The sequence below is a fragment of the Chanodichthys erythropterus genome, chromosome 6 (assembly GCF_024489055.1).
Source record: "Chanodichthys erythropterus isolate Z2021 chromosome 6, ASM2448905v1, whole genome shotgun sequence".
In the NCBI taxonomy this organism is placed as follows: domain Eukaryota; kingdom Metazoa; phylum Chordata; class Actinopteri; order Cypriniformes; family Xenocyprididae; genus Chanodichthys; species Chanodichthys erythropterus.
In genome coordinates, this window is record NC_090226.1 from 26,330,906 (window position 1) to 26,907,621 (window position 576,716).

At 39.7% G+C, this 576,716-nt stretch overlaps 5 protein-coding genes and 4 long non-coding RNA genes across 22 annotated transcripts in view; 4 read left to right on the forward strand and 5 right to left on the reverse strand.

Annotated features, from left to right (window-relative positions):
* The window catches only part of LOC137021687 (bactericidal permeability-increasing protein-like), a 246,002-nt gene extending 239,304 nt beyond the window's left edge, over nt 1-6,698 (forward strand). For 2 of the 3 annotated variants that reach the window (XM_067388499.1, XM_067388500.1), the window contains exons 10-16: nt 4,189-4,248; nt 4,330-4,497; nt 4,591-4,658; nt 4,776-4,818; nt 4,901-4,964; nt 5,374-5,450; nt 5,581-6,697. In XM_067388499.1, the coding sequence (XP_067244600.1) occupies nt 4,189-4,248; nt 4,330-4,497; nt 4,591-4,658; nt 4,776-4,818; nt 4,901-4,964; nt 5,374-5,450; nt 5,581-5,622 (522 nt within the window). In that variant the 3' untranslated portion in view covers nt 5,623-6,697. Of the gene's footprint in view, nt 1-4,188; nt 4,249-4,329; nt 4,498-4,590; nt 4,659-4,775; nt 4,819-4,900; nt 4,965-5,373; nt 5,451-5,580 lie in introns of all 3 variants that reach the window. The other variant, XM_067388501.1, reaches the window with a different exon arrangement.
* A 28,906-nt stretch (nt 6,699-35,604) lies between these two features.
* Nucleotides 35,605-348,391, reverse strand: cdk5rap1 (CDK5 regulatory subunit associated protein 1). 5 transcript variants are annotated; one of them, XM_067387407.1, is made up of 14 exons: nt 347,980-348,391; nt 347,387-347,490; nt 347,188-347,222; nt 346,993-347,093; nt 340,454-340,664; nt 326,606-326,726; nt 325,992-326,225; nt 301,499-301,596; nt 288,286-288,341; nt 286,748-286,878; nt 286,071-286,220; nt 270,599-270,617; nt 270,339-270,478; nt 35,605-35,871 (listed from the first exon to the last, which is right to left on the reverse strand). In XM_067387407.1, the coding sequence occupies exons 1-14, from the start codon at nt 348,251-348,253 to the stop codon at nt 35,761-35,763; spliced, it is 1,785 nt and encodes a 594-aa protein (XP_067243508.1). In that variant the 5' UTR covers nt 348,254-348,391; the 3' UTR covers nt 35,605-35,760. The 5 variants fall into 5 exon arrangements, with proteins under 5 accessions (XP_067243508.1, XP_067243509.1, XP_067243510.1 ...); XM_067387411.1 differs by lacking the exon at nt 35,605-35,871 and adding an exon at nt 285,811-285,869 and having other exon boundaries at nt 270,381-270,478; nt 270,599-270,633; XM_067387408.1 differs by lacking the exon at nt 270,599-270,617 and having other exon boundaries at nt 270,339-270,479.
* Nucleotides 348,392-353,552: 5,161 nt separating this feature from the next.
* LOC137021274 (somatoliberin-like) lies at nt 353,553-362,974 on the forward strand. Its single transcript, XM_067387552.1, has 4 exons — nt 353,553-353,632; nt 360,939-361,040; nt 361,658-361,762; nt 362,833-362,974. Exons 1-4 carry the CDS (start codon nt 353,553-353,555, stop codon nt 362,972-362,974), a joined length of 429 nt encoding a protein of 142 aa, XP_067243653.1.
* Nucleotides 362,975-366,210: 3,236 nt separating this feature from the next.
* LOC137021689 (dolichyl-diphosphooligosaccharide--protein glycosyltransferase subunit 2-like) lies at nt 366,211-387,389 on the reverse strand. 2 transcript variants are annotated; one of them, XM_067388503.1, is made up of 17 exons: nt 387,285-387,389; nt 386,323-386,510; nt 386,145-386,240; nt 383,758-383,933; nt 383,557-383,632; nt 382,978-383,112; nt 381,828-382,004; nt 379,347-379,465; nt 378,540-378,645; nt 377,958-378,049; nt 377,754-377,868; nt 376,427-376,621; nt 376,172-376,258; nt 373,841-373,936; nt 373,617-373,692; nt 372,155-372,284; nt 366,211-366,734 (listed from the first exon to the last, which is right to left on the reverse strand). In XM_067388503.1, the coding sequence occupies exons 1-17, from the start codon at nt 387,295-387,297 to the stop codon at nt 366,719-366,721; spliced, it is 1,893 nt and encodes a 630-aa protein (XP_067244604.1). In that variant the 5' UTR covers nt 387,298-387,389; the 3' UTR covers nt 366,211-366,718. The 2 variants fall into 2 exon arrangements, with proteins under 2 accessions (XP_067244604.1, XP_067244603.1); XM_067388502.1 differs by lacking the exon at nt 366,211-366,734 and adding an exon at nt 367,457-369,294.
* Nucleotides 387,390-442,324: 54,935 nt separating this feature from the next.
* Nucleotides 442,325-443,582, reverse strand: LOC137021172 (uncharacterized). The gene is made up of 3 exons (XR_010895293.1): nt 443,296-443,582; nt 442,687-442,758; nt 442,325-442,603 (listed from the first exon to the last, which is right to left on the reverse strand). It is a non-coding gene; the product is annotated as an uncharacterized lncRNA (long non-coding RNA).
* Nucleotides 443,583-448,079: 4,497 nt separating this feature from the next.
* LOC137021319 (uncharacterized) lies at nt 448,080-448,538 on the reverse strand. The gene is made up of 3 exons (XR_010895306.1): nt 448,494-448,538; nt 448,280-448,365; nt 448,080-448,192 (listed from the first exon to the last, which is right to left on the reverse strand). It is a non-coding gene; the product is annotated as an uncharacterized lncRNA (long non-coding RNA).
* A 6,048-nt stretch (nt 448,539-454,586) lies between these two features.
* LOC137021318 (uncharacterized) lies at nt 454,587-455,045 on the forward strand. The gene is made up of 3 exons (XR_010895305.1): nt 454,587-454,631; nt 454,760-454,845; nt 454,933-455,045. It is a non-coding gene; the product is annotated as an uncharacterized lncRNA (long non-coding RNA).
* A 4,498-nt stretch (nt 455,046-459,543) lies between these two features.
* On the forward strand, nt 459,544-460,790 carry LOC137021173 (uncharacterized). Its single transcript, XR_010895294.1, has 3 exons — nt 459,544-459,830; nt 460,368-460,439; nt 460,522-460,790. It is a non-coding gene; the product is annotated as an uncharacterized lncRNA (long non-coding RNA).
* A 4,957-nt stretch (nt 460,791-465,747) lies between these two features.
* The window catches only part of rap1ab (RAP1A, member of RAS oncogene family b), a 134,567-nt gene continuing 23,598 nt past the window's right edge, over nt 465,748-576,716 (reverse strand). For 4 of the 7 annotated variants that reach the window (XM_067388507.1, XM_067388504.1, XM_067388506.1 and 1 more), the window contains 7 exons: nt 544,780-544,868; nt 544,096-544,164; nt 543,931-543,987; nt 518,066-518,206; nt 468,802-468,945; nt 466,911-467,023; nt 465,748-466,269 (listed from right to left, as the gene is read on the reverse strand). In XM_067388507.1, coding sequence (XP_067244608.1) covers nt 466,934-467,023; nt 468,802-468,945; nt 518,066-518,206; nt 543,931-543,987; nt 544,096-544,164; nt 544,780-544,836 — 558 coding nt within the window. In that variant the 5' untranslated portion in view covers nt 544,837-544,868 and the 3' untranslated portion in view covers nt 465,748-466,269; nt 466,911-466,933. Of the gene's footprint in view, nt 466,270-466,910; nt 467,024-468,801; nt 468,946-517,696; nt 517,846-518,065; nt 518,207-543,930; nt 543,988-544,095; nt 544,165-544,779; nt 544,869-552,802; nt 552,949-576,716 lie in introns of those variants that run through there. The other 3 variants (XM_067388509.1, XM_067388510.1, XM_067388511.1) reach the window with 3 other exon arrangements.

Sequence of the window (576,716 nt, forward strand, 5' to 3'; positions counted from 1 at the left end):
GTTAGCTTAGCACAGTAATTGCTTAGCATGCTAAACTATTGCTATTCTTTCTAATGTGGTCTTCAGTCAACAGGTTAACCAAAACTTAGTTGGCATTAAATAACTTTGCATACTAATATGGTTAACATGCTATGAAGCTTTTTTTTTGTGAACTCTTTCTCACACTGAAACCTCTGCTTAGCATACTGATGAACTTGCATGGCTGATTAACTCAATGTGTTACGCCACGGATCCCGAATGCTCTGCATCGTGGGTTCGAAACTCAGTGTGACACATGCCCAGACCGCATGAGGTACTGTGGCAGGAAAAGATGCAGAACTTGTGTCTGTTCTAGGCATTCTGCCTAAAACTGGTCTAATCTGAAGCTATCACATGCAATTCCTTTATGTCCAAATTCGTAGTTATTCTTCTTCCCCCTGTATGGTAATCAATGAACCATAAGAAGGAAAATTATCAAATTTGGCATGCTTGTAGTGATAGTAATTAAAAGTAATTTGACCAACTTTGGAGTATCTAGGACTAAGTCTATAGCGCCACCACCAGTTCAAATATTCACTTTTGTAAAGGTTATAACTTTTGAACCCTTTGTTCCAGAAAAATGAATGTCAATACAACTGATTCCTCTCTTCATACTGATCACATTCAATATCTTACATTAAGACTCCACCCAGTACAGTAGTGGCCATTTTGAAAAGTACAGTATTCCATTTTTTCACTACTCCTCCTACAATTTTTGTCCAATTTTGTCCAAAATCAGCTCAGGTGATCTTTGGACCGAGCCGCACAGAAATGACTGAACGGATTTTTGATATTCGCTACCATTCCCAAGATATTCATCTCTGAATGTGACCTTGCTTGTGTTTGTTGTCTTATGCTAGTTAGCTTAGCATGCTAATTGCTTAGCATGCTAACCAGTTGTCATTCTCTTTAATGTGGCTCTTCAGTTATCAAGTTAACCATGAGCTTCATTAGCATTAAGTTAGCTTAGCATGCTAATATGGTTAGCATGCTAAGTAATGCTTTTTTGTAAATTCTTTCTTACACTAAAAGTTCTCTTCCACAGATTGTTGAATGTGCATCCTCAAGTAGCTCAATGTGTAAAGCCAGTTACCTGATGAGCTCTGCACCCCAAGATAGTGGGTTCGAATCCCAGGTGGAGCGGTTTTATGAAATAGTGTGTTTTGATTCCTTTACTGCCTCTTGGATTAGAAATAAATGCTTTTTGTTTCATGCTGTGTTCATTTTCATCTAAGCTTATGTACATTCTGAGTTCATTTTCGCCCGTAATTCTGAACCAGCTGTTTCATGTTTGTTCATTTTCTGCTGTTTTTCCTCTTCCTGCTCTGTATTGCGCTACAGCATGATGAGCTGCAGAATGATCTAAAGTAGTTATTAAATATAACATTCAGTGCAGTTTTATAAAAATTCTTCATTTTGAGTTCATTTTCACATGAACTAATGAACTTCGGCAGGTGTGCCAACATTCACCTGCACAGTGGTGCAATGAGATGAGAAATGGACACTGGACTTGGAGGTCGTGGGTTCGAATCCTGTGTGGGGTTCCTTTATACAATTGTGTGTAATGAGTCATTTTGATACCTTTTTTATCCAAATAAGCATTGTACTAATCTTTATTCCTCTTGAATGAGATACAAGTGTTTTTAGTTCATTCCCTGTTCATTCTCTGAACTTCTATTGATTTTCATTTCATTTCCACCTGTCCTTCTGAACCAGCTGTTTTGCATGTACATTCAATTTCTGCTGTTTTTGCTCTTCCTGCTCCGTATTGCGCTACTGCCCCTTCTGGGGCTTGGCCCCGAATTGCTGCTTGCAGCTATATTTTCCTTTTGTTTTCCTCCCATATCTACTGCTACCAGTCTCAAGGAGGTGATTGGGTTCACCTACTGCTGATTTGCTGCTCATTCACCTCAGCTCCACTGATTGGCTGCAGCCAGGAGAAAGCCAGCATATAAAGCAGCACTGCCTCACAGCAAGCTGAGAGCGCTACAGGGAAGTGTTTGTAGCCCGCTCCTGTTTAATATCATGATTAATGACATCTTCAGTCAGGTAGAAAATGGTATGAGAAGAGAAGATATATGCTGATGATGGTGCATTGTGGAAGAGAGGGCGGAATGTGACTTACATGGTTAATAAAATTCAGACAGCAATAAACCAAGTTGAAGAATGGGCTAAGAGATAAGATTCAGGTTATCAGTAGAAAAGACACAGGTTATATGTTTCTCAAAAAAGAATCAGAGGAATTATAGCCAAACTATGTCATTGCCTGCTATTCCTCCATGGATGTTTCCAATGCCCTATATAGACATTCAGTTACACAAAGAAATTAAGGAGAATGAAAAAATATCAGAAGAATATGTTGTTCGGCAATACATGGTAAAGAAGTATAATACATATTTTTACTGACGGATCAAAAGATCCAATCTCAGGCAAAACTGGAGCAGCTGTATTTATTACTGTATATATATGTATATACAGGCTAAATAATAAAGGAAATGATATTAGATTTCTTTGGGTTCCGGCACATGTAGGGGTGGAGGGCAACAACTCACTTAAAAGCAGAAATGTAGAGATTCACATTGATATGAGTAAAGTTGGGAAAGAGAGATGAAGGGGAGGCACCTGTTTCAGATTCAGAAAAAGTGGGAAAAGGAGATTGGAATTCAATATTAGGAAGGAAAGAATCATCATTAATTTTTAAACTTCGCATAGGACACACAGGGTTAAATTATAGTTTACATAAAATCAATAAACATCCTATAGGGAAGTGCAATAAGTGTAATGAACCAGAAACAGTTGAACATGTTCTCATAAATTGCATAGCATATAAAAATAAAAGACAAGAGTTAAAGGATAAGATGAAGGAAATGGAGCATAATACAATATCATTAGAAAATATTCTGGCTAAAAAAGTGGATGAATTCCTATGCAATATGCAATATTGAGGTTTTTAAAGGAAACAGGAATTGATTTAAGAATATAGTGTTTTGTTTGTTTTTCTCATTTCCCATCGATGCTCCACGCTCCAGTTCAGTTGGCAATGCACCGATAGCTGGTCTAACTGTAAATGTTTCTCTTTGTGAGGTTTGGTTAGAGGTGTCTAAAATGCATCTTTACGCACAACTGCCAGCCTGCATGGTGAGGTTCTCAAGACTCCAGAGACACCAGCAGCTTCAAATACCTGTTTGCTGCTCAACACTGGCTTTTTTATAGCTGCCCTTTTAATACAATCATTTTTTTTGACAGGAACTTTCATTAATAAGCCTTTATCTGACCAAGTTCAGCTGTGCTCTAATCACTCACAAATCTTAAGATAATTCGATAATCTCCATTCAGTTTTCACACAATATTAGTTGTTTTCATGCCTTTTGCACAACATTGGACCATTTCATGCTTTTCATCTTCAGAAAGATCTTTCTTCCTCCCTATATTGCATGAGAACTGTGACTTGCTTAATAATGTGGAATAACCTCTAAGTAGGGTTTCCATAGATCTGGCGAATTATTTTGTCTGAGATTGATACCAGTTATCTAAAAATACATGGATAAATAAACAAACAAACATTTTCTTAGAAAAACTAAAATCTGAATGTTTATTGTACTGAAATTTTACTGATATGTCAATTGCATAATAATTTGGAAGGCAGTGTATACAACCATGTTGAATTTCAGCCCATAAAAATGCAAGCCTTAAAAATACAATGCTTCAAAATGCAAGCACAGCTAATGTAATGTTTTTTTTTTTTTTTTTTTTTTTTTTCAATTAGTGCAATTCAACAAGCTTTTTATTTCAAAAACATTTGGCATTAAATTATTTCCATACACAAGACTGTCCCAGTATGGTAAATGTCAAAACTCAGTGCCCTTAATCCACAATAAACAAAAATTAACTTTTATACCACGTTGGAGCTTTATTTGGGGATAAGGGCTCGTCTCAATATCTGTACTTTGCATTACCATTTTTTTTTTTTTTTTTAAACAATGTTTTTTTTTTACACTAAAAATACTAATATTGTTCATTACAGAAAGAAAACTTGCTTGGTCCATGGCATGGCACTTTAATGTTTGAGTGAATGAGATCTTCAATCTGAGATCTCAAGCCTCACAGAAGCAGAAGCTTTTGCTCTGAATTTCAGCCGTCTTGCACTAGCCATATGTTTGTTTTTTGCAGATTCCCTCTGGTTCTCCAATTCGTCTTAACACAAGGACATTTGGAGCATTCATTCCTCAAGTATGAAAATAAATAGCCATATTCAGTCATTAAATTTAAAACATGAAAAACACTAAGTTTAAGGTGATTTTTTTTTTTTAGATTGCAAAAATGTATCCTGGTCTGATGATGAAGCTGTTGGTTGAGACAGTGAAGGAGCCGATCATTATATTTGAACCAAACAACATGACTATCCAGGCTAGCAGTACAGTGACCGCTTACGCTATTCAGCCCAACAGCACACTGTCTTCACTCTTTGTCCTCAATCTGGTAAGATGCATGCACCAGGAGGAGGGATAACCACAAACTGAGTTAAATGAGCTTTATATTATGTTTTTAATTAATCTTTCCCTCAACCAACAGGAGGGCAGTGTCAGTGCCAACATATATGTGACAGAGCTCAAACTGGCAGGACATTTAACCCTTAACAAGTGAGTTTTGGAGCCATACACACAATCTATCCATATACAACTGGATATGAGTTTACGTACTTAAGTTCTTAAAGGATTGATACAAACTGCACAATTTTATTTTATTTTTTAAAACAGAATGTTTATGAGCTTAGCAAAAAGCTATGTGGGACCATTCCAGGTAAGAAGAACTGCAAACTATGACAAGTGTTTTATGACTGATCTGAAAGCAATTATTCTCATTGTAAAATTTGAATCAACAGGTGACATCTCTTGACAATATTTTCTCAATGGTCTTGAAAGTTGCTGTGATTCCCAAGATTAATGGTAAGAGGCTTTTTTCTTATTTTTCTAATTATTATTTTTCTTATTGGTATTAGAGCAATTTTAAGTTCTTACAGTTCACTTTTTAACAATAGGGATTTTCACACTTAAAATAATTAAACCTGTGTCATTCTAAACCCTGGGTGAACAGAATTCTGAGTTACCTTGCTTCACATTTCACATTGCTCATAATTTTGCTGTTGATTGCTAAGAATATCCGTAACATTCTAAAACAGCACCCTAATCTGGAGCAGGTTAACTCCAGGTAAAAAGCTGTTAACCTCACCTCTAGATTATAATTGTGAGATGTTCCTTTACCCAGAGTTAAAATGGGGTTTAGAACAACAACCTGGGGTTAAGTGCAGTGTGAAAAGCCATAGAGATGTTGTTTACTCATGAACTTCCCTCTCAGCTCGTTTACAGGAAGGTTATCCACTTCCTGCCATTGGAAAGATGCAGCTTGTAAACAGTCAACTCCAGGTTTTGAAGGTTTGCATTAGTGTACTATTACACTATTATATATACAGCACATCTAATATGTTGTAATAATAATACTAATAAATAACATTAATAATAATAATAAGTATAATATAGTAATAATTTTCTTTTTTCCCCATAGGACTACTTGTTGATTGGAACAGATGTTCAATTCACGGGATAAATTTCACGTGAATTGAAGAATTTCATCAAGATTTAATACTGAAGACAAAATGTTATGTGAATTTTAATTTGTTTTTTTATGAATAAACATGGGGACACACAAACTCTATGTGAATACTGTATGAAAATTGGGTGGGGGTTGGTCTCCAATATGGTGCCCTGAGTACGTGTGTTTGTGAGCTCTGCAATCTCAAGCATGCACATAGGCAGTGGAATGTTCAAATATAACTGCAGGAACTTTACAGATCATTTGATTAATATTAACCAGTTGTAGGTCGAACAAACACAAATTAATCTTCCAGATGATTCGTTCAAACATAATTCCATACAAAACTCATCTCAACACTCCAGATCCCAAATCAACACGCAGAGCCCAAAATCAGAGAATATATAATTTGCGGCTCCATTCAGTCTACAAAATCTCAAGCTTAGTGCTTTATTGCCTTGCAAGCTTCAAAGAAAGAGCATAGCTAAGGAAGAACATTATAAACATAAAGCAGTAAAGACTAAAAAAAGAAAAGAAAAATATTTGTGTGTAGCACCTATTCGGATATGTACAGGAGCCAGATGTTTGGAAAGGGACATGGTGAGGGGATGGAGACCAGGGAAGAGAGAGCGGGGGTTCTGATTCTATTGAGGTCACACATTAAATCGGTTCATCATAAAGTTATCACACGACTCCTCTGTTTTGTGCACATCTACAGCTCAGCTCTAGGAAGAGTCCTGGCTGTTCCAAACTTCTTCCATTTAAGAATTATGGAGGTCACTGTGCAGGGAATCTTCAATCCAGCAGATATTTTTGTAGCCTTCCTCAGATCTGTGCCACAACCCAATCCTGTGTCTGAACTTTACAGGCAGTTCCTTTGGCTAGGTTTTTGCTCTGATATGCATTTTCAGCTTTTAGACCTTATATAGACAGGTATGTATCTTTCCAAATCATGTAAAATCACTTGAATTTGCCATACATGCCAATCAATGCTTAGAAACATCTCAAAGATGATCCAATGAAATGATATGCATCAATTTCAAATGTCATAGCAAAGGGTCTGAATAAAATGTCAAAGTGTTATTTCTTTTTAATAAATTTATTGCCTTAAATCTGGTTTTGCTTTGTTATTATGGGATATGGAGAGTAGAGTGACGTAAATAATAAAGCATTATGTATTCGTCCAGTGTGCTCACTAAAAGGTGAAGCATTACAAACAAAAAAACGAACTAGACAGAAGTATCTAGAATTAGACAGAAGGATCTGAACACCACACTCCACACGCAACATGTCACCAGAATGAAAAAGCCTGAGCGAGTTCTGAACCGCACATTCACACAAAAACAAGATGACACACGTAGCTAGGCCTGCAACATAAAATGTATAAAAAAGAAAAAAAAGATCTGAATACTTTTTGAATCCACATTAAATCCCTGAAAAAGTGTTTCTAGGAATAGAACTGGACTCACACAATGCAAGAATGGTTCTCTTCTGGTCGTGTTAAGTTGTTTTTAGCCTCTGAATCAGTTCAGAGCATGGCAGGACAGGTCAGGGTTCTGTTACTTCAGTTAGGTTTATTTTTGCTTTGGTAACAGAGCTCTGACGCTTGTATCGTCTCATCTTTGTGTAAACATGCTGCTCCGTGCTCTCTCAGGAAATGCGCTCTTTTGTCCTTCTGACACATTGCTTGTATGGAGTGTGGTTTTCAATTCCTGGCACTTCTGTCTAGTTGGATTTTTGGTTTAGTGCCGGGGTTTGGACATTCATGCTCCATGTTTTGTCTTTTGTTATGAGCACACGGGACGAGTTTTCATCCTCCCACCATGCACTGTAGTCTTCTGTGTTTTGTTGAACACCTGGCTTATGTTCCACCCTTCTTGTTACCTGATTACTTGTTTATTTGCCCCACCTGCTCTACTGTCCTAATTTCCTTCTCTATTTATTATCTGTTTTCTCTGTCCTATGAAAGTTTGCTGTCATATACTGTACTTCTTGTCCTGTCCTGCTCCCAAGCTTTGGCGTTTCCTGTTCCCAGCCTTGACGCATGCTCAGCCCTGCTCTGCCTGCTGCGTCGGAGGCCTTGACATTATTTCCCCAATGGGATAGTTTAGTTCCTTTTAATTCCTTTAAAAGGAATTAAAGTTTTATCAAGCTTTTTGGTCTCATGACAGCTGCTACACTGGTAGTTCTTCTGGGTCTGTTTCACGAGACTGTTGCAATGGTGGGTCAAAACGTGAATTTACCCATTGTTCTCTTCACCATAGGTTACGTACAGGTGAGGTGAGGTCTGTCACTGCAAAATGATTATGACAGATGCTTAGCTACTAAGGTCTGGAAGGGCAAACATCTTGTGGTATACAAATTGCCTGGAGATGTTGACGGTTTTTCTAACCCTGCACTATTTTCTTACAGACATTCAGAACAACCATGTCATTGTCAGGATGGACAACATTACAGTAGTTTCATATATAAATTGACAGGGGTGATTGCATTCATGCCCCATGTGGAGGTTAGCACAAACCTGTTACAAATGTAACATCAGTGCTAGAATACAATGTATGCAACTTAAATGAAATATAAGTAGTCAAAAATGCATGTTAAACTCATAGTACATACAGTGATGGAGGGTGCAGCATTTACTTTGAACAGAACCGCTCTGAGATGCCAATCATAAGCTGCTCACGTGAACACACTTGGAATCCTACCACAACCAGCCATTGTCATGTGATAAGTCAAGTCAAGTCACCTTTATTTATATAGCGCTTTTTACAATGCAGATTGTGTCAAAGCACCTTTACCTTGATAACTGGTACATAATTTGGCTGCACAGCAGCTCTTAAATAATAGTGTAAATGCAGGCAGATCAGAAGCACTGTTGAATAAATGTCAAGAATACTATTGAATATCAAATGTCAAATGTCCCCAACTAAGCAAGCCAAAGGCGACAGCGGCAAGGAACCCAAACTCCATCAGGTGACATCAGGTGGCAAACAATAGGTGTTAAAATGGAGAAGAAAAAAAAACCTTGGGAGAAACCAGGCTTAGTCGGGGGGCCAGTTCTCCTCTGGCGAACAGTGCTTTGTTACAATCAGGTTGCTATCATAAGTCTGATAGGATCGCAACAATCAAAGTATTTATTTCAGTTCCATCCAGTTGAGGATCGTATTCATCACGCCGGTATGGACGGTCTGTTGAGGAACTGTGCTACTGGCTGTCGTGTCGATGAGGCCTTCACAATGGATGATCCAGTTGACTCGATCTCTGCTGATACTTCAGGGCTGCGTTGTGGTTGTGGTCGTGTCCAGTTGAGGATCGTATTCATCACGCCGGTATGGACGGTCTGTTGAGGAACTGTGGCACTGGCTGTCGTGTTGATGATGTCTTCACAATGGATGATCTAGTTGACTCGATCTCTGCTGATACTTCAGGGCTGCGTTGTGGTCGTGTCATGGCACCGGTCCTTGATCTCAGCTGGATACGGCCCAGGGGTCTCATTTATAAAACTGTGCGTAGGATCCCTACTAAAAATGTATGTACGCGCAAAAGCTAGATTTAAAAAAAATCAGATTTATAAAACCATGCGTACGCCAGAAACTGCGCACAAATCCCTTTATAAATCCCAGTTAGCGGAAGATTGTGCGTACCTGCATCTCCACCCTGTCTCCTCCCCGAAATAACCATATATGGAGCTTACGACGCCTAGTTTTACTATGCATAACCTCATCTGCATATCATTTCCATACACGTTCCCAACCACGTGACACCACAGTTAACACCGAGACATTGGAAAATATTAGATATGGACTATAAATGCCATTTGTGCCACACATTATATTGATAAAGATCATCCAATATCCTCTTTATGTTTTAGAATAAATATATCAAAATATCCATAAAAACAAAATTGTATAAAATACTTCAGATAAAGGTTTTAGGATAGAGTTGATTCATTCATTTCCACTGGCCAGATAGTATTTTAATAGTTTTAAACAATTCAAATAAAATGTATGCAGTTTTGCTGATAAGCTGAACATATCTTTTAGGAAGTTTATAGGCTATTTTTAGTGGAAAGAGATTGGCCTACTTATTTATTGCAGTGTAAATACAATTGTCTGACTCGGCGCGTCACTGACAAAGCATTTTAAAAAGAAAACATACAAATCTTACCGTTTTCCTCAAATTATATCCTTCAAATGGTAATTGTTTCACACAACATCAACACCTCCTACAGCTGTGGTGGCTGTACAGTAAGATATTATTGGACCTATTCAAACTGGACAACGGACCGTTCGACCACAGAATACAGCAGTCTCTTCCATAATGTCTAAGTTAAGTGTGCATCACTGATCGTCATTCTCGAAAAAATATTTTGTCATATCATCTGCAGTTTAGTTTAAAGAGGAATTATTTTGCTCCCAGCGCTCCTCGCTGTCATTAAAGCAGCGTGTCACTGAAAAAGTGATCGAAAGTAGCACATCTACTATCTCAATTCATATCACTTTTGTCTCCAGAATGTGCGTACGCACGGCTCAAAGTTTGCTTAAAGTTGTGCGCATTCTCCCGTCAAGTTTGTTTTTATAGATCACAACCTTTGCTCGGGAACTGGCGTACGCACGTTTCCAGCCCCGTTTTGTGCGTACGCACGCTTTATAAATTAGACAGTGGAGGAGAGAACTAAACAACTAAACGTCTGCTTACACTTTAGGCCTGTGCTTTGATATTAAGCTAGTTTTATTTTTTATTTCGATTTCGCTTCCAAGGGTCAGAAAGAACATATCTGAGGTAAAACTATTAAAAACTAAAAACCGCGTTTCGTCTAGCACACCTTCATTCTCTTCACAGCTGCGCGCGTTCGTTCCTCCTTAAACCCAAACTTAACGTCAGAATCGGCACAATCAGTGATCGTTGTAAAATGGAGTCTTTACTGTTGCTAAATTGCAGTAAAGGTTTGATAATTATTATCAACGTTTAAAATGTTGAAAGCACAATAATCCGTGCATGAGACGCTGTTCCTCAGGCTGAATTGCGGCGCGTGCTTCAAAATGGACCGCAAATAAACAAACAAATTACAGGTTGGGCTTCAGGTGCACGTCCAAATGATCAAATACACACAATAGCATGTTAAAATGACCGGATCAGAGCGTGTTTAGCTACTTAAACGCAGTTTATATCGTAAGTGTACATGAACAGCTTGGAGAAAATCCGATGCGTGTTAATATTGTCTTAAAGTGACAGGAGTCAGTCACCTTCTCACGATCGTGCCATCAGTGTTAATCAAACAATAAAATGCAAAGAGAAAATCACTCATAGCGTTTCTTCTAAATATAGTTAGCTGTAATAAGTTGAATCTATTAATTTATTCGGTAACACTTTACAATAACAGTACATGAATAACCATGAACTAATACCTAAATTAATAGTTACTTCAACATGAACTCATGATTAGTTAAGATATGAACTAATGAAGAGTGATCCTTAACTACGACAGGAGTCATAGGGATTCATGCATGAAAACAGCAGCCTTAACTATGCGTTAATACATGTTTGTTAATTAATGCATTAATTAACATTTAGGGGTAAACTAAATAAATCAGCCTCCATAAGAGTAAACAAGAAGTACTCTGAATTTGAATTAAACGCGATTTAATACTGTCATAATTTACACTGTAATATCATAATCTGCCATCTGCAGCTTTGTGACAAATAATTGCAATGACACATGATTATTTAGCCATTAATTACATAGATCTGTCTAATCAAATGTGGAAAATAGACTAACTACCACTAATAAATTTAATTTGATCCAAACTGTTTTCTGATTTTTATAGTTCATTTATATTTAGTCATAGCTAAATAGTCATAGTCATAGTTTATTCCCGGAACTAAAGTATGTAGGGTTTGTTTCTGGCGGGACACTCATTAGTGGCGCACGCTAGGTGTTCTCTTGTCGCGTTTGTTGTGTTGCTGGCATTTTAAACTAATAAATGTTGACTGCTTTGGTAAGCCGAATTAATAATTAAAGACATATTTACATGTATGTTTTATTGGGGTTTTCAGGAGGTTATGTGAAGTTATTAACTGTATTTGTATTTTTGTCGTTTAAATGTATATGCTTTGATTAGCATTAGCTTGTGGACGCGCTATTTTACATGTAAATGTGCCTTATGTGTGTCTTTACAGGTATGTTTATGGCTTGCTTTCAAGTCCATATATGTTTAATTATATAAATAAAAATAAAATACAAATACCTTTTTTTTTTTAGTTTTTTTGTACCGGGGTGTAAAGGAATAAGGATGGCACTCTATAGTGTTAATTCATATATTAGTTAATGATGTGTGATATGTGCATCATGTCATGACTTTACTTGAGGGGGCACAATCATAATTAACTCATTATTAACTAACCATATACTAACATCAATTAATGGTTTGTTAATGTATACTTATGTCATGACTTTACTTGAGGGGGCACAATCATAATTAACTCATTATTAACTAACCATTTACTAACATCAACTAATGGTTTGTTAATGTATACTAATGTCATGACTTTACTTGAGGGGGCACAATCATAATTAATTCACTGTTAACAACTTACCAAATTCAGCTCATGATTATCATTAACTTACTATCAAATACACTTGTACTAACACAACTATATAAGTAATCAGCCCAGTTAAGTGATGTTGTGTGACTTTTCAAAAAGTCAGAGAATAGAGGTACAGTATGATCACGGCCTGCGTCTGGATGGAGAGAGAACTTCTGAATCTGATCCCAGCAAACGCTCCCTGACCTTAGTTCATGTTTCCTGTTTGGTTATTTTTTTGGGAACCGATTCCTCAGGAACTGATATAAGTCACAGTAGTTTAGTTTGATAGGAAAGAATATCACAAAACAGATTAAGACCTTTTAAGATAAATAGTGTATTTAGTATTTTATATGTTTGATAAGGAGGATAAGTGAAAATAATGGCAAACTAATCCTGTGCCTTTCAGGAATGTTTATAATGAAGCTGCGGATGTCAATAGTTTAAATTCTGACAAGAATAAATTGTTTAAATTTATTTCAAAGTCCAAATATGTATTATTCCTTCTTATAGAGACTGTTTGATTTAGTTTACCCTAAATGTTAATTAATGCATTAATTAACAAACATGTATTAACGCGTAGTTAAGGCTGCTGTTTTCATGCATGAATCCCTATGACTCCTGTCGTAGTTAAGGATCACTCTTCATTAGTTCATATCTTAACTAATCATGAGTTCATGTTGAAGTAACTATTAACTCAGGTATTAGTTCATGGTTATTCATGTACTGTTATTGTAAAGTGTTACCATTTATTCTGTGAAAACCGGATCGATAGTATCGGTAAGAGTAGTAATACCGTTAAAACCCAAACGATACCCATCCCTAGTGATGACAGAACTGGGCTAATATGGTCATACTTCCTAGTTCTAGTAAGAACTCTAGCTGCTGCATTTTGTACGAGCTGTAGTTTATTTATTAAGCGAGCAGAACAACCACCCAGTAGAGCGTTACAGTAGTCTACCCTTGAGGTCATAAACACATGAACTAACTGTTCTGCATTTTTCATTGAGAGCATATGTCGTATTTTAAATATATTTTTCAGATGGAAGAATGCAGTTTTACAGATGCTAGTAACATGGCCTTCAAATGAAAGATTGGTATCAAAGAGCACACCCAGGTTCCTAGCTGACGACGAAGACTTAACAGAGCAGCATCAAGTGTTAGACCGTATTCTAGATTATTGCGTGAAGAAGTTTTTGGTCCAAAAAGTAGAATCTCTGTTTTTCCTGAATTTAGTAGTAGGAAATTACTGGTCATCCAGTTTTTTATATCAGCTATACATTGTTAATTTAGCGAATTGGTGATTTTTGTCAGGGCGCGAAGAAATATAGAGCTGAGTATCATCAGCGTAACAATGAAAACTAATGCCATGCTTCATAATGATATCTCCCAAGGGTAGCATGTACAGAGTAAAAAGCAATGGTCCTAGTACTGAGCCTTGTGGTATATAACTTTTTATAACTTTAAGTGCACTACTACATTGCGATTTTATTTTCTGTTCGATTAGTGATTGTGTTTTCTCTGATCGGATAACTATCTGATCGTGAAAAGACCTGGGGCTGTATGTATTGTAAAGAGCAAAATTTTAGCCTTAATTGTGTCAAAATTCTAAGAATGACGTAATTTTACTCTTATTCCTAGACTTAAGAATAAGTATGATTCATAAAGGTTCCTAAGTGTCAAGACTAGGTCTTAGCTCCTAAAATATTTAGGAGAGCTGGAGAGGTCTCCTAACCTAGTTAGGAATAACAAGATGGCAGCAAAGAAGAGGAGACACACGCTTTCCAATGAAGATATGATGTATTGGAGTTATATGATCACATGGAGTTGATAAACACATGGAGTTGATAAAGTTGATTGACAATTCTTTTTGTAACTGACCTAATAAGAAATGTAATAACTTTAAATGTATTAAAATGCATTAAAAGTATTAATTATTGCTTAAGTAATATTTATTACATTTATTTAATGACTCTGAATGAACTTTTTATAACTTTAAAGGGCACCTATTATGCCCCTTTTTACAAGATGTAATATTGGTCTTGGGTGTCCCCAGAATGTATTTGTGAAGTTTCAGCACAAAATACCCCACAGTTATAACCATTTGAAAATGTCATTTTTGGGGCCTGTTTTAAAAAGAGCTGTTTTGGTGTGTACCACCTTAAATATAAATTAGCTGCATATCCCCGCCCTGCCTTTGGATGAGGGCGTAACTTGCATACCTATGGCAATAAACAGTCGGTAGAAGCAGAATGGCTGAGAGTGAGAGACCCGCTGTTTTGTATGGCATTCAGCCGTACATGTTTGAACCGGAATCAGACCCAGATGATGAAGAGACTCTGGCAGAAGAAACAATTGAGAATGGAGCAGGACGTCTCTGAATGGTTATTTGATACATTTATGTACTTATAACGTTAGAACAGGTATTAATTTATTTACATTTGTAATTGTTGCTGCACGGCAATATCCCTCGTTCTACAGCTTCGTGTCGATGTGCTGGCCTTTGTATAAACATAGCAATTTTGATGTCTTTACAGAAAACATACACAGTTTTTAATACAATATCTTTAATAATATATATATATATATATATATATATATATATATATATATATATATATATATATATATATATATATATCTTTAATATATATATATATATATATATATATATGTGGATACACACTATACAAACAAGGTTTAAAATATATAGTCAAGTCAAGTCAAATTTATTTATATACCGCTTTTACAATTGGTAATTGTTTCAAAGCAGCTTTACATATTAGAAGCACAGAAAAAAAGGGAAGTGGTTAAAAATAAACTGTACAAACAAGCGTGGTAATATGTAACATATACAAGATGGTGCTACATTAAGCCAATGTCGGCTGACTCCCAGGGGTGGAAAAAAACCCCTAGGAGAAAAACCCAGCGTGCTAGCACTGGGAAAAAAGTCCCAGGAGGGAAAAAACCCCTTGGAAGATATATATAATATATGTAAATGGATATGGAGATCAAAATCTGAATTATACATTTTTATTATAGAGATTAAAAATAGATTATATATAAATATATGTAAGCGGATACAGGGATTAAAAATCTGAATTATAGATGCAGCCAGAACTGGATCTGTAGGCCCATTGTCTCCTGGGCTACGTTGTAGTCAGGTCCAGACACAGGTTCTCCATCTGATCTGGATACAGCCTGGATCCAGCACCCGGCAAACCTCAGGATAAGCAGAGAGACAGATATTAGCGTAGATGCCATTCTTATTCTGATGTACAGGTATATCTAGTGTTATAGGAAATGTTCTCGGTTCCGGCCGACCTAATTATTGCAGCGTAACAATCCTTTAACGGATTTGAAAAATGTTAATGTATTGATAATGTGTTATGTGTATGCAAGAGCAAAGAGATGTGTTTTTAGTCTAGATTTAAACTGACAGAGTGTGTCTGCTTCCCAAACAATGCTAGGAAGATTGTTCCAGAGTTTAGGTGCTAAATAGGAAAAGGATCTGCCGCCTTCAGTTGATTTTGATATTCTGGGTATTATCAACTGGCCTGAATTCTGAGATCGCAATAAACGTGAAGGACTATAATGCATTAAGAGCTCACTTAGGTACTGGGGAGCTAAACCATTTAGAGCTTTATAAGTAAGTAGCAAGATTTTAAAATAATAATAATAATAATAATAATAATAATAATAATAATACATTTTATTTGTATTGCGCCTTTCTTACACTCAAATCGCTACAATAAGAAACAATAACAAACAATCATAACACACACACAAAAAACAACAACGGCAACAAATACTGTAAAATTATTACTTAAAAGCTTCAGTAAAAAGATATGTTTTAAGTAAATTCTTAAAACAATCAAAAGACGGAGCATTCCTAATAGGAAAAGGCAAAGAATTCCACAACCTGGGAGCAATACAAGAGAAAGACCTCCCACCCATAGTTTTGAGTTTACAATGAGGCTGGTACAGAGTAAGAGAACCAGCGGAGCGGAGAGGCCGAGATGGCGTGGGCACTGTCACCAGATTACAAATGTAATCGGGAGCCATTTCATGGACTGCTTTATAAGTTAAGAAAGCACAGGAGTAATATGACTGCGGGATGATGTGTGAGTTAAAACACGAGCAGCTGAATTTTGCACATATTGCAGTCTCTTAATAGTACTTGCAGGTAACCCTGCAAAAAGAGAATTGCAGTAATCAAGCCTGGAAGTTATAAAGGCGTGAATAAGCCTTTCTGCACCAGACATAGAAAGAAAAGGTCTTATACGTGCAATATTCCGAAGATGATAAAAAGCTACTTTAGTAACGTTCTTAAAATGGGTGTTAAAGGTCAGCTGCGCATCAAAACTCACACCTAAGTTCCGCACCTGTACAGAAGGGAGAATCTGGCAATCATGTACTGTAAGTTTAAGATTATTGCATCTATTTAGAGCAGTTGGAGTGCCAACCAAAAGAACTTCAGTTTTTGCGCAGTTTAACTGTAGGAAGTTCTGTTTCATCCAGACCTGTATCTCCAGTAGGCAATCAGTTAAAATTGAAAGTGCTGATGTAACATCAGGTTGAGTGCTAGTGTAAATCTGGGTATCATCTGCATAGCAATGATAGCCCAGTCCATACTTTTGAATAATCTGCCCAAGAGGCAACATATAGATGCTAAAAAGAGTAGGACCCAGTACCGACCCCTGAGGGACGCCCTGCCGCAATGGAACAGTCTGAGATCTGTTTATACCAGAATAAACAAATTGATTACGTTCTGAAAGATATGATTCAAACCACTTTAAAGCCAAACCAGAGAGACCAATCCACTTATGTAACCTGTCCAGCAGTATACCGTGGCAGATGGTATCGAATGCCGCACTGAGATCTAATAGGACCAAAATGCCACAAGCCCCAGAGTCTGCTGCAACCAGGAGATCATTCATTACTCTCAAAAGGGCAGTCTCCGTACTATGTCCAGCCCTAAACCCTGACTGAAAAGGTTCTAGTAATCTGTTCGCAGAGAAATTATTTTGTAGCTGACCAACTACCACCCGTTCAAGAACCTTTGCAACAAATGGCAAGTTTGAGACAGGCCTATAATTAGACATGTCGGTAGTATCACTCCCAGATTTTTTAAGAACTGGTTTGACTGCTGCTACTTTAAGTGCTGGGGGAACAATCCCTAAAGTAAGTGAAGTGTTAACAATCACATTAATATGAGGAACAATAGCTGGCAAGCACTTTTTCAAATCTGTAGTTGGAAGCGGATCAAGTAGGGAAAATGAAGAATTCATTGACAAAACCAATTTTGAAATAACGTCAGAACTAACAGCAGTAAAACTTGAAAGCAAAGGAGGGGAAATAAGAGGATGCAGATCTAATAGCTCAGCTGAAGTAGAGACAGATGCAATAGTATTATAAATGTTCTCAATTTTACACAAGAAATACTTAAGAAAATCATTGCATTGCTCTGTGGAGAGGTGATTAACCCTAGTAATTGGTTGGGTTAGATTATTAATTGTATTAAACAATACTCGTGGATTAGAAGCCCCACTACTAATGATTGTTGAATAAAACTCCATTTTTGTAATTTTTAGAGAGTTGTGATATTCCATCTGATGCTGATCATACATAAGCTTGTGAACTGTTAAGCTAGATTTCCTATACTGTCGCTCCAACTGCCTCCCAGCTGCCTTAAGCTTATGTAGCTCAGGCGTATACCATGGAGAAGGCCTCTTAAAAGAGACAACACGTTTCTTCACAGGGGCGAACTCATCCAGAATAGATGAGAAGACAGCATTATATTGGTCAATGCAAGTCACAACTGGTAGTTCACCAATAGTATGTATAAAAGCATCTAGGTCAATGTCTCTAATTTTTCTAAAGCAGATTACATGCTCCTTGATTTTTTGCGGAGAATGAGGAAACACAGTAAAAGTAATACGTTTGTGATCACTTATACATGATACATCAGTACACTCAAGCTGGTCAATAGTCACACCTGTAGCACAAACCAGATCTAATATATGACCATACTTATGTGTTGGAAAGTTGACATATTGAGTGAGATTAAAACACTCTAATGTTTCCATAAAACAAACAGTATTATTATAATTTTGATTGTCCATATGAATATTAAAATCACCAGTTAGAACAATAGCTGAACAATTTGCACTGACAAGTGTCAAAAGCTCACTAAGTTCCGAGAAAAATGCAGGGTTGCGTTTCGGAGGGCGGTAGATATTTAAGACAAGAATCTGTGAATTCAATTTGAATGCCAAACATTCAAATGAAGAAAAGCAAGGCAATGTAACTTCAGTGACAGAGACATCAGATCTATAAATAACAGCAAGACCACCACCTTTACCAGTGATTCGTGGTTGATCAATATAAGTATAGCCTGGTAAGACACACATATTGAGATTCAAATAGTCATTTGGCTGATGCCACGTTTCACAGAGACAAAGAAAATCCAAATTCTTGTCCACAATAATGTCACAGATAGAAGACGATTTATTGTTTATAGAGCGAGTGTTCAAGTGCGCAAACCTGATTTCCTCAAGACGGACACCTCCATTCAGGGCAATAGATTTATGAGGATAGGAGAGATTAGCGGAACAAACTCCACGGGCCGTTTTGTGACGGCGATCCAAGCGCCTCTCCGACCAAACTGCATTTACTCCAGTACCACCTGTATGAAGACTCCGGCGGGATCCCCGATGAACATATTTGGGTCGGCGGAGAAGATGCAGTGATCGCAACGTTTGCAAAACACAGGTAGAAGGAGGTAGACAGTGCTGAAAGTTTAACAGTTCAGCTGTTCAAAAGTCCAGGTGTTCGAGATATTTCTTGCCGTAAACTCCAATTAAAATTACAATAAAAAGACTTCCGGTTGGAGCGGCGCCATGTAAAGACGTAGAGTTGTTGAGCTCCTCACAAGCAACTTCATATTTCGTTTTATATAGCTCTTATTTTATGCACTAGTATCCTAAAGCTGCCTTTGCGTGTTATTAAGGGCTTAACAGTCGGTTTGAATCCAGTTTGAGCCACTTTTGAAGCAAAATGAACAAGAGCCGGAGTAACCGCAGAGATGCAGAATCTGCTGCTAGCAGTAATGCTAATGTCAAACTCCAAACTACTTCAAAGAAAGACGCAGCGAGCGACAACTATGTGGTTCTCCAAGCAATTAATTCACTCAAAGAGGACCTGATTGCGAAAATCGAAGAAAACGCTGCTGCTCAATCAGCTGAACTCTGCATCCAAGTTGACCAGCTCCGGACCGAGTTACGCAATGCCGTGGAGCGTGTCAATGCCAGAGTGGAAGCAGCGGAGGAACGGGTGACCGGATTGGAGTCCGCGATGGGGGGATATTCGGACTCCATTATTACCCTTGAGAAGGAGTTTACTGTTATGAAAAAGGAGTTGGCCGTACTGAAAGAACGGAGTGAGGATTTGGAGGCAAGGTCACGCCGCTCAAACATTCGCATTACAGGAGTAAAGGAGGGACGAGAGCACGGCAAACGGATAACTGAGTTTGTGGCCGGTCTTTTGAAAGAGGCCCTCAACCTCGAGAAAACCCCACTCTTAGACAGAGCTCATCGCACCCTTCGCAGCAGACCAACTGACGACAATGAACCACCGCGCGCCTTTGTGGTGAGGTGTCATTATTTCTCTGAAAAAGAGGACATTCTGAAGAAAGCCATAGAAATGAAGTTAGTCACTACAACCCACGGCGATCGAATACGGATCCTTCCTGATTTCACCCAGACGGTGAGCAAGCAGCGAGCAGCTTTCAATGAGGTGAGGAGTTTACTCCACAACTGTGAAGGGGTTCGCTTTGGGCTGAGATACCCTGCAGTTTTGAGGATCACGACACGGGATGGAAAAGAGACAAGCTTCAAGGACCCGATAAAAGCTAAGGATTTCATTTTGAAGAACCTGACTTGTAAGGACAAGTGACGATCGTGCATACACCATGCTGTCGGTTGGCTAAACATGAGCATCGGGTTAATGACTGTGTAGTTCAAGTTTAAATGCAGGTTATGTTACATTATTATGGTTACCCGATGTTAAATATTACTCTTAATTTTATCTTAAGGTTTGCGTATTATTCACTCTAAGTTTATATTGAGTCCTGGGTTACCGGCCGACGTTAAATGCTATAGTTAAGGGACACTACAAGCGAATGCGTGTTTAAACATCTGCGTTTTAACTGCGGCTCAATGTATGCTAAGGATTTTGGTTTAAAGAGCCTGGCCAGCAGGTGTACAGGTGATCAGCAGCCGCGTGGCTAATGAAGATGGATGAGGAGGCACCGTTGCCTTGGTTACGTTTAATACCAAATGCAAAACGGACAACTTTAACTGAATGACACTACTTCTAATACAGTACCATTTTGTTCGTTTTTCTAATTATACTTGTAATATATGTTCAAGGTTATTATTTTCTGGGGTTCAGCTTTGAAAGTTTAACTACTGTAAGAGCCTTATAATGTTCTTTCTCTATGTGAGTGCTCACATGGTAAGCTATTTGGGAGTAGGGTTAACTGGAAGAAGTTGCGGTTTCAAACGCAAGGAAGTTAATAATATAATTTTGGTCAATGTCAGTCTTTTGTATTGTTGTGTATAACCATGCATATGTTGTCTGTGTGTTTAGGGACCCCTCACGTTTTTTTTTTTTTTTTTTCTCTCCCTTTTATTTTTCTTTCTTCACAAACCATGGCCTTCTTAATACTGCTGATGAGCCAAAGGAGTCCTCTGGTGCAATTTCTGAGTACTTTATGCGATGGCTTTCAGTAACATAGTTGGAGCTGAAACAAGGGTGGTCAGTTGGAATGTACGGGGGCTAAATCACCCAGTGAAACGGAACCAGGTATTCACCCACCTTAACAAACTGAAATCTGACATAGTATATTTACAAGAGACTCATTTGTTGAACAAGGACCATGCTAAACTTCACAGAGGAGGCTTTACACAAATATACCATTCTAATTTTAATAGTAAGAGTAGGGGGGTTGCTGTTATTATACATAGGAACGTACAGTTTGCTGCGGAGGCCACTGTGATGGATAAAAATGGCCGATATGTAATAATTCAAGGAAAACTATTTAACATGCCTGTGGTCCTGGCCAATGTGTACGCACCTAACTGGGATAATGTACAGTTTTTTAGTGATCTCTTTTCACTTTTACCCAGTCTTGACACACATAATTTAATTTTAGGAGGAGATCTGAACTGTGTCTTACACCCAACTCTGGATCGCTCTAGTTCCACGATTATTGCAGAAAGTAAATCAGCGCAATGCATCAATTCATTTCTTCAGACATATGGTGTAAGTGACCCCTGGAGATTTAAGTATCCATCATCAAAACAGTTTTCTTTTTATTCGCCGGTACATAAAACGTATTCCAGGATTGATTATTTTCTGTTGGACAGGAAACTACTTCCCCTAATGACACAAGTAGAGTATGAGAGCATAGTTATTTCGGATCATAGTCCAATACTACTAAAGCTTCGTTTCCCAGGTAATGTAATCCCTCAGCGTATATGGCGCCTAAACTCAAGGCTTCTGGCAGATGATGATTTTGTTAAATTCATAGATGCTCAAATTGACTTCTTTCTCGAGACAAATGAATCCCCAGAGATAAGTTATAGTATTTTATGGGATACTTTGAAAGCATTTGTGAGGGGGCAAATAATCTCATATCAAGCTAGTGCAAATAAAAAGAAATCAAAGCGGATTACAGAAATAATAAATAAAATAAATACAATTGATCAGTCACATTCTACATTGTCTTCTGATGACCTGCATAAGGAGAGACTCCTGTTACAAGCCGAATTTGATTCTCTGAATAGCGAGCACGCAGAAGATCTTTACTTGAAATCACGTCAGATTTATTATGAACATGGCGAGCGGGCTGGCAGGTTTTTGTGTTATCAGTTGAAACAATCTGCAGCAGCAGGTTTTATTCCGGCAATTGGAGACAGTGAGGATAACATTATTACAGACCAGCAGGGTATTAATGATCAGTTTAAATCGTTCTATGAGGCACTATATACTTCTAAGGTGAATGACACTGAGCGAATAGAAGAGTTTTTCAACAACTTAGAGTTGCCATCAATTGATGAATCTGACAAATCCGCTCTGGAAGGCAATATAACGATTCTTGAGATTGACAGTGCAATTAAGAAACTAAAATCTGGAAAAGCGCCAGGCCCTGATGGCTACCCGGCCGAGTTTTATAAGAAATTTTCTGCCAAATTAACGCCTCTATTGAGTAAATTATTTGTGGAGGTCCTTGATTCAAAGTCTCTTCCCCCGTCCATGACGCAGGCAACCATATCGGTCCTTCTTAAAAAGGATAAAGACCCACTTAAGTGTGAATCTTACCACCCGATCAGTTTACTTTGCTGTGACTATAAGATCCTGACCAAGGTGCTGGCAACCAGAATAGAGCCAGTAGTGAGTAAGATAATTCATCCTGATCAGACTGGCTTTATCGCTGGCAGACAGTTATTTAGTAATCTCCGTCGTTTATTTAATGTGATCTACTCACCCAAGGATAATACTATTCCAGAGATCCTAATATCCTTAGATGCTCATAAGGCGTTTGATAGAATTGAATATGATTATTTGTTTACAACACTTAGAAGGTTTGGCTTCGGTCCCATGTTCTGTTCATGGATCAAAATTCTATATACCAGGCCTCAAGCATTTATTCGAACAAATAATATAATATCTAAATGCTTTTCGCTTTCTAGGGGGACAAGGCAGGGATGCCCTCTGTCCCCCCTACTTTTTGATGTAGCTATTGAACCCCTTGCAATTATGCTAAGGAATACAGCTGGTTTGACTGGTATACAAAGGGAGGGACACATGCATAAACTTCTGCTCTATGCGGACGATCTCCTCCTCTTTTTGTCTAATCCAAATTGCTCTATACCGATTGCTCTTTCAATTATTTCAGATTTTGGGAGTGTTTCGGGATATAAAATTAATTTAACAAAGAGTCTTCTTTTCCCCATTAATGAAAGAGCACATCAAATGTCATTCCAATCTTTTCCATTTTCAGTAAGTCTCGACAAATTCCCCTATTTAGGTGTGAGTGTAACACGCAGGTATAAGGATCTATTCAATAGTAATTTTAAACCAGCATTAGACAAAGCTAAAAAGGACAAGGTACGATGGTCAACCCTACCCTTATCTCTGGCTGGAAGGATAAACTCCATTAAAATGACAATTTTACCAAGGTTCCTATTTTTATTTCAGACAGTGCCAGTCTTCATTCCTAAATCATTTTTTAAGGATCTGAGTAATTGTATTTCTATGTTTATTTGGGATAAAAAAATTCCCCGCATAAGGAAAGAATATCTGGAAAGGAAGAAGGAGGAGGGTGGATTGGCAATGCCAAATTTTTTGTATTATTACTGGGCAGCTAACCTTCATAAATTGACATTCTGGCTCTCTGATACATCGAGTGATGAAGCTCCAGTTTGGTCACTTATGGAGCAACACGCATGTAACCCAGTATTATTGCATTCTCTGCTTTGTGCCCCAATACCCCTAAGCAAATGTTATTTGACAAATAACCCAATTATTCGTGGATCACTCAAAATATGGTCGCAGTTCAGACTTCACTTTAATAGTAAACAGGCTTTACCCTCTGCACCCATCCTATCGAACCCTATATTTCCTCCCTCCCTTATAGATTCTGCATTTCAGCTATGGTCTAGAAATGGAGTCAAGCGTGTTAAGGACCTTTTCAAAGACGGCGTGTTTATTTCATTTCAGCAGTTAAAAACAGATTTTGAGATCCCTCAATCCAATTTCTTTAGGTATTTACAGGTCCGCAATTTTGTCAAAAAACATTTCTCTCCTTCTTTGAACAAACCGGATGGTGGCTGGATAGATGATATGTTAAACATGGAGCCTTCTCTTAGGGGTATGGTGTCTATCCTGTATGAGAACATCCAAAGAACCGCTTCCCCATCTCTCGATCGTATAAGGATGCAATGGGAGGAGGAATTGGGATTGGAAATCTTAGATTCAGCTTGGCAGTGGGCAATAAAATTAGTGCACTCATCTTCAATATGTATTAGACATGGGCTCTTGCAGTTTAAGGTGCTTCATAGGCTCCATCTGTCTAAGAGTAAGTTGGCTAAAATGTATCCAGGGTTAGACTCGAAGTGCCCCAGATGTAGTCTGGAACCAGCAGACCTGACATGTTCTGGGGATGCCCCAGGCTGACTAAATTCCGGTCAGACATTTTCAGAACATTTTCATTTATATGCAAGAAAGATCTTAATCCGAATCCTCTGTCTTCCATCTTTGGTGTAGTGCCAGAAGAAATGCAACTAACCACTAATCAAATAGAGCTCATCGCATTCTCCACATTACTGGCTAGACGCCTGATTCTTCTCAGTTGGAAAAAGGCAATGCCCCCATCTCATAAACACTGGGTGAAAGAGGTGATGTCATATCTCAAACTTGAGCACCTTAAATATACTATCCGAGGCTCCTCTGGAAAGTTTTATGCGGTTTGGCAGCCCTTTTTATCTTACTTTGAATTTTCATTAGGGGTGGAATAGTATACTTACTAGCCACCCATCCCCCCCACACACTTATTTATGTTATTTATTATTATTTATTATTTATTATTATTATTATTATTATTTTTATTTTATTTTTATTTTTGTTGCAGGGGTGTGTCTGTGTGGGTATGTGTTAGGATGTGGAATATGTGTGTAGATCTGTATTAATGTTGTATGTATTTCTGTGTGGTAGTAACTGTTGCATAAGGAAAATCAATAAAAATATTTATATAAAATTACAATAAAAAAATATAACTGAAAAACATTGAAACAGCATGTTGCCAACAGGTTAATCCAGGTGAGTTGGGAGTCAGATCTGATCGCACAAGGTTCAGTAAATCATAGTCGCCATTTCAGTCCAAACAATAAAAACAGCTAATCGTGCAATCGATTGTTTGACAAAGCTATTTCTATGTCAATTTCAATTTCTATTTCTGGTAGAGAAGCGGCAACCACAACGCGCCAGCGTCCTCTCACACCGGAAGTGCAAAAATTTTCTGTCTGTTATTTTAATGTTATTCCGTATAAAATCTATACGATGTTTAATAGGGAGCCAATGTAATGTTGACAGAACTGGGCTAATATGGTCATACTTTCTGGTTCTAGTAAGAACTCTAGCTGCCGCATTTTGGACCAACTGTAGTCTGTTTAAAAGCCGAGCAGAACAACCACCCAGTAGAGCGTTACAGTAATCTAGTCTTGAGGTCATGAATGCATGAACCAACTGTTCCGCATTTGTCATTGAGAGCATATGTCGTAATTTAGATATATTTTTAGATGGAAGAAGGCGGTTTTACAGATACTGGAAACATGACTTTCAAATGAAAGATTGGTATCAAAGAGCACACCCAGGTTCCTAACTGAGGACGAAGATTTAATGGAGCACCCGTCAAGTGTTAGAGAGTATTCAAGGTTTTTTCGTGAGGAAGTTTTTGGTCCAAAGATTAGGATATCAGTTTTTTCTGAATTTAATAATAAGAAATTTTTTGTCAACCAGTTTTTAATGTCAGCTATGCATTCTGTTAGTTTTGTGAATTTGTAGGTTTCGTCAGGGCGCGAGGAAATATAGAGCTGAGTATCGTCAGCGTAGCAGTGAAAACTAACACCATGCTTCCTAATTATCTCTCCTAAGGGCAGCATGTACAGAGTGAAAAGCAACGGTCCTAGTACTGAGCCTTGTGGAACTCCATATTGAACCTGTGATCGATACGACATCTCTTCATTAACTACTACAGACTGATAACGGTCAGATAAGTACGATTTGAACCATGCCAAAGCATTTCCACTAATGCCAATATAGTTTTCAAGTCTTTTTAGAAGAATGTTGTGATCGATAGTGTCAAAAGCCGCACTGAGATCTAATAACACTAATAGAGAAATACAGCCACGATCGGATGATAAGAGTAGATCGTTTGTAACTCTAACGAGAGCAGTCTCAGTACTATGGTATGGTCTAAATCCTGACTGGAAATCCTCACAGATTCCATTTCTTTCTAAAAAGGAGCACAGTTGTGTTGAAACTGCCTTTTCTAGTCTCTTTGACAGAAAAGGTAGATTCGAGATTGGCCTGTAATTTACTAAATCTCTCGGATCTAGTTGAGGTTTTTTTATAAGAGGTTTAATAATAGCCTGCTTAAAGGTTTTTGGCACGTATCCTAGTGTTAAAGATGAATTAATTATATCAAGAAGTGAACCTACGACCTCTGGAAGCATTTATTTCAGTAGTTTAGTCGGCATTGGGTCTAGCAAACATGTCGTTGATTTTGATGATTTGATAAGTTTAGATAATTATTCCTCTCCTATAGCGGCGAATGATTCTAGTTTTACCTCAGGGACACTACAGTGCACTGTCTGAAGCGAAACTGTAGACGGTTGCATGTTTTTAATTTTCTCTCTAATATTGTCAATCTTGCAAGTAAAGAAGTTCATAAAGTCATTACTGCTGGGCTCTATGGAAACGTCAACAGTTGAATCTCTGTTTCTAGTTAATTTAGCCACTGTGTCAAATAAATACCTAGGATTATGTTTGTTTTCTATTAAGAGATTTGAAAAATAAATAGATCTAGCATTTCTTATAGCCGTTCTGTACTCAATCATTTTTTCTTTCCACGAAAGGCGAAAAACTTCTAGTTTTGTTTTCTTCCAACTACGTTCAGCTTTTCTAACAGCTCGTTTTAGAGTCCGAGTGTGCTCATCATACCACGGCATTGGATTAGTTTCCTTAATCTTCTTTAGACGTAAAGGAGCGACTGCATCTAATGTGCTGGAAAAGAGAGAGCCAATAGTTTCTGTTGCAGCATCGAGTTCTTCTAAGTTGTCAGGTATACTAAGGCGATGAAACTGCTCGGGGAGATTATTTATAAAGCAATCTTTAGTGGTAGACGTGATGGTTCTACAATATTTATGGCTGGGTGGTGGTTTTGTAGCCTTGGCTAATTGTATTATACACAAGACTAAATAATGATCTGATATATCATCGCTCTGCTGTAGAATTTCAACAGCATCAATATCAATTCCATGCGACAGTATTAGATCTAGGGTATGATTACGACAATGAGTGGGTCCTGACACGTGTTGTCTAACTCCAATAGAGTTTAAAATGTCTGCAAATGCCAATCCAAATGCGTCTTTATTATTATCTACATGGATATTAAAATCACCAACAACAAGGACTTTATCCGCAGCCAGTACTAACTCTGATAGAAAATCAGCAAATTCTTTGATAAAGTCAGTATGGTGCCCTGGTGGCCTGTATACAGTAGCCAGCACAAATGTCAGCTTACATAATGTTACATAAAGCACCATCACTTCAAAGGAATTATATTTGAAATTCTTTTGAGTGATTCTGAATATATTACTATAAATTACAGCAACACCTCCCCCTTTGCCTTTCTGTCGAGGATTGTGTCGATAATCATAACCTTGAGGACTAGATTCATTTAAAGTAATGTAATCGTCTGGTTTTAGCCAGGTTTCTGTCAAACACAGCAAGTCTAGTTTATTGTCTGTGATCATTTCATTTACAATAAGTGCTTTTGAAGAAATAGATCTAATATTCAGTAACCCAAGCTTTATCATTTGTTTATCTGATTTATCTGTGATTTTCATTTTTTGAACATCAATTAAATTGTTACCCTTAAAAGGTTTTGGAAGTTTTTGTATTTACTAGTTCGAGGTACAGTCACAGTCTCTATGTGATAATATCTAGGTGAAAGAGTTTCTATGTGCTGTGAATTATCTGAGTTCTGTGACGTGAAGCGGCAAGCAGACGGTCGGTTTAGCCAGTTTGTCTGCGTCCTGATCTGGGCCCTGGTTTGTCATGTTTACACAGACATTCTACGACGACGACAACAACTTTAGACGCATTTGTTATTGAATTGGCTGACATCGACTGAAATGACTATTTGCTCAAAAAACATTAAATACACTTACTTCTTCTGGAGGTGACGTTGGATCGCGAACAGTAGGCAACGATCCACACTTGAGGATTAACTTTGAAGCAAGACCTGCTTTGAATTGACCCTCGTTCTCAAAACAGTCAGTCAAAAAATGATTCGCGCAAACATAAACGTATTTTGGAATTTTGAGTGGCGCCTTTCCTTCGTAAATAAAATCCATCCACTGTGGCTCTGATGTCGGAAGTACAGTAGGTGGACAACCAAAATGGGTATTACCGCCGCGCATACCGCCACTGCAGGGCCGCGGCGTTAACTGAAATTCAGTCGCGTGTAAAAAACTACCGCCAGGTGGCGCAAAGGGACGGATTGGAAAGTGACTGTAATGACAAAATGTCGGTTTGTAAACGGAGATGAAAGGACGAAGTAAAACAACAACATTACAGTATAACCTTTTAACATCCTTAAAAACCATTAGAAAATTTAAAGTGAGAGTTAATTTCAAAACGTGGGATAGTCTTAGGCTATTCTATGCATCAAAAATTAAAAGAAAGACCTTTACACAAAATCTTACTGCATGCTATTGTCATTAAACAGTCATTAGGCATATACATATATACATATACACACATATATATATATATATATATATATATATATATATATATATATATATATATATATATATATATATTTTAGGAGCACACACACGGATTATAAATTTAATATTTTCATTCTGTAATATTTTCATTCAGAACGGTCCAGCATTAAGACCGCATTAATAGCAATAATTCTATATATATATATATATATATATATATATATATATATATATTTATTTTTTAATTTTTTAATTTTTTTGGGGGCTATTATATATGCTATGTAATGTTTAGTGATTTTGATGTCGCAGACTAAAATACCGGCAGGAATAAATATTTAGGCAAATTTACTAATTAAAACCAAAGGTGTTCATCTGTGATTGTACATCAAGAGCAAGGACACGTTGTGTGCATTTTGTTTTGTGTGAAAACTGCGTTTGCACGAGCGCCGAGAGAACTGATAACAGCAGCAACGAGCACTGGCCATGATTTCAGACACAACATGTTCCAGCGGATAGATCGCCTCTTATTTAACACAGACCTAACAGTTATATCTTATCGAACTGAGATATTTCTTTCTTTTTAGGTACAATTATTGCTGAGTTTAAGTTCACTTTTGAGACGTTTCAGATTCTCGCAGAGAGACAGCTGAAAACGCACCCTGTTTGTTTTATTTTATTTTATTATTCAAAAGTACAAGGTTTTGTTGTTATTGTAAGCGTACACAAATAAAAGTAGACCATTTGTAGTCTTGCATCAATCTGTAAGCTATCGCCCAAAATGACGGAAGGCCTGTTTTTGTTTCAGCTGTCATGAGGAAAAAATCCACCATAACGCGCCGGCGCTTTCGTCGGCCAGAGGGATAAAAATGTAGCCAATTTAGTTTCATATTTATATTTAAATATTGGGCTATTGTCTGTTATTTTTAAATGAATAAATTCCACCTATGTTCATTATGAAAAGGGAATAGCATGACTGATGCGCACTGTCGGAAGACAAATGCAGCGGGTTAGACATAGTTTGACCACTTCATTAAGTTTTGTTTTATAGTAGCTAAGTCTTTCTTTAAAGTGAATTTCGTTTTGTAGAAATTGTATCTTAATTTCAATCAATGTTTTATCAACCAATTGCCTATATTTAATAAATAGGAAGAAAACCAAATGTAGGGCCTTGAATAAGGCTGAAGCAATATAGGCCTACGTCTTTCTGTTTTAATTAAATTTATTTATTACTTTATTACATGTCTTTATTACTTAAATAATTGATAAGATGTTTTTGGTCGAACAATATATTTTAGCTGGTCTACTTAGACACACATTGGCTTATTGTGCAAACTTATTTTTCCTACCACACGCCAAACTCATAACATTTCTTGCAGATTTATAAAAAAAAAAAAAAAAAACACGACGCTCCGACTTTTACAAAATCCCTCCTCGCTCCAGTCAAAACTTCGCACATACTCTGCTCGGCAGTAGCAGACGCTGGCAAACGCGCGGGGGGAGGGTCGATCCCATTCGGAACTTCTGGAGTGGAGCGTGAAAAACTGCAAAACACTGCAAATCTCAATAATACAAACAATTAAAGAAACTTACTGCAAATACTCATAACAGAGTCTAACAATTGTGTATTTCGTCAGCTTATTTCATATGATCAGATCAGGATGTTAAAATTAACAAAAAGGTCTGTCACGCGCATAGCTTAGGCTAATATTTTGAGTCTCCCGCCCTCTGGATTAATGGCTTTGGTGACAAACAGTTTACACAAAGCGCCCTTCCCCCATCTCAAACTTGTCAAGCACTGTTAGGTTGGGTGAGTGCTTTTTATACACACAAGATAATGTAAAAAAATATACATTGATATATAAATGGAACACAATCGGTTTGTTGTTTTTGTTTGTTTTTCTTTAACATTTTTATTTTATTTGGATGGCAGATTATGTACAGTTATTGTTCTAATAATATACAGAACCATAATGTTATCTTGGTCAATTCTTTCGAGCTGCTTTTAACCACAGTTTAACCACAGTTTGCATCAGCAGTTACTGAAATGAACTGAATCAACACAGATCTGCTGATATAAATAAATAGGTCTAAATAAATAGCAAAAAACAAGATTGGGTTTGTACGGTTCATCTGAACTAATTTAATGATTTATGTTATGATGTTATAGAAGTACAATACAGATGCCTATATGTTTTGCACAAAGTAATATTTAATAAAGGATCTTAAACTTCCAATGTTAAACATGTTCTCGTCATTTTGCTCTTAACTGCAGTCAAAATACAAATAGGCCTATAAAATATTCATATGCATTGTGTAGCCCATGGAGAGTCAGATTAGGCGCAAACTCTACAGCAGAAACTTATCTTAATAGCCTAGCACTTGTTGAATAACAAAATGTTGATTATTGGGATAACGTTTTTTTTTTTTTTTTTTTTTCGTAATTGTGTAGCTTATGGCATGACATTTCTTTTTGTAATGTTTATGAGCATGTTAATGGATACAAACTGCACAATTGCAGTTTATCAGATTGTTACATAGCTATAGTTGAAACATTAACACATTAAAATCGTCTGATAATCATACAGTAGTTAACATGAACCCATTGTTAGTGATGTATTACCATTACATCATGGGCGTACGGGACACCCCCCACCCTATGATGGCCCCGGCGCAGATTATTTACTATTTAGCCTTTGCTTTTTTTAGAACTAAACTCAATTGACTAAAGATAAAAATAAAGCATCCAACTGAAGCCCAAAAATGCAAGCAGAATACCACAGAAACTAGTGCTAAATTACCACAAAAGGGGGAAAAATTCACTGTTGTTTCCATCGCCGTTTGTAAGGTAGCCAAGACAACAGCAAGCTTTGATGCGCTGTGCTACTGCGTTACTGTTAGCAGTCCTGTGCCGAGACAAATAAATATGTTCGGTCTTTGCTGAGATATTATTATTATTATTATTATTATATTTCCCAAACGTAAATAGCATATAAGTCTAGAGTTAGGCTATTTCTTTATTCTTTTACTGTAAATACATGAATTTAGTTTTGAAATTTGTGTCTAACTTAGAATTTAGAGCAGCTAAAATATATTGTTAGACCAAAACATCTTATCAATTAATTAAGTAACAAAGACATGTATTTAAGAAATGTAATAAAAACAGAAAGACTTCTATTGCTTCAGCCTTTTTCAAAGGCCGCGGAAACATAGTTTCGTGTCCATTCCACTCCTGACGTTCATGGTTTTCTTACTAATTAAATATAGGCAATTGGTTGATGAAACATTGGTTGAAATTAAGATACAATTTCTACAAAACGAAATTCATTTTAAAGAAAGACTTACATAAAACAAAACTTAATGAAGTGGTCGAACTTATGTCTGACCCGCTGCATTTGTCTCCCAACCTTGCGCATCCGTCATGCTATTCCCTTTTCATAATCAACATTGGTGACATCTTTAAAAAACAATTAGGCTATAGCCCAATATTTAAATATAAATATGAAACTAAATTGGTTACATTTTTATCCCTCTGGTCGACGAAAGCGCCGGCGCGTTCTGATGGATTTTCTCCTCATGACAGAAACAACTTAAATCAGGCCTTCCGTCATTTTTGGCGATAGCCTACAGATTACAAGAATACAAATGGTCTACTTTTATTTGTGCGCTCACGATAACAACAAAACCTTGTGCTTTAGTACAATAAAATAAATAAAAACAGGGTGAGCTTTTAGCTGTCTCTCTGCGAGAAACTGAAACGTCTCAAAAGTGAACTTAAACTCAGCGAATAATTACCTAAAAAGAAAGAAATATCTCAATTCGATAATAAATTCGTAGGTCTGTGTTAAATAAGAGGTGATCTATCCGCTGGAATGTGTTGTTTCTGAATTTGATATTTGATATTTTAAGGAATAGAATAGGCTACACTCCTGCATTTAAATGCGGCTGCAGGAGTTGCAGTTTTTTTATGTTGTTTTATTAATCCGTCCATTCTTTTTAGTTTCAATGATTTAGCTAAATCGTGCCTTAATAATGGGAGCGAAATTATTCAGTGACTCACGTTTTACTAAAATAAAGGGATATAATTCATGAAACACGCAACAATTTATTAATCAGTGTCCAAACAGATAGGCTATATTTTTCCTAAGTAGTTATCTGTCAAATAAAGGACAGGTAACGAATAACAAAGTATGTGCGAGTCAAAAATCCATGCTGTTTTATTAAAGGAGTTTAAAATATAAATAAAACATGCATTTGTGATAAATATAGGCCTAATATGTGAGAAAACTTACATTTTGCATAAAGATAAATGTGCTTTGATGCATTTGTTGGATAACATGTGGTTAAAGCGCCACTCAGCAGTCAAAAGCTGCAAATGCACTTTGCGACGCGGCGGCAGGCGCGGCGGTAGAAACACCGTTTTGGATGGCCACCTACTGTAAGTGAAAACAACTATGTTCATTATTACATCCCACAACAGAAAACTTATGTTTCTTAGGAGACATTACCGGCTGTTGTTGAAACAATGGAGGATGGTTGACAGATCACCGAGGGCGGGGTCTATGCCAAAACCAGATTGTCAATCAAACCACGTGGGTGGGGCTTAGCGCAATTCTACGTCACAGTGAGAGCAATCTTAGAACAGGGCGTTCTGAGACATTGCTTATGAATTATTGAGATTGTAAAAAAACCACTGGGTGGATTTTTCTCATTCTAGGGTGGTTTTGCTCACACACTGCCAACACACATTTATGGTCAAACACCATGTAAAAGTGAATTTTGCATAATAGGTGCCCTTTAAATGTAACAACTTCTCCCACTCTACAAATCATATGTCTACAAATGCCCTGACTGTAGAAATGAAATGGTAATTACCTTTTTTGGTAACTGGAAAAATGCAGCAGTGCACCCGTGATGACTTGGATCCATCAGTACACAGTAAGCAGGCTTTCAAATAGTACTATTGCTACACTTTCCACACCAAACATAGTGGCTAAAATTGATGGGCAAAGCATTTTTTTTTAAAAATGACCCTACAATTTTGCTTAAACCATCAAAATATGAGGAAAATATCTTTATTTTTATATTATTTAAATGTTTTAAAATATGAGAGAAGATTAAAATACTAAACTAAGCAAAGGTATTTATCTGATAAAAACTACAGCTAGAGATTTCAGAAAACAAAAAAGCTCGGAAAAAAGCACACACTGACTACAACATAATCAGTTTTTAATATTTCATTGGTCCTGTTGTTTTTGCATGTTCATACTTTCCTTGTATGACAGCCTGGCCAAAAATAATTTGAAATAATTTAAAATAATTTGAAATTTCATTTCACTATCACACATGAAACAATTGACTCCAAGCACAGCTACACGATATGCTAACATCTTTTAACACATTTTTATAAATATTTGAATTAAGGTTGAAGATGTCAATTACCATGTGGCTGGACATCACATTTGGCCACTACTCGATGGCAGTTCATTGACTTTACAACTGACCATGAAACCATGTGGCAAAAGTAAGCCACTTTTATGTTAATAGTGGTCTTCCCTGGAGTTGTTGGAGCCATTTATGGAACTCATAACACATCATTGCTCCAATTGTAAATCAGGAGACATATTAAATATTCAGTGTCTTTTTAAATGTTTTTTTATATATATATATATATATATATATATATATATATATATATATAATATTAAATTATTGGTGTTGTGCTGCTGTGACTTCACCCTTGCAGACTCGATACTGGCCGATTCAGAGCTTGAGGGTGGCCATTTTGAGTTGATATCATTGTAGTCCTTAGTTCACAACACTTAAATCAACACTTAAGAATTAGACTTTACTAAAAGTTACTTTTAACTTCTTTATAAAAGTCTCCTACTCTTAGAAAAGTCCTTTTTACTAAGAGTAAAAAGTTCTTTTTACTAAGAATTTTTTGACAAGTCAAAACTTTAAACTATTCTAAGAAGCTTTATACATACGGGCCCTGGTTTAAGGCTCATTACAAAACTGTGTCGGGACAGATGAAACCATGGTGGGTCATCTTTGTAATTAAATCAGAAATAGACATTTGATATAGAGTGCAATAAAGCATGATATTTAACCAACTTAACAAGGCTATTATTCACCTTCTGTATGTACTTTAAGTCTGTGACTTAGACAGCATTTTAATCCTTGTTATGCATGACTTCGACTCGTGAAATATCCACTCATGTACGTCCTTTACATAATCATCAGATGATCTCTCGTCGGTGGACAGACTGTAAAGTCACAAGATGCATGATATAATATGAGATGGTGGTAGGCTAATGAACAAATTTAGTTTGTGATCTAATAAGATGCTGCACTGCTTCACTGAATTACAGGCTTGTGACTTATCAGAACCCAAAACGGAATGTATCTTTTGGTCATGCTACACCGCTACTTGCTGGAAAAAGTAGTTGGCTACTGGAAAAGCTACACTGTTTTAAAAGTAACTGAGATACTGATAAGCTACTGAAAAATGTAGTTAAGCTAGAAGTGTCGCCAGCTAGCTAGCTAGCTACTCACCAACACTGTGAGTCACATGGTTTGACTTTGCCTCTGGGTGTTTAAACTCACTTCACTAGGAGTGCTGCTTTGTCTCAATCACTAAGGTTGTTCCGTCATCAGGCCTGCTGTGGTTACATATGTAACTGAGACGGTACACCCAACTACTGGTTGAAAGTATTGTAAACTCAAAAATATAGTAATATGATAATTCATATATACTGCACCTTGGTTTGTTGTCAGTGTGAGTATTCTATAAATTGGAGAACATTTTAGAGAAACTTTATTTGTCACGACATTACATCTTTTACATTTCTTTGTATTTACTCTGCATTTAATATACATTTTGCTTCAATACAATGAATAATGGCAATTTATTTCTTTACTATTAATTTAATTACAGCATGCATCAGTGTACTGAGAAAGGTAACCTGGTATCTCAGGGTCAGCATTAAATAGTCTGTTCGCTCAGAAGATGCTCAGATGGCCATGATTTTCTGTCATTCAGGGAGGAGTGGATCAAGGCATGCCCTCTCAGACTCTGGGAGTTAGCTGATGTGATCTGTTGGAACATTTATCAGTCAGTGACATTCTGTAAAACAAAACACCCATTACAACAGAGCAAAAGTGGTTGCATATTTTTTCTGTTGCTTTACTTTAGTGCCCTACAGTGCAAGTAATTCACTCGCATTAGTAAGTGAAAATTACTGTAAAAGTAGAAAGTATTTGAATGAGTTTTTAAAGTGACATTTGATACCAATATATATTATAGGCCCACATTTGGATTTTAGTATACATATGCTTTTATTAATTCTTAAGACTTCATCTTAGGAATCAAATTTTACACAATACAGACACCTTCATTAAAAAAATGATAGAAAGAATTTCTTTAATGAAAAAAAAAGTATTTTGTAGAGAGGTGTGTGCCAGTTCGTTTAGTGTGCACTCCTCTTTTCTCTTTTTCTTTTTTTTTGTACAGAAAGGGAGTTTGTTGTTTTTCTTTTTAACTTTGGAATGAGGTACGTTATTTTCTACATCGTATTTTGTTGTTCAGGCCATTTACCCTCCTGAAGCATATTTTATCCCACTGTATATCCGACTTGTGTTGGCAGGATTATTGTAGTACGGGGGGACCTACAGGGTAGCAGGGAGAACTTCCACGTTCTCTCCACCAATTTTGTTACCCACCTTCCCTAGACCCTCAGAAGGTGGAATGTAACAAATGGGGGGCTAGTCTTCTTATCAATAAAATCCATTGTAGGTGTGCACCCATTCTTTAGATAAAAAATGTTCATTTTAAAATCGACACAATGAGTATAAAATTATTTATTTCTCTATAAGCAATTGGTTAATGCTGGCATTTTGCCAGGCGGCAAAAAACAACCTCGTCAAGGTAGAAACTAAGGAAGTTCTTCCTGGGGAGATTGCTCCCGAAATGCAAGTTATGATACTGCACTGCAATTTGGTTAAAAGGGTTAGATCTCTAATTAAAACAGCTAGAGAACGATAACTTGTTATTAAAACTTTGCATGGTAGAATTGCAAGCTGTGGAGATATGCAGGAAATCTATTCCAGCCCTGTTTTCCTTCTGCTTCTCGCTCTTTAACCACAACTGATAGTCCTTTATCCACAGTAGTATAACAGGAAACTCCTGAGTTTGATGTTGCCAAGTACATTAAACTTGAGCCTCTGTTTCATGAGATAGAGGTCGATGCTTATTTTGTGGCGAAAGCGTTACTGCTTGCCTGAAAATGTTGTCATTCATTTAAGTGAGCAGAAAATCATGTCACTGCTGCTTTTTTGGCAAGCGAATTTACATTAACACACCATATTGTTTACAGTATACATTAATACATTATCTTAATGTATTTTAGTCTGTATGCCAGTCAAATGCCCTGTTTTCAAATAAAAGCACTTTGATAAAAGACACAACTTGTACATTTACACGTGTGTCAAAAGAAAGTACTCTGTCATACAGTAAAGTCTCATTACATGGGGGTGACCATGGTGTCTGTTTTTTCTGTCTCGACCTATGACATCTCATTGCTGACTGTCACGCATGGAAACGGAGAAATTTAAATGTCAAATTTAAAAAGGTTGCGCTTGTGCAGGCTATGACTAGCCTACTTGGGGTAGAAGATGCAGCATTTACTTCTTATCTGGAACTGTTTCCCTTTCTGACACTGAGCATGGATCTGTTGTGATTCTAAGGGATATCAGCTGTGCTCAGTCTTTTATTCTAAAAGTACTGCTGCTATTCTCTACGGAGTCACATAGTGGCTCTAAAGTTCAAATACATTGGATAGAAATGGGGTGTTCCTCTCCATAATGTTCATTTAGAGTCTGATCTGGTAACCGGGTTAGTTAAGCTTGAAGTGCACTCACAATTACCTATCAAGGATGTTGGCCTTATACTAGGTAACAACCTTGCAGGTGGCAAGGTTTTCCCCTGTCTGATAGTGGTAAGTGAGCTTGATGTGAATGTTTTGTCTGATCTTCATAATTTTCTCTAGCTTTTCCAGCATACGTAATGACACATGCACAGTCTAAAGTACAAAGACATGGCTGACCTCACAGATTCATTCTTGCAGGTCCCCACTGAACTGAAACCCAAAGTTGTTGTTGACCCTAAAAGGACTAAAGACCCAGAAGTGTTCCGCACATCAGAGGAGAGCAGTAGAAAGTAGAGCCTTCTTTAGTTTGCTGTATTGATGCAGTAGTGGACAGAGAACAGGCAGAACTAACGGAAGAGTAACCTACTTTTTGGAGAAGGAGTAAGTGGAAACCTTTGTGTGCTGCCTCAGATGTCAAGAGGTACGACATAACTCTTAAAAATATCTCATAAAAATGTACTCAAGACATTTCAACGTGTCACAAATCATTCTTTTGGCTAGGCTGCAAAACATCTGTGTCAGAGTTTCCTGAGGCAGTTGCCTTGCATACAATTAAAGATCCTGCCGTCATCAAAGCACTTAAGTTCTGTACCAAAACTACTGTGTTGAGTCAGGCAGAGAGTGGGATGAGGGACTCACTTTTTTGATGTTTATTGCTTGTGAGTCTATGTAGGAATCAACTAGGTTTAGTTCAGCCAAACAATTTGAGCACACAATTTGCAGCCCATTGAAAATGCTAAGTGAGAATTTACTGACAACAACAACAAAAACAAAACTCTGTGCTTGTATCAATCTTGGATTATGTCAGTTCTTTTCGAGACCATCTTCCTAAAGCTTGGAAAGTTGCTTGGATGCATTTAATTACTGGCCAGTCTAAAATCAGAGCTTTATTGCCAAGTGTGTATGCGCACAAGTAATTTTTCTTGGAAATGAAGTTTCCAGTGCACACATACAAATACAAAAAGAGACAGTAATAAAATATAAAAAATATAAAAGTATAAAGACACAGTCAGGTTTAGTCATAATTAACATATTTATAGATTATGAACATATTTACAGTTTTATAAATACGAATAAATATTAACTGAATTTACAAAGATGGAAGTTGCAAAGACAGTCTATGGAAGGAAATCTGACAGCATTCTGTCACCAAAAATATCTTTATTTGTGTTTGTCAGATGAACGAAGGTCTTATGGGTGTGGGACAATATGAGGGTGAATAATTAATGACAGAATTTTCATTTTGGGGTGAACTAACCCTTTAAGTGAAGGTACAGATGAGTTGTTTTCTTTGCTCTCTATCACTGTTTACTTGTCTTCAGTAACTGAGTTTTTTTAGGCTAGTATTATTATTTTTTTAATATTGAAAATGGTGATAAGAATTATTAAATTTCAGTGGTAGCCTCGCTGCTCAGTGTTTTGTATCTCCGTATAGCTTTGTTTTCTCTTACTTTTATTGAATCTCGTACTTTTTGTTGCGTATATTATCATTACTTTATATATATACTATTGCCCACCACATTAATCTGACGCCGCCAGCTTGTAATCTTTGAATCTAAATCACTGTTACAACGCGTTTGCATCTCGCTAGCTTGTTTAACTTGTCATCAGTCTTGTGCGCTTCTCTTCCAACGCGTTCATCAAACAGCTGTGGCAACTCGGATCAGTCTACAAACACGGTGAGTTATGTCATCCTTTCCCAGTGTTATATCGTGTTCCATCTGTCACATGTTTAGCATAGCCCTCTCTGTCAGCGATGAGGGATTTACATGTCATAAATGTAGGGAAATAGTCAGGCTGACAGAGAGAATCTCAGAATTACAGACACGCATCCAAACTTTAATCGAGGATAGTAAGAATGCAGGGGCTTCAGATACTGTTTTGGATGCGGCTTAGTGAACTCTGTACATTGTTCGGTTCCGGCTGTAGAGCCCGCGCAGCAGGGCACTTGGGTAACGGTGAGGCGGCCTAGCCGCGGAAAACACCATTCTTCCGTTCCATTAAGAACATCAAACAGGTTCTCCCCACTGAGAATCCTGTTGAAAGTGCCCTAGTAAATGGCGATTCTATTACACGGAACATGAAAATAGAGACACCAGCCACCATAGCCACATGTTTGCCGGGAGCCAGAGCACCTGACATCAAAGCAAATTTAAAAGTGCTGGCTAATGCTAATCGTAAATACTCTAAAATTATTATTCACGTCGGCACAAATGATGTTCGACTTCGCCAGTCGGAGATCACTAAAATTAATATTAAAGAGGTGTGTGAACTCGCAAGTACAATGTCAGGAGAAGTAATTTGCTCTGGTCCCCTTCCTGTTCGTCGGAGTGATGAGATAGTTAGCAGATTATCATCACTCAATGGCTGGCTGTCTAAGTGGTGTCCGCAGAATAATATAGGTTTCATAGATAATTGGAAAAGTTTTTGGGGCAGACCTGACCTGTTGAAAAGAGATGGTATTCATCCCTCCCGGGATGGTGCTGCTCTTCTCTCTAGTAATATGGCACATAGTCTTAGAGCTGAAACATGACAAACTACGGCCCAGGTCAGGAAGCAGACAGACTGGCTAAACCGACTGTCTGCTAGTTGCCTCACATTACAGAAGTCAGATAAATCCCAACACATAGAAACTCTTACACCTAGATATTATCACATAGAGATTGTGTCTGTACCCCGAATTAATAAAAACAAAAAACTTCCAAACACATTTAATGGAAAAAAATTTATTTGATGTTCAACAAATAAAAAATCGAGATAATAATGATAAACAAATGATAAAGCTTGGATTGTTAAATATTATATCACTTTCTTCAAAAGCACTTATTGTAAATGATATTATCACAGACAATAATCTAGATGTGCTGTGTTTGACAGAAACCTGGCTAAAACCGGACGATTACATTACTTTAAATGAGTCTAGCCCTTAAGGTTATGATTATCGACACAATCCTCGACAGAAAGGCAAAGGGGGAGGTGTTTCTGTAATTTATAGTAATATTTACAGTATTAGTCAAAAGTCTTTCAAATATAATTCGTTCGAAGCGATGGTGCTTTACGTAACATTATGTAAGTTGACATTTGTGTTGGCTACTGTATACAGGCCACCAGGACACCATACAGACTTTATTAAAGAATTTGCTGATTTTCTATCAGAGTTAGTACTAGCTGCAGATAAAGTCCTTGTTGTTGGTGATTTTAATATCCATGTAGATAATAAAAAAGACTCATTGGGATTGGCATTTACAGACATTCTAAATTCTATTGGTGTTAGACAACACGTGTCAGGACCCACTCATTGTCGTAATCATACTTTAGATCTAATATTGTCACATGGAATCGATATTAACGCCGTTGAAATTCTGCAGCAGAGTGACGACATCTCAGATCATTATCTAGTCTCGTGTATACTACATTTAGTTAAAGAGGCTAAACTGCCTCCCTGTCATAAATATGGTAGAACCATCACTTCTACCACTAAAGATTGCTTTATAAATAACCTTCCTGATCAGTTTCATCGCCTTAGCATACCAGACAGCTTAGAAGACCTCGATGTTGCAACAGAAACTATTGCCTCTGTCTTTTCCAGCACATTAGATTCAGTCGCTCCTTTGCATTTAAAAAAGATTAAGGAATTTAATCCAATGCCATGGTACAGTGAGCAGACTCGGGCCCTAAAAACTGCAGCCAGAAAAATGGAGCGTAGCTGGAATAAAACCAAACTAGAAGTATTTCGCATTTCGTGGAGAGAGAAAATGATTGAGTACAGAAAGGCCTTAAAAACTGCCAGATCTGCCTATTTTTCAAAACTCTTAGAAGAAAATAAACACAAACCTAGGTATTTATTTGATACAGTGGCTAAATTAACAAGATATAGAAAGCTTCAACTTCTGATGTTCCCAAAGAGCACAGCAGTAACGACTTTATGAACTTCTTTACTTGCAAGATTGATAATATTAGAGAGAAAATTAGAACCATGCAACCGTCTACTACAGTATCGTGTCAGACATTGCATTGTAGTGTCCCTGAGGAAAAATTCATTTCATTTACTGCTTTAGGAGAGGAAGAATTGTCTAAACTTGTTAAATCATCAAAATCAACAACATGTATGTTAGACCCTATACCAACTAAGCTATTGAAAGAGATGCTTTCAGAAGTCATATATCCCCTTCTTAATATTGTTAATTAATCTTTGTCATTAGGATACGTACCAAAAACTTTTAAGCTGGGTATTATTAAACCTCTTATTAAAAAACCACAACTAGATCCTAAAGAATTAGTCAATTACAGGCCGATCTCAAATCTTACTTTTCTGTCAAAAATACTAGAAAAGGCAGTTTCATCGCAACTATGTTCCTTTTTAGAAAGAAATAATATCTGTGAGGATTTCCAGTCAGGATTTAGACCGTACCATAGTACTGAGACTGCTCTCATTAGAGTCACTTATCATCAGATCGTGGTTGTATCTCTCTATTAGTGTTACTGGATCTTAGTGCTGCATTTGACACTATTGATCACAATATTCTCCTAAATAGACTTGAAAATTATGTTGGCATTAGTGGAATTGCATTGGCATGGTTCAAATCATACTTATCTGACCGTTATCAGTTTGTAGTAGTAAACGATGAGATATTATATCGATCACAAGTTAAATATGGAGTACCGCAAGGCTCAGTACTAGGACCATTGCTTTTCACTCTGTACATACTACCCTTGGAAGATATCATTAGGAAGCATGGCGTTAGTTTTCATTGTTACGCTGATGATACTCAGCTCTATATTTCTTCACTATTTCTTTATTTCCTACTACTAAATTCAGAAAAAACAGAGATTCTAATTTTTGGACCAAAAACTTCTTCACGTAATAACCTAGAATATTGTCTAACACTTGATGGCTGCTCTGTTAAGTCTTCGTCGTCAGCTAGGAACCTGGGTGTGCTCTTTGATACCAATCTTTCATTTGAAGGCCATGTTACTAGCATCTGTAAAACCGCTTTCTTCCATCTTAAAAATATATCTAAACTACGACATATGCTCTCAATGAAGAATGCAGAACAGTTAGTTCATGCGTTCATGATCTCAAGGTTAGATTACTGTAACGCTCTACTGGGTGGTTGTTCTTCCCGCTTGATAAATAAACTACAGCTCGTACAAAATGCAGCAGCTAGAGTTCTTACTAGAACTAGGAAGTATGACCATATTAGCCCAGTTCTGTCATCATTGCATTGGGTTCCTGTTAAACATCGTATAGATTTTAAAATCTTGTTAATTACTTACAAAGCACTAAATGGTTTAGCCCCCCAGTACCTAAGCGAGCTCTTGATGCATTATAGTCCTTCACGTTTATTGCGATCTCAGAATTCAGGCCAGCTGATAATACCTAGAATATCGAAATCAACTGCAGGTGGTAGATCCTTCTCCTACTTGGCACCTAAACTGTGGAACAACCTTCCTAGCATTGTTCGGGATGCAGACACACTCTGTCAGTTTAAATCTAGACTAAAAATGCATCTCTTTAACCTGGCATACACATAACACATTATATATTTATATTTTCAAATCCGTTAAATAAATTAGTTCAGCCGGAACCGGGAACACTTTCTATAACACCAGATGTACTTGTTACATCAGAAAAAGAATGGCATCTACGCTAATATTAGTCTTTCTGTTTATCCCGAGGTTTACCGTAGTCAACTGGATTCGGGGCCGTTTCCAGATGAGACCGAGGACCGGTGCCTTGACATGACCACAACGCAGCCCTGAAGTATCAGCAGAGATCGAGTCGACTAGATCATCCATTGTGAAAACATTATCAACACGACAGCCAGTGCCACAGTTTCCTCAAAATTATAATCACGATTATTAATCATATTTATTCTATCAAAAGATTAATGTAACTATGGCTATTTTGCAAGTTCTTTACCAACCTACACTTCACCCAAAAGGCCTGTAGGTGGCACAAAGACTTAAATTTAACCAACTATAATAACTTCGTTAGATGGTAAATCAATACAAAACATGGTTTTGGTGAGCGCTTTGTAATATGTATTCACATTAGATTTTAAAGCAACACAATTCGTTTGCAATAAGACAAACCAGATTCAAATTGCCCGGCAAATTCGTAAAGCAAAGAAAAATCATTTCTAGCTGATCAACATTATGAAAACTGGTAAAACCTTTAGGAACTTCAAAAGATAAAACAGCGAAATTCCTAATATTACTTCCAATATTTCCAAATTATGTTCATTTTCATAGAGCGGGCCAATATCGTGACGATTATTTAAAATCAATCGAGAGAAGCGGATATCGTTATCGTGATAAAATACGATTAATCGTGCAGCCCTAATTTAATTTAATTTGACTTGACATTTGATATTCAACAGTATCCTTGACATTTATTCAACAGTGCTTTTGATCTGCCTGCATTGACACTATTCTTTAAAAGGAAAAATGATATACCAGTTATCAATGTAAAGCTGCTTTGACACAATCTGCATTGTAAAAAGCGCTATATAAATGAAGGTGACTTGACTTGACTTGGTATGAAAAACTGATATCATAAACCTTATTTAAAGCAAAAATTACTATATCATGATATATACACTAGTGAAAAATAAATATACTAAAATGTATTATAATACATTTATTTTATGCTAAGTATATTACAAATGCATTTACATAATTATGTACTTAATATAAATATCCTGCAATTGTACTTTTAAAGTCTGCAAAATTGGAACAAGTATTTTTGTGTTGAGGTCCAACTAAAGATAAAATTACGTACATTTGATTGTGCTAAAGTGGAACAATTGCAAGTATATTTTAGGTACACTTTAAATATCTTGCATTCAAATTATACAGTGATCATACTATCCTTACTAATAGTGATATTAAACACATTTTAGGCTTAAAGGTACAATTTGTGATATTTTTTTCCGCTAGAGGTCACTAGAAGCCTATTCAAAACAAAGGCGTAGTTTGATGACGCCAAGTTTTAGAGCGGAAACTTGGGACATGTGGTCTCTATCTCAACGGATGGTGCAAAAGAATAGGGATTGGAGTCTGGAAGAACTCATGTTCGTGGATGCGATTATTAACGTTACTGTAGTATGAAGCAGAGCAGGACCGAGTGTTGCGGGAGCTGAACGAGGAGCTGGAGCGATTGATCAACACACACCTCACAAGCAGCGGGACTTTTATTATGACACAGTCGCCGGCGCCGCTTCCGCTTTTCCGGTCATGAGTTTACAGGAGCTGTCCTTGTCGACAGAACCAGCGGCAGATGGTAAACAGTAATTATGTTCCATAAATAAGTAACACAATCCACCATAAAACGTGCAAGAAGTAAATAAGGAACTGCTTGAAGCAAGCTAGTGGTTTGCTGGACACTAGACACTACTTCCGCATTTGTCCACGGCACTGTTGTCAAGTGGTTTCTACGTCAGTAAAGGCGGTAACATAGGTAACTGACGTCATTGACAGGCGACTGCACTGCCCCGTGTCACTGTTTAGAATGGGAATTTTCTCATGATTTACAAGTAGTTGAAAACATTAGAGATAGGGATGTCCAGATCCGATCACGTGATCGGAAATCGGGCCCGATCATGTGGTTTCAGACTCGATCGGAATCGGACATTACCTCCCGATCAGGACTCGGATATATATGTATTAGGCGTGCAACGGTTCTAGGTAAAAAATCGAACCATACGGTTCTCCACTTACGGACCGCACTTGCACTGCAGTCCATCTCGAATGACGACGCATCTATTGGTTAATATGGTTTGTTTAAAATAGCAACGTGGAAAACAGACAGAGTTCAGATAATGTATGTTTCAGTCGATGGATGCACAAAACGTTACAACAACGATAATCAGAAAGCGTGGACAAAACAGTCACTCTTTGTAAACTGTTAACTGCGAGTGCCGTCTGCTCTAATGTCCAGTCATTTACGCCGTCATCACCCGTTGATAGCGCGCGAGCGCAGGTGAGACCTGAACAGCACACGTTGCTATCTGTGTTTAAACTAACTCATTTAAGCCTTGCTGATTTAAACCTTCAAGAACAAGACGCGAAAGAGAACTCGCACGCGCTGTGAGAAGATTTGTGTGCGCTCATCCGACGCGCGCACACGCTTATTTCAGTCAGCGCGCAAATACTGAGTTCTCTTTCAAGTCTTGCGCTTCGGCGGCCACATTCATACAAAAATTATGTCAACATGCCCGTCCTAGCGAGTATCCTAGCAAACATAGTCGGTTATGTCTTAAGTGAACGTATATTAGTCGAGAAAGACAGCGCATGTGGAACAGTATGTACTGAATCGTGCATGTCTTAAAGGGAAAACCTCTATTCCTGCTGCCTGTATTTAATGTTAAATCAATCAACAAATAACAAAGAAATCACTCACTGCTCTTGACTGAATCGTTTTTGTAACTTCAATAACGATTAATCTTTATTTATTTTATACAGTAAATAATGTGCAGTGATATTTTATATTTGATTACTATTTGAAAACTGTTAGATACCTGAAAAACCTGAAAAGCACTGTCCCTGGATCTGTTTTTTCGCTCTTCTTTATTCTTTTTTATGTAGGCTATTGAGTATTGGATCGGGACTCGGTATCGGCAGATACTCAAAATCAAATGACTCGGACTCGAGGGCAAAAAAACGTGATCGGGACATCCCTAATTAGAGATATTGTTTGTAATCAGCTGGACAAAATATATAACACTAGCCTAGTGGTTTCTGGATATTTTACTGCAAACATTTTACATATTGTACCTTTAATATTAAGAAATATGCATTGTGCAATAAAGAAGTACTCCAAATGAAGTTTAATTAGAATATTTATGTCAGAAAGCCTCAAGCAACATGTCAGTAAATATATTAATGGGTTTGTAGTTAGTATGGAATACATTTTAAATAAATTTTGGTAGGTTTTTATCACTAGGGCAGACTCTGCATCCATTGCATTTGACATGTTTTCTTACCGTCATGCACCTAACTCGGAAACTCTTAAGAAAATCCAGAGTTACCAAAACTCATAATTATGAGTTGTGCTGATGTTCATGTGCATTTTGTCTCATAAATACATTCTTTCTGATATAATTTGAAAACACTGTAACTGCTGAACCTTGACCCCCATTGGCCTGCCCCAATGTCCTACCATTGATTGAACCAGAAGTTGACACATATACTGCAATGATTGATCTATGATTCAAACACACCATAAAGCCAATGCCATCATACTCACCAACAATCGTTTTTTCTGTACTTTTGCTAAACAACCGAACTTGCTAGTGTGCACACTATTGGGAATCTGTGTTACAGATTTTGGCACATTTGTCAGAAGGAAACTTTTAGAGTCTAGAAACTCATTGTATCTAAATACACAAGTCTCACCATGTATTTCATCTGAGAATGATGGAACTATTTTTAGATGATGCTACATAATTTTTTTTAGATGAGACTTTCTTGTTGTGCAAACCAAAGAAAATGTGAGATATGAACTGAAACATTTAGTTTGTTTCTGCTAACAGGTGCTGTAAGGGCAGAATTTTCAAGCCCAACTTTTGCCTACAGCTCAAATGTAACATCAGTGGTGGACGAAGTACAGAAATCAAGAACTTGAGAAAAAATAGAAATACGTATCAAAATATTACTTAAGTAAAAGTATTTAGTGCTCCTTTTCAATTTTACTTGAGTGAAAGTACAAAAGTACTTAATTTTTAATGTACTTAAGTAAAAAAGTACTGATTGATGAATGTTTATTTTGTAATTTTATATAGGTCACTTATAAAATTTAATTTTATATTATATATTTTATATAATCCTATTGCTCAAAATAATTATGAGTGATTATGAATTGTCAAATAGCCAGCACTAGTCAGTATGGATGGAAGATTAGTGGATGCAGATACATAATATGTAATGCAGTGGTCACCAACCTTTTTAAGCCCAAGATCCCTGACCTCGACCTTTTTGAAAGACAAGATCTACTTGATAGAAAAAGACAGCCCAGATTGTATTTAGTATTTTTTCATGGCCAATGTAGATTCTGATTTATTTATTTATACAAGCCAATTGGCCGATTCTGATACTGGTTGCAGATATTCATTAAGTTGGCTTGAAAAAGCCAACTTACTGTAATCCTATTTAAACTTATTATTATTATTATTAAGTTGGCTTGAAAAAGCCAACTTATTGATCTACGTCTTAAGCTTATTATTATTATTATTATTAAGTTGGCTTGAAAAAAAAAAAAATTGTAATCCTATTTAAACGTATTATTATTCTTCTTCTTCTTACCCTAAAATTATCAACTCTAACTCCTCCTAGAGCTTTAACTCTATAAACTCCAAACTCGGGTCAGACCTTCAAACTGTTCTGAAGTTAGTTGCTATATCTTTTCTAACTGATCCGACTCACGGTTTTCCTAAAAACTGCAATTTAAACTCGGAAAAATCCCAAGAGTACGGAAGCCCATTAGACTCAAAACTCAAATAGACTCAATTAAACTGCCATGCTATGTACTGTTTCTAATCCATTGAAACTCATTCAAACTCATCTATCTCTCACTAATATCTCTCTCACTAATAACTATCTATCCATCTAACTAATAACTATCTGACTAATATCTATCTAACTTATATCTATCTAACTAATAACTATCTATCCATCTAACTAATATTTATCTAACTAATAACCATCTATCCATCTAACTAATATCTATCTAACTAATAACTATCTATCTAACTATTAACTATCTAATATCTATATAACTAACTAATATCTATCTATCTATCTATCTATCTATCTATCTATCTATCTATCTATCCATCCATCCAACTAATATCTATCTAAATAATAACTATCATCTAACTAATATCTATCTAACTAAAAACTATCTAACTATTAACTATCTAATTAATATCTACTGTATCTAACTAACTAATAACTATCTATCTATCTAATATCGAACTAATAACTATCTATCTATCTATCTATCTATCTATCTATCTATCTATCTATCTATCTATCTATCTATCTATCTATCTATCTATCCAACTAATATCTATCTAAATAATAACTATCCAACTAATATCTATCTAAATAATAACTATCATCTAACTAATATCTATCTAACTAAAAACTATCTAACTATTAACTATCTAATTAATATCTACTGTATCTAACTAACTAATAACTATCTATCTATCTAATATCGAACTAATAACTATCTATCTATCTATCTATCTATCTATCCAACTAATATCTAATAACTATCCAACTAATATCTAACTAATAACTATCTAACTAATATCTATCTATCCATCTAACTAATATCTATCTAACTAATAAATATCATAAATAGAAACTCCTAGCAACCTCATAGCAATACCCTAGCAACCAAACAGAGTACCCTAGCAACCGTTTTGCAAGATCTATATCTCTGCATCAGAACATCGTACAGACATGGGGGTTGGTTTATATTGTCAAGTAGCCTTTGGAGTATCATCATTGGTAGCTGCCAAGCCACTCCCTAGCAAGCAAACAGTACCTTAGCAACCGTTTTGCAAGATCTATATCTCTGCATCAGAACATCGTACAGACATGGGGGTTGGTTTATATTGTTAAGCAGCCTTTGGAGTATCATCATTGGTAGCTGCCGAGCCACTCCCTAGCAACCAAACAGTACCCTAGCAACCGTTTTGCAAGATCTATATCTCTGCATCAGAACATCGTAAAGACATGGGGGTTGGTTTATATTGTCAAGCAGCCTTTGGAGTATCATCATTGGTAGCTGCCGAGCCACTCCCTAGCAACCAAACAGTACCCTAGCAACCGTTTTGCAAGATCTATATCTCTGCATCAGAACATCGTACAGACATGGGGGTTGGTTTATATTGTTAAGTAGCCTTTGGAGTATCATCATTGGTAGCTGCCGAGCCACTCCCTAGCAACCAAACAGTACCCTAGCAACCGTAAAAAGCCAACTTATTGATATTCTATTTAAGCTTATTAAGTTGGCTTGAAAAAGCCAACTTACTGATCTACTATTTAAGCTTATTATTATTCTTCTTCTTAGACTAAATTTTAAATTGTACTTCCTCCTAGACTGTTCAAGCTACAAACACCAAACTCGGACTAGACCTTCAGACTGTTCTGACTCGGGTTGCTATATCTTTTCAGACTGATCCGACTTACGGTTTTCCTAAAAATGCTGATTAAACCTGGAAAAAACTCCCATTGACTTTCATTGAACTGCCTTGGCTGATCTGAACATTCCGTCCAACTGTCAAAATTCAAATTCAAACACACAGACTCAATTAAACTGCCATTCCTATTTCCAAGCCATTTAAACTCATTCAAACTCATTCTATCTATCTATCTATCTATCTATCTATCTATCTATCTATCTATCTATCAAACTAAATCTATCTATCTATCAAACTACATCTATCTATCAAACTAAATCTATCTATCTATCTATCTATCTATCTATCAAACTAAATCTATATATCTATCAAACTACATCTATCTATCTATCAAACTAAATCTATCTATCTATCAAACTACATCTATCTATCTATCAAACTAAATCTATCTATCTATCTATCTATCTATCAAACTAAATCTATCTATCTATCTATCTATCTATCTATCTATCTATCTATCTATCTATCAATCAAACTAAATCTATCTATCTATCTATCTATCTATCTATCAAACTAAATCTATCTATCTATCTATCTATCAAACTAAATCTATCTATCTATCTATCAAACTTTATCTATCTATCTATCTAAATCTATCTATCTCTATCTATCTATCTAAATCTATCTATCTCTATCTATCAAACTAAATCTATCTATCTCTATCTATCAAACTAAATCTATCTATCTATCTATCTATCTATCTATCTATCTATCTATCTATCTATCTATCTATCTATCTATCATAGCAACCACCAGATCACCCAAGCAACCACCTTGAACACCATGGCAACAGCACAGCAACCACACAGAGCACCCTAGCACCCGCATAGCAACCACCCAGAACAGCATAGCAACCTCCTAGAATATCCTAGCAACCACCCCGAGTACCTTAGCAACCGTATAGCAAGACCATAGCAACCGCATAGCAACACCTTAGCAACCACCCCGAATACCCTAGCAACAGCATAGCAACACCTTAGCAACCACCCCTATTACCATAGCAACCACATAGCAACATTCTAGCTACAATCCCGAATACCCCAGCAACCGCATAGCAACACCTTAGCAACCACCCCGAGTACCGTAGCAACTGCATAGCAACACCATAGCAACCAAACAGAGTGCCCTAGCAACCGTTTTGCAAGATCTATATCTCTGCATTAGAACATCGTAGAGACGTGGGGGTTGGTTTATATTGTCAAGTAGCCTTTGGAGTCTATCTATCTATCTATCATAGCAACCACCAGATCACCCAAGCAACCACCTTGAACACCATGGCAACAGCACAGCAACCACACAGAGCACCCTAGCACCCGCATAGCAACCACCCAGAACAGCATAGCAACCTCCTAGAATATCCTAGCAACCACCCCGAGTACCTTAGCAACCACCCCAGTACCATAGCAACCGCATAGCAACCCCCTAGCAACCACCCCGAATACCCTAGCAACCGCATAGCAACATCTATCTATCTATCTATCTATCTATCTATCTATCTATCTATCTATCTATCATAGCAACCACCAGATCACCCAAGCAACCACCTTGAACACCATGGCAACAGCACAGCAACCACACAGAGCACCCTAGCACCCGCATAGCAACCACCCAGAACAGCATAGCAACCTCCTAGAATATCCTAGCAACCACCCCGAGTACCTTAGCAACCACCCCAGTACCATAGCAACCGCATAGCAACCCCCTAGCAACCACCCCGAATACCCTAGCAACCGCATAGCAACACCTTAGCAACCACCCCTATTACCATAGCAACCACATAGCAACATTCTAGCTACCATCCCGAATACCCCAGCAACCGCATAGCAACACCTTAGCAACCACCCCGAGTACCGTAGCAACTGCATAGCAACACCATAGCAACCAAACAGAGTGCCCTAGCAACCGTTTTGCAAGATCTATATCTCTGCATTAGAACATCGTAGAGACGTGGGGGTTGGTTTATATTGTCAAGTAGCCTTTGGAGTATGATCATTGGTAGCTGCCAAGCCAGTCCCTAGCAACCAAACAGTACCCTAGCAACCGTTTTGCAAGATCTATATCTCTACATCAGAACATCGTGCAGACATGAGGGTTGGTTTATATTGTGAAGTAGCCTTTGGAGTAGCTTCACTGGTAGCTGCCAAGCCACTCCCTAGCAACCAAACAGTACCCTAGCAACCGTTTTGCAAGATCTATATCTCTGCATCAGAACATCGTAGAGACATGGCGGTTGGCTGTTTTGACTCATGCTAGCAATCTGTACTTCCAACATGCTACACATGCTAGTGAATAGCTACATGCTAATATTGATTAGCTAAGTGCTAAAGTAGACTAACTATCTATCTATCTAAACTACTAAACTAAAACTTTCAAACTTAAAACTTTTAAAACTACTTCAAACTTTCTGGACCAGCTTTATCAAGCCAACTTAAAGTTTGTCTTCAAACTTTTTTATCTAGTTAAGTTGGCTTGAAAGAGCCAACTTACTGATCTTCTATTTAAGCTTATTATTATTCTTCTTCTTCTTAGACTAAAATTTCTAAATGCATCTCCTCCTAGACTGTTCAAGCTACAACCACCAAACTCGGACTAGACCTTCAGACTGTTCTGACTCGGGTTGCTATATCTTTTCAGACTGATCAGACTCACGGTTTTCCTAAAAAAGCTGATCAAAACTTGGAAAAATCCCATTGACTTTCATTGACGGAATGTTCAAATGAGCCAAGACTATTCAAACTCCAACTGTCAAAATTAAAATTTTGACAGTTGGAGAGGCTCATCAGACTCTATTAGCTGCCATTCTATGTACTATTTCTAATCCATTGAGACTCATTCAAACTTCCATTCTATCTAATATGTCTTTATCTATCTATCTATCTATCTATCTATCTATCTATTTCTCTTTCTAATCTATCTATCTATCTATCTATCTATCTATCAAACTAAATCTATCTATCTATCTATCTATCTATCTATCTATCTTCTCATCTATCACTTCTCATCTATCTCTCTTCTCATCTATCACTTCTCATCTATCTCTCTTCTCATCTATCACTTCTCATCTATCTCTCTATCTATCTATCTATCTATGATCAACTCTCATAGCAACCACCCAAACCAACCTAGCAACCACCCAGAACACCATGGCAACTGCATAGCAACCACACAAATCACCCTGGCATCATCCTAGCAACCAGCCTGGATACAATAGCAACCACATAGCAACACCATGGCAACCACCCTGAGTACCCTAGCAACTGCATAGCAACACCCTAGCAACCACCCCGAGTACCCTAGCAACCGCATAGCAACACCCTAGCAACCACCCCGAGTACCCTAGCAACCGCACAGTAACACCTTAGCAACCACCCGAGTACCCTAGCAACCGCATAGCAACACCCTAGCAACCACCCCGAGTACCCTAGCAACCGCATAGCAACACCTTAGCAACCACCCAGAGTACCCTAGCAACACCTTAGCAACCACCCCGAGTACCCTAGCAACCGCATATGAACACCCTAGCAACCACCCCGAGTAGCCTAGCAACTGCATAGCAACACCTTAGCAACCACCCCGAGTACCCTAGAAACTGCATAGCAACACCTTAGCAACCATCCCGAGTACCCTAGCAACACCTTAGCAACCACCCCGAGTACCCTAGCAACCGCATAGCAACACCCTAGCAACCACCCTGAGTACCCTAGCAACCGCATAGCAACACCCTAGCAACCACCCGAGTACCCTAGCAACCGCATAGCAACACCTTAGCAACCACCCCGAGTACCATAGCAACACCTTAGCAACCACCCGAGTACCATAGCAACCGCATAGCAACACCCTAGCAACCACCCCGAGTACCCTAGCAACCGCATAGCAACACCATAGCAACCACCCGAGTACCCTAGCAACCGCATAGCAACACCTTAGCAACCACCCCGAGTACCATAGCAACCGCATAGCAACACCTTAGCAACCACCCCGAGTACCCTAGCAACTGCATAGCAACACCATAGCAACCAAACAGAGTGCCCTAGCAACCATTTTGTAAAATCTATATCTCTGCATCAGAACATCGTCCAGACATGGGGGTTGGTTTATATTGTCAAGCAGCCTTTGGAGTATCATCACTGGTAGCTGCCAAGTCACTCCCTAGCAACCAAACAGTACCCTAGTAACCATTTTGCAAAATCTGTATCTCTGCATCAGAACATCGTCCAGACATGGGGGTTGGTTTATATTGTCAAGCAGCCTTTGGAGTATCATCATTGGTAGCTGCAAAGCCACTCCCTAGCAACCAAACAGAGTACCCTAGCAACCGTTTTGCGAAATCTATATCTCTGCATCAGAACATCGTACAGACATGGGGGTTGGTTTATATTGTCAAGCAGCCTTTGGAGTATCATCATTGGTAGCTGCAAAGCCACTCCCTAGCAACCAAATAGAGTACCCTAGCAACGGTTTTGCAAAATCTATATCTCTGCATCAGAACATCGTACAGACATGGGGATTGGTTATATTGTCAAGCAGCCTTTGGAGTATCATCACTGGTAGCTGCCTAGCCACTCCCTAGCAACCAAACAGAGTACCCTAGCAACCGTTTTGCAAGATCTATATCTCTGCATAAGAACATCATAGAGACATGGCAGTTGGCTCTTTTGACTCATGCTAGCAATCTGGACTTCCAACATGCTACACATGCTAGCAATGAATAGCTACATGCTAATAGTGATTAGCCTAATGTTAAATCTAACTACTAAACTAAAACTTAAACTTTTAAACTGAAAACTCTCAAACTTCACACTTTTAAAACTACTTCAAACTTTCTGGACCGGCTTTTTCAAGCCAACTTAAAGTTTGTCCTCAAACTTTTTTATCTAGTTATTATTATTTTTCTTAGACTAAATTTCTCAACGCTACTCCTCCTAGACTGTTCAAGCTACAACCACCAAACTTGGACTAGACCTTCAGACTGTTCTGACTCGAGTTGCTATATCTTTTCAGACTGATCCGACTTACGGTTTTCCTAAAAATGCTGATTAAAACTGGAAAAAACTCCCATTGACTTTCATTGAACTGCCTTGGCTGATCTGAACATTCCATCAAACTCCAACTGTCAAAAATTCAAATCTAAACACACTGAAGCCCATTAGACTTAATGAAGCTTCCATTCTGTACTATTACTGAGCCATTCAAACTCATTCAGACTCTATCTATCTATCTATCACTTCTCATCTATCTATCTATAACTTCTCATCTATCTATCTATCTATCTATCTATTAAAACTCATTCAAACTCATGAACTCTATCTATCTATCTATCTATCACTTCTCATCTATCTCTCTTCTCATCTATCACTTCTCATCTATCTATCTATCTATCTATCTTCTCATCTATCACTACTCATCTATCTCTCTTCTTATCTATCCATCTATCCATCTATCTATCTATCTATCTATTTATTAAAACTCATTCAAACTCATAAACTCTATCTATCTATCTATCTATCTATCTATCTATCTATCTATCTATCTATCTATCACTTCTCATCTATCTATCTATCTATCTATCACTTCTCGTCTATCACTTCTCATCTATCTATCTATCTATCTATCTATCTATCTTCTCATCTATCTCTCTTCTCATCTAACACTTCTCATCTATCTATCTATCTATCTATCTATCTATCTATCTATCTATGACTTCTCATCTATCAATCTATCTATCTTCTCATCTATCACTTCTTATCTATCTCTATTCTCATCTATCACTTCTCATCTATCTCTCTTCTCATCTATCTCTCTTCTCATCTGTCTTCTCATCTATCACTTCTCATCTATGAATTCTCATCTATGACTTCTCATCTATCTATCCATCTATCTATCTATCTATCAACTTATTCAAATTCATAAACGTTATCTATCTATCTATGATCAACTCTCATAGCAACCACCCAAAACAACCTAGCAACCACCCAGAACACCATGGCAACTGCATAGCAACCACACAAATCACCCTGGCATCATCCTAGCAACCAGCCTGGGTACAATAGCAACACCATAGCAACCACCCCAAGTAGCCTAGCAACCGCATAGCAACACCATAGCAACCACCCCGAGTACCATAGCAACACCATAGCAACCACCCAGAGTACCTTAGCAACCGCATAGCAACACCTTAGCAACCACATAGCACCACCTTAGCAACTGCCCCGAGTACCCTAGCAACCGCATAACAACACCTTAGCAACCGCCCCGAGTTCCCTAGCAACCGCATAGCAACACCATAGCAACCGCCCTGAGTACCCTAGCAACCGCATAGCACCACCTTAGCAACCACCCCAAGCACCCTGGCAACCGCATAGCAACACCCTAGCAACCACCCTGAGTACCCTAGCAACCGCATAGCAACACCCTAGCAACCGCCCCGAGTACCCTAGCAACCACATAGCAACCACCCGAGTACCCTAGCAACCGCATAGCAACACCCTAGCAACCACCCCGAGTACCCTAGCAACACCTTAGCAACCACCCCAAGCACCCTGGCAACCGCATAGCAACACCCTAGCAACCACCCCGAGTACCCTAGCAACCGCATAGCAACACCCTAGCAACCACCCAGAGTACCTTATCTATCTATCTATTAAAACTCATTAAAACTCATGAACTCAAACTCATCAAATCTATCTATCTACTAAAACTCATTCAAACTCATAACTTTCAAACTTTAAACTTTATAAACTACTTTAAAATTTCTGGACCAACTTTTTCAAGCCAACTTAAAGTTTGTCTACAAACTTTTTAATCTAGTTAAGTTGGCTTGAAAAAGCCAACTTACTGTAATCCTATTTAAACTTATTATTATTATTATTATTATTCTTCTTCTTACTTGAATTTCCAAGACTAACTCCTCCTAGAGCTTTAACTCCACAAACTCCAAACTCGGGTCAGACCTTCAGACTGTTCTGACTTGGTGTGCTATATCTTTTCTAACTGATCCGACTTACGGTTTTCCTAAAAATGACAATTAAAGCTCGGAAAAATCCCATTGACTTTCATTGACGGAATGTTCAAATGAGCCAAGACTTTCAAATTCCAACTGTCAAAATTCAAATTCAAACTACGGAAGCCCATTAGACTCAAAAACTCAATTAGACTCAAGTGCCATTCTATGTACTATTTCTAATCCATTGAAACTCATTAAACTCTATCTATCTATCTATCTATCTATCTATCTATCTATCTATCTATCTATCTATCTATCTATCTATCTATCTATCTATCTATCTATCTATCTATCTGTCTGTCTAACTCATTCAAACTCATCTATCTATCTATCTATCTATCTATCTATCTATCTATCTATCTATCTATCTATCTATCTATCTCATTCAAACTCATCTATCTATCTATCTATCAAACTAAATCTATCTATCTATCTATCTATCTATCTATCTATCTATCTATCTATCAAACTCTATCTATCTATCTATCTATCTATCTATCTATCTATATATCTATCTATCTATCTATCTATCTATCTCATTAAAACTCATCAATCAATCTATCTATCTATCTATCTATCTATCTATCTATCTATCTATCTATCTATCTATCTAACTCATTCAAACTCATCTATCTATCGATCTATCTATCTATCTATCAAACTAAATCTATCTATCTATCTATCTATCTATCTATCTATCTTCAAATCAGAACATCGTACAGACATGGGGATTGGTTTATATTGTCAAACAGCCTTTGGAGTATCATCATTGGTAGCTGCCAAGCCACTCCCTAGCAACCAAACAGAGTACCCTAGCAACCGTTTTGCAAGATCTATATCTCTGCATCAGAACATCGTACAGACATGGGGGTTGGTTTATATTGTCAAGCAGCCTTTGGAGTATCATCATTGGTAGCCGCCAAGTCACTCCCTAGCAACCAAACAGAGTACCCTAGCAACCGTTTTGCAAGATCTATATCTCTGCATCAGAACATCGTACATACATGGGGGTTGGTTTATATTGTCAAGCAGCCTTTGGAGTATCATCATTGGTAGCTGCCAAGCCACTCCCTAGCAACCAAACAGTACCCTAGCAACCGTTTTGCAAGATATATATCTCTGCATCAGAACATCGTACAGACATGGGGGTTGGTTTATATTGTCAAGTAGCCTTTGGAGTATCATCATTGGTAGCTGCCGAGCCACTCCCTAGCAACCAAACAGTACCCTAGCAACCGTTTTGCAAGATCTATATCTCTGCATCAGAACATCATAAAGACATGGGGGTTGGTTTATATTGTCAAGCAGCCTTTGGAGTATCATCATTGGTAGCTGCTGAGCCACTCCCTAGCAACCAAACAGAGTACCCTAGCAACCGTTTTGCAAGATCTATATCTCTGCATTAAAACATCGTAGAGACATGGGGTTTGGTTTATATTGTCAAGCAGTCTTCGGAGTATTATCATTGGTAGCTGCCAAGCCACTCCCTAGCAACCAAACTGTACCCTAGCAACCGTTTTGCAAGATTTATATCTCTGCATCAAAACATCGTAGAGACATGGGGTTTGGTTTATATTGTCAAGCAATCTTTGGAGTATTATCATTGGTAGCTGCCATGCCACTCCCTAGCAACCAAACAGTACCCTAGCAACCGTTTTGTAAGATCTATATCTCTGCATCAGAACATTGTAGAGACATGGCGGTTGGCTCTTTTGACTCATGCTAGCAATCTCTACTTCCAACATGCTACACATGCTAGCAGTGAATAGCTACATGCTAATATCTATTAGCTAAGTGCTAAAGTAGGCTAAGAACATGCTAATAACTCTATAAAACTCCATAGTAACCATCTGTGACAACTATCTATCTATCTATCTATCTATCTATCTATCTATCTATCTATCTAAACTACTAAACTTAAACTTTCAAACTTCAAAGTTTCAAACTTCAAACTGAAAACTTCAAACTGAAAACTTCAAACTGAAAACTTCAAACTGAAAACTTCAAACTGAAAACTTTTAAAACTATTTAAAACTTTCTGGACTGGCTTTTTCAAGCCAACTTAAAGTTTGTCTTCAAACTTTTTTATCTAGTTATTATTATTCTTCTTAGACTAAATTTCTAAATGCTACTCCTCCTAGACTGTTCAAGCTACAACCACCAAACTCGGACTAGACCTTCAGACTGTTCTGACTTAGTGTGCTATATCTTTTCAGACTGATCTGACTTACGGTTTTCCTAAAAATGCTGATTAAAACTGAAAAAAACTCCCATTGACTCCCATTGAAAATCTGAACATTCCATCAAACTCCAACTGTCAAAAATTCAAATCTAAACACACTGAAGCCCATTAAACTCAATGAAGCTTCCATTCTATGTACTATTACTGAGCCATTCAAACTCATTCAAACTCATCTATCTATCTCTCTATCTATCTATCTAATCTATCTATCAATCTATCTATCTATCTATCTATCTATCTATCTATCTATCTATCTATCTATCTATCTATCTATCGATTCTCATCTATCTCTCTTCTCATCTATCTCTCGTCTCATCTATCTATCTCTCTATCTCTCTTCTCATCTATCACTTCTCATCTATCTCTCTTCTCATCTACCTCTTCTCATCTATCACTTCTCATCTATCTCTCTTCTCATCTATCACTTCTCATCTATCTCTCTTCTCATCTACCTCTTCTCATCTATCACTTCTCATCTATCTATCTATCTATCTATCTATCTATCTATCTATCTATCTATCTATCACTTCTCATTTATCTCTCTTCTCATCTATCTCTCGTCTCATCTATCTATCTATCTCTCTATCTCTCTTCTCATCTATCACTTCTCATCTATCTCTCTTTTCATCTACCTCTTCTCATCTATCACTTCTCATCTATCTCTCTTCTCATCTATCACTTCTCATCTATCTCTCTTCTCATCTATCACTTCTCATCTATCTCTCTTCTCATCTACCTCTTCTCATCTATCACTTCTCATCTATCTATCTATCTATCTATCTATCTATCTATCTATCTATCTATCTATCTATCACTTCTCATTTATCTCTCTTCTCATCTATCTCTCGTCTCATCTATCTCTCTATCTCTCTATCTCTCTTCTCATCTATCACTTCTCATCTATCTCTCTTCTCATCTATCTCTCTTCTCATCTATCTATCTATCTATCTATCTATCATTCAAACTCATCTATCTATCTATATCTATCTATCTATCTATCTATCACTTCTCATCTATCTCTCTTCTCATCTAACACTTCTCATCTATCTCTCTTCTCATTTATCTATCTCCTCTCAACTATCTTTTCTCATCTCTCTTCTCATCTGTCTTCTCATCTATCACTTCTCATCTATCTCTCTTCTCATCTGTCTTCTCATCTATCTCTCTTCTCATCTATGACTTCTCATCTATCTATTAACTATCTATTAACTTAATTCATAAACTCTATCTATCTATCTATCTATCTATCTATGATCAACTCACATAGCAACCACCCAAAATAACCTAGCAACCATCCAGAACACCATGGCAACTGCATAGCAACCACACAAATCACCCTGGCATCATCCTAGCAACCAGCCTGGGTACAATAGCAACCGCATAGCAACACCATAGCAACCACCCCAAGTAGCCAAGCAACCGCATAGCAACACCATAGCAACCACCCCGAGTACCATAGCAACACCCTAGCAACCACCCCGAGTACCCTAGCAACCGCCTAGCAACCACCCCGAGTACCTTAGCAACCGCATAGCAACACCTTAGCAACTGCCCCGAGTACCCTAGCAACCGCATAACACCTTAGCAACCGCCCCGAGTACCCTAGCAACCGCCTAGCAACCACCCCGAGTACCTTAGCAACCGCATAGCAACACATTAGCAACTGCGCCGAGTACCCTAGCAACCGCATAACAACACCTTAGCAACCGCCCCGAGTACCCTAGCAACCGCATAGCAACACCATAGCAACCGCCCTGAGTACCTTAGCAACTGCATAGCAACCGCCCCGAGTACTCTAGCAAACGCATAGCAACACCTTAGCAACCGCCTCGAGTACCTTAGCAACCGCATAGCAACACCTTAGCAACTGCGCTGAGTGCCCTAGCAACCGCATAACAACACCTTAGCAACCGCCCCGAGTACCCTAGCAACCGCATAGCAACACCATAGCAACCGCCCCGAGTACCCTAGCAACAGCATAGCAACCCCATAGCAACCGCCCTGAGTACCTTAGCAACCGCATAGCAACCGCCCCGAGTACCCTAGCAAACGCATAGCAACACCTTAGCAACCGCCTCGAGTACCCTAGCAACCGCATAACAACACCTTAGCAACCACCCCGAGTACCCTAGCAACCGCATAGCAACACCTTAGCAACCACCCCGAGTACCCTAGCAACCGCATAGCAACACCCTAGCAATCACCCAGAGTACCCTAGCAACCGCATAGCAAAACCTTAGCAACCACCCCGAGTACCCTAACAACCGCATAGCAACACCTTAGCAACCGCCCCGAGTACCCTAGCAACCACATAGCAACACCCTAGCAACCGCATAGCAACACCCTAGCAACCACCCCGAGTACCCTAGCAACCGCATAGCAACACCTTAGCAACCACCCCAAGCACCCTGGCAACCGCATAGCAACACCCTAGCAACCACCCCGAGTACCCTAGCAACCGCATAGCAACACCCTAGCAACCACCCAGAGTACCTTATCTATCTATCTATTAAAACTCATTCAAACCCATGAACTCAAACTCATCAAATCTATCTTTCTACTAAAACTCATTCAAAATCATAACTTTCAAACTTTAAACTTTATAACTTTTTAAACTTTTTACAAACTTTTTCAAGCCAACTTAAAGTTTGTCTACAAACTTTTTAATCTAGTTATTATTATTCTTTTTAGACTAAATTTCTAAATGCTACTCCTCCTAGACTGTTCAAGCTACAACCACCAAACTCAGACTAGACCTTCAGACTATTCTGACTTAGTGTGCTATATCTATTCAGACTGATCCGACTTACGGTTTTCCTAAAAATGCTGATTAAAACTGAAAAAAACTCCCATTGACTCCCATTGAAAATCTGAACATTCCATCAAACTCCAACTGTCAAAAATTCAAATCTAAACACACTAAAGCCCATTAAACTCAATGAAGCTTCCATTCTATGTACTATTACTGAGCCATTTAAACTCATTCAAACTCATCTATCTATCTATCTATCTATCTATCTATCTATCTATCTATCTATCTATCTATCTATCTATCTATCACTTCTCATCTATCAATCTATCGATCACTTCTCATCTATCTCTCTATCTCTGTATCTCTCTTCTCATCTATCACTTCTCATCTATCTCTCTTCTCATCTATCACTTTTCATCTATCTCTCTTCTCATCAATCTCTCTATCACTGTATCTCACTTCTCATCTATCTATCTATGACTTCTCATCTATCAATCTATCTTCTCATCTATCAATCAATCTATCTTCTCATCTATCTATCTATCTTCTCATCTATCTATCTATCTATCTATCTATCTATCTATCTATCTATCTATATATATATAATTCAAACTCATCTATCTATCTATCTATCTTCTCATCTATCACTTCTTATCTATCTCTCTTCTCATCTATCTATCATTCAAACTCATCTATCTATCTATCTATCTATCTATCTTCTCATCTATCACTTCTTATCTATCTCTCTTCTCATCTATCTATCTATCTATCTATCTATCTATCTATCTATCTATCTATCATTCAAACTCATCTATCTATCTATCTATCTATCTATCTATCTATCTATCTATCTATCTATCTCTTCTCATCTATCTCTCTTCTCATCTATCACTTCTCATCTATCTCTCTTCTCATCTATCTATCTATCTATCTATCTATCTATCTATCTCTCTTATCATCTATCTTTCTTCTCATCTATCACTTCTCATCTATGAATTCTCATCTATGACTTCTATCTTTATATCTATCTATATATCTATCTATCTATCAACTTATTCAAATTCATAAACGTTATCTATCTATCTATGATCAACTCTCATAGCAACCACCCAAAACAACCTAGCAACCACCCAGAACACCATGGCAACTGCATAGCAACCACACAAATCACCCTGGCATCATCCTAGCAACCAGCCTGGGTACAATAGCAACACCATAGCAACCACCCCGAGTACCCTAGCAACCGCATAGCAACACCATAGCAACCACCCCGAGTACCTTAGCAACCGCATAGCAACACCCTAGCAACCACCCCGAGTACCCTAGCAACCGCTTAGCAACCACCCCGAGTACCTTAGGAACCGCATAGCAACACCTTAGCAACTGCCCCGAGTACCCTAGCAACCGCATAGCAGCACCTTAGCAACCGCCCCGAGTACCCTAGCAACCGCATAGCAACCGCCCCGAGTACCCTAGCAACTGCATAGCAACACCCTAGCAACCACCCCGAGTACCCTAGCAACCGCATAGCAACACCTTAGCAACCACCCCGAGCACCCTGGCAACCGCATAGCAACACCCTAGCAACCACCCCGAGTACCCTAGCAACCGCATAGCAACACCCTAGCAACCACCCAGAGTACCTTATCTATCTATCTATTAAAACTCATTAAAACTCATAACTTTCAAACTTTAAACTTTATAAACTACTTTAAAATTTCTGGACCAACTTTTTCAAGCCAACTTTGTCTACAAACTTTTTAATCTAGTTATTAATGGTGCTTGCCAAAGGCAAAGCTCCATTCTTATTCTCCTGCATACTTATTATTAATGGTGCTTGCCAAAGGCAAAGCTCCATTCTTATTCTCCTGCATACTTATTCTTCTTCTTCTGGACAAAATTTCGGCACGCTACTCCTCCTGCAGTTTTTGTCACAGACCCACAGATGAGGTGTCAAATTGTGCGGATTATTTGGGAATGGTGTGCTATGACTTTTATAAGCAATCGGGTGTATGATGTTCGTCCGGCGGGCGAAAAACCGGGCGAAAAATCCCATTGACTTAACATTGCGACAAACTTTGACGGGTCATAGCTCCTAACGAGGATTTCGTAGAAACATGTGGGTTACTACGTTTGAAGGGGCTGACAGGCTCTGTCAGACCACATCTCAAAATGGGGTGTAAGTTGTATCCCTGGGGTGCAAGAGCTGCCCAAAGTTGCCCCATAGACATACTATGGTGAAGCCGTGCCCATGAACCAGGAAGTACTGTGTTTTTCCTACTATGGGAAATTACATAGGGATTTTGTATTGAACATAACTCTGGATTACAATGTCATAGAGACAAGGGGGTGGGCTCATTTTTCTCAGGCAACCAATCAGTCTCTCAGGATCATTGTGAAGCTATCAAGCCACGCCCTAGCAACCATATAGACCACCTTAGTAACAAGCTCCATAGACTTCCATTGAAAAAGATCAAATGAATATCTTTGGATAGTAGTGTCGTACAAACAAGAGGGTGGGCTCATTTGACTCGAGGCAGCAAACCGCCAATCGCAAATCACCTTAAAGACATCATAGCCATGCCTTAGCAACCATTTAGCGCACCCTAGCAACCCAAAGCATAGGCAGATATCTTCAAATCTGAATATCATAGAGGCATGGGGGTTGGTTTATATCATTGATACTGGCAAGCAGCCTTTGGTTTATCATTACTGGCAGTTGCCAAGCCACTCCCTAGCAACCAAACAGAGTAGCCTAGCAACTGTTTTGCAAGATCTATATCTCTGCAACAGAGCATCATAGAGACATGGCGGTTGGCTCTTTTGACTCATGCTAGCAAACTGGACTTCCAACATGCTACACATGCTAGCAGTGAATAGCTACATGCTAATAGTGATTAGCTTAGGGTTTAAACATGACACAAACTAGTAAAAATGTGTTAGCATAAAGCTGGTAGCATGCTAATTGTGTTAGCATAATGCTAGTAGCATGCTAATCATGTTAGCCTAATGCTAGCAAACATGCTAATCATGTTAGCATCTTGTTAAAAACATGCTAGCAACATGGTAATCATGCTAGCATCATGCTAGCATTATGCTAATCATGTTAGCATTTTGTTAGCATTATGCTAACATGATTAGCATCTTGTTAAAATCATGCTAGCAACATGGTAATCATGCTAGCATTATGCTAATCATGTTAGCATGTTGCTAGCATTATGCTAACATGATTAGCATCTTGCTAAAAATGCTAGCAGCATGCTAAGGGTGTTAAGCATCATCTTGCTAAGAACATGCCAATCATGTTAGCATCTTGCTAAAAACATCCTAGCAGGACGGTAATTATGTTAGCATCATGCTAATCAAGAGTGCCAAATTTTGCCACTGCAAGCACCATTCACATTTTCTTCAGGAAATGTACATTCTAGTATTGTAATTACTATTCACCTGAACAAAACTTTGGCGCGTAACTTGTCCCGCACCGTTTGTCGTAGACCCACGAATGAAGTGTCAAATCGACCGGCTTATTGAGGAGAGGTGTGCTATGACTTTTCTAAGCGATCGGGTGTACGATGTTCGCACAGCGTACGAAAAATCGGCTGAAAAAACTCCCATAGACTTAACATGGGGGCCAAATCTGTGAGATCATATCTTTGGTTTAGAAGGTCATAGAGACTTGGGGCTGGGCTCTTTTGACTCTGCCTATCAAGCCGCCAATAAGTAGTGACTTCATGGCCACGCCCTAGCAACCAATCACAGCACCCTAGCAACCGAGTCCGGTGTTTTGCCACTGCAAGCACCATTCACATTTTCTTCAGGAAATGTACATTCTAGTTAATGGTGCTTGCCAAAGGCAAAGCTCCATTCTTATTCTTCTGCATACTTATTATTCTTCTTCTTCTTCTTCTGGACACAATTTCTGCGCGCTACTCCTCCCGCAGTTTTTGTCATAGACCCATGAATGAGGTGTCAAATCGACCGGCTCATTGAGGAGAGGTGTGCTATGACTTTTATAAGCGATCGGGTGTACGATGTTCGTCCGGCGGGCGAAAAAGTAGCGAAAAAAATCCCATAGACTTTGCATTGGGACAAACTTTGACGAGTAATAGCTCCTAACGAGAATTTCATAGAAACATGTGGGTTACCACGTTTGAAGAGCCTGATAGGCTCTCTCAGACCATACCTCAAAATGGGGTGTAAGTTGTACCCCTGGGGCGCAAGAGCTGCCCAAAGTTGCCCCATAGACATACTATGGTGAAGCCGTGCCCATGAACCAGGAAGTACTGTGTTTTTCCTACTATGGGAAATTACATAGGGATTTTGTATTGAACATAACTCTGGATCACAATGTCATAGAGACAAGGGGTGGGCTCATTTTACTCAGGCAACCAATCAGTCTCTCAGGATCATTGTGAAGCTATCGAGCCACGCCCTAGCAACCATATAGAGCACCATAGCAACAAGTTCCATAGACTTCCATTGAAAAAGATCAAAGGAATATATTTGGATAGGAGTGTCATAGAAACATGAGGGTGGGCTCATTTGACTCGGGGCAGCAAACGGCCAATCACGAATCACCTTCAAGATATCATAGCCACGCCCTAGCAACTATTTAGAGCACCCTAGCAACTCAAAGCATAGAGGGGATATCTTCAAATCTGAACATCATAGAGGAATGGGGGTTGGTTTATATCATTCATACTGGCAAGCAGCCTTTGGTTTATCATTACTGGCAGCTGCCAAGCCACTCCCTAGCAACCAAACAGAGTACCCTAGCAACCGTTTTGCAAGATCTATATCTCTGCATCAGAACATCGTAGAGACATGGGTGTTGGTTTATATTGTCAAGCAGCCTTTGGAGTATCATCATTGGTAGCTACCAAGCCACTCCCTAGCAACCAAACAGAGTACCCTAGCAACCGTTTTGAAACACCTATATTTCTGCATCAGAACATTATAGAGACATGGCGGTTGGCTCTTTTGACTCATGCTAGCAAACTGGACTTCCACCATGCTACACATGCTAGCAGTGAATAGCTACATGCTAATAGTGATTAGCTTAAGGTTTAAACATGACACAAACTAGTAAAAATGTGTTAGAATAATGCTAGTGGCATGTTAATTGTGTTAGCATGATGCTAGTAGCATGCTAATCATGTTAGCATCATGTTAGCAAACATGCTAATCATGTTAGCATCTTGTTAAATACATGCTAACAACATGGTAATCATGCTAGCATCATGCTAGCATTATGCTAATGATGTTAGCATGTTGCTAACATTATGCTAACATGATTAGCATCTTGTTAAAATCATGCTAAAAACATGGTAATCATGCTAGCATCATGCTTAGCATTATGCTAATCTTGTTAGCATGTTTGCTAGCATTATGCTAACATGATTAGCATCTTGTTTAAAACATGCTAAGCAGCATGCTAAGGGTGTTAGCATCATGCTAGCAACATGCTAATCATGTTAGCATGTTCCTAACATAATGATAACATGATTAGCATTTGGTTAAAATAATGCTAAGCAACATGGTAATCATGCTAAGCATCATGCTAGCATTATGCTAATCATGTTAGCATGTTGCTTGATAATGCTAACATGACTAGCATTTTGTTTAAAACATTCTGGCAGCATGCTTAGGGTGTTAGCATCATGCTAGCAACATGCTAATCATGTTAGCATCTTGTTAAAAACATGCTAAAGAAATGGTAATCATGCTTAGCATCATGTTACCATAATGCTAATCATGTTAGCATGTTGCTTAGCATTATGCTAACATGATTAGCATCTTGTTAAAAACATGCTAACAACATGGTAATCATGCTAGCATCATGCTAAGCATTATGCTAATCATGTTAGCATGTTTTGCTAACATTATGCTAACATGATTAGCATCTTTCTAAAAACATGCTAGCAGCATGCTAAGGGTGTTAGCATAATGCTAAGAACATGCTAATCATGTTAGCATTTTGCTAGCATTATGTTAACATGATTCGCATCTTTCTAAAAACATGTTAGCAGGATGCTAAGGGTGTTAAGATAATGCTAAGAACATGCTAATCATGTTAGCATCTTGCTAAAAACATCCTAGCAGGACGGTAATTATGTTAGCATAATGCTAATCAAGAGTGCCGAGTTTTGCCACTGCAAGCACCATTCACATTTTCTTCAGGAAATGTACATTCTAGTATTGTAATTACTATTCACCTGAACAAAACTTTGGCGCGTAACTCGTCTCGCACCGTTTGTCGTAGACCCACGAATGAGGTGTCAAATCGACCGGCTTATTGAGGAGAGGTGTGCTATGACTTTTCTAAGCGATCGGGTGTACGATGATCGCACAGCGTACGAAAAAACGGCTGAAAAATCTCCCATAGACTTAACATGGGGGCCAAATCTGTGAGATCATATCTTTGGTTTAGAAGGTCATAGAGACTTGGGGCTGGGCTCTTTTGATTCAGCCAGCCAATAAGTAGTGACACAGCAACTTCATAGCCACGCCCTAGCAACCAATTACAGCACCCTAGCAACCGGTGCCGAATTTTGCCACTGCAAGCACCATTCACATTTTCTTCAGGAAATGTACATTCTAGTATTGTAATTACTATTCACCTAGACAAAACTTTGGCGCGTAACTCGTCCCGCACCATTTGTCGTAGACCCACGAATGAGGTGTCAAATCGACCGGCTTATTGAGGAGAGGTGTGCTATGACTTTTCTAAGCGATCGGGTATACGATGTTTGCACAGCGGACGAAAAATCGTCTGAAAAATGTCCCATAGACTTAACATGGGGGCCAAATCTGTGAGATCATATCTTTGGTTTAGAAGGTCATAGAGACTTGGGGCTGGGCTCTTTTGATTCAGCCTGCCAATAAGTATTGACACGCCCTAGCAACCAATTACAGCACCCTAGCAACCGGTGCCGAATTTTGCCACTGCAAGCACCATTCACATTTTCTTCAGGAAATGTACATTCTAGTATTGTAATTACTATTCACCTAGACAAAACTTTGGCGCGTAACTCGTCCCGCACCGTTTGTCGTAGACCCATGAATGAGGTGTCAAATCGACCGGCTTATTGAGGAGAGGTGTGCTATGACTTTTCTAAGCGATCGGGTGTACGATGTTTGCACAGCGGACGAAAAAAACGGCTGAAAAAAACTCCCATAGACTTAACAATGGGTCAAAATCTGTGAGATCATAGCTTTGGATCAGAAGGTCATAGAGACTTGGGGCTGGGATCTTTTGATTCGGCCAGCCAATAAGTAGTGACACAGCAACTTCATAGCCACACCCTAGCAACCAATTACAGCACCCTAGCAACCGGTGCCGAATTTTGCCACTGCAAGCACCATTCACATTTTCTTCAGGAAATGTACATTCTAGTATTGTAATTACTATTCACCTAGACAAAACTTTGGCGCGTAACTCGTCCCGCACCATTTGTCGTAGACCCACGAATGAGGTGTCAAATCGACCGGCTTATTGAGGAGAGGTGTGCTATGACTTTTCTAAGCGATCGGGTATACGATGTTTGCACAGCGGACGAAAAATCGTCTGAAAAATGTCCCATAGACTTAACATGGGGGCCAAATCTGTGAGATCATATCTTTGGTTTAGAAGGTCATAGAGACTTGGGGCTGGGCTCTTTTGATTCAGCCTGCCAATAAGTATTGACACGCCCTAGCAACCAATTACAGCACCCTAGCAACCGGTGCCGAATTTTGCCACTGCAAGCACCATTCACATTTTCTTCAGGAAATGTACATTCTAGTATTGTAATTACTATTCACCTGAACAAAACTTTGGCGCGTAACTCGTCCCGCACCATTTGTCGTAGACCCACAAATGAGGTGTCAAATCGACCGGCTTATTGAGGAGAGGTGTGCTATGACTTTTCTAAGCAATCGGGTGTACGATGTTCGCACAGCGGACGAAAAACGGCTGAAAAAACTCCCATAGACTTAACATGGGGGCCAAATCTGTGAGATCATATCTTTGGATTAGAAGGTCATAGAGACTTGGGGCTGGGCTCTTTTGACTCGGCCTATCAAGCCGCCAATAAGTAGTGACTTCATGGCCACGCCCTAGCAACCAATTACAGCACCCTAGCAACCGAGTGGTGAATTTTGCCACTGCAAGCACCATTCACATTTTCTTCAGGAAATGTACATTCTAGTTAATGGTGCTTGCCAAAGGCAAAGCTCCATTCTTATTCTCCTGCATACTTATTAATGGTGCTTGCCAAAGGCAAAGCTCCATTCTTATTCTCCTGCATACTTATTATTATTATTATTATTATTATTATTATTCCACACAAAATTTTGGCGCGCTACTCCTCCCGCAGCTTTTGTCCTAGACCCATGAATGAGGTGTCAAATCGACCGGCTTATTGAGGAGAGGTGTGCTATGACTTTTATAAGCGATCGGGTGTACGATGTTCGTCCGACGGGCGAAAAATCGGGCGAAAAATCCCATAGACTTAACATTGGGACGAACTTTGACAAGTCATAACTCTGGATCACAATGTCATAGAGACAAGGGGGTGGGCTCATTTTACTCAGGCAACCAATCAGTCTATCAAGATAATTTTAAAGCTATCAAGCCACGCCCTAGCAACCATAGAGAGTACCTTAGCAACAAGTTCCATAGACTTCCATTGAAAAAGATCAAAGGAATATCTTTGGATAGGAGTGTCATAGAAACATGAGGGTGGGCTCATTTGACTCGGGGCAGCAAACGGCCAATCACGAATCACCTTAAACACTTCATAGCCACGCCCTAGCAACTATTTAGAGCACCCTAGCAACTCAAAGCATAGAGGGGATATCTTCAAATCTGAACATCATAGAGGAATGGGGGTTGGTTTATATCATTCATACTGGCAAGCAGCCTTTGGTTTATCATTACTGGCAGCTGCCAAGCCACTCCCTAGCAACCAAACAGAGTACCCTAGCAACCGTTTTGCAAGATCTATATCTCTGCATCAGAACATCGTAGAGACATGGGATTTGGTTTATATTGTCAAGCAGCCTTTGGAGTATCATCATTGGTAGCTACCAAGCCACTCCCTAGCAACCAAACAGAGTACCCTAGCAACCGTTTTGAAACACCTATATTTCTGCATCAGAACATTATAGAGACATGGCGGTTGGCTCTTTTGACTCATGCTAGCAAACTGGACTTCCACCATGCTACACATGCTAGCAGTGAATAGCTACATGCTAATAGTGATTAGCTTAAGGTTTAAACATGACACAAACTAGTAAAAATGTGTTAGAATAATGCTAGTGGCATGTTAATTGTGTTAGCATGATGCTAGTAGCATGCTAATCATGTTAGCATCATGTTAGCAAACATGCTAATCATGTTAGCATCTTGTTAAATACATGCTAACAACATGGTAATCATGCTAGCATCATGCTAGCATTATGCTAATGATGTTAAGATGTTGCTAACATTATGCTAACATGATTAGCATCTTGTTAAAATCATGCTAACAACATGGTAATCATGCTAAGCATCATGCTAAGATTATGCTAATCATGTTAGCATGTTTGCTAGCATTATGCTAACATGATTAGCATCTTGTTTAAAACATGCTAAAGAGGATGCTAAGGGTGTTAAGCATCATGCTAGCAACATGCTAATCATGTTAGCATGTTGTTAACATAATGCTAACATGATTAGCATTTGGTTAAAATAATGGTAAGCAACATGGTAATCATGCTAAGATCATGCCAAGCATTATGCTAATCATGTTAGCATGTTGCTAGCATTATGCTAACATGACTAGCATTTTGTTTAAAACATGCTAGCAGCATGCTTAGGGTGTTAGCATCATGCTAGCAACATGCTAATCATGTTAGCATCTTGTTAAAAAACATGCTAGCAAAATGGTAATCATGCTAGCATCATGCTAGCATTATGCTAATCATGTTAGTATGTTTTGCTAGCATTATGCTAACATGATTAGAATCTTGCTAAAAACATGTTGGTATCATGCTATGGGTGTGAGCATCATGCTAGCAACATGCTAATCTGTTAGCATCTTGCTAAAAACATCCTAGCAGGACGGTAATTATGTTAGCATCATGCTAATCAAGAGTGCTGAGTTTTGCCACTGCAAGCACCATTCACATTTTCTTCAGGAAATGTACATTCTAGTTATTATTATTATTATTATTATTATTATTCCACACAAAATTTTGGCGCGCTACTCCTCCCGCAGCTTTTGTCCTAGACCCATGAATGAGGTGTCAAATCTACCGGCTTATTGAGGAGAGGTGTGCTATGACTTTTATAAGCGATCGGGTGTACGATGTTCGTCCGACGGGCGAAAAATCGGGCGAAAAATCCCATAGACTTAACATTGGGACGAACTTTGACAAGTCATAACTCTGGATCAAAATGTCATAGAGACAAGGGGGTGTGCTCATTTTACTCAGGCAACCAATCAGTCTATCAGGATCATTTTAAAGCTATCAAGCCACGCCCTAGCAACCATAGAGAGTACCTTAGTAACAAGCTCCATAGACTTCCATTGAAAAAGATCAAAGGAATATCTTTGGATAGGAGTGTCATACAAACATGAGGGTGGGCTCGTTTGACTCGAGGCAGCAAACCGCCAATCACAAGTAACATTAAAGACATCATAGCCACGCCTTAGCAACCATTTTAGAGCACCCTAGCAACCCAAAACATAGGCAGATATCTTCAAATCTGAATATCATAGAGGCATGGGGGTTGGTTTATATCATTCATACTGGCAAGCAGCCTTTGGAGTATCATCATTGGTAGCTGCCAAGCCACTCCTTAGCAACCAAACAGAGTACCCTAGCAACCGTTTAGCAAGATCTATATCTCTGCATCAGAGCATCATAGAGACATGGCGGTTGGCTCTGTTGACTAATGCTAGCAAACTGGACTTACAACATGCTACACATGCTAGCAGTGAATAGCTACATGCTAATAGTGATTAGCTTAGTGTTTAAACATGACACAAACTAGTAAAAATGTGTTAGCATCATGCTGGTAGCATGCTAATTGTGTTAGCATCATGGTAGTAGCATGCTAATCATGTTAACATCTTGTTAAAAACATGCTATCAACATGGTAATCATGCTAGCATCATGCTAGCATTATGCTAATCATGTTAGCATGTTGCTAGCATTATGCTAACATGATTAGCATCTTGTTAAAATAATGCTAAAGAAATGGTAATCATGTTAGCATCATGCTAGCATTATGCTAATCATGTTAGCATGTTGCTACCGTTATGCTAACATGATTAGCATCTTGTTAAAATCATGATAGCAACATGGTTATCATGCTAGCATCATGTTAGCATTATGCTAATCATGTTAGCATGTTGCTAGCATTATGCTAACATGATTAGCATCTTGTTAAAATAATGCTAAAGAACATGGTAATCATGCTAGCATCATGCTAGCATTATGGTAATCATGTTAGCATGTTGCTAGCATTATGCTAACATGATTAGCACCTTGTTTAAAACATGTTAGCAGCATGCTGAAGGTGTTAACATCATGTTAGCAACATGCTAATCATGTTAGCATCTTGATAAAAACATCCTAGCAGGACCGTAATTATGTTAGCATCATGCTAATCAAGAGTGCCGAGTTTTGCCACTGCAAGCACCATTCACATTTTCTTCAGGAAATGTACATTCTAGTTAATGGTGCTTGCCAAAGGCAAAGCTCCATTCTTATTCTCCTGCATACTTATTATTATTATTATTATTAATGGTGCTTGCCAAAGGCAAAGCTCCATTCTTATTCTTCTGCATACTTATTATTCTTCTTCTTCTTCTTCTGGACACAATTTCTGCGCGCTACTCCTCCCGCAGTTTTTGTCATAGACCCATGAATGAGGTGTCAAATCGACCGGCTCATTGAGGAGAGGTGTGCTATGACTTTTATAAGCGATCGGGTGTACGATGTTCGTCCGGCGGGCGAAAAAGTAGCGAAAAAAATCCCATAGACTTTGCATTGGGACAAACTTTGACGAGTAATAGCTCCTAACGAGAATTTCATAGAAACATGTGGGTTACCACGTTTGAAGAGCCTGATAGGCTCTCTCAGACCATACCTCAAAATGGGGTGTAAGTTGTACCCCTGGGGCGCAAGAGCTGCCCAAAGTTGCCCCATAGACATACTATGGTGAAGCCGTGCCCATGAACCAGGAAGTACTGTGTTTTTCCTACTATGGGAAATTACATAGGGATTTTGTATTGAACATAACTCTGGATCACAATGTCATAGAGACAAGGGGGTGGGCTCATTTTACTCAGGCAACCAATCAGTCTCTCAGGATCATTGTGAAGCTATCGAGCCACGCCCTAGCAACCATATAGAGCACCATAGCAACAAGTTCCATAGACTTCCATTGAAAAAGATCAAAGGAATATATTTGGATAGGAGTGTCATAGAAACATGAGGGTGGGCTCATTTGACTCGGGGCAGCAAACGGCCAATCACGAATCACCTTCAAGATATCATAGCCACGCCCTAGCAACTATTTAGAGCACCCTAGCAACTCAAAGCATAGAGGGGATATCTTCAAATCTGAACATCATAGAGGAATGGGGGTTGGTTTATATCATTCATACTGGCAAGCAGCCTTTGGTTTATCATTACTGGCAGCTGCCAAGCCACTCCCTAGCAACCAAACAGAGTACCCTAGCAACCGTTTTGCAAGATCTATATCTCTGCATCAGAACATCGTAGAGACATGGGTGTTGGTTTATATTGTCAAGCAGCCTTTGGAGTATCATCATTGGTAGCTACCAAGCCACTCCCTAGCAACCAAACAGAGTACCCTAGCAACCGTTTTGAAACACCTATATTTCTGCATCAGAACATTATAGAGACATGGCGGTTGGCTCTTTTGACTCATGCTAGCAAACTGGACTTCCACCATGCTACACATGCTAGCAGTGAATAGCTACATGCTAATAGTGATTAGCTTAAGGTTTAAACATGACACAAACTAGTAAAAATGTGTTAGAATAATGCTAGTGGCATGTTAATTGTGTTAGCATGATGCTAGTAGCATGCTAATCATGTTAGCATCATGTTAGCAAACATGCTAATCATGTTAGCATCTTGTTAAATACATGCTAACAACATGGTAATCATGCTAGCATAATGCAAGCATTATGCTAATGATGTTAGCATGTTGCTAACATTATGCTAACATGATTAGCATCTTGTTAAAATCATGCTAAAAACATGGTAATCATGCTAGCATCATGCTAGCATTATGCTAATCATGTTAGCATGTTTGCTAGCATTATGCTAACATGATTAGCATCTTGTTTAAAACATGCTAGCAGCATGCTAAGGGTGTTAACATCATGCTTAGAACATGCTAATCATGTTAGCATGTTGCTAACATAATGATAACATGATTAGCATATGGTTAAAATAATGCTAACAACATGGTAATCATGCTAGCATCATGCTAGCATTATGCTAATCATGTTAGCATGTTGCTAGCATAATGCTAACATGACTAGCATTTTGTTTAAATCATTCTGGCAGCATGGTTAGGGTGTTAGCATAATGCTAGCAACATGCTAATCATGTTAGCTTCTTTTTATAAACATGCTAAAGAAATGGTAATCATGCTAAGATCATGTTACCATAATGCTAATCATGTTAAGATGTTGCTAAGATTATGCTAACATGATTAGCATCTTGTTAAAAACATGCTAACAACATGGTAATCATGCTAAGCATCATGCTAGCATTATGCTAATCATGTTAGCATGTTTTGCTAACATTATGCTAACATGATTAGCATCTTTCTAAAAACATGCTAGCAGCATGCTAAGGGTGTTAGCATAATGCTAGCAACATGCTAATCATGTTAGCATTTTGCTAGCATTATGTTAACATGATTCGCATCTTTCTAAAAACATGTTAGCAGGATGCTAAGGGTGTTAGCATAATGCTAGCAACATGCTAATCATGTTAGCATCTTGCTAAAAACATCCTAGCAGGACGGTAATTATGTTAGCATAATGCTAATCAAGAGTGCCGAGTTTTGCCACTGCAAGCACCATTCACATTTTCTTCAGGAAATGTACATTCTAGTATTGTAATTACTATTCACCTGAACAAAACTTTGGCGCGTAACTCGTCTCGCACCGTTTGTCGTAGACCCACGAATGAGGTGTCAAATCGACCGGCTTATTGAGGAGAGGTGTGCTATGACTTTTCTAAGCGATCGGGTGTACGATGATCGCACAGCGTACGTAAAAACGGCTGAAAAATCTCCCATAGACTTAACATGGGGGCCAAATCTGTGAGATCATATCTTTGGTTTAGAAGGTCATAGAGACTTGGGGCTGGGCTCTTTTGATTCAGCCAGCCAATAAGTAGTGACACAGCAACTTCATAGCCACGCCCTAGCAACCAATTACAGCACCCTAGCAACCGGTGCCGAATTTTGCCACTGCAAGCACCATTCACATTTTCTTCAGGAAATGTACATTCTAGTATTGTAATTACTATTCACCTAGACAAAACTTTGGCGCGTAACTCGTCCCGCACCATTTGTCGTAGACCCACGAATGAGGTGTCAAATCGACCGGCTTATTGAGGAGAGGTGTGCTATGACTTTTCTAAGCGATCGGGTATACGATGTTTGCACAGCGGACGAAAAATCGTCTGAAAAATGTCCCATAGACTTAACATGGGGGCCAAATCTGTGAGATCATATCTTTGGTTTAGAAGGTCATAGAGACTTGGGGCTGGGCTCTTTTGATTCAGCCTGCCAATAAGTATTGACACGCCCTAGCAACCAATTACAGCACCCTAGCAACCGGTGCCGAATTTTGCCACTGCAAGCACCATTCACATTTTCTTCAGGAAATGTACATTCTAGTATTGTAATTACTATTCACCTAGACAAAACTTTGGCGCGTAACTCGTCCCGCACCGTTTGTCGTAGACCCATGAATGAGGTGTCAAATCGACCGGCTTATTGAGGAGAGGTGTGCTATGACTTTTCTAAGCGATCGGGTGTACGATGTTTGCACAGCGGACGAAAAAAACGGCTGAAAAAAACTCCCATAGACTTAACAATGGGTCAAAATCTGTGAGATCATAGCTTTGGATCAGAAGGTCATAGAGACTTGGGGCTGGGATCTTTTGATTCGGCCAGCCAATAAGTAGTGACACAGCAACTTCATAGCCACACCCTAGCAACCAATTACAGCACCCTAGCAACCGGTGCCGAATTTTGCCACTGCAAGCACCATTCACATTTTCTTCAGGAAATGTACATTCTAGTATTGTAATTACTATTCACCTAGACAAAACTTTGGCGCGTAACTCGTCCCGCACCATTTGTCGTAGACCCACGAATGAGGTGTCAAATCGACCGGCTTATTGAGGAGAGGTGTGCTATGACTTTTCTAAGCGATCGGGTATACGATGTTTGCACAGCGGACGAAAAATCGTCTGAAAAATGTCCCATAGACTTAACATGGGGGCCAAATCTGTGAGATCATATCTTTGGTTTAGAAGGTCATAGAGACTTGGGGCTGGGCTCTTTTGATTCAGCCTGCCAATAAGTATTGACACGCCCTAGCAACCAATTACAGCACCCTAGCAACCGGTGCCGAATTTTGCCACTGCAAGCACCATTCACATTTTCTTCAGGAAATGTACATTCTAGTATTGTAATTACTATTCACCTGAACAAAACTTTGGCGCGTAACTCGTCCCGCACCATTTGTCGTAGACCCACAAATGAGGTGTCAAATCGACCGGCTTATTGAGGAGAGGTGTGCTATGACTTTTCTAAGCAATCGGGTGTACGATGTTCGCACAGCGGACGAAAAACGGCTGAAAAAACTCCCATAGACTTAACATGGGGGCCAAATCTGTGAGATCATATCTTTGGATTAGAAGGTCATAGAGACTTGGGGCTGGGCTCTTTTGACTCGGCCTATCAAGCCGCCAATAAGTAGTGACTTCATGGCCACGCCCTAGCAACCAATTACAGCACCCTAGCAACCGAGTGGTGAATTTTGCCACTGCAAGCACCATTCACATTTTCTTCAGGAAATGTACATTCTAGTTAATGGTGCTTGCCAAAGGCAAAGCTCCATTCTTATTCTCCTGCATACTTATTAATGGTGCTTGCCAAAGGCAAAGCTCCATTCTTATTCTCCTGCATACTTATTATTATTATTATTATTATTATTATTATTCCACACAAAATTTTGGCGCGCTACTCCTCCCGCAGCTTTTGTCCTAGACCCATGAATGAGGTGTCAAATCGACCGGCTTATTGAGGAGAGGTGTGCTATGACTTTTATAAGCGATCGGGTGTACGATGTTCGTCCGACGGGCGAAAAATCGGGCGAAAAATCCCATAGACTTAACATTGGGACGAACTTTGACAAGTCATAACTCTGGATCACAATGTCATAGAGACAAGGGGGTGGGCTCATTTTACTCAGGCAACCAATCAGTCTATCAAGATAATTTTAAAGCTATCAAGCCACGCCCTAGCAACCATAGAGAGTACCTTAGCAACAAGTTCCATAGACTTCCATTGAAAAAGATCAAAGGAATATCTTTGGATAGGAGTGTCATAGAAACATGAGGGTGGGCTCATTTGACTCGGGGCAGCAAACGGCCAATCACGAATCACCTTAAACACTTCATAGCCACGCCCTAGCAACTATTTAGAGCACCCTAGCAACTCAAAGCATAGAGGGGATATCTTCAAATCTGAACATCATAGAGGAATGGGGGTTGGTTTATATCATTCATACTGGCAAGCAGCCTTTGGTTTATCATTACTGGCAGCTGCCAAGCCACTCCCTAGCAACCAAACAGAGTACCCTAGCAACCGTTTTGCAAGATCTATATCTCTGCATCAGAACATCGTAGAGACATGGGATTTGGTTTATATTGTCAAGCAGCCTTTGGAGTATCATCATTGGTAGCTACCAAGCCACTCCCTAGCAACCAAACAGAGTACCCTAGCAACCGTTTTGAAACACCTATATTTCTGCATCAGAACATTATAGAGACATGGCGGTTGGCTCTTTTGACTCATGCTAGCAAACTGGACTTCCACCATGCTACACATGCTAGCAGTGAATAGCTACATGCTAATAGTGATTAGCTTAAGGTTTAAACATGACACAAACTAGTAAAAATGTGTTAGAATAATGCTAGTGGCATGTTAATTGTGTTAGCATGATGCTAGTAGCATGCTAATCATGTTAGCATCATGTTAGCAAACATGCTAATCATGTTAGCATCTTGTTAAATACATGCTAACAACATGGTAATCATGCTAGCATCATGCTAGCATTATGCTAATGATGTTAGCATGTTGCTAACATTATGCTAACATGATTAGCATCTTGTTAAAATCATGCTAACAACATGGTAATCATGCTAGCATCATGCTAAGCATTATGCTAATCATGTTAGCATGTTTACAAGCATTATGCTAACATGATTAGCATCTTGTTTAAAACATGCTAAGCAGGATGCTAAGGGTGTTAGCATCATGCTAGCAACATGTTAATCATGTTAGCATGTTGCACATAATGCTAACATGATTAGCATTTGGTTAAAATAATGGTAGCAACATGGTAATCATGCTTTAGCATCATGCTAGCATTATGCTAATCATGTTAGCATGTTGCTAGCATTATGCTAACATGACTAGCATTTTGTTTAAAACATGCTAGCAGCATGCTTAGGGTGTTAGCATCATGCTAAGAACATGCTAATCATGTTAGCATCTTGTTAAAAAACATGCTAAGAAATGGTAATCATGCTAGCATCATGCTAAGCATTATGCTAATCATGTTAGTATGTTTTGCTAGCATTATGCTAACATGATTAGAATCTTGCTAAAAACATGTTGGTATCATGCTATGGGTGTGAGCATCATCTTTAGAACATGCTAATCTGTTAGCATCTTGCTAAAAACATCCTAGCAGGACGGTAATTATGTTAGCATCATGCTAATCAAGAGTGCTGAGTTTTGCCACTGCAAGCACCATTCACATTTTCTTCAGGAAATGTACATTCTAGTTATTATTATTATTATTATTATTATTATTCCACACAAAATTTTGGCGCGCTACTCCTCCCGCAGCTTTTGTCCTAGACCCATGAATGAGGTGTCAAATCTACCGGCTTATTGAGGAGAGGTGTGCTATGACTTTTATAAGCGATCGGGTGTACGATGTTCGTCCGACGGGCGAAAAATCGGGCGAAAAATCCCATAGACTTAACATTGGGACGAACTTTGACAAGTCATAACTCTGGATCAAAATGTCATAGAGACAAGGGGGTGTGCTCATTTTACTCAGGCAACCAATCAGTCTATCAGGATCATTTTAAAGCTATCAAGCCACGCCCTAGCAACCATAGAGAGTACCTTAGTAACAAGCTCCATAGACTTCCATTGAAAAAGATCAAAGGAATATCTTTGGATAGGAGTGTCATACAAACATGAGGGTGGGCTCGTTTGACTCGAGGCAGCAAACCGCCAATCACAAGTAACATTAAAGACATCATAGCCACGCCTTAGCAACCATTTTAGAGCACCCTAGCAACCCAAAACATAGGCAGATATCTTCAAATCTGAATATCATAGAGGCATGGGGGTTGGTTTATATCATTCATACTGGCAAGCAGCCTTTGGAGTATCATCATTGGTAGCTGCCAAGCCACTCCTTAGCAACCAAACAGAGTACCCTAGCAACCGTTTAGCAAGATCTATATCTCTGCATCAGAGCATCATAGAGACATGGCGGTTGGCTCTGTTGACTAATGCTAGCAAACTGGACTTACAACATGCTACACATGCTAGCAGTGAATAGCTACATGCTAATAGTGATTAGCTTAGTGTTTAAACATGACACAAACTAGTAAAAATGTGTTAGCATCATGCTGGTAGCATGCTAATTGTGTTAGCATCATGGTAGTAGCATGCTAATCATGTTAACATCTTGTTAAAAACATGCTATCAACATGGTAATCATGCTAGCATCATGCTAGCATTATGCTAATCATGTTAGCATGTTGCTAGCATTATGCTAACATGATTAGCATCTTGTTAAAATAATGCTAGCAAAATGGTAATCATGTTAGCATCATGCTAGCATTATGCTAATCATGTTAGCATGTTGCTACCGTTATGCTAACATGATTAGCATCTTGTTAAAATCATGATAGCAACATGGTTATCATGCTAGCATCATGTTAGCATTATGCTAATCATGTTAGCATGTTGCTAGCATTATGCTAACATGATTAGCATCTTGTTAAAATAATGCTAGCAACATGGTAATCATGCTAGCATCATGGTAGCATTATGGTAATCATGTTAGCATGTTGCTAGCATTATGCTAACATGATTAGCACCTTGTTTAAAACATGTTAGCAGCATGCTGAAGGTTTTAACATCATGTTAGCAACATGCTAATCATGTTAGCATCTTGATAAAAACATCCTAGCAGGACCGTAATTATGTTAGCATCATGCTAATCAAGAGTGCAGAGTTTTGCCACTGCAAGCACATTTTCTTCAGGAAATGTACATTCTAGTTAATGGTGCTTGCCAAAGGCAAAGCTCCATTCTTATTCTCCTGCATACTTATTATTATTATTATTATTAATGGTGCTTGCCAAAGGCAAAGCTCCATTCTTATTCTTCTGCATACTTATTATTCTTCTTCTTCTTCTTCTGGACACAATTTCTGCGCGCTACTCCTCCCGCAGTTTTTGTCATAGACCCATGAATGAGGTGTCAAATCGACCGGCTCATTGAGGAGAGGTGTGCTATGACTTTTATAAGCGATCGGGTGTACGATGTTCGTCCGGCGGGCGAAAAAGTAGCGAAAAAAATCCCATAGACTTTGCATTGGGACAAACTTTGACGAGTAATAGCTCCTAACGAGAATTTCATAGAAACATGTGGGTTACCACGTTTGAAGAGCCTGATAGGCTCTCTCAGACCATACCTCAAAATGGGGTGTAAGTTGTACCCCTGGGGCGCAAGAGCTGCCCAAAGTTGCCCCATAGACATACTATGGTGAAGCCGTGCCCATGAACCAGGAAGTACTGTGTTTTTCCTACTATGGGAAATTACATAGGGATTTTGTATTGAACATAACTCTGGATCACAATGTCATAGAGACAAGGGGGTGGGCTCATTTTACTCAGGCAACCAATCAGTCTCTCAGGATCATTGTGAAGCTATCGAGCCACGCCCTAGCAACCATATAGAGCACCATAGCAACAAGTTCCATAGACTTCCATTGAAAAAGATCAAAGGAATATATTTGGATAGGAGTGTCATAGAAACATGAGGGTGGGCTCATTTGACTCGGGGCAGCAAACGGCCAATCACGAATCACCTTCAAGATATCATAGCCACGCCCTAGCAACTATTTAGAGCACCCTAGCAACTCAAAGCATAGAGGGGATATCTTCAAATCTGAACATCATAGAGGAATGGGGGTTGGTTTATATCATTCATACTGGCAAGCAGCCTTTGGTTTATCATTACTGGCAGCTGCCAAGCCACTCCCTAGCAACCAAACAGAGTACCCTAGCAACCGTTTTGCAAGATCTATATCTCTGCATCAGAACATCGTAGAGACATGGGTGTTGGTTTATATTGTCAAGCAGCCTTTGGAGTATCATCATTGGTAGCTACCAAGCCACTCCCTAGCAACCAAACAGAGTACCCTAGCAACCGTTTTGAAACACCTATATTTCTGCATCAGAACATTATAGAGACATGGCGGTTGGCTCTTTTGACTCATGCTAGCAAACTGGACTTCCACCATGCTACACATGCTAGCAGTGAATAGCTACATGCTAATAGTGATTAGCTTAAGGTTTAAACATGACACAAACTAGTAAAAATGTGTTAGAATAATGCTAGTGGCATGTTAATTGTGTTAGCATGATGCTAGTAGCATGCTAATCATGTTAGCATCATGTTAGCAAACATGCTAATCATGTTAGCATCTTGTTAAATACATGCTAACAACATGGTAATCATGCTAGCATCATGCTAGCATTATGCTAATGATGTTAGCATGTTGCTAACATTATGCTAACATGATTAGCATCTTGTTAAAATCATGCTAAAAACATGGTAATCATGCTAGCATCATGCTAGCATTATGCTAATCATGTTAGCATGTTTGCTAGCATTATGCTAACATGATTAGCATCTTGTTTAAAACATGCTAAGCAGCATGCTAAGGGTGTTAAGATCATGCTAAGAACATGCTAATCATGTTAGCATGTTTCTAACATAATGATTACTTGTTTAGCATTTGGTTAAAATAATGCTAAGCAACATGGTAATCATGCTTTAGCATCATGCTAAGATTATGCTAATCATGTTAGCATGTTGCTAAGCATAATGCTAACATGACTAGCATTTTGTTTAAAACATTCTGGCAGCATGCTTAGGGTGTTAGCATCATGCTAAGCAACATGCTAATCATGTTAGCATCTTGTTAAAAACATGCTAGCAAAATGGTAATCATGCTAAGATCATGTTACCATAATGCTAATCATGTTAGCATGTTGCAAGCATTATGCTAACATGATTAGCATCTTGTTAAAAACATGCTAACAACATGGTAATCATGCTAGCATCATGCTAGCATTATGCTAATCATGTTAGCATGTTTTGCTAACATTATGCTAACATGATTAGCATCTTTCTAAAAACATGCTAGCAGCATGCTAAGGGTGTTAAGATAATGCTAAGCAACATGCTAATCATGTTAGCATTTTGCTAGCATTATGTTAACATGATTCGCATCTTTCTAAAAACATGTTAGCAGGATGCTAAGGGTGTTAAGATAATGCTAGCAACATGCTAATCATGTTAGCATCTTGCTAAACACATCCTAGCAGGACGGTAATTATGTTAGCATAATGCTAATCAAGAGTGCCGAGTTTTGCCACTGCAAGCACCATTCACATTTTCTTCAGGAAATGTACATTCTAGTATTGTAATTACTATTCACCTGAACAAAACTTTGGCGCGTAACTCGTCTCGCACCGTTTGTCGTAGACCCACGAATGAGGTGTCAAATCGACCGGCTTATTGAGGAGAGGTGTGCTATGACTTTTCTAAGCGATCGGGTTAACGATGATCGCTCGGCGTACGAAAAACGGCTGAAAAATCTCCCATAGACTTAACATGGGGGCCAAATCTGTGAGATCATATCTTTGGTTTAGAAGGTCATAGAGACTTGGGGCTGGGCTCTTTTGATTCAGCCAGCCAATAAGTAGTGACACAGCAACTTCATAGCCACGCCCTAGCAACCAATTACAGCACCCTAGCAACCGGTGCCGAATTTTGCCACTGCAAGCACCATTCACATTTTCTTCAGGAAATGTACATTCTAGTATTGTAATTACTATTCACCTAGACAAAACTTTGGCGCGTAACTCGTCCCGCACCATTTGTCGTAGACCCACGAATGAGGTGTCAAATCGACCGGCTTATTGAGGAGAGGTGTGCTATGACTTTTCTAAGCGATCGGGTATACGATGTTTGCACAGCGGACGAAAAATCGTCTGAAAAATGTCCCATAGACTTAACATGGGGGCCAAATCTGTGAGATCATATCTTTGGTTTAGAAGGTCATAGAGACTTGGGGCTGGGCTCTTTTGATTCAGCCTGCCAATAAGTAGTGACTTCATGGCCACGCCCTAGCAACCAATTACAGCACCCTAGCAACCGGTGCCGAATTTTGCCACTGCAAGCACCATTCACATTTTCTTCAGGAAATGTACATTCTAGTATTGTAATTACTATTCACCTAGACAAAACTTTGGCGCGTAACTCGTCCCGCACCGTTTGTCGTAGACCCATGAATGAGGTGTCAAATCGACCGGCTTATTGAGGAGAGGTGTGCTATGACTTTTCTAAGCGATCGGGTGTACGATGTTTGCACAGCGGACGAAAAACAGCTGAAAAAAACTCCCATAGACTTAACAATGGGTCAAAATCTGTGAGATCATAGCTTTGGATCAGAAGGTCATAGAGACTTGGGGCTGGGATCTTTTGATTCGGCCAGCCAATAAGTAGTGACACAGCAACTTCATAGCCACACCCTAGCAACCAATTACAGCACCCTAGCAACCGGTGCCGAATTTTGCCACTGCAAGCACCATTCACATTTTCTTCAGGAAATGTACATTCTAGTATTGTAATTACTATTCACCTAGACAAAACTTTGGCGCGTAACTCGTCCCGCACCATTTGTCGTAGACCCACGAATGAGGTGTCAAATCGACCGGCTTATTGAGGAGAGGTGTGCTATGACTTTTCTAAGCGATCGGGTATACGATGTTTGCACAGCGGACGAAAAATCGTCTGAAAAATGTCCCATAGACTTAACATGGGGGCCAAATCTGTGAGATCATATCTTTGGTTTAGAAGGTCATAGAGACTTGGGGCTGGGCTCTTTTGATTCAGCCTGCCAATAAGTATTGACACGCCCTAGCAACCAATTACAGCACCCTAGCAACCGGTGCCGAATTTTGCCACTGCAAGCACCATTCACATTTTCTTCAGGAAATGTACATTCTAGTATTGTAATTACTATTCACCTGAACAAAACTTTGGCGCGTAACTCGTCCCGCACCATTTGTCGTAGACCCACAAATGAGGTGTCAAATCGACCGGCTTATTGAGGAGAGGTGTGCTATGACTTTTCTAAGCAATCGGGTGTACGATGTTCGCACAGCGGACGAAAAAACGGCTGAAAAAACTCCCATAGACTTAACATGGGGGCCAAATCTGTGAGATCATATCTTTGGATTAGAAGGTCATAGAGACTTGGGGCTGGGCTCTTTTGACTCGGCCTATCAAGCCGCCAATAAGTAGTGACTTCATGGCCACGCCCTAGCAACCAATTACAGCACCCTAGCAACCGAGTGGTGAATTTTGCCACTGCAAGCACCATTCACATTTTCTTCAGGAAATGTACATTCTAGTTAATGGTGCTTGCCAAAGGCAAAGCTCCATTCTTATTCTCCTGCATACTTATTAATGGTGCTTGCCAAAGGCAAAGCTCCATTCTTATTCTCCTGCATACTTATTATTATTATTATTATTATTATTATTATTCCACACAAAATTTTGGCGCGCTACTCCTCCCGCAGCTTTTGTCCTAGACCCATGAATGAGGTGTCAAATCGACCGGCTTATTGAGGAGAGGTGTGCTATGACTTTTATAAGCGATCGGGTGTACGATGTTCGTCCGACGGGCGAAAAATCGGGCGAAAAATCCCATAGACTTAACATTGGGACGAACTTTGACAAGTCATAACTCTGGATCACAATGTCATAGAGACAAGGGGGTGGGCTCATTTTACTCAGGCAACCAATCAGTCTATCAAGATAATTTTAAAGCTATCAAGCCACGCCCTAGCAACCATAGAGAGTACCTTAGCAACAAGTTCCATAGACTTCCATTGAAAAAGATCAAAGGAATATCTTTGGATAGGAGTGTCATAGAAACATGAGGGTGGGCTCATTTGACTCGGGGCAGCAAACGGCCAATCACGAATCACCTTAAACACTTCATAGCCACGCCCTAGCAACTATTTAGAGCACCCTAGCAACTCAAAGCATAGAGGGGATATCTTCAAATCTGAACATCATAGAGGAATGGGGGTTGGTTTATATCATTCATACTGGCAAGCAGCCTTTGGTTTATCATTACTGGCAGCTGCCAAGCCACTCCCTAGCAACCAAACAGAGTACCCTAGCAACCGTTTTGCAAGATCTATATCTCTGCATCAGAACATCGTAGAGACATGGGATTTGGTTTATATTGTCAAGCAGCCTTTGGAGTATCATCATTGGTAGCTACCAAGCCACTCCCTAGCAACCAAACAGAGTACCCTAGCAACCGTTTTGAAACACCTATATTTCTGCATCAGAACATTATAGAGACATGGCGGTTGGCTCTTTTGACTCATGCTAGCAAACTGGACTTCCACCATGCTACACATGCTAGCAGTGAATAGCTACATGCTAATAGTGATTAGCTTAAGGTTTAAACATGACACAAACTAGTAAAAATGTGTTAGAATAATGCTAGTGGCATGTTAATTGTGTTAGCATGATGCTAGTAGCATGCTAATCATGTTAGCATCATGTTAGCAAACATGCTAATCATGTTAGCATCTTGTTAAATACATGCTAACAACATGGTAATCATGCTAGCATCATGCTAGCATTATGCTAATGATGTTAGCATGTTGCTAACATTATGCTAACATGATTAGCATCTTGTTAAAATCATGCTAACAACATGGTAATCATGCTAGCATCATGCTAAGCATTATGCTAATCATGTTAGCATGTTTGCTAGCATTATGCTAACATGATTAGCATCTTGTTTAAAACATGCTAGCAGGATGCTAAGGGTGTTAGCATCATGCTAGCAACATGCTAATCATGTTAGCATGTTGCTAACATAATGCTAACATGATTAGCATTTGGTTAAAATAATGGTAGCAACATGGTAATCATGCTAGCATCATGCTAGCATTATGCTAATCATGTTAGCATGTTGCTAGCATTATGCTAACATGACTAGCATTTTGTTTAAAACATGCTAGCAGCATGCTTAGGGTGTTAGCATCATGCTAGCAACATGCTAATCATGTTAGCATCTTGTTAAAAAACATGCTAGCAAAATGGTAATCATGCTAGCATCATGCTAGCATTATGCTAATCATGTTAGTATGTTTTGCTAGCATTATGCTAACATGATTAGAATCTTGCTAAAAACATGTTGGTATCATGCTATGGGTGTGAGCATCATGCTAAGAACATGCTAATCTGTTAGCATCTTGCTAAAAACATCCTAGCAGGACGGTAATTATGTTAGCATCATGCTAATCAAGAGTGCTGAGTTTTGCCACTGCAAGCACCATTCACATTTTCTTCAGGAAATGTACATTCTAGTTAATGGTGCTTGCCAAAGGCAAAGCTCCATTCTTATTCTCCTGCATACTTATTATTATTATTCTTCTTCTTATTATTTTTTTTATTATTCCACACAAAATTTTGGCGCGCTACTCCTCCCGCAGCTTTTGTCCTAGACCCATGAATGAGGTGTCAAATCGACCGGCTTATTGAGGAGAGGTGTGCTATGACTTTTATAAGCGATCGGGTGTACGATGTTCGTCCGACGGGCGAAAAATCGGGCGAAAAATCCCATAGACTTAACATTGGGACGAACTTTGACAAGTCATAACTCTGGATCACAATGTCATAGAGACAAGGGGGTGGGCTCATTTTACTCAGGCAACCAATCAGTCTATCAAGATAATTTTAAAGCTATCAAGCCACGCCCTAGCAACCATAGAGAGTACCTTAGCAACAAGTTCCATAGACTTCCATTGAAAAAGATCAAAGGAATATCTTTGGATAGGAGTGTCATAGAAACATGAGGGTGGGCTCATTTGACTCGGGGCAGCAAACGGCCAATCACGAATCACCTTCAAGATATCATAGCCACGCCCTAGCAACTATTTAGAGCACCCTAGCAACTCAAAGCATAGAGGGGATATCTTCAAATCTGAACATCATAGAGGAATGGGGGTTGGTTTATATCATTCATACTGGCAAGCAGCCTTTGGTTTATCATTACTGGAAGCTGCCAAGCCACTCCCTAGCAACCAAACAGAGTACCCTAGCAACCGTTTTGCAAGATCTATATCTCTGCATCAGAACATCGTAGAGACATGGGTGTTGGTTTATATTGTCAAGCAGCCTTTTGAGTATCATCATTGGTAGCTACCAAGCCACTCCCTAGCAACCAAACAGAGTACCCTAGCAACCGTTTTGAAACACCTATATTTCTGCATCAGAACATTATAGAGACATGGCGGTTGGCTCTTTTGACTCATGCTAGCAAACTGGACTTCCACCATGCTACACATGCTAGCAGTGAATAGCTACATGCTAATAGTGATTAGCTTAAGGTTTAAACATGACACAAACTAGTAAAAATGTGTTAGAATAATGCTAGTGGCATGTTAATTGTGTTAGCATGATGCTAGTAGCATGCTAATCATGTTAGCATCATGTTAGCAAACATGCTAATCATGTTAGCATCTTGTTAAATACATGCTAACAACATGGTAATCATGCTAGCATCATGCTAGCATTATGCTAATGATGTTAGCATGTTGCTAACATTATGCTAACATGATTAGCATCTTGTTAAAATCATGCGTAAAACATGGTAATCATGCTAGCATCATGCTAGCATTATGCTAATCATGTTAGCATGTTTGCTAGCATTATGCTAACATGATTAGCATCTTGTTTAAAACATGCTAGCAGCATGCTAAGGGTGTTAGCATCATGCTAGCAACATGCTAATCATGTTAGCATGTTGCTAACATAATGCTAACATTATTAGCATTTGGTTAAAATAATGCTAGCAACATGGTAATCATGCTAGCATCATGCTTAAGATTATGCTAATCATGTTAGCATGTTGCTAAGATTATGCTAACATGACTAGCATTTTGTTTAAAAAATGCTAAGCAGCATGCTTAGGTGTTAGCATCATGCTAGCAACATGCTAATCATGTTAGCATCTTGTTAAAAACATGCTAAGAAATGGTAATCATGCTAAGCATCATGTTACCATTATGCTAATCATGTTAGCATGTTGCTAGCATTATGCTAACATGATTAGCATCTTGTTAAAAACATGCTAACAACATGGTAATCATGCTAGCATCATGCTAGCATTATGCTAATCATGTTAGCATGTTTTGCTAACATTATGCTAACATGATTAGCATCTTTCTAAAAACATGCTAGCAGCATGCTAAGGGTGTTAGCATAATGCTAGCAACATGCTAATCATGTTAGCATTTTGCTAGCATTATGTTAACATGATTCGCATCTTTCTAAAAACATGTTAGCAGGATGCTAAGGGTGTTAGCATAATGCTAAGAACATGCTAATCATGTTAGCATCTTGCTAAAAACATCCTAGCAGGACGGTAATTATGTTAGCATAATGCTAATCAAGAGTGCCGAGTTTTGCCACTGCAAGCACCATTCACATTTTCTTCAGGAAATGTACATTCTAGTATTGTAATTACTATTCACCTGAACAAAACTTTGGCACGTAACTCGTCCCACACCGTTTGTCGTAGACCCACAAATGAGGTGTCAAATCGACCGGCATATTGAGGAGAGGTGTGCTATGACTTTTCTAAGCGATCGGGTGTACGATGTTCGCACAGCGTACAAAAAAACAGCTGAAAAAACTCCCATAGACTTAACATTGGGTCAAAATCTGTGAGATCATATCTTTGGATCAGAAGGTCATAGAGACTTGGGGCTGGGCTCTTTTGATTCGGCCAGCCAATAAGTAGTGACACAGCAACTTCATAGCCACGTCCTAGCAACCAATTACAGCACCCTAGCAACCGGTGCCGAATTTTGCCACTGCAAGCACCATTCACATTTTCTTCAGGAAATGTACATTCTAGTATTGTAATTACTATTCACCTGAACAAAACTTTGGCGCGTAACTCGTCCCGCACCGTTTGTTGTATACCCACGAATGAGGTGTCAAATCGACCGGCTTATTGAGGAGAGGTGTGCTATGACTTTTCTAAGCGATCGGGTGTACGATGTTCGCACAGTGTATGAAAAAATTGGCTGAAAAAACTCCCATAGACTTAACATTGAGTCAAAATCTATGAGATCATATCTTTGGATCAGAAGGTCATAGAGACTTGGGGCTGGGCTCTTTTGATTCGGCCAGCCAATAAGTAGTGACACAGCAACTTCATAGCCACGCCCTAGCAACCAATTACAGCACCCTAGCAACCGGTGCCGAATTTTTCCACTGCAAGCACCATTCACATTTTCTTCAGGAAATGTACATTCTAGTATTGTAATTACTATTCACCTGAACAAAACTTTGGCGCGTAACTCGTCTCGCAGTTTTTGACGTAGATCCACGAATGAGGTGTCAAATCGACCGGCTTATTGAGGAGAGGTGTGCTATGACTTTTCTAAGCAATCAGGTGTACGATGTTCGCACAGCGTACGAAAAAATGGCTGAAAAAACTCCCATAGACTTAACATGGGGGCCAAATCTGTGAGATCATATCTTTGGTTTATAAGGTCATAGAGACTTGGTGCTGGGCTCTTTTGACTCGGCCTATCAAGCCGCCAATAAGTAGTGACTTCATGGCCACGCCCTATTAACCAATTACAGCACCCTAGCAACCGAGTGCCGAATTTTGCCACTGCAAGCACCATTCACATTTTCTTCAGGAAATGTACATTCTAGTTAATGGTGCTTGCCAAAGGCAAAGCTCCATTCTTATTATTGCTCATACTTATTATTATAATTATTTTTCTGGACAAAAGTTTGGCGCGCTACTCCTCCCACAGTTTTTGTCCTAGACCAATGAATCAGGTGTCAAATCGACCGGCTTATTGAGGAGACCTGTGCTATGACTTTTATAAGCGATCGGGTGTACGATGTTCGTCCAGCGGGCGAAAAAGTAGCGAAAAATCCCATAGACTTTGCATTGCGACAAATTTTGACGAGTTATTGCTCCGAGCGAGAATTTCGTAGAAACATGTGGGTTACCACGTTTGAAGAGGCTGGCAAGCTCTGTCAGACCATACCTCAAAATTGGGTGTAAGTTGTACCCCTGGGGCGCAAGAGCTGCCCAAAGTTGCCCCATAGACATACTATGGTGAAGCCGTGCCCATGAACCAGGAAGTACTGTGTTTTTCCTACTATGGGAAATTACATAGGGATTTTGTATTGAACATAACTCTGGATCACAATGTCTTAGAGACAAGGGGGTGGGCTCATTTTACTCAGGCAACCAATCAGTCTCTCAGGATCATTGTGAAGCTATCAAGCCACGCCCTAGCAACCATATAGAGCACCATAGCAACAAGTTCCATAGACTTCCATTGAAAAAGATCAAATGAATATCTTTGGATAGGAGTGTCATAGAAACATGAGGGTGGGCTCATTTGACTCGGGGCAGCAAACGGCCAATCACGAATCACCTTCAACACTTCATAGCCACGCCCTAGCAACCATTTAGAGCACCCTAGCAACCCAAAGCATAGAGGGATATCTTCAAATCTGAATATCATACAGGCATGGGGGTTGGTTTATATCATTCATACTGGCAAGCAGCCTTTGGTTTATCATTACTGGCAGCTGCCAAGCCACTCCCTAGCAACCAAACAGAGTACCCTAGCAACCGTTTAGCAAGATCTATATCTCTGCATCAGAACATCATAAAGACATGGGGGTTGGTTTATATTGTCAAGCAGCTTTTGGAATATCATCATTGGTAGCTGCTAAGCCACTCCCTAGCAACCAAACAGAGTACCCTAGCAACCGTTTAACAAGATCTATATCTCTGCATCAGAGCATCATAGAGACATGGCGGTTGGATCTTTTGACTCATGCTAGCAAACTGGACTTCCAACATGCTTCACATGCTAGCAGTGAATAGCTACATGCTAATAGTGATTAGCTTAGGGTTTAAACATGACACAAACTAGTAAAAATGTGTTAGCATCATGCTGGTAACATGCTAATTGTGTTAGCATCATGCTAGTAGCATGCTAAGCATGTTAGCATTATTCTAGCAAACATGCTAATCATGTTAGCATCTTGTTAAAAACATGCTAACAACATGGTAATCATGCTAGCTTTATGCTAATCATGTTAGCATGTTGCTAGCATTATGCTAACATGATTAGCATCTTGTTAAAATCATGCTATCAACATGGTAATCATGCTAAGCATAATGCTAGCATTATGCTAATCATGTTAGCATGTTGCTAAGATAATGCTAACATGATTAGCATCTTGTTAAAATAATGCTAGCAACATGGTAATCATGCTAGCATCATGTTAAGATTATGCTAATCATGTTAGCATTTTGTTTAAAACATGTTAGCAGCATGCTAAGGGTGTTAGCATCATGCTAGCAACATGCTAATCATGTTAGCATCTTGTTAAAAACATACTAGCAGGACGGTAATTATGTTAGCATAGTTTTGCCACTGCAAGCACCATTCACATTTTCTTCAGGAAATGTACATTCTAGTATTGTAATTACTATTCACCTGAACAAAACTTTGGCGCGTAACTCGTCCCGCACCGTTTGTCCTAGACCCACAAATGAGGTGTCAAATCGACCGGCTTATTGAGGAGAGGTGTGCTATGACTTTTCTAAGCGATCGGGTGTACGATGTTCGCACAGCGTACGAAAAAAATGGCTGAAAAAACTCCCATAGACTTAACATTGGGTCAAAATCTGTGAGATCATATCTTTGGATCAGAAGGTCATAGAGACTTGGGGCTGGGCTCTTTTGATTCGGCCAGCCAATAAGTAGTGGCACAGCAACTTCATAGCCACGCCCTAGCAACCAATTACAGCACCCTAGCAACCGAGTCCGGTGTTTTGCCACTGCAAGCACCATTCACATTTTCTTCAGGAAATGTACATTCTAGTATTGTAATTACTATTCACCTGAACAAAACTTTGGCGCGTAACTCGTCCCGCACCGTTTGTTGTAGACCCACGAATGAGGTGTCAAATCGACCGGCTTATTGAGGAGAGGTGTGCTATGACTTTTCTAAGCGATCGGGTGTACGATGTTCGCACAGTGTACGAAAAAAATGGCTGAAAAAACTCCCATAGACTTAACATTGAGTCAAATTCTATGAGATCATATCTTTGGATCAGAAGGTCATAGAGACTTGGGGCTGGGCTCTTTTGACTCGGCCTATAAAGCAGCTAATAAGTAGTTCATAGCCACGCCCTAGCAACCAATTACAGCACCCTAGCAACCGGGTACCGATTTTGCCACTGCAAGCACCATTCACATTTTCTTCAGGAAATGTACATTCTAGTTAATGGTGCTTGCCAAAGGCAAAGCTCCATTCTTATTCTTCTGCATACTTATTATTCTTCTTCTTCTTCTTCTGGACACAATTTCTGCGCGCTACTCCTCCCGCAGTTTTTGTCATAGACCCATGAATGAGGTGTCAAATCGACCGGCTCATTGAGGAGAGGTGTGCTATGACTTTTATAAGCGATCGGGTGTACGATGTTCGTCCGGCGGGCGAAAAAGTAGCGAAAAAAATCCCATAGACTTTGCATTGGGACAAACTTTGACGAGTAATAGCTCCTAACGAGAATTTCATAGAAACATGTGGGTTACCACGTTTGAAGAGCCTGATAGGCTCTCTCAGACCATACCTCAAAATGGGGTGTAAGTTGTACCCCTGGGGCGCAAGAGCTGCCCAAAGTTGCCCCATAGACATACTATGGTGAAGCCGTGCCCATGAACCAGGAAGTACTGTGTTTTTCCTACTATGGGAAATTACATAGGGATTTTGTATTGAACATAACTCTGGATCACAATGTCATAGAGACAAGGGGGTGGGCTCATTTTACTCAGGCAACCAATCAGTCTCTCAGGATCATTGTGAAGCTATCGAGCCACGCCCTAGCAACCATATAGAGCACCATAGCAACAAGTTCCATAGACTTCCATTGAAAAAGATCAAAGGAATATATTTGGATAGGAGTGTCATAGAAACATGAGGGTGGGCTCATTTGACTCGGGGCAGCAAACGGCCAATCACGAATCACCTTCAAGATATCATAGCCACGCCCTAGCAACTATTTAGAGCACCCTAGCAACTCAAAGCATAGAGGGGATATCTTCAAATCTGAACATCATAGAGGAATGGGGGTTGGTTTATATCATTCATACTGGCAAGCAGCCTTTGGTTTATCATTACTGGCAGCTGCCAAGCCACTCCCTAGCAACCAAACAGAGTACCCTAGCAACCGTTTTGCAAGATCTATATCTCTGCATCAGAACATCGTAGAGACATGGGTGTTGGTTTATATTGTCAAGCAGCCTTTGGAGTATCATCATTGGTAGCTACCAAGCCACTCCCTAGCAACCAAACAGAGTACCCTAGCAACCGTTTTGAAACACCTATATTTCTGCATCAGAACATTATAGAGACATGGCGGTTGGCTCTTTTGACTCATGCTAGCAAACTGGACTTCCACCATGCTACACATGCTAGCAGTGAATAGCTACATGCTAATAGTGATTAGCTTAAGGTTTAAACATGACACAAACTAGTAAAAATGTGTTAGAATAATGCTAGTGGCATGTTAATTGTGTTAGCATGATGCTAGTAGCATGCTAATCATGTTAGCATCATGTTAGCAAACATGCTAATCATGTTAGCATCTTGTTAAATACATGCTAACAACATGGTAATCATGCTAGCATCATGCTAGCATTATGCTAATGATGTTAGCATGTTGCTAACATTATGCTAACATGATTAGCATCTTGTTAAAATCATGCTAAAAACATGGTAATCATGCTAGCATCATGCTAGCATTATGCTAATCATGTTAGCATGTTTGCTAAGCATTATGCTAACATGATTAGCATCTTGTTTAAAACATGCTAGCAGCATGCTAAGGGTGTTAGCATCATGCTTGCAACATGCTAATCATGTTAGCATGTTCCTAACATAATGATAACATGATTAGCATTTGGTTAAAATAATGCTAAGCAACATGGTAATCATGCTAGCATCATGCTTAAGATTATGCTAATCATGTTAGCATGTTGCTTGATAATGCTAACATGACTAGCATTTTGTTTAAAACATTCTGGCAGCATGCTTAGGGTGTTAGCATCATGCTTAGCAACATGCTAATCATGTTAGCATCTTGTTAAAAACATGCTTAGCAAAATGGTAATCATGCTAAGCATCATGTTACCATAATGCTAATCATGTTAGCATGTTGCTTAGCATTATGCTAACATGATTAGCATCTTGTTAAAAACATGCTAACAACATGGTAATCATGCTAGCATCATGCTAGCATTATGCTAATCATGTTAGCATGTTTTGCTAACATTATGCTAACATGATTAGCATCTTTCTAAAAACATGCTAGCAGCATGCTAAGGGTGTTAGCATAATGCTAGCAACATGCTAATCATGTTAGCATTTTGCTAGCATTATGTTAACATGATTCGCATCTTTCTAAAAACATGTTAGCAGGATGCTAAGGGTGTTAGCATAATGCTAAGCAACATGCTAATCATGTTAGCATCTTGCTAAAAACATCCTAGCAGGACGGTAATTATGTTAGCATAATGCTAATCAAGAGTGCCGAGTTTTGCCACTGCAAGCACCATTCACATTTTCTTCAGGAAATGTACATTCTAGTATTGTAATTACTATTCACCTGAACAAAACTTTGGCGCGTAACTCGTCTCGCACCGTTTGTCGTAGACCCACGAATGAGGTGTCAAATCGACCGGCTTATTGAGGAGAGGTGTGCTATGACTTTTCTAAGCGATCGGGTGTACGATGATCGCACAGCGTACGAAAAAACGGCTGAAAAATCTCCCATAGACTTAACATGGGGGCCAAATCTGTGAGATCATATCTTTTGTTTAGAAGGTCATAGAGACTTGGGGCTGGGCTCTTTTGATTCAGCCAGCCAATAAGTAGTGACACAGCAACTTCATAGCCACGCCCTAGCAACCAATTACAGCACCCTAGCAACCGGTGCCGAATTTTGCCACTGCAAGCACCATTCACATTTTCTTCAGGAAATGTACATTCTAGTATTGTAATTACTATTCACCTAGACAAAACTTTGGCGCGTAACTCGTCCCGCACCATTTGTCGTAGACCCACGAATGAGGTGTCAAATCGACCGGCTTATTGAGGAGAGGTGTGCTATGACTTTTCTAAGCGATCGGGTATACGATGTTTGCACAGCGGACGAAAAATCGTCTGAAAAATGTCCCATAGACTTAACATGGGGGCCAAATCTGTGAGATCATATCTTTGGTTTAGAAGGTCATAGAGACTTGGGGCTGGGCTCTTTTGATTCAGCCGCCAATAAGTAGTGACTTTATGGCCACGCCCTAGCAACCAATTACAGCACCCTAGCAACCGGTGCCGAATTTTGCCACTGCAAGCACCATTCACATTTTCTTCAGGAAATGTACATTCTAGTATTGTAATTACTATTCACCTAGACAAAACTTTGGCGCGTAACTCGTCCCGCACCGTTTGTCGTAGACCCATGAATGAGGTGTCAAATCGACCGGCTTATTGAGGAGAGGTGTGCTATGACTTTTCTAAGCGATCGGGTGTACGATGTTTGCACAGCGGACGAAAAAAACGGCTGAAAAAAACTCCCATAGACTTAACAATGGGTCAAAATCTGTGAGATCATAGCTTTGGATCAGAAGGTCATAGAGACTTGGGGCTGGGATCTTTTGATTCGGCCAGCCAATAAGTAGTGACACAGCAACTTCATAGCCACACCCTAGCAACCAATTACAGCACCCTAGCAACCGGTGCCGAATTTTGCCACTGCAAGCACCATTCACATTTTCTTCAGGAAATGTACATTCTAGTATTGTAATTACTATTCACCTAGACAAAACTTTGGCGCGTAACTCGTCCCGCACCATTTGTCGTAGACCCACGAATGAGGTGTCAAATCGACCGGCTTATTGAGGAGAGGTGTGCTATGACTTTTCTAAGCGATCGGGTATACGATGTTTGCACAGCGGACGAAAAATCGTCTGAAAAATGTCCCATAGACTTAACATGGGGGCCAAATCTGTGAGATCATATCTTTGGTTTAGAAGGTCATAGAGACTTGGGGCTGGGCTCTTTTGATTCAGCCTGCCAATAAGTATTGACACGCCCTAGCAACCAATTACAGCACCCTAGCAACCGGTGCCGAATTTTGCCACTGCAAGCACCATTCACATTTTCTTCAGGAAATGTACATTCTAGTATTGTAATTACTATTCACCTGAACAAAACTTTGGCGCGTAACTCGTCCCGCACCATTTGTCGTAGACCCACAAATGAGGTGTCAAATCGACCGGCTTATTGAGGAGAGGTGTGCTATGACTTTTCTAAGCAATCGGGTGTACGATGTTCGCACAGCGGACGAAAAAAACGGCTGAAAAAACTCCCATAGACTTAACATGGGGGCCAAATCTGTGAGATCATATCTTTGGATTAGAAGGTCATAGAGACTTGGGGCTGGGCTCTTTTGACTCGGCCTATCAAGCCGCCAATAAGTAGTGACTTCATGGCCACGCCCTAGCAACCAATTACAGCACCCTAGCAACCGAGTGGTGAATTTTGCCACTGCAAGCACCATTCACATTTTCTTCAGGAAATGTACATTCTAGTTAATGGTGCTTGCCAAAGGCAAAGCTCCATTCTTATTCTCCTGCATACTTATTAATGGTGCTTGCCAAAGGCAAAGCTCCATTCTTATTCTCCTGCATACTTATTATTATTATTATTATTATTATTATTATTCCACACAAAATTTTGGCGCGCTACTCCTCCCGCAGCTTTTGTCCTAGACCCATGAATGAGGTGTCAAATCGACCGGCTTATTGAGGAGAGGTGTGCTATGACTTTTATAAGCGATCGGGTGTACGATGTTCGTCCGACGGGCGAAAAATCGGGCGAAAAATCCCATAGACTTAACATTGGGACGAACTTTGACAAGTCATAACTCTGGATCACAATGTCATAGAGACAAGGGGGTGGGCTCATTTTACTCAGGCAACCAATCAGTCTATCAAGATAATTTTAAAGCTATCAAGCCACGCCCTAGCAACCATAGAGAGTACCTTAGCAACAAGTTCCATAGACTTCCATTGAAAAAGATCAAAGGAATATCTTTGGATAGGAGTGTCATAGAAACATGAGGGTGGGCTCATTTGACTCGGGGCAGCAAACGGCCAATCACGAATCACCTTAAACACTTCATAGCCACGCCCTAGCAACTATTTAGAGCACCCTAGCAACTCAAAGCATAGAGGGGATATCTTCAAATCTGAACATCATAGAGGAATGGGGGTTGGTTTATATCATTCATACTGGCAAGCAGCCTTTGGTTTATCATTACTGGCAGCTGCCAAGCCACTCCCTAGCAACCAAACAGAGTACCCTAGCAACCGTTTTGCAAGATCTATATCTCTGCATCAGAACATCGTAGAGACATGGGATTTGGTTTATATTGTCAAGCAGCCTTTGGAGTATCATCATTGGTAGCTACCAAGCCACTCCCTAGCAACCAAACAGAGTACCCTAGCAACCGTTTTGAAACACCTATATTTCTGCATCAGAACATTATAGAGACATGGCGGTTGGCTCTTTTGACTCATGCTAGCAAACTGGACTTCCACCATGCTACACATGCTAGCAGTGAATAGCTACATGCTAATAGTGATTAGCTTAAGGTTTAAACATGACACAAACTAGTAAAAATGTGTTAGAATAATGCTAGTGGCATGTTAATTGTGTTAGCATGATGCTAGTAGCATGCTAATCATGTTAGCATCATGTTAGCAAACATGCTAATCATGTTAGCATCTTGTTAAATACATGCTAACAACATGGTAATCATGCTAGCATCATGCTAGCATTATGCTAATGATGTTAGCATGTTGCTAACATTATGCTAACATGATTAGCATCTTGTTAAAATCATGCTAACAACATGGTAATCATGCTAGCATCATGCTAGCATTATGCTAATCATGTTAGCATGTTTGCTAGCATTATGCTAACATGATTAGCATCTTGTTTAAAACATGCTAGCAGGATGCTAAGGGTGTTAGCATCATGCTAGCAACATGCTAATCATGTTAGCATGTTCATAAAATAATACTAAAATGATTAGCATTTGGTTAAAATAATGGTAGCAACATGGTAATCATGCTAGCATCATGCTTTAGCATTATCTTAATCATGTTAGCATGTTCTTGCATTATGCTTGTAACATGACTAGCATTTTGTTTAAAACATGCTAGCAGCATGCTTAGGGTGTTAGCATCATGCTAGCAACATGCTAATCATGTTAGCATCTTGTTAAAAAACATGCTAGCAAAATGGTAATCATGCTAGCATCATGCTAGCATTATGCTAATCATGTTAGTATGTTTTGCTAGCATTATGCTAACATGATTAGAATCTTGCTAAAAACATGCTGGTATCATGCTATGGGTGTGAGCATCATGCTAGCAACATGCTAATCTGTTAGCATCTTGCTAAAAACATCCTAGCAGGACGGTAATTATGTTAGCATCATGCTAATCAAGAGTGCTGAGTTTTGCCACTGCAAGCACCATTCACATTTTCTTCAGGAAATGTACATTCTAGTTAATGGTGCTTGCCAAAGGCAAAGCTCCATTCTTATTCTCCTGCATACTTATTATTATTATTATTATTATTATTATTATTCCACACAAAATTTTGGCGCGCTACTCCTCCCGCAGCTTTTGTCCTAGACCCATGAATGAGGTGTCAAATCTACCGGCTTATTGAGGAGAGGTGTGCTATGACTTTTATAAGCGATCGGGTGTACGATGTTCGTCCGACGGGCGAAAAATCGGGCGAAAAATCCCATAGACTTAACATTGGGACGAACTTTGACAAGTCATAACTCTGGATCAAAATGTCATAGAGACAAGGGGGTGTGCTCATTTTACTCAGGCAACCAATCAGTCTATCAGGATCATTTTAAAGCTATCAAGCCACGCCCTAGCAACCATAGAGAGTACCTTAGTAACAAGCTCCATAGACTTCCATTGAAAAAGATCAAAGGAATATCTTTGGATAGGAGTGTCATACAAACATGAGGGTGGGCTCGTTTGACTCGAGGCAGCAAACCGCCAATCACAAGTAACATTAAAGACATCATAGCCACGCCTTAGCAACCATTTTAGAGCACCCTAGCAACCCAAAACATAGGCAGATATCTTCAAATCTGAATATCATAGAGGCATGGGGGTTGGTTTATATCATTCATACTGGCAAGCAGCCTTTGGAGTATCATCATTGGTAGCTGCCAAGCCACTCCTTAGCAACCAAACAGAGTACCCTAGCAACCGTTTAGCAAGATCTATATCTCTGCATCAGAGCATCATAGAGACATGGCGGTTGGCTCTGTTGACTAATGCTAGCAAACTGGACTTACAACATGCTACACATGCTAGCAGTGAATAGCTACATGCTAATAGTGATTAGCTTAGTGTTTAAACATGACACAAACTAGTAAAAATGTGTTAGCATCATGCTGGTAGCATGCTAATTGTGTTAGCATCATGGTAGTAGCATGCTAATCATGTTAACATCTTGTTAAAAACATGCTATCAACATGGTAATCATGCTAGCATCATGCTAGCATTATGCTAATCATGTTAGCATGTTGCTAGCATTATGCTAACATGATTAGCATCTTGTTAAAATAATGCTAGCAAAATGGTAATCATGTTAGCATCATGCTAGCATTATGCTAATCATGTTAGCATGTTGCTACCGTTATGCTAACATGATTAGCATCTTGTTAAAATCATGATAGCAACATGGTTATCATGCTAGCATCATGTTAGCATTATGCTAATCATGTTAGCATGTTGCTAGCATTATGCTAACATGATTAGCATCTTGTTAAAATAATGCTAAGCAACATGGTAATCATGCCAGCATCATGCTAGCATTATGGTAATCATGTTAGCATGTTGCTAGCATTATGCTAACATGATTAGCACCTTGTTTAAAACATGTTAGCAGCATGCTGAAGGTGTTAACATCATGTTAGCAACATGCTAATCATGTTAGCATCTTGATAAAAACATCCTAGCAGGACCGTAATTATGTTAGCATCATGCTAATCAAGAGTGCCGAGTTTTGCCACTGCAAGCACCATTCACATTTTCTTCAGGAAATGTACATTCTAGTTAATGGTGCTTGCCAAAGGCAAAGCTCCATTCTTATTCTCCTGCATACTTATTATTATTATTATTATTAATGGTGCTTGCCAAAGGCAAAGCTCCATTCTTATTCTTCTGCATACTTATTATTCTTCTTCTTCTTCTTCTGGACACAATTTCTGCGCGCTACTCCTCCCGCAGTTTTTGTCATAGACCCATGAATGAGGTGTCAAATCGACCGGCTCATTGAGGAGAGGTGTGCTATGACTTTTATAAGCGATCGGGTGTACGATGTTCGTCCGGCGGGCGAAAAAGTAGCGAAAAAATCCCATAGACTTTGCATTGGGACAAACTTTGACGAGTAATAGCTCCTAACGAGAATTTCATAGAAACATGTGGGTTACCACGTTTGAAGAGCCTGATAGGCTCTCTCAGACCATACCTCAAAATGGGGTGTAAGTTGTACCCCTGGGGCGCAAGAGCTGCCCAAAGTTGCCCCATAGACATACTATGGTGAAGCCGTGCCCATGAACCAGGAAGTACTGTGTTTTTCCTACTATGGGAAATTACATAGGGATTTTGTATTGAACATAACTCTGGATCACAATGTCATAGAGACAAGGGGGTGGGCTCATTTTACTCAGGCAACCAATCAGTCTCTCAGGATCATTGTGAAGCTATCGAGCCACGCCCTAGCAACCATATAGAGCACCATAGCAACAAGTTCCATAGACTTCCATTGAAAAAGATCAAAGGAATATATTTGGATAGGAGTGTCATAGAAACATGAGGGTGGGCTCATTTGACTCGGGGCAGCAAACGGCCAATCACGAATCACCTTCAAGATATCATAGCCACGCCCTAGCAACTATTTAGAGCACCCTAGCAACTCAAAGCATAGAGGGGATATCTTCAAATCTGAACATCATAGAGGAATGGGGGTTGGTTTATATCATTCATACTGGCAAGCAGCCTTTGGTTTATCATTACTGGCAGCTGCCAAGCCACTCCCTAGCAACCAAACAGAGTACCCTAGCAACCGTTTTGCAAGATCTATATCTCTGCATCAGAACATCGTAGAGACATGGGTGTTGGTTTATATTGTCAAGCAGCCTTTGGAGTATCATCATTGGTAGCTACCAAGCCACTCCCTAGCAACCAAACAGAGTACCCTAGCAACCGTTTTGAAACACCTATATTTCTGCATCAGAACATTATAGAGACATGGCGGTTGGCTCTTTTGACTCATGCTAGCAAACTGGACTTCCACCATGCTACACATGCTAGCAGTGAATAGCTACATGCTAATAGTGATTAGCTTAAGGTTTAAACATGACACAAACTAGTAAAAATGTGTTAGAATAATGCTAGTGGCATGTTAATTGTGTTAGCATGATCTTAGTAGCATGCTAATCATGTTAGCATCATGTTAGCAAACATGCTAATCATGTTAGCATCTTGTTAAATACATGCTAACAACATGGTAATCATGCTAGCATCATGCTAGCATTATGCTAATGATGTTAGCATGTTGCTAACATTATGCTAACATGATTAGCATCTTGTTAAAATCATCTTAAAAACATGGTAATCATGCTTTAGCATCATGCTAGCATTATGCTAATCATGTTAGCATGTTTCTTAGCATTATGCTAACATGATTAGCATCTTGTTTAAAACATCTTTAGCAGCATGCTAAGGGTGTTAGCATCATGCTAGCAACATGCTAATCATGTTAGCATGTTCCTAACATAATGATAACATGATTAGCATTTGGTTAAAATAATGCTAAGCAACATGGTAATCATCTTTAGCATCATGCTAGCATTATGCTAATCATGTTAGCATGTTGCTTGCATAATGCTAACATGACTAGCATTTTGTTTAAAACATTCTGGCAGCATGCTTAGGGTGTTAGCATCATGCAAGCAACATGCTAATCATGTTAGCATCTTGTTAAAAACATCTTTAGCAAAATGGTAATCATCTTTAGCATCATGTTACCATAATCTTAATCATGTTAGCATGTTGCTAGCATTATGCTAACATGATTAGCATCTTGTTAAAAACATGCTAACAACATGGTAATCATGCTAGCATCATGCTTGCATTATGCTAATCATGTTAGCATGTTTTGCTAACATTATGCTAACATGATTAGCATCTTTCTAAAAACATGCTAGCAGCATGCTAAGGGTGTTAGCATAATGCTAGCAACATGCTAATCATGTTAGCATTTTGCTAGCATTATGTTAACATGATTCGCATCTTTCTAAAAACATGTTAGCAGGATGCTAAGGGTGTTAGCATAATGCTTAGCAACATGCTAATCATGTTAGCATCTTGCTAAAAACATCCTAGCAGGACGGTAATTATGTTAGCATAATGCTAATCAAGAGTGCCGAGTTTTGCCACTGCAAGCACCATTCACATTTTCTTCAGGAAATGTACATTCTAGTATTGTAATTACTATTCACCTGAACAAAACTTTGGCGCGTAACTCGTCTCGCACCGTTTGTCGTAGACCCACGAATGAGGTGTCAAATCGACCGGCTTATTGAGGAGAGGTGTGCTATGACTTTTCTAAGCGATCGGGTGTACGATGATCGCACAGCGTACGAAAAAACGGCTGAAAAATCTCCCATAGACTTAACATGGGGGCCAAATCTGTGAGATCATATCTTTGGTTTAGAAGGTCATAGAGACTTGGGGCTGGGCTCTTTTGATTCAGCCAGCCAATAAGTAGTGACACAGCAACTTCATAGCCACGCCCTAGCAACCAATTACAGCACCCTAGCAACCGGTGCCGAATTTTGCCACTGCAAGCACCATTCACATTTTCTTCAGGAAATGTACATTCTAGTATTGTAATTACTATTCACCTAGACAAAACTTTGGCGCGTAACTCGTCCCGCACCATTTGTCGTAGACCCACGAATGAGGTGTCAAATCGACCGGCTTATTGAGGAGAGGTGTGCTATGACTTTTCTAAGCGATCGGGTATACGATGTTTGCACAGCGGACGAAAAATCGTCTGAAAAATGTCCCATAGACTTAACATGGGGGCCAAATCTGTGAGATCATATCTTTGGTTTAGAAGGTCATAGAGACTTGGGGCTGGGCTCTTTTGATTCAGCCTGCCAATAAGTATTGACACGCCCTAGCAACCAATTACAGCACCCTAGCAACCGGTGCCGAATTTTGCCACTGCAAGCACCATTCACATTTTCTTCAGGAAATGTACATTCTAGTATTGTAATTACTATTCACCTAGACAAAACTTTGGCGCGTAACTCGTCCCGCACCGTTTGTCGTAGACCCATGAATGAGGTGTCAAATCGACCGGCTTATTGAGGAGAGGTGTGCTATGACTTTTCTAAGCGATCGGGTGTACGATGTTTGCACAGCGGACGAAAAAAACGGCTGAAAAAAACTCCCATAGACTTAACAATGGGTCAAAATCTGTGAGATCATAGCTTTGGATCAGAAGGTCATAGAGACTTGGGGCTGGGATCTTTTGATTCGGCCAGCCAATAAGTAGTGACACAGCAACTTCATAGCCACACCCTAGCAACCAATTACAGCACCCTAGCAACCGGTGCCGAATTTTGCCACTGCAAGCACCATTCACATTTTCTTCAGGAAATGTACATTCTAGTATTGTAATTACTATTCACCTAGACAAAACTTTGGCGCGTAACTCGTCCCGCACCATTTGTCGTAGACCCACGAATGAGGTGTCAAATCGACCGGCTTATTGAGGAGAGGTGTGCTATGACTTTTCTAAGCGATCGGGTATACGATGTTTGCACAGCGGACGAAAAATCGTCTGAAAAATGTCCCATAGACTTAACATGGGGGCCAAATCTGTGAGATCATATCTTTGGTTTAGAAGGTCATAGAGACTTGGGGCTGGGCTCTTTTGATTCAGCCTGCCAATAAGTATTGACACGCCCTAGCAACCAATTACAGCACCCTAGCAACCGGTGCCGAATTTTGCCACTGCAAGCACCATTCACATTTTCTTCAGGAAATGTACATTCTAGTATTGTAATTACTATTCACCTGAACAAAACTTTGGCGCGTAACTCGTCCCGCACCATTTGTCGTAGACCCACAAATGAGGTGTCAAATCGACCGGCTTATTGAGGAGAGGTGTGCTATGACTTTTCTAAGCAATCGGGTGTACGATGTTCGCACAGCGGACGAAAAAACGGCTGAAAAAACTCCCATAGACTTAACATGGGGGCCAAATCTGTGAGATCATATCTTTGGATTAGAAGGTCATAGAGACTTGGGGCTGGGCTCTTTTGACTCGGCCTATCAAGCCGCCAATAAGTAGTGACTTCATGGCCACGCCCTAGCAACCAATTACAGCACCCTAGCAACCGAGTGGTGAATTTTGCCACTGCAAGCACCATTCACATTTTCTTCAGGAAATGTACATTCTAGTTAATGGTGCTTGCCAAAGGCAAAGCTCCATTCTTATTCTCCTGCATACTTATTAATGGTGCTTGCCAAAGGCAAAGCTCCATTCTTATTCTCCTGCATACTTATTATTATTATTATTATTATTATTATTATTCCACACAAAATTTTGGCGCGCTACTCCTCCCGCAGCTTTTGTCCTAGACCCATGAATGAGGTGTCAAATCGACCGGCTTATTGAGGAGAGGTGTGCTATGACTTTTATAAGCGATCGGGTGTACGATGTTCGTCCGACGGGCGAAAAATCGGGCGAAAAATCCCATAGACTTAACATTGGGACGAACTTTGACAAGTCATAACTCTGGATCACAATGTCATAGAGACAAGGGGGTGGGCTCATTTTACTCAGGCAACCAATCAGTCTATCAAGATAATTTTAAAGCTATCAAGCCACGCCCTAGCAACCATAGAGAGTACCTTAGCAACAAGTTCCATAGACTTCCATTGAAAAAGATCAAAGGAATATCTTTGGATAGGAGTGTCATAGAAACATGAGGGTGGGCTCATTTGACTCGGGGCAGCAAACGGCCAATCACGAATCACCTTAAACACTTCATAGCCACGCCCTAGCAACTATTTAGAGCACCCTAGCAACTCAAAGCATAGAGGGGATATCTTCAAATCTGAACATCATAGAGGAATGGGGGTTGGTTTATATCATTCATACTGGCAAGCAGCCTTTGGTTTATCATTACTGGCAGCTGCCAAGCCACTCCCTAGCAACCAAACAGAGTACCCTAGCAACCGTTTTGCAAGATCTATATCTCTGCATCAGAACATCGTAGAGACATGGGATTTGGTTTATATTGTCAAGCAGCCTTTGGAGTATCATCATTGGTAGCTACCAAGCCACTCCCTAGCAACCAAACAGAGTACCCTAGCAACCGTTTTGAAACACCTATATTTCTGCATCAGAACATTATAGAGACATGGCGGTTGGCTCTTTTGACTCATGCTAGCAAACTGGACTTCCACCATGCTACACATGCTAGCAGTGAATAGCTACATGCTAATAGTGATTAGCTTAAGGTTTAAACATGACACAAACTAGTAAAAATGTGTTAGAATAATGCTAGTGGCATGTTAATTGTGTTAGCATGATGCTAGTAGCATGCTAATCATGTTAGCATCATGTTAGCAAACATGCTAATCATGTTAGCATCTTGTTAAATACATGCTAACAACATGGTAATCATGTAGCATCATGCTAGCATTATGCTAATGATGTGAGCATGATGCTAACATTATGCTAACATGATTAGCATCTTGTTAAAATCATGCTAACAACATGGTAATCATGCTAGCATCATGCTAGCATTATGCTAATCATGTTAGCATGTTTGCTAACATTATGCTAACATGATTAGCATCTTGTTTAAAACATCTTTAGCAGGATGCTAAGGGTGTTAGCATCATGCTTGCAACATGCTAATCATGTTAGCATGTTGCTAACATAATGCTAACATGATTAGCATTTGGTTAAAATAATGGTAGCAACATGGTAATCATGCAGCATCATCTTTAGCATTATGCTAATCATGTTAGCATGTTGCTAGCATTATGCTAACATGACTAGCATTTTGTTTAAAACATGCTTAGCAGCATGCTTAGGGTGTTAGCATCATGCTAGCAACATGCTAATCATGTTAGCATCTTGTTAAAAAACATGCTAGCAAAATGGTAATCATGCTAGCATCATGCCAAGCATTATGCTAATCATGTTAGTATGTTTTGCTAGCATTATGCTAACATGATTAGAATCTTGCTAAAAACATGTTGGTATCATGCTATGGGTGTGAGCATCATGCAAGCAACATGCTAATCTGTTAGCATCTTGCTAAAAACATCCTAAGAGGACGGTAATTATGTTAGCATCATGCTAATCAAGAGTGCTGAGTTTTGCCACTGCAAGTACCACTCATATTTTCTTCAGGAAATGTACATTCTAGTTATTCCAAACAAAATTTTGGCGCGCTACTCCTCCCGCAGCTTTTGTCCTAGACCCATGAATGAGGTGTCAAATCGACCGGCTTATTGAGGAGAGGTGTGCTATGACTTTTATAAGCGATCGGGTGTACGATGTTCGTCCGACGGGCGAAAAATCGGGCGAAAAATCCCATAGACTTAACATTGGGACGAACTTTGACAAGTCATAACTCTGGATCACAATGTCATAGAGACAAGGGGGTGGGCTCATTTTACTCAGGCAACCAATCAGTCTATCAAGATAATTTTAAAGCTATCAAGCCACGCCCTAGCAACCATAGAGAGTACCTTAGCAACAAGTTCCATAGACTTCCATTGAAAAAGATCAAAGGAATATCTTTGGATAGGAGTGTCATAGAAACATGAGGGTGGGCTCATTTGACTCGGGGCAGCAAACGGCCAATCACGAATCACCTTCAAGATATCATAGCCACGCCCTAGCAACTATTTAGAGCACCCTAGCAACTCAAAGCATAGAGGGGATATCTTCAAATCTGAACATCATAGAGGAATGGGGGTTGGTTTATATCATTCATACTGGCAAGCAGCCTTTGGTTTATCATTACTGGAAGCTGCCAAGCCACTCCCTAGCAACCAAACAGAGTACCCTAGCAACCGTTTTGCAAGATCTATATCTCTGCATCAGAACATCGTAGAGACATGGGTGTTGGTTTATATTGTCAAGCAGCCTTTTGAGTATCATCATTGGTAGCTACCAAGCCACTCCCTAGCAACCAAACAGAGTACCCTAGCAACCGTTTTGAAACACCTATATTTCTGCATCAGAACATTATAGAGACATGGCGGTTGGCTCTTTTGACTCATGCTAGCAAACTGGACTTCCACCATGCTACACATGCTAGCAGTGAATAGCTACATGCTAATAGTGATTAGCTTAAGGTTTAAACATGACACAAACTAGTAAAAATGTGTTAGAATAATGCTAGTGGCATGTTAATTGTGTTAGCATGATGCTAGTAGCATGCTAATCATGTTAGCATCATGTTAGCAAACATGCTAATCATGTTAGCATCTTGTTAAATACATGCTAACAACATGGTAATCATGCTAGCATCATGCTAGCATTATGCTAATGATGTTAGCATGTTCTTAACATTATGCTAACATGATTAGCATCTTGTTAAAATCATGCGTAAAACATGGTAATCATGCTAAGCATCATGCTAGCATTATGCTAATCATGTTAGCATGTTTTGCTAGCATTATGCTAACATGATTAGCATCTTGTTTAAAACATGCTAGCAGCATGCTAAGGGTGTTAGCATCATGCTTGCAACATGCTAATCATGTTAGCATGTTGCTAACATAATGCTAACATTCTTAGCATTTGGTTAAAAACATGCTAGCAACATGGTAATCATGCTAGCATCATGCTAGCATTATCTTAATCATGTTAGCATGTTGCTAGCATTATCTTAACATGACTAGCATTTTGTTTAAAAATGCTAGCAGCATGCTTTAGGTGTTAGCATCATGCTAGCAACATGCTAATCATGTTAGCATCTTGTTAAAAACATGCTAGCAAAATGGTAATCATGCTAAGCATCATGTTACCATTATGCTAATCATGTTAGCATGTTGCTAGCATTATGCTAACATGATTAGCATCTTGTTAAAAACATGCTAACAACATGGTAATCATGCTTTAGCATCATGCTAGCATTATGCTAATCATGTTAGCATGTTGCTAACATTATGCTAACATGATTAGCATCTTTCTAAAAACATGCTAGCAGCATGCTAAGGGTGTTAGCATAATGCTTGTAAAATGCTAATCATGTTAGCATTTTGCTAGCATTATGTTAACATGATTCGCATCTTTCTAAAAACATGTTAGCAGGATGCTAAGGGTGTTAGCATAATGCTTAGCAACATGCTAATCATGTTAGCATCTTGCTAAAAACATCCTAGCAGGACGGTAATTATGTTAGCATAATGCTAATCAAGAGTGCCGAGTTTTGCCACTGCAAGCACCATTCACATTTTCTTCAGGAAATGTACATTCTAGTATTGTAATTACTATTCACCTGAACAAAACTTTGGCACGTAACTCGTCCCACACCGTTTGTCGTAGACCCACAAATGAGGTGTCAAATCGACCGGCATATTGAGGAGAGGTGTGCTATGACTTTTCTAAGCGATCGGGTGTACGATGTTCGCACAGCGTACAAAAAAACAGCTGAAAAAACTCCCATAGACTTAACATTGGGTCAAAATCTGTGAGATCATATCTTTGGATCAGAAGGTCATAGAGACTTGGGGCTGGGCTCTTTTGATTCGGCCAGCCAATTAGTGACACAGCAACTTCATAGCCACGTCCTAGCAACCAATTACAGCACCCTAGCAACCGGTGCCGAATTTTGCCACTGCAAGCACCATTCACATTTTCTTCAGGAAATGTACATTCTAGTATTGTAATTACTATTCACCTGAACAAAACTTTGGCGCGTAACTCGTCCCGCACCGTTTGTTGTATACCCACGAATGAGGTGTCAAATCGACCGGCTTATTGAGGAGAGGTGTGCTATGACTTTTCTAAGCGATCGGGTGTACGATGTTCGCACAGTGTATGAAAAAATTGGCTGAAAAAACTCCCATAGACTTAACATTGAGTCAAAATCTATGAGATCATATCTTTGGATCAGAAGGTCATAGAGACTTGGGGCTGGGCTCTTTTGATTCGGCCAGCCAATAAGTAGTGACACAGCAACTTCATAGCCACGCCCTAGCAACCAATTACAGCACCCTAGCAACCGGTGCCGAATTTTTCCACTGCAAGCACCATTCACATTTTCTTCAGGAAATGTACATTCTAGTATTGTAATTACTATTCACCTGAACAAAACTTTGGCGCGTAACTCGTCTCGCAGTTTTTGACGTAGATCCACGAATGAGGTGTCAAATCGACCGGCTTATTGAGGAGAGGTGTGCTATGACTTTTCTAAGCAATCAGGTGTACGATGTTCGCACAGCGTACGAAAAAATGGCTGAAAAAACTCCCATAGACTTAACATGGGGGCCAAATCTGTGAGATCATATCTTTGGTTTATAAGGTCATAGAGACTTGGTGCTGGGCTCTTTTGACTCGGCCTATCAAGCCGCCAATAAGTAGTGACTTCATGGCCACGCCCTATTAACCAATTACAGCACCCTAGCAACCGAGTGCCGAATTTTGCCACTGCAAGCACCATTCACATTTTCTTCAGGAAATGTACATTCTAGTTAATGGTGCTTGCCAAAGGCAAAGCTCCATTCTTATTATTGCTCATACTTATTATTATAATTATTTTTCTGGACAAAAGTTTGGCGCGCTACTCCTCCCACAGTTTTTGTCCTAGACCAATGAATCAGGTGTCAAATCGACCGGCTTATTGAGGAGACCTGTGCTATGACTTTTATAAGCGATCGGGTGTACGATGTTCGTCCAGCGGGCGAAAAAGTAGCGAAAAAATCCCATAGACTTTGCATTGCGACAAATTTTGACGAGTTATTGCTCCGAGCGAGAATTTCGTAGAAACATGTGGGTTACCACGTTTGAAGAGGCTGGCAAGCTCTGTCAGACCATACCTCAAAATTGGGTGTAAGTTGTACCCCTGGGGCGCAAGAGCTGCCCAAAGTTGCCCCATAGACATACTATGGTGAAGCCGTGCCCATGAACCAGGAAGTACTGTGTTTTTCCTACTATGGGAAATTACATAGGGATTTTGTATTGAACATAACTCTGGATCACAATGTCTTAGAGACAAGGGGGTGGGCTCATTTTACTCAGGCAACCAATCAGTCTCTCAGGATCATTGTGAAGCTATCAAGCCACGCCCTAGCAACCATATAGAGCACCATAGCAACAAGTTCCATAGACTTCCATTGAAAAAGATCAAATGAATATCTTTGGATAGGAGTGTCATAGAAACATGAGGGTGGGCTCATTTGACTCGGGGCAGCAAACGGCCAATCACGAATCACCTTCAACACTTCATAGCCACGCCCTAGCAACCATTTAGAGCACCCTAGCAACCCAAAGCATAGAGGGATATCTTCAAATCTGAATATCATACAGGCATGGGGGTTGGTTTATATCATTCATACTGGCAAGCAGCCTTTGGTTTATCATTACTGGCAGCTGCCAAGCCACTCCCTAGCAACCAAACAGAGTACCCTAGCAACCGTTTAGCAAGATCTATATCTCTGCATCAGAACATCATAAAGACATGGGGGTTGGTTTATATTGTCAAGCAGCTTTTGGAATATCATCATTGGTAGCTGCTAAGCCACTCCCTAGCAACCAAACAGAGTACCCTAGCAACCGTTTAACAAGATCTATATCTCTGCATCAGAGCATCATAGAGACATGGCGGTTGGATCTTTTGACTCATGCTAGCAAACTGGACTTCCAACATGCTTCACATGCTAGCAGTGAATAGCTACATGCTAATAGTGATTAGCTTAGGGTTTAAACATGACACAAACTAGTAAAAATGTGTTAGCATCATGCTGGTAACATGCTAATTGTGTTAGCATCATGCTAGTAGCATGCTAAGCATGTTAGCATTATTCTAGCAAACATGCTAATCATGTTAGCATCTTGTTAAAAACATGCTAGCAACATGGTAATCATGCTAGCTTTATGCTAATCATGTTAGCATGTTGCTAGCATAATGCTAACATGATTAGCATCTTGTTAAAATAATGCTATCAACATGGTAATCATCTTTAGCATAATGCTAGCATTATGCTAATCATGTTAGCATGTTGCTAGCATAATGCTAACATGATTAGCATCTTGTTAAAATAATGCTAGCAACATGGTAATCATGCTAGCATCATGTTAGCATTATGCTAATCATGTTAGCATTTTGTTTAAAACATGTTAGCAGCATGCTAAGGGTGTTAGCATCATGCTAGCAACATGCTAATCATGTTAGCATCTTGTTAAAAACATACTAGCAGGACGGTAATTATGTTAGCATAGTTTTGCCACTGCAAGCACCATTCACATTTTCTTCAGGAAATGTACATTCTAGTATTGTAATTACTATTCACCTGAACAAAACTTTGGCGCGTAACTCGTCCCGCACCGTTTGTCCTAGACCCACAAATGAGGTGTCAAATCGACCGGCTTATTGAGGAGAGGTGTGCTATGACTTTTCTAAGCGATCGGGTGTACGATGTTCGCACAGCGTACGAAAAAAATGGCTGAAAAAACTCCCATAGACTTAACATTGGGTCAAAATCTGTGAGATCATATCTTTGGATCAGAAGGTCATAGAGACTTGGGGCTGGGCTCTTTTGATTCGGCCAGCCAATAAGTAGTGGCACAGCAACTTCATAGCCACGCCCTAGCAACCAATTACAGCACCCTAGCAACCGAGTCCGGTGTTTTGCCACTGCAAGCACCATTCACATTTTCTTCAGGAAATGTACATTCTAGTATTGTAATTACTATTCACCTGAACAAAACTTTGGCGCGTAACTCGTCCCGCACCGTTTGTTGTAGACCCACGAATGAGGTGTCAAATCGACCGGCTTATTGAGGAGAGGTGTGCTATGACTTTTCTAAGCGATCGGGTGTACGATGTTCGCACAGTGTACGAAAAAAATGGCTGAAAAAACTCCCATAGACTTAACATTGAGTCAAATTCTATGAGATCATATCTTTGGATCAGAAGGTCATAGAGACTTGGGGCTGGGCTCTTTTGACTCGGCCTATAAAGCAGCTAATAAGTAGTTCATAGCCACGCCCTAGCAACCAATTACAGCACCCTAGCAACCGGGTACCGATTTTGCCACTGCAAGCACCATTCACATTTTCTTCAGGAAATGTACATTCTAGTTAATGGTGCTTGCCAAAGGCAAAGCTCCATTCTTATTCTTCTGCATACTTATTATTCTTCTTCTTCTTCTTCTGGACACAATTTCTGCGCGCTACTCCTCCCGCAGTTTTTGTCATAGACCCATGAATGAGGTGTCAAATCGACCGGCTCATTGAGGAGAGGTGTGCTATGACTTTTATAAGCGATCGGGTGTACGATGTTCGTCCGGCGGGCGAAAAAGTAGCGAAAAAAATCCCATAGACTTTGCATTGGGACAAACTTTGACGAGTAATAGCTCCTAACGAGAATTTCATAGAAACATGTGGGTTACCACGTTTGAAGAGCCTGATAGGCTCTCTCAGACCATACCTCAAAATGGGGTGTAAGTTGTACCCCTGGGGCGCAAGAGCTGCCCAAAGTTGCCCCATAGACATACTATGGTGAAGCCGTGCCCATGAACCAGGAAGTACTGTGTTTTTCCTACTATGGGAAATTACATAGGGATTTTGTATTGAACATAACTCTGGATCACAATGTCATAGAGACAAGGGGGTGGGCTCATTTTACTCAGGCAACCAATCAGTCTCTCAGGATCATTGTGAAGCTATCGAGCCACGCCCTAGCAACCATATAGAGCACCATAGCAACAAGTTCCATAGACTTCCATTGAAAAAGATCAAAGGAATATATTTGGATAGGAGTGTCATAGAAACATGAGGGTGGGCTCATTTGACTCGGGGCAGCAAACGGCCAATCACGAATCACCTTCAAGATATCATAGCCACGCCCTAGCAACTATTTAGAGCACCCTAGCAACTCAAAGCATAGAGGGGATATCTTCAAATCTGAACATCATAGAGGAATGGGGGTTGGTTTATATCATTCATACTGGCAAGCAGCCTTTGGTTTATCATTACTGGCAGCTGCCAAGCCACTCCCTAGCAACCAAACAGAGTACCCTAGCAACCGTTTTGCAAGATCTATATCTCTGCATCAGAACATCGTAGAGACATGGGTGTTGGTTTATATTGTCAAGCAGCCTTTGGAGTATCATCATTGGTAGCTACCAAGCCACTCCCTAGCAACCAAACAGAGTACCCTAGCAACCGTTTTGAAACACCTATATTTCTGCATCAGAACATTATAGAGACATGGCGGTTGGCTCTTTTGACTCATGCTAGCAAACTGGACTTCCACCATGCTACACATGCTAGCAGTGAATAGCTACATGCTAATAGTGATTAGCTTAAGGTTTAAACATGACACAAACTAGTAAAAATGTGTTAGAATAATGCTAGTGGCATGTTAATTGTGTTAGCATGATGCTAGTAGCATGCTAATCATGTTAGCATCATGTTAGCAAACATGCTAATCATGTTAGCATCTTGTTAAATACATGCTAACAACATGGTAATCATGCTAGCATCATGCTAGCATTATGCTAATGATGTTAGCATGTTGCTAACATTATGCTAACATGATTAGCATCTTGTTAAAATCATGCTAAAAACATGGTAATCATGCTAGCATCATGCTAGCATTATGCTAATCATGTTAGCATGTTTGCTAGCATTATGCTAACATGATTAGCATCTTGTTTAAAACATGCTAGCAGCATGCTAAGGGTGTTAGCATCATGCTAGCAACATGCTAATCATGTTAGCATGTTCCTAACATAATGATAACATGATTAGCATTTGGTTAAAATAATGCTTAGCAACATGGTAATCATGCTAAAGCATCATGCTTAGCATTATGCTAATCATGTTAGCATGTTGCTTAGCATAATGCTAACATGACTAGCATTTTGTTTAAAACATTCTGGCAGCATGCTTAGGGTGTTAGCATCATGCTAGCAACATGCTAATCATGTTAGCATCTTGTTAAAAACATGCTTTAGCAAAATGGTAATCATGCTAGCATCATGTTACCATAATGCTAATCATGTTAGCATGTTGCTAGCATTATCTTAACATGATTAGCATCTTGTTAAAAACATGCTAACAACATGGTAATCATGCTAGCATCATGCTTAGATTATGCTAATCATGTTAGCATGTTTTGCTAACATTATGCTAACATGATTAGCATCTTTCTAAAAACATGCTAGCAGCATGCTAAGGGTGTTAGCATAATGCTAGCAACATGCTAATCATGTTAGCATTTTGCTAGCATTATGTTAACATGATTCGCATCTTTCTAAAAACATGTTAGCAGGATGCTAAGGGTGTTAGCATAATGCTAGCAACATGCTAATCATGTTAGCATCTTGCTAAAAACATCCTAGCAGGACGGTAATTATGTTAGCATAATGCTAATCAAGAGTGCCGAGTTTTGCCACTGCAAGCACCATTCACATTTTCTTCAGGAAATGTACATTCTAGTATTGTAATTACTATTCACCTGAACAAAACTTTGGCGCGTAACTCGTCTCGCACCGTTTGTCGTAGACCCACGAATGAGGTGTCAAATCGACCGGCTTATTGAGGAGAGGTGTGCTATGACTTTTCTAAGCGATCGGGTGTACGATGATCGCACAGCGTACGAAAAAACGGCTGAAAAATCTCCCATAGACTTAACATGGGGGCCAAATCTGTGAGATCATATCTTTTGTTTAGAAGGTCATAGAGACTTGGGGCTGGGCTCTTTTGATTCAGCCAGCCAATAAGTAGTGACACAGCAACTTCATAGCCACGCCCTAGCAACCAATTACAGCACCCTAGCAACCGGTGCCGAATTTTGCCACTGCAAGCACCATTCACATTTTCTTCAGGAAATGTACATTCTAGTATTGTAATTACTATTCACCTAGACAAAACTTTGGCGCGTAACTCGTCCCGCACCATTTGTCGTAGACCCACGAATGAGGTGTCAAATCGACCGGCTTATTGAGGAGAGGTGTGCTATGACTTTTCTAAGCGATCGGGTATACGATGTTTGCACAGCGGACGAAAAATCGTCTGAAAAATGTCCCATAGACTTAACATGGGGGCCAAATCTGTGAGATCATATCTTTGGTTTAGAAGGTCATAGAGACTTGGGGCTGGGCTCTTTTGATTCAGCCTGCCAATAAGTATTGACACGCCCTAGCAACCAATTACAGCACCCTAGCAACCGGTGCCGAATTTTGCCACTGCAAGCACCATTCACATTTTCTTCAGGAAATGTACATTCTAGTATTGTAATTACTATTCACCTAGACAAAACTTTGGCGCGTAACTCGTCCCGCACCGTTTGTCGTAGACCCATGAATGAGGTGTCAAATCGACCGGCTTATTGAGGAGAGGTGTGCTATGACTTTTCTAAGCGATCGGGTGTACGATGTTTGCACAGCGGACGAAAAAAACGGCTGAAAAAAACTCCCATAGACTTAACAATGGGTCAAAATCTGTGAGATCATAGCTTTGGATCAGAAGGTCATAGAGACTTGGGGCTGGGATCTTTTGATTCGGCCAGCCAATAAGTAGTGACACAGCAACTTCATAGCCACACCCTAGCAACCAATTACAGCACCCTAGCAACCGGTGCCGAATTTTGCCACTGCAAGCACCATTCACATTTTCTTCAGGAAATGTACATTCTAGTATTGTAATTACTATTCACCTAGACAAAACTTTGGCGCGTAACTCGTCCCGCACCATTTGTCGTAGACCCACGAATGAGGTGTCAAATCGACCGGCTTATTGAGGAGAGGTGTGCTATGACTTTTCTAAGCGATCGGGTATACGATGTTTGCACAGCGGACGAAAAATCGTCTGAAAAATGTCCCATAGACTTAACATGGGGGCCAAATCTGTGAGATCATATCTTTGGTTTAGAAGGTCATAGAGACTTGGGGCTGGGCTCTTTTGATTCAGCCTGCCAATAAGTATTGACACGCCCTAGCAACCAATTACAGCACCCTAGCAACCGGTGCCGAATTTTGCCACTGCAAGCACCATTCACATTTTCTTCAGGAAATGTACATTCTAGTATTGTAATTACTATTCACCTGAACAAAACTTTGGCGCGTAACTCGTCCCGCACCATTTGTCGTAGACCCACAAATGAGGTGTCAAATCGACCGGCTTATTGAGGAGAGGTGTGCTATGACTTTTCTAAGCAATCGGGTGTACGATGTTCGCACAGCGGACGAAAAAACGGCTGAAAAAACTCCCATAGACTTAACATGGGGGCCAAATCTGTGAGATCATATCTTTGGATTAGAAGGTCATAGAGACTTGGGGCTGGGCTCTTTTGACTCGGCCTATCAAGCCGCCAATAAGTAGTGACTTCATGGCCACGCCCTAGCAACCAATTACAGCACCCTAGCAACCGAGTGGTGAATTTTGCCACTGCAAGCACCATTCACATTTTCTTCAGGAAATGTACATTCTAGTATTGTAATTACTATTCACCTGAACAAAACTTTGGCGCGTAACTCGTCCCGCACCGTTTGTCGTAGACCCACAAATGAGGTGTCAAATCGACCGGCTTATTGAGGAGAGGTGTGCTATGACTTTTCTAAGCGATCGGGTGTGCGATGTTCGCACAGCGTACAAAAAAAATGGCTGGAAAAACTCCCATAGACTTAACATTGGATCAAAATCTGTGAGATCATATCTTTGGATCAGAAGGTCATAGAGACTTGGGGCTGGGCTCTTTTGATTCGGCCAGCCAATAAGTAGTGACACAGCAACTTCATAGCCACGCCCTAGTAACCAATTACAGCACCCTAGCAACCGGGGCCGAATTTTGCCACTGCAAGCACCATTCACATTTTCTTCAGGAAATGTACATTCTAGTTAATGGTGCTTGCCAAAGGCAAAGCTCCATTCTTATTCTTCTGCATACTTATTATTCTTCTTCTTCTTCTTCTGGACACAATTTCTGCGCGCTACTCCTCCCGCAGTTTTTGTCATAGACCCATGAATGAGGTGTCAAATCGACCGGCTCATTGAGGAGAGGTGTGCTATGACTTTTATAAGCGATCGGGTGTACGATGTTCGTCCGGCGGGCGAAAAAGTAGCGAAAAAAATCCCATAGACTTTGCATTGGGACAAACTTTGACGAGTAATAGCTCCTAACGAGAATTTCATAGAAACATGTGGGTTACCACGTTTGAAGAGCCTGATAGGCTCTCTCAGACCTTACCTCAAAATGGGGTGTAAGTTGTACCCCTGGGGCGCAAGAGCTGCCCAAAGTTGCCCCATAGACATACTATGGTGAAGCCGTGCCCATGAACCAGGAAGTACTGTGTTTTTCCTACTATGGGAAATTACATAGGGATTTTGTATTGAACATAACTCTGGATCACAATGTCATAGAGACAAGGGGGTGGGCTCATTTTACTCAGGCAACCAATCAGTCTCTCAGGATCATTGTGAAGCTATCGAGCCACGCCCTAGCAACCATATAGAGCACCATAGCAACAAGTTCCATAGACTTCCATTGAAAAAGATCAAAGGAATATCTTTGGATAGGAGTGTCATAGAAACATGAGGGTGGGCTCATTTGACTCGGGGCAGCAAACGGCCAATCACGAATCACCTTCAAGATATCATAGCCACGCCCTAGCAACTATTTAGAGCACCCTAGCAACTCAAAGCATAGAGGGGATATCTTCAAATCTGAACATCATAGAGGAATGGGGGTTGGTTTATATCATTCATACTGGCAAGCAGCCTTTGGTTTATCATTACTGGCAGCTGCCAAGCCACTCCCTAGCAACCAAACAGAGTACCCTAGCAACCGTTTTGCAAGATCTATATCTCTGCATCAGAACATCGTAGAGACATGGGTGTTGGTTTATATTGTCAAGCAGCCTTTGGAGTATCATCATTCGTAGCTACCAAGCCACTCCCTAGCAACCAAACAGAGTACCCTAGCAACCGTTTTGAAACACCTATATTTCTGCATCAGAACATTATAGAGACATGGCGGTTGGCTCTTTTGACTCATGCTAGCAAACTGGACTTCCACCATGCTACACATGCTAGCAGTGAATAGCTACATGCTAATAGTGATTAGCTTAAGGTTTAAACATGACACAAACTAGTAAAAATGTGTTAGAATAATGCTAGTGGCATGTTAATTGTGTTAGCATGATGCTAGTAGCATGCTAATCATGTTAGCATCATGTTAGCAAACATGCTAATCATGTTAGCATCTTGTTAAATACATGCTAACAACATGGTAATCATGCTAGCATCATGCTAGCATTATGCTAATGATGTTAGCATGTTGCTTAGCATTATGCTATCATGATTAGCATCTTGTTAAAATCATGCTAACAACATGGTAATCATGCTTTAGCATCATGCTAGCATTATGCTAATCATGTTAGCATGTTTGCTAAGCATTATGCTAACATGATTAGCATCTTGTTTAAAACAGGCTCGCAGCATGCTAAGGGTGTTAGCATCATGCTAGCAGCATGCTAATCATGTTAGCATGTTGCTAACATAATGCTAACATGATTAGCATTTGGTTAAAATAATGCTAGCAACATGGTAATCATGCTAGCATAATGCTAGCATTATGCTAACATGACTAGCATTTTGTTTAAAACATGCTAGCAGCATGCTTAGGGTGTTAGCATCATGCTAGCAACATGCTAATCATGTTAGCATCTTGTTAAAAACATGCTCGCAACATGGTAATCATGCTAGCATCATGTTACCATTATGCTAATCATGTTAGCATGTTGCTAGCATTATGCTAACATGATTAGCATCTTGTTAAAATCATGGTAGCAACATGGTAATCATGCTAGCATCATGCTAGCATTATGCTAATCATGTTAGCATGTTTTGCTAGCATTATGCTAACATGATTAGAATCTTGCTAAAAACATGCTGGCATCATGCTATGGGTTTTTGCTTCTTGCTTGCAACTTGCAATTCTGTTAGCATTTTGCTAAAAACATCCTAGCAGGATGGTAATTATGTTAGCATCATGCTAATCAAGAGTGCTGAGTTTTGCCACTGCAAGCACCATTCACATTTTCTTCAGGAAATGTACATTCTAGTATTGTAATTACTATTCACCTGAACAAAACTTTGGCACGTAACTCGTCCCGCACCGTTTGTCGTAGACCCACGAATGAGGTGTCAAATCGACCGGCTTATTGAGGAGAGGTGTGCTATGACTTTTCTAAGCGATTGGGTGTACGATTTTCGCACAGCATACGATAAAACGGCTGAAAAACTCCCATAGACTTAACATGGGGGCCAAATCTGTGAGATCATATCTTTGGTTTAGAAGGTCATAGAGACTTGCGGCTGGGCTCTTTTGATTCAGCCTGCCAATAAGTATTGACACAGAATCTTCATAGCCACGCCCTAGCAACCAATTACAGCACCCTAGCAACCGGTGCCGAATTTTGCCACTGCAAGCACCATTCACATTTTCTTCAGGAAATGTACATTCTAGTATTGTAATTACTATTCACCTGAACAAAACTTTGGCGCGTAACTCGTCCCGCACCGTTTGTCCTAGACCCACAAATGAGGTGTCAAATCGACCGGCTTATTGAGGAGAGGTGTGCTATGACTTTTCTAAGCGATCGGGTGTACGATGTTCGCACAGCGTACGAAAAAATGGCTGAAAAAACTCCCATAGACTTAACATTGGGTCAAAATCTGTGATATCATATCTTTGGATCAGAAGGTCATAGAGACTTGGGGCTGGGCTCTTTTGATTCGGCCAGCCAATAAGTAGTGACACAGCAACTTCATAGCCACACCCTAGCAACCAATTACAGCACCCTAGCAACCGGTGCCGAATTTTGCCACTGCAAGCACCATTCACATTTTCTTCAGGAAATGTACATTCTAGTATTGTAATTACTATTCACCTAGACAAAACTTTGGCGCGTAACTCGTCCCGCACCATTTGTCGTAGACCCACGAATGAGGTGTCAAATCGACCGGCTTATTGAGGAGAGGTGTGCTATGACTTTTCTAAGCGATCGGGTATACGATGTTTGCACAGCGGACGAAAAATCGTCTGAAAAATGTCCCATAGACTTAACATGGGGGCCAAATCTGTGAGATCATATCTTTGGTTTAGAAGGTCATAGAGACTTGGGGCTGGGCTCTTTTGATTCAGCCTGCCAATAAGTATTGACACGCCCTAGCAACCAATTACAGCACCCTAGCAACCGGTGCCGAATTTTGCCACTGCAAGCACCATTCACATTTTCTTCAGGAAATGTACATTCTAGTATTGTAATTACTATTCACCTGAACAAAACTTTGGCGCGTAACTCGTCCCGCACCATTTGTCGTAGACCCACAAATGAGGTGTCAAATCGACCGGCTTATTGAGGAGAGGTGTGCTATGACTTTTCTAAGCAATCGGGTGTACGATGTTCGCACAGCGGACGAAAAAACGGCTGAAAAAACTCCCATAGACTTAACATGGGGGCCAAATCTGTGAGATCATATCTTTGGATTAGAAGGTCATAGAGACTTGGGGCTGGGCTCTTTTGACTCGGCCTATCAAGCCGCCAATAAGTAGTGACTTCATGGCCACGCCCTAGCAACCAATTACAGCACCCTAGCAACCGAGTGGTGAATTTTGCCACTGCAAGCACCATTCACATTTTCTTCAGGAAATGTACATTCTAGTATTGTAATTACTATTCACCTGAACAAAACTTTGGCGCGTAACTCGTCCCGCACCGTTTGTCGTAGACCCACAAATGAGGTGTCAAATCGACCGGCTTATTGAGGAGAGGTGTGCTATGACTTTTCTAAGCGATCGGGTGTGCGATGTTCGCACAGCGTACAAAAAAAATGGCTGGAAAAACTCCCATAGACTTAACATTGGATCAAAATCTGTGAGATCATATCTTTGGATCAGAAGGTCATAGAGACTTGGGGCTGGGCTCTTTTGATTCGGCCAGCCAATAAGTAGTGACACAGCAACTTCATAGCCACGCCCTAGTAACCAATTACAGCACCCTAGCAACCGGGGCCGAATTTTGCCACTGCAAGCACCATTCACATTTTCTTCAGGAAATGTACATTCTAGTATTGTAATTACTATTCACCTAGACAAAACTTCGGCGCGTAACTCGTCCCGCACCGTTTGTCGTAGACCCACAAATGAGGTGTCAAATCGACCGGCTTATTGAGGAGAGGTGTGCTATGACTTTTCTAAGCGATCGGGTGTACGATGTTCGCACAGCGTACAAAAAAACGACCAAAATAGTCCCATAGACTTACATTGAAAAATTCAAAATCACGAACATTCCGTCAGTCTCAACTGTCACTTTCTCACACACACGCACACCTGAACAAAACTTTGGTGTGTAACTCGTCATGCACCCTTTGTCGTAGACCCACAAATGAGGTGTCAAATCGACCGGCTTATTGAGGAGAGGTGTGCTATGACTTTTCTAAGTGATCGGGTGTACGATGTTCACACGGTGGATGAAAAATCAGCTGAAAAAAGTCTCATAGACTTAACATTGGGACAAAATCTGTGAGATCATATCTTTGGATCAAAAGGTCATAGAGACTTGGGGCTGGGCTCTTTTGACTCGGCCATGCAATAAGTAGTGACACAGCAACTTCATAGCCATGCCCTAGCAACCAATTACAGCACCCTAGCAACCGAGTGGCGAATTTTGCCACTGCAAGCACCATTCACATTTTCTTCAGGAAATGTACATTCTAGTATTGTAATTACTATTCACCTAGACAAAACTTCGGCGCGTAACTCGTCCCGCACCGTTTGTCGTAGACCCACAAATGAGGTGTCAAATCGACCGGCTTATTGAGGAGAGGTGTGCTATGACTTTTCTAAGCGATCGGGTGTACGATGTTCGCACAGCGTACAAAAAAACGACCAAAATAGTCCCATAGACTTACATTGAAAAATTCAAAATCACGAACATTCCGTCAGTCTCAACTGTCACTTTCTCACACACACGCACACCTGAACAAAACTTTGGTGTGTAACTCGTCATGCACCCTTTGTCGTAGACCCACAAATGAGGTGTCAAATCGACCGGCTTATTGAGGAGAGGTGTGCTATGACTTTTCTAAGTGATCGGGTGTACGATGTTCACACGGTGGATGAAAAATCAGCTGAAAAAAGTCTCATAGACTTAACATTGGGACAAAATCTGTGAGATCATATCTTTGGATCAAAAGGTCATAGAGACTTGGGGCTGGGCTCTTTTGACTCGGCCATGCAATAAGTAGTGACACAGCAACTTCATAGCCATGCCCTAGCAACCAATTACAGCACCCTAGCAACCGAGTGGCGAATTTTGCCACTGCAAGCACCATTCACATTTTCTTCAGGAAATGTACATTCTAGTTAATGGTGCTTGCCAAAGGCAAAGCTCCATTCTTATTCTCCTGCATACTTATTATTATTATTATTATTATTATTATTATTATTCCACACAAAATTTTGGCACGCTACTCCTCCCGCAGCTTTTGTCCTAGACCCATGAATGAGGTGTCAAATCGACCGGCTTATTGAGGAGAGGTGTGCTATGACTTTTATAAGCGATCGGGTGTACGATGTTCGTCCGACGGGCGAAAAATCGGGCGAAAAATCCCATAGACTTAACATTGGGACGAACTTTGACAAGTCATAACTCTGGATCACAATGTCATAGAGACAAGGGGGTGGGCTCATTTTACTCAGGCAACCAATCAGTCTATCAAGATAATTTTAAAGCTATCAAGCCACGCCCTAGCAACCATAGAGAGTACCTTAGTAACAAGCTCCATAGACTTCCATTGAAAAAGATCAAAGGAATATCTTTGGATAGGAGTGTCATACAAACATGAGGGTGGGCTCGTTTGACTCGAGGCAGCAAACCGCCAATCACAAATAACCTTAAAGCCATCATAGCCACGCCTTAGCAACCATTTTAGAGCACCCTAGCAACCCAAAGCATAGGCAGATATCTTCAAATCTGAATATCATAGAGGCATGGGGGTTGGTTTATATCATTCATACTGGCAAGCAGCCTTTGGTTTATCATTACTGGCAGCTGCCAAGCCACTCCCTAGCAACCAAACAGAGTACCCTAGCAACTGTTTTGCAAGATCTATATCTCTGCATCAGAACATCGTAAAGACATGGGTGTTGGTTTATATTGTCAAGCAGCCTTTGGAGTATCATCATTGGTAGCTGCCAAGCCACTCCCTAGCAACCAAACAGAGTACCCTAGCAACCGTTTAGCAATATCTATATCTCTGCATCAGAGCATCATAGAGACATGGCGGATGGCTCTTTTGACTAATGCTAGCAAACTGGACTTCCAACATGCTACACATGCTAGCAGTGAATAGCTACATGCTAATAGTGATTAGCTTAGGGTTTAAACATGACACAAACTAGTAAAAATGTGTTAGCATCATGCTGGTAACATGCTAATTGTGTTAGCATCATGTTAGTAGCATGCTAATCATGTTAGCATCATGCTAGCAAACATGCTAATCATGTTATCATCTTGTTAAAACCATGCTAATCATGTTAGCATGTTGCTAGCATTATGCTAACATGATTAGCATATTGTTTAAAACATGTTAGCAGCATGCTAAGGGTGTTAGCATCATGGTTGCAACATGCTAATCATGTTAGCATCTTGCTAAAAACATCCTAGCAGGACGGTAATTATGTTAGCATAGTTTTGCCACTGCAAGCACCATTCACATTTTCTTCAGGAAATGTACATTCTAGTTAATGGTGCTTGCCAAAGGCAAAGCTCCATTCTTATTCTTCTGCATACTTATTATTCTTCTTCTTCTTCTTCTGGACACAATTTCTGCGCGCTACTCCTCCCGCAGTTTTTGTCATAGACCCATGAATGAGGTGTCAAATCGACCGGCTCATTGAGGAGAGGTGTGCTATGACTTTTATAAGCGATCGGGTGTACGATGTTCGTCCGGCGGGCGAAAAAGTAGCGAAAAAAATCCCATAGACTTTGCATTGGGACAAACTTTGACGAGTAATAGCTCCTAACGAGAATTTCATAGAAACATGTGGGTTACCACGTTTGAAGAGCCTGATAGGCTCTCTCAGACCTTACCTCAAAATGGGGTGTAAGTTGTACCCCTGGGGCGCAAGAGCTGCCCAAAGTTGCCCCATAGACATACTATGGTGAAGCCGTGCCCATGAACCAGGAAGTACTGTGTTTTTCCTACTATGGGAAATTACATAGGGATTTTGTATTGAACATAACTCTGGATCACAATGTCATAGAGACAAGGGGGTGGGCTCATTTTACTCAGGCAACCAATCAGTCTCTCAGGATCATTGTGAAGCTATCGAGCCACGCCCTAGCAACCATATAGAGCACCATAGCAACAAGTTCCATAGACTTCCATTGAAAAAGATCAAAGGAATATCTTTGGATAGGAGTGTCATAGAAACATGAGGGTGGGCTCATTTGACTCGGGGCAGCAAACGGCCAATCACGAATCACCTTCAAGATATCATAGCCACGCCCTAGCAACTATTTAGAGCACCCTAGCAACTCAAAGCATAGAGGGGATATCTTCAAATCTGAACATCATAGAGGAATGGGGGTTGGTTTATATCATTCATACTGGCAAGCAGCCTTTGGTTTATCATTACTGGCAGCTGCCAAGCCACTCCCTAGCAACCAAACAGAGTACCCTAGCAACCGTTTTGCAAGATCTATATCTCTGCATCAGAACATCGTAGAGACATGGGTGTTGGTTTATATTGTCAAGCAGCCTTTGGAGTATCATCATTCGTAGCTACCAAGCCACTCCCTAGCAACCAAACAGAGTACCCTAGCAACCGTTTTGAAACACCTATATTTCTGCATCAGAACATTATAGAGACATGGCGGTTGGCTCTTTTGACTCATGCTAGCAAACTGGACTTCCACCATGCTACACATGCTAGCAGTGAATAGCTACATGCTAATAGTGATTAGCTTAAGGTTTAAACATGACACAAACTAGTAAAAATGTGTTAGAATAATGCTAGTGGCATGTTAATTGTGTTAGCATGATCTTAGTAGCATGCGAATCATGGTAGGATCATGTTAGCAAACATGCTAATCATGTTAGCATCTTGTTAAATACATGCTAACAACATGGTAATCATGCTAGCATCATGCTAGCATTATGCTCATGATGTTAGCATGTTGCTAACATTATGCTATCATGATTAGCATCTTGTTAAAATCATGCTAACAACATGGTAATCATGCTAGCATCATGCTAGCATTATGCTAATCATGTTAGCATGTTTGCTAGCATTATGCTAACATGATTAGCATCTTGTTTAAAACATGCTAGCAGCATGCTAAGGGTGTTAGCATCATGCTAGCAGCATGCTAATCATGTTAGCATGTTGCTAACATAATGCTAACATGATTAGCATTTGGTTAAAATAATGCTAGCAACATGGTAATCATGCTAGCATAATGCTAGCATTATGCTAACATGACTAGCATTTTGTTTAAAACATGCTAGCAGCATGCTTAGGGTGTTAGCATCATGCTAGCAACATGCTAATCATGTTAGCATCTTGTTAAAAACATGCTAGCAACATGGTAATCATGCTAGCATCATGTTACCATTATGCTAATCATGTTAGCATGTTGCTAGCATTATGCTAACATGATTAGCATCTTGTTAAAATCATGGTAGCAACATGGTAATCATGCTAGCATCATGCTAGCATTATGCTAATCATGTTAGCATGTTTTGCTAGCATTATGCTAACATGATTAGAATCTTGCTAAAAACATGCTGGCATCATGCTATGGGTGTTAGCATCATGCTAGCAACATGCTAATCTGTTAGCATTTTGCTAAAAACATCCTAGCAGGATGGTAATTATGTTAGCATCATGCTAATCAAGAGTGCTGAGTTTTGCCACTGCAAGCACCATTCACATTTTCTTCAGGAAATGTACATTCTAGTATTGTAATTACTATTCACCTGAACAAAACTTTGGCACGTAACTCGTCCCGCACCGTTTGTCGTAGACCCACGAATGAGGTGTCAAATCGACCGGCTTATTGAGGAGAGGTGTGCTATGACTTTTCTAAGCGATTGGGTGTACGATTTTCGCACAGCATACGATAAAACGGCTGAAAAACTCCCATAGACTTAACATGGGGGCCAAATCTGTGAGATCATATCTTTGGTTTAGAAGGTCATAGAGACTTGCGGCTGGGCTCTTTTGATTCAGCCTGCCAATAAGTATTGACACAGCATCTTCATAGCCACGCCCTAGCAACCAATTACAGCACCCTAGCAACCGGTGCCGAATTTTGCCACTGCAAGCACCATTCACATTTTCTTCAGGAAATGTACATTCTAGTATTGTAATTACTATTCACCTGAACAAAACTTTGGCGCGTAACTCGTCCCGCACCGTTTGTCCTAGACCCACAAATGAGGTGTCAAATCGACCGGCTTATTGAGGAGAGGTGTGCTATGACTTTTATAAGCGATCGGGTGTACGATGTTCGCACAGCGTACGAAAAAAATGGCTGAAAAAACTCCCATAGACTTAACATTGGGTCAAAATCTGTGATATCATATCTTTGGATCAGAAGGTCATAGAGACTTGGGGCTGGGCTCTTTTGATTCGGCCAGCCAATAAGTAGTGACACAGCAACTTCATAGCCACACCCTAGCAACCAATTACAGCACCCTAGCAACCGGTGCCGAATTTTGCCACTGCAAGCACCATTCACATTTTCTTCAGGAAATGTACATTCTAGTATTGTAATTACTATTCACCTAGACAAAACTTTGGCGCGTAACTCGTCCCGCACCATTTGTCGTAGACCCACGAATGAGGTGTCAAATCGACCGGCTTATTGAGGAGAGGTGTGCTATGACTTTTCTAAGCGATCGGGTATACGATGTTTGCACAGCGGACGAAAAATCGTCTGAAAAATGTCCCATAGACTTAACATGGGGGCCAAATCTGTGAGATCATATCTTTGGTTTAGAAGGTCATAGAGACTTGGGGCTGGGCTCTTTTGATTCAGCCTGCCAATAAGTATTGACACGCCCTAGCAACCAATTACAGCACCCTAGCAACCGGTGCCGAATTTTGCCACTGCAAGCACCATTCACATTTTCTTCAGGAAATGTACATTCTAGTATTGTAATTACTATTCACCTGAACAAAACTTTGGCGCGTAACTCGTCCCGCACCATTTGTCGTAGACCCACAAATGAGGTGTCAAATCGACCGGCTTATTGAGGAGAGGTGTGCTATGACTTTTCTAAGCAATCGGGTGTACGATGTTCGCACAGCGGACGAAAAAACGGCTGAAAAAACTCCCATAGACTTAACATGGGGGCCAAATCTGTGAGATCATATCTTTGGATTAGAAGGTCATAGAGACTTGGGGCTGGGCTCTTTTGACTCGGCCTATCAAGCCGCCAATAAGTAGTGACTTCATGGCCACGCCCTAGCAACCAATTACAGCACCCTAGCAACCGAGTGGTGAATTTTGCCACTGCAAGCACCATTCACATTTTCTTCAGGAAATGTACATTCTAGTATTGTAATTACTATTCACCTGAACAAAACTTTGGCGCGTAACTCGTCCCGCACCGTTTGTCGTAGACCCACAAATGAGGTGTCAAATCGACCGGCTTATTGAGGAGAGGTGTGCTATGACTTTTCTAAGCGATCGGGTGTGCGATGTTCGCACAGCGTACAAAAAAATGGCTGGAAAAACTCCCATAGACTTAACATTGGATCAAAATCTGTGAGATCATATCTTTGGATCAGAAGGTCATAGAGACTTGGGGCTGGGCTCTTTTGATTCGGCCAGCCAATAAGTAGTGACACAGCAACTTCATAGCCACGCCCTAGCAACCAATTACAGCACCCTAGCAACCGGGGCCGAATTTTGCCACTGCAAGCACCATTCACATTTTCTTCAGGAAATGTACATTCTAGTATTGTAATTACTATTCACCTAGACAAAACTTCGGCGCGTAACTCGTCCCGCACCGTTTGTCGTAGACCCACAAATGAGGTGTCAAATCGACCGGCTTATTGAGGAGAGGTGTGCTATGACTTTTCTAAGCGATCGGGTGTACGATGTTCGCACAGCGTACAAAAAAACGACCAAAATAGTCCCATAGACTTACATTGAAAAATTCAAAATCACGAACATTCCGTCAGTCTCAACTGTCACTTTCTCACACACACGCACACCTGAACAAAACTTTGGTGTGTAACTCGTCATGCACCCTTTGTCGTAGACCCACAAATGAGGTGTCAAATCGACCGGCTTATTGAGGAGAGGTGTGCTATGACTTTTCTAAGTGATCGGGTGTACGATGTTCACACGGTGGATGAAAAATCAGCTGAAAAAAGTCTCATAGACTTAACATTGGGACAAAATCTGTGAGATCATATCTTTGGATCAAAAGGTCATAGAGACTTGGGGCTGGGCTCTTTTGACTCGGCCATGCAATAAGTAGTGACACAGCAACTTCATAGCCATGCCCTAGCAACCAATTACAGCACCCTAGCAACCGAGTGGCGAATTTTGCCACTGCAAGCACCATTCACATTTTCTTCAGGAAATGTACATTCTAGTTAATGGTGCTTGCCAAAGGCAAAGCTCCATTCTTATTCTCCTGCATACTTATTATTATTATTATTATTATTATTATTATTATTCCACACAAAATTTTGGCACGCTACTCCTCCCGCAGCTTTTGTCCTAGACCCATGAATGAGGTGTCAAATCGACCGGCTTATTGAGGAGAGGTGTGCTATGACTTTTATAAGCGATCGGGTGTACGATGTTCGTCCGACGGGCGAAAAATCGGGCGAAAAATCCCATAGACTTAACATTGGGACGAACTTTGACAAGTCATAACTCTGGATCACAATGTCATAGAGACAAGGGGGTGGGCTCATTTTACTCAGGCAACCAATCAGTCTATCAAGATAATTTTAAAGCTATCAAGCCACGCCCTAGCAACCATAGAGAGTACCTTAGTAACAAGCTCCATAGACTTCCATTGAAAAAGATCAAAGGAATATCTTTGGATAGGAGTGTCATACAAACATGAGGGTGGGCTCGTTTGACTCGAGGCAGCAAACCGCCAATCACAAATAACCTTAAAGCCATCATAGCCACGCCTTAGCAACCATTTTAGAGCACCCTAGCAACCCAAAGCATAGGCAGATATCTTCAAATCTGAATATCATAGAGGCATGGGGGTTGGTTTATATCATTCATACTGGCAAGCAGCCTTTGGTTTATCATTACTGGCAGCTGCCAAGCCACTCCCTAGCAACCAAACAGAGTACCCTAGCAACTGTTTTGCAAGATCTATATCTCTGCATCAGAACATCGTAAAGACATGGGTGTTGGTTTATATTGTCAAGCAGCCTTTGGAGTATCATCATTGGTAGCTGCCAAGCCACTCCCTAGCAACCAAACAGAGTACCCTAGCAACCGTTTAGCAATATCTATATCTCTGCATCAGAGCATCATAGAGACATGGCGGATGGCTCTTTTGACTAATGCTAGCAAACTGGACTTCCAACATGCTACACATGCTAGCAGTGAATAGCTACATGCTAATAGTGATTAGCTTAGGGTTTAAACATGACACAAACTAGTAAAAATGTGTTAGCATCATGCTGGTAACATGCTAATTGTGTTAGCATCATGTTAGTAGCATGCTAATCATGTTAGCATCATGCTAGCAAACATGCTAATCATGTTATCATCTTGTTAAAACCATGCTAATCATGTTAGCATGTTGCTAGCATTATGCTAACATGATTAGCATATTGTTTAAAACATGTTAGCAGCATGCTAAGGGTGTTAGCATCATGGTTGCAACATGCTAATCATGTTAGCATCTTGCTAAAAACATCCTAGCAGGACGGTAATTATGTTAGCATAGTTTTGCCACTGCAAGCACCATTCACATTTTCTTCAGGAAATGTACATTCTAGTTAATGGTGCTTGCCAAAGGCAAAGCTCCATTCTTATTCTTCTGCATACTTATTATTCTTCTTCTTCTTCTTCTGGACACAATTTCTGCGCGCTACTCCTCCCGCAGTTTTTGTCATAGACCCATGAATGAGGTGTCAAATCGACCGGCTCATTGAGGAGAGGTGTGCTATGACTTTTATAAGCGATCGGGTGTACGATGTTCGTCCGGCGGGCGAAAAAGTAGCGAAAAAAATCCCATAGACTTTGCATTGGGACAAACTTTGACGAGTAATAGCTCCTAACGAGAATTTCATAGAAACATGTGGGTTACCACGTTTGAAGAGCCTGATAGGCTCTCTCAGACCTTACCTCAAAATGGGGTGTAAGTTGTACCCCTGGGGCGCAAGAGCTGCCCAAAGTTGCCCCATAGACATACTATGGTGAAGCCGTGCCCATGAACCAGGAAGTACTGTGTTTTTCCTACTATGGGAAATTACATAGGGATTTTGTATTGAACATAACTCTGGATCACAATGTCATAGAGACAAGGGGGTGGGCTCATTTTACTCAGGCAACCAATCAGTCTCTCAGGATCATTGTGAAGCTATCGAGCCACGCCCTAGCAACCATATAGAGCACCATAGCAACAAGTTCCATAGACTTCCATTGAAAAAGATCAAAGGAATATCTTTGGATAGGAGTGTCATAGAAACATGAGGGTGGGCTCATTTGACTCGGGGCAGCAAACGGCCAATCACGAATCACCTTCAAGATATCATAGCCACGCCCTAGCAACTATTTAGAGCACCCTAGCAACTCAAAGCATAGAGGGGATATCTTCAAATCTGAACATCATAGAGGAATGGGGGTTGGTTTATATCATTCATACTGGCAAGCAGCCTTTGGTTTATCATTACTGGCAGCTGCCAAGCCACTCCCTAGCAACCAAACAGAGTACCCTAGCAACCGTTTTGCAAGATCTATATCTCTGCATCAGAACATCGTAGAGACATGGGTGTTGGTTTATATTGTCAAGCAGCCTTTGGAGTATCATCATTCGTAGCTACCAAGCCACTCCCTAGCAACCAAACAGAGTACCCTAGCAACCGTTTTGAAACACCTATATTTCTGCATCAGAACATTATAGAGACATGGCGGTTGGCTCTTTTGACTCATGCTAGCAAACTGGACTTCCACCATGCTACACATGCTAGCAGTGAATAGCTACATGCTAATAGTGATTAGCTTAAGGTTTAAACATGACACAAACTAGTAAAAATGTGTTAGAATAATGCTAGTGGCATGTTAATTGTGTTAGCATGATGCTAGTAGCATGCTAATCATGTTAGCATCATGTTAGCAAACATGCTAATCATGTTAGCATCTTGTTAAATACATGCTAACAACATGGTAATCATGCTAGCATCATGCTAGCATTATGCTAATGATGTTAGCATGTTGCTTAACATTATGCTATCATGATTAGCATCTTGTTAAAATCATCTTAACAACATGGTAATCATGCTTTAGCATCATGCTAGCATTATGCTAATCATGTTAGCATGTTTGCTAGCATTATGCTAACATGATTAGCATCTTGTTTAAAACATGCTAGCAGCATGCTAAGGGTGTTAGCATCATCTTGCCAACATGCTAATCATGTTAGCATGTTCTTAACATAATCTTAACATGATTAGCATTTGGTTAAAATAATGCTTGTAACATGGTAATCATCATTGCATAATCATAATGTTGCTAGCATTATCTAACATGACTAGCATTTTGTTTAAAACATGCTAGCAGCATGCTTAGGGTGTTAGCATCATGCTAGCAACATGCTAATCATGTTAGCATCTTGTTAAAAACATCTTAGCAACATGGTAATCATGCTAGCATCATGTTACCATTATGCTAATCATGTTAGCATGTTGCTTGCATTATCTTAACATGATTAGCATCTTGTTAAAATCATGGTAGCAACATGGTAATCATGCTAGCATCATGCTAGCATTATGCTAATCATGTTAGCATGTTTTGCTAGCATTATGCTAACATGATTAGAATCTTGCTAAAAACATGCTGGCATCATGCTATGGGTGTTAGCATCATGCTAGCAACATGCTAATCTGTTAGCATTTTGCTAAAAACATCCTAGCAGGATGGTAATTATGTTAGCATCATGCTAATCAAGAGTGCTGAGTTTTGCCACTGCAAGCACCATTCACATTTTCTTCAGGAAATGTACATTCTAGTATTGTAATTACTATTCACCTGAACAAAACTTTGGCACGTAACTCGTCCCGCACCGTTTGTCGTAGACCCACGAATGAGGTGTCAAATCGACCGGCTTATTGAGGAGAGGTGTGCTATGACTTTTCTAAGCGATTGGGTGTACGATTTTCGCACAGCATACGATAAAACGGCTGAAAAACTCCCATAGACTTAACATGGGGGCCAAATCTGTGAGATCATATCTTTGGTTTAGAAGGTCATAGAGACTTGCGGCTGGGCTCTTTTGATTCAGCCTGCCAATAAGTATTGACACAGCATCTTCATAGCCACGCCCTAGCAACCAATTACAGCACCCTAGCAACCGGTGCCGAATTTTGCCACTGCAAGCACCATTCACATTTTCTTCAGGAAATGTACATTCTAGTATTGTAATTACTATTCACCTGAACAAAACTTTGGCGCGTAACTCGTCCCGCACCGTTTGTCCTAGACCCACAAATGAGGTGTCAAATCGACCGGCTTATTGAGGAGAGGTGTGCTATGACTTTTCTAAGCGATCGGGTGTACGATGTTCGCACAGCGTACGAAAAAAATGGCTGAAAAAACTCCCATAGACTTAACATTGGGTCAAAATCTGTGATATCATATCTTTGGATCAGAAGGTCATAGAGACTTGGGGCTGGGCTCTTTTGATTCGGCCAGCCAATAAGTAGTGACACAGCAACTTCATAGCCACGCCCTAGCAACCAATTACAGCACCCTAGCAACCAGGATCGAATTTTGCCACTGCAAGCACCATTCACATTTTCTTCAGGAAATGTACATTCTAGTATTGTAATTACTATTCACCTGAACAAAACTTTGGCGCGTAACTCGTCCCGCACCGTTTGTCCTAGACCCACAAATGAGGTGTCAAATCGACCGGCTTATTGAGGAGAGGTGTGCTATGACTTTTCTAAGCGATCGGGTGTACGATGTTCGCACAGCGTATGAAAAAAATGGCTGAAAAAACTCCCATAGACTTAACATGGGGGCCAAATCTGTGAGATCATATCTTTGGTTTAGAAGGTCATAGAGACTTGGGGCTGGGCTCTTTTGACTGGGCCTATCAAGCCGCCAATAACTAGTGACTTCATGGCCACGCCCTAGCAACCAATTACAGCACCCTAGCAACCGAGTGGCGAATTTTGCCACTGCAAGCACCATTCACATTTTCTTCAGGAAATGTACATTCTAGTATTGTAATTACTATTCACCTGAACAAAACTTTGGCGCGTAACTCGTCCCGCACCGTTTGTCGTAGACCCACGAATGAGGTGTCAAATCGACCGGCTTATTGAGGAGAGGTGTGCTATGACTTTTCTAAGCGATCGGGTGTACGATGTTCGCACAGCGTACGAAAAAACGGCTGAAAAAACTCCCATAGACTTTACATGGGGGCCAAATCTGTGAGATCATATCTTTGGTTTAGAAGGTCATAGAGACTTGGGGCTGGGCTTTTTGACTCGGCCTATCAAGCAGCCAATAACTATTGACTTCATAGTCTCACCCTAGCAACCAGGTGCCGAATTTTGCCACTGCAAGCACCATTCACATTTTCTTCAGGAAATGTACATTCTAGTTATTATTATTATTCCACACAAAATTTTGGCGCGCTACTCCTCCCGCAGCTTTTGTCCTAGACCCATGAATGAGGTGTCAAATCGACCGGCTTATTGAGGAGAGGTGTGCTATGACTTTTATAAGCGATCGGGTGTACGATGTTCGTCCGACGGGCGAAAAATCGGGCGAAAAATCCCATAGACTTAACATTGGGACGAACTTTGACAAGTCATAACTCTGGATCACAATGTCATAGAGACAAGGGGGTGGGCTCATTTTACTCAGGCAACCAATCAGTCTATCAAGATAATTTTAAAGCTATCAAGCCACGCCCTAGCAACCATAGAGAGTACCTTAGTAACAAGCTCCATAGACTTCCATTGAAAAAGATCAAAGGAATATCTTTGGATAGGAGTGTCATACAAACATGAGGGTGGGCTCGTTTGACTCGAGGCAGCAAACCGCCAATCACAAATAACCTTAAAGCCATCATAGCCACGCCTTAGCAACCATTTTAGAGCACCCTAGCAACCCAAAGCATAGGCAGATATCTTCAAATCTGAATATCATAGAGGCATGGGGGTTGGTTTATATCATTCATACTGGCAAGCAGCCTTTGGTTTATCATTACTGGCAGCTGCCAAGCCACTCCCTAGCAACCAAACAGAGCACCCTAGCAACTGTTTTGCAAGATCTATATCTCTGCATCAGAACATCGTAAAGACATGGGTGTTGGTTTATATTGTCAAGCAGCCTTTGGAGTATCATCATTGGTAGCTGCCAAGCCACTCCCTAGCAACCAAACAGAGTACCCTAGCAACCGTTTAGCAATATCTATATCTCTGCATCAGAGCATCATAGAGACATGGCGGATGGCTCTTTTGACTAATGCTAGCAAACTGGACTTCCAACATGCTACACATGCTAGCAGTGAATAGCTACATGCTAATAGTGATTAGCTTAGGGTTTAAACATGACACAAACTAGTAAAAATGTGTTAGCATCATGCTGGTAACATGCTAATTGTGTTAGCATCATGTTAGTAGCATGCTAATCATGTTAGCATCATGCTTGCAAACATGCTAATCATGTTATCATCTTGTTAAAACCATGCTAATCATGTTAGCATGTTGCTAGCATTATGCTAACATGATTAGCATATTGTTTAAAACATGTTAGCAGCATGCTAAGGGTGTTAGCATCATGGTAGCAACATGCTAATCATGTTAGCATCTTGCTAAAAACATCCTAGCAGGACGGTAATTATGTTAGCATAGTTTTGCCACTGCAAGCACCATTCACATTTTCTTCAGGAAATGTACATTCTAGTATTGTAATTACTATTCACCTGAACAAAACTTTGGCGCGTAACTCGTCCGGCACCGTTTGTAGTAGACCCACGAATGAGGTGTCAAATCGACCGGCTTATTGAGGAGAGGTGTGCTATGACTTTTCTAAGCGATCGGGTGTACGATGTTCGCACAGCGTACGAAAAAACGGCTGAAAAAACTCCCATAGACTTAACATGGGGTCCAAATCTGTGAGATCATATCTTTGGATCAGAAGTTCGTAGAGACTTGGGGCTGGGCTCTTTTGATTCGGCCAGCCAATAAGTAGTGACACAGCAGCTTCATAGCCACGCCCTAGCAATCAATTACAGCAACCTAGCAACCGAGTCCGGTGTTTTGCCACTGCAAGCACCATTCACATTTTCTTCAGGAAATGTACATTCTAGTATTGTAATTACTATTCACCTGAACAAAACTTTGGCGCGTAACTCGTCCCGCACCGTTTGACGTAGACCCACAAATGAGGTGTCAAATCGACCGGCTTATTGAGGAGAGGTGTGCTATGACTTCTCTAAGTGATCGGGTGTACGCTGTTCGCACAGCATACGAAAAAAATGGCTGAAAAAACTCCCATAGACTTAACATTGAGTCAAAATCTGTGAGATCATATCTTTGGATTGGAAGGTCATAGAGACTTGGGGCTGGGCTCTTTTGATTCGGCCAGCCAATAAGTAGTGACTCAGCAACTTCATAGCCACACCCTAGCAACCAATTACAGCACCCTAGCAACCGAGTAGCGAATTTTTCCACTGCAAGCACCATTCACATTTTCTTCAGGAAATGTACATTCTAGTTAATGGTGCTTGCCAAAGGCAAAGCTCCATTCTTATTCTCCTGCATACTTATTATTATTATTATTATTATTATTATTATTCCACACAAAATTTTGGCGCGCTACTCCTCCCGCAGCTTTTGTCCTAGACCCATGAATGAGGTGTCAAATCGACCGGCTTATTGAGGAGAGGTGTGCTATGACTTTTCTAAGCGATCAGGTGTATGATGTTCGTCCGACGGGCGAAAAATCGGGCGAAAAATCCCATAGACTTAACATTGGGACGAACTTTGACAAGTCATAACTCTGGATCACAATGTCATAGAGACAAGGGGGTGGGCTCATTTTACTCAGGCAACCAATCAGTCTATCAAGATAATTTTAAAGCTATCAAGCCACGCCCTAGCAACCATAGAGAGTACCTTAGTAACAAGCTCCATAGACTTCCATTGAAAAAGATCAAAGGAATATCTTTGGATAGGAGTGTCATACAAACATGAGGGTGGGCTCGTTTGACTCGAGGCAGCAAACCGCCAATCACAAATAACCTTAAAGCCATCATAGCCACGCCTTAGCAACCATTTTAGAGCACCCTAGCAACCCAAAGCATAGGCAGATATCTTCAAATCTGAATATCATAGAGGCATGGGGGTTGGTTTATATCATTCATACTGGCAAGCAGCCTTTGGTTTATCATTACTGGCAGCTGCCAAGCCACTCCCTAGCAACCAAACAGAGTACCCTAGCAACCGTTTTGCAAGATCTATATCTCTGCATCAGAACATCGTAAAGACATGGGTGTTGGTTTATATTGTCAAGCAGCCTTTGGAGTATCATCATTGGTAGCTGCCAAGCCACTCCCTAGCAACCAAACAGAGTACCCTAGCAACCGTTTTGCAAGATCTATATCTCTGCATCAGAGCATCAGAGCATCATAGAGACATGGCGGATGGCTCTTTTGACTAATGCTAGCAAACTGGACTTCCAACATGCTACACATGCTAGCAGTGAATAGCTACATGCTAATAGTGATTAGCTTAGGGTTTAAACATGACACAAACTAGTAAAAATGTGTTAGCATCATGCTGGTAACATGCTAATTGTGTTAGCATCATGTTAGTAGCATGCTAATCATGTTAGCATCATGCTAGCAAACATGCTAATCATGTTAGCATCATGCTTGTAAACATGCTAATCATGTTATCATCTTGTTAAAACCATGCTAATCATGTTAGCATGTTGCTAGCATTATGCTAACATGATTAGCATATTGTTTAAAACATGTTAGCAGCATGCTAAGGGTGTTAGCATCATGGTTGCAACATGCTAATCATGTTAGCATCTTGCTAAAAACATCCTAGCAGGACGGTAATTATGTTAGCATAGTTTTGCCACTGCAAGCACCATTCACATTTTCTTCAGGAAATGTACATTCTAGTATTGTAATTACTATTCACCTGAACAAAACTTTGGCGCGTGACTCGTCTCGCAGTTTTTGACGTAGATCCACGAATGAGGTGTCAAATCGACCGGCTTATTGAGGAGAGGTGTGCTATGACTTTTCTAAGCAATCAGGTGTACGATGTTCGCACAGCGTACGAAAAAATGGCTGAAAAAACTCCCATAGACTTAACATGGGGGCCAAATCTGTGAGATCATATCTTTGGTTTATAAGGTCATAGAGACTTGGTGCTGGGCTCTTTTGACTCGGCCTATCAAGCCACCAATAAGTAGTGACTTCATGGCCACGCCCTATCAACCAATTACAGCACCCTAGCAACCGAGTGCCGAATTTTGCCACTGCAAGCACCATTCACATTTTCTTCAGGAAATGTACATTCTAGTTAATGGTGCTTGCCAAAGGCAAAGCTCCATTCTTATTCTGCTGCATACTTATTATTATTCTGCTTCTTCTTCTTCTTCTTCTTCTGGACAAAATTTCGGCGCGTAACTAGTCTCGCAGCTTTTGTCCTAGACCCACGAATGAGGTGTCAAATCGTGCGGATTATTCGGGAATGGTGTGCTATGACTTTTATAAGCGATCGGGTGTACGATGTTCATCCGGCGGGCGAAAAATCGGGCGAAAAATCCCATTGACTTAACATTGCAACGAACTTTGACGAGTCATAGCTCCTAACGAGAATTTCGTAGAAACATGTGGGTCACCACGATTGAAGGGGCTGACAGGTTCTGTCAGACCATACCTCAAAATGGGGTGTAAGTTGTACCCCTGGGGCACAAGAGCTGCCCAAAGTTGCCCCATAGACATACTATGGTGAAGCCGTGCCCATGAAATGGTGTGTTTTTCCTACTATGGGAAATTACATAGGGATTTTGTATTGAACATAACTCTGGATCACAATGTCATAGAGACAAGGGGTGGGCTCATTTCACTCAGGCAGCCAATCAGTCTCTCAGGATCATTGTGAAGCTATCAAGCCACGCCCTAGCAACCATATAGAGCACCATAGCAACAAGTTCCATAGACTTCCATTCAAAAAGATCAAATGAATATATTTGGATAGGAGTGTCATACAAACATGAGGGTGGGCTCATTTGACTCGAGGCAGCAAACCGCCAATCACAAATCACCTTAAAGACATCTTAGCCACGCCTTAGCAACCATTTAGAGCACCCTAGCAACCCAAAGCATAGGCAGATATCTTCAAATCTGAATATCATAGAGACATGGGGGTTGGTTTATATCATTCATACTGGCAAGCAGCCTTTGGTTTATCATTACTGGCAGTTGCCAAGCTACTCCCTTGCAACCAAACAGAGTACCCTAGCAACCGTTTAGCAAGATCTACTCTGCATCAGAAAATCGTAAAGACATGGGGGTTGGTTTATATTGTCAAGCAGCCTTTGGAGTATCATCATTGGTAGCTGCCAAGCCACTCCCTAGCAACCAAACAGAGTACCCTAGCAACAGTTTTGCAAGATCTATATCACTGCATCAAAACATCATACAGACATGGGGGTTGGCTTATATTGGCCAGCAGCCATTGGAGTATCATCATTGGTAGCTGCCAAGCCACTCCCTAGCAACCAAATGGAGTACCCTAGCAACCGTTTAGCAAGATCTATATCTCTGCATCAGAGCATCATAGAGACATGGCGGTTGGCTCTTTTGACTCATGCTAGCAAACTGGACTTCCAACATGTTACACATGTTAGCAGTGAATAGCTACATGCTAATAGTGATTAGCTTAGGGATTAAACATTACACAAACTAGTAAAAATGTGTTAGCATCATGCTGGTAACATGCTAATTGTGTTAACATAATGCTAGTGGCATGCTAATCATGTTAGCATCATGCTAGCAAACATGCTAATTATGTTAGCATCTTGTTAAAACCATGCTAATCCTGTTAGCATGTTGCTAGCATTATGCTAACATGATTAGCATATTGTTTAAAACATGTTAGCAGCATGCTAAGGGTGTTAGCATCATGGTAGCAACATGCTAATCATGTTAGCATCTTGCTAAAAACATCCTAGCAGGACGGTAATTATGTTAGCATAGTTTTGCCACTGCAAGCACCATTCACATTTTCTTCAGGAAATGTACATTCTAGTATTGTAATTACTATTCACCTGAACAAAACTTTGGCGCGTAACTCGTCCCGCACCGTTTGTCGTAGACCCATGAATGAGGTGTCAAATCGACCGGCTTATCGAGGAGAGGTGTGCTATGACTTTTCTAAGCGATCGTGTGTACGATGTCCGCACAGCGTACGAAAAAACGGCTGAAAAAACTCCCATAGACTTAACATTGGGTCAAAATCTGTGAGATCATATCTATGGATCAGAAGGTCATAGAGACTTGGGGCTGGGCTCTTTTGATTCGGCCAGCCAATAAGTAGTGACACAGCAACTTCATAGCGACGCCCTAGCAACCAATTACATCACCCTAGCAACTGGGGCCGAATTTTACCACTGCAAGCACCATTCACATTTTCTTCAGGAAATGTACATTCTAGTATTGTAATTACTATTCACCTGAACAAAACTTTGGCGCGTAACTCGTCCCGCACCGTTTGACGTAGACCCACGAATGAGGTGTCAAATCGACCGGCTTATTGAGGAGAGGTGTGCTATGACTTTTTTAAGCGATCAGGTGTACGATGTTCGCACAGCGTATGAAAAAACGGCTGAAAAATCTCCCATAGACTTAACATGGGGGCCAAATCTGTGAGGTCATATCTTTGGTTTAGAAGGTCATAGAGACTTGGGGCTGGGCTCTTTTGATTCGGCCAGCCAATAAGTAGTGACACAGCAACTTCATAGCCACGCCCTAGCAACAAATTACAGCACCCTAGCAACCGGTGCCGAATTTTGCCACTGCAAGCACCATTCACATTTTCTTCAGGAAATGTACATTCTAGTTAATGGTGCTTGCCAAAGGCAAAGCTCCATTCTTATTCTCCTGCATACTTATTATTATTATTATTATTATTATTATTATTCCACACAAAATTTTGGCGCGCTACTCCTCCCGCAGCTTTTGTCCTAGACCCATGAATGAGGTGTCAAATCGACCGGCTTATTGAGGAGAGGTGTGCTATGACTTTTATAAGCGATCGGGTGTACGATGTTCGTCCGACGGGCGAAAAATCGGGCGAAAAATCCCATAGACTTAACATTGGGACGAACTTTGACAAGTCATAACTCTGGATCACAATGTCATAGAGACAAGGGGGTGGGCTCATTTTACTCAGGCAACCAATCAGTCTATCAAGATAATTTTAAAGCTATCAAGCCACGCCCTAGCAACCATAGAGAGTACCTTAGCAACAAGTTCCATAGACTTCCATTGAAAAAGATCAAAGGAATATCTTTGGATAGGAGTGTCATAGAAACATGAGGGTGGGCTCATTTGACTCGGGGCAGCAAACGGCCAATCACGAATCACCTTCAAGATATCATAGCCACGCCCTAGCAACTATTTAGAGCACCCTAGCAACTCAAAGCATAGAGGGGATATCTTCAAATCTGAACATCATAGAGGAATGGGGGTTGGTTTATATCATTCATACTGGCAAGCAGCCTTTGGTTTATCATTACTGGCAGCTGCCAAGCCACTCCCTAGCAACCAAACAGAGTACCCTAGCAACCGTTTTGCAAGATCTATATCTCTGCATCAGAACATCGTAGAGACATGGGTGTTGGTTTATATTGTCAAGCAGCCTTTGGAGTATCATCATTGGTAGCTACCAAGCCACTCCCTAGCAACCAAACAGAGTACCCTAGCAACCGTTTTGAAACACCTATATTTCTGCATCAGAACATTATAGAGACATGGCGGTTGGCTCTTTTGACTCATGCTAGCAAACTGGACTTCCACCATGCTACACATGCTAGCAGTGAATAGCTACATGCTAATAGTGATTAGCTTAAGGTTTAAACATGACACAAACTAGTAAAAATGTGTTAGAATAATGCTAGTGGCCTGTTAATTGTGTTAGCATGATGCTAGTAGCATGCTAATCATGTTAGCATCATGTTAGCAAACATGCTAATCATGTTAGCATCTTGTTAAATACATGCTAACAACATGGTAATCATGCTAGCATCATGCTAGCATTATGCTAATGATGTTAGCATGTTGCTAACATTATGCTAACATGATTAGCATCTTGTTAAAATCATGCTAACAACATGGTAATCATGCTTTAGCATCATGCTAGCATTATGCTAATCATGTTAGCATGTTTGCTAGCATTATGCTAACATGATTAGCATCTTGTTTAAAACATGCTTAGCAGCATGCTAAGGGTGTTAGCATCATCTTTAGCAACATGCTAATCATGTTAGCATGTTGCTAACATAATGCTAACATGATTAGCATTTTGTTAAATTAATGCTTGCAAGATGGTAATCATGCTAGCTTCATGCTAGCATTATGCTAATCATGTTAGCATGTTGCTTTAGCATTATCTTAACATGACTAGCATTTTGTTTAAAACATGCTAAAGTAGAATGCTTAGGGTGTTAGCATCATGCTTTAGCAACATCTTAATCATGTTAGCATCTTGTTAAAAACATGCTAGCAAAATGGTAATCATGCTAGCATCATGTTACCATTATGCTAATCATGTTAGCATGTTGCTTAGCATTATCTTAACATGATTAGCATCTTGTTAAAATCATGGTAGCAACATGGTAATCATGCTAGCATCATGCTAGCATTATGCTAATCATGTTAGCATGTTTTGCTAGCATTATGCTAACATGATTAGAATCTTGCTAAAAACATGCTGGCATCATGCTATGGGTGTTAGCATCATGCTAGCAACATGCTAATCTGTTAACATCTTGCTAAAAACATCCTAGCAGGACGGTAATTATGTTAGCATCATGCTAATCAAGAGTGCTGAGTTTTGCCACTGCAAGCACCATTCACATTTTCTTCAGGAAATGTACATTCTAGTATTGTAATTACTATTCACCTGAACAAAACTTTGGCGCGTAACTCGTCCCGCACCGTTTGTCGTAGACCCACGAATGAGGTGTCAAATCGACCGGCTTATTGAGGATAGGTGTGCTATGACTTTTCTAAGCGATCGGGTGTACGATGTTCGCACAGCGTACGAAAAAACGGCTGAAAAAACTCCCATAGACTTAACATGGGGGCCAAATCTGTGAGATCATATCTTTGGTTTAGAAGGTCGTAGAGACTTGGGGCTGGGCTCTTTTGATTCGGCCAGCCAATAAGTAGTGACACAGCATCTTCATAGCCACGCCCTAGCAACCAATTACAGCACCCTAGCAACCGAGTCAGGTGTTTTGCCACTGCAAGCACCATTCACATTTTCTTCAGGAAATGTACATTCTAGTATTGTAATTACTATTCACCTGAACAAAACTTTGGCGCGTAACTCGTCCCGCACCGTTTGACGTAGACCCACAAATGAGGTGTCAAATCGACCGGCTTATTGAGGAGAGGTGTGCTATGACTTTTCTAAGTGATCGGGTGTACGCTGTTCGCACAGCATACGAAAAAAATGGCTGAAAAAACTCCCATAGACTTAACATTGAGTCAAAATCTGTGAGATCATATCTTTGGATTGGAAGTTCATAGAGACTTGGGGCTGGGATCTTTTGATTCGGCCAGCCAATAAGTAGTGACACAGCAACTTCATAGCCACGCCCTAGCAACCAATTACAGCACCCTAGCAACCGGTGCAGAATTTTGCCACTGCAAGCACCATTCACATTTTCTTCAGGAAATGTACATTCTAGTATTGTAATTACTATTCACCTGAACAAAACTTTGGCGCGTAACTCGTTCCGCACTGTTTGTCGTAGACCCACGAATGAGGTGTCAAATCGACCGGCTTATTGAGGAGAGGTGTGCTATGACTTTTATAAGCGATCAGGTGTACGATGTTCGCACAGCGTATGAAAAAACGGCTGAAAAAACTCCCATAGACTTAACATGGGGGCCAAATCTGTGAGATCATATCTTTGGTTTAGAAGGTCATAGAGACTTGGGGCTGGGCTCTTTTGATTCGGCCAGCCAATAAGTAGTGACACAGCAACTTCATAGCCACGCCCTAGCAACCAATTACAGCACCCTAGCAACCGGGGCCGAATTTTGCCACTGCAAGAACCATTCACATTTTCTTCAGGAAATGTACATTCTAGTATTGTAATTACTATTCACCTGAACAAAACTTTGGCGCGTAACTCGTCCCGCACCGTTTGTCGTAGACCCACAAATGAGGTGTCAAATCGACCGGCTTATTGAGGAGAGGTGTGCTATGACTTTTCTAAGCGATTGGGTGTACGATGTTCGCACAGCGTACGAAAAAAACGGCTGAAAAAACTCCCATAGACTTAACATTGGGTCAAAATCTGTGAGATCATATCTTTGGATCAGAAGGTCGTAGAGACTTGGGGCTGGGCTCTTTTGATTCGGCCAGCCAATAAGTAGTGAGACAACAACTTCATAGCCACGCTCTAGCAACCAATTACAGCACCCTAGCAACCGGGGCCGAATTTTGCCACTGCAAGCACCATTCACATTTTCTTCAGGAAATGTACATTCTAGTATTGTAATTACTATTCACCTGAACAAAACTTTGGCGCGTAACTCGTCCCGCACCGTTTGTCATAGACCCACATATGAGGTGTCAAATCGACCGGCTTATTGAGGAGAGGTGTGCTATGACTTTTCTAAGCGATCGGGTGTACGATGTTCGCACAGCGTACAAATAAATGGCTGAAAAAACTCCCATAGACTTAACATTGGGTCAAAATCTGTGAGATCATATCTTTGGATCAGAAGGTCATAGAGACTTGGGGCTGGGCTCTTTTGATTCGGCCAGCCAATAAGTAGTGACACAGCAACTTCATAGCCACGCCCTAGCAACCAATTACAGCACCCTAGCAACCAGGGCCGAATTTTGCCACTGCAAGCACCATTCACATTTTCTTCAGGAAATGTACATTCTAGTATTGTAATTACTATTCACCTGAACAAAACTTTGGCGCGTAACTCGTCCCGCACCGTTTGTCGTAGACCCACGAATGAGGTGTCAAATCGACCGGCTCATTGAGGAGAGGTGTGCTATGACTTTTCTAAGTGATCGGGTGTACGATGTTCGCACAGCGTACGAAAAAAAGGCTGAAAAAAGTCCCATAGACTTAACATGGGGGCCAAATCTGTGAGATCATATCTTTGGTATAGAAGGTCATAGAGACTTGGGGCTGGGCTCTTTTGACTCGGCCTATCAAGCTGCCAATAAGTAGTGACTTCATGGCCACGCCCTAGCAATCAATTACAGCACCCTAGCAACCGAGTGGTGAATTTTGCCACTGCAAGCACCATTCACATTTTCTTCAGGAAATGTACATTCTAGTATTGTAATTACTATTCACCTGAACAAAACTTTGGCGCGTAACTCGTCCCGCACCGTTTGTCGTAGACCCACGAATGAGGTGTCAAATCGACCGGCTTATTGAGGAGAGGTGTGCTATGACTTTTCTAAGCAATCGGGTGTACGATGTTCGCACAGCATACGAAAAAACGGCTGAAAAAACTCCCATAGACTTAACATGGGGGCCAAATCTGTGAGATCATATCTTTGGTTTAGAAGGTCATAGAGACTTGGGGCTGGGCTCTTTTGACTCGGCCTATCAAGCCGCCAATAACTAGTGGCTTCATGGCCACGCCCTAGCAACCAATTACAGCCCCCTAGCAACCGGGTGCCGAATTTTGCCACTGCAAGCACCATTCACATTTTCTTCAGGAAATGTACATTCTAGTTAATGGTGCTTGCCAAAGGCAAAGCTCCATTCTTATTCTCCTGCATACTTATTAATGGTGCTTGCCAAAGGCAAAGCTCCATTCTTATTCTTCTGCATACTTATTATTCTTCTTCTTCTTCTTCTGGACACAATTTCTGCGCGCTACTCCTCCCGCAGTTTTTGTCATAGACCCATGAATGAGGTGTCAAATCGACCGGCTCATTGAGGAGAGGTGTGCTATGACTTTTATAAGCGATCGGGTGTACGATGTTCGTCCGGCGGGCGAAAAAGTAGCGAAAAAAATCCCATAGACTTTGCATTGGGACAAACTTTGACGAGTAATAGCTCCTAACGAGAATTTCATAGAAACATGTGGGTTACCACGTTTGAAGAGCCTGATAGGCTCTCTCAGACCTTACCTCAAAATGGGGTGTAAGTTGTACCCCTGGGGCGCAAGAGCTGCCCAAAGTTGCCCCATAGACATACTATGGTGAAGCCGTGCCCATGAACCAGGAAGTACTGTGTTTTTCCTACTATGGGAAATTACATAGGGATTTTGTATTGAACATAACTCTGGATCACAATGTCATAGAGACAAGGGGGTGGGCTCATTTTACTCAGGCAACCAATCAGTCTCTCAGGATCATTGTGAAGCTATCGAGCCACGCCCTAGCAACCATATAGAGCACCATAGCAACAAGTTCCATAGACTTCCATTGAAAAAGATCAAAGGAATATCTTTGGATAGGAGTGTCATAGAAACATGAGGGTGGGCTCATTTGACTCGGGGCAGCAAACGGCCAATCACGAATCACCTTCAAGATATCATAGCCACGCCCTAGCAACTATTTAGAGCACCCTAGCAACTCAAAGCATAGAGGGGATATCTTCAAATCTGAACATCATAGAGGAATGGGGGTTGGTTTATATCATTCATACTGGCAAGCAGCCTTTGGTTTATCATTACTGGCAGCTGCCAAGCCACTCCCTAGCAACCAAACAGAGTACCCTAGCAACCGTTTTGCAAGATCTATATCTCTGCATCAGAACATCGTAGAGACATGGGTGTTGGTTTATATTGTCAAGCAGCCTTTGGAGTATCATCATTCGTAGCTACCAAGCCACTCCCTAGCAACCAAACAGAGTACCCTAGCAACCGTTTTGAAACACCTATATTTCTGCATCAGAACATTATAGAGACATGGCGGTTGGCTCTTTTGACTCATGCTAGCAAACTGGACTTCCACCATGCTACACATGCTAGCAGTGAATAGCTACATGCTAATAGTGATTAGCTTAAGGTTTAAACATGACACAAACTAGTAAAAATGTGTTAGAATAATGCTAGTGGCATGTTAATTGTGTTAGCATGATGCTAGTAGCATGCTAATCATGTTAGCATCATGTTAGCAAACATGCTAATCATGTTAGCATCTTGTTAAATACATGCTAACAACATGGTAATCATGCTAGCATCATGCTAGCATTATGCTAATGATGTTAGCATGTTGCTTAAGCATTATGCTATCATGATTAGCATCTTGTTAAAATCATGCTAACAACATGTTAATGATGCTAGCATCATGCCAGCATTATGCTACTCAGGTTAGCATGTTTGCTAGCATTATGCTAACATGATTAGCATCTTGTTTAAAACATGCTAGCAGCATGCTAAGGGTGTTAGCATCATGCTTTAGCAGCATGCTAATCATGTTAGCATGTTCTTAACATAATGCTAACATGATTAGCATTTGGTTAAAATAATGCTAAGCAACATGGTAATCATTAAGCAAGATAATGCTAGCATTATGCTAACATGACTAGCATTTTGTTTAAAACATGCTAAGCAGCATGCTTAGGGTGTTAGCATCATGCTAGCAACATGCTAATCATGTTAGCATCTTGTTAAAAACATCTTAGCAACATGGTAATCATGCTAAGCATCATGTTACCATTATGCTAATCATGTTAGCATGTTGCTTGCATTATGCTAACATGATTAGCATCTTGTTAAAATCATGGTAGCAACATGGTAATCATGCTAGCATCATGCTAGCATTATGCTAATCATGTTAGCATGTTTTGCTAGCATTATGCTAACATGATTAGAATCTTGCTAAAAACATGCTGGCATCATGCTATGGGTGTTAGCATCATCTTGCAACATGCTAATCTGTTAGCATTTTGCTAAAAACATCCTAGCAGGATGGTAATTATGTTAGCATCATGCTAATCAAGAGTGCTGAGTTTTGCCACTGCAAGCACCATTCACATTTTCTTCAGGAAATGTACATTCTAGTATTGTAATTACTATTCACCTGAACAAAACTTTGGCACGTAACTCGTCCCGCACCGTTTGTCGTAGACCCACGAATGAGGTGTCAAATCGACCGGCTTATTGAGGAGAGGTGTGCTATGACTTTTCTAAGCGATTGGGTGTACGATTTTCGCACAGCATAATATAAAACGGCTGAAACAAGTCCCATAGTCTTAAAATGTGGGCCAAATCTGTGAGATCATATCTTTGGTTTAGAAGGTCATAGAGACTTGCGGCTGGGCTCTTTTGATTCAGCCTGCCAATAAGTATTGACACAGCATCTTCATAGCCACGCCCTAGCAACCAATTACAGCACCCTAGCAACCGGTGCCGAATTTTGCCACTGCAAGCACCATTCACATTTTCTTCAGGAAATGTACATTCTAGTATTGTAATTACTATTCACCTGAACAAAACTTTGGCGCGTAACTCGTCCCGCACCGTTTGTCCTAGACCCACAAATGAGGTGTCAAATCGACCGGCTTATTGAGGAGAGGTGTGCTATGACTTTTCTAAGCGATCGGGTGTACGATGTTCGCACAGCGTACGAAAAAAATGGCTGAAAAAACTCCCATAGACTTAACATTGGGTCAAAATCTGTGATATCATATCTTTGGATCAGAAGGTCATAGAGACTTGGGGCTGGGCTCTTTTGATTCGGCCAGCCAATAAGTAGTGACACAGCAACTTCATAGCCACGCCCTAGCAACCAATTACAGCACCCTAGCAACCAGGGCCGAATTTTGCCACTGCAAGCACCATTCACATTTTCTTCAGGAAATGTACATTCTAGTATTGTAATTACTATTCACCTGAACAAAACTTTGGCGCGTAACTCGTCCCGCACCGTTTGTCCTAGACCCACAAATGAGGTGTCAAATCGACCGGCTTATTGAGGAGAGGTGTGCTATGACTTTTCTAAGCGATCGGGTGTACGATGTTCGCACAGCGTATGAAAAAAATGGCTGAAAAAACTCCCATAGACTTAACATGGGGGCCAAATCTGTGAGATCATATCTTTGGTTTAGAAGGTCATAGAGACTTGGGGCTGGGCTCTTTTGACTGGGCCTATCAAGCAGCCAATAATGTAGTGACACAGCAACTTCATGGCCACGCCCTAGCAACCAATTACAGCACCCTAGCAACCGAGTGGCGAATTTTGCCACTGCAAGCACCATTCACATTTTCTTCAGGAAATGTACATTCTAGTATTGTAATTACTATTCACCTGAACAAAACTTTGGCGCGTAACTCGTCCCGCACCGTTTGTCGTAGACCCACGAATGAGGTGTCAAATCGACCGGCTTATTGAGGAGAGGTGTGCTATGACTTTTCTAAGCGATCGGGTGTACGATGTTCGCACAGCGTACGAAAAAACGGCTGAAAAAACTCCCATAGACTTTACATGGGGGCCAAATCTGTGAGATCATATCTTTGGTTTAGAAGGTCATAGAGACTTGGGGCTGGGCTTTTTGACTCGGCCTATCAAGCAGCCAATAACTAGTGACACAGCAACTTCATAGCCACGTCCTAGCAACCAATTACAGCACCCTAGCAACCAGGTGCCGAATTTTGCCACTGCAAGCACCATTCACATTTTCTTCAGGAAATGTACATTCTAGTTAATGGTGCTTGCCAAAGGCAAAGCTCCATTCTTATTCTCCTGCATACTTATTATTATTATTATTATTATTATTATTATTATTATTCCACACAAAATTTTGGCGCGCTACTCCTCCCGCAGCTTTTGTCCTAGACCCATGAATGAGGTGTCAAATCGACCGGCTTATTGAGGAGAGGTGTGCTATGACTTTTATAAGCGATCGGGTGTACGATGTTCGTCCGACGGGCGAAAAATCGGGCGAAAAATCCCATAGACTTAACATTGGGACGAACTTTGACAAGTCATAACTCTGGATCACAATGTCATAGAGACAAGGGGGTGGGCTCATTTTACTCAGGCAACCAATCAGTCTATCAAGATAATTTTAAAGCTATCAAGCCACGCCCTAGCAACCATAGAGAGTACCTTAGTAACAAGCTCCATAGACTTCCATTGAAAAAGATCAAAGGAATATCTTTGGATAGGAGTGTCATACAAACATGAGGGTGGGCTCGTTTGACTCGAGGCAGCAAACCGCCAATCACAAATAACCTTAAAGCCATCATAGCCACGCCTTAGCAACCATTTTAGAGCACCCTAGCAACCCAAAGCATAGGCAGATATCTTCAAATCTGAATATCATAGAGGCATGGGGGTTGGTTTATATCATTCATACTGGCAAGCAGCCTTTGGTTTATCATTACTGGCAGCTGCCAAGCCACTCCCTAGCAACCAAACAGAGCACCCTAGCAACTGTTTTGCAAGATCTATATCTCTGCATCAGAACATCGTAAAGACATGGGTGTTGGTTTATATTGTCAAGCAGCCTTTGGAGTATCATCATTGGTAGCTGCCAAGCCACTCCCTAGCAACCAAACAGAGTACCCTAGCAACCGTTTAGCAATATCTATATCTCTGCATCAGAGCATCATAGAGACATGGCGGATGGCTCTTTTGACTAATGCTAGCAAACTGGACTTCCAACATGCTACACATGCTAGCAGTGAATAGCTACATGCTAATAGTGATTAGCTTAGGGTTTAAACATGACACAAACTAGTAAAAATGTGTTAGCATCATGCTGGTAACATGCTAATTGTGTTAGCATCATGTTAGTAGCATGCTAATCATGTTAGCATCATGCTAGCAAACATGCTAATCATGTTATCATCTTGTTAAAACCATGCTAATCATGTTAGCATGTTGCTAGCATTATGCTAACATGATTAGCATATTGTTTAAAACATGTTAGCAGCATGCTAAGGGTGTTAGCATCATGGTAGCAACATGCTAATCATGTTAGCATCTTGCTAAAAACATCCTAGCAGGACGGTAATTATGTTAGCATAGTTTTGCCACTGCAAGCACCATTCACATTTTCTTCAGGAAATGTACATTCTAGTATTGTAATTACTATTCACCTGAACAAAACTTTGGCGCGTAACTCGTCCGGCACCGTTTGTAGTAGACCCACGAATGAGGTGTCAAATCGACCGGCTTATTGAGGAGAGGTGTGCTATGACTTTTCTAAGCGATCGGGTGTACGATGTTCGCACAGCGTACAAAAAAAACGGCTGAAAAAACTCCCATAGACTTAACATGGGGTCCAAATCTGTGAGATCATATCTTTGGATCAGAAGTTCGTAGAGACTTGGGGCTGGGCTCTTTTGATTCGGCCAGCCAATAAGTAGTGACACAGCAGCTTCATAGCCACGCCCTAGCAATCAATTACAGCAACCTAGCAACCGAGTCCGGTGTTTTGCCACTGCAAGCACCATTCACATTTTCTTCAGGAAATGTACATTCTAGTATTGTAATTACTATTCACCTGAACAAAACTTTGGCGCGTAACTCGTCCCGCACCGTTTGACGTAGACCCACAAATGAGGTGTCAAATCGACCGGCTTATTGAGGAGAGGTGTGCTATGACTTCTCTAAGTGATCGGGTGTACGCTGTTCGCACAGCATACGAAAAAAATGGCTGAAAAAACTCCCATAGACTTAACATTGAGTCAAAATCTGTGAGATCATATCTTTGGATTGGAAGGTCATAGAGACTTGGGGCTGGGCTCTTTTGATTCGGCCAGCCAATAAGTAGTGACTCAGCAACTTCATAGCCACACCCTAGCAACCAATTACAGCACCCTAGCAACCGAGTAGCGAATTTTTCCACTGCAAGCACCATTCACATTTTCTTCAGGAAATGTACATTCTAGTTATTATTATTATTATTATTATTATTATTCCACACAAAATTTTGGCGCGCTACTCCTCCCGCAGCTTTTGTCCTAGACCCATGAATGAGGTGTCAAATCGACCGGCTTATTGAGGACAGGTGTGCTATGACTTTTATAAGCGATCGGGTGTACGATGTTCGTCCGACGGGCGAAAAATCGGGCGAAAAATCCCATAGACTTAACATTGGGACGAACTTTGACAAGTCATAACTCTGGATCACAATGTCATAGAGACAAGGGGGTGGGCTCATTTTACTCAGGCAACCAATCAGTCTATCAAGATAATTTTAAAGCTATCAAGCCACGCCCTAGCAACCATAGAGAGTACCTTAGTAACAAGCTCCATAGACTTCCATTGAAAAAGATCAAAGGAATATCTTTGGATAGGAGTGTCATACAAACATGAGGGTGGGCTCGTTTGACTCGAGGCAGCAAACCGCCAATCACAAATAACCTTAAAGCCATCATAGCCACGCCTTAGCAACCATTTTAGAGCACCCTAGCAACCCAAAGCATAGGCAGATATCTTCAAATCTGAATATCATAGAGGCATGGGGGTTGGTTTATATCATTCATACTGGCAAGCAGCCTTTGGTTTATCATTACTGGCAGCTGCCAAGCCACTCCCTAGCAACCAAACAGAGTACCCTAGCAACTGTTTTGCAAGATCTATATCTCTGCATCAGAACATCGTAAAGACATGGGTGTTGGTTTATATTGTCAAGCAGCCTTTGGAGTATCATCATTGGTAGCTGCCAAGCCACTCCCTAGCAACCAAACAGAGTACCCTAGCAACCGTTTAGCAATATCTATATCTCTGCATCAGAGCATCATAGAGACATGGCGGATGGCTCTTTTGACTAATGCTAGCAAACTGGACTTCCAACATGCTACACATGCTACCAGTGAATAGCTACATGCTAATAGTGATTAGCTAAGTGCTAAAGTGGGCTGAGAACACGCCAGGAACTCTATAGAAACTCCACAGTAAAAATGTGTTAGCATCATGCTGGTAACATGCTAATTGTGTTAGCATCATGTTAGTAGCATGCTAATCATGTTAGCATCATGTTAGCAAACATGCTAATCATGTTATCATCTTGTTAAAACCATGCTAATCATGTTAGCATGTTGCTAGCATTATGATAACATGATTAGCATATTGTTTAAAACATGTTAGCAGCATGCTAAAGGTGTTAGCATCATGGTAGCAACATGCTAATCATGTTAGCATCTTGCTAAAAACATCCTAGCAGGACGGTAATTATGTTAGCATAGTTTTGCCACTGCAAGCACCATTCACATTTTCTTCAGGAAATGTACATTCTAGTTAATGGTGCTTGCCAAAGGCAAAGCTCCATTCTTAATCTTCTGCATACTTATTATTATTATTATTATTATTATTATTATTCCACACAAAAGTTTGGCGCGCTACTCCTCCCGCAGTTTTTGTCCTAGACTCATGAATGAGGTGTCAAATCGACCGGCTCATTGAGGAGAGGTGTGCTATGACTTTTATAAGCGATCGGACCAACGATGTTCGCACAGCGGACGAAAAAGCGGCCAAAAAAGTCCCATTGACTTACATTGAAAAATTCAAATTCACGAACATTCCGTCTCTCTCAACTGTCACTTTCTCACACACACTCACACACGCAGGCCCTTAGAAGCCTTTGTCTCTCAGACACAGACACTTATTTTCTTCCACTTTTATTTCTGCGCGCTATTTCTCCCGCAGCGTTTGTCCTAGACCCATGAATGAGGTGTCAAATCGACCGGCTTATTGAGGAGAGGTGTGCTATTTTTTTTTTAAGCGATCGGACCAACGATGTTCGCACAGGGGGCGAAAAAGCGGCCAAAAAAGTCCCATTGACTTTCAATGGCGGAATCTTCAGAAATTTGAATTTCAACTGTCACTTTCTCACACACACTCACACACGCAGGCCCTTAGAAGCCTTTCTCTCTCAGACACAGACACTCATTTTCTTCCACTTTTTTTTCTGCGCGCTACTCCTCCCGCAGTTTTTGTCCTAGACCCATGAATGAGGTGTCAAATCGACCGGCTCATTGAGGAGAGGTGTGCTATGACTTTTATAAGCGATCGGGTGTACGATGTTCGTCCGGCGGGCGAAAAAGTAGCGAAAAAAATCCCATAGACTTTGCATTGGGACAAACTTTGACGAGTAATAGCTCCTAACGAGAATTTCATAGAAACATGTGGGTTACCAGGTTTGAAGAGCCTGATAGGCTCTCTCAGACCATACCTCAAAATGGGGTGTAAGTTGTACCCCTGGGGCGCAAGAGCTGCCCAAAGTTGCCCCATAGACATACTATGGTGAAGCCGTGCCCATGAACCAGGAAGTACTGTGTTTTTCCTACTATGGGAAATTACATAGGGATTTTGTATTGAACATAACTCTGGATCACAATGTCATAGAGACAAGGGGGTGGGCTCATATTACTCAGGCAACCAATCAGTCTCTCAGGATCATTGTGAAGCTATCAAGCCACCCCTTAGCAACCATATAGAGCACCATAGCAACAAGTTCCATAGACTTCCATTGAAAAAGATCAAATGAATATCTTTGGATAGGAGTGTCATAGAAACAAGAGGGTGGGCTCATTTGACTCGGGGCAGCAAACGGCCAATCACGAATCACCTTCAAGACATCATAGCCACGCCCTAGCAACCATTCAGAGCACCCTAGCAACCCAAAGCATAGAGGGGATATCTTCAAATCTGAACATCATAGAGGAATGGGGGTTGGTTTATAGCATTCATACTGGCAAGCAGCCTTTGGTTTATCATTACTGGCAGCTGCCAAGCCACTCCCTAGCAACCAAACAGAGTACCCTAGCAACCGTTTAGCAAGATCCATATCTCTGCATCAGAACATCATAAAGACATGGGGGTTGGTTTATATTGTCAAGCAGCCTTTGGAGTATCATCATTGGCAACTGCCAAGCCACTCCCTAGCAACCAAACAGAGTACCCTAGCAACCATTTAGCGATGCCTATATCTCTGCATCAGAACATCGTAGAGACATGGGGGTTGGCTTTTTTGACTCATGCTAGCAAACTGTACTTGCAACATGCTACACATGCTAGCAGTTAATAGGTACATGCTAATAGTGATTAGCTAAGTGCTAAAGTGGGCTGAGAACAAACTAGTGAAACTCTATAGAAACTCCATAGTAACTATCTGTGCCAACTACCAACCACCTAGTAACACCATAGCAACCACCCTGGTTACCATAGCAACCGCCCAGAACACCCTAGCAACCGCCTAGCAACACAGTAGTGACCACTCCAGGTACCTTAACAACTGCCTAGCAACACCTTAGCAACCACCCCAAGTACCTTAGCAACCGCCTAGCAACACCTTAGCAACCACCCCAAGTACCTTAGCAACCGCCTAGCAACCGAGTGGCGATTTTGCCACTGCAAGCAACATTCACATTTTCTTCAGGAAATGTACATTCTAGTATTGTAATTACTATTCACCTGAACAAAACTTTGGCGCGTAACTCGTCCCGCAACGTTTGTCGTAGACCCACGAATGAGGTGTCAAATCGACCGGCTTATTGAGGAGAGGTGTGCTATGACTTTTCTAAGCGATCGGGTGTACGATGTTCACACAGCGTACGAAAAAAAGGCTGAAAAAACTCCCATAGACTTAACATTGGGCCAAATCTGTGAGATCATATCTTTGGTTTAGAAGGTTGTAGAGACTTGGGGCTGGGCTCTTTTGACTCGGCCTATCAAGCAACCAATAACTAGTGACTTTATAGCCATGCCCTAGTAACCGATTACAGCACCCTAGCAACCGGGTTCTGAATTTTGCCATTGCAAGCACCATTCACATTTTCTTCAGGAAATGTACATTCTAGTTCTTCTTCTTCTTCTTCTGGACACAATTTCTGCGCGCTACTCCTCCCGCAGTTTTTGTCATAGACCCATGAATGAGGTGTCAAATCGACCGGCTCATTGAGGAGAGGTGTGCTATGACTTTTATAAGCGATCGGGTGTACGATGTTCGTCCGGCGGGCGAAAAAGTAGCGAAAAAAATCCCATAGACTTTGCATTGGGACAAACTTTGACGAGTAATAGCTCCTAACGAGAATTTCATAGAAACATGTGGGTTACCACGTTTGAAGAGCCTGATAGGCTCTCTCAGACCATACCTCAAAATGGGGTGTAAGTTGTACCCCTGGGGCGCAAGAGCTGCCCAAAGTTGCCCCATAGACATACTATGGTGAAGCCGTGCCCATGAACCAGGAAGTACTGTGTTTTTCCTACTATGGGAAATTACATAGGGATTTTGTATTGAACATAACTCTGGATCACAATGTCATAGAGACAAGGGGGTGGGCTCATTTTACTCAGGCAACCAATCAGTCTCTCAGGATCATTGTGAAGCTATCGAGCCACGCCCTAGCAACCATATAGAGCACCATAGCAACAAGTTCCATAGACTTCCATTGAAAAAGATCAAAGGAATATATTTGGATAGGAGTGTCATAGAAACATGAGGGTGGGCTCATTTGACTCGGGGCAGCAAACGGCCAATCACGAATCACCTTCAAGATATCATAGCCACGCCCTAGCAACTATTTAGAGCACCCTAGCAACTCAAAGCATAGAGGGGATATCTTCAAATCTGAACATCATAGAGGAATGGGGGTTGGTTTATATCATTCATACTGGCAAGCAGCCTTTGGTTTATCATTACTGGCAGCTGCCAAGCCACTCCCTAGCAACCAAACAGAGTACCCTAGCAACCGTTTTGCAAGATCTATATCTCTGCATCAGAACATCGTAGAGACATGGGTGTTGGTTTATATTGTCAAGCAGCCTTTGGAGTATCATCATTGGTAGCTACCAAGCCACTCCCTAGCAACCAAACAGAGTACCCTAGCAACCGTTTTGAAACACCTATATTTCTGCATCAGAACATTATAGAGACATGGCGGTTGGCTCTTTTGACTCATGCTAGCAAACTGGACTTCCACCATGCTACACATGCTAGCAGTGAATAGCTACATGCTAATAGTGATTAGCTTAAGGTTTAAACATGACACAAACTAGTAAAAATGTGTTAGAATAATGCTAGTGGCATGTTAATTGTGTTAGCATGATGCTTAGTAGCATCTTAATCATGTTAGCATCATGTTAGCAAACATGCTAATCATGTTAGCATCTTGTTAAATACATGCTAACAACATGGTAATCATGCTAGCATCATGCTAGCATTATGCTAATGATGTTAGCATGTTGCTAACATTATGCTAACATGATTAGCATCTTGTTAAAATCATGCTAAAAACATGGTAATCATGCTAGCATCATGCTAAGCATTATGCTAATCATGTTAGCATGTTTGCTTAAGCATTATGCTAACATGATTAGCATCTTGTTTAAAACATGCTAGCAGCATGCTAAGGGTGTTAGCATCATCATAGCAACATGATAATCATGTTAGCATGTGGCTATCATAATGATAACATGATTAGCATATGGTTAAAATAATGCTAGAACATGGTAATCATGCTAAGATCATCTTAAGCATTATGCTAATCATGTTAGCATGTTGCTAGCATAATGCTAACATGACTAGCATTTTGTTTAAAACATTCTGGCAGCATGCTTAGGGTGTTAGCATCATGCTTAGCAACATGCTAATCATGTTAGCATCTTGTTAAAAACATGCTTTAGCAAAATGGTAATCATGCTAGCATCATGTTACCATAATGCTAATCATGTTAGCATGTTCTTAGCATTATGCTAACATGATTAGCATCTTGTTAAAAACATGCTAACAACATGGTAATCATCTTTAGCATCATGCTAGCATTATGCTAATCATGTTAGCATGTTTTTTGCTAACATTATGCTAACATGATTAAGCATCTTTCTAAAAACATGCTAGCAGCATGCTAAGGGTGTTAAGATAATGTTGCAACATCTTAATCATGTTAGCATTTTGCTAGCATTATGTTAACATGATTCGCATCTTTCTAAAAACATGTTAGCAGGATGCTAAGGGTGTTAAGCATAATGCTTGCAACATGCTAATCATGTTAGCATCTTGCTAAAAACATCCTAGCAGGACGGTAATTATGTTAGCATAATGCTAATCAAGAGTGCCGAGTTTTGCCACTGCAAGCACCATTCACATTTTCTTCAGGAAATGTACATTCTAGTATTGTAATTACTATTCACCTGAACAAAACTTTGGCGCGTAACTCGTCTCGCACCGTTTGTCGTAGACCCACGAATGAGGTGTCAAATCGACCGGCTTATTGAGGAGAGGTGTGCTATGACTTTTCTAAGCGATCGGGTGTACGATGATCGCACAGCGTACGAAAAAACGGCTGAAAAATCTCCCATAGACTTAACATGGGGGCCAAATCTGTGAGATCATATCTTTGGTTTAGAAGGTCATAGAGACTTGGGGCTGGGCTCTTTTGATTCAGCCAGCCAATAAGTAGTGACACAGCAACTTCATAGCCACGCCCTAGCAACCAATTACAGCACCCTAGCAACCGGTGCCGAATTTTGCCACTGCAAGCACCATTCACATTTTCTTCAGGAAATGTACATTCTAGTATTGTAATTACTATTCACCTGAACAAAACTTTGGCGCGTAACTCGTCCCGCACCGTTTGTCGTAGACCCACGAATGAGGTGTCAAATCGACCGGCTTATTGAGGAGAGGTGTGCTATGACTTTTCTAAGCGATCGGGTGTACGATGTTCGCACAGCGTACGAAAAAACGGCTGAAAAAACTCCCATAGACTTAACATGGGGGCCAAATCTGTGAGATCATATCTTTGGTTTAGAAGGTCATAGAGACTTGGGGCTGGGCTCTTTTGATTCGGCCAGCCAATAAGTAGTGAAACAGCAACTTCATAGCCACGCCCTAGCAACCAATTACAGCACCCTAGCAACCGGTGCCGAATTTTGCCACTGCAAGCACCATTCACATTTTCTTCAGGAAATGTACATTCTAGTATTGTAATTACTATTCACCTGAACAAAACTTTGGCGCGTAACTCGTCCCGCACAGTTTGTCGTAGACCCACGAATGAGGTGTCAAATCGACCGGCTTATTGAGGAGAGGTGTGCTATGACTTTTCTAAGCGATCAGGTGTACGATGTTCGCACAGTGTACGAAAAAAACGTCTGAAAAAACTCCCATAGACTTAACATTGGGTCAAAATCTGTGAGATCATATCTTTGGATCAGAAGGTCATAAAGACTTGGGGCTGGGCTCTTTTGATTCGGCCAGCCAATAAGTAGTGACACAGCAACTTCATAGCCACGCCCTAGCAACCAATTACAGCACCCTAGCAACCGGGGCCGAATTTTGCCACTGCAAGCACCATTCACATTTTCTTCAGGAAATGTACATTCTAGTATTGTAATTACTATTCACCTGAACAAAACTTTGGCGTGTAACTCGTCCCGCACCGTTTGTCGTAGACCCACATATGAGGTGTCAAATCGACCGGCTTATTGAGGAGAGGTGTGCTATGACTTTTCTAAGCGATCGGGTGTACGATGTTCGCACAGTGTACGAAAAAAATGGTTGAAAAAACTCCCATAGACTTAACATTGGGTCAAAATCTGTGAGATCATATCTTTGGATCAGAAGGTCATAGAGACTTGGGGCTGGGCTCTTTTGATTCGGCCAGCCAATAAGTAGTGGCACAGCAACTTCATAGCCACGCCCTAGCAACCAATTACAGCACCCTAGCAACCGGTGCCGATTTTTGCCACTGCAAGCACCATTCACATTTTCTTCAGGAAATGTACATTCTAGTATTGTAATTACTATTCACCTGAACAAAACTTTGGCGCGTAACTCGTCCCGCACCGTTTGTCGTAGACCCATGAATGAGGTGTCAAATCGACCGGCTTATCGAGGAGAGGTGTGCTATGACTTTTCTAAGCGATCGTGTGTACGATGTCCGCACAGCGTACGAAAAAACGGCTGAAAAAACTCCCATAGACTTAACATTGGGTCAAAATCTGTGAGATCATATCTATGGATCAGAAGGTCATAGAGACTTGGGGCTGGGCTCTTTTGATTCGGCCAGCCAATAAGTAGTGACACAGCAACTTCATAGCGACGCCCTAGCAACCAATTACATCACCCTAGCAACTGGGGCCGAATTTTACCACTGCAAGCACCATTCACATTTTCTTCAGGAAATGTACATTCTAGTATTGTAATTACTATTCACCTGAACAAAACTTTTGCGCGTAACTCATCCTGCACCGTTTGACGTAGACCCACAAATGAGGTGTCAAATCGACCGGCTTATTGAGGAGAGGTGTGCTATGACTTTTCTAAGTGATCGGGTGTACGCTGTTCGCACAGCGTACGAAAAAAACGGCTGAAAAAACTCCCATAGACTTAACATTGGGTCAAAATCTGTGAGATCATATCTTTGGATCAGAAGGTCATAGAGACTTGGGGCTGGGCTCTTTTGATTCGGCCAGCCAATATGTAGTGACACAGCAACTTCATCGCCAAGCCCTAGCAACCAATTACAGCACCCTAGCAACCGAGTGGTGAGTTTTGCCACTGCAAGCACCATTCACATTTTCTTCAGGAAATGTACATTCTAGTTAATGGTGCTTGCCAAAGGCAAAGCTCCATTCTTATTCTTCTGCATACTTATTATTCTTCTTCTTCTTCTTCTGGACACAATTTCTGCGCGCTACTCCTCCCGCAGTTTTTGTCATAGACCCATGAATGAGGTGTCAAATCGACCGGCTCATTGAGGAGAGGTGTGCTATGACTTTTATAAGCGATCGGGTGTACGATGTTCGTCCGGCGGGCGAAAAAGTAGCGAAAAAAATCCCATAGACTTTGCATTGGGACAAACTTTGACGAGTAATAGCTCCTAACGAGAATTTCATAGAAACATGTGGGTTACCACGTTTGAAGAGCCTGATAGGCTCTCTCAGACCTTACCTCAAAATGGGGTGTAAGTTGTACCCCTGGGGCGCAAGAGCTGCCCAAAGTTGCCCCATAGACATACTATGGTGAAGCCGTGCCCATGAACCAGGAAGTACTGTGTTTTTCCTACTATGGGAAATTACATAGGGATTTTGTATTGAACATAACTCTGGATCACAATGTCATAGAGACAAGGGGGTGGGCTCATTTTACTCAGGCAACCAATCAGTCTCTCAGGATCATTGTGAAGCTATCGAGCCACGCCCTAGCAACCATATAGAGCACCATAGCAACAAGTTCCATAGACTTCCATTGAAAAAGATCAAAGGAATATCTTTGGATAGGAGTGTCATAGAAACATGAGGGTGGGCTCATTTGACTCGGGGCAGCAAACGGCCAATCACGAATCACCTTCAAGATATCATAGCCACGCCCTAGCAACTATTTAGAGCACCCTAGCAACTCAAAGCATAGAGGGGATATCTTCAAATCTGAACATCATAGAGGAATGGGGGTTGGTTTATATCATTCATACTGGCAAGCAGCCTTTGGTTTATCATTACTGGCAGCTGCCAAGCCACTCCCTAGCAACCAAACAGAGTACCCTAGCAACCGTTTTGCAAGATCTATATCTCTGCATCAGAACATCGTAGAGACATGGGTGTTGGTTTATATTGTCAAGCAGCCTTTGGAGTATCATCATTCGTAGCTACCAAGCCACTCCCTAGCAACCAAACAGAGTACCCTAGCAACCGTTTTGAAACACCTATATTTCTGCATCAGAACATTATAGAGACATGGCGGTTGGCTCTTTTGACTCATGCTAGCAAACTGGACTTCCACCATGCTACACATGCTAGCAGTGAATAGCTACATGCTAATAGTGATTAGCTTAAGGTTTAAACATGACACAAACTAGTAAAAATGTGTTAGAATAATGCTAGTGGCATGTTAATTGTGTTAGCATGATGCTAGTAGCATGCTAATCATGTTAGCATCATGTTAGCAAACATGCTAATCATGTTAGCATCTTGTTAAATACATGCTAACAACATGGTAATCATGCTAGCATCATGCTAGCATTATGCTAATGATGTTAGCATGTTCTTAGCATTATGCTATCATGATTAGCATCTTGTTAAAATCATGCTAACAACATGGTAATCATGCTTTAGCATCATCTTAGCATTATCTTAATCATGTTAGCATGTTTCTTAGCATTATCTTAACATGATTAGCATCTTGTTTAAAACATGCTTGTAGCAGCATGCTTAAGGGTGTTAGCATCATGCTTAGCAGCATGCTAATCATGTTAGCATGTTGCTAACATAATGCTAACATGATTAGCATTTGGTTAAAATAATGCTAGCAACATGGTAATCATGCTCGCATAATGCTAGCATTATGCTAACATGACTAGCATTTTGTTTAAAACATGCTAGCAGCATGCTTAGGGTGTTAGCATCATCTTTAGCAACATCTTAATCATGTTAGCATCTTGTTAAAAACATCTTAGCAACATGGTAATCATGCTAGCATCATGTTACCATTATGCTAATCATGTTAGCATGTTCTTAAGCATTATGCTAACATGATTAGCATCTTGTTAAAATCATGGTAGCAACATGGTAATCATGCTAGCATCATGCTAGCATTATGCTAATCATGTTAGCATGTTTTGCTAGCATTATGCTAACATGATTAGAATCTTGCTAAAAACATGCTGGCATCATGCTATGGGTGTTAGCATCATCTTGCAACATGCTAATCTGTTAGCATTTTGCTAAAAACATCCTAGCAGGATGGTAATTATGTTAGCATCATGCTAATCAAGAGTGCTGAGTTTTGCCACTGCAAGCACCATTCACATTTTCTTCAGGAAATGTACATTCTAGTATTGTAATTACTATTCACCTGAACAAAACTTTGGCACGTAACTCGTCCCGCACCGTTTGTCGTAGACCCACGAATGAGGTGTCAAATCGACCGGCTTATTGAGGAGAGGTGTGCTATGACTTTTCTAAGCGATTGGGTGTACGATTTTCGCACAGCATACGATAAAACGGCTGAAAAACTCCCATAGACTTAACATGGGGGCCAAATCTGTGAGATCATATCTTTGGTTTAGAAGGTCATAGAGACTTGCGGCTGGGCTCTTTTGATTCAGCCTGCCAATAAGTATTGACACAGCATCTTCATAGCCACGCCCTAGCAACCAATTACAGCACCCTAGCAACCGGTGCCGAATTTTGCCACTGCAAGCACCATTCACATTTTCTTCAGGAAATGTACATTCTAGTTAATGGTGCTTGCCAAAGGCAAAGCTCCATTCTTATTCTTCTGCATACTTATTATTCTTCTTCTTCTTCTTCTGGACACAATTTCTGCGCGCTACTCCTCCCGCAGTTTTTGTCATAGACCCATGAATGAGGTGTCAAATCGACCGGCTCATTGAGGAGAGGTGTGCTATGACTTTTATAAGCGATCGGGTGTACGATGTTCGTCCGGCGGGCGAAAAAGTAGCGAAAAAAATCCCATAGACTTTGCATTGGGACAAACTTTGACGAGTAATAGCTCCTAACGAGAATTTCATAGAAACATGTGGGTTACCACGTTTGAAGAGCCTGATAGGCTCTCTCAGACCTTACCTCAAAATGGGGTGTAAGTTGTACCCCTGGGGCGCAAGAGCTGCCCAAAGTTGCCCCATAGACATACTATGGTGAAGCCGTGCCCATGAACCAGGAAGTACTGTGTTTTTCCTACTATGGGAAATTACATAGGGATTTTGTATTGAACATAACTCTGGATCACAATGTCATAGAGACAAGGGGGTGGGCTCATTTTACTCAGGCAACCAATCAGTCTCTCAGGATCATTGTGAAGCTATCGAGCCACGCCCTAGCAACCATATAGAGCACCATAGCAACAAGTTCCATAGACTTCCATTGAAAAAGATCAAAGGAATATCTTTGGATAGGAGTGTCATAGAAACATGAGGGTGGGCTCATTTGACTCGGGGCAGCAAACGGCCAATCACGAATCACCTTCAAGATATCATAGCCACGCCCTAGCAACTATTTAGAGCACCCTAGCAACTCAAAGCATAGAGGGGATATCTTCAAATCTGAACATCATAGAGGAATGGGGGTTGGTTTATATCATTCATACTGGCAAGCAGCCTTTGGTTTATCATTACTGGCAGCTGCCAAGCCACTCCCTAGCAACCAAACAGAGTACCCTAGCAACCGTTTTGCAAGATCTATATCTCTGCATCAGAACATCGTAGAGACATGGGTGTTGGTTTATATTGTCAAGCAGCCTTTGGAGTATCATCATTCGTAGCTACCAAGCCACTCCCTAGCAACCAAACAGAGTACCCTAGCAACCGTTTTGAAACACCTATATTTCTGCATCAGAACATTATAGAGACATGGCGGTTGGCTCTTTTGACTCATGCTAGCAAACTGGACTTCCACCATGCTACACATGCTAGCAGTGAATAGCTACATGCTAATAGTGATTAGCTTAAGGTTTAAACATGACACAAACTAGTAAAAATGTGTTAGAATAATGCTAGTGGCATGTTAATTGTGTTAGCATGATGCTTAGTAGCATGCTAATCATGTTAGCATCATGTTAGCAAACATGCTAATCATGTTAGCATCTTGTTAAATACATGCTAACAACATGGTAATCATGCTAGCATCATGCTAGCATTATGCTAATGATGTTAGCATGTTGCTTGATTATGCTTTAATCATGATTAGCATCTTGTTAAAATCATGCTAACAACATGGTAATCATCTTGGCAAGATCATGCTAGCATTATGCTAATCATGTTAGCATGTTTGCTAAAGCATTATGCTAACATGATTAGCATCTTGTTTAAAACATGCTAGCAGCATGCTAAGGGTGTTAGCATCATGCTAGCAACATGCTAATCATGTTAGCATGTTCTTAACATAATGCTAACATGATTAGCATTTGGTTAAAATAATGCTTAAGAACATGGTAATCATGCAAGCATAATGCTTAAAGCATTATCTTAACATGACTAGCATTTTGTTTAAAACATGCTAAAGCAGCATGCTTAGGGTGTTAGCATCATGCTTAGCAACATGCTAATCATGTTAGCATCTTGTTAAAAACATGCTTAGCAACATGGTAATCATGCTTAGCATCATGTTACCATTATGCTAATCATGTTAGCATGTTGCTAGCATTATGCTAACATGATTAGCATCTTGTTAAAATCATGGTAGCAACATGGTAATCATGCTAGCATCATGCTAGCATTATGCTAATCATGTTAGCATGTTTTGCTAGCATTATGCTAACATGATTAGAATCTTGCTAAAAACATGCTGGCATCATGCTATGGGTGTTAGCATCATGCTAGCAACATGCTAATCTGTTAGCATTTTGCTAAAAACATCCTAGCAGGATGGTAATTATGTTAGCATCATGCTAATCAAGAGTGCTGAGTTTTGCCACTGCAAGCACCATTCACATTTTCTTCAGGAAATGTACATTCTAGTATTGTAATTACTATTCACCTGAACAAAACTTTGGCACGTAACTCGTCCCGCACCGTTTGTCGTAGACCCACGAATGAGGTGTCAAATCGACCGGCTTATTGAGGAGAGGTGTGCTATGACTTTTCTAAGCGATTGGGTGTACGATTTTCGCACAGCATACGATAAAACGGCTGAAAAACTCCCATAGACTTAACATGGGGGCCAAATCTGTGAGATCATATCTTTGGTTTAGAAGGTCATAGAGACTTGCGGCTGGGCTCTTTTGATTCAGCCTGCCAATAAGTATTGACACAGCATCTTCATAGCCACGCCCTAGCAACCAATTACAGCACCCTAGCAACCGGTGCCGAATTTTGCCACTGCAAGCACCATTCACATTTTCTTCAGGAAATGTACATTCTAGTATTGTAATTACTATTCACCTGAACAAAACTTTGGCGCGTAACTCGTCCCGCACCGTTTGTCCTAGACCCACAAATGAGGTGTCAAATCGACCGGCTTATTGAGGAGAGGTGTGCTATGACTTTTCTAAGCGATCGGGTGTACGATGTTCGCACAGCGTACGAAAAAATGGCTGAAAAAACTCCCATAGACTTAACATTGGGTCAAAATCTGTGATATCATATCTTTGGATCAGAAGGTCATAGAGACTTGGGGCTGGGCTCTTTTGATTCGGCCAGCCAATAAGTAGTGACACAGCAACTTCATAGCCACGCCCTAGCAACCAATTACAGCACCCTAGCAACCAGGATCGAATTTTGCCACTGCAAGCACCATTCACATTTTCTTCAGGAAATGTACATTCTAGTATTGTAATTACTATTCACCTGAACAAAACTTTGGCGCGTAACTCGTCCCGCACCGTTTGTCCTAGACCCACAAATGAGGTGTCAAATCGACCGGCTTATTGAGGAGAGGTGTGCTATGACTTTTCTAAGCGATCGGGTGTACGATGTTCGCACAGCGTATGAAAAAAATGGCTGAAAAAACTCCCATAGACTTAACATGGGGGCCAAATCTGTGAGATCATATCTTTGGTTTAGAAGGTCATAGAGACTTGGGGCTGGGCTCTTTTGACTGGGCCTATCAAGCCGCCAATAACTAGTGACTTCATGGCCACGCCCTAGCAACCAATTACAGCACCCTAGCAACCGAGTGGCGAATTTTGCCACTGCAAGCACCATTCACATTTTCTTCAGGAAATGTACATTCTAGTATTGTAATTACTATTCACCTGAACAAAACTTTGGCGCGTAACTCGTCCCGCACCGTTTGTCGTAGACCCACGAATGAGGTGTCAAATCGACCGGCTTATTGAGGAGAGGTGTGCTATGACTTTTCTAAGCGATCGGGTGTACGATGTTCGCACAGCGTACGAAAAAACGGCTGAAAAAACTCCCATAGACTTTACATGGGGGCCAAATCTGTGAGATCATATCTTTGGTTTAGAAGGTCATAGAGACTTGGGGCTGGGCTTTTTTGACTCGGCCTATCAAGCAGCCAATAACTATTGACTTCATAGTCTCACCCTAGCAACCAGGTGCCGAATTTTGCCACTGCAAGCACCATTCACATTTTCTTCAGGAAATGTACATTCTAGTATTGTAATTACTATTCACCTGAACAAAACTTTGGCGCGTAACTCGTCCCGCACCGTTTGTCCTAGACCCACAAATGAGGTGTCAAATCGACCGGCTTATTGAGGAGAGGTGTGCTATGACTTTTCTAAGCGATCGGGTGTACGATGTTCGCACAGCGTACGAAAAAAATGGCTGAAAAAACTCCCATAGACTTAACATTGGGTCAAAATCTGTGATATCATATCTTTGGATCAGAAGGTCATAGAGACTTGGGGCTGGGCTCTTTTGATTCGGCCAGCCAATAAGTAGTGACACAGCAACTTCATAGCCACGCCCTAGCAACCAATTACAGCACCCTAGCAACCAGGGCCGAATTTTGCCACTGCAAGCACCATTCACATTTTCTTCAGGAAATGTACATTCTAGTATTGTAATTACTATTCACCTGAACAAAACTTTGGCGCGTAACTCGTCCCGCACCGTTTGTCCTAGACCCACAAATGAGGTGTCAAATCGACCGGCTTATTGAGGAGAGGTGTGCTATGACTTTTCTAAGCGATCGGGTGTACGATGTTCGCACAGCGTATGAAAAAAATGGCTGAAAAAACTCCCATAGACTTAACATGGGGGCCAAATCTGTGAGATCATATCTTTGGTTTAGAAGGTCATAGAGACTTGGGGCTGGGCTCTTTTGACTGGGCCTATCAAGCCGCCAATAACTAGTGACTTCATGGCCACGCCCTAGCAACCAATTACAGCACCCTAGCAACCGAGTGGCGAATTTTGCCACTGCAAGCACCATTCACATTTTCTTCAGGAAATGTACATTCTAGTATTGTAATTACTATTCACCTGAACAAAACTTTGGCGCGTAACTCGTCCCGCACCGTTTGTCGTAGACCCACGAATGAGGTGTCAAATCGACCGGCTTATTGAGGAGAGGTGTGCTATGACTTTTCTAAGCGATCGGGTGTACGATGTTCGCACAGCGTACGAAAAAACGGCTGAAAAAACTCCCATAGACTTTACATGGGGGCCAAATCTGTGAGATCATATCTTTGGTTTAGAAGGTCATAGAGACTTGGGGCTGGGCTTTTTTGACTCGGCCTATCAAGCAGCCAATAACTATTGACTTCATAGTCTCACCCTAGCAACCAGGTGCCGAATTTTGCCACTGCAAGCACCATTCACATTTTCTTCAGGAAATGTACATTCTAGTATTGTAATTACTATTCACCTGAACAAAACTTTGGCGCGTAACTTGTCCCGCACCGTTTGTCGTAGACCCACGAATGAGGTGTCAAATCGACCGGCTTATTGAGGAGAGGTGTGCTATGACTTTTCTAAGCGATCGGGTGTACGATGTTCGCACAGCGTACGAAAAATCGGCTGAAAAAACTCCCATAGACTTAACATTGGGTCAAAATCTGTGAGATCATATCTTTGGATCATAAGGTCATAGAGACTTGGGGCTGGGCTCTTTTGATTCGGCCAGCCAATAAGTAGTGACACAGCAACTTCATAGCCACGCCCTAGCAACCAATTACAGCACCCTAGCAACCGGGGCCAAATTTTGCCACTGCAAGCACCATTCACATTTTCTTCAGGAAATGTACATTCTAGTATTGTAATTACTATTCACCTGAACAAAACTTTGGCGCGTAACTCGTCCCGCACCGTTTGTCGTAGACCCACGAATGAGGTGTCAAATCGACCGGCTTATTGAGGAGAGGTGTGCTATGACTTTTCTAAGCGATTGGGTGTACGATGTTCGCACAGCGTACGAAAAAAAGGCTGAAAAAACTCCCATAGACTTAACATTGGGCCAAATCTGTGAGATCATATCTTTGGTTTAGAAGGTTGTAGAGACTTGGGGCTGGGCTCTTTTGACTCGGCCTATCAAGCAACCAATAACTAGTGACTTTATAGCCATGCCCTAGTAACCGATTACAGCACCCTAGCAACCGGGTTCTGAATTTTGCCATTGCAAGCACCATTCACATTTTCTTCAGGAAATGTACATTCTAGTATTGTAATTACTATTCACCTGAACAAAACTTTGGCGCGTAACTCGTCCCGCACCGTTTGTTGTAGACCCACGAATGAGGTGTCAAATCGACCGGCTTATTGAGGAGAGGTGTGCTATGACTTTTCTAAGCGATCGGGTGTACGATGTTCGCACAGTGTACGAAAAAAATGGCTGAAAAAACTCCCATAGACTTAACATTGAGGCAAATTCTATGAGATCATATCTTTGGATCAGAAGGTCATAGAGACTTGGGGCTGGGCTCTTTTGATTCGGCCAGCCAATAAGTACTGACACAGCAACTTCATAGCCACGCCCTAGCAACCAATTACAGCACCCTAGCAACCGGTGCCGAATTTTTCCACTGCAAGCACCATTCACATTTTCTTCAGGAAATGTACATTCTAGTTAATGGTGCTTGCCAAAGGCAAAGCTCCATTCTTATTCTTCTGCATACTTATTATTATTATTATTATTATTATTCTTCTTCTTCCACTTTTTTTTCTGCGCGCTACTCCTCCCGCAGTTTTTGTCCTAGACCCATGAATGAGGTGTCAAATCGACCGGCTCATTGAGGAGAGGTGTGCTATGACTTTTATAAGTGATCGAGTGTACGATGATCGTTCTGCGGGCGAAAAAGTAGCGAAAAAAATCCCATAGACTTTGCATTGTGACAAACTTTTACGAGTCATAGCTCCTAACGAGAATTTCGTAGAAACATGTGGGTCACCACGATTGAAGGGGCTGACAGGCTCTGTCAGACCATAGCTCAAAATGGGGTGTAAGTTGTACCCCTGGGGCACAAGAGCTGCCCAAAGTTGCCCCATAGACATACTATGGTGAAGCCGTGCCCATGAACCAGGAAGTACTGTGTTTTTCCTACTATGGGAAATTACATAGGGATTTTGTATTGAACATGACTCTGGATTACAATGTCATAGAGACAAGGGGGTGGGCTCATTTTACTCAAACAACCAATCAGTCTCTCAGGATCATTGTGAAACTATCAAGCCACGCCCTAGCAACCATATAGAGCACCTTAGTAACAAGCTCCATAGACTTCCATTGAAAAAGTTCAAATTAATATCTTTGGATAGGAGTGTCATACAAACATGAGGGTGGGCTCATTTGACTCGAGGCAGCAAACCGCCAATCACAAATCACCTTAAAGACATCATAGCCACGCCTTAGCAACCATTTAGAGCACCCTAGCAACCCAAAGCATAGGCAGATATCTTCAAATCTGAATATCATAGAGGCATGGGGGTTGGTTTATATCATTCATACTGGCAAGCAGCCTTTGGAGTATCATCATTGGTAGCTGCCAAGCCACTCCCTAGCAACCAAACAGAGTACCCTAGCAACCATTATTCAACATCTATATTTCTGCATCAGAACATCGTAAAGACATGGGTGTTGGTTTATATTGTCAAGCAGCCTTTGGAGTATCATCATTGGTAGCTGCCAAGCCACTCCTTAGCAACCAAACAGAGTACCCTAGCAACCGTTTAGCAAGATCTATATCTCTGCATCAGAACATCGTAGAGACATGGCGGTTGGCTCTTTTGACTCATGCTAGCAAACTGGACTTCCAACATGCTACACATGCTAGCGGTGAATAGCTACATGTTAATAGTGATTAGCTAAGTGCTAAAGTGGGCTGAGAACATGATAAGAACTCTATAGAAACTCCATTGTAACTATCTGTGCCAACTACCAACCACCTATTAATACCATAGCAACCACCCTGGTTACCATAGCAACCGCCTAGCAACCGCCCAGTACACCCTAGCAACCGCCTAGCAACACCTTAGCAACCACCCCAAGTACCTCAGAAAATGCCTAGCAACACCCTAGCAACTACCCTGGTTACCATAGCAACCGCCTAGCAACCACCCAGAACACCATAGCAACCGCCTAGCAACGCCTTAGCAACCACCCCAAGTACCTTAGCAACTGCCTAGCAACACCCTAGCAACCACCCTGGTTACCATAGCAACCGCCTAGCAACCACCCAGAACACCATAGCAACCGCCTAGCAACGCCTTAGCAACCACCCCAAGTACCTTAGCAACTGCCTAGCAACACCCTAGCAACCACCCTGGTTACCATAGCAACCGCCTAGCAACCACCAAGAACACCCTAGCAACCACCTAGCAACACCTTAGCAACCACCCCAAGTACCTTAGCAACTGCCTAGCAACACCCTAGCAACCACCCAGGTTACCATAGCAACCACCTAGCAACCACCCAGAACACCCTAGCAACCGCTTAGCAACACCTTAGCAACCACCCCAAGTACCTTAGCAACCGCCTAGCAACCGAGTGCCGATTTTGCCACTGCAAGCATCATTCACATTTTCTTCAGGAAATGTACATTCTAGTTAATGGTGCTTGCCAAAGGCAAAGCTCCATTCTTATTCTTCTGCATACTTATTATTCTTCTTCTTCTTCTTCTGGACACAATTTCTGCGCGCTACTCCTCCCGCAGTTTTTGTCATAGACCCATGAATGAGGTGTCAAATCGACCGGCTCATTGAGGAGAGGTGTGCTATGACTTTTATAAGCGATCGGGTGTACGATGTTCGTCCGGCGGGCGAAAAAGTAGCGAAAAAAATCCCATAGACTTTGCATTGGGACAAACTTTGACGAGTAATAGCTCCTAACGAGAATTTCATAGAAACATGTGGGTTACCACGTTTGAAGAGCCTGATAGGCTCTCTCAGACCTTACCTCAAAATGGGGTGTAAGTTGTACCCCTGGGGCGCAAGAGCTGCCCAAAGTTGCCCCATAGACATACTATGGTGAAGCCGTGCCCATGAACCAGGAAGTACTGTGTTTTTCCTACTATGGGAAATTACATAGGGATTTTGTATTGAACATAACTCTGGATCACAATGTCATAGAGACAAGGGGTGGGCTCATTTTACTCAGGCAACCAATCAGTCTCTCAGGATCATTGTGAAGCTATCGAGCCACGCCCTAGCAACCATATAGAGCACCATAGCAACAAGTTCCATAGACTTCCATTGAAAAAGATCAAAGGAATATCTTTGGATAGGAGTGTCATAGAAACATGAGGGTGGGCTCATTTGACTCGGGGCAGCAAACGGCCAATCACGAATCACCTTCAAGATATCATAGCCACGCCCTAGCAACTATTTAGAGCACCCTAGCAACTCAAAGCATAGAGGGGATATCTTCAAATCTGAACATCATAGAGGAATGGGGGTTGGTTTATATCATTCATACTGGCAAGCAGCCTTTGGTTTATCATTACTGGCAGCTGCCAAGCCACTCCCTAGCAACCAAACAGAGTACCCTAGCAACCGTTTTGCAAGATCTATATCTCTGCATCAGAACATCGTAGAGACATGGGTGTTGGTTTATATTGTCAAGCAGCCTTTGGAGTATCATCATTCGTAGCTACCAAGCCACTCCCTAGCAACCAAACAGAGTACCCTAGCAACCGTTTTGAAACACCTATATTTCTGCATCAGAACATTATAGAGACATGGCGGTTGGCTCTTTTGACTCATGCTAGCAAACTGGACTTCCACCATGCTACACATGCTAGCAGTGAATAGCTACATGCTAATAGTGATTAGCTTAAGGTTTAAACATGACACAAACTAGTAAAAATGTGTTAGAATAATGCTAGTGGCATGTTAATTGTGTTAGCATGATGCTAGTAGCATCTTAATCATGTTAGCATCATGTTAGCAAACATGCTAATCATGTTAGCATCTTGTTAAATACATGCTAACAACATGGTAATCATGCTAGCATCATGCTAGCATTATGCTAATGATGTTAGCATGTTGCTTAGCATTATGCTATCATGATTAGCATCTTGTTAAAATCATCTTAACAACATGGTAATCATCTTTAGCATCATCTTGCTAGCATTATGCTAATCATGTTAGCATGTTTGCTAAGCATTATGCTAACATGATTAGCATCTTGTTTAAAACATGCTTAGCATGCTAAGGGTGTTAAGCATCATGCAAGAACATGCTAATCATGTTAGCATGTTGCTTAACATAATGCTAACATGATTAGCATTTGGTTAAAATAATGCTTAGCAACATGGTAATCATCTTGGCATAATCAAGATTATGCTAACATGACTAGCATTTTGTTTAAAACATGCTAGCAGCATGCTTAGGGTGTTAGCATCATGCTTAGCAACATGCTAATCATGTTAGCATCTTGTTAAAAACATGCTTAGCAACATGGTAATCATGCTAGCATCATGTTACCATTATGCTAATCATGTTAGCATGTTGCTAGCATTATGCTAACATGATTAGCATCTTGTTAAAATCATGGTAGCAACATGGTAATCATGCTTAGCATCATGCTAAGCATTATGCTAATCATGTTAGCATGTTTTGCTAGCATTATGCTAACATGATTAGAATCTTGCTAAAAACATGCTGGCATCATGCTATGGGTGTTAGCATCATGCAAGCAACATGCTTAATCTGTTAGCATTTCTGCTAAAAACATCCTAGCAGGATGGTAATTATGTTAGCATCATGCTAATCAAGAGTGCTGAGTTTTGCCACTGCAAGCACCATTCACATTTTCTTCAGGAAATGTACATTCTAGTATTGTAATTACTATTCACCTGAACAAAACTTTGGCACGTAACTCGTCCCGCACCGTTTGTCGTAGACCCACGAATGAGGTGTCAAATCGACCGGCTTATTGAGGAGAGGTGTGCTATGACTTTTCTAAGCGATTGGGTGTACGATTTTCGCACAGCATACGATAAAACGGCTGAAAAACTCCCATAGACTTAACATGGGGGCCAAATCTGTGAGATCATATCTTTGGTTTAGAAGGTCATAGAGACTTGCGGCTGGGCTCTTTTGATTCAGCCTGCCAATAAGTATTGACACAGCATCTTCATAGCCACGCCCTAGCAACCAATTACAGCACCCTAGCAACCGGTGCCGAATTTTGCCACTGCAAGCACCATTCACATTTTCTTCAGGAAATGTACATTCTAGTATTGTAATTACTATTCACCTGAACAAAACTTTGGCGCGTAACTCGTCCCGCACCGTTTGTCCTAGACCCACAAATGAGGTGTCAAATCGACCGGCTTATTGAGGAGAGGTGTGCTATGACTTTTCTAAGCGATCGGGTGTACGATGTTCGCACAGCGTACGAAAAAAATGGCTGAAAAAACTCCCATAGACTTAACATTGGGTCAAAATCTGTGATATCATATCTTTGGATCAGAAGGTCATAGAGACTTGGGGCTGGGCTCTTTTGATTCGGCCAGCCAATAAGTAGTGACACAGCAACTTCATAGCCACGCCCTAGCAACCAATTACAGCACCCTAGCAACCAGGGCCGAATTTTGCCACTGCAAGCACCATTCACATTTTCTTCAGGAAATGTACATTCTAGTATTGTAATTACTATTCACCTGAACAAAACTTTGGCGCGTAACTCGTCCCGCACCGTTTGTCCTAGACCCACAAATGAGGTGTCAAATCGACCGGCTTATTGAGGAGAGGTGTGCTATGACTTTTCTAAGCGATCGGGTGTACGATGTTCGCACAGCGTATGAAAAAAATGGCTGAAAAAACTCCCATAGACTTAACATGGGGGCCAAATCTGTGAGATCATATCTTTGGTTTAGAAGGTCATAGAGACTTGGGGCTGGGCTCTTTTGACTGGGCCTATCAAGCCGCCAATAACTAGTGACTTCATGGCCACGCCCTAGCAACCAATTACAGCACCCTAGCAACCGAGTGGCGAATTTTGCCACTGCAAGCACCATTCACATTTTCTTCAGGAAATGTACATTCTAGTTAATGGTGCTTGCCAAAGGCAAAGCTCCATTCTTATTCTTCTGCATACTTATTATTCTTCTTCTTCTTCTTCTGGACACAATTTCTGCGCGCTACTCCTCCCGCAGTTTTTGTCATAGACCCATGAATGAGGTGTCAAATCGACCGGCTCATTGAGGACAGGTGTGCTATGACTTTTATAAGCGATCGGGTGTACGATGTTCGTCCGGCGGGCGAAAAAGTAGCGAAAAAAATCCCATAGACTTTGCATTGGGACAAACTTTGATGAGTAATAGCTCCTAACGAGAATTTCATAGAAACATGTGGGTTACCACGTTTGAAGAGCCTGATAGGCTCTCTCAGACCATACCTCAAAATGGGGTGTAAGTTGTACCCCTGGGGCGCAAGAGCTGCCCAAAGTTGCCCCATAGACATACTATGGTGAAGCCGTGCCCATGAACCAGGAAGTACTGTGTTTTTCCTACTATGGGAAATTACATAGGGATTTTGTATTGAACATAACTCTGGATCACAATGTCATAGAGACAAGGGGTGGGCCCATTTTACTCAGGCAACCAATCAGTCTCTCAGGATCATTGTGAAGCTATCAAGCCACGCCCTAGCAACCATATAGAGCACCATAGCAACAAGTTCCATTGACTTCCATTGAAAAAGGTCAAATGAATATCTTTGGATAGAAGTGTCGTACAAACAAGAGGGTGGGCTCATTTGACTGGAGGCAGCAAACCGCCAATCACAAATCACCTTAAAGACATCATAGCCACGCCTTAGCAACCATTTAAAGCACCCTAGCAACCCAAAGCATAGGCAGATATCTTCAAATCTGAATATCATAGAGGCATGGGGGTTGGTTTATATCATTTATACTGGCAAGCAGCCTTTGGTTTATCATTACTAGCAGCTGCCAAGCCACTCCCTAGCAACCAAACAGAGTACCCTAGCAACCGTTTTGCAAGATCTATATCTCTGCATCAGAACATCATAAAGACATGGGGGTTGGTTTATATTGTCAAGCAGCCTTTGGAGTATCATCATTGGTAGCTGCCAAGCCACTCCTTAGCAACCAAACAGAGTACCCTAGCAACCGTTTAGCAAGATCTATATCTCTGCATCAGAGCATCATAGAGACATGGCGGTTGGCTCTTTTGACTCATGCTAGCAAACTGAACTTCCAACATGCTACACATGCTAAGCAGTGAATAGCTACATGCTAATAGTGATTAGCTTAGGGTTTAAACATGACACAAACTAGTAAAAATGTGTTACATCATGCTGGTAACATGCTAATTGTGTTAGCATCATGCTTAGTAGCATGCTAATCATGTTAGCATCATGCTAAGAAACATGCTAATTATGTTAGCATCTTGTTAAAAACATGCAACATGGTAATCATGCTAGCATCATGCTAGCATTATGCTAATCATGTTAGCATGTTGCTAGCATTATGCTAACATGATTAGCATCTTTCTAAAAACATGCTAGCAGCATGCTAAGGGTGTTAGCATTATGCTAGCAACAAATGCTAATCATGTTAGCATGTTGCTAGCATAATGCTAACATGATTAGCATCTTTCTAAAAACATGCTAGCAGCATGCTAAGGGTGTTAGCATAATGCTAGCAACATGCTAATCATGTTAGCATCTTGATAAAAACATCCTAGCAGGACGGTAATTATGTTAGCATCATGCTAATCAAGAGTGTCGAGTTTTGCCACTGCAAGCACCATTCACATTTTCTTCAGGAAATGTACATTCTAGTATTGTAATTACTATTCACCTGAACAAAACTTTGGCGCGTAACTCGTCCCGCACCGTTTGTCGTAGACCCACGAATGAGGTGTCAAATCGACCGGCTTATTGAGGAGAGGTGTGCTATGACTTTTCTAAGCGATCGGGTGTACGATGTTCGCACAGCGGACGAAAAAACGGCTGAAAAAACTCCCATAGACTTAACATGGGGGCCAAATCTGTGAGATCATATCTTTGGTTTAGAAGGTCATAGAGACTTGGGGCTGGGCTCTTTTGACTCGGCCTATCAAGCTGCCAATAAGTAGTGACTTCATGGCCACACCCTAGCAACCAATTACAGCACCCTAGCAACCGGGGCCGAATTTTGCCACTGCAAGCACCATTCACATTTTCTTCAGGAAATGTACATTCTAGTATTGTAATTACTATTCACCTGAACAAAACTTTGGCGCGTAACTCATCCTGCACCGTTTGACGTAGACCCACAAATGAGGTGTCAAATCGACCGGCTTATTGAGGAGAGGTGTGCTATGACTTTTCTAAGTGATCAGGTGTACGCTGTTCGCACAGCATACGAAAAAAATGGCTGAAAAAACTCCCATAGACTTAACATTGAGTCAAAATCTGTGAGATCATATCTTTGGAATGGAAGGTCATAGAGACTTGGGGCTGGGCTCTTTTGATTCGGCCAGCCAATAAGTAGTGACACAGCAACTTCATAGCCACGTCCTAGCAACCAATTACAGCACCCTAGCAACCGGTGCCGAATTTTGCCACTGCAAGCACCATTCACATTTTCTTCAGGAAATGTACATTCTAGTATTGTAATTACTATTCACCTGAACAAAACTTTGGCGCGTAACTCGTCCCGCACCGTTTGTTATAGATCCACGAATGAGGTGTCAAATCGACCGGCTTATTGAGGAGAGGTGTGCTATGACTTTTCTAAGCGATCGGGTGTACGATGTTCGCACAGTGTACGAAAAAAATGGCTGAAAAAAACTCCCATAGACTTAACATTGAGTCAAATTCTATGAGATCATATCTTTGGATCAGAAGGTCATAGAGACTTGGGGCTGGGCTCTTTTGATTCGGCCAGCCAATAAGTAGTGACACAGCAACTTCATAGCCACGCCCTAGCAACCAATTACAGCACCATTCACATTTTCTTCAGGAAATGTACATTCTTGTATTGTAATTACTATTCAGCTGAACAAAACTTTGGCGCGTAACTCGTCCCGCACCGTTTGTTGTAGATCCACGAATGAGGTGTCAAATCGATCGGCTCATTGAGGAGAGCTGTGCTATGACTTTTATAAGCGATCGGGTGTACGATATTTGCACAGTGGACGAAAAAAACGGCTGAAAAAAACTCCCATAGACTTAACAATGGGTCAAAATCTGTGAGATCATATCTTTGGTTTAGAAGGTCATAGAGACTTGGGGCTGGGCTCTTTTGATTCGGCCAGCCAATATGTAGTGACACAGCAACTTCATAGCCATGCCCTAGCAACCAATTACAGCACCCTAGCAACCGAGTGGCGAATTTTGCCACTGCAAGCACCATTCACATTTTCTTCAGGAAATGTACATTCTAGTATTGTAAATACTATTCACCTGAACAAAACTTTGGCGTGTAACTCGTCCTGCACCGTTTGTCGTAGACCCACAAATGAGGTGTCAAATCGACCGGCTTATTGAGGAGAGATGTGCTATGACTTTTCTAAGCGATCGGGTGTACGATGTTCGCACAGCGTACGAAAAAATGGCTACAAAAACTCCCATAGACTTAACATGGGGGCCAAATCTGTGAGATCATATCTTTGGATCAGAAGGTCATAGAGACTTGGGGCTGGGCTCTTTTGATTCGGCCAGCCAATATGTAGTGAGACAGCAACTTCATAGCCACGCCCTAGCAACCAATTACTGCACCCTAGCAACCGAGTGGTGATTTTGCCACTGCAAGCACCATTCACATTTTCTTCAGGAAATGTACATTCTAGTATTGTAATTACTATTCACCTAGACAAAACTTTGGCGCGTAACTTGTCCCGCACCATTTGTCGTAGACCCATGAATGAGGTGTCAAATCGACCGGCTTATTGAGGAGAGGTGTGCTATGACTTTTCTAAGCGATCGGGTGTACGATGTTTGCACAGCGGACGAAAAATCGTCTGAAAAATGTCCCATAGACTTAACATGGGGACCAAATCTGTGAGATCATATCTTTGGATCAGAAGGTCATAGAGACTTGGGGCTAGGCTCTTTTGACTTGGCCTATCAATCAGCCAATAATTAGTGACTTCATAGCCACGCCCTAGCAACATATTACAGCACCCTAGCAACCGGTGCCGAATTTTGCCACTGCAAGCACCATTCACATTTTCTTCAGGAAATGTACATTCTAGTATTGTAATTACTATTCACCTAGACAAAACTTTGGCGCGTAACTCGTCCCACACCATTTGTCGTAGACCCACGAATGAGGTGTCAAATCGACCGGCTTATTGAGGAGAGGTGTGCTATGACTTTTCTAAGCGATCGGGTGTACGATGTTCGCACAGCGGACAAAAAATCGTCTGAAAAATGTCCCATAGACTTAACATGGGGACCAAATCTGTGAGATCATATCTTTGCATCAGAAGGTCGTAGAGACTTGGGGCTGGGCTCTTTTGACTCGGCCTATCAAGCTGCCAATAAGTAGTGACTTCATGGCCACACCCTAGCAACCAATTACAGCACCCTAGCAACCGGGTGCCGAATTTTGCCACTGCAAGCACCATTCACATTTTCTTCAGGAAATGTACATTCTAGTATTGTAATTACTATTCACCTGAACAAAACTTTGGCGCGTAACTTGTCCCGCACCGTTTGTCGTAGACCCATGAATGAGGTGTCAAATCGACCGGCTTATTGAGGAGAGGTGTGCTATGACTTTTCTAAGCGATCGGGTGTACGATGTTTGCACAGCGGACGAAAAATCGTCTGAAAAATGTCCCATAGACTTAACATGGGGACCAAATCTGTGAGATCATATCTTTGGATCAGAAGGTCATAGAGACTTGGGGCTAGACTCTTTTGTCTTGGCCTATCAAGCAGCCAATAATTAGTGACTTCATAGCCACGCCCTAGCAACCAATTTCAGCACCCTAGCAACCGGTGCCGAATTTGCCACTGCAAGCACCATTCACATTTTCTTCAGGAAATGTACATTCTAGTATTGTAATTACTATTCACCTGAACAAAACTTTGGCGCGTAACTTGTCCCGCACCGTTTGTCGTAGACCCATGAATGAGGTGTCAAATCGACCGGCTTATTGAGGAGAGGTGTGCTATGACTTTTCTAAGCGATCGGGTGTACGATGTTTGCACAGCGGACGAAAAATCGTCTGAAAAATGTCCCATAGACTTAACATGGGGACCAAATCTGTGAGATCATATCTTTGGATCAGAAGGTCATAGAGACTTGGGGCTAGACTCTTTTGACTTGGCCTATCAAGCAGCCAATAATTAGTGACTTCATAGCCACGCCCTAGCAACCAATTTCAGCACCCTAGCAACCGGTGCCGAATTTGCCACTGCAAGCACCATTCACATTTTCTTCAGGAAATGTACATTCTAGTATTGTAATTACTATTCACCTGAACAAAACTTTGGCGCGTAACTCGTCCTGCACCGTTTGCCGTAGACCCATGAATGAGGTGTCAAATCGACCGGCTTATTGAGGAGAGGTGTGCTATGACTTTTCTAAGCAATCGGGTGTACGATGTTCGCACAGCGTACGAAAAAACGGCTGAAAAAACTCCCATAGACTTAACATTGGGTCAAAATCTGTGAGATCATATCTTTGGATCAGAAGGTCATAGAGACTTGGGGCTGGGCTCTTTTGATTCGGCCAGCCAATAAGTAGTGACACAGCAACTTCATAGCCACGCCCTAGCAACCAATTACAGCACCCTAGCAACTGGTGCCGAATTTTGCCACTGCAAGCACCATTCACATTTTCTTCAGGAAATGTACATTCTAGTATTGTAATTACTATTCACCTGAACAAAATTTTGGCATGTAACTCGTCCCGCACCGTTTGACGTAGACCCACAAATGAGGTGTCAAATCGACCGGCTTATTGAGGAGAGGTGTGCTATGACTTTTCTAAGCGATCGGGTGTACGATGTTCGCTCAGCGTACGAAAAAACAGCTGAAAAAACTCCCATAGACTTAACATGGGGGCCAAATCTGTGAGATCATATCTTTGGTTTAGAAGGTCATAGAGACTTGGGGCTGGGCTCTTTTAACTTGGCCTATCAAGCCGCCAATAGGTAGCTCATAGCCACGCCCTAGCAACCAATTACAGCACCCTAGCAACCGGTGCCGAATTTTGCCACTGCAAGCACCATTCACATTTTCTTCAGGAAATGTACATTCTAGTATTGTAATTACTATTCACCTGAACAAAACTTTGGCGCGTAACTCGTCCCGCACCGTTTGTCGTAGACCCACGAATGAGGTGTCAAATCGACCGGCTTATTGAGGAGAGGTGTGCTATGACTTTTCTAAGCGATCGGGTGTACGATGTTCGCACAGCGTACGAAAAAACGGCTGAAAAAACTCCCATAGACTTTACATGGGGGCCAAATCTGTGAGATCATATCTTTGGTTTAGAAGGTCATAGAGACTTGGGGCTGGGCTTTTTTGACTCGGCCTATCAAGCAGCCAATAACTATTGACTTCATAGTCTCACCCTAGCAACCAGGTGCCGAATTTTGCCACTGCAAGCACCATTCACATTTTCTTCAGGAAATGTACATTCTAGTATTGTAATTACTATTCACCTGAACAAAACTTTGGCGCGTAACTTGTCCCGCACCGTTTGTCGTAGACCCACGAATGAGGTGTCAAATCGACCGGCTTATTGAGGAGAGGTGTGCTATGACTTTTCTAAGCGATCGGGTGTACGATGTTCGCACAGCGTACGAAAAATCGGCTGAAAAAACTCCCATAGACTTAACATTGGGTCAAAATCTGTGAGATCATATCTTTGGATCATAAGGTCATAGAGACTTGGGGCTGGGCTCTTTTGATTCGGCCAGCCAATAAGTAGTGACACAGCAACTTCATAGCCACGCCCTAGCAACCAATTACAGCACCCTAGCAACCGGGGCCAAATTTTGCCACTGCAAGCACCATTCACATTTTCTTCAGGAAATGTACATTCTAGTATTGTAATTACTATTCACCTGAACAAAACTTTGGCGCGTAACTCGTCCCGCACCGTTTGTCGTAGACCCACGAATGAGGTGTCAAATCGACCGGCTTATTGAGGAGAGGTGTGCTATGACTTTTCTAAGCGATTGGGTGTACGATGTTCGCACAGCGTACGAAAAAAAGGCTGAAAAAACTCCCATAGACTTAACATTGGGCCAAATCTGTGAGATCATATCTTTGGTTTAGAAGGTTGTAGAGACTTGGGGCTGGGCTCTTTTGACTCGGCCTATCAAGCAACCAATAACTAGTGACTTTATAGCCATGCCCTAGTAACCGATTACAGCACCCTAGCAACCGGGTTCTGAATTTTGCCATTGCAAGCACCATTCACATTTTCTTCAGGAAATGTACATTCTAGTATTGTAATTACTATTCACCTGAACAAAACTTTGGCGCGTAACTCGTCCCGCACCGTTTGTCGTAGACCCACAAATGAGGTGTCAAATCGACCGGCTTATTGAGGAGAGGTGTGCTATGACTTTTCTAAGCGATTGGGTGTACGATGTTCGCACAGCGTACGAAAAAAACGGCTGAAAAAACTCCCATAGACTTAACATTGGGTCAAAATCTGTGAGATCATATCTTTGGATCAGAAGGTCGTAGAGACTTGGGGCTGGGCTCTTTTGATTCGGCCAGCCAATAAGTAGTGAAACAACAACTTCATAGCCACGCCCTAGCAACCAATTACAGCACCCTAGCAACCGGGGCCGAATTTTGCCACTGCAAGCACCATTCACATTTTCTTCAGGAAATGTACATTCTAGTTAATGGTGCTTGCCAAAGGCAAAGCTCCATTCTTATTCTCCTGCATACTTATTATTCTTCTTCTTCTTCTTCTTCTTCTTCTTCTTCCACTTTTTTTTCTGCGCGCTACTCCTCCCGCAGTTTTTGTCCTAGACCCATGAATGAGGTGTCAAATCGACCGGCTCATTGAGGAGAGGTGTGCTATGACTTTTATAAGCGATCGGGTGTACGATGTTCGTCCGGCGGGCGAAAAAGTAGCGAAAAAAATCCCATAGACTTAACATTGGAACGAACTTTGACAAGTCATAACTCTGGATCACAATGTCATAGAGACAAGGGGGTGGTCTCATTTTACTCAGGCAACCAATCAGTCTCTCAGGAAAACTTTGAAGATATCAAGCCACGCCCTAGCAACCATTTAGAGCACCTTAGTAACAAGCTTCATAGACTTCCATTGAAAAAGTTCAAATGAATATCTTTGGATAGAAGTGTCGTACAAACAAGAGGGTGGGCTCATTTGACTCGAGGCAGCAAACCGCCAATCACAAATCACCTTAAAGACATCATAGCCACGCCTTAGCAACCATTTAGAGCACCCTAGCAACCCAAAGCATAGGCAGATATCTTCAAATCTGAATATCATAGAGGCATGGGGGTTGGTTTATATCATTCATACTGGCAAGCAGCCTTTGGAGTATCATCATTGGTAGCTGCCAAGCCACTCCCTAGCAACCAAACAGAGTACCCTAGCAACCATTATTCAACATCTATATTTCTGCATCAGAACATCGTAAAGACATGGGTGTTGGTTTATATTGTCAAGCAGCCTTTGGAGTATCATCATTGGTAGCTACCAAGCCACTCCCTAGTAACCAAACAGAGTACCCTAGCAACCATTTAGCAAGATCTATATCTCTGCATCAGAACATCGTAGAGACATGGGTGTTGGTTTATATTGTCAAGCAGCCTTTGGAGTATCATCATTGGTAGCTACCAAGCCACTCCCTAGCAACCAAACAGAGTACCCTAGTAACCGTTTTGCAAGATCTATATCTCTGCATCAGAGCATCATAGAGACATGGCGGTTGGCTCTTTTGACTCATGCTAGCAAACTGGACTTCCAACATGCTACACATGCTATCAGTGAATAGCTATATGCTAATAGTGATTAGCTTAGGGTTTAAACATGACACAAACTAGTAAAAATGTGTTAGCATAATGCTGGTAACATGCTAACTGTGTTAGCATCATGCTTTTAGCATGCTAATCATGTTAGCATCATGCTAGCAAACATGCTAATTATGTTAGCATCTTGTTAAAAACATGCTAACAACATGGTAATCATGGTAGCATCATGCTAAGATTATGTTAATCATGTTAGCATGTTGCTAACATAATGCTAACATGATTAGCATCTTTCTAAAAACAAGCTAGCAGCATGCTAAGGGTGTTAGCATTATGCTAGCAACATGCTAATCATGTTAGCATGTTGCTAGCATTATGCTAACATGATTAGCATCTTTCTAAAAACATGTTAGCAGCATGCTAAGGGTGTTAGCATAATGCTAGCAACATGCTAATCATGTTAGCATCTTGCTAAAAACATCCTAGCTGGACGGTAATTATGTTAGCATCATGTTAATCAAGAGTGCCGAGTTTTGCCACTGCAAGCACCATTCACATTTTCTTCAGGAAATGTACATTCTAGTATTGTAATTACTATTCACCTGAACAAAACTTTGGCGCGTAACTCGTCCTGCACCGTTTGTCATAGACCCACAAATGAGGTGTCAAATCGACCGGCTTATTGAGGAGAGGTGTGCTATGACTTTTCTTAGCGATCGGGTGTACGATGTTCGCACAGCGTGCGAAAAAATCGGCTGAAAAAACTCCCATAGACTTAACATTGGGTCAAAATCTGTGATATCATATCTTTGGATCAGAAGGTCATAGAGACTTGGGGCTGGGCTCTTTTGATTCGGCCAGCCAATAAGTAGTGACACAGCAACTTCATAGCCACGCCCTAGCAACCAATTACAGCACCCTAGCAACCGGGGCAGAATTTTGCCACTGCAAGCACCATTCACATTTTCTTCAGGAAATGTACATTCTAGTATTGTAATTACTATTCACCTGAACAAAACTTTGGCGCGTAACTTGTCCCGCACCGTTTGTCGTAGACCCACGAATGAGGTGTCAAATCGACCGGCTTATTGAGGAGGGGTGTGCTATGACTTTTCTAAGCGATCGGGTGTACGATGTTCGCACAGTGTACGAAAAAACGGCTAAAAAATCTCCCATAGACATAACATGGGGGCCAAATCTGTGAGATCATATCTTTGGTTTAGAAGGTCATAGAGACTTGGGGCTGGGCTCTTTTGACTCGGCCAGCCAATAAGTAGTGACACAGCAACTTCATAGCCACGCCCTAGCAACCAATTACAGCACCCTAGCAACCGGTGCCGAATTTTGCCACTGCAAGCACCATTCACATTTTCTTCAGGAAATGTACATTCTAGTTAATGGTGCTTGCCAAAGGCAAAGCTCCATTCTTATTCTCCTGCATACTTATTATTATTATTATTAATGGTGCTTGCCAAAGGCAAAGCTCCATTCTTATTCTTCTGCATACTTATTATTCTTCTTCTTCTTCTTCTGGACACAATTTCTGCGCGCTACTCCTCCCGCAGTTTTTGTCATAGACCCATGAATGAGGTGTCAAATCGACCGGCTCATTGAGGACAGGTGTGCTATGACTTTTATAAGCGATCGGGTGTACGATGTTCGTCCGGCGGGCGAAAAAGTAGCGAAAAAAATCCCATAGACTTTGCATTGGGACAAACTTTGATGAGTAATAGCTCCTAACGAGAATTTCATAGAAACATGTGGGTTACCACGTTTGAAGAGCCTGATAGGCTCTCTCAGACCATACCTCAAAATGGGGTGTAAGTTGTACCCCTGGGGCGCAAGAGCTGCCCAAAGTTGCCCCATAGACATACTATGGTGAAGCCGTGCCCATGAACCAGGAAGTACTGTGTTTTTCCTACTATGGGAAATTACATAGGGATTTTGTATTGAACATAACTCTGGATCACAATGTCATAGAGACAAGGGGGTGGGCCCATTTTACTCAGGCAACCAATCAGTCTCTCAGGATCATTGTGAAGCTATCAAGCCACGCCCTAGCAACCATATAGAGCACCATAGCAACAAGTTCCATTGACTTCCATTGAAAAAGGTCAAATGAATATCTTTGGATAGAAGTGTCGTACAAACAAGAGGGTGGGCTCATTTGACTGGAGGCAGCAAACCGCCAATCACAAATCACCTTAAAGACATCATAGCCACGCCTTAGCAACCATTTAAAGCACCCTAGCAACCCAAAGCATAGGCAGATATCTTCAAATCTGAATATCATAGAGGCATGGGGGTTGGTTTATATCATTTATACTGGCAAGCAGCCTTTGGTTTATCATTACTAGCAGCTGCCAAGCCACTCCCTAGCAACCAAACAGAGTACCCTAGCAACCGTTTTGCAAGATCTATATCTCTGCATCAGAACATCATAAAGACATGGGGGTTGGTTTATATTGTCAAGCAGCCTTTGGAGTATCATCATTGGTAGCTGCCAAGCCACTCCTTAGCAACCAAACAGAGTACCCTAGCAACCGTTTAGCAAGATCTATATCTCTGCATCAGAGCATCATAGAGACATGGCGGTTGGCTCTTTTGACTCATGCTAGCAAACTGAACTTCCAACATGCTACACATGCTAGCAGTGAATAGCTACATGCTAATAGTGATTAGCTTAGGGTTTAAACATGACACAAACTAGTAAAAATGTGTTACATCATGCTGGTAACATGCTAATTGTGTTAGCATCATGCTAGTAGCATGCTAATCATGTTAGCATCATGCTTTAGCAAACATGCTAATTATGTTAGCATCTTGTTAAAAACATGCTTAGCAACATGGTAATCATGCTAGCATCATGCTAGCATTATGCTAATCATGTTAGCATGTTGCTTAGCATTATGCTAACATGATTAGCATCTTTCTAAAAACATGCTAAGCAGATGCTAAGGGTGTTAGCATTATGCTAAAGCAACAAATGCTAATCATGTTAGCATGTTGCTAAGATAATGCTAACATGATTAGCATCTTTCTAAAAACATGCTTAGCAGCATGCTAAGGGTGTTAGCATAATGCTAGCAACATGCTAATCATGTTAGCATCTTGATAAAAACATCCTAGCAGGACGGTAATTATGTTAGCATCATGCTAATCAAGAGTGCCGAGTTTTGCCACTGCAAGCACCATTCACATTTTCTTCAGGAAATGTACATTCTAGTATTGTAATTACTATTCACCTGAACAAAACTTTGGCGCGTAACTCGTCCCGCAACGTTTGTCGTAGACCCACGAATGAGGTGTCAAATCGACCGGCTTATTGAGGAGAGGTGTGCTATGACTTTTCTAAGCGATCGGGTGTACGATGTTCGCACAGTGTACGAAAAAACGGCTGAAAAAACTCCCATAGACTTAACATGGGGGCCAAATCTGTGAGATCATATCTTTGGTTTAGAAGGTCATAGAGACTTGGGGCTGGGCTCTTTTGACTCGGCCTATCAAGCCGCCAATAACTAGTGACTTCATGGCCACGCCCTAGCAACCAATTACAGCACCCTAGCAACCGAGTGGCGAATTTTGCCACTGCAAGCACCATTCACATTTTCTTCAGGAAATGTACATTCTAGTATTGTAATTACTATTCACCTAGACAAAACTTTGGCGCGTAACTCGTCCCACACCATTTGTCGTAGACCCACGAATGAGGTGTCAAATCGACCGGCTTATTGAGGAGAGGTGTGCTATGACTTTTATAAGCGATCGGGTGTACGATGTTCGCACAGCGTACGAAAAAACGGCTGAAAAAACTCCCATAGACTTAACATTGGGTCAAAATCTGTGAGATCATATCTTTGGATCAGAAGGTCATAGAGACTTGGGGCTGGGCTCTTTTGATTCGGCCAGCCAATAAGTAGTGTCACAGCAGCTTCATAGCCACGCCCTAGCAACCAATTACAGTACCCTAGCAACCGGTGCCGAATTTTGCCACTGCAAGCACCATTCACATTTTCTTCAGGAAATGTACATTCTAGTTATTATTATTATTATTCCACACAAAATTTTGGCGCGCTACTCCTCCCGCAGCTTTTGTCCTAGACCCATGAATGAGGTGTCAAATCGACCGGCTTATTGAGGAGAGGTGTGCTATGACTTTTCTAAGCGATCAGGTGTACGATGTTCGTCCGACGGGCGAAAAATCGGGCGAAAAATCCCATAGACTTAACATTGGGACGAACTTTGACAAGTCATAACTCTGGATCACAATGTCATAGACTGATTGGTTGCCTGAGTAAAATGAGCCCACCCCCTTGTCTCTATCAAGATAATTTTAAAGCTATCAAGCCACGCCCTAGCAACCATAGAGAGTACCTTAGTAACAAGCTCCATAGACTTCCATTGAAAAAGATCAAAGGAATATCTTTGGATAGGAGTGTCATACAAACATGAGGGTGGGCTCGTTTGACTCGAGGCAGCAAACCGCCAATCACAAATAACCTTAAAGCCATCATAGCCACGCCTTAGCAACCATTTTAGAGCACCCTAGCAACCCAAAGCATAGGCAGATATCTTCAAATCTGAATATCATAGAGGCATGGGGGTTGGTTTATATCATTCATACTGGCAAGCAGCCTTTGGTTTATCATTACTGGCAGCTGCCAAGCCACTCCCTAGCAACCAAACAGAGTACCCTAGCAACCGTTTTGCAAGATCTATATCTCTGCATCAGAACATCGTAAAGACATGGGTGTTGGTTTATATTGTCAAGCAGCCTTTGGAGTATCATCATTGGTAGCTGCCAAGCCACTCCCTAGCAACCAAACAGAGTACCCTAGCAACCGTTTAGCAATATCTATATCTCTGCATCAGAGCATCATAGAGACATGGCGGATGGCTCTTTTGACTAATGCTAGCAAACTGGACTTCCAACATGCTACACATGCTAGCAGTGAATAGCTACATGCTAATAGTGATTAGCTTAGGGTTTAAACATGACACAAACTAGTAAAAATGTGTTAGCATCATGCTGGTAACATGCTAATTGTGTTAGCATCATGTTAGTAGCATGCTAATCATGTTAGCATCATGCAAGCAAACATGCTAATCAAGTTAGCATCATGCTAGCAAACATGCTAATCATGTTATCATCTTGTTAAAACCATGCTAATCATGTTAGCATGTTGCTAACATTATGCTAACATGATTAGCATATTGTTTAAAACATGTTAGCAGCATGCTAAGGGTGTTAGCATCATGGTTGCAACATGCTAATCATGTTAGCATCTTGCTAAAAACATCCTAGCAGGACGGTAATTATGTTAGCATAGTTTTGCCACTGCAAGCACCATTCACATTTTCTTCAGGAAATGTACATTCTAGTTATTCTTCTTCTTCTTCTTCTTCTTCTTCTTCTTCCACTTTTTTTCTGCGCGCTACTCCTCCCGCAGCGTTTGTCCTAGACCCATGAATGAGGTGTCAAATCGACCGGCTCATTGAGGAGAGGTGTGCTATGACTTTTATAAGCGATCGGACCAACGATGTTCGCACAGCGGACGAAAAAGCGGCCAAAAAAGTCCCATTGACTTACATTGAAAAATTCAAATTCACGAACATTCCGTCTCTCTCAACTGTCACTTTCTCACACACACTCACACACGCAGGCCCTTAGAAGCCTTTGTCTCTCAGACACAGACACTCATTTTCTTCCACTTTTATTTCTGCGCGCTATTTCTCCCGCAGCGTTTGTCCTAGACCCATGAATGAGGTGTCAAATCGACCGGCTTATTGAGGAGAGGTGTGCTATTTTTTTTTAAGCGATCGGACCAACGATGTTCGCACAGGGGCGAAAAAGCGGCCAAAAAGTCCCATTGACTTTCAATGGCGGAATCTTCAGAAATTTGAATTTCAACTGTCACTTTCTCACACACACTCACACACGCAGGCCCTTAGAAGCCTTTCTCTCTCAGACACAGACACTCATTTTCTTCCACTTTTTTTTTCTGCGCGCTACTCCTCCCGCAGTTTTTGTCCTAGACCCATGAATGAGGTGTCAAATCGACCGGCTCATTGAGGAGAGGTGTGCTATGACTTTTATAAGCGATCGGGTGTACAATGTTCGTCCGGCGGGCGAAAAAGTAGCGAAAAAATCCCATAGACTTTGCATTGGGACAAACTTTGACGAGTAATAGCTCCTAACGAGAATTTCATAGAAACATGTGGGTTACCAGGTTTGAAGAGCCTGATAGGCTCTCTCAGACCATACCTCAAAATGGGGTGTAAGTTGTACCCCTGGGGCGCAAGAGCTGCCCAAAGTTGCCCCATAGACATACTATGGTGAAGCCGTGCCCATGAACCAGGAAGTACTGTGTTTTTCCTACTATGGGAAATTACATAGGGATTTTGTATTGAACATAACTCTGGATCACAATGTCATAGAGACAAGGGGGTGGGCTCATATTACTCAGGCAACCAATCAGTCTCTCAGGATCATTGTGAAGCTATCAAGCCACGCCCTAGCAACCATATAGAGCACCATAGCAACAAGTTCCATAGACTTCCATTGAAAAAGATCAAATGAATATCTTTGGATAGGAGTGTCATAGAAACATGAGGGTGGGCTCATTTGACTCGGGGCAGCAAACGGCCAATCACGAATCACCTTCAAGACATCATAGCCACGCCCTAGCAACCATTCAGAGCACCCTAGCAACCCAAAGCATAGAGGGGATATCTTCAAATCTGAACATCATAGAGGAATGGGGGTTGGTTTATAGCATTCATACTGGCAAGCAGCCTTTGGTTTATCATTACTGGCAGCTGCCAAGCCACTCCCTAGCAACCAAACAGAGTACCCTAGCAACCGTTTAGCAAGATCTATATCTCTGCATCAGAACATCGTAAAGACATGGGGGTTGGTTTATATTGTCAAGCAGCCTTTGGAGTATCATCATTGGCAACTGCCAAGCCACTCCCTAGCAACCAAACAGAGTACTCTAGCAACCATTTAGCGATGCCTATATCTCTGCATCAGAACATCGTAGAGACATGGGGATTGATTTTTTTGACTCATGCTAGCAAACTGTACTTGCAACATGCTACACATGCTAGCAGTTAATAGCTACATGCTAATAGTGATTAGCTAAGTGCTAAAGTGGGCTGAGAACATGCTAAGAACTCTATAGAAACTCCATAGTAACTATCTGTGCCAACTACCAACCACCTAGTAACACCATAGCAACCACCCTGGTTGCCATAGCAACCGCCCAGAACACCCTAGCAACCGCCTAGCAACACAGTAGTGACCACTCCAGGTACCTTAACAACTGCCTAGCAACACCTTAGCAACCACCCCAAGTACCTTAGCAACCGCCTAGCAACACCTTAGCAACCACCCCAAGTACCTTAGCAACCGCCTAGCAACCGAGTGGCGATTTTGCCACTGCAAGCACCATTCACATTTTCTTCAGGAAATGTACATTCTAGTATTGTAATTACTATTCACCTAGACAAAACTTTGGCGCGTAACTCATCCCGCACCGTTTGTCGTAGACCCACGAATGAGGTGTCAAATCGGCCGGCTTATTGAGGAGAGGTGTGCTATGACTTTTCTAAGTGATCGGGTGTACGATGTTCGCACAGCGGACGAAAAATCGTCTGAAAAATGTCCCATAGACTTAACATGGGGACCAAATCTGTGAGATCATATCTTTGGATCAGAAGGTCGTAGAGACTTGGGGCTGGGCTCTTTTGACTCGGCCTATCAAGCAGCCAATAACTAGTGACTTTATAGCCATGCCCTAGTAACCGATTACAGCACCCTAGCAACCGGGTTCCGAATTTTGCCACTGCAAGCACCATTCACATTTTCTTCAGGAAATGTACATTCTAGTATTGTAATTACTATTCACCTGAACAAAACTTTGGCGCGTAACTCGTCCCGCACCATTTGTCGTAGACCCACGAATGAGGTGTCAAATCGACCGGCTTATTGAGGAGAGGTGTGCTATGACTTTTCTAAGCGATCGGGTGTATGATGTTCGCACAGCGTACGAAAAAACGGCTGAAAAAACTCCCATAGACTTAACATGGGGGCCAAATCTGTGAGATCATATCTTTGGTTTAGAAGGTCATAGAGACTTGGGGCTGGGCTCTTTTGACTCGGCCTATCAAGCTGCCAATAAGTAGTGACTTCATGGCCACGCCCTAGCAACCAATTACAGCACCCTAGCAACCGAGTGGCGATTTTGCCACTGCAAGCACCATTCACATTTTCTTCAGGAAATGTACATTCTAGTTAATGGTGCTTGCCATAGGCAAAGCTCCATTCTTATTATTGCTCATACTTATTATTATAATTATTTTTCTGGACAAAAGTTTGGCGCGCTACTCCTCCCACAGTTTTTGTCCTAGACCAATGAATCAGGTGTCAAATCGACCGGCTTATTGAGGAGACCTGTGCTATGACTTTTATAAGCGATCGGGTGTACGATGTTCGTCCAGCGGGCGAAAAAGTAGCGAAAAAAATCCCATAGACTTTGCATTGCGACAAATTTTGACGAGTTATTGCTCCGAGTGAGAATTTCGTAGAAACATGTGGGTTACCACGTTTGAAGAGGCTAGCAAGCTCTGTCAGGCCATACCTCAAAACTGGGTGTAAGTTGTACCCCTGGGGCGCAAGAGCTGCCCAAAGTTGCCCCATAGACATACTATGGTGAAGCCGTGCCCATGAACCAGGAAGTACTGTGTTTTTCCTACTATGGGAAATTACATAGGGATTTTGTATTGAACATAACTCTGGATCACAATGTCTTAGAGACAAGGGGGTGGGCTCATTTTACTCAGGCAACCAATCAGTCTCTCAGGATCATTGTGAAGCTATCAAGCCACGCCCTAGCAACCATATAGAGCACCATAGCAACAAGTTCCATAGACTTCCATTGAAAAAGATCAAATGAATATCTTTGGATAGGAGTGTCATAGAAACATGAGGGTGGGCTCATTTGACTCGGGGCAGCAAACGGCCAATCACGAATCACCTTCAACACTTCATAGCCACGCCCTAGCAACCATTTAGAGCACCCTAGCAACCCAAAGCATAGAGGGGATATCTTCAAATCTGAATATCATACAGGCATGGGGGTTGGTTTATATCATTCATACTGGCAAGCAGCCTTTGATGTATCATCATTGGCAGCTGCCAAGCCACTCCCTAGCAACCAAACAGAGTACCCTAGCAACCGTTTTTCAAGATGTATATCTCTGCATCAGAACATCGTACAGACATGGGGGTTGGTTTATATTGTCAAGCAGCCTTTGGAGTATCATCATTGGCAGCTGCCAAGCCACTCCCTAGCAACCAAACAGAGTACCCTAGCAACTGTTTAGCAAGACCTATATCTCTGCATCAGAGCATCATAGAGACATGGCGGTTGGCTCTTTTGACTCATGCTAGCAATCTGGACTTCCAACATGATACACATGCTAGCAGTGAATAGCTGCATGCTAATAGTGATTAGCTTAGGGTTTAAACATGACACAAACTAGTGAAAATGTGTTAGCATGATGATAGTAGCATGCTAATCATGTTAGCAAACATGCTAATCATGTTAGCATGTTGTTAACATAATGCTAACATGGTTAGCATCTTGCTAAAAACATGTTAACAGTATGCTACGGGTGTTAACATCATGGTGGCAACATGCTAATCATCTTAGCATGTTGCTAGCATTATGCTAACATGATTAGCATCTTGGTAAACACATCCTAGCAATATGCTAAGGGTGTTAGCATCATGCTACCATCATGCTAATCAAGAGTGCCGAGTTTTGCCACTGCAAGCACCATTCACATTTTCTTCAGGAAATGTACATTCTAGTTAATGGTGCTTGCCAAAGGCAAAGCTCCATTCTTATTCTCCTGCATACTTATTATTAATGGTGCTTGCCAAAGGCAAAGCTCCATTCTTATTCTTCTGCATACTTATTATTAATGGTGCTTGCCAAAGGCAAAGCTCCATTCTTATTCTTCTGCATACTTATTATTCTTCTTCTTCTTCTTCTGGACACAATTTCTGCGCGCTACTCCTCCCGCAGTTTTTGTCATAGACCCATGAATGAGGTGTCAAATCGACCGGCTCATTGAGGACAGGTGTGCTATGACTTTTATAAGCGATCGGGTGTACGATGTTCGTCCGGCGGGCGAAAAAGTAGCGAAAAAAATCCCATAGACTTTGCATTGGGACAAACTTTGATGAGTAATAGCTCCTAACGAGAATTTCATAGAAACATGTGGGTTACCACGTTTGAAGAGCCTGATAGGCTCTCTCAGACCATACCTCAAAATGGGGTGTAAGTTGTACCCCTGGGGCGCAAGAGCTGCCCAAAGTTGCCCCATAGACATACTATGGTGAAGCCGTGCCCATGAACCAGGAAGTACTGTGTTTTTCCTACTATGGGAAATTACATAGGGATTTTGTATTGAACATAACTCTGGATCACAATGTCATAGAGACAAGGGGGTGGGCCCATTTTACTCAGGCAACCAATCAGTCTCTCAGGATCATTGTGAAGCTATCAAGCCACGCCCTAGCAACCATATAGAGCACCATAGCAACAAGTTCCATTGACTTCCATTGAAAAAGGTCAAATGAATATCTTTGGATAGAAGTGTCGTACAAACAAGAGGGTGGGCTCATTTGACTGGAGGCAGCAAACCGCCAATCACAAATCACCTTAAAGACATCATAGCCACGCCTTAGCAACCATTTAAAGCACCCTAGCAACCCAAAGCATAGGCAGATATCTTCAAATCTGAATATCATAGAGGCATGGGGGTTGGTTTATATCATTTATACTGGCAAGCAGCCTTTGGTTTATCATTACTAGCAGCTGCCAAGCCACTCCCTAGCAACCAAACAGAGTACCCTAGCAACCGTTTTGCAAGATCTATATCTCTGCATCAGAACATCATAAAGACATGGGGGTTGGTTTATATTGTCAAGCAGCCTTTGGAGTATCATCATTGGTAGCTGCCAAGCCACTCCTTAGCAACCAAACAGAGTACCCTAGCAACCGTTTAGCAAGATCTATATCTCTGCATCAGAGCATCATAGAGACATGGCGGTTGGCTCTTTTGACTCATGCTAGCAAACTGAACTTCCAACATGCTACACATGCTAGCAGTGAATAGCTACATGCTAATAGTGATTAGCTTAGGGTTTAAACATGACACAAACTAGTAAAAATGTGTTACATCATGCTGGTAACATGCTAATTGTGTTAGCATCATGCTAGTAGCATGCTAATCATGTTAGCATCATGCTAGCAAACATGCTAATTATGTTAGCATCTTGTTAAAAACATGATAGAACATGGTAATCATGCTAGCATCATGCTAACATTATGCTAATCATGTTAGCATGTTGCTTAAGCATTATCTTAACATGATTAGCATCTTTCTAAAAACATGCTTAGCAGCATGCTAAGGGTGTTAGCATTATGCTAGCAACAAATGCTAATCATGTTAGCATGTTGCTAGCATAATGCTAACATGATTAGCATCTTTCTAAAAACATGCTAAGCAGCATGCTAAGGGTGTTAAGATAATGCTAGCAACATGCTAATCATGTTAGCATCTTGATAAAAACATCCTAGCAGGACGGTAATTATGTTAGCATCATGCTAATCAAGAGTGTCGAGTTTTGCCACTGCAAGCACCATTCACATTTTCTTCAGGAAATGTACATTCTAGTATTGTAATTACTATTCACCTGAACAAAACTTTGGCGCGTAACTCGTCCCGCACCGTTTGTCGTAGACCCACGAATGAGGTGTCAAATCGACCGGCTTATTGAGGAGAGGTGTGCTATGACTTTTCTAAGCGATCGGGTGTACGATGTTCGCACAGCGGACGAAAAAACGGCTGAAAAAACTCCCATAGACTTAACATGGGGGCCAAATCTGTGAGATCATATCTTTGGTTTAGAAGGTCATAGAGACTTGGGGCTGGGCTCTTTTGACTCGGCCTATCAAGCTGCCAATAAGTAGTGACTTCATGGCCACACCCTAGCAACCAATTACAGCACCCTAGCAACCGGGGCCGAATTTTGCCACTGCAAGCACCATTCACATTTTCTTCAGGAAATGTACATTCTAGTATTGTAATTACTATTCACCTGAACAAAACTTTGGCGCGTAACTCATCCTGCACCGTTTGACGTAGACCCACAAATGAGGTGTCAAATCGACCGGCTTATTGAGGAGAGGTGTGCTATGACTTTTCTAAGTGATCAGGTGTACGCTGTTCGCACAGCATACGAAAAAAATGGCTGAAAAAACTCCCATAGACTTAACATTGAGTCAAAATCTGTGAGATCATATCTTTGGAATGGAAGGTCATAGAGACTTGGGGCTGGGCTCTTTTGATTCGGCCAGCCAATAAGTAGTGACACAGCAACTTCATAGCCACGTCCTAGCAACCAATTACAGCACCCTAGCAACCGGTGCCGAATTTTGCCACTGCAAGCACCATTCACATTTTCTTCAGGAAATGTACATTCTAGTATTGTAATTACTATTCACCTGAACAAAACTTTGGCGCGTAACTCGTCCCGCACCGTTTGTTATAGATCCACGAATGAGGTGTCAAATCGACCGGCTTATTGAGGAGAGGTGTGCTATGACTTTTCTAAGCGATCGGGTGTACGATGTTCGCACAGTGTACGAAAAAAATGGCTGAAAAAAACTCCCATAGACTTAACATTGAGTCAAATTCTATGAGATCATATCTTTGGATCAGAAGGTCATAGAGACTTGGGGCTGGGCTCTTTTGATTCGGCCAGCCAATAAGTAGTGACACAGCAACTTCATAGCCACGCCCTAGCAACCAATTACAGCACCATTCACATTTTCTTCAGGAAATGTACATTCTTGTATTGTAATTACTATTCAGCTGAACAAAACTTTGGCGCGTAACTCGTCCCGCACCGTTTGTTGTAGATCCACGAATGAGGTGTCAAATCGATCGGCTCATTGAGGAGAGCTGTGCTATGACTTTTATAAGCGATCGGGTGTACGATATTTGCACAGTGGACGAAAAAAACGGCTGAAAAAAACTCCCATAGACTTAACAATGGGTCAAAATCTGTGAGATCATATCTTTGGTTTAGAAGGTCATAGAGACTTGGGGCTGGGCTCTTTTGATTCGGCCAGCCAATATGTAGTGACACAGCAACTTCATAGCCATGCCCTAGCAACCAATTACAGCACCCTAGCAACCGAGTGGCGAATTTTGCCACTGCAAGCACCATTCACATTTTCTTCAGGAAATGTACATTCTAGTATTGTAAATACTATTCACCTGAACAAAACTTTGGCGTGTAACTCGTCCTGCACCGTTTGTCGTAGACCCACAAATGAGGTGTCAAATCGACCGGCTTATTGAGGAGAGATGTGCTATGACTTTTCTAAGCGATCGGGTGTACGATGTTCGCACAGCGTACGAAAAAATGGCTACAAAAACTCCCATAGACTTAACATGGGGGCCAAATCTGTGAGATCATATCTTTGGATCAGAAGGTCATAGAGACTTGGGGCTGGGCTCTTTTGATTCGGCCAGCCAATATGTAGTGAGACAGCAACTTCATAGCCACGCCCTAGCAACCAATTACTGCACCCTAGCAACCGAGTGGTGATTTTGCCACTGCAAGCACCATTCACATTTTCTTCAGGAAATGTACATTCTAGTATTGTAATTACTATTCACCTAGACAAAACTTTGGCGCGTAACTTGTCCCGCACCATTTGTCGTAGACCCATGAATGAGGTGTCAAATCGACCGGCTTATTGAGGAGAGGTGTGCTATGACTTTTCTAAGCGATCGGGTGTACGATGTTTGCACAGCGGACGAAAAATCGTCTGAAAAATGTCCCATAGACTTAACATGGGGACCAAATCTGTGAGATCATATCTTTGGATCAGAAGGTCATAGAGACTTGGGGCTAGGCTCTTTTGACTTGGCCTATCAATCAGCCAATAATTAGTGACTTCATAGCCACGCCCTAGCAACATATTACAGCACCCTAGCAACCGGTGCCGAATTTTGCCACTGCAAGCACCATTCACATTTTCTTCAGGAAATGTACATTCTAGTATTGTAATTACTATTCACCTAGACAAAACTTTGGCGCGTAACTCGTCCCACACCATTTGTCGTAGACCCACGAATGAGGTGTCAAATCGACCGGCTTATTGAGGAGAGGTGTGCTATGACTTTTCTAAGCGATCGGGTGTACGATGTTCGCACAGCGGACAAAAAATCGTCTGAAAAATGTCCCATAGACTTAACATGGGGACCAAATCTGTGAGATCATATCTTTGCATCAGAAGGTCGTAGAGACTTGGGGCTGGGCTCTTTTGACTCGGCCTATCAAGCTGCCAATAAGTAGTGACTTCATGGCCACACCCTAGCAACCAATTACAGCACCCTAGCAACCGGGTGCCGAATTTTGCCACTGCAAGCACCATTCACATTTTCTTCAGGAAATGTACATTCTAGTATTGTAATTACTATTCACCTGAACAAAACTTTGGCGCGTAACTTGTCCCGCACCGTTTGTCGTAGACCCATGAATGAGGTGTCAAATCGACCGGCTTATTGAGGAGAGGTGTGCTATGACTTTTCTAAGCGATCGGGTGTACGATGTTTGCACAGCGGACGAAAAATCGTCTGAAAAATGTCCCATAGACTTAACATGGGGACCAAATCTGTGAGATCATATCTTTGGATCAGAAGGTCATAGAGACTTGGGGCTAGACTCTTTTGTCTTGGCCTATCAAGCAGCCAATAATTAGTGACTTCATAGCCACGCCCTAGCAACCAATTTCAGCACCCTAGCAACCGGTGCCGAATTTGCCACTGCAAGCACCATTCACATTTTCTTCAGGAAATGTACATTCTAGTATTGTAATTACTATTCACCTGAACAAAACTTTGGCGCGTAACTTGTCCCGCACCGTTTGTCGTAGACCCATGAATGAGGTGTCAAATCGACCGGCTTATTGAGGAGAGGTGTGCTATGACTTTTCTAAGCGATCGGGTGTACGATGTTTGCACAGCGGACGAAAAATCGTCTGAAAAATGTCCCATAGACTTAACATGGGGACCAAATCTGTGAGATCATATCTTTGGATCAGAAGGTCATAGAGACTTGGGGCTAGACTCTTTTGACTTGGCCTATCAAGCAGCCAATAATTAGTGACTTCATAGCCACGCCCTAGCAACCAATTTCAGCACCCTAGCAACCGGTGCCGAATTTGCCACTGCAAGCACCATTCACATTTTCTTCAGGAAATGTACATTCTAGTATTGTAATTACTATTCACCTGAACAAAACTTTGGCGCGTAACTCGTCCTGCACCGTTTGCCGTAGACCCATGAATGAGGTGTCAAATCGACCGGCTTATTGAGGAGAGGTGTGCTATGACTTTTCTAAGCAATCGGGTGTACGATGTTCGCACAGCGTACGAAAAAACGGCTGAAAAAACTCCCATAGACTTAACATTGGGTCAAAATCTGTGAGATCATATCTTTGGATCAGAAGGTCATAGAGACTTGGGGCTGGGCTCTTTTGATTCGGCCAGCCAATAAGTAGTGACACAGCAACTTCATAGCCACGCCCTAGCAACCAATTACAGCACCCTAGCAACTGGTGCCGAATTTTGCCACTGCAAGCACCATTCACATTTTCTTCAGGAAATGTACATTCTAGTATTGTAATTACTATTCACCTGAACAAAATTTTGGCATGTAACTCGTCCCGCACCGTTTGACGTAGACCCACAAATGAGGTGTCAAATCGACCGGCTTATTGAGGAGAGGTGTGCTATGACTTTTCTAAGCGATCGGGTGTACGATGTTCGCTCAGCGTACGAAAAAACAGCTGAAAAAACTCCCATAGACTTAACATGGGGGCCAAATCTGTGAGATCATATCTTTGGTTTAGAAGGTCATAGAGACTTGGGGCTGGGCTCTTTTAACTTGGCCTATCAAGCCGCCAATAGGTAGCTCATAGCCACGCCCTAGCAACCAATTACAGCACCCTAGCAACCGGTGCCGAATTTTGCCACTGCAAGCACCATTCACATTTTCTTCAGGAAATGTACATTCTAGTATTGTAATTACTATTCACCTGAACAAAACTTTGAGCGCGTAACTCGTCCCGCACCGTTTGTCGTAGACCCACGAATGAGGTGTCAAATCGACCGGCTTATTGAGGAGAGGTGTGCTATGACTTTTCTAAGCGATCGGGTGTACGATGTTCGCACAGCGTACGAAAAAACGGCTGAAAAAACTCCCATAGACTTTACATGGGGGCCAAATCTGTGAGATCATATCTTTGGTTTAGAAGGTCATAGAGACTTGGGGCTGGGCTTTTTTGACTCGGCCTATCAAGCAGCCAATAACTATTGACTTCATAGTCTCACCCTAGCAACCAGGTGCCGAATTTTGCCACTGCAAGCACCATTCACATTTTCTTCAGGAAATGTACATTCTAGTTAATGGTGCTTGCCAAAGGCAAAGCTCCATTCTTATTCTTCTGCATACTTATTATTCTTCTTCTTCTTCTTCTGGACACAATTTCTGCGCGCTACTCCTCCCGCAGTTTTTGTCATAGACCCATGAATGAGGTGTCAAATCGACCGGCTCATTGAGGAGAGGTGTGCTATGACTTTTATAAGCGATCGGGTGTACGATGTTCGTCCGGCGGGCGAAAAAGTAGCGAAAAAAATCCCATAGACTTTGCATTGGGACAAACTTTGACGAGTAATAGCTCCTAACGAGAATTTCATAGAAACATGTGGGTTACCACGTTTGAAGAGCCTGATAGGCTCTCTCAGACCATACCTCAAAATGGGGTGTAAGTTGTACCCCTGGGGCGCAAGAGCTGCCCAAAGTTGCCCCATAGACATACTATGGTGAAGCCGTGCCCATGAACCAGGAAGTACTGTGTTTTTCCTACTATGGGAAATTACATAGGGATTTTGTATTGAACATAACTCTGGATCACAATGTCATAGAGACAAGGGGGTGGGCTCATTTTACTCAGGCAACCAATCAGTCTCTCAGGATCATTGTGAAGCTATCGAGCCACGCCCTAGCAACCATATAGAGCACCATAGCAACAAGTTCCATAGACTTCCATTGAAAAAGATCAAAGGAATATATTTGGATAGGAGTGTCATAGAAACATGAGGGTGGGCTCATTTGACTCGGGGCAGCAAACGGCCAATCACGAATCACCTTCAAGATATCATAGCCACGCCCTAGCAACTATTTAGAGCACCCTAGCAACTCAAAGCATAGAGGGGATATCTTCAAATCTGAACATCATAGAGGAATGGGGGTTGGTTTATATCATTCATACTGGCAAGCAGCCTTTGGTTTATCATTACTGGCAGCTGCCAAGCCACTCCCTAGCAACCAAACAGAGTACCCTAGCAACCGTTTTGCAAGATCTATATCTCTGCATCAGAACATCGTAGAGACATGGGTGTTGGTTTATATTGTCAAGCAGCCTTTGGAGTATCATCATTGGTAGCTACCAAGCCACTCCCTAGCAACCAAACAGAGTACCCTAGCAACCGTTTTGAAACACCTATATTTCTGCATCAGAACATTATAGAGACATGGCGGTTGGCTCTTTTGACTCATGCTAGCAAACTGGACTTCCACCATGCTACACATGCTAGCAGTGAATAGCTACATGCTAATAGTGATTAGCTTAAGGTTTAAACATGACACAAACTAGTAAAAATGTGTTAGAATAATGCTAGTGGCATGTTAATTGTGTTAGCATGATGCTAGTAGCATGCTAATCATGTTAGCATCATGTTAGCAAACATGCTAATCATGTTAGCATCTTGTTAAATACATGCTAACAACATGGTAATCATGCTAGCATCATGCTAGCATTATGCTAATGATGTTAGCATGTTGCTAACATTATGCTAACATGATTAGCATCTTGTTAAAATCATGCTAAAAACATGGTAATCATGCTAGCATCATGCTAAGATTATGCTAATCATGTTAGCATGTTTACAAGCATTATGCTAACATGATTAGCATCTTGTTTAAAACATGCTAAGCAGCATGCTAAGGGTGTTAGCATCATGCAAGAACATGCTAATCATGTTAGCATGTTCCTAACATAATGATAACATGATTAGCATTTGGTTAAAATAATGCTAAGAACATGGTAATCATGCAAGATCATGCTTTAGCATTATGCTAATCATGTTAGCATGTTCTTGCATAATGCTAACATGACTAGCATTTTGTTTAAAACATTCTGGCAGCATGCTTAGGGTGTTAGCATCATGCTAGCAACATGCTAATCATGTTAGCATCTTGTTAAAAACATGCTAAGCAAAATGGTAATCATCTTTAGCATCATGTTACCATAATGCTAATCATGTTAGCATGTTGCCAAGATTATCTTAACATGATTAGCATCTTGTTAAAAACATGCTAACAACATGGTAATCATGCTAGCATCATGCTAGCATTATGCTAATCATGTTAGCATGTTTTGCTAACATTATGCTAACATGATTAGCATCTTTCTAAAAACATGCTAGCAGCATGCTAAGGGTGTTAGCATAATGCTAAGAACATGCTAATCATGTTAGCATTTTTGCTAGCATTATGTTAACATGATTCGCATCTTTCTAAAAACATGTTAGCAGGATGCTAAGGGTGTTAAGATAATGCTTAGCAACATGCTAATCATGTTAGCATCTTGCTAAAAACATCCTAGCAGGACGGTAATTATGTTAGCATAATGCTAATCAAGAGTGCCGAGTTTTGCCACTGCAAGCACCATTCACATTTTCTTCAGGAAATGTACATTCTAGTATTGTAATTACTATTCACCTGAACAAAACTTTGGCGCGTAACTCGTCTCGCACCGTTTGTCGTAGACCCACGAATGAGGTGTCAAATCGACCGGCTTATTGAGGAGAGGTGTGCTATGACTTTTCTAAGCGATCGGGTGTACGATGATCGCACAGCGTACGAAAAAACGGCTGAAAAATCTCCCATAGACTTAACATGGGGGCCAAATCTGTGAGATCATATCTTTGGTTTAGAAGGTCATAGAGACTTGGGGCTGGGCTCTTTTGATTCAGCCAGCCAATAAGTAGTGACACAGCAACTTCATAGCCACGCCCTAGCAACCAATTACAGCACCCTAGCAACCGGTGCCGAATTTTGCCACTGCAAGCACCATTCACATTTTCTTCAGGAAATGTACATTCTAGTATTGTAATTACTATTCACCTAGACAAAACTTTGGCGCGTAACTCGTCCCGCACCATTTGTCGTAGACCCACGAATGAGGTGTCAAATCGACCGGCTTATTGAGGAGAGGTGTGCTATGACTTTTCTAAGCGATCGGGTATACGATGTTTGCACAGCGGACGAAAAATCGTCTGAAAAATGTCCCATAGACTTAACATGGGGGCCAAATCTGTGAGATCATATCTTTGGTTTAGAAGGTCATAGAGACTTGGGGCTGGGCTCTTTTGATTCAGCCTGCCAATAAGTATTGACACGCCCTAGCAACCAATTACAGCACCCTAGCAACCGGTGCCGAATTTTGCCACTGCAAGCACCATTCACATTTTCTTCAGGAAATGTACATTCTAGTATTGTAATTACTATTCACCTAGACAAAACTTTGGCGCGTAACTCGTCCCGCACCGTTTGTCGTAGACCCATGAATGAGGTGTCAAATCGACCGGCTTATTGAGGAGAGGTGTGCTATGACTTTTCTAAGCGATCGGGTGTACGATGTTTGCACAGCGGACGAAAAAAACGGCTGAAAAAAACTCCCATAGACTTAACAATGGGTCAAAATCTGTGAGATCATAGCTTTGGATCAGAAGGTCATAGAGACTTGGGGCTGGGATCTTTTGATTCGGCCAGCCAATAAGTAGTGACACAGCAACTTCATAGCCACACCCTAGCAACCAATTACAGCACCCTAGCAACCGGTGCCGAATTTTGCCACTGCAAGCACCATTCACATTTTCTTCAGGAAATGTACATTCTAGTATTGTAATTACTATTCACCTAGACAAAACTTTGGCGCGTAACTCGTCCCGCACCATTTGTCGTAGACCCACGAATGAGGTGTCAAATCGACCGGCTTATTGAGGAGAGGTGTGCTATGACTTTTCTAAGCGATCGGGTATACGATGTTTGCACAGCGGACGAAAAATCGTCTGAAAAATGTCCCATAGACTTAACATGGGGGCCAAATCTGTGAGATCATATCTTTGGTTTAGAAGGTCATAGAGACTTGGGGCTGGGCTCTTTTGATTCAGCCTGCCAATAAGTATTGACACGCCCTAGCAACCAATTACAGCACCCTAGCAACCGGTGCCGAATTTTGCCACTGCAAGCACCATTCACATTTTCTTCAGGAAATGTACATTCTAGTATTGTAATTACTATTCACCTGAACAAAACTTTGGCGCGTAACTCGTCCCGCACCATTTGTCGTAGACCCACAAATGAGGTGTCAAATCGACCGGCTTATTGAGGAGAGGTGTGCTATGACTTTTCTAAGCAATCGGGTGTACGATGTTCGCACAGCGGACGAAAAAACGGCTGAAAAAACTCCCATAGACTTAACATGGGGGCCAAATCTGTGAGATCATATCTTTGGATTAGAAGGTCATAGAGACTTGGGGCTGGGCTCTTTTGACTCGGCCTATCAAGCCGCCAATAAGTAGTGACTTCATGGCCACGCCCTAGCAACCAATTACAGCACCCTAGCAACCGAGTGGTGAATTTTGCCACTGCAAGCACCATTCACATTTTCTTCAGGAAATGTACATTCTAGTTAATGGTGCTTGCCAAAGGCAAAGCTCCATTCTTATTCTCCTGCATACTTATTAATGGTGCTTGCCAAAGGCAAAGCTCCATTCTTATTCTCCTGCATACTTATTATTATTATTATTATTATTATTATTATTCCACACAAAATTTTGGCGCGCTACTCCTCCCGCAGCTTTTGTCCTAGACCCATGAATGAGGTGTCAAATCGACCGGCTTATTGAGGAGAGGTGTGCTATGACTTTTATAAGCGATCGGGTGTACGATGTTCGTCCGACGGGCGAAAAATCGGGCGAAAAATCCCATAGACTTAACATTGGGACGAACTTTGACAAGTCATAACTCTGGATCACAATGTCATAGAGACAAGGGGTGGGCTCATTTTACTCAGGCAACCAATCAGTCTATCAAGATAATTTTAAAGCTATCAAGCCACGCCCTAGCAACCATAGAGAGTACCTTAGCAACAAGTTCCATAGACTTCCATTGAAAAAGATCAAAGGAATATCTTTGGATAGGAGTGTCATAGAAACATGAGGGTGGGCTCATTTGACTCGGGGCAGCAAACGGCCAATCACGAATCACCTTAAACACTTCATAGCCACGCCCTAGCAACTATTTAGAGCACCCTAGCAACTCAAAGCATAGAGGGGATATCTTCAAATCTGAACATCATAGAGGAATGGGGGTTGGTTTATATCATTCATACTGGCAAGCAGCCTTTGGTTTATCATTACTGGCAGCTGCCAAGCCACTCCCTAGCAACCAAACAGAGTACCCTAGCAACCGTTTTGCAAGATCTATATCTCTGCATCAGAACATCGTAGAGACATGGGATTTGGTTTATATTGTCAAGCAGCCTTTGGAGTATCATCATTGGTAGCTACCAAGCCACTCCCTAGCAACCAAACAGAGTACCCTAGCAACCGTTTTGAAACACCTATATTTCTGCATCAGAACATTATAGAGACATGGCGGTTGGCTCTTTTGACTCATGCTAGCAAACTGGACTTCCACCATGCTACACATGCTAGCAGTGAATAGCTACATGCTAATAGTGATTAGCTTAAGGTTTAAACATGACACAAACTAGTAAAAATGTGTTAGAATAATGCTAGTGGCATGTTAATTGTGTTAGCATGATGCTAGTAGCATGCTAATCATGTTAGCATCATGTTAGCAAACATGCTAATCATGTTAGCATCTTGTTAAATACATGCTAACAACATGGTAATCATGCTAGCATCATGCTAGCATTATGCTAATGATGTTAGCATGTTGCTAACATTATGCTAACATGATTAGCATCTTGTTAAAATCATGCTAACAACATGGTAATCATGCTAGCATCATGCTAAGCATTATGCTAATCATGTTAGCATGTTTACAAGATTATGCTAACATGATTAGCATCTTGTTTAAAACATGCTAAAGAGGATGCTAAGGGTGTTAGCATCATGCTAGCAACATGCTAATCATGTTAGCATGTTGCTAACATAATGCTAACATGATTAGCATTTGGTTAAAATAATGGTAGCAACATGGTAATCATGCTAGCATCATGCTAAGCATTATGCTAATCATGTTAGCATGTTGCTTAGCATTATGCTAACATGACTAGCATTTTGTTTAAAACATGCTAGCAGCATGCTTAGGGTGTTAGCATCATGCTAGCAACATGCTAATCATGTTAGCATCTTGTTAAAAAACATGCTAGCAAAATGGTAATCATGCTAGCATCATGCTAGCATTATGCTAATCATGTTAGTATGTTTTGCTAGCATTATGCTAACATGATTAGAATCTTGCTAAAAACATGTTGGTATCATGCTATGGGTGTGAGCATCATGCTAGCAACATGCTAATCTGTTAGCATCTTGCTAAAAACATCCTAGCAGGACGGTAATTATGTTAGCATCATGCTAATCAAGAGTGCTGAGTTTTGCCACTGCAAGCACCATTCACATTTTCTTCAGGAAATGTACATTCTAGTATTGTAATTACTATTCACCTGAACAAAACTTTGGCGCGTAACTTGTCCCGCACCGTTTGTCGTAGACCCACGAATGAGGTGTCAAATCGACCGGCTTATTGAGGAGAGGTGTGCTATGACTTTTCTAAGCGATCGGGTGTACGATGTTCGCACAGCGTACGAAAAATCGGCTGAAAAAACTCCCATAGACTTAACATTGGGTCAAAATCTGTGAGATCATATCTTTGGATCATAAGGTCATAGAGACTTGGGGCTGGGCTCTTTTGATTCGGCCAGCCAATAAGTAGTGACACAGCAACTTCATAGCCACGCCCTAGCAACCAATTACAGCACCCTAGCAACCGGGGCCAAATTTTGCCACTGCAAGCACCATTCACATTTTCTTCAGGAAATGTACATTCTAGTATTGTAATTACTATTCACCTGAACAAAACTTTGGCGCGTAACTCGTCCCGCACCGTTTGTCGTAGACCCACGAATGAGGTGTCAAATCGACCGGCTTATTGAGGAGAGGTGTGCTATGACTTTTCTAAGCGATTGGGTGTACGATGTTCGCACAGCGTACGAAAAAAAGGCTGAAAAAACTCCCATAGACTTAACATTGGGCCAAATCTGTGAGATCATATCTTTGGTTTAGAAGGTTGTAGAGACTTGGGGCTGGGCTCTTTTGACTCGGCCTATCAAGCAACCAATAACTAGTGACTTTATAGCCATGCCCTAGTAACCGATTACAGCACCCTAGCAACCGGGTTCTGAATTTTGCCATTGCAAGCACCATTCACATTTTCTTCAGGAAATGTACATTCTAGTATTGTAATTACTATTCACCTGAACAAAACTTTGGCGCGTAACTCGTCCCGCACCGTTTGTCGTAGACCCACAAATGAGGTGTCAAATCGACCGGCTTATTGAGGAGAGGTGTGCTATGACTTTTCTAAGCGATTGGGTGTACGATGTTCGCACAGCGTACGAAAAAAACGGCTGAAAAAACTCCCATAGACTTAACATTGGGTCAAAATCTGTGAGATCATATCTTTGGATCAGAAGGTCGTAGAGACTTGGGGCTGGGCTCTTTTGATTCGGCCAGCCAATAAGTAGTGAAACAACAACTTCATAGCCACGCCCTAGCAACCAATTACAGCACCCTAGCAACCGGGGCCGAATTTTGCCACTGCAAGCACCATTCACATTTTCTTCAGGAAATGTACATTCTAGTTCTTCTTCTTCTTCTTCTGGACACAATTTCTGCGCGCTACTCCTCCCGCAGTTTTTGTCATAGACCCATGAATGAGGTGTCAAATCGACCGGCTCATTGAGGACAGGTGTGCTATGACTTTTATAAGCGATCGGGTGTACAATGTTCGTCCGGCGGGCGAAAAAGTAGCGAAAAAAATCCCATAGACTTTGCATTGGGACAAACTTTGATGAGTAATAGCTCCTAACGAGAATTTCATAGAAACATGTGGGTTACCACGTTTGAAGAGCCTGATAGGCTCTCTCAGACCATACCTCAAAATGGGGTGTAAGTTGTACCCCTGGGGCGCAAGAGCTGCCCAAAGTTGCCCCATAGACATACTATGGTGAAGCCGTGCCCATGAACCAGGAAGTACTGTGTTTTTCCTACTATGGGAAATTACATAGGGATTTTGTATTGAACATAACTCTGGATCACAATGTCTTAAAGACAAGGGGTGGGCTCATTTTACTCAGGCAACCAATCAGTGTCTCAGGTTCATTGTGAAGCTATCAAGCCACGCCCTAGCAACCATATAGAGCACCATAGCAACAAGTTCCATAGACTTCCATTGAAAAAGATCAAATGAATATCTTTAAATAGGAGTGTCATAGAAACATGAGGGTGGGCTCATTTGACTCGGGGCAGCAAACGGCCAATCACGAATCACCTTAAACACTTCATAGCCACGTCCTAGCAACCATTTAGAGCACCCTAGCAACCCAAAGCAAAGAGGGATATCTTCAAATCTGAATATCATAGAGGCATGGGGGTTGGTTTATATCATTCATACTGGCAAGCAGCCTTTGGTTTATCATTACTGGCAGCTGCCAAGCCACTGCCTAGCAACCAAACAGAATACCCTAGCAACCGTTTTGCAAGATCTATATCTCTGCATCAGAGCATCATAGAGACATGGCGGTTGGCTCTGTTGACTCATGCTAGCAAACTGGACTTCCAACATGCTACACATGCTTTCAGTGAATAGCTACATGCTAATAGTGATTAGCTTAGGGTTTAAACATGACACAAACTAGTAAAAATGTGTTAGCAGAATGCTGGTAACATGCTAATTGTGTTAGCATCATGCTAGTAGCATGCTATTCATGTTAGCATCATGCTAGCAAACATGCAAATTATGTTAGAATCTTGTTAAAAATATGCTAACAACATGGTAATCATGTTAGCATCATGCTAGCATTATGCTAATCATGTTAGCATGTTGCTAGCTTTATGGTAACAAGATTAGCATCTTTCTAAAAACATGCTAGCAGCATGTTAAGGGTGTTAGCATTATGCTAACATGATTAGCATCTTTCTAAAAACATGTTAGCAGCATGCTAAGGGTGTTAGCATAATGCTAGCAACATGCTAATCATGTTAGCATCTTGCTAAAAACATCCTAGCTGGACGGTAATTATGTTAGCATAATGCTAATCAAGAGTGCCGAGTTTTGCCACTGCAAGCACCATTCACATTTTCTTCAGGAAATGTACATTCTAGTATTGTAATTACTATTCACCTGAACAAAACTTTGGCGCGTAACTCGTCCCGCACAGTTTGTCGTAGACCCACGAATGAGGTGTCAAATCGACCGGCTTATTGAGGAGAGTTGTGCTATGACTTTTCTAAGCGATCAGGTGTACGATGTTCGCACAGTGTACGAAAAAAACGTCTGAAAAAACTCCCATAGACTTAACATTGGGTCAAAATCTGTGAGATCATATCTTTGGATCAGAAGGTCATAAAGACTTGGGGCTGGGCTCTTTTGATTCGGCCAGCCAATAAGTAGTGACACAGCAACTTCATAGCCACGCCCTAGCAACCAATTACAGCACCCTAGCAACCGGGGCCGAATTTTGCCACTGCAAGCACCATTCACATTTTCTTCAGGAAATGTACATTCTAGTTATTATTATTATTATTATTATTATTCCACACAAAATTTTGGCGCGCTACTCCTCCCGCAGCTTTTGTCCTAGACCCATGAATGAGGTGTCAAATCGACCGGCTTATTGAGGAGAGGTGTGCTATGACTTTTATAAGCGATCGGGTGTACGATGTTCGTCCGACGGGCGAAAAATCGGGCGAAAAATCCCATAGACTTAACATTGGGACGAACTTTGACAAGTCATAACTCTGGATCACAATGTCATAGAGACAAGGGGGTGGGCTCATTTTACTCAGGCAACCAATCAGTCTATCAAGATAATTTTAAAGCTATCAAGCCACGCCCTAGCAACCATAGAGAGTACCTTAGCAACAAGTTCCATAGACTTCCATTGAAAAAGATCAAAGGAATATCTTTGGATAGGAGTGTCATAGAAACATGAGGGTGGGCTCATTTGACTCGGGGCAGCAAACGGCCAATCACGAATCACCTTCAAGATATCATAGCCACGCCCTAGCAACTATTTAGAGCACCCTAGCAACTCAAAGCATAGAGGGGATATCTTCAAATCTGAACATCATAGAGGAATGGGGGTTGGTTTATATCATTCATACTGGCAAGCAGCCTTTGGTTTATCATTACTGGCAGCTGCCAAGCCACTCCCTAGCAACCAAACAGAGTACCCTAGCAACCGTTTTGCAAGATCTATATCTCTGCATCAGAACATCGTAGAGACATGGGTGTTGGTTTATATTGTCAAGCAGCCTTTTGAGTATCATCATTGGTAGCTACCAAGCCACTCCCTAGCAACCAAACAGAGTACCCTAGCAACCGTTTTGAAACACCTATATTTCTGCATCAGAACATTATAGAGACATGGCGGTTGGCTCTTTTGACTCATGCTAGCAAACTGGACTTCCACCATGCTACACATGCTAGCAGTGAATAGCTACATGCTAATAGTGATTAGCTTAAGGTTTAAACATGACACAAACTAGTAAAAATGTGTTAGAATAATGCTAGTGGCATGTTAATTGTGTTAGCATGATGCTAGTAGCATGCTAATCATGTTAGCATCATGTTAGCAAACATGCTAATCATGTTAGCATCTTGTTAAATACATGCTAACAACATGGTAATCATGCTAGCATCATGCTAGCATTATGCTAATGATGTTAGCATGTTGCTAACATAATGCTAACATGATTAGCATTTGGTTAAAATAATGCTAGCAACATGGTAATCATGCTAGCATCATGCTAGCATTATGCTAATCATGTTAGCATGTTGCTAGCATTATGCTAACATGACTAGCATTTTGTTTAAAAAATGCTAGCAGCATGCTTAGGGTGTTAGCATCATGCTAACAACATGCTAATCATGTTAGCATCTTGTTAAAAACATGCTAGCAAAATGGTAATCATGCTAGCATCATGTTACCATTATGCTAATCATGTTAGCATGTTGCTAACATTATGCTAACATGATTAGCATCTTGTTAAAAACATGCTAACAACATGGTAATCATGCTAGCATCATGCTAGCATTATGCTAATCATGTTAGCATGTTGCTAACATTATGCTAACATGATTAGCATCTTTCTAAAAACATGCTAGCAGCATGCTAAGGGTGTTAGCATAATGCTAGCAACATGCTAATCATGTTAGCATTTTGCTAGCATTATGTTAACATGATTCGCATCTTTCTAAAAACATGTTAGCAGGATGCTAAGGGTGTTAGCATAATGCTAGCAACATGCTAATCATGTTAGCATCTTGCTAAAAACATCCTAGCAGGACGGTAATTATGTTAGCATAATGCTAATCAAGAGTGCCGAGTTTTGCCACTGCAAGCACCATTCACATTTTCTTCAGGAAATGTACATTCTAGTATTGTAATTACTATTCACCTAGACAAAACTTCGGCGCGTAACTCGTCCCGCACCGTTTGTCGTAGACCCACAAATGAGGTGTCAAATCGACCGGCTTATTGAGGAGAGGTGTGCTATGACTTTTCTAAGCGATCGGGTGTACGATGTTCACACAGCGGACGATAAATCGGCTGAAAAAAGTCCCATAGATTTAACATTGGGACAAAATCTGTGAGATCATATCTTTGGTTTAGAAGGTCATAGAGACTTGGGGCTGGGCTCTTTTGATTCGGCCAGCCAATAAGTAGTGACACAGCAACTTCATAGCCACGCCCTAGCAACCAATTACAGCACCCTAGCAACCGGTGCTGAATTTTGCCACTGCAAGCACCATTCACATTTTCTTCAGGAAATGTACATTCTAGTATTGTAATTACTATTCACCTGAACAAAACTTTGGCGCGTAACTCGTCCCGCACCGTTTGTCGTAGACCCACGAATGAGGTGTCAAATCGACCGGCTTATTGAGGAGAGGTGTGCTATGACTTTTCTAAGCGATCGGGTGTACGATGTTCGCACAGCGTACGAAAAAAATGGCTGAAAAATCTCCCATAGACTTAACATTGGGTCAAAATCCGTGAGATCATATCTTTGGATCAGAAGGTGATAGAGACTTGGGGCTGGGCTCTTTTGATTCGGCCAGCCAATAAGTAGTGGCACAGCAACTTCATAGCCACGCCCTAGCAACCAATTACAGCACCCTAGCAACCGGTGCCGAATTTTGCCACTGCAAGCACCATTCACATTTTCTTCAGGAAATGTACATTCTAGTATTGTAATTACTATTCACCTAGACAAAACTTTGGCGCGTAACTCGTCCCACACCATTTGTCGTAGACCCACGAATGAGGTGTCAAATCGACCGGCTTATTGAGGAGAGGTGTGCTATGACTTTTCTAAGCGATCGGGTGTGCGATGTTCGCACAGCGTACAAAAAAAATGGCTGGAAAAACTCCCATAGACTTAACATTGGATCAAAATCTGTGAGATCATATCTTTGGATCAGAAGGTCATAGAGACTTGGGGCTGGGCTCTTTTGATTCGGCCAGCCAATAAGTAGTGACACAGCAACTTCATAGCCACGCCCTAGCAACCAATTACAGCACCCTAGCAACCGGGGCCGAATTTTGCCACTGCAAGCACCATTCACATTTTCTTCAGGAAATGTACATTCTAGTATTGTAATTACTATTCACCTGAACAAAACTTTGGCGCGTAACTCGTCCCGCACCGTTTGTTGTAGACCCACTTATGAGGTGTCAAATCGACCGGCTTATTGAGGAGAGGTGTGCTATGACTTTTCTAAGCGATCGGGTGTACGATGTTCGCACAGCGTACGAAAAAACGGCTGAAAAAACTCCCATAGACTTAACATTGGGTCAAAATCTGTGAGATCATATCTTTGGATCAGAAGGTCATAGAGACTTGGGGCTGGGCTCTTTTGATTCGGCCAGCCAATAAGTAGTGACACAGCAACTTCATAGCCACGCCCTAGCAACCAATTACAGCACCCTAGCAACCGGGGCCGAATTTTGCCACTGCAAGCACCATTCACATTTTCTTCAGGAAATGTACATTCTAGTTAATGGTGCTTGCCAAAGGCAAAGCTCCATTCTTATTCTCCTGCATACTTATTATTATTATTATTATTAATGGTGCTTGCCAAAGGCAAAGCTCCATTCTTATTCTTCTGCATACTTATTATTCTTCTTCTTCTTCTTCTGGACACAATTTCTGCGCGCTACTCCTCCCGCAGTTTTTGTCATAGACCCATGAATGAGGTGTCAAATCGACCGGCTCATTGAGGACAGGTGTGCTATGACTTTTATAAGCGATCGGGTGTACCATGTTCGTCCGGCGGGCGAAAAAGTAGCGAAAAAAATCCCATAGACTTTGCATTGGGACAAACTTTGATGAGTAATAGCTCCTAATGAGAATTTCATAGAAACATGTGGGTTACCACGTTTGAACAGCCTGGCTCTCTCAGACCATACCTCAAAATGGGGTGTAAGTTGTACCCCTGGGGTACAAGAGCTGCCCAAAGTTGCCCCATAGACTTACTATGGTGAAGCCGTGCCCATGAACCAGGAAGTACTGTGTTTTTCCTACTATGGGAAATTACATAGGGATTTTGTATTGAACATAACTCTGGATTACAATGTCATAGAGACAAGGGGGTGGGCTCATTTTACTCAGGCAACCAATCAGTCTCTCAGGATCATTGTGAAACTATCAAGCCACGCCCTAGCAACCATATAGAGCACCATAGCAACAAGTTCCATAGACTTCCATTGAAAAAGATCAAAGGAATATCTTTGGATAGAAGTGTCATAGAAACATGAGGTTGGGCTCATTTGACTCGGGGCAGCAAATGGCCAATCACAAATCACCTTAAACACTTCATAGCCACGCCCTAGCAACCATTTAGAGCACCCTAGCAACCCAAAGCATAGAGGGATATCTTCAAATCTGAACATCATAAAGGAATGGGGGTTGATTTATATCATTCATACTGGCAAGCAGCCTTTGGTTTATCATTACTGGCAGTTGCCAAGCCACTCCCTAGCAACCAAACAGAGTACCCTAGCAACCGTTTTGCAAGATCTATATCTCTGCATCAGAAAATCGTAAAGACATGGGGGTTGGTTTATATTGTCAAGCAGCCTTTGGAGTATCATCATTGGTAGCTGCCAAGCCACTCCTTAGCAACCAAACAGAGTACCCTAGCAACCGTTTAGCAAGATCTATATCTCTGCATCAGAGCATCATAGAGACATGGCGGTTGGCTCTTTTGACTCATGCTAGCAAACTGGACTTCCAACATGTTACACATGCTAGCAGTGAATAGCTACATGCTAATAGTGATTAGCTTAGGGTTTAAACATGACACAAACTAGTAAAAATGTGTTAGCATCATGCTGGTAACATGCTAATTGTGTTAACATCATGTTAATAGCATGCTAATCATGTTAGCATCATGCTAGCAAACATGCTAATTATGTTATCATCTTGTTAAAACCATGCTAATCATGTTAGCATGTTGCTAGCATTATGCTAACATGATTAGCATATTATTTAAAACATGTTAGCAGCATGCTAAGGGTGTTAGCATCATGGTAGCAACATGCTAATCATGTTAGCATCTTGCTAAAAACATCCTAGCAGGACGGTAATTATGTTAGCATAGTTTTGCCACTGCAAGCACCATTCACATTTTCTTCAGGAAATGTACATTCTAGTTATTATTATTATTCCACACAAAATTTTGGCGCGCTACTCCTCCCGCAGCTTTTGTCCTAGACCCATGAATGAGGTGTCAAATCGACCGGCTTATTGAGGAGAGGTGTGCTATGACTTTTATAAGCGATCGGGTGTACGATGTTCGTCCGACGGGCGAAAAATCGGGCGAAAAATCCCATAGACTTAACATTGGGACGAACTTTGACAAGTCATAACTCTGGATCACAATGTCATAGAGACAAGGGGGTGGGCTCATTTTACTCAGGCAACCAATCAGTCTATCAAGATAATTTTAAAGCTATCAAGCCACGCCCTAGCAACCATAGAGAGTACCTTAGCAACAAGTTCCATAGACTTCCATTGAAAAAGATCAAAGGAATATCTTTGGATAGGAGTGTCATAGAAACATGAGGGTGGGCTCATTTGACTCGGGGCAGCAAACGGCCAATCACGAATCACCTTCAAGATATCATAGCCACGCCCTAGCAACTATTTAGAGCACCCTAGCAACTCAAAGCATAGAGGGGATATCTTCAAATCTGAACATCATAGAGGAATGGGGGTTGGTTTATATCATTCATACTGGCAAGCAGCCTTTGGTTTATCATTACTGGAAGCTGCCAAGCCACTCCCTAGCAACCAAACAGAGTACCCTAGCAACCGTTTTGCAAGATCTATATCTCTGCATCAGAACATCGTAGAGACATGGGTGTTGGTTTATATTGTCAAGCAGCCTTTTGAGTATCATCATTGGTAGCTACCAAGCCACTCCCTAGCAACCAAACAGAGTACCCTAGCAACCGTTTTGAAACACCTATATTTCTGCATCAGAACATTATAGAGACATGGCGGTTGGCTCTTTTGACTCATGCTAGCAAACTGGACTTCCACCATGCTACACATGCTAGCAGTGAATAGCTACATGCTAATAGTGATTAGCTTAAGGTTTAAACATGACACAAACTAGTAAAAATGTGTTAGAATAATGCTAGTGGCATGTTAATTGTGTTAGCATGATGCTAGTAGCATGCTAATCATGTTAGCATCATGTTAGCAAACATGCTAATCATGTTAGCATCTTGTTAAATACATGCTAACAACATGGTAATCATGCTAGCATCATGCTAGCATTATGCTAATGATGTTAGCATGTTGCTAACATTATGCTAACATGATTAGCATCTTGTTAAAATCATGCGTAAAACATGGTAATCATGCTAAGCATCATGCTAAGCATTATGCTAATCATGTTAGCATGTTTGCTTAAGATTATGCTAACATGATTAGCATCTTGTTTAAAACATGCTAGCAGCATGCTAAGGGTGTTAAGCATCATGCTAAGCAACATGCTAATCATGTTAGCATGTTGCTAACATAATGCTAACATTATTAGCATTTGGTTAAAATAATGCTTAGCAACATGGTAATCATGCTAAGCATCATGCTAGCATTATGCTAATCATGTTAGCATGTTGCTAAAGCATTATCTTAACATGACTAGCATTTTGTTTAAAAAATGCTAAGCAGCATGCTTAGGTGTTAGCATCATGCAAGCAACATGCTAATCATGTTAGCATCTTGTTAAAAACATGCTAGCAGCAAAATGGTAATCATGCAAGCATCATGTTACCATTATGCTAATCATGTTAGCATGTTGCTAAGCATTATGCTAACATGATTAGCATCTTGTTAAAAACATGCTAACAACATGGTAATCATGCTAAGCATCATGCTAAGCATTATGCTAATCATGTTAGCATGTTGCTAACATTATGCTAACATGATTAGCATCTTTCTAAAAACATGCTAGCAGCATGCTAAGGGTGTTAGCATAATGCTAGCAACATGCTAATCATGTTAGCATTTTGCTAGCATTATGTTAACATGATTCGCATCTTTCTAAAAACATGTTAGCAGGATGCTAAGGGTGTTAGCATAATGCTAGCAACATGCTAATCATGTTAGCATCTTGCTAAAAACATCCTAGCAGGACGGTAATTATGTTAGCATAATGCTAATCAAGAGTGCCGAGTTTTGCCACTGCAAGCACCATTCACATTTTCTTCAGGAAATGTACATTCTAGTATTGTAATTACTATTCACCTGAACAAAACTTTGGCACGTAACTCGTCCCACACCGTTTGTCGTAGACCCACAAATGAGGTGTCAAATCGACCGGCATATTGAGGAGAGGTGTGCTATGACTTTTCTAAGCGATCGGGTGTACGATGTTCGCACAGCGTACAAAAAAACAGCTGAAAAAACTCCCATAGACTTAACATTGGGTCAAAATCTGTGAGATCATATCTTTGGATCAGAAGGTCATAGAGACTTGGGGCTGGGCTCTTTTGATTCGGCCAGCCAATTAGTGACACAGCAACTTCATAGCCACGTCCTAGCAACCAATTACAGCACCCTAGCAACCGGTGCCGAATTTTGCCACTGCAAGCACCATTCACATTTTCTTCAGGAAATGTACATTCTAGTATTGTAATTACTATTCACCTGAACAAAACTTTGGCGCGTAACTCGTCCCGCACCGTTTGTTGTATACCCACGAATGAGGTGTCAAATCGACCGGCTTATTGAGGAGAGGTGTGCTATGACTTTTCTAAGCGATCGGGTGTACGATGTTCGCACAGTGTATGAAAAAATTGGCTGAAAAAACTCCCATAGACTTAACATTGAGTCAAAATCTATGAGATCATATCTTTGGATCAGAAGGTCATAGAGACTTGGGGCTGGGCTCTTTTGATTCGGCCAGCCAATAAGTAGTGACACAGCAACTTCATAGCCACGCCCTAGCAACCAATTACAGCACCCTAGCAACCGGTGCCGAATTTTTCCACTGCAAGCACCATTCACATTTTCTTCAGGAAATGTACATTCTAGTATTGTAATTACTATTCACCTGAACAAAACTTTGGCGCGTAACTCGTCTCGCAGTTTTTGACGTAGATCCACGAATGAGGTGTCAAATCGACCGGCTTATTGAGGAGAGGTGTGCTATGACTTTTCTAAGCAATCAGGTGTACGATGTTCGCACAGCGTACGAAAAAATGGCTGAAAAAACTCCCATAGACTTAACATGGGGGCCAAATCTGTGAGATCATATCTTTGGTTTATAAGGTCATAGAGACTTGGTGCTGGGCTCTTTTGACTCGGCCTATCAAGCCGCCAATAAGTAGTGACTTCATGGCCACGCCCTATTAACCAATTACAGCACCCTAGCAACCGAGTGCCGAATTTTGCCACTGCAAGCACCATTCACATTTTCTTCAGGAAATGTACATTCTAGTTAATGGTGCTTGCCAAAGGCAAAGCTCCATTCTTATTATTGCTCATACTTATTATTATAATTATTTTTCTGGACAAAAGTTTGGCGCGCTACTCCTCCCACAGTTTTTGTCCTAGACCAATGAATCAGGTGTCAAATCGACCGGCTTATTGAGGAGACCTGTGCTATGACTTTTATAAGCGATCGGGTGTACGATGTTCGTCCAGCGGGCGAAAAAGTAGCGAAAAAAATCCCATAGACTTTGCATTGCGACAAATTTTGACGAGTTATTGCTCCGAGCGAGAATTTCATAGAAACATGTGGGTTACCACGTTTGAAGAGGCTGGCAAGCTCTGTCAGACCATACCTCAAAATTGGGTGTAAGTTGTACCCCTGGGGCGCAAGAGCTGCCCAAAGTTGCCCCATAGACATACTATGGTGAAGCCGTGCCCATGAACCAGGAAGTACTGTGTTTTTCCTACTATGGGAAATTACATAGGGATTTTGTATTGAACATAACTCTGGATCACAATGTCTTAGAGACAAGGGGGTGGGCTCATTTTACTCAGGCAACCAATCAGTCTCTCAGGATCATTGTGAAGCTATCAAGCCACGCCCTAGCAACCATATAGAGCACCATAGCAACAAGTTCCATAGACTTCCATTGAAAAAGATCAAATGAATATCTTTGGATAGGAGTGTCATAGAAACATGAGGGTGGGCTCATTTGACTCGGGGCAGCAAACGGCCAATCACGAATCACCTTCAACACTTCATAGCCACGCCCTAGCAACCATTTAGAGCACCCTAGCAACCCAAAGCATAGAGGGATATCTTCAAATCTGAATATCATACAGGCATGGGGGTTGGTTTATATCATTCATACTGGCAAGCAGCCTTTGGTTTATCATTACTGGCAGCTGCCAAGCCACTCCCTAGCAACCAAACAGAGTACCCTAGCAACCGTTTAGCAAGATCTATATCTCTGCATCAGAACATCATAAAGACATGGGGGTTGGTTTATATTGTCAAGCAGCTTTTGGAATATCATCATTGGTAGCTGCTAAGCCACTCCCTAGCAACCAAACAGAGTACCCTAGCAACCGTTTAACAAGATCTATATCTCTGCATCAGAGCATCATAGAGACATGGCGGTTGGATCTTTTGACTCATGCTAGCAAACTGGACTTCCAACATGCTTCACATGCTAGCAGTGAATAGCTACATGCTAATAGTGATTAGCTTAGGGTTTAAACATGACACAAACTAGTAAAAATGTGTTAGCATCATGCTGGTAACATGCTAATTGTGTTAGCATCATGCTAGTAGCATGCTAAGCATGTTAGCATTATTCTAGCAAACATGCTAATCATGTTAGCATCTTGTTAAAAACATGCTAGCAACATGGTAATCATGCTAGCTTTATGCTAATCATGTTAGCATGTTGCTAGCATTATGCTAACATGATTAGCATCTTGTTAAAATCATGCTATCAACATGGTAATCATGCTAAGCATAATGCTAGCATTATGCTAATCATGTTAGCATGTTGTTAAGATAATGCTAACATGATTAGCATCTTGTTAAAATAATGCTAGCAACATGGTAATCATGCTAGCATCATGTTAGCATTATGCTAATCATGTTAGCATTTTGTTTAAAACATGTTAGCAGCATGCTAAGGGTGTTAGCATCATGCCAAGCAACATGCTAATCATGTTAGCATCTTGTTAAAAACATACTAAAGCAGGACGGTAATTATGTTAGCATAGTTTTGCCACTGCAAGCACCATTCACATTTTCTTCAGGAAATGTACATTCTAGTATTGTAATTACTATTCACCTGAACAAAACTTTGGCGCGTAACTCGTCCCGCACCGTTTGTCCTAGACCCACAAATGAGGTGTCAAATCGACCGGCTTATTGAGGAGAGGTGTGCTATGACTTTTCTAAGCGATCGGGTGTACGATGTTCGCACAGCGTACGAAAAAAATGGCTGAAAAAACTCCCATAGACTTAACATTGGGTCAAAATCTGTGAGATCATATCTTTGGATCAGAAGGTCATAGAGACTTGGGGCTGGGCTCTTTTGATTCGGCCAGCCAATAAGTAGTGGCACAGCAACTTCATAGCCACGCCCTAGCAACCAATTACAGCACCCTAGCAACCGAGTCCGGTGTTTTGCCACTGCAAGCACCATTCACATTTTCTTCAGGAAATGTACATTCTAGTTAATGGTGCTTGCCAAAGGCAAAGCTCCATTCTTATTCTCCTGCATACTTATTATTATTATTCTGCTTCTTCTTCTTCTTCTTCTGGACAAAATTTCTGCGCGCTACTCCTCCCGCAGCTTTTGTCGTAGACCCATGAATGAGGTGTCAAATCGACCGGCTTATTGAGGAGAGGTGTGCTATGACTTTTATAAGCGATCGGGTGTACGATGTTCGTCCAGTGGGCGAAAAATCGGGCGAAAAATCCCATAGACTTAACATTGTGATGATATTTGACGAGTCATAGCTCCTAATGAGGATTTCATAGAAACATGTGGGTTACTACGTTTGAAGGGGCTGACAGGCTCTGTCAGACCATATCTCAAAATGGGGTGTAAGTTGTACCCCTGGGGCGCAAGAGCTGCCCAAAGTTGCCCCATAGACATACTATGGTGAAGCCGTGCCCATGAACCAGGAAGTACTGTGTTTTTCCTACTATGGGAAATTACATAGGGATTTTGTATTGAACATAACTCTGGATTACAATGTCATAGAGACAAGGGGGTGGGCTCATTTTACTCAAACAACCAATCAGTCTCTCAGGATCATTGTGAAACTATCAAGCCACGCCCTAGCAAGCATATAGAGCACCTTAGTAACAAGCTCCATAGACTTCCATTGAAAAAGATCAAATGAATATCTTTGGATAGGAGTGTCATACAAACATGAGGGTGGGCTCATTTGACTCGAGGCAGCAAACCGCCAATCACAAATCACCTTAAAGACATCATAGCCACGCCTTAGCAACCATTTAGAGCACCCTAGCAACCCAAAGCATAGGCAGATATCTTCAAATCTGAATATCATAAAGGCATGGGGGTTGGTTTATATCATTCATACTGGCAAGCAGCCTTTGGTTTATCATTACTGGCAGCTGCCAAGCCACTCCCTAGCAACCAAACAGAGTACCCTAGCAACCGTTTTGCAAGATCTATATCTCTGCATCAGAACATCGTAAAGACATGGGTGTTGGTTTATATTGTCAAGCAGCCTTTGGAGTATCATCATTGGTAGCTGCCAAGCCACTCCCTAGCAACCAAACAGAGTACCCTAGCAACGATTTAGCAAGATCTATATCTCTGCATCAGAGCATCATAGAGACATGGCGGTTGGCTCTTTTGACTCATGCTAGCAAACTGGACTTCCAACATGCTACACATGCTAGCAGTGAATAGCTACATGCTAATAGTGATTAGCTTAGTGTTTAAACATGACACAAACTAGTAAAAATGTGTTAGCATCATGCTGGTAGCATGCTAATTGTGTTAGCATCATGGTAGTAGCATGCTAATCATGTTAGCATCATGCTAGAAACATGCTAATCATGTTAGCATCTAGTTAAAAACATGCTAGCAACATGCTAATAATGCTAGCATCATGCAATCAATATGCTAATCATGTTAGCATGTTGCTAAGCATAATGCTAACATGATTAGCATCTTGTTAAAATCATGCTTAGAACATGGTAATCATGTTAGCATCATCTTAAGATTATGCTAATCATGTTAGCATGTTGCTTAGCGTTATGCTAACATGATTAGCATCTTGTTAAAATCATGCTAGCAACATGGTAATCATGCAGCATAATGCTAGCATTATGCTAATCATGTTAGCATGTTCCTAAGCATTATGCTAACATGATTAGCACCTTGTTTAAAACATGTTAGCAGCATGCTAAGGGTGTTAAGATCATGCTAACAACATGCTAATCATGTTAGCATGTTGCTAGCATTATGCTAACATGATTAGCATCTTGTTAAAAACATCCTAGCAGGATGCTACGGGTGTTAGCATCATGCTAGTAACATGCTAATCATGTAAGCATGTTGCTCGCATTATGCTAACATGATTAGCATCTTGCTGAAAACATCCTAGCAGTATGCTAATGGTGTTAGCATCATGCTAGCATCATGCTAATCAAGAGTGCCGAATTTTGCCACTGCAAGCACCATTCACATTTTCTTCAGGAAATGTACATTCTAGTATTGTAATTACTATTCACCTGAACAAAACTTTGGCGCGTAACTCGTCCCGCACCGTTTGTTGTAGACCCACAAATGAGGTGTCAAATCGACCGGCTTATTGAGGAGAGGTGTGCTATGACTTTTCTAAGCGATCGGGTGTACGATGTTCGCACAGCGTACGAAAAAACGGCTAAAAAAACTCCCATAGACTTAACATGGGGACCAAATCTGTGAGATCATATCTTTGGATCAGAAGGTCATAGAGACTTGGGGCTGGGCTCTTTTGATTCGGCCAGCCAATATGTAGTGACACAGCAACTTCATAGCCACGCCCTGGCAACCAATTACAGCACCCTAGCAACCGAGTGGCGAATTTTGCCACTGCAAGCACCATTCACATTTTCTTCAGGAAATGTACATTCTAGTATTGTAATTACTATTCACCTGAACAAAACTTTGGCGCGTAACTCGTCCCGCACCGTTTGTCGTAGACCCACAAATTAGGTGTCAAATCGACCGGCTTATTGAGGAGAGGTGTGCTATGACTTTTCTAAGCGATCGGGTGTACGATGTTCGCACAGCGTACGAAAAAAATGGCTGAAAAAACTCCCATAGACTTAACATTGGGTCAAAATCTGTGAGATCATATCTTTGGATCAGAAGGTCATAGAGACTTGGGGCTGGGCTCTTTTGATTCGGCCAGCCAATAAGTAGTGGCACAGCAACTTCATAGCCACGCCCTAGCAACCAATTACAGCACCCTAGCAACCGAGTCCGGTGTTTTGCCACTGCAAGCACCATTCACATTTTCTTCAGGAAATGTACATTCTAGTTAATGGTGCTTGCCAAAGGCAAAGCTCCATTCTTATTCTCCTGCATACTTATTATTAATGGTGCTTGCCAAAGGCAAAGCTCCATTCTTATTCTTCTGCATACTTATTATTCTTCTTCTTCTTCTTCTGGACACAATTTCTGCGCGCTACTCCTCCCGCAGTTTTTGTCATAGACCCATGAATGAGGTGTCAAATCGACCGGCTCATTGAGGAGAGGTGTGCTATGACTTTTATAAGCGATCGGGTGTACGATGTTCGTCCGGCGGGCGAAAAAGTAGCGAAAAAAATCCCATAGACTTTGCATTGGGACAAACTTTGACGAGTAATAGCTCCTAACGAGAATTTCATAGAAACATGTGGGTTACCACGTTTGAAGAGCCTGATAGGCTCTCTCAGACCTTACCTCAAAATGGGGTGTAAGTTGTACCCCTGGGGCGCAAGAGCTGCCCAAAGTTGCCCCATAGACATACTATGGTGAAGCCGTGCCCATGAACCAGGAAGTACTGTGTTTTTCCTACTATGGGAAATTACATAGGGATTTTGTATTGAACATAACTCTGGATCACAATGTCATAGAGACAAGGGGGTGGGCTCATTTTACTCAGGCAACCAATCAGTCTCTCAGGATCATTGTGAAGCTATCGAGCCACGCCCTAGCAACCATATAGAGCACCATAGCAACAAGTTCCATAGACTTCCATTGAAAAAGATCAAAGGAATATCTTTGGATAGGAGTGTCATAGAAACATGAGGGTGGGCTCATTTGACTCGGGGCAGCAAACGGCCAATCACGAATCACCTTCAAGATATCATAGCCACGCCCTAGCAACTATTTAGAGCACCCTAGCAACTCAAAGCATAGAGGGGATATCTTCAAATCTGAACATCATAGAGGAATGGGGGTTGGTTTATATCATTCATACTGGCAAGCAGCCTTTGGTTTATCATTACTGGCAGCTGCCAAGCCACTCCCTAGCAACCAAACAGAGTACCCTAGCAACCGTTTTGCAAGATCTATATCTCTGCATCAGAACATCGTAGAGACATGGGTGTTGGTTTATATTGTCAAGCAGCCTTTGGAGTATCATCATTCGTAGCTACCAAGCCACTCCCTAGCAACCAAACAGAGTACCCTAGCAACCGTTTTGAAACACCTATATTTCTGCATCAGAACATTATAGAGACATGGCGGTTGGCTCTTTTGACTCATGCTAGCAAACTGGACTTCCACCATGCTACACATGCTAGCAGTGAATAGCTACATGCTAATAGTGATTAGCTTAAGGTTTAAACATGACACAAACTAGTAAAAATGTGTTAGAATAATGCTAGTGGCATGTTAATTGTGTTAGCATGATGCTAGTAGCATGCTAATCATGTTAGCATCATGTTAGCAAACATGCTAATCATGTTAGCATCTTGTTAAATACATGCTAACAACATGGTAATCATGCTAGCATCATGCTAGCATTATGCTAATGATGTTAGCATGTTGCTAGCATTATGCTATCATGATTAGCATCTTGTTAAAATCATGCTAACAACATGGTAATCATGCTAGCATCATGCTAGCATTATGCTAATCATGTTAGCATGTTTGCTAGCATTATGCTAACATGATTAGCATCTTGTTTAAAACATGCTAGCAGCATGCTAAGGGTGTTAGCATCATGCTAGCAGCATGCTAATCATGTTAGCATGTTGCTAACATAATGCTAACATGATTAGCATTTGGTTAAAATAATGCTAGCAACATGGTAATCATGCTAGCATAATGCTAGCATTATGCTAACATGACTAGCATTTTGTTTAAAACATGCTAGCAGCATGCTTAGGGTGTTAGCATCATGCTAGCAACATGCTAATCATGTTAGCATCTTGTTAAAAACATGCTAGCAACATGGTAATCATGCTAGCATCATGTTACCATTATGCTAATCATGTTAGCATGTTGTTAAGATTATGCTAACATGATTAGCATCTTGTTAAAATCATGGTAGCAACATGGTAATCATGCTAAGATCATGCTAAGCATTATGCTAATCATGTTAGCATGTTTTGCTAGCATTATGCTAACATGATTAGAATCTTGCTAAAAACATGCTGGCATCATGCTATGGGTGTTAGCATCATGCTAGCAACATGCTAATCTGTTAGCATTTTGCTAAAAACATCCTAGCAGGATGGTAATTATGTTAGCATCATGCTAATCAAGAGTGCTGAGTTTTGCCACTGCAAGCACCATTCACATTTTCTTCAGGAAATGTACATTCTAGTATTGTAATTACTATTCACCTGAACAAAACTTTGGCACGTAACTCGTCCCGCACCGTTTGTCGTAGACCCACGAATGAGGTGTCAAATCGACCGGCTTATTGAGGAGAGGTGTGCTATGACTTTTCTAAGCGATTGGGTGTACGATTTTCGCACAGCATACGATAAAACGGCTGAAAAACTCCCATAGACTTAACATGGGGGCCAAATCTGTGAGATCATATCTTTGGTTTAGAAGGTCATAGAGACTTGCGGCTGGGCTCTTTTGATTCAGCCTGCCAATAAGTATTGACACAGCATCTTCATAGCCACGCCCTAGCAACCAATTACAGCACCCTAGCAACCGGTGCCGAATTTTGCCACTGCAAGCACCATTCACATTTTCTTCAGGAAATGTACATTCTAGTATTGTAATTACTATTCACCTGAACAAAACTTTGGCGCGTAACTCGTCCCGCACCGTTTGTCCTAGACCCACAAATGAGGTGTCAAATCGACCGGCTTATTGAGGAGAGGTGTGCTATGACTTTTCTAAGCGATCGGGTGTACGATGTTCGCACAGCGTATGAAAAAAATGGCTGAAAAAACTCCCATAGACTTAACATGGGGGCCAAATCTGTGAGATCATATCTTTGGTTTAGAAGGTCATAGAGACTTGGGGCTGGGCTCTTTTGACTGGGCCTATCAAGCCGCCAATAACTAGTGACTTCATGGCCACGCCCTAGCAACCAATTACAGCACCCTAGCAACCGAGTGGCGAATTTTGCCACTGCAAGCACCATTCACATTTTCTTCAGGAAATGTACATTCTAGTATTGTAATTACTATTCACCTGAACAAAACTTTGGCGCGTAACTCGTCCCGCACCGTTTGTCGTAGACCCACGAATGAGGTGTCAAATCGACCGGCTTATTGAGGAGAGGTGTGCTATGACTTTTCTAAGCGATCGGGTGTACGATGTTCGCACAGCGTACGAAAAAACGGCTGAAAAAACTCCCATAGACTTTACATGGGGGCCAAATCTGTGAGATCATATCTTTGGTTTAGAAGGTCATAGAGACTTGGGGCTGGGCTTTTTTGACTCGGCCTATCAAGCAGCCAATAACTATTGACTTCATAGTCTCACCCTAGCAACCAGGTGCCGAATTTTGCCACTGCAAGCACCATTCACATTTTCTTCAGGAAATGTACATTCTAGTATTGTAATTACTATTCACCTGAACAAAACTTTGGCGCGTAACTTGTCCCGCACCGTTTGTCGTAGACCCACGAATGAGGTGTCAAATCGACCGGCTTATTGAGGAGAGGTGTGCTATGACTTTTCTAAGCGATCGGGTGTACGATGTTCGCACAGCGTACGAAAAATCGGCTGAAAAAACTCCCATAGACTTAACATTGGGTCAAAATCTGTGAGATCATATCTTTGGATCATAAGGTCATAGAGACTTGGGGCTGGGCTCTTTTGATTCGGCCAGCCAATAAGTAGTGACACAGCAACTTCATAGCCACGCCCTAGCAACCAATTACAGCACCCTAGCAACCGGGGCCAAATTTTGCCACTGCAAGCACCATTCACATTTTCTTCAGGAAATGTACATTCTAGTATTGTAATTACTATTCACCTGAACAAAACTTTGGCGCGTAACTCGTCCCGCACCGTTTGTCGTAGACCCACGAATGAGGTGTCAAATCGACCGGCTTATTGAGGAGAGGTGTGCTATGACTTTTCTAAGCGATTGGGTGTACGATGTTCGCACAGCGTACGAAAAAAAGGCTGAAAAAACTCCCATAGACTTAACATTGGGCCAAATCTGTGAGATCATATCTTTGGTTTAGAAGGTTGTAGAGACTTGGGGCTGGGCTCTTTTGACTCGGCCTATCAAGCAACCAATAACTAGTGACTTTATAGCCATGCCCTAGTAACCGATTACAGCACCCTAGCAACCGGGTTCTGAATTTTGCCATTGCAAGCACCATTCACATTTTCTTCAGGAAATGTACATTCTAGTATTGTAATTACTATTCACCTGAACAAAACTTTGGCGCGTAACTCGTCCCGCACCGTTTGTCGTAGACCCACAAATGAGGTGTCAAATCGACCGGCTTATTGAGGAGAGGTGTGCTATGACTTTTCTAAGCGATTGGGTGTACGATGTTCGCACAGCGTACGAAAAAAACGGCTGAAAAAACTCCCATAGACTTAACATTGGGTCAAAATCTGTGAGATCATATCTTTGGATCAGAAGGTCGTAGAGACTTGGGGCTGGGCTCTTTTGATTCGGCCAGCCAATAAGTAGTGAAACAACAACTTCATAGCCACGCCCTAGCAACCAATTACAGCACCCTAGCAACCGGGGCCGAATTTTGCCACTGCAAGCACCATTCACATTTTCTTCAGGAAATGTACATTCTAGTTATTATTCTGCTTCTTCTTCTTCTTCTTCTGGACAAAATTTCTGCGCGCTACTCCTCCCGCAGCTTTTGTCGTAGACCCATGAATGAGGTGTCAAATCGACCGGCTTATTGAGGAGAGGTGTGCTATGACTTTTATAAGCGATCGGGTGTACGATGTTCGTCCAGTGGGCGAAAAATCGGGCGAAAAATCCCATAGACTTAACATTGTGATGATATTTGACGAGTCATAGCTCCTAATGAGGATTTCATAGAAACATGTGGGTTACTACGTTTGAAGGGGCTGACAGGCTCTGTCAGACCATATCTCAAAATGGGGTGTAAGTTGTACCCCTGGGGCGCAAGAGCTGCCCAAAGTTGCCCCATAGACATACTATGGTGAAGCCGTGCCCATGAACCAGGAAGTACTGTGTTTTTCCTACTATGGGAAATTACATAGGGATTTTGTATTGAACATAACTCTGGATTACAATGTCATAGAGACAAGGGGTGGGCTCATTTTACTCAAACAACCAATCAGTCTCTCAGGATCATTGTGAAACTATCAAGCCACGCCCTAGCAAGCATATAGAGCACCTTAGTAACAAGCTCCATAGACTTCCATTGAAAAAGATCAAATGAATATCTTTGGATAGGAGTGTCATACAAACATGAGGGTGGGCTCATTTGACTCGAGGCAGCAAACCGCCAATCACAAATCACCTTAAAGACATCATAGCCACGCCTTAGCAACCATTTAGAGCACCCTAGCAACCCAAAGCATAGGCAGATATCTTCAAATCTGAATATCATAAAGGCATGGGGGTTGGTTTATATCATTCATACTGGCAAGCAGCCTTTGGTTTATCATTACTGGCAGCTGCCAAGCCACTCCCTAGCAACCAAACAGAGTACCCTAGCAACCGTTTTGCAAGATCTATATCTCTGCATCAGAACATCGTAAAGACATGGGTGTTGGTTTATATTGTCAAGCAGCCTTTGGAGTATCATCATTGGTAGCTGCCAAGCCACTCCCTAGCAACCAAACAGAGTACCCTAGCAACGATTTAGCAAGATCTATATCTCTGCATCAGAGCATCATAGAGACATGGCGGTTGGCTCTTTTGACTCATGCTAGCAAACTGGACTTCCAACATGCTACACATGCTAGCAGTGAATAGCTACATGCTAATAGTGATTAGCTTAGTGTTTAAACATGACACAAACTAGTAAAAATGTGTTAGCATCATGCTGGTAGCATGCTAATTGTGTTAGCATCATGGTAGTAGCATGCTAATCATGTTAGCATCATGCTAGCAAACATGCTAATCATGTTAGCATCTTGTTAAAAACATGCTTAGCAACATGGTAATCATGCTAGCATCATGCTAAGATTATGCTAATCATGTTAGCATGTTGCTAAGATAATGCTAACATGATTAGCATCTTGTTAAAATCATGCTTAGCAACATGGTAATCATGTTAAGATCATGCTAAGCATTATGCTAATCATGTTAGCATGTTGCTAGCGTTATGCTAACATGATTAGCATCTTGTTAAAATCATGCTAAAGAACATGGTAATCATGCTAAGCATAATGCTAAGATTATGCTAATCATGTTAGCATGTTCCTAAGCATTATGCTAACATGATTAGCACCTTGTTTAAAACATGTTAGCAGCATGCTAAGGGTGTTAAGATCATGCTAACAACATGCTAATCATGTTAGCATGTTGCTAAGATTATGCTAACATGATTAGCATCTTGTTAAAAACATCCTAGCAGGATGCTACGGGTGTTAGCATCATGCTAGTAACATGCTAATCATGTAAGCATGTTGCTCGCATTATGCTAACATGATTAGCATCTTGCTGAAAACATCCTAGCAGTATGCTAATGGTGTTAGCATCATGCTAGCATCATGCTAATCAAGAGTGCCGAATTTTGCCACTGCAAGCACCATTCACATTTTCTTCAGGAAATGTACATTCTAGTATTGTAATTACTATTCACCTGAACAAAACTTTGGCGCGTAACTCGTCCCGCACCGTTTGTTGTAGACCCACAAATGAGGTGTCAAATCGACCGGCTTATTGAGGAGAGGTGTGCTATGACTTTTCTAAGCGATCGGGTGTACGATGTTCGCACAGCGTACGAAAAAACGGCTAAAAAAACTCCCATAGACTTAACATGGGGACCAAATCTGTGAGATCATATCTTTGGATCAGAAGGTCATAGAGACTTGGGGCTGGGCTCTTTTGATTCGGCCAGCCAATATGTAGTGACACAGCAACTTCATAGCCACGCCCTAGCAACCAATTACAGCACCCTAGCAACCGAGTGGCGAATTTTGCCACTGCAAGCACCATTCACATTTTCTTCAGGAAATGTACATTCTAGTATTGTAATTACTATTCACCTGAACAAAACTTTGGCGCGTAACTCGTCCCGCACCGTTTGTCGTAGACCCACAAATTAGGTGTCAAATCGACCGGCTTATTGAGGAGAGGTGTGCTATGACTTTTCTAAGCGATCGGGTGTACGATGTTCGCACAGCGTACGAAAAAAATGGCTGAAAAAACTCCCATAGACTTAACATTGGGTCAAAATCTGTGAGATCATATCTTTGGATCAGAAGGTCATAGAGACTTGGGGCTGGGCTCTTTTGATTCCGCCAGCCCATAAGTAGTGACACAGCAACTTCATAGCCACGCCCTAGCAACCAATTACAGCACCCTAGCAACCGGGGCCGAATTTTGCCACTGCAAGCACCATTCACATTTTCTTCAGGAAATGTACATTCTAGTTAATGGTGCTTGCCAAAGGCAAAGCTCCATTCTTATTCTCCTGCATACTTATTATTATTATTATTATTATTATTATTCCACACAAAATTTTGGCGCGCTACTCCTCCCGCAGCTTTTGTCCTAGACCCATGAATGAGGTGTCAAATCGACCGGCTTATTGAGGAGAGGTGTGCTATGACTTTTCTAAGCGATCAGGTGTACGATGTTCGTCCGACGGGCGAAAAATCGGGCGAAAAATCCCATAGACTTAACATTGGGACGAACTTTGACAAGTCATAACTCTGGATCACAATGTCATAGACTGATTGGTTGCCTGAGTAAAATGAGCCCACCCCCTTGTCTCTATCAAGATAATTTTAAAGCTATCAAGCCACGCCCTAGCAACCATAGAGAGTACCTTAGTAACAAGCTCCATAGACTTCCATTGAAAAAGATCAAAGGAATATCTTTGGATAGGAGTGTCATACAAACATGAGGGTGGGCTCGTTTGACTCGAGGCAGCAAACCGCCAATCACAAATAACCTTAAAGCCATCATAGCCACGCCTTAGCAACCATTTTAGAGCACCCTAGCAACCCAAAGCATAGGCAGATATCTTCAAATCTGAATATCATAGAGGCATGGGGGTTGGTTTATATCATTCATACTGGCAAGCAGCCTTTGGTTTATCATTACTGGCAGCTGCCAAGCCACTCCCTAGCAACCAAACAGAGTACCCTAGCAACCGTTTTGCAAGATCTATATCTCTGCATCAGAACATCGTAAAGACATGGGTGTTGGTTTATATTGTCAAGCAGCCTTTGGAGTATCATCATTGGTAGCTGCCAAGCCACTCCCTAGCAACCAAACAGAGTACCCTAGCAACCGTTTAGCAATATCTATATCTCTGCATCAGAGCATCATAGAGACATGGCGGATGGCTCTTTTGACTAATGCTAGCAAACTGGACTTCCAACATGCTACACATGCTAGCAGTGAATAGCTACATGCTAATAGTGATTAGCTTAGGGTTTAAACATGACACAAACTAGTAAAAATGTGTTAGCATCATGCTGGTAACATGCTAATTGTGTTAGCATCATGTTAGTAGCATGCTAATCATGTTAGCATCATGCTAGCAAACATGCTAATCATGTTAGCATCATGCTAGCAAACATGCTAATCATGTTATCATCTTGTTAAAACCATGCTAATCATGTTAGCATGTTGCTAGCATTATGCTAACATGATTAGCATATTGTTTAAAACATGTTAGCAGCATGCTAAGGGTGTTAGCATCATGGTTGCAACATGCTAATCATGTTAGCATCTTGCTAAAAACATCCTAGCAGGACGGTAATTATGTTAGCATAGTTTTGCCACTGCAAGCACCATTCACATTTTCTTCAGGAAATGTACATTCTAGTATTGTAATTACTATTCACCTGAACAAAACTTTGGCGCGTAACTCGTCCCGCACCATTTGTCGTAGACCCACGAATGAGGTGTCAAATCGACCGGCTTATTGAGGAGAGGTGTGCTATGACTTTTCTAAGCGATCGGGTGTATGATGTTCGCACAGCGTACGAAAAAACGGCTGAAAAAACTCCCATAGACTTAACATGGGGGCCAAATCTGTGAGATCATATCTTTGGTTTAGAAGGTCATAGAGACTTGGGGCTGGGCTCTTTTGACTCGGCCTATCAAGCTGCCAATAAGTAGTGACTTCATGGCCACGCCCTAGCAACCAATTACAGCACCCTAGCAACCGAGTGGCGATTTTGCCACTGCAAGCACCATTCACATTTTCTTCAGGAAATGTACATTCTAGTATTGTAATTACTATTCACCTGAACAAAACTTTGGCGCGTAACTCGTCCCACACCGTTTGTCATAGACCCACAAATGAGGTGTCAAATCGACCGGCTTATTGAGGAAAGGTGTGCTATGACTTTTCTAAGCGATCGGGTGTACGATGTTCGCACAGCGTACAAAAAAACGACCAAAATAGTCCCATAGACTTACATTGAAAAATTCAAAATCACGAACATTCCGTCAGTCTCAACTGTCACTTTCTCACACACACGCACACCTGAACAAAACTTTGGTGTGTAACTCGTCATGCACCCTTTGTCGTAGACCCACAAATGAGGTGTCAAATCGACCGGCTTATTGAGGAGAGGTGTGCTATGACTTTTCTAAGTGATCGGGTGTACGATGTTCACACGGTGGATGAAAAATCAGCTGAAAAAAGTCTCATAGACTTAACATTGGGACAAAATCTGTGAGATCATATCTTTGGATCAAAAGGTCATAGAGACTTGGGGCTGGGCTCTTTTGACTCGGCCATGCAATAAGTAGTGACACAGCAACTTCATAGCCATGCCCTAGCAACCAATTACAGCACCCTAGCAACCGAGTGGCGAATTTTGCCACTGCAAGCACCATTCACATTTTCTTCAGGAAATGTACATTCTAGTATTGTAATTACTATTCACCTGAACAAAACTTTGGCGCGTAACTCGTCCCGCACCGTTTGTCCTAGACCCACAAATGAGGTGTCAAATCGACCGGCTTATTGAGGAGAGGTGTGCTATGACTTTTCTAAGCGATCGGGTGTACGATGTTCGCACAGCGTACGAAAAAAATGGCTGAAAAAACTCCCATAGACTTAACATTGGGTCAAAATCTGTGAGATCATATCTTTGGATCAGAAGGTCATAGAGACTTGGGGCTGGGCTCTTTTGATTCGGCCAGCCAATAAGTAGTGGCACAGCAACTTCATAGCCACGCCCTAGCAACCAATTACAGCACCCTAGCAACCGAGTCCGGTGTTTTGCCACTGCAAGCACCATTCACATTTTCTTCAGGAAATGTACATTCTAGTTATTATTATTCTTCTGAGACTAAAATTTCTGACTCTAACTCCTCCTAGGGCTTTAACTCTACAAACTCCAAACTCGGGTCAGACCTTCAAACTGTTCTGACTCAGTGTGCTATATCTTTTCTAACTGATCCGACTTATGGTTTTCCTAAAAATGGCAATTAAAAACTCGGAAAAATCCCATTGACTTTCATTGACCGACTGTTCAAATGAGCCAAGAGTACGGAAGCCCATTAGACTCAAAACTCAAATAGACTCAATTAAACTGCCATGCTATGTACTGTTTCTAATCCATTGAAACTCATTCAAACTCATCTATCTCTCACTAATATCTATCTCACTAATAACTATCTATCCATCTAACTAATAACTATCTGACTAATATCTATCTAACTTATATCTATCTAACTAATAACTATCTATCCATCTAACTAATATTTATCTAACTAATAACTATCTATCCATCCAACTAATATCTATCTAACTAATAACCATCTATCCATCTAAATAATATCTATCTAACTAATAACTATCTATCTAACTATTTATCTAACTAATATCTATATAACTAATATCTATATAACTAATATCTATCTATCTATCTATCTATCTATCTATCTATCTATCTATCTATCTATCTATCTATCTATCTAATATCTATCTAAATAACTATCCAACTAATATCTATCTAAATAATAACTGTCCAACTAATATCTATCTAAATAATAACTATCATCTAACTAATATCTATCTAACTAAAAACTATCTAACTATTAACTATCTAATTAATATCTACTGTATCTAACTAACTAATAACTATCTATCTAATATCGAACTAATAACTATCTATCTATCCAACTAATATCTAATAACTATCCAACTAATATCTATCTAACTAATAACTATCTAACTAATATCTATCTATCCATCTAACTAATATCTATCTAACTAATAAATATCATATATAGAAACTCCTAGCAACCTCATAGCAATACTCTAGCAACCAAACAGAGTACCCTAGCAACGGTTTTGCAAAATCTATATCTCTGCATCAGAACATCGTAAAGACATGGGGGTTGGTTTATATTGTCAAGTAGCCTTTGGAGTATCATCATTGGTAGCTGCCAAGCCACTCCCTAGCAACCAAACAGTACCCTAGCAACCGTTTTGCAAGATCTATATCTCTGCATCAGGACATCGTAAAGACATGGGGGTTGGTTTATATTGTCAAGCAGCCTTTGGAGTACCATCATTGGTAGCTGCCAAGCCACTCCCTAGCAACCAAACAGAGTACCCTAGCAACCGTTTTGCAAGATCTATATCTCTGCATCAGAACATCGTACAGACATGGGGGTTGGTTTATATTGTCAAGTAGCCTTTGGAGTACCATCATTGGTAGCTGCCAAGCCACTCCCTAGCAACCAAACAGAGTACCCTAGCAACCGTTTTGCAAGATCTATATCTCTGCATCAGAACATCGTACATACATGGGGGTTGGTTTATATTGTCAAGTAGCCTTTGAAGTATCATCATTGGTAGCTGCCAAGCCACTCCCTAGCAACCAAACAGTACCTTAGCAACCGTTTTGCAAGATCTATATCTCTGCATCAGAACATCGTACAGACATGGGGGTTGGTTTATATTGTTAAGCAGCCTTTGGAGTATCATCATTGGTAGCTGCCGAGCCACTCCCTAGCAACCAAACAGTACCCTAGCAACCGTTTTGCAAAATCTATATCTCTGCATCAGAACATCGTAAAGACATGGGGGTTGGTTTATATTGTCAAGCAGCCTTTGGAGTATCATCATTGGTAGCTGCCAAGCCACTCCCTAGCAACCAAACAGTACCTTAGCAACCATTTTGCAAGATCTATATCTCTGCATCAGAACATCGTACAGACATGGGGGTTGGTTTATTTTGTAAGCAGCCTTTGGAGTATCATCATTGGTAGCTGCCGAGCCACTCCCTAGCAACCAAACAGTACCCTAGCAACCGTTTTGCAAGATCTATATCTCTGCATCAGAACATCGTAAAGACATGGGGGTTGGTTTATATTGTCAAGCAGCCTTTGGAGTATCATCATTGGTAGCTGCCGAGCCACTCCCTAGCAACCAAACAGTACCCTAGCAACCGTTTTGCAAGATCTATATCTCTGCATCAGAACATCATACAGACATGGGGGTTGGTTTATATTGTCAAGTAGCCTTTGGAGTATCATCATTGGTAGCTGCCGAGCCACTCCCTAGCAACCAAACAGTACCCTAGCAACCGTTTTGCAAGATCTATATCTCTGCATCAGAACATCGTACAGACATGGGGGTTGGTTTATATTGTCAAGTAGCCTTTGGAGTACCATCATTGGTAGCTGCCAAGCCACTCCCTAGCAACCAAACAGAGTACCCTAGCAACCGTTTTGCAAGATCTATATCTCTGCATCAGAACATCGTACAGACATGGGGGTTGGTTTATATTGTCAAGCAGCCTTTGGAGTATCATCATTGGTAGCTGCCGAGCCACTCCCTAGCAAACAAACAGTACCCTAGCAACCGTTTTGCAAGATCTATATCTCTGCATCAGAACATCGTACAGACATGGGGGTTGGTTTATATTGTCAAGTAGCCTTTGGAGTATCATCATTGGTAGCTGCCGAGCCACTCCCTAGCAACCAAACAGTACCCTAGCAACCATTTTGCAAAATCTATATCTCTGCATCAGAATATCGTAAAGACATGGGGATTGGTTTATATTGTCAAGCAGCCTTTGGAGTATCATCATTGGTAGCTGCCAAGCCACTCCCTAGCAACCAAACAGTACCCTAGCAACCGTTTTGCAAGATCTATATCACTGCATCAGAACATCGTACAGACATGGGGGTTGGGTTATATTGTCAAGCAGCCTTTGGAGTATCATCATTGGTAGCTGCCGAGCCACTCCCTAGCAACCAAACAGAGTACCCTAGCAACCGTTTTGCAAGATCTTTATCTCTGCATCAAAACATCGTAGAGACATGGGGTTTGGTTTATATTGTCAAGCAATCTTTGGAGTATTATCATTGGTAGCTGCAATGCCACTCCCTAGCAACCAAACAGTACCCTAGCAACCGTTTTGTAAGATCTATATCTCTGCATCAGAACATTGTAGAGACATGGCGGTTGGCTCTTTTGACTCATGCTAGCAATCTCTACTTTCAACATGCTACACATGCTAGCAGTGAATAGCTACATGCTAATATCTATTAGCTAAGTGCTAAAGTAGGCTAAGAACATGCTAATAACTCTATAAAACTCCATAGTAACCATCTGTGACAACTATCTATCTATCTATCTATCTATCTATCTAAACTACTAAACTTAAACTTTCAAACTTCAAACTTCAAACTTTCAAACTTCAAACTTTTAAAACTATTTAAAACTTTCTGGACTGGCTTTTTCAAGCCAACTTAAAGTTTGTCTTCAAACTTTTTTATCTAGTTATTAATATTATTATAATAAACAAAAATACATAGCCATTTCAAATTGTTAACCACTGCTTTTTAATCACAATCCAAACAAAGATGCTACGCACATTGCATGAGCAGTTGTTTTCTTATTTGAATTCGATTTAATTTCAAGATTTAAAGCAAAAACAGAACGGACTGAAACAAAAACAGCAGGTGGCGCTTATGGAGCAGCAGTAATACAGTGTTTCCTTGGTTACCGCTGTAAATAATGCTGAAATGCGCTTATAATTAGCTTATTTTTTTTCTGAGGTAAGAGGAAAATAAAATGCCATTGCCATTGAAATCTTTCTGAAGACTGATCTCCTTTTAGAGATGCATTCATATAAGCCCTAAAAAAATTATATTTTCTTCCTATATTTTGAGCATCATGAACAGTGAGCTGCTCTGCTTGCTACAGACTTTTCTGCTCTTCGCGTCTCTGGCCTCTTGTTTACGGCCGTTTACAGACTCGGACATGATGTGGGCTATTTACCTTTATCTGTCTGTCCCAGTAGCTCCCAAAAATAACATAAAAATAAATACAAAAATACAGTACAAAGACTGGAGAAATGTAATGTATTTTTGTACTCACATTTCTGTTTCGCGAGCTACTGGAAGAGTGATAAAGATCGACGGATTGGCGACCACTGATGTAATGTGTGTTGACAAACATTATAAAAACAGACAAAACACATAGGGCTGAATACATAACATTTTAAAAAATTGCTGCAGCAGCGGGGAAGATGAACGTGCATGTGTTATTTTAATTTGTGTTAGAGTTGCATGATTCTGGATAAAATAAGAATCAAGATTTTTATTTGTTTCTTTTAAATAGAAATCATGATTCTCCCATGATTCTCAATAGACAACTAAACAATTGTGTACAATTATTTACTAGAGGACAAAATATTAATTGCTGCATGAATCATGCAATGTCAAATACTTCTTATGCCTCCTAGTGTAATGTAATCGATACAACCGCTATTTGAAGCGGCACGTTTTAAAATGTGATTTGATCTGATTGAATCAAGATCGCAACACATTTATAGATCATACAATTATAGACACATTTATGTGGACATGTCGCATTAAAGCATTTCAGTGGGCTTAAACAGATCAGCCTTTACAGCAAATATAGGAAAAAAAACAAAACAACTGACCTAAATATGATTTTCAGTTACAATAATTCATCCTAAAATTAAACATTAGTAGGCTGACTTACTTTTCGCCATCAGTCACGCGCATGCAGAGGATCCCCAGTTCTTGGCTAATTTTCAGTCAGACTTGTAAATTCATTCACTGGAGAGTCGCTCTGAGCGGATCATTGAATCAATGATTTTTTGACTCGAAAACAGCTGCCGTACGATCAGTCCGATTCGCGAATGAATTGTTGATGTGATTTGTGAACCGAATTAACAGGATGATTGAAAAGAGTCAGTTCATGCACGAATTGGACAACGCTTTTGCATCTCTGATCATGTGCCGATTTCTTCATTTTAAAATAAGGAGTAATGATATGTTTTAAGAAATGTAGTGGAGTAAAAAGTACGATCTTATGCTTTGGAATGTAGGGAAGTAAAAGTAAAAGTTGCTCAAAATAAAAATACTTGAGTAAAGTACAGATACTTGAAAAATGCACTTAAGTACAGTAACGAAGTAAAAATACTTTGTTACTGTCCACCACTGATAACGATGAGCAATTTGCCAAAAAAATGATGTAATGCATAGTTCAAAATAAAATGAGTTTTGCATAGCTCATCTGCGTGGCGGCACAACAGGTAAAGGCAGTGCGCGTGTGTGACAGCGACCAGGGTTCGAATCCAGCCTATACTGGTTCCTATGTTCAATATACACATATCTGTTTCCACTGTCTCACTGATGTTCACTGGATAGGTAAGTTACTGGTATACTGGGGATGTCTGTAAAAGACAGATTCTTAAGCTGTGCCATTATTTATAAAGATTACTTTATTGTAGCATATTTGAAGCACACTATAATGATGATATTAGCATACTTCAAGTTTACTTGGAATTCCATTGCAATGTGTTTTAAAATCACTAAAAGTTTGTTATCAGTATAATGTTAATGTATGTTTAACACTCTTACAGTGTAAATGAAATCCAATTCTAATGTCACCAACATACATTTGAAGTTTATGCTGAGTGAATTCTGCATTTTAAAACTTAAATTCATGAGTATATTTAAAGTGTACTTAAGTATTCTTGGAATAGTTCCACTTTAGCACAATCAAGTATATTTAATACAACTTTAGGTGAATTTCAGCACTGCTTTTGGATAACTTTGCAGACTTTAAGTATATGAATTTATAGCGTGCCACAAATACATTTAGTTATACTAAAGTACATACAAATAAATTGTGCCTAAGTATACTATTTTTTCAATAGGGTATCGTTATCGTGATATAAAATTACTCATATCGTGATATAAAATTTTGGTCATATCCCCCACTCGTAGATCACCCGGATCCCTTTACACACACACACATCAATCGTGAATTAGCTGTTGTAATCAGGGCTCATGCAGTCGCCCTAGAGAAACTGAGAGACTGTAATCAGATGCACAAATCAGAGCACAAAATCTTACTGGGGAGAAAGAAGCTCTGTAGTGCTTACTCTGGTCTCGTGCCCCGGGCACGTGCCTGGCAGGCCTGTGCGTTAATCCGTCCCTGCTCGGCATACCAGATAGCTTAGAAGAACTCAATGTTACAACAGAAACTACAGACTCACTCTTTTCCAGCACTTTAGACAAGGTTGCTCCTTTGTGCTTAAAGAAGATTAAGAAAAATAGTCTGTCCGACGCTGTGGTATAACGAGCACACTTGTGCCCTCAAGAAAGCAGCCCAAAAAATGGAGTGCAGCTGGAAGAAAACAAAACTAGAGGTATTTTCACCTTTGGTGGAAGGAAAATAATATTGCATACAGAAAAGGCCTTAATTGCTAGATCTGCTTACTTTCGACTCTCTTGGAAGAGAACATACACAACCCATGGTATTTATTTGATACAGTGGCTAAATTAATGAGAAATAAAGCTTTAACTTCAGACGATTCTAAACAGCACAGCAGTAATGACTTTATGAATTCCTTTACTTGTCAGATTGATACTATTCGAGAGAAAATAATAACAATACTAACCATGCAACCGTCTACTACAGTATCGCATTACATGCAATGCTATAGAGCTCCTGAGGAACAATTCCATTCATTTCTGCAGGTTTTATCAAATCTAATTTACTGCTTTTTAATGCCAATTTTGTATTTTTTAATGCCATATTATATATATATATATATATATATATATATATATATATATATATATATATATATATATATATATATATATATATATATATATATATGTAGCATATGCACATGTATCAGGATAATCAATAAACTTTTTAACCTTTTAACGCTTTTAACCTGATGAACTGTGTTCGTTCATCTCTAAATCGGCTCCGAACAGTCTGCTAAAGATGAGCCCACTTGACACCTTTGTTGCCCTCCGAGGTAACACAGGAGGCCCAATTTCCTTGCTCTTAGGGCATCAAAGGGGCCCCTCATGTGGACTACGGGCCAGATCCACATTCCAACACCCACACACACAGGCACACACAAAAACACTCACACAGACACATACAGAAACACAAAAACATACATTTTTAACTGTATATGTAAACTACAACTATGCTGAAATATACCCATCATGTATTTTAGGGCCTATGCATGTTTCCTAGTGTTTACATGAGTGTATTTGTGCTAGTGTGCATTTTAATAGTGGAATTCTGTCCATACTTCTTTTCTATGCCTTTCTGATCCGTCGAGTTTGATCTCTCCGTAAAGCTCCGGACTCGAGCTATTCACTGAGGTATGTCACATAGCTGACATATGCATTTTTCTATGTGTTTAATGATACTGTGAAGAAAGCACTCCATCTTGAAATCCGATCTGTGGTCTTTAAGTATGCAAATTCATCTAGGAGACCAAACAAAGGAACTTTGCCCGCCAAATAGTGCTGCGCATCTATTGGCCGCTACAATTCAGGAGGTGTGTTGGCTTGGGTTTCCATAAAAACAACGACACACACCTTCTCCTTTGTCTCCAGATTGTCTCACGAGCACCTCGTGCACGTCTCTCCTGGACGCCGCCAGTGACCACGCGGTGCCATCGCACTCATCTTCGGGACCACTTCTTTGGACTCTCTTGTTGGGGATAAACCGTTTAGGACCCTTGAAACCAGATATGTTGAATAAAGACCCGGAGTCAAAGTTTAAAAAAATAATAAATTGAAGAAAAATTTAATGAAGAATAGTTTGCAGTTTCATCAGCAGAAGCCAGCTTCAAGTCTCACAAGGAGTTCGTAGGCCGCTCTGCGTACATTCATATTTCCACAACAATTATACTCTAACAGAGTCCACTAACTACGTCATTACTTCAGGTTGGATGATTCTGATTGGCTAAGGAAAACAGACAAGATTAGAAATTTTCCACACGTGGACAGATAGTAAGAAGCATATCTCCCTTCATCACTGTGATGATGAGGGGGACCCTAGATTTAGGTACCGGATGTCCTTTTGGGGTCATGATGTGGCGTCTGCTGGTCTCGAGCAGAATGCCAGTTGTCCAGTACAAAGGGACCTGCACAAAACACTTAGCGCACATACACAGATACACATGATTCACAGCTTCTTCAAGGCTGAAGTTGATCTGAGCTCTGCTCTGAGCAGGAAACTTTCCCCAAAACATACTGATAACATGTTCTTTTCTCTCAGTGAGAGGTACAGAGGAAAATAGATCCTTTAACATACATTGAAGAAGTCATTCAAATAATTTAACAGAAATATAAATGTTGATTTATAACTTAAAAGATATATATTGAAGCGGCAGTGGATTCCAGAATCCACCCCTTCACTCTCTCTCTCTCTCTTCGGTTAAGTTACTTAAGTTTAAACCTCTTTTGAAAACCCCGCCGGAGAAACCCTCTCGGAAAGGACCAACCCAGCCAGGCGCATTGAAACTGCTACACACAGACTTGAACCAATAAGCAAGTATTATGATTTATCTGAAATTTGTTCAAACTGATTTCTGTGCTGGCTCTCTCAAAAAGGTTTAACTGTGTAATTTGCCATTCTTTGATCATCTTTCTTTTCTAATTTAAACGCCACGCCAACAGGAAGTCAGCTATTAAGGGTTGTTTGAAAAACGCATGCTCTGGAATTTGATATACTCCTCCTAGACGATTAATCCGATCGCCACCAAACTCGGTCAGCATGAAGTCAAGACACTGATGATTAAAAATTGCCAGGGGATTTTTGATATCTCGAACGGTTTGGCCGTGGCGAGGCAACGAATTTATGGCGAGAAAAAGGAAACAGGAAATGTGTTATAACGTCTGCATACATATATTGATCTTTATGAAACTTCACGAGTGTGTTGGTTGTAGTAGTCTGATCACATGGATGTGACTATTGTGAGTGAAAGTTATAGCGCCACCAACTGGCAGCAGGAAGTGTATCACTTTTTGAAATGCTTTGAGATCACCCTCTTATTTTTACCTGATTTGCTTCAAACTTCATCAGTGTAATGTCAATACACAGCAGATGTAGACCTATGACAGGATTTTTGATATTTGAAATATTGTTGCCATGGCAACAGGTCAAACTGTAATAATATTCTTGAGTGTTTTTGAGGCTCTTAACATGCTTCAAATTGCATGAAACTCGACACACACATCAATATTGTCATCCAGTAGACATGGACAAAGCCATAGAAATGGGCGTGGTGGAGGGGCTCAGTAGCGCCACCTTTTGACAAAAGTGGGGGGGTTAGTTTTTCCTACAGTCTCCAAACTCTGTACACATATTGTTCTCATCAAGCCGGACAATTTTCTAATTTACATTCATTAGCTCCGACCAACAGGAAGTCAGCTATTTTGGTTTGAATGTTAATTTTTTGAAAAAACAGGCTATGAATTTTATACTACTACTCCTACAGGGTTTATCCAATTTACACCAAGCTTTTTTTAACTTGTTGCGAACACATTGAAGTTGTTTAATTGCAAACGGATTTTGGATATCTCAAACGGTTTGGCCGTGGCGAGGCAACGAATTTATGGCGAGAAAAGGGAAACAGGAAATGTGTTATAACTTCTGCATACATTGATTGATGTTTATGAAACTTCAGGAGTGTGTTGGTTGTAGTAGTCTGATCACATGGATGTAACTATTGTGAGTCAAAGTTATAGCGCCACCAAATGGCAGCAAGAAGTGTATCACTTTTAAAATGCTTTGAGATCACCCTCTTATTTTTACCTGATTTGCTTCAAACTTCATCAGTGTAATGTCAATACACAGCAGATGTAGACCTATGACAGGATTTTTGATATTTGAAATATTGTTGCCATGGCAACAGGTCAAACTGTAATAATATTCTTGAGTGTTTTTGAGGCTCTTAACATGCTTCAAATTGCATGAAACTCGACACACACATCAATATTGTCATCCAGTAGACATGGACAAAGCCATAGAAATGGGCGTGGTGGAGGGGCTCAGTAGCGCCACCTTTTGACAAAAGTGGGGGGGTTAGTTTTTCCTACAGTCACCAAACTCGGTACACATATTGATCTCATCAAGCCGGACAATTTTCTAATTTACATTCATTAGCTCCGACCAACAGGAAGTCGGCTATTTTTGTTTGAATGTTAATTTTTTGAAAAAACAGGCTATGAATTTTATACTACTACTCCTACAGGGTTTATCCAATTTACACCAAGCTTTTTTTAACTTGTTGCTAACACATTGAAGTTGTTTAATTGCAAACGGATTTTGGATATCTCAAACGGTTTGGCCGTGGCGAGGCAACGAATTTATGGCAAGAAAAGGGAAACAAAGTGTTATAACTTCTGCATACATTAATTGATTTTGATGAAACTTTGGCTTAGTCTTCGTTGTACAAGGCTGATCACATGGATTTGACTATTGTGATTCAAAGTCATAGCGCCACCAACTGGAAGCAGAAAATGTGTCACTTTCAGCATACATTGAGATCACCCTCTTATTTTTACCTGATTTGCTTCAAAATTCATCAGAATAATGTTAAAACTTGGCACATGTAATCCTTTGAAAATGGGCAGGGAGGAGGGGCTCTATAGCGGCACCTTGTAGTGCAGTAAATGTGGAGTGAATTTGACATAGTCCTTTGATGTTTAACCGTTTTAAGTGCCTATTGCCCGCCGTGCACAGTTGCCCTGAAGCCACCGGGGTGGCGGTGCCACCGGGCTTGGGCCCGCCATCGCTGCTCGCAGCTATATTTCTGTTTGTTCTTTCAACTGAAGACCAAGTCACTTTAACGTTTCGATCCTATATCCTTGCTCTATGTTTGGATGCTAGAATAGGAAGTCTTTCCTCGTGGCCAGAGGAAAGAAAAATCTTCCTTTTTATAACATTCTGAGGAGCTGCAGTTTGCTGGACAAACTAACAGTTTCTCTAAATAATTAGCAAACCAGAACTAAGTATATATGTAATTGATTATAATTCGTTGTAGTTAATTCACAATATATGTTTAATTCCCTGTTGGGTCGATATATGAATCATCTTTCATTCATAAGGCTTTATGAATTATTCATATTTCATCCGTAAATTGATTAATAACTGTAGTAAATCGTTACATGTTTTGGTGGAAAATTTAAAGGCACGTTTTAAACTTGGTTTTTGGTAAAAGAGCAATGTAGAATAATTTGTGTGATTTAATGTGTAACGCGCGCTATTTCAGTGAGCTTTGAAGATACGTTAACAAAGCTGCTTTGTGTCTAAAAACACGGTAGTAAATTGTTGAACGTGAAATACACTGCAGTCCATTAATATTTCAAGCTCGTATCTGTGAAGGACGACAATCTTTGCAGTAACTTACAAAAGTTACATATTCGCATGCATTAAAGTTTGCACCATAGGGACTGATTCCCAGAGTTGTGTACCCATGAGTAAAATGGTACATATATATTTATGAAAGAATCCGCTGAGGTTTTAGTTGCAATCGTGACCGTGCAGTTAAAACAGCGTAAGGGTCAAAACCCCACAAGCGCTCGTTTTTATATCACGAATTAAAGAAAGGTGATGCAGTAACTCTGACCCGACGCCAGAGGGCAGTCTGCTCAGGTGTGGCACCCCTCCCTACTTATTGGTTGTGTGGACTCATTGACGCCACCGCGTGGACGTTCTGGGTTAAAGCCGCTCCATACTTTGAACTGAAATGATCTCCAAGTTATCTTTTGCTTCTCTATACTGCGGGGAGTTGTAAAAGTAATTTGCTTTTGGTGGTTATGCTTTCCAATCATTGTTGGAATGTGGTTTACTGATTTAAATTTAATGTAAACACGTTTAAATTTTTAATTTAAATTAAGTTTCCCTTCCAACAAGGGAATTCACTTTCTGAGAGTGTGCCCCCTGGTGGACACTGCCAGATAAGTCAATTCTCTTTTTTCTTGTATTCTTTGCCTGTGTTCACCGATCTACTTTATTTTATTTTATTTTAGTTTATTTATTTTATTTTTATTCTACTTTGTTTTATTTCATCTATTCCCTTTTTGTCTTTTCTCTCTCTTTCTCTCCAGTTATTTCTTTATTTTTACTTTGGAAATTCATTCACTTAATGTTTTATTTTACTCACTCTTGGTTCTGGGTCCTGTTTGTTATTGGCTGGCAATAACATTCACGCACACCCAAGCCTCCCTTATTTCATACACTTATTTTAAATTTAATTAAATAACATTTAATTGAATCTTAAAATTAAGTAGTGTCAATCAGTTGGCATTTTGCTCATCAACAAGCAATTCTCTTTAGGAAAAATCACAAATAGGGAAGGCTTTCTCCTTTCTTTTTCCCATTCTGTTATTCTATGCACTCATTTAAATTTGATTGAACAAGATTTAATTAAAATTTGAATCAAGTGCATCTGAATTATCCTCGTTGCTTTCTCTTTTCCCATTCTGCTATTCTGCGCACTCGTTTAATGCAAATTTGAATCAAGTGCATCTGAACTATTTTGCTCATTTCAGTTCTAGTTTAACTAGTTCATTCTGACTGTCATTGTAGGCTCATTTTCTTTTGTCATACACACTTAACTATTTAAATTTGGTTTAAACAAGATTTAAACAGATTTAAATTTACAATTAAGCTGTGTTTGTGTGACCACTTGTGTATTTGCAGATAAGGCCCGCCCCAGTGAGTTCCAGTGGGTGGAGCTGCCTGGCCGGCCGGGTCTTGCACTAACTGTGTGTGAATCGGGGACATTCTGACCTCGTATCACGGGCAACACGCAAGGACATCAGCGAGTTGTGTATCAGGTACAGGGAGGCAACGAGCCCAGATTGACAACAAATGGCAATTTTGTTCAATTTCCCTGCTCAGGCTTCTGCACGACAGAACCACCCGTTTGGAGCAACTGCCCATGAAAACTCAATTTTGACCGGTCACCCTGGCCGTTGGCGCAAATACCTTACCGAAGTGCGCAATTGTGCTGATGTTCCCTGTTTGAGAGGTTGCACCGTGTTACAAAGGGGACAGTTTGCCACGGACACCGCAGTTGAGTGTTTGAACGTCTAGGAAAGGTTGCCTGCCATTGAGTTCTTATCTGAGCACCCACGATTCACCCAGGCCTAAATTAGTGACATACAGTCACTTCACCTAATTGAAAGCCACAGAATATTACATATTCTTTGATTATTTAGGTGCGGGCCAACCCTTATACTCTCGATCCATACCATCCCTCTAGGTTTTATGACGCAACAGTGCACTCGCCTGGCCCCGTCATAAACCCAGCTGTGATAGGAAGCTTAAGTTCACTTCTCCCCTCTAGCCCTTCTGTTTTATTTTATTGTTTAATCCTCTCTATTTGTTTACCGGTCTATTTCATTTAACTGCATCCACCCTGTGTTGTGCTGTTCTGTTTTGCTTTTCTACTGGGTTTGTATCTTTCAGTTCAAGTAAAGGCAGAGCCTGTGAGAGCCATCACGGAAAACTGAGTAATAGATAGACGACCGAGCAGCTAGTCATCAAAGGACTCTTAGGGCTACCGCCTGTCAAATTCTTTGTTTAAATCCGGCACTCACCCACACAAATTGACCTGCGTGGTCCTTTTGGCTATCGACAATTAAGTGTCTAGCCTACATTCCACTAACTGTCTGCACCAGTTAACTGGAACCAAACCAAAGAATTATATAATCATGCATTATTATAAGTCGTTAGTTCTGCGTGTGCTTGCATTGGTTCTGTTTGTGCTGTCTTTCTCTTGCCAACAGCAAGCTAACGTGTTTAGAGCAGCCAGCCCCAGCACCCATGGGGACGGACTCAAGACCGGGTTGGGCTCCCTGACCAGCACGATCCTGCCCAACAACGCTGTGGATCCCCAGCACCTAAGCAACGAGCAGCTGGACGACAACCTGAATCGACTAATGGCCCACGATCCGACGCCGAGCTACAAAGAATGGGCGAAAGTCATCCGAGCCATCGCCCACAACCTCAAGCTCCAGCCGGAGGATGCCCGGAGGAATCAGCCCCAGATTCATCGTCACCACAATCAGCGACTCGTCGAGACCCAGGACCAGCGTTGGACAGCGGATGAATCCAAACCCGAGCTACAGGAGGAGCTGCAAAGACTTCAAAAAGCCCTTGCAGAGCTCCACCTGGAGGTGGAGCATAGATAACTGTTGGAAAAGGTATCCAGAGAAGAACTGACTGGAAAATGCCAACACAGCGAAGCTCCCCTAGCCAAAGCAGAGATTAAGCCGAAAGACAGACACACTAAAGCCCTGACCTGTGAAAATCATCTCAAACAGGCCCAGAAAGGAGTTATGGCTCCGAAACAACAAAGAGACTATGTGAATGAACTTGACACTGGTTACAGAGTACGGAAAAGTGGCATGGGAGGGGAAACACACATCACCGAGTTTCCCCTAACCAGTCAAGAAGCCCTAATTCCAAATGGGGTTAAAAGTCCACTGCCCAAAACGTCCAGCGGCCAAGAGCCTTCGCCAGCAGCTGTCACATCCAACTGCCAGCACCTGCGACAGGCTCTGATCCAAAAGCTTTCTGACCCTGCATCAGATCAAGGGCCCCCTGCTGCCATGGACCTAAAAAGGGGCAGACTGAAAAACCCATACCCTTGCTACAGCCGACTGCAAATGGCCTGCTTCAGAGCATGTGATCAGCCAGCAATGGATGAGGATTTCATCTTCAAAACTCTGTTTCTCCGAGAGCTGCATCCTGCGGTGAGTGATCACCTGGCAGCCTTGGCCTGCTCACGCAGTATGTCTACTCAGCAGCTGCAAAACTTGGTCGACGAAGCTCACTCCAAGCAGAACACTGCTCCTGAAAAGACTATAGAAAATTAAACCAGTTACACAGTCTCCGATCACTGCCCAGAAACCTGTCCTTACCTTTTTGAAAGACTGAGAAATGAAGCTGAAAGACAAAATCACTCTCAAGTCACAAAGATGTGAGCTGAATGTGTGGTCGCACAGTCCAAATGAGGTCCACCTTGAACACACAGCTCCCACGCACCACACCATTGGTCAAGTGAGCCTGGTACCTCCTGTGTGCGTAGCGCAAATGGACACGTTTCTCTGTTTCACCCACAAAGACATGCTAGACTGTTTTGAGCCCTAACTGAATGCCAGACCGCTGAAAATCTGGGCTCAAGTGTGTGAACTTCTGCCTTCCCAGTCACCCAGACCACCTGAGCCAGACGGTCAGGTCACAGAGGTCGCGGGAAATCTCCCAGCTAACCGCGGGAACCCCGTCTCAGAGCACAGTTCAAGTTCGCTACCCGGCATACTTCAACTCACCATAGACTGTAACTCCCTCTGCTCCAAGGTCACAACAGACTCACAGCTGAATGATGTAACTACAACAGACATTATTCTCACACTGTGGGCAGACAACTCAGCCTTCAGCCACACGCTGTTAAGTGCTCTCAGTGAAGGAACACCGACCTCCCATTTGTCAACAAGCAAACACACTTTCCACTAGACTTTCGTCTGCCAACCATGACGACTGTCAAGGACATCTGCGTTTTGAACTTCAAATGGAACAACCGGCATTTAACCCATCACTTCCTGGTCCTTCCAGACCTCCTGATGCACTCTAATGCTCATACGGACAGTGCAAATGAGTTGCTGTGGGCCCCGATGACTGTACAGCTTCCCATTGTTCCTTTCAACACTGCCAACTTACTGTCAGGCCAGACTATCCAACAGGTCTGCATCCTGATCAACATACAGTAACCTGTAGTACCACCTTACACCAAAGGGGGTGCTGTTTGGATCAACATACAGGAAATTGTAGTACCACCTTACACCAAAGGGGGTGCTGTTTGGCTCCACACACAGGAAACGGTAGTACCACCTTACACCAAAGGGGGTGCTGTTTGGCTCAAGCAATGTGGTCAAACCCTAAGCCACATGCTGGGCCCCTTCACACTTTCACCTGAAGGCGTGGAACTTGGACTCACTCTAAAAGCCACAACGCTAACTGAAGTGCCACCCTACGCAGTTCACAGTTGGCTCAACAAATGCATGGTCACAGACAGCGGCATTCCCAAAGCCTACCATCTAGAATGGATAGTGGACCACGGCCCCTATGACTTTAAACTCAGGCTAACAGTCATTAACTTAATACCAGCTGCCATGGTCCCAGAAGGAAACTTAAGCAACACAAGTTTCAAAGCATCCTTCTAGAGCATCTCCATCACTCCCGTCAAACTGGTACCCACAGAACAGGTGCGCAGAACGGAGCTGATGGAGGACAAAAACCTTGCAGTACCCACAGTATCTAAATAGCCTGCCTGGGAAACTCAGGAAAGCGCTGCACCTCTGATAGCCAATCTGACAGCTAACACCACAACAGAGCCATTCCCAAGGTTTGAGCCTAAAGGCCAACAGATCCAGAAAGATGCAAGTGCCCTAAAGAATGACGCAGACTGTCAAAGACTCAGAAACGTCTTGAACAAATTCAAAGTGACATTTGACAAAGACTTTTTAGGCTGTGGTCTCACTAAACTTCACACAGTGCATAGTGCAACACACCCAAATGCTCCTCCCACCTTCATCAAACAGTACAATGGTCCTAGTGCCTCACATGAACCAGTGCAGGAAACTATTTGTTTCATGGAAGAAAAAGGTGTTAGATGCCCATGCAACAGCACCTATTCAGTCCCCATCTGGTCCATTGTCAAACCAGACAGCAAGTGGCGACCCACCATCGACTCCAGGAAGTCAAACCAGCAAGTGCCACTGCCACGACGTGCCAGAAAGCACAAGTCTGCACGGAGCGGAGATTCAGCTGCCTGCCAAAACTGCTATAACAGCACACCAGCGTTGACACTTTAAACAATGGTACCCCAACAACAGCGACCAACCTGTCACAGGTACCTCAGAGAGAATGCGTGCCAAGGAATGCCCATGGCCTACGTCGATGGACCTTTCTACATCTATGAGGGCATCCCACAGGCAAATGCAGGGGTACGATGGTTTAGAAACCAACCCTGCCAACCACAGAACAACAGGTTGGGTTCCCAGTCATGTCAGTATGGTGAAGCAGCAGATACCCTCAAAACCCTTCACGTCTCCTCAGCCCATAACATCAGAGAACTCATGTGCACAGACTCACACGATGCCAGACGTGGTTTCACATACCATCTTCCGAGCTGGAAACAGACTGGTTTCAAAACTAAATACAACATGCCGGTGAAACATCAACACATGTTCCAGACACGTGATCACCTCACCCAAGCACACGACATGATCGTTTACTGGGAAAAGGTGAAAAGATGCTTAAAGCAACCAGGGCGTGACAAAGGCGTGAACAACCAAACTAATGCCCTTGCCAAGACTGGCACACTGCATAACAAGCTATGGTCACACCCACCCCGTTCACCCACCCTCAGTGTGGCAACAACAACCCGCAGCCAGCGGACTGTTCCTGCAACATTTCCCGCCTTACTGCCACTGCCACTGCCACTGACAACCAAACTTGCCAACACTTCCATGCGAAATGTTTTGCACCACCACTCATACCCCTCCAACCTCCCGTTCACGGCATCTGGTCCGACAACGGCCCCTGACCACAAACAACTACATGAGACCAACCACATGCTGCGTGTGGGAGTGAACTTTCTAAAATATGTCCCTGATGTCCTCACAGCGCCAAAGCTTGTACTGCCACAGGGCCAAAAGGGGGGTGAACTGATGTACGCCCACGACACACCATGTGCCAAACACCATGGCACCAGAATCACTCATGAGACATTAAAACAAGTGGCGTACTGGCCCAGCATGCAGCAAGATGTGGCAGAGCACGCCAGAGGATGTCAAGTTTGCCGTCACGTCCAGACTGCAAACGCAAATCACCGAGCTCCACTGCAAAACAGAGGAGTCACGTTTCCATGGTCAGTCGACCAGAAAAACTGGACTCTAAAACCTCCTCTGATGCTCATGGCCATTACAGAAACCATACAGGAGTCAACTGAGGTGTTCCCCACGGAACTACTGATGGCACGGCAGGTGCCACTGTCGTTGCACCCATACCAACCAGGAGACTCGAGTCTCATCACAGCCTGCTCCCCTCATCAGCATCGCAACAAGCTCCGCTTACAACTGAGAAAACAACTCGCAACACAGAGCCAAACCCTGCAAACCACCTGCAAATCCCGGAAAGGTATTGTGGTGGTTCTCTGTACTTACAGTTTCCTGCTGATCCAAACTGCGAACTCAAGGAAGCAACTGTTTACAGTCCTCCAGAATGACTTTGCCCAAAATCAGCGGGTTATAGCTCTGCTGACAGTCCTGCTGCGAGAAGTTAGCTTCTCTATAGACAGAGTGGCTATGAATAAATTTGATTTCTGTGCTTGCTCTCTCAAAAAGGTTTAACTGTGTAATTTGCCATTCTTTGATCATCTTTCTTTTCCTGTCTTTTCTTCATTTTCACTCGTGTATATATATGTGTATACTTCTGTATATATTTTAGACGTATAATCTCTGTAGTTGTAGCTGCACATATTAAACACTTAATTCATGCTCGATTGTTCTGTTTGTTCTTTCAACTGAAGACCAAGTCACTTTAACGTTTCGATCCTATATCCTTGCTCTATTTTTGGATGCTAGAATAGGAAGTCTTTCCTCGTGGCCAGAAGAAAGAAAAGTCTTCCTTTTTATAACCTTCTGAGGAGCTGCAGTTTGCTGGACAAACTAACAGTTTCTCTAAATAATTAGTAAACCAGAACTAAGCATATATGTAATTGATTATAATTTGTTGTAGTTAATTCACAATATATGTTTAATTCCCCATTGGGTCGATATATGAATCATAATTTATTCATAAGGCTTTATGAATTATTATATTCATATTTCATCCGTAAATTGATTAATAACTGTGGTAAATCATTACACACACACACATATATTAGTACTGAAACTGCTCTCAGAGTTACAAATGATTTGCTCTTATCATCCGATCGTGGTTGTATCTCTCAATTTTTTATTACTTTGGCATTAATGCGATTACTTTGGCATTAGTGGAACTGCATCCGCATGGTTAAAATCATACTTATCTGAAAGTTACCAATTTGTAGCAGTAAATGAAGAGGTGTCATATCGATCACAAGTTCAGAATGGAGAACGTCTCAGTTATGTATATAACCTTAGTTCCCTGATAGGGAACGGGACGCTGCGTAAAAGCGCTATGGGAACGCCTCTGCGTGATGTCATCTGAAGCACGTATGCAATCTGTCCAATCAGGAGACGGAACATCATAGGCGGGTGACGTCACTGACCAGGAACCATAAAGCCAGCCAGAAAACACTGTCATTCAGCTTCTCAAAGTCTGAAGCAAGTCGCTTTCGGGCATGCAGGGAGTTTGGCAAAGTTACGCAGCGTCTCATTCCCTATCAGGGAACTAAGGTTATATACATAACCGAGACGTTCCCTTTCAAGGGAACTCGCGCTGCGTATCCCAACCGCCTCATAAGCAAGTGAGACAGCCTCGACCACCCACTTGCTCATTCTCTGCTTAGATGCTGGTAGACCTTTTCTTGGTGCACCAAAACATATGAACAGCTGTTCATCAACATACGCATCCAATGCCTGTACTGGACATAGCAGATTAGCTTTTCCTGCACAGATGACTTAAACGGAGGAGGACAGAAGGCCTGCAGCATGATAGGTCTCGCAGTATTAGTGAGAACCTTAGGAATATATCCCGGTTTGGGATGTAGAAATGCCTTCACATTACCAGGCGCAAATTCAAAACACGATGGAGCAACCGACAGGGCTTGAATGTCTCCAATTCTCTTGAGAGACGAGATAGTGATGAGAAACACTGTTTTTAGTGTTAGAAACTTTTCTGCCACCTCTTCGATGGGTTCGAAGGGGGCCATAGACAGGCCCTGTAATACAATGGCCAAATCCCATGTCAGTACTCTCGTGTGAACTGCAGGTCTCATCCTCATAGTGCCACAAAGGAAACGTGTTTTATGCGGGTGTCTCCCCAAAGAGACTCCACTGAAAGGAGCGTGGTAAGCAGCTAAGGCCGCCACGTAAACCTTTAGTGTGGAGGGGGATAGCCCTGTGGAAAATCTTTCCTGCAGGAAGTCCAGCACTGCGCTAACCGGGCAGTTAACTGGATCCCACTGATGATTCTCACACCAAGAAGTGAATAATCTCCACTTCAGAGGATAAAGTTTCCTGGATAGCTCTGGATAGGAGTATGGTCTCAACAACCTCAGTTGAGAGACCGGATTCTATGAGGCATGCCCCCTCAGAGGCCACGCCCACAGCTTCCATAACTCCGGGCGGGGGTGCAGTATTAGACCGCCCGCTTGAGAGAAGGTCCTCACTGAGCGGTATCTCCATTGGAGACCCGTCCAGGAGAGATACCAGGTCCGAGAACCATACTCGGGCCGGCCAGTACGGGGCTACCAATAATAGGCGAACTCTCTCCAGAACTCCCAGGAGCAGAGCGTTCGGGGGAAATGCGTACAGCGGTAGCCTCAGCCACGACTGTACCATAGCATCCAGCCCAAGAGGTGCTGGGTTTGACATGGAGAACCACAGTGGACAGTGAGTCGTCCCTCGAGACGCAAACAGATCCACTCTGGCTAAGCCGTAGTTCTCTCAAAGGAGCTTCACCACATCTGGATGAAGTCTCCATTCCCTGGGCCTCGGCCCCTGCCTCGACAGGATGTCTGCTCCCACATTCAGGTACCCTGGGATGTAAACTGCTCTGAGGGATAGCAGTTTCCCTTGGGACCACAGGAGAATCTGATTCGCCAGCTTGTAAAGCGGGCGTGATCTCAGACCCCCTGGTGATTTATATACAAGACTACTGATGTGTTGTCTGTTCTGACTAACACATGTTTGTCTCTGAGGTCTGGAAGGAAGTATCTCAATGCTAGAAATACCGCCATCATTTCTAGACAATTTATGTGCCATGTGAGATGATGGTCCTGCCACAGACCCCGTGTCGAGCGACCACTCATGATCGCCCCCCAGCCCGTGAAGGATGCATCTGTCGTTAGCGTGACGCGACGACGAGAGCCCCCAGCACAGGTCCCTGGGATAGAAACCAAGGTTGCTTCCACATGTCTAGAGCACGTAAGCATTGCCACGTGACTCTGATCATACGAAAAGGATTCCTCCTCGGTGAGAACCCCTTTGTTTTGAGCCACCACTGCAGCAGTCTCATGTACAGCAGGCCGCAAGGTATAACGTTGGACGCTGCTGCCATCAGACCCAACAGTCTCTGGAACCGTTTTACAGTGAGTGACTGGCCTTGCCTTATGTCCGAGACGGTATTGAGGATTGATATTATTCGAGCCGGAGATAAACGGGCTTTCATAATCACAGAGTTCCATACCACGCCCAGATAAGTGGTTCTCTGAGCAGGAGAAAGCACACTTTTCTTTGCGTTTAGTCTCAACCCCAACTTTTCCATATGAGTGAGAACAACACCTCGATGTTGAACCGCCATCTGCTCTGATTGAGCGAGAATCACCAATCGTCTATGTAGTTCAAAATGCGGATGCCCTGCATGCGCAAGGGCGCCAGTGCCGCATCTGCTTCGCTACTGTTCGGACGCTCTTGCTTACAGCTCCGCGCTTTGCTCTATTGCTTTTATATTTTATCTCCTAATTTTAACTTCAGCAAATCAACACAGTGCTCAAACGACAAATCTTGGCAACAACAATCTTTTTAACTGGAAGAATTGCTACAAAAAAGGGGAATTTTTATCCAACCAGCCTCCCACTGACGGCAGCCATCAGCTTACATTCCGGAGAAGGGAAAACACAGCTGCCTACATCCAAAAGGATTAGAAATAATATGCCTCCTCTGGTTGAAGAATCTACCTGCTGCACAAACTGCCACAGACTTCTACAAAGGATTGCAGTTCTTGAAACAAAGTTACTTGCGGGACTACCAAACCAGAAGGAACACACAACAGAGCTTCATCATGGACGTCCTCAGCCCACAGTCGGTGAGTCCCATGAATCTAATGCCCCTAAACAGACCGTACTCAGTGCCGGAACTGATCAGCATATTAATCGATGGCACACACAGGGAGCGAGACCCAAAGGCACTCGAGACATCAGATTGTCACGAGTATCACACATTAATGCAGTAGCATCCTCTACCCCAAACACTAGCTCCCTACCACCGCCAATACATCTGGAGAACAGTTTTGAAGTGTTAATGAATGTGGCTGAGGAATCTAATGTGGGTGAGGAATCCCCAAACATGATCGGACACAGATCAAATCAGCCAGCAGCTAACACCGATGCTAACTGCCGCTCAAGGTTGAACAGTCAGCGGCACTCAGCTCAGAGAGCAGCCGAGCCCAGGACTCTGATAGTGGGTGACTCTATTATCAGAAACATTAGCAGCAGGGATACAACTACATGCTGCCTTCCACAAGCAACAGTTTCTGATGTAAACAGGGAACTTAAGAGCATTCTGATGAAATATAAAACTGCAAATCGACTAATCATTCATGTGGGGAAGAATGATATTCGGAAGGAGCAGTCAGAACTCCTTAAGAGGGATTTCAATGAACTTTTTGAAATGCTTAAAAGACTAAAAGTTCAGTCGTTCATCAGTGGACCACTCCCAGCAAGAGGAACAAATAGATTTACACGGTTGCTTGGACTTAACACATGGCTGCAAAAAACCTGCAACTTAAAAGGACTGAATTTCATCGACAACTTCAATCTGTTCTGGAGTCAGAGACAACTGTTCACTCATGATGGCCTGCACCCAAACAAACTGGGCTCAAGAGTGCTAAAGGACAATATCTACTTCTGCCTCCATCATCCTTCAGCAGTGTGTGCAAATCCATTTAACCTGAATGGCACAAACACACCTGGACAGAGTACAACTGACCACAGGACTTCATTTCAGCACCTGAATGGACATGCGGTTGACACATCCCACAAGGTCAATGATAACACCACGCAGCCACGGACACAATCTTGACTGAGCCCTGCCCACAGAGCTCACAGAGAAACAGTGACGTATTTGAACTGCTCCAAAATTCAGCACCCAAGGACGACTTTCGGGAAAACAGCCAGGGAAGCCAGGACAACATATTACAGCCTCCGGTAACACCAGAGCAACAGCCCCTCTCACCGGACACGTTATCCCTATCTCCAGCATCCCCTCTTCTGTGCTTCTCAGAGAAAATGGAGGAACTGGTGTACGCTGGAACCAAACTCTCCAACTCTTTTGCTGCGAGCCCCCAGATATCAACAAAAAAAGCGTCAAGCCCCGAAACCACCAAAGCCTGTGGGCCCAGCTCGCCGCCCTCCTCCTCCTGTGAGAGCTCTTCGGCCCCTGCCACAACGCCAGGCCCCTCAACCTCCTCGGTCTGTTCTAGGTGAACCAAAAACAACTGATAACAGCTCTCAGTGATGTGTGTCGGGTCCCCGCTATGATAACAGTGACTTTATCAAATGTTTACAGAACAAGCGGGAACCCAGTGTGCCTGCAGCTTTCTCTATTTCTGTTTTATTACGTTATAGAAAGCCTAAGGCCTTTTCAAACCATTTGGCAAACCCATTTAATCTGCTACCTATTACACGTCAAACTAAGATTACTGTAGAGACAGAAAGTAAGACTGTTAAGTTAGCACTTCTAAACATTCGCTCACTTAAAAATAAATCACTTCTAATCAATGACTTAACCACAAACAACCTAGATTTTATGCTTCTAAATGAAACATGGCTTGAAGACAGCTGCAGTGCAACAATCCTGAATGAAACAGCCCCTCCTAACTTTACTTTTATGAGTGTCTGCAGAGCTGTTAGGAGAGGTGGAGGTGTAGCTGCCCTATTTAAAGATGTCTATCAATGCAAGCAAGTGTCATTTGGTGATTACTTGTCTTTCGAATACTTGGGTATTGTATTAAAAGGTGCTCCTCGCATTCTACTTCTAGTTATCTACAGGCCTCCAAAATACTCTCCAGCCTTTGTGGAGGACTTTACAGAACTGTTATCAGCAATTTCCTCAGAGTTTGACTGTTTTGCTATTACTGGGGACTTTAACATCCACATAGAAAATGCAGAATCCAATATGGCAAAAGAAATCATAACTGTTTTGAATACTTTTGATCTGACTCAGCATGTACATGGACCTACACACAATCGTGGACACACTCTAGATTTAATTATCAGTAAGGGTCTAAACATTTCATCCATTGTCATTAAGGATGTAGTGCTATCTGATCATTTCTGTATTTTCTTTGAAATATTGATCTGTCCGACTGTTGAAGCTAGATCTGTCTCGGTCAAAAAGCGATGCTTAAATGAGAACACTAGTGCACTGTTTATGAAGGCTATATCTTTAACACCAAGCATATCTGCAGACTCTGTTGATTTTCTCCTTGATTCTTTTAACTCAAAAGTACAGAATGTTATTGATAACATTGCTCCAGTGAAAGTCAGGAAGAAAAGTGGCAGACAAAAAGCACCATGGAGAAACTCAACAGCAGTGCAAAATATGAAAAGACAATGCAGAAAAGCTGAGCGCATGTGGCGAAAGACAAAACTTGAAATCCATTATAACACCTATAAAGATATTCTTCATGCTTTCAATGTGGAATTAGGCAAAGCTAGGCAGACCTTCTTCTCAAATATTATAAACAGAAACTTAAACAACACCCGCACTCTTTTTGCTACTGTAGAGAGACTAACAAACCCCCCAAGTCAGATTCCCAGTGAAATGCTCTCAGACAGCAAATGTAGTGAGTTTGCTTCCTTCTTTTCTGAGAAAATTAATAATATCAGAAAGGCGATCAGCACATCCTTGAGCTGCACTGGGGTAAAACAGATCAGATCACAACCTCAGAAAGTAGCTATTATGTCTGATTTCGAAGCAATTGATGGTAAAATTTTGGAAGAAACAGTACAGCACCTTAAAACATCAACCTGCGCCCTTGACACACTTCCCACATCTTTTTTCAAAAGAGTGTTAAACTGTTTAGAAGCAGATCTCCTAGAAGTGGTAAATGCCTCACTTCTCTCTGGGACTTTTCCAAAATCCCTGAAAACTGCAGTTGTTAAGCCCCTCCTGAAAAAGAGCAATCTGGATAACACCATATTGAGCAACTACAGGCCAATCTCAAATCTTCCTTTCATAGGCAAGATCATTGAAAAAGTTGTTTTCAATCAGCTGAACAAGTTCTTAAGCTTGAATGGATACTTTGATAACTTTCAATCTGGTTTCCGACCGCATCACAGCACAGAAACAGCACTCTTAAAGATAATAAATGGTATTCGCCTTAACACAGATACAGGTAAATTAACAGTGCTGGTTCTACTCAACCTCAGTGCTGCGTTTGACACTGTCGATCACAACATTCTTCTTGACAGGCTGGAAAACTGGGTTGGGCTTTCTGGGATGGTCCTAAAATGGTTCAGGTCATACTTAGAAGGGAGAGGTTATTATGTGAGTATCGGTGACCATAAAACTGAGTTGACATCCATGATATGCGGAGTCTCTCAAGGTTCAATACTCGCACCCCTCCTGTTCAACCTATATATGCTGCCACTGAGCCAAATAATGAGAAAGAACCAAATTGCATATCACAGCTATGCAGATGACACCCAGATTTACCTAGCCCTATCACCCAACGACTACAGCCCCATTGACTCCCTGTGTCAATGCATTGATGAAATTAAAAATTGGATGTGTCTAAACTTCCTTCAGTTAAACAAAGACAAAACTGAAATCATTGCGTTTGGAAACAAAGATGAAGTTTTCAAAGTGAACATGTACCTTCACTCTAGGGGTCAAACAACTAAAAATCAAGTCAGGAATCTTGGTGTGATTTTGGAGTCAGACCTGAGTTTCAGTAGCCATGTAAAGACAATAACTAAATCAGCGTATTATCATCTCAAACATATTGCAAGAATTAGCTGCTTTGTTCATGCTTTCATCACCAGCCGGGTGGATTATTGTAATGGGCTCCTCACTGGTCTTCCCAAAAAGACCATAAGACAGCTGCAGCTCGTACAGAACGCTGCTGCCAGGATTCTGAGCAGAACCCGAAAACATGAACACATCACACCAGTCCTCAGGTCCTTGCACTGGCTTCCAGTTGCATTTAGAATTGATTTTAAAGTACTGTTACTTGTTTATAAATCACTAAATGGCCTAGGACCTCAATACATTGCAGATATGCTCATAGAATATAAACCTAACAGATCACTCAGATCATCAGGATCAAGTCATTTAGAAATACCCAGGGTTCACTCAAAGCAAGGAGAGTCTGCTTTTAGCTGTTACGCCAGCCGCAGCTGGAACCAGCTTCCAGAAGAGATCAGGTGTGCTCCAACAGTAGCCACATTCAAATCCAGACTCAAAACACATCTTTTTATCTATGCATTTGCTGATTGAGCACTGTGCTATGTCCGAATTGTTTGCACTGTATTTTATACGTATTATCTTTTTATTCTTTTAATTCCTTTTCCTGTTTTTATTTCATTTTTAATGTATTTTATATCTTTTATGTATCATCTTGTTATTCTGACTTTTAATGCATTTTAAATATTGCTGTCTGGTTGAAAGAGCTGGGAGAATTAGGAAGAAAGTGATTAGGACAAAATTTGGTAAATTTGACAAACCATGGGGAAATTTAAGCTGTAGTGCATGGTTAAGATATCTCTGGATTACAGTCAGGACACTTTCCAAAGGGGGAAATTTCCAAAGGGGAAATTTGAACTGCGTTCCATAGGTAAGATATCTCCGGAAGGGGGATTAGGGCTGTGTGGTGCAGTTTGAGGTGTCTTGGCAAAAGGGGAGATTGAAACTATCAGTTTGAAGTGCCTTAACAGGTAGCGGTCCTGTTGGATGAGGAAGATCCATTCTGATCTGCTCTGATGAATAGATCCGTTTAGATCCAACTCTGATGGACGACGACAACAACAACAACAACAAACTCCCTGAGACTTCCTAGCTCTTCCATCCAGATAGCTAAATTCTCTGTTTTTACTGTTATTTCTATTCCTTATGTTCTATTTTTATTATTCTTTTTATGTAAAGCACTTTGAATTACCATTGTGTATGAAATGTGCTATACAAATAAAACTGCCTTGCCTTGCCTTGCCTTACACACTTGGTAAAAGTTCGGGGTGACAACGCTAGGCCGAAGGGGAGAACCCGATATTGGTATGCTTCGCCCCCGAAAGCAAACCTCAGGAATTCTCTGTGATGTGGAAGGATTGACACATGGAAATACGCATCTTACATCTATCGTCACAAACCAGTCCTCGGATCTAATTTGTGACACGACATGCTTTATTGTCAGCATTTTGAACTTGAGCCTTGCTACTGTTCGATTTAATTGTCGCAGATCTAAAAATCGGACGTAATCCTCCGTCTTTTTTTGGCACAATGAAGTAACGGCTGAAAATGCCTGACTCCCTGCTGGGAGGAGGGACCCTCTCTATAGCCTCCTTTCGCGAGAGTGTCTGCACTTCTTGTGCCAATACCAGAGCCTGCTCGGGATCTACCACCGTGGATAGAATCCCGTTGAATCGGGGTGGGCGTGTTTTGATCTGAATCGCATACCCCTTTTCTATAGTTCGCAGGACCCACTGAGATACTTTTGACAGATTTTTCACTCTGACAAAAAATCTACTAGGGGTACCAGTTTCTCGAGACTGGCCTCTGGTGTGACATGAGCAGCCAGCACAGTGCCCTGAAGCGGCGGACCGGCAGGGAACAACTGGCGTGAACTGCTGAAGCGCGCCACCCTCGGGTGACACGCAGGGAACTACTGCGCCCCGGCATTGCGGCGGGGTTGGCAGAGCGCCCTCCTGAGGGCACCGAAGACCTACAGGCACCGTAAAATGAGGTGAACACTGTCTGTCTCCGGAAGGGACCACCCTCAGAATTTTTTATTTTTTTTTCTCCGGGAACCAGCCTCTCAAGACTGCCTCCTGATATGTTTTTAAGCAGCCAGCACAATGCCCTGAATCGGCGCACCGGCAGGGAACAATTGACTGGGCTACCAAGAAGAATACGAGCCCACACATTTTGATGTAAAATATATAAAGTATGAGAAAAAGTTTATTCCATAACCCCGACACCTCAGTGTGGAGGTCGAAAAAAAAAAGAAAAAAAAAACAAAAACCTGTAAAACCTCTTGCGGGAGATTGAAGTGGCGAGTCTTCAGAATGTCCCATAGCCACGCTAACTACTTTTTTTTTTTTTTTTTGATGCAGCAGGTGAAGGCAAAGATAGGGCATAGCCTGCTATATCTGCTATATCCATATACGAATCTCAAGACCTAAGGTGCCGATCTGCCTCGGCAGAAACGGGACCCAAGCCCTGAGAAACGCGAGCCGAGCCACCCTCCTCAAAGAGAGCTCAGCGGGAGCGCAGCGCTGCTCGCAGTGCACACAGGCAGCCCCCTCGAGAGCTGCCCGGGCATGCTGCACTCCCAAACAAACAACACACATTCCATGTGTATCATATCCAGGAATAAACGCAGGAGGGATGAACACACTTCCTGAAATGTTGTTTGCTCGCTTTAATAGACAGAGCCGTAGGTCACTGATAAGCCACGCAATATCGCGTTCATATCGCAGATGTATCGCCTTCGATAATGAACGTGGCTTATCGGTGATCTATGGCTCTGTCTATTAAATGCCGCTCCATTTGAAAGCAGGTGATGGCGATTTAGCGGTAATCAGGGAACCGGCTTTATTGACGAAATGCGTGTGACAATCTCATGCGATATATTGTGCAGCCCTACTCAGCTCTATATTTCTTTGCACCCTGACGAAACAATTCACAAAATTAACAGAATGCATAGTCAATATAAAAAAAATTGTATGACTAGTAATTTCCTACTAATTAATTCTGAAAAAAAAACAACAACAGAGATTCTAATTACTGGACCAAAATCTCTGCACATAATAACCTAGAATACTAACACTAACAATTGATGCCCTGCTCTGTCAAATCTTTGTTATCAGTTAGGAACCTGGATGTGCTCTTTGATACTAAGCTTTCATTTGAAAGCCACTTTTTCAGCATCTGTAAAACTGCATTTTTCCATCTAATATATATCTAAATTACGACATATGCCCTCAATGACAAATGCAGAAAAGTTAGTTCATGCTTTCATGACCTCAACTGTAATGCTGTACATGTTGGTTGCCCTGCACGCTTAATAAACTCCAGCTGATCCAAAATGCAGCAGCTGGAGATCTTACTAGAACCAGGAAGTATGACCATATTAGCCCAGTTCTGTCAACACTGCATTGGCTCCCTATTAAACATCATATACATCTTGCTAATTACTTACAAATTACTTACAAAGCATGGTTTAGTTCCTCAGTACTTGAGTGAGCTCTTAACGCATTATAGTTCTTCACGTCTATTGCGATCTCAAAATTCTGGCCTGTTGATAATACCTAGAATATCAAAATCAACTGCAGGCGGTTGATCCTTTTCCTGTTTAGCACCCAAACTCTAGAATAGTCTTCCTAGCCTTGTTTGGGAAGCAAACACACTCTGTCAGTTTAAATCTAGACTAAAAACACATCTCTTCAACCTGGCATAACACATTATCAATTTCTATTATTCAGATCAGTTAAAGGTGCCCTAGTTTTTACAAGATGTAATATAAGTCTAATGTGTCCCCTGAATGTATCTGAAGTTTTAGCTCAAAATACCCCATAGATTTTTTTTAATTAATTTTTTTAACTGCCTATTTTGGGGCATCATTAACTATACACCGATTAAGGCTGCGGCTTGCTTACCTAGTCTGATGGTTCAGCTGTGCACAGATCCAGACGTCCTGCTCTTGTGTAATGCCTTGAACATGGGCTGGCATATGCAAATAGTGGGGGCGTACATATTAATGATCCCGACTGTTACGTAACAGTCTGTGTTATGTTGAGATTCACCTGTTTTTCGGAGGTCTTTTAAACAAATGAGATTTACACAAGAAAGAGGAGACAATGGTGTTTGAGACTCACTGTATGTCATTTCCATGTACTGAACTCTTGTTATTCAACTATTCCAAGGAATATTCAATTTTTGATTCTAGGGCACCTTTAAATGATTGTTAGGCTGCATAAATGAGGTCAACTGGAACCGGGAACCCTTCCACTTCCACCTTACATCATACGAAGAACACTCTAAAAACTGCTGGGTTAAATATGGACAAAACCAGGGATTGGGTTGTTTTTACCCAGCCATTTTTTTCAACCAATTTTGGATTTAGTTTTTTAGCCAGCAATATAATAATATAGTAAAAGGCATGTTTTTGCTCACCCCTAAATAGGGGCAAATTTGTGGGGTATTTTAAGCTGAAACTTGACCATACCAGAGACTTATATTACATCATGTGAAAGAGGGCATAATAGGTGCCCTTTAACCCAACCTGCTGGGTTTGTCCATATTTCACTTGGGTTTTTTTAACCCAGCAGTTTTTAGAGTGAATGGCATCTATGCTTATATTAGTCTGTCTGTCTCATCCTTATCCCGAGGTTACCGTAGTCAGCTGGATCCGGTCCATATCCAGAGCAGATGGTGGACCTGCACCTAGACACAACCAAATCGGAGCCCCAGATGTCAGCAGAGACCGTGTACACTATCCCTGCACAATCCCCTGTAAAGGCCTTGTTGACATGACAGCTATCAGCACAGTCCTTAGCAGATACCACAAGAACCAAACTGGTCCTCCACACATACCCTATGGCCAGCTTCGGCTCCGGTGTGATGAATCCTAAATCATTGTAGCGTCTGGATCAATGGCCTGTATTGGACCTGCAGGAGCTTCTAATGCTAGTAAAAGAGCTTCTTGAACAGTTCTTACCTGAGGAGTACTCAGAAGCACAAGCTTCTGAACACTCACACAACACCAGCTCAGAGACCTGAGCTTGTCTACTGTCTACATCAACCGCCATGGAATGACCACCACTCCAGGAGACACATACAACCAGAGACCATCACAGCCTTCCAGTCTTGTGTGCCAGTGGTGCGTCTGATCTTTCTGCACCTTCAACGTCGCTCGCTGTTGTCCATAGAAAGAACAACAACGATCGAAAGGGGGGATGTAGCGTCTGGATCAATCAGCCACACAATTATTCAATATATTTAATGAATTACCCATGAACTCACTTTATCAAAGTTCTGTGAACCCATCCCCCTAAAACTGCAACCAGCATTCCAAATGTAGCTAGCACACAGGCAGAACAAGGTGTTCTGTTACAGATATATGGTACTTTTATGATCAGAAAGAATGCTGTTGAGACTAGTGACTCATTCTTTCTGAGAGGGACAAATAAACTCTCTTAATCCTATGTATTCTCTATATAACCACTTGGGAAATGTATAAACATGTATCCAATTTTCCCATCTTATGACTTTCCTTTTATAGGCTTTATTCTATGTATTAATTCTCTCTATTTTTAACTATTTTGGTATTAATGTTCCATAGTTGCAAATGTATAGTTAACTGAAATCACACTTTCGTTTCCTATTTGGCAATTTATGTTACATGTTACTAACTCTGTGACACATTAGTATTATAAGAATCTAGAAGGTTATTTTCTCATTCATCCAATCCAGTGTCTTACGCTAATATCTTGCTACAGAACAAAGACTCGTAAAACTTCCCTCTGAGGGGGCAACCCCTTATTGGCTCAGACACCTTAAGAGGGTGTGATCTTCACCCCCTATATTCACTGATCACAAGATCAAGCTCTTCTTTCTCTCTTCTTCTCTTTTACTGACAAATGCTGATGTCAAGGTGACGCTGTAAGAAGCTAGAAGCTTCTAAGGAACCCCAAGCTTGTGCCAGGCCTCGGCCTAGACCTTCCATTCACCAAAGATCCTCTGAATCCAACTGGTTCTCTTTCATCAAGACAACATCAGCAAAGATTCAACGGGAGCCTCCACAAATTGCATCAGGACAGTTTTAATTCAACTTGGAGAGACATGCAAGTATCAAACTTAGTTTCATTATCGGATACATTGAGTATCCTTACCCCTTTTAAAGAAGGGCCTGTTAAAACTAAACTGATGGTTTGCTCAAGGCTGTTGATCTGCTGAATGTCAAACAATGCTGTAACTTCTTGCTTCCTGTACTCTGCTTTAGCTCTCTCTCTCTTGGTAAACTGTATGCATGTGTGAATGTTAGAGTAGTTTAAGTGTTTAGTCTAGTTAATAAAGTCTCGTTCATGTCATATGTAAAGTTGTCTGTGTTTTGCACTCCTATGCTGGAGTCCCTATTCATGTTGATCCTGACTTACAGCCTCTTAGTAGTACTGTACAATAAGACTGTTATTTCCCATAACCTGGAAATGAACATTTCTTAGAATTAATAAACAATTAACACTGTGTGTTCATTGGACAACGGGTTAATTGATTGTAATATTAATTTTATTACATTAAGTTAATTTTATTAACTGATCCAAATATTAATAATTAATTATAACTAGTTATGATTAATTATTCATATTTATTTTGAGCTAATTTGCTACATCATAATGACACTGTGTTCATTCGTTGGTCAGAGGAGAACTGTGAAACATACATAGTTTGGTATTGATATGCCAAAGCATTGCAGAGTTACAGCCTCAGAATTCACTTTGCATTGCAGAGTTACAGCCTCAGAATTCACATTCATGACAGCAATTTTGTTTATGCGTTAAATAAAGGCAGTTTACTGTACTGAAGCGATTTTGATTGAAAATCAGACCAACAGTCTTTTAAGATTTTAAAAAAGTAGGTTTCCAACGAAATTCGAAAATGCAAAAAATTTCAACCAAATATGACATAGCATCATTGTTTGACTCAAGTCAAATAATGTACGACTCAGTATGACTCAAGGAATGCATCAATACCAGTTTCATTAAAATAAGCACAATTAACCCTTGTAAAAAACCTGTAACACTTTTTGTGTTCTCGGTCAAAAATTACCGCCCTTTTAAAAAGCTTTGATCTAAGCTTATGCACTTCAGTTTTTGAGTGAAAAAAGCATAAATTGTGGATAAATGTCAACATTTTAAAAAAAAAAGAAAAAAAAAAAGAAGTGGTTCCCAGTGGAAAAATGACCGGCCTACAAAAAATAGCTTTTAAATTTCTCGTTATGCTATATTATCACCAAATATTGGATTCAATCTTTTTGTCAACTTTTTTTCTTTCAATTAGGACAGGTTTTGTATTTATTTTTGAAACTTATTGATCATAGGCGTCATTTATCTAAGCCTATAAAGATCTCATCTCTATAACATTTTTTAAAAAAAAGCCTGTATTACTCAATATTGTTTGCGTACATGAATATGTTTGTGTATGTGCATGCAGTAGCATGACTGTACATATAGCCACACATGCACAAGTTCAAGGCCTTTGTCTTTGAAAGCATGAAATATGAAATATGCATGAACATGATGAACATGCTCCTTAACACTAAGGCCCGGTTTCACAGACAGCTTTGATTAGGCCTTAGTTCAATTAGGGTATTTAAGTAGCTTTTATAAACGTACCCTAGAAAAGAACATTACTGGTGTGCATCTTAAGACAAAACAATGGCACTGACATATATTAAAATATGTCAATACAAGTTGCTTTCAGTTAAAACAGCTCAAATATGCATTTTAGTCTGGGACTAGCTTAAGCCTCGTCTGTGAAACCCAGGGTAAATGTTTCTCTTATTTTCATTTGCCCCCATTCATTTTCAAACTATGGACATTTTTGACCAATATAAGTTCAGATCAATGAGGCCTATAATCAGTCCGTTTCAAAATCAGTCAGTTTCACTGCGTGAGGCAAATGGTGGTCACACCAGATACTGACTGGTTTTTGGACCCCCCCAAATAGTACAAATATGTGTAAACACAAAGGCCAAATCCCCTTAATCATTCATCACAATGAGAAAAAACAAATAATATAGTTCTGATGTGTAGCAAAAGATCATTGAGCTTCACACCCAGAAAATGGGTATAAGAAAAAAGCTAATGCATTGAAAATCTCCATTTCCACCATCAGGGAAATAATTAAGAAGTTTCAATCAACTAAAGATGTTACAAATCTGCCTGGAAGAGGACGTGTGTCTAAATCGCCCTAATGCGGAGTGAGGATGAAAGTTTGAGTGGCCAAAGATCTTCAAGGATCACAGCTGGAGAATTGCAGAAATTACTTGAGTCTTGAGTCTCAGAAAGCCTAAAAAAATGACCAAACAGCACCTACATCCCCACAAGTTGTTCAGGAGGGTTTAAAAAAAATCCTTCTTTGCTCATCCAAAAACTAACTCCACCCAGATCTCTGGACTCCCAAGGGCATTAATTATCAAAAAATGGGTGAACTTTAGTTACTGGATGGCTATAACAGAGTAATATATAGTAATGACCAAGTTTACCCAAAAGCCTCTAATTCTTAAACAAAAACTCAGAACTTCATTAAATTAGTTAAGCACATGCAACACATGATTTTAAATAAGCATGCTAACTTTTAAGGACATCAAGTGATTGGTGTGCTTATTTGTATTTTTAAAAACTCTGAACAAATGTAGAATTTTTTCCTTTGAAATGAACTGAAATGAAACTGAAATTTTGCTGTCAGATCCTGAAGCTCAACACACAAACTTAAATCATTAAAATTAGTGAGACTAAATTATTTAACGAGTTCTGACGCTGCTCTCTCTCTCTCTCTCTCTTATTGTGGTCTTTGATCTTGAAAATACTTTAAAGTTTTAGACACGCAAGTATGACTAATATATACTTGTGTAATGATGCTGTGAACAATAGCTGATCCCAATTCAGAGGCTGCATCCTTCAAAAGGACACGGACTTCATTTGGAGGCCACATTTGAAAGAGCCTTTGAATTGGGACAGCCTTTGTCACGCCGCAGTGATGCAATTGGCCTTTAAATGCAGGCGTCGAATGCAGCCTCTAAATCGGGATGCAGCCACTATGTATTTTGAAATTTTAAAAAAACTTGCATATTTCATAATCCTCCATTTCACCACATAATGATTATTGGTCTAGCTAAATGTGGACAATTAGGCATTAAGGTTTAAAGTATTTCAAACATTTAAGCTACAAACTTTTTCAAAGCTGCTTTGAAACAATGTGTAATGTAAATCATTAACAATAAAATGATTACTCCAATATTAGAGAAAGAACAATTAATACATAGTATACCTTGACTAACACATAATCTCCAGGTTTAATGGGGACCATCTGAGGTTTCTCCGGCTGAACAGGCAAATCTGTTTTAGGAAAAATCACTTTCACATTTCCATCATTTCGACCACAAAGTTCCTCGGAAGATCTTTTACTCTCCTGTAAAATGTCAAGAAAGAAAAACAAAATTCTATAAGAGCTAATCATCCATAATGCTTAGGGGTCTAAATCTTTTAGGCATCCAAAACATCTCAAGAGTAAAACTACAGCAATTTCCCCCTTCCCACTGAAAGCAATCTGTAATCAGACGAAACTGATAAAAGAAAAACAAAACAAAACAAATAGTACTTGGTGAAAAGTTTCATGGTTCAATAAGGCTATGATTGGAACATACTACAGATTAAGTATACAGCTCTGGAAATAAATTAAGAGAATGATCCAAATTTTCCTTTAATCAGCATTTCTTCATGTATAGCGGCCATTCATTTCCAGTGTCTAACAAAAGCAGACTCATTCTCATATTCAGCTAATGATTAGGTGATCACCTGAACTAAATAATATGTAACAAGGAAAGTAAAAAAACCTCTGATATGGTCATCACTATCCTCTTGCAATAGGACCAGCTGGATGGTAAAAACTCTGCTAGTAGAACCTCAAAGGTAATTGGGATAATAATAATAATAATAATAATAATAATTAAAGCTGCAAGCAGCGTTGAGAGGGCCCTCGCACCCGGGCTCACCGCCACCCGTTGGCCTCAGGAAAACATTGAACAGTGGGCGTCATGCATTTAAGTGAGTGAATACAGGAGAATTATGCCAAAGTCATTTCGAAATGCCACACTTCCTGCGGCCAACAGGTGGCGCTTTTACCGTAACTGAATTTTTCCATGTTGATGTCTTCAGCCCAGGACTATTTTCGAACATGTGAAGTTTGAAGCAGATCGGACATCGTATGTCTGAGTTAAAACAACTTCCTGTTTCTTTCGTGGCGTTAATCGCATAAATTAGCACTCAGCCAAGTGTTGCATGATTTAACGTGTTTCTAGCATGTCTGGTACTTCGTGGCATGATGAAATGTGACTCTGGTAGTGAATTACAGTATAAAGCATGCCACTTCCTGTTGCCAGCAGGTGGCGCTATGACTAACTGAATATTATCATATAGACGTCTTTAGGCTAGGACTCTTATCACACATGTGAAGTTTGGGGCAGATCGGACATTGTATGCCTGAGTTACAGCAGCTTCCTCTTTCATGGCGAAACATCAGACTTTGTCAGGCCGCCACAGACACGCCCTTCAATGAAAACTCCAGATCTTTGATATTTATCATCGCTAAGGTCTTGAGATTAGACTGACAACATATGATGTTTTACACTTTGATTAACTCCTCATAGAGATTTAACCAGATCAACATGTAATTTCCTGTTGCCCCCAGGTGGCGCTATGACTTTAACTGAATATTGTCATATAGATGTCTTCAGGTCAGGACTCTTATCACACATGTGAAGTTTGGAGCAGATCAGACATAGTATGCCTGAGTTAGAGCAGCTTCCTCTTTCATGGCGAAACATCAGACTTTGTGAGGCCGCCACAGACACGCCCTTCAGTGAAAACTCAAGATCTTTGCTATTTATCACCGCTAAGGTCTTGAGATTAGACTGACAACATGTGATGTTGATCTGGTTAAATCTCCATGAGGAGTTAATGACAGTGTAAAACATGTCATTTCCTGTTGCCTGCAGGTGGCGCTATGACTGTAACTGAATATTGTTATGAAGATGTCTTCAGGTCAGGACTCTAATAAAACATGTGAAGTTTGGGGCAGATCTGACATTGTTTGTCTGAGTTACAACAACTTCCTTTTTCATGGCGAAGACATCAAACTTTGTCAGGCCGCCACGGACACGCCCTTCAGTGAAAACACTAGATCTTCGCAATTTAACGTCACAAAGGCCTTTAGATTAGACTGACCAAAAATGACATTGATCTGATTAAATCTCTAGGAGGAGTTCGTTAAAGTACAACGTCTGGAAAATGCAAAAAACTGTGAATTAATTCAAATTATCTGACTTCCTGTTCGGTTTCGGATTTCGCTCCAAGAGAATTTTTTGTAGGTACTGGGCTGATAAAGGCGTGTACCGAATTTCAAAGCCCTAGTGTAATGTAGCGAGCGGGGCTGTACGTTAGATGGCGCTATCGAGCCATTTTGCCACGCCCAATTCCGAAACCCATAACAGACGTAAATTTTCACCACTTCTGACGCGTGTGCAAAGTTTCATGAGTTTTCGAGCACGTTTAGGACCTCTAAAATGCGATTCACTTTGGAGAAGAAGAAGAAGAATAAATATAGCTGCGAGCAGCGATGGCGGGCCCAAGCCCGGTGGCACCGCCACCCCGGTGGCTTCAGGGCAACTGTGCACAGCGGGCAATAGGCACTTAAAACGGTTAAACATCAAAGGACTATGTCAAATTCAATCCACATTTACTGCACTACAAGGTGCCGTTATAGAGCCCCTCCTCCCTGCCCATTTTCAAAGGATTACATGTGCCAAGTTTTAACATTATTCTGATGAATTTTGAAGCAAATCAGGTAAAAATAAGAGGGTGATCTCAATGTATGCTGAAAGTGACACATTTTCTGCTTCCAGTTGGTGGCGCTATGACTTTGAATCACAATAGTCAAATCCATGTGATCAGCCTTGTACAACGAAGACTAAGCCAAAGTTTCATCAAAATCAATTAATGTATGCAGAAGTTATAACACTTTGTTTCCCTTTTCTTGCCATAAATTCGTTGCCTCGCCACGGCCAAACCGTTTGAGATATCCAAAATCCGTTTGCAATTAAACAACTTCAATGTGTTAGCAACAAGTTAAAAAAAGCTTGGTGTAAATTGGATAAACCCTGTAGGAGTAGTAGTATAAAATTCATAGCCTGTTTTTTCAAAAAATTAACATTCAAACCAAAATAGCTGACTTCCTGTTGGTCGGAGCTAATGAATGTAAATTAGAAAATTGTCCGGCTTGATGAGAATAATATGTGTACCGAGTTTGGTGACTGTAGGAAAAACTAACCCCCCCCACTTTTGTCAAAAGGTGGCGCTACTGAGCCCCTCCACCACGCCCATTTCTATGGCTTTGTCCATGTCTACTGGTTGACAATATTGATGTGTGTGTCGAGTTTCATGCAATTTGAAGCATGTTAAGAGCCTCAAAAACACTCAAGAATATTATTACAGTTTGACCTGTTGCCATGGCAACAATATTTCAAATATCAAAAATCCTGTCATAGGTCTACATCTGCTGTGTATTGACATTACACTGATGAAGTTTGAAGCAAATCAGGTAAAAATAAGAGGGTGATCTCAAAGCATTTTAAAAGTGATACACTTCTTGCTGCCATTTGGTGGCGCTATAACTTTGACTCACAATAGTTACATCCATGTGATCAGACTACTACAACCAACACACTCCTGAAGTTTCATAAACATCAATCAATGTATGCAGAAGTTATAACACATTTCCTGTTTCCCTTTTCTCGCCATAAATTCGTTGCCTCGCCACGGCCAAACCGTTTGAGATATCCAAAATCCGTTTGCAATTAAACAACTTCAATGTGTTCGCAACAAGTTAAAAAAAGCTTGGTGTAAATTGGATAAACCCTGTAGGAGTAGTAGTATAAAATTCATAGCCTGTTTTTTCAAAAAATTAACATTCAAACCAAAATAGCTGACTTCCTGTTGGTCGGAGCTAATGAATGTAAATTAGAAAATTGTCCGGCTTGATGAGAATAATATGTGTACCGAGTTTGGTGACTGTAGGAAAAACTAACCCCCCACTTTTGTCAAAAGGTGGCGCTACTGAGCCCCTCCACCACGCCCATTTCTATGGCTTTGTCCATGTCTACTGGTTGACAATATTGATGTGTGTGTCGAGTTTCATGCAATTTGAAGCATGTTAAGAGCCTCAAAAACACTCAAGAATATTATTACAGTTTGACCTGTTGCCATGGCAACAATATTTCAAATATCAAAAATCCTGTCATAGGTCTACATCTGCTGTGTATTGACATTACACTGATGAAGTTTGAAGCAAATCAGGTAAAAATAAGAGGGTGATCTCAAAACATTTCAAAAAGTGATACACTTCCTGCTGCCAGTTGGTGGCGCTATAACTTTGACTCACAATAGTCACATCCATGTGATCAGACTCCTATAACGAACACACTCGTGAAGTTTCATAAAGATCAATATATGTATTAAGACGTTATAACACATTTCCTGTTTCCTTTTTCTCGCCATAAATTCGTTGCCTCGCCACGGCCAAACCGTTCGAGATATCAAAAATCCCCTGGCAATTTTTAATCATCAGTGTCTTGACTTCATGCTGACCGAGTTTGGTGGCGATCGGATTAATCGTCTAGGAGGAGTATATCAAATTCCAGAGCATGCGTTTTTCAAACAACCCTTAATAGCTGACTTCCTGTTGGCGTGGCGATTAACTTAGAGCGCGAAAGTTGTTCGGCCCGATGAGGTCTATATGTGTACCGAGTTTCATACTAATACGTGCAAGCATGTTTAATATATGGACCAAATTTTCAGACTTTTTTCAAGGGGGCGCTGTCGAGCCCCCCTGCCACGCCCGGGTACCAGCCTCTCCGGCGTCCTAATGGCCGCGGATTCCAATGTGTGTGCCAATTTTCAAGAGTTTTTGAGCATGTTAAGGCCCCCAAAAAGCCCCGGAAGACGGAAAAAAAAAAATAATAAAAAAAATAAATAAATAAATATAGCTGCGAGCAGCGATGGCGGGCCCAAGCCCGGTGGCACCGCCACCCCGGTGGCTTCAGGGCAACTGTGCACAGCGGGCAATAGGCACTTAAAACGGTTAAACATCAAAGGACTGTGTCAAATTCACTCCACATTTACTGCACTACAAGGTGCCGTTATAGAGCCCCTCCTCCCTGCCCATTTTCAAAGGATTACATGTGCCAAGTTTTAACATTATTCTGATGAATTTTGAAGCAAATCAGGTAAAAATAAGAGGGTGATCTCAATGTATGCTGAAAGTGACACATTTTCTGCTTCCAGTTGGTGGTGCTATGACTTTGAATCACAATAGTCAAATCCATGTGATCAGCCTTGTACAACGAAGACTAAGCCAAAGTTTCATCAAAATCAATTAATGTATGCAGAAGTTATAACACTTTGTTTCCCTTTTCTTGCCATAAATTCGTTGCCTCGCCACGGCCAAACCGTTTGAGATATCCAAAATCCGTTTGCAATTAAACAACTTCAATGTGTTAGCAACAAGTTAAAAAAAGCTTGGTGTAAATTGGATAAACCCTGTAGGAGTAGTAGTATAAAATTCATAGCCTGTTTTTTCAAAAAATTAACATTCAAACCAAAATAGCTGACTTCCTGTTGGTCGGAGCTAATGAATGTAAATTAGAAAATTGTCCGGCTTGATGAGAACAATATGTGTACCGAGTTTGGTGACTGTAGGAAAAACTAACCCCCACTTTTGTCAAAAGGTGGCGCTACTGAGCCCCTCCACCACGCCCATTTCTATGGCTTTGTCCATGTCTACTGGTTGACAATATTGATGTGTGTGTCGAGTTTCATGCAATTTGAAGCATGTTAAGAGCCTCACAAACACTCAAGAATATTATTACAGTTTGACCTGTTGCCATGGCAACAATATTTCAAATATCAAAAATCCTGTCATAGGTCTACATCTGCTGTGTATTGACATTACACTGATGAAGTTTGAAGCAAATCAGGTAAAAATAAGAGGGTGATCTCAAAGCATTTTAAAAGTGATACACTTCTTGCTGCCATTTGGTGGCGCTATAACTTTGACTCACAATAGTCACATCCATGTGATCAGACTACTACAACCAACACACTCCTGAAGTTTCATAAACATCAATCAATGTATGCAGAAGTTATAACACATTTCCTGTTTCCCTTTTCTCGCCATAAATTCGTTGCCTCGCCACGGCCAAACCGTTTGAGATATCCAAAATCCGTTTGCAATTAAACAACTTCAATTTGTTAGCAACAAGTTAAAAAAGCTTGGTGTAAATTGGATAAACCCCGTAGGAGTAGTAGTATAAAATTCATAGCCTGTTTTTTCAAAAAATTAACATTCAAACCAAAATAGCTGACTTCCTGTTGGTCGGAGCTAATGAATGTAAATTAGAAAATTGTCCGGCTTGATGAGAATAATATGTGTACCGAGTTTGGTGACTGTAGGAAAAACTAACCCCCACTTTTGTCAAAAGGTGGCGCTACTGAGCCCCTCCACCACGCCCATTTCTATGGCTTTGTCCATGTCTACTGGTTGACAATATTGATGTGTGTGTCGAGTTTCATGCAATTTGAAGCATGTTAAGAGCCTCAAAAACACTCAAGAATATTATTACAGTTTGACCTGTTGCCATGGCAACAATATTTCAAATATCAAAAATCCTGTCATAGGTCTACATCTGCTGTGTATTGACATTACACTGATGAAGTTTGAAGCAAATCAGGTAAAAATAAGAGGGTGATCTCAAAGCATTTTAAAAGTGATACACTTCTTGCTGCCATTTGGTGGCGCTATAACTTTGACTCACAATAGTTACATTCATGTGATCAGACTACTACAACCAACACACTCCTGAAGTTTCATAAACATCAATCAATGTATGCAGAAGTTATAACACATTTCCTGTTTCCCTTTTCTCGCCATAAATTCGTTGCCTCGCCACGGCCAAACCGTTTGAGATATCCAAAATCCGTTTGCAATTAAACAACTTCAATGTGTTCGCAACAAGTTAAAAAAAGCTTGGTGTAAATTGGATAAACCCTGTAGGAGTAGTAGTATAAAATTCATAGCCTGTTTTTTCAAAAAATTAACATTCAAACCAAAATAGCTGACTTCCTGTTGGTCGGAGCTAATGAATGTAAATTAGAAAATTGTCCGGCTTGATGAGAATAATATGTGTACCGAGTTTGGTGACTGTAGGAAAAACTAACCCCCCCACTTTTGTCAAAAGGTGGCGCTACTGAGCCCCTCCACCACGCCCATTTCTATGGCTTTGTCCATGTCTACTGGTTGACAATATTGATGTGGGTGTCGAGTTTCATGCAATTTGAAGCATGTTAAGAGCCTCAAAAACACTCAAGAATATTATTACAGTTTGACCTGTTGCCATGGCAACAATATTTCAAATATCAAAAATCCTGTCATAGGTCTACATCTGCTGTGTATTGACATTACACTGATGAAGTTTGAAGCAAATCAGGTAAAAATAAGAGGGTGATCTCAAAACATTTCAAAAAGTGATACACTTCCTGCTGCCAGTTGGTGGCGCTATAACTTTGACTCACAATAGTCACATCCATGTGATCAGACTCCTATAACGAACACACTCGTGAAGTTTCATAAAGATCAATATATGTATTAAGACATTATAACACATTTCCTGTTTCCTTTTTCTCGCCATAAATTCGTTGCCTCGCCACGGCCAAACCGTTCGAGATATCAAAAATCCCCTGGCAATTTTTAATCATCAGTGTCTTGACTTCATGCTGACCGAGTTTGGTGGCGATCGGATTAATCGTCTAGGAGGAGTATATCAAATTCCAGAGCATGCGTTTTTCAAACAACCCTTAATAGCTGACTTCCTGTTGGCGTGGCGATTAACTTAGAGCGCGAAAGTTGTTCGGCCCGATGAGGTCTATATGTGTACCGAGTTTCATACTAATACGTGCAAGCATGTTTAATATATGGACCAAATTTTCAGACTTTTTTCAAGGGGGCGCTGTCGAGCCCCCCTGCCACGCCCGGGTACCAGCCTCTCCGGCGTCCTAATGGCCGCGGATTCCAATGTGTGTGCCAATTTTCAAGAGTTTTTGAGCATGTTAAGGCCCCCAAAAAGCCCTGGAAGACGGAAAAAAAAAAAATATATAAATAAATAAATAAATAAATATAGCTGCGAGCAGCGATGGCGGGCCCAAGCCCGGTGGCACCGCCACCCCGGTGGCTTCAGGGCAACTGTGCACAGCGGGCAATAGGCACTTAAAACGGTTAAACATCAAAGGACTATGTCAAATTCACTCCACATTTACTGCACTACAAGGTGCCGCTATAGACCCCTTCCTCCCTGCCCATTTTCAAAGGATTACATGTGCCAAGTTTTAACATTATTCTGTTGAATTTTGAAGCAAATCAGGTAAAAATAAGAGGGTGATCTCAATGTATGCTGAAAGTGACACATTTTCTGCTTCCAGTTGGTGGCGCTATGACTTTGAATCACAATAGTCAAATCCATGTGATCAGCCTTGTACAACGAAGACTAAGCCAAAGTTTCATCAAAATCAATTAATGTATGCAGAAGTTATAACACTTTGTTTCCCTTTTCTTGCCATAAATTCGTTGCCTCGCCACGGCCAAACCGTTTGAGATATCCAAAATCCGTTTGCAATTAAACAACTTCAATGTGTTAGCAACAAGTTAAAAAAAGCTTGGTGTAAATTGGATAAACCCTGTAGGAGTAGTAGTATAAAATTCATAGCCTGTTTTTTCAAAAAATTAACATTCAAACCAAAATAGCTGACTTCCTGTTGGTCGGAGCTAATGAATGTAAATTAGAAAATTGTCCGGCTTGATGAGAATAATATGTGTACCGAGTTTGGTGACTGTAGGAAAAACTAACCCCCACGTTTGTCAAAAGGTGGCGCTACTGAGCCCCTCCACCACGCCCATTTCTATGGCTTTGTCCATGTCTACTGGTTGACAATATTGATGTGTGTGTCGAGTTTCATGCAATTTGAAGCATGTTAAGAGCCTCAAAAACACTCAAGAATATTATTACAGTTTGACCTGTTGCCATGGCAACAATATTTCAAATATCAAAAATCCTGTCATAGGTCTACATCTGCTGTGTATTGACATTACACTGATGAAGTTTGAAGCAAATCAGGTAAAAATAAGAGGGTGATCTCAAAGCATTTTAAAAGTGATACACTTCTTGCTGCCATTTGGTGGCGCTATAACTTTGACTCACAATAGTTACATCCATGTGATCAGACTACTACAACCAACACACTCCTGAAGTTTCATAAACATCAATCAATGTATGCAGAAGTTATAACACATTTCCTGTTTCCCTTTTCTCGCCATAAATTCGTTGCCTCGCCACGGCCAAACCGTTTGAGATATCCAAAATCCGTTTGCAATTAAACAACTTCAATGTGTTCGCAACAAGTTAAAAAAAGCTTGGTGTAAATTGGATAAACCCTGTAGGAGTAGTAGTATAAAATTCATAGCCTGTTTTTTCAAAAAATTAACATTCAAACCAAAATAGCTGACTTCCTGTTGGTCGGAGCTAATGAATGTAAATTAGAAAATTGTCCGGCTTGATGAGAATAATATGTGTACCGAGTTTGGTGACTGTAGGAAAAACTAACCCCCACTTTTGTCAAAAGGTGGCGCTACTGAGCCCCTCCACCACGCCCATTTCTATGGCTTTGTCCATGTCTACTGGTTGACAATATTGATGTGTGTGTCGAGTTTCAAGCAATTTGAAGCATGTTAAGAGCCTCAAAAACACTCAAGAATATTATTACAGTTTGACCTGTTGCCATGGCAACAATATTTCAAATATCAAAAATCCTGTCATAGGTCTACATCTGCTGTGTATTGACATTACACTGATGAAGTTTGAAGCAAATCAGGTAAAAATAAGAGGGTGATCTCAAAACATTTCAAAAAGTGATACACTTCCTGCTGCCAGTTGGTGGCGCTATAACTTTGACTCACAATAGTCACATCCATGTGATCAGACTCCTATAACGAACACACTCGTGAAGTTTCATAAAGATCAATATATGTATTAAGACGTTATAACACATTTCCTGTTTCCTTTTTCTCGCCATAAATTCGTTGCCTCGCCACGGCCAAACCGTTCGAGATATCAAAAATCCCCTGGCAATTTTTAATCATCAGTGTCTTGACTTCATGCTGACCGAGTTTGGTGGCGATCGGATTAATCGTCTAGGAGGAGTATATCAAATTCCAGAGCATGCGTTTTTCAAACAACCCTTAATAGCTGACTTCCTGTTGGCGTGGCGATTAACTTAGAGCGCGAAAGTTGTTCGGCCCGATGAGGTCTATATGTGTACCGAGTTTCATACTAATACGTGCAAGCATGTTTAATATATGGACCAAATTTTCAGACTTTTTTCAAGGGGCGCTGTCGAGCCCCCTGCCACGCCCGGGTACCAGCCTCTCCGGCGTCCTAATGGCCGCGGATTCCAATGTGTGTGCCAATTTTCAAGAGTTTTTGAGCATGTTAAGGCCCCCAAAAAGCCCCGGAAGACGGAAAAAAAAAAAAAAAAATAAAAAAAATAAAAATAATAATAATCCTTAGAAGAACAAGAGGGCCCTGCGCGAATTTTCGCTTGGGCCCTAAATATAGCTGCGAGCAGCGATGGCGGGCCCAAGCCCGGTGGCACCGCCACCCCGGTGGCTTCAGGGCAACTGTGCACAGCGGGCAATAGGCACTTAAAACGGTTAAACATCAAAGGACTATGTCAAATTCACTCCACATTTACTGCACTACAAGGTGCCGCTATAGAGCCCCTCCTCCCTGCCCATTTTCAAAGGATTACATGTGCCAAGTTTTAACATTATTCTGATGAATTTTGAAGCAAATCAGGTAAAAATAAGAGGGTGATCTCAATGTATGCTGAAAGTGACACATTTTCTGCTTCCAGTTGGTGGCGCTATGACTTTGAATCACAATACTCAAATCCATGTGATCAGCCTTGTACAACGAAGACTAAGCCAAAGTTTCATCAAAATCAATTAATGTATGCAGAAGTTATAACACTTTGTTTCCCTTTTCTTGCCATAAATTCGTTGCCTCGCCACGGCCAAACCGTTTGAGATATCCAAAATCCGTTTGCAATTAAACAACTTCAATGTGTTAGCAACAAGTTAAAAAAGCTTGGTGTAAATTGGATAAACCCTGTAGGAGTAGTAGTATAAAATTCATAGCCTGTTTTTTCAAAAAATTAACATTCAAACCAAAATAGCTGACTTCCTGTTGGTCGGAGCTAATGAATGTAAATTAGAAAATTGTCCGGCTTGATGAGAATAATATGTGTACCGAGTTTGGTGACTGTAGGAAAAACTAACCCCCACTTTTGTCAAAAGGTGGCGCTACTGAGCCCCTCCACCACGCCCATTTCTATGGCTTTGTCCATGTCTACTGGTTGACAATATTGATGTGTGTGTCGAGTTTCATGCAATTTGAAGCATGTTAAGAGCCTCAAAAACACTCAAGAATATTATTACAGTTTGACCTGTTGCCATGGCAACAATATTTCAAATATCAAAAATCCTGTCATAGGTCTACATCTGCTGTGTATTGACATTACACTGATGAAGTTTGAAGCAAATCAGGTAAAAATAAGAGGGTGATCTCAAAGCATTTTAAAAGTGATACACTTCTTGCTGCCATTTGGTGGCGCTATAACTTTGACTCACAATAGTTACATCCATGTGATCAGACTACTACAACCAACACACTCCTGAAGTTTCATAAACATCAATCAATGTATGCAGAAGTTATAACACATTTCCTGTTTCCCTTTTCTCGCCATAAATTCGTTGCCTCGCCACGGCCAAACCGTTTGAGATATCCAAAATCCGTTTGCAATTAAACAACTTCAATGTGTTCGCAACAAGTTAAAAAAAGCTTGGTGTAAATTGGATAAACCCTGTAGGAGTAGTAGTATAAAATTCATAGCCTGTTTTTTCAAAAAAATAACATTCAAAGCAAAATAGCTGACTTCCTGTTGGTCGGAGCTAATGAATGTAAATTAGAAAATTGTCCGGCTTGATGAGAATAATATGTGTACCGAGTTTGGTGACTGTAGGAAAAACTAACCCCCACTTTTGTCAAAAGGTGGCGCTACTGAGCCCCTCCACCACGCCCATTTCTATGGCTTTGTCCATGTCTACTGGTTGACAATATTGATGTGTGTGTCGAGTTTCATGCAATTTGAAGCATGTTAAGAGCCTCAAAAACACTCAAGAATATTATTACAGTTTGACCTGTTGCCATGGCAACAATATTTCAAATATCAAAAATCCTGTCATAGGTCTACATCTGCTGTGTATTGACATTACACTGATGAAGTTTGAAGCAAATCAGGTAAAAATAAGAGGGTGATCTCAAAACATTTCAAAAAGTGATACACTTCCTGCTGCCAGTTGGTGGCGCTATAACTTTGACTCACAATAGTCACATCCATGTGATCAGACTCCTATAACGAACACACTCGTGAAGTTTCATAAAGATCAATATATGTATTAAGACGTTATAACACATTTCCTGTTTCCTTTTTCTCGCCATAAATTTGTTGCCTCGCCACGGCCAAACCGTTCGAGATATCAAAAATCCCCTGGCAATTTTTAATCATCAGTGTCTTGACTTCATGCTGACCGAGTTTGGTGGCGATCGGATTAATCGTCTAGGAGGAGTATATCAAATTCCAGAGCATGCGTTTTTCAAACAACCCTTAATAGCTGACTTCCTGTTGGCGTGGCGATTAACTTAGAGCGCGAAAGTTGTTCGGCCCGATGAGGTCTATATGTGTACCGAGTTTCATACTAATACGTGCAAGCATGTTTAATATATGGACCAAATTTTCAGACTTTTTTCAAGGGGGCGCTGTCGAGCCCCCCTGCCACGCCCGGGTACCAGCCTCTCCGGCGTCCTAATGGCCGCGGATTCCAATGTGTGTGCCAATTTTCAAGAGTTTTTGAGCATGTTAAGGCCCCCAAAAAGCCCCGGAAGACGGAAAAAAAAAAAAAAAAAAAAAATAATAATAATCCTTAGAAGAACAAGAGGGCCCTGCGCGAATTTTCGCTTGGGCCCTAATAATCCTTAGAAGAACAAGAGGGCCCTGCGCGAATTTTCGCTTGGGCCCTAATAATCCTTAGAAGAACAAGAGGGCCCTGCGCGAATTTTCGCTTGGGCCCTAATAAATATAGCTGCGAGCAGCGATGGCGGGCCCAAGCCCGGTGGCACCGCCACCCCGGTGGCTTCAGGGCAACTGTGCACAGCGGGCAATAGGCACTTAAAACGGTTAAACATCAAAGGACTATGTCAAATTCACTCCACATTTACTGCACTACAAGGTGCCGCTATAGAGCCCCTCCTCCCTGCCCATTTTCAAAGGATTACATGTGCCAAGTTTTAACATTATTCTGATGAATTTTGAAGCAAATCAGGTAAAAATAAGAGGGTGATCTCAATGTATGCTGAAAGTGACACATTTTCTGCTTCCAGTTGGTGGCGCTATGACTTTGAATCACAATAGTCAAATCCATGTGATCAGCCTTGTACAACGAAGACTAAGCCAAAGTTTCATCAAAATCAATTAATGTATGCAGAAGTTATAACACTTTGTTTCCCTTTTCTTGCCATAAATTCGTTGCCTCGCCACGGCCAAACCGTTTGAGATATCCAAAATCCGTTTGCAATTAAACAACTTCAATGTGTTAGCAACAAGTTAAAAAAAGCTTGGTGTAAATTGGATAAACCCTGTAGGAGTAGTAGTATAAAATTCATAGCCTGTTTTTTCAAAAAATTAACATTCAAACAAAAATAGCCGACTTCCTGTTGGTCGGAGCTAATGAATGTAAATTAGAAAATTGTCCGGCTTGATGCGATCAATATATGTACCGAGTTTGGTGACTGTAGGAAAAACTAACCCCCACTTTTGTCAAAAGGTGGCGCTACTGAGCCCCTCCACCACGCCCATTTCTATGGCTTTGTCCATGTCTACTGGTTGACAATATTGATGTGTGTGTCGAGTTTCATGCAAATTGAAGCATGTTAAGAGCCTCAAAAACACTCAAGAATATTATTACAGTTTGACCTGTCGCCATGGCAACGATATTTCAAATATCAAAAATCCTGTCATAGGTCTACATCTGCTGTGTATTGCCATTACATTGATGAAGTTTGAAACAAATCAGGTAAAAATAAGAGGGTGATCTCAAAGCATTTTAAAAGTGATACACTTCTTGCTGCCATTTGGTGGCGCTATAACTTTGACTCACAATAGTTACATCCATGTGATCAGACTACTACAACCAACACACTCCTGAAGTTTCATAAACATCAATCAATGTATGCAGAAGTTATAACACATTTCCTGTTTCCCTATTCTCGCCATAAATTCGTTGCCTCGCCACGGCCAAACCGTTTGAGATATCCAAAATCCGTTTGCAATTAAACAACTTCAATGTGTTCGCAACAAGTTAAAAAAAGCTTGGTGTAAATTGGATAAACCCTGTAGGAGTAGTAGTATAAAATTCATAGCCTGTTTTTTCAAAAAATTAACATTCAAACCAAAATAGCTGACTTGCTGTTGGTCGGAGCTAATGAATGTAAATTAGAAAATTGTCCACAAGTATAAATCAGCCTTAATGAATCAAGTCATGTATAAGGTTATCCTGGAAGAAAACATACTTCCTTCAGCTCTATCAATGTTCCCCAATTCTGAAGATTGTTTTTTATTCCTAGCAGGACAATGATCCATTCCACTCAGTCAGGTCAATTAAAGGGTCACCCAAAAATGAGAATTCTGTCATCATTTACTCACCCTCAAGTTGTTCCAAACCTGTATGAATTTCTTTCTTCTACTGAACACAAAAGAAGATATTTTGAAGTATATAGGTAACCAAACAGTTGACGGACACCACTGACTTCCATAGTATGAAAAAAAAAAAAAATACTATGGAAGTCAGTGGGGTCCCATCAACTGTTTGGTTACGGACATTCTTCAAAATATATTGTTTTGTGTTCAGCAAAAGAAAGAAAATCACTGTCCTTCATTGGAGCAGAAAGAAATATGGTTTCTTCTAGGATGACCTTATATACTTGGCTTGATACATTAGTTCATTATGTGTGTATTGAGGAACACCAGATCAAAACCATGTCATGGCCAGCACAATCTCCAGACCTGAACCCCAATGAAAACTTCTGGAATGTGATCAAGAGGGAGAGTGGTTGCAAGCTATCAAACAAAGCAGAGCTGCTTGAATTTTTGCACCAGGAGTGGCATAAAGTCAATGTGAAAGACTAATAGAGAGCATGCCAAGAAGCATGAAAGCTGTGATTAAAAACCAGGGTTAATTTTTGAAATCTTGTAAAGTGAAAACATTAGCATTGTATTGTTTAAAAGTGAATGCAAAACACTGAAAACACTTTCTTCAGCTTTCATTTTCTGCAAAAAAAAAAAAAAAAAAACAATTTGGGAGAAATGGTGTCAGTAGTTCATAGAATGAAACAAAAATTTTTTTACTCAAACACATACGGATAATTTTGTAATGGTCTCTAAAAAATTTTTCCAGAGCTGTATAGTATGCAAACTGTACACAGTGTGCAAATATTCAATATGCACGGAATACTCAGATGACATACCAGATCGTACTTTCACAATTTCTCACACTCATGACATTCCAAACCTGTACAATTTTCCTCTGTGGAACACACAAGATTATATTTTTTTAAAAGCAATTTAACTTTTTTGCCATACACTGAAATTCAGTAAATATTTTTAAGTGCTGCTTAAAAAGTATATATGTACCAGTTATCTGTTTAGTGTTTTTCTATCCCCAATCAACCCTACAAGCAGTAAAAAAATTAGGCAAAAACATCATGAAGTATAATGTTATACTCACTCCCTCTACCAACACCAGCTGTGCACTGCCGATAAAAGCCATGTTGACTTTAGCTGCCTCTTCTCTAAAAACAGAGATGAGTTCCTCCAGACGACGCTGTTTCACTGGCACAGGAACATCATCTTGCAGCCGATGATATGCATGGGTTTTCTAAAGATAAGCAAGAAACATTTTTTTCAATGTTAAAATACTTTGTCCCATCCCAGTTTTTAATCATGCTATAGGGATTGCTGGGAATTTTCATTTTGTTATTCATTTGTATGTTTGGTGCCAATTTTTTGAACTAATGGATTTAACTGCAGGTTAAACTTATTAGTGAATAAATGTATCTAATGTGACCATCAGTGAACAGACTGATGTTATCATGCTGGTTTTACGCTACACAAGCTTTTAAAAGACCTATCTAGCTGATAAAATATTTTAGAGCCGAGTAAATCTTCAACTATACTAATTTTTGACATTTCAATTACTTATACTAATTTCCATGAGTTTCCTTAATATTTCAATGACCATGAGAGACTGCAAAATAAAAAAATAAAAAATAAAAAAAGGGGAAAAAAGAATAAGAAAAAATATTGTAATGACTAATTGACAGCCATATTATTATGAACAGAATTACAAGAGATATGCATGAATCTGGCAGGTATCGGATAGGAAGAGCAAAAGGTAGATCAGACCTTCCTCATGCTGTAGGCGAAGAGAAAGCCCATGTTATAGCCCACCTCCCTGAGGAGAGATAGGGTCTGCTGATGGTCATCTTCAGTCTCTCCACAGAAGCCTGTGATGAAATCACTGCTCATACTGACTCCTGAAACAGGATTTATCAGGGACAAAGAGGAACATCATAAACCACTGCACTTCATTTACATCTCATCATAACTTGACACTACATTGATTATTGAGGCATGGGACAAAACATCTGAAATCATTCATTGAACATATCGTAGTATTTTTATCAAAATGATGACATTATTTATTACCTACCACCTGCTCAAACAATAACTCAATACTTTATATAGATAAATGTATATTTAAATGTATTTTTAATAGCATTTATAAATAGCATTTTGTGTTGTGCCCTGATGGTTCATTTTAAAATATACCACTTAGGTCCAACTTTATATGAGATGTCTTCAAATCCTATGCACTTATATTATAAAATTAAACATTTGCTAATGTAGTTTATTGTGTACATGCATGTTGTTCTGCAATACCATTGTCAGATTTGCAATAGCTATTTGCTGTTATAGAGTTTAGGATACAGGTATGGTTAGAGGTAGATGTAGACGGTAGGCATAAGGATACGTTTAGATGCGGTCAACAGAGTAATTAAATGCAGGTACTTTAAATGTATCTACAGTGTAACTACAACATGTACTGAATTGTATACCATAAGTATATTTTATATTTTTTATTTAAGTACATAGTAGTAGTAAAAGTAGTATACCACATAAAAAAAAATATATATATAATTAAATCCAACAAATTAAGAGTAGAATTCTTACTGCTAAATAAACTAAATAAACAAAAAAAACAATCAAACAAACAAACAAACAAAAAAAAATTAAACAACCATTAAATTATTTGTAACAAGAGTGAAAGTGCTGTCATGTAACACATCGGTTCCCAACCCTGGTCCTGGAGTACCCCCAACGCTGCACATTTTTGATGTCTTTCTTAACAGACACATCCATCTGAGGTCTTGGAGACTTTAATGAACTGATGAGCTGAATCGGATGTGATTGACTAGGGAGATATCTAAAATGTGCAGTGTTGGAGGTACTGCAGGACCAGGGTTGTGAACCACTGATGTAACGAACACTTGACATCATTCAGAATTAGCAGTAAACTCCAAAAAAATACAGCCTTTTTAAACAAAAGCACAGACTTGTGTTCAGATTATGATACGGAAACATTTGAACAACGTGAAGAGAGTTTTAAGATACTGACTGTCGTAATCGAACGTAACATGCTGTTTGGATGCTGAATGGAATCTAATATTCTGTCTGTTCCTCAAATAAAGCTATTGAATGTCTTCAGAAGACCTGAAATATAATATATAACAATGTTTAAGGTGCCTTTATAATACTTTTTTGAGCTTAATATTAACAACCATAACCTGTCTGACCAAATCCTGATTCGACAATACAGGTCAGTTTTGTCCCACTAATCAAGAATCAGTTATCAATTGGTACATTTCATAGTGACAAGCTACCTGGTATTATTTTACGAATGTTTTCCACAAGCTCAAGGTATGCCTCTCGGGTGTAACTGAGAAAGAAAGCATATGACAGGATGAAGGAAATTAAATAATAGAACACATCCACAAAGTCTTGGATTTCAGTAAAAATTACTGAAGATAAATAAAGTACATATTCTCTAAAAAGATCAAGTTCATACAGTAGCAACAAAACTCTAACTGGCACATCATAAGCAGATAGGGCTGTGCCGGTACAATCATATACTGTGATATTTTTTTCGATATTGAAATTTTAGATTCTTGTATCAATATTAAAATTTTTCTTGTATTATTGCATTCACATCATGTACTATAGTTGAATAATCAAATAGCATGTATAAATAATCAGCAACTACAAGACTGGTGTTTCTCAGGGTGCTTTATTAGGCAAGAGAGAAATTTGATCTGAACGCCTCGTTTGTGTATGTAACCTTAGTTTCCTGAGTAAGAAACAAGATGCTGCATCAGTAGCTGACGCTATGGGAACACCCTCCAGGTGTTACGTTTGCCTAAAGCAAGTATAAAATCGCAACAATTAATTGGCCTCATAAGGGTGCACCCACACCATCAATCCTCAGATTTTAAAGAAGGTAGCACAGCAGTAATAGTATGGCAGTAGTATAGCAAAGTTATGCAGTGTCAGTTTTTTGCATGATCCATTTGCAGTCCGTATGCAGTACATATTTTGCTCATATTAACAGGTAAGAGCATTCACACTGCACACAGATGCAGTCTGACAATGCATTCCAGGAGCAGTGCAGTGATTGTTGTCTATTTTTGCTGTGCTTCTCAAACAGAATTAAAGTGATAGCGCATTGTTCATGGTCAAAATGAACATGGATTAACACGAAAACATAGTAAATTTCATCATAAATGCATACAATCAAAGTCAACTGTCTCACAGTCAACATATAACTTCCAGCCCTGGGTAAAGCAAGGAAAACTACACCTTACATCACGTTTGAAAAAACAAGGCAACACAATGGATGGCACTCATCTCTTCATTGAGGTGGAATAAAGTTCTGACCAGCAGTATTTTTTTGTATAAAGATTAAATGCAAAAGAAACGACACTTGCTTGAGCAACTTAAAATGCCCCAATAATGCTATTTTAAAGGTTCCTAATTTTGTTTTGGAGGTCTGGTCTGCTACAATATTTTTACATGCATCCAAGGTCCAAAAACATGATTCATTTTCATTTTCTCATTATATATATATATATATATATATATATATATATATATATGTATATAATGTAATATGTATCCACTAATGCAGTGGTTCTCAACCGGTGGGGCTACAGGATGGGAGGAAAAAGAAAACTGAAAAAAAAAGAAAAAAAAAAATGCAATTTTTTTTTTTTTATCACTAAACTACTGTAATAAAAAGTTATAGTTTTGTATATACAAACTCCTGAATAAAAATTAAAATGTGTTTGGACAGATTAAAAAAAAAAGTTTTGAACAAACTTGATTGGTTTGTCGATAGTGAGCGCAAATGCAGGTGATAAGCGGTTTTATTAAGCGAGTCATTGAATCGTTCATTCACGATTTGTTCAAACGGCCGATTCATCAAGAAAGAGACAGATGTTTGTGAATTGGTCATTGAATCTTTGACTCAAACCATTTGTTCAAAACACTGAATCATTCAAAACACGATTGAGTGTTGCTGTGAGATGCGCTATGTTGCGATCTTTGTTTGGATTCATCTGATCTATTTTCGCTGCTAAAATAGACCAAAACAGTCATTATTTCGTCTAAAATGTAAGTGACTTAATATTATTAACATATCAGTGTCACATATTCAAATGTTATAAATATAAAAAAAACACATTTTGAAATTTAACTGCAGAATGTCAATTTAGTTTATTTGTGTGTGCTGCGCTCATAGACTTTAGAAAACGGCACTCATTTGTTTGATTTCTCCAGAAGCTGAGCAAGCCTCAAAAGTTTAAGGTCCTTGCACCCTGACTGAGTCCGAAACTGTCGTATTCGTTTTTTCATATTCGTCATTTGGTGGCTCTCAATTGTCAAAAACACCCCTCAAAATATTTGTTACGGATGCGAAAAATGCAGAAAATTGAACCATCTGAATTAATTTTTATGACAGTTTCAGAGGCTGCAAACGTATAAAACGTGTCGTATTTAGTTATATTATATATATATATATATATATATATAAAAAAAACATATATATTATATATATATATATATATTTAACTTCTGATATCCCTCCCTCTGCTGAAATATTTTTTACCTCAAAACTGTGCATGCATGTATATATTTGTTGACATGGTTTTAAAGCTATTGTTATCCAATTTGTTGGCCTTAAAACGTCTTAAAATGCACATATGTACACCAAGGAAATCTAATTTTTCTCAGGGGAGCATGCCCCCGTACTCCCCTAGCAAACAACATTTTCTGACCTCAGTAATTATGAAACCCTGCGTAGGGAGCAGCTTAAATTCTATATAATAAAATCTGAGGTAAGGTTTGTGTCTCGTTATTCTATTAATAACTTCCGATTGATTTTGCATTTCTATCAGAAATTAAGAATAATGAATGTCATTGTAGTGGTGCAAATATCCAAGCTATCTAATACTTCAAATCTCAAGGATAAATCAGAAGATTTAAAAAAAAAAAAAAAAAAAAAAAAAATTCTGTAACAGCTGCCAAAAATAGTATATAGCACTGTGGTTTTTAACAAATAATAAAAAATAAAAAAATTCAAAACATCCCCCCCTCTGTTTTTTTTTTTTTCACAAATCGCACCCATATGAACGAATAAACTAGTCAGAATATAGGCTACAGTTAAAGCTTTCCTTTAGTTTTTGTGAAATGCTCACACGCACTGGGGCCCCGACTGCAATGAACCAGCTTTGGGGGGGCCCAGCTTGCAAAAGGTTGAGAACCCCTGCACTAACACATGCATACTTAGTATGCGTAATTCTTTTTAGGATTTATAGCACAATTTGTCACTATATGTTAAACTATGACAGTGAATTGTGCAGAAGTTTGTATCAGTGCCCTGTGTGGCTGTTCCAATGAAGTCCCTTGAAGGGAAAAAATATTGCCTACGTTTTATTTACTTGTGCTTGGTTATTAATTTTAGAGGCGTGTGACCATGCCAAAGGAATAGTCTCCAAGAGAGTTTCACAGCATCCCAGATGAGAAGAGTCCCTCTGGAATTTATGACTTGTCCTTTTACCAAAAATTTTTTAACATATATTGTAAGGCTTGATTTTCCTGCTAAACAAAAACTGAGATAAAGCGTCCTGCAATAAAGTAATAAAACTTTAATCTGGAAAGAAGATCTCAAAGAAGTAGCAATGGACAACGCCTTGCCCTAACCCCAAAAGGACAACGCCTCCCCCACCACACACACACACACACACACCTCCCCTTCCTCTGGCTCAAGTCACTGAAAGTTATTCAAAACATATAATGTAACTTGTGTATTGTCTATTGTTTTTCCCTTTTCAAGTTTGGTATCATTTAATTTGTCTCAGTGCGATTGGTAAAATGGTCTCAATTTCACAGCAGTCACTAGTATCATGAAGGAGACTGAAAACTAAGGAAAATTCTGTCCTCTTTTGGGTGGTGCCTTTTGTGAAAACCCACTCCTCTCCCCCAAAACAGGTGTTGGTGTAGTAAATATTTATGATCCTTTCTGTTTTGGTCTGTATATAAGGTAAAGTGCAAAGCAGTCAGGCGGGATCTTCTGCAGGCCCCCACATAGATGGGTGAATGTCTGAGGAAAGGTTTAATAGATGGAGCATGGGGCACATCATTTAAGTCCATTTCGATTTCTGACAATCACTGCCTTAAATAAGTTGCAGTTTTCGTAAATATATATAACAAAACTATGCTTTTTGTTACGAGTAAGCGGAGTGCGACCGACTTAAAGGTAGATATTTACCCTGCATCCAATGTTTAAGGTCAGACTGACGAGTTTGTGTCCGGGAAGAGTACTCAAGTCAGCCGAAGTAACTCTTCTAAAGCGATACCGGGACTGCAGTGAACGAAATAATTGAAGATATAAGGTAATCAGAATAATCGAATATCTAAATTAATACATAACAAATGATTAATTTCTAATTGGAAACACAACCTAAGAGTAAGAATCATTTGAAATTGGAGTCAGATTAAGCGAGTGAAATTAAGTGAACTTAATAGAGACGCTGAAAAGGCATACACGCGTTAACCTTCGCCCGGGGGCGTCGGAGTCCGTTTTTGGGCCGATGCGGGGGGCCTTACAGGCTTAAAAAAAAAAAAAAAAAAAATTAAATCGTTCCACTCCGAGCAGAATCAGTATTTTAACGTTTCTGTTCCAGCATTCCTTCTGTATTATAAACGTTCCGAAACCGGTTTTATAGAAAAAAAAATAGCGGTTAATAACGTTATTTTTTATTATTATTATTATTATTATTGCATGTAGCCTAATTAATAATAATAATAATAATAATAATAATAATATAATATTATATAATATTAATAATAGTATAGTATTAAACGAAAGAAAAACAAAACAAAAACAATGGTTTGTAAATTTAAGTTTTTTTTTTTTCAAGATATTTTAATGTTTGCTGCATGGTTAAAAATACCGACGCTATTCCTGAGACGAAAAATGATAAGTCGCATAGGCCTATACGTCGCATTTTATTATTACATTCAGAAATAATGATAATAAAGTTATCTGTAAAGTAAAATGTAAAAGTAGCCTAGCCTACATAGCTTTGTTTATAATGTTTGTAAACATAAATGATGAACAAAACTACCCTATATTATTTTACCTATCCACTTATGTACTCCACAACAAAACCTCTAAAATTAACAGTCGGACTATTCAGACTATATAAACGCCAAGCCAAAACGAATAAAAAAAATTCTCTTTTCATTTTTAACGCCATTCCAGCTTCTATTGCTATATTCAAGGCGAGAAACAGGTTTATTTATTGAAAATACAACAAAATAAGATGCAAAACAATTTAAAAAGAATCTGTAGTCTACCTTTCTCATTCGGCATGAATTCAACTGTTTTCATTTTCATGACGAATGCTAAACTATATTTATTATATGAGCTTTGTACTTCACTCGCATTATCGACATCATTCACATATAACAGCACAGTGAGGCGGTGGTCACGGGTGGTAAACGGCAGACTGCATTGTAAAAAATGACCGTGATTTTAACAGGAAAAGACTGTAAAAATGCTGCGGTGAAAAACTGTCAATTGGTTTACAGTTTCCGTACTATATACGGTGAATAACTGTAATAGATCTAACGGTACAATTAATTAAATTCACAGTTTTTGGAAGTGAAAAATAACAATTCATTGTAAAATTTACAGTGAAAAAACGTAAATTGACATTTCCACAATTCCCTGCGTGACACTTCACATTTGATATATTTTCGTTGAAATAACTCTGTTGTTTCTTAGTTTTTCTCTTTTTTTTCTAATTTGTTATGTACATTAGGGTTATATGTTACATCTAATGTTGTTAAATTAATGTGTATTGCATTTTTAAAATTTCATGCATGTTACCATGATGGTGTTTAATGTGTGTTTGAATGACACTATGTGGACCTTCTATATGTTAGTGTTGTCCTTCTCAGCTTGTGGAAAATCTGCTTGTGATGAACTTTGATTCATCATGTGACTCTTATCACCACTGTGTTTGGTGACTGTCAGTGTATTATAAAGGTACAAAACAGATATTAGTACTTCATTAGGTTGGTAAATTAACATTATATCAGTTAATGAAATACGTTATTTTACCGTAAATTTAACAGATTTTTTTTTTTTTTTACGTTGCTACTGTATTTTTCTACAGTAAAGTTCTGGCAACCACAGCTGCCGTTTTTTTACCGTAAATTTTACCAGGATTTTTTTTACAGTGTGTATTACAGAATTAAATTCAGGAGTGTAACGTTTGGTTGATTGTATTTTACTTTAATATTTAACAGGCTGCGATATCAAGTAAGCAATGCAAGAATTTGTGTGTGTGTGTGCACGTGAGGCGCTGGCGCGACCACTGAATTTGTTTTCCTTCTATAAGACAGTAAACTAGCTCAGTAATTTATGGTCATAGAGGTAAAAGCAAGACATAATTCATACATTTACAAAAGACACTCAAATAACGAAAACAAGCAGAACGTCTGTTTCCTTTTCTAGATCTTTGGAGTGCACCACAAATAACCACTTTCTTTTTGTTAATCTGTAGACCTAATTATTTAAGTGAAATATTTCACGTAGCCTATAGGACTAAATATTCCCTTTTATTTTATATGTGTTGTGTAGGTAGGCCTAGTTTTCTCCGTTCACAAAAGCGCTGCAGATGCGTGATGTGACGTTGAAAATTGTACTATTCTGCATTTTTCGCTGGTTTCAAAACGCACAACAAGCTGCATATACCTTAGCATTCATTTTTACTTAAATGTAGGCCTAATACTTGACGGTTGGTGACATATCATCGGAAAAACTAATGCCAGTGCATTGCCATTGTGACTTACCTAACCTATGATGACTTGACAGCTGAGCTGAGCGTGTCAGTGCGGGCATCTCAATTTAGAGTGTCAGCACAGGCATTTCACTCACATTTGCATAGGCTGTACTATTTGAATTCGTGATTGGTTGACTGCCAAATCAAAATATTAAACGGAACGATAACATTATTAAACAGTTAATGGTGATTTCAAATTAGCGTTTCTGTTCAGAACGATTAAATTTGATTTAGTTTTGTTTCTGGTTATGTTCTGGTCAAAATTTTGTTCGTTTCCGGTTTTCGCTTTCGTTCCTTGAACCGGTTCAGAGCCCTGAGAACAATACAATGTTCTGATGCTGCTAGAATTATCTGTACTGTTAACCTATACAAACCTGTAGAAATTATGTCAACTGTTTATCAATATGACTAAGTACTAGTGTTTCTGTATTTTTAAGTAATTAAAGGCTGGATCCTCTTACTCATTTTCTACAGCCTATGGAATTGTGGAGAACTTCAGTAAAGTCTCTTTTAACTGATTGAACTTCAACTTTGACTCCTAAGGCCAGATTTACTAAACGGGGCAAATTAGCATGAGAGCTCTATTCCACAAATGCGCCGATGGTGCGCTGAACTTGTTACATGTAATATACAGATAACCTCTTCCTCCGGCATTCCAAAGAAATTAATATGAGTGGAAAATGTTTTCTCCCTTCTACCACACACTCTGTTCTCTGCGGTGTCTCCTCCTTGCAGCAAACAATTGCAGCCATGTCGCAAAATGGGTTAAGGCATGTTTTTTTTTGGACTTTAAATAATGGTGCAAATACCAGTAAATTGACAAGCGCAAACATTAGTAAATCACGTTGCGTGATTTATTTAAATACTCTTATAAATTTTGCATCTGAAAGGGAAACTCCTATGCATATGCAATAATGTCAGCCACAAAAACAACTCTCAGCATCTCAGCATTTTCAGCACTAATTTTGCACTGTGTCTTTAGTAAATAGTTTTTTAAAGGATTAGTCTACTTTCAAGGAAAATTTTATTTAAAAGTGGACTAATCTTTTAACACCAAAAGAGGGACTGCGCTAGTTAAAGACAACTAATATAAAGTGGGAGCAGTCAGTCTTATATTGTTTGATTTCTGTTGAACATCCAGATCACTCATAGCTACCAAACACCTTTGTTTTTGTGTTCATTGAGATATTGTTTAAAATGTTACTTTTCAAAGGGGGTGTACTCATTTACGTTGAACACTATATATATATATATATATATATATATATATATATATATATATATATATATATATATATATATATATATATATATATATATATATATATATATATATATATATATTTATATTTATTAGTCGCCACAAGCTCCAAAAACGGCAATAAAAACAAACTGGTGCAGCCTGGACCACGAAACATAATAAACATGCTCCAGCTAATAACCGACAAGAATGATTTTAAATGCGCGTTCATGGAGGGGAGGGGGAGGGGGAGGAGGAGGAGGATCTAGCTAGCCTCTGTTTTGTTTGACAACACTTCGAACGTCAACAGGAAGTTACTCCACCCAGGATCGCTTAGAGAACCTTTAAATTAAATTATAACTAAAAGTTTCTTAAAGATAAAAAATATATAAACTATGTAGATAGCCCTTTCTTGAATATTATGCTCCTATAATATTAAAGGTTAACAACTGAGCCCTAACTATTAGCCTAAATTCAATTGCTTTTTATTTTCAGATAAAATAATCAACATTCAAAAACAAATTGTAGGCCTATGCAAACATCTAAGCTGCACCTAAGGCAGTTTTTGCATTAACTCCTAAATGTTTTTACTCCAATTCGTTGTTGAAATATGATTTCTACACAGTGGCTGACATTTTCACAACAGATTTATTTAAACATACATTAAATAGCCTCAGGACAGGACATCACTAAAAGGTTAAGTAAAATATAATGATTATATAGGCTAAGACAGTGCATATATTAAGCGAAAGAGTTCATTTCTCTAGCGAACTAACAAACTTTGGACACTGAATGGCTTTTCTGAGGTAAATGCTACATGACATATTGTTTACAAGCTTTCATTCATTTCATTTCTGTTTAAATTTCATGATTTTGTGAACAGAATTTGAAGGATGACACTTTTTTTCTTATCGAAAGAAACAAAACGTAGAGCTTATTGCGAATATTGGTGGTTAGGCTACAATGTTGCAATGTAATGCTTCAGTACACACGTGCACCAAACCGAAAGCCCTGTACCGAAACGGTTCGGTACAAATAAGTGTACCGTTACACCCCTAATAATATATATATATAAAATATAGTGACATAAAATTTCTCATACCATGTTCATATCGCCCACTCGTCCTGCGAGAAATCTGGTCACCCTAGGTTGTGTTTACATTGGTTCACAGTGTTACAAGTATTTAGTGACCTCTCCTTACACTTGAGTAATAGTGAGAACCTGGCTCTCTCAAACCTAAATGGAATGGAAAATGACTGGAAGGCCAAGAAAACTTTCAAAATCTGATCAGAAGTTTCTCCTTTGAAAAAAAATGGAAGGCTAGGAGGTCACGTTAAATACTGATTTTTGCTTATAGAATCAATTTTGTTCTGATTTTTTTGTGTGCATATTTCCTGTATTTCCTGTTTGCATTGTAATAAAGACCAAAAAATAAACATGGGTGGTCATTAAAACATTGCTAAAACAACAAAGCTAAGACTTTTGCACAGTACTGTATGGCCAAATGCAAAACCTAATACATGACAGTAATTATGGCTGAAATTATATATAATTTGTTTGAAATAAATATTTTAAGCCTGCATAATTTGTTATGTGGGCATTCAAAGCAGTTTGTATTGTTAGATTATAATACATCTGATTTGTTATTTTGCAGGGAGTGGAGCAACTTTTCCATTAACAAAATTCTGATGCTGACCCAGAGGAGGGAGTGGTAGCCCCAGAGATCCACTGTCCCCATCAGACAAGAATCTTATTTTGTTCAGACACATCACCTTTGACTGACTGGGATCTTGATCTTCAGACACCTAATATTATGCAAATATTTAAATTTTTTTGGAGCTCTAGATTAAAACTAGACAGTTCACAAACACACAAGAGGTTGTACTTTATTCTTATTAGTCCATACTGATCTTGGATTAGCATACCAACAACATATGAATGTTAAAGTGATAGTTCACCCCCAAACAAATTCTCATATATTTTACTCACCCTCATGCCATCCATGATGGATATTACTTTTTTTCTACAGATAAACATGAATTAGGATTTTTAGGAAAATAATACATGTCTTTGAGTCCTAAAAACACAGTAATCCATGCGACCCCAGTGGATGAATCAATGTCTTCTGAAGTGAAACAATAGATGAGAAAAATCTAATAATTTAAACTGTTTTAATTATTAACAATCGCTTCCCACCAACCATCATACATGTATGGGTTACAGTCCACTTATGGGCTCACAGAGATGGACTATTTTCTTAAAGATATTTGTGCTTATGTGGAGAATGAAAGTCATACCGTCCAAAATTTTTATTTACTCTTTTATAAGAGTAAATAAAACTTGCTTAGACAAATCCAAATTAAACTCTGCGGCTCGTGACAACATACTGATGTCCTAAGACACGAAACGATCGGTTTGTGTGAGAAACCGAACAGTATTTATATAATTTTTTACCTCTAAAACACAACTATGTCCAACTGCGTTCAGCATTCACTTAGTGAGGTCTGATCACGCTCTGACAACGGAAGTGATGTCTAGCACTCATTGAAGTATAAGCGTGAGACATCACTCTTATAAAAAGTTCCCATTGACCCACATTATACGGCTGACAGACGGCAACGGTTGGAGTTAACCCTCTGGAGTCTGAGGCTGATTTGGGGCCTGGAGAAGTTTTTACATGCCCTGACATTTGTGCTTTTTTCAGTTGTTCATAAACATATTAATGGAAAAAGTGTCACTACACTGTATTCAGCACAAACTAGGCTACAATAATATGTGAGGAACATGTATGTACATGTTTGTGTTTTTGAAGGAGTAACATTTATGCGTGGTTATTGAAAAAACAAAAAACTTAAGTCACTGAAATAAGGCCAAAAAAAGTATAGTAAATCTGTGTTTACAATACTTTAGGGTATTGGAGGTTGTAAACTAGAGTTTTTGCTTCAAATTTATGTAAAAATTATGCTGCCTACTCCTTCATATAAAACAATATATTGATTTAGTTTTTGTAAGACACTTTTTGCCAAGAAACACAGTATGCAAGGAGGCGTGAATCACCACTGAAAATGGGCCATTCTCACCTGAGAAGACAAAAGAATTGGATAGTAATGAGCTGAAATGACTTGCATATTAATGAGGCATTTCAGTCAGGTAGGCTGTGAAAAAAACTTTCTGTGATGTCTCAAGCTCATTATGATATATGAAACATACAGAAAAATATTATTACAATATAAAGTAATGGTTTTATATTATACTTTAAAATATAATGTATTTCTGTGATGCAAAGAGTCTGAATATAGGCTTTTAGTTTAAAAGCATGCACATTTGGAGAAATATTGGATTCTCATATGCTTATGTCAATTTTCTATACAAAGGAGTTATTTATTCTATATTCATTGTCATTACTATGAGCGCTGGTGTTTTCAATTCATCCTTGAAGTCGGAGGGCGCTCTCTGTGCATTTTTAGTCCACAAATTCATCTAAAAGAAGAAGAGGCTATTCCATGAATGGAGTTTCCAATTCATACTGCAGCCGGAGGGCGCTAAAGAAACAAAAACTCATCTAAAATTCATCTATAGAAGAAAACAGGAACTAACTGCATGTCTTCTAGAGCTCGCTAACCATGACTTTTTCATCCAGATAAAAACTTTTCAAGACAATAAATACACGATTGAGACAATGAATGCATGTGTTGCCTCTGAATTTGCGTTTGAATAGCGCTGGCAAAATCACGGATTTCTGACATGGCTCTCTTTTCATACAGATTACATAAACACAGAAGGTTTGTTTTCGATTTGACTTACATAATTTAAAACCTGACATCTTAACGTTTTTTTAGACATAAGTTTAATTTTTCTGTGATTAGTATTCACTAAGTTACAGTTCATTTTCTGAGAACTATCAGATTGAACTTTGTTCAGAGGGAGAGGAGAAATCACGCATCATGTTAGTTTTCTTTATTTTACAAAAAGCACAACATTGTGTTTTTACTCTGAGTGTATACAAATAAAAGAAAATATTCTATAGTTTCAATTGATATATTACTTATGTCTCTATGACAAAAAAATGAGTATTTTAAGTCTGTTTTGCTGCAATGTGAAAAAAAAACCTGCAAAACGCGCCGGCGTCATCATTTGTGTTCTAGAAAGAAATAAAGAAACAAAGTCACCTACATCGTGGATGCCCTGGGGGTAAGCAGATAATGTGACAAGCACATGAAAATTATTACATTTTTTTTTCATTGGAGTAATAATAAAGAAACTGTCTTACATTCATTAGTCTCACTGTGTTGTGCTTGGAAAACTGCCACATCACCAAAAATAATAATTAAAAAATAAATAAATAAATAAATAAATAAATAAAATAAATGTATAGGCATCTGTATCGGCGAGTACAAGAAAAAAAATATCAGTACTCGTACTCAGTCCTTAAAAAAATGGTATCGGTGCATCCCTACAGAAAAAAGTGCATGAGTACACAATTGAGTTCTCTTTCACGTTTAAATTGGCAAGACTTAAATCGTGCAAATGATAAACTTTTGTTATGATGCAGCACTGGCCTGATCGGGCCATTGATAATTCCAACAACTGTCCGGAGCATCTTTCATGCTGGCCCCAGGCCATCAGGCAGTCCTCAGTGTCAAGCCCTAATTGGACTAAGCCACAATTTTCTAAGGACTTTTAACATATAGATCCTGCTTGTGATCAGTGTAGATTCACCCCAGTCTACCATGTACATATGTTTTGATCCTGTATAAAGCTTAGAAGTTTCTGGGCCACCATTTTCTGGTTTCTTAGGCAGCTCGATCTCCCCTTGTCCACTGATAGCAACTTTTAGAATTAATCCTGAATCATATAACCATACAAAACTACAATCTGTTTGTAATAGCTTTAATTATGCTCTCAGCAAAACGACTGACATTTCTGAGGTGGAAGGATCTGAACCCTCTAACCTCTACAAAATGTATATGAGACGTCCCCTTTTCTAAAAGTTCTAAAAATTAAACATTCTTTAAGAGGCTTTTCCAATCAGTTCAATAAAGCTTGAGACCCTTTTAAGAAATATGTTAGTCAACATGTTTTAATGTCTGAATCTCATCTCCAGCATTCACTCAAGTTAAACCTTTTTTTAGTATGCAGGCACAGCACTTTCATTAATCTGTTAGACCACTCTTTTTTTCTTTGTTGTCTCTTGTTCTGCTTTGGTTATATTTCCTCTTTGTAGTCTTCTGACACTAATAAATAATTTGATCTATTGTTTGTAATTTGCTTTTGTTTTTGTATTTTGTCCTCACTCATAATAGTGTTAAATAACCAGTTACAATATTGACCAAAATAAATGTGATTTGTGATTATGATTTTGTCATAGTCGAGCAGCCCTGCTATTGTCTGAAATGTGATATGTATGAGTTTAGCTGACAATACACAGCCCTATAAACAATTCTTACCCACGTCTCATAGCATGAAGAACCTGGCTGCTGCCACTCTGTGCTGGCAGATGGATCTGTTTGCAGATGTTCCTTCTCTCCTGAATCAAGTGTAACACCTGATTTAACAAGAAAAAATATACTGTTAGATTAAATACAGTAACAGGCAAAGGGCAATATTTAAGAACAGTCTGTGCCAGCTGTGGAATTACAAATTTAAGAATCTGTTTAAGATCTGCGGATCCTACATCCTGACCATTTGGCAGGACAAGCTCAAGATACAGCAGTGCCTTTGTCTCTATGATAATGTAAAGGTATAGGTGATACTGCCAGACTGATTGGATTAGCACCTATGCATTTGAATGACACAGTTATGCTGATTAGATCATGGCTGGGAAATGTAGGCAATCATCTGATTCCTGTACTGCATTTGCATCCTTTGTTTAGATTGTCCACACCTCTACTCTATGTATCCCTCCCCCTTGAATGTATATGAACTACCAAGTCACTGCCTTAGTTAGACTTTGGATGACCACAGCGACGCACAGCGTGTTTCTCAATAAAGAGTATCTTCTGCTTCAAGAGATCCTAAAGTCTCCTGGTCTATGCTTCTGAGATTTCCAACAGTTTTGGTGCCGTGACCCGGATAGAGCTTCTCACCTCAATCCAGATTGGAACTTCAAGCACAACAAAGATCTGATCCAAAGGATCCAGGCTGAATTTTCCTGTTCACCCAAGGGTTGGTGAGTGTAATAATTTGTGTTGTCCTCTGTTTTATCAGGGAAGATGGGGTGTTAACAGAATAGCCATCCTCTACTTTGCTAGAGAAGAAGGTTCATCCTCTGTTAATTCAGGGAAGGTTACAATTGTACAGTGTGTTAGCAAGTTGGTTCTACTCTGCTCACCAGAGAAGGTTGAATACATTACGATGTGTATTAACTAGGTTAACCTCTGCTCTGTCAGGGAAGTGTTGAAGTGTATTGTTGTGCCAGAAAGACATTACAAAATGTTGAGAAAGAACACTAGACTAATTCCAACAACTGAGAAAGGTGGACTAGCTACTCCTTTATGGACAGATAGTGAGTTCAGATCATTGTTAGGAAAGCACATGGACTCAATAGTGACTGAGTCAGTCAGATTGGATTTGACAAAGAAATTTGGGATTCATCCAGAAAAAGTTTGGTCCATTGAAGAATGCAAAAAGGTACTTGGTGCTTGTATTCGGAAGAAAAATATGAAGGGCATTATCGGCTGCCACAGAGAATTTACTCTATCCATTGCACAAGAACAAATCCAACATATTGCTAAGTTAGAAGAGCAGAACAAACAGTTGCACACTAGAGTGTCTCGTCTCACTCAGAAGTTGGGCCTTAACAAAGCCTCAACCAAATGTGACTCAAAAGACCAACAGTCAGATGAAAGCTATCCTGACTTACAGTCTTTCTGTAGACTAGAGGGCAATAGCAATACTGGATTCATGGATAAAGATGTAAAAGCAGTTGAAGTGTGTGGAGTGAGACAAAAGGCTCAGAGTAGGGCAAAAGGGGTTGACACAGTTCCATCAGGACTAGCGAGCTGGCAGTGGTGACGGACGCATGAACGCGTAAGTGTTTTGCTTAATATCTGTTCTGGGTCAGTTGCTTCGTTTATTATTTGCTGCTAGGAAGGATTTAATTCGTATCTGTGTTTGTCCTATTTCCTACCTCGACTATAATTGTATTTTAATTGTACTTGTTTAGAATAACAGCCGCGTTTGCAGACTTTATTGGTGTTATTGCCCGCACTTAAGCTTTAGTTAGTTTCGGTTTTCAGCCATTCACGGGTTTAGGCTTTTGCAGTGCTGATTTGCAAGGCGGGCCTGGCGAGGCTGAGCATACTTAAACTCGTGTAATTCAGAAGTGAGCAGGACTAGCGAGCTGGCAGTGGTGATGGACGCATGAGCGCGTAAGTGTTTTGCTTAATATCTGTTCTGGGTCAGTTGCTTCGTTTATTATTTGCTGCTAGGAAGGATTTAATTCGTATCTGTGTTTGTCCTATTTCCTACCTCGACTATAATTGTATTTTAATTGTACTTGTTTAGAATAACAGCCGCGTTTGCAGACTTTATTGGTGTTATTGCCCGCACTTAAGCTTTAGTTAGTTTCGGTTTTCAGCCATTCACGGGTTTAGGCTTTTGCAGTGCTGATTTGCAAGGCGGGCCTGGCGAGGCTGAGCATACTTAAACTCGTGTAATTCAGAAGTGAGCAGGACTAGCGAGCTGGCAGTGGTGACGGACGCATGAGCGCGTAAGTGTTTTGCTTAATATCTGTTCTGGGTCAGTTGCTTCGTTTATTATTTGCTGCTAGGAAGGATTTAATTCGTATCTGTGTTTGTCCTATTTCCTACCTCGACTATAATTGTATTTTAATTGTACTTGTTTAGAATAACAGCCGCGTTTGCAGACTTTATTGGTGTTATTGCCCGCACTTAAGCTTTAGTTAGTTTCGGTTTTCAGCCATTCACGGGTTTAGGCTTTTGCAGTGCTGATTTGCAAGGCGGGCCTGGCGAGGCTGAGCATACTTAAACTCGTGTAATTCAGAAGTGAGCAGGACTAGCGAGCTGGCAGTGGTGACGGACGCATGAGCGCGTAAGTGTTTTGCTTAATATCTGTTCTGGGTCAGTTGCTTCGTTAATTCGTATCTGTGTTTGTCCTATTTCCTACCTCGACTATAATTGTATTTTAATTGTACTTGTTTAGAATAACAGCCGCGTTTGCAGACTTTATTGGTGTTATTGCCCGCACTTAAGCTTTAGTTAGTTTCGGTTTTCAGCCATTCACGGGTTTAGGCTTTTGCAGTGCTGATTTGCAAGGCGGGCCTAGCTCGTTTCAATCACGTGTTAATAAGCAGTATATTAATTGTGTGTGCGCGCTGTCGCGGAAGCGTCAGCGGGAGCGTTCAGCCTCCTCGTGTGAAGACCGACTCGGGTAAAGACCTGCGACTCTACCTGCGCGACTCCACCGAGCAACGACACCGGTAGGCACTTAAGTTTCTTCCTCCTTTCACACTTGTCCTTCTTCCTCAGCATGTGCTTTCAACTCATTCCTGTTGTCTCTCGGCAACGCTCCACTAACCCACGTAAAAGGCAGCGCAATGCTTCTAACCTGCGTCCTGTTTACTCCTCTCCTAACACTAACACTCCTCTCTCTGTCTCTGTGGGTCTATGGAATTGTCAGTCAGCAGTTAACAAAGCTGACTTCATTCCAGCCTTTGCTACTAATTCTTCTCTTAATATCTTGGGCTTGACTGAGACCTGGATTCGTCCAGAGGACTCAGCAACTCCTGCTGCTCTCTCTAACAACTTCACTTTCTCCCATACCTCTCGCCAATCTGGGAGGGGTGGGGGCACAGGTCTTCTCATTTCTGACAATTGGAAATACTCAAATCATTCGTCTCTGTGCAACTACAATTCATTTGAGTTTCATGCTATTACAATCTCAATTCCTGTCAAAATTCATATCGTAGTAATTTATCGCCCCCCAGGCCAACTGGGTACCTTTGTAGAGGAACTGGACATGCTGTTGTCCTCATTCCCAGAGGATGTTAGCCCACTTGTAGTTTTTGGCGATTTCAACATTCATCTAGAGATGCCTTATGCTTTTGACTTCCACTCTCTGCTAGCCTCATTCGATCTTAATCGGCTCATAACCACAAGTACACACAAATCTGGCAACCAACTTGATCTCATTTACACTCGCAACTGCACCACCGACAGCATTCTGGTAAAACCTCTGCACTTTTCTGATCATTTTTTCATTACTTTTAATCTTCAACTACCCATTTTTTCACCACCAACCCCACTACCAGTTACCTTCAGACAAAACCTGCGCTCTCTTTCTTCTTCTGATCTTTCCTCTACTGTATCATCCTCTCTTCCCTCACCCTCACAATTCGCATCTCTAGATGTGAATACAGCAACAGACACTTTATGTTCCACATTAACTTCTTCTCTAGATAGTATCTGTCCTCTGTCATCCAGGCCTGCACGTGCCACTCCTTCTAATCCCTGGTTATCTGATGTTCTTCGTGAACATCGGACCAAACTCAGGGCTGCAGAGAGGAAGTGGCACAAATCAAAAGATCAATTTGACCTTTGTAGCTATCAGTCTCTGCTCTCATCCTTTTCTGCTGAAATTCATGCTGCTAAATCCTCCTATTTCCACAACAAAATCAACAGCGCTTCAAACACACGCACACTTTTCAAAACATTCAACTCTCTCCTCTGTCCCCCTCCACCACCACCCACCTCATCCCTTACTGCTGATAATTTTGCTACATTTTTCACTGACAAAACATCTACCATCAGCAGTCAGTTCTCCGCTCCACACACACAGGAACTCAGACCAACCACACACACAGCCACACACCTCCTCTCTTCATTCTCTCCCCTCACTGAGACAGAAGTATCCAAACTTCTCCTCTCCAGCCATCCTACTACCTGCCCTCTAGATCCCATCCCCACACACCTTCTACAAGCCATCGCTCCCACACTTCTACCAGCACTGACACACATAATCAACGCATCTCTCCACACTGGCACTTTCCCTAACACATTCAAACAGGCTCGGGTAACCCCACTGCTTAAGAAACCCACATTAAACACATCTCTTGTAGACAGCACACAGGAAGGTCTTTCAGGGTTGCCTGGAGAGGGGAGGTATCCAAAGCTCATCAGCTGACCACGGGTGTTCCTCAGGGTTCAGTTCTTGGACCCCTCCTCTTCTCCATTTACACTACATCACTTGGTCCCATCATTCAGGCACATGGTTTCTCCTACCATTGCTATGCTGATGACACACAACTCTTCCTTTCATTCCAACCAGATGATCCCACAGTAGCTGCACGAATCTCAAGCTGTCTGGCGGACATCTCGGCATGGATGAAAGAACATCATCTACAGCTCAACCTGGCTAAGACTGAGCTTCTCGTCTTCCCTGCCAATCCGACTCTAAATCATGATTTCAGCATCCAGCTAGGCACATCCTCAATTACCCCATCAAATTCGGCCAGAAATCTTGGAGTAATCCTTGATGATCAACTGACCTTCAAAGACCACATTGCAATGACAGCTCGGTCATGCAGATTTGCACTATAGATTTGCTTCTGAGATTTCCAACACAGCACAAACCCTCTTTTGGTGTTAAAAACTACTGTAAGGATTTACTAAAGACATGAAGTGAGATGAAAAGATGTGGACAGTTATTTTTGTGGCTGTCTTTATTGCATATGTATTTGTAGGAGTTTCCCTTTTAGATGCAAAATTTATGGGAGCAGAGTATTTAAAGGGGTTAGTTCACCCCAAAATGAAAATTCTGTCATTACTCACCCTCATGTCATTCCACACCCATAAGACGCAAGTGTTTTTTGCTAGTTTCAGCCCGATGCAGTTATCGTTTTCATGTCCTGCGCCACGTTGTTTAAATAGCAAATGCATTTGCACCCATTTGTCCACCCATGGGCGTGCTGGTCTGAAAATGAAGTGTGTTCAGGCACTATTGTTGGCGCGTTGCTATTTCGAGGCAACTGAAATATAAACCATTGACCAACTAAAACCTGTTCTAAAGTCAATGGAGCAATATTTTTTTTGTTATTTAAAGAGCTCATTAGTAGTATGTGCCTATAGGCGGGTGCACAAAGCGCGTACACTCTGCTTATTACACACACAGGGATGCGAAGCAGCACACAAACATGCCAAATATTAAAAATAAAAAGATTACAATGTAAAAGATTATTATGATGTGCATAAATATAAAAATGCTTTGGTGGAATCCGGCTTGTGCCATAGATGGTCTGCTTGCACGATTTAACCTTGCACAAGAACAGATCAGTATCCTGGCTAGAGAAGTGTTCTGTTTTTCCGCTTGCAAATTCCACCATGTAAATAGCGAATCTGCCATGGCGCGAACGCAACTGGCTTTTAAAGGGAATGGGAGATGAGACTCTGATTAGCTTATTGCACATTGCACCCAAAACACACCCACTGCTCATTAAGAGAACAGGGACAACCCTTTTAAACCATGCACTGGTTTAAAAGGGTTTTTTCCCATCGTTAAACTAGTAAAAATGGATTTGGACACACCCTAAGTGCAGTTGCGCGTTGCGATTTAGGCCATGCACTAATAGTGCCCCTAGTCTCTTAAGTTCACATTAATAATCATAACACCATCTAGTGGATGCAAATTGTAGATTTTCTGTAAGTGGTGAAGAACTTGCCAAAACTTTTGTGGTTGCTTGTACACATCTGGCAATTTTTTTTTACCATTTTGTTTACCTGCTTTGGTGTAGGTAGCTGGTATGTTCTATTACAGAACATACTTCTTTATAACTTTTGTCACAATGCAAGTTTGTCTCTGGCCATCATCCTCCTCCTCAAAGTCAATTTCAACCTCAGACCTTCTGTTTTTTGTTTTGTTTTTTAAATTACAGGAGAAGAAATTGAAGTCAAATCTTTGAGTTCCTTGAGGTGTGATTTTGATTCCAGTCGTTTAGAGAGTAAAGTCAGCAACTTGGCATTTGCATTTAACAGTCTTGCTTTGTCCTTTTCATTCTGCAGTTGCACAGCCAGTGTTTGAACCTCTGCTTTCACTGCTTTGTTCTCACGCTATAATCTGTCAGTCTCACACTTCTGCTGATGTTGTAGAATTTGTTTGACTAAAATCACAGATAAGCCATCTCTATTGCTATACAAGTCCCATAGTCCATTCTCTTAGTGCTTGATGCCATATCAGTGTTTCCCACAGGATTTTGTGAGACTGTGGTGGGCTGACATCGGTTCCTATTTATTGGTGATGGTAGGGCACATTAGTCACGTACACAACATATAGTAGGCTAAATGATAATTCATAAGTGGTCAAACATGTAGAGTACACATTTAAACCATTAAAAATATATGCAGCAAAAGAGGTTACCTTTGTTGAATTAATTTATTAGTGGGAGTCTGTATCTATACATCTGTATTTGTGGAACTAATGGTCACTGATTTGTTAAACAATCCAGAATGCACTAACCACACTATTTCATTATAGAGAAAAATAGCAAATGAATAAAAATATATAATCACAAGCTGACCAGTAAATAAGTAAACTAGGTGAGTATATAATTCAGCAGCAAAAAGTATAGCCTAAATCTTGGCACACTTTGCACAGTAATTTTATGAATCCAAATGTTAATAAAAAGTTTAAAAATTACTATTTGTATTCTTATGAAATGAAAAAACGATTTATATTAGATTTATATGTACATTATTGTATGTATTTATATTAATGTAAGATTAAAAGACGCTTATTTTAAATGTATTGTGCAGCTTTTTAATGGGGCAACAAAATATGATAGATACGACAGAACAGTTGAGCGGCGCATTGAAAAGTTCACGGCACAAAGAGAATCCCTGTGTATATCTGCATTTAACAGTTTATTAATCATATGTTTATTCTCACTTTTTTAAAATTCCAGTTATTGTGCGTGTGACGCCAATTCATAGTCCTTGTGTTGTGCGATCTAACAGACATCCTGTAGCCAGTATGATGAAATCGTTCAGAAACAGCAATAAACTCCAGCAAGATGAAGTCATTTTATGCAAATCCACAGCTCTTTATCTACATATCAAGTATTATAATGGGAATATATCATATTGGATAGTTTTACCTTACCGTGCTGACTGTCGTTACCGAACGCGACGCGCTGTTTGAGAGCTGAATGTTTGAAAGCTGCAGCGGAGGGAAGACGAGTTTCTGACCGTGAACTTATCGATGTAAGTTATATCCTTCTGTACCCTCACATGAAGCTATGGAATGGCTTCAGATGACTTTGAATATAGTGCACGAAAACTTAATTGGGTGCTAGTCTACTTATTTTGCTCTATGTCTCCCACTTTTGCCATATAACAGAGCGCAATTATCAGACGGTAATTTAAATATCGCGACAAAACTAATTTCCGTTTCATTTTGAGACTGTGGCAGGACAAATTAGAATGTGGCGGGCAGCCACAGTCTAGTCAATGTATGGGAAACACTGCATATTTCTGGAAGATGTCATCGTGGCAATCCTTCAGTCCCAGCCTTTTGTCCAAATATTCATTCATTTACATCATGTGACCAATCACATTTGGAGGTTCTGTCCCATGTCTTTCTGTTGTTGGCCTTAACCCTCTGGAGTCTGAGGCTGATTTGGGACCTGGAGAAGTTTTGACATGCCCTGACATTTGTGCTTTTTTCATTTGTTCATAAACACATTAATGACACAAGTGTCATTACATTGTATTCAACACAAACTAGGCTACCATAATATGTGAGGAACATGTATGTACATGTTTGTGTTTTTGAAGGAATAATGTGTATGCGTGGTTATTGAAAAAAAAACAAAAAACTTAAGTCACTGAAATAAGGCCAAAAAAAGTATATTAAATCTGTGTTCACAAGACTTCTGGTTATTGGGGGTTGTAGACTAGAGTTTTTGCTTCAGAATTATACTGCCTACTCCTTCATATAAAACAATAGACTGATTTAAATTTTGTAAGACACTTTTTATCAAGAAACACAGTATGCGAGGAGGCGTGAATCTGCATAAATAATGGATCATTTACATCTGAAAAGACAAAAGAATCACATAATAATGACCTGAAATGACTTGCATATTAATGAGGTCTTTCAGTCAGGTAGGCTGTGAAAAAAACCCTCTGTAATCATGTCTCAGCTCATCATAAACAGCAATACTGTGAAATATCACTACACTTTAAAATAATGGTATTCTATTATATTCTTTAAAATATAATGTATTTCTGTGATGCAAAGTGTCTGAACAATTATGTTACCTCTATGACATTTCATATAGGCTTTTAGCTTAAAAGCATGCACATTTGGAGAAATATTGATGGATTCTTATATATGTATGTCAGATTTCTATACTTAGAAGTAATATTTATTGTCATCACTATGAGTGCTGGATACTGTGTTTTTAATTCTTACTTGCAGCTGGAGGGCGCTCTCTGTGCACATTTAGTCCACAAATTCATCTAAAGAAGAACAGGAACCAGGAATTAACGGCGTGTCTCCTAGAGGTCGCTAACTATGGCTTTAACATCCACATAAACACTTTTCAAGACAATAAATACACGATTGAGACAATGCATACAAGTATTGCCTCAGAATTTGCCTCTGAATAGCCCTTCCTCCGTGGGTGTGGCCGTATTAGCGGATAATGAGCTGAATCACGGACTTCTGACATGGCTCTCTTTTCATACAGATTACATAAACACAGAATTTTTGTTTTCGATTTGACTTACACGATTTAAAACCTGACATTTCAAATTTTTTTGTGATTAGTATTCACTAAGTTACAGTTCATTTTCTGAGAACTATCAGATTGGACTTCGTTCAGTGGGAGATGAGAGATCACGCATCAGGTTAGTTTTCTTTATTTTGCAAAAAGCACAACATTTTGTTTTTACTCTGAGTTTCCACAAATAAAAGAAGATATTCCACAGATTAAAATGGTGTATAGCTCTTAATTGTATGTGCAACATTGACAGAGTATTTTGAGTCTCTTTTACACTGGTAAGAAAAAAAACGCGGTGGTATCGCCGGCGTGACCTCCGACCCGAGGAAGTTAAAACAAACAAAAAACTTTGTTTGTCACCTTTCAGTAAGCATCACGTTGAATGACAAGGTGAATGACAAATATTTTGAGCATTACATAACTGGGGGCTGAAAGGGGCACGTGGAGATTTTGTGTGTCCCCCATTACCGCAGTATAAGCAGCATAAGAGTCTGAGTCAGTCATCACTGGTGCTCTGCTGAGGAGATTTAGGAGAAATTAACATGAGTTACATGTATGGAGAGTAAGTTGTGAGAAGAGCTGGCATGTTCCAACTACTGGCAGCAGCTAAGGTGTGAAATTTGATAGCTTGCCGTATTTTGTAGAGACGCACGATGATGCAGGAATCTCCTATTGAATGATCAGAAACTTTCTTGAAGCGGTTAATGAAAGCTCTCAAATAAACAAGTCACAGGCCAATCTTGCGGTTAGATTGAGCTCACTGTAAAGATCTCCCTGCTAGTAAAGAAAGCACAAAGAATATTTTAGTGCAATCGGTGGGGAAATGATGCAGTAGCATGTCTAGGGCTAATGAACACTGAAGAAGGAAGTCACTGCATTCCTTTGCCATGCGGCAGTGTAAAGCTGGTGAGTGGCTGCCACAGAAGAGGTGATTGGGTAGTGAGTGGACATGCTGAAACAGAGTCAGGAGGAGTGAGGGCTCTGAGAAGACAGTCAACCAATTCATGTAATGGATTGTGCTGTGCTGTGCCTGCCAGGTTCATAGTTGATGGTCTGGTCATCTGTTACAGACAAGATGGTTAAGTTGAAGCCAAAGCAGTACTTATTGGCAGATGACACAGGAGGAGACAACAACAGCATGATGATGATGATGATGATGGTGACACAATTGTAAAGATGATGGTGCAGGAGCATGGCAGGCAAGTATAGCTGGTGTGATACATAACAGTTTACTTGAGGATGTACAGGATGAGATTACAGTAACAGTCCCTTCTAATGACAGGGAGACTCAGAGGATAATGCAGGAGATTGATGGAGACTAGGAGGACAGGTAAGGAGATCACTGGAGATGAGGAGTACAGGTAAGGAGATCACTGGAGAAGAGGAATGGAGACTGGAGATCATAGAGAGCAGGTAAGTTTATCCAAGATAGAAGGGAAACAGGTAAGTTGCTTTAGTAGCAGATATCAAGCAGGGTAACATTCTGAGATCCATATTGGTGACAACACACTGAGTGAGGAGTGAGAGGAGCTTTTGTAGCAGCGCTGATGAGTGTGGTGATGAGCTGAAGGTGCAAGTAATCAGAAGTCTGAAGAGAGTGTGCGTTATGTCTGTGGAAGAAAAGCCTAGTTAGTGTCAGTGACAGGTAGATTGCGTTGGTAATAATTTAAAGAAAAAAATAGCTGGCTGAGTCTGTGTTCTTGTGAGTAGATCACCCACAGAACTTTCCACTCCCATCGGTGCATTTATGGGATTGCAGGACAGCTGTATGCACATTTGAACTTTTTTGTGGCTGTTGTTCAGCTGAAGTCATTTCAGTGTTGATTCAGTTCAGTTGTAAAGATCATCAATTATTCAAATAGTTAATTTTGTCTATAAAGCAGTTCTGCAAAAAAAGAATTAGAGCACCTTTAATTAATCATGACTAACATTTCTTTTCCTTGCAGGATTAACATTTATATGCTTTTGAAACCTAAAGGTCCCCATACCTTGGGCCAAAGTCAGTGTGTGTCTGAATAATATCTGAATATAAACAGAAGTATGGGCAGCTAGACAACTATCTAAATATAATAGCCCCATGATATTGAGTAAGCAACAAACTAATAAACACATGATTTGGGCCAATCTTGCCTTACATAGTAACAGAAGGGTTTGACATATGACGAACCAATCATACTGTAGAATGCTTTGCCATGCTCCTATCCTATATAAACTGTTGTATTCTTTTTGCTGGTGGGATTCTCTGTGATTGATATGAGGTCCTCCAGCTGTGATTAAAGAATATTCTACAGCATAGTCTGAAGTCTGTTTGGTTATTAACACTAGAGACCTTATTCCCAAGTGATAGTGTTCAAAAGGGTCAAGACCTTGACCGACTCAGCCGACGTCGATTAGGAGATGTGCTAGAGTATAAATTATTTAAGCTTCAATTAGGAGACGTTTAGGGGCGTCGATTAGGAGATGACCCACGTAAACTTAAGTCTGGTGCGTAGGGGAAAATCTACCACACTAGTTTTCAGATAGTATTAACATTGAAGTGCTACTTATTGCAATACAATATAATCACACTCTAGCAATTCTCTCCCACATATTTTGCTACTCTAACTGTGCTTATTTAGCCACTCAGTTCACAGTGAATGCAGGGAACTCCATCTCTGCTTGTGCTTTGAGTTTAGCATGCATTTGGGAACACAAAGTGCACGTTACACTCTTTTTTTTTAACGTGCATTAATTTCCAACATTTTTGTGGACAGATGATTACAGCATTTCACTAGATTTATAATGAGAAGCATTTAAAATCCTGTTGTCACAGAAACTAGGTCTCTGCAATTTTTTACTACTATAGTTCACTGTAGAGTAAAATAATTATTAATATTCCTTTAATAATATTCTATTAATTATTCTATATATATATTTATATATTTTATATTTATTTTACAGTGCAACAATATTACAATAATAATATATTACTACCTCAGGGATAATAATAATAATATTTGTTATTATTGTATTAAAATTGTTTGGCTTCCTAAAAACACCAGTGTAAATGTGATGTGGACTGGGATGCTATCACACTCAAAACAGGGTTTTAACAAATCTAATTTAATTCTTTTTAATGCCTTTTTAATGCAATTTTAAAAAATTTTAATGCCACATATATATATATATATATATATACATGTCGGTAAATGTCGATAGATGACGTCATAAGGCAATTAGAATATTCATCATGTCATTGTTGCATTCGCATTCTGCCAAGTGCCAGTTCTGCCCTTTAAATTTGTTTGCTTCTCTGATTCTACCCTTTTTGCTCACATAATATATTTTAATACAGCCAAATTCCCAGTAAAATTGTTTCATCTATATATTTTTCTGTTTTTGTTGTCAGACAATATGAAATGGTGACTGAAACGCGGCCCATTAAGACTACATACAAGGCTCGACATTAAGCCTTTTCGCTTGTACACATATATATATATATACACACATATATATATATACACATATATATATATATATACACATATATATATATATATACACATATATATATATATATACACATATATATATATATATATATATATATATATATATATATATATATATATATATATATATATATATATATATATATATATATATATATATATATATATATATATATATATATATATATATATATATATATATATATATATATATATATATATATATATATACATATATACACACACACACATATATATATATATAGGAACCACTAAGATTTTTAATGTTTTTAAAAGAAGTTTCGTCTGCTCACCAAGGCTACATTTATTTAATTAAAAATACAGTAAAAATGGTAATATTATGAAATATTATTACAATTTAAAATAACTGTTTTCTATTTGAATATATTTCACAAAGTAATTTATTCCTGTGATGGCAATGCTGAATTTTCAGCATCATTACTCCAGTCTTCAGTGTCACATGATCCTTCAGAAATCATTCTAATATGCTGATCTGCTGCTCAAGAAACATTTAATGTGTACAATTGTACAAAATATTTGTGTACAATTTTTTTTTTCAGGATTATTTGATGAATAGAAAGTTCAAAAGAACAGTGTTTATCTGAAATATAATCTTTTGTAACATTATAAATGTCTTTACTGCCACTTGATTAATTTAATGCATCCTTGCTGAATAAAAGTATTCATTTCTTTAATTTCTTTTCAAAAAAATAAAAATAAAAATCCTTACTGACCCCAAACTTTTGAATGGTAGTGTATAATGCTACAGAAGCTTTGTATTTCAGATAAATGCTGTTCTTTTGAACTTTCTATTCATCAAGGAATCCTGAAAAAAAAGTACACAACTGTTTTCAACATTGAAAATAATCATAAATGTTTATTGAGCAGCAAATCAGCATATTAGAATGATTTCTGAAGGATCATCATGTGACACTGAAGACTGGAGTAACGATGCTGAAAATTCAGCTTTGCATCACAGGAATAAATTACTTTGTCAAATATATTTAAATAATACACAGTTATTTTAAATTGTAATAATATTTCACAATATTACTGTTTTTTACTGTATTTTTAATTAAATTAATGTAAATGTTTTAATTAATTATATATATATATATATATTGCATTTGTTACAATAGCATATATGGATATTACTGTTATATGAATAATTATATAGGCCTAAAATTATTATATTATTATTTTATTGTTATAATTGTTTGGCATCCTAAAACACCTAAAACGAGGTAGACTTTATATCACAAGATGTTTGAACCCTCTTTAATGTCCAGGTACAAGTCAATGTTGTTTCTTTGTTCAATGTGCACACTGTACATGGGTTGAAGCTCTTGATTTTGAGCTTCCAAAGTGCACAAGATTGATGCATTTATGCTTAAAATGTACAAAATTTTCAAAATGTACAAAAAAAAAAAACTCTAGGAGGTATTGGACAAAACTTCTAATTTCGTACTGTATAAACAGCTTGTGAAAATTAACATAATAAATGTTGCAACTGTTATTATTATCTATATTATATCTTTATTATTATTATTATTATCTTTATTATTTATCTCACGTTATATTTTGTAATGTGATTTTTCAAAATAGTTCAATAGTTTTTTGTAGTTAGGCCTACTGGCTAGTTATTTTGGTGAATTATTAAAACCAGACCAAAAATCCTAATAATAAAATTAAATCATAATATTTATTAATGTAAAATGTGAAACCCACAATAATAAAAAAAAAAAAAAAAAAAAAAAATGTACTGTCCCTGTTTTTTAATTAATAGATAACAACAAATGAGATTTTGGTGGTATTTTGACCACTCACATAGAAAATGTCCCTGGTTTCCATTTTAGAAATCTGGTCACCTTATATTATTATCCACTATGGATTGCCACTTAAACTAAATGTAATAAAATCAGTCATTATTGCATTTTTGTTTTTTTGGTCTGTGGCTCAATGTCTGCTTAATTACAAATGCATTTGATTGTAGTAACAGAGCAAAAGATCAAGGAACATATGGATCAACAAACCCCAAGATACAAGGCGTAAATTCCCACTGTTATCAGGAAACTCGGACTTGTGACATCTTGAGGTGAAAGTCACAGCAGGTCATCACAGGAAACATTCCCTTTTGCCCAGCATTGCATTTCAAAAGACATTCCAAAGTTTCAAAGACAACAGAGACAACTTATGACCAAAAAGCAGTCTCTGACATTATCATATGTATTAAAGGTGATAAAGAGGATCTTTTCATCGACTGAGAAACCAAAGACTGTTACTGAGTTTTTGAAATGAGCGCATGCGTATGAACAACCCCCCCTCCTTTCGAGGGAACGCCTCCCAAAACTTGTGCACGAGTATTGGAACACGAGTGTTTACCACCAGCATTCGCTGTATCGTGTTAATGGATTCATTATGTCGGACTCACCGCAGGTAACTCATAATCTGCAGTTGTTACTCCTGTCTCCAGACAAAAACATCGCATGCGGCGCCTGTGGAGTGTGGAAAGTTACAGGAGCGAGCAGCCGCGCTCGTCTCTTACAAGGAATGTTATGGCAGTGACTGACAAGCCAGAGGGCCAATCCACGCACGTCTCTCACAAGGAATGTCACGGCAGTGATTGACAAGCCAGAGGGCCAATCGTTTATGCGATGATCGCGTAAACGATTGGCTGATGTTTTTAAGGCCCTACCTCGTGCACAGATGATGTATATTAATATTATTCCTTTCAGTTCACCTAATAAATAGTCTTTTTCAAGTTTTTTCAAGACAGTTTCAAGTAATATTGCAAAAATGTATAAAACAAAACATCCTCTTTAGCACCTTTAAGTATGTTTTATTTTGTTCATGGAACCTATGTAATTCTTTCTGTGCGTTTTAAATATTGATTGGTAGATTTGAAGCAAATCTACCTCAATTACAGAAAGTGTGTACTGTTTGGTATGGTTGTGATGGATGAATGCTTTACAGTATTTTGATGCAAAATTGATTTATGAAAGATGAGTAAAAAAAAAAAATTTGAACAAGCAAAATTATCTTCTCAAAGTTCTGACCAAAATCCCTAAGTTTGAGAACAAAAGGACTGTAAGGACATTATGCTAACTGCATACCAGGACAGGAGAACTGGGCATTGGACCCCTCCCAAAACAGGACCTGATTGGCTAAAACAATCGGAACCAACAAACCGTTCAAAACTCAATACTGCACATCGTGAAATGGCTTTTGCTTTCCCTTTTGTCCTTGCTTGTACTTCGTCTTGGCCTTGGCTGAGTCGGTGGACCGACCATCATCCGGCCTACAAGCCAAACCACTTCAAGACTCACTCAAACCCCTGCAAGAACCTTCGTTGAACTTCGCAGACGAGGACTCACCTAAAGTTCCTTTGTTTCTCTATCTTTATAATAAAAATGTATAATTCAGATTTTGATCTCCATATCCATTTACATATATTATATATATCTTCCAAGGGGTTTTTTCCCTCCTAGGACTTTTTTCCCAGTGTTAGCATGCTGGGTTTTTCTCCTAGGCGGTTTTTTCCACCCCTGGGAGTCAGCCGACATTGGCTTAATGTAGCACCATCTTGTATATGTTACATATTACCACGCTTGCTTGTACAGCTTATTTTTAACCACTTCTCTTTTTTCTGTGCTTCAAATATGTAAAGCTGCTTTGAAACAATTATCAATTGTAAAAAGCGCTATATAAATAAATTTGACTTGACTTGATTCCAGCAACTTCTTGAGATGCAGAGAGACACCCACGCAGCAATGCGCAAACCCCGCGACTATTCGACGAAGACTCCATTTTCTACAAAGCCTACTATTTCCCCATGGACGTCGTCCTTCAGAACTCTTGACCGAGCAACACCGCTTCCTTCAACTTCGTCACAAAGGGAATACACGCTTACTAATTTTGCTGAGCTGGTGCAATTATATTAAGCAAATGAAACTATTGTTGAATTGCTAGTGTATTAATTCTCTCAGATTACGGTCAAAGAATCAATTGGGGAATCCATTCACCTCCAGATAATAATCGCACCATTTCCCTATAACTGAATGAATGTGTGTGTGTGTGTGTGTTCCCCCTCTGTAAAGTGCTCTCACCGAGGCCCGACTCAGAGACGCTCACTGAATGGATAAATCAGCAGCTGCGCTTCGTACGGGAAACCATCCAGCCGGCGCTCAGTAAAGCGACAAATTCTAACAGTCTGAGAGTACCCAGAGTGGTAAGCAAAAACGAACTAGCCTATCTTTGGGTACACCATAGGAGTAAGGCAATAGATATAATTCTAAACAATAGCACTTACCTAGATCCTCCTCCTGCAATAAATGATGAGAATAAAGTTTGTGAGTATTATGCTGCGAAATGCCAACCAGCACAGTTACACCAACAGATGGGCAGTCCTCCGTGGTGAGATGTTCTCGACTTGGAGGACCCGAAAGATGCACCGGTTACTTCGGACTTCACCGCAGAGGAAATCTCAAGCGTGCTCTGTAGTCTCCCGAATAACAAAGCATGTGGTGTGACTTATGAAGTGCTCAAGGCAACAAAACAATTTTCAATAATGACATTAACTCAGATTTTTAATGTCTGTTTAATTAACCAGAAAGTTCCTGACTCCTGGGTGGGGGCTTTTATATATAGGATCCCTAAAAAGAATAACATTCCAGAAGATCCCTCCACTTGAAGAGATATATTATTGCTACCCACTATATACAAGGTATTTATGAAGTGTATTTTATGTCGAATTTTACCCTGGCTGGTGGAATCAGGAACATTGTCAACAAATCAAAAAGCATACATAGAGAGGCAGGGAATGAATGAGCACGTATTCTGTTTGAAGACTGCCATCGATGATTTTAAACATGAATCCTCCCGTTTCTATGCGGTATTTCTCGATTTTCGAGACACCTTTGGCTCTTTACCACATAGCGTAATGCTTCATTCCCTTGAGGAATTAAAACTGCCGGAACAGTATATACATATAATCAAGAATGTATATGACAATTCATTTTTACAAGTGATTTGTGGACATCAACTAACGAAACCGGTTAAACTTGAAGTTGGGATTAAGACAGGGTGTCCCTGGAGTGCTGTGAACTTCATACTGGCCTTAAACCACTGGCTGAAATGGCTATGTCTTCTTGCCCCGCCTGGCATTACATCTCCAAACCCAGTTCAGGCTTTTGCCGATGATGTCCTCATAGTATCAAGAGAGGAGAACGTCATTACCAACATGCTGTCATGCACCAACCGCATGCAATGGTCTGGACTCAAGGTTAAGAATAATAAATGTGCAGTGTTCTATGAGCGACGCAGCAGGGGTAATAGATGGTATAAGGCCAAATACAATCAGCATCCATCATTCACAATCGCTGGAAGCACAATCAGTTTATTCAATACATGAATCATACAATTATTTAGGACATATGTTTAATGTTGCAGGAGAATGGCACGAGAAAGTGAGCGATATCTGCAAAGAATACTCCAGCAGACTAGACTTGGTAGACCAGTGTCCCCTACCGACCTTTATGAAACTCCAGGCCATTCGAGACATAGCTCTTTCCAAGATTCATCATCTGTTTGCAAACGTCCACATTGCTAAAAAATATCTGATGGAGCTGAAAACTAAGACCGTGCAGCTGGTAAGAAAATGGTTAAGTCTTAACACACACATAACAAGAAGTATTCTTTTTATGAATAAATCAGAAGGGGGACTGAACATTGAATGGATTTATACAGCGACTAGAGTAAAGCATCTACTGCATATGTTGAATAACGATGACCCTACAGTTCGCGAAGTTGCCTGGTGCTCACTGCTGCTGGATCTGAGCAAACACAAGGTCCCCTATGCTGCAGACGGAGAACCAAGCTTCCTCAGTTTCCGGAAGAAACCTAGTGGAAAACTGGATACTAGAGCCACGGGATTCGGAGTATGTTCGGACTGGCCCGATCTGAATGATTTGTGCAGCAATAACAATATACAGCTGAACTGGGCACATACTGGCGGGGAGCAGGTGAATATCAGTCAGGGGCAGATTATGGATCCAAATGTGTACGTCGAGGCGTCTATACATCACAATGAAACCAGCGAGAGGTTGAACAGCCAGACGTGCAGGTATGAAATCCTCCAATACTTTCAAGCACAACAGCGAGATTACTGGGTTAACCTGCGCCTTCAAGGAAAACTTGCATGCCTGCAGAGCGCAGATCTTACAGTCTCACACTCTGCGTTACAAAATTCAGCAGTTAATGAACTTGCATGCCTGCAGAGCGCGGATCATACAGTCTCACACTCTGCGTTACAAAATTCAGCAGTTAATGAAGATTAGCATTCATTAGAGAGAATCGTTGAAGCTACAAGAGGATCTGCATACTGTAAGTGTTTTGCTGTCGTTTCTAGTTGATTTTAGTGCTGTATAGTTGCTTTACGGCTTGTTTACTGAGGTCACGTGGCAAATTGCGTTTGTTCTCGCTTGCTCTGAGTCAGTAAGGCGTGGCCAAAGCCAGCTTAGTATATAAACAGTTGTTATTTAGCATTCATTAGAAAGAATTGTTAAAGCTACAAGAGGATCTGCATACTGTAAGTGTTTTGCTGTCGTTTCTAGTTGATTTTAGTGCTGTATAGTTGCTTTACTGCTTGTTTACTGAGGTCACGTGGCAAATCGCGTTTGTTCTCGCTTGCTCTGAGTCAGTTAGGCGTGGCCAAAGCCAGCTTAGTATATAAACAGTTGTTATTTAGCATTCATTAGAAAGAATTGTTAAAGCTACAAGAGGATCTGCATACTGTAAGTGTTTTGCTGTCGTTTCTAGTTGATTTTAGTGCTGTATAGTTGCTTTACTGCTTGTTTACTGAGGTCACGTGGCAAATCGCATTTGTTCTCGCTTGCTCTGAGTCAGTTAGGCGTGGCCAAAGCCAGCTTAGTATATAAACAGTTGTTATTTAGCATTCATTAGAAAGAATTGTTAAAGCTACAAGAGGATCTGCATACTGTAAGTGTTTTGCTGTCGTTTCTAGTTGATTTTAGTGCTGTATAGTTGCTTTACTGCTTGTTTACTGAGGTCACGTGGCAAATCGCGTTTGTTCTCGCTTGCTCTGAGTCAGTTAGGCGTGGCCAAAGCCAGCTTAGTATATAAACAGTTGTTATTTAGCATTCATTAGAAAGAATTGTTAAAGCTACAAGAGGATCTGCATACTGTAAGTGTTTTGCTGTCGTTTCTAGTTGATTTTAGTGCTGTATAGTTGCTTTACTGCTTGTTTACTGAGGTCACGTGGCAAATCGCGTTTGTTCTCGCTTGCTCTGAGTCAGTAAGGCGTGGCCTGCTGAACTAACGTTGTAATAAGATGGTATAAGTGCATAGTGTACCGCGGCAGCGGACGCGGCAGCCCTCATGTGAAGCCCTCCTCGTGTGAAGACCGAAGAGTGTAAAGACCAGCGACTCTACCTGTGCGACTCTACCGAGCAACGACACCGACAAGACACTTGAGTATTGCTCTTTTCTTTTTTCATTCTTTCTTTCCTCTATATACAGTGTGTTCTTGTCTGTCTTTTGACTTGTTTTAGATATGTGCTTCCAAATTCCCACTATTACTAACACTCGTAAATCGCGTGCTACACGCTGTAAGCAGCGCAACCATAACAACCTGCGTTCTTTACCAATGTCACCTAGTACATTGTTTTCTATTTCGATTGGGCTCTGGAATTGTCAGTCTGCTGTCAACAAAGCAGACTTCATCACAGCTATTGCTACTTATTCAGATCTCCATCTCAAGGCTCTGACTGAGACATGGATCAAACCATAGGACACTGCCACACCAGCAGCCCTCTCCTCTAATTTCACTTTCTCTCACACCTCACGCCACATTGGGAGGGGTGGTGGTACTGGTTTGCTTATGTCCAATGAATGGAAGTTCAATCCTTTACCATCTCTCTCTGAAAATGGCTCATTTGAATCACATACAATTACCATCACCTACCCTACTAAAATTCATGTTGTAGTTGTTTATCGTCCCCCAGGTCAGCTAGGTAACTTCTTGGAGGAGTTGGATGTGTTACTCTCATCCTTCCCTGAGGATGGCACTCCTCTGCTAGTACTTGGTGATTTCAACATCCATCTAGACAAACCTCAGGCTGCTGACCTCTCACGCTGCTTGCCTCATTTGATCTCAAGTGAGTGGCTACCTCAGCTACCCACAAATCAGGTAACCAATTGGACCTCATCTACACACGCTGTGGCTCCACCGACAATACACTGGTTACTCCACTACACACCTCAGACCACTTTCTCATTACTTTCACACTCAACCTGACCCCAAACTCATCACACACCCCACCACGTCACTTTTCGGCGAAACCAACGCTCCCTCTCACCATCTCATCTATCCTCTTCGGTCTCATCCACACTTCCTCCCGCTAACCAATTCTCATCAATGGACACTAACACTGCTACTGACACTCTCTGCACCACTCTATCATCTTGCTTAGATGATTTCTGCCCCCTTTTAACCAGACCAGCCCACGCCACCCCCTCTGCCCCCTGGCTCTCTGATGTTATCCGTGAGCATCGGTCTAGACTCAGGGCTGCAGAGAGGAAGTGGCGCAAATCTAAAAATCCTACTGACCTTAGCTTATATCAGTCACTCCTTTCTTCTTTCTCTACTAATGTCTCCAAAGCTAAAACCTCCTACTAATCACACTAAAATTAACAACTCAAATGACTCCCGAACACTTTTGACTTTGCCACTTTCTTCACACATAAAATAACAACCATCAGCGGCCAATTCTCCACACCACACACTGACAAGAACATCTTAATTGAAAACACACAAATTCTCCCCTCCTTCTCCATGCTTTCTGAGGCAGATGTTTCCAAACTCATTCTTTCCAATCACCCCACTACCTGTCCGCTAGACCCTATCCCCACTCATCTTCTTCAGGCCATCTCCTCCTCAATTCTACCTGCACTCACTCACATTATCAATTCCTCCCTTCACACTGGAACATTTCCCACAGCTTTTAAGCAGGCTAGGATTACCCCACTGCTTAAGAAACCCACTCTGAAACCAGCACTTTTAGAAAACTACAGACCAGTATCCCTTCTTCCTTTCATTGCTAAGACACTTGAGAGAGCTGTATTCAACCAACTGTCTACTTATCTCACACAGAACAACCTCCTTGACAACCACCAGTCTGGTTTCAAGAGTGGCCACTCTACTGAGACTGCCCTGCTCTCAGTCACTGAAGCCCTGAGACTGGCACGAGCATCTTCAAAATCATCAGTACTCATCTTGCTGGATCTGTCTGCTGCCTTTGACACAGTGAACCACCAGATCCTCCTGTCTACACTCATGTCGAAGGGCATCACGGGAACCGCGCTCCAGTGGTTCGAGTCTTACCTCTCAGGTAGGTCCTTCAGGGTATCTTGGAGAGGTGAGGTGTCCAAGTCACATCATCTTGCTACTGGGGTACCTCAGGGCTCTGTGCTTGGTCCACTTCTCTTCTCCATCTACACGTCATCACTAGGATCGGTCATTCAGGATCATGGTTTCTCCTATCACTGTTATGCTGATGACACACAACTCTACCTCTCATTCCAACCAGATGATCCGACAATTGCTGGTCGCATCACAGCCTGCCTGAAAGCCATTTCTGCCTGGATGAAGGACCACCACCTCCAACTAAACCTTGCAAAAACGGAACTGCTTGTGATCGGTGCAAACCCAACACTTCATCACAACCTTTCAGTTCAACTTGGGTCTTCAACCATCACTCCTTCCAGGACAACCAGAAACCTTGGAGTGGTGATGGATGATTGTCTAACCTTCACAGATCATGTTGCAGCAACGACCCGGTCCTGCAGATTTGCATTGTACAACATCAGGAAGATTAGACCCTTCCTATCGGAACATTCCACACAAATTCTTGTCCAAGCTCTTGTTCTATCCAGACTGGACTACTGTAATGCTCTCTTGGCTGGCCTTCCAGCATGCACTATCAAGCCTCTGCAACTGATCCAGAATGCTGCAGCAAGACTGGTCTTCAACGAACCAAAGAGAGCGCACGTCACTCCTCTCTTCATCAGTCTGCACTGGCTGCCAGTAGCTGCTCGCATCCAATTCAAGGCTCTGATGTTTGCCTACAGAACAACCGCTGGCTCTGCACCACTATACCTTAACTCACTACTTCAGACTTACGCGCCCTCCAGAAACCTGCGTTCTGCAAGTGAACGGCGCCTTGTGGTGCCATCACATAGGGGCACAAAATCACTCTCACGGACCTTCTCCGGGACTGTTCCTGGCTGGTGGAATGACCTACCACGCTCTATCCGAGCAGCTGAGTCTCTAGCCATTTTCAAAAAAATGCTAAAGACGTATCTTTTTCGTCAGCACTTGACCCAGTAGTAGTAGCACTTACCTTGACTAATATTCTTCTCCTATCTGTGTATTTATATATAAAAAAAAAAAAATTCGCTATGAGCACTTTACTGACATAACTGTGACTTCACTCAGCACTTACATACTGTTGTTCTCATGTTGATTTGATTGATTCTACTACTCTCATTTGTAAGTCGCTTTGGATAAAAGCGTCTGATAAATGACTAAATGTAAATGTAAGATATCTAAAATTTGTTATTAAAGCTCGGCTGAAAACTCTCTTTGTGGTTCCCAAAACACCATGAACCATTCTGTACTACACAGCGATAAGGTAATGGAATCTACAGCGCACATACAGAACTGATTCCCCGCGTTTAAAGGACTATAACATTGTAAATTGTACAAGTGTTCTCAGAGAATACCCAAACACTCCAGACATCGTAGTCATCGATGAATTTTCTAAGAACATTTTGATTCTGGAAGTGGGCTGCTGTTTTAATCTTTACATGGACTTGTGTTTTTCTGAGAAAATGTTGAAGTATTAGGCATTAACCAATGCTTTGGCAGTGTGTGGTTACAGGACCAAACTAAGTATTTTTTTTTTGGTAGCTTGGGATATGTGCACAGATCATGTGTCAGAGGCTTGCAGATTGCTGGACTGAGTAAAAAGACCTCTAAGCAAACAGCCAGATATTGTTCTGTGTCAGCAATTATAGGCAGTCTGCATGTCTGGAGAAGACGATGTCATCTTTATCCATAGTCTACTTATTAATGTGGTTGCGACTTTTTGCATTGTCTGTATTGTCAGGTGAAATATAATAGGCTCTTTGTGAATATTTGGATGCTGTGTTGTTTTAATCAGTATTTGTCATTCCAAATAAAATAATCAAATGTGTGTGTGTATGTTTTTCATTAGATTAGTTTGTGTTTAGTAGATTTAGCTCAATAAAGTCTTTGCTCATATTCATAATTAATAATCATAAAAAAATATTATTTCAGTGACCATGGGATAATATTTTGTCTGGAATTAGTAAAATACTTTAAGCTCAATTTTTGGTGGACGAATAATTGATAAAGTATTAAAATATTGATTCTGAATCATTTACGGTTAATCCGGTTCTTATTCAGTGTAATTTAATTACATTTTTGATTAATTATTTGGGTTGATTCCTACACATCTTTATGAGGACCTGACAGTGTTATATAAAAAAAAAAAAAAAAAAAAAAAAAATCACATGTAGGTAGAATTTTCAAAAATAATTACAAAAAAGCAGATTGTATTTCTGACTCTAATGTAAATTCATGGTACCTACCTCATCAGGGAAGTCCTTAGGATGTGGTGAGGTGAAGCGTATCCTCATTTCTGGATTGATGAGGGACACTCTGTCCAGAAGGTCTGCAAAGCGGAGGCCTCCCTGTTTTCTGCGATAAACTGTCTTGAATCCTCGGCTGAGCTGAGTGTTGCCCTCAGAACAGATGAATTGCTCTTCAGACAGGTCCCTATAGCTGTTCACATTCTGTCCTAGGAGGGTGACCTCCTTCACCCCCTACAAACAAAAACACACAGGTTTGTTTAGCTATCAAAGTGAGGACATTCAATAGGCAGAATGGTTTTTATACTTACAAACTGTACATTCTATCCCCCTATACTACCCCTACCCCAAAACCTACCCATCACAGAAAACATTCTGCATTTTTAATAAAACATTGTTTAGTATGTTTTTAAAGCTATTTTAAATATGAGGACTCATGAAATGTCCTCATATTTATGTTGTAATACCAGCGTAATAAAAATTTAAAAAACGCGCGCACACAAACAAACACACACACAAAATCACACATTACCTCACCATCAAAGATTTGAAAAAAATAATGGACTTTTATTGTAGGTTTATTACATACATATTGCAAACTTCTACCATTGTACCTGATCTGAAAGCATGCGGACCTCCTCCATGATGAAAGACAGGGGTCTGCTCCTCTCTCTGCCACGAGTGAAAGGCACTATACAGTAACTACACATGTTATCACAGCCACGCATGATGGACCTGCAAAACCAACACAATATGTCAGATTTTCGTTGCTGTATGTGATTTGTATTTGCTATTTATTTAAATGTCTGATGTGAGAATGCAGTAAATCCACATACAAGGAATTTTAAAATTAAAGTTCTAAAACAAAACTGTTTCACAGAAACTATGAAATAAAGTAATGACACATCCAGTATGCTCTGTCTGTTCTGGGGGTCATATTTCATTAATAATACATGAGAATATATATTAGTGCACAATTTTGTTAGACATTGAATTAATCTAACACCCACATGCTCTTTTCTTTTTTTTTTTTTTTTTTGAGAACATTTGAAATAATAAAGTAAAGTGAAAATCAATTTTTTAAGGCTGTTTATATGTCTATGTGGTGTTTTTAGTATGCCTTAAGACAAACCATGTGCAAATTCACACCATTGCCGAGTATTTTCTCTCTAAAACTGCAGTGATCTAAAGACAGCCTCAAACCCGCGGTTTGAAATTGCTGGTGTTTGTGACATCACAAACTACCTTGTAACCAATCATGTCAACTTGCCAGCAGGCTTTAGCTTGTCATTAACCCTGACCGCTCTGAAGCAGGGGAGTCTCAAGAGAATATATTCTGGTATATTCTGGTATATTCACCAGGGTGATCATGAACATGAAATTGTCCAGCCATGACTTCCTGTTCCACAGGAGTGGAAGTGGCTGTAAAAAAAAAAATAGCTAAAGCATTGAAAATCCCCATTTCCACTATTAGGGCAATAATTAAGAAGTTCCAATCAACTAAAGATGTTACAAATCTGCCTGGAAGAGGATGTGAGTCTGAATCATCCTAATGCGCAGTGAGGAGGACAGTTTGAGTGGCCAAACACTCTCCAAGGATCACAGCTGGAGAAAAGCAGAGATTAGTTGAGTCTCAGAAAGCCTAAATTATCAAATTATTATTCGGGAGGGTTTCAAGAAAAATCCTCTGCTCTCATCCAGAAACAATCTCCAGCATATTTAGTTGTCAGACAAGACTGGAACTTCAAACGGGACAGATGAAACTCAGGCTGGGATCCACTTGCATGCTTTTATTAGAGAATAGAGTAGTATAACAGGCAAGCTCAAACAGGGGCAAACAGGTATAACAGGGGACAGGCAGAATCGTGGTCAGTATACAGGCAGTAGAAAAGGGCAGTCAGAAATCACTCACAGGTCAGGAAACAAAGCACAGGTCAGAGGAAGGCGGCAGAGTATCGTAATCAGGTGGCAAACAGGATCAGCAACAGGCAGACAGTCAGACAGACAGAATGAACACTCAGAAATGTATAACAGGGAAATACAAGACTTCGCAATGATGTGGCGTGTAAGAGAGTCTTAAATAGTCAGAGTGATGAGCTTCAGCTGAATGTGAGGATTAGTCCAAGGTACGGGCTGATGGGAAGTGTAGTGTATGTGTGTGTGTGTCAGTATTCAGGCGAGGGCTCCTTCCAATGGTCAGAGGAGGGAATCACGGAGTTAGTCTCTGTTACAGGTATCATGGATTCTAGAGCCTGACCAATATATCATTTTGCCGATTTTAATCGGCCGATATGGGCCTGTCGCCGATATATCTGCATCGGCATATGTGGTGCCGATATGCCACCGATATGATCATTTATTTTTACAGCACATATAACGCAGATAAAATGGTTGTAAATGGTGTGATTACATAGTTTGTCCAGCAGAGCCCATTCCATTGTACTGGCACCAGCCAACCCTTTCACTTCAGTAAAGAGGTCTCGTTCAGGCAGCGGCAAGCAGTCAAGCGGTGTCTTCACGAGAGTCAAAGCATCGTCTTAACTGCAAGTTGCTAACTAGTTTGTGAAATACATAACTGTGACGAGGGGGGCTTGGTTCAGCGAGGTCTGCAACTGGAGAGAATAGCGGGAGACACTTGGTAAGTGAGTGGGTTAAATACAAATCACGAACACCCACCTGTTTCTTGTTCTAGTGATTGGCGCGGAGACAGGATAAGACGCCGTGAGAAGCAGGAGTGTGTGAGAGAGAGGGGAACTGCTGACTGAGGCACAGCGAGTTACTTGGAGTGAAGCCCTTGTGGATTGTGTCTACCGAATCTGGAGTGAAGCCCTTTGTGGATTATTTATGTTGCTGTTGTTGTGCGCTGCACAGTCTTTCTGTTGAACTTTGTTCTCAATAAAAGCTCAGTCAGCAGTTGTTCGCTGACCCAGACCTCTTCCTTCCCACACACGAACTTTAACTGTGCTACACTGGTGCCGAAACCCGGGAAGGAAGACGGGAGTACGCCGCCATGCAGTCATCGTCCTCCACACCATTTGCGGACGTCATCGCGTCCCTCGCGGTCCTGCACCAAGAGCAACACCAGGCCCTGCTGGATCTGCGCCAAGACCAGGAGCGGTGCTTCCAATCCATCCTCCAGACCCAGCAGGAGGACCGCGAGGTGTTCCAGAGCTGGATTGATCGGGAGGTTCCTCGGGAGCCTAGCAGGCAGCCAGCTGTGCCTGTCCACCTGCCCCTGAATAAGATGGGCCCACTGGACGATCCAGAAGTTTTTCTCAAGCTCTTTGAGAGGTCCGCCGAAACGAGTAAATGACTGTGGGACCAGTGGTCTATGAGGTTGGTCCCGCTCCTCTCAGGAGAATCGAAGGTGGCGGCACAGCAGCTGCCAGTCCAGAATCTCCTGGTCTACGACGACCTACGGCGGGCCATCATCCAGCGGGTTGGCCGGACCCCGGAACAACACCGTCAACGCTTCCATTCCCTCGACCTGGGTGAGTCCGGCCGGCCCTTCGTGATGGCCCAACAGCTCCGGACTCGTGCCGCAAATGGTTGCTGGCTGAGGGAAGCGACGTGGATCTGGTCATCGATCGCGTGGTGCTGGAGCAGTTCATCACTCGGCTCCCAAAGAAGACGGCCGAGTGGGTCCAGTGCCACCTCCCCACGTCGCTAGACACAGTTGGTGGAGGACCACATGGTGGCGTGCCAAGGGGTCGGCGAACCCCTTCCAGCTGTCTCTCTCTCTCACTCTCTTTTGTCTTTTTTTTTGAGTATCAAGGGGGTACCTATCAGGCCTTGGTGGACTCGGGCTGTAACCAAACCTCTGTCCATCAAAGACTGATTTCATCTGGGGCATTGGATACAGGCCGCATGGTTGGGGTTCGGTGTGTGCACAGGGATGTGGTGAAACATCCTGTAATGCCTCTCATAATTAAATTCAGGGGACAAAAGCATAGTGTTGAGGTTCTACCGAATCTGGAGTGAAGACCTTTGTGGATTATTTATGTTGCTGTTGCTACATTTTCAAAGTGAGGGGGACCAAACTGCGTTCCGGGGGGGGGGACAACGGGCGGTGTTATGACAACGGGCGGTGCACATATGCATGCGCCGAACGCGTCCTTCCCATGGTCTTTCCGCGCTCGCGCGAGACTGAACGGAACGCAGGAAATGAAGTATGAAATGAGCACCGCGATGCGACCGCAAAAGGCCCTTTCACTTTCACGATCAAAGTGCACGCCACTGATAAGCATTGTAAATGCAGTATTACAGTATTACAGTATACACATACCAATGAAACGCACAGATCTCCTCTCGTGCGTCATCCACTGGATGAGGCAATATCACTTTCGTTTCTATTTCAGATATCTCTTTTATGGATGCCATCAATGCTTTTGCCTTTCAAGATGTAATTACCGAAATCAAAACAGTCCATAAATTATAAATCCTCATGAAAACGTCAGTCAAGCCAGCTCGCGCGTCAACCTGATAGATCAGCGTCCTTACCTTAAAGTGTCAAATTTCTCAGTTTCTGAATGGACGGTTTGGCTTGATTGACAAACGCTAATGTTCGGGCATGATTTATTTACCATCGACCTGTCCTAAAACGCTTTGCACGTTAGCACGCTTTGATCGATGGTTTGGAGATCGTGTGTTTTTCTCCGTTTGAGAGCGCATTTCCTTTTCACATCCGCGACAAAACAGCTGATTATTTACGAACGAAAGCTCACAGAAACGTGAAAATGGTCTCATTTGAAAGAAAATATCCTAAGCTAAAAGGTGATATAGTGTGACTGAAGCAGCCCTTATCAAAAGTGCGGGGGTCGACTTCTATCTTTTCAAAACCGCGGGGATCTTTCTGTTGAACTTTGTTCTCAATAAAAGCTCAGTCAGCAGTTGTTTGCTGACCCAGACCTCTTCCTTCCCACACACAAACTTTAACTGTGCTACAATAACTTACTGTAAATTTAATAAACAATGACCCCCCTATGAGTTTCCTTTTTCAATATAAGTTCATCCAATATAACATTAGCCCCGTCCCTTAAGGCAGGAACACACCGAGCCGGCGGTCAGCGGTCAGGCAGTTTTTCTTCATCGACTGACTAAGTTTTCTCAGTGTGTTCCGCACCGTTGGCTAAAGTTGGTCCTCGTCGGCTTTTTTTCGTCCGATTCGAAATGTTGAATCAGCTTGTCGGTCCGTCAGGCCATCTGATCATTCTGATTGGCTGTTCAGCTACTGCCGCCTGCTGGTTCGGAAAGGCATTTCATCTCACGCAGGTGCAGAACTGACATGCTACATGGCCGTCGGCTGTCGAGCGTCAGATTGGTGTGTCAGGGCAACTTTGGACACAGACACTGCCGATGTGAGCCAACCCCTCAGTCTGCTTTCGTCACCACTAGTTCGTCTGCATCGGCTTGGTGTGTTCTGGACTTTAAAATTGCCATGTCACTCATGCATATGACATCGCTTAAATCACATATCCTAAATTAGTATAGTTTGTCAGTACAGTCAGTTAACGTAACACATTGAAAAGTTAGAATCTTTCTGCAGCCTAATAGACCACAGTGCGGTGGTGGCTTGAGTCTGTTGAATAGTGATTTAATGCTACATTGTTTGTTTGTTTGTTTTTATTGCCATATCAGCATCTATGTCTATTTTCATGGCAAGAACAACATTAAAATAAATAAATAAACGTAATTAGCACAGTAATAGTAAAAAACAATAGTTGATAATCAACTCACATAAATATAACAAACATTAAATAAGATTTTTCATTGATTGTTCCTGGTGAAACATTTTTGAAAATATCCATAAAAGAACTTTCTGTGTAAAAACATTGCCTAGTGACATTCAAAGCAGTACATTCCAACAAAATATGTTTTATTTACTATTAATTTGTCCTCCATCTTTGTTCTGTTCTCCACCACTGATCACGTCATAAACACGTGACTACCAAAGCAGAGTCCCTGATTGGTTTACGTGCCGTGAGTCTTCGCCAAAGTTCAGATTTTTCAACTCTGGCGTCTAGGTTGCAGACATATGAACGCTCAATTCACGCCACGCCATTCGCCCGTCAACGGCCGATTCGCACCACGCTAGATGCTTGATTCATACCGCAGGATGTCTAGACGTGCGTTTACATTGACTTAACATGTAAATCAGACGCCCCAGACGCGTTCGGTGTGAACGCAGCATTACTCTTACAACAAGCTTATCATACTCGTTTGCTACATTAGTAGGATTTCCGTGATGCAGAAAACGCGGACGAAATCACAGAATCCAGTCATAAAAAGATTTTACTGTATAACATGGAATTTGTCATATTTTTGATGAATAAATAAAAAAACAGGTCAGAACACTTAAATCAAATCGCGATGTAGACTAGTGTCTGTCACATATCTGTCTGTTTTGAACTCTATGTTTGCATTTTCAATTGTCACATGCCTCCCTTTGTTAAACTTCCTGCCACTTGTTTGTTTCCATGATAATCTAGATTTGCTGTGTTTAACAGATACCTGGTTAAAACCAGATGATTACATTACTTTAAATGAGTCTAGCCCTCAAGGTTACAATCATCAACACAATCCTCGTCAGAAAGGCAAAGGGAGAAGTGTTGCTGTAATTTATTGTAATATCTTCAGTATTACTCAAAAGTCTTTCAAATATCCTTCGAAGTGATGGTGCTTTATGTAACATTATGTAAGTTGACATTTGTGGTTGCTACTGTATACAGGCCACCAGGGCACCATACAGACTTTATCAAAGAATTTACTGATGTTCTATCGGAGTTAATACTAGCTGCGGATAAAGTCCTTGTTGTTAGTGATTTTAATATCCATGTAGATAATGATAAAGACGCATTGGGATTGGCATTTACAGACATTCTAAACTCTATTGGAGCGTGTCAGGACCCACTCATTGTCGTAATCATTTTTTTAGATCTAATATTGTCACATGGAATCGATATTGATGCCGTTGAAATTCTGCAGCAGAGCGATGACATCTCAGATCATTATTTAGTCTCATGTATACTACATTTAGCCAAGGCTGCAAAACTGCCACACTGCCATAAATATGGTAGAACCATCACTTCTACCACTAATGATTGCTTTATATTATTACGTGTGTCCCGTATTTCTTTCAACGGAACCAGCGATACCAGTCATTCATGAATTAATTGTTCTTTTGTATCGATTCTTTCTTTTCCATGAATTGGCCAAACACGCTTGCAAGCATTCTGAAACTATTTGGATTAGTTCGGACCGCTCTGTCACTGAATCATCTGAAGTTGTTTCTCAGTCAGTAACAACAAATACAGAACAAATAGTGCTGTTTTCAGGTGTTTCACTAGTTTACTTTGAACTACGCAGCACAGCCCAGTGGATAACGGAACAAAAGCTTAAAGGAGCTATGTTATTCCCAGTCCCAGATACCATTATTTAACTGCGTTGCAGGAGAAACGTGCCTTGAATGAAGATAGAAGACTTTTAAATCGCAAAATCACCACGCTTACAAACATTTACCATGAATGAACTGTAGTAAATGACTACAGTGTAGCCACTGTAGCTAGCGACTGCCCCTGATCATCCACACCCACAATCTCCATATCCCGGGTCAAGAATGCCAAATCCTGCCCTAAAGCTGAGACAACTTATCTCTTCTGACAGGGATCTGCCAAGGGGACCCCTCCACCAGGGAGAACCATGTCTGGGATGACCAGAATGGGGCTAACAGAAGGAGGCAGATCCCACACTCCCTCACTCTGCAAAGGACAGCAGGGATTAACTTGACTGGAGGGAATGCATACAGTCTCAAATCCGGCCAGGGATGAGGGAAGGCATCTATCCCCAGAGGCGTTGGATGAGACAGGGAGAACCATAGGGGGCAATGTGTGGAGACCTGCAACACAAAGAGGTCCAATTCCGCCTCGCCGAACATGCTCTGAATTTGAGCCAGCCACTGATGCAACACCAATTTCCCTGACCTGAGCTTCTGTTTCGACAAGAAGTCCGCTGCTACGTTCAAGTCCTCTGGAACATGAACTGCTCACAGTGAAAGAAACCTGTCTTGAGCCCAAAGGAGGAGGCGGCGTGCAGCTCGAGCAAGAAAATATGTAGAGGGGAGATAGCCTGGAGCATCTCCATCCTTCAACACAGGAAGATGGTCTTGGCAGGCTGACTCTGTATCCCCAAGCGTGCATGGCGGGGGTCTGTCCCTCCCTTCTGAGAAGCTCTCGGTTTCCTAACCCGTAGGTCAGGAACGCCCCTGCAAAGCTGAAGCAGCGGGTTTAGCTGGCTGCCTCAAGTCAATGCGTCTATGGGGGCGCTGGCGGGGCATCGGATGGCCACGAGCTCCCCAGACCGTGCAAGGCGGGGGATGTCTCGGCTCGTCACTCCTTCTAGAGGCCTCTTTCCTGTGAGTGAAGCGGTCCCTGGGCACGGGGGCAGGAGTGGGAGGTTCACGAGCCCTCCTAGACATAAACTGCTTAAGGGCAACCAACTGCGTCTTAGCAGTTCGGAATTTGTCGACTACTGAGTTGACCACCTCTCCAAACAAACCTGACTGTGAGATAGGGGCACCCCGTAGGAAGATCTTCTCTTTTTCATGGATTTCAGTAATATTTAGCCAGAGGTGGTGCTCAACGTTAACCAAACCCGCCATGGTGTGCCCAAACGCATGTGCAGTGTGCTTAGTAGCTCCTTGACCACCTCCGGCGTAAGGCCCCCCGCCTTTGTCCATTTCCTCAAGGACATCCGCTTGGTAGGCCTGAAGAATGGCCATGGTACTAAGTGCCATACCTGCATGGTCAGCCAGCATGTAGGATTTGCCTACAAGGGCAGAAGTGGCCCTACAGGGCTTGGAAGGAAAGCCAAAGGTGAGTGGCCAACGTCTCCTCAACCACTGTAATGCACGTGTAGCCCTGCTCCACATAACCAATTCTCTTTGGTATATCTAAGTCCCAAACGGCACACTTACAGGTTGTTCAAAATGCTGTGGTGAGATTCTTGAACGGAAAGAGGAAATTTGATCACGCTACCCCCTTCTGAGATCCCTTCATTGGCTCCCAATAAATTCCAGAATTGAGTTTAAAATTTTATTACTGGTGTATAAATCATTAAATGATTTAGCTCCTTCTTATTTGTCTGATCTACTCCATTTATATTTGTCCCACTAGAAGTCTTAGATCTGAAACAAAATTCCTCCTTCAAATACCCAGAACCCGGCTAAAATCAAGGGGTAACCAAGCTTTTAAAGTGGCTGGCTCCACATTGTGGAAAAAGGACTCGACTTCCACTTTATATTACATCGGCTTCCTCTCTGTCTGAGTTCAAGTCAAGTCAAGTCAAGTCAAAACTTATTTTTTTGATGCTTTTAGCTTATAAATGACTCTTCTGTTTAAAACTGTGTCCCCTTAACTGTCACCGTCCCACAGGTGGGACGTTTGCCATTACATATTTAAAACAGTAATGTTCTATACTAAACCTAAAGTAATCTTTACAAACTATATATCATTTGAAAGCTTAGAATCTGTAGTTTACATATTTGGTGACAAATTTGGTGATTTTCAAAATAAATTACAGAGGAGCAGTAATTTATCAATTTGCAACAAGCATATTTTCATACTCATAAGGCATGTTAAGACCTTTATTTTGAAATAGCGATGAACATGAAAAATCATTAAAGATTGGTTGAAACTAGGGCTGTCAATCGATTAAAAATTTTAATCTAATTAATTACATACTCTGTGATTAATTAAATTAATCGCATACATAATTTTTGCTGTGAAAGTATTAAATATTTCAATTCAAATGAATCAATGCAGGGTTTTTCCTGGGTCAAAAATGGTCTTCAGTGGTGACAGACATGTGACATCCACACAAACAGTAAAAACTACCCACATGATCTGCGAGCCCGATACTGACAATAAAGTACCAGTCACTCTCACTGTAATTCTTTCGTGCCCTCTTTGCAAAAAAAAGAAAGAAGTGATTTTATAGCTTTGTAAGAGAAGATGCTTTTTTGCTAAACATGAAAAGTATTAAAAAGTAGCATTTTATATTAACTAATAATATAATTTTCTACCATATACAATTGAATGCACCTAGCTAACAACAAACTTTGTTCTGGTTTCACCTCACTCCAGTCTAAACTAACTGATTTTATAGGTAGGCCTAAGGTTTACTACACATTGTCATTTAAATAACCTGAAAATATTGTGGATTATTAAGGCTAATTTTACTAACCACTCTTGCTAAATTAAAATGAATCTGTTCAAATGAGTCATTAGGTCGCGAATTGGACATTAGCGGACGTTGACGCGTTGCGTGCGAATCGCAAAAGATTAGACAACACATAAAACACTTCACCACTGAAAAGGATTTTCTTTTTGTTTACTGAAAGTGTGGTTTATGTCAGCTGCACGTGCAGGGCGCCTGTCAGAGAAGATGAGGTGACGTTCTTTTGAGCACTATTCACACCCAGCGGTAACATTCTGTGAATGCACCTCGTGAAACATGGATTCGGTATTACGAACTTTTAGCATTTTGTCAGTTGATTTAGATATTGTGTGTGAGGTAGAGAGATTGCAAAGACGGTGCTTACTTTGAAGAAGAAGAGAGCTTGCGTTGTTTTCATGCCAAGAGTTCAAAAGATAACATCCATTCAATTTTTTGAGAAAAAAAGGTCTGAAAATGTTTTTAATAGAAAAAAAAAATACATTTATGATTGTGGAGGCAATCTATAACCCACATACATGTTATTTTTATGTTTATTAGAGGCTGAATTCATATCAAATTCTGCTAAACTTCCCATACTACTTCTATATAGGATGTCTACTTCATAAATTGTATGAAAATAATGGAAATATATGGTTCAGATCACTCAAACCATATATGGAAATGGAGGCGCCTTTATGTGGTCAGTAATGGAGCTTGGTTGTCATCTAGTGAAAAAGTGTGGTACTGCACCCAAACAAAATCTTACTGAAAGCTCATTTTTTGAGATATCAACCTGAAATTTGGAACACAACTTGTTCAGATTTTTGGCTTTGATCCTTGCAGCCTTAGAGTAAAACTTGTTTTGTAAAATATATATTTTACATTTTACATTTTCATAAACTTAAACTTCTATAACTGTTTTTATGTTTCACTTACATAAGTTATTTCACATCTACAATAATCTGCCAAATTTCATCTTTAAAACAAGGCCAGCGTTATGTCTATACTCCAAAGGATTCTTGAATTACAACCATTTAAGTTTGGATAGTGCATTTTCTTGTCTAAAAAAAAAGTGGGGGTGACAGTTAAAGGGTTAATAGTATTGGTGTTATTAATCTCTCTTTGCTCCATTTCTATGAGTACAGCACTTTGGTCAGCCTGTGATCCTTTTAAATGCCATCAGCCAATGAATTAGCCAATGATTCTATTCTGGTTCAGACAATCAGCACCGCCCCAAGAGCGTTCCCACTGCATCATAGCTACGCAGTGTTGAGTGAACCTATAAAAGAGAACTGTAGGGACTGATTTACATTTTGCCATGAAAGAACAAGAAGGCTTTTTAATCCACACATTTACCATGGATTTACTGTAGTAACACCTAACTGGCACCATGCTATTCTGGTATATATGTCGCTAAATGTCGATAGATGACGTCATACGTCAGCCCTTTGTTTTGTTTGCTTCTCTGTTGCTACCCTTTTTGCTCACATATATTTAAATACAGCCAAATTCCAAAAAGTGTTTAATCTATATATTTTTCTGGTTTTGTTGTCAGACAACATAAAATGATGACTGAAACGTAGCCCATTAAGACTACATATAGGGCTCGACATTAAGCCTTGTCATTCACTTGTACGAGTAAAACAGTTGCTTGTCCGAGAAAAAAAAAAAAAAAAAGAGAGAGAGGATTTTTTTTTTTGTGGTGTAAATATAAATATCCTTTCAGAATATTGCAGCTTTGACATATTTAAAAAATTAATTAAACCACCAGTAGGTGGCATCAAGTAACCGTCTTAATAAGTGAGTCATTCATTAAAATGATTCATTCCAATGGCTGGTTCATTCAGGAATGAGGCAGCTGTTTATGAATGGATCATTGAATTTGAATGGATTTGTTCAAAACGTTGAATCATTCAGTAACGAAAACAAGGCTGAGCCTGCGTGTCAATGTGCATTTAGGGCTGGGCGATATATCGAATGCTTTTGTCACACGCATTTCGTCGGTAAAGCCGGTTTCCTGATTACCACTAAATCGCCATCACTTGCCTTCATATGGAGCGGCATTTAATAGACAGAGCCGTAGTTCACTGACAAGCCACGCAATATCGCATTCAATATCGTCGGTGATTCATCTGCGATATGAACACGATATTGCGTGGCTTATAAGTGATCTGTCTATTAAATGCCGCTCCATTTGAAAGCAGGTAATGGCGATTTAACGGTAATCAGGGAACCGGCTTTACTGACGAAATGCGCGTGACAAAAGCATTCGATATATCGCCCAGCCCTATGTGCATTCTATCCATCCTAAATAGTTTGTGACATTAGTAATATTCAATACTATTTAGGATGGATAGGGTAAATAGTATGCACATTGGGATGTAGGGTGGGTGTTGCTACTCTATGGTTCTGCTGTGATTTTTTTTTTTCACTATTTTCGCTGCTAAAATAGAACAAAAACAGTCAATGTTCCTTCTAATGTGTAAGTGACTTAATATTAACTATTTGTTAACTGAACTGTCATATGAAATCAGTGTAACGTTTTTAATCGTAACGGTAGCCTGTTTAGGAAAACAGCTTTCTTGGTCGTGTGATTTTGCTTAACTGTATCAAGTTATAAAAACTCCACATTTTGATTTTTACCGCAGTATGATTAACTGAGTTTCTTTTTGTGTGCTTCGCTCATGTTTCCATTTCTCCTGGAGATGGTGCGCGAGCCTCAACAGCACAACCTTGTTATCGTCAGTACATTTACAGCCTATTATTATCATCCACTATCGATCACCACTTACACTAAATGTAAGAATGTCCTTGTCCAGCCAGGGCAGCGTTTCCCAAAAGCATCGTAAGCCTAAGTTGAACGTAGCTCCATTGGTTTCAAACCGGACTATTTGACAAGCGTTACTTTCGAGCCCTGACATGCTAACACAGCACTAAATCCTGATTTATAATCAAGACGTTGTCTGACAAAATTACAACACACATAAGATAAAGACATTTGGTGTGATTTTGGCTATACGTACACGTAAAATGATCACAGGTAAGAAGCAATAGTATCTATTTTATTTGTTCTCTGACAGAGCGCACAGCTCTATCAGCCACTCACTGAATAGCAGACGCAGACAGAGAGATGAAAGCAAGCGCCTCGTGCGGCAGTACCGGTGGGTCTCGGAAGCTAGATCAGGTCAACAAGTATATTCGTCACAATGGCTTTCTTGATGCAGCCTTCCGCAGGTCACAGCCCGCCTCTGTCCAAAACGGCGTTATTGCAATTTTGCACCGGCCGGAGGCAATTACCAAACTGGTTCCGTGTGTGTATCACACCAGTGAACATATTTTGCGACAGCAAATCAAAGTTATTAATTATGAAGGCTATATTCAATATAAACTGATAGTATTATTTTCTTCAAAACTATCTAAAAAAATTAATGCCTGTAGGAATAAAATTTAATGCTTTTGAATGCCATTAAAGGCCTTAATTTTTGCAAAATCCATTTAATGACTTTTAATGCTTTTTAATGCCCCGCGGATACCCTGTGTAATGGTATACCGGTATATCGCAATGAATTATAGGAATAATACAATATAATTAAAGTAATTTTTGTCACGGCAGTTTTTTGATTTTATGCTAAATGTGTTTAGACTGCAGTTAACAACCATACAGATAGAAGCCATATAGTTACTTTTTACCTTGAGTCAGACAGACAGAATTGCACAAGCAGAATATTTTCCATATAAAATTTGTATTTTACACTTTTTACAGATGTTACTGTTTATTTACACCTGCGTCCCAACTTAAACTCAAGTGCTTAACTGTACAATTCAATGAGACAAAAATGCAGTATTATTAAGCAACTGTACTTTTCTGTGAAATACAACAGTAATATTGTGATATTCTACAGATGTTAGCACCAGTACCCTGGGGTGCTGATGCCACCATTTGTAGAACTTGGTGGCACTGGTGCCACTGCTCTCATATTTTAGTCTGGAGCACTGCTAAATTTTGCAAACAAACAGGGTAGACTGCAAAGTCACTACACTTGATGCATCTACTATGATCCATGTATATGTACACAAACAAATACATCTACAATTATTACATTTAAAGAGAAAGGAGATAAAAAAAAAAAACATCCTAAACCAACATCAAATTTAATTTCATCAGAACTCTTGAAACTACACTAGTCTTCACCATAAGCTGCCATTCCTTATATACTGCATTTACTGGCATAAATCAGGGCATTACTCACACAAAAGCGCTGTGCCCCTCCGGAGTCTGATGGACAGGCATGACATCAGCATAAGTCTCCTCTAATGATAACAACACATTGCTGGCCCTCTGGCCTCCGTGAGCAAGAGACAGTAGCCGGGGCAGATCTCTGTATGCGTCTGGCCCTGCCAGAACATCCACCAACTTCTCCCGCTCAAGTAATTCAGACTTCAGTCTTTCCGCCATGCAACCTACAGCAGGACATAGGATGTGTGTATTTGGGCTTGACAAGAAGGATGGCCAGTAATGCATTTACAACTATTCACAATTAATCAAAACATTGCAAATGTACATACCACAATATGCAACAATGTGCAATATCTGAATGATTTTAATAGGCTGCTTCAAAAAGTTTTAAGTTGACGTATATAGCAAAGAATAGACTGAACACGCAAACTTATATGTGACATGCTTGACGTTAAAGAGAGTTAAGCAATAAGCTGTGGTTTTAATATTTATGTAAAAACAGTAAGTTATGTCTTAAGTGAAAAACAGTTGGGAAAGAAATCGGACTTATGTCAATAGGATCTGTGCATTAGCTCTTAAAGTGACAGCAGCATAATACAGTATAGCTGTCTGTCAAACAACAAAAGAAAAAGAAAATCACTTAATGCTCTTGATTGGAAAAAAAAACAAAAAACCTTTTGCTGTATATCTGAAAGAGGATATGAGTGCGTTAATCAAGTCTTCCCTGGCACCAATTCAACTATCCATAGAATCGTTTCAAGAAACCGTGGACGCGTTCGGAAAGCGTCTCACAACTGTGGAAACTACGGCAGGAGAAAACTTCGAGGCCCTTATTAAAGCGGAGGCAGACATCGCTGCGTTAAAAACAACCAATGAGGCGCTGTTAGACCGTTTGGACAATCTGGAAAATCATTCACGCAGGGCAAATCTTCGGATCATAAATGTGCCTGAAGACAGCGAAATCGGAACAGACATGATTAAGTTCACTTCTGATCTACTGAAAGATGTCATGGGGGATCAGGTGTTCGAGAAACCACCAGAACTGGAAAGAGCACATCGTGGATTGGCACCTAAACCCAGAGATGGCCTACCTCCAAGACCCATTATCGTATGTTTTCATCGATTCCAGGAGAAGGAACGAGCCCTGCGCTGGGCTAGGCAACACAAGCTGCAGTATCGAGGGAAGACTCTCAGATTCTATCCTGACCTAAGCGCGGCACTCTCCAAGAAGCGCGCTGCATTCAAAAATATTAAAACAATGCTCTACCAGAAAGGGATCCGTTTCAGATTTCTCTACCCTGCCCGCTTGCGATTCACATACGACGTGGAAACCTTCACTTTTGAATCAGCACCCGAAGCCGAAGCCTTTTATGAACGACGAATCAACGCGACCGTGACTGCAGCAGGGGAGTAATTTGCTAACTATATATTTCTAACTGACTACTTTAAAGATAAGCACACAGCTACCTTTGCAGTTTTTTTTTTTGTTTTTTTATTATTAATATATAATGATGGTTCTTGTCATCGCTTGGGGGTAAAAAATGATGTATGTACTGCTTATGACGGATGACACCTATGCTCGGAAGACGGACTAAGTGTCCTCTTTTTTTTTTTAAACCTGTTTTAATACAGTATATATAATATTTACAAATTGCTGTGATGTGCAAGGATTACGTTGCCGGGAGGCTCAACAGCTAAGTAGATAATGAAGAGTTACTCTGAGTGCAAGGGGGTTATAGGAGTCCTGCAGCTTACCTCAGTTGGGGAGGTAAACATAGGAAAGAGTGTTCTAATGTTCATGGGTTGGTTTACTGCCTTATTGACTGTTTTTCTTTAATTTCCCTTTTTGTTTTTCTCAATGGATACTCCATCTGTTTTTGTTTTGGGATGAGAAATTTAGCTGGGTACCAGTTTTGTCCATGCCACAAGTGTTGTGTTCATCTTCTTATAGTGAAATATGTCCAATGTTTAAACAGGAATGGCAGGAAAGTCATGTATTAGGTTTACATCATGGAATGTTAAAGGTCTTAATGGCCCTATAAAGAGGTCAAAAATCTTTTCCCACCTTAAGCGTCTTAAATCTGATATTATCTTCCTTCAAGAGACACACTTACTCAATTCAGATCATCTTAGGTTGCAGAAACCATGGGTAGGTCACATTTTCCATTCTAAATTTAATGCCAAGGCAAGAGGAACAGCTATAATAATACACAAAAAAATTCATTTCATTGCCTCCAAAGTTATTGCTGACACTCAGGTTCGTTTTATCATGGTGTCTGGAAAACTATTTCATACCCAGGTCTTGCTGGTGAATGTTTACGGCCCTAATTGGGATGATAAGAATTTCATATATAAGCTGATTGCCGCTTTACCTAGCTTCAATTCACATTATCTGATTTTAGGTGGAGATCTAAAATGGCAAATGAAATCTCAGCCTTTTTGAGCCAGACTGGCTGCGTAGACCCATGGCGCTTCTACAATCCCCACAATAAGGTTTACCTTTTTTTTCACATGTACATCATTGTTACTCAAGAATTGACTACTTTTTTATCGACAAAAATCTCCTCTCTTCAGTAAAGGGAGTGGAATATTCTGCTATTATAGAATCTGATCATGCTCCCTTATTACTAGATCTCTCCTTTCCATCTAATTTTACGAATCACATTTGGCGATTTAATTCATCACTATTGTCAGATGACTCATTTTGCAAACATGTATCCTCTTCAATTGACAATTTTTTACAATTCAACTCCACGAAGCAAGTCTCCCCTTCTCTCCTTTGGGAGACGCTGAAAGTAGTGCTCAGGGGGGACATTATTTCATATACTGCATTTATTAACAAAGAGAGGGAAAGGAAAAGGCAACAGCTAATTGAGATGATATCCAAAATTGACAGTCAATACTCTACTTCTCCTACACCAGAGCTTTATAAAGAAAGGATCGATCTTCAAACCCAACATAATTTAATTTCATCAAATCACGCAGAAAGGCTTATTCTCCGGTCACGAGGTTTTTTCTATGAGCACGGTGATAAGGCTGGCCGACTTTTAGCCCATCAGCTTAAATCCAGATCATCAGCTCAACATATTTCTCAAATTACAAATGATGCTGGGGATTTAACTATCGATCCCCTTACAATTAATAACATGTTTATGAACTTTTATTCTAGCCTTTATAAATCAGAAACCCCTAATGACCAGTCTAAATTGGTAGAGTTTTTTGAAATCATAAATGTCCCCACTATTTCAGCAGAACATAAAAAAGATTTAGATCATCCCCTCCAGCTACAAGAAATATCTGCGGCCATATTAGCGTTGCAAAGCGGCAAGTCCCCAGGGCCTGATGGCCTTCCGATCGAATTCTATAAGAAGTTTTCTACTAAATAGTCCCTCTTGCTTAATATGTTTGAATATTCTTTGTCCCAAGGAACTTTACCAAAATCCCTTAACAAAGCACTGATTACACTTCTATTGAAGCCTGAGAAAGACCCAACACAATGTAGCTCATATCGACCAATTTCTTTGTTAAATGCAGATGTCAAAATCTTAGCCAAATTACTGGCTCTCCGATTAGAGCCCCCCTTGGTCAGTATCATTTCAGCTAATCAGACTGGCTTTATAAAAGGTCGGCACATCTTTTCTAACATTCGTCGTCTTTTGAATGTTCTCTACAACCCCCAATCCCAGGACACCCCTGAAATTGTAGTTTCGCTAGATGCCGAAAAAGCATTTGATCGCGTGGAATGGGACTACCTTTTTTTTGCTATGAATAAGTTTGGATTTGGCCCCAGATTTATAGAGTGGACCCGACTTCTGTATACCTCCCCAGTTGCTTCAGTGGTTACTAATAAATGGCGACCCAAAAATTTTTCTCTATCAAGGGGCACTCGGCAGGGGTGCCCATTAAGCCCCCTTCTGTTTACAAATGCAATTGAACCACTCTCTCTGGTATTAAAATCCACACCTTCTTTTCATGGTATAAACAGATGGGGGGTTGAACATAAGCTCTCATTACATGCTGACGATTTGCTTCTTTACATCTCAAATCCTTCATCATGCATCAATGACATTATCCAAGCCTTGCACAATTTTGGGACTTTCTCAGGTTACAAATTGAATATTGCTAAAAGTGAATGCATGCCTGTTAATGCACTCGCCAGGCAAATGCCTGACTCTGCATTCCCCTTTCACTTGGCAAGATCTGGGTTTAAATATCTGGGCATCAATATTGCACAAAGCTTTAAAGGACTATCTGAAAATAACTTTACTCCTCTTTTGAATACACTCAAATCTAATCTTCAAAAATGGAGGATTCTTCATCTAACCCTGGCTGGCAGGGTGAACTGTGTTAAAATGACAGTTCTCCCTAGATTTCTATATTTATTTCAATGCCTACCTATTTTCCTATCCAAAGGAAACATAGGAGGGATGGGGGTTTAGCTCTCCCTAATTTCTTATATTATTATTGGTAAGCTCAAGTTCAAAAGATAGTTTACTGGATGCACCCATCAGGTACTACTGACTGGTGTGAAACAGAATCTAAATCCTGCAAAACAACCTCTCTACAAGCCCTATTAACATCTAGGCTACCTATTAGAATAGCACAATATACAAACCCGGTTGTTCATTCTACTCTTAAAATTTGGACTCAGCTACGCCAACATTTGCAGCTGAGACAAGCACTTTTGCTTCAAAGCCCAATATGTAACAATCATGCATTTCCCCCTGCCAAACTAGACTCTACATTTAAACAATGGCAAGATAAGGGCATCACTCAATTTGGTGATCTCTATATTGATGGTCTTTTTGCTAGTTTTAATGATTTGCGTTCCAAATTCAATCTTAATCAAGCTGACCTTTTTCGTTATTTTCAGATACGACATTTTGTGAATGCCCAAAGTCCATCATTTCCACAAATTTTCTAAATTTTCATATGTCTGGCAACCCTTATTATCCTATTTCTCTGCCATAAATGTTCTTCCTGGGGAATATTTACATGTGTAAACTTGTAGAGCTTGTGTTTATTGTTGTATCATGGTTTCACTTTTGATTGTGGTGTCCAACTGTCTTTTTTTTTTCTTTTTTTTTTTCATTGCCATTGTCTAACTGTGGCATATTTTTATCATCCTATTTTGTTTTAATATGGTATCATTATTATTATTTTCATCATCTTTTATACTTTTACCATTAATGAGTATCATGTAAGGCAGATTGTTCTGGGTTGGTTGGTTGGGGAGGGATTGAAAATGTAAAATATATAATCTCTGTACAAGTAATAGCATTTGTCCTTGAAATAAAAATATTTATTAAAAAAAAAAATATATATATATATATATATATATATATATATATATATATATATATATATATATATATATATAATATATATATATTAAAATGGGTTATAATGTATATATAATTCATTTGAAGACAATGCAGTATTTTATTTTGACATTTGATTTTTCAGTTTTTGTATTGTTTTTTACTTGAATGCTACTGTTATATAGATATAATGTATGCCTACTTGAAAACCTTAAAGCACTGTTTATTTTATTTGTATCTTTTTGTTTTATTGCATTTGTCCTATTGTTTGTAATTTGTGATTTTCTCCTCAGCGTACGGTTCAGAGGTCCATCTATCACCGTTTCCCGTATTTGTAGCATTAGTTTGTGGAGTAAATATATAGGCTGTGTACATGGCTTTTTAAAAATGGTGGGTGCTGGTGTTTCGAGTGTGTTCGACATATCAGCGTACACCTACATCACTGGTAGCTCCTTTTATGCTGGGTTAGACTTTTACACTCTGAAGTCGTGATTCGTCTCACAATTTAACGTGCTCTAAACACACCTCTTAGACACGCAGAATAATGTAAGTGGATATTTTTCCTTTTAAACGCACCTTTGAAAGTTTACAAAATCATGGCATCCATAATCGTAATCGTAATTAGAAATTTGATTAATTGTGCAGTCCTAAGCTTACCGACTTTAGGATGACTAAATGGATGACTAAAGATTTGCTAGTAAAATCTCACTTTTATAGCTGTTTGACTCGAGATGCTAAAAGATGCCCGTGCCCGCCTTAACAGGTGCAAAGACCTTGATTAGCTTGTTCAAATTAGGGTTGGGACTGAACCTTGCCATAAGCACAACCTACTGTCAGAGAGTGAAGATGCATTTATATACAGCCTGTCTGCCGTTTTTGTTCAGAGCAATGCTAAAATTGGGCATATTTTTATGAAGCTTGTTGTAAATATTAAACCCTCACCAGATTTACACGTCTCTACAAATATAGTGAAATGCTGCAATCATCTTCCTACAAAATGTTGGAAATTATGAAATTTGAAAATGTGTTTATCTTTGGTGAATATAGCATTTATGGGAAACAGTGTTACATAAAATGCTACCAACATTTCTTTACATCTGATGATATGTTTTAATTTCTAACATATCGCCAGGATAAAAATATGGATTGCTTCTTTCTGTTGAGCCCTATGCATGCACATTCACACTTCACACAGCTTTTTTCTCCCTAGCAGAAGAAAATTAATAGTTACCTAGGACACCTATTTTTAGTGAAGACTTGTGTTTCTGACACTTCTTCTTTAAGGCAGTGAGATGCTTAAGTCGATTCCAAATTGTTTGCTCTGCCTTTTCTCTGTCAAAAGAGAAAACCATTAAACTCTAAATCTGAAAGCAAATTGCAATAAGTATACTCATTTTGTGCTATTAAAAAGCAGTTTTTAACTTACCTTATGGAGCAAGTGACAAGCAGTACCACATCTGCCTGTGCAAGAATATCAGATGAACAATATTAAAGCCTTTATGCAAATAAAGAACCGTAACCATACTTAGCTATTCTGACTATTCTTACAAAATTTTACCATAGTAATCGTAGCTTCTACAGACGTGTTTCCATGGTGAATTTTTATTAGGGAAAGTTTGCATTACCTCTGGAAGCTCATGTGTCCGTGAATATCCTGCTTTCTGAAGAATGGACCAAGCAGTTTCAGTGTCGCTGACGTTCATTTGACAGCCATATGTCTCAAAATACACTGTAAGGCATTTCACATGTCAACATGTAACATAAATAAGAAAGAATTTAGACTTCACACTTTCAACTGAATCCATTATGGTCTTTAATATTGCGTCTTCTGATGATTGCCACAAGTCAATACAGCACTGTGCGTTCACCAAGAAATAATGGAGTTCACAGTGAGTTAAGTAGCTAACTTAATGTATTGTTTACATAAACTATTCAACTTTTGAGAAACATGCTTTATGCTCATATTTAGTCTGCCCAAAACAAAGCTACAAAAATACAACATTCGTATAATTTAAAATGTGTATAAAAATAATAATTAATGCTGTAGTTTTAGTAGATTTAGTTGTCAGCCCAAAACAAAGAATACATTGTCAGTTTTATTGCTTTATTCTAATAATTATTCCGTTAATAGTACTGCAAAGCATAAGACAATTACTAAAATTACTTTTGCATATCGTTTATCAGAAACTGTATATATATACTGTATATATATCCTTACCTTTCTGTGAATGTGCTGTTGTGTCTTCAGTAATGTAGTACTCCTCATATTCCTCATTACAGTCATTATGGCTCTTGTCAGAACTCTTGATGAAGTCCTGAAAACTGGGACCTCTTGCCAGTTTATTCTTTAGTTGCATCAGTCTGCTTTGATCGGTAGTAGAAGATTCAGAGCAATAATATCGGTGATATGTGTCTCTGTAAATGTGTCGAGACAAACACTTCCTAAGGGCAAAACTAAAGAGTTTGAAACTGCTGCTGCTGCTTCTGTTCATGTCTCACTCACTTATAAACACACTTAACAGCTAAAAAAAAATGGCAAACGCATCATTGACCCATGAGGCTATCATAAACGATGTATCCCAATTAATTAATCCAACAAATGTTGTTCGAAGCAGAGAAGACTACGGAGTACTCTTCTCTTGTTTAATGGCGGATTGCAATCAACTTTTAGGTGCATACCGCCACCTACTGTACAGGAGTGTGTTACAGCATGTCATTTGAATATGCTCTCATATTCTACTCATCAACCATGTGTCTTTTCAAAATTTAAATAGTGCCTTCCTGGTAATGCTTATCCCCCATACCTCACCTTCTGTTCCCAGTATCCCCATCAGATTTCACTCCCACACTGTCTCCTGAACCCTATCTTGAAAAATCCGTCTTTCCACCTCATGTAATGTACAGTGCAATATGACGTTCAGCATTTTCTTTAACCGCACAATTTTCAGTTTTCACTATTCCTTTTCCCCATTAAAAACAAGGTACCATTCCATCCTGTGTGATCCACTCTTGTCTTGACATTATAATTTCCTCCCACCTGGTCACAGGACTTTCAATACCTTCCTTCTTAACTGCTGCTTTTCCTTCTCCTTTTCAAAGTGGAATTGGAACTGTTATTTCCTTTTGTGATGCCTCTTTTGCTGGTTTGTCTGCACTCTCCTTTCCTCATACTCCCTCATGTGCTGGGACCCTACAAAACTGAACATCTATGCAACCCCGATGTAATCTTAACAAACTGTGATTAAGTTCTACAAGTAGGTCTTCTCCGAAAGATGTCATTCACTGTATGCTATTTATCACAGCTAAGGAGTCTTTACATAATACCACATAAGGTCGGCCCTTCTCAACCCAATGCATGATGGCTGCCATGATTTCTGCTACAGATATAGGCTACAGATAACTGGTCAGATAATCTTTTGGAGATATTAATTTTGAATTCTGGGATATGTATTCCAACTCCCACACATTCCTGTTTGCTCTCAGATCAGTCTGTTTAAAATTTGGGTAACACTTTACAATAAGGTTCATTAGTTAAACATTAGTTAATGTATTAACTAACATGAACTAACCATGAGCAATACATTTGTTACTGTATTTGTTAATCTTCTTTAACGTTAGTTCATGAAAATACAGTTGTTCATTGTTTGTTCATGTTAGTTTACAGGGCATTAACCTATGTTAACAAGATTTTAATAATGCATTAGTAAATGTTGAAATTAACATTACCAAAGATTAATAAATGCTGTATAAGTGCAGTTCATTATTAGTTCATGTTAACTAATGTTGTTAACTAATGTTAACTATAATGAACCTTATTGTAAAGTGTTACCAAAATTTGAGATAATTAGAGTAACTGTTCCTTATGTAAATGTTTGTCTTAACTCCCACTTCCTCCATTGTCTTTTCTTTTCCAGGATACTAAAATCTGTCTTTACCTCTGGAAAAAAACATGGTGGAATATTACTAACTGGGGTGGGCATGGTGAACTCTAAAAGGCTTCTATTCCATGTTCCCTTACTCTCTTTTCCCGGTCCCAGTATAAATGTTGATTAGTTGACGCCACTGAAATATTTCAAAATAAGAGCCAGACTAAAACCAATTGGTTGCCATAGTTTCAACAAAATAATACCATATAGTTGCTAGAGGTATTTACTACTGTAAGATAATATATTTATATATTATATTGGGGGCTGCATCACAAGTCAGATTGTGAATATCCAGGTTCCTCTACTTAAAGATTGGAATGCCTTTAGTGCATCATGGGAAGAGTGGAAGCTGCCCATAGGGGTCAGTACAGAGAACTTGTCTGGTTCTTGTGGTCTATCTGAGGATCTGTGCCAATGGCTGTGTCCACAAGGTCTTTACAATCTGTGTCACTGATCTGTTTCTAGGGCTCGTCTGGTTGTCATGACATTCAAGGCAGCTGTTGTCGTCACTCTATTGAGCATGAATTTATATATACAGCTTAGATAAATTTGGATTTGAATTAAAATGTAAAAATATGGTCAGAACTAAACAAAAGTATAAACAGCAGTGTTTCCCTGACAGAAGGAACATCTAAGCATTGTGTACATAGTAGAGGTATTCAACAGTGTTGTTTTATTCTTGATTGCAGCCGAATTACTGAAAATCTGGTAAATTGTATCAATGCTCAGGGTATAAGAATGGGTGATAATGTTATTTTAATCACTCAGTTAGCAGATGACAGGGGAGAACGATCTGAACTCTGTGTTATACCTGTGATCTCTGGTGTCTCTATCATTACAAAGGAGGACATTCCTAGTTCCCTCATCTCAGCCGGAGAGAACATTTCACAGTCCCTCGACTTAGCGACTTAGAGAGTCAATTCTAAGTTATCTGCCTGTTCTGTTACAACCAATGAGGTCATTCCCTCGTGTTAGCCACGGAGGCCATAGAAGCTGGACTGCTCTAAGGGGCTGGAGCCGACTCGAGGGTTTGCATGGAACGGGTAAGTGGCTCCTTATTAGAACTTGGCAGACTTAGAACTACTGAGCTTGGTTTCCTAGCCATTCAGACAGACATGATGTGAAGATCCTCCAATTTAGAAGCCAAACTATTACTCACAGGAACTGCTTTCTCAGAATTGTGTTTGTCCGACTTAGCATGACTAGACCTTGGCTTAGTTTTGCTGATTGACACCGGATTGGGGCTGGGCGACGTGACCTGCCACATCGGAATGTATTGGGAACAGGAAAATTGTTGCTTTGTGGCGTGGTTGTTCTCCACCTCACAAACCTCACCAACTATGTAAGGAGAGCCACATATCCATAGCACCCAATCCAGATACTGCTTCAGTGTGAGGGTCGGATTGCCTACTGGTATCCATGGCAGAATGTGATTGTCCAGTCCGCTTCAGAAAAGATCCATCAAATTTCAGTCCTTCAAAGTGGTTAGATAGCAATATTGGACAAATTCTTCCACATATGATTCAATGTTACTGCCATCCTGATATATGGAGCACAGAACATCTCCCACTGGGTCTATATTGTGGTCTGGCCTTCTATAATGATACTTCACAGACAGAAATACAGTTGAAGCTAGGTGTGGGAGTTTTATCAGATCAGAAGCACTGGAGAAACAGGCAAGTTGCAATAGATGAGTTTCACAGGTAAGTAAACACTTCCCTTGTACAGTCATTTTGTCCCTGGTAACAACTTAGGCACTTGGTAAAAAACAGATCATAATTAGAATCCTCAGGTAGGCATAACAGGTAACAAACATTCACTGAGACATAACTTTAGCAAAATAGCATCCAAGATACTGAACAAAAGCTGATGTAAATATCTTGTGGTAAATAGAGAACACAGGACTCACATAAGCCACTTTTCCATCGTTTTCACTTGAGTCTGGTATGGTAAGGCACGATTACAAACCGTTCTCAGTGCCTTGTCAAATGTATGCAAATTAGCGCATTTCAATTAGTTAGCATCTAATTTGCATATCATATGGAGATTGTGATTACATTATTACACAAATTGTACTATTCACTTGTAGTGTCTCCAAGTTACATTAGCCTGTATGGCCATGGTATATTAGCTATTAATTGCCTTATTACATTAGCTAGTAGCTCATGAGTCATGCATGTTAGCAGGGTGGGCATCTTAACTTGACAAAGTCTCATCTCCCCACCTGATATTTTGATTTTTTTTTAATCAATTTGACAATGACTATGGACTATGGAAGATAAAGCATATCAAGAGTTTTTATTTTATTTTATTTATTTATTTTATTTTATTTTTTTCACATTTTTCACATTCATAAAACTAAATGGTCTGACTCCAAACCAAATTTCTCTCACTTTAAGAATCATTTCAAACTTTATTTTGATGTACATAGGTCAAAGGAAAATAGAGCCTATTGCATTGTGAGCAAATATGATACTGATGCATAAAGTGGCACTATATTTTTTCTATAAACCTATTATATATTAGATTGTTATTATTACTGTATTGCTTTGTCACTGAGTTTATTTATTTATTTTGTTTTGTTTTTCTTACCTTTGAATGAATAATAATACATTTGTTGTAAACTCCAAATGCAGCTCACTCCAAAATAAATATTTATTGTGGCAAACATAAAGATTAAGAGACTGGCTGTTAATTCATTAAGTGATAAGCTGTTTTCTCACAAAAGCAGTTTATTCAGCATACAGTAGCCTCTCCTTCATTGATGTTCATTCAGAAATTGGCCCCTTGTCTGCAGTGTAAAGCTTTTGTCAAATTTGACTTTGGAGCTATAGGGTGGCCGTTCATCCGGTTTTACATTGGACAACTTTGTTTTGAAATATCATGTCCTTCTACCCATGATTGAGCTGGATGCTGATTTAATTTTTTTTCAACATTTCATATTTCTCTTTTCAATATATTTTATATTTAAACATTAAGCTCATAGCATTTGTTTGCAATTACATTACATAACATTGTTGCACATGCATATGTTCCATAGCATCTTACATAGAATTGTAAAACTAAAAAAAGAGCATGCATTAGAGAGAGAGAGAGAGAGAGAGAGAGAGAGAGAGAGAGAGAGAGAGAGAGAAAGGGCAAGGGGGGCGGTGGTGCGGAGGGAGGTGAGGTGATTCCTAACTGGTCTCTTTAAACTCTGTTTCACCTGATTAGAGAAGCTGAGAATGAAACCAAACCCTGAGTGAGAATAAACAACATCTCTGTCACATTCATTAAAGACCTTCAAGGAGCACATCGCAGACCATGCAAGGTAAATTATTACATTTTTTCTACTTCTGTTGAAAGGGTATTTAACTTAGTAATTTAAAAATTTTAAGAATTTATTAAGAATTTTGAAAGTAAAAATAATGGTAATTGAATGGTTGTTTGCAGCAACATCAAGAGCCTTTTTTTTTTGGCTGCATTTGGCTGCACACTGCACACTGCTCTGGGCTACTTTGGAAACTAAAAGCTTCTTGATGTTAGATTAGATTATTCCTTAGGTTTGTGTTATCTGTGATATGAGGCTGTAAAACACTATTTGGTTCTACATGGGACTTATGTTCAAGAGGTAAATAAGAATGTTTTAATAATAATAGCAATAATATCATCAAATTAATTTACAATAAATTAATTTACAAAAATAATTAAATTTATTAATTTACAAAATAATTATTTTTATGTAAAAAAACAACAACAAACAAAGAAAAAGTAACATAGGAAATCAATTGCAGAGTTCAATGCAGTAAAATAAATGTATTTAAAGTAATAAAATGTATCGCTTCAGTGGATGTGAATCGCAATGTGAACTGTGTTTCTAGTGAGAATGATGCCGAAAACTGCCCTGCTAGCACTGTGCTGCCTGTTATTGTCAGTTACTTCTTCCCCAGTCTATCCAGCACTGAGGTAAGACAGACGGCAGCTGTTTCATGCGTGTTCATTTAATGAATAATATTTGGTGTTTTAATTGGTGTAATTAACTGTTTATTAACATTTTCTTACTCTTACATTGGCCCTGTTCAGTAGTGACTTATATATTTCATTCATTCAATCTGTAATGTGCAAGTGCTTCAGAAAAATGATGACATTAGATTTTTTTGGTAACTCATTTCTATGGATTATATGGCTCAAATAGTTTGTTATCAATATTTAAATAAATACATAAGTCAATATACAAATATTATAGAATTGTAATTTATGAAATATATATTTTGATATACAAATAAATGTTTTAATATTTGTGAACATACCACATATAAAATTAAACAAATCTTTTATCTTTTTCAGGGAAAAAATGCATATTTAACTTGTTTTTTATTATGACACTGTAGAGACTTTAGCTTTACAAATACAGTGTCATTATACTGCATATCTGAAGATCTTTTTTGCATCACACATATTACACATAACAGTTACATCATTTATAATTAATTACAAATCCTTTTAAATGCAAGACTACTTGAAAGCGTCAACAATATTATATAATAGCAAACCATATTATACAATAGAAAAGCATTATCTTGTACATGGCATTTGCAGCCCTTGTTGGGATACAACTAATTAACAGTGTATGACTCATTTTTACAATAATGTAGTAGATACACACATCTACACAAACACATGGGCAGAGTAGGGAGTGAATAATACTAACAAAGAACAGCTGCCTATGAGAACAGTGAGTGAACTGGAAAGCCTGTGCGCTGCTGTTTAGAATATGTCACAGGTCACATTAATTGACAGAGCCTGAACTCTGCTTTTGTTGTGTTAAGGGCCAGGGCTTCTCATTATGAACTACAGACACTGGACATTTTTGAAAGTGTCTTATTTAATTATCTCCCTTCCTACGTGAAATTTGTAAGCTATATAACAGTGTTCTTTTGGGTGAAATTTGCATAAGAAAATAGTGCAGCATCAAAAATTGTCATTGAATCTCAATGGTTTTGTGCTTTGTTCATTTAAATACAGATATACTGTGGTGGATTATTTCTCTCCACTTTAAATAGTATGCTATTTCATAATTTTAAAAAAAGTTATTCTTCTTGAGTCTGTGCCAAACCACAGTTCCCTTTCGATACTTCACTCGTACTGCGTATGGGGAAAGGTCTCCCTTTTCCCCCGCTGCTGAAGCCTTTTTCAATAACGCAGTGTAACTGCACCGTCATTGGTTCACTCATAGACAAGTTGTTGAACCAATGACGGCGCGGCATAGCTGCGCGGCCTATGGCGACAAAGCGCGCGAATATTCCCGCCGAAATGGGCGGGGTTAAGGGCTATATAAGCAGGCGTTTCGCCATAGGATTTCAGTGTTTTCTCCTTCAGCGACGACCTCATCATCTCCTCGCTGATCTCCGCCTGAAGCCGAGAAGCTCGCCGCCTTCCTGACTGCTCTCGCCGTCATCTGAAGAGGCTCCCGCAGCGGACTCGCCTGGACTCGCCGGACTGAGGACAGCGCCGGCGCCCTCTCCGACTGCAGCGTCAGCGCCGTCGCCGAGTCGCCGCCTCCCGCTTCCCGCTCCCGGCCGCTTCCTGTGTGTCCCCTGCCGTCATCCGGCGCGCCGTCTTGAGAGCTTCACCGCGGCTTAACGCCGCTCTAAAAGAGCGTATTTCAGCAGTTTTCACCGCTTCTAGAGTTTCCGCGGCCCTCGCCGCTCTAAAAGAGCCACCCAAGTGCCGTTTTCACGGCAACGGTGTCTTCTCAGATGCCCCGCCACTCTTGTGGCACGTGCAGGGCCCCCCTGCACGACGGTGATGGTCACAGCGAGTGCGTCGCTTGCCTGGGCAAGCCCCATGCAGACGGCGCGCTCGCTGGGGACTCATGCCCGCACTGCGAGTGCATGAGTCTCAGTTCCCTGCGCTCGCGGGTCGCCTTCTTCACAGAGGGTGATCTCGCCGCTCGCGCCCTCCCGTCTCCTTCCTCCCGCGAGCCGGCTAGGAAGAGACAGCGGGGCAGAGCAACCCAGCGCCAGGAGATAGGCGAGCTCACGCCGGCCCAGCTCCCGCGTGCCTCGCCCTCTCCTCCGAGGGAACCCTCTCCCGTCCTGTTCTCTCGGCCTGAGCAGCGTCCCTCTGCGGAAGCGAGTGACCTCGTCTCATTCGGTGGAACAGACGACGAGCAGGACGACTCCATGTCTCTTGCGGCTTCCGAAGCAGAAGTGTGGGCTGGCGAATCGGACGATCCCGCCCCCCCGCCTACCTTGGAGCCCATTGAACATGGCCAGGACATGGATGCCGAGCTTTTCCGCATCCTATCCAGAGCCGTAGAAGAGCTGGACCTCGACTGGGCCCCACCTGAGGAGCCGTCGCGCAGTCGCCTTGACGAGTGGTTCCTGCCTGGCCGCCGCCAAGCCCCTCGCCAGCGAGCAGCGCCCTTTTTTCCCGAGGTCCACGAGGAGCTGACGAAATCGTGGCGCGCTCCGTACTCCGCCTGCCTTCATACCACGCACCGCTCCGCCCTCACTGCCGTCGACGGCGCCGAGGAAAAGGGATACGAGCACCTGCCACCCCTTGACGAAGCAGTGGCTGCTCACCTCTGCCCTCCCGCGGCTGTGGGATGGAAAGCTAAGAGGTCACTCCCTTCCAAGCCCTGCCGGACTACTTCCACCTTAGCTGGTCGAGCTTACACTTCGACAGGACATGGCCATATTCCAAGTCTTCCAGGCCAAACTCCTCCGCTCTCTGGACGAGTCTGGGATTGACGCGCCGGCTTTCAAGGACCTTCGCAGCGCTACTGACCTTGCCCTGCGAGCCACGAAGGCTACGGCTCAGGCCATCGGCCGTTCCATGGCCAGCCTGGTAGTGTTGGAGCGCCACCTGTGGCTTAACTTGACGGAGATCAAGGACAATGACAAGACGGCCTTCTTAGACGCCCCGGTCTCTCCCTCTGGTCTCTTCGGCCCTGCAGTGGATGGCTTCACTGAACGCTTCACAGCGGCACAGAAATCGTCTCAGGCCATGAGACATTTCCTGCCCAAGCGCTCCAGCTCTGCTTCCAGCCGCCCCAGGACTGCGTCAGCTCAGCCCGCTCCACCTGCAGCACCGCAGTCAGCGCCACCTAAGGAGCAACGCCAGCGCTCGCGCTCTGCCAAGCGCCATCCCTTCCCGAGACGCCAGGGACCCCGGCCCAAGATTGTGCTGGACCCGGTGCCTCCGAAGTCATCCTGATCTGCCAGGAAGGAAGAGGATGGGGAATCGTCCCGTCGCGACCGGACCACCCCAAAAGCTCCCACGAACATTTTCCCCTCCGCCTCGTTTAAATCCGGGCGTGGGAAACATGTTTCAAGTGACAACTGGGCCCACAACTGTTGCGCCCACTCCAAACGCCGTTTTCACGGCGAACAAATTTTTATATCATCTAAAAGGGAGCAAATTTCCTCTTCCGCTACTCTCGGTGTACAACCCCCTCAGCGGCGGTCTGTCACACGATATCATTCAACCCCTTGCCACTCGGGCCGAGGCTTGGCAGGCCATCCCCGATGTGTCAGATTGGGTCATGGGGATCGTAACTCAGGGTTACTCGCTCCAGTTTGCACGCCGGCCCCCTCGCTTCGGCGGGGTGCTTCAAACTTTGGTCAATCCGGACGACGCCCATGTCCTCCGAGCCGAAGTCATGACGTTGCTAAGAAAAGGAGCTGTGGAAATAGTTCCCCCCGCGGAAAGCGAGTCAGGCTTCTACAGCTGCTATTTTCTGGTCCCCAAGAAAGATGGACCCATCCTGGATCTCAGACTTTTGAATCATTCCCTCATGAGACGGAAGTTCAAAATGCTGACACTGAAACAGATCCTCGCGCACATCTGCCCCGAGGACTGGTTCTGCTCACTGGACCTGAAGGATGCGTATTTTCACATCCAGATAGCCCCTCGTCACAGACGATTCTTGAGATTCGCATACGAGGGGGTGGCATACCAATATACGGTCCTGCCCTTCGGGCTGTCTCTGGCTCCTCGCACTTTCACCAAGTGCATGGACGCGGCACTTTCCCCTCTCAGACAGGCGGGAATCCGAGTCCTGAATTATCTCGACGACTGGCTCATTCTAGCCCGTTCGCGAGTCGAGCTGGAACACCACAGATCCGTGCTCCTCAGCCATTTACAATGCCTGGGTCTCAGGGTCAACGCAACCAAGAGCTTGCTGTGCCCCACTCAACGAATATCGTTTCTGGGAGCAGTTTTCGACTCAGTCCATATGACGGCAGTAGTCTCGCCAGAGCGCGCTCTGACGATTCAGCAGCTCACAGCCTCAGTCAAGAACAGAGCCTGCCTCCCTCTGAAGTTTTTTCAGAGGCTGCTAGGGCTAATGGCTTCCGCCTCTCCGGTACTACAGCTCGGCCTTCTTCGGATGCGGCCTCTTCAGTACTGGTTGAAGTTCCGGGTTCCTCCCAGCGCTTGGCGGCACGGCCGCCTTCGCCTCAAGGTCAATCAGGCCTGTCTTCTAGCCCTGAAACCTTGAATGAACCCTGTATGGTTCAAGCACGGAGTGCCCTTACAGGCGGTCTCACGAAGGACGGTGCTAGCAACAGACGCCTCCAACTCGGGTTGGGGCGCTGTGTGCGACGGCAGACCGGCCTTCGGCTCATGGAGCCAAGAGGAAAGCCTTCTGCACATCAACTGTCTAGAGATGCTAGCAGTGATGAAGGCCCTTCAGTTCTTTCAGGCTCATTTGACAGGGCGTCACGTTCTAGTCCAATCGGACAGTATGACAGTGGTGTCATATTTAAACCACCAGGGCGGTCTCTCGTCCAGCCGCTTATGCGCTCTGGCGAAACGTCTACTGGAATGGGCTCTTCCGAGGCTTCAGTCGCTCAGAGCGACTCATGTTCCTGGCAGGAACAATCTGGGTGCAGATATGCTGTCACGGAGCAACGTCCCCTCCGACGAGTGGACGCTCCATCCCCAGGTTGTCCTCAGGATTTGGGAGCTCTTCGGGAAGGCAAAGATAGACCTCTTCGCCTCAGAAGACAACTCTCATTGCCCAACATTTTTCTCGAAGGAGGTCGACGCTCTGGCCCATTCATGGCCCAGCACGCTTCTTTACGCTTTTCCTCCAATCGCCCTGATCCCTCAGGTCATCAGGCGCATCAGAGAAGACCAACACAGAGTCCTTCTAGTGGCCCCGCTCTGGAGGAACCAGATTTGGTCCTCGGAGCTGTTCAAGTTCTCTCTGAGAGCCCCGTGGCCGATCCCCCTGAGACGGGACCTCCTCTCTCAGGCGAACAGGGCAATCTGGCACCCACAGCCGGAGCTCTGGGCTCTGCACCTCTGGTCCCTCGATGGGAGCCTACTAACCTCCCCAGGGACGTCCTAAATACCATTTCTCAGGCTAGAGCGCCGTCCACGAGACGCCTCTACGACCAGAAATGGTCGGTCTTTGCTGACTGGTGTTCGTCACGCAACATAGACCCAATGGAGAGTGACGTATCTTCTATACTGTCTTTCCTCCAAGAACGCTTGGAAATGGGGCGCACCCCTTCCACGCTCAAGGTTTACGTAGCAGCCATTGCAGCGTTCCATGCTCCTATTGCTGGCCAATCAGTGGGATGAAACGGACTTGTCATCCGTTTCCTGAGGGGCGCTAGGCGATTGAATCCTCCTCGCCCCCTCACCGTTCCCTCCTGGGACCTGTCTTTGGTCCTCAGGGCCTTAAAAGGAGCCCCATTTGAACCAATGGGCTCAGTCGACCTCAGGCCATTGACGCTAAAAACCGCCTTGCTGTTAGCACTGGCCTCGGTTAAGCGTGTTGGCGATTTGCAGGCCCTCTCTGTGAGCCCTGCATGCCTCGAATTCGGGCCTGGAGACTCTAAGGTCGTTCTGAAACCCAGGCATGGCTACGTCCCTAAGGTGCTCTCAACGTCGTTTAGAGCTCAGGTCATCTCGCTCTCTGCTCTGCCCCCTTCGACGGAAGAGCAAGGGCTGGAGTTACTCTGCCCTGTCAGGGCATTGAGGACCTACATAGAGCGATCGCAGTCTTTCAGACAGTCAGATCAGCTCTTTGTCTGTTTTGGAAGCCGCACCAAAGGATCTCCGGTCTCAAAACAGCGCATTTCTCGTTGGATAGTGGACGCTATTACGCTGTGCTACTCCTCACTGGGAGCCAAATGCCCCATAGTAGTCAGAGCCCACTCCACTAGAGGGATGGCCTCCTCATGGGCTTGGTCCAACGGAGTTTCCATCCAAGACATCTGTGTGGCGGCCGGCTGGTCTTCGCCGTCCACCTTTGTCAGGTTTTACCATCTCGATGTCCCGACCTTACAGGCTCGAGTCCTTTCAGTGTGATTAGCGGCCTCAGATGAGCTCCGCCTCACGCTATCATGGAAATAAATTTCCTCTAAGTGTAACGCAAGGGTTCGGTAAGGGCTTGCCCTCTCGCTTGTCTTTTTGGCCCCCTCTCAGGTGTCCAAACTTCAAGCTATATCGTTCCCAGCCGTGGCACGGCGTGGTTGAATTCGTTCCCCATATGCAGTACGAGTGAAGTATCGAAAGGGAACGTACTCGGTTACTAACGTAACCTCGGTTCCCTGAGATACGGAACGAGTACTGCGATACTTGCCGTGCCACGAGGCTGCGGCTCAGGGTCGTCGCTTCAGTCGAATGACACTGAAATCCTATGGCGAAACGCCTGCTTATATAGCCCTTAACCCCGCCCATTTCGGCGGGAATATTCGCGCGCTTTGTCGCCATAGGCCGCGCAGCTATGCCGCGCCGTCATTGGTTCAACAACTTGTCTACGAGTGAACCAATGACGGTGCAGTTACACTGCGTTATTGAAAAAGGCTTCAGCAGCGGGGAAAAAGGGAGACCTTTCCCCATACGCAGTACTCGTTCCGTATCTCAGGGAACCGAGGTTACGTTAGTAACCGAGTACGATTTCCATTGTGTCGTTTTAACCCATTTAGTGTAATAACATGCCTCATTCTATATTAAAGTGTATTAAATGTATTATTTGTCCTAGGAAATAAGTGAACAAATGTTCAGTAGCTTTTTTTTTTTGTAGCCAAGACTTTACAGAAAATTGACTGCCAAATATAACCTTTAAAATAACCAAAAAATAATCTATTACTGAAAATCTAACTAAAACAGCTCCCGTCTGAAAAAAGCCTCCAAAGCATAATGCATTTTGATGGTCTTATGTAGAAGAGCACTTGTTCTACCTAATCTTATACATTCACGTCTTATGAATGTAACAGTGATAAAAACAGTGTTTTTATGTGCTTGTCAGGTTTGGTCAGCAAGCGGCTGCAATACTGATGACCTCCTCTATTGAGGATCCAATACAGTTTCCAGCAGGGACTTCACTGCGCACACCAGATGCTGAGCTTAGGTCATTCATTCACTCATACACTTACGGCTCAAGAATAACATTTTTTTTCTATTTTCCAACAGTTCAGATTTTTGCTTGCCCTGATATTTTCACTAGCCCTATTAAAAAAAAGAAAAAAAAAAGGTAGCTTTTGTATAGGAAACACATATAAACTATTAACTACGTCTTTTCGCTCAATAAACTCCTAATTTACTGCTTTAGTTAGTAAGGTAGTTGTTAAGTTTAGGTATTGGGTATGATTAAGAATGTAGAATATGGTCATGCAGAATAAGGCATTAATATGTGGTTAATAAGTACTAATAAATAGCCAATATTCTAGAAATTTGCATGCTAATAAGCAACTAGTTAAAAGACCCTAAAATAAAGTGTTAAAAAAAAAAAAAAAAAAAAAAAAAATATATATATATATATATATATATATATATATATATATATATATATATATATATATATATATATATATTTAGAAGCAGCATTTGCCAAACTGGGCAAATGGCATTTTTTGTTAACACACTGCTCTGGGCTACTGGGCAATCCCAATGGTTGAACCATAACCATCTGACAATATAGTCTTCTAAATTTGTCATAACTGTATGATGTTTAAACACTATTTTTAGGTTTGGAAGACATGCTGACGCCATCTTTACCAACAGCTACCGAAAAGTTCTCGGTCAAATATCTGCCAGAAAATTCCTTCAAACTGTCATGGGCAAAAGACTTGGGTATGTTTCTTAGACATTTATTTAAACAAATACTTTTTTAAGGCACAATATGTAAATTTTAACATTACTGTAGTATGACGCAGCACAGAGCTGAGTGATGTTGGAGCTGAACAAGGCCACTGGAGCGATTGCTAATGAGAGACGAGCATGACACATGGCTCAAGAGCAACTTAACTTTTATTGTTCTTCCGGTCAAGCGTATGTGGTGTATAACACAGTGCGGTTTTATCATATTAGATACATTTGAGTGTGTTGAAAATTGTTATAACGTTACTCTGAGCGTTCACTCGGCGGCTGCTAGGAGACACTTGTTGCACCCTGCAGTAAGCTAGATTGACATTAGAATATCATATTGTTATCATATATATGTTAGCCATTTGACAAAATAGTGTTTTTCTCTGAGGCATGGTGAAAACATGCAGTCGTGGAAAATCAAGAAAACAAGATTCAAAGAATAAGACTTGTTGAGCTATATAACAATAATTAGTAGATAAATGTATCCAAACAATTGTTTTCTTGTCTAATAAAACATGTAATATATTAAAGTGTCTTTGGTGTTCCCATGGTTTCTACAAAATAAAATCGAGGGTAACGCAGGTATGATGTCATTGATAGGCGATGCACGGACATGGTCCGTGGTTAAAATTGCTTATTTCTCTGGATTTAAACATTCTTGGAAACAAAAGGGATAATGTAAGTACACAAGTCAACAAAATATATAACAGTGTTTTAGTATTTTTTGGATATTTTAATCTAAAAATCTTACATATTGTGCCTTTAAAACAGTGTTTCATTTTTTATTATTATTATTTAAATTATTTAGTTTTAGGTACCTTTTTTGTGCCTTTAATATTTCTGTTTCTGCTGTGCCTTTACAATTTCTGAACACACGGCCAATCATGTGCTAATGTCTTTGGTAATCAAGTAGAGTCATTATAATTAATTAAATTAATTCTTTATTTTCAAAGATCAAAGAAAAATATTCATACTGATGTGATTTAACACACAATTTATCAAATTAATAATGCTGTGTGCAATGAGATTTCAATTAATTTTACTTTTGTCCACAGACCAGAAACTCAAAACTATGTAAAACGCCAGTCCGGCATATATGGAGACACCTACAAGCAAGATGTGAATATGGATGTCATTGAGAGGAAACAAAGTTACAGAGAACCACAAAGACTTAAGTTCTCAGTAGCTACACACTGATGAAATCAACAATAATAATAATAAAAAACAACAACAACAACTGTGAACTCTCTTTATACTTGCATTTGCTACATTTCACTCTGGATTATTAAACTTCAGTTCACTCTTCCTACAGGATCCTGTGCACTATGTGTGTTTGTGCACTGGCACCAGATAGTCAGTGTTTAGAAGGTCTGCCACAGAAATAACTAAAGTCCCTAACTAAAAATACACAAATGTTTATATCACTGTATTTTACATCCATTCCTTAGCAGGTACATATTGTCGTATAGTGGGATAATTGACCATTCCATAAGCCACTTTAAAACACTAATGAAAAATCCTACATTAGGCTCTCTTGCCAAATAAACATGAAAAACAGTATGTGAAAAGAGTAGTATGCACGAATTCACAGCACTCATAAAAAATAGGCATGACCCACTATTTCTGGCATGGGTAGCACCTTATTTTACAATATGTGTACTTTCCTGGTACATATATAGTAATTATGTATTAAGTAAAAGAGTGGTAACACAAGGTACTTACCTGACATGTATGTGCATGGAAACTTATAAGAAACACTGCTGTACTTTCCAATGGTACGTATATGGTAACTACTTTACTGTACCTATAGACAAGTGTTGGGTAAAAACAGGCACTTACCTATTGTGTCCGCATATGGTAACTAACAGACACATTACTGTACTTACTAATGGTATGTACATGGTAACTATGTAGTACTTACAGACAAGTGTGGGTAATAACAGGCACGTGTGGTAACTAGTAAGCCACATTACTATACTTACTAGTGGTATATATATGGTAACTATGTTGTACTCACCGCCAAGTGTGGAAACATAACGGACACTTACTTAACTACTGTGAAACAAATGTGCTTACCAAAATGATACACTGCAGTAACTATACAGCACTTCATATTGTTAATACTTATCAAGTAGTCCTTTTAAGCAAGGCTTTTGACACATGACAACTGAGTACCAAGTACAGTTGTAATGTTACTGATCTGTATGTATGTATGTATGTCATCAAAATACCCTTCTTGGACCAATCGGTTAAGTGAATCATTGTCCAGTAAAGACTAATCTTTAATCTGCAAGTTGAACCGCAATAGTATATCATCCAGTACTCAAAAAGTATCTTGTACCATGCTTATAGACACTGAGGAAAAAACAAAAGAGAAAACAGATCGTCGTTTACTCAATGATATTATTTGTGATTTATTTTGCACAACAAAAATTGCATTTCTGTCCCAACTTAATTTCTTTACTTTTGATTAATGTAGTCTTTAAATTTGCAATCTACTACTAGATTAAATTAGGTTGGGTGAAAACCACATAATTTAATTTATTAAACCAACCAAGTTCTTTTTTTTTTTTGGTGATATTGCTGTAGTTTTCAGAATACTTTGTATGGGAGTAATGAGGAGAGATGTTGAAATTAAGTGTTAATTTAAGTGTTTTTGAGCAAGATGAGAAAAAAGAAAGACTTTAAGAAGAAATAATGTTTCATGTTCAATTACTGTATGTTGGGTTTTAAAACCATTTAATCTACTCTGGGTTACCATTTTAGTGAGGAGTGGAACTTTTGCTTAGCCGGAGGATGATGCTACTTTACTCAGTATTTAGTAGGATGATAAGTTCTATTGTTTGCTAACAATTTCTTAGCTAGCTAGTACAATCTTATAATTCAGTGATGTGACACAAAAACAGAAAAGTCAGTGTCAGGGGAACTATCTAAATTCATTTTGAGACTAATTAATTGGTTCACTAAAAAATTGTTTAATCCCAAACCACACTCTTAGAATAAAAGTTCTATATAGAAAGGGTTCTATTAGGTGCTTCATATATAGAAACTTTTAGGGGTTCCCATCATGGGATCATGTTTTAATTTTTTATTTAATTTTTAATTTTAATTAAATTTTACACGTTAAACAGCTTGTAATGTTTTGTCACTAGATAAAAAAGGGACATAACATCTCTCTACATTTTGGCAAATTGTTTGTGTAACTTAAATGATTTATATACAACTGATGTACATGATTAAACTGAACTGTTTCCCAAAAGCACGTAAGCCTAAATTGATCGTAGAACCATTGCCAACACTGTTTTCTGCAGAACTGACTTATATATGAAATAAACTAATTAAGTAATTGATGATCTTTACAACAGAACTGAATCAACACTGAACTGACTTCAGCTGAACAATTACACCATTTTTTTGTAGAGTGGCTTTATAGCCAATTTGAACTTTTTTTTGCATCATTGAATATTTTTCCTGCTATATACTGTAAAGCTGCTTTGAAACAATCTGTATTGTACAAAGTGCTATATAAATAAAAGTGACTTGACTTGAGTCTGACTTGGAAGAATGAGTTTCCCAGGTACAATTGAATGCAACAAGTGTACCACCAATTAGGGCAATGGGCCAAGTGAGGCCATGGAGAGCACACCACTTGCACAATAGGGCTATGTCCAAAATCTCCCCCATACCCTTATATAGTGTGTATTCTAGTGGTGTTCAAAATCATAGTGGACATTAGAGTAAAACATGCCTCAATACCCAGTAGAATTAAAAGCCTGAGATAATAAATGCATTTTTAACAGAGTTTTAAAACTATATAGTAGGAGCTGCTCTAACATACAAGGGTAAAAGATTCCACAGTCTAGGTGCAGCTACCGAGAAGGTCTGGTCAACCCTGAGTTTTAATCTAGACCTGGGAACAATCAAAGCAACTGATCAGAGGACCTAAGAGATCTAGTAGATGTATGCCGTTTTAAAAGTTCTGCAAGGTAAGGTGGCGCCAATCTATTTAAAGATTTGAAAACAAACAAAAAAATAATAATTCTACTCGGAAACTTACTGCCAACCAGTGAAGGGAAGATAAAATGTGGGTAATATGCTCGTTTTTACATCCCTGTCAGCATCCTAGCAGCTGCATTTTGGACTACCTGCAAAAGTGGCTTAATCTACGCTGAAACGTGGCTTGAATCTCAGGCTTAAATTCTAATTGGCATGAATCTTTCATTTATCATGTTTTGGTCACTAAATAATTCCTTCCCTATACTTCCATTTCATACTTTTGATGAGTTAAATGAGCGTTTTCTACATTATAGAATAGTAAAGAATGACTTTTGAGTGGTAGCATATCTGCCACACTGCTCTCTGAAAACCAGTATTGGCACCTAAAAAACAAACAAACAAACAAAAAACACACTAGAATAAGCACATTTGTTTTCATTGTTTTATTAATTTAAAAAAAACCCCACTGTGTTAGCCATCTGTGTGGTGATGACTGGGAGAATGATTCGACAATGCTTGATGACAAAGAAAACCTCTTGCTCCCAACAGGAACATGCTTCACTATTCATTACAAAAATCTGAGGACAGGAATTTGTATTCAAAAACAAAAAATGAACCAAAAAGAAGAGAGAAAACAACAGTAAACATCACAAATTTAAATTTGCATTACTACCAAACAAGAATGTACAAGCAACAATCATCACATATCCTCAAAGTATCATTAATCTTACAGTGCTTTGTTTTCAGGAAAAAAAAAACAAACATTTCTTAATTTTGTCACTTTCAATTTGTATTTTTGACAATTTCAAAACATTTCAGCCTGCACCTTTGTTTCTCTTTTAAACCACCACCAATACTTCTGTTCCCAAATTTCTAAAAAAAAAACAAAAAACAAAAACATGATTATGAAGCGTCCATGGTGATCTTCTCTTGATTTTGCCAGCATCATTTTCTTTCAAGTCTGAAAGAGAGAGAGCATTACGTTCTGATTAAGATTAGATTTGTTTTTCCTGAAGGAATAGCAGTGCTTGCAAGGCAACAAAACATTTTTGAAGTTTAAGGTGTGCTTAGGTTTTAAACTTTGGTTCTTCTGCAATGCCATATTAAATATTGCCATATTCTTAAAAAGAATCACTACACAGTATGCAAATATCCAGATGATATTTGTATTTGAATGTTGGTTTGTATTTTGAATGTTAAATTCTAAGTAAATGGGAGATTATCAAACCCTAAACAAAAAGCTTGAAAAATGTCTATATCGTGCTGCATTGCAAGCGCTGTAAAAGAAAATTATTTTAAATGGAGCAATATTGCACAACTTCTCTCATGAACATGAAATCATGACCAATCCACTCAGTATTCAAAACAACTTTTAGAGGGTATTCACAAAGAAAAAAATTAATGCATTGAGCATTGTCTATTAGCATGCACCGTGTCTACAGTGCAGCACTTGATTCAAAAACCTATGCAAATCAGCTATTGGTGCAAACACTAAACAATTTTCACAATGCAATTCCTCATCTTGCAGACCAGTTCAGTGCAAGGCAGAGAAGAATTCAGACTACTCTGATCTAGCATACTTTAATGGAACTGTACAGCATCACATGCTAAATACTGATAATAAACACATCCAAGCATATAATTGTGCTAAATAAATAGATTTATTAACTTTTAAAAAGATTGAAACACTTTTTTTCCATTTTAAAGGCTGATATTTAGTACAAATTCATTATTTAAAATTTAATTTCAAAAGAGATAGTTACCAAATTGTTATATTGTCATATTCAGAGTAAAACCAGTTGAGAACCCTTTGCACCAGAAAACAACAATTTCATTTACATGGTACAATGGTACATGTGTTAATTGTGCCAGAGAAAAAGCGCTGCCATTTGTGAATCCAGTATATTCTATGATGCCCCTTATTTCCATACACTGTAAAACTCAATGAGTCAAGGAACTCAAACCATTTAAGGAAAAAGATGGCCTAAACCATTTAAGTTTAAAAACTAATGTTTACGAGCAGTGTAAATTTGCTCCAATTGATTCCACATAATATTAAAATTAAATACTTTGTGTAGCTGAAACTTAAATTTCATTAAACCATTCAAATCAGAATCTTTAAATGAACTTCTATCTTTTACCATAAATGGCTAGTTAGCAATACCACAAGCACATTTGCATGTACTACAGTGATGATAAAAGTAACAAAGAGAAGTGTGCACAGCCATTGCTTTGTAAATAAAGCAAAATATGGTTAATAACATTTGGCCAATCACTGATCTAAGCTTTACTCTTCAAGACAATAGTAACGGCCAAAACAGAAATGTTTAATTTAATTTCAATATAGATAGTAGGCCTATCCAACGAAATAAATAAATGATAAAACTAACAAATCAAGACAAATTGCGGAAATTGTAAAGGCGGACCATTTTAATTTCAGTGTCAAATAAGGAAGAGTAAGATACTAGATTTCAGTGCTCACATTTGTGGGTTTATTATAAACAGCCACTTGTACAACTCGTAAAGTTTATTTAAATAGGGTTTTAATAATAGATTAAAATTGTATCGATAAAAAATGGATTAAAAGATATATACACCATAAATGATGCATGTAAATACAGCATGTGAGTTTCTGTAACGCCCACATCTAGAACACGCACACTCCCATCTGTGATAAACGCGGAGATGTTAGTCCTGTCCGAATCGATACATGAAATGACAGACCTCGAGTGATATTCCAGTCCGAATAGGGCTTTACCCCACCTTTAAGGATCAGATCACCCCAAACACAGTAATATTTAATTTTAACATTTACTCTCCATTAACAGTCAGAAGCAAAGCATGCCGGGAACTAGAAATCTGCTGTAGTTCAGCTTAATATAACTAGTTATCGAGTTCACATTTTTTTCTTTAAGTAATATTTGAGGAAAATCAACTTGTTTCATTTAGTATTTTGACTGTTAGGCTTTAAAGTGTAGAAAGAAGTCATGCTTGCACTGAAAACAATAGTTTAGTGAATTTGCTCCTTAGAGTTTGCAGAGTAGTTGCTCAAGCAGAACTTTAATCAGGCAATTCCACAACTGAGTAACTTTCACAGTGACAAAAAGACTTTGGGACTAAATAAATATCAAATCTCAGATCAAGCAATTTATCACACATGGCCTGAACCATAGTTTAGCGGTCTGTCAATGCACACACTAATGAAGTGAAACAAGCGTACAAAACAACAAGTGATCACAACACTCTGATCAATAAATAGCATGACATGAAAAATATGGCTTGACAGTCACAAATGGTCGTAATGTTTCAGAGGAGGTTGTGAGCTTCACTTCACAAACACACCGACACAGCCATGCAGTAGGTATTGCCATGGAAATGTTGATGCAGTATTATGGGATGCACAGGTGGAAACAGCAAGCCTTACTTCAGCCTGAAGACTGGCATTTCTTTTTGAATAACATACAGGCATTTACCGCAGACTCCTATACTTTGCCAACCTACTACTTTGTTCTGCAGCAATCCTAAAGGAAGGGTAAACAAAGAGAAGGAATGGAAAAACGCAGAAGGGTTAAAGAAACAAACACAATAACTATATTAGCATCCACACCAGCAGATGATAATGTTATCATAAACGTACGCTGCTATGTTGTCATCTGCTGCTTTAAATGCTTGAGCTATTTAAAGCCAGTTGGATTCTGATTGGCTTTTACAGCTAATGGTCAAAGTTTTCATGGTTAATCAGCTGAAAAAAAAAAAAAAAAAAAAAAAGCTCTCAAAGTGATTCCAATGACATTGTTCCTTTGTTTCTTTATCTGTTATAGCTGTGGTGTGGACTTCCCTATTCTCAAATAATCAGAATGTTTATTAAAACTTTATGGTTATAGTTATTGTGCTTGATGTGAATGCTCTTAATGCCCCATCACACACACCTTTAACGCTGGCAATTACCAGGTCACTGTACTGCTGGTTGCTATTAGGCATATTAGGCATGCCCCAATAATTTTGGTGGGCTGTGTAACTGGCCATAACTTTTGAAAACCTGCAAACTAGTGACACTGGCAGTAAAAAATAAGAAGCCTAAACTTGACTACAGATGGATAAGCTTCCCTGACATTGGAGGAACTTTTATCAACTGTCACTAAGGCCAGCATGAATGTCCCTTTGGGAAAGAGATGAAACTCTAGACAAGCAGAAGTCAAACCCTTCTATAAAGCCATTCTTGCTGTACAGAACTGTGCCTGGAAAAAAATAAAACACTAAACACTTAAAACTAAACTCTGAATGGGCACTTATGTTCTCCCTATGGTCTCTCTGAAGGCACTAAAGATTAATTGAAAGTGAAAAACTGTTAATTATCAGGTCATACTCATGGAGGTAGATTCTAAATTTGTGAAATTAATCTAGTCCCAAAAGACAGAAAATGATAAGAGGAAACCACTTCTGAGCGAACCAAGCACACACTACAAAGACGGCAACACACCCACAAGTTTAGCAAAATGTTCAGAGTGAAGACACACGAGAGGCAGAGAGAAATTAAGCCTCTAATTTTAATATGTCAGAAATTGGGCTGGGCCATATCAACTATTAACAATATATTCATAATGATATTGATGGCGATATATAATTAAACAACACCAATAAGGTTCCTAAAGACTGTGCATAAGACTAGCTTTATGATCCAAACAGGTTCATTTGTTCATAGAAATGTCTTGTAGTATTTTTGATGCATTCAAATGTATTATTAAAAAAAAATAGGGATGCAACGGTTCAAATTGCTCACGGTTCATATCGCGGTTTAAGGGTCACGGTTTTGGTACGGCTCGGTATGTGCTATGTTCAGAGAAAATAGGCTTCTTTCATAATAGACTACTTTCAAAAAATAAAATAAATAATAAACTACAAGCAACATCACAAATAAATACAATAGAGCAAATATTCAAATAAAATAAACAGTGCTTTTCAGGTTTTTTTTTCAGGTATCTAACAGTAGTTTTCAGGTACAGAAAATGGATAAAGTAATCAAATATAAAATAACAGTGCATATTATCTTCACTGTATAAATTAAATAAAAATTAATCATTATTGAAGTTACAAAAGCTATTCAGTCAAGAGCAGTGAGTGATTTATAATTTGTTGTTTGATTTAACATTAAAAACACAGGCAGCAGGAATAGTTTTTTTCCCTTTAAGACATGCACATATTCTGTTACACATGCGTTGTCTTTCTCAACTATTATATGTTCACTTATAACTGACTATGTTTGCTAGGATACTCGCCAAGATGAGCATGTTGATAATTTTTGTATGAATTTGTCCGCTGAAGCGCAAGACTTGAAAGAGAAGTCATTTGCTCGCTGTCTGAAATAAGTTTGTGCGCGCTTCAGATGAGTGCACACACAAATCTTCTCTTTCGCGTCTTGATCTTAAATGTTTAAATCAGCAAGGCTTAAATGAGTTTAGTTTAAACACAGATAGCAAAGTGTGCTGTTCAGGTCTCACCTGCGCTCGTTGGCTATTAACACCTGGGTGATGACAGGACATTAGAGCATACGGCACTCGAAGTGAACAAAGTTTACAAGTGATTATTGTTGTTGTAACGTTTTGGGGAGCCAGAATGCGCATTCATCGACTGAAACATACATTATCTGAACTCTGTCTGTCTGTTTTCCACGTTGTTATTTTAAACAAACTATATTAGCCTATAGATGCGTTGTCATTCGTGATGGACCGCGGTGCAAGCGCATGCCGAACCGTAAGTGGAGAATGGTACGGTTCGATTTTTTACCGAGAACCATTGCACCCCTAGTAAAAAATGCACATAGTTTTTGCATATTGCTTTATTATATGCTGCTTTTACGTAGACTTGTCGCCATGCAAGTATAAATGCTATATTGAGAGAAAGTAGTTTTCTGGCTGATGACAATGCATATCAAAAGCCTTGGCATTAGAAACAGCACTGACAAGTAGAAGAGATAACACCAATATAATTGACAAGCTTTTCAAATGAAGCAACATCAGCCTTATTAAAAATTATCGTTGTTTTATTGTAGTAACAATTTCATATATAACTGTAATACTATGGCTATCACAAGCTGTCAAATGTGGCTTTGCCAGGCTGGGATCTAAACAAAACACTACTAGCCCTTTTTTTTTTATAGGGGATGAGCCACTCATTATGCCCCTGACTTCCTGTTTCAGTGCAAAAAATGTCAACACATTGAATAATGCTGTGCATTTCAAGGCAGTAAGACTTTAACAACTCGTAAAATTGCACTATGATGGTTCCGACAAAAGGACATTAGAGGAAACATCAGTTTGAAAGAACAAGCTTTTCAATCCACAAATGGGTTTTTGAAAATGTTTAAAATATGGATTGATATACCTTTTCACAGCTTTCTGTGCCAGCATGCGGTTCCCAGCCAGGAATGTGAGGCTGCCTATAATAGCCAGATACTTCAGAGTCTGGAACATGTTTAAGTGAGTCCAGTACACATACATCAGACCCAACATAGCTGCAAGTGAAAAAAACAAAAAACAGTCTATTAAAATTTCTCTCAGAAGCATGTGTATAATTAATGTTTAAATATGGTTATAAGTTTCAGCATGATTAATCACTGAACACTTATTTAAAGGTGATAAAATTTGAAATGTAAAAATTGAATTTATCTTGGCATAGTTAATTAACAAGAGTTCAGTACAAGGAAATGACATACAGTGAGTCTCAAACTCCATTGTTTCCTCCTTCTTATATAAATCTCATTTGTTTAAAAGACCTCAGAAGAACAGGCGACTCTCAACATAACACCGGCTGTTACGTAACAGTCCCAATATTTGCATATGCCAGCCCATGTTCCCACCATTATGAAAGGCATTAGACAAGGGCAGGCAGTATTAACGTCTGGATGTGCACAGCCGAATCATCAGACTAGGTAAACAAGCAAGAACAATAGCGAAAAATGGCAGATGGAGCAATAATAACTGACATGATCCATGATATCATGATATTTTTAGTGATATTTGTAAACTGTCTTTCTAAATGTTTCGTTATCATGTTGCTAATGTACTGTTAAATGTGGTTAAAGTTACCATCGTTTCTTATTGTATTCACGGAGACAAGAGCCGTTGCTATTTTCATTTTTAAACAGTCTTTTTGCAGTCTGTATAATTCATAAACAACTTCATTCTTTATAAATCTCTCCAACAGTGTAGCATTAGCCGTTAGCCACGGAACACAGCCTCAAACTGTAAACAATATAACAGTATACAATACTCACATAATCTGACACATGCATGACGAACACTTTGTAAAGATCCATTTGAGGGTAATATTAGCTGTGTAAACTTTGTTTATGCACTGTTTAAGGCAAGCACGAGCTCCGTGGGCGGAGAGCTCGAGAATTAAAGGGGCAGAAGCATAAATCGAATTAAAAAATTAATTACAAAAAAATCTATGGGGTATTTTGAGCTGAAACTTCACAGACACATTCAGGGGACATCTTAGACTTATATTACATCTTCTAAAAAAACGTTCGATGGCACCTTTAAAGTCATTTAAAATCAATAGCCCCAATTAAAATATTTGATTCTGAGGACATTTTTGTTTATATTTGTATGCTAAACTTATTTTTCAATAGATCTTGCTAGATCTTGACCTAATGTCTAATGTAAAAATAATGGGTCCTGAAGGAAAAAAAAAAAAAACACTTATGTCATTGTAAAAGGAAATTCAATTTTTCTATGAAGAAAATTAGATTTGTACTGAAACCTACTGCTGCACTCTATTGACTTTATTGATCACACTGAAATACTACTGAGTGTTTTGTAGTAAAAGTCAGTCAACTTACCTGCATGGCCTATGTGGAAGAGAATAGTGCTGGGTGACAGTGTGAAGTTTGAGATATTGGCTCCAAGTTTAAACCACTGAATATGAGAGAGAGACATTTTTTTTAAGTTTAAGAATGGTAGACTTAATACATAGAAAGGTGACATATCACAACATTAACTTACATAGATTTAATTTAAGTCAATTTTTAGATGTACTCATAATAATGGATCACAAGGTCCTTACCAGTATGAGCAAGAGCAGAAATGGAGAGAGGACCAAGGCAGTAAATGTGTTGGATACAACTGTGGGTGGTTTCTTCTCTGGCTCTCTGAACAGATGCTGTATAAACAATAGTATTAATAAAAAGAACAGAAATGAGGTGACAAACAGGACTGTGATAATTTAAAAAATACATACTGATATGTTTTAACCTTTCTATTAACATATCAATATTTAAGTATATGTGCTCTGATATTCTATGAGGGACCATCATTTTAAACAATTATTATAGGTCAATTAAATTCAAAATGTTTAATCAAAGGAAACAGATACCACAAAAATTAGCAGTACATAAAGAAACAACAATATCTACCTACAAACAATGGCCTGACACTACTAATGAGAATGCTTTTATTTTACATTGTTCTAGTTTAACCAAACTAATTAAATTACTAATACAAATTTACATGGATGCCAGAATTTTTTATCATTTGGTATGTTCCTATTTTCTGTAATGAAAAGGATGCGACAATAACGCATAAACAGTTAAAAAATAGCAATGATAATGCAGGCTCTTTTTAAGGCTATGAATCACCCATAGTTCAAAACAGGGTTGGCAGGTCCGCAATTTTTCCTCCTACACCTAACATTATTTGAAAAGCTTTGTTACATCTGACAAGAAACAATGACTCATCTGTCAAATTCTGCCAAAAAAAAAAGGCATTTTGAAGTTCTTAAATGTAATGTGACGGATCACTGGAGTGCCTTGGTTCAAACGGCAGCAGAGAGCATGTGGCATAGCACAAATTAAACATGAATGAACATCAAGTGAAAGATACAGTACAACTTACTGAAATGTATCATGTCTCATGTAATTGCTCAATCTGCGTTTCAGCTTGTGAACAATGTCATTTAACTATGGAAGCTTGTTTCCACCATGAAATTAAAAAAAAAAAAAAAAATGACTTGCAACTTTTTCTCTCACAAATATGACTTTTCCCCTCGCAATTGCGAGTTTCTCACAATTCTGATTTTTTTTTTCTCAAAATAGCAAGATGTAAACTCACAATTGTGAGAAAAAAGGTCAGAATTGGGAGTTTCTCTCTTTATATCTCACAATTTTGACTTTATAACTCGCAATTGCGAGTTTAAATCTCACAATTCTTACTTTGTCAGAATTGCGTGTTATATCCAAATGTGAGAGGAAAAAGACTAACATTTTTTGAGAATTGTGAGTTTATAAGATGCAACTGTGACTTTATATCTCACAATTCTGAGGAAAAAAGTCAGAATTGCAACTTTATATCTCGCAATTATGACTTCATATCATGCAAATGCGAGTTTTTATCTTGCAATTCTGGGGAAAAATTTTATCTTGCAATTCTGGGGAAAAATTTTATCTTGCAATTCTGGGCAACTGAGTTGTATCGGTGCATCTCTTATAAATAACCAACACAACTATCTCTTTTTAACATGGCAAATACCATGTAGAGTCCTATGATTTCTACGATGTAGAAAACATGGACGGGATCCAGTAACAAAGTGGAAAGTCATGGAATTTGGCAATTTTTGGAAATATAAATCAAAAGTAAGGCTGTTGAATGAATCACATAGACACTAATCTATATCATGATAAATATTAAAGCTCAAAAGAAATACTATTGAAATCTAAATTGTCCATGTTCTGTGTGTTTCAGTGTGAATACTACACACATACTGAAGCATGTGTGATGCTGTTGGTGTTTTCAGCGCTTGCCGTCTCACAATGAGGACATGAACACACGAACTTCATATTCAAACATTGTTCATTTACACATACTACCTACACTGTAACAATACAAAGCAGACTGAAAATCGGCATAGTTACACTAAGTAAACAATGCTTTAAAAAGGTCATGTAAACATTAATAAAATGAAGAACAAAGAAATGCATTATACATAAAAGAACAAGTGGCAGATCTGCATTCCAAGACTTAATGTACAGATCTATTTTGACAAATTAGATTTTTTGCCCCTGCCTTTGGTATGGTCATTGCAATTTTGGATTCAATCCCACATCTTTGCAGTGTGTACTTAGTAGCATGAACAAAAATCTTTGACTCTAAATGTGAATGGGTTATATACAGAAAGTAATTTCTCCATTTATAAATCACTGAAGCAGTCAATCATTTCAGTTCAGAGTGAACTTACCGACTGAGCACTCTTGCGAGTCCTGTTATAATCAAAAAAGCTGTCTATGCTGCATAATGAATCTCTTATTTATACGTGTTGGTAATAATGAGACATCCAATATATCGCCAAGCCCTAGAGGCACAACATTTATTGCGATGCTGTTCCGGTCACTGGAGTGCTTACCTGGATTTCTGGTTTGGGTGTGTACAATGTTTTAGCCTGAATTGTTGAAGGTGCCTCTTCATCCAAAAACTTCAGCACAACATCAGCCTTTGAGAAGAATTTAAAGTCATTTCAAATACTAAATCCATGTCTTTGTAACAATTCAACAGCTTAATTTCCAAACATGTCAGAAAAAAAAAAAAAAGACAAAAATAAAGGTCTTAGAAAAGTTTACTTCAAGATCCCAGCATTCTCTATTGATAACAACTACCTTACCACATTCCACAAAATAGGGTTCTCCAGCGTAGCATCTCCCACCATCAGGTACAGAGCATAGGTGCCAGAGATGGAGTCAAACTCTGTCTTTCTTTCAGCTGTGTCCAGCTCAAACTTATACAAGTTCTTACTGTCAGGTTCAGCCACAAACACAACCTCCTGACCTGTCTTCTGGTTGTGTAACCTCACAAAGGTCTGAGAACAAAGAATGTTTTTGATTTTGATGACATGGGCTGAATCAATGACACACCCCTATTTGAGGTTATGGATCCAACAATTAATTTTACAAATACTTCAGCCTAATGTTGGACTAGATGCATTTTTTTAGAAACTGACATTATTAACTCATCATTGTCTAGCCCGTTAACATTACCAGCCAGTCGGATTTCTTACTGATCATTTAAAAACAAAAAAATTATTATTTTGTTGGAATTTTCAGTAAGAACACACATTCAGTCCTCTGAAAAAAGTAACATTAACATAATTTATTATTTCTATATGGCCTAAATGTAAAAGACTATAATATATCATATAATTTCTTTCATACATTATATGCATATTTTAATCAAAATTATTGCGTTAATTTCTCTGTTGATCTCCATCTGTCTGACATGCATGCCTGCACGATTTGAAAGCTATACTTCGTTCTGTTACAGGGTTATCCCAAACTGTAAGAAAAGTATTTGTGCACTCTAAAGTTGACAAGCAATGGACAAAAATGCTTGGGCTGCAACTGACCCTTCACCGGGAGTTTGATTGACACGCGATCTAACCAATCATAACGTCGAATCCACCATTTTGTCTGACAAAGCAGTCAGGAGTTAGAAGATTAACCTCTGTGGACTTAAACTTGAAAAATGGTGTGTATTTACATCTTTTCGCGTTTGAAACAACATTCCTTCTCATGTTCATTCATGTTTATTTGATGCTATAAATGAACTATTAGGAAGAGATGAATGGTTCACAAGCCGCTTTAGCTGAGGCGTTATAGCAATCTGTCACGACACATTAAAGAGCCACAAAACGTTTTTTTATTCTTCAAATTTTTTTAAAAATTACACATTTGAAAGCTGGGCCTTTGTTTAATATCATAAGTAACCTGCTCTGTCTTGTCTGTCGATGTGTTGTCAGTGTCCTCTTTGCGATGTATTTTTTACTCTGACAGCGCCATGGCTTGTCGGACAAAGCAACAGTAACTAAGGGAGGCGGGTCTTTGTGAAGGGTCAATTATCATAATAATAATAATAATAATAATAATAACAACATTAATAATAATAAGGTAAAAAATACAAGCTCAACATAAAATACTAATTTTGGTTGTAATCACCTGATGAGGGGTGAGTTCCACTCCTGTGGTCTCATCAACTAACTGGAACGTCATGGCAAAGTTTTGATGACTGTCCGCCATAAAAGACGCTTTGGCTTTAGTTGGATATTCCACTCTGAAACACAGAATTTGGCATACATGTTGGCACAGTTTTACAATAAAGTGAAAATTAATGACATAGTGCTTGATAAATGCTAATCTTGCCTTGTGGTTTTGGGGCCAATGCTCTGATCCTTGTCCACCACAGACAAATCCATGTTGTTGATTGCAACCCGGGTAGAGACCTTTACTTTGAGCTGAGAAAGTAAATCAAAAAAGTTTCAATCTTAGGCTTTAAAAATTACACAAAACGAATAAATTATTGTAACACATTTAAATGCACATTCGACATGCGAATATGCTGTTAGAAAGAAAAAATACAGTAATTACAGTAATTGTGTCTTTTTTTTGCTTTGTTCAGTTAAAGAGGTCTATGACTTCTGAAAATCTCCACAGCAACTGTGACATGCTCTTGACCTTATAACCGTGCACTGAACAGTCAGTGTAATTATTCTTTACATGGCTTCAATGTGAATGAACGCTCGCTTGACCAATTAAACATGTGAATAAGGAAATGAATCACAATTCACTGCAACAATTAAGAGTTAAAGGCTGAGGTCAACTCTTTGACCTGAATGTGTGAATTATGAGTAGTCATGACAAGACACGACACACAAGCTAAACAGATACAAACAACTAAATTTTTTTTTTTCTTTCATAGTATGCAACAAAGATTCAGTCAAGTACCTCAACATGGTTGGCAACAAATCGGCTGTCACCGGCAATGACAACAGAGAACTGATAGTAGCCACTCGCTGGTTGGTTGTCCATGAAATTCAGCTCAAAAACCCCACTGTGAAACAGAGAAAAGGTCTTTTAAAAACACCAATTATTATTGCATTACTAATCCATAATTTTGAAATCTTTACAATTAAATGATTTAATGAGGTCAAAAGTAGTGGTATTATGTTAACATACTAAAATATAAAATGAAATATAAGGATAGCAGTCTACTGTATCAGTAAAAGAAAAAATGTAATGTGTACTTTTTTCCCCCATTGTAAATGTTCTTGTTTTCCAGGTAACTTACTCAGCAATCTAAAATATTCAAGCACTATGCACACTATACATTTAAATAGTTTTAATAATATAAATATAGTATAAACAATAAATATAAATCAATAAATCTCTTGATTCATATGGATTACTTTACAATGTCTTTAAGAACTTTTCAAAGCTTGACTGCACAGACTTTCAATGGATGGCCAAAAATTATATGAGAATATTAAAAAAAGTATCTTGATTTGAGTTCCGAAAATGAACGAAACTTAATTTATGACATTTTCATTTTTGGGCACACTTATTCTTTAACTTTAAAGAAGTATGTTCAATAGCATAGTTTTGCTGTAGTTTCAAAATTGTATGGCTAAATCACTGGTATTGGTATAAATACTAGACATTTCACTGATATCAACTGTTTAGCTTGTGTTTGGTATTTTAATAACTCTAGAACAAGCAATATCCATAATTTTAAAGTGTCCACATTGCACATACTCTCTGAGGGTGAATGGTGCCTGACTTAGGATGGCAGATTTTGAGGTCACAACACTGGCGGACTCCACTAGCACAGTGGCTGATATGAGTGGCTGGCACAAGACATCTGTCACCTGAAGCTGCATTGACAAACAGAGACAGTACAGATCATCTCAGAGCAAAAAAAAAAAAAAAAAAAAAGATTACTGGTATAGAAATTGGGAAAAACAAACCTCAGTATGATTTTATCAAGACTTATCATGAGACCAGACAACTGAAAGAGGTCTGAGTTTGGTAAATGCCCTTTAAAGGTGCCCTCGAATGAAAAATTGAATTTATCTTGGCATAGTCAAATAACAAGAGTTCAGTACATGGAAATAACATAGTGAGTCTCAAACTCCATTGTTTCCTCCTCCTTATATAAATCTAATTTGTTTAAAAGACCTCTGAAGAACAGGTGAATCTCAACATAACACTGACTGTTACGTAACAGTCGGGGTGTATGCCCTAATATTTGCATATGCCAGCCCATGTTGCCAACATTATGAAAGCCATTAGACAAGGGCAGCCAGTATTAACGTCTGGATCTGCACAGGTGAATCATCAGACTAGGTAAGCAAGCAAGAACAATAGCAAAAAATGGCAGATGGAGCAATAATAACTGACATGATCCATGATATCATATTTTTAGTGATATTTGTAAATTGTCTTTCTAAATGTTTCGTTAGCATGTTGCTAATGTACTGTTAAATGTGGTTAAAGTTACCATCGTTTCTTACTGTATTAACGGAGACAAGAGCTGTCGCCATTTTCATTTTTAAACACTTGCAGTCTGTATAATTCATAAACAACTTCATTCTTTATAAATCTCTCCAACAGTGTAGCATTAGCCATTAGCCACGGAGCACAGCCTCAAATTCATTCAGAATCAAATGTAAACAATATAACAGTATACAATACTCACATAATCTGACGCATGCATGCCGCATGCATGACGAACACTTTGTAAAGATCCATTTGAGGGTTATATTAGCTGTGTAAACTGTGTTTATGCACTGTTCAAGGCAAGCGCGAGCTCCGTGGGCGTGGAGCACGAGAATTTAAGGGGCAGTAGCCCTGAATCGGTTCATTTATAATGATGCCCCAAAATAGGCAGTTAAAAAAATGAATAAAAAAAAATCTATGGGCTATTTTGAGCTGAAACTTCACAGACACATTCAGGGGACACCTTAGACTTATATTACATCTTTTTAAAAAAAAGTTCTAGGGCACCTTTAAAAAGCAAGGGTGTGTTCACACTTGTAGTTCACACTTGTAGTTCGGTTCTCTTGGTTCTCTTGGTCCAGACCAAAAAAGAAAATGATACATTTAGGTTGGCTTGGTGTTAACACTGTCATTGAACACCGAACCTAAAGATACAAAACAAACAAACCAAAAAAGCCATGTGCTGTATATTTTGCGTTGGAACTTACTGAACATCCAAAACAATGCTAAATGGGCTAAATGCACTCGTTGTATGTGTGTGCACATTAGGGTATTTTTACCAGCTGAGAACTTACAAAGAACTTAGTAAATATGTAAAGGAGTCAAAACTGAGCCAGGAATCCCTCTGTTACACATGCAAACAAAGATCTGCTGCAAACAGATGCAGTTCCGATGCCTGTACTAAACTGTAATGGTATTATTGGGCATTCTGTCCTTTTCAGCATTAAATCATGTGACAACATGATGTCTGGTTTTTAGTTTGTTTAAATGTCTTTGTTACGTTCATATTTCAGTTAAACTGCACCAGAGTTCGTTTGGAAGTGGACCAAGACCCACCATTTCAGGGGGCTCATCTGCTTGTTTGGTGCACACAAAGGTTCGGGATGGCAGTGCTTGCGCTTATTCAAATGAACCGCACTAACAGAGCAATTGCACCAGTGTTCGTTTGAAATCAAACCAAACCTGGCAAATGTGAACACACCCCAAGTCTTTCTACTGGCAGCAGAGCATGTGCACAACACATTTCATGCTCCTTCTTGAACATAAGTGCTTCGGTTTCAATATTATTTTATGCCTTTGGTTTAAAAATGTTAAAGGGGTCATGGAATGTAGTTTCAGATTTTTATACTGTTTCTCAAAGTTAGTTTATAAAGTTTGCAAAGTTTTTAGCACCAAAAAAAAAAAAAAAAAAAAAGATCATTTTCCTTCCTCATTTTCACTCTCTTTGAAGAATTTCTCAATTTCTTCCAGAAACAAAAACAAACAGCCACTGCTGTGATTGGCTAACTTCATCGACTAACACATTGGCTAACACAACAGCATGTAGTGTTTTGTTACTCAAGATGGCAAGCACTGTGCATATACAAAACATATGCGACATATACAGCCGCATATGTTTGAACCGGAGTAAGAACCGAAGGCAGAAGAAATTGAAACAAATGGAAGCATGTTGAGGAAAAATTCACAAAACTGTCCATTGTGAAATGTGAAGAACAAACAAAAAAACATGTGGCCTACCTGGAGAAAGGGATGGCTGTGGGATACGGCAGCAGGGCCCTGGGCACTGACAATAACAGGCACATGGAAGCGATTGTTGGAAAGCGCTGCAGCCGCACTGGCCACACTGAATGCCTCTAAGAGAGAGTCCCAAGACTTCTTACTGAAGATAGAATTCACCAGCTGGATTACCTGATCCTGTGATGTAAAAAGTGTGCTTTTACTACAATTTGTTGGTGAAATATAAACTTTAATTGACAGTAAACTAATAACTTGTTCAAAAACATGAAGACATCACTAACAGCTTAAGTAAAAATATAATGAATATGTAATATAGTGCATATATGTATTGAAATGCTCCTCTCTAGAGTTATTTTTTCTAGGTAACTAATGGGTTTATGGGTAATTAAACAAGTATACAAGTTGTTAAAATTGCTGAAACACTGAGTGATTACCGATTACATAAGACACGATTCATTTCAGTAAGCTGTACTGTTTCTTTCAACATACCTACTGATGTTCATTTATGTTTATTTTGTAACTGTAACTAGCAGTAAGAAGGGAGTGATGATCGGTTCATATTTGCTTGATCCATGTTATCGCTTGAACTGAGGCGCTACAGCAATCCGTCACGTCATATTAAAGAATGCCAAAACTACTTTTTTTTTTTTTTTTTTAATTTGAAAGTTGAGACTTTGTTTCATATTAGTAACAAAGCACAAAGCTTATTGCGATTACTGGATGGCAGGAGCGATAAATATGTTTAATGAAGTGTTGTAAATAAATTAACAGAAACCTGCTTAGAATAATAGATTGATCTTGAGACTTAATGCATATCTGTATCAATTAAAATTGAGAAATCAATATTGTCAATCCAGCACTAGTGTCCACACTGACGTGTTTACCTGTTGTAGTTTATTAACATTGAGTGTGTGAAATATAAAATATACATGGACACAGTCAAAACACACTATCAGAGAAGTACTAATTAAATGTCACTATTTTGGTCAATGTTTTCATCCATCTAAAACCATTTTGAAAATCCCAAAATTGAAAATTGCTGTTTTGGACAAACATTTTGGTGCATCACTGATATCAATCCTATGGAGCTCAGTCCGTCTGTACAAGGAAAATATTCTACATAGTTCTATATTTATTTCGAACTCCAAACCTCTTTCAAGGGGGGCTCCATGTCCACATGATCAGACAGAGCATACGCAGCGGAAACAAACAGTGCTGTGGCCTCCAGCCCCTCCTCAAACTGAAGATACAATCCTCCTAGATCATCTAAACGGGCAGCCAGATCCTACAAAAAAAAAAAAAAAAAAAAAAAAAGGTACAGAAATCACAGCAGAATCCAAAAAATAAATAAAATAATTAAAAAAGCACATAAAGCATGTGACAATATTTAACAAAATGTTTTATTGTTAAAAACATTTCTAGGTCATATTTCATCTCACTAAGATTAATTATATTTTGCACTTATAATTGTAATAATGAAGCATATTTAATATTTAATAATGTTTTTTAGATATTGTTATGAAATGTGACCCTGGACAAGTTTTGTGAGATTCACCCACAGTAATAATCATAACACTAAATTATTTTTATACTAACTGAATTACATTATAAATAGAGGCAATTCCAGTGTTACTCCAGTGTTTTTTAGTATTTCTGTAGACTATTCTCCAGCTTACAGCTGATTGGTCCATGGCTAATAAATCAGAAATGATGTGCTACACTCTCACACCTCAATCTCCTCCAGGATATCTCCGAGTTCAGCTTGCTGAGAGAGACGAGACGCAGTCTGCAGTGCCAGAATGATTCTGTCAGGAAGCGAGAAAATCAGATATGTCTCGAGAATTAACTAATAAAGATTCCACAAAGAAAGTCTTAAGAAAAAACAAAATGTTAGGAAATAACATTTACATTAAATAACAATAGTACTTACGCCAAGACATTATCCTCTTTGGAGATACGAGCTTTCAGGGCACTGACCACTTCCTGTGAGGCCAGAGGTAGCCCAAGGGAGCTGAGAGCACTCACAGACTGATGAATCTGAGATGCAGTGGAGTCCTCACTCACAGTAGCCAACAGCAAATCACGTGTGTCATTTGATACAGAAATCTGTCAGGATCAAAAATAGCAACAATAGTTTTTACAGGACTGTACAGTGAGAGCATTTCACTTGTATTCGCGAACGTGCATGCGTGACACAAAAACAAACCTCATTGATTCTCGTGCATTAAGCAAACATAGTTGGGCTTTATGTTTATCATATTTGATGAGCTTTATGTAGATCATTTTGGAGATGTCACAGTTTCGTCACTGCAGTTGCGCGTGCATTGTGGTGGCAGAAAAACTGCGGTAACAATGGAGGAAAACGAACGAAATTCCCGGAATCTCAGAATTGGAAGACAAAAAAAGACGGTCTTCATTTTTACAGAATACCATTGTCGAAGAAGCTAAGACAAAGGCATTTATGGTTGCAAGCCATTAAACTGACAGACTGGACTGATGAAACCTGCAACCATTACCCTACTAATAAAGAATGAATTTGATGTATAGATCTACATAATATTCACATATGGACATAGGCACAATGTACTAGCCCTACAGTTTTAGCATGAAACATTATTTAAACCTATAACATTTAAAATAAATAACATTTAAACCTATAACATTATCTCACAATTTTGACTTTTTTTCCTCACAACTGCAAGTTATTTATTTCCCAATTCAGACTTTATAACTCGCAACTGCAAGGTTATATCACAATTCTGAGAAAAGTCAGAAATGTGAAAAATAAACTCGCAATTTTGAGGAAAAAAGGCAGAATGTCAAGTTTATATCTCACAATTCAGATTTTTCTTCTCAGAATTATTGTGAGATATAAACTTGGAATTACCTTTTTAATCATTTTATTCCATGGCTTCCACAGACAGCTACTGCAGAACTGTCCTTTTCTGCCACCAGGTAGGCTCCGAAAACAAAACACATCATCGCTGTTTGCAAACAACCAAATGGTCTATAAATCTCTTCAGAAGACATTGATTCATAAGACTGCTTGATTCATAAGGATTACGTTAACCATGTCTTTTTGGACATTTTGAAGTGTATAGTAGTATATATAAAATAGTTTATTTTGCTTTAAGTAAATCACATAATGTGTTTAACAGCACATTACATTTTTAATAATATTATATAATTTTATAACTACAAATATTTTGATTTTACAAGCATTTCAAGCACTCATTTAAAAGTTTTTTTTCTTTTCTTTATGGGTTCCTGGATCAAAAACGGTGTTTGGTGGTGGAGGACAAACACAATCATCCACATACAGTGCAAAGTACCCAGCACATGTGAACTGTAAGCCCAGTACAGAATCTTAAAAAAAAAAAGCAAAGAAACAGTTTGTAATATTAACTCATCTCATCCTTCTTATTTGTGAAATTAAAAAATAACTATTGTCAGGACAGATCATAAAACAAACTGCATCCACACAAGCAGCGTGCATATAATAGGTTGAGCGCAGAGTATGCTGCCTTAGCAAATCGTGCTATATTACCACCATTTTTGACAATGTACCTTTGTAAAAGTGGGGATTTGGATTTATAGATGCTGACTGTGCATCTTTGACACAAAATCATACCCATTGTGAGTTCTTGTTTTAATGTTGATAAAGAATATATAAGAAATATATAAGAAGTTTCGTCTGCTCACCAAGGCTGCATAATGCATTTATTTAATTAAAAATACAGTAAAAACAATAATATTGTGAAATATTATTACAATTTAAACCGATTTAGATTACAGGGATGCAAACAAGAAAGAAGGAAAAAAGGTGAGAACATTGCGCGGGACGGAGGCATGCTGCGCATGTAATTTTTTAAAAAGTTATTTGCTTTACATACTCATTTGTAGCTACTTACAGGGTAATAAACAAATGTTAAAATCCCTTAAATGTTCAAAACTCTATTTTTTCTTGCAAAAAAATTAACATATTGCAACATATTTGCATTTAGAAAAAATAAATCTGGATTTTATTATTTTTTTTATTTTTAAAAATCTTATTTCACATCCTGCCCAATGTTGAGGGGGCACGACCCTTGTTTGGAAACTACCGAGTTAAGGAATCATAGTGAACATTAATGCACCCTGGGTTACGTGGCACATTGTAGAATTTTTTTTTTTAGGGACTGAATGTTCTAGGATTTTGAGATTGAGACAGCCTTTAAAATGGTTAACTCCCTGGTGAGTGCCCTTACTACTGAACTAGGGAGCTGATTGTGACAACCAGTGATTAAGACACAAAAAGAGAGAGATTATGTATTTTACCTCACATCCAGACAGAGCTTGGCTGGCTTCTGCTGCATAAAACAGTGACTCAATGCTAGAGGGATCTAGGTTTGATTTGATAAACCTGCATGTCTCCTGAGGTAGAGAGGAAAGATAAAATTAGAGAGTGAAAAAGACATACTAAAATTTCACCAATATGAAAGATGTTTTTTCTTACATCTGCGTCTGCAACAAAGATCCCCAACTTGCTAAGTCCAACAACAGAGTAATAAGCGGACTTGAGGTCAGTGAGGGGTTGGCTCAATACAGCCTGGAGTCTGGCCACGTCGCTGGTGGTCAGATGATGGGACGGCGTCAGGGTCTGGGTCTTTATAACCAGGGACAGGACCAGCAAGCTGAACAAACCTTCAAATGGATACATGTACAAACTTAATGCAGTTCATATGATGACACATTTTAGGGAGACTACAACGCAAGGGAAACGTTTGGCTGCTAGGAAAGCATAAGGTGGTGCATTTTGTGGGTGTGGAAAGAGCTGGGTTGTTTGAAATAAAGTGGAAATTCTGCAAATTGGATGTCTGAAAGCATAACTTTTTTGATACATTTATAGAAATCGCCCTCACAAAGAGCAATTTTTAGCCAATTCAATATTTTACAGCTCAGTTTAAGTTGAAAAGTGTATATTCACTACAGATAACCTTTCCAGGCCTAGAAATCAAAATATAAAAATTCCCAAATGGAACCCTAGAGTAAGTGCCATTATTTAGCTGTTTATAACCCAGCAACAAAAAAAGAAAACTTTAAGAGTTAAACACCAAAACTGACATGTGTACTATACGTGCTACATTACTGTACTCAGAAGCTATAGTACTACGTTGCTACTGTTCACGAGACTATAAATTTATCAATCATTTATAAAACTTACGCTGACTCCGGATAAATACTACGCACAACACCATTTAAGAAAAAATCATGTTTAATATGTATTAATATCAGAATAAATGAAAGTGCTGACTGACTGGCTGGTGAATGCTGCCTGCAAGAACAGTTCGAATAAAATTGCTGCATTAACTAAAACCGCCTAAAAATATCAGTAACGTATAACTGTTTACTCTTAATGTATTTTAATAAGCATAAATCTTAAATAACAGCATGAAAACGTGCAAAAATTACACTTACAGAGATGAGCCATGTCGCCTAATGCAGCGTCACCAAAACCTCAAAGAACTTCCGGGACATGCGGATGAAACCTATTTTACCGGTGTAGGGTGAACTATGCGTTCATGTGATTTAATAAAAAATATCAAAATATAAAAAAATAACAACCCAATGATATATGCTATATGTACAATACAAAACGTGTGTTTTATAAAAAACAAACTTCGCAAATATTTAAATGTATGAAACGAACATTACATCGAGGCGCGTACACCCCTACAGACTAGATATGGTGTAAGCCAAGTCGTGCAAAAATGAATGAAACATGAAAGATGTTAATATTTCTAAATGCCTTTTTATAGTAGTGTACGCTAAAATTAACATCTTTCAGAAATGATCACGGTGATACCGTTTCTGTAAAAATGAAAACAGACTCTCACGTAGTGAAGCACCCACGGTATTTTGTGTTGCGCTTTGTGTCTTTTTGTGATTGGCCTCTCCAATACTAGTTCTCATTCCAGCCAACCAGATACAGGATAACCCCACATGAAAAGTCATCATGTTGTTCGACTTGAAGCGGCGCTGCGCAGACCGAACTGTGTTCAGATTCGGAATGGCACACCTAGTGCATACGAATAGTGTGTGAAATAGTATACAATATGCAACAAAATGTTTCATAGTAGTATGCTACAGTGTCGTCACGTGACAAACATTAATTGAGCACAGCTGTCCAGGTTAATATGTTAACCTTTAAATGTGCAAACCTGAGTGAAAATGTTATACCTTTCGACTGTCCTCAATAACGGTCTTGATTTATCCCATAAAAGTTCAGTTTGTTGGTGCAAAGTCAAGTTCATTTTGTAAAATTAAATCATGTTTTTCCACTTAAAATCAGTTGATTAGATTTTATTTTGCTTGACAAAAATCTGGTTTGATTCAAGTCAAAAAAATATAATTAATCATTTTTGAATCAAATTTACTGGGTTAGATCATTTTTATTTACTTGGGAACTCACCAGTGTGGATTCTGGTTTCTGGCAAGCCATTTTATCATTAAAAGTAACCATGAAATCAAAATTGACACTTTCTTTTTTTACAGAATGTTGCAGTGTTTATATATATATATATTTACACAGTCGTGGCCAAAGGTTTTGAGAATTACATAAATATTAGTTTTCAAAATGTTTGCTGCTAAACTGCTTTTAGATCTTTGTTTCAGTTGTTTCTGTGATGTACTGAAATATAATTACAAGCACTTCATACGTTTCAAAGGCTTTTATCGACAATTACATGACATTTATGCAAAGAGTCAGTATTTGCAGTGTTGGCCCTTCTTTTTCAGGACCTATGCAATTCGACTGGGCATGCTCTCAATCAACTTCTGGGCCAAATCCTGACTGATAGCAACCCATTCTTTCATAATAACTTCTTGGAGTTTGTCAGAATTAGTGAGTTTTTGTTTGTCCACCCGCCTCTTGAGGATTGACCATAAGTTCTCAATGGGATTAAGATCTGGGGAGCTTCCAGGCCATGGACCCAAAATTTCAACATTCTGGTCCCCGAGCCACTTAGTTATCACTTTTGCCTTATGGCACGGTGCTCCATCGTGCTGGAAAATGCATTGTTCTTCACCAAACTGTTGTTGGATTGTTGGAAGAAGTTGCTGTTGAAGGGTGTTTTGGTACCATTCTTTATTCATGACTGTGTTTTTGGGCAGAATTGTGAGTGAGCCCACTCCCTTGGATGAGAAGCAACCCCACACATGAATGGTGTCAGGATGCTTTACTGTTGGCATGACACAGGACTGATGGTAGCGCTCACCTTTTCTTCTCCGGACAAGCCTTTTTTCAGATGCCCCAAACAATCAGAAAGGGGCTTCATCGGAGAATATGACTTTGCCCCAGTCCTCAGCAGTCCATTCAATATACTTTCTGCAGAAGATCAATCTGTCCCTGATGTTTTTTTTGGAGAGAAGTGGCTTCTTTGCTGCCCTTCTTGACACCAGGCCATCTTCCAAAAGTCTTCGCCTCACTGTGCATGCAGATGCGCTCACACCTGCCTGCTGCCATTCCTGAGCAAGCTCTGCACTGGTGGCACTCCGATCCCGCAGCTGAATCCTCTTTAGGAGACTATCCTGGCGCTTGCTGGACTTTCTTGGACGCCCTGAACCCTTCGTTACAAGAATTGAACCTCTTTCCTTGAAGTTCTTGATGAACCTATAAATTGTTGATTTAGGTGCAATCTTAGTAGCCACAATATCCTTGCCTGTGAAGCCATTTTTATGCAACACAATGATGGCTGCACGCGTTTCTTTGCTGGTCACCATGGTTAACAATGGAAGAACAATGATTTCAAGCATCACCCTCCTTTTAACATGTCAAGTCTGCCATTCTAACCCAATCAGCCTGACATAATGATCTCTCGTCAACATTCTCACCTGAGTTAACAAGATGATTATTGAAATGATCTCAGCAGGTCCTTTAATGACAGCAATGAAATGCAGTGGAAAGGTTTTTTTGGGATTAAGTTAATTTTCATGGCAAAAAGGGACTATGCAATTCATCTGATCACTCTTCATAACATTCTGGAGTATATGCAAATTGCTATTATAAAAACTTAAGCAACAACTTTCCCAATTTCCAACATTTATGTTATTCTCAAAACTTTTGGCCACGACTGCATATGACTGTGTGTGTGTGTAGATGGAATAAATTCACATGGAGAACAGGTGGATGGTCACTCAAGGTTGCTTTACTGTATCTGTGACATGAGAAAACTGGGAAACAGAACCAAAAGACTTATCAGCAAACAGCATATAGCACATCGATGTCACATTTAACGTCAGCAGGACGAGCTATGAGATTCTGATTATATACATTTTCTCAAATTGAGCGTGAACATATAGTGGGAAAAATTCTTAATAAAGCATACATCCATTAAAATAAAATATAAAACACAAATACAGACAATTAACATCAATACAGGGAAAATATGAACTCAAGTAACCATCATTTTACATATTTTATATAAATGAAATGGAGAGAAGAACGCAGCCCTTAGATGGCGCAGTTACACAGCAGAGAGCACATGCGAGACGATACAGCACATGTGCTAAAAGCTAACACTCAGCTGGGGCTAGTATTTTAACACAGAACATGACAAAACTCGATTAAAACACATACCTGGGAAACAGCACCAAAAGGCTTATCAGCAAACAGCATATAGCACATCGATGTCGCATTTAACGTCTTAAATGAAATAAACAGAAGTTTGGAGATTACAATCAGGCCAATTAACACACTTTTCATCGTATAGTCACAAATAATACATATTTGACTCAAATAACACAACTAGGAGTTGATAGACAAAACAAGTAAACTTTTGTGTGGTTTATAGTTCAAACTTGGGCTTGAAAATGATCAAAACTTATTTATTAAGACGGAGCAAACATTTATGCGACTTACCAGCAGGACGAGCTATGAGATTCTGATTATAGAGCTCCGCCCCGCAATATCATGTGCACTAACGCAAGAGACGTAACAGCCAATGGAGAGTTTCCCAATTTAAGCTGAATTTAACAATAATATTTTTAAGCACTGTTACATACACCCCCCTTAAATTCTGCTAAATTGGGCTAGAACCAGCATATGCAACAAATAGAATACACAGTAAAGATTACAGAAAAAAAATAAAAAAGATGTGAATATAAGAGATTTACAATACAGTACGTCAGAAAATCATTCTCTTCCTAGGAAGTGCGTAAGAATGGAATGGTACCAGGTCCCATACTTAACACAGACTATAGGAGGTGTAGTCTACACACTCCAAAAGGCTACAATTGTATCTCTGCTCTTCAAATTTCAGTGCAACAATGCAAGAAACTGTTTTCAAAGTTAAACACTTAACATTATAATTGACTCTTAAATATAAATCATCATTCACACTCTGACATATTAAACAAAAATGTTCCTTAACAACTCAACAAAGCTAGTTTCTTGAAAAATAACTTGAGCATCACTGCGTGAATCACTTCTGACAATTTGTTGATTATCAATTTCACATATAAGTCTGTTAGGGGGCCTAACTGATCTCCCTAACCGTGTAGTGATGTGACTTGTTAGTGTGCTTGTAGGCTGTTCGCAAATAACAGGAATATCTCTGTTATCAGGTTCTTGCACACAACTGGAGGACTCATTGGGCTTAGATGCAGGTAAACTCTCTGTATTCTGAATAGGTTCAGGAACATGCTCAGTTTCGGGACTGTGCTGATAATTATCAGAACACTCTGAAGGAGTCATCTCATCAGGGATGTCTGAAGCTTCACCACAAGTGGCATCCTGCATAACATCACTGTTTTGCGTTCCATCCATCTGCAGTAACCATTCAGATGTCTTTGAAACAGGATCAGTATCATCCATGAGAGCAGAATCAAGAGCACTGCCACGGGTAGCATCGGTGGAAGCTGATCGAACTGACTGCTCCTCATCATCACCATCCCAGGATAAGAAATTCACTGGAAGTAACAGGTTTCTGTGCACCACTCTTTCTTTGCCAGTCTGGACATCCTTAATCTTGTACACATTAATCTCTGGTCTGACTGATTGTACTTCATACAGAACAGAGTCCCACTTGTCTGCAACTTTCCTCATGCCTTTCTCTCCACGGTTAGCCAGCAAAAATCGATCTCCCACTGCTAAGGGTGAACATCTGACCTTTCGATTGTAAAGAATGGCATGGCAGTTCTGCTCTTTGAGACTGTGCTTCCGGGCAATTTCTGCAGCTGTGCTCAGACCTCTTCTCAGTGCAGAGACAAACTCATGGTGGCTGACCACCCTATCATCACAAAGGACATGCTGAAACATGATGTCAATAGGTAGCCTCGGGACACGCCCAAACATAAGATAAAATGGGGCGAACCCAGTCGTTTCATGGACAGTGCAGTTGTAACTGAAGGTTAATGTCCGTAGAAGCTTTGGCCACCTCGCCTTGGATTTGACTGGGAGAGCTCTTATCATATTCCCCAGAGTCCTGCGTTCTGCTAATCCATTACCCATAGGGTGGTACGGTGTGGTGTGTGATTTTTGAACACCAGCCATCTCAAGCAGGTTGTTAATGATCTTGCTTTCAAAGTTAGCACCCTGGTCTGAATGTATTCGCTTTGGAAATCCGTAAATGCAAAATAAGTCATTCCAAAGGCGATGAGCAACTTGTTTAGCAGACTGGTTCTGACAAGGGAAGGCGTGTGCCATCTTAGAGAAATGATCCGTTACTATTAGGACATCAACAACTTTTCCTGAAATCTGTTCAGCACTCCAAAAATCTATACATATGAGCTCCATCGGCTCAGAGGTCCGAATGTGCTCAAGGGGCGCACGAGCATCTTGCTCTGGTGTTTTCCCGACAACACATCTATGGCAGTTCTTTACGTAAAGCTTCACATCCTTGCTCATCCCTGGCCAAAAGAATCTTTCAGCTGCAAGGGAGAGAGTTCTTGCACACCCTTGGTGTCCGGCGGCATCATGAACACCACGGAGAACATCATGCTTTAGAGAATCAGGTACAACATACTGAAAGAGTTTTCTATTCATCAGCCGATCCTTTTTCACTCTGTACAGCACATGATTACAAATCTTTATCTTTTTCATAGATGCTTGTGATTTCTGTCAGTGGGTGAAAGAACCTACACATGCACATGGTCATATTTTAGACTTGGTGCTAACACATGGCCTTTCTATTTCAGATGTTAATATTGGTGGCCTAAGTTTTTCAGATCATAAGCCTATTATGTTTACCATTGATATCTCTTGTCATACTACTGAAATTATTAGACCTGCAAAATGGTCACGTGCCTGTTTGGTCCAACATCTGTGGACAATTATTCATTAGCATTCAATGAGGCTTGTCATTTGCTGTCTGTGGATTTCCTTGCTAATGTGTTAAATGTGGATGAGCTTCTTAACATGTTTAATTCTGTATGCACCAGTGGTTTAGATATTGTTGCCTCTATGAAATTAAAAAAACATAAAAGCAAAGTTGAACCATGGCTAAACAGCAATACTCGTAGTTTAAGACAAGCCTGCAAAAGAGCAGAACGCAAGTGGAAAAAGGATAAACTACAAATATCTTATGAAATCCTATGGGAGTCTTTAATTTCATATCAAAAAGCTGTGAAAGTTGCCAAATCTGACAACTTCTCCGAGTTAATTTCTAAAAGCACTAACAGTCCCAGGACTCTATTTAATATATTGGATTCTGTTTTTAATCCAACAAGCAATATCTATTTAGTTGAATCCTCAACTTTATGTGAAGACTTTCTAAGATTTTTTGTGGATAAAATGGATGTAATTAGACAGTCCATTATTCCGTCTACTGATGACCCTGTAGATTTTTTGAGTCCCACTAGTTTTTTAAATTCATTTGAGCCTATTACTATGTTGGGTTTAATGGATTCAGTTGTTAAGCTGAAGCCTACTACTTCTGCCCTTGATATTGTTTCTACCCAATTCTTAAAATTGGTATTTGATAGTGTTGGGGACTGGATTTTAGCAATTATAAATAAGAGCCTTCTTTCTGGATCTGTTCCAGCTTTGTGTAAACACGCTATGGTGAAACCTCTGTTGAAAAAGCCAAATCTGAATACAACTGTTTTATCGCACTTTAGGCCAATTTCAAATTTACCTTTTTTTGCAAAGGTCTTAGAGAGAGCTGTATTTATGCAGCTACAGAGTTTTTTGGCAAAAAATAGTATGTTTGAAAAATTCCAGTCTGGATTTATGAAAAAACATAGTACTGAGTCTGCACTTCTTAGAGTATTAAATGATATTTTATTATTTGTTGACTCTGGGAACTCAGTAATTTTGGTACTCTTAGATTTGAGTGCAGCTTTTGATACAGTTGATCATGATATTCTTTTATCACATCTTGAAAAGTGTGTGGGCATCCAGGGAACTGCCCTTAGCTGGTTCAGATCTTATCTTAGTAATAGAACCTTCTCAGTAGGTATTGGTCGTGCCGTTTCATCTGTAGCACCTCTAACTTGTGGTGTTCCACAAGGATCTATCCTGGCTCCTATTTTGTTTTCACTCTACATGCTTCCATTAGGTTCAATTTTTAGGATGCATGGAGTGTCTTTTCATTTTTATGCAGATGACACTCAAATTTATTTACCTTTGAAACGTAATGACAAGCAAGGCCTAGAAACCTTGCTTTCATGCTTAGCCGATGTGCGATCTTGGATGTCTCAGAATTTTTTGCATTTAAATGAGGGTAAGACTGAAGTGATTGTCTTTGGTCCCTCAGTGGGAAAAGGAAAACCCAAATTTTTCACGGTTGGTTTGATACAGGAATTTAAAAAACCACAATTAAAATTTGGAGTTCTTTTTGATTCTCCTCTTAAGTTTGACCAACATATAAATTCAGTAGTTAAGTCATGTTTTTTTTCATCTTAAACTTCTGTCTAAAGTTAAATCTTTTCTGTCTTATAAGGATCTTGAAAGAACCACACATGCATTTGTTTTATCTCGATTGGACTATTGTAATTCGTTGTATGTTGGATTACCCCAATCCTCCATCTCACGACTTCAGATGGTCCAAAACGCCGCAGCCAGGTTTTTAACTGGGGTTCGTAAACGAGAACACATTTCTCCAATTTTAATGTCTCTTAATTGGTTGCAGTGCGTTATAGAGTTGAATTTAAGATTTTGCTGTTTGTTTTTAAGTCTTTAAATGGTCTGGCACCTTCTTATTTGTCAGACCTCTTAAACATGAATTCATCAGTTAGATGCTTGCGATCCTCAGACAGTATTACTCTCTCATATCCAAGATCAAGACTGAAGATGAAAGGTGACCGTGCATTTGCAGTGGCCGGCCCAAAGTTATGGAACAGTCTTCCCTTATCTGTAAGATCTGCTTCGTCTTTATATGATTTTAAATCAAAGTTACAGTCTCATCTTCTTAGTCTTGCATTTCATTCATTCTAACTCTTGTTTTATTTTTAAAATTTTAGCGATGTCTTTTACTACTCCTGTCTTTTATTTCTTTTTTTCTCTGTACAGCACAGTGGTCAACTTTTGTTGTGTTTATTTGTGCTTTATAAATAAATGAAATGAATGAAATGAAATTAAATGAAGTGCTGATAATATAAAATCATACCCAGGAAAGATCTGATCTTCTTTTGAGAAGGGGTTATACCATCAGCTTCCATGAGATCGACGGTCTGGATGTCATTGATGACCTTAACTTTCTCTGGGTCAGTCTGAACACCATGCTCAGTGACAACGTGTCCTAAGAACTTAACAGATCTCCTGAGGAACATGCACTTCTTTGGAGCTAACTTTAAGTTGTGTTCAGACAGGCGTGAGAAAACCAGCTCTAGTCTGTGAAGAGCTACCTGCTTGCTTGGAGCTAAAACCATCAAATCATCCAAGTAGCAAAGAAGGCTAGTGAAATTTTCATCACCGAAGATGGACATCATCATCCTCATAAAGGTTGCTGGACTGTTGGTTAAACCCTGAGGTAGACGATTGTACTCGTGAAGCCCGAAAGGAGAGGAACAACTCTTCAAACAAGGGAACATTATAAAAGTCAGAAGTTAAGTCCATAGTCGAAAAGAAAACGTTGCCTCCCAGGGCTGCAAGTGCATCAGCTTGGTGCGGGAGTGGGGGGGCATCCTTTACTGTCTTCGCATTCAGCCATCTAAAATCTGTACAAATAAGAAGGTCGCCATTCTTTTTCCACACCAGAACTAATGGAGATGCATATTCACTCTGAGATTTTCTTAAAATGCCCTTCACTTCCATCTCATTCAAGACAGTACGCAGCTTTTTATAGTGGCAGGGGGCTACACGTCGATAAGGGAGTCGAAATGGCTTCTCGTCCACCAAATTAATTTTGTGGACAAAGTCGGTGGCTTCACCGCAGTCCATCTTTCCACGTGAGAAAGTCGACTCATACTTCTCAATGAGATTCAGAAGTCTATCCTTCCACTCATCTGAGACTTCACAAGCATCCAAATCCAGATCCTGCAGTCCTAACTTATCCAGCACCTTTGTTCTCTCATCACTGGACCGCACATGACTCGCTGGACTCACAGCACACTGAACATTACTTTTGAGGGACTCAGGAGTAGACAACTCTTCAACAGCTATACAGGTGAAAACATCCACGATTTTTGTATTCTTCTTTAGAACGATTACTTTGTCTGTAGGGTTCATTATTTTGAACGGCACCCATCTACTGCCCCACATAGGTGTGATGATTCTCCCTACGATAACATTTCTTGGACGGCATTTACACAGGGTCGGCTCAACAATGACTGCGCTCCCCACAGAAACAGCTGTTGACTCAGGAAGCTGAGCCCAAGCAAGATGCTCATGGTGTGGTTCTAGAGTTATCTTCTCCTTCAACTTAGCTGTGCCCACTTTGTCAGGCATGTCTTCTCCCTTCCATCGATCCACATTCGAAAATAGAGACAAGAACTGGTGACATTCAACATCATCCGAGTTAGCTGGGCTGGACACAAGTCTCCAGTATCCATCAGTTTCCTTCATTTTTTGAATCAGCCAATTGATAGCGTTGCTACCGAGGATCAAATCGTCGGTTTGACCTGGAACGACTAAAACTGGAACAACCATCTTGCAGGCATAAACTGAGAGTTCAAGTTCATACATCACTTTTGGAGTAACACGCTGTCCACCACAGCCAATTATGACAACATCGTTGGCAGGGAGCTTTTGTAAATCAGGCTTGTGCTGCAATAAGCGATGTTCAGCAGCTTCACTTAATGTGCATGCCATGGAGCCGCTGTCAACCATAGCTTTCAGTTGAAGGTCGCCCCATACTGTTGCAGGTGTGTAAAACAGACCATCAATTCTCTGTACTCTGTGCATGTTCTGAAAGATGACAGTTATTCCTGCAGGCTCAACAGAATTAGAAAAACTATAAACTGAGGTAGGATCATTCATACAACACTGGTTTGGAGGAATATTCTCATGATCTACACTGTCCTCCCTTGAGTGTAGATCTTCTAGTTTCCCAGCCCTTGAGAGGACGGAGACTTCACTCTCTCAGGACAAGCAAAGCGTGAGTGGTCAGGAGAGTGACACTGGAAGCACAACTTTTTGTCACGACAATGCGTGAGGCCAGAATGATTAGGGCTCGAACAGACAGTGCATGGCAGATCATTAAGTCCTTTTATTCGAGGCAGACTTACGTTGGGCCTTGAGCGTCGATTTGGCTCTTTGTTAGTGGAATCCTTTAACAGGACTTTTTTCAACAGGCTCATGACTCGCTCTAATGCAGAAGCTTCCAAAGATTTAGACTGCTGGACATCAGAAGTAGATGCAAGTGCTGCTGTCGACAGTTCCACTTCAGCTCTGTTCAAAGGAATTTTTGTGGGCGCAGCATGACTCACTGCAGATACAAGACTGGTTTCGGAGTGATATTCATTCAAAATATCTTGAACTTCTCGCACAGACCATGCATCCATTGTTTTAGATCGAAAAGTGATGGCAAGCTCTTTACATGGGCAGTGTCTGATGAACATGCGGGTTACCTCTGTACCTGGACAGTCCAAAACTTTACCCTTTTCTTTCAAACGTTCTGCAGCGACGTCAACTGCACGGTTTAACCTGAGCCAGTACTCATAAGCGTCCTCATCTGGTCTGGGTAGGGTGGTATAGAAGTCAGCCAGCGGGAGAGGAGAGCAGGGAGTTGCCTCAAAGTGTTTCCTGAAAATACTGAAGATAGCATCAGGGTTATGCAAATGTCAATGTCACTGTTTCTTATGCCAAACTTGACCACATCTCTTGCTTTGCCTCTCAGATGGATCAAAATTTCCTCCACTTTTTGTTCTTTTTTCAAATTATTACGTTTTATGTAATCTCTCATGACATCAATCCATTCACTTAGGTCAACAGTATCAGAAACTTCACCTCTGAAGCTAGGTGGTTCTTTCACATTTCTGGAAATTGACAACTGGCTTTGTAATAAGTCTAGCATTACAAACCCCATCCTCTACCTTTACTTCCACAGATTGGAGTATTATAGTCATCAAAACCACTCATAATGAATCTCAGTAAACAAACAATGAATAAAATAGGAGAAAAAAAAAAATTCTAGAAAGTGCTGTTGAAAAACTGTCCTTAGTAAATGTCTCTAAATCTCAAATTCTCAAAGTCTCTCAGTGAATAAAAAAAATGAATAAAGTTCCTCTTGTCTTCTTTTAAAAAAAAGTGATCAGTTTCTGTACAAGATTGTGTCCACCTGACTCCAGCGAAAACTTTAAGATGAACCCTCGGCCGCTTCAGATATCATCTTGATTGAAGAAACAACGAGTCACGGCACCAATGTGACTGTGTGTGTGTGTGTGTGTAGATGGAATAAATTCACATGGAGAACAGGTGGATGGTCACTCAAGGTTGCTTTACTGTATCTGTGACACGAGAAAACTGGGAAACAGCACCAAAAGGCTTATCAGCAAACAGCATATACCACATTGATGTTACATTTAACGTCCGCAGGAGATGAAATGGAGAGAAGAACGCAGCCCTTAGATGGCGCAGTTACACAGCAGAGAGCACGTGCGAGACGATACAGCACATGTGCTAAAAGCTAACACTCAGCTGGGGCTAGTATTTTAACAAAACTCGATTAAAACACATACCTGGGAAACAGCACCAAAAGGCTTATCAGCAAACAGCATATAGCACATCGATGCGCATTTAACACCTTAAATGAAATAAACAGAAGTTTGGAGATTACAATCAGGCCAATTAACACACTTTTCATCGTATAGTCACAAATAATACATATTTGACTCAAATAACACAACTAGGAGTTGATAGACAAAACAAGTAAACTTTTGTGTGGTTTATAGTTCAAACTTGGGCTTGAAAATGATCAAAACTTATTTATTAAGACGGAGCAAACATTTATGCGACTTACCAGCAGGACGAGCAATGAGATTCTGATTATAGAGCTCCGCCCCGCAATATCATGTGCACTAACGCGAGTGACGTAACAGCCAATGGAGAGTTTCCCAATTTAAGCTGAATTTAACAATAATATTTTTAAACACCGTTTATATATATATATATATATATATATATATATATATATATATATATATATATATACACACACACTGCAACATTCTGTAAAAAAAAAAAAAAAGAAGAAAAAAAAAGAAAGTGTCAATTTTGATTTCATGGTTACATGGTTTTGTTTCAAGGAGGCAAGGGAGGCAGTGCCTCAAAAAAACTGGACGAGAAAATAATCGATATTACAAAAATAAAACAACGCAAATGTTACAAAATTTGACATTAAAAAGTGTAGAAGTCACTAGATTTTCTAAAGAAACACTGTAAAACACCCGCAGGTGAAGTTACAGTGGGGAGCCTGCGTCTCTTGTGCCTCCGTTCTGCTCATAGAAACAAAGCAGAGCCCCCAAAGCGTGCAGTGGGTTTAGTCAAAGTCCCTTTAAGACAAGTCATTTCACACGGCGGCCATCTTTGAAACACCTCTCGGGCATCATGCTCTATCTCAGGGGTACTCAAGTTTAGAGGTCAAGAGGGCCGCACTTTAACCAAATGAAACGCGAAGGGCCACAAATTATAACTTGGATCGTAAGACTTTTATTTAGGCCTACATAAGACAATATTTGTAGTTTTACTGTTTATTTACTAAAAGTGCAGTTTTTAAGGTCTGGCTGTTGTTCACTGGCTGATGAGAGTTTGTCCGTAAGACGAAAACATTGCACCTTTTTATAGTCTTTTTATACTCCATTGCACCTTTTTAACACTAGCACCTATTTATACTCAGAGAATAAATGTTTTATTATTTGTATTATTATTACCTACCTTTTAATTTGGTCAGAATCCAAAACTCTTTTTTTTCCCTTCTTTTTTTAATGTTCAAGCACAATTTTATGAATTATCTAACAATAACCAACATTGTAAACATGATAAATAAGATATTCTCCGTGAGCTCATGGTGATGACAGATCTGTAATGGGAGCGCTCTCTGCTTGCTTTCTGTTTATAACACATTGACATTAAGAATAAAATGTTTGTTTTTCATGCTGCTCGGCAACTTACACACTGCAAAGTTTGAGGAATGTCAACTGCATTTCATCATGGAAAAATAAGGTTACTTTTTTTTACTTGCGCGCACAGTCTCGAGCCTTTGATGGCGCTCACGAACACAAGTGCTCGACACATGCACACTAGAGACATTCATGCTTGTCTAGTCTTTTTCGCTCAAATAGTTACAATAAAATGTCTTTGTACTTGTTTAAACTTAGAGTTGCTGGTATCTTTTAATCCCCTCAAACGACCACTTTTCATCACGGTCGGCTATTGTGTTTGTTGTTACTCTTGTTCTGTCTTCTCCGTTTCTTTTCAGACTGAAACAACAGGCCGTTTCAGTGCTGACACCTTGTGGACAAACTAAATTAGTGCAAAAACTACTCAATGCGTGCGTGCAAAGTGCCTTCAGTTTATATTGTTCTTTGCCGTTAAGCCGACGCCCGTGAGATATTTGGCATGCTAAATATCTGGACCTGTCGGTGATTCAAAATCCTTCTGTGTGAAAAAGTGTTCTGACTGAAAACTACATCAGCAACCCAGCCAACATGTATATGTGGGCCCCACATGGTATATGCTTGGGCTACATGGGTACCAAGTGGGCATGGTCTCATGATGGGCATCTTATCTGGGGCCCATATGGGTCAGCCAAGTAGGTCGCACATGGGCAAAAACATGTGGGCTCCCTATGTGGGTCCTAGCTGGGTCATTAATGGGAAATGAGTACATGGGCACAAAATGGGCAACACAAATAGGACCCTCTTGGCCAAACCATATGGGTCAAACATGGGCAAACACAATAAGTCCCATGTAGGATGTCTACATGGGCCCAAGGTAATACCCACATAGGTAATCTCTATATGGGATCTGAATGGGGAAATACATATGGGGCCCGCATGGCCAAACCATATGGGTCAAACATGGGCAAACACAATCAGTCCCATGTAGACTGTCTTCATGGGCCCAAGGTAGATCCCACATAGGTAATCTCTATATGGGATCTGAATAGGGAAATACATATGGGGCCCGCATGGCCAAACCATATGGGTCAAACATGGGCAAACACAATCAGTCCCATGTAGGCTGTCTTCATGGGCCCAAGGTAGAACCCACATAGGTAATCTCTATATGGGATCTGAATAGGGAAATACATATGGGGCCCGCATGGCCAAACCATATGGGTCAAACATGGGCAAACACAATCAGTCCCATGTAGGCTGTCTTCATGGGCCCAAGGTAGAACCCACATAGTTAATCTCTATATGGGATCTGAATGGGGAAATACATATGGGGCCCGCTTGGCCAAACCATATGGGTCAAACATGGGCAAACACAATCAGTCCCATGTAGGCTGTCTTCATGGGCCCATGGTAGAACCCACATAGTTAATCTCTATATGGGATCTGAATGGGGAAATACATATGGGGCCCGCATGGCCAAACCATATGGGTCAAACATGGGCAAACACAATCAGTCCCATGTAGGCTGTCTACATGGGCCCAAGGTAATACCCACATAGTTAATCTCTATATGGGATCTGAATGGGGACATACATATGGGCCCCACATGGCCAAACCATATGGGTCAAACATGGGCAAACACAATCAGTCCCATGTAGGCTGTCTACATGGGCCCAAGGTAGAACCCACATAGGTAATCTCTATATTCAATTCAATTCAATTCAAATTTATTTGTATAGCGCTTTTCACGATACATATCATTTCAAAGCAGCTTTACAGAAAATGGATGTCAACATTACAATTTAAAGAATGTAGTTAGCAAATAATATACTTTATGTAATTACAATCACTGTTAGCAGTTTAACTGAAGGTAGAAGTAATGAGCTCCTGGAAAATGAATTACATTAACAATAAATTAGGATATAGAGATTGTGCAATGTGAATGTTGATCTAGATGATTGCGTCTCCTGAAGTCCTCGCAGGAGCTGGTGCCGTCTCTTCACAGGTGATGGTCATCTGAGGTCTTCTTAAGAGGCTGGATACAAACTGAAGCTGATGTACTCTCTAGTCACCTCAGGGCCGGTGTCCCGAGGTAAAACAGAAAAGCAAAAGGAGAACAATTAGCGTAGCTGCTGTTCATAACTTTAAGCAAAGATAGTCATGTGCAGTTGATCTGATATGAGATGCGTTATGTAAATGCTTGGCTAAAGAGATGCGTCTTTAATCTAGATTTAAACTGGGTGAGCGAGTCTGAGCCCCGAACATTATCAGGAAGGCTATTCCAGATTTTAGGAGCCAAATGTGAAAACGCTCTCCCTCCTTTAGTGGACTTAGATAGCCTAGGTACAACCAGAAGTCCAGAGTTTTGTGATCTTAAAGAGCGTGAAGGATTGTAGGGCGATAGAAGATTGGTTAAGTATACAGGAGCTAAACCATTTAGAGCCTTATAGGTCATTAGCAATACTTTATAATTGATACGGAACTTAATGGGTAACCAGTGTAGAGATGATAAGATTGGTGTTATATGATCATATTTTCTTGACCTGGTAAGAACTCTAGCAGCTGCATTTTGTACTAATTGTAGCTTGTTTATTGAGGAAGCAGGACAACCAGCTAATAATGCATTACAGTAATCTAGTCGAGACGTCATGAAAGCATGAACTAACTTTTCTGCATCAGAAATAGATAACATATTCCGTATCTTAGCAATGTTTCTGAGGTGAAAGAAGGCTGTTTTTGTAACATATGAAATATGATTTTCAAAGGACAAGTTGCTGTCTAATATAACACCTAGGTCTTTAACTGTCGAGGATGGAGTAACAGTACATCCTTCTAAATGCAGATTGTAGTCTGAGAGATTCTGTGTACAGGTTTTTGGCCCAATAAGTAATACTTCAGTCTTATCTGAATTTAATAGAAGAAAATTACTAGTCATCCAATGTTTTACTTCTTTAACACACTCTGTCAGTTTGGATAATTTTGAGATTTCATCTGGTCGTGATGATATATATAACTGAGTATCATCGGCATAGCAGTGGAAACTAATCCCATGTTTTCTTATAATATTGCCGAGTGGCAGCATGTAGATTGAAAATAGCAGAGGTCCTAACACAGATCCTTGCGGCACTCCATAGTTTACTATCGTTATCTTAGATTTTTCCCCGTTTATATAAACAAAATTGTGACGGTCTGATAGGTATGACTTAAACCACCGTAATGCCTGTCCCTGAATACCAGTGTAATTTTGTAGTCGATCTAGGAGTATTTTATGATCTATAGTGTCAAACGCAGCACTGAGATCAAGTAACACTAGTATTGAGACACAGCCTTGGTCAGAAGCTAGAAGCAAGTCGTTTGTAATTTTAACAAGCGCAGTTTCAGTGCTATGATGAGACCTGAATCCTGACTGAAATTTTTCATAGATAGAGTTTTTTTGCAAGAAGGAGCACAATTGGACCGACACCACTTTTTCTAGTATTTTAGACATAAATGGAAGATTTGAAATGGGTCTGTAATTTGCTAATACGTTTGGATCTAATTGTGGTTTCTTAATGAGAGGCTTAATAACTGCTAGCTTGAACGGTCGTGGGACGTGACCTAGAGATAAAGACGAGTTGATAATATTGAGAAGAGGCTCTTCTGCTACAGGTAACAGTTCTTTCAGTAGTTTAGTGGGTATTGGATCTAATAAACATGTAGTTGGTTTAGATGCAGTAATAAGTTTATTTAGCTCTTCCTGTCCTATAGTTGTAAAGCACTGCAACTGTTCTTGAGGGGCGATAACTGAGGCTGAATCATAAAACTCTGTCAAAGGTTGTACATTTACAATTTTATTTCTGATACTTTCGATTTTTTTCATTAAAGAAATTCATAAAGTCATCACTACTAAACTGTAATGAAACATTTTGTTCTGGTGATATCTGTTTATTTGTTAATCTAGCTACTGTACTAAATAAGAACCGTGGATTGTTTTGGTTATTCTCTATAAGTTTGCGAAGATGCTCAGCCCTGGCTGCTTTTAGTGTCTTTCTATAGCGGGACGAACTTTCTTTCCACGCGATTCTGAAGACCTCTAAACGAGTTTGTCTCCATTTGCGTTCTAGATTACGAGTTTCTCTTTTCATAGCGCAGGTAATACTGTTGTACCATGGAACAGTATTTTTCTCTCTAACCTTTTTTAATCTCATCGGTGCAACAGTATCTAATGTACTAGTAAAAATGGTGCACATACTGCTAGTCATTTCCTCAAGATCATTTGCGTGTTCGGGTACGATGAGCAGCTGTGACAGATCAGGCAGATTATTTGTGAATTTATCTATAGTTGTCGGGAGAATTGTTCTGCCTAGTCGATATCGTGGCGCAATTTGACAAATATCATCAGTATACAGTACGCATGTTACAAGATAGTGATCAGAGACGTCATCACTTTGCGGTAGAATTTCTATATCGGTAGGATTTATTCCATGTGATATAATTAAATCTAGAGTATGATTAAGACGGTGAGTGGGTCCATTGACGTTTTGTTCGACCCCAAATGAGTTTAGTAAATCAGTAAACGCAGCCCCTAACGCATCATTTATATTGTCTACATGAATGTTAAAATCTCCAACAATCAGTGCTTTATCGACGTTGACCAAAAGGTCTGAGAGAAAGTCTGCAAACTCTTTTAGGAAATCAGCATAAGGCCCTGGAGGTCTATAAATGGTAGCCAAAGCAAGAGATAGTAGCGACTTTTTACTTATATCTGAGAGTGTAACATTTAGCATAAGAATTTCAAATGAATTAAACCTATAGTTTGTTCTCTGAGTAACATTAAGTATCTCTCTATAGATTGTTGCTACACCACCGCCACGGCCAATCAGGCGGCATTTATTTTTATAACGGTAGCCAGGTGGACAAGACTCATTAAGACCAAAATAATCATTTGCTTTAAGCCATGTTTCAGTAAGGCAGATTACATCAAGACTATTATCCGTGATAATTTCATTTATGATAACTGCCTTCGGTGTCAGCGATCTAATGTTTAGTAGCCCTAGCTTTAGAGATTGTTTTTGTTCAGTAATTTTACAAAAATCTGGTTTGATCACGATTAGGTTTTTTCTAGATCCTTTATTTTTATTGTTAAACCTCACTATTCGGGGAATAGACACAGTTTCTATAGACTGTACTACACTCACATTTCTATCAATGAAGTGGGCAGAACACAGGCTGTGATTTGAGGTTTGACTCACTAGTCATATGGTGCGAAGCGTCTTGGAGATGTTCTCTGACAGAAGATCAGCTCCGATGCTGCTGGGGTGCAGGCCATCAGCACGGAAAAGCCTAGGACGCTCCCAGAAAAGATTCCAATTATTTACAAAGAGCAGCTTCTGTTCATTACACCAAGACATCAACCATTCATTTAAAGCAAATAATCTACTGAACCTTTCATGTCCTCGTCGGTACGTCGGAAGCGGTCCGGACACGATGATCTTCGTCGCGGGCGATGTGGCTCGTACCGTCTCGATCAGGCTTCTGAAGTCCTGCTTCAGCACCTCCGTCTGCCGCAGCCTGGTGTCGTTCACCCCCGCGTGCAGCACTACAGCTCCGATGGTCTCAGCACCGTTGAGGATCGCGGGAATCTGCGCAGAGACATCGAGAACACGAGCACCAGGAAAACAGTGACTGCGCACCTTACCTTTGGCTGTGGTAGCGTGGACGTGGCGGACGATGGAGTCTCCGATGACCACAGCGTCACGTTCTGCCTCGCGAAGAGGGGAGAAGCGGTTCCGTGTCGAGACGTCGAAGACCGGGGGCGGCGGAGGAGAGGTCCTGGTCCGAGGCCTGGCTCGTGTCTTCCGCTGCTGAAGCACCCAAGGTCCCTGGTGTGACGGCGCCGGAGTGAACGAGGGCTGGGATGAACGCGTTGGTGCTCGGGCCCTGTGCAGAGAAACACACGGCGTAGAGGAAGCAGGAGTGTTAATATCGCGCTGCAAACTTACCGAGGGTTGGTGAGCGCCAGCGCGAGAAAATTCCAGCACTGTCTGCCGCTCGCGTAGCTCGGCCTGCTTCTCGAGAAGGATCCGGATCTGCCGCTCCACGGCCTCCAGTTCCAACTGCACCGCATGCAGCTCAAACGTGTCCTCACCTGCACACAAAGGTAGAGAAACATCCAATACACTCGCCATTAGAGTAACTTAGATGAAACAATAATATTGTGAGAGAGAAGAGTACAAACACTAGCGTAGCGTGGGCGTGGCACGCCGCTAATGCTAACGGGCTAAAGCTAGTAGCGAAAGTTCGGGAAGTCGGATAAAACTAGCGATATCAAGGTAATCCAAATGTTTTTTATATAGAATAATGTTGGGGATGTGTTCCCCCACCGAAAAAGAAAGAGTGATAGATTATAAGTTAGATTTTACGAGGCAAAAACAAACAATTAGGAATCAGCTCGACGGAGCTCGATATTCATTTATTTTTATTGCATTGTAATGCAATAAAATGGGATCTGAATAGGGAAATACATATGGGGCCCGCATGGCCAAACCATATGGGTCAAACATGGGCAAACACAATCAGTCCCATGTAGGCTGTCTTCATGGGCCCAAGGTAGAACCCACATAGTTAATCTCTATATGGGATCTGAATGGGGAAATACATATGGGGCCCGCATGGCCAAACCATATGGGTCAAACATGGGCAAACACAATCAGTCCCATGTAGGCTGTCTTCAAGGGCCCAAGGTAGAACCCACATAGTTAATCTCTATATGGGACAAGAATAGGGAAATACATATGGGGCCTGCATGGCCAAACCATATGGGTCAAACATGGGCAAACACAATCAGTCCCTTGTAGGCTGTCTTCAAGGGCCCAAGGTAGAACCCACATAGTTAATCTCTATATGGGACAAGAATAGGGAAATACATATGGGGCCTGCATGGCCAAACCATATGGGTCAAACATGGGCAAACACAATCAGTCCCATGTAGGCTGTCTACATGGGCCCAAGGTAGAACCCACATAGGTAATCTCTATATGGGATCTGAATGGGGAAATACATATGGGGCCTGCTTTGTCAACGTCGTCAGGAGTTTTTATAACTCTGAATAAATCAGGAAATGTCATGGTCATCTTTAACTCTGAGGAACCCTTCCCTAATTCCTGTTCATTGTGGATCTCACAGTAGGACACATAGCCCTAAGAGTATATATTTTTTTATATTTTAAACAAACAATGTTAAAGTCTCTGCAGTCACAGCTTTTACATGTCAACTCCATCATCCCATTGCAATAGTTTCTGTAAATAATCTTGCCATTTTTTAAATATATTTATTAAGCCAGGTACAACTGAGGGGGGAGCTAAATTTCTCCACTGTATAACGTGTGTGTCACGAGGGTGGTTGCATACACATAAACGAAGATGATGATGAAGGTAAATAGGTAATATTTAATAAATCCAACACATAATCCTAGTGAAACAGGTACAGAGCAACATACATGTACACATTTGTACACAACACATTTGTTTACTGATGACACTGGACAGTGAACTGAAACAGAGCCAAACAAATAAAGATCCAAACAAACGTGATTATGACAGCATGGTTAAAGGGTTAGTTCGGCCAAACTGAAAATTCTGTTATGAATTACTCACCCTCATTACCTAATTTAATTTAGGCTTTTATTCACATATAAACATTGATCAGCGGACATAAACAAAAGCTCAACCGAACCTGCTTCACACGCGAGAACAAACCTCCTCCGAAAGCTCAAACGTGCTGGGTAACACACGAGAATGAACCTCACTGGTTCTCGTAGGCATCAAGCAAACATGCTTGAGCTTCCTTGTATCACAAATGATGCATGTGACTTGTGAATAAAACCCTAAATTCAAACTGTTCATCATATAAAGCTACTGATTCTCTTCAGAAAATTTGGACTAAACCGCTCAATTCATATGGATTATTTTTATAATCTCTTTATGAACTTTTTGACGCATCGAAGTGGTAGTTGCTTAGTATGGGGCCCCACACATGACATGCAGGGAAAAAAGTAAATTGTGTGCACATTTACTAATTCGTTCCTTCGATTTATAAATTGTGTACACAATTTAGTAAATCAAGGGAATGAATTAGTTAAGCGTGCACACAATTTAGCCTACTATTTTTCTCCTTCATGTCATGTGCGGGGCTCCTTATCTTAGACTGTCAATGGAGGGACAGAAAGTTCTCAGATTTCATCAAAAAGATTATTTTAACTTAATTTGTGTTCTAAAGATGAATGAAAGTTTTACAGGTTAGGTAAGTAATTAATGACAGAATCTTCATTTTTGTGTGAACTAACCCTCTAAATATTTTATCAACTCAGTCTGACTCTGATTTTGTCTGATGGTTGACAAGTGCTCTCAAAAACGCTATTGAAGGAATGGATTCATGAATCCACTACTGCTCCAATATATATATTTTAAGTTATTAATCAAAATGTATCTTTCTGTTAAATTATTTGAATGACTTCTTCAGTGTATGTTAAAGCATTTATTTTCTTTTTCAAACACTATAAAATAATTTTGAGCATAAGCTTCTGACTATCTGTGTGGAAGATTACCAAATTTGTCTATTTTTCTTAGCCAATCAGAATCATTCAACCTGAAGTAATGACGTGGACTCTGTTAGAGTATAATTGTTATGGAAATGTGAATGTACGCAGAGCGGCCTACGAACTCCTTGAGAGACTTGAAGCTGGCTTCTGCTGATGAAACTGCAAACTGTTCTTTATTACATTTTTTCTTCAATTTATTGATTTTTTAACTTTGACTCCGGGTCTTTATTCAACATATCTGGTTTCAGGGGTCCTACACTGTTTATCCCCAACACTATATAATTGGTTTATTATGTTTTAATTCTTCAAATTTTGTTTCATGATTCTATTTACATGACTGTATATTAGGCCCCAGCTGGACCTTTGTCAACAAGTTACAAGTTAACACTATCAGATGAAGGTTTTTGTTAATTTTGAAAGATATCTTTTTTTTCAATTTATTGTGTAAAAATGTTAAAACATCAATGGAACTACATGATATTATGTATTATTTACCTAAGAACATTGGATAGATATGTGTAATATTTAAAGGATGGAGGGGAATTAAGGAAAACAGGAACTGGATTGTTCATAGTGTGAAAATGGGGGAAAAACAGAATTGATTTTATCATTATAGCTCCTTTACTGAACATCATTCTTACATGAGTGAAGACTTTCATTGTTTGATGGATTAAATTAAATCAGCATGCTTTTTAGTGTGTCTGATGGAGCTGACACAAATTAAGTTATGAATTGAATAAATGTTAATGTTTAGAAAAAAACATTTCCATGAAAACCTACCACACATGGTTCATTATCTGAGACCAGTGAGATCAGTGTTGGGGGTAATGCATTAATTTGAGTAACATAATCAAATGACTTTTTTTTCAAGTAGGCTAACTAGTAAAGTAACACATTACTTTTAAATTTACAACAAAATATAGGCTATGAGGTACTTTTTCAAATAAGTAATTTTTCACATTTATTGACAGGCAGCTCTCCCAGTGTTGATAGAAATCGGGAGTAGGGTGAATTCAGATTGATTGGGACATTTTTTCCAAGTCACCTCAACAGCAAAAAGTGTCACAATCACTCTGAATTCACCCTAAGTGCAGAGGCGTTGTGTGCGCTAATGGTTGGTAATTGTAGAATAAATGTGAGCAGACATTTACTCATCTCACTTGCAAAAACAACAACAAAAAAAAAACAGATTCAATATTACTCAAATTTAATAAGAACAGTGAAATGCATTCTCAAAATTATTGTTTGTGTTGTAGTGTGTCACGTTGTGTTTCGTCTGACTTTGAAGATCACAATTTTATGACAATGCAGAAAACCAAACTTTTTTGTTTAATTTATGCAAAGGTAATATAAAGTTATATAGTTTTATAAATGTACGTACCTTTAAAAAAAAAAAAAAAACTTTGCTGGATTTACATTGCTGATGACGGTTGAAACGCGTCATCACAGTCTGTGAAAAGGTCAATTTATTTGTGTTCTGTAGCTTTCAATAAAAATTAAATAACAACAAAGTATATATTTCTGCTGTTTACCAAAGGCAGTATATTGTACATTTAGTAAGAAATGTGTTCAGCTGCATTATGCGTCAAAAAAAAAAAAAAAAAAAAAACATTGCGCCATTTTGTGATGGCTTAGTTGGCAGTCTTTTCTAAGAGTGCTGGAGTGCGCTGCAGCGGGCTAAGTTACAACTGCGGTGAGTACATCTTTAATTATATGATGTGATGCGTTTTAAACTAACGTAATCATAACAGAATAGAATACAAGTATTTCATAATAAGTTTCTTCAGCTGTAAGGGGGAAGTGGTCAATTAGCTAATTAACTAAGGTTAAATTAATCGATTAGAGAAATGTAAAATACACGTCATTTGAAGCTATCTCATGGCACGGAGAAATAGTCAGGTCAAATAGTTAAAAGTTTAAACACAAAACGTTTGTTTATCAGAAGAATATTACTTTATATCATTCGATCTTCTAAGCCTTTTATGATTTAATTTGATGCCCTTTTGTCTTTTTTGGCGCACATTTCTTTTCTTTATTTGCATTATTTAGACAGATATTTATTCTACTTTACATGTTGAGATATAGACTTCTAAGGCAAACACCCTTTCCGAATTTTTTCTATTTTTTATTTACGGAATCGCATTGAGAGGTGAAATATGCGTCCCGTATCAATCCCTTTTACATAGGCCTACACATAGCTGAATAAACGCATGTATTTTGCAGTTTGGACAATAATAATAGCAAATAAAAATAAATCGACATAAGAATAAGTAGTAGAGAAGCCCATTTGCGCGTAATTGCATTTGAATGTATTTGTTTCCAAAGCAACAGAGTCTGGAGATCATGCATTGTAAACCCGCGCTTTTTTTTTTAAACGCGTCCGCCCGTTATAGAAGGGGAGCTTCTCCAAATATAAGTTGTCAATGCGCCTGTCCATTAAGGTGAACTGCACAGTTTGCCAAAAACCATAGTCACAAACGGTGGACAAATATTAATACCTATTAATATAATATCCCATACATTATTGGAGCCTAGCCAACATTTGTATGTGGAGCCCATATGGGTATGAAATGGGTTGAAAAATGGGACCCATGTAGGATTGTATGCAGGTTCCATAATGGCACCCATGTTAATTGCCCAGGGCAGCGTTTCCCAAAAGCATCGTAAGCCTAAGTTGATCGTAGCTTCACTGGTTTCATTGAGAGCATATGTGTCCTTAAAGTCTGTCATGATTTTTATTTATTATTTATTATTTTAGGGCCATGAATGGGTGTCCTTTATTTTGCCCCACTGAAGGTGGCAACCCTAACTTCTAAACAAACATTAGTTTAACTTTAAAAACCTTTTCTACAATGATCATTATTACATGTACTTCTCTGGATTTTTTTTTTTTTTTCAGATCCTGAAAAGCTGGCAGGTGTTCTTCTACCATGTAAGTAAATTGAATTTATTATTTCGCCATATGCAAATATAAGGTTTCGCTAAGGATATTAAAATCAGATGATGTAAATCATTGCATCACATCTTGTTGGAAATTAAGTTGCAAATTGTCCACCTTGTCTATGTAACGAGTAGTCAGAAGCCATGGGGTCGTGTCAGGGCGCCGGTCCTTGGTCTCAGCTGGATATGGCCCGGATCCGTTTGAATACGGTAAACCTCATTCATTCATTTATGATCCAAAGCTTCCTAAATCAGTGTTTTGAAATCGTCCGTCACTTAAGTCGTTATTTTGTTTTTTTGGCGCACCAAAAATAGTCTTGTCTCTTTATAATATTAAAGGGATAGTTCACCCAAAAATGAAAATGTGATGTTTATCTGCTTACCCCCAGGGCATCCAAGATGTAGGTGACTTTGTTTCTTCAGTAGAACATAAATGATGATTTTTCTATTCTAAAACACCACTATGTCCAACTGCGTTCAGCAATTGCTTGGTGAGGTCTGATCGCGCTCTGACAACGACAGTGATGTCTTGCGCATATACTTCAATGAGTGCTAGACATAACTGTCGTCAGAGCGCGATTAGACATCACCAAGCGATTGCTGAACGCAGTTGGACATAGTGGTGTTTTAGAGGTAAAAAGGATATAAATACTGTTCGGTTTCTCGCACAAACAGTCTTAGGACATCAATGTGCCGTCACGAGCCGCAGGGTTTAATTTGGATTCGTCTGTGCATGTTTATTGACTCTTAAACTATGTGACTATTTTCTCGCATTATAAGACTGACAGACATCAACGGTTGGAGTTAAAAATCATCATTTGTGTTCTACTGAAGAAACAAAGTCACCTACATCTTGGATGTCCTGGGGGTAAGCAGATAAACATCAAATTTTCATTTTTGGGTGAACTATCCCTTTAATATTGCATGGCCTTAGATTTAGGTATTAAGATTATAAATGTTTTATTATTGGAATGTTATTAATGTTATAAATAATGTTTAATATTATAGGCTACATAATAATCCTGTCATAAACAAATTATGCCATTAAAATAGTTTTAAAAAGAGTTAATTTATAGTTAAAAATGGAACAAAATTTGCATATGTGTTCTTAAAGTCTGTCATAATTTTTATTTATTATTATTTATTATTACTAATTTATGCAGCCTAATAATCCTTTAACGGATTTGAAAATATCAATTGATAATGTGTTATGTGTATGCCAGGTTAAAGAGATGTGTTTTTAGTCTAGATTTAAACTGACAGAGTGTGTCTGCTTCCCGAACAATGTTAGGAAGATGTTCCAGAGTTTAGGTGCCAAATAGGAGAAGGATCTACCGCCTGCAGTTGATTTCGATATTCTAGGTATTATCAGCTGGCCTGAATTCTGAGATCGCAATAAACGTGAAGGACTATAATGCATTAAGAGCTCTCTTAGGTACTGGGGAGCTAAACCATTTAGTGCTATGTAAGTAATTAGCAAGATTTTAAAATCTATACGATGTTTAACAGGAAGCCAATGCAGTGATGACAGAACTGGGCTAATATGATCATACTTCCTAGTTCTAGTAAGGACTCTAGCTGCTGCATTTTGTACGAGCTGTAGTTTATTTATCAAGCGGGAGGAACAACCACCCAGTAAAGCGTTACAGTAATCTAGCCTTGAGGTCATGAACGCATGAACGAACTGTTCTGCATTCTTCATTGAGAGCATATGTCGTAGTTTAGATATATTTTTAAAATGGAAGAATGCGGTTTTACAGATGCTAGTAACATGACCTTCAAATGAAAGATTGGTATCAAAGAGCACACCCAGGTTCCTAGCTGGGTAGTCTTGCACACCCCTAGTAACTACCGATTTAGTCATACTGAATGTGATTATCTACAAACACTGAACTGCAGCCAACCGATCAGGGGTGCGTTTCCCAAAAGCATCGTTAGCCAACTAACAACACAAGTTCCGTTGTTACTTACATTGTTCAACGATTTGGTGTTTCCCGAAACCATTGTTCAAACGAACATTCGCAAACTGCATTGCGAACTTGTGTGGTTGAAACGACAGCTCTTGAGCTGTAGTTAGAAGCATAGTTTCCTGTTTTTATGACATGTGGACTAATAAATCGTTATCTTGAGCAAAATAAGCAAGCTGACATTAAGTACAATGTATATATTTTATTTAGAATATATACAAATGTCATTTATATATTTTAGTTTATAGCAGAAAATCTAGCATTAATTCAATCTCAAACGGGTTCATTTAAAGAAGTTATAACTCACCAACTTTGTGACGTCATTCACCTACGTGGTTGAATGACAGGTTTGTGACAATATGGTTTCGGGAAACAGTTGTGACTAGCTAGTTGGTTTGTTCAATGATGCATCATACTATGGTAGTTCAGCAGCGAGTAACATCGTTGTTCTGGAAACGCACCCCAGACCATCCCTATTTGTAATATTAATTAGCATGTATATTGTTATTTGTTTTTGCAGAGGCTCTTAAGAACAACCCCTGACGGGGTTAACTCCAAGGTTAACTTGCAAGAAGCGGAGAGGGCACTGTCGAAGTGGTTTTCTGGAGCAAGAGACAGTGGGCAGCGCGAATGCACCAAAAGTTGGCTGTAGCTTAAAGGGATAGTTCACCCAAAAATGAAGATTCTGTCATAATTTACTCTACATCAAGTTCCAAACCTGTATAAATTTCTTTGTTCTGCTGTACAGAAATGATGTTTAGTAAATGATGACAAAAGTAGATGATAGCAAATGATGACAGAATTTTCATTTTTGGTGAACTATCCCTTTATGGTTGAGTTGTATGGCTTCTGTTGTAGTTCTTGTATTGAAGTACTTTATTATAGTTGTAGTTTTGTGCCATTAAATAAAACTGAAATTGAAAGGATTTCAGTCTCACTGTGTTCTCTACTGCATTCTGCCCTGGTAATTTTTTGCTATTTTATTTGTGTGGTTTTGCCATTCAGATTACTATTCGGGTAGAAAATAACATAAATAAAAGTTGTGCATTGTTAACATGGTAGTTTGTCTTAGTGAGGAATGCATTTATCTTATTTTGAAGATTTATTGAAGATGGGACCAGGATGGGTTTTGCATATGTTAAATAGTTGGACCCTACCTAACACCCAGTGAAATCCTGCATATAATCTACATGGGAAATTGACAAAGGGCCAACATGGAACCCATGGACAATCCCACTTACAACCCATATTTCAAGCCCATGTAGTACCCACATAAAACTTAAAGCTGGGACCCATATGGGTCTTGCACAAGTTGCCCAGTTATGGCCCACCTCGTGGCTAGTGCAATCCTGCATGAAATCCATCTGGGCAATTGGCATGGGGCCATTATGGAACCCACGGACAATCCCATATAGAGCCTATTTTTCAGCCCATTTCAAACCCACATGGGCCCCACATAAAAATAGTATCTGGGTTAAAGCTGGGACCGAGATGGGTCTTGTGCATGTTGCACAGTTGGGGCCCACCTATTGACAAGTGCAAACCTATATAAAATCCATGTGGGCAATTAATATGGGGCCATTATGGAACCCACGGACAATCCCATATAGAGCCCATTTTCCAGCCCATTTCAAACCCACATGGGCCCCACATAAAAATAGTGTCTGGGTTAAAGCTGGGACAGAGATAGGTCTTGCACAAGTTGCCCACTTGGGACCCACCTATTGACAAGTGCAAACCTATATGAAATCCATGTGGGCAATTCACATGGGGCCATTATGGAACCCATGGACAATCCCATGTAGAGCCCATTTTTCAGCCCATTTCAAACCCACATGGGCCCCACATAAAAATAGTTTCTGAGTTAAAGCTGGGACCGAGATGTGTCTTGCACAAGTTGCCCACTTGGGGCCCACCTAGAGGCAGGTGCAATCCTGCATGAAATCCATGTGGGCCATTAACATGGGGCCATTATGGAACCCGCGGACAATCCTACATAGGGCCCATTTTTCAGCCCATTTCATACCCATATGGGCCCCACATACAAATGTTGGCTGGGAATGACTGACAGCCAATGAGAGAGCAAGATACAGAGCAGCGTGGAGTTCGGGGAGGAGTTATAGACCACAATATCAGCAAGCATGGCTTAGTTTCAGATAAACATTACAAAAGCACATAAACAAAGCACAAACATTTGCTTGACTATCCGCAACAACAGAACATTGAAAAGCTATTTATTTACCTCCAACTCTCGTTGCAGAACACACAATCCACAGTCTCCCCAACCATTTCCTCCTCCATATTCTTCTTTTCTTTTTCTTGTTTTCGCTGCAAATCAGCGCACGGGCAATTCGTATTGCAAGCTTCTTGCTTTTTTTAATAATAATAATAACGCCGGTCTTGCACGCGTGATATCGCGTTGTTTCCTTGTCACATCTCGCGTGTGTTTGGCTGTGAAACGTAGTTTGCGTGCCAGACAGAGTTGTCGGCGATTCTTCCTAATGTAAAATCATGCAGTGTGAAACCTTCTATCGCCGATCCATCGTGCAGTTTGAACACAGCAGCGACTGAATGCTGGCCAAGATAGTCATGCAGTGTGAAAAGAACAGTGACCCGACTACTTTGAAAATCGTGCAGTCTGAATTCGGCTTTAGAAAAACTGTGCTGCGCGCGTACACTATCCGGTTGTTAAGTCTGACGTCACGCGGCAGCGCTTCCGGGTCCTAGCGCTCTATCTCATACCACAAGAAAACAACAAATGGTGCTAATATACATACACGATGTGGTGTAATACTACAAAAAAAATATATAATTACAACCTTTATCTCCATATCAAAATTCCAGATGGCCAGACAATGATTCATCTTTTATAAATCATTAAAATATTAATATCGGTGACGCTGTGAGCACGGAGACTGTTGTGTATACTGTAAGTATTTAAAATGTTTAACTTTTTTAAATGATTGATGTTTAATATGTAGCTAGAAGGAAATTTTCCTGACTCATATACAAAATCCCGACTATACTCATACACAGTTTGCCATTAAATAATTTGTTTATAATTTTATTTCCTTTTCAGCCCGTTGCACCCAGACTAGCATATCTATCTTAGATACTATCTAAATTATTAATAAAGGTAACAATATCATTAGAAAGTACTAAAGGTTTACTGTCAATCTGTGATTTTAAGATATAGATGCTCAACACCAGTAGGCTAATTAATTTGTGTGGGGTGTGCAAATAACACAAATCAAATGGGATTTCATACCTTTATAATGAAATAGAGATCGCGAGATGAATCCAATCCGTTGCACTTAGTAATGTCCATTTCAAAACATAAAACATCGTTTATAATGTAAAACTCTATACGTACATATATAGGTAGCGTACCAGATATCTGTATAACTTTCAAATGTTCTCTCAAACTAATGAGCACGTGTCCAAAGTATATTTTTTCAAAATAGTGCAGCAGTTTTAGTCTAGTATCCAAGCAGTGCTGTCGGAGTTGTATATCCTCCTGGTATCGTCATTGTAGTAAATCTCAGGAACAAAACTTTAAGCCAATGCCACGACGATCCAACAACGTGTGTTCCGCATGCGAGCACATGTACACAGACTGACATCTGTCTCGAGTATGCAGCAAGCCATATATTGTATAAAATAATCCAGAAAAAAGCACAAATACGACTGAGATGCCAAATTCAGCGGCTGGAATGAGCTGCTGAGGTAACATGACGGCTCACAGACAGCAGCGGCATACCTGTCACTCAAGTGACCACGCCCTTAATTATGCAGAACTTTAAGGCTTAATATAATTTAAACGGATGAGTTATAAAAAAAATTCACCCCCCTCAGAGTTGTCATGAAGGGCAAAATTAGCAGTATAGACCAAAACACAATGTGAACCCGAGTGTAAACATGTTTTTTTCTGCTCTAAACTTGGCTGTTTTAACATGATGGTCAATGAGATTCTGCTCCCTTTTGCAGCCTGTCCCTAGCGGCCAGTCGATGAATCGCAGTTTAAGTTACTTCCGTATTGGCTTCACGAAAAAATGGGGGAGGTTGCCGCTTGGTAACTATCTGTAATATATATCAGTATCATTTTAGTGCTGTAAAAATACAGAAAGCAGCCTGTGTGATTTGTATTTGATGATTTGTTTAATTTTATCAATGGTGGTCAATTCTAAGCTCAAGAAAAGCTAAAATTGCGTTTAAGACAGAAAATCCCCTTTTCACAATAAGAAAACTGTATTTCATTTAATGTGAAAATTAAATTATATCCTAGTATGGGCGTCTTTACAATTCTTATGCAATAATAAAGCAGTCAAATACATGACAAGCCTGAACTTTGACATTCTTATTAAAATAAATATTTTATATGTCTAACTATAGAGATCTTAAGTAACTAGAACTTTTTGTACACCACGTACATTATAAACCACTGAAATTGGTTGATAAATGTAAACGTTACTTTTGTTTTTTATCCAGAAAAACCGCAGCTCGTCCGTTTACTTGTGTTTGTGAAGAGCGCAGTCTTGCCCCGCACAATATGGCGGACTCATTGACGTATCGCAGCAACAGTCCAAAATTCGAACATACATACAGGATATGGGAAACAAAGCGTGGTTGCGTCTGTTACGATGAATAATTATACATTAAAAGAACAGAAAACAAATATCCTGAGTTTGCATACATCAATATGAGATAATAAAGAAAAGAAAAGCACAATAATTAGGTTAAAACACATCTTTAAATAAATCATCATAATGCATCAGAAAATTTGCACTTTTTTTGTTATTTATAAGTCTGAGGGATAAAATAAAGGAGTTAAATTCAGCAAGAAAAAGAGGAACGCTTAGGTGAGATTTAAGCCATTTTTGTTTGTGAATGAAGAATTTTGCATACAAGATAAAAAAAATTAAAAACATATTCAAAGGATAGCAGCTTTGGGTTTTCATAGTAAAAAATTATTTCTTTAAGGGTGAAGGTATGGGTTACATTTATATGGGTAAAAATATAGGAACTTAAATTAGCCCAAAATATACTGGTTAAATTACAATCATAAAATAAATGGCCAACTGTTTCTTCGACAAAACCACAGAAGGAGCAAGTTTCATCAATATCAGAATATTTAGAGATAGATGAGTTAACAGGATAGATTTTATGAAGGATTTTATAATGAATTTCTTTAACTTTGTTCGATATACAAAATTTGCTTGGCAAAAGCCAGGCCTTTCTCCAATTTACACTTGTTACAAGAGAATCCCAATAGAATTTGCCCCTTGGAGTAACCTTTCTCTTCATCTGAAAGATTGTACGAATATGTCTGTTGTTGCATTTACGATCTAAAAGATCAATGCCGTCCAAGCGTAAAGCTGGAGAAACACTGTTGCTTTTACTGAATTTAAGGTGACTTTTAATTAATTGGGTTAAGCCTGCTGGGATAGCTTTTACCAAGGTGTTATATTCTTTAAATGGGACTGGAAAGTTATGAAGATTCATAAATTGCACATAAGTTAGAATATTACCAGAATCGTCAAAGACAGATAGAATGCAATTAAAGTTATTGTTATACCACCTAGGAAAGAAGAGAGACTTATTTCTAATAGTTATATCAGTATTATTCCAAAGGAGAACTTTGTGCGGGGAAAAGTTATGGACAAAACACAATTTCCATGAAAGAAGGCATTGTTGATGAAAGTTAGATAAGGAAATGGGTAACTTGGCAGGCAAAAAGTTACACTTCAATAGGAAAGACAGACCACCAAGTTTGTTGAAAATATTATTCGGAATGAAAAACCATAATGACACTGGGTTCACAAGGCATCTTTTCAGCCAGTTTACTTTAAGGGTGTTTACAGTATCTGCAAAGTCCAGAAAGTCAAGGCCACCTTCACTTCTAGCATTAGAAAGTACTTCTTTTTTTAATTTGTGGGGTCTATTTTTCCAAATGAAATCCAAAAATATTTTGTTAATTTCCCTTATTGTTTTATCATTAATAAACAGAGAGAGAGAGAGCAGAGTATACAAAGCGAGAGAGCCCTTCCACCTTAGATAAAAGAACTCTACCATAATGAAAGATCTCTCTGAAGCCAGATGTTAAAGATATTTTTAGTTTTTATCATTTTATCAGAAAAATTTTAATGATGTCTGGTAACTGGGCTTTTAGTGATATGAATGCCTAAATATTTTACACTATTTTTAACTGGGATACCTTCTAAAAATGTATCATCTATATCATGAATTGAAATAATCTCACATTTCGAGATATTGAGCTTTAGACCAGAGGCGCATGAAAATTGTTCCACCAGTTCCAGGGCATTAGGTAACTGTCATTTGTCTTTCAAAAATAGTGTGGTGTCATCGGCTAGCTGTGCAATTTTAATCTCCCTGTCAAATATAGAAATTCCTTTCAAATTTTCATTTTGGTTAATTCTCAGACAAAGTAATTCTGTGGCTATAAGAAATAAAAACGGGGAGATCGGACAGCCCTGTCGGACTCCTCTCTGGATGTCAAACCTTTTGGATGTGTCAAAGTTAATAATCACTGAACTGTTAATACCTTTATAAAACATGGTTACAGTATCTATAAATGATTTACCAAATCCAAATAATTCTAGAGTACGAAAAAGAAATTTGTGTTCTATGGAGTCGAAAGCTTTATGAAAGTCAAGAAAGAATATAAGAGCATCTGAATTAATTAAATCTGAATAGTCTAGCAAATCTAATACTAATCTTATGTTATTAGATATATGACGGCCTTTCATGAAGCCCGATTGGGACTCTGAAATAATATAATCCAGAACAGAAACTTAATCTTTTAGCATAGACAGAGGCTAATATTTTATAATCTAATGTTAATAGAGTAATAGGCCACCAATTATCGATTACTAAGGGGTCCTTGCTGGGTTTGGGTATTAGGGAGATAACTCCTTGTTTCATAGTAGCAGTCATATCTCCCTGACTGATGCATTCCTGATACATGTGAAATAAAGGTAATTTAATAAGCTCCCAAAAATGGAGGTAAAATTCTACTGAAAGCCCGTCAATACCAGGGGATTTGCCTTTTTTCATTGAATGCAGAGCTTGCTTAATTTCATCTATTGATAAATTTGCATCACAAATTTGACTATACTCGCACTCAATAACTTTAATACAGGGTTTAATTATATCAATAAATTTTTCACAAATGTCATAATTGAAATTAAAGATTGCTATAAAATTTGGTAACAAATTCTGAAATTTCTTTAGGATCTTTAGAGGTAACTCCATCAATATTTAATGTTGAAAGAGTTTTTCTCTGACCGTTTGTTTTTTCCAGGGCAAAAAAATAACTTGAATTCTTTTCCCCCTCCTCGAGCCATTTTGCTCGAGACCTTATGTATGCACCTTTAGCCAACTCTAAGTATGCTTTGTCAAACTCCAGGTTTAATTCTTTAATTTCCAAATTCTCTTCTTCTATGATATTATCTTTAGCTAGCAATATATTAATTCTGTTCGTCAACTCTGAATCAATTTGATTTTTAATAACTTTAAGCTCTTTGCTTCTTTTAACTGCAATGTACCTAGCTTTATATTTAAAGAACTCCCAATTTTTTTTTATAATCCCTGCTTAGTCCTGTAAATAGTTAATTGGTAAGATTGATTGAATTTTTTGTCTTTTAACAAGGCATTATTAAGCTTCCAATAGCCTCTCAGTCTCTGATTGTCATTCATTTCACTCAGTTTTATTGTAACTAACTTATGATCTGACAGAGGGGCAGTGATGTGAGAAATTTCTTTTACATAGTTAAGGATAGAAGATGAAATTAGAAAAAAGTCAATCCTGGATCTAAGAGACAAATTTCTGTTGGACCAAGTAAATTCTATAGTGGAAGGATTGAAGAACCGCCATGCATCAGTAAGGGAGAGATCGGAGCACAGGGAAAAAATTAAATCATTATTCATCCTGTTATCAAATCTAGGGGGGAATCTATCCAGGTAATTGTCCATACACTCATTAAAATCTCCTCCCAAAATAAAATAAGCATTATTATATTTTTTGTGTAACTTTTTAAGTTTATCCATTAGATGAGAGAACATTACCCTATAGAGTTCCGGGAGATGACATAGTTACGTGACAGGAAACCGTGCGCACCGCCATTTTGGCAGCATTCGGCAGATTGGCAGACTGTTGTGGTGAAGGTGGCTAAACATGGTCGATAACTGTTGTGCACCAGGTTGCACAAATAAACAAGGGAAAAAGAAAGGTACGTTGTTTTACCGCATTCCTAAAGATGCGGAGAGGCGAGCTAAGTGGATCAGCGCCATTAAAAGAGCCAGAAGCAAGCAAAACAAGACTGAAAGATGGGACCCCCCAGCCGTTGGATTCCGCTTGTGCAGCGATCACTTCATATCAGGTAAGTTACCAAACATAAGTATCTTCATTATTTGATAGGCTATAATTGTGGTTTCTGATCAGTTTAATACAAGCTAACGTTAGTTGAATTACAGCATGCAATTCGTGGGGCTAACAATGTCATGTAAGCTAGCAAGTGCTAACGTAGTAAACAAAACCCAGTTCGATACTGAAATGTTTCTATTTATTTTGTAGGGAGAAAGAGTGATAATCCCTTGAGTCCGGACTTTGTTCCATCTATTTTCAACTACGTTCCATCTCCAGAGAAGAGGAAAAGAAAAATGAGACTGGAGGTTTTCAACAGACGACAGAAAGCAAAGCTACAGAAGATAGAGCAGACAAAGCTATCTGCGAAAGCCATCCCTCCCAGGTGAATATATCAAAGATTCTTAACCTGTTCAACCCCACTTCCATGGACTTTAAAATTATAAACCAAAAGGTTTTCGCACAATTCATTGTAGGTTTAATAACACCCAATGAGCTAAAAACCATAACATCTGTGATTGGTTTGAAATCATCACACCCCTCTACCGACTTGCATTTGGCAAAAACTGACTATGCATGTGATTGTCACTGTCATTGTCAATATTTATCTAGTAGGCTATAGATAATAAATATTATGATGTAAATGTACTATACAAATAAAATTTACTTACTTACTAATGAAAGCTAGTATATACTGCAGAAAACTGAGTGATTGACAAAAAAATGACACTGTCATCAGTTGTGTATACATTTACTCTTAATCTACTACTTTTGTGTTTTCACCAGAGCATCAACCGATTGTCCCCAAGACAGCAACAAGGATCCTCCTGCAGACCAAACTCCCACCACAGAGCCTTTGAAGGAATCTACCCCTGAAGAACCTGGAAATGATGTCCAGCCTGTTCTCCATGAGGATGATCCAGCAACTCCACCATGCAGCACTGAAACCTGTGGTAAACACGTCCAATCTCTTGAGCAAGAATGCCAAGCTCTGAGGACTGAAAATATGTTGTTGAAGGAAAAAATTAATAGGACTACACTGAATGAAATGAGCTTGCATAATGATGATAAAAGGGTTAATACTCTCACTGGTTTATCAACATATTCAATTCTCATGACAATTTTTCATATTGTGGCTCCTTTTCTCAAACTTAAATCTTCTTTAACATGTTTTCAGCCGTACATGTTAACTTTAATGAAGCTTAGAATGAACTGTCCTTTGAATTTTTGGCTTTTTATTTTGGCATTGACTCAACCACTGTTTCAAAGCTCTTCAAACACTGTATTAGTGTGATGCATTGTAGACAGGTGCCAAGTCTAGTGTTGTGGCCTGACAGAGAATATTTAAGAAAATCTCTTCCATATGCATTTCGAAACGGTAGCTTTGAAAAGACAGTTTGCATTATAGATTTTGAAATATTTCTAGAGAAACCCAGTAGATTGCTAGCCAGTGCTCAGTGTTACTCATCATATAAATTAGCCTGGGTGCCAGCCCGAACCCCGCCCACAACATTTTTTGGACGGGAAGTTCGGTCTGGACTCGATCCATTGTGGAGTAATTATGCTCGGCTCCCAGAAGGCCGAGCCAATCAAATTGCCAGGGCAGGCTTTAATCGATGATGGACAGGCTATCTGCGGTTACGTAACCACCCTCGTAATCAAAGAGCGCTTGGGGAGTTTGATTGACAAGCGATCTAACCAATCAGAACGCCGCATCCGCCATTTTGTCCAACAAAGCAGTCAGGAGTTAGAAGATTAACATCGGTGGAGTTAAACTTGAAAAATTGTGCATATTGACGTCTTTCCGCGTTTGAAACAACATTCATTCTCATGTTCATTCATGTTTATTTGATGCTATAAATGGACTAGTAGGAAGAGATGATCGGTTAACGAGCCTCTTGAGCTGAGGCGCTACAGCAATCTGTCACGATCATGGTCACAACACATTAAAGAGCCACAAAACGGTTTTTATTGTTTGAATTTTTTAATAACTACACAGTTTGAAAGCTGGGACTTTGTTTAATATCATAAGTAACCTGCTCTGTCTCGTCTGTCGATGTGTTGTCAGTTTCTTCTTTGCTCCGCGATGTATTTTCCACTCTGTGTGGCGTGACAGCGCCACAGCTTGTCGGACAAAGCAACAGTAACTAAGGGGGAAGAGTCTTTGCAAAAGGTCTATTAGTTTACAACAATGATGGCTGTTGAAGAACTGAGATGTGTAGATTCCGCCATCGCGTCCGTTATAGAAGATATCGACAGCGCATTAATTTTAAAAGAGGAACAGAGGACCGCGATCAAGGCATTTGTCGATGGGAAAGATGTCTTTACCGTCTGTAGTAGATTTAAGTTCGTAGTGGGGAAGGAAGTGGTCAGGGACGACAAACAACTGCTGACTGAGTCTTTATTGAATGTCAACAGAAGGACTGTGCAACGCACAACAACGAAAATAAACAATCCACAAAGGGCTTCACTCCAGGTTCGGCATACGCTGTCCACAAGGGCTTCTCTCCAAGTTTGGTTTACACCATCCACAAGGGCTTCACTCCACGAACCTCGACTCGACTCAGTCAACAGTTCCCCTCTCTCTCCCACACTCCTGCTTCTCACGCCGTTTTAACCTGTCTCCGCGCCAATCACTGGAATGAGAAACAGGTGTTCGTGATTTGTATCCAACCCACTCACTTACCAAGCGTCTCCCGCTATTCTCTCGGGTTGCAGACCTCACTGAACCACGCCCCCCTCGCCACATACCCCCACCGCCCGACTCAGGCCGGGGAGCCCCCCCCCCATTTCTGGAGAGGAAATCGGCCACAGCCATTTGAACACCCGGCCTGTGGACCACCTTGAACTTAAAAGGCTGTAAAGCCAGATACCAACGAGTGATCCGCGCGTTGGTATCCTTCATGCGGTGGAGCCACTGCAGGGGAGCGTGGTCCGGACAGAGAGTGAATTCCCGTCCCAGGAGATAATAGCGGAGGGTGAGGACGGCCCACCTGATTGCCAAACACTCTTTTTCTACGGTACTGTACTTAGCTTCTCTCTTCGAGAGCTTACGGCTAATGTACAGTACCGGCCGCTCCTCACCCTCTATCTCCTGGGACAGGACAGCACCCAGCCCCCTGTCCGACGCGTCAGTCTGCAATAGAAAAGGGAGAGAAAAGTCAGGAGAGTGAAGCAATGGCCCGCCACATAGAGCAGCTTTTACCTGGGTGAAAGCCTGCTGGTACGGCTCCGTCCACTGGACCGTATCTGGAGCATCCTTTTTAGTTAGATCAGTCAACGAGCTGGTGAGGGCCGAATAATTAGGTACAAACCTTCTATAATATCCCGCCAGCCCGAGGAACTGTCTAACCTCCTTTTTGGTCTTGGGGCGCGGACAGGTCGCAATCGCTGCCGTCTTGTCAATTTGGGGACGCACCTGCCCATGCCCCAAGTGGAAGCCCAGATACCTTACTTCCACTCGCCCAATTGCACACTTCTTCGGGTTGGCCGTGAGCCCAGCCGCTCTCAGCGATCTCAGGACGGCTCTCACATGCTGCATATGCCGCTGCCAATCATTACTATAGATAATAATATCATCTAGATAGGCAGCCGCAAATGCAACATGGGGCCGGAGAATTTTATCCATGAGTCGCTGAAAGGTGGCCGGTGCCCCGAACAGCCCAAAAGGAAGCGTAACAAATTGGTGTAATCCGAATGGCGTCGTGAAAGCTGTCTTTTCTTTGGATAAAGGCGACAAGGGGATCTGCCAGTACCCTTTCGTTAAGTCCAGTGTCGAATAAAATCGAGCCGCACCTAGCCGGTCAAGCAATTCATCCACCCGCGGCATTGGATACGCGTCGAATTTCGACACTGCATTCACCCTGCGATAGTCCACGCAGAAACGAACCGAGCCGTCGGTCTTAGGAACCAAAACTATCGGGCTCGCCCAGTTACTGCTGGACTCTTCTATTACTCCCATTTTCAGCAATGCCTCTAATTCGTCCTGAACTACCTTTTTTTGTGTTCAGGTAATCTATACGGCCAGCTGCGAACAACCACGCCCGGCTCCGTCTCGTGCTGAATGAGGTTGGTACGTCCCGGCAGGGGAGAGAACACGTCTGCAAATTCCTTTTGCAATTTGGATAAATCAGTGAGCTGGGAGGGCGAGAGGTGATCTCCCCCCGGGACCAGAGCGAGAGATTGAGTTTTTACATTCGCCTCTGGTCCGAGATCATCCTCCCCACTAATCACCGTCGCCAGCATCACTGATTCTGCCTCATTCCATTTTTTTAGGAGGTTGAGGTGATAGATTTGACGTGCCCCCCTCCTGTCGGACCGCACCACCTCGTAATCGAGCTCGCCGACTTGCCGTGTGACCTCAAAGGGTCCTTGCCACTTTGCAAGTAATTTCGAACTGGAAGTAGGGAGCAATACAAGCACTTTTTCCCCCGGTGCGAATTTACGTAGGTTAGACCGTCTGTTATACAGTTGGCTCTGTCTGTGCTGGGCCTGTAACAAATTCTCCATTGATAGCCGCCCCAAAGTGTGGAGTTTTGATCGCAAGTCCAGCACATACTGAATTTCATTTTTGGCCTGAGATGGTCCATCCTCCCAAGTTTCCCTGAGGACATCCAGCACCCCACGGGGCTGGCGCCCAAAGAGAAGCTCGAAGGGGGAAAACCCCGTGGAGGCTTGCGGGACCTCTCGTACTGCGAATAACAGAGGTTCTAACTACTTATCCCAATTTTTGGCGTCCTCTTGAACGAACTTACGAATCATGGATTTAAGCGTGCGATTAAAACGTTCGACCAGCCCGTCCGTTTGTGGGTGAAAGACGCTGGTACGAACCGATTTAATGCCCAATAATTCGTACAGTTCGCGTAACGTGCGTGACATAAACGCCGTGCCTTGATCAGTGAGGATTTCTTTTGGAATCCCCACCCGGGAGATTAAGCGAAACAGTGCATCCGCAACACTTTTAGCAGAAATGTTGCGGAGAGCCACTGCTTCAGGATATCGTGTTGCATAATCAACAATGACTAATGCAAAGCGATGTCCCCCTTGCTGAGCGTTCTAATGGCCCGATGAGGTCCATACCAATTCTCTCGAAGGGGACCTGCATTAATGGAAGTGGGCGCAATGGTGCTTTTGGGGTGGCCGGTGGGTTCACCAACTGGCATTCACGACAAGACGCGCACCACCTGCGTACATTCTCGTGAATGCCCGGCCAGAAAAACCGGGTCATGAGACGATTTAGTGTCGCTGCCTGTCCCAAATGCTCCGCCATTGGATTAGAATGAGCCGCGTGGAAAAGCATTTACCTGTGGCTCTTTGGCACTAATAACTGGGTTGTATCTTCTTTTGTCTGAGTGTCTTGGGTCACTCGATACAACCTATCTTTTATAATCGCGAAATATGGGTAAGCAAGCGGACGTCCAGGCTGGAGAGGCTGACCATCAATCATCGAGACCCTATCAAATGCATTTTTTAATGTCTCATCCTGAGACTGCTCCAGGGGAAAATCATCGCGTTCCGGAAGAATTAGTCTTCCGGCTTCACTCAGATCCCCTGCAGCAGAACTCTCCGGTCTCTGATCAGTCTCTCCCACCTGTACTCGCGCTTGCTCACCCCGCGTTCTTTTCCCCCAAGAGGCATCCGAGCAAAGACATCCCAATAATTGTTTAAACGCGGGCCAATCCGTTCCCAAAATTATCGGATGCCGGAGGTGCGGGTTAACTGCCACCTCAACACTACGCTTTTGTCCCCTAAATTTAATTATGACGGACATTACGGGATATTTTACCACATCCCCGTGCACGCACCGAAACCCAACCATGCGGCCTGTATCCAATGCCCCAGACGAAATCAGGCTTTGATGGAGAGAGGTTTGGTTACAGCCCGAGTCCACCAGAGCCTGATAGGTACCCCCCTTGATACTCACAGGTATTTGGTACCCGCCAGCCTGACCAGGGGCGGCCTGAGGATCGTCGGGGACCCGGATCACCGTCCTGACCGACATAACCAGACATTTATCCACAAAATGATCCGGATCCCCGCACCGCCAACAGGCCGGCCCAGACCTGCCCGCCGCTCCAGTGGCAGAGAGTGGGCTGAATACATGGCGCGGAGAGAGGGGAGAAGCAGGAGCAGGGTCCGTCCCGGCAGCAGGGAGTCCCGCCCCCCTGGGCGGGGCTCTGGGTCCGTAGGAAGGTGCCTGTCCCGTTCCGCCCCGCCCTCGGGGCGGAACACGAGGTGGGCCGGGCGGACGAGACCTAGGGAGAGGGACAGGTCTAGAGAGAGAGGGGGATAAAAGAGAGGGAGAGAGAGAGGCAGCTGGAAGGGGTTCGCCGCCCCCTTGGCACGCCACCAGATGATCCTCCGCCAGTTGGATGGCTGAGTCCAGCGACGTGGGGCGGTGGCACTGGACCCACTCGGCCGTCTTCTTCGGGAGCCAAGTGATGAATTGCTCCAGCACCACGCGATCGACGACCAGGTCCACGTCGCTTCCCTCAGCCAGCAACCATTTGCAGCACGAGTCCCGGAGCTGCTGGGCCAACGTGAAGGGCCGGCCGGACTCACCCAGGTCGAGGGAGCGGAAGCGTTGTCGGTGCTGCTCCGGGGTCCGACCGACCCGCTGGACGATGGCCCGCCGTAGGTCTTCATAGACCAGGAGGTTCGGGACGGGGAGCTGCTGTGCCGCCACCTGTGCTTCTCCTGAGAGGAGCGGGACCAGCCTCATCGACCACTGGTCCCGCGGCCATTTACACGCCTCCGCGGATCTCTCGAAGAGGTCTAAGAACACCTCTGGATCATCCAGTGGACCCATCTTATTTAATGGCAGGTGGACAGGCACAGCGGGTGGTTCGGTGGGCTCCCGGGGAACCTCCCGGTCAATCCAGCTCCAGAACGCCTCGCTGTCCTCCTGCTGGGTTTGTAGAATGGCTTGGAAACACCGCTCCTGGTCGCCTCTTAACTCCAGCAGGGCCTGTTGTTGTTCGCGATGATGTCCGCAAATGTGGCGGAGGACGAAGATTGCATGGCGACGTGCTCACCGACTTCCTCCCGGGTTTCGGCACCAGTGTAGTAGATTTAAGTTCGTAGTGGGGAAGGAAGTGGTCAGGGACGACAAACAACTGCTGACTGAGTCTTTATTGAATGTCAACAGAAGGACTGTGCAACGCACAACAACGAAAATAAACAATCCACAAAGGGCTTCACTCCAGGTTCAGTATACGCTATCCACAAGGGCTTCTCTCCAAGTTTGGTTTACACCATCCACAAGGGCTTCACTCCACGAACCTCGACTCGACTCAGTCAACAGTTCCCACGCTCCTGCTTCTCACTGCGTTTTAACCTGTCTCCGCGCCAATCACTGGAATGAGAAACAGGTGTTCGTGATTTGTATCCAACCCACTCACTTACCAAGCGTCTCCCGCTATTCTCTCGGGTTGCAGACCTCGCTGAACCACGCCCCCCTCGCCACACCGTCCTTCCTACGGGATTCGGCAAAAGTTTGATTTATCAGCTGGCCCCGATGGTCGCTAAGAAGATTTCTGTTGACAACTATGCGTCGCTCAACATACGTCACTTACTCTGTAGCTCTGATTGGTTGTAGGTCTATCCAATTGAGGTCTTTCCTGGATCGGTTGAAATACGCCCCCAATAATCAAAGCCCAATGGAGCAGTATCAGACTCATATTCTGACTAGAATTGAGTATGACCACGTCAGGCTACATATAAATCACATCACAATATAATAAAAATTGCAATTTGCCCTTAAGGTTCCATTTGTTTCATTTCCACTGGATGGGGAGGTCACACAAGTGATAAATTCATCACAGAACAAAGTAACTTTATCTCATTTGCTCCCAGGGGACGTAGTTTTAGCAGACAGAGGTTTCCTGGTTAAAGAGTCCATTCAGAGATGCCAAGCTGAATTAAAGATTCCAGCATTTACTCGTGGAAAGAAGCAGTTAGATCCTGTTGACTTGGAGAACACCAGATGTCTAGCCTCTCTTAGGATACATATAGAAAGAGTAATAGGAGTTCTCCATCAAAAGTACACAGTCTTGCAAAGCACTGTCCCCATAAGTTTCACAGACATAGAGAGAGAAAATGATGTTACCTACCTTGACAAGATTGTGAGCATATGTTGCGCACTTACAAATGTGTCTGAGTCTGTGGTGCCCTTCCAGTGATGAGATGTATAGTAAATTGAACTGATGTGACTGGCTACAGATGTGCTCAACCAGGAAATAAACCTTTTTGACTCTCACTTCTTTGTTGTGACATTACTTTTGATCACTCGCTATTCTGATGCGATCACATTCTGTTTACAGATCAAGCTGCACATCCACCCATTCTAACTGAGTTCCACTCAAGCAGATATTTGTTCTGGTGTGTTTGATATGAATGACCTACCCATGTTTCATATCCTTGATTGCTACAGATACTTAATACTAATGATGGGGAAGAGAACAACATTGGTTTAACAACTGTTTATTCATAAATAAGAGTACAGTATCAGCTACTATTAACTCATTTCACAGTCTCCTCACTAAGGTTTTTTTCTTTTTTGGGCATTGATTACTTTTCGGCAGCTGGGACATATCCACTGTTTTGGGACCCTTTTCATGTGAAGGCAGGTTTGATGAAATTTTTTAACTGAACAAAAACCTGATGCACAGACCAACATGTTCCCTGCTTCTGGCTCACGGCAGTAGCACCACTGTTGTTGACTATGATCAGCAAATGCTGCTGGTTTTGGTGCAGAAAAATACTTGGCTAGCAGCTCTGGGATGATACATTTTTTTAAAGAAGTCACAAGCACATTCCAATTCTTTGGCAAAGAATGCCACATCAGGTGTGATACGTTCAACAAAAGGTGAAGTACCTTCTCTTTCAGTCCACAGAATGAAATCGCAATATTGTTTGTCAGTAACAAATAGCTGCATCTGCACTTGATAATAGTATGCATGGTCCCGCTTCAGTCAAATTTTTCCTTGCGCATCTTTTTCCAGGCAAAAGTGTGCAACAGAATTTGCTGCCTCATTAACAGAAAGGTCCTTTACAGAAAATGGGCACTTAATTTCTATGACACCTGAACCACAGCAGCTGCAGGAAACAAAGCCATCAGGTGATGCCCCAATAAATGGGTGCAGGGGTGAAATCCTGAATCCAGCTGTTCCTACCATGACATCCGTGTGTGAGAGGCGATGCTGCATTTCATAGTATTTTTTTGCCAATTCCTCGTGCTGACATCCCCATCTAAAGAAACAACAATAACATTAGTTTTGGAGCTCAATGGTGTTTTAAGCCCCCAATGGCTCCTTAGAGGCAGCTAACCAACCTTAAACCTACCCATCACCTCGCTGCCTGGAAGGCGCCGTTGGGGGCTTAAAACACCAAACACCAGTTTTGGACAATAGTAATGTCACCCCACATTGGTACCTCCCTGCTCTTTCAAATTGATACTACTTGGTTTTACAGTCCTGCTTTTTTAGAATAGTACTTCCTGGATTTACCCTCCCTGTTCTTTTACATACATAACATTCACTTGATTGTACACCATCTGGAAATGACAATTTTATACACAGGAGCAGTTACACACTGCATGCCCCATTTTACCCTAACTCTTCTATGCTCATGAATACCTGGTAGCCTCACTGGTGAAACTATGGGACTTTGGGTAGCATATTTGTCTTATCAGAGACACTGCAGGCTTTCTGATGTCTGTCTTTGTGGCTGCTCTGAAGGTAGATCCTGTTACCCTACCACTCCTTTGCTCAAACCAGATTTTGGACTTGGACTGGGCTCGGGTCTCCTCCTCTACAATATCACTCTGAAAACATGACAATCCAAACTGTTACACATAACATTTTAAGTTAGCAAATTAATTTTAAATTCTGTGCTATGTTTTCAGATCAATATATTTGTTTCCTTAAAATTGTAATTAACATAACATTTGAATCATAAATCATTTATTTCTGTATAAAATAATACTACCATTAAAAACACATTTGTTTTTTTCTTTTTTAATCAATGTAGAATGTGTAACTAAACAGATTAGTGCTCTGTTTTATTACAAGAAATGAAAACCAGTGCAATATGATGAATGTCCAAAAGATGAGATAATATTTGCTTTTGAACTCTGTCTGTGCGTGTGTGTGTCTGTGTGTGTGTGTGTGTGTGAGAGAATGTGTGTGTGTGTGTGTGTGAGAGAATGTGTGTGTGCATGAGAGAGAATGTGTGTGTGTGTGTGTGAGAGTGTGTGTGTGTGCGAGAGTGTGTGTGTGTGCGTGTGCGTTTGCGTGTTTGTTTGTGTGCGCGCGAGTCTGTGATTTTGGTCGGTTGACAGTGGTAACAGTTTGACAAAAGCACAGTGTTATGTTTTACACAAATATAAGTAGGCTAAACACTTTGCAGTTTGAATAATGTCCTGTATGAACAAAATCACAGAGTATGTTTTTGTTTCCACTGTTTGATCGTGCACATGCCTCTCTCTCTCTGATGGACACACACACACATTCCAGCAATGATAGATAACATTTTCTGTACCTGTTCTTTGGTCACAGTTATGTCTTCAAATAGTGCTTCTGCTCGATCTTGTAACTCTGACAGGTTGAGGTCTCTTAACTGCTTGTTATACAGGTTGGTGAGGGGTTCTGGTACATCCAGCATGACAGCCTTTGGCACATAGGATGCTGCATACTCTTTGACAATAGACAGGACTACTGGTTTGATGATCTGCTCCTCTTGTGTGCGGCATTGGGAGAGGTTGTTGTAGAGTTGGGCTTGCTCAGCAGCGGTCAGAGGTGGGAAAGCTGGGGGGGCAGAATGACCTTTTGAAGATTTTCCTTTTTTTATTGCTGAGTGTTGTTAAAAATTATGTCCTTGGCCTGCTGATACTCCACTTTCTTTAAAGAGTCCTCACTTGGGGTGGCCCACTTGCACTTCTTAGATGTTACAGCTATCTCTTCTTTTCTTCCATTGTTATGCTGCCATATGCTGAACAACACAGCTGACACATGGGAGCAGCTCTCACCAAGTCCAGCTGTGCAATTGCAGTGGGCTCCCAAGACAACCCCATCATTCCTCACCACCATCCATGGCTTTAACTGAGGGTCATTAAGCCTTTGGGAATGATTAACCTATAACGTTACATGAAATAAAAAATGTCAGCTGACTTGGTTGAGTACATTAAAGATACAAACTAGCAACAGATAGCTAGCCAATCTAACATAAACAAACAACTAGCCATGCTAACGTTACACTACTACCTATTAAACTCGGACACTTACCCTTCCAGTGATGATGCAGCATTTTTTTGCTTGAAGATTCCACATCTGGATGTTCGTTACAAAGCCAGACTGAGTCCATTTGTAACCCTTCAGGCTTTTGTAGGCTTTTAGAGAGTCACCCGAGTAGGAAGATGGGAAGTTTATCAGGTAATTATATATATCCGGATACTGCAGATCTGGGACGTCTTCTTCAGCGGATATACTTGTGAAAAGCACCCCGGGGGCATTGTATGGGTCGGTAATATTTAACCTATTTAATTTTTTTATATAAAGCTCAATGTCATGCGAATTAAAAGGAGATGAGTACTCCGATGGCTTGAAAGCTTCGGCGGTGGCACTGGCCATTTTACTGCCAAAATGGTGGCACGAACACTGGTGGTCACGTGGGGTCCGGAGCTTTATTGGATGAATGAGAGTTGTGTCCGTATACGCAGCAAGCTATAAAGGTGGCGTTTTCTTGTTTAACTACAGAACAGACCCATCTATGCAACATAATGTCAGTTCCAGCCGATTGCCTACTACCATGGCTAAAAAAGATTGAATTCCCCCATTGCGTCCTCCAAAATTTCGGATTCCTCTGAATGGACTTCTTGAAGAAAAACAATATCAGCTAAAGTTCTTTTACAGAACAAAAAAATCGCTTTTCTTTTCAAATTGTCACGCAAACCTTGAACATTTAAAGAAACAACCGACAAGGATTTAAACATACTGCACAACAAGAACTCAGAACAAACTGAATAGAAATCAACAAAAGATTACCTTCTCTAGACTTAATCTAAATGAAAAGGGAGAGGTGGATGATAACCCATAAGCACATCATTATTGAGGTGATAAGCAAATAAAAGGAATAATAGTAATTGTCAATTATAGAAAAAAAAGTGCAGATTGTGCAGATTAATATATATATATATATATATATATATATATATATATATTTTTTTTTTTTTTTTTTTTTCCTTTTTCAGTTATATTATTCGTCAATTTACATCTTTTGCATGAGAGAAGTTAAGTGCAAGCAGCAGCTTAGCTTACATAACATCCGAATAGAAGAATTGTTTACCATCAATCAGAGCAAAGGAATTACGAAAGGTAGCTTTTTTGCCCTCCTCCCTTGCTTTCTTCACGAGAGGCCACAGCTTGTCTCGCGCTGCTCTATCGTCAGGAGACAGAGGTCTCAGTTTCGCAGTTTATTGTCAATTAGAAACTTGCAGCCTTTTGCGGCACCCCAAATAATGTCACGTATGCGGCGCTGCGAGAAAAGAATTATGATCGATCTGGCCTTTCCATCCGCCCTCTTCGGACCCAGACGATGAACGACGTCAACACTGTCCTGGAGCCCGTCTCCGACTCCAGGAGCAATTTTCTCCAAGACGTTGAGAACCACATTTCGAACATCTTCGTTGTCTTTTTCCGCGACACCGTGCAGTTTTAGGAACCATCTCCAACCGTAACGTCTGCACTCTTGTACACTTGCTTTCAGTGTTTTGTTTTCCTCTCTCAGAGTGTGGACCTCAGATTCCAGATGATCAAGAGCCTCTTTATGAACGCCGACATCCAAGATAAGCTGTTGCACCGTCGCTGTCAGACTCTTGATTTGTTTAGTGGTAGTTTCAATCGCTGAAATCTTTTGGAAAGTTTTGTCGTGTTTTGAAGCAAGCTCACGGATAGCCGCCAGTACATCCTCATTCTCAGTTCCACAAGATTCAGCGCGTTTAGTTTTTTTTGCAGCTGGTTTCTGAGGAGTATCCGAGAGGGAAGCAATAACAACCCCATTGTCAAAATTCGGACATGTGTCAAACCACTGTGATTCTGTATCTTTCTGAGGTTTCAATCCCAAGCTACTCGAGGCTGATGCTGAATCCTCAAACTGGTCAGTTGTGTCAAAGGCGTTGGAAGACATGTTGTCAAGCCAAAGTTGTTTAACTTTCTTTTTGCCTCTTTTTCCCATGCATAAAGATGTAAGGCAAAGTTATGTACGTTTTCACTTAATTTTAGTGTTTTCACCAGTCTAAATAATAGGTTACATCACCACTTCACCTTTAATTCCCTGAAGAGCAATAACACACTACCACCTACACAGCCGCCATGGTCCCCTTGCATCTTCTCGTGTTTATTATATGTCTATGCTTCTAACGGCTGCTGCAGTGACGCGATGACTTTACCAGTCCGCGATTGGCTCTTCTAAGGCGACTTATTCCGCCATATTGCGCGTTACACTAGGCTGTTTGTTTGAGATGAGCAAATTCTGCACAGAACCGATCACTGGTGATCACAGCAAGATGCATGCCGGTTAGAAATGTGTCCGAGGGTGGGCCGCCTCGCTCTGATGTCATGCCAACGTGTGTCAAAAACCCAGTAGGGGTTCAATCTTCAGCTGGCTGGCGGTAGCAGCCACTGACAGGTCACGTGACCTGGTGGCAGCTGCCAGTCTGATTCTGGCAGGTCACGTGACCTGCCATTGGCGCTGGTGGCAGCTGCCAGTCTGATTATGGGAGGTCTGTCAGAGGTTCTGGTGGCTGGCAGAGTATAACACGTTCCCTATATCTCTGTCGCTGCATGGAAATACATAATTGTATTATTAATAATATAACATTATGACTCTATTCTTTTGTATGGTGGACGTTTTAGATGGGTTTATCTCAATTAAAGCAGTAAAATGACCGTGATCTCAACTGGTGGAAAATGACGCTCAGCCCAGCCAGCCACTGCTTAGACGCGAGTATAACGCGCTCTCTAATCACTCTCGCTGCATGAAAATACATAATTTTATTATTATTAATATAATATTATGTCTATATTGTTTTGTATGATTGACGTTTTAGATGGGTTTATCTCAATTAAAGCAGTAAAATGACCGTGATCTCAACTGGTGGAAAATGACGCTCAGCCCAGCCAGCCACTGCTGAGACGCGAGTATAACGCGCTCTCTAATCACTCTCGCTGCATGAAAATACATAATTTTATCATTATTAATATCATATTATGACTATATTGTTTTGTATGGTGGACGTTTTAGATGGGTTTATCTCAATTAAAGCAGTAAAATGACCGTGATCTCAACTGGTGGAAAATGACGCTCAGCCCAGCCAGCCACTGCTTAGACGCGAGTATAACGCGCTCTCTAATCACTCTTGCTGCATGAAAATACATAATTTTATTATTATTAATATAATATTATGTCTATATTGTTTTGTATGATTGACGTTTTAGATGGGTTTATCTCAATTAAAGCAGTAAAATGACCGTGATCTCAACTGGTGGAAAATGACGCTCAGCCCAGCCAGCCACTGCTGAGACGCGAGTATAACGCGCTCTCTAATCACTCTCGCTGCATGAAAATACATAATTTTATCATTATTAATATCATATTATGACTATATTGTTTTGTATGGTGGACGTTTTAGATGGGTTGATCTCAATTAAAGCAGTAAAATGACCGTGATCTCAACTGGTTGCTATATGCTTCGCTGGACGCTCAACCATCCAGCCACTGTTGCCTGTCATTCCAAAGAAATCATTCTAATTTGTATGCATACTGCTAATAGTTGTGACGATTTTATGTTTTGTAATAACACGAGTTATGCAATAATATATAGCATAAAAATGGCAATTAAAACGTGAATTATTCTAATAATACGACCCTTTCTCAACATTAATCCTAAATCTGGATACAATAATTTTAGCGGCTGTGGGGAAATTTAGGTCTCATTTCTTGATTTCATTTTAAAAAGGTGTGTTTGTTGTAAATATTTAGATACATTGACTTTGTTCATTTCTTTTAAGGTCACGGGCAGCATAAGCAACATGACCACCTGTAAATCTGCTCACCTTCTGAGAAAACTTGTTTCACAAATATGTTTCACATATTTACAATATTTGGAGGGGATTTGCATGTTTAAAAAGTTGTTGTTGAGTGTTAGCTTGTAAGTAAGTGTAAGATAAAAATTTTGTGGAATGCAGCAACTTTGATTTACCTAATTATTCATGCCTCTTTTTTTAATGTTAAAAATAATAAAATACATGTTAACATTTTTTAATGCTAATGTAAACAACAGGCGTTTGGGTAACATTTATTTGTCCATTTCTCATTAATTATATATATATATATATATATATATATATATATATATATATGGGAGGATGTACAGTTTGTACAGTATAAATAAAAATCACGAGTCCCAGTGCATGTGTGTATGAAATATGATACTCAAAAGTATGTGCATGTTTTTGTTGTTGAGCATCATATTTATACATCAGGCTTTTATAGCTCAATTTTTTGAAAATCAATCATAATATAATGTTCCCCGAAAGCATGCTGTGTTATATTTGACACTTACATTAACACGAAAAAAGTAGTTTATTAGTAATAGTAATTTTTAGCATTAAAAATTGTGTATAAATATGAATAATCAAGTTGCTTCAGTACAGTACATTTTTGCCTTACACATAGGCCTACTTCATATGTAGGCTATGTACTGTCAATCAGAGGACAGAAAGCATTAAGTAGATTGTATATATATTTGAGGTAAACCCATCTGAAACGCCAACCATACAACAGAATATAGTCATAAGATTAGCTGTATTAATAATAATAAAATTATGTATTTTCATGCAGCGAAAGTGATTAGAGAGCGCGTTATACTCGCGTCTCAGCAGTGGCTGGCTGGGCTATTTTCCACAGTTGAGATCACGGTCATTTTACTGCTTTAATTGAGATCAACCCATCTAAAACGTCCACCATACAAAACAATATAGTCATAATATGATATTAATAATAATAAAATTATGTATTTTCATGCAGCGAGAGTGATTAGAGAACGCGTTATACTCGCGTCTCAGCAGTGGCTGGCTGGGCTATGCGTCATTTTCCACCAGTTGAGATCACGGTCATTTGACTGCTTTAATTGAGATAAACCCATCTAAAACGTCCACCATACAAAAGAATAGAGTCATAATATTATATTAATAAAAATAAAATTATGTATTTCAATGCAGCGAGAGTGATTAGAGAGCGCGTTATACTCGCGTCTCAGCAGTGGCTGGCTGGGCTGAGCGTCAATTTCCACCAGTTGAGATCACGGTCATTTCACTGCTTTAATTGAGAAAAACCCATCTAAAACGTTTATTATACAAAAGAATAGAGTCATAATATTATATTAATAATAATAAAATTATGTATTTTCATGCAGCGAGACTGATTAGAGAGCGCGTTATACTCGCGTCTCAGCAGTGGCTGGCTGGGCTATGCGTCATTTTCCACCAGTTGAGATCACGGTCATTTTACTGCTTTAATTGAGATCAACCCATCTAAAACGTCCACCATACAAAACAATATAGTCATAATATGATATTAATAATAATAAAATTATGTATTTTCATGCAGCGAGAGTGATTAGAGAACGCGTTATACTCGCGTCTCAGCAGTGGCTGGCTGGGCTATGCGTCATTTTCCACCAGTTGAGATCACGGTCATTTGACTGCTTTAATTGAGATAAACCCATCTAAAACGTCCACCATACAAAAGAATAGAGTCATAATATTATATTAATAAAAATAAAATTATGTATTTCAATGCAGCGAGAGTGATTAGAGAGCGCGTTATACTCGCGTCTCAGCAGTGGCTGGCTGGGCTGAGCGTCATTTTCCACCAGTTGAGATCACGGTCATTTCACTGCTTTAATTGAGAAAAACCCATCTAAAACGTGTATTATACAAAAGAATAGAGTCATAATATTATATTAATAATAATAAAATTATGTATTTTCATGCAGCGAGACTGATTAGAGAGCGCGTTATACTCGCGTCTCAGCAGTGGCTGGCTGGGCTATGCTTCATTTTCCACCAGTTGAGATCACGGTCATTTTACTGCTTTAATTGAGATAAACCCATCTAAAACGTCCACCATACAAAAGAATAGAGTCATAATATTATATTAATAAAAATAAAATTATGTATTTCCATGCAGTGAAAGTGATTAGAGAACGCGTTATACTCGCGTCTCAGCAGTGGCTGGCTGGGCTGAGCGTCATTTTCCACCAGTTGAGATCACGGTCATTTCACTGCTTTAATTGAGAAAAACCCATCTAAAACGTCCACCATACAAAACAATATAGTCATAATATGATATTAATAATAATAAAATTATGTATTTTCATGCAGCGAGAGTGATTAGAGAGCGCGTTATACTCGCGTCTCAGCAGTGGCTGGCTGGGCAATGCGTCATTTTCCACCAGTTGAGATCACGGTCATTTTACTGCTTTAATTGAGATAAACCCATCTAAAACATGAATTATACAAAAGAATAGAGTCATAAGATTATATTAATAATAATACAATTATGTATTTCCATGCAACGATAGAAATAAGGAACGCGTTACACTCTGCCAGCCACCGCTGACAGACCTGCCAGAATCAAGACTGGCAGCTGCCACCTGCGCCACTGGCAGGTCACGTGACCTGCCAGAATCAGACTGGCAGCTGCCACCAGGTCATGTGACCTGTCAGTGGCTGCTGCCGCCAGCCAGTTGAAGATTGAACCCCCACTCCAAAAACCTCTCGCGAGGGCGAGGCGGACGTGTCGGATTCTGCAGTCGAGCGCAGTTGCTCTCCACCGACTGCACTGACCAAAAGCACGATGGGAAACGACTTGATGACGACACAGCTTAAAGCTTATTTGTTTAAACAACCGTGATGTATTGATCTCTTTTAAACTATGTGTGAATATACCAAAAGTCTCTGAGAGTGCGATCTCTCTGTGGGTTATGTGATTATCATATTTATAAAAATGTATAAAAACATCCCATCTAACACAGTTACGTTGTGACGACGTAACTGGACCGGACCATATTCGTTGTAGCGACGTACCAAATAACGTTCTAGGGACGTAACTTTGTGATTCCCATATTCGTCGTGGCAACGTTATAGTGGTACGTCTCTGTAACGTGAGGAGTACGTCTCAACGACCAAACTGGCACGTTGTAAAAACGTAACCAGATTGGCTCATATTAGTTGCAACGACGTCCCGAATAACGTTCCAGCGACGTAACTTTGTGATTCCCATATTCGTCGTGGTGACTTTATAGCGGTACGTCGCTGGAACGTGACAGGTACGTCTCAACGACCAAACTGGCACGTTGTGAAAATGTAACTGGATCGGCTCATATTAGTTGCAATGACGTCCCGAATAACGTTCCAGCGACGTAAATTTGTGATTCCCATATTCGTAATGGCGACGTTATAGTGGTACGTTGCTGGAACGTGACAGGTACGTCCTAAAGGCCAAAATACCACCTCGACCTTTATCTTAAAATCTGCTTCTCACCTTTACTCCGGGAAATGGAGATGTGCACCGTCCATAACCTTGAAATCCGTGCAGAACTGATAAACACTTCATTCTCTGCTATAAAACCTAATAAATTCTAATTGTTATAGGGAATTGTGTTGCTTTGGTTAATACATTTGCAGATCAAAATATGTAGTGGAAACCAATATAAACCCTCATTAAATTCTGATAGAAAATGGCTAGAAACACACTGCATCCATGAAATCATCAGCATTGTTACTTTGTACAATTACTAAGCCAATACATTTGAACATTACCATGTAACCATGTTTTAACCATGTAAAGTGTTAACACATGAATTCATAAATTGAACACATTCATAGATCAAACAATACAATCAATAAATAAATGTAACCAGTAATTAATGTTTTATTCTTTTAATTGACAAAGTGTTTTATCATTATATAGGTATAGTTAAAGGAACACTCCACTTTTTTGAAAATAGGCTCATTGTCCAACTCCCCTAGAGTTAAACAGTTGAGTTTTACCGTTTTCGAATCCATTCAGCCGATCTCCGGTTCTGGCGGTACCACTTTTAGCATAGCTTGGCATAGTTCATTGAATCTGATTAGACCGTTAGCATCGAGAGTTTTGATATTTTTCCTATTTAAAACTTGACTCTTCTGTAGTTAAATCGTGTACTAAGACCGACAGAAAATGAAAAGTTGCGATTTTCTAGGCTGATATGGCTAGGAACTATACTCTCATTCAGGCGTAATAATCAAGGAACTTTGCTGCTGTATCATGGCTGCAGCAGGCGCAATGATATTACGCAGCACCCATGAGCCCCTGCTTGCACAGGGAACGTGCCTTGCAACCATGGAGACGTATGTGAGAGACGCTGCGTAATATCATTGCGCCTGATGCAGCCATGATACGGCAGCAAAGTTCCTTGATTATTACGCCTGAATGAGAGTATAGTTCCTAGCCATATCAGCCTAGAAAAATCACAACATTTTCCGTTGGTCTTAGTACACGATTTATACAGAAGAGTCAAGTTTTAAATAGGAAAAATATCAAAACTCTTTGGTCATTTTTAAGTGCGATGCTAACGGTCTAATCAGATTCAATGAACTATGCTAAGCTATGCTAAAAGTGGTACCGCCAGACCCGGAGATCGGCTGAATGGATTCGGAAACGGTAAAACTCAACTGTTTAACTCTAGGGGAGTTGGAAAATGAGCCTATTTTCAAAAAAAGTGGAGTGTTCCTTTAAATAATGATTTTATCAATTATATTTATAGATACCCTTATGATTACTACTATCCATAATTTGGCACAAAAATGACAAAGATATGAAAAAGATTCAGCAGATATTTTATTGCTTTATTTGCAAAAAAATATATTTTAAACCATTTCCTAAGTGTCCTGTATGAGGCAGCTGCTACAAATATACTGAGGTAATTTGCTTTAATACTGCCAGACAATATCACAACTACCAAAGATATACAGTCCTTGAGCTTCTCAAAAGCTAAAAAAAATCCAGAAGATGACATTCATAAAGAGTAAAAGATATGTATAAAGAACAATATAGAGATTTTTAGCATTCCTTCAAATAATAGTTTGGCCCACCCAAAAATACATGTACAGTTTTTGTTCAAGAAAATGAACATGTGGACTTTCTCAGGAAGAATTTGAGATCTCTCATTACCGTGTCCTCAGCTGTGTAGAACACTCTTGCCAACAGTGTTGCAGAGGTAGATGGAGAGCTGTGAGAGAAGAGGAAGAGTGTCTTTCTCAGGTTCTTCTGAGGCAAGGATATGAGGATGGTCTCTATATATTCACTTTGGATTTTGGCAAACTGGAAGCTAAAAAAAAAAAAATTGTAGTAGTTATTGTAGTAAGGTTTATTGTTTGTTAGAAGGGTATGAGGAAAGCATGTTTAACTTACATGTTCCTCTTCTTCATCCTGAGCTGCACTGTCACCTCGGTCACCACTGCCATCATCATCCTCCACTGGCAGCTGAAAGGTTGAATTACATTGTTACAAGTTGCATTTTTACTTTTGAAAGCAGTCTCTTCTACTTACCAAGGCAGCATTTGATGAAAAAAAAAAAAAATACAGTAAAATAATAATACTGTGAAGTAGTTTTACTTTAATATTCTAAAATAGTTTTACTATTAACTGTTTTCTATTTTAATCTATTTTTAAAAGTAAGTTATTCCTGTGATCAAAGCTGAATTTTCAGCATCATTAACTCCAGTCTTCAGTCAGTGTCACATGATCCTTCAGAAATCATTCTAATATGCTGATTTGATGCTCAAGAACACAAAAAAAATGAAGCAGCACATTTCAAAAGAAATGTCCAAGCATCAATTCAGCATATAAGAATGATGAAAGATCAAGTGGCACTGAAGACTAGAAAAAATATGCCGAAAATTTTCCGTCAATGGAATAAATTAAATTTTGCAACATCTTCCAAATCTCAATATCTTTGACTGGCAGTGTACATTATTACATTTAGATAATAAACAGTGCACAAATTCTCAGAGAACTTACATTTTAACGATTACTTCCCTCACTGCTGACTCCTTCAAGCTGGGGACACACTGAACGACTAGAAAAAACATTCTAAGACTGAAATCAACACACTTAAAAACTGTTTCCTTCGACTGAAGTGGATTTAAATACTTACAGATTATAAACAGACTGAACACAACTGGCTCTGACTCCACGTGTTTGGGCAAGATCAGTTGAAAGTATCAAATTACATTTATAATCGGCCTTACAGTCATTAAGTGTGCCCTGGCTTTAATCGTTGTTGTAGCCTCCTCAAAAATACATCTTTCTGTACACGAAAGCAAGAAAAAAATATTTTAAGAAAAAATACAGTAATGAATTGTGATTATGACGTTTTGTTTTTTTTTATTTTTGATATTTGATATTTTGAAATCATTAAAATATCATGTATATATTGTAAGTTACAACATTATTTGTTTTTATCATGACATGAATTAATGTCGTTCCAAACCTGTTAAGACTTTCGTTCATCTTCAAAACACAAACAAAGATAATTTAATGAAATCTGAGAGCTTTCTGTCCCTCCATTGACAGTCTACACAACTGCCACTTTGATGTTTAAAACAAAAGTTCATACAGACCGTAAATCTAATCTAATGAATATTGAGGGGTTTAGTCCAAATTTTCTGAATAAACTTGATCACTTTATATAATGAACAAATTTAATACACAAGTGCATATACAAACAAGTACAGTTGAGCTTCCATTTATGTTCGCTAATTAATGTTTATATGTGAATTAAAGTCTAAACTCATACTGTATATTGCATTAAGCGAACAAGTCTCTTTGAAGTTCAAGTTTGGACTAAACTGCTCCATTCATATGGATCACTTTTACAATGTCTTTATGAACTTTTTGAAGTGTCAAAGTGTTAGTTGCATGGTCAGTAAATTGAGGGAGATAACTCAGATTTCATAAAAAAATATCTTCACTTATGTTTCGAAGATGAACAACACATTCTTGCATGTTCGGAATGACATAAGGGCGAGTCTTTTTTTTTTTTCTTCCATTTTTGTGTGAACTAACCCTTTAGGCAGGCGTACACTTTGTAAGTTCGAACACTCAGTAGTTTGTGAGCCTTTGCATACAAGTTAGTTAACCCGATAATCATGTCAAAGCAGTTGGTACATTGCACGACTGCACTACAAAGCTTTTCTTTGTTTTAAAAACAGACTTAACATTTATCTATTATGGGTCCTAATTAGGAGACGATGAGCACATTAAGCTTTGTGCCATGCGGTTTATATTTATCAAGCAGTAAAAATGCTCCTTTCAACGCCCAAAACAAGAAGCTTGCGGATGAGATGATGAGAGGAAGAAGATTTTTAATCAAACAGATTTTAAAAAAGCTTTAATCATGCCCTTTGAATCCGAATGAAATGCCAATCGGCCAATTCATTTCAACTAATGTGGTTACATGTGATTTTTTATTCCATCTGTGCTACAAGTCTGATTAAAGTCTGATTATTAGAGCCCATGTAAACACAGCTAATGTTGCTGCTATAGCTTCAGATTTTAAAAAGTTATAGGGTTGCCAAGCAGCCTATGTAATGTGATTGTGTATAATTTGCAGGGTTTCTGCAGGGTTTAATCAGTCAAATTTAAGACTTTTTAAGACCTTTTTATGACCATTATGATTTGAATTTATGACATGCACGAATTACGATAACTTCAGTCATTAAAATTCCTTTCAAAAGTCTTTATTATTGACTTTCATTGAAAGTAACAAGTTTTATTATTTAAAGAGTAATTCTATTATTTCTTACTTAAGATTAAGAAACTGAAGCCTTCGCCTTCTTTTTCTTGAGTATCAAGAACACAGGAACACTTAACAATTGTAACATTGTAAAGTAACATTGTAAATTAACAATTATTTTATGGCATTACTTTCCAAAATAACAAGTCAGTCAGTCAGTCAGTGTCTGTCTACATTTTTCTCAGTTCGTCTCCTTTAATGGTGATCTCCTCCTCAACCTTTTTCAGCTCAGCCAATTTCTCCTTGCTTGCCCGCCTGAGGGCGTTTGATTTTGAAAGGAGCTGGGCCATCTTTGAACACGATTTGCCCTCTGCTTCCTCTGCCAGCATGTCAGCCTCTCTGGCGAGACAGGTGGAAACCTCTTGGCTTTCTTTTCTGTGTCCCTGCTTCACTCTCCTTCCTTGCACGCTGCTGATCAAGGAAAATGCGGTACCTCTACCTGGCTTCACCCACCGATACCAGCAGTTGCAAGAAAATGCAACTTTGCCAAGATCAGGGGATCCTTTTTAGCGGCCTCTATTGTATCATACGAGCCTGTACCAGGGTTTGGCAGCTTCTTTCTTACAGCTGAAGTGAAGGTCAGACCTCCAGAGCTCTCTCTACCACAGGCAGGTTCTCCAACCATCGATGGCCACAGAATGATAGCGGGAACACTGATGACTTTGTGACTGTCACGTAGTCTTCCCTCCTTGCTGGAACATTGTTAAAAGAGTATGTATATTGCTCTTAACGTCTAGCTTTTCCACCTGCCACATGTAGAAACCTGCCTTGAAAGCATTATGCAGAGTATGAAGCCCACAGCTCCCCACGGACACCAGCTGAGCACCCCCATACATTTCATTTAAGTCGGATTGGAGAAGCTCAAAGAACTTTAAATTTACATTGGGCCCATCCATCGATACAGAGACCAGCCTGCTGAGATTCAGCTGCTGCACACACTCCTTGAGGGAAAACAATAAAAAGATGAGGATAAATAAATATACCACTTAATTGATAACACACACACACACTTTTGCACTTTTCAAGTTCAAGCAAGTATAATGTTTGACTAGGCCTACATGTCTGTTTCTATTCAAGTTATCCATGTGGGCTGTTTCTGAAAATACAACCACGCCATGCGATTGATGAAACAATTTAAAAGATTTAGATTATATTTAGTTATATTATATATAGTTATTTTTCTGTTTTCTCAAAAGAGTATGGCTAGAGTGGTGCAGAGTAGACACCATTAACATATATTATTATATAACGGTTTCCCTACTCACCAAATTGGTTTGAATAAATGGATCAAACACAGGTTTTAGGCTATTCATAATCGTAGGTTTGAAGATGAAATTATTTCAAATATTACATGCAGCATTAGAAATCATATTTGTTTTAAATATTAACCTTTAATTACTTACTTTAAAGTGCTTTAGCAAATCCTGGGCCGTGGAATGGCCAATGAAGTGTGATCCCAGGTACCGGGAATGCACCTTGTCGTCATTCCAGAACTGAACGTGTATGTCCAGCTGTTTCTGCTTGCTTGTGTGATTTAAGCTTTCATCAAACATGAGAACATAAGGCCCCGAGACATTGGAGATGAGGTCTTTTTAATATAATCTGCCAAGCCAAACCGGGTGATGTATGAGGTCTTATCTTTCCCGCACATAAATGTTTTGGCTATGTCAGAGTCTGGGAACATTGTTCGGAAAAGTTCGGCAATATCCTCGTTCCCGTTGTACGACTGGTGTTTGGTCACAGTATTCAACACCCACAGGACCTCCGCTTTCAGTGTGGAGGTTGATCCAATACCAGTGTGTGTGGCACTGGATGCGACAGAAACGGAATCCCTCGCTGTACTTGGACCGGGTAACGTTAGTGACGGAGCCGAACAAAACTGACGGATCGCCTGCACCCGCTGCAGGCCTTTTACAGCAACGACATGCTTTTCCGACTTTGCATGCGACTTCAAGGCTTTTATGCCTAAACTAGACAGCTCCATCGTCTTCTTATACAGAGTGCAATAGACTTGATACCGATTGTTAGCGACGGGCTTGAGCCAGCTACTAAACGCACTGTCTTCGAGCCATAGATCGTTAAAGTTACATTTTCCAATTGTGATAGCCAAGATGATTTCAATTAAACTAAGCAGTGACTCAGTATGATACAGTATGTTCAGAGTTCGCGCGGGTTTCTGTGAAAGTCCTTCCGACAAGTCTGTATGCTGCCGCATGGACCTTGTAGTTCTGGAACGCTGTGATACCAGTGTGATACCACCCAGATTCCTCATACAGAACTACAACAGGCGAAACAAATGAATGCCATTGTCGCCGCGAGCGCATTTTGATGGAAGAACAAATTAATGGACGAGCATATCAATTTAAGACGTGGTTAAATGTTTTTTATGACCTTGTATGGAAAATCCGGACGTTTTTATGACTTTTTATGGCCTTAAATTCTTATTGTTAAATTTATGACTTTTTATGACCCCGCGGAAACCCTGAATTTGGGACTATACAATAGCTGCATTTACATGGACCCTAATAATTAATTTGTAATCAGACTAGTTGCACAGTCAAATTAAAGGGATAGTTCACCAAAAAAATGAAAATTCTATCATCATTTACTCACCCTCAGCTTGTTCCAAAGCTATATAAAATATTTTAAAGAAAGTTTGTTACCAGGCTGCTTTGGGCCAACACTGACTTCCATAGTAGAAAAAAAAACAAAAAACTATGGAAGTCAATGGTGGTTTTTAACAGAAGAAATGTATACAGCTTTGGAACAAGCTGGAAAGTCTGTAATTCTGGACAGACAGTGCATTTTAAAATATCAAATCCGATTTCTAAATAAATGTACACATCAACTATATTCAGATTCATCAATCACAATGATTTCATTCTGAATTAAATGAAAAGTGTAAATGTATCAAATAGTAAAATTGCTGACCCCTCAAATTCAGAATTATTAACATCTCCTTGTCTCTGTGAGTAATTGACTTGTGAAATTCAACCCTGTGAATTACCTGTTTGTCCTCCTGAGCCTTTTAACGAGAAGGCTGCTTTTATGGCTGGATGCTGATTGGCACATATTTTGACCATATTCTCACATCCAGGACAACAAAAGGATCAAGCAGACCTGAAACAAATGACCCATGATTGAAATCACTTTAAATCCATTTAGTCTTACCTAAGTGATATTGGAAAAATGAGGCATAGTTGTTACCCAGTATACGCTGCTTCTCCTGGAACATGGTCTGCATGATGAATGATCTCTTGATCCTGGATCCATGCAGTCCACCTGGAGATTATCTGAATGATATGTGGTTGTATATAAAGGGTAATTAATGACTGAACGTTACATACATACCGATAGCAGCAATATTAGTCCAGGACCTTATATCTATTGGTACTGAATAAGTCAGAAATTAATTTAATACCCAGCATGCTCATTGTTGTCTTGTTGTTGCTGCACAGGCTGTCTCTCCTCCAGCTGCTGAAAATAAAAACTATGTTAGATTTATTAGAATGAATAGACCCACACATAACGTTATCGTTAAACCAGTAAGTGGTGACAAACGAGAATATTTTGTTATAAACAACTCTAAATCACTGATTTGTCTGGTTCATTGTCATTACAAAGAATTTAAGTAAACAAATCGTGAAGTAATTAACCGTGTCTGATTAATCGTTTTATACAGATTTTATTGGATTTTCAATATGGTTCATATGAGCTTCAGGGAGGCCAGGCAGGGTCTAAAATGAACAAACACTCTACTACAGATGCCGTTTAACGAATATAAGTGATTATTCTGCCGTTTATAGCATTAAACAGTGAACGTTACAGTTAAAATAACTAAAAATATATATATATATATATATAAAACTGCGTCTCAGATTTTAACGTTACCTCAGACCGCCTCACGGGGACAGCGCTCGTGCGCACATTAACCAAACGTAATTTATTTATGAAATACATTTAGAAAACCAAAAACACTGCACTAACATTACTCATAACAAGTGATATTTAGTGTCACATGGGCAAAAACGATGAATAAAAGTACATTTGTAGGGCTTACCTTTTACTCCGTGTCCGTCTGCTGGAAGTCGACCGTTACAAAAGTCCGTTTGACTTGCTCGTTTAAAATTTCGAATTTGTCTCGCGCGTGCCCCATCCAATAAATCTCCTACATTCACAAAAACAACGTATAATATAAACATGTCCATAACTTGTGGCGCTCTAACGGTTACACAGAACGGCATGCATCTTGCGGAAGAACATTGTAGCCGGAGCTACTTCTCTCTGTTTATGTCGATGACGAGTCACGCAGGTATTTGTGCTACTCCGCAGCGGTTCATACCAGACTGGTCTAAAATAATCCGAATATAAACACTATCTAGGTGTACCATAATGATTCAGGGTCCAACAAAAACACGGTTTAGAAAATGTATTCATGTTGTACATTCCCATTGTATAACTTTTGTAAATTTTGAACACAAAAAGTTACATATCTGGAAAGTTATCAGGAGACCAATGGACCACGTCGCTACAACGTTCTCCGTGGGATTAACCAGCGACGTCTTTTGAGAACGTGCCCGCGACGTTTCTGGAACGTTAGCCAAGATTCTTAAAAAAAAAAAAAAAAGGAACTTTACCACGACGTCCTCACAACGTTGTCATTCAGTAAACCTCTTGTTCACAAACATATGAATAATCACAATTTATTAAGTAAAATGTTAGGTAGTTTTGCTGGCAAATATTTTATGAATATGTAGGTATATCTTAAATATAAATAAAACTATGTCGATTCATTTAAAAAGCTTGAATCAATTAAATTTACTCATAATATCCAAATGCCATATTAACAAACATAATGTTGGCTTAATGCAATATCTGGAAAGTTATCAGGAGACCTATGGACCACGTCGCTACAACGTTCTCCGTGGTATTAACCAGCGACGTCTTTTGAGGACGTGCCCGCGACGTTTCTGGAACGTTAGCCAAGATTCTAAAAAATGGAACATTACCACGACGTCCTCACAACGTTGTCATAAAGTAATGTCACGCTGACCAAATGACGACTAACTGACGACGTCGTCACAACGTACTGTGTTTGCTGGGTGGTCACTCACAGACACAAAGATGTACCTTTAATTTCACCAAGCTGATTGCTCACTAAATTGTGATTGCTCACTACATGTTTTCAGGCCATTTTGAGTTTGATTTTGAAATTAAATAAAGCTGTGATATCTAAGTGACAGTTACTTTTTAATTAGTCTTCCTATTAACGCCATCACTGTCTTCATTCAGGCCGATTCGACAAGAACGCGCACGAAATAAAGAGGTGGGATTTGTTGCACAAACCAATCATATCCAATCGTAACCGATCATATCCAATCATAGCACAATGGAGGCACTGCCTCCTCTCACGTGACTTTACCCCATTCATCGGGATTGTTTGACATGAGCAAATTCTGCGCAGAACCGATCACCGGTGATCACCGCGAGATGCATGCCGGTTAGAAATGTGTCCAAGGGTGGGCCGACGTGTGTCAAAAACCTCTCGCGAGGGCGAGGCGGCCTCATCGGATTCTGCAGTCGAGCGCAGTTGCTCTCCACCGACTGCGCTGACCAAAAGCACGATGGGAAACGACTTGCTGACGACACAGCTTAAAGCTTATTGGTTTAAACAACCGTGATGTATTGATCTGTTTTAAAATGTTTGATTTTAATACTCTAATACCATGTTTTTATGTGTATAACTTATGTGTGAATAGTCCTAAACTCTGACAGTGCGATCTCTGTGAGTTATGTGATAGTTATCAGATTTATACAAATATAAAAACATGTCTGTAATTAAAATAATGCTGCGTTCACGTCACCTCGTATTTACCGGATTCTTGAAATGACAACACGTGATGTTATATTCGGAGCTGTTCACATCCTCGGACTGGGAATTATGCGTTTCCATGGCACCACCCCAGCTAACACACGACGTAACAGTTACGTAATGTATTCGTACTTTTTGGTAATGTCATGACTTACTAACTGACAACGTAACTACGACGTCGCATGCCAGTAATTTCATTACCTTCAGATTACCATCTCACAACGTCGTCAGTACGTTCTCCTAACGTTCTCCTAACGTTATAAGATTACCAAGAACGTTCCAGATACGTCCTCTATTCGTAATATATTGGTAATTCCATGACTTACTAGTAACGTAACTACAACGTTGTATGCCCGTAATAATATTACCATCACATTACCATATCACAACGTCGTCAGTACGTTCTCCTAACGTTACAAGATTACCAAGGACGTTCCAGATACGTCCTCTATTCGTAATATAATGGTCATTCCATGACTTACTGGCAACGTAACAGCAACGTCATGTGCTCGTAATTTCATTACCATCATTTACACATTCTTTATATGTTATTATTACCAGAATTTGCAGACACAAGACTGAAATGTCCCCTTAAGAAAAAAAATGTTTCTTTTCACCAAATCAGAGTATGGATGACTGTTTATATATAGTGACGTGACATACAGCGCGCGCCTCCACAAATGGAGTGCGCGTGCCCACAGTATGTTGAGTGTAAAGTTAATTTTTCTGAGAGAAGAATTTATTTTTCCGAGGTGACAACGAATAAATGGCTTTTATAAAAATGTATAAAGTTAACTTTGGAAAGACGCAAAACCTTTTTTTATTGTTATGTTAACGTTAGTGCAGGTGGCCGTTAGAGTTGCCATGGCAACCGGGAAAACATTCAAGCTGCTGGAGAGGACAGCGTCGACGTTTCTCCGTGTTTCTCGTCAGTTTTATAGCAATAAAGTTCAATAACTGCGTCAGATTGGTTAAGTAACATTACCCACAGTCTACTTTAAGTACTTTTGTTACTATTTTTACCTCTGTGATTTCCTTGATCGTCATAAATATATGTTAGCAAAATGTTACGTTAGCATAGCATATGTTTTTAATGATACTGAGAGCAAAACGTCTTGAATGCTTTTATTTTATGTTTCGCTGTAGGCTATATGTTTTTATTTATAGTTTGAGTGTATTTTATTATTTTTATTTGGAGTTTTGTTTATGTTCTGTGTGTTTTTCAAAATAAATGAATTGAATTAATTTCGAGTCTGCATTCATCGTTCACAGCTGTTGGAATAGCCTTTACATTAGTTTGGGCAAATGAGGACATAAATTAGGTTAAACTACTGCATGTCCGCCCATAGAAAAATAAATAAATATAAGAATTACCAACTGATGACCAACGCACAACTATTGATACACAACGTTGCCACGACGTCGCAGTTACTAACTGGCAACGTCACAAAGTTACGTTGTGGCGACGTATAGGCACCTTTCACTTTTCCGGTTGCCACGACGTGTTACGTCACCAAGACGAAAGTTTGGTCACCAAATTACGTTGCAGTTACGTAACAGTCACGTATTTTGGTTAGCTGGGACTATCAACGCCTAAATGTGTGTCCCCGGCTGAAATGAATCTACAGCGGTCAGGTGGTACAGCGGCCGCGTGGTACATGTGGAAGCTTTCAGAAAACTCCCAGCTTACAAGCTGTAATTACGAGCTCTACGAGGACGTGAACGCTTTTTAATTTCATAACTACAGGAATTACGAGGCCACGTGAACGCAGCTTAAAAATGATTGATCCCGGGTGTGTCTCATACATCCTGAAAAGTGAAGCCGCGGGCTCTTTGATCGCCCCCTGGTGGCTGGATGCAGTACAAGTCATAAACCCGCCCTCTCAATGCAAACTAATGGCACTTGTCAAAATAACAAAAAATTAATTACACATACAATAAAATTTTCCGAAAGATGGTTTTGGTAATTTAAGGTAGTTGTTGTCATGCTGATATATATTCAATACCCAGCAAACACAGTACGTTGTGACGACGTCGTCAGTTAGTCGTCATTTGGTCAGCGTGACATTACTTTATGACAACGTTGTGAGGACGTCGTGGTAATGTTCCATTTTTTAGAATCTTGGCTAACGTTCCAGAAACGTCGCGGGCACGTCCTCAAAAGACGTCGCTGGTTAATACCACGGAGAACGTTGTAGCGACGTGGTCCATAGGTCTCCTGATAACTTTCCAGATATTGCATTAAGCCAACATTATGTTTGTTAATATGGCATTTGGATATTATGAGTAAATTTAATTGATTCAAGCTTTTTAAATGAATCGACATAGTTTTATTTATATTTAAGATATACCTACATATTCATAAAATATTTGCCAGCAAAACTACCTAACATTTTACTTAATAAATTGTGATTATTCATATGTTTGTGAACAAGAGGTTTACTGAATGACAACGTTGTGAGGACGTCGTGGTAAAGTTCCTTTTTTTTTTTTTTAAGAATCTTGGCTAACGTTCCAGAAACGTCGCGGGCACGTTCTCAAAAGACGTCGCTGGTTAATCCCACGGAGAACGTTGTAGCGACGTGGTCCATTGGTCTCCTGATAACTTTCCAGATATGTAACTTTTTGTGTTCAAAATTTACAAAAGTTATACAATGGGAATGTACAACATGAATACATTTTCTAAACCGTGTTTTTGTTGGACCCTGAATCATTATGGTACACCTAGATAGTGTTTATATTCGGATTATTTTAGACCAGTCTGGTATGAACCGCTGCGGAGTAGCACAAATACCTGCGTGACTCGTCATCGACATAAACAGAGAGAAGTAGCTCCGGCTACAATGTTCTTCCGCAAGATGCATGCCGTTCTGTGTAACCGTTAGAGCGCCACAAGTTATGGACATGTTTATATTATACGTTGTTTTTGTGAATGTAGGAGATTTATTGGATGGGGCACGCGCGAGACAAATTCGAAATTTTAAACGAGCAAGTCAAACGGACTTTTGTAACGGTCGACTTCCAGCAGACGGACACGGAGTAAAAGGTAAGCCCTACAAATGTACTTTTATTCATCGTTTTTGCCCATGTGACACTAAATATCACTTGTTATGAGTAATGTTAGTGCAGTGTTTTTGGTTTTCTAAATGTATTTCATAAATAAATTACGTTTGGTTAATGTGCGCACGAGCGCTGTCCCCGTGAGGCGGTCTGAGGTAACGTTAAAATCTGAGACGCAGTTTTATATATATATATATATATATATTTTTAGTTATTTTAACTGTAACGTTCACTGTTTAATGCTATAAACGGCAGAATAATCACTTATATTCGTTAAACGGCATCTGTAGTAGAGTGTTTGTTCATTTTAGACCCTGCCTGGCCTCCCTGAAGCTCATATGAACCATATTGAAAATCCAATAAAATCTGTATAAAACGATTAATCAGACACGGTTAATTACTTCACGATTTGTTTACTTAAATTCTTTGTAATGACAATGAACCAGACAAATCAGTGATTTAGAGTTGTTTATAACAAAATATTCTCGTTTGTCACCACTTACTGGTTTAACGATAACGTTATGTGTGGGTCTATTCATTCTAATAAATCTAACATAGTTTTTATTTTCAGCAGCTGGAGGAGAGACAGCCTGTGCAGCAACAACAAGACAACAATGAGCATGCTGGGTATTAAATTAATTTCTGACTTATTCAGTACCAATAGATATAAGGTCCTGGACTAATATTGCTGCTATCGGTATGTATGTAACGTTCAGTCATTAATTACCCTTTATATACAACCACATATCATTCAGATAATCTCCAGGTGGACTGCATGGATCCAGGATCAAGAGATCATTCATCATGCAGACCATGTTCCAGGAGAAGCAGCGTATACTGGGTAACAACTATGCCTCATTTTTCCAATATCACTTAGGTAAGACTAAATGGATTTAAAGTGATTTCAATCATGGGTCATTTGTTTCAGGTCTGCTTGATCCTTTTGTTGTCCTGGATGTGAGAATATGGTCAAAATATGTGCCAATCAGCATCCAGCCATAAAAGCAGCCTTCTCGTTAAAAGGCTCAGGAGGACAAACAGGTAATTCACAGGGTTGAATTTCACAAGTCAATTACTCACAGAGACAAGGAGATGTTAATAATTCTGAATTTGAGGGGTCAGCAATTTTACTATTTGATACATTTACACTTTTCATTTAATTCAGAATGAAATCATTGTGATTGATGAATCTGAATATAGTTGATGTGTACATTTATTTAGAAATCGGATTTGATATTTTAAAATGCACTGTCTGTCCAGAATTACAGACTTTCCAGCTTGTTCCAAAGCTGTATACATTTCTTCTGTTAAAAACCACCATTGACTTCCATAGTTTTTTGTTTTTTTTTCTACTATGGAAGTCAGTGTTGGCCCAAAGCAGCCTGGTAACAAACTTTCTTTAAAATATTTTATATAGCTTTGGAACAAGCTGAGGGTGAGTAAATGATGATAGAATTTTCATTTTTTTGGTGAACTATCCCTTTAATTTGACTGTGCAACTAGTCTGATTACAAATTAATTATTAGGGTCCATGTAAATGCAGCTATTGTATAGTCCCAAATTCAGGGTTTCCGCGGGGTCATAAAAAGTCATAAATTTAACAATAAGAATTTAAGGCCATAAAAAGTCATAAAAACGTCCGGATTTTCCATACAAGGTCATAAAAAACATTTAACCACGTCTTAAATTGATATGCTCGTCCATTAATTTGTTCTTCCATCAAAATGCGCTCGCGGCGACAATGGCATTCATTTGTTTCGCCTGTTGTAGTTCTGTATGAGGAATCTGGGTGGTATCACACTGGTATCACAGCGTTCCAGAACTACAAGGTCCATGCGGCAGCATACAGACTTGTCGGAAGGACTTTCACAGAAACCCGCGCGAACTCTGAACATACTGTATCATACTGAGTCACTGCTTAGTTTAATTGAAATCATCTTGGCTATCACAATTGGAAAATGTAACTTTAACGATCTATGGCTCGAAGACAGTGCGTTTAGTAGCTGGCTCAAGCCCGTCGCTAACAATCGGTATCAAGTCTATTGCACTCTGTATAAGAAGACGATGGAGCTGTCTAGTTTAGGCATAAAAGCCTTGAAGTCGCATGCAAAGTCGGAAAAGCATGTCGTTGCTGTAAAAGGCCTGCAGCGGGTGCAGGCGATCCGTCAGTTTTGTTCGGCTCCGTCACTAACGTTACCCGGTCCAAGTACAGCGAGGGATTCCGTTTCTGTCGCATCCAGTGCCACACACACTGGTATTGGATCAACCTCCACACTGAAAGCGGAGGTCCTGTGGGTGTTGAATACTGTGACCAAACACCAGTCGTACAACGGGAACGAGGATATTGCCGAACTTTTCCGAACAATGTTCCCAGACTCTGACATAGCCAAAACATTTATGTGCGGGAAAGATAAGACCTCATACATCACCCGGTTTGGCTTGGCAGATTATATTAAAAAAGACCTCATCTCCAATGTCTCGGGGCCTTATGTTCTCATGTTTGATGAAAGCTTAAATCACACAAGCAAGCAGAAACAGCTGGACATACACGTTCAGTTCTGGAATGACGACAAGGTGCATTCCCGGTACCTGGGATCACACTTCATTGGCCATTCCACGGCCCAGGATTTGCTAAAGCACTTTAAAGTAAGTAATTAAAGGTTAATATTTAAAACAAATATGATTTCTAATGCTGCATGTAATATTTGAAATAATTTCATCTTCAAACCTACGATTATGAATAGCCTAAAACCTGTGTTTGATCCATTTATTCAAACCAATTTGGTGAGTAGGGAAACCGTTATATAATAATATATGTTAATGGTGTCTACTCTGCACCACTCTAGCCATACTCTTTTGAGAAAACAGAAAAATAACTATATATAATATAACTAAATATAATCTAAATCTTTTAAATTGTTTCATCAATCGCATGGCGTGGTTGTATTTTCAGAAACAGCCCACATGGATAACTTGAATAGAAACAGACATGTAGGCCTAGTCAAACATTATACTTGCTTGAACTTGAAAAGTGCAAAAGTGTGTGTGTGTGTTATCAATTAAGTGGTATATTTATTTATCCTCATCTTTTTATTGTTTTCCCTCAAGGAGTGTGTGCAGCAGCTGAATCTCAGCAGGCTGGTCTCTGTATCGATGGATGGGCCCAATGTAAATTTAAAGTTCTTTGAGCTTCTCCAATCCGACTTAAATGAAATGTATGGGGGTGCTCAGCTGGTGTCCGTGGGGAGCTGTGGGCTTCATACTCTGCATAATGCTTTCAAGGCAGGTTTCTACATGTGGCAGGTGGAAAAGCTAGACGTTAAGAGCAATATACATACTCTTTTAACAATGTTCCAGCAAGGAGGGAAGACTACGTGACAGTCACAAAGTCATCAGTGTTCCCGCTATCATTCTGTGGCCATCGATGGTTGGAGAACCTGCCTGTGGTAGAGAGAGCTCTGGAGGTCTGACCTTCACTTCAGCTGTAAGAAAGAAGCTGCCAAACCCTGGTACAGGCTCGTATGATACAATAGAGGCCGCTAAAAAGGATCCCCTGATCTTGGCAAAGTTGCATTTTCTTGCAACTGCTGGTATCGGTGGGTGAAGCCAGGTAGAGGTACCGCATTTTCCTTGATCAGCAGCGTGCAAGGAAGGAGAGTGAAGCAGGGACACAGAAAAGAAAGCCAAGAGGTTTCCACCTGTCTCGCCAGAGAGGCTGACATGCTGGCAGAGGAAGCAGAGGGCAAATCGTGTTCAAAGATGGCCCAGCTCCTTTCAAAATCAAACGCCCTCAGGCGGGCAAGCAAGGAGAAATTGGCTGAGCTGAAAAAGGTTGAGGAGGAGATCACCATTAAAGGAGACGAACTGAGAAAAATGTAGACAGACACTGACTGACTGACTGACTTGTTATTTTGGAAAGTAATGCCATAAAATAATTGTTAATTTACAATGTTACTTTACAATGTTACAATTGTTAAGTGTTCCTGTGTTCTTGATACTCAAGAAAAAGAAGGCGAAGGCTTCAGTTTCTTAATCTTAAGTAAGAAATAATAGAATTACTCTTTAAATAATAAAACTTGTTACTTTCAATGAAAGTCAATAATAAAGACTTTTGAAAGGAATTTTAATGACTGAAGTTATCGTAATTCGTGCATGTCATAAATTCAAATCATAATGGTCATAAAAAGGTCTTAAAAAGTCTTAAATTTGACTGATTAAACCCTGCAGAAACCCTGCAAATTATACACAATCACATTACATAGGCTGCTTGGCAACCCTATAACTTTTTAAAATCTGAAGCTATAGCAGCAACATTAGCTGTGTTTACATGGGCTCTAATAATCAGACTTTAATCAGACTTGTAGCACAGATGGAATAAAAAATCACATGTAACCACATTAGTTGAAATGAATTGGCCGATTGGCATTTCATTCGGATTCAAAGGGCATGATTAAAGCTTTTTTAAAATCTGTTTGATTAAAAATCTTCTTCCTCTCATCATCTCATCCGCAAGCTTCTTGTTTTGGGCGTTGAAAGGAGCATTTTTACTGCTTGATAAATATAAACCGCATGGCACAAAGCTTAATGTGCTCATCGTCTCCTAATTAGGACCCATAATAGATAAATGTTAAGTCTGTTTTTAAAACAAAGAAAAGCTTTGTAGTGCAGTCGTGCAATGTACCAACTGCTTTGACATGATTATCGGGTTAACTAACTTGTATGCAAAGGCTCACAAACTACTGAGTGTTCGAACTTACAAAGTGTACGCCTGCCTAAAGGGTTAGTTCACACAAAAATGGAAGAAAAAAAAAAAAGACTCGCCCTTATGTCATTCCGAACATGCAAGAATGTGTTGTTCATCTTCGAAACATAAGTGAAGATATTTTTTTATGAAATCTGAGTTATCTCCCTCAATTTACTGACCATGCAACTAACACTTTGACACTTCAAAAAGTTCATAAAGACATTGTAAAAGTGATCCATATGAATGGAGCAGTTTAGTCCAAACTTGAACTTCAAAGAGACTTGTTCGCTTAATGCAATATACAGTATGAGTTTAGACTTTAATTCACATATAAACATTAATTAGCGAACATAAATGGAAGCTCAACTGTACTTGTTTGTATATGCACTTGTGTATTAAATTTGTTCATTATATAAAGTGATCAAGTTTATTCAGAAAATTTGGACTAAACCCCTCAATATTCATTAGATTAGATTTACGGTCTGTATGAACTTTTGTTTTAAACATCAAAGTGGCAGTTGTGTAGACTGTCAATGGAGGGACAGAAAGCTCTCAGATTTCATTAAATTATCTTTGTTTGTGTTTTGAAGATGAACGAAAGTCTTAACAGGTTTGGAACGACATTAATTCATGTCATGATAAAAACAAATAATGTTGTAACTTACAATATATACATGATATTTTAATGATTTCAAAATATCAAATATCAAAAATAAAAAAAAACAAAACGTCATAATCACAATTCATTACTGTATTTTTTCTTAAAATATTTTTTTCTTGCTTTCGTGTACAGAAAGATGTATTTTTGAGGAGGCTACAACAACGATTAAAGCCAGGGCACACTTAATGACTGTAAGGCCGATTATAAATGTAATTTGATACTTTCAACTGATCTTGCCCAAACACGTGGAGTCAGAGCCAGTTGTGTTCAGTCTGTTTATAATCTGTAAGTATTTAAATCCACTTCAGTCGAAGGAAACAGTTTTTAAGTGTGTTGATTTCAGTCTTAGAATGTTTTTTCTAGTCGTTCAGTGTGTCCCCAGCTTGAAGGAGTCAGCAGTGAGGGAAGTAATCGTTAAAATGTAAGTTCTCTGAGAATTTGTGCACTGTTTATTATCTAAATGTAATAATGTACACTGCCAGTCAAAGATATTGAGATTTGGAAGATGTTGCAAAATTTAATTTATTCCATTGACGGAAAATTTTCGGCATATTTTTTCTAGTCTTCAGTGCCACTTGATCTTTCATCATTCTTATATGCTGAATTGATGCTTGGACATTTCTTTTGAAATGTGCTGCTTCATTTTTTTTGTGTTCTTGAGCATCAAATCAGCATATTAGAATGATTTCTGAAGGATCATGTGACACTGACTGAAGACTGGAGTTAATGATGCTGAAAATTCAGCTTTGATCACAGGAATAACTTACTTTTAAAAATAGATTAAAATAGAAAACAGTTAATAGTAAAACTATTTTAGAATATTAAAGTAAAACTACTTCACAGTATTATTATTTTACTGTATTTTTTTTTTTTTTCATCAAATGCTGCCTTGGTAAGTAGAAGAGACTGCTTTCAAAAGTAAAAATGCAACTTGTAACAATGTAATTCAACCTTTCAGCTGCCAGTGGAGGATGATGATGGCAGTGGTGACCGAGGTGACAGTGCAGCTCAGGATGAAGAAGAGGAACATGTAAGTTAAACATGCTTTCCTCATACCCTTCTAACAAACAATAAACCTTACTACAATAACTACTACAATTTTTTTTTTTTAGCTTCCAGTTTGCCAAAATCCAAAGTGAATATATAGAGACCATCCTCATATCCTTGCCTCAGAAGAACCTGAGAAAGACACTCTTCCTCTTCTCTCACAGCTCTCCATCTACCTCTGCAACACTGTTGGCAAGAGTGTTCTACACAGCTGAGGACACGGTAATGAGAGATCTCAAATTCTTCCTGAGAAAGTCCACATGTTCATTTTCTTGAACAAAAACTGTACATGTATTTTTGGGTGGGCCAAACTATTATTTGAAGGAATGCTAAAAATCTCTATATTGTTCTTTATACATATCTTTTACTCTTTATGAATGTCATCTTCTGGATTTTTTTTAGCTTTTGAGAAGCTCAAGGACTGTATATCTTTGGTAGTTGTGATATTGTCTGGCAGTATTAAAGCAAATTACCTCAGTATATTTGTAGCAGCTGCCTCATACAGGACACTTAGGAAATGGTTTAAAATATATTTTTTTGCAAATAAAGCAATAAAATATCTGCTGAATCTTTTTCATATCTTTGTCATTTTTGTGCCAAATTATGGATAGTAGTAATCATAAGGGTATCTATAAATATAATTGATAAAATCATTATTTAAAGGAACACTCCACTTTTTTTGAAAATAGGCTCATTTTCCAACTCCCCTAGAGTTAAACAGTTGAGTTTTACCGTTTCCGAATCCATTCAGCCGATCTCCGGGTCTGGCGGTACCACTTTTAGCATAGCTTAGCATAGTTCATTGAATCTGATTAGACCGTTAGCATCGCACTTAAAAATGACCAAAGAGTTTTGATATTTTTCCTATTTAAAACTTGACTCTTCTGTATAAATCGTGTACTAAGACCAACGGAAAATGTTGTGATTTTCTAGGCTGATATGGCTAGGAACTATACTCTCATTCAGGCGTAATAATCAAGGAACTTTGCTGCCGTATCATGGCTGCAGCAGGCGCAATGATATTACGCAGCGTCTCTCACATACGTCTCCATGGTTGCAAGGCACGTTCCCTGTGCAAGCAGGGGCTCATGGGTGCTGCGTAATATCATTGCGCCTGCTGCAGCCATGATACAGCAGCAAAGTTCCTTGATTATTACGCCTGAATGAGAGTATAGTTCCTAGCCATATCAGCCTAGAAAATCGCAACTTTTCATTTTCTGTCGGTCTTAGTACACGATTTAACTACAGAAGAGTCAAGTTTTAAATAGGAAAAATATCAAAACTCTCGATGCTAACGGTCTAATCAGATTCAATGAACTATGCCAAGCTATGCTAAAAGTGGTACCGCCAGAACCGGAGATCGGCTGAATGGATTCGAAAACGGTAAAACTCAACTGTTTAACTCTAGGGGAGTTGGACAATGAGCCTATTTTCAAAAAAAGTGGAGTGTTCCTTTAACTATACCTATATAATGATAAAACACTTTGTCAATTAAAAGAATAAAACATTAATTACTGGTTACATTTATTTATTGATTGTATTGTTTGATCTATGAATGTGTTCAATTTATGAATTCATGTGTTAACACTTTACATGGTTAAAACATGGTTACATGGTAATGTTCAAATGTATTGGCTTAGTAATTGTACAAAGTAACAATGCTGATGATTTCATGGATGCAGTGTGTTTCTAGCCATTTTCTATCAGAATTTAATGAGGGTTTATATTGGTTTCCACTACATATTTTGATCTGCAAATGTATTAACCAAAGCAACACAATTCCCTATAACAATTAGAATTTATTAGGTTTTATAGCAGAGAATGAAGTGTTTATCAGTTCTGCACGGATTTCAAGGTTATGGACGGTGCACATCTCCATTTCCCGGAGTAAAGGTGAGAAGCAGATTTTAAGATAAAGGTCGAGGTGGTATTTTGGCCTTTAGGACGTACCGGTCACGTTCCAGCAACGTACCACTATAACGTCGCCATTACGAATATGGGAATCACAAATTTACGTCGCTGGAACGTTATTCGGGACGTCATTGCAACTAATATGAGCCGATCCAGTTACATTTTCACAACGTGCCAGTTTGGTCGTTGAGACGTACCTGTCACGTTCCAGCGACGTACCGCTATAAAGTCACCACGACGAATATGGGAATCACAAAGTTACGTCGCTGGAACGTTATTCGGGACGTCGTTGCAACTAATATGAGCCAATCTGGTTACGTTTTTACAACGTGCCAGTTTGGTCGTTGAGACGTACTCCTCACGTTACAGAGACGTACCACTATAACGTCGCCACGACGAATATGGGAATCACAAAGTTACGTCCCTAGAACGTTATTTGATACGTCGCTACAACGAATATGGTCCGGTCCAGTTACGTCGTCACAACGTAACTGTGTTAGCTGGGATCCTACTCTAGTTAATTAAAGAGCACTGTCTAACGTTACAGCAATCGATCTGCTGTAGAGTTAGTTCAACTTTACCGAGGTTTCAAAAATATTATTGCTCTAGAAACAGAATATTTTTTTACAAGTATAATTTTAATTTGTGTATAATTTATTTAAAATACATCAATTACGATATGTTGTTTTGACCTAGTTATGAGTAATTTAGTTTAAAACTGAACAATGTGCATTAATAAACATTCAAATAAATGTAAATTCCTTATTGCCAGATGTAATTAAGCCATTAGGCTTGTTTGAGATGCGCCTGGCCTCGCCTTAAGTTCAGCCGAGAGTAGGTGGCTGCAGTGAGGGGAGGAGTGAAAAAAGTGCAGGCAACATGGACAATTCTCCGTTCTCGGAGTGCATCAGACATCTGCGAGATCAAAGGCGGATATCGCGGGATTCACACTCGTGCGCTGTGTTGCTGATAAACTGGATGTAATTTACGTTCTGTTGCTTTTAAATTAAAATAAACATAATGAACAATACACCCAAAGTACTTGATATTTCATTCGAAGGATGTGTGTATCAATCATTTTTATTTTATTTACAGTGTGTACAAGCTTGATGACTGCTGAAAATAAATTGACTATTAAAAAGAAAAGCTTAATATTAGTTTATAAGCATTCAGGGAAGAGCGTCATTGATCACAGACATATCTGATGAGGTACATACATGAGGTAAATTTTACGTTCCACTGCATCCCAAAGGTGGTCTATTGGATTGAGATCTGGTAATTGTGGAGGCCATTTGAGTATAGCTTTGTGACATGGTGCATTATCCTGCTGGAAGCAGCCATCAGAATATGGGTACACTGGTCATAAAGGGATAGACACAACAGCCCTGAATGTCAGCAGAGACAAAAAGAAGGAAAACCAGACACCACCCCCTCCCGTAAAATGAAAAAGGGGGGAATTTATAATAATCATAGTAATAATATTCCATTATAATAGAATATATGCTACTGTTTTAAGGACTAGGATTAGTAAGATTTTTTAAAAAATAAATAAATAAATAAAATAAAAAAGTCTCTTTTGCTCACCAAGGCTGCATTTATTTGATCCAAAATACAGTAAAAACAGTAAAATTTCCCCCAGGATTCTTTAATGAATAGAAAGGTCAAAAGAACAGCATTTATCTGAAATAGAAAGCTTTTGTAACATTAAAAATGCTGGCGTAATGTATCCCGATCTTCAAGCATCTTCAACCCACAGTCCGACTTATGATGCAGCAAATTTAACCACACCATGTTCGTTTTACTGAGCCTGGATTCTCTCAAGTTCACTCCATTCTGTTCTTCACTTATGTTTCCTGCCACTGTCACCTCTGGCTTGCTTAGTTGGGGACACTTAATATTCAACATTATTGATTTCACTGCACTGACACTACTGGATGAGAACTGAACTGAGCTGGACGGTGACATCACTGTTTTCTGCAGAACTGCTTTATAGATTAAATGAATGAATTTAATAATTGATGATCTTTACAATGGAACTGAATCAACACTGAACTGACTTTAGCTAAACTATAGAGCTGCTGTACAGCATCAATCATTTTCCTGTTGTCACTGTAAAGCTGCTTTGAAAATCTGTATTGCATAGAGCTATATAAATAAAGGTGACAAACTATGTAAATAGAAATTCACAAAAAAAACAACAACAACCCACCACTAATAATTCCTGGCTGAGACAAACAAGAAAGCAAGTTGACACAAGTGTCCCAGTGATATGAGAGTCTGCAAACTGTAAAGAACACTGCCCAGCCAATCATATTTGAAGACCAGAACTGTAGGCTATATCAGATATATTTTTCCCCTGAATGCAGATATGGACCAAAAATTTCAAAGTATTCCATATTTATATTTGTGTGTCCAAATTCCACTTCTTATCCCCATAAATCTTTAAAGTCGTATGTAGAATAGCTATGTTCACACATTACCATTGATTACTGATGTGTCATATAGTAGGAATTTAAGGCCTCAGGTTAAGCTACCCTACTTTTGCCTTGTAAAAGTGTTTGCTGTCACATTGTCTGTGTCCAGAATAAGCAAAAGCTTAGACATCAGAATACCAACAGTGAGAAATACCCAGGAGGATTTTATATTTTTATGGTCAGACTGATAAAAGAAAAAAAGCTTTGCTTTACAAGCATCGTTATGTCAATCTGATAAAAGAGCTCCTAAAGAACATACCAGGAAAGAGGGAAAATAATCTTGTTAAAGATGACAGCTAAAACAATAAAATGCAAAACAGCAGAAATAATGAAAAGGTACTAAAATTTAATAATCTTAAAAGCCAGAACATCTTTTGACAGAAAAACACAAGAGGAAATAGTTGGTTTAGTACAATATATTTCAGTCTTGATAGGCATAGAAATTGATCGTTCCTTCCCCCACTTTTTACACTATAAAAGGCCTGTTTACTTCTGAAACAGTCTTTATGAAATAGAATGGCATTAGAATATGATATGAGCTAGGAAAACCAAGTGACTGAATACAAAATGTCACATTGGGAATGGGGCAGTACTTTCTGATGACTGTGTCCTGATGACTAAATGTCAGCAAAACAATATTTATATACATGTTTGTCATCTATAGACATTTACACATTGTACCAAGAATGGAAGTACAACTTAGAGGAAACAATTGAACTAGACATCATTTACAACATCTACACTTAAAGATGGTCATGCTAATAACTGGATATTGAACGTTGTCATCCTCCATGTCCTTGAACATGCGGGTATTGCGCAATACTGTTAACTGATTTCTCGTCTTGCATTTTCAACAGATGAGGCCACTGAAAAGCAGAGTTCAAGAGTTTATGGGGGAAAAAAAAGTTTTAAAAACATTTGTGGTGAAATTTCAGTGATTTTCTCCTCTGTCAAGTTTTTGAACAATGTATCCATGGGTTTTTAGAGGAAGTCGAAGGATTTCAAATATTGCCACCAGATTTTCAACGTAAAAGGAAATAAAAGATAGATGAAGAATCCAGAGGTATTATGTCCTAAGATTCATTGTGTGGCAACTGAAAAGGTGTCTTATGGTGGTTAATATTCACTATTATGTTAATATAAGGTTTAATTTCTTCATCAGCCACAAGGTCAGTGATGAAAAAAAGTAAAAAATGTCAGGAAAATGTTGAGCTGTTCACAGTTCTACTGAAATTGCTTATGGGAAATTGAGTTTTTCCTCAGATTTTTCTGTCAACATAAAGGAGAAATAAAGTTGTGACTGGTGTTCTAGCTCGCTATGTCCGGTGCTGCTTTGAGTCAGTCAGTCAGCTGTTCCATTGAATCACTCATTGAGGATGGGAATGCTGGCATGATCCAAACAAGCTAACAGTTCTTCATTACAGCATTCTGCAGACAGAGAGAGAGAGAGAGAGAGAGACATTAATAATGCACATAAAATCCTACTGAATGCATTTACTACTACATAGTACAACACAAGGCCAATAAATGTTATTTTAACTGCTGTAGACTGAGCAACTGCTGCACTCTAGTGGAAAAGTTTGGTAAACAATTTACTGAAGATTTTTTACAGAAACTACAAGTACAAATATATTGGTTCACATCACCAGACCCAACAATGCTGGAAACTTTGCTGCAATGTTGCTTGATAAAATCTTATATTGCAAATAGATGTGTTAATAAACACTTACAGTGCATTTTTAGCTAAGTTCAGCATGCTACAAGCAGCAAAACAGGCACTGCACAGTGGTGAATGCGGTAACCTAATGGGCACCACAATAAATATGCTGTTGTTGTGAGTGTGGAATGAAACTGGTCTTACCGTTTTAAAATTTCTGAATACTGGGCAAATTATTTGGCCTGAGCAATATAAAAAAAGGTAGGTGGGAGAGACTTTTCCAGAAAAGTCGGGACAATTTGTAAAATGCAATAAAAATTAAGAATCTGGTTTGTTAATTCTCTTTAACCTTTATTTAACTGACAAAAGTACAAAGTACATAAATTAATGATGTAACAGTGACATGACAGACCTGGCTCAGAGCTGCTGCTGGCTCTACAGGAGGACACAATTGGATTTCTTTTTTGCTTTCTTCTTTTCCACCGGTGTTTTCCTGTTAATTTGTCTGACCAAATCATAAAAGATCTGTAATGTGCAAAAAATACTCTCATGAAGCACTCAATATGAACATGAAACTACTCGAATATGTTCTGAACGTGGGACATGCCAAACAAGTATGTAATAGGGATGTCACAATGCCAAAAAAAAAATATAGTAGTTGGTACTAGTAACATCAAAAGTACACGATACCACTTTACTACTTTTTATGAGGTAATTTGTTGCAATAGTCAGTAATAAAACAAGAAAGAATAAACAGAAGCTGTAGCACAAATAAATATAATATAATATAAATATAAATATAAAGATACAAAGTAAACTTTTTTTCAGGTAGGTCTAACAGTAGTATTCAAGTAAAAATACCACAGAAATTGAATAATCAAATATAACTCCATAGTCATAACCAGGGTGCGATTTGTGAAAAAAAAAGGGGGGATGTTTTGAAAAGTTTTTTTTTTTTTTTTTTTTTTTTAATTTGTTAAAAACCACAGTGGAGCTATATACTATTTTTTGGCAGCTGTTACAGAAACATTTTTACAAAAAATCTTCTGATTTAACCTTGAGATTTGAAGTATTAGTTAGTTTAAATATTTGCACCACTATCTAATGACACTAATAATTCTTAATTTCTGATAGAAAAGCAAAATCAATGTTGGTAGTTATTAATAAAATAACGAGACACAAACCTTTACATTCAATTGCGTTTGGTCCCATTTATTTTTGATCACAGTGCATACACATACAAACCTTTAGTCCAAAAGTGCGCACATATGGAGAAATACAAGTTTACCTCAGATTTCATTAGATAAAATACACCGTACGCTGGTCCGTATGCAGGGTTTCATAATTACTGAAATAAAAAAAAAAAATATAGTTTGCTAGGGGGGTATGGGGGCATGGTCCCCCGAGAACATTTAGATTTCCCTGGTGTACATGTGTGCATTTTTCAGACGTTTTAAGGCCAACAAATTGGATAACAATAGCTTTAAAACCATGTCAACAAATACATACATGCATGCACTTTTTGAGGCAGCTTTAATCGCATGTTTGGTAATTTCATGACTTAACTTACAACAGAACAACAAAGGTCATTGCTCGTAGTTTCTTTTGTGCTTTATTTAAGCTATAATAAATTATTCATGCAGCGCGCGCCGGCGCATTTGTGTGTGCAATTCTTGAGTGCGCACCACGAGCACAATATAATGGCTGATTGGACAGTCATGTTATTTTTTCTGAGTTTTACCAACATAGCCTGACAACATCTCATCTGACCGCAGTTCACTGTTGTTCAACTGAAGCTCCCTCGTCGTCACCTGTAGCCTACCTTTTCCGCGCTCGTTTGACTGGCGCCTGGCACTGAGGCGAAGTCGGAATGCGCGTCTGAAAAATGTCCCATTTGTTGTAGTTGTAAAGAGACAATTCTATATAAACGCAGCATTTTACTTGGCGATGTTTAAAAAAAAAAAAAAAGTTTTATTTTTGGTATTTTATATGCTCTGTTGGTGGTTTGTGGAGTAGTATCACCCGGGGGGGATATTTTTTTTTATCCCCACCGGGGACAAAAATAATTTAGCAGAGGCGGGGATACATGGACCAGAAGGGGGGAAATCACCAATCACCTGATTTTCTCTCATAATCTGTTTGGGTTCAACCTACATGCTATAGTGCATAAATGTTCAGTACAATCAGTACTAATGGTACTGTATAAACACAAGTTGATGATAAAAATGTGAAAGAAAATGTTGATACCGACTTGGTACCGAAGTATCGGTTCTCATGACATCCCTAATATGTAACATGCTCACATCAAGGACGTTGATCTTTGATTTGGCGGAGGACTCTAGAAAGGCACAGTTGTTCCACTGCCGGGCCAGATTTTGCCCCTGTTCTTTCCCCACCACCCTCTCGTCCTCCAGATCACACTTATTACCCACCAGGATCATCGGCACCTATAGTCAGAGAGAAGGGAAAAAAAAATCATTAGTTACACAATGGCAATTACATGGATCTATCATCAGGCCATGGACACCAAACAGTCATGCAACATTTATGAATACATTGTAGTTTTGTGACATTTTTAGTCTGTTGATTAGATCAGAGATGATGAAGAATGTCAAAAGTTACATCACTATTGTCATGAACCCACCAGTGAAATACTTGTGCAGTATCTGTAATACAAGGTACTAGGGATCGGCATTTTTCCAAAATATTGTATTCGAATATTTGGGCTCGTAAAAAAACGAATATTCGTTTATTTAAATTACCTTAAACAAGAAGGATTTTTTTTTTTTTTTTAATTCATCAAGAGTTTGTAGCCATTTCTGAACAAGCATATGATTAGGCAATATACACAACAAGTTTACGTTATATCTTAAGCTTTTCTTTTAGTTCAAAGCATTAAACAATTTGTGCAAACAAAAAAAACTATATATAAAAGAACAAAAGCATTTAAGCTCAAGCAGCGCAAACTAGAAAAACGCTAATAAAGCAGACAGTGCCAGTTATCGTACAAAACGTAATGCACTCGAGACAGTAGCCTATATGGGTATTGTTTTCATATTATTTCACATGTTCATGTTGAGAAAAACAATATTATCCACATGCTCGGGTGAGAAAATGAGCCGCGCTGACAGACGTTGCAGAAACAAGATAGCATACTGTTATGTATTATCGTTAAGCTAAGTTTCTAACAGCAGCACTTTGTTTTCTGTTTGTAAATATGTCTCCCTTGACAAAATTTAAAGGAAGCATGTGTCTCAAAATCATTTTGCTATCAGATAAGTCATCTTCTCGGCTCACTTTGGGTATAGCTGCGCTTAGCCTACCTGTCGTGAATGATGGACAGCTGTCTTTCCTCATTCGATGTGTATTTGGATTTTATGTGCTTTCTCAATATGGTGGTGATATTATGATAACTCTGTTTCAATAATTCATTTGATCATAAGTAATTCCATTGTGTAAGATCATTTTCATTCATTGGAATTACATTTTCAGGTAATTCCAAACTTCGCGAGGCAGACAACAACATTATGTGAAGATCAAATAAAATAAACTTGTTAAACTTTGGATTTATCATGGATTCACTGCATTTACAGCCAGCAAAGCAACAGAAAAATTATATATATTATATATATAGTAATCTCCAGGAAGACAATAAAAACTGAAGCAGTCAGTTAAGTTAACATTGCTTAGTAAATGGATTTCCACTCTGATCATGTTTGTGTTATAAATTTGGTTTAAAAAAAAAAAAAAAAAAAGGCAGTCTTGCGTAGCAGACCTTCAGACTGACGGTAGAAGGTCTGGACTCCATAGCAGCTTTCATTGGCCAAGGACCACCCAGACATCTCTGCCATCTGACAGACATGTAAAGCAACCAATCATGTTTAGGTTCCATGTCATGTTTAGGGGCGTGAAAATGTAACATTGATGTCCCTACAATAACAGAGTTTTTGTAGCAAGGGTGCTGCCATCTTGCAGTACTACAACCTGTGACATCACAGGGCTGGCTGTGCCTGAGTTGCCGGAGTTCAACAGATACAATGGTAGAGAGACAGTGAAAGATAGACAGTGGAGGACAGATAGTGAAAGATGGAAACTGAAAAGCCACAAAGCATCAAAAGACAAAAGGAAGGCCACTGCATTAATCGTGGATGTAAAAAAAAAAAAAAAAAAAATTAAAGGGTTATTTCACCCAAAAATGAAAATTCTGTCATTAATTACTCACCCTCATGTCGTTCCACACCCGTAAGACCTTCATTCATCTTGGGAACACAAATTAAGATATTTTTCATTAAAATCCAATGGCTCAGTGAGGCCTGCATTGCCAGCAAGACAATTAAAGGGATAGTTCACCAAAAATGAAAATTTGATGTTTATCTGCTTAACCCCAGGGCATCCAAGAAGTAGGTGACTTTGTTTCTTCAGTAGAACAAAAATGATGATTTTTAACTCCAACCGTCACTGTCTGTCAGCCGTATAATGCGTGTAAATGGGGACTCGATCTATAAGAGTAAAAAAAACACGACAGACAAATCCAAATTAAACCCTGCGGCTCGTGACGACACATTGATGTCCTAAGACACGAAACGATCAGTTTGTGTGAGAAAACAAACAGTATTTATATAATTTTTTACCTCTAAAACACCACTATGTCCAACTCCATTCAGCATCAGGTTAGTGAGGTAAAAAAAACGCGCTCGGATGACGGAACTGATGTCTCGCACTTTGCTTCAATGAGTGCGAGACATCACTTCCGTTGTCAGAGCGTGTTCAGACCTCACTAACCGGATGTGGAGGGCAGTTGGACATAGTGGTGTTTTAGAGGTAAAAAATTATATAAATACTGTTCGTTTTCTCGCACAAACTGATCGTTTCATGTCTTAGGACATCAATGTGTCGTCCCGAGCCGCAGGGTTTAATTTGGATTCGTCCATCGTGTTTTTTTTTTTACTCTTATAGATCGAGTTCCCATTTACATGCATTATACGGCTGACAGACCTTGACGGTTGGAGTTAAAAATCATCATTTGTGTTCTACTGAAGAAACAAAGTCACCTACATCTTGGATGCCCTGGGGGTAATAAAAATTTTCATTGGGTGAACTATCCCTGTAACACTTTTAATGCCCTGAAAGCTACTAAAGTTCTACAAATCTTTTGTTTCAAATCAGTGGTTCGGAGCGCATATCAAAACTGTCAAAGTCACATGATTTCAGTAAAAAAGGCTTCGTTACGTCATAAGTGTTTAGAAATTTCAATGGTTCACCACTGAAGAGCATGACTTTGGCAGTCTAATACGCACTCCGAACCATTGATTTGAAACAAAAGATTCGTAAAGATTCAAAGCTTCATGAAGCAGTGTTTTGAAATCACCCATCACTAGATATTGTTGAATGACAATAATTGTTTTTTTTTTGTTGCACAAAAAGTATATACGTCACTTCATAACATTAAGGTTGAACCACTGTAGTCACATGAACATTGTCTTTAGTAGCTTTCTGGGCATTGAAAGTGTTAATTCAAATGTCTTGTTGGCAATGCAGGCCTCATTGAGCCATCAGATTTTATGAAAAATTATCTTAATTTGTGTTCCGAAGATAAATGAAGGTCTTATGGGTGTGGAACGACATGAGGGAAAGTAATTAATGACAATTTTCATTTTTGGGTGAACTAACCCTTTAAAAAGTGCCCTAGTACTTTTTTTTTTTTTTTTTTTTTTAAAGATGTAATATAAGTCTAAGGTGTCCCCTGAATGTGTCTGAAGTTTCAGCTCAAAATACCCCATAGATTTTTTTTTTAATTCATTTTTTTAACTGCTATTTTGGGGCATAATTAGAAATGAGCCGATTCAGGGTGTGTGGCCCTTTAAATCTGGTGCTCCACGCCCCAAGAGCTCGCGCTTGCCTTAAACATAAAAAAAAGTTCAAACAGCTAATATAACACTCAAAATGGATCTTTACAAAGTGTTCGTCATGCATAAGTGCAGTGTTTATTTTGATGTTTACATTGATTCTAAATGAGTTTGAGGCTGTGCTCCGTGGCTTACGGCTAATGCTACACTGTTGGAGAGATTTATAAAGAATGAAGTTGTGTTTATGCATTATACTGACTGCAAGTGTTTAAAAATGAAAATAGCGACGACTCTCTTGTCTCTGTGAATACAGTAATAAACCATGGTAACTTTAACCACATTTAACAGTACATTAACAACATGCTAACGAAACATTTAGAAAGACAATTTACAAATATCACTAAAAATATCATGAATCATGTCAGTTCCCTTTCGATACTTCACTCGTACTGCGTATGGGGAAAAGTCTCCCTTTTTCCCCCGCTACTGAAGCCTTTTCAATAACGCAGTGCAGCTGCATCGTCATTGGTTCACTCATTGCAAGTCGTTGAACCAATGACGGCGCGGCTTTGCTGCGCAGCCTATGGCGACAAAGCGCGCGAACTTTCCCACCGAAATGGGCGGGGAAAGGCCCTATATAAGTGAGCATTTCGCCATAGGCAACTCAGTCCTTTCTCCTTCAGCGACGACTCGTCTTCTCCTCGCTGATCCTCGCAGAAGCCTGCTCGCCTGGAAAGAAGCTCACCGCCTTGGAAGAAGCTCTGCCGCCGTTGAAGAGGCCCTGCAGCGGACCCAGCTGAGTCGCCGGATTCGCCAGCGCCTTCGCCGACTGCCGCCTGAGCGCCGTCGACGAGCCTCCGCTTCCTGCTTCCGCCCTGGACTCAGCGCGTCTTCTGCCGCCATCCAGCGCATCTAATAGAGCATTTTTCCGCGGTTCTCACACCGCATTAAGAGCAATTTCCACAGCGGTTTTTACCGCTTACGGCCCTCGCCGTTTAAAAGCACCACAATCGCCGTTTTCACGGCGCCCCGGCATTTTTCAATGCCTTACCACTGGACTACGTGCAGAGCCCCTCTGCTTGATGCAGACGGCCACGGCGAGTGCGTCGGATGTCTGGGCAAGTCCCACGCAGATAACACGCTTGCTGGAGGCTCATGCTCGCACTGCGAGTCTATGAGCCTGGCATCGCTGCACTCACGGGCTTCTTTCTTCATGGGAAGTGACCCCGCCGATCGCGCCCTCCTCTCTCCTTCCTCCCGCGAACCAGCTAGGAAGAGACAGCGGGGAAGACCGGCTCAGGGCGCTGAGCTGTGCGAGCTCACGCCGGCCCACTGCCCGCGTGCCTCGCCCTCTCCCAGCAGAGAACAGTCCCCAGTGCTGTTCTCCCGCCCTGAACAACGTCCCTCGGCTGATGCAAGCGACCTTGTTTCCTTCGGCGGATCCGACGAAGAGCAGCTCGATGACTCCGTGTCTCTGGCAGCCTCTGAACCGGAGCACTGGCTGGGCGAGTCTGATGATCCCGCCCCCCTGCCTCCCCTGGAGCCCATTGATCGCGGCACGGGTATGGACGCCGAACTTTTCCGCATCCTATCTAAAGGAATTGGACCTCGACTGGGCTCCACCAGAAGAGCCGTCACGAAGCCGCCTGGATGAGTGGTTCCTCCCAGGCCGCCGTCAAGCTCCTCAGCAACGCTCTGCCCGGTTCTTTCCTGAGGTTCATCAGGAGCTGGCGAAGTCATGGCGCGCCCCCTATTTAGCCCGCCTGCACACTTCTCACCGCTCAGTCCTCACCTCAGTTGATGGTTCGGAGGAGAAGGGTTACGAACACCTGACGCCCCTGGACGAAGCAGTGGCCGCTCACCTCTGTCCGCCCGCGGCCGTGGGCTGGAAGACGAAGTGTTCCCTTCCGTCTAAACCCTGCAGGACCACTTCTGCCCTTGCAGGAAGAGCGTATGCATCCGCTGGCCAAGCAGCCTCAGCGCTCCATTCTATGGCCATATTCCAGGTCTTCCAGGCCAAACTTCTCCGCGCCATGGACGAGTCTGGCACTGAAGAGACCACCTTCAGGGATCTCCGCAGCGCAACTGATTTAGCCCTGCGGGCCACAGATCAATGGCCAGCCTGGTGGTGCTGGAGTGCCATTTATGGCTTAACCTGACGGAAATCAAAGATAAGGACAAGACGGCCTTCCTCGATGCGCCCGTTTCCCCGTCAGGACTCTTTGGACCGGCAGTGGAAGGTTTCACAGAGCGTTTCACGGCAGCACATAAGTCTTCTCAAGCGATGAGACATTTCCTGCCCAAACGTTCAAGCTCAGCACCTGCTCCTAGCCGCCCCAGGCCTGCGCCAGCTCAGCAGACGAAACCAGCCCCTTCTGCCTCTCAGGCTGCGCTGCCCAAAGAGCACCGCCACCGCTCGCACTCTGCTAAGCGCACAACCTTCCCGAAACGCCAGGGACCCCGGCCCAAGATCGTGCTGGATCCGGCGCCTCAGAAGTCGTCCTGATCAGCCAGAAAAGAAGAGGATCGGGGCATGTCTCGCCACGGCCGGACCACCCCGAAAGCTCGCTCGCACATGCTCCCCTCCGCCTCGTTTATCTCTGGGCATGGGACAAATGCAACCTGCAGTAACAGGGCCCACACTTACTGCGTCCTCAACAACCGCCGTTATCACGGCGACCCAATTTTTACACTTCTCAAAAGAGCTTATTTCCTCTTCCTACCATACCGGTGTGCGACCCCCTTCTAAGCGGGTCGCCATCCGATGTCATTCTACCCCTTGCTGCCCGGATCGAGGCTTGGCGAGCCATCCCCAGTGTATCAAGTTGGATTCTGAGAACCATAAGCCTAGGCTACTCGCTCCAGTTTGCCAGAAGGCCCCCGCGCTTTGGCGGGGTGATTCAAACTACGGTACAACCGTACAACGCTCATGTCCTCCGGGCCGAGGTTTTAACTTTTCTGAGAAAAGGCGCTAAAGAATTAGTGCCTCCTTCGCAGAGTGAGTCGGGCTTCTACAGCCGTTACTTCCTGGTTCCAAAGAAAGACTGCGGTCTCAGACCAATTCTGGACCTCAGACTTCTGAACCTTTCCCTCATGAAGCGAAAGTTCAAAGTACTAACGCTGAAACAGATCCTCGCACAAGCATGTCACGGGGACTGGTTATGCTCGCTGGACCTGAAAGATGCTTACTTTCATATCCAGATAGCCCCCAAGCACAGGTGATTCTTGAGATTCACGTTCGAAGGTGTGGCTTACCAGTATACGGTCCTTCCCTTCGGATTGTCCCTAGCTCCTCGCACTTTCACGGAGTGCATGAACGCTGCGCTCTCCCCTCTCAGACAGATGGGTATACGCTTTCTGAACTATCTCGGTCGGAGTTGGAGCACCACAGATCCGTGCTTCTCAGCCACCTGCAGTGTCTGGGTCTCAGGGTCAATTTAGCTAAGAGCTCACTGCTTCCCACTCAACGTATCTCATTCCTAGGTGCAGTTCTCGACTCTGTCAGTATGACGGCAGTAGTCTCGTCAGAGCGCGCTCTGACCATTCAGCAGCTCGCGGCCTCCGTCAAGAACAAAGCTTACCTCTCTCTGAAGCTGTTCCAGAGGTTGCTAGGGCTGATGGCTTCCGCCTCCCCAGTGCTGCAGCTAGGCCTGCTACGAATGCAGCCTCTTCAGTACTGGCTGAAATTTCGGGTCCCTCCTCACGCATGGCAGCACGGCCGCTTGCGCCTCAAGGTCAATCAGGCCTGCGTAGCAGCCCTGAGGCCCTGGACGAACCCCTCTTGGTTCAGTCTTGGAGTACCCCTACAGGCGGTGTCACGGAGGACGGTGCTTTCCACGGATGCGTCCAACCTGGATTGGGGCGCTCTGTGCAAGGGCAGTCCGGCCTTCGGCTCGTGGTCCCACGAGGAAAGCCATCTGCACATCAACTGCCTCGAGATGCTGGCAGTGATTCGAGCCCTACAGGCCTTTCAGGCTCATTTGATGGATCGCCACGTCTTAGTCCAATCGGACAGCATGACAGTGGTGTCATATATCAACCACCAAGGAGGTCTTTCGTCCAGCCGCCTATGCGCCCTGGCGAAACGACTGCTAGAATGGGCTTCTTCACGGGTTTGGTCGCTCAGAGCGACCCATATTCCCGGAAAGAACAACCTGGGAGCAGACATGCTGTCCCGGAGCAACGTCCCCTCAGACGGGTGGACGCTCCATCCCCAGATAGTTCACACCATTTGGGAGTTATTCGGGAAGGCAGAGGTAGACCTCTTCGCCTCTCAAGACAGCTCTCATTGCCCAATTTATTTTTCGAAGAAGGAAGATGCGCTGGCCCACTCTTGGCCCAACACCCTTCTCTACGCTTTTCCCCCGGTTGCTCTGATCCCCCAGGTGATCAGGCGTGTCAATGAAGACAGGCACAAAGTTCTGTTAGTGGCCCCGCTCTGGAGGTGCCAAGTTCGGACCTCGGAGCTATTCAGGCTTTCCACGAAAAGCCCCCTGGCCGATTCCTCTGAGATGGGACCTCCTCTCTCAGGCGAACGGAACAATCTGGCACCCAGGGCCGGAGCTGTGGGCTCTGCACCTGTGGTCTCTCAACGGGAGCCTTCTGGCCTCCCCGAGAACGTGCTAAAAACCATTTCACATGCTAGAGCCCCGTCCACTAGACGCCTCTATGCTCAGAAATGGGCGGTCTTTGTTAGCTGGTGTTCTACACGCAGCATAGACCCTAAGGAATGCGACGTAGCCGATATACTGTCCTTCCTCCAGGAGCGACTGGACGCGGGGCGAGACCCCTCCACGCTCAAAGTGTATGTAGCAGCCATCGCAGCGTTTCACGCTGAACAACCTCGTTGTTCGGTTTCTAAGGGGTTCCAGGCGGTTGCATCCACCACGGACCCCTACGGTTCCTTCCTGGGATCTCCATCTGGTCCTCAGAGCTCTAAAGGGCCCGCCCTTTGAGCCACTGCGCCAAGCAGACCTTAGGCCCCTGACGCTTAAAACCGCCCTGCTTCTTGCACTGGCGTCGATCAAGCGTGTTGGCGATTTGCATGCCCTTTCTGTTAGCCCAGCATGCCTCGAGTTCGGGCCAGACGACTCTAGAGTCGTGCTGAAACCTAAGGTGGGCTACATTCCCAAGGTGCTTTCTACACCTTTCAGATCGCAGGTCATTTCGCTCTCTGCGTTTACCCCTATGCCGGGCGATCAGGAGCAAGAATTACTTTGCCCTGTCAGGGCACTGCGCATTTACATCGAGCGATCACAACCCTTCCGGCAGTCTGATCAGCTCTTTGTTTGCTTTGGCGGCCGCACCAAAGGGTTTCCAGTCTCAAAGCAACGTCTTTCGCGTTGGATTGTCGACACCATCACGCTCTGTTATTCCTCGGTGGGGACCCCTTGCCCCATAGGAGTAAGAGCCCACTCCATAGGGGTATGGCCTCATCTTGGGCCTGGTCCAGTGGAATTTCAATTAAAGACATTTGTGAGGTGGCCGGCTGGTCCTCGCCGTCCACTTTTGCCAGATTTTATCAGTTGGACATTCCGACCTTACAGGCTCGGGTCCTCTCGGCGTAATTACGCAGCCATCATAGTTCTGTGTTTTATGCAAAAACCGGGAGTCTCTCCCTCGTAGTGCACAAGGGTTACGGCGGCTTCGGCCTTCTCACTTGACACTCGGTCCCCTCGCGGTGTACGGTCAAGTCCAGTTGTTCCCCAGCAGTGGCACAGCGTGGTTGAATTCGTTCCCCCATACACAGTACGAGTGAAGTATTGAAAGGGAACTTAATCGGTTACTAAACGTAACCTTGGTTCCCTGAGATACGGAACGAGTACTGTGTTACTTGCCGTGCCACTAGGCTGCAGCTCAGTGTCGTCGCTTCAGTCGATATGGCCTGAGTTGCCTATGGCGAAATGCTCACTTATATAGGGCCTTTCCCCGCCCATTTCAGCGGGAAAGTTCGCGCGCTTTGTCGCCATAGGCTGCGCAGCAAAGCCGCGCCGTCATTTGTTCAACGACTTGCAATGAGTGAACCAATGATGATGCAGCTGCACTGCATTATTGAAAAGGCTTCAGTAGCAGGGAAAAAGGGAGACTTTTCCCCATACGCAGTACTCTGAGATACGGAACCGAGGTTACGTTTAGTAACCGATTAAGTTATTATTGCTCCATCTGCCATTTTTTGCTATTGTTCTTGCTTGCTTACCTAGTCTGCTGTTGTCTAATGCCTTTCATAATGTTGGGAACATGGGCTGGCATATGCAAATATTGGGGGCGTACACCCCGTCTGTTCTTCGAGGTCTTTTAAATGAATGAGATTTATATAAGGAGGAGGAAACAATGGAGTTTGAGACTCACTGTATGTCTTTTCCATGTACTGAACTCTTGTTATTTAACTATGGCGAGGTAAATTAAATTTTTGAAACTAGGGCACCTTTAAAGCAAATGACAAGAGTCCATTTTTATAAAATGCCAGTGAAACGGAAAACAGTACTGCTTTGCTTCCCGATACACATTCAGACTGCCTCAATATTTTCATAGTTATACTTGGTTATGCAATTTGTTGCCAAATGACTGTCAGAAATTAAAATGAACCACAACTATTATAACACCCATTTGTCATTCCACAACATAAAGAGATCAAAGCTGATGCAAAATAAACATTTCTTACCATAAATCAGTCCGGAATTGCATTGCAAATAGCACTTGGGCCCTCTATTGGTCATCTCTTTGGTGACAGATATTATGAGATTATCCATTACTAGTAACGATCACAGCAAATAAAGCAGAAAAATTAAAAAACAGAATTAAAACTATAATAATATTAATTCAATGGAGTCAACCAACCCTGTGATGTCACAGGTTCTATTGCAAGATGGTTGCACCTTGCTACAAAAGCTATAATAAAACATCAAACAAAAGGGTTTTGCTTCCAAAACAGCATCTCTGCAACATGGCGACAACACTACAATTCACTGAAGCCTCGTCTTCTTTCTTTGCATATGCCTTTGGGCAGGCGCTGTTAAAATAAATTACTTTGAATAAATCACTTTGTGGGACACTATGAGCTTTGTAACTGCAGATCCATGCACATAGAAATCATGAAATGTGACATTCCTCTGGTATTTATAAAATCAGTTATCTACATACATCAATGTGGGAATTAAGATAACTACAGTGCAGAATTTTTATTTCTATGGTTTCACTATAAATGCAAATTAATTTGATTTAGTGGATTTGAATGAGTGTCATCATCCAAAAGAATCTGCCATAATCCAGACTTAGACTGTCAATAGTCTAGTGACTACAGTTAACTAGGTATTGATTGCTTAGGCTCTCAAGAACACTGCTCATTGAAAACATCATCGATTTTAAGCCTAGTCTTTACAAATGCCGGACAGATCTATGGACTACTAGATCATGCGTAGCATAGTCTATGGTCTGAATACTTAGAGCAGATGGATTCACACATTGATAGAGGCATAATTAAAAGGATTAACAGTCTCTGCCGAACGAGTCAAAAATACATTCTTATAGTGTTGCTATTCCCTAATCCACAAACATAACCATAACCGACATCTAGCCAGGCCCAGAGTGGCCATTAGGAGAAATCGGGAGATGCTTTTGGGGCTGGTCTTGGGCATTAAAATGCCAGGCTGAAAATGGGCCCCACTCTGGCCCTGCATATAGCTAATAATATTGGCTGGGGCTATAGTATACTATACTGAGGCTATACTGAGAGAAGTTTAACTGAATTAGTATTATCTATATTAAAGCGCTTATGGATACGCGAACAAGTGAATACGAACATTTAAATTTAAAAAGTTGTCACGACACCAAAACCACCTCTTTACATTCAATTACAACAAACCAAGCATCTACAACAATACTCCAGAAAGATACAGGACATTCTGACCAAGTGCATTTGACCATTCATATGCAGAACCAATTCATGGTGAAAGCCCTACAAAGAGCATATGTAAAAATACATGCGAGTGTTCGTAAGCCGGAGCATATTAGTCAGACACTAATCAACATAATTGAGAATGAAAATAATCCACAATACATTTTATTTTCGATTGGTTGTCTGCAAGCTGTGCACAGAAAACCTCCACCAGTAACGTCATTACTGTAACCACACAAGTGTTCCTAAAGAACACACTTTTACCAGTTAACACCTAATATGTGCTTTTGTTGTTTTTTGTTGTTGTTGTTGTTTTTTTAATTTTTCAAACAGTAAAACTAATCTTTAAATTTGTGGATATGCATTTTTATTTTTTTTATTTTTTTATTTATTTTTAAAATGTACTATTATTATAAATTCATTAAAAAAAAGTATATCCACAGTTATCATCATTTTATAAGTTATAAACTAATTTTGTTTTTGAATGACAAATGACAAATTTTGTTTTTGTTCTATTTTCCTTTAAACTAGTTTAAATATTTTACAAACAATATGCTTTGAAATCACAATAACTACCAAATTTGCTGTAATACTGTTTTTTTTAAATCTGAAAAATGCTGCAACTTATTCCAAAACAACTTGTATAACGCAATTATATGGCAAGCATGCAAAACGCACACAAATATACACACGCATAAGATGATTTATAGCATTGCAAACTTGTGTTCTGTTTTGCTTTAAATTAGTTAAGGCTTGGCATTTAGAAATATGTTTATATTGAAAGCCACTATAATTTATGCTCATACTTTTAATATAAAGTATTTAATTATATTATATATTTTTAATTCTTGTTCTGTTTGCCATTAAATTAAGGAACTAAAATAGACAATTACCATATATTGTGCAAAATTGGTACAGAAATTGGTGTTCAATTCGAATGAGCCACACAACTGCACTTGGCTTGTACTGCGCTGGTTTGTACAGTTTCGGTGCAGAGGTGAGTGATTTAAAGCAATCTAGAAAGATGCAGCATGATGTCAGTTTTCCCCCTTTCCTTCTGTGGCCTCAAAACAGTGGAGAAAACACAGCCCCTTTCTCACTGAACGACTCTTTAAGCACCTGAAGCCTGACATTTTTGGATTGGCGAGATGGAAAAGCTTTTAAAACGTAAACAAACCAGGAGGTGGTGCTGGTGAGAGCAGATATTTCAGCATAAGCCTCTGTAGAGAAACAGAACTAGGAATGTCCTGAGTCAGCTTTAAACTAAATGGTACCAAAGTAGGCTAGGGGCAAGGATACAGAACCAACTAAGTGTGACAGCATAAGAGCAATACCAAACCAACCCACAGCCACACTCAAAGCAAAGGTTCAGCCAAATATGAAAATTCTGTCATTTACTCATCCAAATCCACATAGGCAGTTCCAGCGTTACGGACGTGACATTTGGAGTCAAAACTTGAAATATAAAATTCTCAAAGAATGCATTTAATAAATACTGAACTGTCTATTTATATATTCATAATCCCTTACTAAAGGAGTCCAGTCTATACAAGTCTATACAATCGTTTTATATTTTAGATGAGGGAAATATACAGCGTTACTGACGTGACAAAAAAAAAAAAAAGTAACCAAGTTTTAGGTGTCAACATATATTTTAGGAATTCTGTGAATTACACTGCGCAAACCAAAAGTAATACTGCCTACCGAATGAAGAAGGGTTGGCTCTCTACAGAGTATAAAATAATAATTTTATTTAATTTTTCGTGTTCGCATTTATGAGGAAAAAACAACGTTGCGGACGTGACAGTCCTTCGTTACGGACGTGACTGCTCTGAAAGCGGTACAGAAGACTGCTTTAAAACTACGGGTGTGCACAAATATTCGAATATTCGTTCTGCAATAATTATTCGAAAAATAAAAACACTATTCTAATTTAGCCGTTTTTTTTCCCTGGTCATAAATGAAGTAATGAAGCCTGAGCGCACAAACTAAAACTAACAGTTACACTTATATGCACTGGGTGGAGCTGTGGAGCACGCAGTGGAAAGAAGTTCATTGTATTTGATGTCAAAATGGCGTCCTCTGTCTCTAAACTTAGCGAAGTTTGGAATTACTTTGATCAAAAATGATCAGCATGTCGTGTGCAAAATTTGTCAGGTGAAACTAAGTTATCACAATAGCACCACGACAATGAGGAATCATATTAAGTCAAAAGACCAAAACATAATTATTTACCCGCCGAATGAAGACAGACAGCTGCCCATCACAGCAGTCGCGACTGGAGGTAGGCGGAGATGTACCCCCAAGCGAGCCGAGAAGACCACTCAGTTCATAGCAAAAATGATCTCAAGAGACATGCTTCCTTTAAGTTTCGTCGAGGGAGAGAAGGATTTAAAGGTGCCCTAGATTCAAAAATGTATTTTACCTCGGCATAGTTGAATAACAAGAGTTCAGTACATGGAAATGACATACAGTGAGTCTCAAACTCCATTGTTTCCTCCTTATATAAATCTCATGTTTAAAAGACCTCCAAAGAACAGGCAAATCTCAACATAACACCGACTGTTACGTAACAGTCGGGATCATTAATATGTACGCCCCCGATATTTGCATATGCAAGCTCATGTTCAAGGCATTACACAAGGGCAGTCAGTATTAACTATGAAGAGCCAATCAAGCCAAAATTCATTCTGGCACTCTCACATACATACATACATACGTTCTCCATTTACATACATACATATTCTACTCTCACACACATACATTCTACTCTCACATACATATATATTTTCCTCTCACATACATACATTCTCCTTTCACATACATATATTCTCCTCTCACATACATACATTCTCCTTTCACATACATACATTCTACTTTCACATATACATTCTCCTCACATAGGCCTACATACATTCTCCTTTCACATACATATATATTTTCCGCTCACATACATATAACGTTACATATTCTACTCTCACACATGCATGTCTGAAGAAAATATGTGTGTGTGAGAGTAGAATGTATGTGTGTGAGAGTAGAATGTAAGTGTGTGAGAGAGAGTATGATGGAAACGGAAGGAGTATGATGGAAACGGAAGGCAGGTCAGGCGCGATCATCACGTGACGTTCAGCTTCCCCCCCCCGCCCCGCCGACTTGATGCATTTTGTGAAATACAGGTTTGTGTATGTTTTATTTCATCCACAAAATCGTTGCTGTGCTGTAAATCATTTTATTTAATGCAAAGCAAACTACAGGGATGCGATGTCAGTTAACGAGTGTCGCATCCGTCTTTCGGATGAAGGAAACACTTGATGCCTTGCCTTAAATTATCAATTTATTCCCAAAGATACTGAATATAAATACTTTGGATATTGAAATATGTTCTCAGAACTATGCACTGATTGTTTATGGCCAGGTTATGGAAACAGCCAAAGCATCTTTCAGCTACGAGTGAGACGGAGGGCGGTGGTCTGAAATGAGTTCCGCCGCCGAACGCGAGCCCATCTCCGGCAGGAGAAGCAGCATCGTTACAGTGGAAACGGGACACTACTTTTGATTACACATGAGTAACTTTTAGACCTAAATGTATCATTTTTACGTCTAATACTTCTAATGTTTGTTAAATATATTTTTAGGCATGGTACAAACTATATAAAATAAGCTGTATTAAGAACTGTATCGAAAATAAAGCTGTCATAAACCAGTGGTTGTGTGTGACCGCAGTATGTTTAGATCAGTGATTCCCAACCGGGGGTACGTAAAAGATTTAGATTTTGCTTGGTTTGTTCATTCCTGTCATTGGGACATTCTAAAACACATAACTTGTACAGAAAAGCCGATGAGCCTAGAATATAAACGTAACGTTTAATTACTTGTTAAGCATTTTCCTCCTATAAAGAAAACGCTTAACGAGGATTAGACAGTGGATGTTAGACAGTGACATTAAAAGACCAAACTTAGTCAACACTATACTAATAAAGAATACTATACAGAATAATTGTTTTGTGCAGAATTTGATCTTTGATCACTCAGTATACATTAAACGACGTTAAGCTTTTTCTTTGTAACGGTTTTCTATGGGAGGAAAACGTGTAATTAAACGAATTGCGATTATATTCTGGGCTCATCTGCTTTGCTGTACATGTATGGTATATTAGTATGATGTTTACTTGGTTTGGTCATTTAATATCACTGTCTTATTACAATAAACCATGTTCTATGGGAGGAAAATTCAAATTCTGGGCTCAACTGCTTTTCTGTAGTAGACTTTATTAGTATGATGTTTAGCTACTAAGTTTGGTCTGTTAATATCCCTTAGTACATTGAGTGTTTTAATGTCCCCTGTCATTTAAGTGTAATAGACTTGCTGAGTGCATTCAGTCGCTCCAGCTTCACCACAACCTTGAGTGTTAATCGCTGCAAAAGTGTCTATTTACAACATGATTTTGCAGTAATGAGTATTGTAGCCAAGCACATGCTTTACTGTTGAAAATAATGGCCAGTCAGAATTGTTTGTTAAACTCAGCTCAATATCCCTCAAAACATTGAATAAGTTTGTTTTTAGTGCCAGTTTAATAAGTCCTATGCTCACAAAACCTCTCATAAAAAGCGTAGTAGACACATTGTAATTTAAATATTTGAAAGACTTTGACTTTTCCTACTTTAGTGCAAAAAGTGCTTAACTTTATAAGCCAATAAGTGCTTACCTACTGCCATCTACTGGTTATAGTGGCAGCCTATTTTTCATGTCTTTATTTTTAAATAAAAGTGTTTGTTTTCAATCAAATGTTGGATTTCCTACATCTTGAAACTTTCAGTTTTACAAATGGGGACAATCACTGAAGGATGAATAAATATATATATATATATTTTTGTAATCATATTCAAAATAACATTTGAAGTGCTGGTATGTCCAATTACATTTACAATTACATTGTGTTTCTTATTTCCCTAATTTCCCAATATCTTCAAGTCTGAATTGTAATCAATAAAACTGGTTCATTGGTAAATTAGGTAATTGTTACTTACAACTGCATTAAAATATAAACGCCGCGTTTTTGTTTAGTGTCGATAAAGGGGTACTTGAGCCTTATTGATGGAGTTGTGGGGGTACTTGAGGCTAAAAAGGTTGGGAACCACTGGTTTAGATAATTTAATCTGTAAGTACTAAATAAACTATATCATAGAAAAAAAATTATTAATAAAATCAACCCTTTATGCTGGGTAGAATTAGCCCAACCTGTGTTCTGTCCTATGTTTACCCAGCCCTTGGGCAAAAAAAAACAAAATTTACACATAGAAATGTGAAAGGAGAATGTAAGTGTGTAAGAGAGTAGAAATGTATGTATGTGAAAGGAGAATATATGTATGTGAGAGAGTAGAAATGTATGTGTGTGAAAGGAGAATATATGTATGTGAGAGTAGAAATGTATGTGTGTGAAAAGATAATGTATGTATGTGAGAGAGTAGAAATGTATGTGTGAGAGTAGAAATGTATGTATGTGAAAGAAGAATGTATGTGTGTGAAAGAATGTGTATGTAAGAGAGTAGAAATGTATGTATGTGAAAGGAGAATATATGTATGTGAGAGAGTAGAAATGTATGTGTGAGAAAGGAGAATATATGTATGTGAGAGAGTAGAAATGTATGTGTGTGAGAGTAGAAATGTAGGTATGTGAAAGAAGAATGTATGTGTGTGAAAGGAGAATGTAAGTGTGTGAGAGAGTAGAAATGTATGTATGTGAAAGGAGAATGTATGTATGTGAGAATAAAAGTATGTGTGTGTGAAAGGAGAATGTATGTGTGTGAGAGTAAAAATGTATGTATGTGAAAGGAGAATGTATGTGTGTGAGAGTGCCAGAATGAACTATGGCTTGTACGGCCCCTCATAATTACGTCTGGATGTGCACAGCTGAATCAGACTAGGTAAGCAAGCAAGGACATTAGCGAAAAATGGCAGATGGAGCAATAATAACTGACATGATCCAGGATATCATGATATTTTTAGTGGTGTTTGTAAATTGTCTTTCTAAATGTTTCGTTAGCATGTTGCTAATGTACTGTTAAATGTGGTTAAAGTTACCATGGTTTCTTAATGTATTCACAGAGACAAGACTGTCATTATTTTCATTTTTTTAAACTATTGCAGTCTGTATAATTCATAAACACAACTTCACTCTTTATAAATCTCTCCAACAGTGTGTAATGTTAGCTTTAGCCACGGAGCACAATCAAACTCATTCAGAATGAAATGTAAACATCCAAATAAATACTATACTTACAAACACTTTGTAAAGATCCATTTTGAGGGTTATATTAGCTGTGTGAACTTTTTTTTTAATGTTGTTTAAGGCAAGCGTGAGCTCTTGGGGCGTGGAGCACAAGAATTAAAGGGGCCACACACCCTGAATCGGCGCATTTATAATGATGCCCCAAAATAGGCATTAAAAAAATTAATTAAAAAAAACTATGGGGTATTTTGAGCTGAAACTTCACAGACACATTCAGGGGACACCTTAGACTTATATTACATCTTTTAAAAACATGTTCTTCTTTAAAAACATGTTCTTCTTTAAAAACATGTTCTTCACCTTTAAGGAAGTCTTGCAGTTTCTTGAGCCAGAAAACCATCACAGTGAGAATAGAGCTTCAACATGACTGCATAGTTTCCAAACTCAAAACTACTTTAGCAACAGTAGACTTCGTAGCCATTACATCTGACAGTTGGACAGCATTAACCACAGAGTCCTATGTCACTATGACATGCCATTTTATTGCTGATGGCAAGGTGAACAGTTACGTTCTGCAGAACAGAGACACTCGGCTGCCAACCTGGCGGATCATTTGGTGACATCTGTAGAGCAATGGGGCCTAGACGGCAAAGTGGTCGCATGCGTGCACGATAATGCTAGCAATATGATAGCTGCAAACAGAGACGTGAACTAGGAATCTGCACCTTGTTTTGCGCACACATTTCAGTTGGCCATCAATGATGGATTTAAAGCTGCAAGCATAGATAAACTAATTGGCGCATGTAGTAGACTTGTAGGACATTTCCACCATAGTACCATGGCCTCAAATACACAAGCAAAAAAAAGGCAAGTTGGAATTGCCGCTGCACAAGCTTGTGCAATACTGCAAAACGCGATGGAATTCGGCTGCTGATATGCTTGCGCGTTTTCATGAACAGCACTGGGCCATCACCGCTGTGCTCTCTGACAGGACCGTAACTAAATTGGCAGATGCTAAAACTCTGGAGTTAATTGATGATCATTGGCAGACAATTGAGGAGATGTTACCTGTCCTCCAGTCTCTGAAAACAGCAAGTGAAGCACTGGGTGGCGAAATCTACGTGTCTGTGTCCATGGTGTATCCACTTGTGCAAAGCCTTCTATGCAGGTTCATATAGTTCAAACGTATGAATGAATGTAGGCTATTGTTTAGTTCAGGTTAATTTGATGTTGAATACTGATCTCTTTTTTTCTAAATTAAAACTCCTTTTCTCGCATCCGCTCTAGATCCTCGGAACAACCACCTCCGGTTCCTCGACGAAAACATGAGAAGCAGTAAGAAATAAACTTTAAACCCTTGATGTGAGTGGCGCAGATGCAGCCACCGCCACCAACGATGGAGACGATGAGGCAAATCCCAGTCGTCGGAAAAAGCTGAGCCAAACTCGCAACTATGACAAGAAAAAACAAACCAAAAACAAGAAGTAGAGACCCTAAAAAGGATTCTGTCCTTTTTAGGGTCTCTACTTCCTGTTTTTGGTTTGTTTACGTCTTTGGTCCGTGTTGCGTTCATATATCATACGAACCGCACCAGAATTTGTTTGGAAGTGGACCGAGACCCATCTTCTCAGCGGTCTCGGTCCGCTTATTTGGTGCGCACCAGGGATCGGATGGCAGTGTTCACACATGTTCAAATGAACCGCTTTTCCCGTTCGCGCTGCTTGAGCTTAAGTGTTTTTGTTCTTTATATATAGTATATATATATTTTTGTTTGCACGTATTGTTTAATGCTTTGAATTAAAAGAAAACCTTAAGATATAATGTAAACTTGTTGTGCATATTGCCTAATCGTAAGATTGTTCAGAAATGGTTACAAAATCTTGAAGAATTAAAAAATTAAAATAAATAACGTTCTTCTCGTTTAACCTCATTTAAATAAACAAATATTCGAATATTCGTTTTTTACGAGCCCAAATATTTGAATACAATATTTTGGAAAAATGCCCATCCCTAATCGTTAATAGACTAAGAAGCCGACTTTCACCTGATCATGTTGACATGCTTGTTTTCCTCAACAAGAATATGTAAAACAATATAGACAAGATATGCCGACAGCTGTTTAAAGCTATGCACATTGTATGTTCTGTACAATAATTGCGGCAGCCTGCTTATGGCTTTTTTTTGTTCGCTCTGCCTTTAAATGCTTCTTTTCTCTTTGTACTTTTTTGTTTGAACACAATGTTTAATGTTTTCAGCTACAAAACACAGGATGTAGCCTAATGTATAGGTTTGTTGTGTGTATATACCCTGCCTTTTACTGAAAAATAACGCCTGTCTCATTAAACTTCATTTAAATAAATGAATATTCGATTTTATGAGCTCAAATATTCAAATTTAATATTTGTGGAAAATGCCCATCCCTATTTAAAACGGTTTTAAAACTTTCACAGAGACCTCAAGGCGGCAATTAATTTACCAAATATTGAAATCTGGGATACAGGTAAGTAAGACCCAACATAATATATCAACTTTTTACTAAACTTTATACTCTGTATTGCAAAAGGTTATGGATTAGACCTATTTGTCATGTTGACAAGCGTGCGCGTTGTTCAAGAATCAATTTAGAGACCATGATTTTCCTTCTTACAGAACTGCTTGCTAAAATACATTGACAAATATTAAATGTTTATCATAAAACAGTTTAAAATCGCATGTTTTCCCCAGTCATGTGAACCGATTGACGTACACTATTGTAAATCGCAATCATGTCAGTTCTATGTTTTGTGTATGAATGATTACACGGTTTTCGGCTAGTTTGCACAGATTAAAGCAGTCTTGAGTCAAAATGATCAAACTTTACTTCAGGTCAAAATTATTGCAATCTTATTATTTTTTTTTTTTGTGAGCTTGATCGTGTGGATTGTGATCAATAGGCTATTGATTAAAAAAAAATGAATAGGTAAAAAAGCAACATCCCGAGGGAAGTGTCCTATGTGACAATGCTCTTTTATAAGTTGTACTGTATCATATAGGCCTACCTTTTGATGTTCATATTTCGTTCTGTAACTGACAATAGGAAGAGAAGATCGGCTCATGTGCGCCTGATCCGCTGCAGTAGCTAATCTGTCACGCGCCGTAGGCTATTAAAGAGAGTCATATTATGCTTATGGATGTTCAGAGCAAAGTAGTGAGATGACTTTTTGATCCTAATAATAATAAACTATTTAGCTTTGCATATAAAGTTTCAAGTTATTTGCATTTATAGTTGTTATATGACAAACTTAATCTTTAAAACGTTACGGATGTAACAGAGCACTGTAGCGTCTTGACCTCTTTATTCCAGCCCTTCAATTCAACAGGCAGTGCTGTTATGACAAAATGAGTATTTATTTCTCAGGCATGCCTCCATCTTACTCCAATGCTTACTGTTAAAATACTGTTTAAAAAAGTTTTTTGAAAGCATGAAATATGGTTGGATGATGAATTTAATTTAAGCATTGTTGCTTACTTGATATATTGTGGATAAACAAGGCAATTTTCTTAAAATTTCTGTTAGAGCACATTAATACAGTATATTACAGACCTAAATGGGCTTATATATTTATATATATATTAGGGTCCAAAACTGGAACAAACTGATTTTCATTGTACAGATAAAAAAAAAAAAAAAAAAAAAAAAAAAAATTTAAAACCCACTTTTGACTCTTATCCCACATGAGAAAAAAATGACTCCAGAGCAGGTCAAAATGGTTTCCATTTTTAATACAAAAACAAAATATTTGTTTCATTCAACAGTTCTTAAATGCATGCTTTTAATTTTTCTGCCAATGGAAAAAGAAAATCGTAATAAAAAGCTATGACAGTCACTTTTCTGCATGGCTGAAGCTACAGAAACCCTGCAGAAGAAAATTATGTTTTAGCAGAGCTGTGAGCAGTCTGAACTAAATATGATGAAACTGAAATTGGGCGCCACAAAAATTAAACAAGTGTCTCGAAAGTACATAATGAATTACACATGAATTAAATAGAATTCTTAAGTGAGAGCAGAAACCAGATCCCAAAAGAGTTCACTTATACTCTCTCAATGAGAACAGCTGGCCTCAAACATGTACTACTGACGTACCTTTATAAATGGCACATTCACGCCTTCTAGCCTCAAATAGACTTGAACCTTTGCTGGGGATCAGGACTTATAGCTCATTCCAAGCCGCAGCAGCAGCATGATGAGAGAGAGAGAGAGAGATGCAGGAAGTGTAAAGCCAATCAAAACACATTCCTGAAATGTTAAGTCGTCAAGGCTGCAAGCCGCTGGGCCAGTGCTTCACATTAACACACAGCTCAAAGAACAGGATAGGATTAATGCTAAACTCTGAAGGGCTGTGGTCCTCCAGGAACTGAGTTTTGCACCTCTGGGTTAATGAATAGAATATTCACAATGTACAAACATGATTTTGCAAGCAATATAAAGTTAAGCAACACTGCTATGATTTTGATGTACCATTCAATTTCCAAGTAACATGTCATTAGACTAAATGCACATTTTGTAAGTTTCAAATAATCAACTCATGACACACATTTTGTATGTTTCAAATAATCCAGTAAACAGTAAAGATTTTATTGTGCAAAAAAAAAAAAAAAAAAAAAAAAAAAAAAAAAAAAATAATTATAGGCTAGTATATAGTTTACACGAACTAAACCACAGATATTCAAATGGCGGGCAATGTTTCCATCCGGACCACGAGAGTTGAAGTGAGCAGCGTGTCAAAACAGTGGTGCTGATAACACCACTAGCAATCGTTTGTGGTAATATTTCAGCGCTATATCCTCTAGTAGCTTTATCTAAAACCAAATGTGCTTCATTCAAGCCCTTTCAGCTCCGTGTGCGTTCTCCAGATGCGTGCCACATTATCGCTCTGTGAGGAGTAGAGCGAGCATTTTGTAATTCATTCCAACAGAAGTTGAGCTTTAACATCTGGACACTTTGGCTGCACCACGACTCAACAGGGCGCTTCTTTGGAGAGCAAGCTGATGCACCTCCATTTTCCCTGCATCCGTTTTGAAAGCTTTGTCACATACATGGGAATTCCTAAATCATTACCAAAGCAACCCATGCAGATAGGTTGGTTATGTCTGGACACACAATCCTAATTTGATCATTTGCAATTAATAGTGCAGTATTTTTCATCTTTGTCGCCATCTCTGTTTGAAACCTGCAATTGCAGTTATATGCAGAATTATCTGTACGTGCATTGTGCATCGGCACAGCTCGTCAGCGCATATGAATCTAATGTTTGCTGTCAGTCAGCACACTGGTGTGGATACTGTACTTCGGAATCACAGATTGTAATCTTGAAGTATGACCAAAGTAGGAATTTTCACCAGAAAGTGTCATCTGAACAAGTAACATGTAAAAGGGGTGGTTGCATGCGATTTCACTTTTTTAACTTTAGTTAGTGTGTAATGTTGCTGCTTGAGCATAAACAGTATCTGCAAAGTTACAGCGCTGAAAGTTCAATGCACACGGAGATATTGTCTTTTAAAGTTATGGCAGTTTTAGCCTACAAAAACAGGTGGTTTGGACTACAACGAGCTTCTTCCCAGGTTGGTGACATCATAAACCCTTGCTATTAACATAAACACTGCCCCCAGGAACACGCAACAAAGTGGGCGAGGCCATGTGGCACAGCATAATGGAAGCGGAAGAATTGTTTACACCGAACGCGAGCTGCGCGACGCGTCAAAAGATATAGAACCCATTATATTCTGTTATATTTTCTACACTTGATGCGGTGCTGAAGACAGCTTCCAGAATCTACACGAGTTTAATGCTGGATTTACACAAAGACTTACTGAAAGATGCAGTTCCCACTTTAAAAGCAGAAGCAGTTGTTTATCGCTCCCAAACTGTAAGTACGTTTTATTGTCTTTTAAACGTAATGTTATAGTTCTGTTGCTATTTTTAATGCATCAAGGACATATACAAAGAGCAACTTGTTTCTGCTAGCCAGTTAGCGAAGTTCTAGTGCAACAAACACGAACAAACGTCTATGTTCATAGACAAACAGTTGTTCATGCTATAAATTAAAAGATACCTTTACAAAAATGCGACTACTCAGTCATGTATTCGGCAACAGTAAAGCTTTAATCAGGATAAAACTGTATATTGAAAGCTAACAAACAGCAGTGACAGCATCTAAACACTTTGACACATACTAAATGAAATAAAATTCATAAACGTCCTTTAAAAGCTGCGATTGGAGAGGTTCTGCCTGACCCTCTTCATCTGGGTCTGATTCGGCTCAATTTGATACAGCTATTATTTACTTTCCACCTAAGCGCGTAACTACGAATGGTAAGGGGCGTTTCCGGACGCTTCAGCGAATCACGACAGACTGGGCCAGTTACCAACCTGCTGACCAATCTGAGCACATTGCGTATGTCGGAGGGAGTGGCTTCATAGAAGCAGGAAGTCAAACGAGCTGTTCATATGACAGTGGAAACTGAGGTGTAGAATTAAGATAAAATATATGAAAAATACAGCATTTAAAAAAACCCGAAGCATTAAGACATGTTAAACTGTGCACCCAAAACACAATCAAGCCTAGAAAAAAACCACGTAACCACCCCTTTAAATAAACTTTTGCTTATAATTTACTCACCCCCATGTCATCCAAGATGTCCATGTCCTTCTTTCTTCAGTCGAAAAGAAATTAAGGTTTTTGATGAAAACATTCCAGGATTTTTCTCCATACAATGGGCTTGAATGGGCACCAGACAGTTCAAGGTCCAAATGACAGTTTCAGTGCAGCTTCAAAAGGCTTTAAACGATACCAGATGAGGAATAAGGGTCTTATCTAGCGAAACAATCAGACATTTAAAAAAAAAAAAAAAAAAATTAAGTTTTATAAGCACATATGTTCTCCTTGCTCTGTTCTCGGATGCGCGTTCGTGACGTCACATAATACGCAATTACGTTGAAAAGGTCACGCTTGACGGAAGTACAGATTCGGTGTTTACAACTTGAACATGCAAATACCAAGTCAAACGCAGTTTACAAAAAAAGGTAACATTAAAACAACAATGTCGGACGAGGAGAAGATGAGTTTTTCGCCTGCCCTACCTTTTGAACCAGTATACACAGAGGAAGAAATTAGGCAGATGGAAGAGACTGCTGCGGCGACACACACCTCTCAAGCATTGGACAGACGAAGATGTAACGAGACGTGGTGGTGCACGTGGCAAATGCCAACCATAGCCAACAGAGGAAGAATCTAGATGCTGCCACGACTGGACCATTTCAATCCCGCCATTAGAATCAGTCGGTGAGTCCCTGTTTCCATCTCGCTGCATTACCGGACAAAATTTCCACCGTTACTGAGCAACAGCATTTTAAGGGGGTCGCACACCGGACGCGAAGCTCAGCGCAGAGCCACATCTTTAAAATTCAAACGCATTGTTTCCTATGAGTGTACACAAACCCACGGCGACATTCGGTGCCTGTCCACGGCGCCCAGGAAGTTGTTCAAAATCCTGCTGCGCCACAGAGCGCCATGTACATCGTTTACATTAAATGTATTGTTACGTCCAAGGACGTATGTTTTTGTTTTGTTTTTTTTTTTCTCCTTCCATTAACAGGAAGTAATGGCTGTCACCTGGCTCCAATGATCAATAATTGGTTATCCGATGTGATTGGAGGAGGAGAGGGAGCTGTGGGGGATTTAAGCAGTACCAGTGCACAGAGCTGGGTGTGTGTGTGTGGAGGCTGCATCGTGAGGCTTCTTTTTCCAACCCAGAAAGCCTTGTTAGTTGTTTTTGATTTATATCTCGTTGATGGAATTGTTTTTCTTTCCCTTTAGTGTCATTGTGTTGACACTTTTTGTTGTACTTTGGTGCTACTAGAAAACCCTTATGTTTTGTAAGTTCTTTTCTTTTGTATATACTTTTGTTATTGTTTTCCGTTACCTAAGTTTATCTTGTCAATTATTTGGGGAAGGGTTAGTAGAGAGGTGGGTGCCATTTTCTTTATATCTTGTTTTCTCTTGTTTAAGCTAGTTAGGGAGTTAGCGTATTATTGTATTTTGGTTTCTTTTCTTTTGTAGATTAGTTAGTTTCTTCCTAAATAGTTAGAGGGTTTATGTTTGTTATTTTGGCCTTGCCCCCTCTTGAAGCTTTTATCCTCCCACACTTGTATAATAAATGAACTTGTTTTTGATATTGAGTTGCCTTTGGTCTTTGTTAAAGCCCTTGGGTTGGGAATTGCACCTTGCTGCCTCCACACATCACACCATATTTATTCTGTTACTTGTCCCCTAAACCCTAGACTAGCTGGGGACGTAACAGAATTTGGGGGCTCGTCTAACAGGTGGTAACAGATTGTTATCCTGTTTGCAACAGCGTTGAACTACTCCATTGGTGGGTGATCGGATCTTTAATTGGTAAGTGTCCTTTTTCTCTTTGTTTTGCCTGGCTGTTTTTGCTCTTTGTCGTGGGAGGAAAAGTTAATGCTTGGGTTATGGAGTTTGATTTAATTTCGTTTACTTTAGTTCCCACTGTAGAAGTGTATAACCGTTGTCGTAAAAAGGATTTAATCTCCATAGCAGACTTCTTTAACATTAGCATACCTAAAGAGGCGAGTAAACAGGTTATCAAAGAGGAATTATTTGGGGAGCTGGTAGAAGCTGGCATTTTGGCCGCATCAGATGGGGCTTTTGGGAAAGAATCTGAGACTGCAGAGATTGCTGGTTTTGATTCTGTTCTCAACATAGACTCAAAAGATTCTGGTTCTGATGCTATATTGGCAATTAAGCTGAAAGAATTAGATCTTGAGTTAAAACGTCAGGAATGTGAGTCTCAACGCATCAGGCTTCGAGTGATAGAAGCTGAGCGAGCGCGGGATAGTGAGCGGCATGGGAATGAGATGGAGGCTCTTAAATTACGTAGTAGGCCTATTCCATCACCTCATGCTAGACCTTCAGTTTCTTCACCGGTAATGCCGATAGCAGATTCTGCTCAGACCCTTAATCAAAGTTCCTCTGATTCATCTTCTGAGTCACAATCTGATTTTGACGTTAGTAAATATATTAGACTGGTTCCGCCATTTAGAGAGACTGAAGTGGACTCCTATTTCATAGCGTTTGAACGTGTTGCTGCTAAACTGCGGTGGCCTAGGGATATGTGGGCTTTACTACTTCAATGCAATCTGTCAGGTAAGGCACAGGAAGTTACGGCTGCATTACCTATTGAACAATCTTTAGATTATGATGCTATAAAAATGTCTGTGTTACGGGCATATGAACTGGTGCCAGAAGCTTATCGGCAAAAGTTTAGAGCACACGCAAAAACAGCCAGACAAACTTATGTTGAATTTGCACGAGAGAAAAAGGCACTTTTTGAAAAGTGGTGCCTTTCTAGCAAGATTACTACTTTTGAGCAGCTCCAGGAGTTGATCTTGTTAGAAGATTTTAAATCTTGTGTCCCAGAAAATGTTGTTGTTCACTTGAATGAACAGAAGGTGCAAGTCTTATCTGATGATGCTGTTGTAGCGGATGAGTTTGTATTGACCCATCGTAATGTGTTTTCTTCTGTACGTCAGGCTAAAGGTCAGCCTTCAGTTATGGAGGGCTTAGAACCTTTTCAGGCTTCTGTTCGTTCTGCTAGATCAGAGATGTCTGCTGGAGGTAGACGTAAATCTAGTCCTAAGCGTGCAGGGGACAAGCGGGTCTGTTTTTATTGTCTCGATCCAAGTCACTTAATCTCGGAGTGTAAGGCTTGGAAACAGAAAAGTGTTGTTAAGCCTAAAAATGTAGCACTAGTACAATTTGTACCAGAGTTAGATGATGATGCTATTGTTTACCAGCCTTTTCTTTCCTTTGGCTCAGTTTCTCTTTCACCTGATTCTCAGACACAGCAAGTCAGAATTTTACGGGACACAGGAGCTATGCAGTCACTAATTCTGGAGGGAACGTTACCTTTTTCACCAGAGTCCTATACAGGTAGTGATGTATTAATCCGTGGATGTGAAATGGGATGTGTTAATGTTCCTCTCCATAGGGTGTATCTGGAGTCTGACCTTGTCACAGGACCAGTTATTCTGGGAGTGTGTTCACAGTTACCTGTAGATGGTGTCAGTCTTATTCTGGGAAACGAGCTGGCTGGTGGTAAGGTTTTCCCTAGACCCATTGTAGTACACCAACCTAGTGTTGATAAGTTGCCTGATCTCTCTACCCAATCCTCTGCTGTATTTCCTGCCTGTGTTGTGACCCGTGCACAGTCAAAGAAATTTGAAAATACTGTTGACTTATCTGACACTGTTTTCTTCTCTCAGCCTGACTGTGGAAAGTGTGAGCTGAGAGTTGTACCTGAGGTTATTCCAGAACCTACTGAATCAAGTGCATCACCAGACCTTTCTTTAAAGGTTTGTAAGGAGGATTTGATTGCAGCTCAGACTTCTGACCCATCCTTAGTCTCTTGTAGGGATTCTGTAGTGGACCTTATGCAAGTGCCTGAAGCTGGTGTAGCTTACTTTTTGGAGGATGGTGTACTGAAGCGTAGGTGGAAGCCTCAGTGTTCTGATTTGAATTGGCAAGAGGTTCACCAAATTGTTCTACCCTCTGGGTATCGTTCACAAGTGTTGCAATTAGCTCATGAAAATGCTTTATCGGGCCATTTAGGCGTGACTAAAACTTTTCATCGAATTTCCAAGCATTTCTTTTGGCCGGGTCTGAAGTCATCTGTGTCCAAATTTGTGCGTTCCTGTCCAACTTGTCAATTGGCAGGGAATCCAAACCAAATCGTTCAGCCTGCTCCACTTAATCCGATTCCAGTTCTTGGTGAGCCTTTTGAGCGATTAATCATTGATTGCGTAGGGCCCTTGCCTAGGTCAAAGTCAGGTTATCAGTATGTCCTGACCATTATGTGTGCGGCGACGCGTTACCCAGAAGCGGTTCCTCTTCGCACTCTTAAAGCAAGGACCGTAGTTCAAGAGCTCATTAAGTTTTGCTCTATATTTGGCCTACCAAAGGTGATTCAATCAGATCAAGGCACCAATTTCACATCTAAAGTATTTTCACAGTTGTTAAATGAGTTGGGTATTAAGCATCAATTGGCCAGTGCCTACCACCCGGAATCCCAAGGTGCACTGGAACGATTCCATCAGACTCTTAAGTCGATGCTCCGAAAATTTTGTATTGAGACTGGTAGGGAATGGGTTGAGGGTCTACCGTTGATTATGTTTGCTGCAAGAGAGAGTGTCCAGGAGTCGCTGGGTTTCAGTCCAGCAGAGCTGGTGTTTGGACACACTGTAAGAGGTCCTCTCAGGTTGATCAGTGAGCAGTTGCTTTCACAGAGTTCTTCACCCATGTCTATTCTAGACTACGTCAGTTCTTTCCGTGAACGACTTCATAAAGCCTGTGAGATTGCTAAAGCTCATCTTTCCAACTCCCAGACTAGGATGAAGGTGCAGTATGATCGTAAGAGTGTGACGCGTACTTTCCAGCCTGGCGAGTCTGTGCTCATCCTGCTTCCTGTCCCTGGTTCAGCATTGCAGGCTAGGTTCTCTGGACCTTATACGGTAGAGAGGAAGATAAGTAATACCAACTACGTCATCTCTACTCCTGACCGGAAGCGTAAAAGCAGGGTATGTCATGTGAACATGTTGAAGGCTTATGTTGCACGGGATGTGAGTGAAGTGAGTTTTCCTAAGCCAGTGCCGGTGTCTACTGTTGTTTTGCCCTCAGCATATTGCCCCGAGGAAGATGGATTGCTGGCAAAAGATGCTCAAACTTCGTGTGCCCGTTTACAGAATTCTGCTGTGTTGGCTAACTTGAATGCATGCCTTTCCCATTTGTCTGCAAGTGAGTTTGAAGCCATCAGCCACTTGATTGGTAAATATCCCAGCCTTTATGCTGATGTGCCTTCTCAAACTACTGTACTATGCCATGACATTGACGTCGGTAACAGTCAACCAATTAAGCAACATCCTTACCGAGTGAACCCAAAAAAAACGCGACCTTATGAAATCTGAGGTTCAATATCTACTTGATCATGACCTGGCTGTGCCTAGTCAAAGTCCATGGAGTTCCCCATGTATATTGGTACCTAAATCTGATTCCACCTTTAGGTTTTGTACCGATTATCGTAAACTTAATGCTGTGACCAAGCCAGATTCCTTCCCTCTTCCAAGGATGGAAGATTGTGTAGACCGAGTTGGTAGTGCCCGTTACGTCACAAAATTAGACTTGCTAAAAGGGTACTGGCAAGTTCCCTTAACACCTCGTGCTTCAGAGATATCAGCTTTTGTCACCCCTGATAACTTCCTGCAATACTCTGTCATGGCTTTTGGCATGCGAAATGCACCTTCCACCTTTCAAAGACTCATGAACAGAGTATTGTCAGGACTGCAGAATACTGAAGTCTATTTGGATGATGTTGTGGTGTACTCCAACTCATGGGAAGATCACTTGATCAAGTTGGACAAAGTGTTTGGACGGTTAGCTGATGCTTCACTAACCTTAAATTTAGCAAAATGTGAATTTGCCAAAGCTGTAGTTGTATACCTTGGAAAGTGTGTGGGACAGGGTCAAGTGCGACCAGTAGAAGCTAAAGTCTCTGCAATTGTTGAGTTCCCTACACCGACTAACAAGCGTGAGTTGAGGCGTTTCTTGGGGATGGCCGGATACTATCGTGGCTTCTGCAGAAACTTTGCTGCCATTGTTTCACCACTTACTGACCTCTTAAGTACATCTAAGAAATTTGTGTGGACATCAGAGTGTATAAGTGCTTTTAATGCTGCTAAAGACCTCCTTTGTACTGCTCCTGTTCTCTCTGCTCCCAACTTCTCATCACCTTTCAAGTTACAGGTGGATGCCAGCGCTACCGGAGCTGGTGCAGTTCTCCTCCAGGAAGATCAAGCGGGCATTGAACATCCTGTATCTTTTTTCTCTAAGAAGTTTTCTAAGAGTCAACAGAACTACAGTACGATCGAGAAGGAGGCATTGGCTTTATTGTTAGCACTCCAACATTTTGAGGTGTATTTGGGTGGAAGTAATGACCCCATTACAGTTTACACTGATCATAACCCTCTGGTGTTTCTTTTGAGAATGTCCAATTCCAACCAACGTCTTATGCGCTGGTCTCTTATTATGCAAGAATACAACATTGATATCCGTCATAAAAAGGGAGTTGATAATGTTGTTGCAGACGCTTTGTCTAGAACTTATGTTCTGGGAATTTAAGACTTGTCCAGTTGTATAACTGTAAACTCAATTACAACCTGTTGGCTGTAATCTTTTGTGGTGAGGGTGTTACGTCCAAGGACGTATGTTTTTGTTTTGTTTTTTTTTTCTCCTTCCATTAACAGGAAGTAATGGCTGTCACCTGGCTCCAATGATCAATAATTGGTTATCCGATGTGATTGGAGGAGGAGAGGGAGCTGTGGGGGATTTAAGCAGTACCAGTGCACAGAGCTGGGTGTGTGTGTGTGGAGGCTGCATCGTGAGGCTTCTTTTTCCAACCCAGAAAGCCTTGTTAGTTGTTTTTGATTTATATCTCGTTGATGGAATTGTTTTTCTTTCCCTTTAGTGTCATTGTGTTGACACTTTTTGTTGTACTTTGGTGCTACTAGAAAACCCTTATGTTTTGTAAGTTCTTTTCTTTTGTATATACTTTTGTTATTGTTTTCCGTTACCTAAGTTTATCTTGTCAATTATTTGGGGAAGGGTTAGTAGAGAGGTGGGTGCCATTTTCTTTATATCTTGTTTTCTCTTGTTTAAGCTAGTTAGGGAGTTAGCGTATTATTGTATTTTGGTTTCTTTTCTTTTGTAGATTAGTTAGTTTCTTCCTAAATAGTTAGAGGGTTTATGTTTGTTATTTTGGCCTTGCCCCCTCTTGAAGCTTTTATCCTCCCACACTTGTATAATAAATTAACTTGTTTTTGATATTGAGTTGCCTTTGGTCTTTGTTAAAGCCCTTGGGTTGGGAATTGCACCTTGCTGCCTCCACACATCACACCATATTTATTCTGTTACTTGTCCCCTAAACCCTAGACTAGCTGGGGACGTAACAGTATATTATATTTCTCTCAAATCCTCGTTAATGTACATACTGACTTCACCCTGTGCTGCAAGATACATCAGTTTTACATTCTTAGTTTAACAGCTTGAATAAAGTCTAAAAATGTATAATAAACGTAGCCTTTTCTTTCCTTTTACTTTGTTGTGCCATTTTTCCATGAACACTAACCTTCGTGCGAAATATTAAAGCATATGTAACGTTTCCCTGTTGACGTAAAACACTCCCATTGTGCAGCTCTTCTATCAGGAGTCGATTCAAAATTGAGCTTGCGTGTATATAATGTGCGCGTCCGGTGTGCGACCCCCTTTAGAAGTGTTTTTGTTCTGATGGAGAAGGGTATGACAGTCTGATGGCACTGACAACACAGGATGGAAAAACCATTAGTTATTTTACCTTGTTTTTGTAAACGGCGTGTCTCTCAATCAGCTCCCTAGTTCAGTAGTCAGGGCACCGATCAGGCAATCAGCCACATTCACTTTCATACTGATTCACGACCTAGGGAACTAGGGAGCTGATCAAGACGCAGGGTTAGTATTTGCATGTTCAAGTTGTAAACACCGAATCTGTACTTCCGCCTATGTCAAGCGTGACCTTTTCAACGTAATTGCGTATTACGTGACGTCACGAACGCTCATCCCAGAACAGAGCAAGGAGAACATTTGTGCTTATAAAACTTTTTAAAAAAAAATTAAAATGACTGATCGTTTCGCTAGATAAGACCCTTATTCATCGTCTGGTATAGTTTAAAGCCCTTTGACGCTGCACTGAAACTGTCTTTAGGACCTTGAACCGTCTGGTGCCCATTCAAGCCCATTGTATGGAGAAAAATCCTGAAATGTTTTCATCAAAAACCTTAATTTCTTTTCGACTGAAGAAAGAAGGACATGGACATCTTGGATGACATGGGGGTGAGTAAATTATAAGCAAAAGTTTATTTAAAAGTGAACTAATCCTTTAAATAATTTTCAATTTTTTTCAGAAAATGAGCACTGGTTTCACTAGATAAGACACTTATTTCTGGGATTGTTTTGAACAATATGAAGCTGCAGTGAAACTAATTTTGACCTTCAACCGTTTGGTGCCCATTCAAGTCTACTATAAGGAGAATAATCCTGGAATGTTTTCATCAAAAACTTTAATTTCTTTTCAACTGAAAAAAGAAAGACATGGACATCTTGGATGACATGGGGGTGAGTAAATTATCAGGAAAAGTTTATTTAAAAGTATGTATTAATCCTTTAATGTTAACAACATCAGCATTGCGTGACTGTATTTAGTGTGTATTAGCGTTACCTGTAGATTTCAATTTCTGTAGCCACTCCACGGTCCAAAGTCTTTTGCTTTTTGACTACAGGTGAATCTCCAGTTGTCACTGATGATTGTCATTTGGACCTTTCTGGATTACAATCCGCCATCAAAATGATAAGTTTAATTATTTCAGCTGCTGTGAGAAAAGGCTGTAAATGATCCGCTGAATGAACAGCATCCTCACATGATAAAGCCGTCTAGCCTGGACTCTTTCCTTTCTGTTTACAGACATGACATAATGACGCAAAGAAACTGCTGCATGCTCAAATTTCCCGCAGAAATCCACCAGGTTGCTCTTATTATAAAACATCAATATTCTGGTGGCGCTGCTCTGCGGCGACACAGACACAGACACGTGTACTGCTGTTTTGTTTGTTAGTTAGTTTTAAATTCTTTTTAAGGAAATAGGTCTGAATGGCGGCGTGCGTCTTGGGACTTTTTCTGTTGGCGATGCTGCTTACGTGTGAACTTTTTTCCACTTGTATAACTAGTGGCAATAGGGCGCTGGTTTATTCGAGGGAGGCGCTTCTGTCTCTACGCTATTGTGGATATGGATATGCATCAGACCAGCCCCGATCGTTTACTAAAAATCTACCTGAGGACATAATAGCTTCACGTCATCAGCGATTGCGAAAAAGAAGCCGGAGACGAGGTGCACGACAGCGGCTGCGAAGAAGAGGTAATCGACCCCCATTGCCATCTATGATCCTGAGCAACGCTAGGTCGCTGAAAAATAAGATGGATGAACTTCGAGTCTTAACAAAGGGATGCTTTGAGTACCGTGAGTCCTGTATCATGCTTTTCACTGAGACTTGGTTACACCCAGAGATCCCTGACGGTCTTGTTGAAATAGACGGGTTTTCACACATTCCCTCTGATAGGAGTGCGCTGTCGGGAAAAAGCAAAGGGGGTGGGCTCTGCCTGTACATAAACGACAAGTGGTGCAGACAGCACTCAGTTCGGGAGAAAATTTGTAACTCTGATGTCGAGCTGTTATGTGCAAGTCTCAGGCCATTTTATCTACCACGCATGTTCGGCAACATCCTGTAAGTTGACATTTGTGCTGGCTACTGTATACAGGCCACCAGGGCACCATACTGACTTTATCAAAGAATTTGCTGAGTTTCTATCAGAGTTAGTACTGGCTGCGGATAAAGTCCTTGTTGTTGGTGATTTTAATATCCATGTAGATAATAATAAAGACGCATTTGGATTGGCATTTGCAGATATTTTAAACTCTATTGGAGTTAGACAACACGTGTCAGGACCCACTCATTGTCGTAATCATACCCTAGATCTAATACTGTCGCATGGAATAGATATTGATGCTGTTGAAATTCTACAGCAGAGCGATGATATATCAGATCATTATTTAGTCTCGTGTATAATACAATTAGCCAAGGCTACAAAACCACCACCCAGCCATAAATATTGTAGAACAATCACGTATGCCACTAAAGATTGCTTTATAAATAATCTCCCCGAGCAGTTTCATCGCCTTAGTATACCTGACAACTTAGAAGAACTCGATGCTGCAACAGAAACTATTGGCTCTCTCTTTTCCAGCACATTAGATGCAGTCGCTCCTTTACGTCTAAAGAAGATTAAGGAAACTAATCCAACGCCGTGGTATGATGAGCACACTCGGGCTCTAAAACGAGCTGTTAGAAAAGCTGAACGTAGTTGGAAGAAAACAAAACTAGAAGTTTTTCGCCTTTCGTGGAAAGAAAAAATGATTGAGTACAGAACAGCCATAAGAAATGCTAGATCTACTTATTTTTCAAATCTCTTAATAGAAAACAAACATAATCCTAGGTATTTATTTGACACAGTGGCTAAATTAACTAGAAACAGAGATTCAACTGCTGACGTTTCCATAGAGCACAGCAGTAATGACTTTATGAACTTCTTTACTTGCAAGATTGATAATATTAGAGAGAAAATTATAAACATGCAACCGTCTACAGTTTCTCTTCAGACAGTGCACTGTAGTGTCCCTGAGGTAAAACTAGAATCATTCGCCGCTATAGGAGAGGAAGAATTATCTAAACTTATCAAATCATCAAAATCAACGACATGTATGTTAGACCCAATGCAGACTAAACTACTGAAAGAAATGCTTCCAGAGGTCGTAGGTCCACTTCTTGATATAATTAATTCATCTTTAACACTAGGACACGTGCCAAAAACCTTTAAGCAGGCTATTATCAAACCTCTTATTAAAAAACCTCAACTAGATCCGAGAGATTTAGTAAATTACAGGCCAATCTCGAATCTACCTTTTCTGTCAAAGATACTAGAAAAGGCAGTTTCAACACAACTGTGTTCCTTTTTAGAAAGAAATGGAATCTGTGAGGATTTCCAGTCAGGATTTAGACCATACCATAGTACTGAGACTGCTCTCGTTAGAGTTACAAACGATCTACTCCTATCATCCAATCGTGGCTGTATTTCTCTATTAGTGTTATTAGATCTCAGTGCTGCTTTTGACACTATCGATCATAACATTCTTTTAAAAAGACTTGAAAACTATATTGGCATTAGTGGAATTGCTTTGGCATGGTTCAAATCATACTTATCTGACCGTTATCTGTGGTAGTTAATGAAGAGATGTCGTATCGATCACAGGTTAAATATGGGGTACCACAAGGCTCAGTATTAGGACCGTTGCTTTTCACTCTGTACATGCTGCCCTTAGGAGAGATAATTAGGAAGCATGGTGTTAGTTTTCACTGCTACGCTGACGATACTCAGCTCTATATTTCCTCGTGCCCTGACGAAACCTACAAATTCACAAAACTAACAGAATGCATAGCTGACATTAAAAACTGGATGACAAGAAATTTCTTATTATTAAATTCAGAAAAAACTGATATCCTAATCTTTGGACCAAAAACTTCCTCACGAAAAAACCTTGAATACTCTCTAACACTTGACGGGTGCTCCATTAAACCTTCGTCCTCAGTTAGGAACCTGGGTGTGCTCTTTGATACAAATCTTTCATTTGAAAGTCATGTTTCTAGTATCTGTAAAACCGCCTTCTTCCATCTAAAAAAATATATCTAAATTACGACATATGCTCTCAATGACAAATGCGGAACAGTTGGTTCATGCATTGATGACCTCAAGACTAGATTATTGTAACGCTCTACTGGGTGGTTGTTCTGCTCGGCTTTTAAACAAACTACAGTTGGTCCAAAATGCGGCAGCTAGAGTTCTTACTAGAACCAGAAAGTATGACCATATTAGCCCAGTTCTGTCAACATTACATTGGCTCCCTATTAAACATCGTATAGATTTTAAAATCTTGCTACTTACTTATAAAGCTCTAAATGGTTTAGCTCCCCAGTACCTAAGTGAGCTCTTAATGCATTATAGTCCTTCACGTTTATTGCGATCTCAGAATTTAGGCCAGTTGATAATACCCAGAATATCAAAATCAACTGAAGGCGGCAGATCCTTTTCCTATTTAGCACTTAAACTCTGGAACAATCTTCCTAGCATTGTTCGGGAAGCAGACACACTCTGTCAGTTTAAATCTAGACTAAAAACACATCTCTTTGCTCTTGCATACACAACACATTATCAATACATTAACATTTTTCAAATCCGTTAAAGGATTGTTACGCTGCAATAATTAGGTCGGCCGGAACCGAGAACATTTCCTATAACACTAGATATACCTGTACATCAGAATAAGAATGGCATCTACGCTAATATCTGTCTCTCTGCTTATCCTGAGGTTTGCCGGGTGCTGGATCCAGGCCGTATCCAGATCAGATGGAGAACCTGCGTCTGGACCTGACTACAACGTAGCCCAGGAGACAATGGGCCTAAAGATCCAATTCTGGCTGCATCTATAATTCAGATTTTTAATCCCTGTATCCGCTTACATATATTTATATATAATCGATTTTTAATCTCTATAATAAAAATGTACAATTCAGATTTTGATCTCCATATACATTAACATATATATATCTTCCAAGGGGTTTTTTCCCTCCTAGGACTTTTTTCCCAGTGCTAGCACGCTGGGTTTTTCTCCTAGGGGGTTTTTTCCACCCCTGGAAGTCAGCCGACATTGGCTTAATGTAGCACCATCTTGTATATGTTACATATTACCACGCTTGTTTGTACAGTTTTAACCACTTCCCTTTTTTTCTGTGCTTCTAATATGTAAAGCTGCTTTGAAACAATTACCAATTGTAAAAGCGCTATATAAATAAATTTGACTTGACTTGACATCCTCATCTGTTCTGTCTATGTACCCCCCAACGGTAAACAAGTGGCAGACTGTGTCCAAGAACAATTACAGTGCACCCCAAATGCTCCTGTTTTTATTATTGGAGATTTTAACCATTGTTGTTTGAATACTGCACTTCCAGGTTTTGAACAGTACATTAAATGTGATACCAGGAAGAACAGGACTTTGGACAAATGTTATGGGAATTTAAAGCATGCATATACAGCCGTAGCTAAACCGCCCTTGTCCAACTCCGACCATAATACAGTTCATCTGATCCCTACATATAAGACAGCTCTAAAGAGCTGCAAACCTTTGGTTAAGACTATTAATGTATGGTCAGAGGACAGTATAGAAACATTGAAAGGTTTTTTAAGTACGCATTGGGACATTTTCTCTAAGGAGTCAAGCTTGGATGACGCCACAGAAACTACTACAGAATATATAAAATCCTGTGTTGATTCTGTGATCCCAAAACGGAAAATAAAAATCTACCCCAACAACAAACCTTATATCACAAAGGAGGTGAAGGACTGTATCAACAGGAAAAAGCTGGCATTTAAGACCAAAGATCATTTACAACTTAAAACTGTTCAAAAAGAGTTGAACGAGAAACTTAAAGCAGCAAAGGAACACCACAGGGAGTCCATGGAGGAAAAGCTGCGAACTATGAACTCTAAAAAATGTTGGGACTCAATGAAAACGGCTGCCAATATGAAACTACTAAGAAATCTTTGCATGTTGTAGATGAACTGGAAAAAGCAAATGAGTTAAATTATTTTTATAAGAGGTTTGACAATCATGATTTTTCGGCAGAATGTAATATAGTGCTTGATAGCATTGTTATTGATGAGGCTGATAGGTTGGAGATTGACTTTAAATCTGTCAACAAGGTCCTCAGGCTGATTAATATTAATAAGGCTACAGGTCCGGATGGCATCTCTGCCTTTCTATTAAGATCATGTGCAGATGAATTGACACCTGCCTGGTGCCCCATTTTTCAGAGGTCCCTGCACTCTCATACTGTACCAACACAATGGAAAAAGGCAATCATTACACCTGTTCCCAAGAAATCCTGTCCACAGGAGAACAACGATTTTAGACCTATTGCCTTAACTTCTGTGGTGATGAAGTGTATGGAAAAGCTCATTATGAACAAATTACAGCCTGATGTAGTCCTACAGCTGGATCCCTACCAGTTCGCTTATAAACACCAGAGAGGCCCTAATGATGCAATTAACAGTATAGTGCATTTAGTAAGTAAACATCTTGGGAATCCTAAGGCTTATGCCAGACTGCTGTTTGTAGATTTTACGTCGGCCTTCAACACTCTGCAGCCTCATGTTCTTCTGAAAACATTGCAGCGGATGAATGTCAACCCCTTTATTATTAGATGGATCCACTCATTTTTGACAAATCGCAGCCAACAAGTCAGGGTGAACAGGACATTGTCTGAACCTGTGACCATTAGCACTGGTGCTCCTCAGGGGTGCGTCAGTTCCCCTGTACTGTTCACACTGTATACTAATGAATGTACATGTAGTACCGCTGACAATTACATGATTAAGTTTTCTGACGATACAGCCATTTTGGGTCTCATGTTGGATACATCAGACCTAGTTGCATATAAACAGGAGGTCCAGAATTTTGTTCAGTGGTGCGATAAGCATTCTCTCACCATTAACACTAAGAAAACAGTGGAGATGGTATTTGACCCTAAATCCATTGGAGACCACTTACCAGTGGCCATTAATGATCAGTATATAGTTCAGGTTGACTCCTATAGATATCTGGGCATATATATTGATAACAAATTGACATGGAGTGCTCAGGTAGAAAACATCTGTTGTAGGGTTCAACAACGACTATATTTTTTACGTAGATTAAGGGCCTTTGGCGTTAATCAGAAAGTGTTGCTTATTTTCTATCATGCTGTAATTGAGAGCCTTTTGCGGTATGGCATTTCAGCCTGGTTTGGTAACCTTAGTGTACAGCTGAAAGCCCAGATCACACGGCTAACACAGACAGCCATGAAAATTATGGGAGTTAGACAGCATCCTACACTTCAGGCTGTCTATAATGAAATTATTATTAGACAAGCCCAGAAAATAATCTCAGATCCAAGTCATGTCCTCCACCCTGAGTACCAGCTTCTTCCCTCGGGAAGACGTTTTAGAGTCCCTCAGTGCAGGCTTCACCGTTTTAAGAACTCCTTTGTCCCCTTGTCTATTAAAGCTTTAAATGACAAGTCAGTGAGAGGTCTGCCCCTATAGTGCCCCTTTGTCAAGATGTTCATGTATATTTTAGGAATTTGACTGATTAGAGGTGTGTCGTAAGATGAGCAGTGTGCAATTGGTTGGTCGATGATAATTGTGAGTTAATCACAGATACTGTGTGTATATGTATGTATTGTAATGTTTGTATGTATGTATTAAGTTATTTATTTAAGCAGTCACTGGTTTGGCATGTTATTATTCCTTCGGGATAATAAAGTTTATCTAATCTAATCTAATCTAAAACATTATTACAAGCTTACTGTTGTGGATCGAGCTAAGATAAGAAAATAGTTTTGAACACTGGCTGGATATACTTGCTCAAATTGATTTTGGATAATTTTACCAAAAAAAAGTTACGGACTGCAGCTTTAAAGACAAAAAATTCTTTAAATTACAGCTCTAAACTGTTATTTTAAAATGTCTAGGTAAAAAAAAAAACTTTTTTTAGCAATATATTCATTTCTATTTTTTTTTTTTTTAAACTTTCTTTTTATTGTAATTTAGAATTTTTTTACAGAACATCCCCTATCCCAACATTCAAACCCCTTACATCTGAGGGAAAGAAAAAAAAAAGAAAAAAAAGAAAAAAAAAAGAGAATTAAAATAATAATAATGTTACAAAAAAAAAAAAAAAAAAAAAATTGACTGTCATCAATGCCTTTTCTTTGCAGAGGACACTTTTTGTACAAAAGGTTACAGGAGTAGGTTACATTTGTTACATTAACTTGACAAACAAGTCTCTATGACCCATCTTATTTACATTATCTAAATACAATGTAATACTTGTAATACTACAAAAATATATCCATCTTCATTTGTAGGCATGCAGTCATTTTTTCCATTATATAGACCTGTTTCAGTTTCTGAGTCCACTGAACCAAACTTGGAGGTTCTTCTTCCTTCCAATGCACTGTTATCATTTTTGTTTGCAATCAATAACAATATTTGTAGTACATATCTCTTTTCCTCATACTTTTTTTTGGACAATGCTCCCAACAAACATACCACTGGATCTAGAGGTATCTCTACCTCTAGTATCTTATTTATTTCTTTTTTAACACTTTTCCAAAATTCCCCAAAAATGTGCGTATGATCTCCTATATTACCACATTTTCTCCAACACAATGCTACAGATGGTTCTTTCACAAATGCAGAGATCACATAAGGTGTGTTGAAATATCTAATTTTTACTTTCCAATCAAATTCTTTCCATAATTGACTATTAATACCTTTATGGCATCCCTTACATAATTCTTCCCATATATCATCTTCAATTATAGTGTTTAGTTCCAATTCCCATTTTCCTTTAATATCTCCTGTGTCTTGTATAATATTAGTTATTAGCTTTTTATATAAATGAGAAACATGTCTTTTAGTTGGAAATTGTTTTTCTGCAATATTAATAAAGTATTCTTCTACTTTGTTTGGTTTTTTCATGAGCAGGTCTTTCTCTTTATGACTTCTGATATAATGTCTTATCTGGAAATACCTATACATATCTTTAGATGGAATACTAAATTGTTCTTGAAGTTGTGAAAAGGATTTAAGTTCATTTCCACTGAATAATTGGTTTATTGTTCTAAGACCTTTATCAACCCATGTTCTAAATACACTGTCCCATACAGAAGGTAGAAATTCAATATTACCTACTATAGGCATGGGCCTAGAAATAGATTCTGGACCTCCAAACATTTTTTTAATTTTTGTCCAGATTTTTAGAGTATGTTTTATCCATTCATTTTCAGTTTTAATTTTAGGGCCTGATTTTATGTTTATAAAAGGTAGAATGGACAATGGTGTCTCTTTGACTGAACTTCTATTTCAACCCATCCTGATTCTTTGTCATTTTTAATCCAGGCCACTATTGCAGTTAACTGGGCTGCCCAGTAGTAATATTTTAAATTTGGTAAACCTAGACCTCCTTTCTCCTTTGGTAAAAGTAGAGTTTTAAATTTTATCCTAGGTTTCTTTTTCTGCCATACGAATTTACTAATTAATTTATCTAGCATATAAAAAACCGTAATGGGTACATTTTCAGAATTAGAATTAGAATATACTTTATTGTCCCATTGCTGAGAAATTCATCTTGGACAGCCATGACAAAGCCAGTACAACATTAACACACATAAACAGTACAAGCATAAAAAAAATTGCTAAAACCACAAGCCTGATAAAACAACAACATACCCTACCTATTCTTTAATTTAAGCAATTCCCTATTATATAATTTAACTGCAGTTGGCACAAAATAATTTTTGTAGCGATTTGATTTGCACTCCAAAATCCTCAATCTTCTCCCGGAGGGCAACATCTTAAAATCCTCATGTAAAATGTGAGTCTCATCAACAACAATTTTCTTAGCTTGTCTTAAAATAGATATCTCATACAGCTCTTGTAAAGATTGTTTCTCCTCACACCCGACAATTTTTTGAGCCATATGGACAAGACGTACGAGTTTTGATTTTACTTGGACAGTCAGGTTTCCATACCATGCTGTTATTCCATATCTTATCAGACTTTCACAAACAGACTGATAAACAAAAATAAAATCTTCTGGTTTACCCCAAACATTTTTAACCTTCGCCAGAAATATAGCCTTTGCTGCAATGTAGAACACAGACTATTAATGTGGGAGGACCAACATAAAGAACTGTCTATATAAACACCCAAATATTTGTATGATGAAACCTGTTCAATAATATTTCCATGTATTATCACAGGGCTATGGTCCCCCACAGATCTGGGGTCAAAGATCATCTCAACAGTCTTTTTTTCCATTTAAAATCAAGAAATTGTCACACCAACCAACAAACCTCAAAACTTCATCAAAATACTGCAGAGGTGTGGTGTTCCTCTATTTATCGGGAGGGATTGGACCAAAAAAAGAAATCTGGGTAGTAGGTTCATTCTTATCACCTCAATTCTGCCTAGTAGTGAGAGAGGAAGAATCTCCCACCTAACTATATCATTCTGTATTTGTTTTATTAGTTTTTTGTAGTTTGCTTCAAAATGCTGGCTGGAATTGGGCGGAAGAATAATTCCTTAATATCTAAAACCTTGCTTAGACCAATGAAATGAGACCTGTTCATTTAACTGGGATGGCCAAACACCAGAAATCATCATTGCTTCAGATTTATTTTTGTTAATTTTATATCCTGAGACTAGTCCATACTCCTGCAAACATTGCATAAGTGGAGGAATGGAATGAGATGGATTTTCTATAAAGAGCAATATATCATCCGCGAACAGTGATATTTTATGAACTGACTTCCCTTCATCCTCCATTCCTTGAATTCTTGCATTTTGACATATAGCTTCTGCTAATGGTTCAATGCTCAATGCGAAGAGGACGGGAGACAATAAGTCACCCTGTCTCACACCTCTTTCTACCCCAAAAAATTTGGAACATTGGCCATTCACCCTTATTCTCGATTTTGATTCTTTGTATAATAGGTTAATCCACATTACAGATTTCTCTCCGAAACTCATTTCCATCAGTGTTTGTTCCAAAAATAGCCAATCAACTCTATCGAATGCTTTCTCAGCATCAAGGCTGAGAAGCATTGCATTCCTGCTATTGATTGTAAATTTAAAGCCCTTCTCACATTGTTAGTAGTTCCTTGACGGCCTTGAATAAATCCAGTTTGATCTGGTTTTATAACTTTAATATATTTTTGAATTCGTTTAGCCATGATAGATGTTAGCATTTTATAATCCACACATAAAAGACTGATTGGGCGATAGCTAGTACATTGTATGGGGTCTTTACCTTCTTTATGCAATACTGAAATTATGGCTTCAGACCATGATTTTGGTGGGTCTCCTGACTGTAATGCATAATTATATACTTTACATAGTATTGGGGAAAGATCATTCATAAAAACTTTGTAATACTCTCCTGAAAATCCATCTGTTCCTGGTGCCTTGTTATTTTTTAGATTACTAATTGTTTCTTTAATTTCATCTTCTGTTATAGGATCTGTTAATTTACAAGCTTCCTCAATCGATAATTTGTGTCAAATTAAGAGGTTTCAAAAATTACATAATTTTTTCTTTTTTACATTCCTGGTTTTGGCCTCTATATAACTGTTGATAATATTCAGCAAAAGCGTCTGATATTGCTTTGGGATGGGTCTCAATGTTTTTCGTTACAGGATGTCTAATCTTAGGAACTATGTGACTAGCTTGATCTTTCCTGAGTTGAAAAGCCATAAGTCTGCTAGCTTTATTTCCCATTTCATAGTATTTTCTTTTTATGCATCTAAGGGCTCCTTCTGCTTTGTATGTCAGTATTTCATCTAATTTGTTTCTAATCTCTTTTAACTCCTTTAATGTATCCTCTTTTTAATTTTTTTTATGTTCCCTATCTAGCCTCTTTATTTCATTTTCATATTCTTGTTGTTCTGAGTTTCTTTGTTTCTTTATTCTAGACCCAATAGATATTATTTTTCCCCGTATTGTGGCTTTTCCTGCCTCCCACAGTATTGAGGGGGAGACATTACCATCATTAATAGAAAAATATTCCTTCAATGCATCATGTATTTCTTGTTTAGTTTGGGGAATTGTTAACATCGAAACATTTAATCTCGAATATCGAAACTGTTTGTCTAACCCTAAATTGATTTTCATGATAACTGAACATGATTTATGATCCGAGATGGTGACTGGCTCAATTATGCATTCTCTTACTTTATGTAAGTCTTATTTTGATATACAAAAGTAGTCTATCCTCGAATAGCTCCCATGCACTTTAGACAGGAATGTAAAATCTCTTTCCTTAGGGTGTGCATGTCGCCAGACATCCACTAAACCCATTTCTTTCATCAGGTTTGACATTTCCTTGGACATTTTAGATGGAGGCTTTGGCTTTGCTATTACAGGTGATCTATCTAATTTAGCATTTCAATATGCAGTTAAAATCCCCTCCAATAAGCAAAATCCCTTCACTTTTATCTGCCACTAGTGCTGCTATTTTTTAAAGAAGAGAGGGCAGTCTTCATTTGGGGCGTAAATGTTTACAATTGTTATTTTTATGCCTCTAATTGTTCCTACCACCATAACATACCGACCCTCCTTGTCTTGGAAAGTTTTTTTCATTATTATAGCACACTGTTTTACTAAACAGAATAGCCACTCTTTTTTTCTTATTTCTAACGATGAAACTATACACTTGGTCTACCCATTCTCTTTTTAGCTTCAAATGTTCCATCTCAGATAAATGTGTTTCTTGGAGTAATATTACCGCGCTTTGCCATTTTTTTTAACTGTCCAAAAATCTTTTTCCTTTTTACTGGGTTATTACTTCCATTTATATTGTAACTAATGAAATTCAAAGAAGCCATACCCTTTGTATAGTATTATTTATATATTCCTCGTTTGTATTGATCCTGTATAGTGACAGAAAGGGGGGTTAAAAAAAAAAAAATAATAATAATAATAATAATAATAAAAAAGTAGAAAGAAAAGGGCTCCCTCATTAACCTTGAACTGAATGAGAACTTCCATCTGTCCCATTAGACACAGCTTTCGAACATTTTCCGAGTCTAATCCTAGATGGTACTGTGGCAGAGAGGTGTGGCCTGTCCTCTCCGGGGAAAACATTGCACACAGTGCTGTTAAGACCCCTATAACCATATTGCACATGCATAAAAGAGGTCTAATTGAGTGCGTTTCACTCATTTACCGTACAGATCTAGCATCCGTCTGAACTTTTAACATAACACTTATATGAACTTATGGCAACATAACTTTTAACGATTCTCATAGTGGTATAGCAACGCTTATATTTCTATGTTCTATTGGTAGAAGTAGGAAACTAACCATCCCGAATTTACTTCAGTCTTGGAAAGAATTCAAACTATTTTCTTATTTTGAAATACTTTACACTTCCTCTTGAATCAGAGCCTTAATGTCACTGTATCGACAGTAGTGTGTCTCGTCTTCTCTTGCTCCCTGGCCTTTCTTTCAGCTCTTCTTCAATTATCTCCCTCTCTCCACAGCGTACCTCAATGTCCAGCTCTTTCAGCTTTGTTATTGCATCCGTCAGCGACACGAATGTTTTCTCTCCGGTGTTGAGCTTCAGCCGGGTATATGCATTTTGCCTGTATTCCCTTCTTTCGTAGCTGTTTGATGACTTCGTAGACTTTTGCTCTTTTCTTCTGAAGGTCAGGAGAGTAGTCTTGGTCGAAGAATATTCGCTTTTCTTGGAAGTGAATCTGACCTTGGCTCCATGCTTGCCTGATGATCGGGTCCTTTACTGCTGCATCCAGGAATCTTACAATGATCGACCTAGGGGGAGCCATTGGGTCCACCGGTTTTGACGTTAGTGAGCGATGTGCCCTCTCGATATTGATGTCCATTCCTTTTGGTAGTTTAAGTAGGTCATTCAGCAACTTTTTCACAAATCCTGCTGTATCTTTTCCTTCACTTCCTTCTGGTATCTGGTATATTCTCATGTTGTTACGCCTCATTCTATTTTCAAGTTCAATCGCACTTTGCGGTAAGGTCCATATCACGTTGAAGCAGGTACCTTAGCGCCCTCTGGTGTCGCATTGTTTTATCTTCCACGGTACTTATTCTCTCTTCATTTAATTGATCTTTTATATCTTTTACTGTTTGTGCCACTCTTTCAAGGGATATCTTAGTGTGATTGTGTCCTTGATTTTCTTTACAGAGTTTCTTTAATTCCTCCAGCACTTCTTGATCTTGCTGACCTTCCTTACTAGCATTGCCTGTGCTAGTTGGACTGTGTTCTCAGTTTATCTTCTTTTTCCCTTTTATTTTCTTGTTTGCTACCCGTTTTTTGTCTCGAAGTTGAACTCATTTCACCGGTGAACAACTACTTTTTCTTTATTGACTGGAAATTATCGTTGCCACTTTCTTTTTGATCTTTTTGACGGAGCTCTATTTTATGCTGCTTACTCGGTCATCGTGCCACCGGAAGTCAATATATTCATTTCTAAAAGTAGTAAACATGTATTTTAGGTTAAATTAAAATAAATAATTTAATTATAATTAAATTAAAATTATATAAAATAAAATTAATTCTCACCATCATTTAAGTGAGCCTAAACCTGCAGCTCAACAATAATTAGAACAGAAATTGAATTATTTTCTGTAAATAAAAGTTGCAGTCACTTAAGTGAGTCAAGCATGTGATCAGCTAAAGAACATACTAATAGTTGTAATTAGTGCTGGGCGGTATACCGGGTCATACCGAATACCGGTATTTATTTTTGTTATGATATGAATTTTGATGATACCGCAATACCGGTATGTGCCGCTTAACCAAAGTTCAGAATGCGGCACAGCGTCACTGTTTGTGAGGGTCCTGTTTGACTGAGCCGTTTGAGCACAGCTGAGATCGCATCACAGCCTATGGTAAGTAGGCTCTAGTAGAAATCACCCCCTAAAGCCTCACTCACTATTCCCTACGTTATACACATATGTTCACGTGAAAGAGTGAATAAAAACGAGTGAGTGAATTCGGACAGCCGTTGTGTGTACATCGGCTGTACACTCGTTATTGCGGTGCAATGTGAGATTGAATGAGTGCACTCAACAATGTCTACTATGGTTTCGGACACCACTGCAAATGGCTGTCACCTTAAATAATGCCCTATTTGAGGTTATAGGGGTGATTTCGTAGTCAGCCCTTGATAACTGCGGAGAATTCAAACTACACGCGGCGCGCGAGATAGAGCGCCATGATGAGATTAACAACATTCTCCACATGGATTAAGTTTTTAGGGACCCATTTCATATACTCTAGTGCTATAAACATGAACCAGCAGCATGTATGCACACATTTCATTACGTCTTCTTCAAATGAAATGTAACGTTATGCAAAGGACACTGAACTGCATTGTCTGATCACGACCTCGATGACACGATGGGTTGTTCTGCTACACAGAAGACGATGTAAGTTGATAGACTGACAATTCATAGAAGAAAGGGCAACAATTTTACTGCTTTTTTCTCTCTGTGTTAAACTAACGTGTGTCATTTGTTCAGAGACTGTAGTGCTCTTAAATGTACTGAAAATATCCTTAGTTTAAATGTTCTTCTGCGTTTCTCCCTCGTTTTGGCAGTTTGTTGTCAGCACTAGTTGTAATAAAAATATTAAAAAGTATTAAGATTTATTATATGATATAACCATTTGTTATTTTTATATTACAGAACAACAGTAAGATTACAATACTAACATTCATGAATGTCTTTATTTCTTGTTTTCAAACATTAAATCATTGAGCTTTTATTTTGACGGAAAACCACAGGGAGATCCGGGAAGATGTTTTTCTTTGACAACAGATTTATAAACTACACTCTCAGATGTTTGGTGCACGTTGCGTTCCTAAATGCAAATGATAAGTGACTCAAACACACAGCACTTGCAGAGCAGCATTTTCTGCGAATCGAAGATGAAAGCGGTTTACTCTATGCAGTGCGTCAGACTATATATTTCTATAATTACTTCAAAACCATTGCGATTTGATGATCACACTAAGATGCATCACATTCTAACATTTATGCATTGTCAAAATTCATAAAAAGTTACCAGGCAACTGGTGAATAAGCATTTTAGCACTGATTATTACACACATTTGGCACTTTGAACCCTGGCGATCATGTGTCTTGCAAATGGTGCTGCAAACTCACGCAGCTCTGTCAGAAGCAATCTGTGCATGAAATAAAGGTATTAGAAAGGTAACATTTTGCAGTTTATTAACTAATTCTTAGGGCCATTTTGAAATTTCGATCATCAGACAGTTGCCAGCCACCTCACTTCATCTTTTTCGATAGGAGAAAAAGTTTCAGGGGTTCATCCTACACACACACACACACACACACACACACACACACGACTGACTGCTTGCACCAACAGAGGGGGAGGGGTCGTGTTACTACGCTGCACACAGTCTGGAGGATTCCTGCATTTTGCGTCTTTGATGCGTCATAAAACAGCTCATACCGCAGGAACGGTATCATGTAAAAATGTAGTGGTTTTGAAACAGTGACGTTTTCAAACGTATACCTTGAAACCGGTAACCGGCCCATGCCTACTCCTGAGTCTAGCTGAACTGGTGCATTGATATAATGTCTAATAACCCCGCCTAAGAAGCAATAGAAGGGTTAAATTAATTCACACCAGCTGCAGAAAGAAAGGAAGTGTGAACTTTAACCACATTTAACAGTACATTAGCAACATGCTACCGAAACATTTAGAAAGACAATTTACAAATATCACTAAAAATATCATGATATCATGGATCATGTCAGTTATTATTGCTCCATCTGCCATTTTTCGCTGTTGTTCTTGCTTGCTTACCTAGTCTGTTGATTCACCTGTGCAGATCCAGACGTTACTGGCTGCCCTTGTGCAATGCCTTTCATAATGTTGGGAACATGGGCTGGCATATGCAAATATTGGGGCGTAACAGTCGGTATTATGTTGAGATTTGCCTGTTCTTCGGAGGTCTTTTAAACAAATGAGATTTATATAAGGAGGAGGAAATAATGGAGTTTGAGACTCACTGCATGTCATTTCCATGTAATGAACTCTTGTTATTTGACTATGCCAAGATAAATTACATTTTTCATTCGAGGGCACCTTTAATTCAATTTGAGCTAAATTGACCTGTGTACAAAGTGCTTCTCTGTGCTTCCTTTTAACATGAGTGTTTTCTCTCAAACTTACATCCTCTGTGTCCTTCACTCGTAGGATCTGCTCTCGTAAATCCTGCAGGTCATTGAATGTGGACTGTGCTGTGATTGAGTACACAAGAGCAAAGCCCTGACCGTTCTTCATGTACAGGTCTCTCATGGCTGTGAACTGCTCCTAGAAAAGAGAAAGAAAACACCATAATGGAAAAAAGCACAGAATAAATACACAAAAAAAAAATCCTTTTCACAACACAAAAGTGTTTCATCTATATAAATGTTCCATTCACAGTAACTGCATTTCTTTTTGTTTATTTTAATACATTTGGCTGTTATTTAATCCAAATGATCTTAATGGTTATTCAATTAATCATTTGGTGCATCTATATATTTCTATATAGATACAGATTCTATAGATATAGTTTCTACTTTGTTTGCAATTTCAGATACGGATAACCAAATGTAATGAATTCTTTTTACATTACAAGCGATTTATCTTAGATTATAACCTGTAGCCTGTGCAACTAATTATTTCAGCAACAAGGGTGATTTGAAACCTGTATCTTGCATTGTTTGCTATTCAGTGAACTCATTGTTATAGTACTAATTTGAAAGAAGATCATACTGTTGTGTTTCAGTGATTAAATAAAATGTTCTCATTACATATCACAATGATCTTGTTTTTTGAAAGTGATTATGAAGAATGAAAATATGTAAATGAGATCAGGTTTTGAAAGAATGACTAGCAGTGTTACAAGTGTGATCAGTTTGGATTTTTATTCGAAGAGTTTTGAAAATGTACATCTTACATGTGAAATAGTACCAAAGCGAATAAAAAAAAAACTGTAGGTCCTTAGACAACTAAAAACAAACAAATATGCAAACAAACAATAAATAAGTTACAATATGGAGTTAATTGTGGAGGGCTTTCACTGTGTGGTTGAGTTATAAAACAAATCCTCTTCAGAGTTCTGTTTGTGTATGAGTAAACGAGCGAAGAACACTATTTGAAGCTACTATGCTTGTCTGTGTTCTGCTCGGAGTGTGTGGAAAGATAATATACTTTCAGTAGCGAATTCAAGTTCTTTTGCAGCTTATTGCGCTTTTAATTTTTTTTTTTAATATCAAGCACTTCCCGCTCTTTTTCATCCATGTTTCTTTATTAATAACTTCAAACAACCCACAGAAAGCTGCACAAATCATCATACAGACATAAATACAACATTCTGGAGTCGGAAGTATCGCCGGTGATACCACCTCAGTTTTTTTCTTACCAGTATGAAAGAGACTAAAAATACTGTCAATTTCATCCATCGTCTTGTCATTAAGAAAAATGAGGGGAAATCGCCAAGTGATACGGTGGGCAAGTGATAACCGGTGTTGCTGCTGAACACCGGTAACACCGTTGATCGCAGCAAGCCTAATATGTGTAAGTTAAATAATAATCACACAACTGTTACTCCTGTTTCTCAGAGTATTGGCATGATTGCAAATGTGATACTTACTGATCTGATTGAAGTCCAATAAACAAGCTGATATTAAGTGAATTTTAGCCACAGTACTACTGCTTTTTTTCTCTATTTTGCGAAAATAGTTTCAAACAAAGCTACACCAGAACTGTTGCGCATCTCGAAGCAACTGTGGTTCCTGAATGAATCAGCGTTTTGAACGACTGAATGAATGACTCGCACATTAAGATTTACCGCCACCTACTGGTGGTTTTATTTTCATATTTACACTTTACATGATTGTTTTTACTTAAGTTTTTTTTATTTACACATTTCTAAATTCAAAAAATTATATTTAAAAAAATTCATACAACATTATTTACCCATGAGCTTCATTAAGCAGTCTATGTAAATGTCTAAATAATACCACTTCAGATGGAGCTTCTGTGCCACTTCTGCAGACCTGCCAACATGTATGCATTTTGCTTAGCAGGTACGCATTTTGACCTCAATGTACGCCGATACGTTTTGTCACTCTATACTATGCCAAAACCCGGTGACTCCTCCGTCCACGCGTAGTACTCAAATCCAGCAAAAGGAAGAGTTTGACCAGTCGTAGCGCTGGGCTCATTTCCCAAATAGCAAGCGGGGATGATTGACATATGCGTACAGCCTATCAATAAAAAGAGACTGCAAATCGAAATCCCGCTCGATCCTCCTTCCGCTCCCTGTGACTGAATTCTCAAGCAAGGACAGCACAGTAGACACGGTACTTGTGTCCTTCAGGTAAACGGGTATAAAATGCTCAAGTAATGTTGAACAACAAATCTAAATAAAATTGGAATCGCTATATGGCTTAGTGATTATGAAAATGTTGTGATGTGTGACTGAAAAGCGTGAGTCTGGAGAAACAGGCGTTTATTTATTTATTCTCAGTGTTGAGAAACACAGCCTAAATGTGTTGCGTTATTGTGTTAATATTAACTAAAGTACCTAATTATGTTACATCGCCTACTTATTTTGTATGAAAACTAGCACATTAGTTATGCATTTAAAAGTACAGTTGTCTCAGTGCTGCGCGAGCTCTCATCTACACGAACGCGCGCGCACACACACACGGGAAGATCATTGTAAAATGAAAATTGCCGTGCTTGGTTTAAAATTTGTTCTTGCTTATGTTATTTTTTGTCAGAAAACATTTTGAATTATCCATCCGTGTTTTTAAGATTCAGTAAATGACGGACGCTTTAGTTAATACAACCACTCGTTATATGTCGGACTAACTTCATGATATTCTTGAATACTCAATATGTTTTGTTCATATTGGTCCTTTCTATTAATTGTCAACTGTTTTCTATAAATATGTTTGTATTGGCAAACCTTTATTCAGCGAATGTTTGTCTTGTTTATAAGACAGCACGTTACAAATAGAAACCCCTTTTTTATTTGGGATTTAGTATCATATTTGGATACTGGAATAATAAATTATTTAAAAATGAATCACATGTAAACTCTTTGTTTACTGTCTAAGGGTTTCTTAATTTTAGACTAGTTTTCATTACAAAACCTGTATAAAATACTTGGCTTTCAAGTTAGTTGTATGTAAACAAACTACTTGAAATTGCAAACAATTTTTTTTTTTAGTCCATATTAAATATATGAATGCGATTCACTTGTGGTTGTCAGTTTGTATAAGCACACATTATGCAATGCAATATTAATCATGAATTAAAAAAAATGCTTTTGAGCAGGTGTGACATTTTTAATTGTGTCAAATTAAAAAAACTTGAACAGTCAAAATTAGATGTTTAAAAATGTGTATGTGCTTTGTGTATTGTATTCTCAAAAATGTAAAAAAAAAAAAAATATGACAAGAGCTCCTAAATAAAAATATTACCGTAGATCCGTGAGAGGTAGGAATGTTCAGATGCGCTGCATCACAGAAATACATTATATTTTAAAGTATATTAAAATAGAAAACCATTATTGGGTTAGGGACTTGAGACTTTTAAAAACATTAGTAATGCGTCCAATCTTTTGACTGGTACTTTAATTTAACATAGGCCTATACAAAATTTTCTTCACAAGATGTGCAATAATACATGCATGCATGCATGCGATCACAAAAATCATGTTTTTTTTTGTCAAGAGTGGACATTAATCCTGTTATCAGCATGATCACAGAGGGTATTTTCACATAGCCTACCTGACTGAAAGGGCTCATTATGCGGGTCATTATACAGGTCATTATGCGGATCTTTTGTCTTCTCATGTGTGAATCACAGCATTATTCATGAAGATTCACACCTCCACGCACACTGTTTCGCTTGACAAAAAGTGTCTTACAAAATCTAAATAAATATATTGCTTTATATGAATGAGTAGGCAGGATAATTTTTACATAATTTTGAGGCAAAAACTCTAGTCTACAACCTCCAATACTCAGAAGTCTTGTGAATATATTATATATATATATATATATTTTTTTTTTTTTTTATATATAAATAAATAAAAAACATTAGTGGCCTTATTTCAGTGACTTAAGTGTTTTGTTTTTTCAATAACCACGCATAAACGTTATTCCTTCAAAAAAAAAAAAAAAAAAAAAAAATATTATGGTATCCTGGTTTGTGCTGAATGCAATGTAATGACACTTTTTCCATTAATATGTTTATGAACAACTGAAAAGAGCACAAATGTCAGGGCATGTCAAAACTTCTCCAGGGCCCCAAAACGGCCTCAGACTCCAGAGGGTTAAAAGGTCTCTGTGGCAAAAGAGAAAGTACCCGGTGAAATGTTTCAAAATGTCTCTTGGATTTGAAGTGACGCTTGTATGATCAAGAATATTCCAATATACAAATAAGCTTTCCTTTGATTCCTCCATCCTCATTTTCTTTCCAGCCTTCCCTCACATCCTAAGGGGGGGTGGAGCTGAGACGCAAAAAAAGGAAACGAGGATGCACAAATTAGAAATGAAAAACACCCACTCTTTCACTTGTTTCATTATTGGATGAATCTGTGTTTTTCACATCCTCTCCCAAGAGAAAATTGTGATTTTGCACTCTGACAAGAAAATAAACGGAAAAGACAACATTTGCTTCAAGTAAAAAAACAAAACAAAAAACATTTATTCACACAAGGAATGGGCATTGACGCAAATTTCACAATTGGATCTGATTTCGATTCAGAAGCGTGCGATTTGATTTTGATTTGATTACCTTCAATTCAATATTGATTAATTTGAGGCCTATCAAGTACAGTACATGGCAAAGTAGCCCCGCCTCCACACAGGCTCAGAGATCCAATTGGTCAACTTACTGAAGTAAACGCTGCACAATATCGCTTTTTACAACGTCGGCATTATCAAACAGTTGCTAATAATGTGTTGCTAATGTTAAACCATGTTCCCGTTCGTGGGTCAGAGAGCCGTTTTCTAAAACTCAGTATCCTTAGAAATGCTTTGAACACCTTAGAACGTCAGTGGAGAAAGGCATATAGTTCATCTTAACATCGTTATATATCATACACCCGCTATATTGCTAAAACTACCCGATTTTTTACAGAAAAATATACTGGGATGGCTCCTTGAGACTCTCCTAATGATATGCTAAAGCCCGCTGGCATGTTGACGTGATTGGTTACAAGGTAGTTTGTGACGTCACAAACACAAGCGATTTCAAACAGTGTTTTTGAAACCATCTTTACACACTGCAGTTTTAAATAGAAAATACTTAGCAATAGTGTTGACTTTTGAATTTGCACATGGTTTGTCTTAAAGCAGGGGTTCTCAACCTTTTGCAACTCATGGCCCACCAATGACTGTTTAAAAGCATTCCGAGGACCACCTTTCCAAATATGATAGTATGAACAAAGAACAAGCGGCAACCTCCCCCTTTCTCTCGTGAAGCCAATACGTAAGTAACTTAAACTGCGATTCATCGACTGGCCGCTAGGGACAGGCTCCAAAAGAGAGCAGAATCTCATAGAGTCCCATGTTAAATTGTTTATAGCAGAAAAAAACATGTTTACAAGTTACTGCTATTTTTGCCCTTCATGACAACTCTGAGGGGGGTGATTTTTTTTTATAACTTATCCATTTAAATTATATTAAGCCTTAAAAGTTCTGCATAATTAAGGGCGTGGTCACTTGAGTGACAGGTAGATCACGCTGCTGTCTGTGAGCCGTCATGTTACTTCAGCTGTCGCTGAATTTGGCATCTCAGCCGTTTTTGTGCTTTTTTTCTCGATTATTTTATACAATTATAAAATATGGCTTGCTGCATAATATTCAAGACTGATGTGTCTGTGTAGATGTGCATGCATGCGGAAGAAACAGAACACACGTTGTTGGATCGTGGCATTGGCTGAAAGTTTTGGTTGTGAGATCTACAATGACAATGGCGGGAGGATATCAAAATCTGACAATATACTTCGGACACAGGCTCATTTGTTTGTTAGATACGATCATATACAGTTTTACAAGATAAAGGCTGTTCAGATTGTCATTGTTCTTCAAGAAAGCATGCAGAGAGCAGATCATTCAGAAGAAATGTGACATGTTTTTTTGTTTTGCAATGGACACTCATATTTTACCCAAGTGCCACAGATTGGATTCATCTCGCGATCTCTATTTCATTAAAGGTAAGTCCCATTTGATTTTCCATGTTGTTATTTGCACATCCAGATCGTATCTAAGATAGATATATAGCTCCTTTGCCTGCTAACATGGTCACGTCAAGCTAGACGGGCGTGGTTTCAGCAACCAGTAATATCAGCTCAAACCACCTCCCCAAATTAATTAATTAATTTTTAACAAATTAATTAATAATAACCATCCATGCTAAAATACCTGTAACACTCTCTCTCTCTCTCTCTCTCTCTCTATATATATATATATATATAGTACAGACCAAAAGTTTGGACCCACTAAGATGTTTTTAAAAGAAGTTTCATCTGCTCACCAAGGCTACATTTATTTAATTAAAAATACAGTAAAAAAACAGTAATATTGTGAAATATTATTACAATTTAAAATAACTGTACTATTTAAATATATTTGACAAAGTAATTTATTCCTGTGATGCAAAGCTGAATTTTCAGCATCGTTGCTCCAGTCTTCAGTGTCGCATGATCCTTCAGAAATCATTCTAATATGCTGATCTGCTGCTCAAGAAACATTTATGATTATTTTCAATGTTGAAAACAGTTGTGTACCTCATTCCTTGATGAATAGAAAGTTCAAAAGAACAGCATTTATCTGAAATACAAAGCTTCTGTAGCATTATACACTACTGTTCAAAAGTTTGGGGTCAGTAATTTTTTTTTTTTTTTTTTTGAAAAGAAATTAAAGAAATGAATACTTTTATTCAGCAATTGCATTAAATCAATCAAAAGTGGCAGTAAAGACATTTATAATTAAATTTCAGATAAACACTGTTCTTTTGAACTTTCTATTCATCAAATAATCCTGAAAAAAAATATTGTACACAAATATTTTGTACAATTGTACACATTAAATGTTTCTTGAGCAGCAGATCAGCATAATAGAATGATTTCTGAAGGATCATGTGACACTGAAGACTGGAGTAATGATGCTGAAAATTCAGCTTTGCCATAACAGGAATAAATTACTTTGTGAAATATATTCAAATAGAAAACACTTATTTTAAATTGTAATAATATTTCAAAATATTACTGTTTTTACTGTATTTTTAATTAAATAAATGTAGCCTTGGTGAGCAGACGAAACTTATTTTAAAAACATTAAAAATCTTAGTGGTTCCAAACTTTTGGTCTGTACTAATATAATATATATATATATATATATATATATATATATATATATATATATATATATATATATATATATATATATATATATATATATATACATATATATACATATATATACATACACACACACACACACAGGGTGCGATTTGTGAAAAAACAGAGGGGAGGATGTTTTGAAAAAAAATAAAAAATAAATTTTACATACACGAAAACCTCAGATTTCATTAGATAGAATACAAGCTGGACCATACACAGGGTGTAATTTCCAAGGTCAGAAAATGTAGTTTGCTAGGGGGTTACATTTACAGGAGAAAATTTAGATTTCTTTGGTGTACATGTGTGCATTTTTAAGACGTTTTAAGTCCAACAAATTGGATAACAATAGCTTTAAAACCATGTCAACAACATGCACAGTTTTGCAAGCAGTGAGGGGGTACGCAGAAGGATGGTAATCCCTTCAGGGGGTACTCCACTCTAAAAAGTTTGGGAACCACTGCAATAGCCTATAGTGCATATATTTAGCAAGATGCTCATCTCCAAGTTATTTTTTGTAGCTTAATGAGTTTTTGAACATTAAATGGCTTTTCTGGGGTAAATGTGATGGTAAATGTGACATTTTTACAAGCAGTTTTATTGACAACTTTCCGTGGTTCAAACACTGATTGATTGATTGATTGATTGATTGCAGGTGACATGATGCAAATTTCTGCTTGAACTAAAGCGCTACAGCAATCAGTCATGCCACAGAGCGCCAAGATCATGGCAGCTTGAGAGATGTCTATGGTCTCACTCCAGTTTATGGGAAAGTAGCCCATTTTCGATTTTTGTGAGGTTTATATTGTGCTTGCAATTTCACCCCGACCTCCGACCTACAGACTGAAAAAACTTCTGATCTACACATTCACATAAATGACATTTTGATTCAAAACACTGAATTTCTCTGAAAAGCGACTAGTTTGGAGGTAGCTATGTAATGGAGAATCTATTGAATGAATGAATCAATGACATACATTTAGTCACTTGCTGCCATATGGTGGCATAGATATAATAGTTATTTGAAGTGCCAAGTTACTTTTAAAAGGGCCTCTCAAAATGCCCACACTTGTGGTCTTTGCACTTGAACACTTGGCTACTTGCATAACGTATTTTTCCTGTATATGGCCCAAGCGTTCAAGTGGGAGTGAAGACCCGCAAGTGTGTGTAGAACTTTTGATTACCCAATGGGACACACTTATAATATTGTAAAACGGTAAGTGTTTACAGAGCTTTATTTTGATTTTCAATACTTTACATTTTAAAATAAACTTCTAAATGCCTGTTCAGTAGTCCCTATAACAGGCGATGCAATTTAGTAGTTGATAAAAATAAAGCATTTAACGACCACGAATGGAGGGAATAGCATAGTAAAAGTACAGATACATCACTTAATATTGTACTCAAGTACACAATTTTTTAAATGACAAATTCCAATTTCTGATGAAAACTAAGTAATTACAGTAACGCGGATGTTTGCAAATCGTTACTTCAAACCCCTGCTGAGAAGTAAATAACTTTACTCTGTCCAAGTACAATCATTAACATCTCTCATCAGCATCAGAGTACATATACACTCCTTTGCAATTTGGAAAGGAGCATTGTCTTGTTGAAAAATAACATCTGATCATTAATATTTAGATAACACTTCAATTGTGGAAAGCAAGCCATTCTGCAATATTCTCCTGTACTCCAAAGCGTTAAATGACTTTTCACAGTTAAGTAGCTCACCAAAACAAACAGCTAAAAAGGCTCCCCACCACACTGTTAATTTCATTAACGGAAACTATGATGGAAAATATTCGTTGACCTTTTTTCCCATGACTAAGACAAGACGATGAGAGACGACACCAATATCATTAACCTGTCAACCTTAGCGAGGACGCAGATGCACTGAAACTTCCTTTAAATTAGCTAAAATTTACAGTTAGATGTAATGTAATAACCTTGACAAACTATACATTAAAAAGATCTAAAACTCAAGCTTCAATTTTTGACCTCTGTTTTACTCTTAAAATCTTATAGTAGCTGTAATTTGTTAAAGGGTTAGTTCACCCAAAAATGAAAATTATGTCATTAATGACTCACCCTCTTGTCGTTCCAAACCCGTAAGACCTCCGTTCATCTTCGGAACACAGTTTAAGATATTTTAGATTTAGTCCGAGAGCTTTCTGTCTCTCCATTGAAAATGTATGTACGGTATACTGTCCATGTCCAGAAAGGTAATAAAAACATCAAAGTAGTCCATGTGACATCAGTGGGTTATTTAGAATTTGTTGACGCATCGAAAATACATTTTTGGTCCAAAAATAACAAAAACTACGACTTATTCAGCATGGTCTTCCCTTCCGGGTCTGTTGTCAATCCGCGTTCACGACTCCATAGTGACACTGCTGAAGAAAATGCAAATGAAATCGGCTACAGGCCGCAGTTTGTGTTTAAAAAAAAAAAAAAAAAAAAAAAAAAAATATATATATATATATATATATATATATATATATATATATATATATATATATATATATATATATATATATATATATATATATATATATATATATATATTAAAGAGTCGTCGATTCCCAGCCCTATCGTTTACAGTCTGAGGGAGATGCACGCTGTAAACAAAACAACCTTCGCAAACATGTCTAAGGATTTCGACACAGAGGAAGACTTGCATTTTTTTGCTCAGCCATATTTATTTGAACCCGAATACATGGACGAAGAACTAAGAGATGAAAAAAAGAAGCTCCTACACAGCAGCAACCGCTGTCACAAGCAGCGTCACTGCGGAGTTGTGAACGCAGATTGACAACAGAAAAGCATGTATATTTGGAGAAATATTGATGGATTCTCATATGTTTGTCAAATTTCTATACAGGAGTAATTTTTATTCAGTTTTTACCCAAAACGCGCTGTCATCACTATGAGAGCTGGATACTCTGATGTACTGTTTTCAATTCATACTTGTAGCCAGAGGGCGCTCTGTGCACATATTGTCCACAAATAACAGTGAAGGACAGGCATACCATGTGACATTCCAGGAACTAACAGAGGCTTCCAGAGATCTCTATAACCAGGGGCGGGGCCAAGATGGCACCTGTGTAAGTCGTGTTGTTAGTTGCTCTTAAACTTATTTTGTGCAATTCTTGATCTAACTTGTCCTCATGTGAGTAGACAGTGTTTAATATTAATCTGACAAAATTAAGAACCCTTATTTTTCTTGAGGATGATGGATGTTTCCTATATGCACTTTCTTGGAAATTAGCTTGCTAGTTGGTATTTGAGACGTGACACTTTCTATCGGTTATAACAGTTCGGTTCGGTCTCGTCATAAAATTTATTTCCCTCATCGCAACAAATGGAAGATGCTTTAGCAGTGAAACGTGTGCATGATTACGTAACGGCACCTGTGCAGGAGAATAAAGCTGCTCTTTCAACTTTATTACCTGTGTAACGGTGACCGCCCCGATTTAACTTAAAGCATTAAAGTTTCAATTGTTCGGGCGCCACTTCTGTAACGGTGACCGCCCCGATTTAACTTAAAGCATTAAAGTTTCAATTGTTCGGGCGCCAGACAAGTCAAAACTTGTCAAGAAAAAAATAATAATAATTTTAGTTTCCCAGTACAGCTCATAAACCACCGATACAAAAAAAAAAAAAAAAAACGCCATTCAAAATGACTTAAATGACAGTCACTGAATGAAGGCTTTCAGATCAAGATAAATGTTATTTAAAGGGGGGAAAAGAAAAAACAAGACAGTTACTCAATTCATTTTTCAACAGAATTTGTATATTTCTTTTGTCAGTAACAACCAAAATACCAAAAAACATTCTGTGATTCACACTGCACAATTCACAATCGATTTTTCTTTCCTTTTAACCAGTTAATTACTAAATTTCAAACAACCACAATATAAAACAAAAAAACAAAAACAGACCAGCGATCATCTCGTTCAGTGTCTTTGTAGTGAGGAAGCGAACGTGTTTGCGTGCGTGTGTGTGTGTGTGTTGCTATGGTTGCTGGCTGCGTAACGGCCACACTACTGGACGGAGAGCCCTGGAAGTAGTTTGGGGATTTCAATGCGAATACCTGGGCAGGCGAGACAAACTTGGGTTACGATGCACCCGGCAGATGAACCATTCCGGAGATCAATTCCGCAGTCACTCTGCGATCGCGTCCGGTTGCCAAGGAACAGGTTAGGCGATTTCCCGTGAGGTTAGAAGATGTCGGAGTCAACCCATGCGAATACCTGTAGTAGGCGAGTCAAACTGGGAGGTAGCTGGAGGTATGTTGCACCAGGAAGGCAAACAGTGCAGAGCTCAGTTCCTGACGTCACTTTAGGATTGCACCCGGTCAGCGCACAGAAAATCCAGCAACAACAATGGCAGGCGTTCGGTTCAGGTAGCATGTGTCCCACTTCAATAACCAACACGTTTCTTTCTCTCTTTTTTTTTTTCTTTTTACCTGTCTTCCTTCCGTTTCCCCTTCCTTTTATACCATTTCCTCTTTACTTCCTGATTGATCATTTCCGCCCATTTTGGAAAAGTAATTTGTATGCATTTTTTTCCTGTTTTCTTTTCAGTTCGCCACACTCTCCCCCCCTGGAAAAGACAATCCCCGTTGGTTAAAAAGGGAGTATTGTCAGAAGCCAAGAAACTCCTCATCCTCGTCAGTAGATTCATGGAAAATTTCCAAAAGTTTGGATTTTTCCAGATGATTTAACTCCTCAGCGGTGGGAAAACATGGCTTCAGATTACACACATGAGCGGTACGCACATCCTCACCAGTGTCTTCCGATGCCACACGATAGTTCAGTGGTCCCAGCTGTTTTATAATTCGATAGGGACCTTTCCATTTATTAGCAAGTTTAGCACTAAAATGGTGAAGTGCACTTGACTGTGGAAAATGTCTCAGCCATACCCGATCTCTTTCCTTATAGGTCACATCTCTTCGAGCTTTGTTGTAGCTACGGAGCTGTCTTACAGAGGCTTTCTTGCTGCATTCTTTGGCTCTAGCTTGCAACTTAGCCAGATGTTCTGTGACATTGTAAGATGGAGCAGTAGGAGAGAGATTTTTCCCATGTAGCAGCTTGTCCATTGGCCCCTGTAATTTCCTGCCTAGGTGAAGCTCGGCTGGAGACATACCAATGGTTTCTTGTACCGCTGAATTGATGGCAAACCGTAGCTCAGGTAAGTGTTGGTCCCACCTTTTATGGTTATCATCCACGTATGCTGAAATCATCTGTTTTAACGTTCTGTTCACCCGTTCTGTTAAGTTTGTCTGTGGGTGGTACGCTGTAGTCATTTTCTGGGTGACTTTCCATTTGGCACAGATGTCCTGAAAGACGGCAGACATAAACTGAGTACCCCGATCAGACAGGATGAAGTCAGGTACCCCCCAACGAGTGAGGATGTCTTCTCTGAGATGGGCAGCAACAATTTGAGCAGTGGCCTTTCTCAAGGGGAATAACTCAACCCATCGGGAATAGTAATCCACGAACACTAGTAGATATTCATACCTTTGGGGGCTGCGAGGCAGAGGACCCATGATATCTACTCCCAACATCTCATTTGGGCGAGTGGTGGTGGTCTGTTGAATTTTGCCAGCAGGTTTGCGGTTTTCACTTTTCAAGGTTTGACATTTTATACACCTTTTCACATGCTGTTTGACAGATGTCCACATGGCTGGCCAGAAGGCGACCTGGTGTACTCTCTGGTAAGTTTTGTGAATTCCCAAATGACCACTTAAGGGATGAGCATGATAATGATGTAGAATGTGTGGGATAAGGGTGGCAGGAACATAGATTCTGTAGTGCACTTGTCCATTTGTCAAAGGAGTTCGGTGATATAATTTGTCTTCCACTACTTCATATTGGTCTTGCACAGAAGAATCATTTTCTGCTAGTGACTGGAATATCTTCGTAATTCCTGGATCTTTGTGTTGTTCTTCCCAGAGGTCTACTGCTGAAATTGGAAATCCAGGTTCCTCCTTCTGAGTGGAGTACAGGTGGCATCCAGGTGCAGAGTGCATTCGAGATAAAGCATCTGGGGCCTCATTGAGTTTTCCCTTTCGGTACTCAACTACAAAGTCGAATTTCTGCAGGCGGAGGGCCCAACGGATTAGTCGTGCCGTGGTTTTTGTGGAGTTCATGACCCACTGAAGAGCTGAATGATCTGTAACTATTGTGAAGAGTTTCGGTTCCAAGTAATGTTGCCATTTTTCTAGTGCCCACACTATTGCCAGACACTCTTTTTCGGTAGCTGAATAATTCATCTCCGCTTTCGTTAAAGTGCGGCTGCCATAGGCCATGACTTCCTCCAAGCCTTGCATTTTCCGTTGTGTCAGCACCGCACCCAATCCTGAGTCACTGGCATCAGTGTAGACGACAAAAGGAAGCTGGAGATCAGGATGTCCCAGTATAGGAGGTGAGGTGAGACACGACTTCAATTTCTCAAAGGCCTGTTGACATTGTGGTGACCACTGGAAAGTACGTCCCTTTTTCTTCAAGGCATTTATAGGCTCTGCAATCCGAGAGAAATTGGGTACGAACCGATGGTACCACCCTGCCAGTCCGAGAAATCGCTGAACTTCTTTAAGGTTCTTTGGTACAGGATAAGAACGGATGGCCTCTACTTTGCTGGGGTCAGCAGAAATGCCTTGTGTGTTTACCACATGTCCTAGAAATGTCAGTTCCTGAAGGCAGAATTTACTCTTTTTCAGGTTGATGGTTAAACCAGCTTTGTGCAACCGGGAGAAGACAGTTTGCAGATCCTGGAAGTGTTGGGTGACAGAGGGTGAGTAAATGATAATATCATCAATATACACAAAACATATTCTTCCTCGTAGTTCACCTAGCACAGTCTCCATTAATCGCTGAAATGTTGCTGGAGCATTCTTCAGCCCGAAGGGCATCACATTGAACTGGTATAACCCAGATGGAGCGATGAAGGCAGTCTTGGACTTGCTCTCTTGTTCCATTGTTACCTGCCAGTACCCACTGTTGAGGTCAATGCTGGAGAAAATAACTGAGCCGGAGAGGGATTCCAAGATCTCAGTAATATTAGGTAGAGGATAGGCATCTCTCTCAGTGATAGCATTGACCCTCCTGTAATCCACACAGAATCTCAAGCTGCCATCCTTCTTTGGGACCAGGACAATGGGTGAAGCCCAAGCAGAGTGTGAAGGTTCGATGAGACCATTTTTTAACATTTCTTTAACTTGTTCTTGTACCACATCTTGTTTCTCTGGGGTTAATCGATATGGACGCTGTTTGATGGGTACAGGGTGGACAGTATAAAGACAATGCTGGAGTACAGTTGTTCTTCCGAGCTGGAGAGTACAGACTTGAGGATTGTTCTCTAGGAGATGAAGTAGTTGAAACTTTCTTTCAGAAGGTAAGTGTGCTTTGTCTACTAGAGTCCTTATTAAAGTTTGATCATCCAGATTATCTGGAGGCTGGGATACCCTTGTGATTTGCGGTGGAGGAATAGAGCTGAACAGTGAAAGAGTTTGGTCTGACCTTTTTCTGTGTGCTTTCTTTTCCAGATGCAGAATTCTTCTAGCAGGAATGCTAGCTTGTCCAGGCTGGAAAGGATATTCCTTGTTGGGAGTGGACTTGAAAGAATATTTCCCATCTGCAACATTGATCTGCAGCCCACTGGTGAATATAAAATCCAATCCTAAGACCACAGAGTACACTAGAGCTTTGGAGGAAAGGATGGCTACAGGTATGGAAAAGACTTGGTTGTGGAGGGTTATATCTGTTTTTGTCCACCCTACAGGTACTGCAGTCTCGCCATTTGCCAAGTAGAGGGGTCCAAGGGACCAAAGGCAGAGTGTGTCAGCGGAGGCAAGCTCGGTCCACAAGCTCTCATGTAAGAGAGTATAGCTTGCCCCTGTGTCAATGATAGCTTTCCCTGTCCAGTGGCCAATGGTTACAGGCACAACTAACTGCTGAGGTATGGACTCACGTTTAGAAGTTAAAGGTTCTGTTTTGGCAGATGGCTGGGATGGGGGTGTGACGGTCAGAGCGTTACTGGATGGCATTCCTCCCGTCTTCTGTGAGGGAAAAGTTCGCTTATTTCCTGCAGTTTGATGTGGATTTTGAGGTGATGGGGAAGGCAAAACGGAGTATTGTGGACAGTTGCCAGGTGGATGCTGACCTTTACATCTCCAGCACTGGACGACTGGTCTTTCAGCTTGCCGGTTGGAGGTAGGCTTAGGTGTAGTGACTGTCCGCCCATCATAATGAAACTGTTGAGCATAGTCTTTTTCCAGCTGATGACCAAGTTTTACCAGTTCATCCACTGTACTTACTCTACTGCGAAGTTGACTGGCGAGATATGGTTTAATATTCTTTAGTATCATTTTAACCAACTCATTCTCTGTCAGTGAAGGTTTCCAGCGCTTGCATAGAGCTCTGTAAGTGAAAGCGAAATCTCTAATGGGCTCCTTTTCTCCTTGAATTCTGGTGCGTACACGCTCAGCTAGCTCGTCTTCATAGTCTTCAGAGAGAAATGCTGAGAGAAATGCTATCTCAAACTCATTCCAGGTGCTAACAGAGGACCTTGCCACTTCCCACCAGTCCCGTGCGGTTCCATAGAGGACAGTGCGAAAGGTTGCCAGAATGTCTGCATCATCCAAAGGGTGTAATGCCATAAAGTCTTGACACCTGGTTAAATATAACAGAGGGTCACTATCATCCGATGGTCTGCCAAATGTGGGGAAGGTAAGCTTCAAATGATCACTCTTGACCATAGATGTTGGGTGCGGAGGAAGTGGAAATATAGACGGGGTTGTGTGGGGGACTGTTTCACCTTCTGCAGCGGAGGTGTAAATGGGTGATTTAGGTAAGCTTTGAAAATCAGTCAGAGTTTTTCCAGGTGTCTTGAAATAACTAACCATTTCTTCTTTTAGCTCTTTCAGGGAGTCGCTGAAGGTATTCAGTTGGACATTACATTGACTAATCTCATGGGTAAGTTGGTCACAGTCCTTTTGAACACTTTGCTGCATGCTCTGAATGTCTTTTTGCACCTCTAGCTGCAATTGTTGTACCATGAACTGAACTTCAGAGACTATGGTGCGTTCACTTTTCTTTAGTTCTCCCGTTACCATCACTTTCAGGGCTTTTGTCAGTTGATCAGTGTCCTCTTCTTCATTTTGTCTCTGAGCAGTGATCGTGTTCTGAAGCTGTTGGTGGTTGGATTTAATTTTATCAGTCAAGGTTTCAATCTTGGCATCATGCTGTGAAGTTGCAGTTGCAAGTTCCTTGGTGAGTACTTTCAGAGCTTCGTCCTGCTGCTTGAGGTGATTAAACAGGATATCCCAGTTCCCTTGTACTTGCGCTGACAATTGATAAATTCCTCTGCCAGGAGTTGGGAGATATCCAGGCAAGTCCTGCTGTATTCCTGAAGGAGGCGACGTTTGCGTAGTTTCTGTGGAGGTGCACAACTGCATAGCATCGGTTAGTGGAGGAGCATTTTCCCCTGGTGGTGGAATAGCAAAGCGCACCTGGGCTCTTGGAGGAGGACTAGGAAAGTGGGTGGGTGTGGAGTAGAAGGTGGGAACATGAAGTGGTTGTCGTGGTTGTTGTGGAGTTTGTTGCACCGGGGCCCAATTGGGTGTTGCAATATCTGGAGGATCAATTGCCACAAAAGTGGATGGCGATGGGGGGGTATGGGCCATGGTTGACGTGTGTGTAAAATGGCAATGTCAAATTTGTAAAATGTAAAAAAAAATAAAAATTAAAGGAAATACTGATGGGCCTATGTAAATTCTTTGGGGGAAATGGGGCACCAAAATAACAAACTACAGAGGGATTACGCTTTCATAATCCAAAAAAATATATACAGAATTTACCAATTCACAGAGGTTTACAATTTTTTTTTTTTTTTTTTAACACAAAATTGACCCAACAGTTCTTAAAGTGATACTTGTTATATTGGTAGTCACACCAGTCCCTTGACTTGAATGGCTTGACACAGTTTTCCAAAACAACAGTTCACCAAAGTTCATAAAGCAAAAAAAATACTCAATATCCAATTCAATTAAATCACACACACAAAAATAATGTTCAATGTCCAACCAGATAATGCAAAAGAGTTCTCAGAGTTCCCTAGCAGCAAATATTCAGAGATCACAAATTCAAAATTCAAAAATCAAGTTCAAAGTCTTTGGTATTTACCCAAAGTTTGGGTTCAGTTCACACAAATTTTTTTTTTTTTTCAAAGAGTTCAAGTCCCTGTTCGGGCGCCACTTCTGTAACGGTGACCGCCCCGATTTAACTTAAAGCATTAAAGTTTCAATTGTTCGGGCGCCACTTCTGTAACGGTGACCGCCCCGATTTAACTTAAAGCATTAAAGTTTCAATTGTTCGGGCGCCAGACAAGTCAAAACTTGTCAAGAAAAGAATAATAATAATTTTAGTTTCCCAGTGCAGCTCATAAACCACCGATACAAAAAAAAAAAAAAAAAAACGCCATTCAAAATGGCTTAAATGACAGTCACTGAATGAAGGCTTTCAGATCAAGATAAATGTTATTTAAAGGGGGGAAAAGAAAAAACAAGACAGTTACTCAATTCATTTTTCAACAGAATTTGTATATTTCTTTTGTCAGTAACAACCAAAATACCAAAAAACATTCTGTGATTCACACTGCATAATTCACAATCGATTTTTCTTTCCTTTTAACCAGTTAATTACTAAATTTCAAACAACCACAATATAAAACAAAAAAACAAAAACAGACCAGCGATCATCTCGTTCAGTGTCTTTGTAGTGAGGAAGCGAACGTGTTTGCGTGCGTGTGTGTGTGTGTGTTGCTATGGTTGCTGGCTGCGTAACGGCCACACTACTGGACGGAGAGCCCTGGAAGTAGTTTGGGGATTTCAATGCGAATACCTGGGCAGGCGAGACAAACTTGGGTTACGATGCACCCGGCAGATGAACCATTCCGGAGATCAATTCCGCCGTCACTCTGCGATCGCGTCCGGTTGCCAAGGAACAGGTTAGGCGATTTCCCGTGAGGTTAGAAGATGTCGGAGTCAACCCATGCGAATACCTGTAGTAGGCGAGTCAAACTGGGAGGTAGCTGGAGGTATGTTGCACCAGGAAGGCAAACAGTGCAGAGCTCAGTTCCTGACGTCACTTTAGGATTGCACCCGGTCAGCGCACAGAAAATCCAGCAACAACAATGGCAGGCGTTCGGTTCAGGTAGCATGTGTCCCACTTCAATAACCAACACGTTTCTTTCTCTCTTTTTTTTTTTTCTTTTTACCTGTCTTCCTTCCGTTTCCCCTTCCTTTTATACCATTTCCTCTTTACTTCCTGATTGATCATTTCCGCCCATTTTGGAAAAGTAATTTGTATGCATTTTTTTCCTGTTTTCTTTTCAGTTCGCCACACCTGATACTCCCACCAAGAGTCCACAATCGAAGATGCGAAGCCACACTACAGAACCATCAAATGCAGTTCTCTTGGAAGCAATTGAGAAACTAGGGAAAAAACAAGACGATTTTTTAGAGAAATTAACCGCAATTGAAAATTCTGTCTCGTGTAATTCAAACCGCATCACTGAACTTGGAACTAAAATGGACGCGATCTCTGATAAGGCCGATCTTGCCGTTACTAACTCCAGTGCGATGAAGGACCAAGTTACGTCACTAAAGACTGAAAACAAGCAACTCTGGGAAAAGCTGGATGAATTGGAGGCATACAAAAGACGGTGGAACCTACGGATTGCTGGTATCCCTGAAGTGGAAGGTGAAAATGTAAAGATGGCTGTGATGGAAATATTGCGTTTAGTTTCACCATGTCTAGCAGATGTTCTCCAGTCTTCCATCGACGTGGCCCACAGGCTTGGGAAGAAAGGACTTACTCAGCCTCGTCGCATTATTGTGCAGTTCACCTCTCGCACGCACCGTGACCTCATCTGGGCCGACGCAAAGCGCTCCGAAATTCTCAAACAAAAGAATATCAGGATAACGGAGGACTTAACACAACGCACAAGGGAAGCTCGAAATAAACTGTGGCCACTCGTGAACCAAGCTAGACTGGAAGGTAAACGTGCAGGGTTTCAAGTAGGGATGTCCAGATACGATCACATGATCGGAAATCGGGCCCGATCATGTGGTTTCAGACTCGATCGGAATCGGACGTTACCTCCCGATCAGGACTCGGATATATATGTATTAGGGGTGCAACGGTTCTCCACTTACGGACCGCACTTGCACTGCGGTCCATCTCGAATGACGACGCATCTATTGGTTAATATGGTTTGTTTAAAATAGCAACGTGGAATACAGACAGAGTTCAGATAATGTATGTTTCAGTCGATGGATGCACAAAACGTTACAACAACGATAATCAGAAAGCGTGGACAAAACAGTCACTCTTTGTAAACTGTTAACTGCGAGTGCCGTCTGCTCTCATGTCCAGTCATTTACGCCGTCATCACCCGGGTGTTGACACGTTGCACACGTTGCTGTCTGTATTTAAACTAACTCTTTTAAGCCTTGCTGATTTAAACCTTAAAAGAACAAGACTCGAAAGAGAACTCGCACGCGCTGTGAGAAGATTTGTGTGCGCTCATCCGAAGCGCACACGCTTATTCCAGTCAGCGCGCAAATACTGAGTTCTCTTTCAAGTCTTGCGCTTTAGCAGACAAATTCATACAAACATTATGTCAACATGCCCGTCCTAGCGAGTATCCTAGCAAACATAGTCGGTTATGTCTTAAGTGAACGTATATTAGTCGAGAAAGACAGCGCATGTGGAACAGTATATGTAGTGGATCGTGCATGTCTTAAAGGGAAAACAACTATTCCTGCTGCCTGTATTTAATGTTAAATCAAACAACAAACAACAAAGAAATCACTCACTGCTCTTGACTGAATAGTTTTTGTAACTTCAATAATGATTAATCTTTATTTATTTTATACAGTAAAGATAATATGCAGTGATATTTTATATTTGATTACTATTTGAAAACCGAATACCTGAAAAACCTGAAAAGCATCCTGGATCTGTTTTTTCGCTCTTCTTTATTCTTTTTTATGTAGGCTATTAAGTATCGGATCGGGACTCGGTATCGGCAGATACTCAAAATCAAATGACTCGGACTCGAGGGCAAAAAAACGTGATCGGGACATCCCTAGTTTCAGGGTTCAGCTGCCATCATTGACGGGAAGAAAATTACAGTGGACAACAAATAATGACTCTTTACAGTGACTTTAATATTCTGTAGTGAGGTTTTTCATCCTCATGGGAATTGTTTCTTGTTAGGGTTCCAACCTAGACTAGAGAAATGTTAAGCTGGTTCTTACTACAGTGAGGAGGTCTGGTTAAGTGTTGCACTTTTTTCTACTTCAATTCGTTAATACGTTTTAGTTTTATTTACTAAACAATAGATTTTGGTTACAAGTTCTTGTTTGTTCTTTTATGTCATTTAAGTTGAATTGTTTTTCACTCAATGTTAGGGGAATCCGAGACTTAACCAAACGTAAAGCTTTATTTCTTTTTTGTAAATCAAAATGCAGAGATGTCTATTTTTTACAAGAAATGCATTCATGTGAGAAAGATGAAAGTTTCTGGTCCAATCAATGGGGGAGTAAAATTATCTACTGTCATGGTTCCAATAATTCTGCTGGGGTTATGATTTTATTTAATCAGCACTTTAATTACACTGTACTTGAATCACATTGCTCGAATGAAGGCAGATGGTTAATTATTGTTATCCAGTTTGGGGAAAGCATTGTTATTTTGGCTAATGTCTATGGCTTTAACAGATCCAGTCTTAATAATTGTCTCTTTACAGACTTAACATCCAAATTAATAACTTTAAAAATAAAATACCCATCTACATCGCTAATTATGGGCGGGGACTTTAATGAGGCTCCTGACTTATGTTATGATAGATTTCCTCCAAAATATAGCACTACCACTGTTAACAAAATAATTAGTTGGTAGATATTCATAGATTATTACATAATGACTTTTCCTCTTCCTTTACTTGATTCAAACCTGATTTGACAAAAATCACGTATTGATTTTTGGCTAATATCTGATAGTCTGATTTCTTCTGTTAAATTATGTTCTATTTCCAGTGCACCTTTAACTGATCACTCAGGTATTGAGTTAGAAATTTCTGACCTTAACTAACTCATTTAGGAAACCAGGGTATTGGAAATTAAATACCTCTTTATTACACAATTCTAATTATTGTTTGGGTATTAAAGGCATAATTGATTATTTAAAACAAAATACTAATATTTCTCATACCTTAAATTGGGAATTGTTTAAATATGAGTGTCGAAAGTTTTCTATAAAATTTAGTAAAGATCTTCTAAAATCAAAAGGATTACAATTTGAATCTATATTAAAAGAAATTAACCATATTACTTGTCTTGCCAATCCAAATGATTCAGAGAAGGAACGTTTATACCTATTAAGAGAAAAACTAGACACCATCTATATAGAAAAGGCTAAAGGGGCCTTCATTAGATCTAGGGCCAAATGGCTAGAAGCCGGAGAAAAAAAAAAAACTCTTAATACTTTTTCAATTTGTAAAAAAAACGAGCCGAACTTAAAAAAAAATTTCCTCTTTATATATTGACGACACTATTATATCAGATGACAAAATAATCTCAAAATCTGTTTCAGACTTTTACAAAAAACTATATACATCATTTAACCCTGATTTAAGCGATATATTTTTTAACAAGTTACAACCTTTCACCCCTTGTATAAGTATAGATAGTAAAAACCTTTGTGAGGAGGAAATGTCATTGAAAGAATTGGATGATATCATTAAAAAAAAACACCTTTTAACAAAAGCCCAGGACCCGATGGTTTACCTTTCGAGTTTTACAGAGTTTTTTGGGAAGATATCAGAGAGTTTATTTTGAATGTGTTCAATGAGTGTGCAGTAAATGGGGAACTTACAGAATCTATGAAACAGGGAGTAATTACACTAATTCCAAAACCTAATAAAGACATTTTGCACTTAGACAACTGGCGCCCAATCACACTCCTTAACTCGGATTACAAATTATTAGCATCTCTATTTGCCAACAGATTAAAACCTTGTTTGGAGGAAATCATATCGGTCACACAGTCTAGATTTATGAAGGGAAGAAGTATTTCAAATAACATTAGATTGGTGTTATTTTAGATTACTCAGATTTAGTAAACAAGGAAGCTCTTATTTTGTTTTTAGATTTTTGTAAGGCTTTCGATACCGTTGAGCACATTTTCATGTATCAGGCCCTTAGTCACTTTGGTTTTGGCCCAACCTTTACAAATATGATGCACACATTCTATAATAATATTTCAAGTAGTGTTTCTTTATCTGGTGGTACGTCTTCTCGTTTTTTTATCCGAAGAGGCATTAGACAGGGATACCGTATTTCCCCGTTTTTATTTTTATTAGCAGCTGAAACATTAAATCTTTACACTCTGCATTGCTCCCAAGTTAGAGGTATTGAGATAGGAGATTTCACTTTAACTATAAGTCAACTTGCTGATGACACTTGTTTATTTTTGAAAAACAAAGATCAGGTCCCTGTGATTCTGGAGGCACTCAAATTATTCTCTGATGCCTCAGGTCTCTCTGTGAATCAATCTAAGAGTGAGATTATGGCTGTACACCAACTAGAAGATGTATATCTGGAATACAGGTTAAACAGGTAGTTAGATACTTGGGTATTGTAATTAGTAAATCAGCCTCAGAGAGAATCACAGAGAATTTTTCAGAGATTACAAAAAACAAGAAATATTTTTAACTGTTGGCTCCAAAGAAATTTATCTATTCAAGGTCGTGTATTGATCTCCAAGGCTGAAGGGATCTCAAGACTTGTGTATCCTGCATTGTCTCTTTATGTAGATTCCAAAATGTGTGCCGCAGTTGATAAAATTTTATTTCAGTTTTTCTGGAGAGGCAGGACGGATTATATTAAAAGGAAAACTATAATCAGAAGTTTATCAGAAGGAGGACTAAATGTTTTAGATTTTGACACTATCAATAATATATTTAAAATTAACTGGATCAAGCACTGTCTTTGTGATAACAACTTTCCATGGTTCTATATTCCCAATTTAATTTACAAAGAATGTGGTGGTCTTAATTTTCTACTTACCTGTGATTTTAAATGTACTAAACTCCCAATTAAGTTGTCCAATTTTCACAAACACTTATGTGTTTTATATTATGACTTATATAATTATAATGACTTAGTTAATTATCTTGGGACAAATATATCTCTTAAAGAATATTTCAAACTCATTCATTGTATCTCACCAAAACTACTCTATCTTATAAAAAACGAAAAGATGCATAATCCTGTAATTGGGTCTCTTCCTGCTCTGACTGTTGAGGGCCTTTCCATTAGGGATAAAAAATCACTACCTTGTTTTTCAGAATTTGTGGTCAGATATAAATAAATTTGTAATTTCAAACAAAGTCAAAGAAACTCACTTTAAAATAATAAATAGATATTATCCATGTAACAATTTTATTAGTAAATTTAAAGAAGGGTTTTCGCCACTATGCAGTTTTTGTGAAGAAGAAACTGAAACAATTGTACACTTATTTTTCAATTGTAATTATACAAAATTATTTTGGTCCCAAGTTTCTATTTTTCTTTTTGACTTATTTTACAAGTTTGTCACTATAACTGATGTAATGGTCTTGTTTATGGATTGTGATACTGGTTTATTGGAAATGGATAATATAGTTAAACTTCTTCTATTAAGAAAATATCATATACATAAAGCAAAATGTATATCGACTGTACCAAATAGTAGACTATTTTCCACTGATTTGAAGTTTTTTTATGACTCTCTAACATCAATACAGAACAATCAAAAAGCTGTTAAGACATCTAAACTGTTGAAAAGGATACTTAATGTAATAGAAACATGATTGATTTGTGATATAAGATACAGAATTTTGATTTGTTTTATATATTCAAATGTCTTTGTATTCCCCTACTGTTGTTTCAAAAAAAAAAAAAAAAGATCTCTATAACCATGGATATAACATGCAGATGAAGACTGCACAAACATGCACTTTTGAAGACAATAAATGCACAATTGTGACGATATATGTTTTATCTGTGTTCATGTCATGTGGGGTATTTAATAATAATAGATTTATAATGCTATGCTAATCGAGATAGCTTTTCTCATTGTGCAGAATACTATAAAATAATATATTTTCTGTCTGATTTTTGTGGTATCATCCAAACGTGCAAAGTTGGTTGATAACATTACTGCAAGTAAGTAACAGGCTAGTTAATTACTTGATTACGTAGGATATATTATGTATTTTATATTATATTAATGTGTCATGAACATCCCAATTTAAATCCCAATTGGAGGAAGGGCTTGGGAATTACAGCCCTTGGGAGTAGCCACCTCACCCTTTTTCAAGGGACCAAAAGTAACTGAACAATTGACTCAAAAGCAGGTTTCATGGACAGGTGTGGGCTATTCCTACATAAATTTCTTCATCAGTTAAGAAGGTAAAAGGTCTGGAGTTGATTCTAAGTGTGGTATTTGCATTTGGAATCCATTGCTGTGAACCTATACATCATGTGTACTCCACGCAAGTCAAACAGGCCATCAACAACAGTGGTGGATAATCGCAGGATCCTCTCCATGGAAAAGAAAAACCCCTTTACAACACCTAGCCAAGTAAACGCCACTCTCCAGCAGGTAGGCGTGTCATTATCAAAGTCTACAATCAAGAGAAGACTTCATGAAAGCAAATACAGAGGGTTCACCACAAGGTGCAAACCAAAAAACATCTAAAACCCCTGACCAGTTCTGGAAAAACATTCTTTGTACCAGAATGATGGAATGAAAAAAGTATGGAGAAGGCGTGGAACTGTTCATGATCCAAAGAAAGCAAGGTCATCTGTAAAACACAGTGGAGGCAGTGATGGCTTGGCTTCCAGTGGCATTGGGTCACTGGTGTTTATTAATGATGATGCAGGAGACAGAAGCAGCCTTCTCTTCAATTCTGATGTACAAAGAGAGATACTGTCAGCCCAGATCCAGCCAAATGCAGCAAAGTTGATTGGACAGCGCTTCACGGTACAGATGGAAAATGATCCAAAACACACTGCAAAAGCAACCCAGGAGTTTTTGAAAGAAAAAAAGTGGAATATTCTGCAATGGCCAAGTCAATCACCTGATCTCAACCCGACTGAGCATGCATTTCAATTGCTGAAGGCAAAACTAAAATGCAGAAAGACCAACGAACAAACAACAACTGAAGACAGCTGAAGTTAGAGCCTGGTAAAGCATCAGAAAGGAGGAAACCTAGTCTTTGGTGATGTCCATGAGTTTCAGACAACAGGCAGTCATTGCCTGCAAAGGATTGTGTCCGGGTGGAATATGGCTGTACTTGACAGATTTGGTTATTACCTCAACCCCCCCTACCCACCAAATTAATTTATGCACTTCAGGTTTGGGTAAGAAGTGTACATGCCTCAGGACCAAATCAGAACAAATAAATGGTGTGAATTCTTTATTTGTCCTCTAATCTAGTTGCAGTACGTTGCAAGCTGTTGCTGGCTGAGGCCTCCAAAACCTTAAAGTGTGAAAAGTCTGACAACACTTACTGTTCCTGCTGTGTCCAGGATCTCCAACATGCACTGCTGGCCATCCACCTCCACTTGCTGCATGAGGGGAAGAGGGGATGATATTAAAGTAAACAGATTAGCTTCCATTACCCACTAGGGTTTTAAACAAAATACAGGATAAGCAACTGAGCAGAGAATTTCTACCTTTCTGTAGGAGTCTTCTATTGTGGGGTCATATTTCTCAACGAAAATTCCCTGGACAAACTGGACCGTCTGCAAGAGGCACAGATATTAAATTAAAGCCAGAGAATGTTTCATACAGGAGAGAAAAAACAACAACTGGCATCTCTTTAAAAAGTAATATGGGGTACTGCAGGGGGTCTGCCAATTAAATGTTTGATCACAAATAATTTGTTCAAAAATTAAAACATGGGTTAAAAAAAACATCACAGAGTCAAATTTAAACATAATATTGGGTTTTAATAAAACCCATGCATCCACCTGCTGCATGAGCAGTCACATGGATGTACCATACAGTCAATGTGATGTGATTGTTATTGAAGACTATGAGCACAATAACTTTTATAATGCAACTGGGTAATGTATTTTATTGAGACCTTTATAGAGACTGCCAATCAAACTTCCCAAAGCGATTAGCGACCAATAGTAGGCGATCAATTGGAGCACCCCTAATTTTTTAATGGAAAGTTTATACTTGGCATGAATACGTAAATAGGTCTATAGAACTAAATGACAAAAGACAGAACTTTCAATCAGAGAAATCCAAAGCCATTTGGAATGCAGTCATCTACTGATCACTACTGTGGATCACATTATTGCTTGGCAACTTTGAAGTTTGGTGTGGAAGATATGGTATACTGTACTTACCAGGGCTGACTTGCCCACACCACCAGAGCCCAACACCACAAGCTTGTATTCACGCATGGCAGGGTCTCTTCACCAGACTCCTCAGTGCTCTAAAAACAAGATAAGGGAAAAGAATGAGTAGGTTACCGCATATGGATATATGGTAGTTTGTGTCTGCGGGGTAGAGCAGGAGTAGGTATAGCCTGGATCATAGCCTATGGGTGGGGGATATTACAAGCATGACCTCTTAAACACAAAGCAGCTGTTGGTTCTGGATGGAAATGTGCAGTCTTGAGCCAGGAATGAGGCCTGTTATGCCCCTGGGCCTATATGGATTTAACCCATATCAGCAGGCCCACACTGATTTGGATGCCACATGAGACATCAACCTTCTACGGACACATTGAATCTTGAGTCGCCACTGGCTACTAAGTTTTTTATTTTTCCCGCTAGACTTTTAACATGGAATGCAAGAACAATGCAAATGAAAAATGGCTATATAAATACAATATAAAATATACATTTAATATTATTAGAGACAAGTAAACCGTATATAATAAAATATAAACAAATAAACAAGCAGCAGCATAAATAAATACAATAGAACAAAATGCAAATGAAAAACAGTGCTTTTCAGGTTTTTCAGGTAGATCTAACAGTAGTTCGATATAGATTAGGTACAGAAATTGAATAAAGAAATCAAATGTAAAACAACACTGCATAGTCTTCACTGTATTTAAATTAGGGATGCACCGATACCATTTAAGGACGAGTACGAGTACCGATATTTTTTTCTGGTACTCACCGTACCAATGCCTATACATTTATTAATTTCTCTTCTTTTTTTTCCTTTGGGTGGTGATGTTGCAGTTTTCCAAGCACAGTGAGACTAATGAATAGAGTAATAATAAAGAAGCTGTCCTATAAGGAAAAAAAGTAATACATTTTTATGTGCTTGTCACAAACTTAAAGAACAAAAATTTCAGTGTCCAATAACTTTCAAAAGGGCATAATTACCAATATATATTTGTACAACAAATACTATAGAGATACAAATTAAATAAACTTGTTTTTCAGATACAGTAGCTTTATATACCATGTATACATTTATTTAACATCTTTTGTTGTTTTAATAACATTAATGACAAATATTTAATTAGGCTACAGTCCCTTTAAGACTGAATCCATGGATACTGACACATATCCTGTTTTTTTCACCCAAATGTTTACGTCCACTTAAGCCACTTAACTGACTGTATTTACGTTAGATACTCCACACGATAGACATTTTGACAACTATGTGTTGAACATTCAGGCACAAGGAGAACTGATCACGCACTGTCTGAGAGAACTGAGATCGCACACAATAAAGAGAGCGAGCGCGTGCGAGAGAGAGCGCGCTTCTGGTCTGTCATTCAGCGTGATTCCATCCCGCCTTCACCAATCGATAACAATCGATTAATTTAAGTATTTCCACACCCCTGAGGCTGACATTGTTTCTGCTGCTGCCGTCGATGCATCTGTGCATCTGATGCAATTTTGTCAGTTACGTCACGTGAGGTATCGGCCTTTGGTATGGTGGCTATTTTTTACGAGTATGAGTACAAATACGTGAGCTTGTTATCAGGCCGATACTGGTATCGGTCCATCCCTAAATTAAATAAAGACGAATAAAGTTACAAAAGTTACTCAGTCAATGGCACCGAGTGATTTTTTTGCAGCGAGTCTTTTGTTGTTTAACAAAAAAAAAAAAAGAGACAGCAACAGGAATGTTAGGCTTTTGTCACTTTAAGATAGACCCAATAAACTGATACTGTTGCAAATGCGTTGTCTTGATTGTTTGCGTTCACTTAAAACATAACTGATTATGTTTACTAGGATACTCAAGATGACCATTTTGACAACTATGTGTGAAATAGTTAGAATAGACTAAAGGCTGATTTATACTTCTGCGTCGGACCTATGCCGGAGCCTCTGCGCTGTAGGCTATGCGTCTGTTTTCATTTATACTTCTGCGTTGTTGTCCATGTCGACGTGCATGCAGACTATGCAGGGCTGCACGATATTGGAAAAAAATTACATTGCGATTTTTTTTTCCCAACGATATATATTGCGATATTGAGAGCCGTTAGGGATGTAACGATGCATCTGGAACCGGTTAAAAATCGATTAAAATATGTGACGATTCAAGTCGGTTGAGATGCTAAATGAATCGCGATACATTTGGGGGCGGGGGGTTATATGAATGTATAACTGAGGAGAACTGACTGTGTTCAGAAAAGTTTAGATGGTATTTTCTTTTCATCTTACTTCCATACAATGGCTTTTAAAATAGTTTTAGCTATTAACCATGGAAGCGCTGTATTGCCGCTGTTCCATAAGCGCCACCTGCTGTCAGAAGAATTTGCGTTCTCATGCAGCCCTTCTGCTCTTATGAAGTTTTATGTAGCATAATTTCACAAAGCTAAAGTCTGAACATTCTGTTTTTGCTTCAGATGTTAAAAATTATACAATCTAATTTAAATTAAAAACTGCTCAAACAGCATCTTTGTTGGGATTGTGATTAAAATGCAGTGGTTGCCTCTAATTTTAAAAGGCTACAGATAGTTCAGCCTGTAATAGAGCAAATAAACGTCTTGTTCATGTACTCATTTGAAGAGATTTCTTTTATTTGTATTATTTATTTATTTGATTTAGGATTTGTTTTAAAATTTCAATTTAGTTGTTATAAAGATATTTCACTTTCACAAAGAAATATACAGCATTTTGTCTGAGAAATAATAAAAAGACACTTTCTCATTTAAATCTCATTTTGTTAAAAAACATCGTGAGAAAATCGAATCGTGAAACCAGTATCGTGAATCGTATCGAATCGTGAGTTGAGTGAATCGTTACATCCCTAAGAGCCATCAATCCAGGCTAAAGTCAATTACCATTCCATGATATTAATAATTTCACTAATAAGCAAGCTTCATTACAAGTGACAAAAATTTCACTTAATATTTTATTCCAAAATTAGAACATTTCTGTAAACACAAAAGCAGAACACATTTTTAAGTAAAACAGCAGCTTTACACCAACCCCCCTGATTGGTTTACAACAATATAAATTAAAATAAATATTTTTTTATAAAACAACTTAAAAGATTGTGAACCAAAATGCTTTAAGTCAACTTTTCTTAGCCAAAGTAAAACAGTGTTGGTGTTGGTCATCATAATCATGGCTAAATATATATAATAAACAAAATGAAATAAAACTTTAATATATTTTGTATTAAATCTTCTAAACAGATTAGGAGAACATATTCCTGTAAACAGAAAAGCTGAACATTTAAACAGCAGCTTTACAACACCAACCCCCCCTGATTGGTTCATAACATAACTTAAATTGATTTAAATAAATATATTTTTTATAAAACAACTTATAAGCATTTTGGTTCACAATCTTTTGTTTTTAAGTCAACTTTTCTTAGCAAAAGTGCCAAAGTAAAACAGTGTTGGTCATCATCATAATCAGGGCTAAACAAAATTAAATAAAGCTTCTAAACTGAGTATTCTTTAGCAGGATCATGACCATGTATGCTTTGCTTACTCAAGGTTTTTAGCTAAGAACACAAGTCAATCAACCTTTGCAGGCTTAACACAGGTTCGTTGGCAAGTGACGATGTTGACACTATTATGGCAACATCTCTTTAGCGATATGAAACGTCTGTTATTTCTTTCTGTCGTTGAGAGCCTTTCTGGTAAGGTGTCACACTGGCAAAGGCATCACAGATATTTGTTTGTTTTGGTTGACATCCAGATTTGACTTTGTATTCGTCGTAAAGAGCTTTGTGGTGCCGTTTTAAGTGATCAGACAAATTGGTGGTGTTTCCTTGTTTTGTGGCCACAAATGTATGACACTCCATGCAAAGTACCTCTTTTTGGTCAACATCCTCCTTTTTGTAGCTGAAATAGTCCCAAATAGATGATTTCGACTTTCTTTTTGGTACGAAATCATTTTTTTTGCGGCGGATCCTCTGAATCACGCATTTTTAGCAGTGAATGTTGGCTGTGAGCGGTGAGCAGCGGCACAGCGAACCAATCACTGTGCAGGCACGCGGAACGTGCATGTCACCCCAGCAACAAGCCACATAACAAACTCGTGTTTACTGTGTGCTACCCTGGAGCTACCGTTCTCTTAATACACCATGGGCTACTACCCTTCACATTGCATGTTCCGGCAATGTGACTATCGCTCACGCGCACATCGCGATGTCGATGTTGAAACAGAATATCCTTCAGCCCTAATGCAGACCACTAGGAGGCAGTGTCCGCGGTCATGTTGAGGATCAAGGCATAAGCCGAAGAAGCAGCTTGTCATGTACGTCAGAAAAGCTTACAAATAGAAGACGCAAATAGGTAATGAATTTTGTTGAAGTTTGACTGCATGTGTCCATGTGTTTTTTCATTCATATGGAAGTTGAAAACGCTCGCTCTTCTCCGATTGCCCCTTGCAAGTTTTTTTTTTTTTTTTTTTTTTTACCTGAGGGAGGGGTTCTAGCAGACCAATCACAGCGCTTGCGGTCCGCGTAGAATTGACGCGTTGTTACATTTTTGAAGAGGTGCACGCCAGGCTACGTCACAGGCTACGCGTGCTACACACAGCCTATGCTGTAGCTATGGCGTACACTCGAGAGCCTTAACATTTGAGAGCAGTAGTACTGGTGTTACTAAGTTCTACAGATAGTGGCACCAGCACCTGATCTGGTAGGGCTTGATTGGGATATTTTTAATCATAAAAGGTAATTTAACTTATTGACAACAGTAACCTAGCAAAAACCTAGTTTTACAGGGACAACTTTAATTATGCTACTCTTAAAAGTACCATTGTTCTTCTATAGTATTATAAGTATCATACTGAACTGACCGACAGCTTCAGTGATTATAAAAGGAGCACTCTTTACTTGTTTTCTGTGTAAATCAGTTGTCAAACAAGTTTTAGATGTGACTTCTCATGTTTCATACTTCAGCACAAAAAAAGTGCAAAGCTTTGACAAAAGTTGATTTATTGATTTAATATTTTAAAATAGTGATTTCATAATGTTTAAATATAAATTCAAAAGCAAAATGTGTAAAATAAAATATATCAGGGAGGGAGTGGAAATGGCTAATAAGCTAGTAAGTTTTACAAATGGGGACAATAGTTTTCTCGGTGGTCTCTATAAAGGCAGAAGAGCCAATCAGATTACACAAAACTCATGAGACAGTTTTTCTATGCACAGCTAAAATTGCTTGACTACATTCACTGGTCTGGCAGTTGTTCCAGGTGTCTGAAAAGGTCTTTGCGGAGACATTGTATTGACAATTTGAGTTATTAACATTGCATTAAGCTGCAAAAGTGATACTGTTCTCCAAGTGGCTTTCTGTGCACACACAAAATGGAGTGGCACATGGGCAAGCAAAGTGAACTTTGAGCTTTGGGTTTGTGCCTAAACAGTTAAATACAAACAGAAATGACTCAAAATCCCCAGCTTGGTGAGTATTCACTTAAACCCCTTCAGTTATGTCTTAAGTGAACATTTACATTTGATTATTTTCTGCTGATAAAGAATGTTCTATTTTATTATTATTATTTATTTATTTAATTTATTTCACAGGAATGCTATATTAACGAGTTGTCAACTCATGATACTTTCTCATGTCTTTATTTCTCATCTCCATATCAATTTTTTAATACTTTAAACATTTTTGTTATGAATAGTTGGCCTATATTCTGGTGATTGGTATCAGTGATTGTCTCAGTGATAGTATTGGCCAAAACTGCTTCCAGTGATTGGTAATCTGCCCAAAAACCCTGATCGAAGCGCCCTTAATATTCAGAATACATAATACACACAGATCCCTTTAGTGTAAAAAAAAGGTGTCACAGAAAACCATTCAGCTGGCTTTCATATAGCAAACATACATGCAGCCAAACACAAGTCTTCTGAAGTAACGAGTCCTTGGTGAGGGGCCAAATCCAAACATTGGCCAAGCTGTGTGCACTCAAGGAACACTAAACTCATCCAGTGTTATTTGGAGAGGTTCATAGGTGCCGTTGCTCGAATGCCTTAGTCTGATTCTGGTTTTGCAGGATTGGTTGGCGTGCAGAGAGGAGAATTTTCTTCCTTTAATGGTAAAGGCGGTGTAGAAAAGGCAATGAGATGCCAAGCTAAGGCCACTGAGAGGGAAAATTACCAGAGGTAAATGTAGAATGTGATTAGGAGCATTTCAGAAGCAAACAACTTCCAGCCATGAGTTGCACATGATGTCTGGATAAAATACACTGTCTCTCCATGTGTAGGTCTTTCAGTAAGATTATATCTCTTGTCGCACAAAAAACAACTGTAACTCCACATAATTCAAATTATGTTCAAAAGCAAGCAAATTCATGCACGTGAAGTCAATGGATAGCTAGTTAAAAACATTAATTCTCTTTCCTCTGTTTCATTATGACATTCAAACAAAAAATAAACAAATCTACCTTCCTCAAGTATGACATCATTACTGAATTCACCATGAGGAATAGTCTTTCCATGTATGGATGGAGAGGAGAGGCTGCTTTCTCCACACAGGATGAACAGAGCCAAAAATCCCTGACCTCAACTACTCTGCTTAAAGTCTTCTGAAGTCATAGCAAGGCTCAACGCTAAGGACTTTTTGCTGACTTGCACTGCAAATAATTTCACTAGCCTTACCAAAATAAAATGTATATAAATAAAAAAAATAAAATAGAAAGTTGTTGTTTTGACCCATGTAACATTGGATTCTGATCAATAAGCCACCAACATTTTAGAAAGCAGTGAAATTTCACAATTTTCGATTGATCCAAATTTCGATACCACAGCAAACTGCTAGCCTAACTAATATAAAAGTTCAAACAGTAACACTTTTCAATAAGGTTCATTAGTTAAACATTTATTAATGTATTAACTAACATGAACTAACCATTAGCAAAACATTTGTTACTGTATTTACTAATCTTCGTTAATGATAGTTAGTGAAAATACAGTTGTTCATTGTTTGATTGTTTGTTCATGTTAGATCACAGTGCATTAACAAATGTTAACAAGATTTTAATAATGTATTAGTAAATGTTAAAATTAGCATTAGTAACAAAGATTAATAAATGCTATAAGTGCAGTTCTTTATTAGTTCATGTTAACTAATGTAGTTAGCTAATGAACCTTACTGTAAAGTGTTACCCAAAATTGTATGTATATTACATTTGATAATTTATCTGAACCAATTATTATTGCCTCATTGTTATTATACCCATGTATTTTAAATCATTTTAATGATTGTTCACTTATAGGTCCATTTTTCTTACCCAAAAAAAAAAAAAAAGTATCAGATTACAATAATTTTAAGTGACAGTCCTATAGTAGGGATGGGCATTTTTCCAAAATATTGTATTCGAATATTTGGGCTCGTAAAAAACGAATATTCAAATATTCGTTTATTTAAATGAGGTTAACAAAAAGGCCGTTATTGTTTTATGTTAATCAAGATTTTGTAACCATTTCTGAACAAGCTTACGATTAGGCAATACACAACAAGCTTACATTATATCTTAAGGTTTTCTTTTAGTTTAAAGCATTAAACAATGCGTACACAGAAAATATTAAGAACAAAAGCATTTAAGCTCAAGCAGCGCGAGCGGGAAAAATACTAATAAAGCAGACAGCGGCAGTTATTGTACAAAAAATAACGTACATAATACCCTCGAGTCAGTAGCCTATATGGTTATCGTGTTTATAATTTTTCACATGTTCATGTTGACAAAAACAACAATAATATCCACATGCTCGGGTGAGAAAACGAGCTGCGCTGACATAAGTTGCAGAGACAAAGTTAACAATAATACATAACGGTGTGCTAAGATGAGTTTCTAACAGTAGCACCTTGTTTTCTGTTCGTAAATATGTTTCCTTTAAGTTTTGTCGAGGGAGACATATGTCTCAAAATCATTTTGCTATCAGATCATCTCGGCTCACTCTGGGAAAACTTACAGCTGAGCTTACCTGTCGTGAATGCAGTGATGGACAGCCGTCTTTCCTCTCTGGTGTTTAGATTTAATGTGCTTTCTCAATATGGTGGTGATATTATGATAACTCAGTCATTCATTTGATCAAAAGTATTTCCATTGTGTAAGATCATTTTCATCCAAGTAATTCCAAACTGCGCAAGACAGACGACAACATTATGTGACAATCAAATGAAATAAACTTGTTAAACATGCTCCACAGCGCCACCCGGTGCATTTAGTTATAACTGCGAGTTTTAGTGCTTAGGATTTATCATGGATTCACTGTATTTACGGCCAGCAAAGCAACATAGTAAAATTCGAATGGTATTTTTATTTTTCGAATATTACAGAACAAATATTTGAATATTTGTGCACACCCCATCCTATAGGATCATGGCCTCCAAAGTCAAGCACAAAATATTATTGTTCCAGTGTCTTGGACAAGCTGCAAGCTAGTACAAGATTTGGGTCGACAGACCAAGCCTTCCACCATTGAGACTCCCTATCAGCCTATTCGAATTTTAAACAATTTTGAATTTTGTCACATTGAATAACGTGTCAAAAGTAAGAGTTATGATATAATCATACATAATTATTTCTCTCATGTTATTCAGGGATCAAAAAACGTTTTGCTTAGAGATGCACCGATCGACCGGCCAGGGATCGGAATCAGACAATTTCCCGCATGATCGGCCCGGACTGGTGACCGACCAGTCAGTCTCGCATCTTTCCGATTTCGAGACGATCAGTTTTGTTGCCAGCGGCACAGGCAATAATGTACGTCAGTTGCGCCACAGACTATAGATCAGTGGACTCAAACTGCCGGCCCGCGGGCCAATTACGGCCCGCCCTCCCCCTCTACCCGGCCCGCAACTGATCTAAAAAATAAAACATAATCCGGCCCGCTAAATTATTATTATTTAGTTGCTACCTGTCTGATATGCAAAGAAAAAGTCACCGTTGTAAGGGGCATTCACATATCGCGTCACACAAGCGGCCTGGCCACATTCTTCTTTCCAATGCGCGTTCGCTCCAGTGGCGTCTGTCGTTGCTATGCAACCATGAGCTGCGCTCTCAACCGTGTCGTATGGGAAGCCAAACACACCAAAAGTGGTACGAGGCAGCGGGGTGTTACAAAGCTCGCGCCGCGCTGACATGTCATCTGCGCGGATCAATGGACCGAGCCGCGCGACCGACTCGTCATCGCAGCGCGGACGAGTTTTCTAGCGCCACCCAATGGGCAGCGCGGCGCGAGCTAATCTCATCCAATAGTATCCAGCTGCAGACCCGCAGCACCACAGTTTCAGAACCGCAGTTTCATGATGTCTACAGTATTTAACAACAATACTTTTAAATAAAGTCATTTTTCTGTTCATATCGGCCTAACATGCATAAGATTTCATGATGTACAAAGAGCAAAATTTTTAAACAGCCTATATGCTTAATGTCAATGAATGGATACAAACACAGTCGTGTATAGGCTACTGCGAGAATAGGCTACAACTACGCCGTTTTTATTTTTAAATTATTTTCTCCACGTTTTAAATAGGCTAATACAATGACACAGAGTTTGAGAATATTTATTTATTATTATTTTTATTAATTCAAACATATATTAATACATGTGTAACATTTGACTGTATATTTGATCGTATTATTTCCTTCATGTTCAAATTGTTACACATAATACTTACATTATGTAACGTAGGCTATTTAATGTCAAATAAAAATAACCATTTAAAAAAAAGCCTTGAACATGTAAAACATGTGTTGAAAACAAATAGGATATAAAACATTTCTAAAATAATAGGATTAAAACATATTTAAACTGCTGATAAAATAAAAACAAGCAAAAAACAAATAATCATCTTAAAACACTTAAAGATTACAAACCCATATCATGGCATTTCTGCAGAAAACCCTGTCTTTTCATCCCTGAAAACAAAATGAATAAGTTTTATTAATATTTATTTAATATTAACACGATACATATCTTTGACAAATGCAAAAAAATCTTTAATGATAAAATGTAAATGATTCAATAGCCTAGCAGACACTTAGTAATACAAATATTAAGTAATATAAATATATAAATATAAATTCGCTCACCACATCATGATAGAAATATCATACACTCACCATATACACCTTCTGATGTCTCATTGGCTTAAATGCATGTTTCACTTGTTCAAGGATTTGGAATGATTAAATACATGTAGGCTTATATTTTGACATTAAATGCCCTTAAATGCCTCTGTGTCTTTATACTATTTGTCAGAAGTTCACAACATGAACATAAGGAAATAATATCACATACAGTCAAGGGAGACATTTTACTATATGGTTACACATTTATTAATATATTTTCAAAATTATTTGGTTAAAAGTATATTTGTTCACAGTTTATACAAATTAGTTCATGCCTTAACAAAACATAGTTTTGCAAAACATTGCATTATCGATTAACTTGGTAATTAAAACTCCTCTTTGTACATCATGATATCTTATGCATGTTAGGCCTATATGAACAGAAAAATGACTATTTAAAAGTATTGTTGTTAAATACTGTAGACATCATGAAACTGCGGTTCTGAAACTGTGGTGCTGCGGGTCTGCAGCTGGATACTATTGGATGAGATTAGCTCGCGCCGCGCTGCCCATTGGGTGGCGCTAGAAAACTCGTCCGCGCTGCGCTGACGAGTCGGTCGCGCGGCTCGGTCCATTGATTCGCGCAAATGACATGTCAGCGCGGCGCGAGCTTTGTAACACCCCGCTGCCTCGTACCACTTTTGGTGTGTTTGGCTTCCCATAGTCCCATGCCTAATTTACAGTAAAAGCACTCGACTTTAAGTCACGAGCGTCGATTTAAACCACCGAAACGCGTCCGATGCAACTATTATGCTGTGTTCACACCAAACGCGAATAGAGCGTCTGGCGCGAATGATTTCAATGTTAAGTCAATGTATAGAGGTCTCGCAGCGCGAATAGGCGTTTAGCGCGGCGCGGAAGACGCGAATTCGCCTCATTCGCGCGTAGTTCAATTCGCGTCTGACGCCCGAGTTGAAAAATTTGAACTTTGGCGTAAATTCGCGCCGCGTTAACCAATCAGGAGCCTGCTTGCTGCTGTGGCGGCAGGCCCGCCTGGAGTCACTCATTCAAAATGTATGGGGGCGGATTCGTGCCATTGATTACCAACCAAAGGAAACAGTCGTGTACTTTTTACGTGTGAGAAGGAGCACGTCGCAACACAGACGCGTGAGACCAACGCCGGAGAATGAGCACGTCGCAACACAGACGCGTGAGACTAACGCCGGAGAATGAGCACGTCGCATCACAGACGCGTGAGACCAACGCCGGAGAAGGAGCACGTCGCAACACAGACGCGTGAGACCAACGCCGGAGAAGGAGCACGTCGCAACACAGACGCGTGAGACCAACGCCGGAGAATGAGCACGTCGCCACCACAATAAATTAATATCTTACCCTCATGTTTTTCCTATGTTTTCGTATTTTCTTTATCAATAACTTTTTTCTTTTACTTTCCTGTTCTGATGACACTGGATATACAAATGGTGTATTGCATGCACAGTTCTCTGTAGCCTACTGTTAAAAAAACCTAATAATTAAAAAATAATCATTAACTTTCTCTTTGAGATTAATGACTGTACCAAATTATACACCACCAAACTCGCAATTTTATGTTATGTTCACGATTATTAAGCCTACCAACTTCAAATTCAAGCACGTAAAATTTATAATTATAATCTATGCAACATAATACTCTGGGATGTCATTCTGAGCTTTTACTTTTGATAGCCTAGTGGTAAGATTTTTAATTAATACAGCTGACTATACAATGTGTGAATAGATCAGCTCACAATATCTGACTATATGCGATATTGTTTTCAGAAGATTAAGTCATTTTAATAGCCTATTATTTTCAAGAAATCAAATAGGCCTATAGCAAAATATAGGAAAATATTCTAATCACAAATTTCATAACAATGCAGGTTAATTTTTAAATGTTTTAACTAGGGCTGTCAGTAATGATTGTTTTGTTAATCATCTGCTAAATAATTTATTTATTTATATTTTTACATAATTTATAATTTATTTTTTACATATTTAGGCTATATATGTTTTGTAATTATTACTATTGCAAAGGGGGACTGATAAATGAAAGTGGGCAAAAGAGGCACATTATTATCACTTTTCCAACATTATTCTTAAAAGTAATGTCAATTTTGTTTTCAGCAATAGCTTTAGGTTTATTGGCCTCGATGAGCGTGAGACTCCCGGCCTGAGATTGTGTCCCAGACGGAATTAAATAATTCGTGAATCTTTGTAAATATTCGTGGCTTATACAGCGGGAAAATGTACTGTTATGTAGTTCGGTTTTGCAGGGTCATTATAGTTAATTAATAACAAAAACTATTAAAACATTTATGCTAATCGAAATAAACATGAAATATAAGAAAATATAAATATTAGTTGAAAAAATTAAACTGAACGAAAATTATTGTTGCCTTGTCAATATCGTTTCTGTTTATTTCCCCCTGACTTTCAATTGACGCGATCATCTTTTCATTAACCGACAAGATTAAATTAAATTAATTAAACGAAATTAGAATTGATAAGTGTCTGTGATTAAAAAGTCCCAGGGGTTTAGTTTTAGCCTACTTGAACAAATAGCAAAATAAACAACAGAACATGAGGATGCATTAATCACGCATCTGCAGCGCTTCTGTGAACGGAAAAAAAGATTAAATTAGGCTATATAAGCCAATGGAATAAATAGCCAATATCTATGCGCATAACTTAACATAGCCTATTAAAAAAATGAAAGGGGGAAGAATGCGACAATAGACTAGACTCTGTGAACTTCTTAAATGAACCGAAACTCATATAAAGGAAACCGAGACGGCAGGAAATTCTTTGTTTATTTTACAAGCAAAGTTTTCTTTTTAATTTTTGAGTGTAAACTAATACGCCTATTAAAACCTTCACAGATTCGAATGGTGTTGCATGTGTGTCTCTCTCAAGTTATTACACCATAAATGTCTGATTATTTTAAGATGTTTCCGCTTTTATAAGAAAATTCAAGTGAACGCGTCGGCGCCTCATCACGCGGACACAAAACATATCAGTTTTGACATCGCAGTTGTTAACTGTCATAATAACATACATTCAACCAAACATATAAAAGGTTATACTGCTAATTTTAAGTAGTCTGTGTAAAAGCGTTTAAATAATAAATATAGTTTGGATTTGTGCCAAATTAGAGAGGTAGGTTATAACGCAGGTTTCTGTTTCAGTTTAGCTTTAAATGAATTCGTTTTGGCTTAACGTTTATATAATATTTTTTCATAACTAAAATAGCTATGTAGTGGTTAATAAAATAATGCAAGAACGCAAATGGTTCTGCCACAAACTCAACTGGAACTGAACATGGGTTAAAGGGATATAGATGTTTATGTTGTCCCAAACACGTATTTCTTTTTCTTTCTTCTCTGGAAAATAAAAATTAAAAATAGACTTATGGAACACTTTCCCTCTAAAATATGATACTAGTAACAGTTCTATTTAGAACCGCATCGCCCTCATGAATAACCCCTTTGTATGCATTACTTTATTCCTGCTTTTTTGTTTTTCAAAGCTGTAACTGACATAGCCACCTCATTAATGGTTTTCTGGAGCTCAACCATCAAACTACACAGTTTCGGCTTCTGCTATTGCTACAAGCTGAAGAACCATAATTTGGTACCGTTTAAAACCATTTTTCTTTAGAGTGAAGGGAGGAATGCATTTTCTCCAAGTGATAGACTTGATTTTGTTATTTTTAAAGCAATAGCCTACTTACTACTAATATTTATTGAAATCACTGCCTGTTAAATAAAACTTTACTAAATTAATAATAAATAATTATAAATAATGAAAAAAATACAAAAATATGGAAAAATGCAGGTAAGTTAACACATCTCATCATTTATATGATTTAAAATTAATCATATTAAAATATATATTTTTCCACCATCAAATAGGCTATTACTGTTTCACATTTCACAAACTTACATGTAAATGAAATATACTGTCAATACACAAGTTACACAAATTATCTAGATAAATAAATGCATTTATTTCTATTCAAAGGGATAGAAAACAAATTAATAATATAGGTCTAAAATGATACCTTATCTTATAGCTCCATCTAGTGGACAAGGTTAATATCCAAGCCTTCAGGTTGCAGATGAAATTGCTGATGATTTAGAGCAGTGGTTATAATACCAAAAACAAAATTATAATAGTTCAGGGTGAGAACAGCAAATTCTAAACCAGGAGTTCTCAGCTGAATAGGGTTGGAGCTAAACTCTGCAGTAAAGTGGACCTTAAAGAGCTGACAACCCCTGGTTTAGAATTTGCTGTTCTCCTGAGCATCAGAAATTCATACATCTATTATAACTGCTCCTCTTTTTGGTCAGAAGTTACCATGTTAGTATTCCTTCGTTGTAACAAATGTAATAATAATAATATAATAATAAGAAGAATCCTTTCTACCATCATCTTTTTACTGTTTATACTTTTTGTAACTTCTTATTTTCCCAAATAGACAAACTATATCCATGAAACCAAGAATGTTTTCTAGGAATAACTTGTTCTCCACCTCATGTTGAAGAAAATGTTAAATGACAAAGAAAATTCAGGCAAGATCACGAAAGAACAAAAAAAGATATAGACAAATTGAGCATAAGCTTTTAGGGCTATGGCATCCAAGTTAAAATAATGCCTTTAAATTTTCAAAACATGCTTAATTTGTTCACTTCAACACTAACGTAACAGCCAATACACACAAAGACACACAGACACACACACACACACTCATAATACATTAAATAAATTTAGAATTCATATGCACTGTTGCCACTAGTTAGTTAACTAATTATTGTAAAAACAATAGTCTATAACAAATAGCCTACATCTACTAATGGAAATTTTTAAATGCGTTTAAAGGCGTCATATGATGCGACGTATGATGATCAGGCGTCATATGATAAGACGTATGATGATCAGGCGTCATAAGATGCGACGTACATATTTCAGACGTACCAATCACACGTCATTTTTTAATGTAAATTTCTCACGTACGCCGCCGTCACGTCGCTATGGCGTTCGGACGAGCTCATTTATGAGGTGTCGTTTCTCTATTTACGATGCTAACTAAGCAATCAGTCGTGTCGATCGTCGCGTACCTTGCCGTGAGCAGAAGCCGTGACCAATGACGTGTGATAAGAAGCGTGACACTTTCGTCGCCCCTCTTCTCGCCTGAGAAACCGTGTGAGAAGCTACGTGACGTCTGCGCCGTGACGTCTGAAGTAAGTTTTGCCAGTTGTTATTTTGTAAATTGTCTGAAGTTCTTTAAATTAGTGTTTTTGCTTTGTTTTGAGCAAAAAGAAAACACATTTAACGCACCTCAAAATCGCTGAATATTTCTCCATTCCTAATTTTGTTTAAATATGTTGACGAAAACATGACCTAACGTACACTATTAGCCAATCAACTGACATTAAAAGATGTGCTATTGCTTAACTTGAAAATGCCTGGGCTTAATGTCCTACAGTGACAACCAGAGACAACTAATCAACACATTTCTCCTGTCATAAACACTACTGCTAAGATAATGACAGCATTATCCAAGTAAAACATATTGTTACAGAGTTTTGTCCCCCATAGAAATCCATTTATAAAACAAAACAAATCAAAAAAAAAAAAAAAAAAAAAAAAAATGCATGATGCATTAAAGACAGTTAAATTAAAAGACCAAATTCGAAATTAAAAGATTAATTCAGAGTGCAAGCTATGGCCTATTATCAAACACTTTAATCATGTATTTTAATAGAAATTATAATATTGTAAGCTATATACCGGAAAAAAGAAATGCACATGCAGAACAAACTGTCATAGGCTATTAGTTAAGACAGCATATAAAAATAATTATTCTTGGGATAAGCATTTCTCATATGTCAATGTACAGTAAAACTATATTGTCAGAACATGGTTAAAGAAATTTAATGGTTATAGTTCAAAAGTATAAGTATGGAAACAGATAAGCTTAAAAATAAGGAAAATAAGCTTAAAATATTCCTTATCCTGTGGCTCCCTCTATTGGACAACATTTTCAGGCGAACCTCTTTCAGATGAAGTGCTGATCGTTAAGAAATTGCTTAGCTTCCCGAGCATCAATAACTGTATTTGGCTTCGATGAGTCTGAGACTCCCGGCCTGAGATTGTGTCCCAGACGGCAATAAATAGTTCGTGAATTTGTAAATATTCATGGCTTAAACAGCTGGAAAATTGACTGTACTGCAGTTGTGGATGTTTTTCCCAGGCAGGGTTATTATAGTTAACTAAGAAAAAATAAAACTAGCTATTAAACATTTATGCTAATCGAAATAAACCTGAATATAAGAAAAAAAAATATTAGTTAAAAAAAAAAAACTTAAACTAAACGAAAACTAAATGTTGCCTTTGTCATTTCGTTTCCTCCCCTGACTTTCAACCGACGAGATCATTATCTTTTCATTAACCGACAAGGTAAAATTAGAATTAAACGAAATTACAATGAATACGTGTCTGTGACCCATTAATAAAATCCCAGGGGTTTAATTAGTTTTAGCCTACATGAACAAATAGCAGAATAAACAACAGAACATGAGGATTCATCATCATCATCGGGCAGCAGCACTTCTGAATGGAGAAATCCTATAAAAGGAATAAATAACCTCTGCGCGAAGTTTATTTCACCTAAATAATAAACATATTAACAAAATGAAAGGAACAAACTGCGACAAGTTATTTGAGTTTCGGTTCATTTTTGAGAAGTCCACAGAAAGGAAATTCTTTTTGCTTTCTTTATTTTACAGGCATTTTTTTTTTCTTGTGAAATAATAGGCCTATTTAACCCTTCACAGATTCGAAATGTTACATAAATGTGACCATAAATGTCTGAGTATTTTATTTTTTTCCCGCTTTTATAAGAAAATGTAAGTGATCGCGTCGGCGCCTCACGCACAAACAACATTATTTATTTTTTTATGACTGAGCACTGTTCTTAATTCACTTACCCAGCGACATCACCTAAAATATAACTAAAGCTTAAATATAATAATTCAATTTATTGCATTAGACAAATCGAATGCAAACACACACTGTTAAAAATTGCTGTTAATTTACGGCAAAAATTTTAACAGTATAATCCTGTTATATTAAAAAGCAGCGCATTACTGTTTTTTTACGGTTGGTGAAATGACGTACACAAATTTTAACAGCATTTTACCGTATTTATTCCACAAAGGAAAGAAAACAGTACTTAACAGTATTTTTGGAACTGAAAACTGCAGCGAACACATCTGGATTTTTATCCGTCTTTACACTGTGATTGAACCGGTGAGTGCACCTTTGCCTTGCTCCTTTTACACAAGATAGGCTACACGTTTGCAATTGCAAATAACTGTGCAAATAACTGTATAATTGTGGATGCTGAGCTTGTAACTGTTTTATACGTCCATTTCAGTGCCAAACCTGCCAACCGTGCAAACTGCGTCACAGAGTGGAGCTGAATTTCGGATTCATATATTTCCCGAGTACGAGGTGAGTTCACTATGTATACCTATACAAGTTTTTCAAATATGATATACTATAAACTCTTCTGCAAAGTAAGCCTTTAACATCATAGCAACAAAGTAATATCGATGTAAGTTATTTCTAACGCGCTGAAATTGTCATCTCGTTTGCTAATTTTAGCTTAAGATCTTTTCATTTATTGGATAATATAGCCTACATTTAGTTTATATTAGACAAAACGTTGATTTCGATAACGTTGTGCTTGCAAATTTGGGTAAGCTTGTTCTAATTTGTACATAACTGTATTATGAGGGGAGTTTTTCTTTTGTTGCTGTTTTGCTTCTTTAGCGTTGGGTGTATTTTGGATTACTTCGACCAAGGTTAGCTTGATAGAATAAGTTGCGCGTTACTACTCAGTAAGTTATTATGTTGATGGTTTGTATTGTAATGTTACTTTGCCCAGTACAGTAGGCTAAATGACATTTTATTTCAGTGGAGACTTTGTTGTTGTTGAGATTTTCGTGCCCAAAGACTGTCCAATTTGACTCGCTGTTGTTGTTTATGTTCTATCATGGTATTATTGTCCTAACAACTGAAATAGACATGCTCTTTCCTAATTTAAAAATTAAATGCATACATTACAGGCATTATTGTTAGTGTATTGAGTCTGTCCTCATCATTGTAACTGTGTCTTAGGCCTCTTCCACTACAGCTGATGTAGAAAGGACACTTGAACAACCTGCAACTCCTCGACTGATACTCCTTGGTATGTATAGAACTAGTCTATTTTATTACATAAGCCTCTAAGGGTGTTTTTTTTTTTCTTCTTTTTTTTTCTTTTGTATTTCAGCAAACATGGTAAATGCTTTTGTGCAACACTGAAAGGGACAGTTCACACAAAATAAATATGCTGCCATCTTTTACCCACACTCATGTCATTCCAAGCCCTCAAGACTTTTATTAATATTTGTTATGTTATGATTTTACTTGTGGCACATGACTAATTGTTAAAGGGTTAGTTCACCCAAAAATGAAAATTCTGTCAGTTATTACTTACCCTCATGCCATTTGACACCTGTAAGACCTTCGTTCATCTTCGGAACACAAATTAAGATATTTTAGTTGAAATCCGATGGCTCCATGAGGCCTTCATAGGGAGCAATGACATTTCCTCTCTCGAGACCCATTAATGTACTAAAAACATATTTAAATCAGTTCATGTGAGTACAGTGGTTCAATTTTAATATTATAAAGTGACGAGAATATTTTTGGTGCGCCAAAAAAACAAAATAACGACTTATTCAGTGATGGCTGATTTCAAAATCATAAATGAATCAAAGTGTCGAATCTGCAGTTCAGAGAACCAAAGTCACGTGATTTCAGCAGTTTGGCGGTTTGACACACAATCCAAACCATGATTCCGCACACTGATTCATTTATGCTCCGATGCTTCCTGAAGCAGTGTTTTGAAATCGGTCATCACTATATAAGTCGTTATTTTGTTTTTTTGGCGCACAAAAAATATTCTTGTCACTTTATAATATTAATATTGAACCACTGTACTCACATGAACTGATTTAAATATGTTTTTAGTACATTAATGGATCTTGACACACAGATTCACAATGATCTGATGCTTCCTGAAGCATTGTTTTGAAATTGACCATCACTAAATAAGTCGTTATTTTGTTTTTTTGCCGCACCAAAAATTTTTCATCGCTTTATAATATTAATATTGAACCACTGTACTTACATGAACTGATTTAAATATGTTTTTAGTACATTAATGGATCTTGAGAGAGGAAGTGTCATTGCTCCCTATGAAGGCCTCACGGAGCCATCGGATTTCAACTAAAATATCTTAATTTGTGCTCCGAAGATCAACAAAGGTCTTACGGGTGTGAAACGACATGAGGGTGAGTAATTAATGACAGAATTTTCATTTTTGGGTGAACTTACCGTTTAAGTAATATGTCATTGTGGTTATGGGTTTTGAATTAATTTTGAATTAGTTAATAGTCATGTGCCTCAACAAGTAAAGTCATAACATGATACCTTTGTAAATCATTAGCTAAAGATTATTTAAAGCAGACAACTGGAAGTTGAAATGCATGGCTTTGACCGATTGTGGTAATTAACACGTTCATTTACATTATTAGTTAATATAATATGCTATTAGGGAATTAATATATTATGACACATTTAACTAATAACAATATAATGATTACTTAATCTATTAATCATATAGAAACTTTATTAGTTGCTGATGCAGTAATCATTAATTAATGGTTTAGTTCTTCATAAGTCATACATTAACTTGATTATTTGTGCATTAGTTAAGCATGAATTAATGCATATTACCCGTATTGTAAAGTGTTACCTTAATTTCTATTCACATTCTCGTTATGTAAACTTTTACCCACACTAATTCTGAATGTATGCATTTGTTTTTCAGACACTTCATTGGAATAAATCCTGAAAAAGGCACCAAGGGTGGACAAGACTTATCACACTCGGGTTGCCAGTCTACTTAAGAAGCTAATGGACTTAAAGCGTTAGTTCACCCAAAAATGAAAATTTTGTCATTTATTACTTACACTCATGTCGTTTCACACCCGTAAGACCTTCATTAATCTTCAGAACACAAATTAGGGTATTTTTGTTCAAATCCAATGGCTCCTTGAGGCCTACGTAGGGAGTAATAACACTTCCTCTGTCTAGATCCATAATGTACTAAAAACACATCGAAATCAGTTCAATATTAATATTATAAACCGACAAGAATATTTTGGTGCGGCAAAAAAACAAAATAATGACTTATATAGTGATGACCGATTTCAAAACACTGCTTCGTGAAGCATCGGAGCATTATGAATCAGTCTATCGAATCATGAATCAGATCGCAGTTCAAACCCGACAAATGGCTGGAATCACATGACTTTGGCACTCCGAACTGCAGATTCGACACACAGATTCACAATGATCTGATGCTTCCTGAAGCATTGTTTTGAAATTGACCATCACTAAATAAGTCGTTATTTTGTTTTTTTGCCGCACCAAAAATTTCTCATCGCTTTATAATATTAATATTGAACCACTGTACTCACATGAACTGATTTAAATGTTTTTAGTACATTAATGGATCTTGAGAGAGGAAATGTCATTGCTCCCTATGAAGGCCTCACGGAGCCATCGGATTTCAATGATAACCGTAGACCTCTTTAAGTCATTGGATTTCAACTAAAATATCTTAATTTGTGTTCTGAAGATGAATGAAGGTCTTACGGGTGTGGAACGGCATGGGGGTAAGTAATTTTGAGAATATTTTGTGATTTAAAGTGGCTTTATTTTTCAAGTTTTTCAAAGTTTTAATAAAGCACATTTTGAAGTTACTCTGCATTGTGTTAAATTTGTAATGTTTCAAAGGATATATTTGTACATTGTATTATGGTTTTAAAGCAAGACGTCTAAGGGGTAATTAATAAAATCAAAGAAATATCTAGAAAAATAGTTACACCTTTTTTTCTTAGCAGTCCATTTCTCAATATAATAACATTTGTAGCTTACAGTTAAAAAGTGCAAATAAACATTAATTAACTGTTAATACTTTTGACAGTAATTTACTGTTAATGTAGAAAATAACAGCTTTATGCTGTATTTACAAAAACAGTAACAAACTGTAAATTTCAACAACAGCAAGACACTGTTAATTTAACAGTAACTTGCTGGCAACCGTGCTGCCAGTTACTTACTGTTTTTTAACAGGACAATTTTTAACAGTGCATGAACAAATAAATAAGTCTAGGCCTACTAATAATAATTAATGCAACACATCTCAAACGAGCGTGTATAACCATGAAATATATTTGTTTATTTCGTTGTGCTAACCTTAATGTTTTTTATGCCATTGCAGCACTTTTACATTATTTTTCTACGTAAACATGCGCTTAAAAAACAAAAAAACAAAAACCTGTTTGACCGTTGAGTTCGTCTCTGCTGTTTTATTTGTTTAGCTGCTTCAAGCCAAGCGCGCACTTGCAGTGTTACCATGGCCACTTATATGCATTTTTGGGCTTGTTATTATTATTATTATTATTAGCCTATTATTATTATTATTATTATTATTTTCCATATTAAGAGGTGAAAGCCTTAGTTCAGCTGGAATAGCGGTGTGTCCTTTAAACGGAGAAAAGTCAACAAATGCGGTGCTTGCGCAACAGAGGTGGCCGGAGGAATGACCAAGCTTCATTCAGAGAGACAGATTTATAATGCTTCCTACATTTATGAACATTTACACCTTAATTAAAGCTTCCTTTGGACAAAATAAGAATAAAGCTAAAATATTATTATCAATGTTATCCACATACATTATCCAGACGCTAGTCCACACGTATGTTATCCAGACGTTTATCCACACGTACGTTATCCAGACGTTTATCCACACGTACGTTATCCAGACGCAAAGTAAAAAATATACTTTCTCAACTACGTCGCCGCCATCGCTATGGCGTTCGGACGAGGTCAAAAATATGACGTTGCAACTTGCACTCGTCTCACTGAACGTCTCACTGACGTCTTAATTTTTTGCTATTAAATCCATTCATTTTAAGACGCAGACGAGGCGTAGACGTCACGCAGACGTCACGTAAATCACGTGTGGTATGGCGTTCGGACGAGGTCAAAAATATGACGTTGCAACTTGCACTCGTCTCACTGAACGTCTCACTGACGTCTTAATTTTTTGCTATTAAATCCATTCATTTTAAGACGCAGACGAGGCGTAGACGTCACGCAGACGTCACGTAAATCACGTGTGGCAGTGAAGTGTCGAGTCAGACGTTCACGCGTGATTCACGTGTAGCAGTGAAGTTATTTATTTATTTTTTCGCTAACACGTATCAGAACACGGTCCTCACACGGCTCAGTGCAGTGTGTGAGCCAATGCTATGGCATTCGGACGAGCTCATTAATATGACGTTGCAACATGCACTCGTCTCACTGAACGTGACGTCTGCGTCTGCCGAACGTGACGTCTGCGTCTGCCGAACGTGACGTCTGCGTCTGCCGAACGTGACGTCTGCGTCTGCCGAACGTGACGTCTGCGTCTGCCACATTACAGTTCGACTGCCTGGACGTGACGTCTACGTGACGTCTGCTTTGCTGCAAGGGTTTCCAGCACATTCCATACACTAATTAGAGCTTTATTATACCTATTCATTCTCTATTATTGTTTACACTTATCCTCAATTATGTTTAATTAGCAATTAAGTGCTTTTTACCTTTCTTATGTATAGCTTTTTATTCCAAAAAGTAAACATTTATACAAATGATATAAAAAATTCTGTATGCAATTGCTTCTTCCACATATCCACGACTTCGGTAAAGTTGGTTTTATATTCGCACATTCGCACATCCGTATTCAATAGCCTTGTTAATCACACTATATTGGACATTCAGTGGACATTCACAAGTAAATATGCCATTAAAACAATGCTTGCCTATTTTGATCGACTGTGAAAAAAATGTTGTAAGTTGACAATCGTTGGTTGTCAATATCATGTCGCTGCTTAAAATTTGCAAACATTAATTTATTGCACATTTATTGGAAAGTCTGAATTTATCAGAAGTCTGAATGTGCGAATATAAAACCAACTTTACCGAAGTATATCCACGGATGTTTTGAAGAAATCATAAAAAAGTTGTTCTAGCATGTATTCACCACTAGGAGTCTCTAGACCAACACCAAAAGAACGAATGTTTAAACACTGCTATATTATGGGCTAATTTTACTAAAATAAACAATATTTGCAATCTTTTATTTTGGAGTTGTAATATTTAGATTTATAGTTTCGCCAAAGTGATTGACAGGCGATCTGTTAGAATACTATAAAACATTTACACCTCAAAAGACAAAAGCGAGCACATTTTATTATTATTTTTTGTTTTTATTTATTTATTTTAATCAGTAGTGCACATTTATCTAGGGTAATTTTTTTTTTAATTAGTATGGTAAAATGCATGACATGTTTTTTTTTTTCTTTTTTCTCATCCATAAATATTATTTTATGCAAGTCGTGTTGATTTGTGAAGAAGGCTAAATTGATCAAACATATGCTCATTGCGCTTCCTGCGGCTGGCCGCTCATTGTTCCTTAAAAAAAAAACTTGATTTTAACAAACATAGAATGTTCCCAAAATATTTCTAAATTAACTAAAGAAACGAAAAGAAATTGACCACCTTGCCATTAAAAACAAAACTGAAATATTGTAATGGCTGCACATCAGCTGTGTTTGGGAAAGAGAGAGAGAAAGACAGACTCAGCTAAAATATAGTCTGATTATGGTTATGGCTAAAAATCCCAGAAAATATCGAGATATCATTTTTGTCTCTATCGGACACCTTTATATAGCCTATTCAATTAATCTTTTCTTGTTTGGTACACAATCCACTGATCATAAAGCTTAAAAAAACTTATCTTTTCTCAACGATATCTGGTTGTCCTGCATCTTCAATAAACAAGTTAAAGTTAGTCCATAATGCAGCTGCTAGAATTCTTTCCAGTAGTTTTTACTTCTATTCATGACTTCTTTGTTAACTTATCTGTTTTCTTTTCTTCTTGTGGCTACTGAAACTATTTATTTATTTACATACTTGTATGAGCACCCAATCATTTATTTCTGTTGTCGGATAAAATGAATTAAACATGGGCCAACGACGCCATCTATTGGTGAGCGAGTGCCAGCGTCGTTGTTTAGCTCTATTTTCATTTCACGCAACGATAAGGATCGAGGACACGACAAATAAATAAATAAACAAACAAATAAAATTGGTGAATCATTTATATAAGGTTTTATTTATTTATATATTGAAGAGGCGGGGTCTGGTTTATAGTGTTATTATAATATTGTTACAATTTAAAATAATGGTTTTCTATTTTAATATACTTTATATTTATTTCTGAGATGCAAAGCTGAGTTCTCAGCATCATACTCCAGTCGTCTTTGACGCATGATCCTTCAATGTCAACGTCGGAAAAAATCGTGCTGCTTAATATTTTTCTGTGATATTTTTACAGGATTGATTGATGAATACTGGCAGATTATTATTCAAAATATAGAAATCTTATCAATTTAACATTATTGCTGAATAAAAGCTAACATTTTCTTTTTAAAAAAGAAAGGAAAACATGATAAAATAATATTAGAATCCTAATTTATATTTTAAATGTAAAATATAAGAAGAGAGGTGCTTGAAAAACTGAACATTAATCAGGCATAATGCATTTTTCCATGTATTTTATTATTATTTACAGCAACAGTCTCAGATCTAGCAGCTGATTGCGATCGATGGGTTGGCCATCAAGCATGTAGGCTATATTAAAAATGTAAAAAGATAAAAAAAACAATAACCCCCAAATGTAAAAAATTTCAAAACGGATTTCATTAAACTAAACGACATGAGTATACCTAAGAGCAACACAAACTTCGCTTTTAGGCTTTATACTTTTTATGTTATCTTTATACTTTTACAATTTAAAAAAGTAAAAAAAAAAAAAAAGTCTAAATTGTTATATATTAATATATGTATATTTAATATGCACGTAATTAATGTATATTGAGTTTGCCAGGGAAAAGTTGCACTAAAAACTGACAAAAAAAATAAAAAAAAAGTCAGACGCAGACGTCACGTTACAATTCAGACTGAGATGTCACGTCCATTGAGAGCAGTGAATGAAGTGCAGGTAAATACTGCATTGGCTCACACACTGCACTGAGCCGTGTGAGGACCGTGTTCTGATACGTGTTAGCGAAAAAATAAATAAATAACTTCACTGCTACACGTGAATCACGCGTGAACGTCTGACTCGACACTTCACTGCCACACGTGATTTACGTGACGTCTGCGTGACGTCTACGCCTCGTCTGCGTCTTAAAATGAATGGATTTAATAGCAAAAAATTAAGACGTCAGTGAGACGTTCAGTGAGACGAGTGCAAGTTGCAACGTCATATTAATGAGCTCGTCCGAACGCCATACAATGCAGTATTTACCTGCACTTCATTCACTGCTCTCAATGGACGTGACATCTCAGTCTGAATTGTAACGTGACGTCTGCGTCTGACTTTTAAAAATTTTTTGTCAGTTTTTAGTGCAACTTTTCCCCGGCAAACTCAATATACATTAATTACGTGCATATTAAATATACATATATTAATATATAACAATTTAGACTTTTTTTTTTGTTTACTTTTTTAAATTGTAAAAGTATAAAGATAACATAAAAAGTATAAAGCCTAAAAGCGAAGTTTGTATTGCTCTTAGGTATACTCATGTCGTTTAGTTTAATGAAATCCGTTTTGAAATTTTTTACATTTGGGGGTTATTGTTTTTTTTATCTTTTTACATTTTTAATATAGCCTACATGCTTGATGGCCAACCCATCGATCGCAATCAGCTGCTAGATCTGAGACTGTTGCTGTAAATAATAATAAAATACATGGAAAAATGCATTATGCCTGATTAATGTTCAGTTTTTCAAGCACCTCTCTTCTTATATTTTACATTTAAAATATAAATTAGGATTCTAATATTATTTTATCATGTTTTCCTTTCTTTTTTAAAAAGAAAATGTTAGCTTTTATTCAGCAATAATGTTAAATTGATAAGATTTCTATATTTTGAATAATAATCTGCCAGTATTCATCAATCAATCCTGTAAAAATATCACAGAAAAATATTAAGCAGCACGATTTTTTCCGACGTTGACATTGAAGGATCATGCGTCAAAGACGACTGGAGTATGATGCTGAGAACTCAGCTTTGCATCTCAGAAATAAATATAAAGTATATTAAAATAGAAAACCACTATTTTAAATTGTAACAATATTATAATAACACTATAAACCAGACCCCGCCTCTTCAATATAAATAAATAAAACCTTATATAAATGATTCACCAATTTTATTTGTTTGTTTATTTATTTATTTGTCGTGTCCTCGATCCTAATCGTTGCGTGAAATGAAAATAGAGCTAAACAACGACGCTGGCACTCGCTCACCAATAGATGGCGTCGTTGGCCCATGTTTAATTCATTTTATCCGACAACAGAAATAAATGATTGGGTGCTCATACAAGTATGTAAATAAATAAATAGTTTCAGTAGCCACAAGAAGAAAAGAAAACAGATAAGTTAACAAAGAAGTCATGAATAGAAGTAAAAACTACTGGAAAGAATTCTAGCAGCTGCATTATGGACTAACTTTAACTTGTTTATTGAAGATGCAGGACAACCAGATATCGTTGAGAAAAGATAAGTTTTTTTAAGCTTTCTGATCAGTGGATTGTGTACCAAACAAGAAAAGATTAATTGAATAGGCTATATAAAGGTGTGCGATAGAGACAAAAATGATATCTCGATATTTTCTGGGATTTTTAGCCATAACCATAATCAGACTATATTTTAGCTGAGTCTGTCTTTCTCTCTCTCTTTCCCAAACACAGCTGATGTGCAGCCATTACAATATTTCAGTTTTGTTTTTAATGGCAAGGTGGTCAATTTCTTTTCGTTTCTTTAGTTAATTTAGAAATATTTTGGGAACATTCTATGTTTGTTAAAATCAAGTTTTTTTTTTTAAGGAACAACCGAGCGGCCAGCCGCAGGAAGCGCAATGAGCATATGTTTGATCAATTTAGCCTTCTTCACAAATCAACACGACTTGCATAAAATAATATTTATGGATGAGAAAAAAGAAAAAAGAAAAAAAAAAAACATGTCATGCATTTTACCATACTAATTAAAAAAAAAATTACCCTAGATAAATGTGCACTACTGATTAAAATAAATAAATAAATAAATAAATAAATAATAAAATGTGCTCGCTTTTGTCTTTTTGAGGTGTAAATGTTTTATAGTATTCTAACAGATCGCCTGTCAATCACTTTGGCGAAACTATAAATCTAAATATTACAACTCCAAAATAAAAGATTGCAAATATTGTTTATTTTAGTAAAATTAGCCCATAATATAGCAGTGTTTAAACATTCGTTCTTTTGGTGTTGGTCTAGAGACTCCTAGTGGTGAATACATGCTAGAACAACTTTTTTATGATTTCTTCAAAACATCCGTGGATATACTTCGGTAAAGTTGGTTTTATATTCGCACATTCAGACTTCTGATAAATTCAGACTTTCCAATAAATGTGCAATAAATTAATGTTTGCAAATTTTAAGCAGCGACATGATATTGACAACCAACGATTGTCAACTTACAACATTTTTCACAGTCGATCAAAATAGGCAAGCATTGTTTTAATGGCATATTTACTTGTGAATGTCCACTGAATGTCCAATATAGTGTGATTAACAAGGCTATTGAATACGGATGTGCGAATGTGCGAATATAAAACCAACTTTACCGAAGTCGTGGATATGTGGAAGAAGCAATTGCATACAGAATTTTTTATATCATTTGTATAAATGTTTACTTTTTGGAATAAAAAGCTATACATAAGAAAGGTAAAAAGCACTTAATTGCTAATTAAACATAATTGAGGATAAGTGTAAACAATAATAGAGAATGAATAGGTATAATAAAGCTCTAATTAGTGTATGGAATGTGCTGGAAACCCTTGCAGCAAAGCAGACGTCACGTAGACGTCACGTCCAGGCAGTCGAACTGTAATGTGGCAGACGCAGACGTCACGTTCGGCAGACGCAGACGTCACGTTCGGCAGACGTGACGTTCAGTGAGACGAGTGCATGTTGCAACGTCATATTAATGAGCTCGTCCGAACGCCATAGTGTGGCAGTGAAGTGTCGAGTCAGACGTTCACGCGTGATTCACGTGTAGCAGTGAAGTTATTTATTTATTTTTTCGCTAACACGTATCAGAACACGGTCCTCACACGGCTCAGTGCAGTGTGTGAGCCAATGCAGTATTTACCTGCACTTCATTCAATGCTCTCAATGGACGTGACATCTCAGTCTGAATTGTAACGTGACGTCTGCGTCTGACTTTTTTTTAAATTTTTTTTGTCAGTTTTTAGTGCAACTTTTCCCCGGCAAACTCAATATACATTAATTACGTGCATATTAAATATACATATATTAATATATAACAATTTAGACTTTTTTTTTTTTTTACTTTTTTAAATTGTAAAAGTATAAAGATAACATAAAAAGTATAAAGCCTAAAAGCGAAGTTTGTGTTGCTCTTAAGTATACTCATGTCGTTTAGTTTAATGAAATCCGTTTTGAAATTTTTTACATTTGGGGGTTATTGTTTTTTTAATCTTTTTACATTTTTAATATAGCCTACATGCTTGATGGCCAACCCATCGATCGCAATCAGCTGCTAGATCTGAGACTGTTGCTGTAAATAATAATAAAATACATGGAAAAATGCATTATGCTTGATTAATGTTCAGTTTTTCAAGCACCTCTCTTCTTATATTTTACATTTAAAATATAAATTAGGATTCTAATATTATTTTATCATGTTTTCCTTTCTTTTTTAAAAAGAAAATGTTAGCTTTTATTCAGCAATAATGTTAAATTGATAAGATTTCTATATTTTGAATAATAATCTGCCAGTATTCAATCAATCAATCCTGTAAAAATATCACAGAAAAATATTAAGCAGCACGATTTTTTCCGACGTTGACATTGAAGGATCATGCGTCAAAGACGACTGGAGTATGATGCTGAGAACTCAGCTTTGCATCTCAGAAATAAATATAAAGTATATTAAAATAGAAAACCATTATTTTAAATTGTAACAATATTATAATAACACTATAAACCAGACCCCGCCTCTTCAATATATAAATAAATAAAACCTTATATAAATGATTCACCAATTTTATTTGTTTGTTTATTTATTTATTTGTCGTGTCCTCGATCCTTATCGTTGCGTGAAATGAAAATAGAGCTAAACAACGACGCTGGCACTCGCTCACCAATAGATGGCGTCGTTGGCCCATGTTTAATTCATTTTATCCGACAACAGAAATAAATGATTGGGTGCTCATACAAGTATGTAAATAAATAAATAGTTTCAGTAGCCACAAGAAGAAAAGAAAACAGATAAGTTAACAAAGAAGTCATGAATAGAAGTAAAAACTACTGGAAAGAATTCTAGCGGCTGCATATATGGACTAACTTTAACTTGTTTATTGAAGATGCAGGACAACCAGATATCGTTGAGAAAAGATAAGTTTTTTTAAGCTTTATGATCAGTGGATTGTGTACCAAACAAGAAAAGATTAATTGAATAGGCTATATAAAGGTGTGCGATAGAGACAAAAATGATATCTCGATATTTTCTGGGATTTTTAGCCATAACCATAATCAGACTATATTTTAGCTGAGTCTGTCTTTCTCTCTCTCTTTCCCAAACACAGCTGATGTGCAGCCATTACAATATTTCAGTTTTGTTTTTAATGGCAAGGTGGTCAATTTCTTTTCGTTTCTTTAGTTAATTTAGAAATATTTTGGGAACATTCTATGTTTGTTAAAATCAAGTTTTTTTTTTTAAGGAACAACCGAGCGGCCAGCCGCAGGATGCGCTATGAGCATATGTTTGATCAATTTAGCCTTCTTCACAAATCAACACGACTTGCATAAAATAATATTTATGGATGAGAAAAAAAGAAAAAGAAAAAAAAAACATGTCATGCATTTTACCATACTAATTAAAAAAAAAATTACCCTAGATAAATGTGCACTACTGATTAAAATAAATAAATAAATAAATAAATAAAAACAAAAAATAATAATAAAATGTGCTCGCTTTTGTCTTTTGAGGTGTAAATGTTTTATAGTATTCTAACAGATCACCTGTCAATCACTTTGGCGAAACTATAAATCTAAATATTACAACTCCAAAATAAAAGATTGCAAATATTGTTTATTTTAGTAAAATTAGCCCATAATATAGCAGTGTTTAAACATTCGTTCTTTTGGTGTTGGTCTAGAGACTCCTAGTGGTGAATACATGCTAGAACAACTTTTTTATGATTTCTTCAAAACATCCGTGGATATACTTCGGTAAAGTTGGTTTTATATTCGCACATTCAGACTTCTGATAAATTCAGACTTTCCAATAAATGTGCAATAAATTAATGTTTGCAAATTTTAAGCAGCGACATGATATTGACAACCAACGATTGTCAACTTACAACATTTTTCACAGTCGATCAAAATAGGCAAGCATTGTTTTAATGGCATATTTACTTGTGAATGTCCACTGAATGTCCAATATAGTGTGATTAACAAGGCTATTGAATACGGATGTGCGAATGTGCGAATATAAAACCAACTTTACCGAAGTCGTGGATATGTGGAAGAAGCAATTGCATACAGAATTTTTTATATCATTTGTATAAATGTTTACTTTTTGGAATAAAAAGCTATACATAAGAAAGGTAAAAAGCACTTAATTGCTAATTAAACATAATTGAGGATAAGTGTAAACAATAATCGAGAATGAATAGGTATAATAAAGCTCTAATTAGTGTATGGAATGTGCTGGAAACCCTTGCAGCAAAGCAGACGTCACGTAGACGTCACGTCCAGGCAGTCGAACTGTAATGTGGCAGACGCAGACGTCACGTTCGGCAGACGCAGACGTCACGTTCGGCAGACGCAGACGTCACGTTCAGTGAGACGAGTGCATGTTGCAACGTCATATTAATGAGCTCGTCCGAACGCCATACATCGCCGCCGTGCACTTTGAGCGCAGCTCTAACACGTGACCGTGACGTCTAACGTCTCATATCTGACGTCTGACGCCTGAATACTATGGGATTTTGGCCAGACGGCTGGCGTGCGTATACACGTTAGTTCTCCTCTCAGTTTGCTTAGCAATCATCACATTTTGTTGAAGTCACCCCTCATACTCATTAATATGACGTTGCAACATGCACTCGTCTCACTGAACGTCACGTCTGCGTCTGCCGAACGTGACGTCTGCGTCTGCCACATTACAGTTCGACTGCCTGGACGTGACGTCTACGTGACGTCTGCTTTGCTGCAAGGGTTTCCAGCACATTCCATACACTAATTAGAGCTTTATTATACCTATTCATTCTCTATTATTGTTTACACTTATCCTCAATTATGTTTAATTAGCAATTAAGTGCTTTTTACCTTTCTTATGTATAGCTTTTTATTCCAAAAAGTAAACATTTATACAAATGATATAAAAAATTCTGTATGCAATTGCTTCTTCCACATATCCACGACTTCGGTAAAGTTGGTTTTATATTCGCACATTCGCACATCCGTATTCA

Bases quoted from the DNA above. Each gene is read 5' to 3' on its own strand.
- cdk5rap1 (XM_067387407.1), bottom strand. From the start codon at position 348,253: ATGAACAGAAGCAGCAGCAGCAGTTTCAAACTCTTTAGTTTTGCCCTT. The intron at 340,665-346,992 runs GTAACTATTAAT...GTCCTGCTGTAG, and splicing joins ACTAAAAATAGGTGTCCTAG to GTTGCATGGCGGAAAGACTG. The intron at 301,597-325,991 runs GTAGGTACCATG...TTGTTAAATCAG, and splicing joins CTAAGGACTTCCCTGATGAG to GTGTTACACTTGATTCAGGA.
- LOC137021274 (XM_067387552.1), top strand. From the start codon at position 353,553: ATGATGCCGAAAACTGCCCTGCTAGCACTGTGCTGCCTGTTATTGTCA. The intron at 353,633-360,938 runs GTAAGACAGACG...TGTGCTTGTCAG, and splicing joins CCAGTCTATCCAGCACTGAG to GTTTGGTCAGCAAGCGGCTG. The intron at 361,041-361,657 runs GTCATTCATTCA...CACTATTTTTAG, and splicing joins ACACCAGATGCTGAGCTTAG to GTTTGGAAGACATGCTGACG.
- LOC137021689 (XM_067388502.1), bottom strand. The intron at 383,633-383,757 runs GTAAGTACTATT...GCTTCCTGACAG, and splicing joins AAAGAGGATAATGTCTTGGC to AATCATTCTGGCACTGCAGA. The intron at 373,693-373,840 runs GTAAGGACCTTG...TCTCATATTCAG, and splicing joins TTCTGCTCTTGCTCATACTG to TGGTTTAAACTTGGAGCCAA.